This window comes from Ictidomys tridecemlineatus, chromosome 2 (assembly GCF_052094955.1).
Source record: "Ictidomys tridecemlineatus isolate mIctTri1 chromosome 2, mIctTri1.hap1, whole genome shotgun sequence".
NCBI lineage: Eukaryota > Metazoa > Chordata > Mammalia > Rodentia > Sciuridae > Ictidomys > Ictidomys tridecemlineatus.
In genome coordinates this window covers 191536788-192066253 of record NC_135478.1, presented here as the reverse complement: position 1 = coordinate 192066253, position 529466 = coordinate 191536788, and the positions used below count along the sequence as shown (strand labels likewise).

Genomic DNA, 529466 nt, shown 5'->3' with positions numbered 1-529466 from the left:
CAACAGGAGATGTGAGAGGACAGAGATGGAAAGACAGAAGGCCCACAACTGATGTTCTTAAGAACATTTGACAAAAATGTTGCAGGAAGCCTGGCCTAATTCACCTCAGAACTATAAGCGCTTTAAAAGTCGACTCAGGTGACCTCAGGACTAACCTCTTTAATATGGAAGGTTAGTCTTTGCCCAGGGTCTCTAAGTGGGTTTAGCAACCTGCTCAATTTCCCCACTTCTTTTCCTACTCGTGGGAAGCTCTTGCAGAATATGATTGCAGACTTCTCCAGAGAGCTGGAACACTGTTCTCCAGAAGAGACTGCAGTAGCTCCTAAAGTGGTACATGGGGCTGCTGAAGTTTCAGAGATCCAATAGGCAGAGAATCATGAATGAATTGTGTTAAGAGTGTGAACTATGTCCTCATTACAGTTGTGGTTGTATGACATTGTATGGAAATTGTTACAATGAAAACCTTTTGATCAATGATTTTAGAAATCTGAATAAAGTTCACATTATGTCAATTGTTTCATATGCTACTTTCTGGATAATGAAGACCCTAAAGAGCAAAGCAGTATCCTTACTCTCTAGATCATAGAAGTGAAAGGAGATTGGTGGAAGAGTGTCCCTACCAGCACAGTGAAGAGGCAGATCAAACAGAGACAGATAACCTTCAAAAGAACTAATTATAATTTTAGAAGAAATCAGGAGGAAGTACCTAATATATTAAGACTGTGGTGGTCTTATTTGCAGGAATTTCATTTGGAAAGAAAGGAGAGCTTGAATGGCATACCTATTTTGTTTTGATTTGTTTTTTTTTGTGTGTATTTTAGCATATCTGGGAGGCAAATACAGGGGAAATATATTATAGAAAGTATTAAATTTCATTTGTATTAATTGATAAAGAAAGCTTTCCTTCATATTCCTAGTAAACAAATTTTAATACCTTTTAAAAATTAAAGATGTTAACTGAAGGAAATTTGGAAAATACAGAAAGAAGTAAAGAAAATTAAAGTCACCTGGAAACCCACCACTGAGAAATAAGAACTATTGATGGTTTTTATTTATTTGTATATATTGATAAGATAATTATGGATGGCTATGATAATCTCCATTATGAATAACCTACGATGTCATCAGTTAATCCCCAGTTATTGTATATTTATATGTCTCCATTTTTTTCTGTATTCCAAATAATCCTGTGTCAAACACTTTTGTAGGGCTGGGGCTGTAGCTCAGTGGTAGAGTACCTGCCTCGAAAGTGTGGATACAGGGTTCCATACTCAGCATCACATAAAAATAAATAAATAAAGATATTGTGTCCATCTACAACTAAAAAATATTTTAAAAATAAACAAAAAAAGTCACATTTGTATCAGGTTTTCCCAGTTTCTTTAATAATACATTTCATTAGGCTAACTCTGTAACCAAAACAGGCATTACTGAATCAAAAGATTGAAAATATTACTTTTGATGTATATTGTCCAACCTCATTTTCCAAAAGATGGGGCAGTTTATGTCACCTCTGGATGTACCTGTGGATGTCTATCTCAATGCACCCTTACCTAGATTAAGTATTACAATTTACAAAATCATTCATGAGATTTTTTTAAAAGGCCTGTATTTTTAAGAAACAATAGGAACTTTCTGTAGTTTCATAATTATCTATTCTGGCTGGCATAATCTCTAAACTAGAAGAACAAATAAAGGGAAGTTATTTAAATAAGAACTTATTTATTTAACTTAAATAAAAGGAACTTATTTATTTAGAGTCAAGCAAATTGAAGAATATCACTTTTTTTTGACTTCTCACTTTGATCAGAAGCAACTCAAGAATTATAAGTTGGATAGACAGATTTTATTTTAAATTTGCGTAAAATTTAAATTTCTTAGTAAAAGGGATTCACTGAAAGAAGATCTTTTGACACCATATTAAACCATATCCTATGTCCAGAAAAATGTCAGCATTTTCCCCTACATATAGTGGCAGTTTTTATTGAATGTAAATATCTTATTTTTAAAAATTCATTATTATCATTATCATAATAATTTTTTTTTAATTTTGATGGTGCTATGGATTGAACCCAGGGCCTTTCGAATGCTAGGCAATTTATCTACCACTGAGCTGCATCCATAGCTTGTTATTGTTATTTTAAATGACCATTAGGGAAAGAGGATGTTGGAATAAAACACTATTCACTGAGCAGCACAAATCAGCCTGGGAGGAAAAGGCTTTCTAAAGCACTAAACTGCAGGTAACTCAATTTATCATCATAATTTTTGCTTTACCTAACCAACTTCTGAACCCTCTTCCATGACATTTAGTGTGTCATAGAAAATTTCCTGTGTCAAAGAACCACTTGGACAAGTGGTAAGAAAAAATACTTTGACCTTTTGGGTTACAGTTATATGCCTTATAAGAAAAACAAATTCCTATAGTTGATGGAAAGAGTCAGCATACTATAATAACAAAGTATGTTCTATTCTCAGTGGAAGTTCAAAAAATACTAATTCAGTAATGAAAGCAAACTTTTAAAATCCCTCTCACAGTCTGGCATGTGGCATTGAGTTCACCAGTAGGTTTTGGGTGCACCCTAAAGAAGTTTAGTCTATTTCATTCTGCATTTACTGAGTAATCCTGTAAAAAAAAAAAAAAAAAAAAAAGAAGACGACTACATATTTTTCACTTTTAAATATTATCTACTATTCTTTGGCCTTATTTATCATCAAAATCCTAAAAACAATTAAGTTTTAATGTAGTGTAATAAAAAAGTATAAATAGTAAAGATGTTTATAAAACATATAGCAATGTATATAAATGATGCAAAGAAAAAGACTTATAACTGAAGATAAAGCTACATTCCAAATTGGACAAATCTTTAGCTCATGACTTTTTATGGTTTGTATAGGAGAAATTCCCCAAAAGCTCATATGTGAGACAATGTGAGAGGGTTCAAAGGGGAAATGATTAGGTTGGGAAGCCTTAAACTGACCAGTGAATTAATCCCTAATGGGATAACTGAGTGGTAACTGGAGGTAAGTGGGGTGTGGATGGAGTAGGCAGAGCATTGAGGGCACGGCTTTGGGGTTTATTTTTGTATTTGGTGAGTGGAATCTCTCTGCTCTCTGATCATCATGTGAGCTGCTTCCCTCTGCCACACTCTTCTACAATGATGTCCTACCTCTCCAGGAGCCCCAAGGAATGGAGTCAACCTTCTATGGACTAAGACCTCTGAAACCATGAGCCCTCAAACTTTTCTTCCTCTACAATTCTTCTGGTTGCTTCATTTTATTCACAGAAGTGAAAAACCTGACTAAAACATGATTATTTAGAAATAGAAGTTTTAGAAATTCAGCTAAAATGAGGACTCAAAAAGTAAAATCAATGTTATCTGAAAATATTTACTCATTATTTATATAATTCTTACCTATTAATATAAAAATACCAATGAAGTTTAGGTTCCAATTTCTATGAATCCACAATTTTAAAAGGTACATATAACATTTGTTGGGCACATTAAAATCAAAAATAATTTTGCTTGTTTCAAATTTTGCAAACTTTTTTTTGGAAAATGTATTTTTTTAACTTTATGTTTTGATAGAAATAAAAGGGTGGAGCAAGAAAAACATTTCATTGGTATATTCTCATCCAGTAAGGCAGATTGCAACTTTAAACCCCTTCTATTTGTGAAAAAAATAGGATTATTTACTTTAAAAATTATGTTTATGAATCCAATACCTCTCCACAATTGTTAATATATCCATCAGCCTGAAAAACCTATAATATTACACAAAGATTAGCTACATTGCTAATCTTAATTAAGATACACAATAGTCATGGTAGTATTAACTATAGCATGTGATAACCATTAGTTAATTCCTAACTCCAAATGCAACTATAAAATTTACAATATGTTTGTGATATACTAATTAATGGAATATATTTAACATTCATAACAAGGCTAATACAGGGATAGCTCTAAATAGAAAATAATGTTAAATTATTCCCTTATAATGAAGTATACAACTTAGAGATTCTCTGTGTTCTGATTCTGGTTTTGCATTAACCACCAGAGAAAGGTACTTCAGTTGTCTGAGTTTGTTTTTTTCCATTCTCTCTCTCTTTGTCAAATGTACAAAAAAGAAATTATATTTGACTAGTGTTTTTAAATTAATTAATTCATTTATTATCCATTGTATCATGACTTAAGAACAAATACATTTTACATTAGTATACTTGGACATATACTGTTCACATTATATATATATATATATATATATATATATATATATATATATATATATATAAAATGAAGTCAAAATTTTACAAAATAATACTTTGCAAAGTAAAATGCATCCTGGCATTTTCAACTTTGTTATTTTTAACACAGAGAGAACCCTACATTAATTTCAAGGCCCTTTAATGAGTCATTGTCTAAGAATTAGAAAACACTGGCAATTTGAAACATCTCTTTGACCCCTGAACCTAAGTAATTCTGTTACTCACGTAAATTTTTTTTTAGAAAATTTAATGAGATGTTCTTGTCTGTTCCTGGATGTTCCTGGAACTGAAGCTACTCAGTTCCTTTGAGGCATTATTTTTATTTGGGGGGTATTTCCCACACTATGAGTGCAGGCTCAGATAAATGTCTGTTTGCAGGAAAGCAAATAATAAATCAGAAACTATAGGGAATCTTTTGGTCTGTTGAGGAAAACTATGGAGCTGCGGACAGAAAACAAATCATATTGTATGATTCCACTTATATAAAATTCTGGAAAATACAAGTGAATCTATAGTAACAGAAAATAGGTCAGTGATTGTATGGGAATAAGGTGGGGGAACAGGTAGGAGGTTTGATAAAGGGGCATAAGGACTATTTTGAGGATGTGGATATTTTTATTATCCATATTTTGGTGATGATTTCTCAAGTTTCTATATATATCAAAATGTATCAAACTATAGTTTTTAACTCAATAAAGATGTTAAAAATAATTATATGCCAGACATTCTGATAGGCTTTCTATCTTTGGTAGCAAAAAAAATAAAACAAAACATTATATTTTCATAAAGTTTGCAATTGCCCACAAGAGAATGCATAACAATGAAATTCTTATTTATTTACTTCTTATAATGTAAGTAGAAATTTGGTACCTAGATCAACCAAATATTCTATCATTTTAGTATGAAAGTAACAAGGGTTCAGTATCTGGAGGCATCTAGTGTCTCCTTAGGGGGGTTCTTCTCCCCGCTCAGGATCGTGTAACCCACCTAAGAAATTAAAGTCTAGAATAATTAGTGAAAAACAAAAGACAAAGTCAGAAAAGACAATTTTAAAGATGGAGCCCTGATAGGTCCAGTCCACATAGGAGCTGGAGCTAGATGATTAGAAAATGGCTCCCATGGTTTATTTAAGGGGGTACATCAAAGGCAAGGATAAGGTTTCAGGAGTGGAGTCTTGCTCCATGATGTCTTGCAGTCAGCAGGTTGATTGGCATCTTGGCAGGTCACCCCATCTCCAGTGCTGTGTGGGACCTTTGGCAGAGCTTGGATAGGACTCACAATGTGTCTGGGCAGTCAATCAGAGGAAATGTCCACTGGTAGTTCCCAGACACTGGATTTTCCTATTCATTAGGCTGTGATTGTGATGTAGTCCACACAGCCCACGAATGACTCTTGACACTTCAGCATATCCGTTAACTGAGAACACAAGTAAAAATGGAAGAGAGGGATATCAAATTATCCCTGAATATTAGTCTCTTCCCCTTTCCCATGGCTTTAAAATTTAAAAAAAATAGGCAAAATTTTAAATTCTTAAGCTAGTCTAATTATAAATAGTTGATAGGGATGGAGACTAAAAATATTAGTTGTATAAAAATATAATAATAATATATTACTAGTAATATAAAAATATAACTTCTTTAGTAGGAGTTCTATGTTGAGTTAAAACTATGAGCTTCTTAGGTCTAGAAATATATATATATAAAATTAATAAATATTATATATAATATACATATATATATTATATTTACTTATTTATTTAAGGAAATTGCCCATTGAAGTGTCAAACCAGTTAAGGAAGTAGTATTAGGTAGTTGAAGAGAAGCACAGTGATTTTTTGTTTTGTTTTACTCTTGGTTCACATTACATGTTTTAGGGAAAACATCAGATGGGGAAAGCCTTTTGTTTGTTAGCTATTTAAAAATAATTATCTGCCAAATAGATTGTAGCCTATAATAAATTGGCATAAGAGGTTTATAAAATGCTGGTAGCAGGCCTGCCCTGGCCCCTGGGGATTCAACCCCCAGTTTTTGTTATGCATGTCAATGTGGCCAGCTCACAAGGGGGCTTGCGGTTTCCTGTTTATCTGCCTTGAGCATATGTGTCTCTCAGAACATCTTGACCTGTTCCAGCTTTCTGATAGGGGATGGTGGCATAACCCAAGGACGCAGTTACTACTCTTCCCTCCTCGCTTTTGAGTAATTTCCCGCAGCTGTTAAAAAAGATACATAAGGGGAACAAATTTGGCAATAAAGGCGCGCACGCTTCCTCCTGGATGAAGAACCTTGGTGTCCTGTGTATTTCTTAACCTCGCCGCCCCTCGCCGGACTCGGCTCCATTAGCCGGACGCCCTATCTGGAGGTCTCCACTGAGATCCAGAAAGCAGGGGTAAGCGGACGAGGCTCACCTTCTAAGGTAGAAGGGGGAGGATTGATTCAAAGATAATTCAAAAGAAACAGGGTACGTACCATAACTCAACAGCGAAACTTCGTCTGGCCAACGAGGTTAAAGAGCTGTTAAACAAACAAGGGACAGGAATTAAAACCAAGACAGCAACCGAATTCGTTGAAACTATAGCCCGGGCTTGTCCTTGGTTTCTGACAGGAGGCTTTCTCCATAACAGCGATTGGGATTTGGTGAAACAGGACCTCCAAAAGTTGTTGAGAGACCAGGATCCGGATAGAGTCCCAATTGCTACTTTCTCTCTATGGAGATTGGTAAAGCATGCTCTTTTAACTGACAAAGTAAAGATTAAGGAACAGCTTGCCGAGTGCGAGCAAGCCCTCACTGAGGTTCAGGAAGAGCAGATGGCTGCGTCTCTGAAGGACGAAGGTCCCCTGCAAGACTTAAATGGTAAAGCAAAGAGGCGCCTTCAGGTCCCTGCTTCAGAAAAGGGTGATGAGGATCTTAGTTCTTTCTCCGAGGAGGAGGAGGAACTGGAAAGGGAGATAGAGGAATTGGAGAGTCGATTGAGGAAGTCAAGATTTAAAGCAACCACGGCTCCAATCGCTGTCGCGCTCCCTCCCTATAATCCCAATTGGGACGAGGGCAACCCCAGAAGGCACGGGGGTGTTCAGTGGCAGCCCAAATTTTTCCGGTGATTGAAAACTTGGATGCCGATGGACAACTGGCCAGAGCGCATGTTCCTTTAGCCTTTAAGGATATTAAACAACTAAAGGAGGCAGTTACTAATTATGGACCCCATGCTCCCTTTACATTGACTCTCTTCGAGTCTTTCTCTGCCAATCAACTGACACCTAGTGACTAGCAACAGCTTTGCAGGGCTGTGTTGTCCGGAGGGGATTTTTTGCTGTGGAAAAGTGAAAATCAAGAGAGGTGTCGCGAGCTAGCCCGAGTCAATCAGGACGCCGGCTTCCCGCGGCATAACATAGAAATGTTAACAGGCTCGGGACAATATGCTATCATAAATCAGCAAATTAATTATAATCCTGGGGTCTATGCTCAGATAGCCACAGCAGCCGTTCAGGCCTGGAAGGCTCTACCTGTTTCAAATGCTGAAACAAAAATTTCAAAGATTGCTCAAGGATCCTCTGAGCCTTATTCTGACTTCATAGCCCGATTGATGAAGATAGCAGGAAAAATATTCCCTAATTTGGAACAAGCCATGCCGGTCATTAAGCAATTGGCTTTTGAAAATGCAAACTCCTATTGCCAAAATGCCATCAAATCTTCCAGAGCAAAGAGCATAGCCGACATGATTCAAGCTTGTAAGGATATTGATGGAGCTCATATTACCAGACAGGTCTTGGCCGCTGCCTTCAAAACGGGATTGTCGGGGTTTAAGGGTAAAGGGGCCCGACCCAAAGGCTGCTTCCGATGCGGGAAAGAGGAACATATTAAGCGAAATTGTCCCGAAGGTGATAGACGGGGTCAGGAAGGCACTCCTGGCCCCTGGCCCCGATGTGGCAAGGGGAATCATTGGAGGAGCGAGTGTAGTTCCAAGTTTGATGCTCAGGGACACCCACTGCAGCCGGGAAATGGGAACAGGGGCCCGCCCTGGGCCCCAGAAGCCAAGGTGTACGGGGCAATCCAGGGACAGAATGGTGCCCCGGGGAGTGGGCGACTTCGTCACCTCCCACGGACCAACCCCTTTCTATCTGTAGACTCCCCAGAGGAACGCCAGGAAGTGCAGGATTGGACCTCAGTTCCACCTCCTGAGCAGTACTGACTCCGCAGATGGGTCCCCAGACCCTGCCGACTGGAGCCTTTGGCCCTTTGCTGGAGGGAACTGTGGGACTGATACTGGGAAGGGGCAGCACTCTACATAAAGGCCTCAGAATTCTTACACTTGTGGTTGATGGTGATTACCACGGGGAGTTAAAAATTGTTGCTGAGGCTACCCAAGGGATCGTTATTATTCCTCCCGGAGAACGCATAGCACAATTATTGCTGCTGTCGGCGGCATCCCTACCCAGCTGCGCCCTACAGGCAGCCCGGGGTAATGGCAGTTTTGGTTCCACCGGCACCCCTCAAACCTTTTGGGTAGCACACTTGGACTCCCGACCACAGTTAACTATTATAATACAGGATAAAATCTTCAAGGGGATATTAGATACAGGGGCTGATATCTCTGTTATCTCTAAGAGGCAATGGCCATCTGCTTGGCCTCTTCAAGATCCCTCAGCTGTACTACAGGGGATTGGGCAGAGGAGACCAGAAAAAAGTGCCTCCTTTCTAAAATGGAGAGATGAGGAAGGACACAGTGGTTATTTTCAGCCTTACGTAGTGGCTGGACTCCCCACAAACCTTTGGGGAAGGGACCTACTTCAACAAATGGGAGCTATCCTCACCACTCAGACCCTAAAATGGAGTAATAAATTTGTTAATGATATGATGTTAGATACGGGATGGCTTCCCGGAAAAGGACTGGGGAAAAGACATGAGGGAAGGGCAACGCCTGTGGACCCTACAGAAGAAATTACCAGAAGTGGAGGAGATCAGAGGAGGCTAGGAAATTTATCCTAGGGGCCACTGAAATGCGGCCACGTCCTCTATCTATTACTTGGTTATCAGATGACCCTGTGTGGATAGAACAGTGGCCCCTAACTAAGGACAAATTGCAGGCCACGACCCTTCTGGTTCAGGAACAGCTTAGGGTGGGGCATGTAGTGCCTTCCACTTCCCCCTGGAACACTCCTATTTTTGTCATAAGAAAAGGGTCTGGAAAATGGAGGCTCCTCCAGGACCTGCGGACTATTAATAGTACCATGCAGCCCATGGGACCTTTACAGCCAGGATTACCCTTCCCCACGGCTATCCCTAAAGATTGGCATCTTATTATTTTGGACCTAAAAGATTGCTTCTTTTCTATTCCCCTGGCCCCCCAGGATCGCAAACGTTTTGCTTTCTCTTTACCTTCAATAAATTTTAGGGAACCCTATCAGCGGTTTGAATGGACTGTCTTACCTCAGGGAATGGCTAATAGCCCTACTATGTGTCAGTACTTTATAGCAAAAATTCTGCAGCCCTTTAGGCAGCAATTCCCACATTTTTACCTCGTCCATTATATGGATGATATATTGTTGGCAGGCCCTGATAGGAAAGTACTTTTCCAGTCTTATGAAGTCCTCCAGTCCCTGTTAAAGGGGGCCGGACTGATTATAGCCCCAGAGAAGGTGCAGATTCAGTATCCTTATAAATAACTAGGATATACTATTAACAAGGTAGGAATCACTCCCCAGAGTCCTCAATTTCAGGTGAACCAGCTCAAAACCCTGCACCAATGGCAGACATTTCTGGGGGAAATCCAATGGCTGTGGCCTTCCCTCCATGTCCCTACTGGTGAACTTAAACCCCTATATGACCTTTTGAGAGGAGACCCCTCACCCACCTCCCCGCGAAAACCTACTCCAGAAGCCTTGAAGGCACTTAGATTGATAGAGACAGCCTTACAAGAGATGCAGGTAATGCAGGTGGACTACTCCCAGTCCTTGTTATTCATTGTTCTGCCGTCAAAACTCACCCCAACTGGAGTCTTTTGGCAGACTGGTCCTATTTATTGGGTTCACTTACCTTCATCCCCCTCCCGGGTCTTGATACCTTTCCATGACCTGGTAATACAATTAGTTTGGAAAGCAAAATATCTAGGAGATGCCTTATTTGGGAAGACCTTTTATGTTCTCATATTACCCTATAATGAAGACATTCTTTCTAAATTAAGACAGGAACATGATCTCTGGTGTCTCTTCTTCTATAGTTTCATGGGACAGGTTGACAATCACTACCCTAAAAGCAGGCTCCTTGAAAGTCTAAAGACATGTCCAATAATTTTCCCAAAGATCCTAAAACAGGACCCTATTCCAGCGCACAAACCGTCTTCACTAACGGGGCCAAAAATGGGTTTGCTGTCGTTTCAGATGGGACCCAGGTCATCCGCAAGAGAGTGGCCGATTGTTCAGCCCAAAAAGCGGAGGTTGCAGCCTTAACATTGGCCTTACAGACCTATAGCTCGGTGCCCCTTAATGTTTACACAGACAGTCTCTATATTGCCAGGCTCACCTCCGCAATTGAGACGGCACCTTATATCGGAAAACAATCCACTATCATGGATCAACTACAGACAGTGCAGCTTCTTATATGGGCTAGGACAGACCCCCTCTTCATAGGTCATATTAGAAGTCATTCCGGACTTCCAGGTCCTCTGGCGGCGGGCAATGCCATGGCGGATGCTGCCACACATGCCACTAACCTTGTATATACAATAACTGAGTATGATAAGGCCCTCCAGCTTCATAATAAATTTCACCTAAACGCACAAACTTTGCGCTTCTACTCAGGATGTTCCCGGGATCAAGCTTTAAAAATTGTCTCCCTATGCCCTACTTGTGCACCTTTTATCCATTCCCCTTCTCTGGGAGTCAACCCAAGGGGCCTTCAGCGAAATGACATCTGGCAAACTGACGTAACTCATATTCCTAGTTTTGGAAAACTGTCCTTTGTGTATGTCAGTATAGACACGTTCTCTGGTTTTATCTCCGCTACTTTACATTCAGGAGAGAAGGCTAAGGATGTGATACAGCACTATGTAAAAACCTTTTCCTTTATGGGAACCCCTCGATGCATAAAAACAGATAATGGCCCAGCTTATACTAGTCAAACCTTCCCAAAATTTTGCTCACAGTGGGATATTATACACAAAACAGGAATCCCATATAACCCCCAAAGACAGACCATTGTTGAACGGGCCCATCAACATCTTAAAACCTATTTGCAAAAAACAAAAGAGGGGGAGATATACGAGAGTTGTCAGGGACCACATGCACTATTAAATATAACTCTATTCACTTTAAATTTTTTGCTCACTGACACCGTACTGCAATGCAGCGTCACTTTTCCCCTCCCACCATACAAAAAGCACAGATAAGATGGAAGGATCTGGTTACAGGGAAGTGGCAACCCCCTGCTCCACTCTTGGCTAGAGTGAGAGGAGCTGTATGTGTCTTCCCTCCAGGGACAGAAAAACCCATTTGGGTCCAGGAACACTGCACGAGACCCATGGGACTTCAGGTTCGGCCATTTTCGCTTCTCCAAAGGAGTGACAGAATGAGTTTTGCGGGTTGTATCTTCCTTATAACAGTCCTGGTATGCAGGCCTGTGGATGCAGGAATGGGTCCCCCACCAGGTAATATTTACCAGCATCTTTTTGGTACCCCCTGTGAGTGCAGGGGAGGGATTTGGAATCAGGCCCCCAGTAGCTGGATTCAGACGGCTGATTGTGTAACCAGGGTAGCCTACCTCCGGGCTGAAGTTCATCAACAAATTGGGGGATTTCACCACCCTAAGTGGGTATGCGTGAACAAACCAAAGATTAACCCCCCTGGTCCCGAAAAAACCCTCAGTAACTGCTCCACAACTTGCACTTATACTTCAGCAGTTCATGTCTCTTGCTATGAGACAGCCTCGATTTGTGTACACAAGGGACAACAGTATTTTGAGGCCGGATTGACCAAGACCCGGTTGGGGGAGGGGTGGGAGTAACTTTTCACTTCACTCCATTTCTTTTTGGCCAAGGGGGAGTTGAATCTAAACTCCAGTTGGCTGGGTGCCAGGGTGAGGTTGGTAAGTCCTCCTGTTGGCCCACTGCAGCCCCTACAGGGATCTCTGACGGGGGGGAGAGGGGGGACCAACTGATTCTATTAAACATCTTTAAGTTATCAAGCTTTTGAAACCACAGACCCCTGAGCTCGTATACCACCCCTTGGTGCTGCCTAAGTCACAGCTCCCGGATCTGGATGCTAACGCGTTAGATATCTTAAGGACCACCTTTTCCTTGCTTAAGGACTCCAATCCCACACTTGCTAATGATTGCTGGCTCTGCATGACAACAGGGGTGGTTATGCCCATAGTGGTCCCTATTAATGTCACCATGCATAGAGATGATACTTGCCAGCCCAGACTGCCTTTCAAGGTCCAGCCCATGGGTGTCTTTACAATATGCCTTCTGGGTATGATGCAAAACAATACCTACAATGTGGATGTTGGAGTGACCTCCTTTGGGAACTGCTCAATGGTGAAGAATTATTCCTCACCCACTGCAGCCCTCTGTCCCCCTAATGAAACTGTTTTTATGTGTGGGGGAAATTCTGCCTTCCCTCAACTCCCTACATATTGGACAGGTGTCTGTGTTCTCACCCTGCTCCTCCCTGACATAACCATTGTCCCTGGGGATGAGCCCCTGCCCATCCCCAGCCTAGAGACTCTAGTGAGAAGACACAGGCAAGCTATACAGGCTCTACAGCTACCTGCCACACTGGGGATAACGGCTGCTGTGGGCACAGGCACAGCTGGACTGGGTACAGCGATACATTCTTATCGCCGTCTATCTCAGCAGCTTATAGATGATGTGCAGACCCTATCTGGCACTATTAGGGACCTAAAAGACCAAATTGATTCTTTGGCAGATGGTCCTCCAAAATAGGCGAGGCCTAGACTTACTGACTACCAATCAGGGGGGAATCTCTTTAGCCTTAGGAGAAAGGTGCTGCTTCTATGCCAATAAATCGGGCATAGTTCCCACTAAAATCAAGGAGCTTCAAGAAGACCTAGAGAAAAGGAGAAAAGAATTATTTGAGAACCCTCTTTGGACTGGGATGAATGGGTTCCTGCCCTACCTTCTTCCCCTCCTGGGGCCCTTACTGGGTCTTCTTTTGATTGCAACCTTGGGACCTTGTGTTGAAAATAGGATAACTCAATTCATTAAGGACAAGATTAACATTTTAACCTCCAAGCCAATACAGGTTCACTACCAACCCATCTGGAGATGAGATGTAACTGGACAGGAGCCAATACCCGAGCCCTTCTATGTGTGCCTGCTTTTGCCCAGGTCCCTAATTACCCTGCCGACTTGGTGCCTTCATCCCAGACCCCTACGTTCAGAAAGCTCCCTGGTCATAGCTATCCCACTGGCAAAGATGATGACTGGGATCCGCAGTTGTGTCCTGCTGGTCATGACATCCTAACTGAAAAGTGTCCGTTTACGTAGGACAAGAGCTGATCTTGTAGTACCCAGTGATGGGCAACTTCCACGCTTGCACTGCAACCTAAGCCAGGGGAATGGGGCCTCCCCAGAGACAGGTAAGCAGTGCAGAGGCACTCGAAGACCTAAGACAGGGGCTACTTGATTCCCTTTGACATGCAAAATACAAAAAAGGGGGACTTGCTGGTAGCAGGCCCGCCCTGGCCCCTGGGGATTCAACCCCCAGTTTTTGTTATGCATGTCAATGTGGCCAGCTCACAAGGGGGCTTGTGGTTTCCTGTTTATCTGCCTCGAGCATATGTGTCTCTCAGAACATCTTGACCTGTTCCAGCTTTCTGATAGGGGACAGTGACGTAACCCAAGGATGCAGTTACTACTCTTCCCTCCTCGCTTTTGAGTAATTTCCTGCAGCTGTTAAAAAAATATATAAGGGGAACAAATTTGGCAATAAAGGTGCGCGAGCTTCCTCCTGGATGAAGAACCTTGGTGTCCTGTGTATTTCTTAACCTCGCCGCCCCTCACTGGACTCGGCCCCGTTAGCTGGACGTGGAAATAAAACAATAATTAGCAATTAACTTTTCAATTAAAGGAATATTACCATAAGTGACATGGCATTTTTAAGTAGAGATATTAAGTGAAGAAAAATTATGAACTAGATGATCTGAATGTTACCGCTGTTGACCGGTGATGAGTTCTTGCTTCACCAATGTTGAAGAATAACACCAAAGAAGCACGCCGAGGCAAGGTCAGAGTAGAAATTAGAAGTTTAACAAAGGACAGCAGAAAAGAGGAAGAAGGGGACCCAGGAGGTGGAATCCGTGGAAGTGCGGTTGTTTCCCTTTTTATGGTTTTGGTGAAGGAATGTAGGTTGGAAGGCCCGAGGGGTGGGACACTGGTGGGCCAAAGAAGTAGTCTGAGCAGGAAGGACTTCATTATCACTTCTTTGTGATGGGCTACCTTCAAATCTGCTGGGGGCTATTCATTAATGTTTCTTCCAGGTGGACTTTGGCCTAGGGCCTCTTTGGGACTTCATTAACATTCCATGAGTTGTCCTGAGTTTTCCCTGAGTCATTCCCAGCATGGCCTCCATTTTAGATTTCACTCGGTATTAGACCCGATTTACCTAACTACACTGACTACCTAACTTTAAATCTGGCTTCATTCCCCACTCTAATTTGGGAACTCCTTACTGCTGTAAGGAAAGGGGGCGAAGAAGATCTCTGGCTTCTTCAGGCTGACAAAAGGGGCGATGTTGGGACAAGCAGTTTGGAGTCCCCTTTTAAAAATTGGGTCTATCAAGTGGTCCATGATAGGCTGAAGGGCCATTTGAGTGATGGGTGGTCTATAAGAGAAACAAGAATTCATTAGTACTGGAACCATATTGATGCAGCAATAAATGCCATAGCACAGGAATATGCCAATGAGTATGATGGCAAAGACAAAGACTAACAATGTTTTCTACCAGGAAGTACCAAGAACCAGAAGCTAAGATACTGTTTCCATGACAAAGTTGCTGAGGACATGGCTTCTATCCCAGCATGTAAATCTTTAAGGATATTTGTCACATTGCCAGAAATGTCAGGGATGTAAACACAACACTTAACTTTTAGGGTTACAGTTATCCTTCCCTTAAGATATAGTTTAATAATTTAATATCATCTGATCTTGCAAAATCCTTTTACTAATATGACCTCTGTGTCTAATAGAGAAATCTTTAATTCTGTTACTTAGGGCTGGATAACCATACTAGCAAACATTAAGCCTACCTGTGTAGGTTAGAAATAAATGCCTTAAACTAAAAACTACTCTGGCAGTTCCTTTTGATAGTTATCAGGCATTCCTGTCTGAGAATCTCTTTTGCAGCCTCCAGTTTACTTATTTTTGGAAGTTACATTTAACTATTATTATCATTTAAAATGCCTAGAATAGCTGTGTTTTGGCTTTGACTGTCTTTGCTAAGATGAAGCAAGTCAAACTGACTTTGTTTCCATCTATTGTTAACAGTCAGCTGAGTTTCTCTGGGAGTCCTCAGGAACTTCACAGCAGCTTCTCAGTTCTGCTAGTGCCATTTGCGCTAGGATGGGTCCAGGCCTTGCTTGACCATGTGGCTTCCCTCAGAAGCATCAGGGATGTCTCCCTTTTCTGATGACCCTCCTCTTCACAGCAAATGCACTGATTGGCTTTCTGTCCTCCACTGGTCTCATTAATCTCCCTGATCAGGAGGTTATGTGGCCTAGAGTTGCAGAGCTCTTTGGAGAAGTCCCCTATCCCCTGATTCAGACTGACTCAGAGGGCAAGAGCCAAATATTCGTTTTCTTGGCCCTTTAATTTAACTTTAATTTTAAAACTTAATCTTAAACATCTAGCAAATAAACTTCAACAGCCTTATATTAAGAGTACTGGGCTTTAATGTCTATCTCTCTATCCTGTAGGTGGTTACTCCTTATCTTAAGTTAACCCAGGTTGTGAGTTCTTAAAGCAGTACTTCTTTAAAACATTAACAGGCAATCCTTAGACCATCTAAAAGCAAACTACAAAACAAAACTAACTAGAATAAAAACATATTTAGTTTATGTAATAGCTACCTTGAATTCTGGCAGAGTTATACATTATAATCCCCTGTTTGAGGTCCTGGTAATCGTGACAAAAACCAACTTTTGGACACAACCTTAAATGCACTGAAATCTGGCCTAATTCTTTTATAGTCACTTCCACATATAGTGAGATGGGACATAGAGTCTTATCTCAAGTAAGGCGGGGCTCTTTATAAATCTTTAAAATACTATAGTTCTGAAGGTGATCTTTGCTTTTAGACATCATTTTACAAAGCCTACATAAAATTGTTGTGAACTTGAGCAAACACAACATAATATCACATCTAAAACAAGAATTAAAGAAAGGCTGAAAGCTTTTAACCTTTTGTAGAAAAGTAGCAAAGTACTTTGGTGTTTTGCAATAAAACCTTTACATAGATTAGGCTCTCATTAACTTAAAAATACATTTAAATTTTATCTCAGTGTAAAAAGTAACATGGAACTTTACATAACTTATTGATAATAAGTACAGTTATAGAACACAAAGGATAAATAAACTTCCAACATGTTTTTTTTTAAGCCTAAAATTACCATACAATTTTAGAATACCAGCTTGATATAATGCTCTTTCTAAAGCTTCTACCTTACAGACTTGTATATCTGGAAGATATGAACACATTAATGGCACCAATTACATTGATGTTTTTATATTAACCAAGTTTAGCTTTTAAAGAAATAACATAGCACAATTCTCTAAAACAACAGCACTTGTTTAACCAGCTGTTTAATTTCTTTAAGATTACTTGGTCAAAAAATTACACTTATAACCAACTTGTACAGACCTTCTTTATCACTTACTTAAACCCTCTTATTTACTTAAACTCTTATCCAGAAACACACTTTCTCTCTATTAATCCATACCTAGAACCTTCTAGTTTCTCTTTTTCATCTGTTAACCTCCTTCTGTTCACATCTTGAAACAATACTTGTAAATTTTTGAATTTAAGCAGATTTAACATTTTATTAGGGCCTTTTTGAACACCTAGAAAAACTTATAAGCTTAATTTAAGACCTCTTTACTTTCATCTATTTACCCAATTTAAATTGAGCCATTTGAATCACGTGAATCAAAGATATTTGGATCCATTTTTAATTTTTCATGAGCGCTCCTCACTGTCAATTGTCTGTCAATCACTGCATGATATATGGACATACACATACAGACATACTGACATACAACACGTAACACAAATGTCTCAGGTGAAATCTCATTGCAATGTTTTAAAAAAAATCCAGTTGATCAAAAATAGAACTTATCAGAAAAACATTAACTTGTCTGTAAGAACAAAATCATGAGCTCATAAAAAATATAGAATCTAAGAAAAGGCAAAAGTCCTAGAAAAAATTGACTGGCCAGTAATTAGTAAATGCCATACAATTTACTCTTTGGTTTAATCTAGTTTGAGTTCAAGTAAAAGACACCTTTACTTTTTTCTTGGGCCTCAAATCTGTCTCCTGAGTGTTCCAGGCTTCTTCTATTTGTATATCAACTTAAGTCCTGGCTGAGGTCTGGAAGGAACTGGGAAAACCGGAATTCTGAGCAGAAACTTCATGCCTAAGGCATTTTAACCAGAAGTCACAATTTTCAGGTTTGGAAGTTATGATACAAGTTTAAGATACAATTTACAAAATTTCATCTTTATATCTTCCTACACTAGAAAAACTTGCTCACACAAAACTGAAAATAGGATCTTTCTTGATAATATAAAAGCCACCATCAGAAGAAGTTCCTTCAGGATCATTAAGCTACTTTCTTCGTTCTGAAGTTCCTAAAGTAGTATTAAGTTACATTAAATCACCTGGAAAAAAATCCACACACTACCATGTATATCTAAAATTAAGCTTTGAAAATTCCCAAGACTGTTGCTAATTAATGTCATTTCAATAAGCCAGACCAATGTTTTAATTCAACACTTTTTTCCTAAATCTTACACACTGAGAGAAACAGATACCAAATCATAATTTACTATCCTTGCCCAAATCAATGCACTGTATACCTAGTGAAATCTCCTTATGCTACCCAGTTCAAAAATTGATGAAAAAATAAAACTGAATGATTGGGAATTACTTGCCAACTTGGAAGTAGAGTTCTTTTAGTTTTCTATCCTAAGTATTTAAGTTCTCTGGCATGATTTATCTGAAATCACAAACTAAACAATTACCTAACCCTAACTTTTAACTGCAAGATTAGGCAATGCTTCAAACTCATTTAGATACCAGATGTTATAATGAAATATCTTTTAGACACACATTTATCCTAGATTATCCCAAAGAAACAATCTATAATAACCTTTAAAACAGACCAGATAAGAAAATATCTCTCCAGGTTTTGAACTTTCATTTAATTATGACTCTTATCAGTGGCACCTTAGATTTCCCCATGAGTGGACCAGATGTTCTCACATAGGGGCAAATATAGGTGTAAACTCAAGGGTCTCAGTGTGACTGATTTTACTGCAATCAGTGGAGCAATCCTTACAGTGCAGGGAAAGAATGAGGAAATTTCCCCAAAGCGAAAATGGCTCTGGCTTCTGCTGGGAATTCCTCAGTTTCCCTCTCACTTACAGGATTAGCTTCTTTGGATAGATCCTATCCCAGGCAATCTGGCATATTTCCTAACTTTCCAGTAGAGTCAGTTTTTATCTGCCTTAGGTCTTGAAGGGGGAAGGGAGTATGTACTTTGATCCGCCCAAATTTTTCTCTTGATTCTTTTTCCTCAGTGAGTCCAAGATTTTTTCTCTTCATGGCAGATATCATAGCTAAGTCTACTTTACACTGTTGGCATAATTTAGGATTTTCTTTTAGAGCAAAAAAATCTGAACATAGAGCACCTCACACCATTTTCTTTTTTTGTAAATTTTATCAAACTGTAAAAAGATATTTTTTTCTGGTGGCCAGGTTTCTCCATCAGAGAGTTTGTATTGAGGCCAGGCCAAGAAAATGAGGCGCTTGTTCTTGAGCGTTTGAGGTTCAAATTTATCCCAATTTTTCAATACGCAGGCTAGTGGTGCACCTAGCGTATTGGAGAGAGAGAAGCTCCCGTCTAAGTGAGAAGAAAACAGGACTCAGGCACCCATGCTGCGCCAGAGAAAATTGTTCTCATTAGGGATGTCTTCCTAACCTTGAGCTGCCTAAACGGTCCAGAAAACCCGTCTCTCGCCTTGCTTTTGCCAAGGGGTTTCTGGTCCCCTTTAGCAAATTGCTAGGGTCTCAGTTTGCCCTGTGCCAGAGACCCTGGGAGGATTCAGACTTAAGGGCCTTACTGCTTTCCTCCCGGCCACTAAAAACCCATTGCAAAAGAGAATCTTGTGCTCTTTTGTTGTTGTCTTTGCTCTGTAGACTAGCAGATTACTGGAGGAGTTGATTCTAAAAATGCCTCTCTTGGTAGCTTAAAGAACACAGCTCATTTTAAACATTGGGAGGTAAAACAGACTATTGAAAGTTACCTATGCACCTTAGGGAACCTGGGCAGATTTTACTAATTATCCCATGCCTTTTTCTCAGTCCTACAACCTGAATTGCTAACATTTCTGACCTGCGAAGGAAGGGAAGCATCCAGGAGGAATGGATGCGGGGTTGGGAGTGTTGCGTAGCCCATACGGAGGCAAATGTGATTGGGGCTTTCCCTCCATGCCATTCATCTACCAATCACCCTAGATACCCATGAGGGCTGTCAGAAGGGGGCTCAAGAGAAAGGAACCTTAAGAATTCGTCTGAGAGTATCCCAGACCAGAATTCCTCAGTTGTTCCAAACTCCTTCCTCCACCTCCACGCATCTCAGGCAGATCGGGATTAGGGATTAGGGACACTGTGTACTTACACCAATTGCTCTCCGGGCCCAGACAGAAAAGTTGGAAGCGGCTTTGGCAGAACCCAACATGCCTGCTCTCTTCCGAACAGGTGATTGAGAGCTGCTTAGGCTGAGAAACCTCTCACCTGAGTCTTGAAGAGTGGCGGCTGCACTAATTGCGTTTAAGTAGCCGTCGGGTGCCCACCTTACCTCCAGAAAGAAAGAGAGAAAGATGCACCTCAAACAGAGATGGGGTGTGTGCACTTACCTCGGTGTAGAAAAATCTCGGTGGAACCTCCAATATGTTACCGCTGTTGACCGGTGACGAGTTCTTGCTTCCCCAATGTTGAAGAATAACACCAAAGAAGCACGCCGAGGCAAGGTCAGAGTAGAAATTAGAAGTTTAACAAAGGACAGCAGAAAAGACTTCTCCCGGAGGAAGAAGGGGACCCAGGAGGTGGAATCCGTGGAAGTGCGGTTGTTTCCCCTTTTTATGGTTTTGGTGAAGGAATGTAGGTTGGAAGGCCCGAGGGGTGGGACACTGGTGGGCCAAAGAAGTAGTCTGAGCAGGAAGGACTTCATTATCACTTCTTTGTGATGGGCTATCTTCAAATCTGCTGGGGGCTATTCATTAATGCTTCTTCCAGGTGGACTTTGGCCTAGGGCCTCTTTGGGACTTCATTAACATTCCATGAGTTGTCCTGAGTTTTCCCTGAGTCATTCTCAGAATGGCCTTCATTTTAGATTTCACTCGGTATTAGACCCGATTTACCTAACTACACTGACTACCTAACTTTAAATCTGGCTTCATGAAGATATATGGCTAAACTTTCATGTTTTGGGATAATATGTTGTGATTTAACCATTTTTTTTTTACAATTTTATTATAAGCCCCCACCCTACATATTGAACACTTGGATAATGAAAATATACCTATCTTCCTTTGGTAAAAGATAAGTAACATTGGAAAGAACACTGTGGACTTAAAAAAATAATCAGTTTTCATAAGGGTAAACAATTATGGCCAGTTGAAGAGAAGACTTGGAAGTTGGAAAAGTGAAGAAAGAGGCCTTCATAGATAAACTCAGCTTATCTCATAATTTAACCCATATTAAGAAAAAGGCCAGCAGTTCACTCCCAAAGTACAGTGATTTAATATAGCATTGATCATTTATCATTTATTTGCTCAAAATCCTGAAATTCAGGCAGGGGTTAAGAAAATAGTAGTTATTTGGCTGAACTTCTCTAAGAGAACACACTTTGAAGATTGCGCCCCTCACCCTGCTGACATGATATTGTCTATCATCTGGGAGCTCCAGGCCAGTGTCCTAAGCTTTCCACATGGTTGGATGAGCTAAGGTAGCTACGCTTACATGGAAGATTAGTTTCCCCAAAGCACAAAACAGGACACTTCCAAACCATTTTCAGGCCAAACTGGTTTAGTATATCTTAAGCAATACGACATTTCCTCTGGATCATAATTTAAGCATCTCCCTCACCTGTAATGCCTTCCCCCTGCCTTTTTCCCTAGTCTGCATCCTATATTTCCTCCAAGATCCAATAAAAAGAAGACTTTATACATGAAAAGTTTTCAATTATTCCATATTCCTGTGATAGCACTTTTCTTTTGAAATTTGATCAGTTTTACTATCCATATTATTCATGTTATGGTTTGGATATGAGATTGCCCTCAAAAACTCCTGTGTTAATGAAGGAATGTTTGGAAGTGAAATGACTGAGTTTTGATAGTTGTAATCTAATTAGTCCACCCTAGTTTGAATGAACTGACTGAGTGGTAACTATAGGCAGATGGGGCATGTTTAGAGGAGATGGTTACTGGGAATCTGCCCTGGAAGGATGCATCTTCCCTATGATCCCTATCTCTATTTCTCTCTTTCCTATGTTCCCTAACTCTATCTCTCTGTTTCCTTACTGTCATGAATGAAACAGCTTTCCTCTGCTGAGTCATTCCTTCATAATATGATGCCTTGCCTTGGACCCAGGGCAACAGAATCAGCCATCTGTAAATTTAGACCTTAAAACTATGTGCCCCAAATAAACTTGTCCTCCTTTGAATTGTTTTTATCAGGTATTTTAGTCACAGGGATTAAAAAAAAAGCTAAGTAAGACAAATTGATATTGAGAAGAGGTTTCTTTGCTTTAATTAGCATTGCCATGTGGTTCAGAAGTCTGTGAAACTAGTTTACTGGAGGAATTTTAAAACGTTTATAGATGCAGGCTGGAAAAGTTTCAGAATATTGTCAGTAGAGCCTAAGAGGTGATTCTGGTGGGAGCTCAGACAAGAATGCCAATAGAACTACAGAATAAAGACTCTATTGGGAATTGAAATAGAGTCACTTATGTTATATTCTGGCAAAGAACTTGTCTATGTTTTTCCTATGTTGTGTAATTTTGTGTGAGGATGAATCTAAAACTCATGGATGAATTAATCTGGTGGAGCAAATTTCAAGGCAGCAAGGCAGTGGCATGGATATTTCTGGCAGCTTTTAGCCCAGTTTACTGTGAGAATTGGAAGCAGAAAGTGGAACTAATGAATTTTTAAAAACTTTCTGTTTGTCCAGTAAAGCTGGGGTGAAGGAAGGTGTGCTTATTGAAGAGATTAAGTCCCCTAAAGAGATGTTAAGTACTTTGCACAGAGACAGAAAAGATTTCTCAAGGATATCTCAGAAATTTGTAAGACTACACCCATGACAGACTCCAGGATATAGAAAATTTCTTTGAGATCATGGTGGGGGGATACCCTGTTGGCACAGAGAGACCTAGAAAGTTATTTCATCATGCTGAATCATGCAGGCACTCAGAGGCCATTAGTCCTGATTCCAGTGGAATTAGATATTGTGGGAGATATCAACTGTCCTTGGCACCACCCATGTGGTACAGGTTCTGCAGGAACAGAGGTTGCTGAAGTTGAGGGGTCAAGGATGTTTCCACAGAGATATCAAAATAATACCTGGGAAGTCAGATAAAGTGTAGCAGGTTTGGGGCTCCTGTAGGCTGCTGCTGAAAGGGTGAAGTGTAAAGTTATGAAGCTGAAATTGAAGCTCAGATGGAGACCCCAAAAATTAAGAGATGCCAATAATGGGAACAATTTACTGAGAAAAGCTGCTCATTGTGGAGAGAGCTAGGCTAAAATAGAGCTCATGTGCACTGTGACATGCAAGGCCAAAGTGTTGGAGCTGCCCAAGCCTATGGAGAACATATTTCACATTCAGGTGTCCTAGATACTATATGTGGAGTTCTGGGGATTATTTATCTTGATGGGTTTTGGTTTTGTTTTGGTGCCGTCCATTTTTCTATGTCCCTATTACTCCCTTTTGGGAGGTTACTCTATGCCATTGGAGGATACATTTATACTTATTGGATATATGTAACTTGATGTTGATTTTTACAGGAGCTTATAGCCAAAAGTTTGCCTTGAGTCTCAGAGAAGACTTGGAACTTGAACTTTTGGGTGATGCTGAAACTTTTAAGAATATGGAGATCTTGGAGATTAATTAAATGTATTTCACACTGTGATATGAATTGAGCTTTGTGGGGGCCAGGGACAGACTTTTATGGTTTGGCTATGAGGTCCTCCAAAAGGTCCTATTAATTTAGGAATAGACACAGGTAAAATGATTAGATTGTGATGGGTGGTAACTGTAAGCTGGTGGGATGTGGTGGTAGGAGATGGGTCATTTGGGGTGTGGCCTGGAAATGTTCATCTGCAGTCTCTTCTTGCCCCCCTTTCTCTGCTTGTTGACCCTACCATCAGTTGAACATCCCTCTGCCATACCTTGGCCCCAGAGCAATAGTGTCAGCCATCTATGGACCGATACATTTGAAATGGTGAACTTCAAATAAACTTTTCCTCTTCTAAGTTGTTCTTGTCAGGCATTTTGGTCACAGTGATGAAAAAGCTAACTAAAACAATTCTTTCTCACTAAAATATGTCACTGTATATTATTATTTACTTTCCTTTGCCTAATAAAAATGTATCTGGTATCCTTCATTCCTATGTGACCCTTGAGGACATAAACCAAGGACCGTGTCTATACCACAGTGCTCAGTATATAATAGGTGCTAACTAAATGTTTGACAGTAAGAGCAGTTGGCTATATGCTGGGGCATTTTATTTCTTTTCAATGTTTTTCTACTTAAAGAATAAGTAATAAAAAGTAATGTACATCTTGAACTTAAATAGCTGCTTTAAAATCTATTAGAAAAGATGTTTACCTGGACTATTAAAGAATTTAAATTACTCTGTAGGTATAATGAGTTCAGATCATTTATTTTATTACATTTTTGTTAAAAAAACAACATTTGTTTTAACTTCATATCTCTTGCTCTTTTTTACTGACCCAAAGAATCAAAAGCTTTTTAAGATGCTTAGGATCAGTGAGGTAAGTCTAGAAAATAAAAAGATAAAACTAGTTAGCATGGAAATAATGAGTAGAAATGTTTATTAACCTAATTGTCTTCAACTGAAGAGAGAATTACAGAAACTTTAATGGTATCTCTTTTCTGAACCACATCAGCTCTATCAACACATGTAGAGCTGTGCCCAGTAGATTGACTGGTTCTGTTCTCTACTGTGCTATATGTTTGCCACAATTATGACTTGGAGAGTAATAAATATACCATTACAGTAATGAGGACAACTGACACAAATAGGAATGCAACCATGAATAGGTTGTAGCTAAAAAGCAGTGAGTTCAATAAAAATTTTTTTTTGGCTTACAAATGTGTCAGCATCTTCAAAAGTAGTTTGTTTTCAGTACACTGCAGTGATTTCAGTTTGAAGAAGTTTCTGAACTTTTAACTCAAGGTAATGAGCCAGTTAATAGGAGACTGAGTTTTGTGTAGGAAGTAATTACCCCGATTGATAGGAAACTTGAGAAAATGAGCACAAACCTTAATGAGATTGGCAAAAGGTCATGTGTCTGAGAGCTGAATAAAAAGGAATGATGGTGGGAGAAATTGTTAAAGACAATGCCATGAAAAGAGTGAAAATAGAAATGAGAAATAATACTATGGTGTCTACTTCTAAGAAAGGCCACAGAATTAATTTGCCAAAATGATAAACTGAGCTCTAGAAATTTGGGAGTCAGGAGTTCATGGTTCCATTGGATCTTTGTCAATGATCTAGTTAGTTTTAGTCTAACCAAAACAGCAATAAAAAGAGATTTAATAGTATAAATCTTTACATATGATATATGTTCTAGTTCATACACAACTTTTGGAAAGAGCAGGTCATAGGTACTGCTTCAAATTCCTCTTCTCCCTGCCCTTCTCAACCCACTGCAATCTGGCTTCCATCCCCAGCACTCTGCTTAAATTGCTTTGGGAAAGGTCAGCAATGATGTGATTGTCAAATACTTTAGACTCCTTTCAGCTCACATCCTATTTTTCTTCCCAGCAGAATTTGACATTGTTCATCATTTCCTCCCTCGAAAAGTTCCTTGTTGCCTTTCAAGACACAGCTATCTCTTATTCTTTCCATACATCTGTCTTCTCCTTATCTTTCTACTCAGCTCATCTCTTCTGGAAAATTTCAAGAGAGCTAATATACTTTATTATTCCATATGATATTCCTGAATCATTTTATATAATTCTAAAGCTCTGTCTATTACATATGTGACTTTCATATATTAATTTATCCATTTTCTCAAACTTTGGATATGACACCGGATATACTGTAACTTCTTGGTATTGTACCCTTAAACCTTGCATTTTCTTTTCTCATTTCCATATCTCAGGTATTATCAATTCTATTTATCCTATTTTCCAGGTCAGTAATCTCAACATAATCTTCTCTTCTAGAGTTTTCTTCACTACCTACATCCTAATATAGATCATTCTGAAATGGTTCTGATATCTATCCATACTTTCTCATTGGTACTATTATTGTTCTAATCTAGGTTGTTATTAATTTTTGCTTGGATTTTTCTTGGTAGTTTCTTTTTTCAACTTACCTCTCTGAATCTGGTTGATCTTTGTTCTGATTTACTCTTCACATTGATGACAAGAGTTTTTTTTTTGTTGTTGTTGTTGTTGTTTATTTGTTTGTTTTTGGTTTTGGTTTAATACCTTTATTTTATTTATTTATTTTTATGTGGTACTGAGGAGCCAACCCAGCGCCTCACACATGCTAAGGAAGAGCTCTACCGCTGAGCCACAGCCCTAGCCTATGCATTTATTTTTTTAAATGATGGATCTGATCATGCTACTTTCATGCTAAAATAACAAAAACTTCCTCTATCTTCAAGGTTTAAGACCTGCCTGCTTTGCTTCTAACAATCTTTTCCTCTATGAGCCCAGCTGCTGACCCTCAGGAATCAGTCTCCAGAAGTCATATTTATTCCCAATGGCTTCCCACTGCCATTGGGAATAAAATTGACTGAAATAGAAATGGATGCCTGAACTGAGACAATCATTCTCAAACTGTAAAAAAAAAAAAATCCACTTATGAGCCTTGCAGTTACCATGTTTAAATGCGTAAGAAAGAGAAGAAGTGAACAGACTGTAAAAGAAAAAGGAGAACCAGTGAAAAATTACTGAGAAAAATGTTAGCCCCTTTCCAAGCTACCACTGCTTTCAAGCACTTAGATTCTGTGACATGACTATATCCTTTAATTAAACAACCCCCTTCATTTTCTTATTTATTTTGTGTTTTTAAGTTCACCTAAATAGATTTCTGTTATTTGTAATGCAAAGAGTCTTAATAAATATGATTGTCAACAAATTAAGTTCAAAGTCTATGGCAGGACACGCAATATCCTTCAAAAACAAGCTTTTAGCTTCAAGTTCCATTTCTTTTCCCTGTTTCGTCTCTCCAACACCACATTCCTTCAGTGTATGTCTCTGTTTTAGTCCATTTTATGTGACTATTAAAAAAAAAAAAGAAAAGAAAAACATACACTGGGTAATTTATAATGAACTAAATTCTATTTGTCAAATTTCTGGAGGCTGGGAAGTCCAAGTTTGAGAAGCTGACATCTGGTCTTCCTTGTTGTTTCATTCAATGGCAGAAGCCAAGACTGAAAGTAAGCAAAAGAGCAGAAGGAGAAAGAGGAGGAGGAAAGAAAAGGGGGATGAATAGTCCTTCTGTGAAGAACCATTCCCACATTCCTGCATTCATTCATTCCTTTAAGGTAGTGCCCTGGTGACCTAATCACCACTCTTAACACTGTTGCAATGCCTTAATACTGTTACCACATGTTAACAATGTTACAGTGGCAACTAAGTATCCAGTGAACACCAAAACAGTCTCCGGGGAAATCATCCCTTTTCCTTTCTCAAGTATAATTTTACCTCAGAAGCTCAATTATTCATTGCTCTTTTCAGCTTTCTTTATTCATAGCCTTATTGTAGTTTTCTTTACATCATTATCCCCTGCTATATTCTCTCTTCTCCTTCTTGGGCTTAGTTGCATTGGCCATCATTTTCTTGAGAATACCCTTGTTTACCACACTTCTTCCTCACACTTGTTTGTTAATACACCCTTGTTCCCTGGACCAGCAATCTCTTTGTTTATCTGAGAGCATTGCTTTCCTTCAAAATGGAATTTGAAAGAGTTGTTCTACTATTTCCCCAGCAACCTTATTTCCTTTCACTCTCCAGTGGGTGGCAATCTCAATTTTATTCCAAGAACTATACTGAAATTTCTTAGTTAATATCACCCACAATCCATTTTCTCATCTCCAGTGGATATATTTTGCCCTTCTTCTGGCTCCTTATTACCTTTTAAAGTATTTGATCACTTTTCCCTGCTTGAAATACTCTTTTTTTTTTTTTTTTTTTAAAGAGCGATTCTTAGATTCCTCATGTTCTAGAGTTTTCTTTTCCCTCTCTGGTTCCAGTTTCCTTTTCTATCCAAACTTTAAATGGTGGAATTGACCTGTTTTCCCCACATATGTAGCTGCTTCCTCAATCTTCCCATTCTTGTAAGCCAGAAAACTAGGTGCCATTGTTGATTTCTCTCTTTCCCTCATCTATACTAAGTCCATCACCAATTTCTAATAATTCTTCCAAATATCTTCAGAGCTGCTCACTTTTCCCCAGTGCTTTATAATTGTTCTAAAGCTCTGCCCTGTTATCTCTCACCTGAATTTCTGCTAGAAATTAGTCTCTAAGTCTTAGTCTCCAAGTCTCTACTTTTGTGGACACTCTTTAATCTATCCTACGTTTAGAAAAATAATATTTTAAATATACTAATTTTATTCTGCCATTCTCATGTTTAAAACCATTAAATACATTAATGTTCTACTTAGAATGAAGCCCATTTTACCATGGCTTAACAGTCTCTGAATATTATAATTCCATCTCTCCTTTCACTTTCTCTTTATGCTTCAGCCATTGGATTCTCTCAGGTCCTTGAACATGCCACGTTTTTTTTCCACCTCGAGTAGTTTGAACATATTATTTCCTCTGCTAAAAACATCTACCATTAGCACTTTGTATACCTGGCTTCTTCTTATTGTTAATGTCTCAACACAAATGCTTCCTCCCTAGAGAAGTATTTTGTGACCATTAAATAAAAAATAGTGCTCTGTACCTAATCAAAATTCTCTGTCATTATAATCTTTTACTTTGTAATATTTATTGCAAATTGTAATTATTTGTCTCCTTGTATATTATCTTTATCCTTCACCAGACTCTAAATTTCTGAGGATATATATTTGTCTGTGTGTGTGTGTGTGTCTGTGTGTGTGTGTGTGTGTATATATATATATATATATATATATATATATATATATATATATATATATATTTGCCAAGGCGTATACTGGCACATATGTTGTTCATGGCACATAGTAAGTGCTGAATAAGTAAGTTTTGAATTAGTGGATAGATGGGTGGGTGTTTATGTACCAGACTTTCTTTTTATCATCACATATCTAATTGTTAATAAACTGGCAGCTTTTAAAATTCAGAGCCATTTCTGGTTCATATTTATGTAACTTCCTCAGAGCACAATGCACGAACCATAGGAGATTTTCAATACATATGAATACATAATATTCAGTTAAAATGAGTGCAAATCATAAAATATTTTTGTAAACCATTTGGCAATGCCATGTTCTGTACTATCTAGAGGAATTCTGCCATTATATAGAAAGTTGAAATGATTTTTTTGGCTTTTAATAACTAATTTATCCCACATTTATTTAAATATTTATTGATCTCCTACTATTTGTGTTTCAGGAGATAAAATAATGAAAAGAATGGGGTGGGGGAGCCCAATATTCTTTATGAAGTTTACAATTCAATAATCTTAACTCCCCCAAATTCTGCATTAATTACTGATGCTCAAGCCTTTTTCAACAGTATTTCAAAATCTGCTTTGGTGATTTTCACGTAGAGCTAGGGTTGAGAATACATTGCTAAGTGCCTTGTTTGCTTTTTAACCATTCACCTATAAGGACATATTTATAACTAAATGTGAATTAGCTTTAAATATTTTCAATTTACTTTTTAAAGTACAAGATATTAGGATAAAGCGAATGTGTGGTATAAAATTCTATATCATAATAATTTACTCTTTTTAGCTAGAATCCATTCCAACAGGATCCATTCCAAAGAAGTGGACCAATTTGAATTCTCTCCCACTTAGAATGTAAATTTGAATCTTGAAGGCAAAAGAATTTTAAAAAGGAACAGAAAATATCTTTGTAGCTTTCTTTCCCAAGCAAGCACTGTTTTGTAAGATTGGAAAATTTCTTGTTCCTTTTTTTTGTATTATTGTTGCTTTCTATATTTAGTATTTGGTATTTATAGTATCTAATTGCATGGAGAACTATACACAGAGATGGTTATTTATGGAGAATAATCATGTGCAATGAGTTCATGTTCCTTAATAGTGTTGAGGAGAATTTAAATTTTATAAGTGAATATGTAATCTACAGATACTTTCTTGTACCATTTTTATTGCAATAAAATATACATACAATTTGGTGAGTTTTAAGAAATATATAAGTCATGTAAGCATCAATTTAAATGAGATGTGAACAATTTCTATCATTCCAGAAAGTTGATCTGTGCCCCTTCTAATTAGTCTTCACTTCCTACATGCAATAAATGTTCTAATTTTATCACCATAAGAATAATTGGCCTATTCTTGAGCTTTTGATTAAAGGAAACATACAGTATGTGTACCATTGTGTCTGGCTTCTATCAAACGACATAATGTCTTTCATATTCAACTATGTTGTTCTGCAATACCATATACTCTTTACATTTCTGGGTAGTATTACAATGCATAAATAGACTATAATAGTTGATTTATTCACCTATGTGTGGACATTTGAGTTGTTTCTGCTATCAATATTTGTATGCAAGTGTTTAGGTGGACTTATATTCTCACTTCTTTTGAATAAATACTTAGGCATAGAAATGCTGGATTCAAGGATAGGTCTGTTTAACTTAATAAGAAAGTGCCCAAACATTTTCCCCAAAGTACTCTGCTCTATCATGTATGAAAGTTCCAATTGCTCTACATTCTTGCCAACATTTGGTGTTGTAAGCTTTAAATTTTAGCTATTTAAGGATGTGGAATGGTATTTAATTGTGTTTTCATTCTGCATTTCCCCAGAGACTAATGAGGTAGAAGTTCTTTTCCATAATGCTCATTGTACTTTTCAGTTCTAACATTTCCATTTGGTTCTTTGATATAATTTCATCTTCCCAATGCAGTTTGCCCATCTGTTCACTCATTTTGATCATCTTCATTCTTTGTCATGAACATCTTTATAATTATTACTTTTAAAGTTCCTACTAATTTTAACATTTAGCTCATCTTGGAATCTCTTTTTATTGATTCTTTTTCTTTTGACTGAGGATTATATATATTTTCTGTTGGCAAGTCTAGTACTTTTTAATTGCACACTCGATATTTTGAAAGATGCATTGTTGAGACTCTGGGTTTTTAAACATTTCTCTAAAAAGATTTTTGTGTGACCAGGCATTTAAGTTACTGGTCAATTACTTAAAACTTGTGGAGGCTTGGTTTTCATAACTTTGTTATGGAACATTTTACCCACTGTCTTAGGATTTAGTTTTACCTGTCATCTCAGGATATATGATTTAATCTTATAAATTAGTCCTTTTGTTTATATCCACCATAATTATTGTTCTGGGAGTTCAATGGAAAACTCAAAGCATACTACTCTTCCAACTGCACTGAAGTCAAAAGCTTCAAATTCCAAACTCCATTTTGTCTGAGGTAGTGAACAGCTGCAATCCTCACCTGGCTTTTTTAATTTTGGGGTTGATGCTTTTCCCTGGTCTCCTTGGACTCTACTGTGGACATGTGAATGTTTAAGATAGTTTGTATCAGGATTTGGGGGCTTTCCTTTCTGGAAATGGTCCTTAGATTTCCAGTTACTTTGGCATCTTCAATTCTGCTTTCTTATACACAATCCAATAAAACTGTGGCTTTCTGCTTGTGTCCTAATTACTCTATGATCCCAAGGAAAAAGCATAACTATGGATCTCATTGAATGCAGTTCCTTCTTTCAGAAACTGCCTCTTCACCCCCCCCCTACACATTTCCTGCCTGATTTTGGTCATTCTATAGTGCCTTCAAGTAGTTGTGTCTGTATTTTCCCCCAGGGTTTGTAATTAATATATAAAAGAGGTTTAGTCTGATAGTAACTATACTACTATTGCCTTAAAAAATAACACATCAAGAATTATGGAAGTCTTGATGTCAAGGAAAAGAACTTTATTTAAAGAAGGAAGTAGCCGAATTCTCATTTCATCTTATATTTATCGGCTAGATTGAATTATAAGCCTTCTGCACTGTTTTCCCCGAGAGTAAAAGATAAACCCTAATGGTATGAGAATGTTGAGACGTTTATGCTAATTAAGAATAAACTTTTATGATTCTTATGACAATTGTTATTAGCTTGAGCTACAGCAAAGAAGGCAATATTTTGGAGAATTTCAATAGATTCCAAGTGTTATGGATTGAATTGTCTCCCTCCTCAGCATTCATATGGCAATGCTCTGAGGCCCAGTTTAACTAAGTGGAGAAAAACATTTAAAGTGGTAACAGGATAAATGAGGTCATAAAGGTGGAGCCCTACCTAGTCTAAAAGAACCAAGTTCCCTATAAGAAGATGAATAAATATGATGAACTCTTTCTCTATTAATGTGCACAGAATGAAACACCAAGAGAGGACACATTGGGAAAGTGGACATTTGCAACCCAGGAAGCCCTAACCAGAAACTAAATTTACTAAAACCTTGACCATGGATTTCATCTTTTTTGAGAAAAAAATTTTTGTTCTTTAAGCCACCTAGCCTATGGTATTTTGTTACGAAATTCTGAACAGTGTAATCCACCAAGTTTTAAATCTTGATGATACATTATTAAACTCACAATGTTAATAACTAGGATTTATAAATAGTAGTTATTTAAAACACTTTGGGCTGGGGATGTGGCTCAAGAGGTAGCACGCTTGCCTGGCATGCATGCAGCCGGAGTTCGATCCTCAGCACCACATACAAAGAAAGATGTTGTGGTCCGCCGAAAACTAAAAAGAAAATAAATATTTAAAAAATTCTCTCTCTCTTCTCTCTCTCTCTCTCTCTCTCAAAAAATAAAATAAAATAAAAAATAAAACTGAGTTTTATTTAAAAAAATAAAACACTTTGATCAAAACCAGAATGAAAAAAAAATCTTTTTGACCAGATAATACCATTTTTCCTTAAATTTTCTTTCTTTTCTTTTTTATTTTTAAATTATGTATATTTACAAATAAATATAGAACTAGAACCATGTCTAAAAACACAATGCTTAAGATTTCTTGGATGTTCTAAAATTCTCTAGAAAAATGGAAAATCTGACAGTGAAATGTAATATCTCATTTGCTGTATTTCAAAATGTAGTATCAAAATTATTTTGGCTTCTGATAAATCTTGAGTGGCACATTCAATATAATTTCCAGAGGCAGGTACCACTGGCATCCAAATCAGCATACTGTAGTGATGCAGCCACATCAATGTTTGCAGCAGTTCGACTCACAATAGCTAAACTATGGAATCAACATAGAATCTCCTCAACAGATGAATGGATAAAAAAAATGTGGTATATATACACAATGGAATATTACTCAGGCTTAAAGAGGAATGAAATTATGGAATTTTCTGGTAAATGGGTCGAGCTGGAGACTATCATACTAAGTGATGTAAGCCAATCCCAAAAAACCAAAGGTTGAATGTTTTCTCTGATGTATGGATGCTAATTTACAATGTGAGGGGCATCCTAGGGAAGAATAAAAGTACTTTGGATTAGGCAGAGGGGAGTGAAGGAAAGGGACCGGGATGGGGTAGGAAGGGCAGTAGAATGAATTGGACATTATGACTCTATTGCATATATGACTAAATAACCAGTGTGAATCTACAGCATGTACAACCAAAAAAAAAAAAAAGAAGTCATACTCCATTTATATATGATGTCTCAAAATGCATTCTACTGTCATGTATAACTAATGAGAACAACAACAACAACAAAAAAAAACCAACAAACATTAGACAGAGTAAGGACCTTTTCACCATCAGTCCTTGTGTTCACTCTTGTTAAAAAATGGTCACTTTCCATTTAGTTCCTAAAACTATACACTAATGTAACTAAGAAAAATAAACATCAAGAATCTATAATTATATAATTGATTTTATTTAATTTTATTAATAGCAAAATATGATGATTAAGTTATTTAGCATTCTATTATAGTATGCTGATTCAGTGTCAGTTTTTATTCTGCTTTAGACATGCAAAGAAAATTATTAAAACATATAATGGAGGAGAAGGGGCATTTAAATATATTAGACAAATGTAGCCTCAGAGAATGTCCACCTCATTTCAGCTTTCAAATCCTGAATGCACTATAGCATTAAGGTAATTAGGCTTAACATAATGCCTATCATTTTACATGTGTATGATTTTATAATTAAAGGGACAATGGGTCCATTCTTCTGTAGACCAGAATAGAAAAAAAATATCATAATTAGAATTCTATAAGCCTTTTGGAAATGCATGTTTATTTTAAATCTGAGAGCAGGCATGTATCATAAAAAGGGGAGATGAATTTGTTGGCTAACAAACTACTGGACCACATTATTACTGGGTTATATTACTGTGCTATGCTATGGGATAGACACTGAAGTGACTGCGAACATTTCCTATGACTTTATCTTAGATTATGTAGTTTAGAATTCTTAATTTTTAGATGAGGAAAATATCATGTGTAGGAACTTATCACAGAGATAATTTCTAAAAGTTTAAAAAGAAGTTTGTTAATGTCTTTCATTACTTCCATGCCTGAATCCAGTTATAAACATGACCGATGATCATTTGTATCATGTCCCATGCATGGAAAAACAGGTAGAATTTTCAGTTTGCAAATATTAAATGTTTTTTCTCCTGATTCTTGGAAAAACAAACAAAAAAGGAACTATCTATTAGATATGAGAAATGAGAAATACAGAATGAGAAATGAGATTACATTAACAATGCAGATTAGAAGGCAAAAGTACCTTGAGTTTTTAGAGAAGGAACAACACAAACCATATGGTCAAAGAAAATGCAAAACTAAAGTTTTAAATTTTAAAACTTTAATTGGCAGTATTCACCAATATTCAAGCATTTCTATGGTATTACATATCTTAATGGACTGAACTCTCCCCCACCAACTTTTAAACAGTACCTTGAATGATTATAACAGATGTACTATTTGGTACATGACTTGGTATATATAAAATTCTTGCTTTCTGTAGGTAGCACACTTCATATTATTAAAGTACTTTCTTGTGTTACAGAAACAGTTATTTCTTTGGATGCAGTACCATTCAAGTTCTTTGCTAATTGTCAAAAAGTATTAAATGTACATAACTAAAAAATTAACTTGAATTCAGTATAGAAATACACACTTCATAGTTCCACCAATTTATAGGCTTCTCTGTTCATTCTTTGTCAATTCAAATAAGGCTGAGAAAAAGACAGAGAATAAAGTCAACTTTTAGATTTAAAAGCAAAGTTATTACTTTTTACATGACATCACATTACATTTACATTACATTTACATTACATTCCTCAATCATGGCAAGATCTTTAATTTGGGTTGTGAGGGATACTAGGTACCAAACCCAGGGTCTTGTACATGTTAGCAAGTGTCCACAGCCCAAGGGTTCCAATTTTTTATGATTGTCTCAAAGAGATCAACAAGAAATAAGAATACTAACTCTAAACTCTAATAATAGTCTAGGGATATGAAGGAGAAAGCATAAGAGAGAGGCTTTATTGATTAAAATACTGATTGCTATTTCTTTGGATACGTATCTTGTATTTTAACAATGGAATTATAAATTTCCATACAGATTTTATTTGTCTTCAGATTCTCTACTGCTGAAAAGGCAGCAGTTTTTTCAGCCTAGTCAGGAACAACCTTAGTGAATTGAGTAATTGAAGAAGAAAGGAGTGGGGGAAATGGCCTAGAGTCAGGAAATTTGAGTTCTGGTTTCACTTTGTGACTAATTTGTTTGGTAACTCTGAGCAATCTTCTAAAATTCTCTGAGAAACTATTTACCTCTAAAATAAGGGTATACAATCAGATATCTCTAGATTTTTAGTAGATTTTGTATTTTTAATAATTGTTAGATCTCTGTTTTCACAGATATCCTGTGAAAGTGTCTGAGGGCATAGTGTTCCATTCATGACAAAATGTGTAATGAACTATTTTCAGATAAATGGCATAAAATAATCTCAAGTATGAAAGAATTAACTCACCATGTAGACAGTGGCATCTTGTTGGAAGATTAAAGAATGTGAGACTAATATTTTGAGTTAGAACTTTGTTTAGAACATAGGAAAGATTATATGAGCCTGAGAAACTATATAGAACTTAAATTCATAATGCCATGTTAATATATTAAAACTGAAACCTACATCAATTGCACAGAAGATTTAGATTTGTAAATATAGGGTATTCAAATTTATGTGAACTATTCTTGATTACTATATTAGATATTAAGAGTAATTAGCTTATTAAACAGACTCAAATGGGATGAAATCTCAGAGTTGATCAATTAACTCAATTAATAAATACAAAGGATTAGAGGATTTAAATTTTTGTGAAAAAAAATCAGCTTTGTCCAAATATGCAGCTATTATTTCAAGTAATGCAAGTAACCTGGTAATGCTAAACCAAGACAACTAGAATGAAAACAGGGAAATTTACATTATGAAGGATTCTATTTTGGCTGCTAATTCAGAAATTTTACAGTCAGCATATTTTGTCAGAGCTTTTAGCAGAATGATCAAAGGCCCTGAACAAGCTCTTGGGCATTGCAAATTGAGAAATCAGCAGAATACTTTTCATATCTCCAGAGAAAAGTTGATAACAGGCCTAGCAAAGAGGTCATTGGAATGGAGAATTGGGGCTATCATAGTGATCTCAGATTGCACAGGAAAGGAGAATAGATAGCTCCAAGTTTAGTAAAGAAAAATACAGACACACATGAATACCATGATTAAATCTTAAATTTTTAACTCTTGACCTATATTTCTAGAGACTAGATTTGATAATTGGGAGGGAAGATACCATGCTGAAACTGTTTCCAAGCTCTCTTTTTCTTGTGGTTTATACCTATTAGCATGCCTATTATAAATTTGTTGCCAACTGACCTAAAGCAATTTGGTCATTCCCTTCAATTCATTTTGGGGATAGTTATTAAGAGTAACCTCAAGTTAAGCAAGGACTATGGGTCTCATCCCCTATAACTTCACTGTTATATGTTATGTTACTATGAAATCAAGTTCCAGACCAAATTTGCCACATGAAGATTTTATAGCAATGTTTATTAAAAAAATCTAACTTATAATCTTCTCTGCAATATGTATCATTTTGAGGTGTAAAAACTTGGACAGAAACTTGCATACAAACTTTAAAAGAGACTAATGTGTATTTTAGTTCCAAATATAGCTAACGTTTTAGTTAGAGTCAGGTGACAGAAATCCTCAATTAAGTTGACAAATAATTTATTCATAATCATAAATTAGTGCTTTATTTCTGAAGGGTTAGGACATTGGATTGCCTAGATACTGGGCTGTTCACTCTCAGGTGGGAACACTGTCTGATATTTCCAACCACTGCATAGATCTTAAACATTTTTCATTTCAAAAGTGAAAATATCACTTTTAACATCTGACAAAGCCTCTGGTGCCCTTGATTGAAGATAAAGATACCTAAAAGGTCGGTGTAGCTGCCTCTGGATTACAAATTTTGGCTAGAGCTATTTAATATTAATTAACCACCCAGGAAGTAGATGTTCCTGATTAAGATACTTGAATGATAATTACCTGCCTCTAGGGTAAGATGAAACTGAAATTCATCTATCCTACTCTCTACATTGAAGTATTTTAAAATGAATTATAGACAATATGGAGAAATTTCTATAATTTGTTAAGTTCTATACTGGGTTCTATTTTCAATATAAATAAAATGAAAAAAAAATATTGGCATAAAATTTCATCACTGAGGTAATTTATTGACATGTTAAATAAATAAATACTTGAATATGATTATAAAAAATCCATGCAGTATAGAAACATACAAACTAAGAGGGGAAAGTCTCCTTTTTCCATTTCCCTCCAAACACCTCCAATCCTAACCCCAATATTTCTCTCTCTCTCTCTCTCTCTCTCTCTCTCTCTCTCTCTCTCTGTGTGTGTGTGTGTAAGTAAACAGTCATTATTTTCTTGAATTATTGTAAAAAAAAAGTTAAAATCCAGTTTCTCCTTTTCTTTTTCTCTCTCCCAAAATGTTACACACATACACACTTCTCACCTGAAAATTCATTTAAGAATTTTATATATTACAATTACAATATTATTATGATCTATAAATCCCCCTGATTCTTTATCAATAACTTCATATTCCATTATATTTTTGTAGCATAACATTTTCAATAATTTCCCACAGGAAATTATTGAAGTATTTTAAAATGAATTATAGACAATATGGACACACAATATCACATACATCTTATTACGGTTTTGCCAACATTTTACTAGCAGGAGAATTTCCTAGGCCAATGATTATGAGGTTTTAAAATTTAGATAGATATTGCCAAATGCCCTTCCAAAAGATTGAATCAATTTGTACATCTACCACCAGCATGTAACAGTGTCCTTTCCTCATATCTTCATGAGCATTAGTTATCACCATACTTTCACATTATGGTAATCTTATCTGTAAAGCATCATTAAGATTGCATGTACTAAATTACTAATTTGAAGTTGAAATTTTTATTCAGTAATTGGTAATTTTTATTTCTTTTCTATTAAAATACTCAAGTTGATCCACACCCTTCCCCCCCTTTGATTTTTAAAAATTTTTCTTATTGACTTATGTACCTGTTTTGTAAAATTAGGTTATAGTTATTTTTTACTGTTAAAGATTTTTTTATTTGCATGTTGTTCCACATTGTTTATGTGTATCATTTTAGTTTTATCATATATTTTTCCACATTGACATAAAGAAAATCCTGAATGTATTTTGATTTATTTATTGACTTTGTTCTGTTCATTGATCTGTTTTTTTCAAGCACCAAATTATTTAATTATTAAAATTATAGCTAGCCCCTTTTACTCTTCACTTTTAGAATTTTGTCAACTATCCTTATGCATTTGTTTTTCTAAGTGATCCATTGTATAAGTTTGTCCAGTTGAAAAATAAATCCTTTTGTTGTAATTATGACTTAATTTAGCTTGATAAATAATTTAGAGAGAAATAACATTTTACAGTATTATTTCTATGATGTACAAGTTCAGTGTGTATTATAATTTCTTCGAATCCCTTTTTTATATTGCTTATTATAATAATGAATGTCTTAAGCATATAGGTTCTGTACATTTCCTGTACATAGTTTATAACTAGATTTTTTTAAAATTTTTCTTATAAATGAGATTATTTCTTCATTATTTTCTATCTGGTTAATGACTGATTATCAGAAAGCTATTGGTTTTTAATATTAATTATGTAACCCATGGATTTAGGAATTTTCTTGCTACTTGAAATAGTTTTTAGGTAACCTAAAACATGCTTGAGGATCACGTGCATGCGTGCACGTGCCGCACACACACACATACACGGACATATTAATTGATTTTCAGCAGAGATAAAGAATCAAAAAGGTATTTAAAAGCCTTTGACACAGGAAGATACTACGAATTTCCCCAGTGGGTATTTGTCAGTAGAGATATAGATATATGTGTTATTTACTGAAATACCACAAATTCAGGGCTAAAGTGTTTTTGCAAAGTTTATTTTTGCTTCAAGCAGAATGAGCACATTAAATATATATATACGCACACACACACATATATAAAAGTTAGGCAAGGACTACATGAGATAACAAAGGAAAAAAATCTCTTTTTACAGAATTGTTACCATGGCTAAACTCCTTTTTCTGAAGGGCCCAGGATTTAAAAGTATGATTGAAATCCTGTAATTTTGTAGTTTTGTGAAATGTTTGGATAAGAGGTAATAGACAAGCTAATTCTTTATATTATTTCAAGATTTAAATCTAACAACATAACCCAATTGAACCACCAGCCTTATTCTAGGTTTTGGGTTGACTATTTTTTTGTTTGTTTTTAACCTCTTTGTTTAAATTGTGAACAAAAGAAAAACCATACACACAACAAAAAACAAGCAGAAATTGCAAGTATCAACAGACAACTGAAAAGGGAACAGGAACTCTTTCTTTCTCAGATATTTATTTCCCATTAAATAGACTTGATTTTGCATAGGAGTAAATGGTTTCAAGTCATTGTCAGATAGCAGCTGGTTCTCAATGATAACTTTTTTGAAAGAATGATCAAGTTCAGTTTTCTCTCCACTTGCTAAACTTACCCTGTATGTCTGAGTTATTCTGAAGAATTTTACTTAATGTTTATCTTTCCAAAATAACTTTTCAAATACATTTCTTTAGGTTTAGATACATGGGTTCTTCATACTCTAAGTGTTTACAGACATGAATGAAATAAAACAAATTCATATTAGGAATCACACACCAAAACTGAAAGTAAGCCAAAACAATTTACCTAAGAATTGGCATAAATATGCAAGCTCATTGGGCAAATGCAAAATAAAGTCTAATTATTTAAAAAAATTGGGGAAATAGCTTGTATATTATAAAGAATAAAATGTACTTTGCATAATATTTTTCCTTCATATTTATGATAGAGAGAAATTAATTGTTTGCTTTTGTGGGTTGGGAATGAAACGCAGGGTCTTGTACATGTTAACCTTGGGCTCTTCCTAAGATTTACCTCCCCAACAAGGAAACATATTTTTAAATACATTATTTTATAGCTGTTTTCTGTTATTTAACTATTTGGTAAATTAATTTGGGAAGTTATTTGGAGAGGTGGGATTATGAGTAGATTTCTTTTTTAATATTTTGAACCCTCTACCATCTTCATGATTAGAATGTAAACTCTGGAAATACCTTTTGACCATGTATTGTTTTGCCTGCAGAGCATATAGGTAAGTGCCCAGATCAATGCTTGACACATAATAAGCACTTAGACATAGATAAATCAGCAATAGTGGAGGAAGACATTATCTGTGTAAATGTAACCTGATTCAGGGCAAAGTAGCATTTAATCTGTAGATTTTTTATGCACAATTGAACTCCAAGATCTTATTGCGCTTTTAATTCTTAAAGTAAATTAATTTTAACTTATTTAATCATTCACAAATGTAAAGTTTTACTATATTAATTACATTAATTCAAATTAGTTGTTGAATTCCTTTTGGGCTAAGTATTCATAGAAAATTCTCAGAATTAAAAGAAAAGAGAGAATAATACAACTGTTTTACTTGTTCTTCATCTTGAACACAGAAGGCAGTTTAGACTGCTTTTATAATAACATGTGCCAATTCCTACAATAATAGGTTATGTTGTTTAAATATTTATGTATTTGTGTACCTATATATCAATATATATGCTATTGGCTCTATTTCTCTGAAGAACTCTGACTATAACAAAGATATTACAGATTTCATAGACCTCTCATTTCCTAACCCTAGGGTCCTAAAATAGGATTAAGCTCTGTGTTCTTTCTCACTACAGCCCAGTCTGATAATGGATGGATGTTAATGACCCCATTGAACTTTTTCTACTTATATAAATCATGCTCTTCTTTGTTTATTTCTTTTGACAATATCCTATGAAAATTATTCACATCTATTTGTAGTTTAAAGAAAACAAAGTGTGAATGTGTTGGACACAAATGATTATCTCAGCCAGTTTTGGTCCCAAGATTTTCTCCTAGCTTACCCTTGAAAGGTAAAACTGTCTTCAGGAGGGAGCCATTCTGTATGATGACATCTGCTCAGAGGAAGAAGTGCTTTGGTTCTGTTCAAGTCTTACTGCTTTTCCTGTGTTCTAGTCTTAATAATAATTTTTTTTCTACTACATGTTCAAATGGCATCTATTTTGTACCAATTATTTTGCCAGACTGTGAAAATATAAAGGTCAATATGACATTAGATGTGGATGTAGGTGAGATGACAGGAAAAAATGCTAGTATTTAGAAGAAAGTAAGGAGAAAATATCTAAGAAATAACAGTTAAATGAGTGATTCGACTAAATGAGTGATCTAGTTGTTCATGAGGGCTTCACATATGCCCATCAGGTTCGTCTTGAAAATTGGTTAAGAATCTGTCAAGTGTGATGAAAACCCAAGGATATTTGAGGAAAATGGGCATAATAGTGGGCAAGGGTTTAAATAAACCCTGGCTTCAAAAAGGAAGAATAGATGTGAAAAATAAATATGGTCTCATTAAAGTGAGAAAGAGAACTGTAACATTGTAACTTTAACAACTAAGAAACTCTAGATTTCTAAACCTGAGAAAAAGAACACTCTTTAAATCTATAGCATGTTGAAGAATTGGATTAAGGTTAACAATTGTTCCATGCAAATGAAAATGATTTCAAATTTTACCCACGTATTTGGACTCTTTTGACTCTGCTCCGAGTTATCTAATCTCAAAATTTGTTATTATTAAAATATATCATTATTCATTTAGGGCAGCTTAACCATAATATGCTAAAATATTATTTCATTTCATTTTTCATATGTGAATTCTGTTAGAGGTGCATATTTTTTCAGTCAATACCTTTTAAGACCTGTTGATTCATTCAAATAATTTTTCAACTTTCTATTGTGATTTTTACATCTCCTCTGACTAATTTGATGAATATTTGTAGGAATGTGAAACTATTTTTACTACTGAAATACAATATCTTGAGTATGTTTTATTAAAATAATGTAATTGAGTATAAATCAATATATTTATATGTGATATATTTATATATACCATGTATAAAAGATGATATATTTACATATTTGGGTATAAAAAATGCTATATTTTCATCACATAGTACTCATACCCAAGAAAAGAGTGCTCCTATTAACTTTTTGTTAGTTAGGTGAATTTCAGGTACTTAATAACAGGAAATAACTCCTGGAGGGCTTGCAATAGAAAATCTGTATAGAGGCAACCAATGTTGCGGCATGAAAAAAACAATTACTTAAACAGAAAATAAAGAACAATATTAATAATCTTTGTGTATAATAACCTAAAATAAGAGCATTTGACTCCTGGGGATAATAAACAATTCTCTAAGTTTTTTTTTTACATATTTATGACAACTGGAAATGTTGTTATTATTATTATTATTAATAGTAATATTATTATAATTTAGTTAGTCTTTGAAAATGCAACTCATCCTTCTAATGAAATTTCTGAGGATAGTGCCTACAATCAACTGCTTGTGATATTGTACTTCACAACCCATTTAGCATCTTATTAAAATTTCAGGTCAAATTCTAGTGTAAAAGACCAATATAAATAATGATACTTTATGTTTATATTCACCAGATACCCCCTTTTGCTTAGAAATATCAAATCACATGCTTGAAGGTTGAATACAGTTTTTTTTAAGGTGTTGAAATAAAGCTACACATAGTACAACATTTCAGAGACCATGCAAACTCATCTTTCAGTTTAACTGATGAAATCCAGTCTATCCTCTTAATAGCTCCAATGCTTCATTTATCTGTCACACTGTCATGTAGGAAGCTTATGGCAGCTGTATTCCACAAATGTTAAGGTACATTGGGTTCAAGATTGTTTCTGACACCAAGTGCATAGACAGAACTTTATCATTTCCAAATACAGGCTGATCCCTAGCCAAGAAAATCTTTGATTCTGGGGCATGCTGACTTATAAGGATAATTCATTTAAGTTCCCAAGGATTTGAACTTATTTTGCTCTGACCTTTGTATGGCTGAAGGGTTTATGTTTAATATTTGATCGCATGGGGATGGTGGACAGTCTGGCTTTGTTATAATCTTTCAGTCTTTAGCTCTCCCTTAGGCAGAAGTCATAATCCTTCTCTCTAGTGGGGGGTTAGGAAGAATCATCATTCTGAGTCAATGTATATCCCCTATTAATAGTTTGACTTTTGCAACTAAAACATGTGTATCCTTTTTTTGCAAAATTTCTTATTTTTAAGAATAAGTTCTCAGCACAAAATTAGGAGTTTTTTCTTCTTCTGTTTTTTTTTTCTCTTTTATGCCCCTTTTTGTGGCTAGAATGGTCCTTGCAAGGAGTAATAAAGACCCTGTTTCTCACTTTAACCCACTTTAAGTGTATAATTTATAATACCTGTTTCAGGCCTCCAAAAGAGTTCAACCACAGGGACAATTCCATCTCAGAATGTAGGATCAAGAAAGCGAAAATACATGCTTTCCTCCATTTAATGATCTAACAAGTTTATGTCACAAAAGGAAAGGGAAAACCTTTTAATTTATTCCCTGTAATAATAAACTATTCAACTTTTCTTAGTAAATAAAAAGTGGTAATTAATTTCTATATTCTAAGAGGCATCATTTTTATGTTTTTGTAATATACATTTTCCTTAGGCCAAGTTGCATAATTCTAGTAGTATTTTAGAACCAGGATCTAAAATTTTAGATCCCATTTCTATTCAAACAAGATATTAGATAAAATGAAAAATTGAAAATGATTCAAGAGATGATGTTTATACTGGCAATTGAGTTGGGGCAAACTACTGTATTGTGAAAAGAAGCAGAAGAAAATTTAAGAAATAAATATTTTCTTTATGCCTCATTAGCAGTGGGTTAAAGCTTGCCTGATTCTTTATATAATGGGGAGTCAAGGAACCTTGTTAATAAGACATTACCGAAAAACATTTACTGAAGGTATAAAACTTGAAATATGTTTACCTGCCAAACATCAGAATTCAGGGGTTTTAAGCACTTTCTGTGTAGCATGAGGTTGTATTCATTATTTGAAAAGGTGACCCATTAATGGGAATCAGTGGCATTGAAATCTGGTGTACAACCTGGAGATAAAAGTCGATGAACTGAATGAATTTTTGAAATAAATACCAGTGTCAGGAAAAAGATCTCTTTATCATTCTTAATGAGAATATTTTCTGGTTATCTAGGGGTATTTTCCTTACAATATGTTACTAAAGGCTCGTGAAAGCAGCTTATGAAATTAAACTTAAATATTTTTCATGCTGATTCTTACCTCTGTGAGGTGTGTGTATATGCATGCTTGTGTGTGTGTGTGTGTGTGTGTGTGTGTGTGTGTGTGTGTGTGTCTCAACCAGAATCTAATTTCCATCTCCTATGGGCTTTTAAAGGCTGTCTCCATAGTGATAGCCAATGAGAAGCAAAGATTTCACAGGTTCTTTTCTCAGAATATGTGGCACAGTCGTCTCTTTTTATGTCCTTTTGTTTGTTCCCCATACACCATTACTGCCTGCCTCCATGGCAACAGCCAATGTACTCTTGCACTACATCATCACACCCTCTGTGCATGCTCCCCTGTGCTTGCTCTTACACACTCAATGGTATCATAAAGCATCTGAGATCCTCCATGTCCAGTCAGTTGGTTTTGTGCCCCTGGCAACCTCCTCATCCTTTCATACCCTCAGGTTAACAGTGATCACAATGTCTTAAAAATCGTTCTTGCCTAGGTTATCCATCCCCACCAATTATACATGAACCTTCTTGGACTTGGGTTGCATGGATATAATGTGTCTGTATATTTGGACATGGAAACTTAACTGGTTGCATAGCTTTGGAAGACTCTTGTAAAATATTAAGTCTCAGTAGGGCATAGCTGTTTAAGTCTAGCATAGCTTTCTTATAAAAAGATGCATTTTATTCATACATTTTGGCATTTCAAGCTACTTCGTAGTAGAATTTAAAATACTTTAGCTTTGGATTTTATTGTTTCAGAAACAATAATCATTAAAGTGAATCTCTGAATGTGGTATTTAATTTTTCCCTAGGGATAATAGAAAGCATTAAATATAATATCTGCCCCCATGAAGCTCAAATATTTTGACAAACAATCATTTGCTATATGTACCTTGATGAGATAATTGATTCATGGCAATCTCAAGTAATAAAAGTACCTGTTAATTAACTGGGATATTAAAAAAAAGTCTGGCTATGAGGATAGGTGAGTGGTAGTACATATGGATTCTTCAGTTTTTAATGAGAAAAGGAAAAGAACAAAAATGAATGATGGTTTGATATAAAGTCTATGTAAATATAAAACAATGCTAGTAAAATATAGGATAATCACTGTTATTCCTCAACAAACATATCCAGAAAATGTATGGCTGAAAGATATGTTGTTTAGTGGGCTATTTTTCTGTCCTCTAAAAGTCACAGTATTATTGAATTCAAAGTTGTTGTTAAGCAGTGCTTGAGAATCCACTTTGTTTGGAAATTGCATGTTGCTTTTTATAAGTAACTTTATATTCCTAAGCTATAGCTATCTTTCAGCAATTCTACACAGGCCTAAAATTTTTTCCTATCTAGTTTTCTTTTCCTCCTATTTCAGTATTAAGGTGCCAGCTATGGAACATTGCACTAATTCTTTGGTTTCTTCTGTTTGCAAAGTGTCACGATATATAATTGTGCAATATTAATTTCTCTTGCTCCTATGGCCCTTGCTGCCTTACCACTATCTTACCTGCAGTGCTTCAGTTTCCTTTCACCTTTCTGTAAGATATTAAATTGTCAAATTAAAAAAGTGATTCTTCTAGTATTAAAAATAATTGTTATCTCATTGCAGTTTTTACCATGCATCCACATTTATTCCTATTTCACTCTCCTTTAAGTTGAATTTACGGTTATGCAAGGCCATAAGTCTTTTAAAGTTTTTGCTTTTCTTCAGTATAGTTTTGCAAACACGTACAAAGTTGGTTTTAGTAATTAATATATTTAGTTAAGAGGAAATGGTATTTCTCTGTTCCTCTTTTCTCTCTAGTTTTCACACTAATACTTTAATCTCATTGACTCAGAAGTAATGTTTTGTACATTAACATTATAATGAAATCATATTATTATTAGGAAATTTTTATAGGCTTCCATTTACAATCTGAACTGTCCCCAGTGGGATCATGAGCGTAAAGATAGCCCTCTTCTCTATCCTCACATCTCACCTTCCAGTTATAATCACAGGGAAACTCACTATGAGAGCTTGTAAAACGTTAAAACAAAAAGTTCATTTGGTTCTTTTAATATTAATGGACAAATTTATTGAGGACTTACTGTATGCTTAACAATGTCCGAAGTATTTATATGTATATTTATCCAATCCTGTAAGGAACATCATTATCCCCACTTTACAAATTAGGAGAATGAGACACAGAAGAACTAATTAATTTGTCTAGAGTCACACAGTTTGGAAGGGGAGGGCTGGATTTGAATCTGAGCAGTCTGGCTCTAGCTTAACTATTATTCTACAATTCTTGTGATCTTCAGATATTTTTATCTTCGCCCTTGGGAGAACTCAAAGATATAAACCTCCCCTCATTTGAATATGCTAAGTAAAATTTCAAAATAATATCATTAATTACTCTACAAAAATTGAAGTCAGAATCAGAAAGACTTCAAGGGAAAATAATATGATCTCCAAAGAAAACTACATAAACTCTATTCTTCCAATGTCATTTGAATTTGGTTTTCAAAGCAGCCACTGCCTGTGACAATGTTTTCACTGCTTTTTTTTTTTAAGTAGGATGCTTATTTCTCTTAATGCATTGATACTAAGACTAATAAAGAGTTGAAATAACTGTAAAAGCATAAATATTAGTGGGATAAATGTTAATTGGTAGTTAAAATTATCAATTAATGATTTTTGAAACCTATTTTTATTAACTATTTATGTGTCACTGCTTTCTATGACTATTTCTTAGCTACCCCTAGGACACTTGGCATTGAATTGAGTCTCAAAACAATTCATGTTTTGTCTCATTTATTTTCACAGTCTTCCTTAAAAGTATTAGTGACTATCATTCCAGAGTTGAGAAACAACACCGGTAAACAAAAAAAAAAAAAAAAAAAAAAAAAAAAAAACACATCTAGCAAATGTCATTCTTTCATTTAGCTCACTTATGGACAATTTTTGGTGGTGTGTATAATGAATTCTCTATCCTTGACTTTTCTCTGGACTCTCATAGCCATTGTTTTATAGAGAATGGGCAACTTTGCTTCTGACTGGCTTGATTTGTCCTTGAGAGGGACAGAAGCTTATCTAGGGACCCACAAACCTTGTTTGGAGGTCATAAGGAGCTGTAAAACCTATAGAGAAGCATAGCAGGAGTCTACAGCAAAGGAGATATGGTTCAGAGAAACTTGCTGCGACCTCTCTACCCTGGGAAAATACCCCCCGACACACACACACACTTGAGTTGAAAGTTCTTTCTTAAAAAATGATGTGGGATATATAAATAAAACAGTTTGATAATAATAATTTAAAAAATAGTTCAGATTGCTGTTGCACTTATCAAAACAATTCCTTCTGTTTTGTCACCAGCATCCTTTTATAGAAGTAAGTGCATTGTGGCGGGCCCCCAAAGGGAAGCCTTATTTCCCCCTATACTTCACTCATTCAACTCTGATCTACCTACCATTGAGCTAACTGCAATCATTAGAAATTAATATTTTCTTGAGAAATTTGTAAAGATTAGGGGAAGAGAGGCCTGGGGATGTGGCTCAAGCGGTAGCGCGCTCGCCTGGCATGCTTGGGCCCGGGTTCGATCCTCAGCACCACATACAAACAAAGGTGTGTCTGCCGAAAACTGAAAAATAAATATTAAAAATTCTCTCTCTCTCTCCCTCTCTCTCTCTCACTCTCTCTTTAAAAAAAAAAAAGAATAGGGGAAGAGAGCTCAGATTGCACAGCGTGCAGAAGAAACTTAACACTTCCTGTTAGGCCTTTCCACACTCTCCCCTTTCCTCCGTGTTCCTCTTTCCTTCTTGGCATCTCTTTTCTCTTTTGGCCTTCTGTTCAACCCCTTAAAATCCTCTCATGCACCCCCAAAATTCAGTTCTTCCCTTTGGCTTGCTTTTCCACCTTGGCAAAACAGTCAGCCATCTGTTATTTGTCAGGTGAGGCCCTATGGGTTGTCATTTCACCCATTCCCATGTAGATTTATTTCATAGAATTGACAAAATGTGTTTATGATTGACATACTTCAATGATCTGGTTCTTGAACCTTGTCCTGGGCAGTGGGCAAGTGGTTGTGTGTTTAGGTGATAAGAGGTAGTAGGGGTCTAAGGGTTAGTGGTTAGAGTCTAGGAATAGTCAATCAAAGTTCATTCAGCCATTATATAACTCAACTGTGGTGCAATAGTCTTCTATACATAGGGAATACACTCCAGGACCTCCTGTGGTTGCCTGAAAGTGAAGATTGAACCAAACCATAAGTTTGCTATGTTTCCTGTGCCCTGTAGTGTTGTCACATATTACCAGAATTAATCTGTCCTTTCATCTTTTATGTTTGCTGCCTCCTTTGTACTACTACTCTTACATTATGGGCCCATTACTAACTAAAACAAAAAACAAAAAAAATAAAAAATAAAAAATAAATAAAACAAAAAGCAAAAAATAAAATTAAGTCAGAAGATATCTTAATTAGGCCCAAAGACCTGTTTGGAAATCTGGATCCAACTTCTCCATAACTTTTTCCCTAATTCTCTTTTGAATTCAGGGATTTTTCTAAGAAAATGGCATTTGAACACAAATGTTGTGGCTCTTGACAGTCAGCCAGATAACCAAGACAGCTTCTAAATGACAAACGGGTGAATAGGATATACAGCATAGATACTCTGAATAATGGGATGATTCATGTCTTGGGCAAGATGAAGCAGGATGACAAGAGATTTCATGACACTGCTCAGAATGGTGGGAAACTTATGAATTATTTATTTCTTGAATTTTAAATTTTATAATTTCAGATGGTTGTTGACTGTTGGTAACTCAAACAGTAGAAAATAAAACCATAGTTGAGGAGGGACAAGTACTTATACTTCCAGTAAAATTTGAAGGAAAAACAGAAAGGGAAGAAGAAAGGAAAGTGAAAGCAGCAAAAAGAGTTTATTTATTCTCACTGGGTGCTTTTTAAAAATAGTTTCTTCCTTTATGCCTTCCTTTTCCTTCATTATTCACAAGAGTATTTTCTGTAGTTCCCAGACTTGCACATTCTCTGCCATACCAAATGCTCTCCAAGTCAATCTGTAGGTCTCCCATCATAAGTTATAAACTTATGAGTGGTTTGCCTTTTCTTCTGTGAGCAAGACTAATTTCAGCTGGCTATTATGAGTATATAAAATTAACACTGTAGTGGATAACACAGTGTTAACACAATCTTGCATTTTAAAGAAAAATATAAACCAAAGGATAATTTTTTTTTTGGAGGTAGAATTCTATGGAATGTAACAACTGAAGTGCAAAAAATAAAATCAAATCAGGAGATATCTTATGTAGGCCCCCAAACCTGTTTAGAAATCTGGATTCAACTTCTCCATAACTTTTTCCTTTTCTCTCTTTTGAATTCAGGGATTTTTCTAATAAATATGCATATCCCTGGGTTCTTCCTTTTCTCCACACTGCAATAGTTTGATTGTCAGAGAATAATCCTGAAGCTTTTCTGTGGTTGTGGTGGTATGTCCCATTGAATGGAAAAAAAAAAAAAAAAAAGGTACAGACAGGACTCAGGGAATTAAACTTAGAGATCACTAGTCAATGTTGTTTCCCTAAGTCATAAATTGCTTGGATTCAAAAGTAGCTTTGATTTGACATCTGGAAAGAAGTTTCAACAATTTCTTTTTTAAAACTATAATAGTAATAAATGACCATTATACCCAGTTTAAACAAAAGCACTTTAAAGAGAAAATGCATGACATAAAAATAATAACTCCTCTCTTACTCCAGCTTTAATTCCATTCTGTACAAGAAACCACTGTTAGAAATTTGGAGTATGTCTTTTCATATTTTTATCCATGCTCAGCTAATTTTGGCTCTGCTTAATCTTGACATTTAGCTTTTCTAGCATTTTCATGGATTATCTTATGCAAAAATGTAGGTCATATTTACATCTGAGCTATGGCATATAATATTTAATAAAAGAAGTGCTGTAAAAATGGAAGCTTCCTATAACATGGTATTTTAAAGAGGATCAAATATTAAACATTATCAAAATTTTAGTTCTTTGTAGTGTTCTACAAAACTTTTGCTTTCAAACACAATTCTGCTTAAGTCAGTAATTTGTTTCTTTTCAATTCATATGCCAGTTTCAGCTGAAGGTATAATCTAAAGATTTTCTTCACATCTTTTTTTCTTTGCATTCTGTTTATTTGCAAATACACTTAAAAGATGGAAAAGTGAAATATTAGTTAGAGCCCCAAATTCAAACCAAACAACATCCTCAAAGTTGGAAATGTTTCTATTTTTCTAATATCAACGATTTCTTAACAATGATTAATTAACAATTCCCTTTCCTCATCTACGACTGGAGATAAATTTTTGTCAGAGTTTGCTATTTAATCAGTATACATTTTATAATAATCCATTGTTTATTAAACTATTATTGTCTTCCTTCAGTTTTCTTCAGTTGGAATAATAATTCAGCCAGTTTACTCTTATCTGTAGTAATTGCTAATTAATTGTTAATTTATTTCAAATACACACAGTTAACAAGTTTTTTTTTTTTTTAGTAGAGTTTGCTTGACAACAGAAAGCAGGTTTTGTTTTTTACTTAGCACTTTTGAGATGCAGTCCATTTAAAAACAATTTCATTCAAATTACATTGATTATACTTTCTATAATGCAGATGCTATTTTAAAAATCAAGGACTGAGCTGGGTGCATCTCTCAAGCCTGTAATCCCACAGGCTTGGGAGAATGAGTCAGGATATTTGCAAGTTTAAGGGCAGCCTCATCAATTTGCAAGACCTGTCTCAAAATTAAAATAATTAAATAAAAGGCTGGGGATGTTGCTCAGTGGTTAAGCATCCCTGGTATTTAAAAAAAAAAAAAAAAAAAGAAAAGAAAAGAAAAAGAAAAATCAAGGACAAAAAAAAAATGAAAACTAGTAACAGGAGCAGAATATTCAATGGTGATGGTGATACTGGAAAAGTAACTTTGTAAGCTCTGGTAGTGTTAGTATACTTAAATTCAATCTAAGTCAGACATAAAATGCTATTATCTAAAAAATAAAATGCATAAATGAAGCAATTATGTCTGCAAATTTGGCAAGAATATGTTGAATTTATTATCATTTTTTAAAAAGGTTAAATAAACTGTGTGATTTTAAAATGGAGAAATGAAAGCCTTTCAATTTTGGCACTGTATTTTAATTACAGAGATGTGTGAACTCAGAAGCCTGAGGAACCAGCTCATGTTGACTCAAGGTACCATTAAATGAGGGAAAAAACTCTTATTACCATAAAACATGATTATTTGTGTAGAATCTTTACTATGCTCTAAACACTGTGAGGATCCATGCCAACACATTATTTATTGCTTCCCTCCTCCTTCTTTCTCAAGATGTCTTTTTTTCATAGATTTAAGGTAAGAAATGCTATGTGCTTATCTCTGAAAAGATGTCTGCTTTAGAGTTCGCATTAATTTTTCTCACATTCTAGAGATAGGCTGGCTGCCATTTTGAGTGCTGGTTTAGCAGTGAGGTTTTTTTCCTTTGTTTTGTGTTTTCATGGGTATTTTTATAAAAGGTATAAAGAAGCCTGCATGTAGAGCTGCTGAAAAAAATGAACCCAACATCTCTGTCAATGCAACAAGGGCTTAGTAAGTAACTATTGATTGATCAACTACGTGAACAAATTTAAAGAGCAGAGATAGCTCTTAAAATAGCAGGGCAGGTAACTGATTATTTGGGGTGAATTTTTTTCTTAATTTGTTTTTATTTATTCATATATGACAGCAGAATGCATTACAATTTTTATTACACATATAGAGCACAATATTTCATATCTCTGATTGTATACAAAGTATATTCACACCAATTCGTGTCTTTATACATGTACTTTGGATAATAATGCCCGTCAGTCACATTCCACGATCACTAAAAAGACTGCCTGGTTCTTTTAATCTGTGGACAGAATTAAGGAGCCTGGGCTTCTTACTTTAGGTTTATGAATACTTTGTGGTTTGGCATTGAATACTGTTTTAAAATGGAAATTATTCTGGAATACACCATAATCCACCACCAAAACCTAACGTTAACCAGTATAGCAGTGTAGCTAATTTGTCACCAATCAGAGGTTTAGTACAGAAAAAGCTTTGGTTCCTGGAGAAAAGTGGTAGGAAATGGAGATAGGAAGGTTCAGAACTAGGAGTGTTAGTATTCAGAATACTGAGCAGCGAGGAGTGGCAGGACTAGGGCTTTTCTCTCTGAAAATGGAGGCCACCATAGAGACAGTGGTATATGGGTCAAAGAAGAGAAATTTAACCTCCTTTCAAATTAAGCAGACCTGTGAAGAAAAGAGACATAGTCTAAAATACTACCTTTGTTTTCTTTTTATAGTCAGGAGGGCAAAAAAGGAAAAACAAATAAACAAAACTCACTACTCCAAAATGTCTTTCTCCTGAATCTTTCCAAAGATGGCTGGACTGTCATAGTGGTTGCCTTTGGGTCTTGAGGAAAATAGCCATTTCCTTGGCTTGGTTTTGCATTCATGGGTCTCTCTTCATAGAAATTCTCTATTCACTCATGTCTCCAATGCAGGATCTGGGACCAATTTAAGTAGAAGCATATACGTTGCATTTCTGACACTGTATTGTACATATACATAGAAATATACTATAGTTCTATACTTTTATTATACTTTTTAAAAATATGATTTTTTTGGATAGTAACACTTAGTTTTAACTCTTATGATAATTAATGAAGTGATCCAGAATCCTTTCTTTCAGATAGTTAACTTTTGCATAATAACCGATCTTATTTTTATTTTTAATATTTGTGATAACATACACATAACATAAAATTTAGCTGTCATTAACTATTTTTAAATGTTCAACAGTAGTATATGCATTGTAGTATATATTTACATTGCTTTGCAGTCTGCAGAAATTTTTTGTCTTGCAAATCTGAAACTCTTATATCCATGAAACAACAATTTCCCATTTCTTTTTCCCTCAGGCCCTGGCAACTGGTGTTCTACTTTGTTTCTCTGTACTTTTGATAAGTGAAATCATGGAATATTTACATTTATTGTGCTTGGCTTATTTCACTTAACATAAGGTTCTGAAGCTTTATCTATATTATTGCATATGTCAAAATTTTTTACTTTTTGAGGCTGAATAAGACTCCATTGTATGTATATACTACATTCTCTTTATCCATTCATCTATTCATGGACACCTTTTGGCTATTGTAAATAATGATGCTATGAATATGAGGACCATAGGTATCTTTTTGAGACCCTGCTTTCAATTCTCCCAAGAGTTGAATTGTTGGATAATATTATAACTCTATTTTTTGAGGAACTGCCATACTGTTTTCTGTAATGGTTGCATCATCTCACATTTTTACCAATAGCATGTGCAAGGGTTACTAATTCTCCCTATGGTCACAAACACTTAATCTTTTTCACTTTTCTCTTTTTTTTTCTTTCTTTTTGTCTCTCCTCCCCGCCCCACCATAGTAACTCTGATCAAGCTATCATCTTTCTTATACGGATGTGGAAATTGCAGTTCAAAGGAAAAGTGAATCCCTTTTATGGTAGATAAAGGATTGAGCTACAGGTTTCCAGAATCTGAGAGCAAGGCACTTTCTACCATAGCAGACTTTTCACAACACATAAACAGATAAAACTATTGGAACCAGCAATCAAGAGGATCTTAAAATAGGAGAGAAGTGTTAGAAGTATGAGGGGAGGTATCTATTCTTTAATGTTGTTTGGATCTTCAAGGATAAGAGTCTGTTGGTAATAATACTATCCAAAAAAGGAAATTAGTTTTTCAAGAAAATTAGCTGTGGGAACAGTAAAGCTTGACCTTCATTAATATGCACACATTAGCATTATCTGATTTACATAGGTGTTAGCCCAGGTGTTTGGAAGAGCAGTCAGGAGAATAACCTCAGATCATTACAAAACTGGAGATGTATCTTCTGTTCCTCTCTGAGGATTTTCAAATAAACATTAATTATAACAGCACCAGTTTAGAAATGGCTGATTACATAATTTTGGCAAACCTATCATTATCCATAAATATTTCATGAAATACAAAAATGCATATAGCATTTTTTCATAGCTTCATAAGGACTTTTTACTTTGAGGGGGAAAAACAAACTATATTCTTTATTTGATTCTTAGCTCAGACAAATATGATTTCTGGAGCATAGAATTTTACCTATAGTTTTAGATACCATGGTTAGTCCTCCTGGCTTTATATTTGGGGTACTATGTGACAGAAACTGTGTTTAAACTAAATGCTTATCTGATGATAGACTTCCCCTTTTGCATTGCAGAGGGAAATAAGACAATGTGGTGATATCAGCCTAATACAGCATTCTGCAGAGTTCAATATCCTGCAGTTTCTGTGTTCTTGCTGCCCCGATATGGGAATTAGTTTTAAGCTTCATGAGAAATGACTTATCGTGGATAACTTAAAAGTAGCATTGTGCACTGTGAGAGTATTGTGCTGAGAAAATGGTGACAGAGCCCCACGTGAGTCATGTTTTTTCATACTTAATGCCTCTTCATAGTACCATGTCAGTTTTCTGGATGACAAATATGAAGAAGACAGAAGAAAATAATGCTAAACTAATCAGAAATGACTGATAGATTCATTCATAGCAACACTATTTAATAAGTACCTATTATGTGCTTGTCACAGTTCATTGGAGTGATACAAAGACAGAAAGACATCATTTATGCTCTCAAAGATGTTAAAAATTACCTGTATGATGCACTGGCTCTTGAACTTTGGTGTATATTAGAACCACATGGGAAACCTGTTCAAACACTGGTTGCCAAGGCCTTACTCCTAAGCTTTCTGATTCAGCAGGTATAAAGGGAAGGGGCAAAATTTGTATTTCTAAAACATTCCCAGAAGATGCTAATGTTACTCTTGGGACCACACTTTAAGAATCAGCTTTATAACAGTACTTTCATAGCATCAAAAGGAGAGCATAAATCTTAGAAGTCTTAACTTGTAAAAGCCTTGTTTACTTAAACCAAATAAAAATGTTGAAGCTTTAGACAATCAATTGAGCCTGTCCACTGAACATAGTCCCTGCAAGGGAATTTCATAGGAATGGAATAATTATGCTTCTCACACACTCACACACACTCACATATACGTAAATAGAAGTAAAGAAATGGCACTAGATGAAACCATTTTGGAAAGTATGGATATTTGGTATAGTATCACAAAAGCAAATATCTGATATAAAAAATTGAGACACAAATATAATGTAAAATTAAGACTTCAAATTAATTATATACAAAAGAAAAACCATTCAAAATGTGATATCCAGAATAAAAGAGGCATATTCATGGCTATTTTATGACATTAAAAATAAAAAAAACAGAGGACAAAAAAATGATACTTCTTTGATACAATTCAGTGGCAGATGTAGTTGATTTAAAAAATGATCTAATTTTCTGTGGATTGGCTTCTTGATGAAATATTTTCAGTTGTTTTACTATAAAACCAATTTAATGATAATTGAAGAAATGGCTATGCTTCTTTATCTAGTTGCATATGCACATGGCGCAAAGGACAGCAATGATGTGTGGTTGATACAACAAGGAAACAAATGAGTGTAGAAATAGTAGGAGTGGCTAAAAGTAAGCAAAAGGGGGCTCATGATGGAATTATCTAATACCCTTTTTCTGATGGTCTCAAAGAATATTGACAATCAAAACTTATTAATTTGTACTAACAATGCCACCAAGAAGGAGAATAACCAGGCATTATTTCCTGTGTTGCTGTATATTTGCAGTGGCATAGAGATTTCATGATCTCCCAAGACTTGGCACTTAGAATGAGAGTTAGGATCAGTGCAGTAGGTTTTGTTGGTTTATTTGTTTAAAAAATTTGATCTAGTTTTTAACACTGAATGACATGTGTTTCTTTATATAAGATTTCTAGCAATTTTTGTTTTTGAAGGAATTTCTAGGCATTGACATTTGTTAATTTCTCTATAGGTGAGTCCATGTTCATGTATAGGGATTGGCTTACAGGAGCAGTTCTGGTGTAATCCAAGCTTCACCACAAAATGGTTATAATTATTCAATCTCTTTCTTAGTTATGTGCCTTCTTTCTTTTCTTCCCTTAGTTATTGACCTTCCTTCCTGTTTTTGCCTACTCTTTTGCCAACAGTCAATATTACACAAGGGTGATGTGGGCAGGTTCTAGGATCAGGTTGCTGAGGGTCAGACCTCAGGTGTACTACTGATTAGACTTCTGAGTTTAGCAATACTTAATCCTTCTAAGCCTGTGTTCCCTAATCTATAAAATAAAGATCCACAGGAGCTGGCTGTGAATTGAAGGGCAGGTCAAGAAATTGGAAGAAAGCCTTTCTGGAGCCAGTCCCACCTATAAAATTCCAAAGAGGAAGAATCTCTTCTGGAGACAACAGGGAGTTTTGTTTGGCTCTGAAAGTAAGAGGAGAGCTGTTCAATTATAGGCTAAATTAGAATTATCTAAAGTTTGGACATATTTGTCTGGAGTGTTTAATCGAAAGCTGTTTAGCCATTGTCAAGTTTGCTCCGGACTGAGAACCTTCTGGCCTTTTGAGAGGACCATCTGTTTGTTTAGTAGTAGATTTGTCAAATCAGCTTTGGTCCAAACCTAACCTAATTGGATATATCATTGGTTCTAGAACTTCTTGAGGTGCTTTGAAGTTGGGCCAGGTATCCCTTAATTTTTTGGACATAAGGATCTAACCTCCGGAAATAAGTGATCAAGCTAATGTTTTACTACTAAGGAGAAAAGAAGGACCCTCAACCTTGATTTCAGATTTTGTCAGATCCTCAAAAGCAGATGTTGAACAATTGTAGCTTTGAGAAAGGACTCAGGTTGTATTGTGAGTAGTGGGAATAAAAAGAAATAAGGATTAGGGGAAAGTTTTTTTCATTTATGTATTGAAGAAAAAACTAGGATGTTAGTATACAAATTATCAGAGGAAACTTGTTTTATTTCCTAATTAAAAAACATCTAGGTTAGACTTTGCATATGATTGTGCTAATTCTCAGGATACATACAAAATAAATCAAAGCTTATCAAGGGGCTAATTTTTCTAACAAAATTATAGAAGAGTATAATAGGACATCCTTAACTTCTCACTTGACTTTTGTAGCATGTTCATAAAGAGGGTTAACTTTGCAAAATATTCAAGTGCTTCTTCAAAGGCTCTTTTGAAGGATTAATTTTGTCATCAGATCTTTATTTCTCAATGGCTTGAACTGTTTTCCTATTTTACTTTTGTGAGCATCATGAAAGCTTGCTTGAAATCTTTTGTGAGATTTTTAATTTCATGATAAGTTATAAAATGCCACAATTTTTTGTAATTAAATGGCAAACATTAAAAAATGGTAAAGGATAAAAGCTAGTGTGAAGCAGGCAGGGATTTTTTAGTATGAGATAATCTTATGTAAGGTCAGTTCCTTAGAACGTATTTTTATGTTAAAATACATTTGCTTGCCTATGAAACCCTTCAGGTTTGAGGACTTGAATAATAAATATATGAATAACAAGGAAGGCCTGTGTGATTTTATTGCCTACTCAGACAGGGCAGGAGTCTTGTGACTTGCCCTTCTAGTGTGGTTTGACAATAGAAACACTCACATTATGTTGATATAGGCCCCAACTTCATAGCTTTATATTCTGAAATTAAGATTTAGAGACTTGATGATCCTTCTCTCAAAACAAATGTTTATAAAGGTAAAAGAATACCTACATTCACAAAGTAATGCTTCATGCTTCAAGTTGCAGTTATTTGGTACATATCACAGAGTTTGATGTCTTCATGGAGTGAGCAACTCAAAGTACATGAATCCTTAAAATGGCAAATCTGTCCAGTAGTGGCCCTGTAGTGGTGGACAATAGATTTCCTCTTCTGATAGAAAGTAGCTGGAATGCTTGGTAGGGCAGGCTCTACTTATTTCCATTTGTTTTCTCTCTCTCTCTCTCTCTCTCTCTCTCTCTCTCTCTCTCTCTCTCTCTCTCTCTCTCTCTTGTAAAATAGAAGAAATTTTCATAAATTTAGACTTCAGTAATTGCTGTGGAGGCTAGATGTGAACCAAATTCTGACTACAGTTGCCCTTCTTCTGGGCACACTGATACATAAATTCACCTCTGACCAGACTTACTCATTATTCCTAGAACATGTTCAATTAGGCATTGAGTTTATTGGCAAAATGGATTTTGGTAGAGTCTGTCCTCTTCTGTAGACATTTGAAAAATAGTTTTAGCTTAGTGTCAAAATTCTGATAGTGAGTTTGCCTAAAGCACATAGTGAGAGAGAGAGAGAGAGAGAGAGAGAGAGAGAGAGAGAGAGAGAGAGAGAGAGAGAGAGAATTTTTTAATATTTATTTTTTAGTTTTCGGTGGACACAACATCTTTATTTTATTTTTATGTGGTGCTGAGGATTGAACCCAGCGCCATGCACATGCCAGGTGAGCACACTACCGCTTGAGCCACATCCCCAGCCCCTTGTTTTTTTTTTCCCTGTATTTTTTTAGTCCAGCAACCAATGTGATTCATTTTTTTAAATTAATTAATTTGTTTATTTATTCTAATTTGTTATACAAGGTAGCAGAATGTTTTTTAATTCATAGTACATATATGGAGCACAATTTTTCATTTCTCTGGTTGTACCACAAAGTATTTTCACACCATTCATGTTTTCATACATGTACCTACAGTATTGATGTCCATCTCATTCCACCAACTTTCTTACCCCCATGCACCCTTCCTTCCCCCCTCCCCTTTGCCCTATACAAGATTCCTCCATTCTTCCCATGCTCTCCATCACCCCCATTATGGACCAGTGTCCACTTATCAGAGAAAACATTTGGCCTTTGTTTTTGGAGGAATCAACTTACTTCATTTAGCATAATATTCTCCAACTCCAACCATTTACCTGCAAAGGCCATAATTTTATTCTCTTTTAATGCTGAATAGTATTCCATTGTGTATATATACCACAGTCTCTTTATCCATTCATCCATTGAAGAGCATCTACATTGATTTCACAATTTAGCTATTGTGAATTGAGCTGCTATAAACATTAATGTGGCTGTTTCCCTGTAGTTAAGTTCTTTGGGTATAGACCAAGGAATGGGAGACCTGGGTCAAATGGTGGTTTGATTCCCAGTTTTCTAAGGAATCTCTATACTGCCCCAATTTGCAGTCCCACCAGCAATGTATTAGTGTGCCTTTTCCCCCACATCCTCGCCAACATTTATTGTTATTTGTATTCTTGATAACTGCCATTCTGACTGAAGTGAGATGAAATCTTAGAGTAGTTTTGATTTGCATTTCTCTAATTGCTAGAGATGTTGAAATTTTTTTCATATATTTGTTGAAATATAATTGTATATCATCTTCTGAGAAGTGTCTGTTCAGTTTCTTAGCCCATTTATTAATTGGGGTTTTTTTTAGTATTAAGTTTTTTGAGTTCTTTGTATATCCTAGAGATTAGTGCTTTATCTGATGTGCATGTGGTAAACAAGAACATACTACCAAAAGCACTATACAGATTTAATGCAATTCCAATCAAAATCCCAATGATATTCTTCATAGAAATAGAAAAACAATCATTAAATTCATCTGGAAAAATAAGAGACCCATAATAGCCAAGGTAATCCTTAGCAAGAGGAATGAAGCAGGTGGCAACACAATACCATACCTTAAACTATACTGCAGATAAATAGTAACAAAAACGCAGTGGTACTGGCACCAAAATAAACTTGTAGATCAATGGTACAGAATAGAACACACAGAGACAAACCCACATAAATGAAGTTATCTCATATTAGATGAAAGCATCAAAAATATATATTGGAGAAAGATAGCCTTTTCAACAAATGGTGCTGGGAAAACTGGAAATCCATATGCAGCAAAATGAAATTAAGCCTCTGTCTCTCACCATGCACAACATTCAGTTCAAAGTGGATCAAGGACCTAGGAATTAGACGAGAGATCTTATGCCTAATAGAAGAAAAAATAGACCCAAATCTTCATCATGTCAGATTAGGCCCTGACTTTGTTAACAAGATTCTTATAGTGCAAGAAATAAATACAAGAATCAATAAATGGGATGGATTCAAACTGAAAAGCTTCTTCTCAGCAAAAGAAACAACTAGTGAGGTGAAAAGAGAGCCTACAGAATGGCATCAAATTTTTACCAAAGTGATTGTTTATAACATGTCAGTTTATGGTTTATGTCATGCCTCTGCTTAAAACCCTCCAATGATTCCCTATTTTCCAGAGTAAAATGGCATAAAAGGTCAGTTCAGAACATTTCAGGCTGGGACCCATGAACTACTGGCTGAACCAGGGTCCATAAATGTGCCCTAGGCATGTGGACAGTCAGTTGCTCCCAAGAAAGCTCAGGACTTCTTGGAAATTATTTTTAAACTTGGTTTCAGAACCATTTTAAGCCAACAGGTGTACTATGCTGTTTCCTTATAGTAAGATACCTTTTCTTTCAAATAGTCTTCCAGTCTGATCATCAAAGTATTTATCACACTATGAATGGCAATTATTTCCATCTGAAAATGAAAATATCAACACTTGAAGGATGAAAACTTACTACCCTTGAGTTGTTTTAAAAAACAGAGCAGCAGGTTTTAAATGTAAATCCACAATAGGATTCTCCCAACTTTTTCTTAATCATTGACAAGATTGATGGACTGTAAGTAGAAATTCCTAAGGCAAGAGGAGATGATACTTACTTAGCATTTTAAATTTTGAAAGTTAATTCATAGGAGCTTTCCTATACTATTCAGAATTATTTTCTACGGTAGTTCAGAACTTAAAATAACAAAGTCTATTAATATTTCAAGGATATGTCTTGAAAATATAAAAAGTTACAAAAATATGATAGACAAACTAATTGATGAATTACAATTCCAAATGAATCAGGAGAGATTCCCCATACCCAGCTCACCATAAAATAAGATCCTCTGAAAAGAGAAAACTAAAGGACAGTTAAAGATGGCAAAGTTACAAAAAAGCTTCACTTTGATAAACAAAAAATGTCAGCAATCTGTTAGAGCACAGAAATAGTGATTGCCCCTCTCACTACAACTTGGAAAGATCACACTTGGCTTTGCTAGTGTGCTTTCTGTCTCCCCATATGGGAAAAATGTAACTAACTGGATAATTTTCAACCAGAAAAAAAGCATAATTTCCAAAAGAAATTTTGGAAAGACTGATATAAAAATGCTAAAAATAGTTGATAAGTTCTAAATGAGAACAAGGATCAGAAAATACATACTAAAATATTTTATAGTTATGTGTAATGGGGTGAAATTTACCAAAAGCAAACTTGAAAGTGGAATATTCCAGAGATGATTTTGATGACAAATGGTAATGTCCTGGTCCATAACAAGAGATCCATAACGTAAGAGTATTTGAATGTAAATTTGCAATACTCAGAAAGGTTCTCAAGGATACAGTCCTTTTCCAGTGAGAGGGAAAAAATTCCTTGCAATTTTTTGATCTTCTGGGCTATGAAAAACTCCTCATTTCCCCAGAGCTTTGTGAAATACCATTATTTTTTTTTTTAAACTTTCTACTACCTGGTTTTTGGGCATCACACTTCTCTGGGGAGATAAAATGATAATCTGACAGAGCATGTTGGCTCAAACACCCTTAACTTTAATCCTCTGTTAGAAACGAAGTCTACTTTTTTCCTCCAGGCTTTTGGCTTGGGACAAGTTTTTTTGCTACCACAGAAAATAGTGCCATGTTTCACAAACAGTTGCAAAAGTAAACTTCCTCCAATACGGTTCTAAAAACCAGATTATTAAATTTAAAAAATGCGATCTAATAAGGGGCATGGTGTAGCAAGACATTTGTTAAACGCATTCATTAATAAAAACACATTTTCCTCACACTTGAGACTCTATAAATGGTGGTACGGTCTCCAGCCAGCCTGCCACGTTTATTTAATTTACAATGCAGTTGAAACAGAATGTTCTATAAATCAGATAACATTATGGGTTAATAGGGCCTTTGGGGAGACCAAGTTTGGAGGCAGTGAGAGAAATAGCCAGGGAATCTGACTGGTATTATAAACTGTTTTTAAGGCAATTGATTTTCAAGTCAGGATTCAGGATGCCAAGATCTTAACTACAACAGGTCCTGGGAAATTGAGAGATTGGAACAGGAAAAAGGAAGAACTGGAGATAGGATTTTATTCTGTCAGGATACAAGTGATAGTTGTAGTGCGTCCCAAACTAAGCCTTCTCATTAGGCTGTCCAGTATGAAGAGTCTTTTCTCTCAACACCAGAAAAATCACTAGGACAGGGTTCTCTACCTCACCCTTCAAACTCCTTCCCCAGAAATTACTGCTTAGTATTATAAAAGAACATTCCATTCGGTCTTCTTATGGGTCTCTGGTAGTTCTTCATGTCTTGCAAAACAAGGCCCTGACTGCTCTTTGTTTTCAATTATCTTTGTAAGGAGAGCAGATCTGGAGACAGATATTGTGTCCCTCAGAGATAAGGGTGGGGTTGCTGAAGATCTTGGAATGTGGAGATAGTCTGTCCCTCTGGAGCAATGGGCAGGCTCTTGACTCCAGGGTTCCTCTATTCTAACACAGACCTGTGTGTGTTGGGTGTCCAGGTATAAATACAGAGGCAGATCTCTGGCTGTTGCTATTGTTCTGAGCCATCCACTTCCCTTCTGTCTCTGACCCAGGGAGATTTATCTTCTACATCCATGAGAAGGTAGTAAAGAGTGGTAGGCTAACTTATTTTCTTGCAGCTGAGCTTATTGCTTTTTTATAGAAGCAGAACATTTGATAATGATTCTGATATAGGTATATATTAAATGTATCGTCTGTCTTTAGGGCAATACCTTATTCATTTAAATACTAAATAATTTAACATAAGTAGCAAGAAAAAGAAGAAATAACTCATAAAAAGAGGTTGAAATGCCCTTTAAAAACTTAACAATGGAAAAAAAAGTAGTCCAATTACAAATAAGCAAATAATCTGATTAAACACTTCTCAAAATAAGAAATATAAATGGTCAACAAATATATGAATAAATGCTCAAAATCACTGGCCATCAGAGAAATAAACATCAAAATTATAATATACTATCTCACCTCAGGTCAAATGGCTATTATAAAAAATGCTGATGAAGATGTGGAGAAAAGGGAACTCATATACACTGTTATTGTAAATTATGTCCTACTTACATACTGACTGTTCTTAATCATTATGGAGAACAGTATGAAAGTTTCTAAAAAACTAAATATCTGCCATATATATTCAATTGCTCTCCCATGTATAAATATGAGTCACCATTCACAAAAGCTAAGATATGAAATCCAACTTGGTGTTCATCAGTAGATGAAAAGATAAAGAAAATGTTGGATATATACACAATAAAATACTGAAGAAGAAAGAAATCCTGTCATTTGCAGCAAAATGAATAGAACTGGAGATCATTGTATTGAGTGAAACGAGGCAGACATAGACAAATACCACATGTTCTTGCTCATTAGTGTAAACTAAAGGGGGTCGGGGAAGGCAACCTGAATGCTGAATGGTGATTATTAGAGGATGGGAAGGGGGTGATGGTGTGGGTATTGATAAATGGAAGTTGGATAATGAATATGAAAACATTCTTGGATAGAGTAAGTCTTGGTGTTCTGCAGAATGGTGGAATAACTATATTTCACCATAACATATTATATATTTTATAGAGATCTAGATGAGAGGAGTTCAAAGACTCTAAAACATAAAAAAATGATAAGCAGAAATGCTAATTACCCTGATTTCATCTATGCATGCTCTATGCATGTATTGAAATATTACACTGCATTCCATTGATTGTGTACTATTAATACATGTTAATTAGACATAATAAAATATAAAAATATTGAATTAGCTGTATTACTTAGAAAAATCTATTAACCTTCAGATCTTCAGTCATCTCATTGTAAATATAATAGAAGTGATTATTACTCTCTCAAGAAAACTAACAGAAAAAGAGGTTGGGAGATTAATGGTGATCATCAATTTTTATTCTATTTAAACATAGCTTTCACATGGCACATGCCTGTAATCCTAGTGACTCAGGATGCTGAGGCAGGAGGATCAAAAAATTTGAGGCAGCCTCAGAACTTGGCAAGACCCTATCTCAAAATAAAAGAATAAAAAGGCCTGGGGATGTAGCTCATTGGTAAAGTGCCCTGAGTTCAATCCCCAGTACAAAAAAAAAATGCTTTCAATATAAAACCAAGTTTCATTTATACAGTTCTACCACATTAAGTGCTGTGTGTTATTTTTCTTTCCTGGTATAAGTTCAGTATTTACAGAAAAAAATAGGGTCTATGATTACAAATTTGCTCTGTGACCCCAAACACAAACACAATTCTCCTACCACCAGATCTTCTGAATTTACCCTCTAATTGGGAAGCACAATCTTCTGCTTTTTCTGATCTTTGTGGCAGAGATAGGTCACTCCTATTTAGTGTGGTTAAAGTTACAGAGTAGCACAACTTTGAGGGTCAAACACACAAATAAGACATAGATTTTATGCATTTAATAACATTTTTTATTAGCTTTAAATTTAGATTTAGTTTAGTTTTCTTTTTTGGGGAAGTATATTAACTCATTCTTCTTCCTTTATATTGAGCTTGAGAAATCTGTCATTATTAATCTGTCTGGAACGGCAAACAGAAGAGGAAGCACAGCAACATTTGCTGATTCTTAATGACTAATTTTGTACTCTTAGTGCCTTGTACATGACAGCAGAGCAATGGATTCTGGTTAGACAATGGAGTTAAAAATAAGCATATTGTTCTTTAAAACTATCCTAGGACTGAGGATGATACTCATGCTAGGTAAAACACCTGCCCAGCCTACGTGAGACCCTGGTATTTAAGCTCGGTCACCACAAAATAAAACAAATAAGCAAATAAAAAATTATCTGATCTGGGCACCGTGGCGCATACCTGTAATCCCAGTGGCTCAGGAGGCTGAGGCAGGAAGATCACAAGTTCAATGCCAGTCTAAGCAAAAGTGAGGCACTAAGCAACTCAGTGAGACCCTGTCTCTAAGTAAAATATGAAATAGGGCTGGGGATGTGGCTTAGTGGCCGAGTACTCCCGAGTAAAATTCCTGGTAACGTTCCCCACCGCCCACCACCCCCCTGTCAAAAAAAATGATCTTAGGATTTTACATCAGTTATTTCAATCAGTAGAAGAGCATGTTAACATGTGCCTTTTTCTTCATAAACATAAAGGACTGTCTTACCAAATAAGCTATTCTTTAACTAATTAATTATCTTGGAAAAAAATAGTAGAGTGAAGAATAGTTGCATATTAGGATCTTTAAAGGATTGGACAATTGAAATTGTCAGGACAATAATTACTTCATTTTAGAGGACCTACTACCAGATAAATTAAACTCAGATTTGACACAGAGAAAGAACAGATAATAACTTGAAAAAAATCATTTAAAATATTTGTCTTTGCTTGAGTTTTGGAGTTCAAGGTTGGTCTTATGAATGAAATACTCATATACAGGGCTGGAGCTAGAACTCAGTGGCTGAGTTCTTGCCTAGCATGTGTTAGGCTCTGTGGTACTGCCAAACAACAACAAACAAAATAATTGCATGCATAATTAATTGGATAATAAAACAATTCTTAAGGCATTTAATAATAATAAAAAAGGATGAATATAACTGTCAAACAAGTTTTAGATCTTATTCCTGCATGGTCTTTTTTTTTTTATTTCTTACATCACAATAGAGGAGTGCAATACTTTCATAATTTTTTTGCATTACAATTCTTAATACACCTTTATACTATAATTTATCAAATCTCTGTTTGTATATAAGGTATGTTGAAACCAAATTCACATCTTCATACATAAATTTTGTATAATGATGACCGTCTCCTTCCACTATCCTTGCTATTCCCATTCTCCCTCCCTTTCCCTCCCACCCCTATTCCCTATCTAGAGGTAATTTTCCACCCATGCTCTCCCTCTCTACCCCACTTTGAATCACCCCCCCTTATATCAGAGAAAACATCTGGCATTTGGTTTTTGGGGGATTGGCTAACTTCACTTAACATAATCTTCTCTAATGCCATCCATTTCCCTGCAAATGCCTGCATGGTCTTAATTAGTAGTTGCAGCAACTATTATTTTTTCCCTCTTTTACAGGTGTGGAAACTGAGACAGGAAAATTATCTTGCTCAGGTTAACATTCACTAAAAAATGATAGAATTTTAATTCAGTACTCTTCAGCCTTACAATTAGAAAATGAGGACATTTTCCAATGAAAATGGAAATTCCTTTGTTTTCAAAGAAAATGGAAAAATTTCTTGTCCTTTGAAATTACCTCAGAAACTAAATGTGAAGAAGATAGTTGCATTTTCCTCATTTATCCATCCAATCTGGGACTACCCATGGAAATGAAAACAAATTATGTATATTCTGGGAATCAGTTTGTTAGAAACCCATTAACTTTTAATTTTTAACTATCAAGATTTTAACCACTGAGGTTATTAGGTTAAATCTATCACTTAAGAAAATTGCAAATGCCTCCTTAGGGACGAAATTAATTCAATTCTTGAAGCTAAGACTACAGACTCTACAAGTCAATGGTGTTCACTTCAGCAGCGCTAATCAATTAAGACTCATAATCCTACTGAAATGGATTTCTAACTTTCCCAAGCGGCCACATCAAATGACATCTATAACTTTCCACTGAGATGGTAAGTCTTTATCCTGAGTAGCTGGGAGGCTGTTACTGGTTCCTGTTAGCTACTTGAGATGGGGAGTGGTAGCAGATTTCTAGTTTTTCCAGATGTGCAACCAAGTGATTATTGGTTAGGAGATAAAACATATGCCCCTGGTCTGCTCTGTACTTTCTCCCCAACAGTTCTATGAGAAGGATTATATCTCTAAACTATGATTAATTTATTTAGAAAAATCAGTCAGACCTAAAGGTGGCCTTGCACACAACTTTGAAAAAAAAAAATCTAGTCTTCTTGAAGTTTATGTGGTTCTTCAGCTGAGAGCATTGCCATACCTTTCCCCACACCCTTGCACTCCACCCACTTTCCAAGGATTAATCCTCTATAAACTTGGCATGTCTAAAAAACCTCAAATTACCCTGTGAAAAAGGATTTAAAAGATTTTTGAGGCTGAATTATCTTCTCTGGATGAAATTCAAACTTCTCTTTACATGTTGTTTTTCTGATTTTTAGAATTTTTTGCTAATCAACATTTCTTTCTTCTGATTTCTGTTCTTTGGGTTGGGTGGGCTAGAGAAGGATCCCTAACTTTGTTCTAGCCGGTGCTCTTCCCTACACAAGTGAGCACTTTACCAAAGGCTCTCAGTGCTGAATTCTTAGTCTTAATGCCAACCTACCTGACCAAGATTTCCTCTAAAATGGTGCTTGATATATAGCTGGTCTGCCATGACTATTTGGTAAATGGACAGTGGGATGCAAAGCAATGTCCCTTTCTTCACAGAACCTTTAGTCATACCAAAAGAAAAAAGAATAAATGATAAATGAATACAAATTTTTATAAGTAGTGTAAAACAATAGATTCCACCACAGTTATGGAAGATGCCTCCCTGTAGGTGGCATGAAGGCAGTGAGCTGGATAGGAAGCCATGTGGGTAACTCAAGGAAAAGTACCTAAGACAGAGGGAAAGGCAATGCGAAGGCCTTAAAGGGCTGGTATGTCCAGTTTACTTGAGATGATAATGGAATGGCCAGGTAGGATAGTACTAGGAGATGAGGTCAAAGAGGTGATGGGTTACATCAGCAGTGCTAATTTTTTTTAGTAGAAGATCTAATAATTTAGACATAAAAGCTCATACTTCTCTGAAGAACACAGTATATCTGGCAGGTATTTCAGGACTCATAGAGTTCTCTCTGTGTAGGTGGGGATGGTTTAGTTAGTTCCATGGAGGTTGATGTGAAACAGTAATTTTGTTTTCAATCATATTACATATATAAACCCTAGAAAAGGATACAAACTTCCAGGAATTAATTATCTTTTGCTCTAAACATTCACTTAATTAGAGTTTTAATTTTGACCCACCGTCAAAATGAGGGGTTCAGTTTGGTGCATAAGTCGAAATAATCTTGATTGCTTCTAGCTACTTGCAGGCAGTGTATGTGTATAACAGTAGAATAGTTTTCATTTTCGGAAATGCTCTTAACTTTTGCATAAGTATTCCACTTCATAGATTAACTGAGGAAAGATAAGAAATTAAACTTTTGGATAAGTAAAATTCTTACATAACCTATTATAGTGGTCTGTACACAGAAATTAAGTAAGTTTAATAATTTGTTATTATAAAGTTATATAGGAAAAACCTTGGTAGTTATTTTGGAGGAGTCCATAGTTGAATTGATGGATAAGACACTTTGAATAATTGTGGGAACCACGTTGGTCCAGAAATGACTTTTTCCACAATCCCTTGTTTGTCTTCCTTATATTGTGATATTCTAATCTCTGAGATTTTCAAGCTTTCTTAGCTCCCATACCTCATCTGGAAACAATTGTATTTCTAATGTAGAAGAACTTAAGGAATTGGCTGATAGCAGAGGGGTTCAGAACCGGTCCATAGGCATGGTTGATCTGGCTTTGGCTTCAGCTGCATTCCCATATTCCATTATTCTGATAATTGCATCTGCCTTTTCCTTTGGGACTGAACTCTTCTTGCATCCTGCTTATCTTTGTGTTCTGTTGGCTTTGTATCCCATTTTCAGGTTTTGTAAAAAATTAAAATCCTCCCCAAATTAGAGCTGCAGAGAGTCAAAAGGTACTTAGGAAAAAGATCCATAATACACCTACTTCAGAAGTTGAGCATGGCATATTAGCATACCCGTAACAGCTTTAGCTTGTGTGGAGTGCAGAATGTGACCAGGTAAATAAATAGTGAATAAGGAGACTAGAGAAGTTCTCAAGGGCTGGATTCCTAGAAACCTTATAAAACATGTTCAAGGGTTTGGAATTCTCCCTAAGAAATGGCTTTAGGTAGGGAAGTGACATAATCAGATTTAAACTTTTACAAAGATCACTCTTATTAGGTATAGAGAATGGATGGGAAGGAGGCAAGCCTAGAGCCAAGGAAACTACTTAGGAGGATATTGCAATAATTCAGGCAGGGGATGGTAACTGTTGGTCATAAAATTATAGTGTGACAGGATGTGTGTGAATTCTTATCTTGTATCTTTTGCTCCCTTTCCACCTGTCTCAGTGCTACACTGGAAGCCGCTCCACAAGGGCTGCATCAACATTGCCCTCCATCTTTCTAATGGCAGATACCTGTAGGTGATTATAGAGAAGGAGCAGAGGTTGAGAATGATTCCCTCTAGGATTGATCCACCCTGGTAGCCACATGTTGGTTGCTCCAGATAGTGTTTGGCAACTGTATTGTTATGGCTTATATATGAGATGTTACCCAAAAGTTCATGTGTGAGAAAATGCAGAAAAGCTCAAAGGTAAAATGATCGTATTATAAGAGGTGTAACCAAATCAGTGGATTAATGCACTGGTATGGATTAACAGGGTGAAACTATGGGTGGATCTCCAGGACTTGGGTCAGAGAAAGGGGGCTTACAGAATGGTCAGAACAAAAGTGGCTTTCATCTAATCCTAAATATATCTGGTTTATCTCAAGCTAACATTCCTTGTTGCTAAGGTTTAGTCCTAAAATTCCACATAACATTCTTATGGGTTTATCTGTATTTTGCTGGGAAAACTATGTAGGGAAATAAGACTAGGGTTAATCAGGGGCAGTCATGGTGGTTACAACTACATATGGCTACAGTCAAATCAGGCTGGATCCTTATACCCCTCCACCTCATCTGAAGCAGTTCTGAAAGATTCAAATAGAAATACAATAGAAGTCTCAATTTTTTCCTTTTTTGATGAAAGAATACTTTAAAATGACAAACAAAATTGTACATATTTGCAGTACACAATGTTTGATATACATATGCATCGTAAAATAATTAAATTGTACGAATTAACATATCTATCATCTCACATACTTACCATTTTTTTGTGATGAGAAAACTTAGAATCCAATCTTTCAGCAATTTTCAAGTATACAATATATTATTAATTATAGTTATCATGAAGAACAGAATATCTACAGATCTTCTAGAAGAAAGATTTAGATCTTTCTAAATGCAACTTTGTACATTTTGGCCAACATCTCCCCATTCCCACTACCCTCCGACTTCCAGCATCTGGCAACCATCCATCACTCTACTTTATGTTTCTGTGAGGTCAGCTTTGTTAGATTCCACACAAAGATGAGATCATGCAGTAATTGTCTTTCTGTGCCTTGCTTATTTTACTTAGTATGATGTCTTCCGAGTTCAGTTACGTGTCACAAATGGCAAGATTTCCTTCATTTTTAAGGCTATATGTATATATGGCTTTGGGTAGTAAGAACATTTTCACAATATTAATTCTTTCAATACCTGAACATGTGATATATTTGTTTCTTCTTCAATTGTTTTCATCAGTGGTTCATAGTTTTCAGTTTCCAATTATTTGACCTAATTAGTAAACTTTACTCCTATTTTTTCTCATAGCTATCATATTATTAACTAACTTTTTGTAAAGTTTGTTAATATAGAAATGCTACTGATTTTTATATTTTGATTTTACATACTGCAACTTTGTAGGATGAAAATATTCTGTTAGAATATTTATTAGTTCTAACAATTTTTTGGTGGGAGTACTTAGGTTCATATATATATATATATATTTTTTTTTCATATCATCACCAAATAGGAAAAATTAAACTTTCTTTCTAATTTGGATGACTTTTATATATTTTTCTTGCATAATTGCTTTGGCTAAGAATTCCAGTATTTTACTATATAGAAGTGGCCAGAATAAGCAGCCCTGTCTTGTTTCTGATCTTAGAGGAAAAGCTTTTTTCTTTTCATCATCAATGTTTGCTGGGAGATCCTCTTAAGTGGCTTTTATTGTGTGGAGTTATATTCTTTTACCCTGATTTTTTTTGACTTTTTAATCATAAAATGCTTTTGAGTTTTGCCAAATGTTTTTTCTGTATTTATTGAAATGATCATATCATTTTATACTTCATTTTGCTAATGAGCTGTATCACATTTATTGATTTGCTTATGATGTAATATCCTTGCACCCTAGGAGTGAATCACACTAGATTATAGTGTATGATTCTTTTATTGCACTGTTGAATTTGCTTTGAAAGTGCTTTATTGAGGACTTTTGTATCTATGTTCATTGGTGAGAATGATGTACATTTTTTTCTTTATATCCTTGGAATCAGGGTAATACTGGCCTCATTAAGTTTAAAAGTGTTTCCCCTCTTCAATTTTTTTGAAAGAGTGGGCTTATAATTAATTTTTCTTTAAATATTTGGTAGACTTCAATATTGAAGTCTAGCTGACTAGTCCTGGATTTTTCTTTGTTGAGAGGTTTTTGAATACTTATTCAATCTCTTCATTTCTAGTCTGTTCATATTTTCAGTTTTTTCATGATGCAGTCTTTATAGGTTGTATACTTCTAGGAAATTTTCTATTTACTTTAGGCTATTCAATTTTCCCATAAAACTTTTCATAGAATTCTCTTATATTTTTTATATTTTTAAACTTTCTGTGGTATCATTGGAATGTTTCCTTTTCAGATGTAATTTTGTCTCTTTGTTCTGTTACTCTAGCTAAAAGTTTGCCAATTTCTGTTTGTGTTTTAAAAATTGATTCAATTTAATAGATCTTTTTTGTTTTTCTAATATTTTATTTATTTCTGTTCTGATTTTCATTATTTTCTTCCTTCTACTGACTTTATGCATAATTGATTCTTTGTTTTTCTCATTAGTTGAATTATAAAGTTAGATTGTTTGAGGTCTTTCATATTTCTTAATATAGACATTTATTGGTATAAACTTCCCTATCAGAACTACTTTTGCTGCATTTCTTAAGTATGTTGTGTTTACATTTTTCATTAGTTTCAAAAATGTTTTAAATTTCTTTCTTTTTAGATTTATTTTTTGTTAGGAATGTATCATTTAATTCCTACATATTTGTGAATATCCTTCTTGTGATTGATTTATATTTTCATATGTTATGGCCTAAAAAGATAGTTGGCATGCATTTGAACAAATCTTAACTTTGTAAGAACTTGTTTTGTGGACTAACATATGATATATCCTAGAGAATGTTCCACGAATACTGGAGAAGAATGTGTATTTTGCTTTTGTTGGTTCTGTCACATCCATTTGGTTAGTAATGATGTTTAAGTTTTTGTTTCCTTATTATTTTTCTCTTTAGATGACCTGTTCATTGTTGAGAGTCAGGTGTTGTAGTCCTCTATGATTATTGCAGTGTTGTAATTGCTTCATTTGGTTCTGTAAATATTTGCTTTATATATTTAGTTCTCTAGTTTGGGATACACATTTATTTACAACAATTGTATACACTTTATTGAAATAATCTCCTTGTCATCTATAATGATATTCTTTGTTAGTTTCTTTGATAGTTTTTGAATTAGAATATCTTGTCTTATATCTTGTCTTATATAATTACCTTAGCTCTCTTTTGGTTACCATTTGCACAATATATATATATATATATATATATATATATATTCTTTTTACTCATAGCCTGTTAAAATGAGTCTCTTGTGGTATCATTTAGTTAGTTCTTATATGTGTATTTTTTTATATTTATTTTTTAGGTGTAGATGGACACAACACAATGCCTTTATTTTTATTTGGTGCTGAGGATCAAACCTGGGTCTTGCCCATGCTAGGTCACTGCTCTACCACTGAGTCACAATCCCAGCCCCAATATGTATATGTATGTTTTTAAAAATCCATTCAGTCACTCCATGTCACTTGATTGGAGAATTTGATCCATTTATGTAATTACTAAAGTAATTATAAAAGTAATTGCTGATAGATAAAGACTTATTACTGCCATTTTGTTATTTGTTTTCAGACAGTTTTGCTGTTCCTTTGTTCCACTATTTCTCTCTTGTTGTCTTTCTTTGTGATACAATGATCTTTTTGTATTGTGCATGTCAATTTATTTATCCTTTGTGTATGTACTAAAGCTTTTTTCTTTGAGGTTACCATGTGGTTTACATAAAACATCTTATAATAGTCTATTTTAAGCCTTTAACACCTTCAATCACATACGTATACTTTATAATTTAATCTCTCTTTTTATTATTGCTGTAACAGTCTAGATAACTTATATATCATATATCTTTTGTCTTTATTATATAGTACAATTAAAATAATTTATGCATCATTATTACAGTATTATTTTGAATTTGACTGTATTCTTGCCTAAATAGTTTTATCTTTTCATGTTTTTATGTTGTTAGTATCCTTTCATGTCAATTTGAAGAACTTGCTTTGGCTTTTTTTTTTTTTTTTTTGGTATGGCAGGTCTAGTGATAAATTTAAAAGTTCTCTGGCAAAGTCTTTATCTCTACTTCATTTCTGAAGGACAGTATAGCCAGGTAAATTATTCTTGGTTAGAAGTTTTTTGTGTTCTGTTTTTTTTGTTTGTTTTTTTTTTGTTTTGTTGTTGTTGTTCTTTGTTTCTTTTAGCACTTTAGATATACCATCCTACTTTTCCCTGTAAGGTTTCTGCTGAGAAATCTGATAGTTTTTGAATTTTGAAAATTTGACTTACCTATATTTCGGTGATTATCTATTTATGTTTGTTCTATTTGGATTTCTTTATGCTTCCTGATCTGTATATTTATTTCCCTTTACAAATTTGGGAAGTTTTTATTATTATTTCTTTACATAAACTTTATGTCCCTTTCTCTTTCTCTGATCCTTTTGGGACACTCATAATGTATATGTTGTTTGCTGTGTGGTGTCCCATAAATCCTATTGACTTTTTTTTACTTTTTTTAAAATTCTTTTTAAAAATTTTTTATCCATTTGTTTGGGAAATTTTCAAATGACCCATCCTTGAGCTCATTAATTATTTTTTTCTGCCTGATTGCATTTGTTGCTGAAACAATCTATAGAATATATTATTTTAGTTATTGTATTAATTTGATTCAGAATTTCAGATTGGCTCTTTTTCATGGTTCCTATGTCTTCATTAAACTCCTAATTTAGTTTGTTATTGTTTTCTTGATTTAATTTGTTGTTGGTTTATTTTATTTTCTTGTAGTTCACTGATTTTGTTGATAACAATTATTTTGAATTCTTTTTCATACATTTTTGTACAGTTTGTTTTTTAGGATCTGTTACTGGTACTTTATTTTGTATGGTTAATTGTATCATGTTTCCCTGACTAATCATGATATTTTTGGCCATGCATTTGTAATTGCACTTTTGAACAAGTATCCATCTATTATATACTGGTTTTTTTTTCTTTTTTCTTTTTTTTGCCAATTATCTTCACCAGTAATCCCATGTGTGGGTTCTAGTCAGGCTTTATGATGTGGTTTGTGTTGGCAGATTTCCTGTCAAGAGTCCTCATGCAGACTGATGTGAAGCCTGGACTGGTCTAGAGATTGGGTCCTAGGAGCTTGTACCCTATGAAGTTGGTTTGGGTTCTTGGACAGTAGTGACTCTCTTGACACCAGGTCCACTGGGGGGTGTCCTTTCAACTAGATCCATGTAGGTGGGAATGTGTGTATAGGTGCTGACTGGAAACCTGGGTCCATCCAGTTCAACCTGATGCTTGGTGGGCCTTGAACCCTGAGTCCATAGGGACAGTGTGGCATTGGGGAAAACCTGGGAATTCTCAGTTTTCTAGGTTTTTTTTTTTTTTTTTGCCTCAACTTGTTAAGAAAAATAGGTGTAATAATAGCAAATATCTTACTAAATATCAGATACAGTATTAGATCTTTAAATACATTGTCTTGTTCAACCTTTACAACAATTTGTAAAACAGGTATTATCCATTTATGAGTATGAAAATTTCACAGAAGTTAGGTAACCTAACTTAGGTTACCCATCCACTAGGTGGCAGAGCTAGAATTCAAATTCATATGACTATTTTATATGTATGGAACTCTGAGAATATTTTCTGGATGTTTATACTGAGGGTTCCTTAGACCAAGCTACACATGGACTATGTTTAGAGGATTTAATATTAGGTTTTGAGGGGTTATTTTAATTATTTTTTTCTGATTTGCTTATTAAAAGACTGCATAAACTATTTGATACTATCTTCGAGGCTGATTTTTGACAGAGATTTATTCTGTCACCATATTGTCTCAATTGTTAATTTTTGAAATCTTCCAATGTCACATCAGTTTGTGGGTAGGACTATGTAAGAGAGAGGAGAAAATTTTATACAGAAAGGAAAAATCATTGGTTTTATCTTAAGTGAACTATATATATCTATATTTCTTGAAAAAGATTAGCAGTCCCTGCTATATTTGCCACCAGAGGGAGTCATGTGAATACCATAATGTATTGACAAAGATAAAGACATAATTATTGACTCATTTGTTCTAGTTTCATTGATTTTTTCAGTGAGGATTCAGAATTTGGTAAAACTGGCATAATTCTGGAAAAAGACTCAAACATCTCATTTTAATTTATCAGTTAATTAATTACTGTAGGGTTAAAACAGAAGAAACATGCTACTTAAATTAGCAATGCACATAAAAGATAAGCATGAAAACAAACACATTCCAGATTTCAGCAACATGAAACACAAACACAAAAATTATGTTGTTATCTCTTTTGTTCCAAAAATTATTATCTACTATACCAAAACATAGTATCAAAAATTTCTGGAATCAACAATTTTATTTATGTTCAATTAAACACATTTTATCATTATTCTGCCTCTTCTAGAATGACTGTGTTTATTATTGTTCACAAACAATATTAAGCAAAATAAAAGTGAACTGAAAGGAAACTAGGTAGAAAGATTTCATAACCAAAGACTATTTTAGGTACCTATATACCCTGAAACACATGCTAAGATTTTCTCAATTGGTAAACCAGAAGAAAATATTGATTATAGCTGGTAAGTAAATGATTGGCTTATAATTTTTTTATTTCTCACTTTATAATTGATTAAGAAAAATAATTTTCTGAAACCTATTATATACATAGTATTATATTTTCCATTAAAATTGAAGTCTAGGGACAATCTTGGCAAGATGAATTCTGATGTGATATATATAGACCAGTTGTCCTCAAAAAGTGGTACGTGGACCAGCTTCACCATGATTGTTTGGGAACTTGTTCAGCATACAAATTCTCAAATCTCAGTCAAGACCTCAGTAGGTCTTAAAATTCTAAGAGTGGGGTCTAGTCATCTATGTTTTGGGAAACTCTGTGGGTGATTCTGTTGCTCACTCACTAATAGAGACATATAGTCTATTGAAACTAAGTCCAATGACATATGCAGATTAGAGCATTACTTTTGGTATTTTGCAATATTTATATGTCATGGACAAATTCTAAAAATATTTAAAGATAAATGGATGATCATTAAAATGCTTAAATATTATAACTTCTTTTTAGTCTCAAATGGTCATAGATTAGAGTAGTTGAATTTTAAAATAATAACCATGCATTTTGGAGAAGCAAAAATAAACAATATATTACTTTCTGTAAAATGAGAAAGGTTGAACTACATGGACCCTGTTTTCTTTTTCCTTTCTCTACAGTGTTGGCTGTGCACAAAAAATCATGATTTACTGATTTTTTATGTTTATCATTTTGAATTTATATTGTTAAGAACTTCACAAGAAAATGCTATTGAAAAGCAGCCTATCCAAGGAAAAAGTGAAGTTTTCCTAGAAAAGATAAACAAGTTTAATATTATAAGATGACTAAATTTGTACTTTATGCACTTCGTTGGTGGGGGTGGAGACTGAGATTTAACCCAGAGGCATTTTACCACCGAGCTGCATCCCAGCCCTTTTTTATTTTTATTTTGAAATAAGTTCTTACTAAATTGCCAAGGATGGCCTCCAATTTGTGATCTTCCTGCTTCAGCATCCTCGGTTGCTGGGATTAAACGTGTATACCACCATGTGGGAATTTTTATTTATTTATTTATTTTTATTTTATTTTTTCATACCAGAGATTGATCCCAAGGGCACTTAACTGAGATCTGTATGTATTTTTTTTGTATTGTATTTGTATTTGGAATTTTTGTATTTGTATTTGTATTTGGAATTTTTATCTAAGTACATGCATTGCTTTATAATAGAAAATATACTTCTATTGAACAAACAGGGTTTTAAAATTATCTTTAAAGTCTAGCTGCAAACAAGTAACTAGAATATGACACAAAATGAAACTGGCTTTTATTTTGGTTTATCAAGAGTACTAAATTGCTGATATGATTAGTTTGAATCATATTAGTTATTTCAGCACAAAGCAGTCAGATTATAAGTAGATGGTCTTATACATTCTTTGTGATTGACTTATATGTACATAATAGATTTCACTGGTCATTTATAACTGACCTTAGAGATTGACTTGTCACTGCATTAATAGCGCATTCATATAAGGCACAAAGTAATAGGCACACCAAAAAAATGTAGCTGCAAAGATTTAGTTGATGTTCTTTCAATTAGATTGGTACATCATGATAATAGCTTCCATTAATTACTTGTCTTTCCTTATGTATACAGGATAATGTTAAGACTAATTCTTTTCCCTGTTTGCAAGGAAAAGAAAGGTTACATACACATTTGTTGAAGATAAAATAGATGCATGAGTTCCTGAACTTGCTTGACCCTTCTGCAGGAGAAAATCAGAGTTTCAAAATTTTTCTTCCTGTTCTTGAAATGACCAATTTCACAAAATAGGGGGGCAAAAATGTTGGGCTGTCGATTACAGATTTATAGTAAATGTGAGAAATTGAAGAATGGGGTTGCAATAAATTTCCTGCAATTTCTCTTTTTTAGGACTCAGAATTGGGGGCTACTGTTAGTCTTCAAGACCATCCTTGCCCAAGCATGTTCACTGCTTGGAGTTAAATGAAGTGCAGGTGGTGAGGGTATCACAGCTCTCTGGAGATAAGACATGGACTTGCCTTGAAGAATTTAAACATCATTGTTTTGGGGATGTTGTATTCAAGGAAGTTTTAAAATAACATTCAGATTGGAAATTTAGAATTTCATAATGCTGTTCAAGAGAATGAATGGGCAAGAAAGTTTTGTAAAAAATAATATATATGTAAATTATTATTTATCGAAGCTATGATTGTCTTATGTGTTTCCAAAAATACTGTATTTACAGCGATTCTTAAAGCACTCAAGAGATAGAGATAGTTTAAAACTTAACAGCTATTTAAATGAGGCTGTGTATTGTAGAGTTGAAGAATATGGATTCTGAGTCATGTTGGATTTGAAATCTCTACCAGGTAGAAAGCTTTGGCACTGAATGAGTATAGTTCAATTTCCTTTGTTCCCCAATCTCATTGTCTCAACCAGAAGATGGGAAGAACAGTGTTTTATTCTTCATTGGGGAATATCTGTGACAGTGCAGGAATAATACAGCTCTTTTTTAATCTCTTAGATGAAGTTAAATTTATGACATGAATATATAATTATGCCTGGGAGCATGTCTCTTGAACAAACATGTTTTTATTAGTCTTTCATCTTATTTACTATTAGCATTTAGTGGTAAGTATTTTCTAATCCTGTGAAAGGAAAGCTACCTCAAATGAAGAAGTTATTATTCTATGGACTATAATTATGTAGCCTTTGGAAAACCTCAAGAATACTGTCAGATTTAGTCACTTCAGTTTTTAATTTCAAAGGTTAATGAATCAATAATAGAAAGATCAGGAAACAGAGGGTATCAGCTTTTCTTCTGTTTTTGCATGGATTGAAATTTTGGCATATTCCTAATATTTTAAGAGAGAATTTTCTTAAATTGTTAAGTTAATATTGAAAAAAGCCTTACTTTGTCTTTGAAAGCAGGAAATGTGTAACGAAGCTATTTATAGCTGATAAAACCATTGGGTACTAAACCATCACTGATAGTGATTAAAGGATGCAAGTGTCAGGGAATCCACAGTTCCCTTAAGAAAAAAAGAATATTAAATAGCTCATGAGGACCATTGTGGTATGGCCTTTTTTCTCCTTTAATAAGAAAAGATTGCAAGAAGCTGAGAATAGAGAGATTATCCCTTTATGTAATTTAAAAAACAGAGGGCTTTGGATTCCTAGTTACTAAAAAGATATTTCAATATAATACAATCCTTACCAAAGAGGAAGAGTGCATATATTATAAGAATATCTTAATTCTGTATTTCATTATTTTAAGCAGCATTTATCTCTCCATAAGATCTTATTTTTGCTGTGCTGTGAAAATCAGCTCAAATTCAAATAGCATAAAGAAGATAACCATTAAAGGGAAAATACAGCAATCCTTAAGGTTTCTTTTAAACAGATTGTGTTGCAAGATGAGGATGAAGCAAATGTATTAAACAGTTTTGCCTTAAACATTTTCACAATATTTAAAAACTAGTTTATCTTAAGGTTTGTAATCATTCTCATTTCCAGTTTGGTTTGCACCAGTTTTCCTTAATTAGAGGAATAAATGAATAAAACAAGATGGATATTAATGATTTATGAAATTTCTGATATCAGAAGCTGGGTTTGCTGCCTGACTGCCTTCAAGGTTGACATGCACTGAATTAGGATGTCTGTGATGGTGAGTCATGAATGTTCTGGATTTTTCTTGTGGCCACAGGCATATGTTTTCAAGAACAATAGTCACACACAATGTTCAGTTTAGAATCACGGATTGGAATGACATAACATGGTCCTTAGGTTGTAAGTATTCTCTAGTCATAGAGACAACTTGCTCATCTCTTTAAAAAAAATTTTTTTTGGTAACCATTGGCATACCAATTCACTAAACACTTACTAGAACCTTATATTTTCTTTAACATTATGTTTTTAAAAATAACAATTCCTTTTTAAAAATAATACGGTTTTTCAGTATTGGATTTAAGTTCTTTGGTATAGTCTGCCACTTGTTTGTGGATGCAAGCTATGAGTTCTACTTCTAATACTATACCTTTCAACTGGTACAGTGACTTTTGCTTCCTTCTATTTCAATGTTTTTTAACATTTCTAGTTTTTGCTGTTGTCTAGATTAGCCATTTTTGCCAGTAAATTGTAGCCAACATAATTATTAAATCATATGTGAAAAAAATTGCACACATACATAAATACTAATATTCTTTTTATTTGTTTATTTTATGTATCATGCTACTCTTACTTGTGATTTGTATGTACTCTTACTTATGGTATTTGTACACCACTGTGAACAAACTAGAAGCAATAAGATCAATTCATACCGAACGGTTGATTTTCTCATATAATGCAGGAAGGCATTTTCTTGTTCCAAACATAGTACAAAAAGACTATGAGTAAAATCATCTTGAAAATAGCCCATGAAATATTTCAGATTTTATAATCTTACTTTGTCAATAAATCTTACTCTAAAGAAATTTGAAATTTGCATTTATTACAATCAGTGTTATATTAGTAAATGTTTATATCACTCTGGGGAAAAAAGAGCTGTAATTAATAGTATTGGCTGATTTCCTCATGTAAATACTTCCAGCAAGATTGATTTCAACCATCAACCTCTCATCCCTGGTTGGTGAGTGGGGAGAGATGAGCTGATTTTCTCAGACTGATTTTCTCAGACCAGCATGAGCCAGCTCCAGGCTGGTTATAATTCCTGCTAAAAGCTGAAATTATGGCATTGTTTCAAATGATTTTTTTAAAAGTCCTAACAGATTTTGTTACACCAGATTACTTTAGTATCTTTCTTTCTTTGAGAGGAATAGCCCCCGAGAGTGATCTGAGTACTTATAAATAGATAATCACTGTAGAAAACTCTGTTTTAGAACAAATCCCATATATTTGAAATAGCTATGAAGTTAGGGACATAAATTACCCAAAACTCCTTTTCTTCACCTGGAGAGCAATCTTGCATGTTAACACTGAGTTTTATTGCTGCTATTTCTAATATTTGCTACCTATAATAGTAGTGAGCAGAAAACATCTTTGAACAGTAAATTCAATGATTTTGAAAATATACAGTTTTATTTTTCATTATAGAAAAGGTAGTTTAGAATAGTACTCACACTTAGAGTTCACATACTGGTGTAAATCTCAAAACTGATGTTTACTGTTTTGTAATAAGAAAAGAGGCAAAATTGAAGTAAGGGCTTAGACATTATCATGGCATTTTATCTGCGGCATCTGAGATATGACTCCTCTCATAGGTCAATATTTGTGTCCTATACTCATTGGATAAGGAACAACTCAGTCTGAGTTTTAACAATCCTTTTATAGGATAAGTTGGTAGATCTGGCTATAAACAAAAAACTCAAGATGAATCTTGAAAATATATAATATGTCTCATTTTGTATAGAAGATAAAAGTGAATATTCTGAGTTTGTCAAAATCATTTTTAAATCTCAAATTTCATTCCCATCAATATTTCTCTGTGAGACTGATTTCTATATTTGAGGGTTATTAAAACAGAAACCATTCAGAAACCCATAATCCTTTGCAAGTTGTATTCTTTTCAATCCAACCTTGGTTAGACAATTTACAAAGTAAGAAGCAATTTTACTTATTGCACTAAAATCCTTAAAATATAGTATGAAAAAATATATTGTTAGTTATAGTTTCATGTACAGACTACAACTTGTGTTGTCAAGTACCAGCAGTAGAAATTTCCATATGTCTAACCTAAATGAAGTTGTTCACATTCTATTGTAGGTACAATTGGATAAAGGTCACAGCAGACAAAATAATCTTCTAAAAATATAACTTGGTTGTTCCACTCATTTTCTGGCTTAAAACTCTCTTACAACTTCTTGTAACATTTAGAATAATATTCACACTCCTTTTCATCACATGTAAGATCCCAGGTGTTCTGAACCCAGTCTCTGTCTCTGACTTTGTCTTACCTTTAGTACACCCAACCATATCAGTCATATCTGTGTTCCTTGAATGTGCCAAGCGTGTGCTCACCTCATCCATCACCTTTTATTTGATGTTCCTTTTACTGAAGATCCTGTGCTCAAATCTTTCCACAGCTGGCTTTATCTAATTCTTTGAGATTTCAGATTAGTATTGCATTCTAGAGAGGCTTTCCTTCTGTCATTTATCAAGTGATTATTTTGTCAATTGAATGACACCTATCACTATCTGAAATTATCTTGGTTATTGGTTTGATTATTGTGCCTCTTTTTTTCATTAGAATATGAAGGTGATAAATGAGAGGACCTTGTATCTCTTGTTTATGTCTGTTATTATCAAATTTGTTATTTTGGGAAAGATCCTAAAATATAACAAATGTCGGGGGAAGAGCCATTTTATTTTCACTAACACTGAGTCACTTCATTTGGAAATTATGGGAAAACTTGAGAAGATATCTCACTAAAGAGCAGTGCATGTCAGTGGAGGATTTTTGTCGCTATAAAAGCATTCACCTATGGAAATAAAATCTATCTCATTTGATAGATAAACTCCATTTCTGATGCCATATGTAATCATTTTCCCCTCCAAATTCCTAAGCACCCTTTCAATAAACTCATTAATCCATAGTTTTTAGAGAAGTCCAGTGTATTTTCATACATTTTTTTCATCATTTTTCCTGAAAAATCAAGTGTTTGTTATAGAATACAATGTTTTTACGGGGGATCCATAGATGCCCTGAAATTGGATATGAACTGTGATATATATTAATTTTATTTAAGGAAAATATAGTGATCATCAGATTCTAAGTGGAATCATGATTCCTAAAATACTAATAGCTTCTTTTACATGAATTCCAGAAAACATTAGCAGGAAAAGCTCAGAAACAGTCTGCATATATTGGCACCAATTTATAATAAGCTAAAGATGAAGGTATAAACTTACAAAAATACTTATTTTTATGTACCTATTTTTGACTACATTTTGAATTAAATTCCCCACCATGAATGTAGGGATATTGAGAAGGTAAGTTAATAGTAGGCTCTCTGAAGATGAGATACACTTTGAAGCTAATTATTTTGCTCAGCAATACAACTGATAAAATTTACTGCATTTATTACAGTTATAGCAAAAGGCATCAACTAGAACCACATGGGATAATTTCCTTGCTATGTGAATATTTTCCCTGATAAGGGTTTTAGTAGCCCTATTCATGACTAAGAGCTGAAATCCATTATATATGACTTTCAGTCTGCACTGATTCTGATCAAATGGTCTACTTGAACTTTGATTTTTAAAACTTAGGGCCTAGAAATAGTAGTAAGATTTATTTCTGTATGTCCACTATTTCACTTCTAATGTGGGAATAATTAAATGGATTTAGATATAGATTTCATTCTAATTTAGTTTGGAACCCGAGATACTTTACCTCATGTCATTTATAAATATTCCATTTTTTATGTTATTGAAAATATCACATCACAATTTCTGTTGCCTCATTTTAACCTTTGTAATAAAAATAATAAAGACATTATTTTTGGAAAATCTGCTTTGAATGTATAATGTTCATGTTGCACCTACAGCACGCTAGATAAGCTGGCAGTCAATGCCTTTAATAGTGTATTCTTAGATGGATGACTACATAAGCATATACTTTGCTATTTTAGTATCTTTAAATATACATAAGGCATACATACATATGCTGTATTTTTTCAAAGATATTTACCTAAGTTGTTGAGGTCACTATGAACTCAAAAGTTGATATTATACTATAAATTGTTTGGTGAATACTGTTCTAGAGTTCTAGAACTTTTCTATTTTCATTTTCTATTGCTTAATGAAGACCTTGACTTCAAGCAGTGTAGGGTGGACCCATGTATGATTAATATATGAAGAACTCAATGAAAAATTTTAAGAATTTCTAATTTCAATGTAGTTAGAATAATATAATTTTCGTAAGTGTAGCATTGCTAAATTTTATATTCATTCTATTCAGGATATTAATATTTTAAAAAAGAAGCTTCTCCAAAACTATAGGAAAAGCTTTGAGCTTTTTTGACTCTACTCTGGTTTCTCCCATAGTCCCTTTAAACCAAATGAAGCAATTGAGAAATACATAAGCTAAAACCATTACATTCCTTGCTGGCACACACACACAAAAATCTCCCACCATGTCAAGCACTTGTTATGTTGTGAATCACAGAAGAGAACAATAAGAACTACAAAGAGGTATTTCTGACCACTGATGCTTGCTTTCTTATCTATTTTTATGTTGGAGCTTGATCTACACATAAAATATCAGCAAGAGCTAGTGCTGTTCTCTGATCAAGAAGAGTATTATTTACAGAGTATAGCCCGACTCACAAATTAATAATGAACTTTATATCTTTTCTATGGTTCTCAAAGTTCCCCTGTCAATTCTACTTCCATACTGTTATAATTTGTACTGCTTATAAACTCTTTGGGGGTTTATATCCTTCATTTTAAAATATAATTTTTAATTGCATAGTGTTCTACAATAAGTATGGTTCATTTTTATTATCAGAAAAAATTAACAGTTGAAGTTATTTATTTTTAGAAAGTGCTCTGTGTGGAAGACAGCATAGTCAGCACTGAGGAATGGAGTGAAGTGATTGAGAGTATTGGTTTGGGAATCAGATTATTTGAATTTGCAGATCTGAACTAAACTACCAAGTGATCTCTGTGAAACATTCACAGATTCTCTGTACCTTAGTTTCCTCAACTAAAAATGAGCATAACAATAACTCCTACCTCAAAAATTGTAATGATAATTAATCAAATAATTACATGACCAGTAATTTGCCCTTGCACATAGCATACACTCAATAAATTTAATTTAATGGACATTGTACTATATCTGTTGTAACACATGTAGTCCATATGGGAGCTTTCCCCCCCTTTTTTTTTAGTTGTTGATGGTCTTTTATTTATTTATCTATATGTGGTACTGAAAATAGAACCCAGTGTTTCACACATGCAAGGGAAGCACTGTACCATTGAGCTACAACCCCAGACCCTGAGGATTTTTAATAGGAAAATATTTAGTAACTTATTTTTGGTAGGCTAAATAGACTCAGATATTGAAAATATCAGAAAAGGCTGCCTTTCATAATATTCATAATTCTTTGGTCTTTGCATAGGAGGTTGCCATCAAGAGCTCTTAGATTCTACAGAGCTCTTCAGAGCAAGAACTTTTTGGAGATTCTTTCTTAAAATAATTTGGCAGTGATCCTATTAATGTAATAATAGCTTGGGTCAATAATTTACATCATATAAATTTAAGTCACTTTTTCTAACCACACTGTCTTTACTTGAGTTCATTCACTTTGGGGAGAAATCCTTTTCTGTTACATTTTCACGTCATTGATAACAAGCAAATGATGAAGCACAAATGATCTTGGACTTGAGAAAGTATGTCCTGAGGAAGAGGTTTTCTATTTGTTTGTTTGTGTGTTTGTTTTTAGCAGTCGGTAGGGTGAATTGACCTCCCAAACTTTTCATATTTCTCATTACCAAGCAGCTCTATAGAGCTGTTTCATCTGTTGAGGACAACATAAGCAGTTTAAGAATGAGTTCCTGTCTATAGCTAGTCTTTATTTTTAAGAACAAGTGGTAAAAGATTTGCTAATTCTTTTATGACTTATAACCTACCAAAGGCATACCTTTTCAGTCACGCAGGGTCACAATTTTATTTTCTATGAGGAGGAATATTAAGTATACTGTAACAATATTAAATTTTTGTAACTTTTTAGATCACTGTTATAGCATTAGGCAGCCATTAAGGCTGGAGCTAGTTCACAGCAGTTATTGATCATTGCCTAAACTTATCTGTCGTCTCACACAAGGTTTATATTTATGGAATACTTACTGTAGACTAGGCATGGTAACAAAGCATGGATGAAATGAAGTAATACTTTAATGAGTTGAAAGTCTTTAACAGAGAAGTTATAATACAATGTAATAAAGATTTTGATGATGGAGATACAAATAAATAGTCATAAGTCCTCAATAAGGAATGTCCTCAGAGATAGAATTTTGCCAAAGTTAAAAGCAAGAAAGGACTCTGGAGGAGGAAAGAACATTAAGCAAATGTGTGTAGAGCTTCTATAGGGTGTCACCTGCTGGGATATATAACAGAAGAAGGAAAGGCAACTCAAACCACAGAGCAGCAGTTCAATGGGTAGAATTTTTGCATCTTTGTGTGTCATGTTAAAGTCTAAAGATGTTCCAGTCAACCTACGAGTTAAGTAGAGAAGCAAAAGCTCTTAACTAGAGGTATGACATGATCAGATGTTAAAAAGAAAACTTAAGTAAAATTCTAGAAGTAGAGGGTAGACAATAACATAAAATCCCCCACTTAAAAAAGAATCTCTAGATCTCATTAGCTCTAAAATTTTCTCTCTCAGGTTTAGAAAAATGGGGAGCTTCAGTCATTGTTGAAGAAACAAACTGTTTCTTTTCTTAATTCTCTTAAGGATAATCAGTCCTCAGAATAAATGGCATAAATAACTTATAGGAGGAAAGATTTATTTTGGCTCAGGGTTTCAGAGTTTCATGGTCAACTGGCTCCATTGCTCTGGGCCTGAGTTGAGGCAGAACATCATGGTGGAAAGGCACGGCAAAGGAAAGCTGCTCAGCTCAAGTCATCTGTGGAGAGAGAGAAAGAGAAGGAGAGAGAGAAAGAAAATGTAACTGGAGAGGCTGGGGAGAAGAAATACTCTTCCATGGCATGCCTGTTGTGATCTACTTCATTATTCAATCACGTCTCACCTCTTATAATTCCCACTGCTTACTAGTAGTCCATTCAGCTATCCATGAATTAATCTATTGATAAGGTCAGAGCATTTATGATCCAGTAACTTCCCCTAACTCTACCTCTGAACATTGCTATACTGGGGACCAAGCCTTCAATACTTGAATCTGGGAAGGATACTTCATATTCAATCCATAACAGTATCCATGGGTTTTACACCATGGATTTGACCAATTGCAGATCAAAAATACTCTGAAAAAAAAGGTATGCTTTTAGGTACTGTAAGTAATCAAGAGGTGATATACATCACACAAGAGGATATAGTAGGTTTTATGCAAATATTCGAACATTTTATACAAGGTACTTGAACATCTTCAGATTTTGATCCTGGAACCAGTTCCCATATGGGTACTAAGCATCAACTGTAGGAATAAATAATATATAATAAATATATTAATTTAAAGATGGAAGGAACTTAGAGATCCTTAGAGATCCTGTGGCTTATTTTCATTGAGTCCTACTTGAGGAAACAGAATCAAGCCACTTATCTGACTAAGGAACCAGAACTAAAACCCGGTCTTCAGTGTTTTCTCCTGCCCTTCTCTGGTAGTTTGTTGAGGTTTTTGAGAGCAGGTCAAATTGAGAACACTGCTCAGCTCACCTGCATCTTGTGTACAACAGAAGATTTCATTAGGACAAATGGAGAGTTAAATGGATTCTGATATTCCTGGAGGGAAAGAAGAGAATAAAGTTTTATTTGATTTTGACTTGATTTATTCTCCATACCATCTTCAGCATGAAAGTGTTTTGTTTGACAATGGACTCACATTGTAAAGGCTAACTTTATACACAGTCATACTGGTGAGGAAACATTGTATGTATTAATAAAAATGAAGTTACAATTTGTAGCCATCTGTTCCATTTTATATGACTATGAAGATCATTTTTCTTTCCTATATTTTCTTTACACACTGTCTGTTATAAAATAGTGGATCCCAAGCTGCTACTCTTCAGAATTTTGTAATATATATTGATTCTAGAAAGTTGAAATAATTTAATGTATATTAGTAAATAGATTTGGCTAATTTCCAAAATGTCTATTTTGAACATTAAATAATTTTTAGCATTTTCCCAGAAAAATAAATTCTTGAAGTCATCTATTATAGTAATTTAATAAGTTGGCCTTTTTAATACTATTTAATTTGAGCTTTATATATTTGTTGGTAGAGAAGGCAGTTTGGGAATATATGTTATTTTAGCCAAAAAAATTCAGAGAAAGAAATGTTCTTGGCTATCTTCTGATTCAAAGAAGGATATATTTCTAATGTCAAATAGAATCTTCAACATAAAATCTTTCAAATAATCTTAGAGAGAATTTTATGCATTTGGAAATTAAGTTTTATTTGGAGAAAGAGGACCAGCATTGAATCCACTAAAGAATTAATATTTTAGTAAAGAGGACCAGAGTTAATTGTTTTACTGAGGAACCATGATTTTAAAAATTTTTTATGCTAATTTGTTATATATGACAGCAGAATGCATTACAATTCATATTACATATATAGAGCACATTTTTTCATATCTCTGCTTGTATATTAAGTATATTCACACCATTCATGTCATTTTCATACATGTACTTAGGGTAGTGATGTCCATCTCATTCCACCATCTTTTTTTTAACCCCTTTCCCCCTTCCCCACCTTCCTCCCCTTTGCCCTATCTAGAGTTTGTCTAATCTTCCCATGCTCCCACTCCCAACCCCACTATGAATCAGTCTCCTTATATCAGATAAAACATTTGGCATTTGGTTTATCGGGATTGGCTAAATTCACTTAGCATTATATTATCCGACTCCATCCATTTACCTAAAAATGCCATGATTTTATTCTCTTTTATTGCTGAGTAATATTCCATTGTGTATATGTACCATATTTTCTTTATCCATTTATATACTGAAGGACATCTAGGTTGGTTCCACAATTTAGCTATTGTGAATTATACTGCTATAAACACTGATGTGGCTGTGTCCCTGTAGTATGCTGTTTTTAAGTCCTTTGAGTATAGACCAAGGAATGAGAAGCTGAGTCAAATGGTGGTTCTATTCCCAGTTTTTCAATATATCTCTATACAGCTTTCTAGATTGGTTGCACCAATTTCCAGTCCCACCAACTATGTATGAGTGTGCCTTTTCCCCCACATCCTTGCTAAAACTTATTCTTAATAATTGCCATTCTGACTGGAGTGAGATGAAATCTTAGAGTAGTTTTGATTTGCATTTCTCTAATTGTTAGAGATATTGAACATTTTTTTTCATGTATTTGTTTATTGATTATGTATCACCTTCTGAGAAGGTGGCCCATTTATTGATTGGGTTATTTGTGTTTTTGGAGTTTAGCTTTTTGAGTTTAGCTTTATAAACCCTAGAGATTAGTACTTTATCTGATGTGCAAGTGGTAAAAATTTACTCCTATCCTGTAGGCTCTCTATTCACTTCACTTTTTAGTTTGAATCTATTGCATTTATTAATTATTTATTTTAATTCTTGCACTATAGATGTCTTGTTAAGGAAGTTGGGGCCTAATCCAACATGATGAAGATTTGGCCTACTTTTTCTTCTATTAGGCATGGTGTCTGGTTTAATTCCTAGGTCCTTGATCCACTTTGAGTTGAGTTTTGTACATGGTGAGAGATAGGGGCTTAATTTCATTTTGTTCCATGTGGATTTCCAGTTTGCCCAGCACTAATTTTTGGAGTCTATCTTTTCCCCAATGCATGTCCTTGGCACCTTTGTCTAATATAAGATTATTGTAGTTTTGTGGGTTAGTCTCTGTTGTCTTCTATTCTGTACCATTGGTCTACCAGTCTGTGTTGGTGCCAAAACCATGCTATTTTTGTTACTATTGCTCTGTAGTGTAGTTTAAGGTCTTTTATAGTGATGCTACGTTTCACTCTTCCTGCTAAGGATTGCTTTAGCTATTCTGAGTCTCTTATTTTTCCAGATGAATTTGATGATTGCTTTTTCTATTTCTATGAGGAATGTCATTGGGATTTTGATTGGAATTGCATTAAATCTGTATGATGCTTTTTGTAATATTGTCTTTGATAATATTAATTCTGCCTATCCAAGAACAAGGTAGATTTTTTCATCTTCTAAGGTCTTCTTTAATTTCTTCCTTTAGCATTCTGTAATTTTCATCATAGAGGTCTTTCACCTCTTTTGTTAAGTTGATTCCCAAGGGTTTTTTGTTTTGTTTGAGGCTATTGTGAATGGGGTAGTTTTTCTAGTTTCTCTTTTGGAGAATTTGTCACTGATGTACAGAAATGCCTTTGATTTATGGGTGTTGATTTTGTAACCTACTACTTTGCTGAATTCATTTGCTAGTTCTAGAAGTTTTCTGGTGGAATTGTTTGGGTATTAGTATATTAGTTATATAGTGCTAATTGAGTTCTTCTTTTCCTATCTATATCCCTTTAATTTCTTTAATCTGTCTAATTGCTCTGGCCAGTTTTTCAAGAACTATGTTAAATAGAAGTGGTGAAAGAGGGCATGCCTGTCTTGTTCTGGTTTCTAAAGGGAACACTTGTATTTTTTCTTCATTTAGAATGGCGTTGGCCTGGAGCTTAGCATATATAGCCTTTACAATGATGAGATATGTTCTCATTATCTTTAGTTTTTCTTGTGTTTTGAACATGAATTTGTGCTGTATTTTGTCAAGTGCTTTTTTTCTGCATTTATTGAGATGATCATATGGTTGTTATCTTTAAATCTATTGATGTGAAGAATTACATTTATTGATTTGCATATATTGAACCAACTTTGCATTCCTGGGATGAACATGACCTGATTATGGTGCACTATCTTTTTGATATGTTTTTGTATTTGATTTGCTAGAATTTTATTGAAATTTTTGCATCTATGTTCTTTAGAGATATTGGTCTGAAGTTTTCTTTCTTTGATGTGAATTTGCTTGATTTTGGAATGAGGGTGACATTGGCCTCATAGAGTGAGTTTGAAAGTGCTCCCTCTTTTTCTATTTACTGAAATAAATTGAAGAGTATTGGTATTAGTTCTTCTTTAAAGGTCTTGTAGAACTCGGCTGTATATCCATCTGCTCCCAGGATTTTCTTGATTTGTAGGTTTCTGATAGCATCTTCTAATTCATCTCTTGAAATCCATCGTTTAAATTGTGTATATGATCCTGATTCAGTTTGGGCAAATCATATGACTCTAAAAATTTGTTGTTGCCTTCAATATTTTCTATTTTGTTGGAGTATAAGTTTTCAAAATAATTTCTAATTATCATTTGTATTTCTGTAGTGTCTGCTGGGATATTTCCTTTTTAATCATATATGTTATTAATTTGAGTTTTCTCTCTCCTTCTCTTAATTAGCATGTTAAAGGTTTGTCAATTTTATTTATTTTTTTTAAAGAACCAGATTTTTGCTTTGTCAATTTTTTCAATCATTGCTTTGGTTTCAATTTCATTGATTTCAGCTCTGATTTTAGGGTTTATTTGTTCTTCTTTTCTAGGGTTTATTTGTTCTTCTTTTTTAGGGTTTATTTGTTCTTCTTTTTCTATCATTTATTTGTTGACTTTTTCTTTTTTTAAGGAATGAACTCCATGTAATGAAATTTCCTCTTAGAACTGCACTCATAGTGTCCCAGAAATTTGATACTTTGTATCTTGTGTTCTCATTCACCTCTAAGAAGTTTTTAATCTCCTCTTTGATGTCTTTTGCAACCCAGTGTTCATTCAGTAGCATGTTATTTAGGTGTTGGAGTACCTTTTAGTTTTTATTTTATCATTGAGTTCTAATTTCATTCCATTATGATCTGATTGAATGCAGGGTAGTATTTCTACTTTTTTTATGTTTGCTAAGAATTGCTTTGTGGCATAATATATGGTCTATTTTAGAGAAGAATCCATGGGCTGCTGAGAAGAAAGTTTATTCATTCATTGAGGGGGGTGAAATATATATATATATATATATATATATATATATATATATATATATATATGTCAGTTAAGTCTAAGTTATTGATTGTTCTGTAGTTTCTTTGTTCAGTTTTTGTTTGGATGATCTATCCACTGGTAAAAGAGGAGTTTTAAAGTCACCCAGAATTCTTTTGTTATGGTCTCTTTAACTCTTGAACTTGAGAAGAGTTTGTTTGATGAATGTAGATGCTCATTGTTTGGGGCATATAAATTTATTATCGTTATGTTATGTCTTGTTGATAAATGATTTTCTTAAGAAGTATGAAATGTTCTTCTTTATCCCTTTTCATTAACTTTGGCTTGAAGTCTACTTTATTTGATGAGGATGGAGAACACTGCTTCCTTCCACAGTCCATGAGAGTGGTATGATTTTTCCTAGCCTTTCACCTTCAGTCTGTGGATATCTTTTCCTAAGAGATGAGTCTCTTGGAGGCAGCATATAGTTGGGTCTTTTTTTAAATCCAATCTGCTAGTCTATGTCTTTTGATTGGTGAGTTTAGGCCATTAATATTCAGGGTTGTTATTGAGAAATGATTTATATTCCCAGCATTTTTTTTTTTTTGGTATTTAACTTGACTTGTTTTCTCCTTTGACTAGTTTTTTCTTTAGTGTAATACCTCCATTTGCTGATTTTCATTTTTGTTTTTCAATTCCTCTTCATGGAATATTTTTGCTGAGGAAGTTCTGTAGTACAGGCTTTCAAGATGTAGATTCTTTTAACTTTTGTTTACCATGGAAGATTTTTATTTCATCATCAAATATGAAATTTCTGGATATAAGATTTTTGATAGCGTCCATTGTCTTTGAAAGATTGATATATGTTGTTCCAGGATATTCTAGCTTTCAGGGTCTGAGTTGAGAAATCTACACATAATCTAATTGATTTTCCCCTATATGTAATCTGTTTCTTTTTTCTTGTGGCTTAATATTCTCTCCTTATTCTGTATGTTAGGCATTTTCATTCAATGTGGCTTCATGTGAATCTGTTGTGATTTTATACATTTGGTGTCCTGTAAGCCTCTTTCATTTGGGTTTCCAATTCATTATTCATGTTTAGAAAATTTTCTGATATTATTTCATTGAATAGATTGCTCATTCCTTTGGTTTGGAACTCTATTCCCTTCTCTATACCAATAACTCTTAAATTTGATCTTTTTATGTTATTCTGTATTTCTTCAATGTTCTGCTCATGGTTTCTTACCATTTTTACCATGTTGTCTACATTCTTTTTAAGATTATATATTTTGTCTTCATTGTCTGAGGCCTTGTCTTCCAAGTGGTCTAATTTGTTAGTTATGCTTTCAATTGAGCTTTCAATTTGGTTTATTGTTTCTTTCATTTCAAGTATTTCTGCTTTTGTTTTTTTTTTTAAAAAAAAACATCTATCTCCCTATTGAAGTAATTGTTTGCTTCCTGTATTTGTTTATGTAGCTCTTTGTCAAATGATCTTTTGCTGACTGTATTTGCTCTCTTATATCATCCTTGAATTCACAGAACATTTTAGTCATGTACATCCTGAACTCCTTCTCTGTCATTTCTTCTGCTGTGCTTGGCATTAATTCTAATAATTTGGTGTCTTGATATGTTTGGGACACTTTCTTCCCTTGTCTTTTCATATTGCTTGTGTGTCTTCCCTTCTAGCACTGTGGATCTGAGGTGTTACTGTTTTTACCTTATAGGCTTATAGTGCCCCTGTAGGGATCCAATACCTCTCCTTGAGGTGAAGGACAATGTTATCAGATCCCAATATAAACAGTATACACTCTGAAAACAAATGTTTGCTTTTAAGATGTTTACAGTTGGTCATAATGTACAGAAAGGATGAATTCAATTACTTTTTATAATATAATCAGTCAGTTTGTAAAAGGGTTTACAGTTTCTGATGGTGGACAAAGAACTGGGGGTGAGGAGTAGGATGATATGCTGAGGAGGTAGGAGGTGAGGATGTAGAGTTGTTGTATCTTATGAAGTATGAAAGAGAAATCTAAAGAATAAGATTAGTGGCAGGAGAAGGGAGAGGAAGTAATTTTGGGTAGACAAATAAGTGGGAAGACAATAGAATACAAAAAATAAACACAAATAGATTTGAGAAAAATAAGAAATGTTAAAATAGTAGAAATTGGTGGGATAATATATATATATATATATATATATATATATATATATATATATATATATCACAGCTGTAATACACTATCAGATGTCCCAGTCCTCAAAATCCTAATTCATGCAATGTATTTGGTTTCACATATGTTGGGGATGTGAGCGTGGGAGATTAGAGAGGGAGACGGGAAAGAAAAATCTTGAAGGAAAAAACAGGATTATTTTGGTTGGAAATATGTGTCTTTCCTACTTCCCTTCTAGTCCAATAGGTGGGGACATCTGTTGTTAGCTGGTATCTTTGCCCTCAGGATGGTGAAGATAACCAGGGTGTCCCTGTACCGGGGTATTGTCTGCTGGGGAGAGAGGAAAGTTAGAAAATTGGTACCTGGCCATTCGGGTTTCAAACTGGGAATTGACCCCACTGAAGTGGATGATGAAGGTGGCCCAAGATGGAGGCACCTGCTTTCAGCAGTGGGCTGTCAGGTTGTGTTGGGGGAGTTGAGTGATAATGTTGGATGATGAGTTCAGAGATGAGCTCATGGAGTGTGTGGCTTTTGGCTGACATCAGAGCCTGTGTGAAGGTCTCAGGTGCAGGCAGCCTATGGCTGTAGAGGAGTATCTCAGCTGCTGCAGAGTCCCAAGATGGCAGTGACACCCCGGAGACCCCACGTAGGTAGATGGGGTCCACACTGGAGTGGCAGCCAGAGTTCCTGTGTGTGGGAAGCTGCTGGATGTCCTGCATGGGTTAGTGACATCAGTGATTTCTGCTCGGGTGGGCGGCTGAAAGTTCTGTGCAGGTGTTGATGGTTTCCTCAAAGGTACCCCATAGTCCTGCTTGGGTGAGTAATTGGGAGATCTACTCTGATGCTGAGGCCTGGAGCCCTGGAGGGGAAAGGTGGCCATGATTCACATGTGGGGGCAGGAATTTTGCTCACAGAGAAGCAGCATTCTCACAACTTGAGTCCCAGGTCACAGAGTGAGTGACCCAGAGCAACATAGAATGATGCCTCCCTCTGGCCCGCCACGTTGATCTCTCCCATGAAACTTTTGAAGGACTACTGTCACCTCACAGAACCTTCCAGGTGATCCAAGGTTGTAAATCAAACCAAATTCATGTCTCCCCCTAGCTGAAGCATTCCAATATATGAGAAAACTGAGCATCTTTATTTAGGTAAGAGGTGGTACATAGTTCTCTTCATAGGATAGAATTTTAGTTGCTAGGTACTTTACAAAGAATGTCTAACTGCTATTTTATTTTCAGTTTATTGTATTGAGATTGACTACAATGAAACCCTTTTGAGAAAGCTAGAGGTGAAAGCAGAAAAAGCAGTAGAGACAGCATAGGCCTCTCTATTTCTTTCTTTTTTACTCAAAAGAAACACATAGCTAAGTTGTTAAAAAAGAAAGAAATGAACTGTATGTAGGCTAAATAGGATTATCTTCTTAATGATGCTAATGTGAATTACTTTTAATAGGATTAAATCTCCTGGGTTTAGAGTAATAGAGAATCATCTTAGCTATTTAAACAAAATGTGCCTAAGTGGTGAATAAAGATTCCAAATAATATTAGCATTTTATAGGTCATGTTGTTGCTGGACATCATTAAAAGTCATCATCCAAAATTGGAAATTATGTTCATGTTTAATATTTAATTTCACTGTTTTAGGTCCAGTTATTCTATTTTGAGAAAAAGTAGGAAACTTTGGCTAAAATATTTATACACAGTATCATCCTATTCAGTGTGACACACTGTTCATAAATCATTTTTTTAATAGGAGTCCTGAAAATCGCTTAAAAATCTCTCAGATATTGAAATAACAAGAACTTAATGCATGGTAAAAATAGTCTTTAAAAATATCAGAGGAAAATATTTAATTCAATAAGTGGTATTGGGAAATCTGACTATTTGGGAAAAATTTATTTCTGTATCTTACATATACCAAGAATTTGCTGGTAAATTAAATTTTATAAGAATACACATGTACTAATAAAAATACTGATCAATATTGACATAATCTTTGTGTGAAGAAGATTTTTCTAAGCATGATTTCCATGATTCCAAAGTCAGAAGTCATAAAGAAAAAGGTAGAAATTTTTGACCATATTACCTAAAAGCTTCTGCTGTCAAATATAATTTACATATAAATATTATAGATTGAGAAGTAATATTTCACTCTTTACAAGAGAACTAATATTATAAAGAATTCTTTCAAAGAATGTATCACTGCAAACAAAATAGAGAAGATGTAGTAAAATTTTATCTTGTTCTTCTCTGAGAATTGAGGTGTTACTTTTATTTTTCTTGTAATCTCTGAATTTTTAATATTTTCAGCAGTAATTATAAATGTCTTTCATATATATATGTATATGTATATGTATATTCTATTTTTATAGAGTAGATTTTTAAAAAGAGGATCTCTGCTTTACTTTAGAAAAATAAACAGGCCAACCTTACCCTGGCAAATCAGCCTAATAGGAAAATGGGCAAATACCTTGAATAGGCAATTTATTTTTTAAAAATACAAACTGGCAACAAATAAGACACGATTATTCACCTTTCAGATGACAAAGATGGAATAACTAATGGTGGGTGGCAAAGTGAGGGGAAATAGGTATTCTTTTAAAGTGCTGGTGATATTAATGTTGTAGACACTGATGTGTGGCTTGTGTTTTCCTTCAATGGACATTTAGTGATCTGGCTGCTGGGGCTGTCTCATCTGCAGGAGTTCAGGAAGAAAGTCTCATCCAAACACATATCCTTTCCTTAAATGGCCCATATCCAGTGACTGATGGGTGTGGCGGTATAAATCCTTAGTCACCTCAGCACAACTTAAGACATTTCTGAAGACTCATTCTAGCTCCAGAGCTCCATGTGGAATAAGATGCAGGGCACAGCTGGGCTTGCATTGCAGGTTGCATGCAGTCTCCACCTACTGTATCTCTCTTCCACAGAAGTTGATTTTAAGAACTCTCCTTAACAAACATCTAGTATGCTAACTTTCATTTCAAAATATGCTGCTTAAAGGAATCAAATTTGCTATGATTTTAATTTCTACAATCATTTTGTTTCATTTTGTTTTGATTAGCCCTGGGTATCAAAAGAATTCAATGTAGCATTTTTTTTTATATTTGCAGGTAAATGGATGGGATTGGAGAATATCATGCTAAGTGAAGTAAACCAATCCCCAAAACCCATAGGCTGGTTGTTCTCTCTGATAAGTGGATACTGATCCATAATGGGGGAGGGGCATGGGGAAAATGGAGGATCTTTGATTGGGCAAAGGGGAGGGAGGAAAGGGGAAGGAGGAAAGGGGAGGACGTATGGAGGCAGGAGTGATGGTCGAATGCAATGGACATTATTACTCTAGGTTCATCTATGACTACACATATGGTGTGAAGTTACATTGTTTACAATTAGAGAAATGAAAAGTGCTGCAATTGTGTACAATGAATCAACATGTATTCTGCTGTCATATATACCTAATTAAAGTAAATAAATAAATTTCTTTTTTTAAAGAAAGATAGCAAGTGTTGGTGAGCACAGGAAATAATGGATGCAAAGTTTAAATCAATAATATGCCAGCAACTGTTTGTAGAGAAACAATCATGTGCCAAAAATGGAGTTTAAAAGAGAGTTGGATGCAAATGTGAATAAAAATGAGGGCTAAAATTTGCAGAAAATATATACCTGAATATCAGTATAATACTGTATGATTTATATTGCCATTTATTTTGTGATGGGTGATACCTGCTATGGAATGGGAGAGCTAAAAACTCTATTTTACCTTATATTGTTCAAAAGCTTATCAATTTTCACATGTAATAAAAGAATTAAGTCCTTTTTGGTTTAAAAAAAAAACAAGATGAAACAACTATATTTATTTATCCAAAAGCTTTGACTGTATAAGGCCAAATACACAGACATCTACCTTTACCTTCTTCTCTCAAGTGCTTAAAACTGTGAGAATATATCAAAGCCAAATTTAATTCCTAGGGAGACTGAATCTAATAGTTGAGAGTACCACATTTTGCTAAGTCCATTGTTATGGTGTGCACCGTATTTTGCTCAAACTCATACAGTGAAGTTTTTAATCCTAGTATTCAGAATGTATGCTTATTTGAAAAGGGTTATTTCAGATGTACTTCATTAAAATGAGGTTATGAAAGTAGTGGGCCCCTAATTTGACTTAAATTCTTGGGAAATGGGGAAATTCGGGAACACACACGTGCACACGCACACAAGCACAGGGGAATACTATGTGAAGGTGAGAGGGCAGAAGTGAGCTAATACTTTTGAAGTATAAGCAATGCCAAAGAACACCCACAAACCACCAGTCATAAAACCAACTCTTTCTCACAGTCTCCAGAAGGAATTAACTTGGTAGGTACCCTGACTCCTAGCACTGTGAGACAATTTCTGCTGAATAAGCCACTCAAACTGTAGTTATCTGTCATTTCCACATTTCAGTCCAGTTGTTTCAGAGATTGAGATGAGACTCAATTCTCAGAAGAAGCAGAGAATCAAGTTTATTTATTATGTTTTTATCAGTGTAATACAGCTATACAAAATATATTGCAGTTTTTCTCCATTCAGTATGAGGTTGGTTTGGGATTGGTCATATATAGTGTTTGTAATATTGATGTAAATTCTTTCTATCCCTATTTTCTCTAGTGTTTTAAATATGAATGGGTGCTAGATTTTGTCAAAGGCTTTTTTTTGCATGTATTGAAATGATCATGTGATTCTTGCCCTTAATTCTCTTAATGTGGTGAATTATATTTATTGATTTGCAGGTGTTGAACCAACCTTACATGTCTGGGATGAAACCCACTTCATCATGGTGTACTCTCTTCTTAAATGTTTTTTTGAATGCTATTTGTTAATATTTTATTAAGGATTTTTCCATCTATCTTTATCAGTGTTATTGGTCTATAGTTTTCTTGATATGTCTTTGTTTGATTTTGATATTGGAATTATATAGGTTTTATAGAATAAATTCAGGGGTGTTTCTTCCTTTTCTATTTTCCTGAATTCTTTGCAGATTGGCATTAATTCTTCTTTAATAATAGTTTGGTAGAACTCAGCTGAGAATCCATCTGATCCTGGGCTTTTCTCTATTAGATGGTTTTTAATTGCTGCTTCAAACTCATTGTTCTGTTTGGGTTTTCTAATCCCACATGGTTCGATGTGGGTAGGTTATCTGTGTTGAGAAATTTGTTAATATCTTCTTTTTCTGTTTATTGGAGGATAAATTTTCAAAATAATTTCTAATGACCCCTTAGTCTTCAGAGGTATCTGTGGTGTGATATCTCCTTTTTAAGCTCTAATTTCATGGATTTGGGTCTTCTTTCTTTCTTTTTCTTTTCTTTTTTTTTTTTTTTTTTAGTTTAGGTAAGGGTATATCAATTATCAATCTTGCTTATCTTTTCAAAGAAGCAACTCTTTGGTGCATTATTTGTATCTTTTTATTTTTTTTTAGAACTGCCTCATATTGTCCCAGAGATTTTGATATGTTGTATCTCTGTTCTTATTTATTTTTAGGATATTTTTTAATTTCTCCCCTGATTTCTTCTATGGTCCATTACTCATTCAAAAGTATATTATTTAATCTCAAGTTGTTAAAATCATTGCTGTTTTTAATCTTGTTGGTTTCTAATTTAATTACATTATTACTTGATAGGGTAGGATTTTTTTATATTTGCTAAGATTTTTTTCTTTGTGTTCTAAAATATGGTCTATTTTAGAGCAGATTTCATATGCAGCTATAAAGAAAGTGAATCCAGTTAGTGATTGGTGGGATGTTCTATAGATGTCTGTTAAGTCCATTTGATTAATAATATATTTTTTTTAGTTCTGAATAGTCTTTACTTAATTTATGTCTGGATGACTTATCTATTGGTGATAGAGGTGTGTTGAAATTATCCAGTATTATTGCACTTGATATGTTTGATTCTTTATCTCAAGTAGAGTTAGGGGTTCTTTTATGTATGTATGTAGTTGCACTGACATTTGGGATACAAATATTTGTAATTATTACATTTCATTGTTGGATGATTCCCTCAACCAGTATGAGGGTTTTTTTTGTTTTTGTTTTTGTTTTTTAATTTGGCTCAAAGTCTACTTTGTTAGACATAAGAGTAGCTATTCCTGCTTGCTTTTGGTCTTCATTTGCCTGGTGTAACTTTTCTTCATCCTTTCACCTTCATTCTGTGGATGTCTTAGCCTGTAAGGTAAGTCTCTTAATGGTAACATAAGGTTAGCTCTTGTTTTTTGATCTATTTGCCAATCTATGTCTTTTGATGGAGTGTTTAGACCATTTATATCTAGTGTGATTATAGAGAGATAATTTCTAATTTCCTTACCTTTTTATTAATTTATGATGCTTAATCTAGACTTAATTCTTCTTGATTTTACTATTCTTCTAGTGAGATTCATCTGTACACTGACTCTGATATTTATTTTATATTTCTATTCTGAATATATCATTGATGATATTTTATGGTGCTGGTTTAGTGGTTATGAATTCTTTTAGTTGCTACTTATCAAAAAAGCTTTTATTTCATCTTCAATTTTGAAGGATAGTTTGGCTGGTTATAGCAATCTGGGTTAGAACCCATTATCATTATCTTGAAATCATATATACCAAGCCTTCTTGGCTTTTAAGGTCTGGACTGAGAAATCAGTACAAATCATAATTGACTTACCTCTAAATGTGACTTGTGATTTTTCTCTTGCAGTTTTTATAATTCTGTTTTTGTTCTGTATATTAGGAGTTTTAATTATAATGTGTCTTGGAGAGGATCTTTTTTGATCTTGTTTATTTGGGGTTCTAAATGCATTTTATATTTGGATTTCCATCTTATTTCTAAGGTTGGAAAATTTTTCTGTTGTTATTTCATTGAACAATTTGTGCATTCCTTTAGTTTGTATTTTCTTTTTTTTTATGTATGCCAATGATTCTTAGATCTGGTTTTGATTCCAATTTCTTGAATATTCTGGTCATGGTCCCTTAACATCTCTTCTTTATTGCTGGATTTTTTTTTTAAGATCATGTACTTTATCTTTGAAGCCTGAGAATCTGTCTTCAAAGTGGTCTAAGCCATTGGTGATGCTTTCAAATGAATTTTTAATTTGATTTTTTAAGTCTTTTGTTTCCAGTATTTTTGTTTCATTCTTTTTCATAATCTCTATATCTTTATTGAAATGCTCTTTTATTTCCTGTATATTCTTTCTTAGTTTGTTCCTTATATCTCCTTTTTGTTCATTTAACATTGTAATTCTCAACTTTCTAAATTCTTTTTACACAAACACCATAAATAATCTGCTACAAGCAGAAGGGGAGGATACAAAATGCCACAATACCAAGCCATTGATGGCTCCATGCAAGAATCCCTTGGAAAAAAATTATACCAGCAATGACAACCTGGCATTTTGATGCAGCCAGACTGCGGCAAAAACAAAAAAATAAAAAATAAATAAAACAAAGAAGTCACTACCTCTTCAAAAAATAGGAAAAAGGAAAAGTAGCAAAATTTGGTATGACAAAATGTTGGGGGGTGGCCTTAGAATCATAGGTGTATCATAGTCACATATGTATGTACATGAATCAGCAAATACAGTTAGAACAACTAAAATATCTATAATAAAACAGAAAAAAGCAAAAATTCTTAATTAAAAAGGCTTAAAGTTTTCCACTGAGGTAGCTGAAGTTGAGAATTTACATCCTCTTCCATGCTGTTTTCTGACCTTTACTTCTTGGGTTACTTGGGTTATATGCCTCTGATAGAGAGCAAGGGCTGGGTGATACAGAAACTAACCTACTTTTGTGATTTTTGCCACTCTTCCTGCAGAAGTAGATTGGCAGTCTAGTGGGTTGAAGTGCTTCTCAACTTCTGTATTCCCACTGAAGGGGGTATGGAGCTAGAAGTACCTTCCATTGGGACTTTTTATCTTTTTTTTTTTAAGACTTTTTAAAAAAAATTTGTTTTAATTAGTTACACATGACAGTACAATGACTTTGACATATCATACATTTGGATCAGATGGGATGTAATATCTCATTTTTCTGAGTATACAGGTTGCAGAATCACATTGGTCATGCATTCACATATATACACACAGTAATAATAATGTCTGTTTCATTCTACTATCCTTCCTATCTGCCCCACCCTTCCCCTCCCCTCCCATCACTTCTCTCTACCTAATCTAGTCCATTGATATTTTTGTCTGCATGTCTTAGATCACTCATCTTCCTGGTTGGAAATGGTGCATAGATCTAATCTAAATGGAACATTGGAACTTTGTTTGGAGTGTGTACTATACAAGGCTTAAATCCTTGTACCAGGGGGACTGAGTTGAAGTCAACTTCAACTGGGCATCTGGGTGTTTAATGTCTCCCTCAGTTTTACTTGTGAGGCAGAGTGACAGACACATGATATGTGATAGGTTTCCTGTAGCCTGCCCACACTAAAACATGAATTTCTAAGTTTATGTCTCAAAATGTAATTATGCCCACCTGATCATTCTTCACCATCCCTTTCAGCTGGTCATAGGTATGGCAATGCTCAAAGGGAGAGCAGGATGCACACTCTTCTGTAACTCTGTTTTGAGTCCCCCTGGATCCACTATTCTCTATAATCATTTTGAGATTGTGATTTTTCTAGGTATCACACAGTAAGCACTAGCTGAGACAGGGTGCAAGTATCAATTAAGGACTCTTGGGTTCCCATAGGAACAAGATTCAGCATCAATTCTGGAGCTTGACCTCCACCTCTGTTCTTCACTTAGACAATGAGAAATACGTTGCACATTCTGCATATCAAATTTGTTGATTGTGTTTCTCTTTCCCTTTGTGTTGCCACTCACTTTGGGTATCTACCAGACACAGGTACATTTCATTATAAGGATGGTTCACTATACCAGTAACTTTGGGTTTCTCTGAATCTCTGACAGAAAAATGATATATAACAGTTTTCTTCAGACAGACCCCTTGTTAAAAAGCTGTGTCTCTACTGTTCAGATTCCAAACAGCAGAGCAGAAGTGCCTTCTTCCTCTACTCTGCCATCTTATGATCCTTCTATCTGGATATATTTAAACAGAAATCTCAACATAGAACCTCTTTTTGAGATAATAGAATAATCTTCCAAACCAAATGCAAACCCAAGTCAAACCAAACATAGAAAACACTACAGATTGAACTCACGAAATAACTTGCTAAAACCAGTGTGCTTTATCTCTTTGTGTAAGATATCAAGGGAAGTTGTGAGGACAAAGGAAAAAACAGGTCTATTTCTTTTCTGTGTGTCAATGAGTAAAGATGTGTAAAGCTACCTGGAGTGTACGTTTTCAGTGTGTATGTCTATGATTTGTAGATTTACTTTTGTAGATTTACTCTAAATACTCTTTATTGTTTCCCAGGAAATTTTCAGTGTATTTATTTATTTATTTTTGCCTTTATCCTGTCTGCATCAAGATCCACTAACATAATTCTGAGAAATGCAAATACACAAGGAAGAGAATAAATTCTCTGTTACAGACTTTTCTGTTTTGTAACCTCAAAAATGCAACAATGCATAAAGCACCATCACCTGGAAACACAAAAGAGAGCCACATCAAACATTCTGTTCTACTTTTTCTTCTATTTAGCACAGCAATATCCTTTATAGCTAGTGCTCTAGTCCGTTGCACATCTTTTCTGAGGAATGCCTGGGAATTTCTGGGTTCCTCTCCCCACATTTTTTTTAAGCTCTCCTCATGTCTTCTTATCTTTCTGTTTATAACTTCTCTCTTATCCTTGCTGTGTGGTTGAGTTGAAGGGTGGAGCTATAAGACCTACAAATGAGTGTTTTGGAGTGTTGTAACAAGATTTTATTTTTTGATAGTTTTGAGTCATACTATATTGACTTGATAAGGTGTTTTTGTTTGTTTGTTGTTTGTCTTGGTGCTAGGGATTGAACCCAGGGCCTTGTGCATGTGAGGCAAATACTCTACCAACTGAGCTATATCCCCAGCTTTTGATAAGGTATTTTTGTTGTTAATGAATAAAACATGTGCTTTTGAATTAGACAAATCTAAATTTCAATTCCAGTTCAACAATTTATCCCCAGTAATTTTGAGCTGTTGAGGGCCACAACTAAGTTAAGATGGTGCCTGGCAGTATGCCAGGAGGAGTGGTTTGTGAGCCAAAGCCAGCGAGCCATTAAGATGATGAGGATTCCTTAATGACTGACTGCTATGTCTAGATGATGTCAATTAAGTTAAGCTGTGTGTAATTAGTTGGGTATATGTACCTCTGCAGTTTGGCAGAGAAGTGGCTCCTGCTGCCCTGGGTGCTGGCTGTTTTGAGTTCTCAGTTCCTGCTGAGTTCACTTGCAATAAAGTAGTTCCTGTTTCAACCTTCAAGTTTCTTGTCACCTCTCAGTTATTTTGCCCAGCCGGACTTAGGCATTGAGAAAATTGCTTAATTTCTCTTAGCCTCAATTTCCTTATTTTTAAAAAGAAGTAGATAATAATAACATTAATTTTGTAGGGTTGTTGAAGGTGTTCAATGAAATTGTGTATGTAAAGCACATAGCACACTGCCTGGCACATAGTTGGTGCATAACAAATGGTGGGTATTATTCTGTTTCTACTTTAGGAAAACATAATAACAATCTTCATACAAATTCTTCAAATTTCATTGACTATAAATGGTCTCTGTATATTTCTGATGATTCCTAACTATGAATCAAGTTTACCTCTTGTTTCCTCCACCACCTCACCCTCCAACTCCAACTTACTTTGGGAAGTTACTTTCTCTGGAAAGATGAAGATGAGCTTCTGAGTTTCATGATCACTGCAAATAGAGTGGAAAGGAGACAAAATGCTCTCTCGCCATGAAATTCTTATGTAACTTGCCACATTCCACTGTCTTTTAGTCTTCCACCTCCCCAGAGTATTACTGCTGAGGAAAAACTATCTTTAATGACAAACATGGGAACAATGTCTGCTATGAAGTTCTGGACAAAGAATGACATAACTTTTCTAACCTCAAAGTCTTCAATCCACCCAGGCTTAGACATTTATATAAACTCATCAACTTGAAAGAGAAAAGCTTTGTATGACTCTCTTGAGAAAATCTTCTTAGGTACCTTGTTCTTCCAGGTGATTATACTATAAAATTTTCAATAGATTTCCTCTTCCATTTGCTAGAAATAAAGTTTAGGCAGGATGTCCAAAATTTAGCTCCCATCAGGGGCACTATTGAATTTTACACGGATTAAAGAAGTGTCAGCTTGCAAAATGTTTGTGACTGAACACACAGAGGAATTGAGAACAATATGAAAGATTTGGCAGATAATGTTTATAATTTCAAACTATCTAAGATGGGGGTAAACCAAATTAAAAAAAAAAAATCTTTGTTCTCTTCTGGGCCTTCAGGATACATACCTGTTATACCTGCATTGTCCTAAGCATGTCTCAGGGGGGTATGATTTTGGAACAAGGTTTAAACAAACCAACTTTCTAATAAACCTTCCCTTTGCATTTTGTAGCCTCGTATGATGAGTGAATGGCTACCAAACATCATCCTGTTACAAGAGGAAGGTAACAGGAAGGTTGGGTTTCAAGTCCTCACTGGAGAAACACTATAAAACATAGCCTACCAAACTCATCAGATTATAGAATTATCTTAATTTAAATAGTGCATATTTTTAAAAACCATTGTGTTTAAATCTATGTAGGATTAATAATTAAAAACAATACTATTCATATATATTCTCACATATCCATAGAAAATAGTTAGAAGGATAGCCAAGCAACTGTTAAGAGTAGTCTCTCCTTAGGGTTTGGTACAGAAAAGGAATTTTATTTTTCACTTTATACTCTTGCATTGTGTGAATTTTTACTCTATCCCTAGATAAAATATATATGTATATACAAACATATGTACAGTTACATATCAGTTTATGAAAATGATATAAACACACATGTATAGTATATAATATATATGGTCTGAAATTTAAATAAATTTAAATAAATTCAAAGTGAACATTATATACCTCATATATCCCTGTTCTTCAAAGTCTTCAATAATCTTTCTCTGTGGGATATTTAAGATCATATTATACTTTTGTTGTATGCATCTCTGTTTTCTTCCCTCCTTTCTTTTACATTGCACTTACCTTTTAAATTTTTATTTTAATTTGTTATATATGACAGCAGGATGCAATTCAATTCATAATATACAAATAGAGCACAATTTTTCATGTCTCTGGTTGTACACAAAGAAGAGTCACACCATTTGTGTTTTCATACATGTACTTAGGGTAATGATGTTTATCACATTCTACAATCTTTCCTACCCCCCCTGCCTCCTCCCTTCCCCTCCCTCCCCTTTGCCTTATCTAAAATTCATCTATTCCTCCCATGCTGCTCCCCCACATCCCCATTATGAATCAGCATCCTTATATCAGAGAAAACATTCAGCTTTTGTTTTTGGGGGGATTGGCTTCCTTCACTTAGCATTATATTCTCCAACTCCATCCATTTACCTGCAAATGCCATGGTTTTATTCTCTTTTAATGCTGAGTAATATTCCATTATGTATATATACCACATTTTCTTTATCCATTCATCTACTGAAGGGTATCTAGGTTGGTTCCACAATTTAGCTATTGTGAGTTGTGTTGCTATTGATGTGACTGTATCACTGTAGTATGCTGTTTTTAAGTCCTTTGGATATAAATTGAAGCGTGATAGCTGGGTCAAATGGTGGTTCCATTCCCAGTTTTTCAAAGTATCTCCATACTGCTTTTCATAGTATCTCCATACTGCTTTTCATAGTGGATGCACCAATTTGCAGTCCCACCAGCATATATGAGTGTGCCTTCCCCCCCCCCCCCCGCCATCCCCCCTCCCAACACTTATTGTTTGTTGTTTGTATTCTTAATAGCTGCCATTCTGACTGGAGTGAGATAAAATCTTAGAGTAGTTTTGGTCTGCATTTCTCTAACTGCTAGAGATGTTGAAAATTTTTTCATATGTTTGTTGATTGATTGTATATCATCTTCTGAGAAGTGTCTGTTCAGTTCCTTGGCCCATTTATTGATTGGGTTATTTGATTTTTAGGTGTTAAGATTTCTGAGTCCTTTATGTATCCTGGAAATAGTGCTCTATCTAATGTGTATGTGGTAAAAATTTGCTCCCATTCTGTAGGCTTTCTATTCACTTCAGTGATTGTTTCTTTTGCTAAGAAGAAGCTTTTTAGTTTGAATCCATCCCATTTATTAATTCTTGATTTTAATTCTTGCACTATAGGAGTCTTGTTAAGGAAGTCAGGGCCTAATTCAACATGATGGAGATTTGGGTCTATTTTTTCCTCTATTAGGAGCAGGGTCCCTGGTTGAATTCGTAGGTCCTTGATCCACTTACAGTTGAGTTTTGTGCATTGTGAGAGATAGGGGCTTAATTTCATTTTGTTGCATATGGGTTTCAGTTTTCCCAGCACCATTTGTTGAAGAGGCTATATGTTTGTGACACTTTTGTGTAATATAAGATAACTGTAATTATTCACTCACTTTTGATTACAAATGTTTTCCCCTTTAAGATAGAACATTTTCCTTTTCTCTTCTCTCTCTCTCTCTCTTTCTCTCTCTCCCTCTCTCCCTCTCTCCTTCTCTTCTTAATTAGGACTGACTCAGCTTCAAATCTCACCTTCTTTAAGTAGCCTATGTAGGTTCTTTCTTAATAGATAGGTATTAATTATAAATAACAGTACTATAGTACTATATATATAATATATGCTACATATTATGTATAATAATACTATAATATACTACTACTAATAATAATAAAACTCCAGTTTTCAAATAAAAATGTTCTGAATAGTCTTAGTGGGCAGTGATGTACAGCGAGGTTGCTGGAACATCATAAATTTTATTGCAGCTGTGGAGACAGGAGATCAGGGGCTGGAGTTCAGGCCTGATAGTGTAAACTAGAATAAGAGAAGAATTCCCTCTTAGAAGAGCTGATCATTGGGCAGAAATATTAAAGCAAGAAATTGAGTCCAAAGGGTAAGGCCTATAACTAATCACTGCAACTTGAGTACAAATGGGCAGTGTTGTATGTGGAAAATGTCAAAACCCTGTAACTGACACATATTTGTTATCAGGATAGAAAATCATAATCAGAATAATAAGCAATTATGGATGTAGACTGGAATCATATGAAGAGATGATCTTGGAAGTGACTTGGACATTGGGCTTCCTTGGAAGTTTCTCATCTATAGCAAATGTTGAAAACTACTGTGCTAGATTGAATTAATGCCAAATCACCTGACTAAGATGGAGCTCAGAAGCTGAGACAGAGAGACCATGGCTGAAAGTCTAGTGGGCTCAGTAGTGGGGAGGAGGGAGCTCTAGATATAGAGAATTCTTTAGATGTAGAGAATGAGCAGGGGTGCCAAAATCATCAGGGAAACTGAGGTTGAGAGAGTTTTATGTCTTCAGCAGATTTTGAACCTCCTTAAAAGTGATTTGGAGCTGAGGCCAAAACTCAAACCCGGCATCTTCCCTCCTTTTACCCCAGGCTTTTGTGGCAGTGCTTCACACTTTTAGGTTTCAACTGTCTCAGCTCTCTCCTAATCTGTCACCTTGTCCTTACTGATGTCCTTCTCTCTCATCTATTGCTGTTATTTCCTCATATTATACTATCCTCATTCAACTGCATAAGGTGCTACATAGGTCCATATGTAACAAAGTGGAAATTGAGCCCAAACAAATGATCAGATCGATACAACTGTGATAACACTTTTTCTTGTCTTTCCCTGTTTATTACACTGTTAGGAAGGACCAATAGAAAATGGCCATTAAAATGTCTGCTCTGGCTCAGGATCAGACACACTTTGATGGTTTTTGCATAATTATAAATCCTGGAATGATAACATACATGAACTAGAAAGAGAAGCAAAAAGGACTAAAAAAATTTTTTTTGTCCAATTTGGCTAACTAGGTTTTTGGTTTTTTTTTTTTAGTTTTTGGTGCTAGGGATCAAACCCAGGGCTTTATGCATGCAAACAAAGCACTCTACCAACTGAGCTAAAGCCCCAGCCCAAATAGTTTTTACTTTCATGAATTTATTATGAAACATCAAGAGATTTAGTGATCTTTTTCACTTTTACTTTCAGAAAAATATTCCAAGAGCTAAATGGATATTTGATAATGTTTTAATATGAGCACAAATTTGTATTTTTGTGCTTTAATAGTTATAGAAAAAGTCCACCAGCTCATTAGTGTGATTACATAGACTCATTTGTACTACTTTTTGGAATGAATATGTAGTGTTTGTTTCTTGACTGTTTCTTTAATTATGAAGATTTTCAAGGCTGCTCCAGTCACTTCTTATTTTGAAAGAGAAAAAGTTAATTGGCTATTATTTAATGGATTTGGTAGTTTCTAATTTATTTTTATTTTTATGTCACCCAATTAAATAATAAATTCTAGTTTTGTTTTTGAAATTTTATTTATCCATTTTCTTAGAGTCATTTAATATGACATATTAATATTAACTCTGAGTCCTGTCAGGATTGTCTTAACATTTTCGAAAGTTTACATTGCTATTTCTGTAACCTGTTTTGAGGATCATAGAGCAAAATTAGTGATATGGAATTTGTGGTTTGCTGATTGGAATTAAATGTCACTAGTTATAGCAAAATCTACTGATTTCATTCATGCTGTGCTTACGACCAGGAATTCTAAAATTTGTTTTAGATAAGAGTCAGTGAATTTAGTACCCATGAATGATGCCAGGTTGGCAACCTCTGAATGGTGCCAGATGGACATAGGAGATTTCATTTTTTATTTTAATGAACAGAATAGAGAAGCAGGTGCTTTAGCACTATTCTCCGGGTGCTGCAGGGAATTTGGCTTCCATTTCCACTGTAGCATTATTCCTGTTTGGAAGTAGCTAAGGATTAGGATGGAAGGAAGAGGAGTGAATGGTCATGAGTTGGGAATTCCTGTGATATGAATTACTGCCATAACTGTTGCTAAGGTGAAGCTAGACCCACAATTAGGATTTCAATACTCAAATACCTAATATATTAGAACTATTAGAATTAATTCATTTAGCATCACTCTCTCTCAGAACTGAAAAAGATTGCTGAGCAATCCTCTGACCCAAAATCTTGTTCTCATAGATGAGACAAAAGAAACAGAGAAAGATTTGCTCAAAGTCATATGGCTAATTAGTAATAGACCTACAGCCAGACCCCTGATTCTTACTTTGAATCAATCACTGTTGACATTACATTATACTGTGAAACTCTCAATAAGGAGAAGAATATAACTATCATCTGTTGATTTATTTTCCAGCCCTATCCACAGCGTTAACTTTTGAAACAAAGGAATTCACTCTCTATTGGCATTTTTGCAATGAGGCAGCTCTTCCTTAATTGGCAAATCCACCACTTGAGTTTCCACATAAATCTTCTTCTTTGGCAATTTGCATATTAGAAAGGAAAAATATTTTCAGCCTAATTGAAATCAATTTAAATCTTCTAATTAACAGTCTTATTATTTTTAATATAATCTGATTGCATTACAAACAGAGAAAACAAAGCAAGCTGGGAGAAAGTTTGTCACAAATGCCTGATCTTTTCTAGAGCATTCCATATTGTAGATATTTCTTGGAGTCAAAAAGATATTTCTACTAGTCTCCTCCTTATCTAGTTGTATGGAATATGGCTGTGTCCATTTAAACTTAAAGAAATTCTCTATATCAAGTGATTGCAGCAGTGAAAATTCTGTCTTATTGCAACATAACAGAAAAACCAAGTTATAGGATGTAAAGTGAATAGAAAAAGAAACACAAATTAAGTGTGAAAATGTACTTTGGTTTATAGCTAAAGGTTTGGCTAAACAAATTATATAGTTAAAAAGATGATTTTGTATGGATTTCTCTGCATCCTTCCTTTCCTCTTCATTATTTCTATCTGCATCTGTTTTTGGCTTGATATCTAACCTGCCAGTTCACTGGAACCTTTTGGCTCTCTGGACAGACTCTGTCCACATTGTCTGCACTTTGCTCCCCTCCCCCACCCATGCTTCCCTTCTTTGGACTCTCCTCCCATCTCTCTAACCCTCATCCCAGCTTGGCTGGCCCTGACTAGGATGGTTACAGAAAGGATTCAAGCTCTTCTAGCTCAGTGTTGGGAGACTTCATGCCATCTCTCCCTTATTGATAATGAGGCTCTATCCCAGGACCTCTCTTCTGACGAAGATAATTTTTTTTTCCAAAAGGTAACAAAAAAGCATAAACATGTGGGCTTTAGAAGCAGAAACAATTTTAAAATTCAACTTCAACTCTTTTTATCTGTTTGAGATTAGACAAAATACTTTCCCTTTTTACATCTCAGTCTCAGAGTTGTAAGGGGCCTAAACTAAATAGTTAATGTAAGGAATCTGATAGAGTAAGCTTTAATAAGTGGTGTTTATTGCAGTGTGAGGTCAGAGAATGTGGGAAGCAGGGCTTAGGCTTGAGAGGCAGGTAGATAGACATTTGGATCCTGACGTCAGCCATCACTAGCAATTTTTTTTTCTGGGAGAGCCTCAATTTTCTCATCTGTAAAATGGCATAAAGAATAATGCCACTCTGCAGAAATTTTTGTAAGGTAATAGCTATGGATCACTCATCACTCTACGGTAAATTCAGAGAGAGGATGGAAGAAGCAAGTCCACACTGTCCTATGTTGCCTCCCTTTCATTGTTTAACAGAGTAGTCAGCTTCCTCCAGAAGACTGGATTACTCTCTCACCTGTCTCGCAGAAACTGAATGCAGTATCCAGTGAATTGGAGGAAATCTGCACTCATTCATCCATCCACTGATTTATTCATGCATGCAATAAATATCTATTAATAGCTATTGCTGTCCTTTCTATGACCTCTGTGTGTTGGACTTTCTCTGAGAACTGACAGCTAGCCCTGTCTCCAAAGTCTCTTGCCTCTCCCTGGGTAGGTTTAAGTTCAAGTCCTTAGCAATTCTTATTCTTCCCTGTCCTGCTGTGAATACTGTGGTCATATCCTATGGGCACTCTTTGTGTTCATTGGGCACTACACAAAAGTGCCGCATCCAAGGTTGGCATCGTTAACATCATAGATATTATAGATTTACCTATTTATCTTGATATCTGGTAGATATTAAACAAAGAAGAGGTATCTTTTTTTAGGTTTTACAAAAGTGCTAAAATAGTTAGTAGTGGCCCTAATACAGTTGATTACCAAGGCTACATATGTGGTATGAGATTTCCCAATGTCAAAGAGAATGTCAAAGGATATGAATGATCTATGTTAAAACCTTAAGGATTATCAACAATGTTTAAGGAAGAAGAATCAATATCTGGAAGGGAGACTGAAGGGGTGAGGCCATGGAATTAGGAGGAAAACCAGACGCTCATGATATCATGGAAGTCAAGGGAAAAGAGTATAATGAGGATAGAATCATAAATTGTGCCAAATGGTGCAGAGCAATCAGGCAATCCATGGACTAAGGAATGGTATAAGATTTGCCAGGCAGGAGGTTTTTGGTGACCTCAGGAATTGCAATTGTAGGGGAAACTGGGTTTCCATGAATGGAAGAGTGAGGAGATGATGCTAGGTTGTGAAGAGGTGAGTAGGCATGGTAACTAGAGGAAGATGTAGGATGGATAATTACTTTTTTCATTTTTTTAGTCAAGGAAGCCATAAACATACACATGGTGACTACAATAAAGTAAAAGCATAAAAGTAAAATAAAAAGCAGTCTACTAGGCTCAAGTTCCTGGAGGTAGGTGGGAGTAATTAACAACAAGGTCTCTCTGAAGTTTGGGAGAAGATGGGAAATCACACATATTCAATGAACTGATTTAATGGTGTCCTGCTGGAGGGGATTCCTCTTGTGGATCATGAATTTCGGGCCTGCTAATAAGAAAAACATGTTTGGGGAGAAAGAATCTGGTGGTCGTTCAAGTCATACACCATAGGTGGTCATCTATTCTTTGCAGTGGTCCATATCAGAAACGAACTGCTTTCCTGCAACGTTTCTACACTCCACAACTGGGTTGATAACACAACTTTTTTGCTACAGATGATTGATTTTAAGCTGAAAGCTATTATTATTTCTAAGTTATAAAAGTTTTCTTGATCTTTCAATTGTATGCTGTTTCTGACAATATTTGGTTCCTTTAACCATAAATAAAATAAAAAGTGATTTCCTCTACCAAGTCCCCATAGGATCTGAATCTGAATAAGTCATTGTTCTGTCCATCTCAGTTGTTATTTCAGTCATTCTCTCCTCATTTTCTTAAAATTAACAAAATGACATGATTATTATTTTCCTCCTCAATACTAAAAATATTTCTCTTCAGTCACTTTACAGGTTGTATAACTTACAGGACATATATACATTTGTATGTCAATATGTGTGTGTACATATATATGTAGATATTTGTGTGTATGTATATGAACTTGTTTAAATTTCCTTTCCATAAACTGAGGGCTTGCTATGTATAAGCTAGATTCCTTATACACTTTAGAATTTCTGTAATTTCCTTCAAGTCACTTGGGTACTATTATGAAAGTAGAGTTTATTATTATAAAGGTCTATTTTTCTTCAATCTAGTTAAAAGAAATAATTGATGAATCTGAATGAAAATTTCATTGTAGTCTTATATTTAAAAAGCATAATTTAAACAATTAAAGAGACTAGTTGAGTGCCAGCACAGAAAGAGTTTTTCTCAGAGATTTTTTATTTATTTATTTTTTTAAGAATGATGAAATTGAGGTTCAGAGAGATTAGATGATGTTGGCTGGGTCACTCAGGTTAGTGGCAACACCAGAACTAGAATTCAAGTCTCCTGACTCTTGGATAGAACTGCATTCTTTATCATCTTATAATATATAAAAGGCATATTTCTAAAATATGCCAGAAAATTCATTTAAGAGTGAAAACATAAATAATATACATATATTTTGCCACACAATACCTATGAAGAGATTAACTAATTTTTCCCATAGAATTTTTTTTTGTTCTATACTTACAAACAAACCAAAATAACTCATGTCAATTTGCAACTATAGAAACTGGGAGACAATTACTTTTGAAGAAGGCTTCCAGGATGGCCAAGAAAACACTTCTTGCTCCCCTGAAATTTCACACTATCCAATGACTCTGTAATTCCTTTTATTTCACTGAAACAATGTGATGTGCTATAATAAGAATTCAATCTGTTCTGATATTATTGTGTAGGAATATTCATCAGACTCCTAAGCTTAGACACGATTAGGTCTATTCTCTTCAGAGCCTTTCAGACTCCATTTTCCTATTAACTCGTTCCTTTTGTGGCATTTGTGCATTATAAATGCTTTTTTAGTTCCAGAGTCTTAAAACAGCTGTTTGTATCAATCATTCCACAATGCCATTTATTTTTATCATCAGGAATCATGACCTTTGTCTTATATTTTCTCTTTTCTTATTAATTTTTCTTCTTATTTTTTTCTTTTTCTCTTCTTTTTTCTTTGGTTGATTGAGACACCCTGTTATTTGAGCTCCCAGGGGCAGTGTAGGGTGGATAACTTTGGTCTTGTGGCCCTGATTTGCTCTTCTGTAGGCATACATTCATGAATGAATCTATTTAAATCCTTTATAGCACAATAGTCTTGAAAATATTAATTTTATGATATATTTCTTACAAAGAAGAACAATTATTTATGAAATATTTCTTACAAAGAAGCACCTAACAATTTCAATTCTGTATAATGAGGAGGAGGAAATGGAAACGGGAACTTGGCATTTTTGCAGGCCTCCTTTTAAAGTGAATCCAATGTGACTGGATCTCAGTTTCTAAAAAAAATAATGACTACTAAAAGTTTTTAAGGACTATTAAAATTCAAAGTGAAAACAATACACATTTGTGCAAATTTTTTTTCAAATAAAGTCAGTGGAGAAATGATTGTATTTGCCATGATCACTCAAAAATCGTAATTTGAATCACTTGGCTGGTATTGGCCTTTAGCTCTTCTATGAAAGAATGGCAGGTGAATTGTGGAGTGGAGAGGTAGAAGTAGCCATAGAGAAATAATAAGTGTTTGTCAATTTCTTCAGTTTTCCAAAGAGTCCAGTTTATCCTTTGTCTTACCCCCAGTGTTAGTTTGTTAAAAATTTTTAAAAAATTAAACTTACTTGACTATTAAATAGAACCAAAGATACCAGTAAGTTACTCTTTGTCCTCTCAGAGCCATAATAATGTAGGTAATATTAGACTCAGTGACCCACACAAGACTCCATTCCAGCAACATGTTTGTCCCTCTCTTATGCTTACCCAGCACTGCTTATATTTATGGAAAATATATCTTCCAGGAAGATATTTCTTAGTTAAAAAAGAAACCCATGTTTGCTTTCATTTTAAGGCAACTTGTGTTGCAATTTAAGAACCAGTGTCAATCAAATCAATAATAATTCATTTCCTCCCTATTAAACATAGAATATACTAAATCATACAGCCCTAATACAGGAATACTCTTGCTGTATTTCAGAAACCAGGAAGTTTGAGGAGCTAGTTAGCAAAACAACTTCCCTGAATCACTGCACAAAAGTGAACATGTACTCTGCTGGGAACAACCTTAAGCTTACTTCCCCCAGCAGTGCCTGCTCTCTGTGAAATATGGTTTCATGATATAACTGATCTTTTACTGAAATTAAGAAGCCTAGAAATCAATCACTTTTGGTAGGATGGAGCATTTGCTTTCCTGATTTTGGAAAAGAACTGTCTCAAGAATGAATCTGTAGGATGATTTTCTTACACATCTTTAATGATTAAAATCTAAAAGTGAGGATAAGAATATTAGTTTAGGCAATACTTTCTAAATGGCAAAATTCTCTTTTGGAATTGAAATAATAACATTTCCAGATTAATAAAATATGCAAAAATCTCCCTCATATTTATAAAACAGTTGTATAAGAATCAGGTTTTGTGTATGTATTTTATTCACTGAGGTATAATTTGTGCTGAATACAATGGAACATTACCATGTAATGTATGTATGTAGGTGTTGCATAAATGTTTGCTGAATGAATGAATAACTAAATAATGACTAACAATAATCAAATAATTTTCTTTATGATTCTTCCTTCAGAAAAGAACTAAGTTCAGTTAGATGAATAAAGATAATACTTTTAGTTTTTATTGATTAACAAAATAAGAGGTTTTAATTATTTGTTCCAGACTCTTTCATAATTATTTAAATCTCAGGAGAACATTTGAACGGAAGGTTTTAGTGTGAACAAAAGACATTAGATGTAAAAGTGGGCTTATGTCTACATAAGCCCAAGGTTTGTATTTATAAAAAATAATTTAAAAGTAAAAAAATTCAGTCATTCAGTTTTATTTATCACCCATAAAAACTCAGAGGGCTCATTTATATGACAAATTAAGATTATATATCTCTTTCTTTCTCTCGTGCTGAATGGACACTCAAGTTGTCCGTATTTTCATTTAAAATAATTATAATCATGATAATAATAATTTGATAAAATAATAAGTACCCTTATACACCAAACTCAACAGCATTTATAATGTATTTAAAATTAAACAAAATTATTCTAAAGTATACTTGAATATACATTAAAATTCAGTTTATATTAGGTTATATTCTTGGAATATAAAAATGGAATATAAAATTTCATTTTTATATTCCAATTATAGGGTCATATTCTAAATGATGTTTCAGAGGGATTTTTCAATAACTGCATTTGAACCATCTGTTAAAAATTGAATTACTCTAGACTATATTTTACTAGTTTATTTTAATTATTGTGGAAAATATACTGATTTAAGGCAATATTTGTTCATACTTGATAAGCTTAACTCTTATTCTCTTCTTATTCTCTAACATTTAATATGTACTAGGGTATATGTTTTAAAATTCTACAACAGTTTAGCTGATTTCTCCATGATGACATTTTTGATGTCATGACAAGTAATCTATAAAAATAATCTAACATAGGTCCTTGTTGAAGCATAGATTAAGAGATATCTATGATGAATAGGATGTGCCAATTTGTAAATATTGTACAAGGTGAAGAATATTCTAAAGAAAACATATGTCTTTAAAAATTGAACATATATTTGTTTCAATATTATTTAACATATTTATATGGTAATTGAGGCTATTAGAAGTAAAATGTCATATAGTTTTTCTGATCATGTAGACCATTTGTCTGAAACCAAAAACAAGGGAGCTAAAGGAAAAAGCATAAATAGTCCAAAATTTATCACTATTAAAGGAAACTTTTGAGTCCATTTTCCATCAATATATTAGTAGAATATTTATTTACATAGGAGAGGACAGGATTATTCACATTTTGATTATAGACTCTTTTCCTTTCTTCTCTGCCTTATGGAGCCTCCTTCCCTATTTTGGAAATAACATTTGAGTTAACATTTCAACTGGGACAAAGGCAAAGATAAAGTTAGCAGAAGAGTTGAAAAGCAGACAAAATTTCTAAAATTAATATTTTTGCTCTTCCATCCCTATATGAAAATAATATTTCTATTTTTAGAGCATCTATTTATTGCCTGTTATTAAGCTAGGGTGCTCTGTGGGACTTCTTAAGAAGTAAGTAGAAGACATGGCCCACAAACTTACAATCTTTCATCCTCTGGAAATGAATCCAAAGCAATTAAAGAGCACCATCACATCATGTAAAACTACACAGAAATTACATATAACCTAGACATTGCAGAAAATAAATTTATGTGGGTCACAGTGACCAAGGTGAAACTGGAATGGTTCTATGGACTGAGCTAAATAGTTCTGGAGGGAAGGAGAAGTATGTCTGATTGTTGGGGGAGGAGAGTGTGTGTGTGTGAGTGTGTGTGCGCGTGTGCACATGTGTGTGTTTATAGGGTGGTGATAACGAAAAAGAGGAAAGAATAAAAGAAGAATCTGGGTAAATGAAAACAGCTATAGCCTAAAAGTTCTTAAAAATGAGCTTTGAACTGTACACTTAGATCCTGAAGATTCTCCAACAGTGAGGTCAGATTCTAGACCATTTTAAAAAATAGCCCCTTGTGTGTTTTATTGTTTTTATTTATGACTTTCAGACTCTTCTATTCATGAAGATATTTTTTTTTTCCTGGTGTCACTGGTTCTACCACTGGAACAACCTTACCATTCTCTCATTTCTTATGTAGTACCTCTTTGGTGATTATTTATATGTATATCCTGGGTTTTGCTGCTGATTCTAAAATACCCCTAAGTGTATTTTTCTGTCTTCTGCTACAAAGAAGTATCTGTGGCAGTAAGTTGAGTCACTTTTTATAATGAATGCACTCTACTTGTCCATGATTATCAACATAAGTCTAGTTTTGGTTCTTTGAAAATATAATAGTTCTTGCTTGAATATTTATGAGAATGTATTTTGTCATGTACATGTAATTTCAGGTGATCTTAAGATTATAACGGAGTAAATTTTCCTTAGCAAGGTGCAATATATTAGAAAATGTCTTTTTTCCCTTCTCATTTTTTCTCCTTAAAATGACTGTTTTTCAGGCTCATGATGGAAACTCAAAGCACTGGAACTCAGACACTGCAGCAAAAGCTCAAGACCTTCCAGGCATAACAAATAATAGCACCACAGAGAAGAACATAGGTTCTTTCTGCATCAGGGAACTGAGTGGCATCATATCTAGAGGCACTGATGCAATAATTGTACAGAATTTCCAATACATTGCTGGCATACCAGGAGCATGTAAAAATAGGAACATTTGTTTCCTTGAATTATGAATTCTAGGATGCATGAATATTTTTCATGAATACCTATCAAATTATTTATTAGTAGCTAAAAAGTTACTACAACAAGAATAATGTCTTTTCTAGTTCATTCTCTTAAAATTCAAAAAACGACAAAACTCAAAATGTAAAAAAGGGCATTTATAGTAATTAAATCATTTTGCTGCTATAAATTAGCATTATAAATATAAATGCACCATGAATGCTAGCCATTAAAATCTAGGCCTTGAATGGGCTAAAAATAATAGGAAAATACTTTTGCATTGAGTTACATTTAAAAGTCAATGTCTTCATGTATGTAAGGCATAGCAAAAAACTACAAACAGACAAGTAAATGTATGTTCATTTTACAAGTCATGAAGACTAAAACCTGATACCAGATTTGATTAAAGGATTTGTTAGACACTCTCTACAACTTCTTGTACACAGTAGGTGCTTATTAAGTATGTGTTCAAAGGTGGATCATTCTGAACTAACAAATTGTGGAGGTACTAAAATATCTTCCTCTATTTTATGTCTCATTTATTTAAAATAAGAACTTGAAACAGGTTAGGTTCCCTCTAAAAGATATCCATAAATTATTTATAATTGAAGACAGAACATTAAAAGAAATAACAGGGCACAAATATCCATAATTTGGTCATTTGCAATGGAAGCAGAGCATCTAGTCTGCCTGATTAAAATTAAAAGTGCTGTTATGAAGTTAGCACATGAATAAAGAAAAAGCCCAGTGAAAGAGTATTTTGATATGCTATACGTAGATACTCACCAGTGTTGATGTCAACGAGCTAATTTCTGCCTAGGTAGGAATCCTGTTAGTTTAAATATTGTACATTGGAAGTACCTCTCAGTGGGCCACTGTCAGCTGTGGGAAGCTATGTTGATTAGTAATAATTGTGCCATTTATGTCCTGGAAACATCAGTGACCCATAGAGACAATCCATAGATTTTTTTCCAAGCCAGAGGAATTTCGTTGTATAAGTAAATTGACCATGGCCTGTAGATGATCAGCAGATCAGCTCCTAACACCCAGGAGGACACCCTGTCCTCCACTGCTCAAGATAATGAAATAGAAACATGTTTACTGAGACTACAGAGTAGAGTGGGCAAGGATAGCAGCTATCACTTCAGCAGACTGGTAAAGTAAGAGGTTGAATAAGAAGAATGAAGCTCAGCTGACACGAAAGCAGAGGGCTCATTTGGGCAAACCAACAGCTTAAAAACTGCAGCAAAGGATGGCCAGGTGTGTAAACAACTGCTCATTTGTCAATAAAGAAGTGTGAGAACTGCCGGGGGAAGCATGTATACCAAGTAAACATACCGATGGTGTAATTGTCATATTCTCCATGAATCATCCCTTTACTATGTATAGATCTAAACACTAGCATCACCAAAGGCTGTGGAGAGATCTGGGGTGAGGGAAAGAGGTGCAATTACTTGTCATACAGACTGAGAATGGTGTCCCTGGAAGGTGGACTTTTAAAGGCAGATTCTGTGAAAAGACTTTACCGTTCTGTGATCGTCAGCTATTTCCAATCATTCCTTTACAGAATGTGACAAAACTGATATAGTACTGCAGAACAGCCAGATCTAGGTAAAACTGTTCACCTGGTGTGAGCTGTGTAACCCACTTTTAAAATCTGAGCAACGTTCTTCTGAAAAGTCATTTGAAAAAAAAAAATCAGATGGATTCTCCTCTTTCTGCAGTAACAGAATTCTACATGAAAGTAGAGATGGGTTTTAGTAACCTACAACTATTCTTTGCTTTCTTCAGATTCTCAGTGGGAAAGGAGGGCAGACATCAAGGTTAAGCTCAATTCTGAAGGCTTGGAGCTCTGTTGGTGTTCCATCCCTTCTATTCCCTTTGGTCTCTTCTGTTTTTTTTTTTTTTTTATTTTTTTGTTTGTTTTTAATTAACAGCACCAGCAGTAGAAACAATAGCCAACATTTATGAATGTCTACTCTGTGCTTGGTGCTGTATTAAGTGCTTGCATCTGCATTGGACCTATTACTACCTTGTGCAAGTTACTCCTCCGTGTTTCAGCTTCTAAATTTGTGTAGATAATAATAGCATCTACTTGTGATAATCAAATATGTAAATATATGGAAAGTGTTTAAAATAATGCTTAGTACAAAGTGCTTAGTAGTTACTGTTTATTATCTTATTTAATCTTTGAAGCAAGTCTTTAAAAGTAGAAGTTGCTACTACTTATTGCCCAATTTACAGATAAGCAAATTGAAACTCAAAAAGTTTGCCTAAATGTTCAAGACCATAGAGCTACTATACAGAATAATGACTCAAAGCTTCAAGTCTTGTGCTAATTACCATGCCATGTTAGTTCTCCCACTCTGGACCCTAAGCTCCAGTCACATCACAAGAACTACTTTGATTAGTGGATCCCAATGTTGAACACACCAGCAGCCTTTTGCTCATCTTGATATTCCCTCTATCTTAAATGGCTTTCCTAATTTTGTCAAGCAGATGAAATTAAAATTATCTTCCAAGGCTTAGTTCAGTCGGCACCTTTTCTATCTCACCTTCCTTTTCCCACCTTCACAGAGTTAATTGCTTGTCTGTGTTCCTTCAACACTTATCTCACACATCTCCCTTACGGCACTTATCACATTGTCTCATAATGTGTTTATGTCTCTACTGCTAGATGGTGGTGCAGTTTATTACAGTAAAAAGTAAAGTGTATTTAATATGCCAGATTCTCTGCTAAGGGCTTCATGAGGATGCACTCACTGAATCTTCTTATTAGCCTTAGAACACAAATACTATGGTAATCTCCTTTTGATTGATGAGGCATAGAAGACTAAGTAATTTTCCAAGAACCTATATGCAATAGAAACGCAATACATAATTGTTGAATTAAACTACACCAAATAAAAAAATTCTCTTCTCACTGAGGGAAATAAACTTTCAATTCAACAATTTCCTTTTTGATGGAGGAGAAAAGAACAAACTCCTCTTTCATCTAGTGAGATTTTTCCTCACTTAAACTAGGAAAAGACGCTACTAATTAACTTTAGCTATTTCAAATCAATTATCAACTCAGCTTTAAAATTTTTCAGCACTATGATAATTTTCCCCATAGTATAATAAATGACCTGTTTCCTCCTCCCATGATCTTTGATACCCATATAAGTAAAATGTTACAATATTTCATTATCTATTCAAAACCTCAAAAACTGGGACATGCATTACAGTATCAGTTTTAATAGGTATGTCAAGAATCTATTATTTTCTAAACCCAGAGAGAAGGAAAAGAAATTGCTTTCTGCTTCCAAGCCCAAACTTGGAAACCTGCCTTCCTGGGAGTGATGTTGTCCTGTGGCTCCAGAAGGATCTGGGGCTAGCGATGAATGCTGGGTGCAAACAATTCCAAATTCCACACTACCTGTGGCTTCTTGGAGGCCTTTTCCCACAACCACTCAGAGGGAAACACATTCTCCTGGCTTTCCTCTGGGGGCCTTTCAGGCTCTAGTCCTTGTATTAACTGCCTGCTATGGTGAGAGTAAAACTGGCTTTAAAAGCTTTTTAACCCAAAGGGTTTGAGCAGCTAATGGACATCATCCTTTTGGCAAAAGGAGATGATGTAAAAGCTCCTTCCCCATTTTAAAAACCAGGTCTTACTTATGTAATGTTTTTGTAGAGTTAAAGGCGTTTGGTTTTATTATTTTTTTTAAGAATAGAAGCATAAGGCAAGAATTATCGACCCTCTCCCCCAAATCTTCCCTATCTTTCTCCAATTTTCATTATGCCTTTAACTTATCAACTATTTTGCTGGTGGCAAAATCATCATCATCATCATCATCATCATACAGCAATGTATAAATAATGTCTTCATTTTAACAACTATACAAACTATTTATGAAGTTGTGCCTCAACAGGGAGCAATACTATCATTTTAATATGTTGTAAGTGTAAAGTTTCCTTCAGAAACTTTATTTTCCTTTCTGAACAGAAAAGTCACAGAACATTTGCATGCCTGCAGTTGAAAATAACAACAAAAAACTTCAGCAAAAAAAACAATTCTCTTAGTAGATGCTGAAATTTCCAGTCAATATATTTAAAAGAGAACATTAACAGAAATAATGTATTTTTGCATAGAAAAATGAATGAATTCACAAGATTTGGGAATCATAAATAATCCACAAGTCTGGCAACCATCTATCTCGATTAATAATGTCTTTAGCCAATCTTTGAAACATGATCATCTATCATGTTGGCTTCTTTCTTTTCTTCTTAATATGAATTAAGATAAGCTGAGGTATTTTTGTGTTAAAACATATAACCTATGATACACATGGAATAAAATGAGAATGAAACCATTTAAATTTATCTGAGGTGAATACACAGAAGAGTCAACTTGGTTCTGTTCACAACTATACTATGGTAATCCCAGCTGGAACACAACTCATTACATGACTTAGTAGAAAGGTGTATATCTTTGTAATTATGAATATGTTTCATTGTGTTTGCAATAGAAGTAAATGTTAGAGGTCAAATCAACTTTTCAACTGATAGTATATTCCTTTTTTTTCATATTCCCAATAAAGATGGGGTGGTGACAAATTCAGTAATAAAATAATGCACCTCACTTCACATATAATTCCATCTTTGCTTGGGCATTAGGGGAGGTCCCCTAAGAATCCTACAATGCACATACACAAGTCCTCAGTTTGATTGCACCCTAGGCAGGATTCTCATGCTGACATTAGGGAAATCTGAGCATAACAAAAGACTCACCTTCAAATCTCTGAAAGGAATTGAACTCTCTCTCTTGTGGACATGAATAATTAAGAATCTGTACATAGAATCAACAACATGGAAACTGGTTCCAAAATATAGTTGTAAGTCTGAGTTGAGGGAGTATGATGTAAGAGATCCCAAGAAATGCTGGACAAAATAGAAGAAAAGACACTGGAGGAAAAATGGAAAGCAGTCAACTTATGGTTATTAATACCTGTTCCATTTTAACAATGTTTACTATCTTAATAGTCATAATTCATTGCTTTTATATATTTGTTGTTTCTTTCCCATTAGGTTAAGAAATCTCAATGAGAAACTGTTCTGCCATGTTTTCCACTGTGTCCATAGCACCAAGGCTAGGCCCAGCACACATTTTCTGAACAAATGAATAAATGAGTAAACAATAGAGATGACATTCATAGAAGTAGAGACAAATGGATAAGTGGCCATATCCATGTGTTAACAATAACAAATGAGTTAAAGTCCATGGAAAATTCGAGTGTTGAAATTCAGTCAGCTAATATCTGAAGAAGATAATGCAGTTAATAGATTGTCCTAGCTATGAATAATTTTTAATATAATCCCTATGATTAATTTTATGTTATTTAAATAGGGCCTGTGTGGGAAACTGGGCAAGTTACTCACCTCCTTCTGTGTTAGTTAATATCTGCATGAGACTCCAGAGTCAAGACTGAATGCCTAATTCCAGCTAGGAATCTCACAAATAAATCCATTGTGCACAAAGGGAACCAGATAAGAAAGTATAGACACTTTCATGCAAGCACATCACCACTACGATGGAGAACAATTTAAAGACTGCTCAGTTCCAACGTGTAATTACTCCAAGAGGGACACATTATTATTGATAATGAGTCTTTCTCACTGGGAAGTTGGATTCCCTGGTGGGAATGCATTTTTATGGGTTGAAGATCAGTAAAATTTTCAAGTTAAATTAGTTACCAAGTGTTTTTAAATATTAAATATTATAATGGGTGCCGAAATAGGCAATGCAATTTGGTCATAAAGACACTGAGGACAACTTCTGTTTTGTATGATTACAACCATTACTTATTGAGTTACAAATGGCCACTCATAACCAGGAATGGGTCTTATCCACTAATTCCTTCTTGGCTTGCAAATGTCAAGTTAGAAAGAAGTAGGCCGAAATGAATCACTGCAGTTCGGCTGTATTCACTGCTCACTAGGACTGGTCACTTGCCCAAACTATTTGAATTTCTCTTTTTAAGTAGCTAAGTTTGTGTTTGCTCTTGATTCCTCAGGCTTCCTACTCTTAATTCCCACCTCAGTTTTCTTATCTATGTAGTGCAGGTGAGTCTTGGTAAACTTGTTCTCTCTTGTCTCAAGATGATTGACTTTTCTACCAATTGCTGATGATATTTGAACCTCTACATGGAATTCTCCATAAGGGTAATCACTGTAATTATGTCTCTCCTATAAATGTTTTTAAGATGGAAACATGTTATCAAACCATCTTTGGATAACATTTTTCTTTATTGTGTTTTAAATAATGTTTTTAGTACCAAGAAGGAGATTTTATTGCTAGATAAAACTCTCTCTGTTGTGCATTAAAATTTGTCTCAAATTCAATAAACTTTGGCGTAAAGTAAAAATAAGGCCAAGAGTGCTCACTAAATCATGGCTTGAGCTGTCCTTATAAAAGCAAAACTCAATAGTCACGTACATCATTGAAACAATTCAGTTACTTTTTTCTTATTTTTGTTGATATTGTGTTTATAGAGGCATAATAGCAATAAAAATTCTATTTCACTAAATACCTAATCTCACATTTTCAAATAAAAAAATGAATAAAATAAAACAATGAAAAAGAAACAAATATAATAACTTTCTCTGGTTTTGTAAATGCTGTTGTAAACCATTCTCCTTACAAATGATATATTAAGAACCCAAGATTTCTACTATGTATCAAATTAAAGTGTGATGATTGTATTAAAATTCTGAACCAATCAATTAAGCAGGTGCACAAGTCTAAATATGATAGGTAGGTAAGAACAGAGGGATGATTATGAAAATTTATCAAATAAATCTTTTATAGGTAATATTATGTCTTTATCAGTTTTATGCTATCATTCTAACATTTCCAGTTTCAGAATATAGTAGCTATAAAAATTTTAAAAAATCAAAAACCAAAATCATAATAAATTAGCCTTTCTACTTTGTGCTTGACTCCCAGATTGTTTTTTTAAAACTGATTGTTATATGCCAAAAGTGTAAAATTTATTCCAAGAAAATTAACAGGCTACACAGATAAATTTTGGCAAATGCAACTTTATATTGAAGTTCACACATCTGTTTCTTAAAGAATGAGACTCACAGAATCTAATGTATTTCTAAAATACCAGAAATCATATTATAAGCTTTCACAAGTTAAAACTGAAATAATTTAAACGACCAATACACTGAATGTGCAGAAAGTATAAACAGGACTGTGCCTTCCATAGAATAAATGCTTCACAAATTGTGCAGGATATCATACTAAGGCTGTGGTCTCCCCTTGACAGCTGACTTAAAATATAAACATACATCAACTGCCCGCTTCTTAGAACACACTAGAATGGGTAGCACACCTCAGAAGAAAATCTCATTATTCCAATGATGTGCACCTTAATTTTCAAACCATGTGAGGAAAAAGGAAAAAAGAGTATTAAATGATCTTCCATGCACTTCCAGATGAATGACCATGACCAGTTACTGATTCAATATCCCTTGCCTATTTGCTCCAGTGCTAAATAATATGAAGGATACTAGATAACCCTTTAAGGCAACATGTGTTTATTCTGCATTATTAGAACCGCTCAGTTGTGACTGGCTGGTACCATTAATGTTGCCTCCCAGACCAATATCTAGCATTTGTAAAATGTAAATGAATTGGAAAACCTTTATACTAAATCAACAGAAACCACATAATACAGCTCAATGCTAGCAATTTCACTAGTAGGTAAGGAAAGTGGTATTTAGAAATAGCAATGTTTTAATACAAAAAAAAAAAAGATAAATTCTAATCGGAACCAATAAACTGCTTTGGAATCTCCCCAAAACTTACAAGGCGATTTTTAAAGTGTGATATTCCAATAATTCATGGCACGTCTTTAGTGTATTACAGTACTTTAAGTCCCCAAATAGTTTAGTCTTTGCAAAACAAAAATAGTATGAAATGTTTTAAAGTCTTCAAACTTCTAAAATTAGTTTTTATCAACACATTTACCTCATGTCAACTTAATTTATTAAGATGTCCAATGCTAATTGTTTTTTTGATGTTTTTTTTTCATACATAGTGATATACACAGCATTTAGCACTGATACTTAGCACCTGCTACTTTCATTATCTAGTTTTCAACCACAGAAAGAAACTTAGGGCAGTGGTTCAGTCCTTTCTTAATTACAAACCTTCACCAGCAGTCAGCAGGATCACTCTGAGATTTAAAATAGGATTATAGGTGAACTATTGCAAAGACTGCAGAATGTTGCCCAAATCCTTGTAACTGCTGATCCCATTCTTGAATTTCTTCTCAAGATATGGCTACAGGCCACAATTGCTTAGCAGAGAAGGTTAGTGTTTCACAAGGCTAAAGATTTACAGATGCTCCCTCATATAACACAGTAAGGTTCCCTTGGTAACCTGGATTTTCTGCAGTAAAGAAGGGTTGTGCTGAAACAGCGCCTCAGCTCCCTGTTGGAGAAAATGCAGACAAAAGGATTGATTCCTGCTTGGGCAAAACTCATCCAGACAGCGGCTGTGAGAAATCCCCCTGGTACTACAGGCCCTCTTGCAAAAACTCTCCAATAACAGGCCACCAGGTAGGGGCCCCATAAGGTTAGGAAGAGGAAAGTCATTATATAGAACATTCTGCTGATCCTTTTCTCCATTTTGAACTCGTCTAAGACCAACAGCCTTCTTCTGCCTGTGGTGTTTGCATTTTGCCTGATGCCCAGCAAGGTGGGTGGCGTGGGACCCCTTCCAAATCCTGCTAGCCAATTGGCAGCTGCCTGGCCACTGGCTCCAGGACCATGAAAAGTCCAGTTCTGGCTGACTGCTGCTACAAACTGAACTGGCTTCATTTTCCTTCGATCGTGGACAAAAAATATCAGCTTGAGGTAGACAAGCTGTGTGGCTAGGAGGATGAGAGCAAGGAGCAGCATAAATCCTAAGGAATCATTAGCCCTGAAGGAGCGGTGTTGGAAGGTGCACTGATCCTCCTCCCTAATGAATGAATAAGTGCCCACATCTAAAACTGGGGGGAATGCCATGGCCACAGACAGAGTCCACACCATGCAGATCACAGCCAGACACGTCCAAAAGGTCAGCCTCTTTGTATAAAAGCGGTGATGGGCGATAGCTAAGTATCTGGTGACACTGATGCAGAAGAGCATGAAAGCAGTGTGGAAACAGGACAAAACCCCCAGAAAGGCAATCACTTTGCAAGTCAGAGTCCCGTAAGTCCAGGTGGAGCCATTTTTGACAGAGTTGAATACAAATGGAAAACAAATTGCAGATCTGAGGATATCTGAACAGCAAAGATCCAGCAGAAAGTAGTAAGGTGCTCTATGCAAGGTCTTATCTTTCACTAGCAAAATGGAGATCAGAAGGTTGCCCACCACGCTGACTCCTATTATGAAACCCAAGGAAGTCAGTTTCAGAAAGGCTGTTAGAGGCGAGAGATTTTGCAAAATGTTGTCAGCTGCATGGCTATAGTTCGCCATAGATGGATGGAGGATAAAGATACAGCCTCAGTTAAGTCTCATGATCTAGATATAAGAACAAGGAAAAGATAGATCCATACATTTTACTGAAAATGTAATCCACAAAGAGAATTGATCCGATCTGCAGTCATGCTTCCTCTTTTCTTCCATTTGATTTGCCATCAGAGTATCTGGAAAAAAAATGAGCTATCAGTTCTTAAGTTAACAAGTAATGATGTCAGTGCTAACATAAAGCTGTTCATTTATGGAGAAGCAAATAAAGTTTTAATTTCAAATAGTAGTTTTTGCTTCAGTAAGTATTTTTGCTTGAGATTTCAGGGAATTAGCTTGTTTAGTTTTTCAAGCTAGATGATTTTAAAAATGTCCATATTCTAGAGAACATACATTTGACTGAGTACCTTGAGACTAAAAGGAATAAAGTGTTCCACAGTCATAAAATATGCCGGTCTAAGAATTAATCACTAGTATTGCAATGAAATCTCTAAGATTGGTGATGGGGGACAGAAAGGCTACCTACATTTTTCTGAGGTGTGTTAGTACTGTCAGTGTTTTACAGGCAGCTTCCCTGCTCATATGGATCCAAAGAACCCTGCAAAAATGTGTCTTTAAACTCAAGTGCCACTGTTCATGCTGCATGAGTATTTGTTGATTCATTTTAAAACATAATATTACTACTAGACTTCAAAATTAATAGAAGTTGTCCCAAGATTTGATATGATTTAATCTTTGTCTTTCCCTCTCTATCCCATCCCCCAACTTTTGGCAAATCTTGTCTCTTTTAAGCCCACATGATTATTAAAAATGGTTAATGTAAATATTGGCCAGGGAAACACACCCAAAGGAATAATGCACTTCCATCTGTAAACCTTGGCTGCCTGTATTCAAATGAATATAACACAAATCTGTATCTCCTAGACAATTATGCTCTTCTCATTTACACTGAAAAATCTGTTGCAAATTCCAAGCGGCTTCATTTTAAAGCAAAATGCACATTGTCTCTTAGGTGCCTGGGAGCTACATCAGAGAAATTGGTTTTCTCTCTTATTCCCACGGAAGCATGTTTCCTTAGCCACTTTTCACTTGCTGGGGATATGCTGATGGAAGCCTAGGCAAAACTGCGTTCGATGATTTTAATTTCCCCACCGGTACATCCCCGGGTAAATACCGATCGCATCATGCAACATTACGAAACCTGAAATCCGCCACCCCTGGATTTATAATGGGGGAGGGGGAGGGGGAGAGAGAGAGACATGCATTACATACGCGAAGATGGGGAGAGAGATTGCCTCTGTGCTGCAACGGAAGGGTTTCGGTGATTCGCGGTCTGATATTCCTGTCTTGCAACGCTTTCCAGAAACGAAGCTCTCAATAAGCCTTACTGAAGATGCATTGTCTGAATGTACTTCCATTATGCAGTTTAATGTCAAAAAAAAAAAAAAACTCGGGGGGGCTCTTTCCCCGTGAACCTGCGGTTTCATCAACACTGTGCAAACCCCCTCCCCCCGAACTTAACCAAGAGTATATCCTCCTACCTGTTGGTGTTGGATATCCCGACAGACTATAGCTTCTTCTTTCTATAAATTGCTGATTTTTTTTTTTTTTTTTTTTTTGCCTTAGTGCCTTGACTGAGCATCCAGGCAGGGCTCGGCGGCGCCTGCGCGCTGGAGCCTCCTTGAGCTCCAGCCGCGTCCTCCCCTGTCGCAGCGGCACTGTCTCCCCCAGTAACGCAGGGTCCGCGGCGGCGGCGGCGGCGGCGACGCGGTGGCGAGGGCGGCAGCAGGGGCTGCCTCAGCCTCTGTGGTGCCCCGGGAGCCTGTTTGCGTCTCCAGAGCTAGCTGGGTTTGTTGAATGCCCTGTCCAGTTCAACTGACAGCATTAGGCTTTTGTCACCTTGTGGCTGCTTCTGAACTTTTCTCTCCCTGCATTTTAAGTGGGGGCTTGGAAAGGCTCATTCAGGACCTCAGGCCCATCCTCTTCCCTTAGGGCAGCGCACAAGGAAGCCGCCGTGCCCCGGACGCCCGCCCCTTCCCCAGCTTCCCGGAACCCTCGCCTTCCCGGAACATTTTCTTCCTTTCTCTTTTAGGGTAGTTCAAAGCATTGGAAGCTTCTTTTGGAATTCTTCTTAAATGATTTCCTCTGCTGACCTTTGAATTTGCAGGTTAGCTGGAAGGGGTGGGGGGTTGGGTGGGGGGAGGGAGAAAGAATGAAAAAAGAAAGAAAAGAGAATTTAAAAAATTGCACAGTCAAAAAGCTTGTCAATGGGGAAGAAGGGAAAGCAGGTTAGGACAACCCTGTCTTTGTTAGTCATCTCTATTTCCGAATGCACGCAAATCTGCGTTTTGGAAGGGAAAAGCTAACTTTAATAATTTACATTCACTCTTCCTTAACGGAGATGACTAAAGAATCATTCAGCGTACGGGGGGAAAAAATTATAGGCTATTCCTTGCATTCCACCCCACCTTGGAACAGCCTTTCTTTTCCCTTTTTTCAAGTTCGGCTGACCAATAGGTTGGTGATGTCAAAGCAGTTGTGTGTATGAGTTTCCTCCCCCCCCCACCTTTGTTATTACAGATGAAAAATACCAGGAACATAACGAATACATAAAACTTACACCAGTCCAAACCGTCCGATGATATCACAAACACCACATATAGTCTGATACCTGGGTGCTTAGGGAGCTTCTAGAATCATGCATTTCCTTATTTTACGATTTCCGAAGAGTTTTTTTTGTGAGGGTGGTATAAGATTTTAAGCAACCACCCCCCACTTCCCACCCCCCAAAAGCAAGCAGACATGCTTTCATTAATCCTCAATGTAAAACGTCTGCTTCTCTTCCTGCAAGCTTATTGCTTTATAATAATCTCTTAATGAAACAGAAAAACTAAAAAATCTTCTCTACTGTAATAATTTGATCTCTAGACAGCAGTAAAATACCTCATTGCTGGGTGGTGAGACTGTGACATTCGGGAGAACTCAAGCCAATCAGCGTACAGATAATATAGGTTAATTTACATATTGCATTTCTATTGGACACTCAGAGGCAAAGCTTTCGCTGTTTAAAGCTTAAAAATGACCACTTCACTGTCATGATGTCACAGTTGTTACACAAAGCCCAATGTTACTAATACTAAAACATTGTTTAATTTACTTGATTTGATTTTGAATATGCCTAGCCTGTTTAAAATATATATATATTTAAGAACATACCTAAGGCACTTTGGCATTCTTATAATCTAGCAAAATCAATACTAGAGCAGTACTCAAAGTAACTTGAGGACATTTCCATCCAAATGAAACATTTCGCTTTTTAAAAGACAAATGAATTGAGCAGAAATCAAAACTACATGTCAGTTTACAACTTTTAAGTGAATTTCAATTTTTTTTTAATGGAAAACAATTGAACTTTCTTTTTGTTTGCAAAACATGAATTCGGAACTCAAAACTATGATAGTTTGCAACTTCTAAGTGAAATGTCCCATTTATTTTTATAGAATACAAAATTCAGTTTGTTCTTTTCCTTTTATTTCCCAATTATTGTCTCAATTTACTTTTCAAAGAACAATTATTTACTGAATTTTTAAAATAAAAGACTTAAATTTAAGTTTGTGAAGACTTACGATGGACTAGATATTAGGTTGTATGGATTAGGGAAAAGCTATTTAAAAGTAAATTAAGAGGGCAACTGTACTGTCAAGCCATGAGGCAATAATTTACTCTGCAGAAAGCTATAGGACTAAGATCCAAGAGTTTAACTAGGTTTGTGTTTTAAGAAACAGATCCTGAATCCTTAAAAATAATAGAGAGGGTATATGTGTATGAAATACCACCTCTTAGGGTATATTGAGCTTTTTAAATTTAATCCTTTGCAATTGAGCACAGTTACCTCCAGTAGCTCTTCAGTTTTTTTAGTTGTTAGATGAGAATGTCATTTTCTTGCCTCACAAGGGGGCTCGGGAAATTAATGAGTATTTTCCATTTAATTCATTACTCTACTAGAGAAAACATTGGAATCTCCTTCTTGTATCAACAGGGATTTAAAAAATGTGTTTAATAGATGACAAAAATTTCATCTCATCTATAAGTTCTCAAATGTAAAGTGTTGCTTCAGATTGTTTACATCATAGTGTTATTTGATTCTAGCTAATTTCATTTTTCGATTCCTTATATCACCAAACCTAGAAAAATTGATTTTCAGGTTAAGAGTAAAGGAACAAAGCAAACATAATAAAGTACCTTATACTCTAATCCTTGTGTCTGAGGATTTAAAGGTTTTCAAGCTCTTGGCATATTACATTTACTATGTTGATCACTGCATTAGGAAGACTGATGCAAGTTGCTTAATCTGGTTCTTGTAATAATAAATATGTATATAATTTTATTTTAAAAAGCAACCACCTTTTCTTGACATTACTCTATTTCAGGTTTTTGCCAAGTGATGCATAGACTTGTGGTGAATAAACAAATTGTTTTTGTTCTATGTATTGTTTATGTGAAAATGTATGTCAGGAAATAACAACCCTGGATGCAGAGAATAGTTAACTAGGATGAAAATTCTAAGAAAAGATTTTTTAAGTATTCATTTAAAATTTCATTTTTTTCCTGCTTAAAACTGGTCATTAAAATTTAAAACAATATCTTTAGGGTTCTCAACTTTTGTCAAAATCTAAAGCAATATATGGGAATGAGCCTTTTATAGGTTTTCTGGAAGCTATGTTGACAAGAAAGGTTCCCATTGGACACTTCTGCATAGAAACAATTTCTGATAGGTTATTCAAAATAATTAATTAACCGAGAATTTGTGACCAGTAACACAAGGAAATTATACATTTACATTTTGATAATGTTTTTCAGATTACAGTTGCTGCAAAAAATAATCTTTTTCACAGTGACATTCAAGTAACTGAAACTTTTTAGGGCATTGTGCTTGTCTACTTAAGGAGTAGAATGGTGAAAGAATATACTAGGCCTAAAAAACTATCACTAGATTTTAAAATTGTGCCTCAGGATTTGGAATAATTATAATTGTGAACATCCTAGCAATGAGATTTCTTCAGAATTTTAGTGAATTTTTTAAAAGATTAGGAATCTGGCATGTTCCTTTCTAAAACACTTAAAGAGTCATCTTTTGTAAAATCTTTCTCCCTGCTCTGCCATAAAAAAGGTTCCAAAATGTTAATATAATTCACTTTTAATTTTTAAGAAATATTTTGTATATTTAGTTGTAGATGGAGAGAATGACTTTATTTTATTTATTTATTTTTATGTGGTGCTGAGAATCAAACCCAGTGCCTTGCAATGCTAGACAAGTGCTCTATCTACCACAGAGCTACAACCTAACCCTTACTTTTAATTTTAAAGCTAGCATCTATAAGATATTTTTTTCACTTCTCAATACAAGAACCAGTTTGAAAACTCAGCAGTTTATTTTTTGTGACTTGTATGTATATAATAATCTAGTCTCTAAGAACTTTGAGACTTGTTCCTTTATTTCATTTAATAAACATTTGTTAACCTTCTACTCTATATGCTGTCCTTTGCTAGTTCTTGCAAGAAACAAAAAATCAAAAGGTGGAACAAGCAGTTTCATCAATGTAAGGAAGACTTGAGCCAGTAAAAGTGGTGAGTATAGAATGAACAGAAAAAAAGGGATGAATCTCATTGGTACAAGGAACCATATTTTTATGAAGTGATTAAAGGGGGAAGCAAAGGAGATTGAAAAGTTAAGGATTGATTCTTGGGTTGAATAATGAGGAGGCAGAAGACTTCATTAACCAGAAATGGCAAAAGTTAAAAAATAGGAGTTGGTTTGGTAAGGAAAATGACGTGTTCATTTTAAATGTATTGAATGTGACATGCTGGTAGGATGTTCAAATGTTCAGTTGGAAATGAAGAGACACAATTCAGAAGTGCCTGTAGGTGATAGGCAATCTGGTAATAGGCTGATGGTATTGCCAAGGGAGTGACTGTTGAGAGAAGAGGCTAAAGTTAGGCAACAAACATGCCCATTCCATTCCATTAGGACAAACCATAAAACTAAGGGAATGCCTACATTTAAAAAGAAGGAGTGGTCATGAAAGAACCAGAAAGAAGGAGGAAGGGAGGAAGTTCAATGTAATAGGCTCTATGGAAAAGAGAATTAAAAGGAGCAGACCATCTGTGCAAATTTTGACTAGGAAGTTTGTTTTTTATCAGTGCATTATATTTACACACACTGTAGGGATTCATTTTGACATAATTATAAAAGCACAGACTATAATTTGTTCCAAATCATCACTAGTTCTTTCCCATTTCTCTGCCTTTGTCCCTGCCCATTATTCCCTTTTGCCTACTCTACTAGTCTTCCATCTATTTATTTAGAATTTTTAAAATTAATGCTTTATAGATAGACATAAAGATGAACAGCACTGTGATATCATACATGTGCATAGGATAGTTTGGTCAATTTCATTCTACTGTTTCTTGATTTTCCCATCCCTCCTCCCTTCCCCTTAATCTTCTTCCTCTACATACTGATCTCTTCTAATTTCATGGGATTCCTTCACTCCCTTTCCCCTGCTTAATTTGGTCTAGCTCCCACATACAAGAGGAAAACAACTCTTGACTTTCTGGTCTGGCTTATTTCATTTAACATGACATTCTTCAGTTCCATCCATTTACCAGCAAATGCCATAATTTCTTTCTTCTTTATGGCTGTATAACTCCATTGTGTATATATATATACTGCATTTTATTTATCCATTCTTCTGTTGATAGGCACCTGCTCTTGTTCCATAACTTGACTATTGTGAAATGCACTGCTGTAAACTTTGATGTAGCTGCTATAGAATGCTGATTTTAGATCTTTTGGATAGATACTGGGGATTGGGATGCTGGGTTATATGCAGTTCTATGACTAGGAAGTTTAGAAATGTGATGAATGAGAAGATATCCTGGAGTTGGTGATCAGATTAGAAACCTTTGAAAGGGCAGTTTCAGAAAAGCAAGTCAAACTAGAAGGGATTAAAAAGTGAGGGGCACAGGCTTAAAAGCCTGTAACATCAGCCTAAGAAACACTTTGCTGTTAATGACAGTGCTGTTTCAGTGATAAAGGTCTTAATGAATTCTTTTGATATTTTATGAACAAAATTATAGTTATTTGAGTAAATAAACCATGTCTTCTTCTGGAAATCTTTAAAACTCTTCTTATGTTACACATTATTTAAATGTGATAGTGTAAATGAGGAGAAGAGCAGATTCAAGTTTCTCTACTAATGCCTTGTAAAACTTTAGAGTTTAGGAAAAAAAAAAGCCCTTGATCTGTTAAAATATTCTAAATGTTCCCATTCACCTCTGCACTGATATTTTAGATTCATTTATGTTCAGCCAGAAGAAAAACAGAATGACTCTGTGTGTGAGTGTGTGTGTGTGTGTGTGTGTTGGGAGAGAAAGTAGGAAGGAGAAGAGGAGAAGCAAGTGTTGGTAAAATAATTAAGGAATGAGAAGTTAATTTAATATTTAGGTTAATGGAGAGTCACACATATCTTACATGGATTGTAAATTTTCAGGAAATAAAAATGCATTGTAATTTTTAAAACTCTAGAACTGTAAGGTTTTTTTTTCTTTGATTATTCAGAGTTTATTTCAATCTTGCAGTGCATTAAGGCCATTATTATCAGTACCTGTTATTCAATAATATAAGCAGATTGGGGTTATTTAAGCTTTTGTAGTGTTTAGTTTCTTGACAAATGCACATAATTAAAATATGACTTAAGAAGGTTATCTTAGACTTTAAGATTTCCCATGTTGACTCTCCAAAACTACAATTTGATTTTCATTTCTTTATAAAAGCATAGCTTTATAAAACAAAAACTAAGGCACAAATCAAATTTCACACCCCTCATAAATATGGTTACTACTTTAATGTGGTTAACATTTGGTTAAAATGGAAATGTGTTCTTTTCTGCCTGACTTTGCATTAAAAAGAACTTTACTACATCCTTGAGATAGCATTATTTCACTCATTCAACAGATGTCTTAGTCTCCACTAGAATACCAGAAGACCTATAATTTATCATTGTTCTTTCTTGGTGATCCAAAGAAACCTGCCACATAGAAGAAGCCCCTGTACACTTTGGTTGAAAGGGTGATTATGAACCTACCACATAAAGGCTTCTGTACTAGGTGCTGTGGGGAGGATATGAAAGGAAAAAGATAGTGACACAGGCTCCAGTGAACTCTATGTTTTCCGTAGTGGAATAAAGTTAGGGTAATTGTTTGTATTATGGGTAGAAAAATTTTCTTGGCCAAGGATTTTATCTGGATTTGGGGGAGCTTTATTTGCTTTTTAGTCTTATTACATTAGCATTTACACAATTCTTATTGGCCTTACTACTCAATAATTTCAAACTATTTTCTAATAATGACGACTCACATGCAGATATGAGCCTAGAGCAGATATCGTAATGCTTTGAGCTCCTAACTTGGTGCTAAAATACAGTACAAAGTATCTCTAGCCTTTATCTGGCTTTGGACTTATTGTCTTTAATATTTTAATAACAAAAGAGTGGCATATACTTAAATAAACAAGCAAAAACCAATCCAATCTAATATATTAGCACAGAGGTAAAAAGCTCAATAATACAAAAAAATAACATGATTCAATGATGAATACTGTTGAATTATATTTGGTATAAAGCTGCCTCTGTAACAAAGTGAACTTCATTCTGACTTAATATATAAATAAACCTAATTTAAGATTATGTTCTTAAAATAAATACCTGAATTTCAACCAGTGACAGTGGCTGAGCCTTAGCCAATCACAATCTGCCAATTAACAGAGGATATCCATATTAGGTAAATGCCTGAGATATGACCAATCAAGCTGTTTCTACAGGGCACTTTTTTTTCCCTGTTTATAAATATGGCCTAGATAAGTTGCTGGGTGGAGCTCTCCAAACATCTCCTGGTTCTGAGTACTGCCCAATTCATGAATCATTCCTTGTTCAAATAAACTGCTAAATTTAATTTGTGTGAGATTTTCCTTTTAATAATATTCTCTGTTCTGACTTTGCCTGTGGATTATTTGTAATTTTCTATAGGACAAATGGAAAAAATGGGATTGAAACAGAAGCTGATCATTTAGCTAGAAAAAGACTTTCTAAGGATCATATTATTCTTGGTAAAAATCAGCATTTTCAAGGGGGAATGATGGCCAGCATCTCTTTGCAGGAGTTCTTTCTGTCCAGGGGAAACCAAGCCACCATAAAAGTTATAATCTCAGATAATTAATAAGTAACAAAACAGAGATACTCAGAAATATATTTATATAATGCGAAGCCCTGGAACTAGACAAAGGGAAAATGGCTCTGGTGGTTTATTTAAGGGGGTACATCAAAGGCAGGGATAAGGTTTCAAGGGCAGAGTCTTGTTTTTTGATATCTTGCAGTCAGCCGGTTGATTGACATCTTGGCAGGTCACACCCATCTCAGGTGCTGTGTGGGCCATGGCAGAGCAGGAAAGAGATTCACATTGTCCCTGGGCAACTGACCAGAGGAAACATCCACTGCTGAGAGCCATTACCAAGTAGGAATAACCATCGTAATCCTTGCCAGCATACCCTATGTTAAATGGACTTGCCTTGGAAATTTGCTTGTGACCTTGCTTATGTGTTTGAGAAAGGTGACCCTGCTCAATATGACCAGGGTGGATCCAGGATTAGGGTGTATCCTGCAGGAAGTATCCCCTTCCTTGGGTTTAGGGCGTGACAATAGGAGTTTTAGGGAAGCTGGAGGTTGAAGATTATTCCTGCTGGGAGTAGGGCGTGCCTGCTGCCTGAGTTCCCGCTGAGTTCTCCTGGAGAGAAAGTATTTAGGACGTGAATTGTGTGTGTGTGTGTGTGTGTGTGTGTGGGCGGGGGGCATTGGGATTGCCCCTGAACCTGTGTGGAGGCGGTGTGAGATCAGGAATAAAGAATTGCTGTTTGAACCTACAAAGCTGTGTGGTGGCTCGTGATTCTGTGCCAAGCCGAGACATTGGCATTTGGCAATCCACTGGCCATTCCCAGAAACCTGAAGTCTCTATCCATGAAGCTTCCATGTGCTGCGACCCACATGCAACCTACGTGATCTGTTTTTGCATTTTCTTTGCATTTCTTCTTTTAGAAGGTATGGAATTTTTCTTCTTTACCAGGCATAAACTAGAGTTGAATTAAGAAGTTATTGTAAAAATTGCTGATTCATCTTATTAATGAAATACAACAACAAAAAAATCTACCAGCCAATCACTCTTTAAGACCTCTTGGTTTGAACAAAGGCCAGAGATGATGATAGTTTGTAATCTGTAATAGGGAAGTATAAGCAATACTTCCCCAAACTGAAAATACAGTAGCAGCTCTCTTTGAAAGGAAAAAAATAATGACTAGGTCTGGGTATGTAAAATTTTTCTGAATAGAATTTGGATAGTATTGCCTTTTTCCTTTATCTGATCTAAAATCACAGCATCCTGTATTGGCAGTTGGTTTGTGATTTATAGCAGTTTTTTTCTGGCATGGCTATAGTTAATAGATCATTAATCATTTCCATGAAGTATAAAGAATACTCTTGCATGCATGCATCAAGAAAAAGGTCCCTTGCTTATAGAGATTGAATATACCAAATATTTTATATACATAATCTTTAAAATCTGTACTTCTGTTGGTTATCTTCTCTTTAAATGTCATTGTGCTACCTATAGGTGTCAGGTGAACAGGCTTAGGGAGTATAAGTGGGAATGTACCTATGCCTAGAGTCCAATACTTGAAGTATTTTTTTTAATCTATAGATTGTATATCCTTTAATAACAATCAAGAGTGCAGACGAGAGCTATGATTCTAACATTTTCAGAACTAGTTAGTACTTGTCTGAGCAAACAGCTGTTTAGGAAAGCTGAAGGACTACAAATCAATATTAGGCATCTAAGTAAATGATTTGTCCTCCTGTGAAAATTCTCAATGTGGAAATTTCTGGCATTTTCAGTTAATGGATTGTCTCTTCCAGTCCCTATGAGGTTGTGGCATGTAATTCCAAGACTGCCATTTTGTTTTACTTGTGTCTAGCCACAGGTCTTTGTAAGTTCCAGGTCTTTTCTGGCAGATTAGTTCTAAGGGCATCCTGGGTATCTTGCAATTCTTTCTTAGTAGATCTGATCAATTAAAGTAATTTCATCATATAAAATTAAAAATTCCCTCTCAATCAAGCATTCACTAGTTCAAGTACATTCTGTATGCAGTTACAAGTATACTATAGTTTAGCTTTATACAGAACACTTTCACATATACTGACTCTTTAATACTCAAGATATTTATAAGTGCCAGAGTAAGGGATTAAAACCTTGTTGGCCTAGAGATGAGCCCAGGGAGTCTTTTCCATTATTCTATGCAGCCTCTTCAATATTCAGCCTCCATTAAACCAAGTCAGTGCATTGACCAATCTGCTCCCTTCCTACAACTTAGTACTAAAATTTGATTTCAAAATACCCTTATGAAAAATATATGTAAAATCACACTATTATCTTAGGACCTTTCAAGTCTTCACTTTCCAGTTAAGGATTTTTTTTTTCCCATTCATGTACTGTTAGTTCCTGTGAATTCTAATGGGAATTAAGCACATAAATCCTTCAAACACAATTTATATACTATGAATCCTGCAGAGATGGCAATTTGGTATGTAGTCTATTTGTAATCCACTCTATAAATGGTTTGTTTTTTTGTTATATGGCATTAAATAGGTGAGATTCTTGCTGGGGTTCCATAATGAGTCTTAATACTGTTCTATAGAACATACACAAATTGACATTTGGTGAAGAAATGAAGTGAACTTTTTATCTTAAAGCTAAAGGATGTTTTAGCAAAAAAAGTCAAGAAAGTGGGATTTATATATGGCAATGTCACCCTAAAACTGCTTGATATTAGCCTGCTCTCTGTATAATTTTGTTATTTCATAGCTCTATGAAGACAAAATCTCAGTTTATGTTGATTGTTCTTGTGTCCTTGATGCCCAGAATAATGACTGGCACATGATAGGCACTCAGAAATTCTTAGAGGTAAATAAATCAACATTTCTTTTTTAAAAATCAGCAAAATTAAGAATTAAATCACTTTCTTTTGCATCTATTTGTCCTAATCTTTGAGCACACATGGTACTTTAAAAATAAAGAATAACATCTTCCTTCTACTCTGGAGCTATGCAATATATTATGGCTGAAATCTTTCTCTTACAATATGTACAAATATTTTTAAAGTACAATATGTTATAAAAAGTCCCAAGTCAACAGAAAAACTTGCAGTATCAAAATTATTGAAATATCACGTAAAATGCATAGTATATGTGCATATACACAAATTTGAGGGTGAGGTTTGTATCAATCCTGAGTAATAGGATAAAAACTTATTCACAGTAGACAACCCACTTGATCAATACCCTATGGTGAGGAGTTATCAAAGCCAAAATCACATCTTGAATTTTTATCTTTTCCTGGCTGGTGATACATAAATACACACACACATACATACATACATACATACATACATACATTCTTCTTTAAAAAATATTTGTTTAGTTTTAAATGAACACAATACCTTTATTTTATTTATTTATTTTTATGTAGTGATGAGGGTTGAACCCAGTGCCTCACGTATAGTAGGAGAGCACTCTATCACTGAGCTACAATCCTAGACCTGGAAGATACAGTCTTGAGACACTGGGCAGCGCCAGTGAGCTGCAGCTCCTAGCTAGCCATGCCATCACCAGAATAAACTAAATAACCAGAACTCTTTAATGTGCATTTATTAACTTACTTAGTTTTCACAAAACCTTATAGGATGGGTTCCATAATTCCATTTTATTGGTGAGGAAATCCATTTTATTTGAGGCATAGAGACATGTAACAATTTGCCAAGGTTAATGGAAAATTTGGTATTTGTGCTATGTGACTTAACTAAAGAAGTGGTAAAATCTGAAATTGAATTAAAATTTTTGACACTAAATTTTACATACTTTCATATACCATAGTATTTCTGGAGTCTGAGCCAGATCTATCCATAGATAACTTAGTGTGAATCAAATAATTTTAAATATTCTAACCAAAATAAAAAGTTGAAATAGATAAAGTTAATTTTAATAATATATTTTACTTAGACCAATATATCCAAAATTGAATTATGACAACATGCAATCAATACAAAAATATTAAAGAAATATTTTACTTGTTTTTTTCCTCACTAGGTTTTCAAAATTCAGTATGTATTTTACAACATTCACAACACATCTTGATTCAGATTAGCCACATTGCAGTGTTCAAGCCAGCTCTTCACCACCACGTTTAAAGTCTTTGGGTATAAATAAAAATAATGAGGCCTGGAGAAGTAAATTTCCATAGTCCCAGAGTTAATCAGGTGCATAAAAGTTGTTAGTGACTAGACTTGAAGAGAGAATCAATTACCAAGACTGTGGTAAAATTTCAGCAGGTCTACAGTGTAACACTATTCCTCCCTGATGCCTCTCAGCAGCCTGTCACATCTAGACCTAAATAATCACAGCTCATAGTACTGGGTTGAATCTTTCACCGTGAAGGTCAGACCAGCTAGTTTTGTTCTCCAGTGAAATACTTGTTAAATATAATGCATTTGTTTATTTTTGCAAAGTTGTATGAAATGTAAAGAAAGCAAAAATTTTAAATCTCCACCAAGCATTGGAACACAGAAATTTCTACCATTCATATATTTTCTCTGTTTAAATACAAATGGGCTGTGGAAAGTGTATTATCACAATGTACTTCAGTTTGAGAAGAAGTTTGAGATTCCATAACTTTAAGAAAATGTCTCTAAGGGACATTTTCTGATTTCATTACATTCTACTCTGGTCACTTACAAGGTCATTATTCTATCCTCCAGTTGATAGCTAGAAAATCCAGAGTGTTTATTTTTATCCTAAATTAATTCAAACCATTCAAGTTATCGAAGCCAGAACTGATCTAAGATAAATATTAAGTAGGAGCCCAAAGCAAGAGTTTCTTTCTTTATTATTATTTTTATAATTGTATTGCTAGAGTCCATAGGGTTTGAATTTTAGATCTATGATAGGCCTTACAAAGTCACCAAATAGTGATATTTGAACTTTTTTTCATTAAGGTAGTTATAATGGTTTAGATGTGATGTTTTCCAAAAGTTCATTTGTGAGACAATGAAAGAAGTTTCAGAGGAGAAATGATTGGGTTATGAGAGTCTTAACCCAATCAGTGAATTAATCCCCTGATAGGGATTAACTGAGTGGTAACTGAAGTGGTAGGATGTGGCAGGAGGAGATAGGAACTGGGGGCTTGGCTTTGGGGTATATATTTGTATCTGACAAGTGGATACCTCTCTCTCTGCTTTTTGATCAATATGTGAGCTGCTTCCCTCTGCCACACTCTTCAGCCATGATGTTCTGTCTCACCTCAAGCCCTGAGGAATAGAGATGGGCTTCTAACACCGTGAGCCCTCAAATAAACTTTTCTTCCTCTACAGTTGTGCCAGTTGGTTCTTTTAGTCACAGCCATGAAAAATCTGACTAAAACAGTAGTGATACATTTTTTTTTTCATATTGGTTTCTTGGAACCCAGTACCATGAGCTGTGGTTATTTAGGTCTAGATGTGACAGGCTGCTGAGAGGCATCAGGGAGGAATAGTGTCTCAGGACCAAACCCTACATTGTAGACCTGCTGAGACTTTACCACAGTGGAGCTGTTGTGAGTGAAGCAGGACTAAAACTGGGGACTGGAGCCATCATCTGCTACTTTTTTACTGTTTGATTTGGTGGCTCCCAAGGCATCTCTGTAGAACCTAGGCATATGATTAACACAGTTGTAAAACACTGATTTAGTACCTGCATTTTTTTTTTCCTTGCCAGGTTAATGATAGCCCGAGACTTTTAGTTTTAAAATATTTAATCTTTTCAAAAGTTGTGCAGGCACAAATACTAGAGTGAGAAGAATCAGTGGAAAGAATTACAAAGAAAATAAACCAAGGTAGGTAAGAATTTTAGCCTGAGGATAGGGGTAGAACAAGCTCATTGTTGGCTGGTTTGATCAATGTTCATACACTCACACAATGAAATCAGACAAGGCATCCAGTTTTGATGGAGATGAGTTTAATTTTAGCAAATAAACATGAGTTAGTATAACATCATCTAGAGCACTAACTAGTCTTAAATTTGAATCTGGAGAGTCACAGCTGGCTATATAGAAGTTGTGTATTAATAGTGAAAGACCTAGGGCCATACACCAGAGTCAAGAGACAGGAAAATTCCCCAAGATAGGCAGTATGGAGAGAAGAGAAGATCAAGGTCCAAGACTTTAACCAATGAAAATTAAAGTATCGGAAAAGCAAAAGAAAACAGTTAACAAGACAGCAGAAGAGTAGTAGAGAGGTAAGAGGGAAAGAGTCCAAACATTCACAGCTTCTCCTTTTGGCTCCTTTGATAAAACCACTATCTTCTCTTCCTAAATCCACTACCTCTGAATTGGTCTTTCTGTAATACCCTTGCCAACCTGTAGTTTATCCTCCAAAGCACAGAGTGATTCATTAAAAACATTAAATTAGAGCATACCTCTTTATGCCAGAAACCCTCCACGGCTTCTCATCACTTTCAGAATAGAAGCCAAAGTCCTCATCATGGCCTATGCAGTTTTTGGTCCTCTGGTAACACTGTGACCTCATCTACAGTCTGTACCTTTCTCACTGGTTGCCTTTCTTTGAACACACTGAGCACATATCCACTTCAGGACTTGCTGTTCTCTGTGTGTACACACTTTCTTCAGCCAGCCACGTGACTTAGTCCATTACTTTCTTCAGATCTCTGCTCATGTATCACCTAAGAGAGATACTCTTCCTGACCATGCTCTGTAAAGCAGCACCCCTCTACAATCCTCCCTTCCTATTTTCTATGGTGCTTTATTTTTCTTGGTATCCTATAATCAATTCATATATATTTGTTCCTTTGTTTAATGTCTGTCTCACTAACACGTGTAGGAGTCTGACATTGAATAGGTAATAATTGTATAAAATATAATACTATAAGACAAAAGAGCAGGTGGTCCCAAGAAGGAATCAATGGGGTCAAGTACATTAGAGAAGCCACAAAGGAAATTAATGAGAAAGAGGGTATTTGAGTGACTTTCAGTTACCAGTGTTCCTGATGATGGAGAAAATCAGAAAGTGTTTCATCTTTATTCAAAGTTAAACATCTGCTTTCAGAAGTGTGTTCATGTACATTTTATGACATGTAATTTGCCAGCTTTATAATATTGAAAAACATCTTTCTCTTCTCTTAATGCAGTGATTACCTTAAAACTGTACTGTGGCTTTTCATCTTTGTATTCTCAACATTTGACACATTAACACAGCTAAATAAATGAATGAATTAAACAAAGAGAGAAGGGACAAGAAGTATATGTTTAAACAATGGGTTTAGACTGTTTAAAGAAAAACAACATTGGAAAATGGCTTAACTGGATGGTAAGATTTCCTTCATCATACTTATGCATATGGGAAAGAGAAGATCACCAAGCTATGGAAATAGCCTTGCTTCATATCTATCTCCATCCCTTACTAGCTATGTGATACTGGAGGAAATTACATCCTCTTTGCGCCCAAGTTTTCTGTGGGTACTATGGAGATAAAGTAGAACCTAACTCATAGATTTATAGTGAGGATTAAAGGAGATAATTATGTTTGTAAAATATTCATTACAATATTTACACATAATAAATGCTCAATAAATGTCAGCACTGTTGTGTTTATAAAATATCCAGCACAATAAATGTTAGGCAATTTTATTATTATCACATAACCAGAAAAAATATTTAAGTGTGTGTGTGTGTGTATTGGGACAATGAGTGAGATCAGAGGAGCTGGGTAGAACCAAGTCTTACTGATATAACATAGAGAGTTGTCTATTTTACAGATAGTGAGCTGTAATCAGTTTGGGCTACTATAACAGAACACTACAGACTGGAAGACTTAAAGAACAGAAATTTATTTCTGTAGTCTAGAAAGCTCAAGATGGAGGAGCTGGCAGATGCAGTGTCTGTTGAAAGCCTTCTTCCTGGTTTGTAGAGGTCTTATCCTTGGATCCTTACATGGCAGGGAGGAGAGAGGGAAAAGGGAATGAGGGAGGAAGGGAGAGAGAAGAGAGGAGACAGAAAGAGCACATTCACAGAAGAGATGCCTAGTCTTTTATTTTTATAAGGGCACTAATCCCACTCACTGGGGCTGCACCCTCATGATACAATCACTTCCCATAATGGAAAGCAAAGTATAGTTCAGAGTAAAGATCAGTGATGTGGAAGGGAATAGACTGCAAACAGTGGTACCACTGGAGGATAGAGGAGCAGAGGTAGAGGGCAGCAAAGTTCAGTTAGCATTTGTCTTTTAAAGTAGATAGGGGATAGGATATCCTTTTCTCTCACTGTTTCGACTCTACCTCCCTTCTCTTCCTTCCTTCCATCCGTCATTTGTGATTTGTGATGATGAGTAGAAGTGCTGACATTTACTTTAGAAACAAAACAAAACAAAACAACAAAACTATACCAACCATCTTATGCCAGCATTATATGCAAAAATAAAACACAAACAAGCTGGACACAGAGATCTTAGTATAAAATCATGAGTGCTCATCCCTCACTTCTATTTTATATTTTTTGGTAATACTAATTTGAATTTTATTTTTATTTTACTTGTTTTATTTGTCTGGCTGCCAATGTAGATTATATCATATTTTCTCAAATCGAATCCTTTATTTTGACATTTGAATTATTTGGACTTTTTATACAGGCAGAAGTCTTAAATCAGCCAACAAATGTTTACTGAGTGCCTCTTGGTGTCAAATGCTTTACCTTGGATATTCAAGAACAATGCCACACAAACAAACAAAAAAACCCAAGTATTTTGCTTCTAATACTATTGCTATTATGTTGACATGATTAATGTAATGGACTGTAAAGTAAATCTTTAACCTTGTTTTAAGGAGGATCAACCTTCAGTCACATATTGTATATTTAATGGTGTATTTTTGCTGCACTGTCTATCCTAGACTCCTCTCTCCTTGTTTCTGGTATTTATCCTTCATGCTCTACCCTAGTCCCAATTAGTAGTTCTAAATGAATGTTCTTGTTTAAGGTATAGACTCCAAAGTCACAGTAGCATTAAAAAGAGGGAGCCAGAAAACTTCTAGGTCTTCCAGACCCAGAAGAGTCATCATTAATTGTCAATTTTGGATATCACCAAAGTCCTAAAGAGTGAGCAATACATATCCATTCTGGTTTTTGTGTTTTCTGCTGGCTTTCTTTAACTCATGTCATCTATCAAGGAACTGTTTCTGCATTTTTTTTCCAAGCCTGGCCCCACTTCTGAGTGATGTGTTTGGCAAAGACTTTCTTCATATTTCACATATTCCAACAAACAGGAATTCTTGTAAGTCCCTGGCAGTAGACTACATATTTTGGGTAGACAATTTCTATTCATTTATAGTTTCCCTTAAGAAATGAGGTCCAGGGTGCCTTGCAAGTGATTTTTCCAGTGCCCTAGAACCTCCTGGCAGCATTGTTAGAACAGGGATCCTTATCTTCTTGACTCCATTGGGTGCTCTTTTCATTATATCACACAGCATTTCCTAGCCATAAACTTCTGTTGCTTAGCAACATAACTGAGGAAAGAAACTCTTCAATGTGTGGCTTAGTGCTTATTATGGTAATAATGATCAAATTAATAATATTTATAGATAGCTATCATTACTACTGACCACCCACAATAAAAAGTGTAGGGATCATCAGACAGATGGTACTTAATTGCAATTATGAAAATAATAATCATCATCTTGAAAATGACAATTCAAGAAAATGTGATATTTCTTTCACTTCATATGTTGTGTCCTTTTTTTGACCTTCTTACACACTGCCCACTATAAAAGTACATAATGACTCTAGGCCTTTTCTGTGATAGCAGATTTGTTTATATCCTCTCCCTGGACAAAGCCTTTCTTTCCACACCTAGAATTCACTGTCTTATAAACCTAGACCTCTAGCATTTCTGGTTCAGTAATGTATAGTCATCTCAATCACTTTCCACTTCAGAAAGGATATTTTCTGGAAGAATGGAGGAACAGACACTTTAGAAATATATTTATGTACATATTTGCATCTACCAAATTATAATTTAAAAATTAATATTTACAAGCCAATTTCTAGGCTAGAACCAGTTTCAAAGCATATGAAAATCTTTGGGGTACTTGGTAGGAACTGCTAATTTTGCTTATTATAGTGCTGTCAATAGTGTCAACATAGTAGAAACCACCAACATGTCCAGCATTGTCAAAGGAATGGTTTTGGAATATGTGATGGTAAATGTATGGAATGGAATATTATTTGGTGTTAAAATATCCATGAAACACTTATATGTTAAGCAGAAAAACCTATAAAACAAAGTAACATGTATGATCTAATGCAATCTTATTAAATTTATGTATGTGGGAGGTGATATGCAAAAGTGAAAATAGTTTTTCTAAGGGCATATGAGTAATTTTGTTATTATATCACATTATTATATAATATTGTTGGTATAATTTTCCTAGTTATTAAAGACACACATTACATAGTGTAATAACCAGTTACTATGGTTCTGAGTTACAGAAAAACACTGTTTTCATTGCTTTGAAATTGTCATTTTATCAGACTGTAAGCTTAACATTCCAAGTAACTTAACTTTTTTAGGCATTAGTATCTTCACTTGTAGGTGAGGATAATGCGAGCTCTGTGTTCTCATTCAGCTGGAGAATTAGCTTACCCAGTGCTCGCTCTTCCTATTTATGCTCACCCACCTCATTCACACAGAGGGTGCAGCTCTGTATTACTTCTGGCTCTTTCCAAAACCAAATGCTCAAAGATGAAGACTTCCCTTCGTGGTGGGGGTGAGGTGGGGCAGAATTATTCAAAGGAGCATGTCACAACCTAAATATATCTTGAACAATGACAACATCAATAAAGTTCATATTTCACTGAGGGCTTATTTTACAGTGGCCAAAACATTTGGATGAACATGATTAATACATTTTAATGTTTGTTATATCTCTAGTAATACCTGGGCCCTGAACTGACTTATTTTGTAGGAAGTCTTGGGTGAAAGATTCAACAGCAAGATGAAATCGTGGAATGGCTCCTTGATATTCCATTTGCCATGAGGGGTGGTGAGAATCGTATTTGAGACTCTTTATGTGAAAGTGTCATCTCTGGAAACGTAGATAGACTTTGGGTCGCAGGTCTCTCTCTACCCCCTTTTTTCCTATTGTCTGATAAGGTATTCTCATTTGAATGAAATGTGTTTTTTGACATCCTCCATGATAGTAGGAGCTAAGAACTACCATGTGTTGACAACTGTATGGTGATTACTTCACAGAGGAATCACTCTTACAGTAAACAGGAATTGACAACTGGTCGTTCATATTTTATATATAAATATAAATATTTGACTGCCCAACCTGCAGTGTTATTAAAAAGTGATAACATTAGCTTTAACATCATACCTCTGTCAACATTTTGACTTGTTTATTCAATGCTACTATATAAATTTGTTCTTTACATGAGCCAGGTGTGATGGTGCATGCCTGTGATACCAGTGGCTGGGGAGGCTGAGGCAGGAGAATTAAAGCCAGACTCAGCTACATAGCAAGGTCCAAGTAACTCAGCGAGACCCTGCCTCTGAATAAAATATAAAAAAGGGCTAGGGATGTGGCTCAGTGGTTAAGGCCCTGGGTTCAATCCCTGGTACAAAACAAAAAGAAATTTAATACCTGAATAAACAAATATGAACTGAAACTTCTACAGACCAGACTAGGTGTACTAATATTTGTAATGATAAGACGACGTAATCTTAAGATATTTAAGACATAGGTGATAGGTACAGTCCTAGATGGGAAGGAAGGGTAGTAGTAGGACTGGTGACAAATAGGGATACTAAATATATAAGAAACCATAAAAACAAGGTTGAATGAAATATATTTAAATAATACAATAAAGAAATATTTCCCTCAACATGTAATATTGAATAATATTGGCAATCAAACTCAGACATAAGAGCAGAGCTACAGGTAAAAAACAAAGCACTACAGACTCTGGAAGATGGATAATATTAATTCATTTTTGGAAGGCTTCATGGAGGAGATGAAATTGGTCAAGTATATAAAAGCTGAGCCTGGAGGCCTGGCAAGGCACTTGACTCTTATATCTCTGGCAGCCTGTTTCGATGCTAGAATATAGTATGAGTAGGAGAATGGGAAGGAAGAGAGCAGAGGAGAAAGTCATTCTGTGCGTCATCATTCACAATGGTGCATCATTTCTCAATGAAATACTACACAGAACATTAAATAATATAATAATGCAATGCAATTTTTAATAGTGTGTAATCATTCAAATCAACTGTGTCCTAATACTTATGAAAGTTCTCTCAAGAAAATCAAATCTCACAATGAATCTCAGAACTGTCCTTTATGTAAGATCTGAAACCTTAATAGTGCTATACTTAAGAGTGAGGCTTAATGAGAAGTTGCCATGATGCACCCTGTCTCCTGTCTCCTGTGCTATATTAACTTTGTAACATCTATTCACATATGTCAGTCATTATGCTAGAAGCTGGGAATATGGTGAATCAGAGATTCAGTTCCAGCTCTCATGGAACTTAGAATCCTGAGATGGGGTGATCAGTGTGTTTGAGATAAAGATAAATTGACACAGATTGCAATACAGTGTGAAGTGTGCCTGGTAGTAGTAGTAAATAGTGCTATGTGAGAATAGAGAGATATATGCAACCCAGGCTGGAAGATTGAGGAAAATTGTTTTAAAGAAAGGATATTCAAGCCTAAGGAGTTGGAACTAAACCAAGTGGACTGGGGAAAACTAACCAAGGCAGAGAAGCAACCCAGAGAAGAGAGGAAGTGGGGAAATTACGGAAGGAGGAGGGGGAGAGGAAGGAAGAGGGAGAAAGAACACATGGTGCTTCTTCCACAGTGCTTCCTAGGAAGTGAAAAAGATTTAATACAAGGTAGGTGAGAGGTTGTGGATGTACATGAGACTGGGAAATAAGAGGAGAAAATAAGGGTGGATCAAACAGTGCTTTATTCTTGACTTGTTAAGGAATTCACAACAGAAATCCGATAATGGATTTTTAAGATGGGAAGAAACAGGATCAGATTTGTGTTTGAACAAGTTTACAATGGCTAGGGTGGTGTAGTCCTAGTTATTCAGGAGGCAGAGGCAGAAGGACTGATTGTGACCAGGAGGTCAAGGCCAGCTTGAAACACTGATTCTTTTTTTAAAAATAAATTAATTAAATAAATAAGTAAGTAAGTAAGTAAATAAATAAATAAATAAATTGGAGAAGCATTCCATAGGATTTGGAGATGAACTGCATATGGAATGTGAGGGGAAAGTGCCACATATCTATTGTGGCTGCTGAGAAAATGGTGTCTGTTAACTGAGTCTTATCTGCAAGTGTTATAATAAAAGAACATGAACTGCAAAGGTTACTCATTCCTGGATATTGCCAGGTTGACATCAGTGCTTCCAGTAGGAATGGCAAGGCTACAGTTTGTTTTTATTCTTTCTTCTTGAGACAATCCCTGGTCATATTCATTCAGTACAGAAATGAACTGCCCCCACGTTACTGAAATTAAAAAATGCACCAAGTAACTGTTTTTCAGTGAGAAGTTCAAAGAGAAAATCAACTATTCATTGCTTCTATCTGAAAATGGATAATTGCAATAATTTTAACAAATTAGACTTTATTATTTTTCAAATTAGGAAAATCTTTTTAAGGAGCTACAAAATTACACTAGGAGGCCTTTTAGAGACCACCGACATAACTTTAATGATGAAAAATTGTGAAGGTTGAATTACTGGTTCAATTATTGCTTCATAGTTCACGATTTTTTTTTTTTTTAGTATTGGCAATGTTTTGCAAAGTGTTGATTAAACAAGTGAAAGTTAGCACATGTTATCCTAGAACTCATAAAATTGTTTTATGTTGGTATCAAAATGTCCTGGTAATTTTTGTGGCAAAATGAAAGGGTTGTTCTGATGAATAATATGAAATAAAATGTGGAATAGTTTCTTAGTGATCTTGCTTGCTTTTAAATTATTTTGTTAAGTGATTTATGCACATTTATCCAGATCATAATTATCTTGATTAATATTAAGAAATATAGTATTTATAATCCCAATGTTTAACAAAGTGCTTCATGATTAGCCCTTTATAAATAATTAACCCTCTTGTATACAAAATTTTATAATTTCATTTTGGATTATAAAGTGCCAGCTAATATTTTCAAAATTTTAATCATACATATATAATAGATTCATCAGAAATATAAGTAGTATTATAGTTCTGACACTACAAATCAATGAGAAATCAAACTACATTTGTATGTTTTTGCAGTAATCACATATTTTTTTGGTCTTTGGCTTTTTTTTTTTTTTTTTTGGTACCAGGGATTGAACCCAGGTGTGCTTAACCACTGAGCCATATCCTAGCCCTTTTTATTTTTTATTTAGAGACAGGGTCTTGATAAGTTTCTCAGGGCCTTACTAAATTGTTAAGGCAATTTGAACTAGGGATCCTTCTGCTTCAGCCTCCAGAGCTGCTGGGATCACAGACATGTACCAGTATGCTTGGCTGGTCTTTTGACTTTTTACATTTAGATGTTAGATGTATATTATTTAATCACAAAAAATTGCTAAAATTTAGAAAAAAATTTAAATATGCTATTCTGAAACATGTATTGATTTGTTGCTGTTTTCATTTACATGTGAAAATAATGTCTGGAATTAGGTAATCCAACTAGGAACTTCTTTTCCATTACTACCATAGGAAACAATTAAGTTTTATGTTGCTTATATTTTTGTGACAGGGAAGTGTATTTGGACCATATCTGCTCTTCCTAGATAGGCAAAACCAAATTGCTACAACTCCTTAAATGATCTGAGCACTTAATGCTAAGCTTTTTTATGTTATTTAAGAAAAAATGCTTAATACAAAATCAAATAATACAAAGTCTCAGCAAAGAAATTGAAGATACTAAGAAAAATCAAATAATAAATTCTGAACTAAAAATATAACACCAGAACCAGTGAATTTGAGGATAGAAGACTAGAAATTACCCAATTTAAACAAATCAAAAAGGCTGAAAAAATAAAAATAGTCTTAGGGACGCATGGGTCGATTAAATTCTACCATTGGATCACTTTAGTCCTAGAAGGAAAGGGGAAAAGAGGCTGAGGAAAGTATTTGAAGAAACAAAGAAAATTTCCTAAATTTGGGAAAAGATCAAAATCTAAAAATTCAAGAAACTGAGTGAACCCCAACCAGGATAAACCCAAAGACACACATGCCAAGATACATAAACTGAAAACTAAGGACAAAGAAAAGAATCTTGAAAGCAGAGAAATTTTTGGCATTAAGGAAATAGATTGGTTACCATAAAAATGACAGAAAATAGAAATACAATGATCTTGACTTATTCACTTTTTGATATCAATTCTTGTCTTCTGCCTTTGAAGCTGAATTCAACTGAGCTAACACTTATATATCATTTACTTGACAATAGGCATTAACAAATTGTGCTGGGTACCTTAGGGATATTTATCAATCCCATATTGCTGCAATGGCTCCACAGTAGGTTATTATCCGTCAAAGTAAATTTTAAAAACTTTAGTAAAAATCTAAAAAAAAAAAAGAATGCAAGAATAAAAATTTGAAATTTGGGATTACTGAATGAGCTTCAGCTCTGTGAACTCCCTGAAATCAATCTAATAATTCAAGTATGCATGAGTATTTTTCTAGGCCAAGGGACAATACCTTTCACTGCATTCTCCAAGGTGTTGGTGGCCTATACAGATTAAGAGCCATCATAAGGGGTTCCGTTCTTTTCAGGCAAAAATCATATGATCTAACTTAGATTAGAAATGATGTTATTTTTAGAAGATATGTAGCCTATCTTATCCATTAGAAATTCTCGCATGCTACCTCAAGAGAATTCTCTACTTTAAAGGGGAAAATAGAAAAGTGAGTTTTCTAATTCATCCTAGGCACATCTAGACATACACATTCAATAAAAAATGTTTGCTCGTAGTTTTATTTTGAACATTGTAAAAATCAAACCGATTTAAAATGTACCTAAGCTCTGATTTCTTTCATTCCACTGAAAAAGTTCAGACCTGCAAGGAAAAAGCAGCAGCCTCCCTAAACTGGTATCACTGGGCTATATGGAAGAAAGGACGATGGTTCTACAACCGGTATTATTCCTTTTTTTTTCTTCCTTTAAAAAAAAAAAAAAGAAAGAAAGTAGCATGTACAATCAAGCTGCTAATTACATAACGTATAACCACCAATTTATCTGATTAAAGAATGTTAGTTTTCTGATGGGAAAAAGAAAAGTTAGGACAATCATAAATCTAGAGTCTATGTTTTTATAACACAGGCTTCCCATACTCTTAACATCTCCCATGAAAGTCATGTCTATTTATATTTGGAGAAATTTCCTATTGATGGAATTTTAGCAACTGTTGCCCATTTTCTGATGTCATCATTTCTGAAGAACTAGAGATTTGACAGTGCATTTTAGGAAGACACTTGATTACCTAATAGTGAAACTATACATTAATTTGATTTACAATTTTATGTTGGCTGCATCTTCCAAATCTAATTAATCAGTGAGAACCTTTGTTCAACATGCAATTCCAGGATCTATCCTGCTGCTATCCAATCAGGTAAGGAACCTTGGAATCTAAAAGTTTTGTCAAGTGCCTGAAATGATTCTTGGATTCTAGCAAGTTAGAGAAGTCTTGAACTCATAATGGCATATATATTATCTTATGTTGAAACAAATATAGATCTTAATCTAATTTTCTGGGTGAGGCAAAAGGTCTGCATTTCCTAGAGAAAAACAAACCCAGTAATGTTGGTATGAGGACCCTTTAAGTAGCTAGGCCACAAATGGATGATTCATTTTACTGGTGTGCAGGTCAGTATGGGCCATTACATTTTTCCTTCTGTATCTGTGAATTTTCTACGTGGAGTCTTTTCTTCCTCATTGCTGCCTATTTCTTATTGATTGTGTGTGTCTTCAAGCTAGTGTTGTAGTCAAGATAAGAAACCTGCCCTTCTCCATTTTGGTTATATAAAAATACACACACAAATTAAAAATAAATAAATAAACAGAAATGAATAGCACACATTAACTTACAACATAATGAGCTTATATTTAATACAGTAATTCTCACCATGGGGATCTTAATTAATACAAAAGCCGTTTTGCTTACATTGAATCTCTTCCAATGTCAACATAACAGTGGCTTTTTTTAACATTAATTTTTTTCTCCATTTCAATATTAGATGCATTGAGTACATTTTTTTTCAAAACTTTGTTTTCCCCCTAACGATAAACATTTCACTTTTGGTTATTTGATATCTAAGTACAATATTAACTTGGGAGATAAAACAAACATGTAATAAAAACATGGAGAAAAAAACTCCTTAAGGACTCAGGAGGCAGTGATAACTCAACAGTGGAGATTTGTTAAGAGTCTGGGCAAGAGATTCCTCCTTCCTACTTCATATGCTTTGAGAATTCTTAAAACTACTACTTCTGTAAATTTACACTATCCCACATCTTTGACCTTTTTTCTAAGCAGCAAATACAATTTATAGGCTGCAGTTTTCAGTGCATTGTTTGTTATAAAGAAAACGTTTTTTTCTTCCATTTAACAAACATCCATTTGTTCCCATTTCATGGGAAACAACTAAACAACACTACTGTTCACTGGGAAATTCACAGAGTAAAGCTCAGGTTTAATCTGAAGAAAACAAGTTTTCAGGGCGAAGTTTGATTCAGGAGGCCCTTGAAAGTTACATCTGTCCATTCCGCTTTCGTGCATACACACCAAGACAAGCACAAATGCCTGTAATGCTGAGAACCACACCTAACAAGAGAGCGATTGCATCTCCGGCTTCTACTGCTTCAACAACTGGCAGAACCAAGAGCAATGAAATGAGGACTAAGAGCAACTGTGTTGAAACTGAGGTCATGATGCTGGGATCTTGAAGACTTAAAGGTTCCTAGAAATTAAACACGGAAACAAAAAGGAACCATTACAAATTTCTACCTTTTCAAATTACAATATACACACACAAGTAACAACCCACCCAATCCCTTAGAGAGTTTATGAATTATTTTGATCCATCTCAGTTTACAATGAAAAAACAGGGAAGTAAAAGACAGAAATCTGAGGCTTATCTCATGACAACACCTTATCCCCAGAAATTCTACAATAATGCCATCACTATGTTCACAAACCAAAGAAACTGAACAGCTGCAGACAGTTAAGAACAAACAAAAGAAATGCACAAGACACCGGGAAACTTAAAATATCCTGGTGACTAAGTATTACATTTTCCCAAGGTCTCTCTAACCTAGGAAATGAAGGCAATTCTGGCTAAATCACACAACATATAACTCGGTGAAGTTGTGAGAAATTAAGACTTACCAACGAAATGGCATATATAAAAATCTATCTGACTTGAAATATTCCCTTTTTGGAGCTCCGGAAGATGAGGCTAAGAGAATACACGTGACACCGCCTATTAGAGTCGGGAGAGAGATTTAAAAAATAATTATTATTTTTATAATTATTTTAAAGAGGAAGCTAGAGTCAGGGCAGAGCGGGGAGTCTGTATGGAAGGGAAAGAAACAGTTAATGAGTAAAGAAAACAGTTTATCTAACAAGGGGTAACTAGATTTAAAGTTAGTTCTCCCACACAGAAAAAGCTAAAATAAACCAAACCGAGAAGCAAGTTCATTGTAAGACTTGATGTAAATATCTGAAAAAGAATCCCTCCTTGGACGCAGCAAGGTTCAAACTCTTCCGTTTTGCAAATACACACTGGGGCAATCCACGTATCCCCTGGAGCTGGCTCGTACATTACCTTCCGGGAAGCAGCCATTACAGGAATGGTGAGGAGGGCGGAGTCTCCGGACTACATTTCCCACAAGCCCTCTGCGGCCGACTCCCGTGATGCCCTGGCGCGCTACCAGGTGACGGGCTAAGGGCAGTGGGGCCAGCTCCAGCGGGACGCGGGGAAGCTTCTTCACGGGGCTTTTTTCGCAGTGTCCGCATTTTAGTGCTAAATGCAAGGTTAGTGTAAAGGCCAAAAGCTCACCTAGAAATTAAAGAGAGAGAGAGAGATAGAGAGAGAAATAATAATGTTTTCTGCCCAGTTTAGAGTTTCTAGACGCACAAGCAATTCTGTCTTTTTCTTAGGCTGCAATAAAGCAGGGTGAGTGAAGTCCAGGAGAACTGTGTGTTTGGGACGCTTTTAAGCCAGTGAATTTCAACATTTCTGAAGCAGGGACATCTCTAACCACATTACAATTGTGCCCTCACATAATTTGGAGTAAACATACTTTATATAAAGTGTGTGTGTGTATGTGTGTGTATAACTATCATAATTATCCATTCACAACACCATATTAAAAATATATATGGTGTTGTGAATGGATGATTATGATAGTAATGCATTCCACTATTGTCATGTATGTAAGAAAAAAGTTTTAAAAAACCAATTGTGCCCTCATTTGTTTTTATTATTTTTTTAACCAATGGGGAAAATAAGCGAGTTAAATAAGACATTTGAGGAAATGTTAAAACCATTTGTGGTGTTAAACGGACCAAGTTTAGGAACTACCGTTTGAACCCAGTGAACATCTCTTATGCTTCAAGTTACAGAGTTTTGAGCTTGTGTTTTCAAGAGTGCACTACCCTCATTGCTTCCTAATCATGCTTTTGTGAGACCTCTGTCCCAAATATTCCCCAAATGTTTGTATGATGTCAAATTATTACTTTTAAACCATGTTGAACTTTTTGCAAATGTAAGCCTTAACCCATTTTGTAAGTTTCTCTTGAAGTTATTTTAGTCAGCTTTTTCGCTGCTGAGGCTAAAAGATGACTACAACAATTGTACAGGAGGAAATGTTTATTTAGGGGTTCAGAGTTTCAGAGGTTTCAGTCCATTGACATATGACTTCATTACTTGGACAGGATATCATGTGGGAAGAGTGTGGCATAGGGAAGCAGCTCACGATGATCTATATTTCTAGTATAAATCCAGCAAAGATTTATATTCCTGTTTCCCAATAGGCACCCAGCAGATGCTTAGTAACACTGGCTAATGATTATTATTTGATTAGATAAATGTACCAAGACAATTTTAGAAGAACAAGAGGTGACAAATAAACCAAAGCAAGGTGTCTGGCAAATAGGAAATCTGAGGATAACTGCATGAGAATGTTAACATTGCTTATCTAAACTTGGATTATTTTAACAAGTTCTTGATAATTGCCTCATTTATATTTTCTTAACATTCTGATATGAACATTCAGATTTTTTCCCCCTATATGTTATTTCAGTCAGCTAAAGTCTGTCCAGACTAAAGTAATTCAGACTCATTTGTAAACATTGAACATAATGGTTTGGTTTTAAGTCTGAAGAATCTATAAATGGTGAGATGTTTTTTTCTTTAAATTATTGCAGTAAGAAATCAATTAATGACTTAGCCTATCTGCAAAAGGATTGCAGAAGTTTGTACAAGAATATTTTGGGCCCAAATAGTTTCAAAGTATAACTTTTTAAATTTTCGTAATCAGCACCCACCCCAATTAGCTGCTTTAGCAAGAGTAGTGCCATATATGCTTTTTTTGATGTCTTAATGTAGTCCTCATTTTCTAGTTATATGTTATTTTAGTTCTGTTTTCTCCTCTCACTATCCTAACTCGTCATTGTTTTTTTAAAAATTACTAATTTGTTCAAATTCTTCTACTTTCGTTGCATAAGGCAGAAATCCAAACTACTTATCAAGATCCACAAATCCCTACACATTTTGGCCTCTGTCTGATGCCTTATGATCACTCACTCACCCATTTCATTCCAACCACACTCAACTTTTGGCTTTTTATCTTAACCAGCTGATTTTGGTTTTCGCTATTGACTTTTCTCTTTCTGTTTTCTCTACCATTAGTACTTTCCTCACAGATGTCCGCTTGTTGTTTTTCTCAGCCTCATTCAGGTTTCTGTTCCAACTTCACCTCCTTCTCTGAGCACCTCACTAAACAACAAAACAAAACAAAACAAAAAAAACCTCTGCCATATGTCTCTGTTCTCTTTCCTTTTGTTTCTACATAGTGCTTATCACAAACTAAAACTGTATTATACATGTATTATTTTATGTGTTTCATAGGTTAATAAATATAGTAAAGTGAAAATTCATTTATATTTTATTTACCATTAAGTTCTTAACTATTGTAACAGTGCTTAGTGTAGATACTTAGTAGGTATTTTATGAATGAATTGGTGGATGAGGTTAGTATAAGACCAAAATTTGATTATTGTTAGTCACTGTTATATTGTTTATTGTATAAACTACCTTATATGTAGGAAGTCTGCTTTTGGACTAAAGTATGAAAATAATTAGATTAAGGTTATTTTGAGTCTTAATTTTTAAAAGTTAATTCATTTATTTTAATTAGGTATATATGCAAGCAGAATGCATTTTGACTTATTGTACATAATTGCAGCACAACTTTTCATTTCTCTGGTTGTACATGATGTAGCGTTGCACCATATGTGCAGTCATACATGTACCTAGGGTAATAATGTCCATCACATTCCACCATCTTTCCGGCCCCCATATCCCCTCTTTTCCCCTCCCCCCATTTTGCCCAAAGTTTCTCCATTTTTTCTCCTCCCCCTCCCCATATGGATCAGCATCCATTTATCAGAGAGAACATTTGGGCTTTGTTTTTGTGGGATTGGCTTACTTTGCTTAGCATGATATTTTCCAATTCCATCCATTTACCTGCAAATGACATAATTTTATTCTCTTTTAATGCTGAGTAATATTCCATTGTGTGTATGTACCACAGTCTTCTTTATCTATTCATCTATTGAAGGGCATAACCTTTTTAATAATACTTTACATCTATGTAAATATAAGGAGCAGTAGCATTTAAAACAGGAATGTAGTTTCTTTAAGAACCTGTATATAATACTTGCTACTTACTTCCTTTGTCCACTTAAAGGAAAACATTGATTGAGAACACATTAAACATTTAGGGTGCTCGAATCCAGAACTCAGTTTTTCAAGAGGAGAGTAAGCTAGTACCATTTCACTAAAATAGAGATCACTGTTAGCCAAAGATACTCAGAGGTGAAGAATACTACTTAGTCACATATCTGAGCAGTGGAAGGCATAATTTCCCAATCATCTGTCCCAAGAAACAGTTTAGAGAAGAAAGGAGAAGTTGCTTCTCTTTATTTTATAACTGTTAAAAGTGAGTCATTGGTAGGCCCTGAAGGAAGGTATTTCAAGAATCCATCAGAGGAGGCAGGATAAGCTGATATCAGCATTTTGCAAGGACTTGTCAGTGTCAGGGAATTCATAAAACCCAGACTTCCTCATTACCAATAGGGCCAAGACAAGTGAGTGGAAACATTTTATTGGAGCTTCACTATTTAAAAAGGCAAACACAGAGCTAGTTAGTTTTCCCCATCAATAATAGGACATTTATCACTGAGAACATTATGTTAGGCTAACTAATCATTAAACTCACAGGACTGGATTAGCTGCATTTTCCAGAGCTATTTAGTTTCTGGTAGAGAAAAACAAAAAAGAAACAAAACACCCACTGAAGATAAATACATCTTGTGCTAGTATTTTTACAGAGGTGTATGGAGAAGCCACAAAATGTCAATTTTGGTATGATTCCAGGCACCATCTAGGACACATGGAGGATGTGGTTTTGAATCATGTCAGTTAACCTCAGTTATGTGGAAATCCATGGACACATAAACTCGTATTGTCCAATGAGTTAGAGGAACTCCACTCATAAGCTTGATGGATTCAACTTTTACTTGTATTGTTGGACTTCTGGGAGTCAGTTAAGAATGCCTGTGTGGGACAAATATATAATTTCGAAAAGTTGCCAGATTAACTCTTTATATAACCCTTGGTAACAGATTAAGAACATAGACTTTGAAGATGATAAGTGTTTTGCCCCAAAATGAACTTATTAACTTATTATTCATTAACTCTGTGAACTCCTACAGATTATATAATTTCTTATTGTATTTTATTGAGACAATATTTGTACATTTTTTGTGGGATACATAATAATAATTGGGTACATGTATACAGTATGAATGATCAAATCAGGGAAATTAGCATTTCCATCTCCTCAAATATGTATTATTTCTATGAATTTATAATTCCTATGAATAAAATCTAGACTTCCTCATTGGCAATTGAGCCAAGGCAATTGAGTGGAAACATGTTATTGGAGTTTAACAATTAAAAAGACCAATGCAAAGCTAGTTAATATTTCCCAACAATAACAAGACATCTGTCATTCAGAATATTGTTATGTTTGAATTCTTTGTTATTTTGAAATATATAGTAATAAATAAATTGGAGACTGTAGTTACCCTGTTGTATTATAGAACATCAGAACTAATTCCTGAATCTAATTGTATTTTAGTACCCTTTATCCAACCTCTCTCTTTCAGCAATCATCCATAGTTTATAGTGACCACTATTCTATTCTTTAATGAGATCAACTATTTTAGTTTCCATAAATGAATGAGAACATATGGTATTTATCTTTCTGTGTCTGCCTTATTTCACTTAACATATGTCTTTCAAATATATCCTTGTTGCCACAATGTCCAGATTTCCTTCTTATTTTACAGCTAGATGATATACAATTATGTACAGCTACCTTCTTTTCTTTATGCAGTCAGATGTCAATGGACACCTTGGTTGATTCCTTAGCTTGTCTATTGTACATAGTGCTGCAGTATACATGGGAATGCAGATATATTTCTAATATAATGATTTCATTTCTTTTGGATATGTATGCCAGTAGTGGGATTGCTGAATTATACAATTGTTCTAATTTCAGTTTTTTGAGGAACCTTCATATTGTTTTCCATAATAGCTACTAACTTATATTCCCACCACAAGGTATAAGAGTACCTCTTTCTCTACAGCCTCATCAGGATTTTTAATTTTTTGTCTTCTTGATAGTAGCCATTCTGACTGAAGTGAGATGAAATTATCTAACTTCTTGAAAATTGAGTATTCTTATCTGTAATGAAGAAATAACCAAACAAGGAAATTTAAATTCAGGGTTAACTTATTTTATGGGAGCATGAATAAATATTTATTGTGGAAAAGATTTTCTTAGTAAATATGTTTTGATGTTTCATAGGGTATGTTAGTCATATTTTAGTCATATAATAAAATACTTGAGGCATCTATATATATAAAGAAAAAAAGTTTACTTCACTCAAAGTTTGGGACATTCAAAGATGTAGATCTGACATCATTCGTTCTTGTGAGGGTCTCTTTCTTGGCAATGTCACATCATGGTGGAAGAGTGAATATGTAGAATTTATATCACCAAATAGGAAGTCAGAGAGAAAAAAGAGACTAAGGTTCTGTAATCCTTTCCAAGAAAACATGGCCAGTGACTTAAGGACATCCCACTAGAGACCACTTCCCATCAACTCCCAGCAGTGGTAACTGGGGGATTAAACCTTTAACCATAATGGACCCTCTGGAGATACAAACCATATTCACACCATAAGGAAACAACACTGACCAATGACATTTGTATTTAACAAACTCTTAAAATGGTCACTAATAGGCAATAGGAACTATTCCACACATTAACAAATATAACAAATATTTTACTCCTTAAAATAATCCTATGAGGTAGTTGTTATTATCTTCTGTTACAGAAGAGAAAATTGAAGCAAAGTCAAGTAATTTATCCAAGGTCACATAACTAGTGAGTGATAAAGGCATATAAAATCTAGGAAATCTGATAAAATCTATCCATACCTTAATTATTTCCCACATGTGAGAAATGTCCACAAAATCAAACACCATTTTAATTTTCTTTGAAATAAGTATTACTTAGGAAGACTATTCCCGATGACCTATTAAGGGGTCATTGGTGCCTGTAGGCCCCCATTCAGTGGGTGAGTGAATGCCACTATTCATCTAATTTATTAGTTGGTTTTGAATTACGTTTAATAAGTATGTAAAAAAAGGGATTTTTTAAAATGAAAATTTATCTAATCCAGACTTAGATGCACACTTACTGAGGAGAATTGTTGTTACATATCAAAATACATAGAATTTGTTTGGCAAATCTCAACTACCATGAAATCCTTGAAGTACATACAGCATACAAAATTCAAAATTAAAGTCATGGGATCCTTTGAAAATCTTTGCTACAGGTTGAGAGTTTAAACTGGTTGCTGGAAAAATATAGGGAGGTTATTAACAATTTAGAACATGCAGTTCACAAGGATATATTAATTCCTCTGTATAGACCAGGTGCTCATTATAATTAAGAACTGGTAACCATGGAGACAGACAGCATGAAATTTATAAAATTAAAAACATAGCAGATAGAAAATGCAAATAGCATAGGAGAATGAATCATGCCCCAGCTAGTCTTAGCTTGGTTTCCGTTAAATCTAAAGACTTATGAAATTTCTGTCTGGTCATTTTCTGAGTAAAGCCACTCATTTTCGAGACTATGAATTTTCACACTAGATGTCTTATGTCATTCATTTGATAATGCTTTTTATATAGAAGTAGTTTAGACTTGTTGGAATGCATATAGGGCTAGGATTTTGATAGATAAACAATGTCTGGGAAGGGGTGACTTAAAAATGATCTTGGAAACTTGATTGAGTACTTGAACTTCTTTTGTGAACATTCTTTGTGAATTTTCAATTGACAATTTGTAAGTGATTGGTCACTTTTATTTCTTAAATTTATTTCTTTTGCTAAATCTTATTGAAGATTCAGGTAGAGAACTGTGCGGTATAATCATCAGTCTGTCCTGGAATGATTTATTCATCTATAAAATGGAGAGCTGGAAAGCAACAATAAATTTAATCTCTAGCCTATAATATTTGATTGTTTATAAATCTGTTCCCTGTTTACATTAGGACAAACGAGTTGTCTGTAGATCATGAAAAGTAGTGCTGTTCGGGTTAAAAATGTTCATAAGTAATAATAAAAATCTTACATTATGAAAAATAGTTTTACTCGAGAAAGTCATCAGTTTATCCATTAAAAGTAAAGTTCTTTATATTAAAGGTGGAACAGGTCATGTTTAAGAAATTGATTGCAACCAGTTCAATTGAGGAAAAAATCCTGTACAATGCAATTCACAGTTTCATTGGATTATGATTTGGATCCATTTTAAACCCTCATTTCTCAGGAGGAGTCAAAGTAAGTAGTTTCCCTCAATCTGAGAGTGAGAGTGAGGCCCAGCTTTTGAAAGCTGCCTATTAACACTAGTGAATGAATTGAAGTGAATGTGGTATACTATGTAAAAGTACAGTGAGACCTTAATAGAATACTCTACCTACCTTTGGTTACTATGTTTTAAAAGGGATCTATAGAGATAGTAGAGGACCCAGGGAAGAGTGATGGGGTTGATTCAAGTTACTGAGAATTTGTCCAGGAAGAGCATTCTCCAAGTGTGTTCTTCAGTTCATTTGCCTCCCAAGTTACATGAAGAATTTATTTTAAAATGCAGTGATTTAAAATAAATTCTCCAAGTTGTTCTTAGATTTGTGTGAACTTAGAATCTTTCCCTCATTCTCAGATTGAGGGAAACTACTTACTTTGGCTCCTTAGATTTGTATGAACTTAGAATCTGTCTCTGTGGAAAATCAATTATTGGGGCAGGTTATTTGGGAGGAGAAGGGCCAGGGGCAATTGAATCATGTTCTTTAACATAATTAACTATAATATTTAATGACCCAATTAGAATTATCAATATGACTATTATGGACCCCTTTCCAGTTATTGATGAAGTGAAAAATACATATATTTCATGGTATTTGTATACATATCAAATGGATTTTTTATCATTATTTCTTATAGTTTTTTGTCATGGAAACATAATTTTTTAAATGAGTGAGACCATTCTAATGCTTGCCATCTTTAGAAATGTGAAAATATCTGATTCTTTGGGGAAAATACCACCTTAGTGCTGAAGAGGACTTTGAATAACAGAAAGGACAATATCCTCTGTTATCTGAAACAACAATGTTGTCATGAATTTTATATGTTTTTTAATAACAACCTTCTATCAAAGATTGGGACACAGCATTCAATGCAGTTGGATAGAGGTGATCAGGAGAGTTGTTCTGTGATTTTCCAATATATACTTTTCTGGTGACAATATTAACTAAGGATTGAATTTATGAGGCCTTGGACCTATCTTCCCTAAACATTTCTTCTCTCAGTGGGTATTTGGAAGGGGCTGGATAACCTGGAGTGCTGGTATTCTAAATTGCTGGCTGAAGGCCCATCCATATGCTTCATAACTGAGACCAGCAAGTAGCAAGATAGTTATCCTATTGTGGAAATTGAGTTGTTCTAACAAGTGTTTTTTAATCACACTATTACTAGCTGAATAAAGTGAGACATGGTCCTGGAGCCCAGTCTTTTTTTTTTTTTGTCTAGTTACAATGATATTTCATATAATACCTAGAATTTTAATACCTGCATAACAGCATTCCATAAATACTTGTTGAGTACGTTAAAAGTTAAGACTTTAAGGTTTAAGTCAATGTAAATCTCAATCAGAATCAACATGTGACACAGCCACCAGCTCAGGGGGTGTGATCTTGGACTGCAGGAATAGAAATATGATATCTAAAACATGGAGGGAAAGTTTTGCTTCACTCTTCCAGTTTGGGCCATGTCTAGCAGCATGGCATTCTTTGACGGGTCTCCCATTTTAAGACAAACATTCAAAAAGCTAAATATTGTGATGAGACTAGAATCCTCAGTGGTAGGACACAGTTGAAAGACGATGGGATTTAAATGAGACTACTCATTGAGACCATCTGCTATTTTTCAGTGGCTCATCCCATAGGATAGGCCCTAGAGGAAAGCAATTGGATGTGGTTGAGATTACTTTTATCCACTCGTGAAAGCAATAGGCATGTTTTAACCTAAAACAAGGAAAAACTTTCTAGTATTTTAAGAAGGAATTGACTGCCTTGATGAGCTATGAGCTCTTGATCAAACAGAATAATGGCCTAATGAATACTTGACTGAGATGTTGTAGAAAGAATTTAGACTTCAAAAAGATGGTTACAATACATGTCCTTGAAAGTTGCTTCTGAAACTGACATTCTTTGATTCTCATACTTCTTTCTGATTCTCCTCCCGTCCATCTTCAAGTCCTAAGCTAGTTATTTGGTCTCATTACAAAGGCTTCATTCAAAGGTTTCCAAGACACCACTATTTATCTTTCTAAAGGCTTTATTCTTAGTATTTCAGAATTTCTATCTTTATTTCAAACTGTGAGGGAAAAATGACTTCTTGTTCTATTTCTGAAAGGAAAACTTATTTTGTTACATTTATATGTACATAAATGTATATTGCTAATATTATTATTCATGTTTTACCATCAGCCTGTGTAATTAACATTATTTCATAAATTATCATGTAGACTAAAGTGAATATATGAAAAAAATTGATTCTGTGTATTTTATTTAGCTCAGCAAAGGTTTATAAACTGAAGTTCAAAATATAAACTTGATAAGATTTTCAATGTGATATGTCCTGAAAATGGATTTCTTATGAATTATCTGAAAAATGCTCTCTGCCCTGAGTCAGAACAATTTTAACAGACTTGCAAATATAGTGTCATTGTACCATACATGCATTTTTAATTTTGGATCGTTAAATCTTAGATCAAGGTACATTTTCAGGGCTGGGGATGTGGCTCAAGCGGTATCGCGCTCACCTGGCATGTATGCAGCCAGGGTTTGATCCTCAGCACCACATACAAACAAAGATGCTGTGTCTGCCAAAAACTGAAAAATAAATATTAAAAAATTCTCTCTCTCTTTAAAAAAAAAGATAAATTTTCATATATATATTTGTATTGGCTCTTTACCACCGAGCTTTGCCACTGAGCTATATTCCCAGCCCTTTTTATGTTTTTGAGACAGGGTCTCACTCCATTTCTTAGGTCCTCACTAAATTGCTGAGGCTGACGTTGAATTTGTGATCCTGTGTCAATCTCCCAAGCTGCTGGGATTACAGGTGTGCGCTGTCACACAGACTATGAAATTAGTTCTTTAGATTTAATTTCTGAGTAAGTATATCCTTTTAACATTGGACATTGAGGTATAATTGACTTGAGTATATAGATAACAAAATATGTATCAAGATTGGGAAGCATGTTGACATTGCTTATAATATTATCTAAGTGTTTAGCTACTGAGGGAAGCAAAACCTGAAAACAGATAAAGTCAAACATTAAATATATGATTAATGTTGAATTTTATGAAGTGTTTTTCATTTTTTTAAAGGACACACTCATTGAAAAGATTATAATGAGCAAAAAATTAAGAAAGGAGGTGGACAAAATACACGTATGAAACTAAGGAAACAATGTCTGGTGACTCTTCTATGCTGAGAGTATGTCCATTGCTAATTTAACACAGCAAGTTCAGATCCAGCTAGAGTTCAAGGTTCCACTTGCCTGGAAAGCTCTGCACTAGAGCTCAGGCTCCCAGAAAACACAAAGAAATGAGTCTCCTTCCCATTTGCATCTGTCTCTTTCCCCAACAAGAATAGGACCCTGCCTTTCAGTTTTTGAAATCACAGTGATTTATCTGTATTTGATAAACTTTTTCATTTCAATGAAACATTCATTTTGTGGGCAAATGATCTTCTTTGTTATGGCAACTTCTATGTATAAATATTATATTTTCTTACATCCTTTTTAAAAACTGTCGTACCTTCATTTATTCAGGGGTCTATGTGTGTTTTCTTGTATATCTTAGAAAAGAAGCTTAGATTTGCATCAATTGATACAAATGTGACCTTGATTGGGTAGACCAATTCATTTAACTTCCTTTCATAATGGTGCCACACAAACAACAATTATTACAAACAACCACAAAATATAAGACAAAACACCACAAATTTCGAATCCTTTTATACTCTGTGGCTTGAAAAGTGGATTGGATACATAATTGGATGATTCTATGGCAACCTTTTATTAATTTCCAAAGAAGAATTTAACATGAAAAAAAAGATTGAGAACATGAAAAATGGAGGCTCTTGCATTTATTCTTTTTATTTTGATCAGAAAAGTCTTCACTGGATCTTTAAAATCCAACAAAATACATTTCTCAAATCTTTGAGTCATAGTAATCTATTGTTGTCAAATAATTTTTCTTTTTCTTCTATTCTTTTTGATAGCAAAGATTGAATCCAGGAGTGCTTAACAACTGAGTCACATCCCCAGCTCTTTTGTTATCATTTATTTTGAAACAGGATCTAAGTTGCTTAGGGCCTCACTAAGTTTCTGACACTGGCCTCGAACTTGCAGTCCTTCTGCTTCACCTCCCAAGCCTCTGGGATTATTTGTGTGCACCACTGCTCAGCTTCTCCTTTTCATTTTGTGCACTTTCAGTTAGAACTTCATCTAGAAATTCTAATAACCCTTCCTATAATTAGGTGATATAAAGTTACCTAACATTTTTTTTTTTTGCCAAGCAAAATTGTTCAGGATAAATGGTGGAAATTAGATACATTTTAATTCCAATGTGTTGGCTCATAAATTTTTTATTTCAATAAGTGGAACTGGATCCAGGTAGTGATGGATTATAGTCTATATCTTGTCTTTGTCGAAATGAATAGTTTCACATATCTAATAAAAGACCAGGACTAATCAGTTACTAAAGGAGTCAGCAAAACTGCTATATGCTACTATATTTGCCTTACACAATTATTGAGTTGGGTTTTAGATTAGGTTATCTCCAAACAGAGTTTGGATTTGCAGAGTTTTATAAAAAGTTTATTTATTTAATTTATTTTTTTTTTACATGAGAGCTCTCCATGGATGTTCCTGTAAGGAAATGAGCAAAGGAAGACATTGGACAGAGGGAGAAGCTGAATCACAATGCCACAGGCAACTAAGGCCTCAGAAGACCCTATAGGGAGCACTGGAACTGGGATGCCCCTTCAAAGTTGGCATTGATTGTGTTTCTCTCCTGGGAAGGGGCTTAATCTTAAGTGATGTAGTTCCGTAGCCAATATATTTATCTAAGATAAAACCAAAACTTAGATATCATGTTTGAAAGTTAAACCTTAGATTATTCAAGAGATCTTTTTAGACCGAATATGTATTGGTCATCTGTTTTTCAAAAAATATTTTTTTAGTTGTAGTTGGACACAATATCTTTATTTTATTTATTTTTATGTGGTACTAAGGATCGAACTCAGGGCCTCACACATGCTAGGTGAACGCTTTACTGTTGAACCACAACCCAGCCCCTGTATTGGTTATCTTGATGCCAACTGGCTTATAACAGAATTAAGCTTGAATATTATGAACTACTAAGTCTTGAATCAACTTAAAAGTTTCTAAAAATATACTTTGTGTCATGTAACTGATTTAAAATTAACTATTGAGAAAGGGGTAATGCTTTCTTTGATTGAATTTGCTTTCACATTTGTTTTGATTCAGATAACATTAAGCATGTTAGAGATGTGTGATGCTCCACCCTCTGTTAATCATATGGTTACTAATAACTGTGAGAAGAAAGCAATCAACCAGCTTTTACACAGTTACATGACACTGGGGCAACTCTGCAACAATAGAGGTGGATTTTTATATAAATAAAACTAGAGAGGTCTCAGCAAATTTGGAATGTATAAACCAATTTTTCTATTTATAAGACTTTGATGTTATCAAGACTCTTATAAACTCTTTTAAAATTATTTATTTTTCTAATTATTTATACATGACAGCAGAATGCTCTTTGATTCACTGTACACAAATGGACAAGAATTTTTCACTTCTCTGGTTGTACACAAAATAGGATCATACCATTCCTATAATCATACATGTACCTAGGGTAATGACGTTCATCTCATTCCACCATCTTCTGTATCTCCATGCTCCCTCCCTTCACTCCCCTTTGGCCAATTCAAAGTTACCCCACTCACCTCCCACCACCACCACCACATTATGAATTAGCATCCACTTATCAGAAAACATTTGACCTTTTGGTTTTTTGGGATTTGCTTACTTTGCTTAACATGATATTCTCTAACTCCATCCATTTACCTGCAAATGCCATGAATTTATTCTCTTTTATTGCTGAGTAATATTCCCTTATGTATATATACCACAGTTGCTTTATCCATTCATCTATTGAAGTGCAACTAGGTTGGTTCCAGAGTTTGGTTATTGTGATTGAGCTGTTATAAACATTGATGTGGCTGCATTACTATAGTATGCTGTTTTTAAGTTCTTTGGGTATAGACCAAGGAGTGGGATAGCTAGGTCAAATGGTGGTTTCATTCCCAGTTTTTTAAGGAATCTCCTTACTTCTTTCCAGAGTGGTTGCACCAATCTGTAGTCCCCCCAGCAATGTAAGACTATGCCTTTTCCCCCACAACTCACCAACACTTATTGTTGCTTGTATTCTTGATAACTGCCATTCTGACTGGAATGAGATGAAATCTTAGAGTAGTTTTGATTTACATTTCTCTGATTACTAGAGATATTGAACATTTTTTCATATATTTGTTGATTGAATGTATATCTTCTTCTGAGAATGCTCTTTAGCCCATTTATTGATTGGGTTGTTTGTTTTTTTGGTGTTAAGTCTTTTGAGTTCTTTATATATCCTAGAGATTAGTGCTCTATCTGATGTTTGTGTGGTGAAGATTTTCTCCCATTCTGTAGGCTCTCTCCACATTATTGATTATTTCCTTTGCTGCGAAGAAGCTTTTTAGTTTGAATCTATCCCATTTATTGATTCTTGATTTTATTTCTTCTGCTTTAGGAGTCGTGTTAAGGAAGTCAGGCCTAATCCAATATGATGAATATTTGGTCCTACTTTTTCTTCTATTAGGTATAGAGTCTCTGGTCTAATTCCTAGGTTCTTCATCCACTTTGTGTTGAGTTTTGTGCATGGTGAGAGAAAGGGATTTAGTTTCATTTTGCTGCATATGGATTGCCAGTTCTCTCAGCACCATTTGTTGAAGAGGCTATCTTTTCTCCAATGTGTTTTTGATGCCTATATCTAGTATGAGATAACTCTATTTATGTGGGTTTGTCTCTGTGTCTTCTATTCTAGTATACACTTAAAATGATATGGGTATATGTGTACTCAAACGTTTAAATGTGGGATGAAAAGCTTAGTGGCTTGATTTATTGTTTATCTTGGGTCTTTATACACAAGTACAATAGCCAAACCAGTTGTGCAATAAAATAATTTTGATTGTCACAAATTCTTATTGATTTGTGGGAAAAATAAAAGTGAACATTATGTTGATGACAACTGATTCCTGTGTGAACATTGAGGCAGGCAGGGTAGAAGTCATACTGGAGGAGTTACTATCTGAGATGAATCCTTTAAGATAAATAAGAATTAACCCGATTAAGGCAGGAATATAGCAGGGAGGGTTTTCTGGAAGAGAGGACAATAGGTACAAAGGACTTAGAGAGAAAGCCTGTCTGTAGTTCATGATGATTTCAATGCAGCCTATTTTCATAGAAGTTATTAAGGAGAAGGGAGATTAAGGAATAAGCAGGAGTCTGATTACAAAAATAATATTTTTATCATTATTTTTATTATTATCAATATCTTGACATGTCAAGAGCTTTGTAATGTTGTGAACAACCAATAAAAAAAAACAAAAAAAGGAGTCTGATTACAAAAATATTATTTTTGTATTCAGACTCCTGCTTATTCCTTAATCTCTTAATCCTTAATATTATCTATCCTCAGAATAGGGAACCATTGAAATGTCTTCAGAAGATGAGTACTTTGACCTGATTTACTATTGAAGAGCATTGTGAGGCATTGAACCCAGGGAGAAGACAAGGAAAAGATTGTCAGAGCTCAGATTAAGGTGAAATGGTGAAGATGGTAGAAAGTGAGCAGATTTGAGAGGACTTTATCAGGAATGTGAGGGCAGTGTTATTCTTGGTAGCTCATTTTATGTAGGATGATGACAAGCAAAGGTGACACTCCCTATGCTTTTGATGTAGGCACTAGGTAGAGAGGTGACATGTTTACTTGGGGGGAGTCCATTGGACTTTCAATGCTCACTGAGGTAGAGTCGAGGTATATATTGACTGTCTAATTGCTAGCATCCATTTTTTTACTATTGGAAAAAAGAGAAAATAAGGTTGAAAGATGGAGAAAGAGAAAAAGTGAAGGTGAAAAGAACAAAGGAAGGATACTGACTTGATTAGAATTTACAAGAAAAATGTAATTTTGTCAGACTTAGTTGTAGGTACTTTTAACTTTAAATGAATGCAGACAGTAGTATCTTTTTACCAGCAGCAATTAGCTTGAATCTTCTGTAGATTATTCTTTGAGAACCTACAGATGCAACCTTGACATTTATTTCTTTTGAATTATGTCTCTTACAAAAACACTTTAATAAAAATCTTATAAAAACACAGAGAACATTATGGAGAACAGTAGACTGGTAGAATGTGCTGATATATTAAAAAACTTTAGTAATGAAAATAATATTGCTTTCATGGGGGTATAATCTATGATAAGGCAATGGTTTCTTTGTGTTTGCTTCAGGAAATCTCTAGGACAATTAACAATACATTTTTAAAAGCAATAGAAATAACACCATCACCAAAATATTATCTAGTAGAATTCAATGACCTAAATTGTTCTTTCCTAGGTCAGGAAAGCATAGTAGTTTTGCTCTTGTGGCATTTTTGATATTAATTAATTTTCCTTCAAATTTGTTTTTCATTAATTTGTGATTTTTCCAAGGTTGAAATTAGTCAATTTTTAGTAATCATATTTTCTTTTGCATTGGCTTCACTTGAAATATATAGACCATATGCTAAATGTACAGGTTTATCATATATACATTGTTGTTTTAATACGTGACTCCTTAGAACAACTTATTTTCCATTTTATCAAATTCTTTGTTTCATTTGATCCTGATTTGTGTCCAATATGTAAAATATAAGTAGTAATCCACAGGCTTTTTCAGTCTTTACAATGTGCTCATAAAGTTTCAGGGCTGGTCAACTTTTTTAGTTGAAAATTTAGACGATTTATTTTCCTTCTGGAAAACTGAAGGAAAATAAATTTAAACAATTTATTCTCCTCCTTCATTTTCAACAGGATCAATAAATACATTATTTATTATGTGTGAAAAAGAAAGATTCACCTTAGCCCTTAGCCTTTTGATTTCTGCTCTGTAACACCCATTTATTTCCTTTCAGGTATTGATTGTGTGAAAGCTCTATAACCATATATGTTCAATTTGGCCTGTGATTGGAGATCCTGATGCTTTTGGATGTGGAGATTGCATTGGGGATGGCTCATAGCCAGAGTTTTTGGTTCCCAATTCAAAGTTAAGTCACCATATAGTGAGAACAAAATAATCAGTTTTATGGAGTATAAAATAACCAATTTTATTCTGATAGACTCAGTCTTTACTAAAACTTGCTGCAATTGGCCCCAAATAGCACTGACCTGCATATTTCTCCAGTCTGTTCTCTGTTCTAACCATTCTTTACTACAAGTTTAATTGAGATAAATGGAGAAGTCATAATACTTATTCTGTACAAATTTAATGGTTAGGAGACATCTAATTAAAATAACTTTATTAAATGTTCTTTTTCCTGCTAGTTTTATTTTTCCTAAGAAAAATAATTTTAAGCCTCCCCATAAAGAATATTGAGATTATTAAAAATCAAATAACTTTTCCAAGGTTGAAATTTGTAGCTGGTGCTGCTCTGTTGAGGATAGTCCATTTAACAATCCAACCATCTAGTGAGTCTGTGATCAATCTCATTAACTGGTTTTCCTTTTTCTTAATTGATTATTAGGAACAACAGTAGAAATGTGAGTTAAGAAACAAGTGAATTCAGACACTTCCAGGAAGATGCTTGAGATTTAGAAATTGTTTTCATAAATGACATATATTAAACAGGTTTAACAGACTTGTTCTTAAAAAAGTCTGATACTTTATATTAAAAATAATACTGTTATTTTAGCAAAGGGCATTGCATTCAGAAAAAAAAAGTCTGTGTAAACACATTTATCAAAAAAAGGCACTTTTGCTCACAAAGATCAATATTTGTGACTAAAGCAGTGAGAATTCTAAACATAAGTTATTATGGGGTAATTTAAAATCCTTTAGAAAAGCAGTAGGAACTGCCTAATGTACAGACCCCTAACTGTGAGTCTCAAGATGACATCTTACAATTATAAGAAATGCTAGATCGTAGGGTGGAATTAATAACCTTGCACACTTCTCCAACTCCAGGCATACTGAGCACTAACCCTGAGCTCCAAGGTGGGGCTGGATGGAATACAATGAAGGGACCACACAATGCTATCAAAGCAAGGCTTGTCTTGTGGTTTTATTGCAGATCAGTATCTTGTCTCCCACCTTTATGTCCCTGTGACCTCAATTTCCCTCTTCTGCAAGGTATTTTAATAGAGGAACAAGCTGCAACGAATTCTTGCTCTTCTTTAAACGCTTTCAGGGGTCCTAACATTCATTCCCTTACCTCTGCTGCATAAGTCATCAAAACTATTTGTTCTGCTGTGTTTTTGCCACTCTGAAGTGGAGCAATATCCAACCCAAGTAATATGTGATCCAATGGAAAGTACCTGATTATTTCTTCACATTTAATTTGTATAATTTCCTCCCTAAACTTCTCTGATCTCCCCTGGTTAAGGATAAGCACTCCTGACTTGAAACTCCAGTGGTTGTATATCACATAAATATTTGGTGCACTTGTCTTTTTTCTCCACCCCCACTCTATACTGTATATCCTTCCAGGATAAGAATTGAGTCATATTCATTCTTAATGCCTCTCTTCCTGGAACCATGCTTGGTTATTTATAAGATGACATATACATATATTTATGCTTTCTCTTTTTCTGAGCAAATTATTTGACACAGGAAATTCTGATGAGCAGGGAGGTGGAATATTCAATGTTTCACCATGTTTTGTCATCTAGACATGCCTACTTTTCAATTTCTCCATGGTGTCCTTTTTACCAAAATCCCCCAGATAAGTGGCATACTCAGTTGTTAATATGCCAATCAAGAGGTTCCTCCATAGTTTGTGGGATAAATTCTAACATCTCCTGAGCATGGCACAAGGCTTTCATGATCTGTACCTTATTTGTCCCATTTTTATCTCTTATTACATTTCCTGCTTCAGTCATACTGGACTTCTCATGTGGTCTCACACAATGTATTTCCTTGTCTTATGCCTTGCTCTCAATATTCATATCAGAAAAAAATATGTCTTCAGTTCATTTTTTTCCTTTTGGTCACACTTCTGCATAGAAATTATGCAGCATCCTGCACAGACTAGGGAGAGTGTGCTCATATCCTGGCTCTACAACTTGGCTTGGATAGGTTGCTCATCTCTCTCTGCCTAGTTTTTTCATCTAAAATAGGGCCCATTATAGTATTTGCCCAGTAAGTACACGTATGTAAGAGATTGTTGCTAATTTTATTCCTTAAGACTTGCTAGAGAATTTTACTCCCCCAACTAACCTTTCAGAATTTCCTAGAATAAATTAGGTTTCCTTTCCTGTGCTCCCTAATTTCTATTGCAGGTCTTGATTTTTGGATTAACCAAATTTTGTTGAAAATGTCTTTTTTATGAAACTGTCTCCTCACCAGAATGAAAGCCACCTGGAGGAAAATATTATGTTTTATATTTTCAGAACAATACTTGCTAATGATCAGTGTTCAACAAATATTTGCTGAATATAATACCTTGTATAGGTGGGAAGAACCCATGCTTTGGAATCTGACAGATATGTTTAAACTGAATATTCACTTGCTCTATATTTGTGACACTTAATAACTTAATTTCTCTGAGACTGTTTATTTATAAATAGGGATAATTCCTTCATTTTTTAGGATTAGTGATAATATGTTCAATCTGTTGCAATACCTCAATTATTATTATTATTATTATTCTTAGTTATTACAATAACCTGATCTTAAAATTATAGTGGGTAGATATATTTTTCCTCCTGAAGAATCAATTACTCTAGAACTTGTATTTTTCCAAAGCTAATCTTTTGTTGAATTTCCCCTAAAGTACTCATAGCTTCCTGAACTCCTGTCTTGTCTGTAACATTCAAGAAACACTAGTATTTTTTCCTTGTAATTTTATCAACCTCTTTATATTTTTTTCGTTTGTGAAAATATATTGTATGCACTTTGATAAGAATCATGTTTTATATATCTTTTTATTTTTGTCCTTCTTTACCATTCATTTCCACTCTTCTTAATAGAAATTTTTGCATCAACTAACAGATCATAAGTATTGATTGATAGTGATGGAAAGGGCCCAAGAGCACACAATGGCAACTGGGATGTCTTAGATTTGAAAGGATTAATTGCATGGTCTTAAAATCCCAGCCAAGAGTTAAGCAAACAGTGCACTGAGCACAAAGGGGAACATGAAAGAAATGCAAGATATGGTCCCTTCTCTACATAAGCTGACAAGTTATTTGGCAATATAAAGCATGCCAATACAGAACTGTTACAGAACAGAAAAGAACAGAATGTGATTAAGTCCCTACAGTGTTTGGAGAAGAGAAATTAGAAAATCATGCAGGTGAGCCTGAAGTTAGAAGCTTGTTGGGAAGTTCAGATGTGAAGAGACAGAACCCCGTAGGTTTTGAAGCTTATGAAGTACCAGGCATTGTGATAAGTGATGAACATATTCTCTTTGCTTGTGAATGTGTATTTGCATTCTGGTAACTTTTTATTCCTTCATTCATGTAATAATTTTTTTAAATTGGGATAGGAAAAAATCACAAAATTTACTATCTTAATTATTTTTAAATGTACAGTTCCATAGTGATGAGTATATTCACATTGTTGTGTAACAGGGCCCTGCAACTTTTTCATCTTGGAAAACTGAAACTCTACACCCATTCACACATGCATTCGACAACAACTCTACATTTCCTCTTTCCTGTGAAAATGTGTTTTTTTTTATGTAGTCCCAATAACCAACCTGTGGGATAGTGTTAGGAATGCCATTTTTCAAAGAATTAAATAGGCTTAGAGGTTAAGAAAATTTCTCAAGGTCTTTTAGAACCAATGAGGCATGGATCAAGAAGAGAACTAGTAGGAAGCCATAATTTCATTTGAGATGGCAGAAGGAGTACATTGTACTTTTTTGCGGGGGTTTATTTGTAGGGGCCATTCCTGGACATGGTAGCTGTTGTCTCTAAAATGTGCCATAGAGTACCTGATACTTCTCTACTTTCAATAATTTTCTTTCCTAGGACTAGGATCTCTGCTCTCTGGAATTGTGCAGAAAGTAAATACCTACTGATCTGAGAACATCAGAAAATGAGATAGGGATTCTCCATCTCCTTTTTTGGGCATGCTACCATTCAAGGCCACAAAATATTATAGAATATTCTTTAGGATAAGGGATGTTGGATCAAGTTTGAAATCTTACTATCTTACTAGGACTGTTCATGGAGAGGAAAGAATGAGACTGTGTCTTCATGGACCAGGGGAGTGGGTCTATAGAGTTCATGGTGGCAAGGGCAAACAAATCTAATTGATTTTTTTTGGCCACATTTTTAGAATGACAGGGAGGAATGGAAGTTAAAATACAAGATCCAAATATGATCCCCAACCTAGAAGAGCTCCCTGTTGGCTGAGGCCTTATAAATAGCTTTTCCCTGCTGAGATATATTCTGGCAATAGATTAAATCACACATGGAGTTCTACAATGTAGCTGTTTAAGGAAGGCCCTGGGGATGGTAGATATACTTGGAAGAATGGAGGAAAGCATTAATTGTTATGAAATAATGAATTTTATTTATCAAACATTGTGTGAGGTGCTTTATATATATTTTGTCTAATTCTCAAGACATTTCTTTGTTACAGGCCCCATTGTCCTGATTTTACAGTCTCAGAAAGGTAATGTGCGTGTCATAAGGTTGATTATTAAACTAGCATCTCTCCTCTTTAATCCATCCTGTCTACATATTGCTTGTAGATCTGAGACTGGGCATCTGCAAATTGCATTTCTGTTTTCTTGGGTAAATCTGTTAGTCAGGAGTGCTAGGAGAGACTGTGAGCAGGATGAGGTGGATGGAATGTGCTCCTTCTTTTCCACTTTTGTTTCTGCTTTTCTTCCTGTTTTCTTTCTGCTAGCTTTCTTTTTCCATGAGTATCATCCAGTGATGCTTCTTTGCCCCTACAGCAGCATTTTGCTCCATAGCAGCAGTGGAGTCCAGTTTGTCATTTTTTCAACATTGGCAGAGTTAGCACCAGTTGCTGGCTTCCCTTGTTTAGAGGTCTAAGTCCCAGCCCCAAGGGCTGTACCCCCCTGAGTTCAGGGACCAAGCACCTTCTGAGAATGGGCTTCTCCTTGGAAGTCTGATCTTCAGCTCTGTGAAAGATGTGCTCTGGGCTTCTTGTAGTAATTTCAGCTCTTCCCTTTCTCCCTCCAACCCTAGGGACCTTATCTGTGTCTTAGTATGTTGCTACCCCTGTAATTCTTTAGCATTCTCAATTTGTGTTTTCAGTAACTAATTAGCAACTTTTACTAAATTAACAGGTTTATGCTAATATTTTTGTTTAATCTGTGTGAGTTTTATCTCTGGCTGGATTCTGAAACAATTATATAAAAATTACTACTTGTAATCATCATGGTTATCATCATTATGGCCTCTATGTGCACTATGTTCTTTTCTTGCTACCAATTGACTGCATGTGGGCTTTGTTGGAATTTTGACAGGAAGCTCAATCTTGCTAACACTGGCAGTCTTTATAAGCTGTGTCTCAATGCAGTTTTTTAACCTGTATATTCAGTACTGATCAAGTCCCAAATAAATTTCAGCAAAGCTCTTCATAAGGGTGAGAGCCATGTTTATTTTTTCCTCATTGAATCTACAGGGCCAGGAACAGCTTCCAGCAGTGCCAAGTAGATTACTGTGCAGTTGTTGAACAAAGGCTTGGATGAATAAATGCATGAACGAATGAGTAAGGCTCAGGAGTATTAGCACTTAATTTTTCTAGTAGATAGATTCTGAAAACTGAATTCTCACACTTCTGTTCTTATTTCTTATTTGTGCTTCTATTCTCAGCTGATACTAAACCTTTGATCTGAAATCCAGGGTGTTTGATTGAGGACTGACAGACATTCCAGAACATGACAATCCCCCACTTCTCATCCCTTTCACTATCTGTATTCTTTGATCTCTTGGCTGAGGATGTGCTTCCAAACTGGTGAGCCTTCCTTGAGCCATGGCACTACCAATGCCTGTGCCTGATGCTGGGCTCTTTCCTCCCCAATTCAGCTCTATGACAGCAGACTCACCTTGAATATCAGGCTAGGTCTTTTTGTCATTATGATTTGCATAACAACTAAACTCTCATGTTCCATAATTTCAGTTGGGTGTTTTTACTTTGTCTCTGCTCCAAACCCAACTTTCTAGACTCTATCTAGGATCCTGGATCATTCTGTTCCTTGCCTATCTTTGGAGTTCCTACATTTCTCATGATTAAGGCTGCACAATTTGATATATTTATAATTTAGGCATGTTTCATGGATGCTGATTAAATGTAGCACAAGTCAAGCAAGGACTTTCTTCTTGGCCTCACCTCACTAAATTATTTTTAGGTACAAACTTTCCAGGAGTATATGACAATTCAAAGAAGAATATATTAGGACACATACTTCTATCTGCAACTAAACATGAGTTAGTATTATTGCACCTCAAATTGAAGTCAAGCACAATTTTGTACAAGATTTAAAATTAATCTTATATTTAGTTTCAACTTGATATTATTTCTTTTCTTTCCTCTTACATACTTTTTCTCCACCTCTCCCTCCTCCTCCTCCTTTTTCCCTGCAGCAATAAATCATTCATGGGTCACATCACCTATAAATGGTTAACAACTTTAATATTTTCTAGTTTTGCTCTCCCTACTTAAATATCAGAGAACACTAGGATTTTTTTCATGACTCAGAATGCCAGAAATTCTTATCTTATAGTAGCATAACATAACAGCATATCTTGTGAAGATAATTCTATTCATAATTAGAGTTCTGCTTGTCGGATTATACTAGCAAGCTTTTTAAGGTGATATGCCTTTGAAGTAACCGCTTGGATGTCTCTTCTTTATGATTACTGTTCCTTCCAAAATAATAAGTAAATGATTTAATTTAGGGCCATAACCCAACAATGAGACCCCATAGAACAGAGATAATTGAAACACAGAGATGACACAAGGGCAAATGAGGAATGACGTCCAGGAAATGAGCCAATTAAGTCTCAACAAGTACAGTATGGTCCTTTGGGAAGTGGTGTAGCAGGTAGTAGGGACCCAGCTGTGAATCTGGAAAATAGATAGTGCTAAGAAAACTCTCTAAAGAGGTCAGGGAGGGTTTAGGTAAGGTAGGACTAAAAAGAGACCTGGGTCCTGGAACAACAGTTTGAGATCAGGGACTTAAGAGCCCAAGCTCATGCAGGCTGCTTCAGTATTGGGCCATTGAGCTACACTGATTTAGGCTCAAGGCTCTGTGGATTCTTTTTTCAGTAGCTGGGGAAAGCAATAATGAACAACAATTTAGGAGTTAAGTGGAATTCATAATTTGCATCCCTATTTGTAAAATTTAGAAATTATTACATAACCATTGTTAGGAACTGTTTAAGACAAAGGAATAAGAGCAACTTTCTTTCTTCAAATAATAATCCCTCCACTTTTTCCTTTCACTGTTGTTTGAGGGACTAGTTGGAAATAGTTGGAAGGCACTTGGGAAGTCATTGTAATGAAATATTTGTGGACATAAGGGTTTGGTCTAGAACATGACTACTCCTGAGGCATGGGTAATGATTTATGACCAATTAAATATCTTAAGTTTTTATAATTCAGAGGTTCTCTTCTAGATGTGATTTTCCCTCCCTTCCCCTGATACAGGATGTAAGAAAACATTTGTTGGTTTAACAGAGGGAGGGGGATGGGGAGTTAGTGTTTCTCCACCTAGTGGATGGAGGCCAGTAATATTGCTAAATGGTCTGCAATGCACAAGAGCTCCTCACATCAAAGCATTATCCAGCTGAGATTGAAAAACACTTCTAAAAACTGAATAGATTTATCATTCTGTTTATTCTCTTGAGATTCTTTGTCACCATGGACATGTTTCTTGGGCAGTTGAATTCCCCCATAAACACCTTGAATTGCTTTTGAATATGACCAAATCACATTTTAGCACCATTTATCTACTAGTTATCCAGAGATTAGCATACTCTAGCAGTGACCCCTCCATGTGTTTTTATGTGTGCAGTTCATAGCAGTAGAACAGAATGAAACTGCAAATCTTTACACACCTTTTCGAAGGATTAACATATGATCTTCACTTGGGGCTCTCTGCATCTGAGCTACTAAATGAAATAGGTGCTCTACACAGAGAGGCAAAATGTTTCTCCTTCCTTTCCAAGCTTGTGACCCAATCTGTTTTCAACACAGATTAGTTTTTTCAGTATCCTCATGATTTTATCATTCTTGCAGGCTGATGTGCATATTCTTCCCTTATTCAGAAACAATTTGGAGACTTGGCTTGTATGTATGCAAGAAGCCACTAGAAAAAGTGTGCCCAGGTGACCAGAATTGAGTATCATTTTACTCTATTACCAGTTTGGTATATGTAGGTGTTATTTTGAGGGTCCTCAGAGAAATTTTACTGGAATAGGGAATTTCTGTGTCCCTTTAACTATAGGTAACTGAGGAACTTGACATGTTCATTTTCCCTTATTGTCTTCAGGTGTTTCATTTTTTTCTTTTTCATTTTTTAAATTCTAATTTGTTATATATGGCAGCAGAATGCATTGCAATTCATATTATACATACAGAGCACATTTTTCATATCTCTGGTTGTATACAAAGTATAATTATATCATTCGTATCTTCATACAAGAACTTAGGGTAGTGACATCCATCTCATTCCACCATCTTTTTTGCACCCCTTGCCCCCTCCATTCCCCTCCCTCACCTTTGCCCTATCTAGAGTTCATCTAATCTTCCCATGCTTTCCCTCCCAACCTCACTATGAATCTACCTCCTTAATCAGAGAAAACATTCAACATTTGGTTTTTGGAGATTGACTAACTGCACTTAGCATTATATTCTCCAACTTCATCCATTTACCTGCAAATGCCATGATTTTATTCTCTTTTATTGCCAAGTAATATTCCATTGTGTATATACCCCACAGTTTCTTTATTCATTCATCTACTGAAGGGTTTCTAGGTTGGTTACACAGTTTAGCTATTGTGAATTGTGCTGCTATAAATATTGATGTAGCTTCTTACCTGTAGTGTGCTGTTTTTATGACCTTTGGGTATAGACCAAGGAGTGGGATAGCTGGGCCAAATGGTGGTTCTATTCCAAGCCTTCTAAGGAGTCTCCATACTGCTTTCCAGATTGGCTGCACCAATTTGCAATCCCACCAGTAATGTATGACTGTGCCTTTTCCCCCACATCCTTGCCAACACTTATTGTTTTTTGTATGCTTAATAGCTGCCATTCTGACGGAGTGAGATGAAATCTTGGAGTAGTTTTGATTGGCATTTCTCTAGTAGCTAGAGATGTTGAACATTTTTTTCATATATTTGTTGATTTGGTATTTTGTTATTTTGGTGTTTAGCTTTTTGTGTTCTTTATATACCCTAGATATTAGTGCTCTATCTGATGTGCAAGTGGTAAAAATTTGCTCCCAAGCTGTAGGCTCTCTATTCACTTCATTGATTGATTGATTGATTGATTTTTGCTGAGAAGAAGCTTATTAGTTTAAATCCATCCCATTTATTAATTATTAATTTTAATTATTGTGCTATAGGAGTCTTATTAAGGAAGTTGAGGCTTAATCTGATATGTTGGAAATTTGGCCTAGTTTTCTTCTATTAGATGCAAGTCTCTGGTTTAATTCTTAGGTCCTTGATCCACTTTGAGTTGAGTTTTGTGCATGATGAGAGATTGGAGTTTAATTTCATTTTGTTGGATATGGATTTCCAGTTCTCCCAACACCATTTGTTGAAGAGTCTATCTTTTCTCCAATGTATGTTTTTGACACCTTTGTCTAATATAAAATAACTGTAATTATGTAGGTTAGTCTCTGTGTCCTCTATTCTGTACATTGGTCTATCAATCTATTTTGGTTCCAATACCATGCTGTTTTTGTTACTATTTCTCTGTAGTATAGTTCTTAAACTATAGACTGGTATAGTGATGACACCTGCTTCCCTCTTCTTGCTAAGGATTGCTTTAGCTAATCTTGGTCTTTTAACTAATACCAATACTCTTTCATTTATTTTAGGAAATAGAAAAAGAGGGAGCATTCCATGAGGCCAATGTCACCCTCATTCCAAAACCAGGCAAAGACACATCAAAGAAAGAAAACATCAGTCCAATATCTCTAATTTATATAGATGTAAAAATTTTCAATAAAATTCTGACAAAACGAATACAAAAACATATCAAAACACACCATGATCAAGTGGGATTCATTCCAGGGTCGCAAGTTTGGTTCAACATATGGAAATCAATAAACGTAAATCATCATATCAATAGACTTAAAGATAAGAACCATATGATCATCTCAATAAATGCAGAAAAAACATTTGACAAAATGTAGCTCACAATCATGTTCAAAACATGAGGAAAACTAGGGACAACAGGAACATATCTCAACATTGTAAAGGCTATCTATGCTAAGCCCCAGGCCAACATCATTCTAAATGGAGAAAAATTGAAAATATTCCCCTGAAAACTGGAACAAGACAGGAATTCCCTCTTTCACCACTTCTATTTAACATAGTTCTTGAAACACTGGCCAAAGCAATTAGACATATGAAAGAAATTAAAGGAATAGATAGGAAAAGAAGAATTCAAATTAGCACTATTTGCTGACAATATGATTCTATAGTTATAAGACCCCCAAAATTCCACCAGAAAATTTCTAGAACTGGTAAATGAATTCAGCAAAATAGCAGGATATAAAATCAATATCCATAAATCAAAGGCATTTCAGTATATCAGTGACAAGTTCTCTGAAAGGGAAATGAGGAAAACTACCTCATTTATAATAGCCTCAAAAAAAAAAATACTTGGGAATAAACTTAACAAAAGAGGTAAAGGATCTATACAATGAAAATTACAGAATCCTAAAGAAAGAAGTCAAAAAAGACCTTAGAAGATGGAAAGATCTGTTGTTCTTGGATAGGCAGAATTAATATTGTGAAAATCACCATATTACCAAAAGCACTATACAGATTTAATGCAATTCCAATCAAAATCCCAATTTCATTCCTCATAGAAATAAAAAAAAGCAGTCATGAAATTCATCTGGAAAAATAAGAGACTCAGAATAGCTAAATCGATCATTAGCAAGAAGAGTGAAGCAGTTGGTATCACTCTTACACTAGACTACAGAGCAATAGCAATAAAAACAGTTGCTTCTTAAATATCTCAAAGAATCACAGATTTGCAAAGACTTCAGAGAGGTTAGTAAGCTACTGCACACAGCCAAATATGTTTTGCCACTTACCTGTATTTGTAATAATGTTTTATTGACACACAGAAGTGCTCATTCATTTATATAATATCTAGAGCTTCTTTTGCATTAAAATAGAAGAATTGAATAGAGGGGACAGATAGCATATGTTAAACAAAGCCTAAAACATTTATTTGTCCTTTTACAGAAGAAATGTGTTGACTCCAGCCTGATCTGATCTCCTCATTTTGTGGATGAAACAACTGGATCCTAGAAAGATTAAGTGACTAGACCAAGATCACACCACTAACAATTGGGGTTGAATCATACATATTTTGAGGAAGGAGGATGATAAATATCAGAACGTTGCAAAAGTGTTTTAACAGAAGAATGAGGGTGAAAATAAATGTGCTATGATTTGATTTACCCAAAGACAAAAAACTAGCTCAACTGATTTACTTCTCTTAGTGAATAGATGAGTTGTCTTTATGTCATACAAATGCAGCAGATGCAAGACTTCAGTCAAGTGATATCACAATTTAATACAGTTAGGTTCCTGTTTTCCAAAGAAGAACAGAATATATTTACTGGTTGCCCTCATGTGTTTCAGAATTATATTCCTCAAAAGTTGAATAATTGATGGTAAGTCAAGGAAGACATTTTTGTAATTGCTGAAATCTTGAATGTATTAACACTGACTAACTGTCCCTGGGTTGTGCTGTGGCACCATCTGACAGTGATGAAATCTATAGAAGTAGGGCACATTTCCATAACATGAATATTCAGGTTTGGTGATGCAAGAATTATTATTAAACCACTGAGAAGGAACACGTTCTCCTTATTATTTGATTGAATACTAAACACTGCCTTTTAAAAATAATTCAGTATGAATACTTTGATAATGAGGAAAGAGTGATGCTTGGGGAAAAAACACATACATTTTCTTCTGATACATAAGCAGGAAATTAAATTAAGTTAAACTATATAACACATCTAGAGGAACTATTTTGGAATCATTAGCTATATTTCATCTAAATCTGTCTTACATATGCTGAATTATAATGTAATAGAAGCCCAGCTAGAACTTGATTTATGATTTATATAAAAATAGAATATGAAAAGAAGCATACTTACGCATAAATAAAGACCCATGAAAATAAATAGAATGCCTATCACAAATAACAGTGATATTTAGACATTGAATATGTTTGCCACAGGTCTGAGTAGAGATATTTGCATTTATGTAAATGATAGTATGTAACTCTCAAAGATCTCTAAGGATCCCTGGTACACAATTGAAGGGCCATCATGTATGAAGTAATTTTGTTCTTCATAGCAGTGATTATGTATAGATTATAGAAAAGAAAGGGAACTGATTTCATTCATTATCATTCATATATGAATTAAGCCTCTGCAACATGGATTAGACAATGGATTAGACTCTGATTCTACACAAGTAAAATAGATAACAGAATCCCTGTCCTCTGAAATACATGATCTAAAGGAAGGTACAGGCAGGGAAAGAGGCAATTCCAACAAAGAACGTTATATGATCTATGCTACAGAGAATATGTCTATAATACAGGATGCTATGGAGAGTAACTTCTCCCTTTTGTCAGCTTTTCATTGTTTGTTTCTAGCTCTTCTCCATCAATCAGTTTAGGAGACATTGTCCCTAAGGCCAAGATTTGGCTAGATATCATTCTGCTATTCTTATCCTACCTCCTCCTGCCTTGTAGGTATCAGAAGTCTAGTCTTAACTGTAAAGTTGTCCTTCTCAGACACTCTGATTAGGTGTTTGTCTCTTGTTAGTTCTTTGGGCATTAAAATTTTCCATTAGAATTTTTCTCCTCTTCCTCTTCCCTCTCACTCAAACTAAGTGATCCAATGTCTTATGATCAAAGTTCACTCTGTCAGCTAGTAAATCAAATACGTTAATTTATCTATTAGGCTTTCTAGTTAGCTATCACCAACCAAAATCCAGGTATCATGTAGTAATTGTATTTTAAATGGGAAGTAGTAAGGACTACAAATTTATTCTTCTAAGGGATGGGAGGATGAAGACTTCGTCATCAGAAAGTGGGAGAGACTTTTTGGTTCCTCAGTTCACACTCTATCAATGAAAGGCAAATAAACAAGAGGCTTGGTGATGTAAGGTCAGTAAGAGCCTGGGGCAGTCAAAGAGAGTCACAGGTGACTCTTTGTGGCCCAATGACCTCTCATTTCATCCTTTTTTTCTTCCCTTATTTTTAAATATCTTTTTAGTTGTAGATGGACACAATATCTTTATTTTATTTATTTTTATATGGTGCTGAGGATTGAACCTAGTGCCTCATGAATGTGAGGCAAGTGTTCTACCACTGAGCCACAACCCTAGACCTTCTCCTTATTTCTTAAAAGTATACCAGCTATGTGTAGTGCATGGCACCATGATGTATTGAGAAGAACCTGGATTTTGGAATCACACAGTGCTCAAATCACATACTCAATTTTAGCAAAAGTAAAAGTACACGTGTAAACCCTTAATATACTATTTGGTTTCAGATTTGCAATCAATCCTTTTTTTATTTCTTTACTAAGACTGGTAATAAACAGTAGTTATTTGCACATGTCTAAGAAAAGAAGCTTTGCAGAGAGAGAGAGCAAAATATGTTTTTAGAACTGACCCTCATGGAGTGAATTCAGTTTCTGGCAGATCTATGTTTTTATTCAAAAAGAGTATTGCATCATAATCACACTCCAAGATGCTAGGGGTGAATGAGTAACATCTGAAAACCTCAGTCCCTCTAAGATGGCAACCTGAAGCCAGGGCCTCCCAGGGAAGGGGCAGGGATCCCCTTCAGGGTTATGCAAAGCCTGGTAGCAGGCAGCATTGCATGGGAGGCCATTGCTGGGAGGGATAGCAGCAGAGAGAGAAGCTATTATAGGACTACTCTCCTGAGGTGGATGACAGTGTATACATGCTTACAGATATCAGATTCTGTCCAAAAAGTCCCTCTGGAAACTGTTTTTGTCTTTACCTTTTAGGATTGAAAAAATAAAAAGCAACAACCTTCATCTATTTTGTTTGTTTTGTATTACAATATAAGTTTAAGTCCAAGAGAGTTTATAAAATCTTATAGAAATGGAAAGTAACTGATAAAAACAAGTTTGAAAGGACTTAGGATTGATGTGGCCAAGCATTTCAGAAGAACAGGTAAAGCTTCTAGAAGATGTAGTAGGGTTTTGCCTGAACCAGGAATGTTGTCCTTACTAGAAAGAAGGGAAAATGTCTAAAACCTTTCACTCACTGGGCAGAGTGCCAGAAATAGAAACCAAAGAAGCAATTAAAGTGAACTGTAACAAAGCATTCTCTTTTTTTCTCTCTACTACCGAGTGGAATATTGGTGATGGGCACAGGTCATGGGGATGAATGGCTGCTGTCCAAGACACCATGGTCAGGAGTTGGTAGAAATATGGCATTGACAATGACTTTAGAGCCAAGTAGATTCTTTGTGAATGGTTAGGTGGTACCTGAGCCAGTCGTGAGAAGATGAGTGTTGAAGAAGACACTGAACAACATCTTGGGAACAGAAAGTTCATAAAAGTGCTAGGAAATGGGCTGGAGAATGAAACAATCAGTGATGTGGAATTGTAAATAAAATGTGAAAGCAAATAAAAAGCAGGAGGAATGAGGGAGGCAGCAGCCACAGGGATTGAAGGCAAGTCTAGGATAATTTCCAAAAGGATGGAGATGTGCTGATAATAGCTTGATGATAAATTTTGTGTTTTATCAGGGAAGCTTGGTGCTTCCCCTGGTAACCCACCCCCAGAGCTTCTGTTCATCAAAAACTGTAGATTCTTTGGTTTAGGAGTTTCCTGAGGCAAAAATATCTTCTGGATTGACTGGAGACTTCATCAGGGTCAGATCGGAGCTGCTCTAAAGTCTTCATGATACCTGCTGTTGGTCACCTTTCTCATGTTTGAGTTTCATGTACACAGGACTTAGACTGGGACTCTTTTATATAACTGAGGAATAAAAATCATTATTGTAGATTTCATTTTTTGCTATTATGAATTATAATAATCTACCATAGGATATAAAAAGTTATGTTAGAACATTAGTGTCTTGTTGTTTTATGTAGTTATTCCACTTAATAACATAATTATAATCATTTCTGCCTTATATTAAAATATTACAAAATGCAAAGTTATCATATTTTTGGTACAAATGCAATGACAGAAGATATAGTACCTTGTTATAACTTATTGCTTTTCAAATGACAGAATTAAGTTTGGTCCTGAATTGAGTTGTAATTTAATAAGTCTTTTATAGAAAAAGTAAGTCATTAATGCAGACCTGGAAAATGTGAGTGAGGCAGGTAGGCACCTCTCCCTAGGTTACACTCCTGGAGTTAGTCTCAGTGCAGTGCTGGAGCAGCAGGGGGAAGTGTGAAGAAGGTGGACAAGGAAAAGGATGAAATGGGCTGACATTAATGGCCAAATACTACTGTTGTCTCTGTTTCTGAGGACACACACTTTTTGAAATTCTTCTCAAGGAGAATGTCTGGTTCCTCCATGGTTAGCCATTGCTTTAAGCTCTGTTCATGCCCTACTGCCAGGTCTTGTTTACCTTCTGCTCAATTACTCGGTCAGTCACATTCAACAGTCCACCCAGGAAAAGACTGGTCACTCTCAGGAGGAGTGATTGTTTGGCAGGACTCGGGTCCCATCTGGACAGTGAAATCACCTACCATGTCTTTCAGCACACAGTTGCCACTGGCAGTGGGTGAAAAATGATCCTCTGTTTGGTCCAAGGAACTTCCCAGGAGAGAGGTAACAACCTGGATAAATAGAATGATTGGCACCAGTAACTTGATTTTTACATGTTTTATTTGTTTGCAAGGGCTGTCATCATAAAATATTGTGACTGGGTGGCTTAAACAGCAGCAATTTACTTTCTGGTGGTTGGAAGTCCAAGATCAAAGGGCCCGTGGTTTTCATTTTCCCTGAGACATTTCTCATTCGTTTTCATGTGGCTATCTCTAGCTGCTTCCTCACATATCTTTTTCTGTGTATGAAGTACTCCTTGTATTTCACCTCTTTTTATAGGGACACTGGTCCTCTTGGATTAGGGATTCATCCTTATGACTTCATTTAATCTTCATCACCACTTCAAAGGCTTTTCCTCTCTATATAGTCACTCTGGAATTTAGTCCTTCAACAAACTTTTTTTTTATTTTTATGTACTGGGATTGAACCCAATGGCTCTTTACCACTGAACTACATCCCCATCCCTTTTTATTTTTTATCACAGGGTTTCACTAAACTTAAGGCCTTGGTAAATTGTTGAGGCTGGCCTCAAACTTGTAATCCTCTGCCTCAGACTCCTCAGTCCCTGGGATTGTAGTCATGCGCCACTATGCCTGGCAGCATATATATTTTAGAGAGCACAATTTAGTTCATACATAACATATCACATACAGTTTCTTGTATTTTGGTGAAGAACATCACTAGAAATGTAACATAAACAAAAAATAATCGTGAATTTTTTAAGGCACTGATATTTTAGAATTGCTTATTAATTCAGCTCAACACAGGCATTTGGATTAATAATTGTGGGTTATATTTTGTCTAGGTGGAGCAACAACTTATTGTCATGCATAGAGACAGGATATCCTGAGTAGATCCTGAACTTCTGTGTACCTGCATGTAATCAGTTATAACAGATCCCCAGAAAGAATGGTGACACTTAGGTAAAAGGTACTAGATAGAATTCCAGCAATATTTAACAACTATTTATTGAGAACCCATTGTGCCATGCTATAGAGATACAATAGTAAATAAGATGGCATTCCCCCTCCCACCCAAAGCTCAAAGGAATAAAGATATTAAATAAATTAATGTATAGATTCATACTTACACTTATTTTATTAAAACTTAAGGGCTAATAAAAGTTTACATTTTTTTTTCTTTTCAATTTTGGCTTTGAAGAGGACTGTTTTTCCTCCTTCTGAAGTTTGTGTATCTGGAAATTAGTTGACAGTTACTGCATGGGCCCAGGCAAGGACTGACAGGATAGTATCTGAAGTCATATCAGCTCTTTGCAGTCAGCATTGGGAATCATCAGCATATAGACAAAACCTGAAGTTACAGAATGGATTAGACTGTCCATGTTCAGTGAGACAAATATTGGTTTAGAAGAAAAGAGGGACTAGAGCAGGGGCCTGAGAATACCACCATTGAAAGATGAGGTAAAGATTTGGGTTCATGCAAAATGACTGAGACAGAACCCCTTGGAGAGGCAGGAAGAATGTAGCACTACAGAAGACAAGTGAAAGAGAACATTTTCTGGAATAAGAGAATGGAAAATCTCTCCAAAGTTAAGGACAGGAGAATGAAAATGTGCACATGGGATTTAGCAACAAAGAGGTCATTGATGACTAATGAAAGTGGTAAAGACAGAACCAGATCCAGTGGGTTGAAGCATGAAGCACGTGAGCAATTTGAAAAGAAACATCTTATTCTAATTAATTTGGAAATATCTTTTATAGCTACAATGATTATGGAATATGACGATGGATTTCAGTAAAGAATGGAAATGCCAGGGTGTCCTGCTTGGATTTAAGTGAGGCTGATGGTACTGGTCTATCCAGTTTTTATTGGGTGAATGTCCAAAATCTTGAAAAATAGAAATAAAACAAATCACAAAAAGTTAATCAGTAAGCAATTAAAAAAAAAGCTCAAATTCTCTTAAATAATACTGAAAGTTTTGGATTCCTGTATCAACAAGTCTAGAGTTATAGTGAGCTTCATTGTGGCTTTGACCCATATTCTCTTCATTTTCCTTTTTTTCCCCCATGGGTTTGATTTATTATCTGGCTACAAATAAGATGAGCTGCATTCCTAAAGGAAGAAGAGGAAATGCATGTACACTTTGCCCATGTGATAATTTGAAACAATAATAGATGCTAGTAAAATGAAGAGCTCTATTTGGTTTAAGCCAGTTTAGAACCTCTTAGGAAATGAGTCATATATACTGTTTGTGGAAGGATTCTCTGACATAGGAAGGAATGAAGGAAGTTTGGTAGAAGTTAGGCAATAACAATACCTATAACATTGAATTGTATGAATAACAGCCTTTGTTAACTTTCTCTGTGCATCGAAATTTTTCCTGTAGAGAATTTAAGGTGTTATTTTAGCAGATGAACCCTGATAGAGTCAAGTCAGTGATATAATTGAGGTTCCTTAGAGACACTAATGTATATAAATGTACTTAATTTTATTGCTAAGGAACACATTCTCTCATCCTTTCCTCTTTTCTAAAAAAAGATTACAAAGTGCTCAAAGTTATTTGCTGCAAAGGGAACTTTCATAAGTAGTTAATGAAGCTTCAGAGCCTGCACTGCAGGGTATTTGATTATTGGAAGATCTTCACATTAATCCCAAACTCCTTCTTAGCTCTCCAAGTCTATCATTAAAGGCATCTTCTCATTGTTCAATTCATCTCCACTGATAATGATCTTGATCCATCCATTTATGAGCCTACCAGTGTCTCAATGTGGGTTGGGAAGCCCATGGAGCATGCAGCATGACCCTCACTCTTCCATAACCATCCCCTACACAAAATGCTTTCTTCTTATGGCAATCAATAAATTTAAAACATCACAAGAGCAAGTGGGCTACATTTTATTTGAGACATAATTACACTATCATTTTTTCTTTGCTTTCACTACAATTACACTTTTCATACCCAACAGGACTTGAGATTTATACCTGGAGTACAATGTTCCTGGCATGTGTGAAAAGTTCACGGACACATTCTAATCATTGCTTCATATCCTCCTAGGTTACCCCTGCCCAGCCACAGTCTTGGTGAGCAGTTCTGAGTGAGCTTTCAACTTTATGCTGCCAAGTTCTTGTCTCAAGCTTAAGCTGCACATCTTTTGCCTTCTGCCCTGCGGCTTCTCTGAAGTCACAGTGTGGACACCCAGGGAGACACTTTGCATTCCCATGCCAACAGAAGAATTAATACCAAAGGTAAGCAGTTTTGAGATTCACTCTAAATAATTCCCTGAAGGTCCTGACAATATTGTGTATCCGTTTCCTATAGTGTTCACCAATTTATTAAAACATTTCTCAAATAAAAGATAATAACATTGAGGCAGAGCTTTCAGAAAATTTTATTGAACTTAAATGGAAGTCTTTATGAAATTTTATACACGTGTACGTCTATATAATCACCACCAAGATCAAAATACAGAATATTTTGAGCACCTCAGAAGGGTATTTTGTGCCCATCCAGGTTTTGAACTTCCTATAAAGAGATTCATACCATATATCCTGTTCAAGGGCTGATTTCTTGCACTATTATGCTGGAGGGTTTTCCTGTGTTGCTGAAGGTATTACTGAAAGGGTCTTTTTTACTGTTGTATAGTATTTCATATTTAACCATTTAGAAAGTATTATTATATTGGTTTTCCCTTATTTATTTTACTCTCCATGATTTCCCATTCCTTTTCCCTGGGATCTCATTCCAAATAAACTACCTTCAGCCATTTCTCCTTTTCTCCCTACATCCCTTTTCCAGGATCCTAGTGCCCCAGGGTTATTACTGTGAATTAGAAGAAAAGAATTTTCTTATTTAACACTGTTCCTTACTTTATATTGGACCCCAGAAAACTACTTCCTCACTGAAGTGTTCAAGTTTCCTCATCTATAAAATTTAAGGATTCCTGAGATGTGTTCTTGATTCAAATTCTTCAGTTCTTCAGTATAAAAGTGATCTTCTGGGGCAGATGATACCCAATAAACAGAAATAAATGTTAGAATTTTATGCAAAAGAGACCATAGGCAAGAGGTAATCTTTTATAGAGAGACTTTCTTGGTGTTCTAAAATTTCACCACTTGAGTGACGTCTGTCTACCTAAGCTGAGATAGACTCACATGATAGAAAGGAGTCACTAGATAGAGAAATTAGGACTCAGCATAGGGGTGGCTGGAAGGAAACAAGGATTTTGGATGAAAAAGCAATGCACAGACTATGGATTTCTGCATTTTACTTCCTCTCTTTTCTCAGGAAAGCTGAAACTATAGACCATTTTAAAGTTATTTCTGTGGCAAAATGTATCAAAAATAAGACATAAATTTTAGGAAGTTGGTTGATGATGGAACTCTCCTGAAATTTGGGGAGGAAAAAAATATCTGAGAGATGATAACACCTTCTCCCTCATTCTATGATATTTATTCACATCTGATCAGTAAAACCCTTTCTAAGTAACTAGTATAAATTGCAAAACCATTATAGTAATTGATTTTATATTTCACTGGTGGATGTCACCAAAATTTGCCCTCAGTTGATGGCATTGCTTCCATAGTAACTAGAGCATTTTAAATGATAACAAACATAAAGAATAGGAAAAAAATCAATTAGTAATATATAACTCCAATTAATGTATAAATGAGATTATACATGTGAAGCAAAAATTTTTGAAAATGAACTTAACAGTCCAACAGTGTTTGGACAGTGGGGAATGGTGTACATACTTGTTTTAAATAAATCTGAACTCTGTTGCACACATTCAAACATACCAAACTTTAGGTTTTTATATAAACAAACAAATGTAAAAGAGCTAATTGTGCAATCAGTCCTTACTTAATTATGTATTGTCTAGATTCTGTCTGCCCCTTTCTCTTATTTTCAGTCACTTCATTCTTTATTGGCATTTCTATCATAAGGGACAGAACAGAAGGTAAAATTAAAATGATTTTATTTTGCATCTCAAGAGCTCTGTCTGTGAGGACACATTAATTGCTTCATTCATTTATCAAGGATGTATTGAATACATTCCCAAAACTAATGCTCTTTGCTGTTTCTCAATTAGGCAAAGCATTTTCCTGCCTTGGTGTCATGTGCTCCAAGCTCCTTTTGTCTGAATAGCTCTCACCTGACACCTACATGGATCAATCACCATTGCTTTATGCCTTTGCTCAAATATCATCTTCTTAGAGAGACCTTTCCTGCTAATGTTTATGGAATAGCCAACTTCACTCCCACTCTGTGAGCCCTCTTCCCTAGCTGCTTTATACATCACATTTGTTATAATATCTGACACAGTCTATGTTCATTCATTTGTTCATTCAAAATAATTCTCCTCAATAAAATAAGATCAAGGGACCTAAGTAAAGATATTCTCTGTTTTCTTCTCATTTCTACATCCCCAAGTTCTAAAATAATAATTAGTACCTAGTATTTAATAGGAGTACAATAAATATTCTTTGAATGACTGAATAACCATAAGGTGAAAGAGATGGACTCTTCTTGTCTCTGAGAAATTTATTTTGAAGATCTTAATAGTTTAAAAAGAAATGAATAAGCAAAAGTATAATAGAAAAATTATGTTAAGCAAATGAAATTTATAAAAATAATTATAATGGGGCTGGGGTGTGGCTCAGTGGTATCATGCTCTCCTAGCATGCATGGGGCTCTGGGTTCGATCCTCAGCACCACATAAATGTTAAATAAAGATGTTGTGTCCACCTGAAACTAAAAAATAAATATTAAAAAAATAATTATAATGGATAGTACATCATATCATAGACATCTAATCCAATTTACTGGGTGTCAGGGAAAATTTGTGGAGAGGTTGGTGTTAAGTTGAGGTCATGGGGAGAGTAGGGACATGAAAGAGTGGTCCCAAAAGTGGAATATAAACTGGCCTGACTGGACTGGCTAAGGAGCATATTTCTATGCTATTCTTTTTGGGTAGAGCATATTTTATGTGACTAGCATAGTGTTTAAAAAATTGAACTTGCATGTTCAAAGGTGGAATGTATCCTGTTCAGTTAACTCCAGGTTTCCTCACTACCAATTTCCTCATATTATACTCATAGGATTTATATATTAGGCAGACCTCAATGGTCTTTATAAGCATGAGAATCAGCAAACTCTGTTTTAGAACCTTTCAAGGTATCAAAGATTGTCTGAAATCTTGGGAAGGGGGCACAGTGAGCCTTTGTACGAATCAGAATAATCAATGTGAAACACTACTCTTATTTTACAGTTTCAAAATACATCAGATAAAATTTCATATCTTTGAATTTTATAAAACTTTAAGTAATTTTATTTTTCATTGAACGCATATATGTCTACTACTATGTTTTTAGGAGGGAGAAATGTGTATATACTATCCAGAAAAAATGTAAGTTTTGTAGTGGGCATATTTCACATGATTTTTATTTCCACACACTTTTTGTTTTTGGGTATCTAGGCTACATGGCCTGGAAGTTAGTAGTGCATATACTGAACCAGACTTTTGAGGGTTGAATCCTAGCTTCTGAAGATACCATCTGTATGTATAATTGTGGGAGGTTACTAAACCTTTCTGGACCTCATTTCTTTCCTCTGTTAAACAGGACTGTATCAGTGCCTGCTTAGTAGACTTGTTATGAGGATTAAATAATTTATGTAAATCCCTTAGGATGGTTTTGGCATTCGATAATCTCATAATAAATATTAAGACTATAACCATTTTCATTATAATTACTATAACACATCCAAGAAAATCCTGGAAGATATTTAACTTTTCTTTACAAGAGATATATTGATTATTCATGCTGCTCTCAAGAAGAGGGTGAATGCAGAACAATAGTCTCATAATTGAAAAATAATGGTTTTTAAGTATGATGTCATTTAATTTAACAAAACTTGGCCAAATATGCATGTGACGTTTTGAAAATATGCTAAAGGAAGAATTTTTGCATTTTTCCTATCTTTGCCTTCATAAGTAAATATTTTTAGGCAAAAATATCTAACAACCTAAGGAATACTTCATGGAAGCAATTAAGTTATAGTGTTTTATTTATTTATATGTTTATTTTTTATTAGTTGTTCAAGACAATACAATGATCCTGACATATCATACATTTGATTCAAATAGGGAAAATCCCTAAGTTAAGAAATGCATTTGTGTGCAAAGCTCTCAAATCTGGTAAGGATTAGAAGTAGGGATCTTTGATTTTTCTACTCACTGTGTTTCTGGTAGCATTGAATGGATGATGGAGCTCTTTGGCTGTGGCCTCCCTTTCTGAGAGTACAGCAATTACCCCATGCTCATGAAATATGGAACAATCTATCTTGGTGAACATCACTGGGCTTGTTGCCAAAGGGAAACTCCCATTTATTACTAGGTTTTGGAGAAGAAAATAAGCTCTGTTCTATGATTTGGTTTACATTTGACTGTTTTGTTTTGTTTCTTCATAATCTGGATCCACTGAGAATATGGTTGGGGACTTTGGGGGGAGCGAGTGAGAATATCAAAACCTGGTTCATGTAAATCAGTCAGAATGAATGGGGATATTGTATTGTTTATAAGATCTGGCTATTCATCACTTTGTCTCCTGCCAACATGTAAGCTTTTAGAGGCTAGCATCCAGGCTTATTTATTTATTTAGAAATTTGAAACATTTAGACAATCAGCTAATTTGAAGGTTTTTTTTTTCTTTCCAAACAACTCTCATTTAGTGTAATAGTAATATGTTCTTATTCAAGAGCAAGAGTAAGTAATATACAATATGCTGTGTGAGCTAATGCACAATTACACTTTGTGGTTGAAGGAGTTGTTATAGCTCCTTAGTATACATTTACTATATACCAGGTCTGCATTCTCTCAAGGACTCTTCAGAGCTGGATAAAGGAGGAACTATTATTAGCTTTGTAACAGACAAGGAAACTGAGATTTTTACAGAGGTTCTAATAGGGGAGAAAGGAGTGGTTAAAACATTTTTAAAAATTAAAGTAATAAGTATTTTTAAAATTCAAATAGTGCAGATATATGGTATTACCCCATTCACTTCACACTCTCTTTCTACAGAAGGAGCACATCTTGGTTGGTCAGAATCATCCAAAACATTTTATAAGCATAAAAAAGCACTTGCACACATAGGTTTGTTGGTTTTTTTTTACAACAAAGATAGAATATACTGCACATTTGCAATTTGCTTCCCATTTACATTTGGCTATAAATGGGTATCATTTCATGTCAGTACACATAATTTAACCTCATTCCTTTTTAATACCACATAGTATCTTATGGTATGTGTAATAATTTATTTATACATCCCCCTTTTATTATAATTCAAGGTATTTACAGTTTTTCCTTTAGAAACAAAGCCTAAATGAACATCTTTCTTCTCTGAGAGCTGGTGTAAATATTGTGTGTAGGGTTGTTTTCTAAAAGTTGAATGATTGGGTAAAAGGTATGTGGGCTTACAATTTTGATAAATAATGTCAAAATGTGTTCCTAAAACACATTTATTGGTTTCTACAATAGTGTATATGAGATCTTGTTCCTGCTGTACCATCTAGACATTAATCTTGAAAAGTGTCAGAGCAACAAGTGAGCCATAACATGCTACTGTTTAAGATTATATCTGTTTTACTACTAATGAGACTGAACATCTTTTCTTTTAAAAGTATTTTTAGTCATAGATGGACACAATACCTTTATTTTATTTATTTATTTTTAATGTGGTGCTGAGGATCAAACCCAGTGCCTTACACATGCTAGGCAAGCACTCTACCACTGAGCCACAACTACAGACTTGAACATCTTTTCTTCTATGAATTGTTGATTTACATTTTTCTTTTTATTTCTTTTAGGTTGTTACTTTTTGTTGTGGATATACAAAAGCATTTTGCACATTTATATTTATCAGTAAAATATGCAAGTCTCTTTTCTAAATCTATCAGTTGAAGAATCATTTATCTAACCTCTTCTAGTTTTCCAGTTCATTTTCTCATAAGTATGTTACTATGAAAAGCAACAAACTTGAGAAGCAGGACTGAAATAGAGGAGAAAGAAACTATATAAATAATTCATAAGTTGTATAATAAATTTTTGAATAAGTAAATTGGTTGTGTTTAACACCAAACTAGCTGGTTACCTTGGTAATTTAGTAAAATACAAGATAAAAATTGCATTGTATCATGATATCTTCTATTTAACCTGGATGAATACTCTTTAGATTAGGAGTAGTGTCTTTCTCCTTTTTGTATTATCAGCCCTTAGCCAAATAATCGTTACTGGTTGTCTCTCAATAGTGATTGATGGATAAGGCAGAGTAAAAAGAAAATCAGACCAATTGTCTTTTGTTTAAAAGCATGACAACTCATTCTTTTAATGACTTTTAATCATAAGTGGCTAATGTAAAATATGAAGTTTAAGACCTACAGTAATTCTTAAGTAGATGCATTTTCCTTTGCTATTTTTGTCATGTTTAGGGAAGATATTTATCCTCATGATTTGTGACATAAATTTACAAATAACCCTAAGTACATATGTCTACTTTTCTACCAGGAACTCACATTAATCCTTAAAATTATTACTTTTAAACCATTACACTTTAAATACAAATACCTATATGAAATTCTACTTATGTATTACTAAGTGGGTAAAACTCTGTTATTGACCTTTTTTACTCACTTTGAGAAATCCTGGGCATAGAGAAATATTGTTCAAGTACCTGAGAAATATCCCAAAGGCATTACTACCCTAAAGAAAGCCTCTGTTTCACTGGGAAGAAAGTAATTTTGTTATTCAGTGCCCACTTTTATTTAGTTCCTTTTGCCTCCTGACTCATGACCCATCCTTAGAGGATGTTAGTTACTAGTCTTGAACCTCTAAATCATAGATTGGCTACTCTTGCCTATCTTTTTAGAAAGGTCACTAGCAAAATCCTATAGTAAATCATCTTGATGGACAAAAATTTGGAAATATTGTTGGCTTAACATTAACTACTTCAAAAGTAAAGTCAGCTAATGAGAGCTATACTCTGAACACCGTGGTATTCAGTTTAGTTTATAAATGCCTGAACATGTCATTCATTTATTCTGTTAAAACAACATTTCCTGAATATCTACTATTTTCCAGGTGGTAGGCTATGCACTAGGGGTTAAAGACAATTAAGACATAACACACAGAAAATGGAAAGAGAACCTTATTGTTATACAGAATACATATATGATGTTGTGATGAGAAAAAGAAAAAAAAGTGTGTCGCATTAGATTGGATAGAGAGAAAGGATGGGAGAGGAGGAGAGGAGTAGGGGGGATAGGAAGGGCAGCAGAATAAAACAGACAATATGATTGATGTATGTACATTCCATGTATGTATTATATGTCAAAATACATTCTGCTGTCATGTATGACTAAAAAAATAAAAATAAATCGTATGGTAAAAAAAGACATAACACAGTTTTCCATAATTTCATATTCTAAAGTCTAATTTCTTTACATTTTCATTTAAGATAAATAACATTTTCAAATCAATTTCAAGAAAAGACCTAGATTCAGCTAATAATATGGCCAACTTTTGTCCATCCAGTGTAGTAGGACACCACTGTATAGGAAGAAAAGAAATATGAAATTAGATTAAACAATTTAGAGATCTGAATTATATTGGAGAGTGTGCTGGGAGGAAATCCTGCCAAGGATGGAAAATTGATATCCAGAATCTTTGTAAATTAGTAAGCAAACAGTCCTTTCTGTAGAGCCTAACAGTAATAAGTGAGAATGTGCAACAAGAGATAATTTAATGTCAATAAACTCAAATTTCTAGGGAGGTAGATAGTTGGCATCCAAGAAATTTGCCAGTAAATCTTAAGGTGAGCAAACCATGGCATCATAGCTTCACTATAAGGGAGAGTTTAATCTAAGATTGTTAGAAGGGGAAAAGAGTGGAAAGAGTGTGACAGGCTTCTAGATCTAAGAATATTATTAAAGTAGATCCTTAGTTCCTGAACAAGGTAGAAACCTGGTTAAGCCAAAGGCATACAGATTATTTCTTGGGGAGAGCCCATGGCTCTTTTTCTCTTCTTGCATTCTTCCAGCTGCCCCCAATCTCCTACATTCCACACTCAAGTACCCACTTTCAATTTTGTCCTTAAGGAAGAATGCTGTCAGGGATGGACTTATGTCCTAGTGTTAGAAGAAGGAACATTCTAAAGGGTTGAAAACAGAACACAGGTGGATATGGATACTCATGTGTCTTCCTTCCAGAATGACAAAACATAGGCTTTTTCAAGGTACCTGTGGCCATTTTTTTTTTCCTCTTCTGTTGCTTTTTTTTTCTGTCACAGGCTTGGAACAAACTTCCTTTTGAGAATTGGATTCCCTGTTCCCCTTTATCAGTACTTCCCCAGTCAGCCATAGGGAGGCACAAGGGAGACTCTTTCCTGTCTCTCCCCTGCTCCTTTACATCTCTATCTGGAGTGTATATTGGAATTCTTTCTCTTTGGACAAACACAGGGACCATCAATGGTCCCATGCTTTATTCACTGCCCTTCAGGTCAGTGTGGCCTAAGAGATAGAGCTTACTCACAGGGGCATCTAAATCACTGTGCTCCTCTTTTTAGTTTGAGTTCAGAACTGCATCTCATAAGATGCTTTTTGATGCCTTTCTCAGGATTCTAGCCAATGATGATATTTGGATATTTCTGAGTTTTTAATCTTATACCATCATATTTTCACTCCTACTAGATGGCTGCTTATGGTGCATATCTGCATTTCTAGCTTCTCAGGAGGTTGAGGCAGGAGCTTTGCACATTTGAGGAGAGTCTGGACAACTTTGTGTAGCCCAGTCTTAAAATAAAAATTTACAAGAGGGCTGGGGTTGTGCTCAATGGTAAAGTGCTTGCCTAGCATGTGTAAGATACTGGGTTTATTCCATAGCACTGGAATGAACAGGCATCCTTACTAGTTAAGATGAGAATTGGGCCTTGGAAATAAGCAGAAGCCCTCTTACTAAGGCTGATGCAAAAAGGCTAAGATCAGGGTATGACATTGTGTTTATACACATTATCCTCATCATCCAACTATGTAAAAGGAATATTTTATACTCACTTTGCAAATAACAAAGTAGGCTAAGTTAAGGAACTTGTCAAAGGTACATGAAGTTTAAAATCTATCCTGGTTCCACATTTCAATGAAACTATCCTTCAAGGTCACCAGTGACCTCCTTGTTGCCAAATTTAGTGAACCTGACTCTGTCCACATTTTTCTTTTGCTTCTCAGCTGCATTGAACATTTTGCCATGTCCTTAAAATAGTCTCTGCACTTCGCTTTTCTGACATAAAACTCTTCTGGTATTCTCTTGCTTGCTACCTGTTTCCTCTAAGTCTTCTTTGCAGCTTTCTCTTCCTTTATCTGATTTCTAAATGATAAATGTGTCAGAACTATGATTTCTTTTTCAAAATACTCTCCATATACCATCTTATCCAATCAGATGCCTCTAAATTATATCTACACTTCTCTGATCACTCAGTATTTTGATTAATATTTTGGCTTCACCCTATTGTTTCCCTATCTTATTCTACTCCAGCCACCCTGACTTCCTTGCTAATATTTAAACATGCCCTACATACTTCTGCTCCAGGGTCTTTGAATATACTATTCTGTCTGTGACACTTTTGCTATCAGACACACAGCTTGCACCTTAATTTCCTTCTGCTCACATGCCACATTCTTATAGAGACCAACCCTGGTTATTTTATGTATGTAGAATAATATTCACTGAAACTTCAGGTCCTCCTACTTTCCTCACACTCTTAGTTTTCTTCATAACATTTATTACATGCAACACACTGTGAAGTTTCTGAAGGCACAGAGCGGATGCTCCATAAAAATATTTTTAATACGAGGTTTATATATTATCAAATAACTCAAAACTGTAAATTTACCACTGAGTCTGCTTTCCTGTACCCCAGGGTCCTGGAAGCCATGGAGAGTCTAAGTTAAGATGTTGGGCTCTGGAGCCTGAGCATCAGACTAGAAACTTAGCTCTCAGCTCTAAACTAGCAGTTGTGTGACGTAAATACTTACTCTTTCTATGCCTAAGTTCTCTCTTTGATAAAATAAGGTAATACAATACTTTATAAGTTGTTTTAAGGGGTAAATTATTTAGTAGATGCAAAGCACTTAGTATAGTACCTCCTCTGTAAAACAAACGCTCAATAGTTCTTAGATGTTTTGTTGTTGCTATTATTATAATATCTACCACCTACTGGATACACAGCATTGTTATACAAGTTTATCAACTTATCTAAAACAGAATCCTTGGGTTTTTCCCCCTGACTTTTCTCTCCTCTAGCCTTCACTGTATAAGTAAATGGCACCACCTGTTGCTTACAAAATTAGGGACATTATCTCTAATTTCTCTCTTTCCCTTACCTACCACATCCAATCTCCTGGCAAAGGTATGAAGATTATACCATCAAACCATGCCTATATTTTTGCAACTCCATTGCTATTACCCTGATCCTGACCATTGCTATTACCCTGATCCCGACACCACGACCTCTGTTCTTTACTTTACTAATACATGCCTTTAAACTTGTTTTATTTTCTTTGCTTGTTCCCTTACATTATCATGCAGAATCCATCATCATGTATAACAGTTATTTTACAAGACTTCCCAGTCACATTCTTCAGTGACTTCATCATGTGTAGAATAAAATCCAAATTCTTCATGAACGACAAGGCCCTGCAAGATTGCAAACTTGTCCTTTTCTTCCACATCATCTTGTCCAACCTCCCTTTTAATTCACCATACTTGAGTCATCCTTTTTGCCTTTTTCTTCCTTGAAATTATCTCTTTATCCTTTACTGATTCAAAGCTTGTGCACTGATTTTTCCTTCTACCTGGATGCTGCTCCTTCAGGTCTTTTAATAGTTGGTTTGTTTTCTTTCTCTAGGTATCAGCTCAGAAATCATCTGTCCCCTGCACCCTTGTAAAATTTAGATATTTTACATGCATAATTATATGATATTTGAGTACGATAGTTTGAATTGTTCATTGAACCAAATTGGTGAAATAATTATTTTTATCAGTGACTTTCAAGCTTCATTCTTTTTCTCTGGAAAACATTTTTTATCAATAAACTCTTAGTTTGAATTACATTGTATAAATATGGTAAAATCAGGACTCTCGTGCTTGCATTGGGATAGGTGAAAAGGAAGGAACCAGACTCCAAACTGTTATTCCTTTCCACTGTTCCCTAGAGACATACTGACTCTTAGAAGCCGGATTTTAAAACCAACTGTCTGCACAAACTACACATAAATAAAGCAGTTTTGAATTAGAAAGATGACCATGTCTACACCCACATAATATAAAGTATCTAATCAATTTAATGAAAAGAGATATTTATTGCATTTTCTTATTTTATCTTCACAAATTTCTTCCTATAACTACATTTTCACCTTGAGGTTAGTCTGGAAAATGTGTTCCTAGCATCCAGACTTGCACAAAGTAAATGATTTTTGATTAAATTAAAGACAGACAAATTCTATCTTTAGTTTTATGTTCCTTTCTGAACTTTACAAAGTCTCATGTTTTCTCTGGATACATTTCATATTTTGTGCCAGTAATATATTCAAGCATGATATCTATATGGCCTGCTTACTGAGTACCAGGAAATGCTAGGTACTGTCCTGCATTAGGAGCATTTTTCCCCCTCATTGGTACATTGTAAGTGTGTATAATACTGGGATTCATTTTGCCATATTTATACATACACATAGTATAATTTGATCAATCTTGTTCCCCAATATGAGTGTTTTACTTAATGGTCATAAAAATCTTTGAAGGTAGGTATTATCCCTAGTTTTACTTATGAAGCATGTATAGTTTAATTAATTAGTACCTTATTTAACAGAAAGCATAGGATCAAAAATATGGTCATTCTGACTTGAAGTTGTATTTTCTTTCTTTTACATTACAAAAACCCCAAATTTAATTCTCTGATCAATAGAGAGGAACTGTGAAAGAATCATGTTAGTTTTGAAGGTTCAAAGTCACAATTCATTAAAAAATGAATGTTAAAGGGGAAGTCTCATCTTATTGGACTGGTCTGGAGGCAGAGGCCACAGGAGCACATGTTGAGCCTTTATTGTGGTTTCCATGGAAAGGAAAGGACAAGGCAGAGTAAGTGTTTTAGATTTGGCTACTTTGGGTAAATTCAATAGGTTCTGGGTAGAAGGGCTGACCATTCCCCATCTTATTTATCTGGTACCTGGTCCTTGGGGATTAGGACAGGTGGAGAGAAGCCTGGAGGCAGTCATGGGCATGTCGATTTGCATATCAAAGGCACACTTTAGGAGAAACCTTTATTATCTCCAGAATTGGCAGCCTTGGAAGGTGCAGTTTTACCAGGTAAGCAAGGCCCTAAAATGTCAAAGCATCAGAAATGATAGGTGCCGGAAAGCTTTTCCTAGAGCTTCTACAAATGCTTTGGAAGAACTCTCCTGTCTTTCCCTTTTGAGCTGGGAGACCTGGAACTGCAATGCTGCAAATCTCACTACCACCCCTAGGCTGAGGTTGAGGCACAGAGTTGGGTGGGCATAGAGAATTGCAAAAGCATTAGAATCATTAGGTTTACTCTGAATCTTGTGGATCTTTGGCTTTCAATTATGTGAACCACATGTTTTCTTATTCTTTAAGTCTGTTTATTGCTGCTCATTTGTTTTTGTTGTTCTTAGACATCCTTTTGTTGTTGTTTTCAGTCATGCTGTTCTAACATTTACAAAACCACAGTGTGAAACCTACAGGGTCTATTTGGAAGGGATTAATTTTCATAGAAATGGAGAAATATTGCAAATTTGCATTGAATGATTGTCAGATGTGTTACAGAGGCTTACTAAATGTTTTTCCTCACAGAATAAAGGGAGAAAGCAAGACTTTTAGTTGCATTTGCATTTAATAGGTGACCTAAGTGTAATATCTTTCTTCAAAAATCTTTCTGAAATATCTAATCACTGCTGGATAGGAGAAAGTCATGTAGAATTTCTATAATAGTCTCCCATTTTCAATATTTCATGCTAGGGTAATGGAAATTCATATGGAGATTAAAAAAAAGCTTACAGGTTTTCAGAATAGGAAAGCACTTATTTTCTTGTGAAAAGATGGTTAATGGGAAAACCTCAATCAAATTCATTTGTTCAGTTTATGCTATGTGTATGGCGGGCATAATAGTACTACACCATCTAGGTGTACCCATTACACTGATAGCCTCATTAACATATATATCTTGAGTGCGCATGTGTGGTTTGTAGGTGTGTAAATATATTTTTATAAATTTGTATGTGTATGAACATGAAATATTTTTGACACAAGAAACATATTTCAAATCATATCCTAGTTTAATAGAAGTGTGATTTCTTAAAAACTACTTAAAATATAATTTATAAGTTTTATTTAATTAAGATTCATGGTTTTAAATAAATCAAATAATACCCAAAAGTGATTATAACAAAAATCAGTGTGTTCCTTTGACTGGCCATCTAATTTTAGATTTCAATGTTGATAGCTTTTAGCTCTTTATTTGTTCCCAAGATTTCCATATTTTTTAAAAATATAAAATGTTTCTACTGCTTTATAGTTTTGTTTGTTACATGTTGATTATTTATTTATTTATTTATTTAATTCCTTTGTACTTTTACCCCCTTTCTTATTTTGTCAATTTTTTTTAAAAAAATTGTTTTTAAAAGACAGAACAATGGTGTTTTGTCTTTTAAATTGACAAATAAAATTATATGTAATTTTGATGTGGACATAATGTTTTGAAATACATACACATGTGGAATGGCTAAGTCAAACTAACATATGCATTACCTCACATATTTTTCCTGGAACAAGTTAATAGATTACTGTACAACATGGTGCCTGAAACTAACACAATGTATTATATATTTGAAAATTGCTAAGAGAATAGATACTAAGTTTTCTTATCTCATCTGCTTAATGCAGTTCTAGCACTAATTTAGTGGGTAATCATTATGATAATGTAAACAGTGTATGTTAAGAAGTATAATATTATTGCAGTAATAATTGTCATGCTTTTGTTTGCCTAATTTGTTTCACATTGATTTTTGTACACATCCCACAATATTGCTTATCATAACATTGATTGATCAAGTTTATATGTTCCTGCAAATTTGACCTCCCTCTTGTTTGAGTTTGGCCTCCTTGCTTTCTGCCTACTGCACTGCTGTTAAATTGTAGGTCTTCTTTACCTCTCTTATGGTTCAATTATAATTTTCTGAATTGTGTGTCTCCTACTTTATAGCTTTGATGTCTTGTGCTCCTCGAGTATATTCTACAGCTGCTTCCCAAGAGAAGTGGCAAGAGAGTTCTAACATCTTGTATTCTGTTTTCAGGTTGTGTTGATATTAGTTTGAAAAAAATAATCCTCCAGAATTCTGAAGTCATTTTTTCATTTTCTTCTAGAATCCAGTGCTATAGAGAAATCTAATGCCATTATGATTCTCTGATGTTTTCTCTTCCATCAAGTGTTACTAGTCCTTAAATTACCCCTTAATTCTCATTAAGTATTTTTAGAATTTTATCCAGCTCTCCTTTTGATCTTATCTTGCTGTGTGATCCAAACCACTCTCAGTAGCTAATCTCTCTTCTTCAGTCACTGATTGTTTTCTTTTTCTTTTCTTTTTTTAATTTTTATTTGACAGATAACTTCTGAATTAATATAAAGAAATTACAATAACTTGTATAAACACTAATTCAAAACATTTTTTGCTAAGCACCAATAGAACAGTTTCTGATCTTTTCACTGAAAATAACCGTATCGTTGAAAGACTGCCTCAAACTGAGTTTATTTAGAATTTTACTTAAGAAACATAAAGCTGCCAATCAGACCTTCTAATTAGCATTAGATGACCAGGTTAAATTCTTATGAGTTAAAAATAACTTTTAAGTTTTAACCTGTACAATCTAACGGAGGGGATCTGCTGGTCTCAAGCTGGTCATCACAGGTCATGGGTCCACAAGTCAGATAACATCCTCACAGAACACACAAAAAATGAGTAATAAGTATATACAAAGTATCATATACATGTTCCTGTATATTTAAGTGGAGTAATGCCTAATTCCCACAGGTATACAATGCAGCAAGGAGCACAGAAACAGATACCATTCACTAACCTGCAAGGACAGTGGAAGGAATAAAAAGTCCTGTGCCCTGGAATGGAGCAGAGGCTTTGTGGACCAGGTGGCATCCAGGACAGATCAGTAACACGAGTGATATCAAGGCAAGTGGGGAGGGACCTCAAGGACCGGAGAGGACAGAATAAACCAAGACATAGCCACAGACCTACTGACTATTCAGAAGACAGTGGAATGTTTGTACTGACTGAAGGGATGTAATCTAAGAGATGTATAAAACAGAGAAACTAAAACCTCCTCCAACAAGAGGGCAAAATACCTCTGCCATATTACTACACTAACCTATTATATTTTAACCCTTTTCCCAATCCATTTACAAAATATCTGCACTCTGTACTGCTCTGGAAGCGTTACAAATATTTCATAGATTCCTCTTCTTGAAGTAGTTTAGAGTTGAGGTGGCAAATTTACATATTTTTCTCCACTACCATGGATGGGTAGCTATCATAATAAGCCTAAAACCAAACTCCTTCTCCCTTGATTCTGAATATTGTAATTTTTCCCCTCAGAGCATAACAAACTAACAACTGGAAAAAAATATACAAAGTCATACAAAAATTTCAAAATTTTAAATACAAGCCCAAACACAAGAAAGAATCTGTGTCATCAAACTAATAGTCTAAACTTTGCTACCAAGAAAAAACAAACAAAAACAAAACAAAACCTCACTTCATTTACCAAGCTATAGGCATTTTATAAAATACTCAAGTAATTAACACCTCATTAAAAACTGGGGGAAATTTTTAGGTGGAAGCGAAATTTACACCAACTCATTCTTTAGCAAAGAGTTCTACTAAAATGTCATGTCCACACAGACAGGTTTGGCAAAACTGTCTGCTGGGGGCTCCTTGTATGCCAGACCCCTCCTGGATCTCCTTCAGAGGCATAGGGATATTGGTAGAGGCCTGCTCCAGGTAGATCAATGAACCCTGAGGGACTCTGGCCAGCTTTTGGGGCTACACATTGATGTCCTCCAGCACCTGCTGCTTATACTCAGCTTTGTCAAGTACTTCTGCACCAGTGCGTCTTTCCACTGCAATTCATTACTGAGTTCTGAGATGTCCTCTTCGATAACTTGCTCTGGTTTCTGGACAGACAACTGCAATCTTTGTTGTAGAATAAAACATTCTGTCTGTCTTGCTATATCCAGAAACTTCTGGAAACAGTGATCAACACTAGTTCAAATTTCTTCCTGATCTGTTACATTGACATAATCCTGACTCACGAGAGAAGCAAAGCAAGCCTCAAATGATAACTCCAACTCATCTACCAGGGTGCTGCTAGAAGTTCTTAGAGCAGCAGGTGATGCTTGAAGAAGCGAGGCCTGGCCTGGAAGTCCTGGAGCAGGTTGCAGGGGCCCACAGCAGCTGCTTGGAGAACATACAGCCCAGTGGAGCCTCCATGTCTGGAGTCCTACTGATGGTTTTCAATCCAGTATCCAGCCAAGCAGATAATTGTAGAGCTCAAGTCTTATCTGTTACTTATCTATTCAACCCTGCACTTTATAATATTCCTATCTGAAAGTAGAAGACCTCATGTGAGCTGTCCTTCCTTATCTCTGGCTACTCCTTCCCCCTCTCTCCACTCTTGCCACACTAGCCTTTTCCCACTGTCACATTTAACTTGACCACTATGTTTAAACTTTGTTCAATTTTTGCATGTTTAAGCCTCTTGTCCTGCTTTTATATTTCCCCATAGTAATTACTACCACCTCATATATTATATAACTTACATAATTATTTTCCATCCTCTCTTATCAGAAGGTAAAGTCAATAGTGGCAGGAATTTGGGTCTATTTTTGCTTCCCCACTCTATACTTAACAACCAAAAGAATGCTTGGCTTATAGTAGATTTTCTGTAAATATTTTTAATTAAATGAGTAAGAAGTTAACATTAGTAACTATGAAATAAAGGAAGAGTAGGATACACAAATAGCATAACTGGTGGGCAACACCAGTCTAACTTAAAAATGAATGCAGAACAGGGCCAACAGAGCAAACAGGGTTTCAGAGATCTCATGGTGTTGTGGTAATGAGCAAAAATGTCATTAAAAGAAATAACCAATATTCCTAGAAATTCTGTGAAAAATTTATCTGGAGAAATTTTATGTGAGGGTCATGGAATTGATTTAATTATTTCCTTATGTGATTATTTTTATTTCTATTTAAAAATCAGCCTATTAAGAACATTTACTTCAAGAGACCAGAGTATGATAGCTACTGTAGTTTATGGAGAATGGCTGAAGAATATTGAAGAATAAATATTTGTCTATCCTTCAGAATGTCTTGGTCAAATATTAGCTATCTCAGACAAGTTTTGCGAGATAGTAGATTAGCTATGGCAGAGGTATCCAGTGAGAACAAAATGCAGGCAATTCCTGTTGTAGTTGACAGGAGATCTGTACCCTCTGAATATGAGTGTGTAAGTAGACAAGATATTTTGTAGAGGAAAAGCCATCATAAAACTGTGTAGGAATGATTTTTTAGAAGGAGGGGTTATGGATTTTTGATAGAAGCAATATTTTATCTGAAAATGAACCCACTTTGAGACTTGTTTGAACACCCAATGTTCTACCCCATAAGGGCCAAACCAGAGGCAGAAATTTGAGAGGCATTCATTTAGAGGAAGTAAGTGTTGATTCATAAAGGCATGTGAGATTATGAAAGAGGACATTTTTGAGATTTAAAAGATGGCCAAAATTAGCTGCCAAATACATATATTTAAGATGTAATAAGAGAAATGTGAAGCACTTGGTCACTTTTTACTTATTAAATTTTGAAATCACTTCTTGTGCTTGGGTAATCTACTTTTTTATGTAGCCAAGCTTGGGGCCACTGATAAGTTGGTGCTGAAAGCAACTGCTGTACCCCTGTCCAAGAAACATCAGTGGCCTTTGTTCTCTGATGAATATCCAGATAGAGGAATTCCCAATGGTGGCACTGGGTGTTCTGGCATCTGTACCCAGGGCAGGGACAAAGGTGTCTTCATAAGATGAGCTTTTCAGCATGATTTTAGCCATTATTTCTGCTTCATAGCCTCCAAATTGGGCTTTTTTTTTCCCACCAGAAAATTATCTGATATATATATATATATATAAATATATATATATATATCAGATTGGTTGGTTGTATTTGTAATATATACATATAGTAAAATTGTATTGGTTCTTATTGTATTTTTAATATATACTTATAGTCAAATTTGACAATAATATATGTATTCAAATATATATATAAAATAGTCATATATATGTATATATAACAGTTGTAAATTTGCACTAATAGTAAGATATTAAAGGAATAGCATATAGAGAATGTAAGTGCTCATAAGAGGGAATTTTGACTTACTATTCTAGCCTAAATAATGTTATTTATTTAGATATCTCTATTCTTGGTCCTTTTTTGTTTTGGTACCAGGGATTGAATTCAGGGGGGCACTTAACCACTGAACCACATACCCAGCCCTAATTTGTAGTTTATTTAGAGACAGGGTCTCACTGAGTTGCTTAGTGCCTCACTGATACTGGGGCTGACTTTGAACCTGAAATCCTCTTGTTTCAGCCTCCAGAGCTGCTGGGATTACAGGTGTGTGCCACTGTGCCTGGCTATTGCTCCTCCTCTTCTACTACACATTCTTCTTGGAAACACGGTTTAATCATATTCATTTCTTGAGTCTACCTGTAGATGAATCACAGCCAGGACCCACAGGGTGAACTCCATCTCTGAGCTTAGTGTTATTTCCAAAACTCTGACACACTTTCTGCCTCCTGGCACTGCTCCTGTGTAATATCTCAGACACTAAAATTCAGTATGGTCATCTCTTTGCAATAAAAACTGTTTTCCTTTTCTTCCCATGTTCTGATAAGGATATTACCACCAACACTGGGTCCAAGCTATAAATCTGGCATTACCTTGAATTCCTTGCCCTTCCTCACTCCACTTTAACCAATTGGCCACATTGGTGAATATGTAACACTTAGACTTTAAAAAAGAAAGTCATTGCATACCAGAAAGGTCAATCACAGTGTAGTTTCTGCCTGATGTTCTTATTGGTCATCTACTTTTGTTCTGGAAAATATTGTAGTTTTATTTAACCTTTTGCAGTTTCCCAAATGTTACTTTTTTTTGCCCCTAATATCTTGTATTTCCCTCTCCCACAACAGGTTTCATCTAAAATATCATTGACAGTCCAGCAGTTAAGAAAGCACACTTCTGAGTCAGAAAACCCTTGATTCAAGTCTCAATCTGCAATTTACTAACAAGGAGCTCCTAGATCCATTAACTAGTAGGAGTATACATCAATATTTAACTTGTAAGGCTGGGATAATAACAATGTATAGCACAAAGTGTTAAGATTAAATGAAACAAGCCAGAGGGTGTAATATACTTAACCTATGATTGATGATGTTATTGCTACTATATAGAACTTGATTAAAGTGTCTTTGTCTCTATAAATGTATTTCTAATATTTTCTTAAGAAATATTTTTTCCTCTTGTACATTTCGATGCAGATACTTATATGTATAATATTCAATTGCATTTATTTATTTACATGTATCTAACTACACTGAGATATAATCAATGTAGTTAGGGCATTTTAAAAAAGTGCACATTCTATGGGCCAAGAACATTTACTGTGCTAAGAACCTAGTAAGAATGAAATGTATATTTATTCAAAGAAAAAGAATAGTAGAAGAAACACTATGTTCTGAAATCAGTACATATTGGGTCCTGCACCCAGGGTTCTCTTATTTAGCTGAGAGATTGACTGAAAATTTTGATATTTTGAGTGCTCAGATTCAATATATCTTGACACTCTGAACTTCAGATTTGTAGGCAGCTCTCCAGAATTTCTGTGTGCTGTCCTTGAAGGCAGTGAGAGGTATATTTTATTTAAGGTGACATTGAAAATAACATTGACTACTTTGAATGATGTGGAATTATAAATTATATTACTACAGGTAGACTGATAAGAAAGTTTTAATCAGCCAGAAGTAAAGAAATATAGCTTTTTATAGAAAATGCAGTTTTTTTTAAAAAAAAAATAACTATCTTCTTTGATCAGTGACAGATAATTTTTGCCTTCTATCCATAGTGACTAGCACCTATCCTTGCAACTTTATAGAACATAAATTAAAGTTTCCTTTTTTCCTTTTGGTTCAACATTATCATCAATTACTTTGATGCAGACATTTATGACATGCCCATCAAATTTGCAGATCACATAAAACTGGGACAAGCAGTGAATATGTCAAAATACAGAAAGACCAGGAGCTTGACAGGATCAAATATAATAACATTCTAATATTTGCTAGTTTAACATGAAGTTTTAACTAGACATACAAAACAAGTTGTGCAAATACATGTATAACTCCAAACACACACACACACACACACACACACACACACACACACACACACACACACATAATCTCCAAGATTTGTTGATCTATGACTGTTAGGTTCATTGAAAACTAACTTTTTGATCAGAGTAATGACCTGGAAATGAATCAGGGTACTGTAGGGGAATCTAATGTATAACATGGTAAATAAAGCTAATAACAGGATTTTATGTACCTGAATTTTAATAGGAAAACAGATTCTAAGTGTCTTCACCAACTCCACCCCAACACACAAATGTTAACTGCTAATTATGAGTGGTGGTAGATGTGTTAATTGATTTGACTATGGTAGTCAGTATACAATATATAGATATATCAAATAATCCCAGTGTTGACTTTGAATATGTACAACTTTTATTTTCATTAGCTGTTTTTAAAGAGACTGTGTTAATAGTTGAAAATGACTGATTTTTTTTATCAAGTGGTGGTAGTAGGGGTGGGCTAGTTATTCACCTGGCATTGTGAGATGTAGATGTTATATTGTGGAATGAGGTAGTATGATCTGGAAGGTCTGTTTGCTCCTAGGAACAGATATTTGAATAAGTTCTTTTGCTCTCTTCTGTGCTAAGAAGGCTTGTCTGTGCCTGTGTTGGGTAGGGGAATGGATGGATCAAAAAAAATCAGGTTGATAGATATAGTCGTTTATTCATTCTCTTATCACCTAAGAGTTTAAGATGTGCTAAATGGCTATAGACCAGGGTACAAAATAGAGCATTTTGGCTGCCATAGAGGAATTAATGTTGACATAACCATACAACAGGTAGAAATAGGAAAGAAACAATTAGATCATGAATTTGATAGGAAAAATTGAACTAGTACAGCAACTAATCTAACTATGGATTTGATCTTAATAGATATAAAAACTGCATTAAGTCATAAGTTAAAATTGTAAGTCCTGAAATCTAACTTTGCTATTAGTAGTATATACTGTGACTCAGTATTTTTTAAATGAGGGTTGTTTTTTCATATCCCTCATTTCTAGAACATTCAATTACTCTATTAAAATTTTAAGTCTGTCAGAGACAGTTGATTGCCAAAAAATCATTTGCCCAAATAGCTGGTCTAATTTAGAACTAACCAAAAATTTCAGAAATTTAATTTTCTGCTATTAAGCCTGGCTCAGTTAGGCAATTTTAGGCATGAACAATAAGAGTTTAACAACCACTCCAATCCAGATGATGGTTTCAGTCACCTGAAACTCATTGTTATTGTTTATCATAATATTAAATGGCTTCTTATCAAATTTTAACACTTAAAAGGACAGAAAATTTTGAAAGAACATGGGAGAACTAAGATAATATGATGAAATAATATGCAAGAAATTATATAGTCCACTTATATAACTATATAAAGGAGAAGGAGCAGTTTACAAACTAAGCATGTAGGTAGAAAATCTATATTTTGATAGATTCAAATAGACATTATGAAATGTGAAAGACTTGTTTATGAATCAAAAATATCCTTATAGAGTGCCACATATGGTTGACAAGGCATAGAACTTACAGTCTAGTGGAAATATGCACAAACAAATAATTGGCTTTGGCGGGCAAGGGGAAGCACAAGCCCAGAGACAAGTGTCCTAACCCAGTCATGGGGTCCAGGATAGGAGAGAGGACATAGTGTCCAAAATGAGAAGGTGTTGGCTATGGAGACAAATGTGAGAGACAGGAAAGGAGAATGCTGTCAATGTCTGCTACTGCACTTGATTCACTGCTGTCTTACTACATATGACAAGGCTTTTCAAAATGTGCCTTGATGAGCAAGCACATTCTGCTTAGATATAAAATGACCTAGAAATGGAAATTTACAGGGGGTGAATGGTAATGTTACTTTTATTCATTCTGTAGTCAGAAAATGTTTTTCTAGAGGAAGAAAGGTGAAGGGATAACTTGATGATTTCAACTCCCCAAACTGTTAACTAAAAACATAACTAAAAAGAGTGATATGTATTTCTTCCCCATTAGACCTTTTTTCTTTCAAACCATCAGTTTCAGAGAGGTTGAGCATGACTGACAGACAAGCAAATCTTGCTAGGGCAGCAATTGAGCAGGGATTTTTTTCACTTGGGTAAGAATAGTCACAAAATTCTTCCAGTAAGCTATTTTTCATCCTTGTCTTCATAGTGTCATCATGTATGTGTTTAGACTTATGAAATATTTTATTTTTCTCTAAATATTTTATTTGCTTTTAAATTATACTGAATTAGGTGTTCAAAATGAAATCTTTTAAGAAAAAATTTGCATTCTTGAACTTTACATATGTATATGAGTCTTTTTAAATAGCTAAACATATCTATTGTGACTCAAGTGCAATACAGTGGACATATATATGGGATTTTAAAAAATTTTCATTATACTTATTTGTACACTCAGAACAAGGCACCCTTTATAATCTCTTAAAATGGAAACTGTACACATTATATTGTAGCATAGATCATAAGAGAGCTAAACTTAAAATCTAAGCCTTAGAGATAGTAATTTATTTTAAATGCCTAAATTTATATTAAAAATTGTTACATCTCTCCATCTAAGAAAGATTGTAACAGCAATCGTATTATATGGGTTAGACATTACCAAATTCATTACCTTCTGGATATTAATTTTCAGCCTTCCTCACCATTATCCATCCTGATTTCTTTACCAGCTTTTTCCCTTTCTTGACTTTGTATTCATAATGTGAAATGTTAGCAATAATGGCTTTAATAATGGCAAATCTGTCTTGAATTTTTATAGCACATTTCCTCTGAGAGGTTTAAAGTGATTCAAATGAATTTCCTCATTTCCACTGGCAACTTTCCAATGAGTGTCAGAAAGAATGCAACCTCAGCTTTACAACCATCTTTTTCATCCCCTTTATGCAACCGATTGTTTACTTCCATCATATGTGAACTTGCTCTCTTCTTTACCCTATTCCTTGAGTCACTGGAGTTAATTATTCCCCTTTAAAGTATGTGCAGTATGTGTGTGTGTGTGTGTGTGTGTGTTTTCATTCCTTCCAACTCTTCTCTCCTCCTACTATGTGCACATCTGGGAGCTTAGCAATGCTTGAGACTGAAGAACATAAAATAGAAATGCAAGCAGCTTGCTGGAAGCATCACTTAACAGAAGTGCCAATTTTGTTTATCAGAAATCTGACTGCATAACTTTAGCTCGTGGAAAATGGCAATTTTTGCATATAGGAAAGAATAGGTTTCACTAAAATCCATCTTATAAAATATTCAATTTTGGATGAGTTGGATAGGAACACCAAAGCAAGCAGGAAAGGCTGGGAAATATTGGATGACACATCTTGTGTGCTAGGAGATGCACTTGATTAAGTGGCATCTCTCTGTGGAGTTCTTGTCATTAGCTACTCACTGGTGTCAGACCTGCCTATGCAAATATGAGGTATTTGGATTGTATTGAAGTAATACAGACTGGAAAAACAAAAGAGCAGTTCATGGATACAGACATTATTTTTCCTTGTAATCTTTATTATACTGATAGCTTTTTATTATTGTTTTTTGCACTTAAAAGCATGCTAAAAGTAAGAGAAAATATCAAGTCAATCACATTTTTACATCTCAAAAATCTTAAAAGAAAAGATGATACTCAAAATTAAAATATAAAATCATGCAAATGGTTATATTTAAGCCAAATTCCCATGAAAAAATTTAATATGATTGAGAAATGACATTAAGGTGATTTACTTTTATGGGAGAATAAATATTTAAACATCTATATTTGTATTGTTCAGCAGTTATAATTGCTGTTCTAAAGTAAAAGGTGGATATCATTTTTCCTGGGATGCTATAGCAGCTATTCATTTTTCATTTATATAATAAGTTTTGATTCAAATTCCATACTAATCCTTTGTAAATATATATATATATATATATATATATATATACACATTTTGAAATTGTATATATACACATATCATATATGGACATATATAAACATTTTATATACATATACATATATATATATAACCCTTTATACATATATATTTATAATATATAAACATTTAAAAATTCTTAACATTTAGGTTATTCTGTAGAATTTCACAATTAAAAGCGTATTTAAAATGATAATATTTAATATTATTAAGAATATATTAAAAATTGCATATTATATTGGTGTATATGTATATATTTTTGAAGGAATAAAGCTCTGGAATAAAAAAATTGGCATACATGTGCTCAAATGGTAAAATTAATGATTAAAATACTCTAATTTTCTACATATGTATACTAATTGGGCTCTTTAGATGATCTGCTTTGTTTTGACTGGAGTTGATTTTTCCTTTGTTGCATCTCCCTAGTAATGCCTAAATTTGACTTATGTCATGGTCAGTTTATAATGTATCAACCGAGCTAGGCTGGGCTTTTCAGTTGCTTAGTCAAACACATTGGTGTTGCCATGAAGGTATTTTGTAGATGCTATTAACACCCCCAATCAACAGCTTTTAAGGAGATTATTATAGAAGATCTGGGTGGGCGATTCCTTAAGCTGATGGGTATTAAAAGTAGAACTATGATGTTTTCAAGAAAGAAGAAATTATTCCTGTGTATGGCAGTTTATGTCTTGGAGGTGCTAGCCTGCCCTTCCTGGCAGTCTGCCCTATAGATTTCATATTTGCCTAGTCAGCTCCTATAATCCTTTAAAACAACTCCTTGTAATAAATAAGCAAATAAATCCTTATAATAAATCTCTCTCTCTCTCTCTCTCTCTCTCTCTCTCTCTCTCTCTCTGTATGTGCGTGTGTGTGTGTTTGTGTGTGTGTGTGTGTGTGTGTGTCTCCTACTTGTTCTAGTTCTCTGGTTGAACCCAACTAATGCAACCTATAATGACCAAGTCTGACCTCCGACTTCCTTTCTTCCAATAGCTCACCTGAACCATCTTTCAGAAATCACTATAAAAAATCACTAGTGGTATAACTCTGAGGTAGAAAATTTCATAGCATTCTGCAAAGCCCTATGCTTGATCTTAAAGGAATTTAAGGTTTAAATTACTGAGTGGTTCTTAAAGGAATTTCTACATGACCCTGTCGTTTTTTAAAAAAATTTATATGTGATAACGGAATGTATTGTAATTCTTATTACATACATAGAACTAAATGGATAGAGTTAGAGAAGATAATGCTAAGTGACCCTGCCATTTTGATGTGAAGTGTCTATATATTATTCTTGCATTTTGCAAATGTTTACTTCATGTGTTATCATAACTTAAAGATTCTTTTACCACATTCCTCTGTCTACTGACTAAGATGGACTTTTACATTCCCCTCAGCTTAACTAACTTTAGACAGCTTTCTTCCTGACCATAGGTTCTTGACTTCCCCTAGAGCATTTTCTTTAGAAAATTTTTAATTGTAAATTCTTTATCTGTAAACATTCCCCCAGCCTCTTGCCAGTTTTAGAACCTAGGAGTATCTTTCTCAGGAAGTCATCCCTTTGAAATGTCATCATCAAGGAAGATAGAACTCCTATCTCCATGTCTCTGTAGGAGGGGAAGAGTCTAATTTCCATAATCACCAATTAGCAGACACAGATGCCCTAGTCACATTGACATCCTTTGCACCTCATGTCCTTCAGTACTTTTCTACCAGCTTATCCAGATGTTTAAAAATTCTCCAGACCTTTGTTTTTGAGGAGTAGAGTTCAGGCTCATTCAGTGCAACAGTCTTGACCCTATGGCAACAGTTTTGAACAAGGTCTTTCTTGCTGTTTAGTCCTCTCCAGTGCAAAAGATCTCTGACCCACAAAAGATTATAAGAATACAATATGTATTTTTCATGTATTCAGTAATCTGGGAAGTGTGAATTAATTTACATAAGATTTTGTATTATGATCACATAAGATTTGGCATAACTGTATTTTGATAGCATAATCCATTTATCAAAATGTTAGTAATTATACACAGTTTTTTGTATATATAGGAACTATAGATATTATTATGACTATTCTGAGTTAATCAGAACTAGAAGTAGTTTACATCATGGTGTTACCACTATGATAATTTAGAGGTATCACTTTGTTAACTGTCACCATTGATTTCCTATGGGCTTTTTCACCCGTCCTCTTTTTGTTTTATTTTTTCCCTCTTCCATTTTAAATCCTATCCTGAACACTAGGAATATAAGAAAATAGTGGTCATTTGTGAGAAGAGAAGGTATTAAAATATAGGTAGAAAGAAGATGTAAAAGAAGGACAAGGAAAAAATATTTTAATTCAGAAGTTTGGTATACTTTTTCAGGCCTGTCACTCTCCAAGCTAGTCTGTTTCCTAAATCTGCTAATCCTAAATTCCTGGGAAATCTGAAAATCAGCCTGTGCATCATTCATTAATTTATTGAGTAATTAATTAATGATTAATTAATTCTTCAATAAATTAATTATTGATAGAAAGACAATCTCTTTTTAAATGTTTTTATTAGTTCATTATAGATATACATAATAGTGGGTTTCATTTTTACATAATCATACATGCATGGGATATAATTTGCTCCACTTCAATCCCGAGTACTTCCTCTTTTCTTCTCTTCCTCCCTCTTCCTGTTTTCCTTCCTCTTCCATTTATTTATCTCTTTAGTTAGTGCTTTATAGGTACATAATCATGGAATTCACGGTGGCATATTCATTTATGTACGTATTTCATCAATTTCATTCAGCAATTCCTGCCTTTTACCATTGCTTTTCCCTCTCCTTCAATACCATTTCCCCACTCCAGTGATCTCCCTCTATTTTGATGAAATGCCCTTTTTCCTCTTACTTTGCTCTAGCTTCCACATATGAGAGAAAATATTCAACCCTTGACTTCCTGCATTTGGCTTATTTCACTCAGCATGATGGTCTCCAGTTCCATCCGTTTACCAGCAAATGCCATAAATTCATGCTTACTTATAACTGAGAAGAACTCTATTTTGTATATATACTATATTTTCTTTATTCATTCATCTGTTGATGAGAACCTGGGCTGGTTCCATAACTTAGTGATTATGAGTTGTGCTACTATAAACACTGATGTGACTGAAGATATAATATCTTGTGGAACCTATCATTTAGGGGATTTTCCATTGCTGTTGGTCAAATTATAAAGATCATGTCAGTCTGAGGAATATAAGATTCTCCAGAACCCCAGAAACCACCTTGAGACCAGTGGACTGATGTCATTCCCACATACCTTTAATACCCATCCCTTACCAAGTTTTCTTTAAAAGAAGAGCCAGGAAGTCCTAAAACATATCTTTCACTGTCAGGATGGCTTGCATTCTCTCTTGAATGCATATTCCTTGCTTTACATCTAAAAGCATCTCTTTTGAGATTGCCCCCATTCTCCCTTGAATATATACCTGCTTTATTAAATTAACCTCTGTCATTGCCTATATGTCTTTTCTACCAAGTATGCTAAAAACCCTGCTAGTCCTGAGTGGAGGGCCCCCTTCTTTCTTAGGGATCCCTTGAGCCATTCTTTTTTTAATATATATTTTTTAGTTGTCAATGGACCTTTATTTTATTTATTTATTTTTATATGGTGCTGAGAATTGAACCTTGTGCCAAACACATGCTAGGCAAATGCTCTACCACTGAGCTACAATCCCAGCACCCTTGGACCCCTTTTAAAAGACACCTTTTTTTCTGGTGGCATTTGTATTTTTGTGCCACTCCACGGAGCTTGTGTTGCTGTCTCAAACAGAAATCATTTGATTGCAATATCCTAACCAGAGTCCAGATGGTTCAGTTTTTGAAGAAAGTTTAGGAAGTTGTGAAAAGTCCTAGAGAGAGGTTCTGTTTGAATTTCTCGTATTTTAGAAACTGCTCAATTACCCCCCGTCTTTTCTCTGAAATCACAAGTCTTTCTAGTTTGTAGACATTATTGTTTTTTTGTTTGTTTGTTTGCTTTTGACAGTATTGGGGATTAAACACAGTGGCACTTTACCACTTTTTTATCTTAATTTTTGGAGACAGGATCTAGCTAAATTGCCCTGGCTGGCCTCGAACTTGAGATCCTGCTGGTTTGCCATCCCAACTCACTGGGTAATGGGCATGCACTGCTGTGCTATTACTTATTATTGAGTTAACAAAACTAGGGTAGCTGCTTATCAGTATAATCAGAGTTCCAGAGAATACATTGTGACAAAACAAAGAAAGTGTTACTGAGGAAATCTGGATATTTAACCATATCCAACTAGGAAAAATATAGAGGAACTCTGGTAAAAACCTTCAAATTTTACAGACAAAGCTTACCAAACATAAAAGTAGCTTCTATTGGGGCTGGGGTTGTGGCTCAGTGGTAGAGTGCTCACTTCCCATGTGCAGGGCTCTGGGTTCGGTCCTCAGCACCACATAAAAATAAATAAATGAAATAGAAGTATTGTGTCCAACTACAACTAAATATTTTTTAAAAAAGTAATTTCTATTAACTGCTCACCTTTCAATCAACTTTGCATAACTGTGACCAAAGTATTCAATAAGAAAAACTTGGAGGAGAAAAAGTTTACTGTGGCTCACATTTTCAGTTAACTCCATTCCTCTGTGCGGAAAGTGAGGCAGAACTTAATGGTGAAAGGGCATAGTGGAGGAAAGCTGCTCAGTTCAAGACAGCTAGGAAGAAGAGAGAGAGGGAGAGAGGGAAAGAGAGAGGAGAGAGAGAGAGAGAGAGAGAGAGAGAGAGAGAGAGAGAGAGAGAGAGAGCGTGTGAGAGAGAGCGAGAGAGCTAGAGAGCGCTCTGCTCACCAGAAGTAAAATATAAATTCCAAAGACACATTCCTGGTGACCTGCTTCCTTGCCTACAGTTAATACTCATTAATCCATTCAAATTATTAATCCATCAAATGGATTGATCCATCAGTTATATTATACCTCTTCTAATCAAATTATTTCACCTGTGAAAGTTTCTACATTTAATTTTGTGTGAACTGACCTTTTGGGGGATACCTCATATCCAATCTATAGCAGTTCACATTAAACTTTTAAGACTATAGTCATCTTGAAGGAAAAGATTATTTTTTAAAATTGGCTTCATTTTTAATTTTAAAATCAGATAACACTTCATTCCATAAAACAGAATCAGTTTTCCTATGAGCCAAGCACTCATCAAAAATAATTTGAAGAGTTAACATCAGAGTATTTATTTTGCTTACACAAAATAAGGACAAGGAAACTTCACTATTTCGCCAGTTGAGAGTGGCTGTTCTCTCTCTAATCCAGATTTCTCTTGGGGGACCAAATATGTCAGCTTGGTTTGATTGACTTTATGTTGTTGTTGTTGTTTTTCCCCTGGAATATTGTCTCTGTTGAAAAACTGGCTTCACAAAGAAGGTGGCAGCAGGAAAATTTCTGAATCCAAAGCTTAAAAATAAGTCTTGGGCAGTGTGGGGTTATTTTCTGTCTCTGGGAGGGATCATCTGGTGTCTGAGGCCTGGGGACAGAGGCAAAGTCCACAGCCGCTCATCCAGGAGATGTTACTCTCAGTAGTGTCTGGTGTCCTGACCTGTGCTCGCCCAGGATGACGGTGGGTAAGGAGCAGCAGGTCACAGGGGCCCCCTGACCCTCTGGGAGACAGCGTTCTCCCTGGGCAGACCCCATGGCTGAGGGTCAGTGGCCAGGGGAGAATCATGTCAATGAGTGTCCCCGCTTGTGGTCCCTGAGGTCCTAGGGCAGGGATGCAGGAGGTAGCCAGTGTCACAAGACGTCCCTGTCCCCAGCCAGGCCGGGCGCCTGGCTAAGCGAGGAGAAAGATGGTGTCCCTCCTCAGGGCCTGGCCCCTGCGACTGGTCTCACTTCCTCCCTGGCACCCACTGGAAGGGGAGGAAGTGACACCCAGGGGAAGGCCAGGAAGTGAGGCCACTGTCACATTCAAGTTCAGGGTGTGACAGCTCAGTCTGCCTCCCAACAGGCCCCAAACTCATCTCTGCTTCATGGGCCATGTCCCTTCTGACTGTCACACCCTGCCCTTTATAGCACAAGGACCCAGAAGTTCCAGGGACACGTCCATGTTTAGGCCCCTGGATCTGGAAGTTCCTCAGACATCCAAGTTTAGGCCCCTGGATCCGGATCTGGAATTTCCAAAGGTGCACATCCATGTGTAGGCTCTAGGTTCCAGAAGTTCCTCAGGTGTCCATGTTTAGGCCCCAGGATCTGGAAGTTCCTCAGGTGCACGTCCATGTTGAGATTCTAGGATCCGTAAGTTTCTCAGGCATTCATGTTAGACCCCCAGATCTGGAAGCTCCTCAGGTGCATGTCCATCTTTGGGCCCTTGGATCTGGAAGTGCCTCAGGCGTCCATGTTTAGGCCGCAGCATCCGTAAGTTCCTCAGGCGCACATCCATGTTTAAGTCCCTGGATCCGGAAGTGCTTCAGGTATCCATGTTTAGGCCCCTGCATCTGGAAGTTCCTGAGGCATCCATGTTTAGGTTCTAGGATCTTGAAGTTCCTCAGGAGCACGTCGATGTTGAGACTCTAGGATCTGGAAGTTCCTCAGGCATCCATGTTTAGGCTCTAGGATCCAGAAATGCCTCATGGGTCCATGTTTAGGCCCCAGCATCCGGAATGCCTTAGGCATCTATGTTTAGGCCCTTGGATCCAGGAAAAGACTATTAATGTTATTATATTATTGATAATATTTGTTCTAGAATTTAGCGATTAATATTGAGAATGATCTATGTTTAAGATTTGGTACTCTATTTTCATATAAAAAGAAATTCTTACCAATTTCCTTTTAGGGAAAATATCTTTTGAACCATTTTTTTTTCTTTTTTGCAAGAAGCACTACAACCTTATTTAACTATAATTCAAAAAAAGTAAATTACAGAATAGTCCATTTGTTTTCCCTCCAAAAGTTTTATTATAAGTATTATAAATATTTCCAAATAAATAAAAATAAATCCTTAGAGTAAATTAAAACTAGTATGCAAGAGCATGCTGGTTTACACTTGACATTCAGGTGTTCAGACTGAAGTTGTTCTGAAAGCAGAAATCCTACTTTTGTTTTGAGTTAAAATAGACCACAGTGTTTATTATGAGGATCTCCACTTTCCATTAGAGTTTGATCTGAAATTATATCAAAAAGAAAAGACACATCAAACTCAAAATAGTAGTAGTGTTTGTAGGTGAGTATGACAAAATTTTAATTATTCACCTAAAGTTAGACTAAGAAAATATCTTTTTATCTATCTAGGTATCAATGTAAAACTTGAAAGGAAGTAGAAAATGTAACAAGAGAAAAAAAAGGAGAACCTTAATTTAGTGTAAGCAGCAAACACTTATCAAACCAAGATAATACTGCGAAAAATTCAACTGACAGTTTATTTATTTACCCATTTAACAATGATTTTCCTACCTGTTCTTTGTGCCAAACATTGAGCTAGGCATTCATTAGTAATAAATAAAAATATGATTCCTGCCCTCATTTAGTAGAAGTTTGCTGGAAGAAGTAGAATTTAAATAAATGATGGCAGATATATGATGATTATTGAATTAAATAACATGAAGAAAAAAGTACAGTCTATTATTGATAAAGCTCTTATTTCTTTTTTCTTAATGATATTCTGGTAGGATGGTTCTTCTTGTCTCTTTTGGCTAGCTCCTAGCAGTTAGACAGCAAAATATGTGTCTGGACTACAAGTGCCCAAAGGTGAGGGAATCTGAAAACAGTTCCTTTAACTGGACAAGTGATTGATTGGGTGAGAGACATGGCAATATCCTACTTCAGAGGCAGCCTGAGTGGCTTGCTCAGGGTCATTAGGTAGATGGAAGATGCTCTAGCTTCTCCTGACCTGGCTTCCAGAGTTGAAATTCATGCAGCCTAGATTACTGAATGCTTTTATAAAAGCAAATGAAGACTGATAAACCTATATCATAGTTAAAGGTTAAGATGAACTTAAATATTAAAACTAAGAAGAAAATTAGAAACTATTTCATGTTTCAAAGAAGGCAAACTAAAAGCTCTGGTAAAAGTACAGAAGTAAAGAAAGTAAACTAGATGAGGCTGACAATGAGATACGTAAGTGCTAAAATTAGTAGAAAACTGCAAGATAAAATTTAAAAGTTGAAGAAATGTACTTTTCAAGTGTTTTAATCAAACAAGGACAATATTAAAATACATGATGATATTTTAATGTAAAAAGCTTCAATTAATATAAAAATTTAAAACAATAAACCACAAAGTAAAGCTAAGATCCATAAAATTAAAAGCTAAAAGAATAATAGAGAAAATGAGAAATGGCTACATAGACATATATAAATATAGGTAAAATATGTTTGTGGTGAAGAGAGGATATTGTCAAAGAGGGAAGCTAAGCCATACATGGGACTTCTGACATGACTGTGGGCAATGGCTGTATCCCAGAGCATTTTGTTGTTGTTTTTGTTATAAGACAGGGGTCTCAAATAGCCCTTGGTCTCTCTGCCTCCCAGAATACTCCCATAGGATCCTGCCTCCTGTGGTCTATCTGGGGAAAAGGCTGTAATGCTGCAATCTTTTGGTGCTGAGCTGAGAGGGTCCTGCAATAGCTGGAAGACACAGCCAAATTATTTCCATCTGTATGTAAATTTAATGCATCCATAATGAGAACTAAACCCCAAATGTCTAGCATTTTACCTAATGTTATAGACTGTATGCCATATAATAAAAGGAGATTTATAAACAGCACAGAAAATAAAAGAGCACATTTACACTATAGGAAGAATCTCTCAAGTATTTAGGCAGTTGTCTTCCTGTAATTCCCAAGTTTGATAACACTATCATCAGCAAGTTTACATATGATCTCCTGAGTTTGCTATTGCTCTGCATTTATTAGTTGCTTCAAAGACACTCTCCAAAGTTTTTCCAAAGTTGCTTAATTTCAAAATGTTAAAAATCCCTGACATGAAGACAGCAATGTCAATACTAATGAAATGTTTTTATTGGTTTTGGCCAAAAAGCTTAGGTAACTCTTAATATCTGCCTAACACTTGCCAGAAAATGTAGTTTTTCCAGTCTTGTCAGGTTGCCACTAGGTAGATGGGTTGTTTCTAGAGTGACAGAATGATCTCTATTACCAATGGGAACGTGTGGGTTGTTTGATGTTAAAGAGCATTTTCCCAGCTGTAGACTTAGAAATGGAGAACTATTTGCAGCCTTCTGGGATGAGCCCTAGGAATTATACCATCATGGACAGAGGGAAGCAAGATGGGCAGAGAGGGTAGGCAAGATTGTGATACAGATGGAACTGCTGCAGTGGTGTCAGCTTTTCCTGAGGGATCTGAGGGGCCCTGCTGAACTCCCTAGGGGGAGCAGTTTCTGCTTACCTGAAAAAGGCAGTCTTGACCTGTATGTGGAAGCACTGCTGTCAGCTTCACCCTTTGCAGTTTCAAAAGATACCCGAAGGAACAATTTTTTTTTAAATAATTGTTTAATTTTAAATGACCTCAATTTTTTTTCTCTTAAAAAGACAAATGTTATGGCCAATGTGGTGCTAAGAGCTAGAAAATCTGTGTTATGGCATTTTAGTCTCCATTTCGATCTAATTCAATTCTGGTGAAACACATTTTCACCTAAAAAGCATTGATTTCTCTATCTAGTGATATCGTTGAAACTGGGTTGATATATCAACAGGAAGATTCTATTTCTTCTATCTTCCTTGGCATCGTTGTCTGTACGCAGCTGAGAGAACAGCAAGGGTATCTTTGAATTCTCTGTGTTTCTCTATCTAGTTTTGTTTGAGATGCTGTTTTATGAAAAAAATTTCAAGCAAAAGTATGGAAAAGAAAACTTTCTTGAAGTACTTGAAAGAAAGTCTTTTTTCTTTAAATATATTTTCCAGTAAGTACCTTTTTCTGATTTTATGTTTAAGCATATATAATACAAACAATGCAAGTCTTAGATAAATAACTTGATTTCCTGTCTATTCAAGATTCTGATTATAAACTGTGTGCAGTGGCACATGCCTGTAATTGCAGTGGCTTAGGAGGATGAGGCAGGAGGATTGCAAGCTCAGAGCCAACCTTGGCAACTAGTGAGTCCCTCAACAACTTAACAAGAATATCTCTTAATAAAAAGTAAAAATAAAATGGTCTGAGATGTGGCTCAGTGGTTTACTGCCCCTGGGTTCAATTCCCAGTGTGTGTGTGTGTGTGTGTGTGTGTGTGTGTGTGTGTGTGTATGTGTGTGTGTATATGTGTGTGTATAAATATATATTATATATTTTATATATAATATAGAATACATATATATTATATGTGTTATATATAATATATTATATATATAATAAATCCATTTCAGACTTCCAAATATTTAAATGATACTTTATAGTTTAGAAACCATTTTTCCCTATTGCACTTTAAATTTACTAATTCATTTGTTGAATAATTATTAAGTGAGATATGCTACTAGGCCTAGATTAAGATTCTTTTTTCAAAGATCCCATAGATTAATGGGGACAATTTAAGAGAGATATTTATAATATGATGAGATAAATAAGTATCTGAGTACCTGTATTTCCCAAATTTACTTATATTATGGATAACAAAAATGTGATAAGCAGCCAGGGACCGTAGTGCTTTCCAGTGGCTCAGGAAGCTGAGGCAGAAGGATCTCTAGTTCAAAGCCAGACTTTGCAAAAGCCAGGTGCTAAGCAACTCAGTGAGACCCTGTCTCTAAATAAAATACAAATAGCGCTGAAGATCTGGCTTAGTGGTTGAGTGCCCCTGACTTCAATCCCTGGTACGAAAAAAATGTGACAAGCAAATAAATGTGGCTTTAGGAAAAAGACTGGATATTTTTGTCTGGTTTTGATCTTGATTCTCCTGCCAATTATTAAAATAACCTTGATAAATTTGTGCATAGGTTAGGGTGAGGAAGACAACAATCAAATTGTATACAACACATTTTAAACTATAAATCTTGATATGGGTAAGTTGATATTAATATCTTAGGTGAAATCTTTGAAAAATGTTAGACAATTAAACAATTTATAGTCCACTAAAAGCAAACACAATATAAATTTGGATATATGTTTATACAAATCAATTACTAAAATGGTGTGGTACAACAATTTCTGAACAGTGACTTATAATTAATTGCAGTTTAAAGCACTCAACACAATCTTGAAATCCATCAACAATCCTCAGGCTTGCTGAGTGCTTCTGAAGTCTCCAGCAGTTTTGCACAAATGAAATGGAAAATTAAACATGAAAAGTGTCTATTTCCAAGTTGGGGTTAGCTTATAAGGTAACCTTGGCTAAGCCCATTCTAGGTCACACAAATTTGCATGATTATTCTCTGTATGATTAAAAAGTCCAAGGTATTTATAATCTTTCAGTAATGGCAGAAGGGATGGCATGAGGTGTATGTTCACTTTGGGGCTGTGATTATATAAGCTGACTATATGCTTCTGCTTTGGCTTAACAGATTTCTTTAACATCTCATGGCTATACCCTTGTTGGCTTTTCATATTGGCCTGTTCCGTAGTTTAGCCTGAGTTTGGGACTGAGTTTGCAACCTTGTAAAAATATCTTGGGTTTTTGGCTCCAGAGGAGAGATTTCCAAATACCACTCACAAAGTGCTACTTTGCACACTCAAACCAGGATCTTAAAGTCACAATGTGTTGGTAAATGCATATTCATACTTCACTGGAGAGGAGGGTCAGAATGGAAGAAACTAGTTCAATAAGTAGTAACTAACTAATCAGTATTAATTGTAATAATACAGATTACAGACAGCTAATAAGCCTTTTTTCATACTTTATTTTATTAAACATTTAATGACATCTCTGGGAGAGAGGTGCAATTATAGATGGTACATTACTATAAAATTCCCATTTTACAGATAATAAAACTAAGATATGTTCAGGTTAAAATTCACCAGTAAAATAAACTGGTGACTTAAACTATCACGAATAATTTTAGAAGAATGGTTGTACATTTTTATGTAAAGAATTTAAGCAATGTACATTTAAAGTCTTGTCAATATATGAGAGTAGAAGATATAATGAAATACTTGATTAAAACAAGGAATAGAACAGTGACTTATAATTTTACTAATCCTTTACAAATTTGTGTTTTATATCAAGACCGAAGAAATAAGTTCAGAGCATCCCACTTTAGGTAGGAAAAAGAATAGAAAAAAAGGAAACTTTGTAGTTGTAATCTATAATCAATGTGAAAGCTATAAAGGGGGAAGCAGGAAATGAGCCAGCCTTCTCAGAGAAGCTTGTGGAAACTCTTAGGCATAGAACTTGGTGCTGATGAGAGCCTGGTTGCCATATGAATGTTTGTGGAAAATCAATGCCATAGTTTACAAACCCTGTTACTAAATCCCTATGGTGCAGCAAAGACCCTGTAAAAATGCCAGCTGGGATGGATGTCATTCTTCACTTTGTTTTCTCAGACAGGGAAATGCTTGAGGATTTAAGATGGGAACATAATCATCATGCAAGCAACCACAAATTGTAGGAATCAGGGATTCTGAGAGAAGACCTAGAAAAATTCTGAAAACTAAAGAAAATGAGTGTTCCAAAAGCTGATTTTGGAAAACATGTGAAATTATAGGGCATTTTTTTAAACATCCTGCAAAGCTATAGTCACAGATGCTCATCATCCCAGACCCAGACATGACCCTGAATAAATTCCACTAGGGGAAGGAGTATATGATAAGCCTGAGATGCTTGAATGGAATTTGGATAGATCTATCTGTGGCATCTAGTGTGACCGGGGTGTAGCCCTGTGCCTAGCAGACCTCACTGTCTCCTTTGATGGCTGCCACCTTCATTGGGACACCTGCCTCATCTTCCATTGACTGAACCCTTCGTTTTTAGCTACAGTCTCAAAAACTTCTTGACGCTTGCTAGGGAAATGAATCATGTTCATTTCACTTTCTGCACCTGGCCTAGGTCTTTCTCAGAAGGAACTTATGTTTCATAATTGAGATAATGACATTCACTTTATATTGAATGCTGTTTACTGGTTTGTATTTGTTTTAGTCAGCATTTTTGCTGCTGCAATTAAATATCCAAACCAAAACAATTGTAGAGGAGGAAAAGTTTATTTGGAGACTTGTGGTTTCAGAGGTCTCAGTCCCTGGACAGCTGGCTCCATTTCTCCGGTAAAGTGAGGCAGAACGTCATGTCTGGAAGATTGTGGTGGAGGGAAGCAGCTCACACGATGATGGGAAAGCAGAGAAAGACTCCATTCACTAGATACAAAATATATATATACCCCAAAGCCACATCCCCAATGCCCACCTCCTTCAGCCACATCCTACCTGGCTTCAGTTTCAACTCAGTTAATCCCTATCAAGAGATTAATTCACTGATTGGGTTAAGACTCTCACCACCCCATGATTTCTCCTCTGAACCTTCTTGCATTGTTTCAGATGTGAACTTTTGGGGGATACCTCACGTCCAAAGCATAACAGTATCTCCAGTCTCACTCCCAGATAATGTCCTGTGAATGTTGCCAGAGTAAGCTGGATTTTGTTGTGACTTTTTGAATACCTAGACTACTTGTTAACCAGTTATTCTAAGAACAACCAGTTAGTCCTTTCAGCTTATCAGAGTTCCCAGCAAATCTCCTCAATGTGTCCATATTATCATGTGGTTCTCATGAGAAGGAATTATACTAAGTCAAAAATTCTAAGAAAATAAGGAAAACAATATTAAGGACTTAGAAAAATCTAATGCTATTCTCATATTGTAGAAAGACTGACCAAAACGTATCAGTAGGGATTCAAGTACAGTTGGAAAAGGTATATGTAGTAGGAGCTAGGCTTTGTGTTCAGTGAAGAATATAAAGTGAAAAGCTGTGAAACACAAATACCTGACTGAGAAAAGAATTTCAACCTATGGAGAGAAAAACAGGAGTTTTTAAATTTTCAGAAGCAAGAGATAGATAATAGAATCATACAACAAATGGGATCTTAATGGTCATTAAATAAAATTTATTATTTAATACAGTAATACCTTTTCTAACATTGTTCAAATTGATGATCCACCAATGACTTGAACTTTTGCAGCTCCAGGAAATGTTTTGCTTGTAAGTAGGCCACTCCATAAAGAAAAATAATAAAGGAATATATTTTCTCCTTAATAAGTGGAAAAGGGCCAATAACATGGCACTAAATATGTTTAATGCTTAAAAAGACTTCAAAAGAGCTCAATCTACAATCTGAACTAGATGGAACATGGCTATAAACCTGAGGGCAAGAATACTATGATGAGGAAAAATGAATATATATTTCTTTTTTTAATACGTATTTTTTAGTTATAGGGAGATACAATGTCTTTATTTTACTTTATCTGGTGCTGAGGGTTGAACCCAGGGCCTTATGCATGCTAGGCAAGTGCTCTACCTCTGAGCCACAACCCCAACCCTACATATTTCTTAATTACATCAACTTCTTTCAAAGACACAGATCCAGATGCCCCACATCTACTTTAGGGACACCATTATCCATTTATTTGTTTGTTTGTTTAATTCAAAGTTCTTCCATATACTTTATTCTACTCATTTTTTTTCTCACATCACAGAGAGGAGATCCAGGGTAATTTCCTCCATTTTACAGATGAAGAGATGAAGGCCAAAAGGCATTGATGACTTGAACAAACTGAAAGTAAGCAGTAGATCCAGCCTACTGACGGCTAATCTAAGTACTTTCCAGCACTGCCCTCCAGCTAGCCCTATTCCAGTCATGTATCGCCTCTTTGAGACTAATGGAGAAAGCCTAGAATGTGCAAATGTCAGAATAAAACTCATATTTCTTTCATCATAATAGATTAATATTTTGTGTTACTATATAGATAATTACCAACTGGACTCTCTAGTCTTTAGTTTCGTGGATATTTGGGTGTAGAGGAAACCCCACCCTGGGGAGAGGGCTGACAATAATGCTTAGTTGCTTATTATTGTCTTGAATTAGAGCTTGCTAATATGTAAAGACTTTATTTTCTTTTTTTTGGCCAGAAAATAAATCTTAAAAGCTTTAACTTTGTAATTCTTATCTTGATAGATTTCTGATCATTGGAGTCTTAAAATAACAATTAAAGTATGATTAAGCAAATTGAAGTAAGTTCAATTTCTAAAGAAAGTTGTAAAAGAGACAGGATTTATATTTCTAATAAATTATAATAAATATTCCTTGAATGAATTCATATTCATGGCTAGTAAGGTAGAATCTAGAACTGATTTACATGTAAGAGTTCATAAGAGTTTAAATGGGTATGCATTTAATGGAAGGAATTGGGTGAAAAAGGAAGGGGTGAAATTAAATACTACAGGGTATTCTACAAAAAAGCTAAGGTATTCACAAAATCAAACATACCTAACAATGGTTCTACAGTGACCAACTAATGATATTTGCAAGGAAAGATTCTTAAGTAATGATGTCTAATGAGTTTTATGGATTTTCTATGAAAGGCTGGATATACTTAATAAAAACATTTCTTGGGGTTATTTCACTGACCATTCTGTATTAAATTTATATGGGACAGAGAGGTAGGGGTTAGAGGTGTGGGTATCTGAGTGAGATAGTGATTAGTTGCATCTTTTGAAAATTTGTATTCCATATCTACTAGAGTATTTTGTTCCATAGTATTTATAAAAATAAAATTATCTCTTTAATTGATTATTTCATAATAATAAATTCAGAAAATGCCTTTTCTCTTCCCTCTTTTTCAATATCCTCTCCCAAATTGCTGACCCTGCCTTAAGTTTAATGCTTATGATCAGTACTTGGAATTCTAAAAGCTTACTCATAATTGGTTCTCTAGCCCTTCTCCTCCCAGGCCATCTTTCACATTGCCTCTGAGTTATCTTCTGAAAAGGAGGCTTTGATTCAATTGTTCCCATTAAAAACAGACAGACAACTTGGATGCCTATGGCTAGTAGAATGAAGATGAGCCTTCCCTTTTTCAACTATAAATTTATCTAGGATGTGTTCCTTGATTTCATTTAGTAATAATGTTCTATGCTCTTAAAGACTTTGGTCTTTTCCCTCTAATAAAATCTAACCAAAATATGTTAGAAATCCTAATTTTTATTTTTTATTTATTTTTTTGGTACCAGGGATTGAACCTAGGGGCACTTGACCACTGAACCACATCCCCAGCCCTTGTTATGTTTTATTATTTATTTATTTTGGGGGGTTCTGGGGATTGAACTCAGGGACACTTGGGCACTAAGCAACATTTCCACCCTATTTTGTATTTTATTTAGAGACAGGGTCTCACTGAGTTGCTCAGTGCCTCGCTTTTGCTGAAGCTGGCATTGAACTTGCCATTCTCCTGCCTCAGCCTCCCGAGCTGCTGGGATTGCAGACATGCACCACCATGAGCTACAACACCCAGCTAGAAATCCTAATTTGAAGATTGACCAATACCAAGACTTAAATTATTAGTCTTGTTTCCAATTGTATTGCTATTCCCAAAAGTCACTGCTAGATTATAGATGTTCATTAAATATGAAAATTAAGGTCTTGAACAATTTGGTTTAATTCAGCTCTCCTTTCCACTCTGTGCCTTTTTGGGCATTTGTTCTGCAACATTTCCCAACACTTCTGAGTTTTCCTCTCTTGTCACCTTCCTATCCCCTACATAGTAAAATCTTACCTGTGCTTGAAGTCAGACCTCTAATTCCACACTTGTTTTGAAGCCTTCTCTCATCTCCCTAAACTTCCTTCCTTCCTTCTTTGGAATTTAATTGCCTGCTCTTTTGGACCTACCTCTACTATAGCCCTGAACTCTTTGTGCTTGGGAATACAGTTAGCTTTTTATCTCCCTTTTCCTCTACTTTGAAAGTTTCTTGAGGACACAGGTGATGCCTAACTTATTTTTATTCTATTCCAGCATGATAAAAGCACTAACTTCATGAAGAAGATGCTTACTAAGTACTTATTGAGTGGCAGTTTTGGTGGATCAATATTTCCCTATGTGTATTTTGCAGAACTCTATTTCTATAGGATGTCAGCAGGTTTTATGTGAAATAGAGTTCTCTGGTCAAAGAAGTTTGGGAAATTTTAGGTTAAATAGTTAGCATTTTTTTTTCATTGAAATAGTTATCAGAGTCTAAAATGCAAAAGTTTATTGTTCTCTGAGAGTGAAATGTACCTAGCATTTCAAAACATGTGGCTACAGACATGTTATTCACAGATGTTATGCTACCTGTAACCCAGTAAGAAGATCTGACTGGCTTCTGTTTTAAAAGTGCAGCAGGTCCAAACTAAAAAAAAACCTTGGAAGGAATTAGGGCAGGGCCTAAATTTTTAACAGAATTTGGTACCTGAAGATACTCTGAGTTTATGCAAATGCAGCCATTGATTTTTGAGGTGCAGGAGGTGTGTCAGGGAGCCCTAGCAGGACAAGCACAGAGTTTCGTTTTGTTTTTTAACATTCAGAATGTCTAAATTACAGTTACATTACAGAATATCTCAGTACTATGCAACTTGTTCTAGGATAAAGGCTATCCTAAGAAATTTTCCACAATTTTTACTATGTGTTTTCTCTGTACTTACTCAATTTGATGCCATTTTGTATATTTCCTGGAACACATGAGAATCTTGAAGAACCTTTTTATAAATGAACAATTGTGTTAGATGTATATATGAAGGAAGGGCAGCTCATTGTTCAGTGTCAGATGGAATAGGGTTTGAGAAATGGTTTTTTAAAAAAGGAGTTAGTCCTGCTCTAATTCAACACTATGTCAGTAATACACATATGTCCAATCCTGACAGGTCATACATGATACTGCTTAATTCTTAACATTTAATGTATACTCAGTTTTCATATGGAATCTGTACTTGGGAATAGTGGAAGAAGTTGTCTTGGAAAAATATGATTAAGAGTCGTCTATCATTTTCTTCATCTCTAATACAATCATATAAAGACTAGAGCTAAATCCTTTGTTTCTTTTGCAGTCTCCTGTAATTTGAATTCTGTGCTGTGAACACAGCAGGTACTCTAAAGACATTATTAGGCTGACTCCCAAAGAGGGAAGCACCTTCATTAACTTTACTGGAAAGAACATCTTGATGATAAGGTAGGGAGGAGCGTGGGGGTGGTGGTGGGTAGAAGCACCAGCCCCCTGGAAACTGGAAGCAGAATTCAAAAGACCTTGATGAGCAAGAAACAAATATAAGGACATTCATTGGTACACTTGAAGAACAAAACTCACATTGTACAAGTGTAAAATGAGTAATGAGGAGCTAGACCCAAGTACCTTAGGGGGAAAAAAAAAACAGTGAAAAGCCAAAATGAATTAAAAAAGCTCCCATGACTCAGCAACATGGTGCTTTTAAAAAACTGAACATTTTCCCCAGGAAGTGTTAAAAAGGCATATAGTAGGCAATATTTGTGCTTGGAGTCCATTTCATGTTAAATTATATAATCAGGTGAGATAACTTAAAGTAATTTTGTGAGCTAAAGTAATAAAACTCAATTGATACTTTAATTTTGTGAACTTTTTCTGCAAGATTCCTGGAAATACTGTGCCATTAAGTCTCTCTGAAAACTGGCAGCATCTACAAACTGAGATCCTAAGTTCCTAGGTACAATATTAGTTAAAATGCAGATGAAGTATCCTTTGTGTTTTTAACCCTAATAAAATGACAATCACCATTCTTGGAAGACATTCCCATGTGAAGAAGAGCTACTGTATTCCTGCCTTTGTAATACCTCTAGTAGTATTAAGGGCAATAATTCCCATGTTGCCAACCTGTATGCACCTCTGTTGCGGAATAGTCATTGATTTCACATGCTATGGAATTTCAAAGACTTGTAACAATTTAACAACCCCACATATCTATTTTGAAAAGCTTTTGTTGAATATTAAATAGTAAATGAAATGAGAATATTCTTTCTCTTCTAATGCCATCCATTTCCCTGCAAATGCCATGATCTTATTATTTTTTATCACTGAGTAATATTCCATTGTGTATAAATGTCACATTTTTTTTATTCATTTATCCATTGAAGGGCATCTAGGTTGCCTCCACAGTCTAGCTATTGTGAATTGTGCTGCTATAAACATTGATGTGGCTGTGTCACTGTATTAACACTATTGAATATGCAACTGGGAAAAATTAAAGCAAACATATTTTTATAATGCCTTTATAGTAGTATGCAGTAGTTGGTCACAAAAAGTTTAGAGAGGAATAAATATAGCAAAAAAAATTTCTAAAACTGGAAAGTATAAGTAACCCTGTTTTATATAAGGCAGTCAAGAAATGTAAGGAAGTAGAGATTTTGGACAATATTATCAAGATGTGAGAAAATTTCTATTTTATACTTTTTTAAAAAAGCTTGGACATTTTCAAATTATGCCTTTATAAAAGCTGGCCATCGTGTCATGAGAAAGCCCAAGCATCCTGTAAAGATAGCCACATCAAGAAAAATTGGAGCTGAGTGCAGTGGTGCATACCTGGAATCCCACAACACTGGAGGCTGGGGCAGAAGGATCAAAGGTTCAAGGCCAGCTTGGCAATTTAGTGAGACCCTGACTCAAAATAACATATAAAAAGGGCTGGATATAAAGTGCAGGAGTCAAGTGCTCTTGGATTTAATCTCCAGTACTGAAAGAGAGAGAGAGAGAAAGAGAGAGAGAGAGAGAGAGAGAGAGAGAGAGAATATCTACAACCCTGGCTCCACAGTACTAGTGGTCCTTTTTGCCAACCACAGGACCAAGCCATCTTGAATAAGAAACTTCCATCTTGAATAAGAAATTTCCCTCTTGAGCTACCAGCTTCAGGATGGGTCTTCAGGAAGTGAACGCTGAGCAGGAGTTTGTGATGCCAGTGGGTAGGAGCATCGTATGAAAAAGAAAGGAAAAGAAATACTGGTATCTACATTATAATGAAGGTCCGACAAAGCATCTGCCAACCAGGTATGAAACTCTATGGGGAGTTTGCTCATCAAATTTGTTCAGTCAAGTTAAAGTGGCCAGTTCTTGTATTCCTGCCTTGCCCAGTCATCAGATGTGAGCTTCCCTGCAAAGGACATGACCTCAGATGAAGCAGCTCTCTGTATCTGAGGCTGATGCCAAAGGAGCTGACAGCTTGAATGTCTGCTGACCACACCCCCCACAGCCAAGCAGCCAGTCTTTCCTTGCAAGGTGCCCTTCATGGTGCATCTCTTTTTCTGTCCTGCCATCCCAGTTGATGTTACCTGGAACAGAAATGAGTTGCCCAGGGGTATTTTGTAATACAGCAATATTTACTGTAATGTGCCAAAAAAATTTCCAAAGAGATTGCTGTAAAATGAAAAAAAAAAGAGCCTTTAATTTTATTCAGGTATTAATTTATTTGATCTCTGTGTGGGCAAGGTAAGAATTATTTGGGAATATAATAGAAAGAATCCAAAAGAAAATATTAAGAGATAAACAAGTCTTTAATGTTCAAACTACCATCAAATAAAAGTTTGAATAAATGGGGAATTTTGGATAAAATGTAAGTAAAAAAATTTATCCCTTCATATATGATATCCTTACATGAACCAATAAGAGATTCTTCATACAGAAACAGACATGACAGAAAAGAGGTACACATAGATGATGAACATATGAAAAATATCCACTCTCATGAATACATGAAGAAATAAAAATAAAAGTATAATAAATACCATTTTAACTTATCAAATAAGCAATATTTTTTTTAAAAAAATGGTACTTAATGCTTATGTTGATGTGGAGATAAGTTCATCCACATAAGCCTTTTTGGGAAAAAAATTCCTAAGACCCTTTCAGAAAGCATCTTGGGGAAATGCATTACAAATCATAAAAGTGTACATTCTCTCACATCTAGTAATTAAATTCCCTAAAATTCCTTTTTTTGAGTGAACATTCTGAAAACAGAAACCAATGTTTATCTACTAAAATATTTCTTCCAGCCTTTAATAGCCAAATGTAGAGATAGTTGTAATAACAAATGGAATACAACATTATATGGTCACTAAGCATGTTATTTTCATTTTAAGGATTTTAATGTTGAAGAAAAATATTTGTTATGTTCAATAAAGTACACAAAACTTATATGCAGTATAAATTCAACCATGAAATATATATATGAAAAAGCCATATATATGTATATATGCATATATACATATATATGTATATATTGCTACATTGAAAATGTAGCATGTGTCTATAGTTTCTTCTAGGCAGATTCTCAAATAGTATTAATGTCTACTCACTGAACAGGGGAAAGTTTCTCTTCAAATTGCCACCTTAATACAAGACATTCATGTTTTCACTGTCAGTTTAGGGTATTTACAAAGTTCTAGGACTGTTGATGTGGAATGGTTGGTTCCAGGTCAATTATTCGCAAAGGGTTCGCTCTTAAGCACCTCTGTGTGCTGAACTTTTTCCACTTACACTTGGTTCTTGTGACTGATGTCTCAATAGGTAGCAATATTCTTCTAATGGACACCTGTCCTCTCCCCAGCTCAGATCCAGTTGCCCGTCTGCTTTCTCTTAATTATTTATTTCAATCATAATTTTCTCTCCCAAACTGGATCCAACCAAGATTAGAATGATGTTTAAATTTTTGCTTTTGAACCAGTGTGGTCTTCACTTGCTACAGAGTAGTGATAGAGTATGGGAAATACACATATCTCATGATTTACATATCTATATAATTATAGTAAAACTTGTGCTGATTAAAGATTAGAGAGATTAAAAATCTCTTCTACTTGAAATATTAGAGTTCTAAGAACTCCTGGAAGGGAAAGTACAACATTTTAGGTCTATGATAGCATTCACATTCAGGGAACTGACAGACATCTAGAAATATGTTGAAGCCACATTGAAGATTGGTCATCCTTGATGTAGAGAAAAGATTCAATTAGTTCATGAGACCTCTGTGCTCTGTTTTTCTCTATTCTGTTTTATGGCAGAAACAGGTAATGCCATGGTCTCTTACACTATTGAAAAGTGGCAAGATTCTTTTACACAGAAATTTTTCTTAAGACTTTCTTTGGAAAGAAAAGAGATATTAATGTATATACGGGTTTCTGTTTTTGCCAGCTTCAATGGCTAAACTAATCTCTTATACAACCTCCCTGTTTTGATTCTCCTTCAATAGAAGAGAGCATCAACAGATGCAAACAACTTGTCACATTGTCACATTTCTTCCTGTGACAATGTGTTTAGTGACACAAGATATTGTGTCACTGGACCATTCATTTATCAATGGCTTCATCAATGGATTCTTTTAATATCAGGGCCATTTCTTTCTGGTATGCAACCTTATTGCTCATTCTTCCTCTCACTTTCTTGTCTATCTTCATTACTCATCAACGGGAAGCTCTAAACCTGCACTTCTATGGAAAGTACCTCAGTCTCACAAAAGGGAAGAAATGAGAAAAAGCTGAGAACAAAAGAATCTATCAAGCCATTATTCATATGTGAGCTCTACTGAAATACACCCTCTGACTTACACATGTTCAGAATACTTACTACATAAATATCTTTCCTGAAGGCATGATTAAAGGACATTATTCCAGAATTCCAGAATAAAAATGACAATGAGGTGGGTAATTGGGTATGTGCAGAGGGAAAAGAGAACTTTTGATTAGGATAGTCATTTTAAGTCTATGGAAAATAGACTTAAAATGCAAAAGAAAAATACAATTTATTTTAGAGATAGTGCAATAATAAAATTGTGTGTGTGTTTGGGGGCGGGGTACCATACACACGTACATGATGGGCAGATATTTACCGCATGACCATAATACACAAAGGGGATTATTTCTAATTTACTTAACTGTCCAAAGCATAATATAAGAAGTAAAATTTTAATCTGGAAATATGAAGTCTCTGTACAAAATAATAAACTTGGAGGAAGGAAACGAGATTCAAAAGGAGAAAAAGTCTCCAATTGAAATTTTAAATTTAAATAGAAGAAACAGAAAGAAATTTGTGGTTGTGAATTAATTATAGAATGAGTAATGTCTGTTTAATTTACATTACTCTTAATGATATTAAACTATTTAAATGCATTCTAAACTAAAAGAAAGAAAAAGAACTATATTTCCAATTATATTAGGAAATGAGCAACATTTTTGAAAAGAAAAACTTGAAGGAAAATAATACACCATGGGAAAATTAAAATTATGAAGATCACATAGAAATATTGAATATCAGTAATGCTGAGTAGAATATAATACATAAAATGTGCGATTAAGTAAATACATATTGGGTAGAAGAGTACATGAAAGCACTTTAGAATATTGGTATCAGTACTATTGTCATTGATATTAAATTATTTTATTATTTTAAAATCTCCAATTCTTTACCATAAAACTCAATTTATTATAGAAATTGATCTACTTTAAATATATCTTTTAATTAAATACTGGGCTCTTCAAAAATTTTGCAAAATTTTGATTTTTGTTTTGTTAACAATATTAATAATGTTACTTTATTTGGATATCTAATGAATAAATTGTATTTTTATATAAATTGTTCAATTTATACAAAATATCACCCTTAAAATTACTTTAATGAAACTGTATTCTAGTTCATGATGAAATTAAATTATGGTTTAGATAATTATCAAAAACTTGAAGCAATTATTTTTCTGACTCTTTACGAAGACCATCCTTAGTTAACCTTATGTATTTTCTTTATTTGAACTCATTGCAACATCTCTGAAAATTACCTGCCTCATATTTAAATTGTTTCAATATAAGTTATGTTTCCCAGGACTTAGTATGCTTAACATTTGTTTACAGAGAAGAAATGGGAAGTATCATTAAACAGAGGCTTATTTTCGTTGACATCTGCCTGAGGACAAGGACCACTCCTCCTATTTAAAATTGTTCATGCCATCATTGATATAGCCATAGTAAGCCAAGGATTATTAAAAGAAACTTCCTGACAAACTCAAGGTATATTAAGGCCTTAAACATAAAATTGGAAGTTATAAAATAAGCAGAAAAACATAGAGAAAAAGCTTTTTGATATTTTTCAGGACAGTGATTCTTTCACTATGTATGTAAAAAAAAAAACAGCCAACAAAAGCAAAATAGACAAATGAGTTTCATCAAACAAAAAAGTTTCTCTGCAAGAGAACAAAACAGAACAAACAAAATACCAATTAACAGAGTTAAGAGATAACTCATGGAATAGGCAAAAATATTTGAAAGCCATACATCTGATAACAAGTTAATATCTAAGATATGTAAATAACTTAAACAACTCAATAGCAAGAATATAAATAATCTGATTAAAAATGGACAAAGAAACTGAATAGACATTTTTCAAAAGAAGACATACAGATGGCCAACATATATATGAAAAAAAGTATTCCACGTCTCTAATCAAATGCTGGTGTATTCATCTGTTTTTGTTACTATAATGAAATACTTGAATCTGAATACTTTATAAAGAAAAGAAGTTTATTTAGATCACTGTTCTAGGGGTTTAAAATCATGGTGCCATCATCAGCTTGGCTTCTGTGAGGACCTCATGGCAGATGGTGTCACAAAGGTGGGAATTAATGCAAGAAGTACAGAACACGTCAGCAGGAAAGAAATCAGAGTGAGGGAAGGATCCAGGCTTGCCCTTTTAATAACAATCCTTTTGAAAGAATTAACTCAGGGGTCCTCTGAGAAATACATCAATTCCTTCCAAGGGCTCTACTGCCAGTGATCTAAGGACTTTATATTCGGCCCCACATTTTAAAGGACCCACTGCCAAAGCCAATGTCTCGGCTTGGCACCAGAATCACGAGCCACCACACAGCTTTGTAGATTCAAACAGCAATTCTTTATTCCAGCTCTCACACCACCTCCACACAGGTCCAGGGGCAATCGCGTTCTGCCGTCTCCCGCACAATTCACCTACTCCACGAGGCTCTCTCCAAATCCCATTTTAATCTCACGAGAACTCAACGGGAACAAGCAGCAGAAACACCCTAATCTCAGCAATAATCTTCAACTTCCAACTTCCCTAAAACCCATTATCTTAAACTGGCAACGCCTTAAACTCAAGGAGCCGGTTACTTCCTCAAACCTGATCAGCTCTAAACCCGGATCTGCCTTGGTCCTTGAGCAAGGTCACCTTATTAAAGCATGCATGCAATGTCCCATCGAATGTCCTCTAAGCAGCATGGGGTACGCTTGGCAAGGAAATTTCGATGCGTCATTCCTACTTGGTAATGGCCCTCAGCAACCCACCATCTCAACACCACCACCCTTGGAACCAATCTTTCAACACATGAACTCTTGGGGGAAAAACCACATCCAAACCATGACAACAAGTGAAAAGCACAATGAGGTATAATCTCACAGCTTTTAGAATTATTATTATCAAAAGGATGAAAGATAGTAAGTATTGGTGAATATGTGGAAAAAAGGGAAGATTTATACACTGTCTGTTGGAACATAAATTAATATAGCCACTATATGATTCAGCAGACCAACTTCTAGGTATATATCCAAAGAAAATGAAATCAGCATATTTAAGAAATATCCATTTCAGCATTATTCTCAATGGCCAAGACATGGAATTCATCAATGTGTCCATCAATGGATGAATGGATAAATTAAATATGATATGTATACACAATAAAATACAATTTCACTTTTAAAAAGAAGAATATTGCTTCATTTGTGACAATATTTATGAGCCAGAGAGACATTATATTAAATAAAATGAATCAGACTAAAACAACAACAACAAAAGACAAATACTAATGATATAATTTCTATATGGAATCTAAAAAGATCAAATTCATAGAAGCAGAGAGTAGGATGGTAGTTGCCAGGGACTGGAGGTGGGAGAGGAATGCAGACATTTTGATCAATAGATACAAAGTTTCATTTTTACAGTATGAATAAATTCTGTTGATCTATGAATAGTGAGGATAGTGAGTAATGTATTACATACTTGAAAATTAGTAAGAAAGTAGATCTTAAATGTTCACACCACAATAAATATGAGAGCTGATGCATATGTTAACTAATTTCATTGAATCATGTTACAATGTATGAACATCATGTCATACATCATAAATATGTGCAATTTTTATTTGTCAATTATACCTTATAAAGCTAGGATAAAGGAAGTGTGGCGTGGGTCATAGAAATTAAAGATCCTTTCATCCACCTTCCAAAACAGATTCCATGAGTGCTGCCTGAGCTAAGAAATTTACGTGTAAAAAGCAGGAGCATCTATATTCAGTTTCTAAAATGGAACACAATGGAATACATTCTGAGCAAATATCCTCTTTTATAATAAAGAATAATAAATACTGTAAATGACACAATTAGGTTTAGACACTCAGGCAAATTCAACAACGTAAAAAATCAGGTCAACTATTTAGTCAAATTTAAAGTAAAAGTGAATTAATAGACAAAATAGGTAGAAGCCAGACAGATTACTTATAAAATCCTTCTATGAAAAGGGCCAGCATGAAGCTTTGAGACTGCATTTGGGGTAGGCTGAAAAACGGTTCCCCAAGGCTGTCACATTATCTTCTTCAAAACTTGGGAATTGTACCCTAGTATGGAAAAAGGAAGTTTTCAGAAGTTAATATTCCTGAATATATATATATATATATATATATATATATATATATATGACTTTCACAACTCAACAACAGCAACAAAAAGCTATGAAAAAAAGAGACAAAGGACTGTAATAGACATCTCTCAATGATATCCAAAGGATGAAGAATCATATGAAAATATTCTCCACATTGCTAATCATTAGAGAAACAAATCAAAACCATAGCGAGATATCAACTCATACCCATTAGCTACTACAAGAAAAAAAAAATTAAACAAATAATGTAATAGGTGCTAGTGTATGTGTGGAGACATTAGAACACTTAAGTGCTAATACTTGGATGGTAAAACGATGTAACTGTATGGAAAATAATATGCAGATGCCTCAAAAAAATAAAAATAGAACTATCATATATGAACCAGAAATCCCACTTGTATATATATATCCAGAAAAATCAAAGGCAGAGTCTGGAAAAAATACTTTCAACTGATGTTCATAGCAGTATTATTCTCAATATCCAAGACACAGAATCAACTTCAACATTTATTGATGGATGAATAAATAAAGAAAATGTGATAAATAAAGAAAATGTGATATATATATCACACACACACACACACGCACACACACACACACACACACACACACACACACACACACACTGGAATATTATTCATCCTTAAAAAGAAAGTAAATCCAGGCTCATGGTACAATATGAATGGACCTTGAGGCGTATCTAAGTGCAATAAACACATAACAAAAGATAACTAATGTATGATTTTACTTACAAAACATATCTAAAGCAGTTAAATTCTTTGCAGGAGTACGTAGGATGGTGGTTTTCAGGGACTGTCAGAAGGTAGGGTTAAACTCTGTTTAATTGTTACAGAGTTTTAAACTGGCAAGATGAAAAAGTTCATGAGATTCATGTCACAGCAATGTGAATATACTTGACACTACTGAACTTTACACTTAAAATGGTTAAGATGGTAAATTTTATGTTATGCCTTTTTAACAATCATTCTTTAAAAGGAACACTGCAGCTATGATTAAGTTAAGGATCTTTAAATAGGCGAGCATCCTGGATTTTCTGAGTGCACTCAACTTGAATCACAACAATTCTAACTACACGGGCACAGGAGACCATAATTAGTAGAAGATGTGACAACAGAAGCAAAATATTGGAATAAAATGGACATAGCTAAAGAATGCATATGGCTTCTAGGAGCCAGAAGAAGGGATTATTTCCTGAAATCTCCAGAATAAACTAACTCTGTTGATACTTTAACTTAAGCCCCTTAAGTCTCATTTAGAACATTTCACTTCCAGGAGTCAGAATTTCAGAATAGAGAGGTAAATGTATCTTGCTTTCAGCAGTATGTTTGTGATAATTTGTTAGCAACAGAAAACCAAGGTGGTGTTTAAAAGTTCTGTGGAAAAGTAGTGATGGGCCTTTTGGTGCATACTTGGTGGCTCTAGTTTAGAGAAGGTAGACCAAATATTCTTTGATATATAATGGAAAAGAGCCAGTTGAAAGTAAGTTATTAATGACTTCCTCTTTGTTGCCCAGAGGAATAAAGGTTGGGTTAGAAAATGGTGGATTCCTCCACTCCCTGTTACCTACAGACCTCTGCAACATATTAGGATTTCCAAATATCATACCAAACATCTAAAACTACCATGCTCTTATAGAAAGACATAGAACTCCTCCCTTTCCATAAATATAATCACCTAGACTGCTTGAAATATGATTTAATTGTGCTAAATCAAGCAGAATTATTTTATGTGACTATCATGTGACCATATTTATACTAATAGTCTGAAAGTTATGACAACTGTGCACTGTCTTCCATCAATTGATAAATAAACCCAGAGGGAAAAAATATGTTAACTCAAATAGTTTGTTATTAGTCTGTGTTAAATTTCAATAGGAACAATTCAACTGTCTATTTACATATAAATCTTCAATCTGAGAAACATTATAGGGAACTGGATATAGTTTGATTTGTAATGCTACCATTAACTCTGAATCATATATACTAATATAATTAGTAAATAGATTTTATATACCTGTCCAATTGTTGCCTTAACAACCATGTGTTGAGAGTATTTTATTTTTTAAATATAATGTTTTATTTTATGGTGGTAATTAATATTCATAGTTTTAGTAATGAAAATAGTAGACAAGAAAGGACAAAGGGTAAATACATTTGTTGCATAGATCCCTATGTTTGTAAAATAAAGATCACATTTCAGTTATTAATGAATATTGATTCTCACCTCAATAGATTTATTCTATTTTATCTTACTTTCATATTATAGAGTAGCAGTTGCCTTTTTTCTACCACCAAGAAAGAATAACCCTCAAAAACAGAAGTATACCAGTGAGCCAGTGATGTAAATCATTTGCTAAGAAAGATGAAATATAATAATAATTACAGAGAAAAGCATATATATGCCATTTTTAAAACTGTGGGACATTTCAGTTCCTTGAATACGTGATTCAAGATTTTCCCTTTCACTATTTAATAATTCTCTTTCTAACTGTATTTGCACATTGATCCCTAATTTTTTTCTCCTTTGCTATGTTTAGCTTCGTTGGGAGATACACATTTATCAGTATTTTGAATAATATAGAATGTTGGATTAATATGGCTCCTGTTAAGAAACAAAAGGCAAAACATAGTGAAGGGTGATTCTTTTGAGACAGCATTCACACACACACGTGTGTGTGTGTGTGTGTGTGTGTGTGTGTTTGTGTGTGTGTATAGCTTTTAAACCATACATTTCATAAAACACTTGCTTTTAAGTGTTAGATTTATTAAAGCTCCTTGTATAAATTTGCATAGTTTCATATTCTAATAGTAACTGTTATTTTACTCTTACTGGTCTTATCTAAAATATACCTAGCACTCTCACTAGAAAAAGTAATCTTATCTCTTAATAATACGACAAAATATTATAGGAACTTATAGGAAGGTGTACATGATGTATGTCAGCCCCCTTCTTAATGATTCCAAAATATGATTTCTTAGTCTACACATTCTTGAGATAAATTTGATAGGCAGATTATTTCTCTTTAGGTGCTGAAGGTTAGAAATTTTATTTCAGAGCATTCATTTCAATCAGATTTTCCTCTATCAAAAGTATTTATAGCTCTTGCAGATTTCAACATGTAATGTTTTGTTTTTAGGCTTAGAAATTAATATTTCCTACCTCTGCATAGAAATCATACTTAAATGCAGTGAGGAATGTGAGTCTGACAGTTTTATTCTCAAAATAAAATGTTTCTATCATAGAGTATATTTCTGTGCAATAATTGCAAAATATCTAAACAAATGTATCATACACACATGCAGTATTCTTTGAGAGCCTTTTACATTGTAGGCACTGGTAATAGCATGACTGGGAGAGCTGATATTCCAGTAGGAAAAAGATAGAAAATAATCTTGTAAGAAACAAATGATTTCTTCTGGTACTCAGGTATGCTCTACTGAGGACCAATATCCTGGTGTAAAGGAGTGGGATGTTACTTATGGTGGGGTGCTGTCAAGTCTTTCTTTGAGGAGGTGAAAGGTGTCTTTTGACCTCACATATCAGGAGATCTGGTAGGATGGTCTAGCATTTTTATTTTTGAGGAAATGAGTTTCTCAATCAAAAGAAGAGATTCATATTTTTTAAGAATTTCATCTTAAGGAAGGAGAATAGTGGAGGGGAGGGGAGGGAAAGGAGGGATGGGGACTGAAAGGTAGTAAATCAAATTTCATGCATGAATGACTTTGTCAAAATGAAGCCAACTACTATGATTAACTATAAGGCTCTAATAATAAAAAAGTATGAATTTCATCTTACTAGGTTTGTCCAGGCTCTTGCACTGAGCAAGATTTCTAGGACAAACTGGATATCAATTATTTTTTTTTTAAGAAAATGAAAAGCAGAATGCAACAACACTCTGCATCCTCATAAAAGGTATGCAACTCACAAGCAACTGCCTTATTTGGAAATCTAGGATCCCCAAAACAAATCTTGGTAACAGAAGTGAAGTCACTGTGCACTCCAGAAAGATTAAATAATGGTGTCCTACTATGAATGGAGAAAAACATCAGCATTCATTCAGTGTCTGTTGGAATTTGCCCAGTAGTTTGGCTTTAACTTTTCTAGCTAACAAGTTTTATTCAAATTTGGTCCAACATTGTACAATCAGTGAGGTATTCAGGGTAGTTTTTAGCTATTAATGGAAATTATCACAAACAGGGCTGCAGATGAGTGGGTGACATCACTCTGGAGCGCACACCATGCTGTGGGTTTATACTACAGCAATTAATCCAGCATTGGGAGGTACAGAAACTTAGGTCTTTGCGTCATCCTTCACTCAAAATCATTCCTTATTTAGCTCATTTGGGAAGCTGTGTCAACTGCCTGAAAATAAAGGACCACAGATAAAAGCTTCCACTTCCTGCAGGGGAGAGGCAATTATCCTTTATTTGGTTTTCAATTTTCCTTGTAGATATGCCAAAAGACAAAGTGTTAGTGTGAATGTAGGGCTTTTAGAACTATTTTTTCTCACTACATGAGTAAAGGATATCTTAAGGATATAATTTCCCAGGATGGCTAAGTACCTAACAAGTGTTACCTTTCCATGGCTAGGAATCCATGACAAGGAACTGTTTTAAGAAGGAATAAAGTCTTCCAGTCACTAGACTGATGGCCTATCTTTGTGATTACACAAGACTGATTGCTTGTGCTTGTTTTGCATGTTAAAGATTGAAAGACTTACTGTTTTCCTTTGGAAAGCTGGGTTCCAAATCTGTTAAAGAGGTTCTGCTTCCTCATGTTTTGTTCTATATGGATATATTTTACTCTGTGTTGTCCCACACCAAAATGCTGAAGCATGACTACATGAATGTACAGTAGCGCAGGCAATGTATTCATCCCCACTGATATTCCTGGGGAGTGGCCAGCAGAGGGGAATCCAGAGTAAAACACACAGAATTTTGAATCAGATCCTAAGTCATAACTCTGCAGGTATCTAACAAGCTTTATATATCCTTGAGACTACTTTTAAATTGTGGTAAAAATCATCTCCTTAACTATTTTTAAATGTACAATTCAGTAGTGTTAAATATATTCCTGTTGTGATGCCGTAGATCTCCAGAACTTTTGCATCTTGCAAAATTGAAACTTCATAACCATTAAACAACTCTTTATTTTTTCTTACTCAGCTGCTGAAAAACACCATTCCACTTTCTGTTTCCGAGGATTGAGCACTGTTGGCAAATAACTGGAATCATTCAGTATTTGTCTTTTTGAGGTTTATTTCACTTAAAATAATGTCCTTGAAGATTCACATGTTGTAGAATGTTATAAGAGTTTCTTTATCTAAAGCTGATTATTAGATTTGGAAATTATGCTTTAGTAGAAATATTGACCAAAGTTTCATGAAATCTGGGTTCCAATTTAGCTCTGCTTTAATTTTATGACTTCATACAAATCAACCATTTTCCCTGAGGCCATAGCATACTCCCTGTAAAATCATATCTGTCTTAAGTACTAGACAGGATTTTTGAGAGGTAAAAGAGGCAGATTCATTTCTCAGAGATATCTCAGTATTTCTTGGATCCCAGGTGATCAACTACTCTTACAAGTTCTGAGTTCCCTCAGAACTGAGTTTCTCTTCTGGGAAAAGGTCTGTGGAAGCTGGAATCTCACCAAGCCTCAGTCTCTTAACCTATAATATCAATTGAGGTTAAACTAGATACCTGAAATCATTGAACTTTAAAGCCACAAATTAGTAAAAATTTCTACTGAAAAACAAACATTTTATGTCTTCTTCAATATTATTTTCATATTTTAAAATCAAGATGCTGTGTAATTTTAGAACATGCTCCCCTTTCCCTGTCAGTCTGATGAAAACATAGACACTTAACATCACATACTCTAAAATTCCTGCACAATGGAGCAGGGTAAGCACTTAGATCCATTGGGGAATTTGATGATTTGACCTTTTGAACTGAGGTAATTTTCCATTGCATTTGTTCTTCTGGCATTTGTCGAGTCTGGGCAAACGTAAGGCTGGCCTTGCTGCTTGGGACTTTCGGTGGTATAACTATCAAGATGACAGAAGACTTATCAATAGGTGGAAAGAGATCTATATTTTGAAGGACTCAGATAATAAATACACATTACAAGTAAAAATTATATTCATTTTTGTTTAAATTGGAAAAAAATATAAAGCAATTATAGCAAACTTCCAAGGTCTCAGAATTTCACTGCCTGGTTAAACATCTGATTATTAAATGACTGAGCAATGGGAGGCAAGCACTAGGAAGATAAGAGTTTGCTGAATTCTCCTCATCCTTAACCCAGGATGCCACATGGCTTAATTTCCTTGTCACAGGATTAACCCCAGGCTTGTGTTGGAGATGGGGTAGATAAAGGGAATGTACCATGGTAAACATGGCAGAATAGTTGTAGCTTTCTGATTAAAGTTAGATATTTTATTAGGTGAATGACTAACATCTCAGTTAAATTCAATTAGTAGATGCTGTAATCCCAGTGGCTTAGGAGGCTGAGGCAGGAGGATTGAGAGTCCAAAGCCAGCTTCAGCAAAATTGAGGCACTAAGGAACTCAGTGAGATCCTGGCTCAGTGGTCAAGTGCCCCTCAGTTCAATCCCCGGTACCCTTCCAAAAAATTCAACTAGTAAACTTTAATTTCTCAAAGACAAAGTTTAAAATACAACCATCTTAGAATTACTTATTAATTTACAAGTATATAGGGTTTGAACTCAATAATATTATTTTTTTCCATATTTTATATAGGTGCAATATAGTTGTACCTAATAGTTGATCCATTTTGAGTTGATTTTTGTATAGGGTAAGAGATAAGGGTACAGCTTATTCTCTTACACATGAATTTCTTATTACATATTTCTACATACACACAATATGACAATATAGTTTGGACAATATCATTCCCCAGTATTCCCCCTTTCTCTTCTCTCATCCCACTTCCTTGTCTCTTCCTGTGAATCTACTGAGCTCCCTTTAATTTTCATAAGATCCCCTAATCTTTCTTTTCCTTTATCCTCTGTAGTTTCCACATGTGAGAAAAAAACATACAATCCTTGACCTTCTAAATTCGACTTATCTCATTTAACACAGTGGTCTCAAGTTCTACCCATTTTCCTGCAAATTACATAATTTCCTCTTTCTTCCTGGCTGAATAAAATTCCAATGTGTATATATACACTATATTTTCTTTACCATTTATCGATTGATGGACACATAGGCTGGTTTTATAGTTTGGCTATTGTCAGTTGCACAACTATAAAAATGGGTATGTATGTATCACTGTAGTAATATGACTTTAATTCCTCAGGATAAATCCCAAGAAGTCATATAGCTGGGTCATATGGTGGTTCCATGCCTAGTCTTTTGAGAAACCTCCATACTGATTTACATACTGGTTGTACTAATCTACAGTTCTGCTAACACTGAAAAAGTGTTCCTTTTATTTTCCATATCCTCTGAAGCATTTATTATTATTTGTATTTTTATTTGTTCTTTTTATATATACATGGCAGTAGAGGTATATTTTGACACATTATACATACATGGAGTATAACTTATTCTAATTAGGATCCCATTCTTGTGGTTGTACATGATGTAGAGTTTCACTGTTGTTTGTATTCTTGATGGCTGCCATTCTTACTGGAGTGAGATGAAATCTCAATAAAGTTTTGGCTTGCATTTTTATAATTAATAATGATATTGAACATTTTTTTCATATATTCATTGGCCATTTATATTTCTTCTTGAGAAGTATACATTTTGTTTATTTATCTAATTATTAATTGTGTTATATTTTTATTTTGGGTGTTAAGATTTTTTAGTTCTTTATATATTCTGGGCATTAATCCTCTGTCAGAAAAGTAGCTAACAAAGACTTTCTCTATTGTGTAGGTTCTCTCTTCACATTCTTGTTTCCTTTGCTGTGCAGAAACTTTTTAATTTGATGCCATCTCATTTATTAAATCTCAGCATTATTTTTTGAACTCCAGGTATTCTACTGAGAAAGATGTAGCCTATGTTGAGCCTACACTTCCTTTTAAGAGTTGCATAGTTATTGGTGTAATCCCTAGGTCTTTGATCCATTTTGAGTCGCTTTTTGTGCAGGGTAACAAGAAGGGTATAGCTTATTCTCCTACACATGAATAACCATTTTACTAGCATCATTTATTAAAAGACTGCCTTTTCTCCAAGTATGTTTTGGGCACATTTATTAAGGATCAGATTATTTATCTGTCTAGGTTTGTCTCTGTGTCTTCTAATCTGTATCATTGGTCTATATGTGCCAGTACCATGCAGTTTTTATTACTATACATACCTCTGTAGTGTAATTTGAAGTCAGGTATTATGATGCCTCCAGCATTGATTTTTTGGCTTAGAATTGTTTTGGTTATTCTGTTTTTTCATTCTTCCAAATCAATTTTAGGACTGTTTTTTTTTATAGCTCTGTGATAAATGTCATTGTATTTTGATGGGGATTGAATTAAATCTGTATATTGCTTTTAGTGGTATGGCCATTTTAATAAATTTATTCTGCCTATCCTTGAACATGAGAGGTCTCTCCATCTGCTGAGATCTTTTTAAATTTCTTTTTTCAATGTTCTATAGTTTTCATTGTAGAGGTCTTTCACCTTCTTGGTCAGATTTATTCCCAGGGTTTGTTGTTTGTTTGTTTTGAGACCATTGTGAGTAGGATTGTTTTCCTAAATTTTTCTCACAGGTTCATTATTGGTATATAGGATAATTATTGATTTTTGTATGTTGATTTTGTAACATCCTACATTACTGAATTTGTTTATTAGTCTTTTAGTGGAGCTTTTGTGGATCTTTTAAGTATTAGATCATATCAAACAGTGATAATTTGACTTCTTCCTTTCCTATTTTTTTATCCTTTTTTTTCCTTTACTTGTTTATGTGATGAATTACATTTATTGATTTGTGTATGTTAAAACATCCTTGCACTCCTGGGATTAAAATTAGATTGGTCATAATCAATACTCGTCTTAACATGTTGCTGAATATTATTTCCTAATATTTTATTAAAGATTTTTACATCTAAATCATCAGAGATACTGATCTACATTTTTTTCTGTTCTTATCTGATTGTGGTGAGTGTGATACTGGCTTCATAGAATAAATTTGGAGGTGTTACATCCCCTTCTGTTTCATAAAATAATTTGAGGAGCATTGATATTAGTTATTCTTATAAGGTCTGGTAGAATTTAGCTGAAAATCCATCTTGTCCTGGATTTTTATTTCTTGGAAGACTTTTTATTATTGCTTCTATTTCATTGATAGTAATTGTTCTGTTTAGTTTTTCTGTGTCCTCTTGATTCAATTTTGGCAGGTTGTATGTGTTTAGAAATTATTTATTTCTTCTTGGTTTTCCAATTTATTGGAGTATAAGTTTTCTAAATAGTCCCTGATTATTTTTTGGATTTCTGTGATGTCTGCAGCGATTTCTCCTTTTTTCATCTCTAATTTTGTTAACTTGGATCTTCTCTGTATTTCTTTTTTTTAATATTTATTTTTTTAGGTGTAGATGGACACAACACAATGCCTTTATTTTTATGTGGTGCTGAGAATTGGACCCGGGTCTCCCCCTTGTTAGGCGAGGGCTCTACCGCTGAGCCACAATCCCAGCCCCTCTTCTCTTTATTTCTTTTGTTTAGTTTGGGTAAGGACTTACAATCTTATTTATCTTTTCAAAGAAACAAATTTTTGTTTCATGGATCCTTTATATTTTTTATTCTCAATTTCCTAGATTTCAGCTCTGATTTTAATCATTTTCTTCCTTTTAATGGTGTTGGAATTGTTTGGTCTTTTTTCCAAAGGCTTTGAGATGTACCTTTTGGTTATTCATTTGGGATCTTTCTGATTTTCTTATTTCAGCATCTATAGCTATAAACTTTCCTCTTAGATCTGCCTTAATAGTGTCCCAGAGGTTCTGTCATGTTGTTACCATTAATCTAATTTTTTTTGAAGGAGAGAGAGAAAGAGAGAGAGAGAGAGAGAGAGAGAGAGAGAGAGAGAGAGAGAGAGAGAAAGAGAGAAAGAAAGAGAAAAAGAGAATATATCATTTTTATTTTTATTTTTTTGTAGATGGACACAACACAATGCCTTTATTTTTTTTATGTGGTTCTGAGAATCGAACCCAGGTCCCACCCGTGCTAAGCGAGCGCTCTACTGCTGAGCCACAATCCCAGCCCTCACTATTCTAATTTGATTCTAAGAATTGTTAAATTTCTCCCCTAATTTCTTTTTACCACTCATTCATTATTGAAAAGTGTATTGTTCAATCTCTCTGTGTTCATATAGTTTCTATAGAGTTTTTTGGTGTTGATTTATAATTACCTTCCATATGATCTGATAAGTGCAAGGGATTTTATTAATATTTTATGTTTGGTAAGAGTTACTTTATGGCCTAAAATGTGGTCTTTGAGAAGTTCCATGAACCACAAAGAAGAGATTATATTCAACTATTAATGGGTGAGATATTCTATAGATGTCTATTAAGTCTATTTAATTTTTAATATTTTTCAGGTCCAAGGAGTCTTTACTGAGTTTATGTCTGAATGACCTATGTATTGTTGAGAGATGTGTCTTGCAATCACCCAGTATTATTTTACTGGGGTCTATCTGAGGCTTTGATTTGAGTAGTGTCTCTTTTATGTAATTGCATGCACCAATATTTGGGGCATAAATATTTACTATCATTATATCTTCTTGTTGAATTTTTCCCTTTAACAGTATGAAGTAACCTACTTTATCTCTTCTTTAATTTTGGCTTGAACTCTGCCTTGTCAGAGCTTCTGCTGATTGTTTTGATCATTTTTGTAATCATTATTTTGAATCCTTTATCTGATATTTCAGTGTTTTCAATATCTTTGGAAGAAGCTGGTGAATTTTGAACTTTAAGAGGCATTGTGTTACCTTATTTTTTCTTATTCTTGTATTCCTCTGCTGGGTTTTATGTACCTGTAGGGATGAATTTCTCTTTGACTGTGTGAGCCTTTTTAGGGTATGACTCACTCTTTCCAAAATGTCCTAGAGTAATCTAGATTGAGCCCTCGTGAGAGGTATGGTATCCACAGCCTTTGATAATTCTCTTGTGTGTGTGTGTGTGTGTGTGTGAGTGTGTGTGTGTGTGTGTGTGTGTGTGTGTGTGTGTGTGTGTGTGTGTTTTCCGGTAGGAGTGAAGTCCTCAGTAGGACCTGAGGGCCAATCACTTGCTGATCCTACTTGGGCACTGGTTATTAGTTTGCTATTCTTTGTTGTAAAATATAGCTGAAGTTCAAGTGTCATTAATTTGTATATGAAGCAAGATGCACTGTCTTTTGGCTGAGTTTATAGTTTAGCAGAAGAGTCTCTACCCTGTGAAATTGTAGTGTCCTCGTAGATTCCCACTGCCTCACTGAGAAACAGTGCTTCCAGTGTTTCTCAAGTTATGGAACAATTTGAAATGCATCTTTCCTCTAAACTGTCAACTTGAATCTATCCTAAAAATGTTTTAAATAAAAGCCTAAAAGAGTAACATTATATGAAGGATGAATTCAATGTTATTGTAAATATATTCATGTGCATCCAGCAAGAATTCTGAAAACAGTGGTATTCATAAAATTTTTAAATATGTTAAAAGACCATCTACTTTACTCATAAGTAATTAATTACTCACTTTCATTCTTTAGTGTTATTAATTGAAAATGCAACTTCTAAAAATCTGGAGTTTTCAGAAAGTATGCTAACAAAAAAGAATTAAATTCAAAGCAAAGAACTTTAAAAGATATATTAGATAAGACATTTTATTATATGTATATAGATAGCCTTATAGATTTTTATTATATGCATATAGATACTCACTATATAGCCTTAGAAATCACGATGCCTAATGCTATTCAATTTTAAGTGATGAGAAGCCTAAATAAAAAATAATTTCAATCAAGTAAAATCTATGTGTATATGATATAAAATGCTTATTTAGAACATAAAGTAAGATATAACCAATTTTATTAATGGAAAGTTAATTTTTTCTTATTCTTTTAAAATGAATATTTAAATAATGTCAGTTTGAAGGGTGACAAATTATTGGCTGACACTAAAGGTTAACATGTTTCAGTCTGATCACAAGAATACTTTATGTAATTCTTGTGAATTCATCCACACATGAGACTGACTAGGCAGTTACAAAGAAGCACTGATGATGGATTCAGCTTTACCTGGGAGCAAATATGGTAACAAGAAACCTCCATAAAAGACATAATGCTTGAACTTAGCTTTGATTGTAATGTAGTGTTCATCTTTTTATCCTATAGGACGTGAGGCCAGCTCAAGGAACAGCAGTGTGATATGTTTGGGGAACCTGACAAGATTTCAATGTGAACACAGAGATGACACAGGTAGGAGTTGGAGAAAGAAGATCCTCTGTGCTTGATATGATCAGAAAGATAGGAGGAGAAAATGAGATCAACTGAAATGCTAGGTCTCAAATCATATTCATTTGCTCTTGAGAACATTTTTGATGGTGATTTCCATGGGTATTTCATATACATGGGTATTATGACTTTTTTAATAAAATGTATGCAAAAGCATCTACAAACCAGGAAATTCTTTGCTAACAAACATTAAGGAAAAATCAAGAGTACTTAAAAAATGATAAAATAATATTATATAAAATATTTTTATAAAAGAATAGAAAAAATAAATTTTAAATATAGAGTAAACTTAATTTAACATTTGGACATTTATGCAATGTTAGAAAAAGGTTTAAAGTATGGCAATTAACATATCCTGTGTTAATCCAGGAAATTTAAAATACATTTTTAAGCCTTTTAATGCTTTATTCAAGTTTGCATGTCCATGTGTATATGAACATCTATGTTTCTGCAAGTGAAATGGGTGAGAGAAATTTTAGTAATAGTCTCTAAAAATGGACATTGACAGATATGTATAAAATCTATACAGTTATAAAATGTAATGGTTATGAAAATAGTATATGAAAATAAATTGGTATGAAAATGCAATGGTTAATTGATTAGACTATAAATAGAAGTATGTAAAGAACTGGATTTATTCAGAAAAAATTAATACAAATAAGTATCTATGAGATGAAGTTGAAAACCAGAGCAATATGCATTATAATCCTATTATTTATTCAGTGATAGCAGATGTAGAAAGGGTTTATTGCTTTTTCTCATTTTCTGGTAATGGAATACAAATTTCAGCACTAGACCCCCTGACACACACACATTTAACAGGTCCTTAACTATTTCCACTTTTCTGAATTGGTCTTCTAAAATTTATCAATTTACTAAGACATGAAGAACCTCTACATTTCTTCCTGTTTTGGTCTGTGTTTCTTTTGGAGATGTCACCAGGAAGATTCATTAATACTGTTGCCCTCTGCCTAGTTCTTGGGTTGTTTCCTATAGCTCCCTGTGAATCACCACTGTGCCAATATCTCTCTGGACTGAAACTGTTCTTTTACAGAGGGAAGATAACCCCCAATAAACGCACATCCATGTGCCATATTCTGTCAAGAAGTTCCCAAACACAAGTCAATTATATTCTCAAGATTCACCACAAGCAAAAATAAACCAGAATCTCAGCACCTTTTTGAACCTCTTTTCTTTTGGGCTTCAATAGGCATCCACTAGGGGTGACCTGGAAGTTCACACACTACTTGATGAGGTCTTGTGAGTTCAACCTTTATGACAATCCAGTTAGGTAGGTAGGATGGATATTATGACTTTTTATAACATCCAGAAACCTAAAACCTGAAAAGCTGCCTTTACTCTGCAAATAAAGATCTGAAGTTGAAATCCCAGTTGTCTGAGCCCAGATCCAGTATATTCTTTCTGTTCAGTCTTCACAAGGATGAAAATATGCCACGTGTCAAATACCATCCTCTAATGCTTAACTGCCATGATTACAGAAGAGCATCTAACCCTTAGCTGAGAGCAGATCCTCCTCACTACCTCATCAAAGCCATGATTACTGTCCCCAGAAAATCCACACATCTGTGGGCAACACCAGACATGCACCCATTTCACATTCTTTTGTAAGTTATAAGGATTCTGAAGATGAATAGAACCCTACACCCTTTTTAAAGGGACAGCTGTCCTGCACTTGCTTATCCTGCCCTGTAGGACCAGGAGGCCAAGAGGTCTTATTCTGTGTGTTTCAGTGCTAGAGCTAATGTATATATCTTTTGATTTCAAAGTTCTTTACCCCTTCAAGGCACATTTTCTTTTAAAATTTTTATAAAAAGTGCATAAAAATGATTGAGTCTATATGATAAAGAAAAATTTAATTTAAACAATCAAGTTATATTTTCCTAAAACCTGTCTTAATAAATTAGAGTTTCTTGTGATATTTAGTTATGAATTGAACCTCCAAGTAATGCCTATACATTTGACTTAATTTTATATATATATATAAAACATGTATATATATATATATGTGTGTGTATATATATATATATATACACACACACACATGTTATTTGATTACTTCAAATTATATAGAGCAGATTTGAGTAAAAACAGTTATTGAAAAGATTTATCAATTTACTAAGTAATAAAGTCCTTTTAGTAACTTAAAAGCATGCCAGCATGAAACAAAATAACTTATCATTTCAGTTAATTGAATGATTTACTATTGTCTCAATATAAATAATTTGTGTGATCATTGCTACACTGGGCATGGTGGTGTGTGCCTGTAATTCTAGAGGCTCAGGAGGCTGAGACAGGAGGATGGTGAGGGAGGCCCTAAGCAACTGAGTGACACATTTTCTCAAAATAAAACATAAAAAGGGCTCAGGATTTGACTCAGTGGTTAAGTGATCCTGGTTTCAATCCCTGGTACCAAACAAAACAAACAAAACCATTGCTAAGGACATTAGTGAAAAGAGGCTCAAACTCTATGGTTCTCAATCTCAGTAGCACTTTTGAGTTACTAGAAGTTTTTAAAAAATGATTTATGCTGTAGCCCTAGTTCCAGGAATTTTGATTCCTGGTATGGAGCCTGTGGAGAGTAATCTGAGTAATGGAATTTTTTTAAAAAATTTCACGATTCTAATTTGCATGTAAGTTTGACAACCACTGTTCTATTACACCAGTTTCCCCCCAAATCAGGCAATTCTCAAAAAGCACAAGAGAGGTATACTCATTGTAATCTATCAAACTGGGACAAGTTAAAATTCTTTTTTGAGGAAAGGAGCAGTATTTGACAAGACGAGAACTGACTAAAGTAATAAATTCAGCCTACCCTTCCAGAAATCAATCTTTTCCCCCTTCTTATAAATCATACACAACACAAACTCTGAACTTAAAAACATACGGATCTATGCTTAGAAAATTACCTTTCTGGCATGCCTGATGAGCCACCCATGATTGTATTTAATCAGAATCATGGAACCCAGCAATAGAAACTCCACCAGAGCTATGTGATAGAGCTCCTTATTCACAAAATCTCACAAAATGTCTTACACACCAGGCTATATTTCTGAATCACAGCTTAATAAATCCAACTAAAAGTGAAAATACATCAACACATCCAAACTTTCAAGGCTAAATTTTTGCCATCATGAACTTTCCATTTTTTCACCATGCCTGGACTGATTTAGAGAGTTGAATAGAGGTGGATGGGGAGAAAGTGAAATCAGTTTTAGAGGAATCCAGGGAATATGGCACTAGCTTATTTTTTAAATGTGTATTTATAACGGTGTCTGTCCTGGGAAAGACTTCCTCTCATATATGCCTTTCAGAAAGTGAAAAAGTAAGGAACTGAACACATATGCAGTTGGGTGAGGGCAATGAAGAATAGATTTAAAAGGGCAATTTCAGATCTGACCCTTTAAACTGATCTTGTGCTTTCTCCTCTACTGCAATTAGTCTAAACAAATGACTAGCAGAAACTTGGTGTTTTATTTTAAGAATGATGGACAACAGATATTCTCCCCTTCCTCATATTGTGGTATAGACAGAGGTTTACAAAACTAACAGAAATGATTTTAAAAAGAATTTAAAAAATCAAAAACTAAAATCACCAGTATAATTATGGAAATGTGTCAACATGCTGCCCCAAACATTCATACCCTGTTACTACAACTGCTAGGGGAGGTGTCACACTCCTGTAATCCCAGAAGCTCAGGAGGCTAAGGCAGGAAGATTAAAAGTTCAAACCCAGCCTCAGCAACTTAGAGAGGCCCTCAGCAACTTCATGAGAACCTGTCTCTAAATAAAGTATCAAAAAGGGTTGAAGATGTGGTTCAGTGGTAAAGCAACTCTGGGTTCAATCTCCAGTACAAAAAAAAAAAAGGGGGAGAGAGAGAGAGAGATAACACGTACCATGCATTTAATGATTTAATGTGCTAGCAAATTCTTAATTAACATGGATTAATTTATATAAACTTCACTAAAGTCCAAAAAGTAGGATCTATGGTTATCTTCATTTTACAAATTATTTCCCAGAAAGGGAAGACAAGGATATATACTCAAACACTCAGTTTCAATTGTGCACATTGTTTACCACAATATCACTCACATACAAAATAATTGGATCCAACTGGGGGGTGACATTCAGGAATCTACATTTCTGGAAGAGTGGCCCAATTATGGCAGGAAATTAAAGGGAGGAATCCCTGGAAAATCTCATTAATATTCCCCCCAAAAGGAGCCTACAAAAGACTGAATTTACAAGGAAAATATGAAAAATGTTCCCCATATTTTAGATAGGGAGTGAGGGCACAGGTTAGAAAATAAGCCAATATTGCAATAGATAAAATAGGATGACAAAAAAAATAGGGGTCACTGCCTTGACCTAGACTGGCAGCAGAGATCAAATAACAGTTCTGACCAGGGAACAAATCCCTGATGTTCCTAAGTAAGAGAGAAAGGGAATTGAGACAGTTACCCAACCCTGGCTGCCAGAACCTCTGACTCTTTCTCACTTCCTCAGCAGTGAAATAAGTAATCCATTAGTGCATTGCATAGGAAAGGCGTCTAATGGTAACCATGTAAATAGGGACTTAATCAAAGAAAATTTGCTTGCATAATTTTAAAGAATCTTTTGGTTTTGCCTCTACTGTTTTTATTTAAAGAATTCTATTGAAGTATAGCAGAAATATAAAAATTTGCATAAATCAAAAGAACAAAACTATCACAAAGTAAAATTTCCATGGAAACATTGCATAGGTGAAGAAATAAAAACATGTGATAGCACCACAGAAATCTTCCTTGGACTCCTTCTTGACTTCGAACAACATAAAATTAGTGTTGTCCATTTTGAGATTTGATATAAATGAAACATGAAATGTATTCTTTTGTGACATGCTTCTTTCACTCAGCAATATCTATGAGGCTCATCCCTATTGTTGCATGTGACAGTGTTTTATTTTCATTTTTATATACTGGTTGTAGTAGATTGCTATAATGGCACCTTCTAGCATCAAGACTTTTTGTGTACAATCCTCTTTGCAATGTGTTATAATTGCTTTTTCTATCAAAGTATAATCTGTTTCTTCACCATTTTGAATCTGGGCTGGGCCGTATGATTGCTTTCACAGACATTGTGATGAAAATTATTCTATCCAAGTTCTAGGGCTTAGTGCTAAGAGCCTTGTAATTTCCTTTTGCTTTCTTGGACAATTTGGCCATTATGTTGTGTAAAAGCCCAATCTAGGTCACTAAAGATAAAATCATTGCAGGATAAGAAAAGAATGGGATAACCAGCCCCATATTTAAAATGCTATCTTGTACCTATAGTTCCAGAGAAGACATGCTATAGCATCAGGGGTGAATTCAGACAAGAGCAGTAGAAGAAATTACCAACTTATAGAATTTTAAGCAATAAATTATGGTTTTAAGTAATTCAGCCTACATTATTTTTTATGCAATAGGCTAGAGATAGAATTTTCCACTTCTGCCATCATGTCAATGTTCAAAATGTTTTGGATTTAAGAAAATTTTGGATTTTGGATTCTTAGGTTAAGGACGCTCATCCTGTACTGACAAGTAGAACTGCTGGATTAATATTAGTAGATGTTGCCAAACTGTCTTCCAAAGTTCTTATAGTTTGGATCTTAAATGTCCCCAAAGACCACTGTGCAAGATTTGTCTCCATGACCCTAGTGGAAGGTGGTAGAAATTTTAAGAGATGAGACCTAGTGGGCAGTCTTCAGGTCACTGAGGACATACCTTTGAAGGGTACTGTGAGACTCTGGTATCTTCTTCCTCTTCCTCTCTTATCTTCCTGGCCATGAGGTGAAAAACTCTGCTCCACTGTATACTTCCTACCATGATGTGCTGCCTCCCTACAGGCCCAAAAGCAATGGGAAAAATTGATCTTGGACAGAGCCTCCCAAACTGTGAGCCAAATAGACCTTTTCTCTTTAAAGATTGATTATCTCAGGTTTTTGGTGGAAAGCTGAATAACACACTATATTCCTATTGGCAATATTAAGTGGGTTCTAATTGCTCCACATCCTCACTAATTCTTGGTAATATCTATTATTTTTATTTTAGTCATTCTGGCATATGGGTAATATTACTTTGATGTAGATTTAATTTGCCATAACCTAAACATCAACTCAGTGCAAACACCCATGAGTTTTCTCTTAGAAACTTGCAGGAACAAGGACTCTCTCTCTCTGTCTTTCTCTCTCTCCCTCTCTCTCTCACACACACACACATGCACAGTAATTCTATTTTGGTCACTTCTCTACATATTGTATTTATTATCGCACAACATTAATATTGTTCCATTTATCCTCCTTTTATTTTTGTTTTATATTTGGTTTTCTTTTGCCTACCATTTTATAATTAAGCTGTGAATTATGTTGTTTTCAATATCATCTTGTACATACTGTATCTCTGGGAACTGTTGGTTCTCTTCCTTCTACTCAATGTAGGAGGAGTTAGTTTCTTTAATGAAGTAGATTTTATCTGACTTACTTTCATTTCTTTGACAGATGTTTGGACATAATTCATTTCCATTAGTATTATATATTATATGTAATACTATATAGTTATAATATTATACAATTATAATAATATATAATTAGTTTTATATATCATTATACAATCTCTGTTTTCTTTTTGGAGCCCTCCAGCTCTTCCATCATATCTCAGCAACTTGGAAATGAAGTATAATTGTGCATGTTCTAGGTGTGCTAGTAGCCACCTCTATTAATTTAAAAATTCTCATTCTACAGCTTCAAAAAATGAAATGACATATACAGACTCTCTTATAGAAAATACAAAAAATTAACAATGTCTGTTTCTCTTTTTTATTCATCATATTTGTTATCATAACCTTAACTGCTTCTTTCTTCTTCTTCTCCGCCCCCCCCCCCCATCTTGGTAACTGGGAATGGAACTCAGGGTCTCACACTAATAGGCTAGTTCTCTTTCACTGAGCCATACCCTAAGCTTTCTTATTAAAAAAAATATTTTCAGATGGGGACTCACTAACTTGCTGAGGCTGGCCTCAATTTTGAGATTCTCCTGGCTCATCCTTGTGAGTAGTTGTGATTACAAGTGTGTGTTTCCAAGTCCGTCTTACAACTGCATTTTTAAAAAAATATTTATTTTTTAGTTTTAGGTGGACACAACATCTTTATTTTATTTTTACGTGGTGCTGAGAATCGAACCAGTGCCTCACGCATGCTAGGTGGGTGTGCTATCACTTGACCACATCCCCAGCCCATTACAACTGCATTTTTATTTGTAAAGAGGTGTATTGCCTCAGTAATTTGGGCTTCACAGGGCAATAAGATAAAAAATAGACAAAATTAATTTGATAAGTTATAATAAATACAATTCATTAAGAGCCTGTATCATACTTATAGCCCTTCAAGCAGAAACTAATTGTAAATATTATAAAAAAATGGCCACATATTAGGCCACAAAGTAAACCTTAATAAATATTTTAAATTGGAAAATATCCTATTGTATCTTCTAATTAGAATGCAATACAACTTAGAAATATTTAACAAAAGAAAGAATAACAGAGGGTGCAGATGCACAGTGGGCCAGGTCCACCCCTTTCCAGGCAGGGTAGACACTTGCCAAAGCCTAGCTCTTGGTGCAAAATCGCCCCTTTAGTTCAGTGGGCTACCCCTGGAGCTGAGATCCAGCCCAGGCTACCACACCATCCCACATGGGTTCCAGGCTCTCAGTAGGCCTGGTTCACACCTCCACAGGTGGGACAGAGACTGCCAGAGCCTAGTCTTTGGCACAAGATCGCCCCTTACTACCAGCAGACTACTGTAGGACATCAAGCCTAGAGGCCCAGATCCACCAACTCAACTTACACAGGTCCCAGATCCAAGATGTAGTAGGATCCATTGAGGGACACCAGCAGGGTCTGGAAGCCCAACAATCAAGGTGAGGTACAGACAATCTGCACAGGTACTACAAGAATATAGGGAAGAAACTGTAATATCTCAGATCCACACTGCAAGAAAGGAAGTCACATAAACAACATGAAAAAACAAGGGAAGAAAGTGTCCCAAACTAACCAGGATCCTATAATAACAGAACCCATGGACATGAAGTTGATGAAATGTCAGAGAAGACATTTTTAAGGTTTATAATTTAAATGTTCTGTGAATTAACGAATGACCTAAATGTGTAAATATAGGCAAAAATTGACCACTCCAACAATGAGATAAGAGAGCAAATACAGGTAGCAAAAGATTACTTCAAGAGAGAGACAGAGACTCTCTCTCTCTCAAAAAAAAAAAAAAGCCAGAATCCTTGAAATGAAGGAAATAAATCAAACAAAAAAACTCAATAGAAAGCATAACCAACAGACAGATCACTTGGAAGAAGAACATCAGATAATGAAGACAAGGTATACAACCTGGCAATTAAAGTTCATCACACAGTAAAGATAGTAAGAAACCATAAACAGAACATCCAAGAATTATGAGATAGCATCAATAGACCAAATCTAAGAGTTATTGGGAAAGAGGAAGGCACAGAGTTCCAAACCAAAGGAAAGCACAATCTCTTCAATGAGATAATATCAGAAAATTTCCCAAGCATAAAGAACAAATTGGAAAACCAAATATAAGAGGCTTACAGGACACCAAATGAACAAAATTACAACAGATTTACACAAAGGCACATTATAATGAAAATGCCTAGCATACAGAATAAGGATAAAATATTTTTTTTTAGAGAGAGAGAGACAGACAGAGAGAGAGAGAATTTTTTAATATTTATTTTTTAGTTTTTGGCGGACACAACATCTTTGTTTGTATGTGGTGCTGAGGATCGAACCCGGGCTGCACACATGCCAGGTGAGCACGCTACTGCTTGAGCCACATCCCCAGCCCCAGAATAAGGATAAAATCTTAAAAGCTGCAAGAGAGCGGGAATCTGGTCACATATAGGGGGAGACCAGTTCATATATCAACAGATTTTTCAACGCAGACCCTCAAAGCCAGGAGATCATGGAACAACATACACCAAGCTGTGAAAGAAAATGGATGCCAACCAAGAATCTTATATCCAACAAAACTAATTTTTAGATTTGATGATGAAATAAAAGCCTTCCATGATGAACAAAAGTTAAAATAATTTACAACTAGAAAGCCTGTACTACAGAACATCCTCAGCAAAATATTCCAAGAAGAGGAAATGAAAGGCAATGATGAAAATTAGCAGAGGGAGGGATTACACTAAAGGAAAATCTAATCAGAGGAGAAACCAAGTCATGTTAATTACCAAAAATAAACAAAAATGGCTTGGAATACAAATCATATCTCAATAATAACCCTGAATGTTAATGACCTAAATTCTCCAATCAGAAGACATAGACTAGCAGATTGGATCAAAAAAAGAAAGACCCAACAATATCTGCCTCCAAGAGACTCATGTCATAGAAAAAGACATTTACAGACTGATGGTTAAGGGTTGGGAAAAATCATACCACTCACACAGACTGCAGAAGCAAGCAGGGGTTTCCATCCTCATATCATATAAAGTAGACTTCAAACTAATGTCAATCAAAAATGATAAAGAAGGACACTACGTACTGCTCAAGGGTACCGTACACCAATAAGACTTAAGAATTATAAATAAATATGCCCCAATGGAGCATCTGTGTTTATCAAACAAACTCTTCTCAACTTTAAGAGTCAAATAGACCACAATACAATAACTTTAACACACCTCTTTCATCACTGGATAGATCTTCCAAACAAAAGCTGAACAAAGAAACTATAGAACTCAATAATACAATCAATAACTTAGACTTAACTGACATATATAGAATATTTCAACTTTCGATGAGAGAATATACTTTCTTCTTAGAAACACATACATCTTCTCTAAAATAGACCATATACTGTGCCACAAAGCAACTCTTAACAAATATAAAAAAGTAGAGATACTACCCTGCATTCTATCAGATCATAATGGAATGAAATTAGAAATCAATGATAAAAGTAAGAGATAAAATCCACTCAAACACCTGGAGACTAAATAATATGTTACTGAATAAACAATGGGTTGCATAAGACATCTAGGATAGATTAAAACGTTTTTAGAGGTGACTAGAACACAGATACAATATATCAAAATCTCTGGGACACTATGAAAGCAGTTATAAGAGGAAAGTTCATTGCATGGAGTTCATTCCTTAAAGAAGAAAAAGTCAACAAATAAATGACTTAACACTACATCTCAAAGCCCTAGAAAAAGAACAAATCAAAACCAAAAGCATCAGAAGACAGGAAATAATTAAAATCAGAGCTGAAATCAATGAAATTGAAACAAATGAAACAATTGAAAAAACTGACAGAACAAAAAGTTGGGTCTCTGAAAAAGAAAACAAAAAACCATGCTAAAGAAAAGAAGGAGAGGGAAAACTCAAATCATTAACATATGTGATGAAAAAGGAAATATCACACTTCAGAAATACAGAAGATAATTAGAAATTATTTTGAAAACCTGTATTCCAATAAAATATAAAATATAAAAGGCATTGACAATTTTCTAGAGTTATATAGTTTGCCCAGATTGAATCAGGATGATATAAACAATTTAAACAGATCAATTTCATGTGATGAAATAGCAAACACCATCAAAAGTCTACCAACCAAGAAAAGCTCAGGACCAGACAGATACACAGCCAAGTTCTACAAGACCTTAAAAAAAAAGAACTAATACCAATACTCTCCAATTTATTTCAGGAAATAGAAAAAGAGGCAGCACTTCCAGACTCATTCTGTGAGGTCAACATTACTCTGATTCCAAAACCAGGCAAAGGCACATCAAAAAAAGAAAACTTCAGACCAATATCTCTAATGAACATAGATGCAAAAATTCTCAATAAAATTCTGGCAAATCAAATACAAAAATGCATCAAAAAGATCATGCACCACAATCAAGTGGGATTCATCCCAGGGATGCTAGATTGGTTCAACATATGAAAATCAATAAATGTAATTCATCACATCAATAGACTTAAATATAAAAATTATATGAATATCTCAACAGATGCAGAAGAAGCATTTAACAAAATACAGCACCCTTAATAGTAAAAACACTAGAAAAACTAGAGATAACAGGAACATATCTCAATATCTTAAAGGCTATCTATGCAAAGGCCCAGGCCAACATCATTTTAAATGGAGAAAAATTGAAGGCATTCCCTCTAAAAACTGGAACAAGACAGGGATTCGCTCTTTCACCACTTCTATTTAACATGGTTCTTGAAACACTGGCCAAAACAATTAGACCAGAAGAAAGAAATTAAAAGGATACACACAGGAAAAGAAGAACTCAAATTGGCATTATTTGCTGATGATATGATTCTATACCTGGAAGACCCTAAAAGTTCCACCAGAAAACTCCTAGAACTAGTAAATGAATTCAGCAAAGTAGCAGTATATAAACCAACACCCATGAATCAGAGGCATTTCTGTATATCACTGACAAATCCTCAGAATGGAAAATGAGGAAAACTACCTCATTTTCAATATCCTCAAAAAAAAAAGTTGGGAATCAACTTAATGAAAGAGGTGAAAGATCTATATAATGAAAATTACAGAACCCTAAAGAAAGAAACCAAAGAAGACGTTAGAAGATGGAAAGATCTACCTTGCTCTTGGATAGGCAAAATTAGTATTGTCAAAATGACCATACTTCCAAAAGTACTATATAGATTTAATGCAATTCTGATCAAAATTCCAATGACATTCCTCATAGAAATAGAAAAAGCAATCATGAAATTCATCTGGAAAAATAAGAGACCCAGAATAGCTAGAGCAATCCTTAGCAAGAAGAGTGAAGCATGTGGCATCACTATACTATACTTTAAAATATACTACAGAGCAATAGTAACAAAAACAGCATGGCATTGGCACCAAAACAGACTGGTAGACCAGTGGTACAGAATAGAGGACACAGAAAGTAACCCACAAAACTACAATTATATTATATTAGACAAAGGTGCTAAGAACATGCATTGGAGAAAAGATAGCCTCTTCAACAAATGGTGCTGGGTAAACTGGAAATCCATATGCAACAAAGTGAAATTAAACCCCTATCTCTCACCATGCACAAAACTCAACTCAAAATGGATCACAGACTTAGGAATACAATCAGAGACCCTGCATCCAATAGAAGAAAAAGTAGGCCCTAACCTCCATCATATGGGATTAGGCCCCAACTTCCTTAATAAGACTCCTGTGGCACAAGAATTAAAACCAAGAATCAATAAATGGGATGGACTCAAACTAAAAAGTTTCCTCTCAGTGAGAGAAACAATCTGTGAGATGAATAGTTAGCCTCCATCTTGGGAGCAAATCTTCACCCCTCACACATCAGGTAGAGCACTAATTACTAGGGTATATAAATAACTCAAAAAGCTAAACACCAAAAAAATAAATAACCCAATCAATAAATGGGCCAAAGACCTGAAGAGACACTTCTCAGAAGATGATGTACAATCAATCAACAATACATGAAAAAGTGTTCATCATCACTAGCAATTAGAGAAATGCGAATCAAAATCAGTCTAAGATTTCATCTCACTCCAGTCAGAATGGCAGCTATTATGCATACAAACAACAAAAATTGTTGGCGAGGGTGCAGGGAAAAAGGTACACTCATACACTGCTGGTGGGACTGCAAATTGGTGCAGCCAATATGGAAAGCAGTATGGAGATTTCTTGGAAAATTGGGAATGGAACCACCAATTGACTGTCCCTCTCCTTGGTCTATACCCAAAAGTCTTAAAAACAGCACACTACAGGGACACAGCCACATCAATGTTTATAGCAACACAATTCACAATAGCTAAACTGTGGAACCAACCTAGATGCCCTTCAATAGATAAATGGTTAAAAAAAGTGTGGCATATATACACAATGGAATATCAATCAGCAATAAAAGAGAATAAAATCTTGGAGTTTGCAGGTAAATGGAGGAGTTAGAGAAGATAATGCTAAGGTGAAGTTAGCCAATCCCCAAAAAACCCAATGCTAAATATTTTCTTTGATATAAGGAAGCTGATTCATAATGGGATAGGGAGAGGGAGCATGGGAGAAATAAATGAACTGTAGATAGTTGGAGGGGAAGGGAGCAGGCATGGGGCAATTAATGATAGTGGAATGTGATGGTTATTATTATCCAAAGTAGAGGTATGAAAACATAAATTGGTGTGAATATACTGTGTATGAAACCAGAGATATGAAAATTGTGCTCTATGAAAGGAAAGTGACCACAACACTCAGAGCAACCAAGAGATCTTTATTGCAGCAGTGCAACAGAGGAGAAAAAAGAGAGAGAGAGAGGGGGGAAAGAGAAGAGAAGAGGAGAGATGGAGAGGAAGTGAGTAAGAGCAAGAGAGAGAGAGAGAAAGAGAGTGAGAGCAAGAGAGAAGAGGGGCCCAGCAGGAGAGAAGTTTTATAGCTCAAATCTAATGGGGTCTCTGGGTCTGCAAGCTGCCTTGTTGGCACACAAGGCGGTTAAGTGCTTGGCCTTGAATGGTGGGTTGAGTGTTTAGCCTTGAGCAGGGGCTTGGGCATTTGGGCTTGAAGCAAACAGGTGATAAAGAACCAGACAGAGGGTTTGAGTGGCCAGGTCATCCTGCAGCTAACTTTGTTTGGCATGCCCTGCAGACAACTTATTCAGCCTGTCCTGCACCTAACATTCCTCCCTTTTTGTTTTTCTAAGTGACATGGGGGATGTCATAGTAAAGTCCTTTAGCTACTTCCTGCTTAATGGTGGGTGACATGGAACCTAGAAGGGAAAGTGGAGGAATGTTTGGGGGACAGGTCTGAGAACACCAGGGCAGCCAGAAATAATACTCAGTGGTTATCGACAACTACTTTGGTAGGGGTAAAGTCCATAAAAGTTTCTTGAAGCCACAAGTCATCGATGGTATCAAACTAGTCCTGGACGGAGGAGATTCTTGGTATCAGCCACTGGTCCTGTAGCAGGGTCTCTAGGAAGTATTGAAGGTGGCTTAGTTGAATCCAGTAATGTTAAGGGTGACAGCCTGATTGCAGCCAGTGGAAGGACAATCGCCTTGACCCATAAACTGAGAGTGGGTGGTGTCATCCTGGTGCCATGTCGCTTGGGTGTAGAAGGGACATCTGTGTTTTGAGATAAAAACTGAGGATTGGGGTTGGTGGGGCATGTGGAGGCTCCAAGTGATGTTGAGGCCTTTGGAGAATAGAACAACCTGAGAAGTGAGGGCTGGACTGTTGTCTGACTGGATGGAAGCGGGAAGTCTGAATCTGGGAATGATCCCCTCAATGAGGATGGAGGCAATGGTGTCAGCAATTCCCTTGGATGTAGGGAAGGCATCTACCCAACCTGAAAAAGTATCAACCAAAGTACGTACGTAGTGAAGCTTTTTTTGCTTAGGCATGTGGGTGGAATTGATCTACCAGTCTTTGCCTGGCTAGTGGCTCCTAATGTGATGTGTGAGGAGTTTAGGTTTGATGCTTCCTTGTGGGGATACTGTAGAACAGACAGAACAAGCAGAGTGAACCTGTTTGAGAGTAGTTCTCATTCCTAGGAAGTGAAAGAGGGATTGTAAAATCTTGAAAAATGGGTTAGGGAGGGTTTTAGGTGGGGGCAGAGTCTCTGGAGCTAGAGGAGTTGGTCATGAGTCATAGGTCTCTGTCTTGGGCAGTCTTAAAGAAGTAGTTGATTGACTTGTTGGTGAACTTGTGTATCTGATCTTGCAGGAACTTCTGTAGGCAATTTAATATACATGGTCCTATTAGGAGAAACATAAAGAGGACTAATAGAGGTCCTGCGAGGCAGAGAAGCCAAGGCCATACTTCACTGAACAATTCCCCATGGAGCCTGTTGGCCTAGTTGCCGTCTTCTCTTTTCTAGATGTTCTTGTCCTTCATTACTCCCAGGAATGAGTGTGTGTTAGCTTAACTGTTTTTGGTAGGTGTTTAAGATCAAGCTGGTCAAAATTGACTTTGTTTCTATCTATTGTTAAGAGTCAGCTGAGTTCCCATAGGGATCACTCATGGGGGAACTTGAGAGCAGCTTCTTAGTTCTGCTAGTGCCATTTGAGCTAGGATGGGTCCAGGTCTTGCTTGACCACGTGGCTTCCCTTGGAAGTATCAGGAATATCTCCTGTTTCCAATGACCCTCCTATTCACAGCAAGTGCACTGATTGGCTTTTCATTCTCCAGTGGTCTCATTAATCTCCCTGATCAAGAGGTTATGTGGCCAAGAGTTGCAAAGCTCTTTAGAGAAGTTCCCTGTTCCCTGGATTTCAGACTGACTCAGAGGGCCAGAGCCAAATATTAGTTTTATTGGCCATTTTAATTTAGCTTTAAGTCTTGATCTTAAGCATCCAGCAAAGTCAGTTTCCCCTTAAGTTAAGAGTACTGGGCTTTAGCTGAAGTCTGGCCTACTTTGGAGTCATTCTGACATGTAGTAAGATGGGAGGCATAGTTTTATCTCAGGTAAGGCAGGGCTCTTTATAAATCTTCAGTAAAGTGTTCTAATATTGAAGCTGATCTTTGATTTTAAATATCATTTTATAGAGTTTACATATATTGTTGTTTGAGGTCTTAGGAATATTACCTAACACAATATGATATTACATTTAAATTGTACCCAGTGTATAGAACTTTATATTAATCTTATTGATAACAGGTCCAGTAATAGAACATTAAATGGTATAAATAAATTTCCAATATGTTATTGTTATAAGCCTAAAATTACCATGCAACCTTTTGGAGAATACTAGCTTGATAATTTTTTTAAAAGCTTCTATCTTAATGACTTATATACCTGGAAAATATGAACACTTTTAATATACAAAGAAGAGTAATAGCACCACAATTACATTGATGTTTTTATATTAATCCAGTTTAGCTCTTAAAGAAATAACATATTATAATATTGCAAAATAACAGTTGTTGTTTAACCATTGTTGTATAATGCTTAATTCCTTCAAGATTACTTGCTTAAAAAACTTAACATATACAACCAACATACATAGACCTTCTTTATCATTTACTTAAATCTGTATAGCCTTCTTTATCACTTGCTTAAGCCGTCTTATTTACTTAATCACATACACTCTCTTATCCACAAACATATTTTCCTTCTATTAAATCCATACTTAGAACCTTCTAATTTCTCTTTCCCATCTGTTAACTTCTTCTTTATTCACACTTTGAAACAATCCTTGTAAATTTCTGAATTTAGGCAAGTTATTCCATTTTAATAAGAGATATTTTGTTATTTGCAGTGCACAATTAATCACATCTGTTTACCACTTCATGAAAACATAAACAATGTTTAAGTGTATAGAATTATACTGTTGTAGGGACGGACAAGGCAAGGCACCTAAGATAGCACTGAAGGTAGGGAAACAGTTTTATTTGGTTGCAGCCACATTCAGAAGGCACAGCTTCTGCTGTAATCAATGAATCCTATGAACCCCAAGTTCAGGTAGTTTCAGAATTTTGCACCCATCATGTAAGGGGAGGGGCTCAGAAGTTCACAGTCTGTAGAAGTTCACAAAAAGCAGTTTTTTTTTTTTTTCCTCTGTTCTGGGCAAGTTAACCCTTCAAGGACATCTGGGAAGGGGAGAGCTTTTTTTCCCATTTCTTTCCTCCCCCTGACAGCTGTTAACATGCAGCCCAGTTGGTAACTCCCTTATCTTAGAAATCTATTCATCACTATGAAGCCCTAGCTCAAGGCCAGAAGCCTTGTTTACATATTTTTGCGAAAAACTAGTAAGGGGGTGTCCAGCAGCTGGAGTGTTGATTTTTCCCAGCGAGTGGCCAAGTAAAACAGGGCAACACAAAAATAGGAAGTTTATCTACACTGAACTCTTTTGTAGAGATTCTTTTGCCGAAAGTCCTAAAATTAGCCATGGTGAATATTGCAGGAGAAGGTCAGTTAAGACTTTTCTGTGGGCCTGGGTAGGGAGGGGGAAGACAGGGAGGTGGGGCTGAGAGCAGCTCCTGTGGATCTCAGAATGAGGAAGGAGAGATGTAAAAGAAAAATGGGAAAGGGGTTTGGGATTTTCCCTAGCAACAAAAACTTGAGCAGTAGAACAGGTAGTGCAGAGGGGAGGATGGGAGTGAATATCCTAAAAAGCTTATAAAGGACAATTCTAGTAACCTTGTTTTCAGTGATGAGAAAGCAACTTTAAAGGTCATTTTCACCAGATCTCCTATAGGGGTCCGAGGGCTCTCCTCAGCTAGTTTGAGCTTTGGGTTAGCTGGTAAGAGGACCTGGTGGGACCCGGGTGTGGGCACTGACAGGAGAAGAGAAGAGTGAGTGGGTGGAGGGGTACCTCACTACCTGCTACCTCAGCAAGGGGGCAATGGTTTGAGGAAGGGTGGTGGTGTAAGTTTTTAATCTAGTGAGTGAGGGGAGAAAGCAAGTTATTCAGGCAGGGGAGACGGTGGAGGGGCTGGGGCAGAAGGTTGAGGGTGAGGACCTATTTGAGCTGGGCGATAGGATGGAGGATCATCAGCAGGGTCAAGAGTAACGGATGAGTCTGGAGGAGGAGAAAGTTGAGGATCGGTGTTGGCAGGGTTGGTTTGCAATCTAGAAGAATTTGTAGAGGTTTGTAAGAAGTGAAGAGAGAAGGATTGGAATGGAGCAAGAAGAAAGCTTGGACATAAATAATCTCTACCCATTTTTTCAAATGCTCACAGTAATTGTAGAGATCCCTTATAATGGTGGGATCCAGGGACCCAAAAGGGGGCCATCTGCTTTGGTTGTCTAAGAGATAAGTGGACCAGGCCTGGGTGCTATATTTGATCAATTCTGGGGGTTTGATGTCTGGTGTCAAGGAGAGGGTTTTGAGGATATCCAAGAGGCATTGTAGGGGAGAGTCAACTGGCAGAGAGGACACATTACCCATGTCGAAAACATAGTGTAAGGAGGAGGGAAGAGGACGCAAACTTAGTATAGGGGAGAGGGAAGGAGTCGCAAAGATAGTATAAGAGAGAAGGAGGAAACTGATTTATTGGCAAAAGGGGCGTCCCCACTAGAGCCAAAAATCAGGAGTGCCTTAGTGGCAGGTTCGAGCTGCAGAGATTGGTCATCACTAAATTCTGACAGTTGAAGCTCTCGTCCTGGATGGAGCCGGAGCCATGGGAGACCTTGGCCAAGGCTTTTTGGGACCCCTCCTGGAGAGGCTGTATACTCCCAGGGATGGAAAGAGGGGAAATAGAGAGACAGGGGAAGAGAGAGGAAGGGAAGGGTAAGCATCTCTCTAGGGGCCAGGCCAAGTCTTGAAGGTTGCACCTTCAAGGACTAGGACTTTATGAGAGCCACCAAGACCGTGAAGGTCTGGGTGGAGTGTGACGTTCAGTTCTCTGTTGTGTGTCCCTGGAGGTTACACAGTCCTTCAGGGGAGACCTATAAAGCCTATTCTGGGAAACTACCAGCTGGGAAGGGGAAGGAGAATAATTTTGAACCCAAGAGTCGAATCTGCCCAACGAAGGAGTCCCTGAGGGCCACCGTGGCCTTAAAGGCTGTGGTGGGGTGTTCTCCTCCCTGCAGGTGGCCAAAGAGGTTTGCTGGACGATCAAAGGTCAAATCCTCCTGACACCACCATTGGGTTTAGGACTCCAGGAAGGGGAAACTCACCAATCGAAGGCCGGTGGTGGATGGAGTTCTGGTGGTTGAGAAAATGGGTTCAGGCCGTCCAGTGAGTGGCACTTCCAAAGGAAGAGAAACCCAAAAGTGGGTTTTAACCCTCTTCCTGGGTTTTGGCACCGATGAAAGGAAAGTGACCACAACACTCAGAGCAACCAAAAGATCTTTATTGCAGCAGTGAAAAAGAGGAGAAAGAGAGAGAGAGCAAGAGAGAGAGGGAGAGAGAGAGAGCATGCACAAGAGAGAGACAGAGAAAGCAAGAGAGAGGGGCCTGGCAGGAGGGAGTTTTTATAGCCCAAATCTAATGGGGACTTCGGGTCTGCAAGCTGCCTTGTTGACACAAGGGGGGTTAAGTGCTCCGCCTTGAGCAGGGGGTTGAGTGTTCAGCCTTGAGCAGGGGGATGAAGTGTTCAGCCTTGAGCAGGGGCTTGGGCATTTGGCTTGAAGCAAACAGGTGATAAAGAACCAGACAGAGGGTTTGAGTGGTTAGGACATCCTGCAGCTAATTTTGTTTGGCATGCCCTGCAGACAACTTATTCAGCCTGTCCTGCATCTAACACTCTATATATGTAATAAGAATTGTAACACATTCTGCTTTCATGTTTAAATTAAAAAAGAAAGAATAACAAATATTATTTTCAAACATTTGAAAGTAAAATAAAAATCATTTTAAAAATTCTTTGAAACAACACTAAAAGTACAAAGCAAAAAGATGTTATGGATATCTAGAAATTAATAAACATAAAATCACTTCTTATCAAAACACGGAGTTAGAGAAAAGTTGCATCTTGAGGACATATTTAAATCTGAATATTTTCAATACATTAAAAATGAATGAAAATAATGAATTAAGTATTCTACCTGAGAATATGAAAAAGGAGAGCAAAATAAATCTAAGGAAAGAGTCAAAAATAAATGCAAAAATTGCTGAATTAAAACTAAGGAATGAAGGAGAAAATATTAAGTTAAAAAAACAGCAGCAGATTTTTCAGGGAAAATACAAGTGAACCCTAAAATGAACTATCACCTTATACCTATTAAAATAACTACTACCAGGAAGAAAAAGAGCAATTATTCCCAAAGGCGTGAAGAAAAGGAAACTCAAACTTGGTACAATCTTCTGGAAAAAGTGTGGAGGTTCCTCAAAAAGTTAAAAATAAAACTGCCATATGATTTAGCAGTCTCACTTCTATGTACATATCCAGAAGAAAGGAAGTCAGGATGTGGAAGAGACAGCTGCACTCCCCTCTTCACAGCAGTACTGTTTGTGATAGGCAAGATGCAGACTCAATCTTTAGCACTTGACAAGTGCTAAAGAAAATGTGGCAAATAGATATGATAAAACACTATTCACCCTTAAAAAGACTGAAATTCATGGCCTGGCACTATGGCGCTGTCCTGTAATTCCAGCAATTCAGTAGGCTGAGGCAGGAGGATCAAAGGCAGCCTCAGCAACTTACCCAGGCCCTAAGTAACTCAGTGAGACCCTGTCTCTAAGTAAAATACAAAAACAGCACTCAGCGGTTAAGTGCCCCTGAGTTTAATCCTCAATACAAAAAAAAAAAAAAAGAAGCAATTCTGTCATTTGTAACAACATGAACAAACCTGGAGGTCATTATGCTAAAGGAAATAAACCAGGTATAGAAATACAAATGACAGGTACATGAGACAAGAATTCAACTACTTGTGAAATCTAAAAAAGTTGATCTCAGAAGCAGTGAGTAGAATGGTATTTCCCAGAGACTGGGGATGTGGAGAAGAAGGAAATGTGGGTCTAAGGATACAGCATTTATGTTAGATTAGAAGAACTCAAGTTTAGGAGATCTATTGTAATTCACAGTGGCTATAAGGTATTAAATAGCTCAATTTAGCCACTTTACAATGTATGTATATTTTCAAACATTATGTTGTATGTGAAAATATATACAATTTTATTTGTCAATTTAAAATAAAATAACATGTTAAAAATAACAAAGCTGATTTTTTAAATTTTTAATTTTTTTTTTTAGTGGTTGATAGACCTTTATTTTATTTATATATGGTGCAGGGAATTGACCTCAGTGCCTCACACATGCTAGGCAAACACTATACCACTGAGCCATAACCACAGTCCCAACAAAGCTGATTTTTAAAAGCAAAGTGAAAATTGATAAAGAGTAAAAATACTAAACTAGTTAGAGATCTGGCCTAAAAACCCAATATGATAAATAATCAGCTACATTAATTAACTTTAAAGGGACAAAGACCCACAAATAGACATATAGAAATTAGTTTAAAAAATACCCATAAATAAAGAGAAAATGATTAAATATATAAGACAAATTTTTCAATAAAAATTTTTGAAGTTATTAATTAAATATACAAAGATATGGAAAAATAAAAATTCTGAGATTCATTCAAATAAAGACAGAAATGACAAATATATCAATAAAAAGAGACAATTGGGAAAATTGTACAAAGTATACCTAATAAAAACTAGTAATTTTATGATTGATTCATTTAAATCAATAATGAAAACATAACTCTAACATTATTTAAACATTTTGTAGCCCTTGAAGAGTAAGGAAAGCCTGACTTAATTTTTCTTTTTTTCAACAGCTTTTTTGGGATGCAATTCACTTAATCATGTAGTGCACTCATTTTTTTAATTGATTTTTTAAAAAAATGACAGTGGAATGCATTTCAATTCTTATTACATGTATACAGCACAATTCTTCATATCTCTAATTGTATATAAATTATGTTGACACCAATTTGTGTCTTCATACATGTACTTTGGATGATGATGTATATCACATTCCACCATTTTTGCTAATCCTCTTTTCACTCCCACCCCTCTGCCCTATCTAGAATTCATCAATTCCTCTCATGCTCCCACTCCCTACCCCACTATGAGTGAGCCTCCTTATATCAGAGAAAACTTTTGGCAATTGTTTTTTGGGGGGTGGGAATTGGCTAACTTCACTTAGCATTATCTTCTCCAATGCCACCCATTTACCTGAAAATGCCATTATTTTATTCCTTTTTATTGCTCAGTAAAATTCCATTGTGTATATGCTACATTTTTAAGGACATGAACAGACACTTTTCAGAAGAGGATATACAATTAATCAACAAATGTATGAAAAAATGTTCATCAACTCTAGCAACTAGAGAAATGCAAATCAAAACTACTCTAAGATACCATCTCACTCCAATAAGAATGGCAGCTATTATGAAGACAAACAACAATAAATGTTGGGAAAAAGGTACACTCATACACTGCTGGTGGAACTGCAAATTGGTGCAGCCAATATGGAAAGCAGTATGGATATTCCTTGGAAAACTGGGTATGGAACCACCGTTTGACCCAGCTATTCCTCTCCTCGGACTATACTCAAAATACTTAAAGACAGCATACTACAGGGACACAGCCACATCAATGTTTATAGCAGCACAATTCACAGTAGCTAAACTACAATGTGGAGCCAACCTAGATGCCCTTCAGTGGATGAATGGATAAAAAAATCTGACTTACTTTTAGAAACCATCATGAAGCTGGATGTGATGGAGCATGCCTGTACTCATGGCATCTTGCAGGACTGAGGCAGGAGGATCTAAAGTTTAAGGCAAGCTTGTGCAATCCAGCAAGACCCTGTCTCAAAATAAAAGGGACTGGAGATGTAGCTTAGTGGCAAAGCATCCCTTGGTTAAATCCCAGTATTGCAAAAAATTTAAAAAAAAATAAAAATTTAAATTTTAAAAATAAAAACTATCATGATGCTTCTACTTTAATTAATTACAAAAATACCAAAAAGAAAATTACTGTCCAATTTCAGTTTCACTTGAGAATACTAATGTAAAGATAATTTAAGATATTATCAAATAGAATGTGGCAATATGTTAGAAAATACACCATTACCAAGATACCTCTTTGCCATAAACACAGTGTGGCTCAATATCTACTGCTCAACATCTACTACTACAGTTCACTCCAATTAGAAGTGAAAATATGGTTAATTTGATAACTGCCCCCAAAAGGCACTTAATATTCAGTGTCTATTACTAATAAGAACTCTCAGTGGCCTAAGAATAAAATAAAGTGTCCTTAATAAAAACCAGGAGCAACAATTAGACCTGTGGGGTCCTGTAAAATAAGAAAAAAAGTAAAGATGGAATTCAATTTAGTAAATGAGAAACATCTTAATCCTTATGGAGTAAAGATCTAGAAAGAGCATAGTATCCAGGTGTATGCAAAGAGAAGCAAAGGCTTTGGAAGATAGTGTCAGCTGAACATTTCTAGAGTCAGATTTTGAGATTCAATAGAAGAAAAGTTCCCTGAGACCCATTTAAACACTAGCACACCTCTACAATCCAGAATGATGAAGATCACTGTGTCCCTCATTCCCAGCCAGTAACTTTCCCAATTCCTCCTCTCACAATAGTCCCTGCCAAACATTTCATTACCTGGGACTCCATGAAAGTTAAACATTTATGCATATATCTGGATGGGGCAGGAGTAGCTCCTAATCAACAACACCACAGTGATTAGCTTTTCAATAGGTTACTATGTTACACATTCAGGAGCATGATAGTTAATGGTTAGAATTACTGAATGCTTGAGTATGTGCCAGGCACTGTTCTAGAGACCATATATATATATATATATATATATATATCATTTAGTCCTCACCCTAACCATATTCCACATGGAGAAACATGCACAGCAATGAAGCATCTTTCAAAAATAAAAAACAAAACAAAACATGGCACAAGAGCTGATGCTCTAAACTACTATACCACACTGCTCTTCATAGGGCAGAAGTTCTGTGTATGGTTTTCCAAATCTCCGACTATAAATTTATCTAGACAACATTTACTGAGAGGAACTATATTCTGGGTAACATGATGCCCCTCTAGCTGATAAATGCATGAATAAGGCACTTTTCTTGCCTTCAGGAAACTTATTCTCCAGAAAGGGAAATGTATGTGAGAAAAAAACAATTATATGTCAAGGGCAGGTGTATCATGCTTGGCTTTGGTTGTGGGTGGGTCAGGACTCCTTAGACACTGTGAATGTGGAGGCAGAGGCCCTTCTTTGGCATGTAAATGATCCTGGAATTCCTTATTTTATTTATAAGGACATAAATCTATGGTGGTATTCTATGAAGTGTAGTTGTCCCTCAGTCTCTGGGGCCCGGGATCAATCTAGGACCCCTGTAGGTATCAAAATTAAAGGATGCTGAAGTTCCTTACATAAAACAGTTTAGTATTTGCATAACCTCCACCCACACACCCATGTATTTTAGATAATCTTTGGATTACTAATAATACCAAATACAATGTAAATGCTATATTAAGAATTGTTAAACTGTCTTGTTTAAGGAGTAATGACAGAAATAAAGTCAGTAACATGTTTAGTACAGACACATTTATGATTGCATATTTTCTATCCATGCTTAGTTGAATTCATGGATACAGACTTTCAAATATGGAAGCTGTTTATATTGAGTTCTATACTTTTAATTCATTTTAAGAACATATCATAAAAAGGCAAAGGGATTTTTTCCAAGTATTTTCTTATAGATGCTGTCAAGGGAAAGATTTCTAGAGAATCTTAGTATATAACAAATAAATATGACTAAGTAATATGTGACTTGTAACCCTCTCCTCTTTTACAAAATAAAATGAGTGATATCATAAAAAGAACGACATGTTAATTTATGCTCTAATTTGGATAACCCACTGAGAAAAACCTTGATATTCATAGATAGGAGAGTGATAGAAATCAGTCCTGCTAGAACTCCTCTTTCAGTTGTCAGCACATTTTAATGAAATGCCAGTCTTTTCATGCCAAATTCTGAAGGAATCCTCTGGGTACTGATTGATGAAATGATTTTACTCCCAAATGGCACCTAAACTAAAATAAAGTCTCTCCCATTTTGCAGAGCACAGCACTCTACAAGTTCAAAAGGTAAGTCATACTTTCAGTATGTATAAACTGTGGAGTACATTTGAAAATAAAATTTTTAATTATGTTTGACATCTCAGGCCCAGTGCTGTCATCTCGTGTGAAAGTAACATCTGTTTTGACATCTCCAGTGGTAAAGACTTTAAATCAGATTCCACATCCCTTATCTGCTGGCTAATCAGAATGGATGCCACATTCTTCTTACCAACACATTTTCAGGTAAGAAAGAAATATTAAAAAAATCAGGCTAGACTAAAACTGGCATCATGAATTTAAATAAAAAACTAAACTCCTCTGAGTGTATTACAAGTTTTGATTCAATGAAAAATTTGAAAATATTTAATTTTTAAGTATGCAGAATATTCTTTTCTTGTTTCTGATACATGCCTTTTGCTTCCATTTAAAACTAATAGAACACTAAAGTATAATTTTACTTCTCAAACTATTTTATTTGATCTAAGTTTTTAGTTAGAGGAAGTTGATTTGCTATACTCAATAAGATGTGCTATAAAAATGGCTGAAATAGACTTTTTATGTTTTGCGTTTTAAATTGCATGTATCAGAAAGACATCATATTCTATTGTTTCTCTGAAGGTTGTATAAACATCTCTTTACTTATCATGAACATTAGGTTTAAAAACATAGTCTATGAAAACAGCTCCCTGTAGGAATTGTAACTTCTATGTCTTCCATGTTTTTAGAACTTTCTTAAGGACACAGGAACATAATTTTAGGTATCTACTAAGAATAAAAAGATTTCTATGTTCATAATTCAGGACTTCCCTCAAAATTTTGCCTACACTATTTATGTAATTATATTGATTATTTTTTTCTTTATCTGTGCCTAGGCATAGACTTCATATTTCTATAAGCACCAACATATTATTTGTCAACTGGTTGAGTTACAAAAATTTAAACATAAAGTATTCACTCCAACTGACCAAATATTTTAACTCAGTTTGTTAGTATGGATTCAGCTTTATTTAAGAAAGAACTAGGGGAAGGTTACAGAGAATTTTATTAATAAATATGTGGGAGAACAATTCTTTTTTAAAATTTATTTTTTAATTGTAGTTGGACACAGTACCTTTATTTTATTTGTATTTTTATGTGGTGCTTAGGATCAAACCCAAGGCCTTGCATGTGCTAGGCAAGCACTCTACTGCTGAGCTATAACCCCAGCCCTGTGAGAACAATTCTTTAAGCAGGCTAATACTATAAGAAAATTGTCTGTTCTTCACCAAAAATAAAAAAATATAAAAGGCAGAATTTAAACAGAATCTAAATAACTGAAATAATATTTTTTATATTAAATGTATATTTACTGGAAAATATGGTTGAATGTGTGAAGAGGGTAATTCTTTATGGCCTAATTTATGTGACAAATGATAATAAAAGAAATAACAAATCATCATTAATAGTGAAATAAAGTTTTATTTTTTTCTTTGTTTATAGTATACAATGCAGCATAAGCATTAATAATACTTAGATGATCCTGTATTTAATACTAGAGTGAAGGCCAGTAAGAATCTATTTTGGCAAATCAGTTAATAATTTCTAATGGGTTAAAATAACTAAATGATCTAGTTTTTTTTTTTCATTTTCATTTTTAATGATGATGCTGTCTTTGATAAATTGTAAACATAATAGCTCCCTTCTCCCTTGCCACCCTATCACAGAATTGTATATTATTTATTCAAAATACAGAAAAGTATTATATATTCATTTTAAATACATAAATTGCTATCAGTGTTCAATTTTTAATAGACTTATGTTATATGCATATACTTATAAAAATGTGTTTCTTATCCAAAATAACACTTTGAATTAAGAAAAACATTGAAAGAATATGTATTTTTAAGCTATTGAGGGTTTTTTTGTTTAAATATGACACATTAATTTAAAGAAGACAAGAGTTAGCATCCTCTTAGGTTATAACATTTTTGTTTTATTTTTCTCAAAAAGTAAAAGCAGCTTTAATTCTATTATTGGAAGAAAATGCACAGATATGCATTGACCAAAGAATCATTTTCTATTTATTTTTATTTTAAATGTATTTATTTTAATTAGGTATATATGACAGCAGAATGCATTCTGATTCATTGTACACAATTGCAGCACAACAATTCATTTCTATGATTGTATACATTGTAGCATCACACCATATGTGTAGTCATACATGTACCTAGGGTAATAATGTTCATCACATTCTACCATCTTTCCTGCCCCCCTACACTCTCCCCTTCCCTCCCTCCCCCTTGTGCAATCAGAGTTCATCCATTTTTTCCATGCCCACCCCACCCATTATGGATCAGTATCCACTTATCAGAGAAAATATTTGGTCTTTGGTTTTTGGGGACTGGCTTATTTCATTTAGCATGATATTCTCCAACTCAATCCATTTACCTGCAAATGTCATGAATTTATTCTCTTTTAATGCTGAGTAAAATTCCAATGTGTATATATACCACATTTTCTTTATCCATTCATCTATTGAAGAGCATCTAGGTTGGTTGCACACTTTAGCTATTGTGAATTGAGCTTCTATAAACATTGATGTGGCTGTGTCCCTGTAGTATGCTATTTTTAAGTTCTTTGGGTATAGACAATGGAGTGTGATAGTTGGGTCAAGTGGTGGTTTCATTCCAAGTTTTCATAGGAATCTCCATTCTGCTTTTAATATTGGTTGCACAAATTTGCAGGCCACCAGAAATGTATGGGTGTGTCTATTCCGCCCCCCCCCCCATCCTTGCCAACACTTATTGTGTTTGTATTCTTAATAGCTGACTGGGGTGAGATAAAAATCTTAGTTTTGATTTGAATTTCTCTAATTACTAGAGATATTGGACATTTCCGTGCCTGTTCAGCTCCTTAGCCCATTTATTGGGTTGGTTGTTTTTGTTTGTTTGTTTGGTTGGTTGTTTTTTTTTTTTTTTGGTGTTAAGTTTTTTGAGTTCTTTATATATCCTGGAGATTAGTGCTCTATCTGATGTGCATGTGTCAAAAATTTTCCTTCTTTTCACCTCATTGATTGTTTCTTTTGCTGAGAAGAAATTTTTAGTTTGAGTCCATCCCATTTATTAATTCTTGATTTTACTTCTTGTGCTTTAGGACTCTTGTAAAGGAAGTTGGGGCCTATTTCAATATGATGAAGATTTGGGCCTTTTTTTCCTCATTAGGTGAGAGTCTCTGGTCTAATTCCTGGGTCCTTGATCCACTTTGAGTTAAGTTCTGTGTATGGTGAGAGATAGGAGATTAGTTTCATTTTGCTGCATATGGATTTCTAGTTTTCCCATCACCATTTTTTAAAGAGGCTATCTTTTCTCCAATGTATGTTTTTGGTGCCTTTGTCTGGTATGAGATAACTGTATTTATGTCGATTTGTTTCTATTTTGGACCATGCTGTTTTTGTTACTGTTGCTCATTAGTCTAGATTAAGGTCTGGTATTGTTATACCTCCTGCTTCACTCTTCTTGCCAAGGATTGCTTTGGCTATTCTGATTCTCTTATTTTTCAAAATGATTTCATGATTGAATCTGTATAGTACTTTTAGTAATATGGTCATTTTGACAATATTAATTTTGCCTATCCAATAGCATGGGAGAGCTTTCTATCTTCTAAGGTCTTCTTCAATTTCTTCCTTTAGTGTTCTGTACTTTTCACTGTACAGGTCTTTCACCTCTTTTGTTAAGTTGATTCCCAAGGTTTTTTTTTTTTTCTTTTTTGAGGCAATTGTGAGTGGGCTAGTTTTCCTAAATTCTCTTTAAGAGGATTCATCACTGATGTATAAAAATCTATTTGATTTATGAGTATTAATTTTATATCCTGCTACTTTGCTGAAGTTATTTATTGATTCTAGAAGTTTTCTGGTGGAGTTTTTTTGGACCCTCTAAGTACAGAATCATGTTATCAGCAAATAGTGATACTTTGAGTTCTTCTTTTCCTATTTGTATCCCTTTAATTTGTTTTGTCTAGTTGCTCTGGCTAGGTTTTCAAGAACTATGTTGAATAAAAATTGTGAAAGAGGGCATCCCAGTCTTGTTAAAGTTTTTAAAGGGAATGCTTATAAATTTTCTTCATTTCTAAATGATGTTGGCCTTGGGTTTAGCATAGATAGCTTTTACAATGTTACTATTTCTAGTTTTCCTAGTGTTTTGAACATGAAAGGGTGCTATATTTTGTCAAATGCTTTCTCTGCATCAATTGGTATATGATGCTTATCTTTAAGCCTATTGATATAATGAATTGTATTTTATTTCCATATGTTAAATAACCTTCCATCCCTGGAGTGAACCCCACTTGTTCATGTTGCACTATTTTAAAAATATGTTTTGGTATGCAATTTGCCAGAATTTTATTGAGAATTTTTGCATCAATATTCATCAGGGATATTGTCTAAAGTTCTATTTCCTTGATGTGTCTCTGCCTGGTTTTAGTATTAGATTATAATTCTGGTAGTGTAGTTAAAGAAAATAGAGGTTTCTCCTACTTTAGAAAATTCTCTTCATCTTGAGACCAAATAAGCAAGTGTGAAGGCAAAGAGGAAGGAAGAATTAAGTGTGAGAGCTAGGGCATTTTAGACAGCAGAAAATTCTTTTCTACATCTCCTTTCTACCATGCCATATGAGTGATATGTTTTGAAGAGTCAAAGCTAAGGTGGTATCCAATAAAAGAGCACAGAAAAAGTTGTTTAAACTACTTTTAGGTCTTGACCTTATGAGAAATGAGCCAAGAGGTGATGTATTTAAGGTAATGAGTGAGGAAAAAACATCCTAGTTTTTCAGGTAAGATAATTTGTAGTCATCTGGATACATAATTCTAGTATGGTATTTCAGCAGCTGCAGATGCTGTATAGTTCACTGTGGCCTTAATGAATAAATGCCTTAAGGTTGAAAAGTAATTGTTGCAGCAATGTATATCATCTAATATTCAAAAAGCCTTAGTATGTTAGTCAGCTTTTCTGTTACTGTAACAAAATTGCTGAAATCATCAACTTAGAAGGAAAAAAGTTTATTTTGGTTCATAATTTGAAAGATTTATGTTCCTTGTTGCTTGGTTCCTTTACCTTTGGGCCTGTGAAAAGGTAGTAAATTATATAAAATTACATGGTGAAATGGTGGAATGGTAGCCAAGAGTTTAAGAGGAAACCAGAAAGGGGCAGGGCTCCTAATCTCCCCTTCAAGAACACACCCCCAATTACCTAACTTCCTTCTGCTAGGCCCTACCTCCTAAAATTTCCACCACTTCCCCAAATGTGCCACAGACTAGGGACCAAATCTTCAACATGGGCTTTTGGGGAAATAGTTTAGATGTAAACTATAGCACTCAGAATAGCTTCTCAGGGTTACCTATCTTCTTTTACCTTAAATGATTACAGTTGTTGACAGTATTCTATTAATACTTGATTTAAATTATAGTTAAAGTAAAAAGTAAGCAACACACAGCTCTCAAGCATAGTATAGTAAAGTGGAAGTTATAGGCACATTTTATCCATTTTTATGTCTCTTCATTTAAATAAATACTTCATTTCTAATTGGAATTCAAGATGTAATATTATTTAGTAGAAATTTAGAAAGTTTATCTCTCAGATTTTTGAGAATATAGTCACAAGGGAGATACAAATAACATTAATAACTCTAAAAAGGTTGAAAGTATAATCATTCATTCAAAATAATTTCAAATTCCATGTCACATAATCATTTTTTTTGTTTTATTAGACATTTCTCCTTAGTATACATGGTTATGCAATTTAAATTTGCATTTATATGTATACAATTTTATGTTACACTATACACTTGTACTTAATATATGCAGGCTATATTTGAAATAAATAATAATGTTTTCTGTGATTTTTTTAGTGTATATATGCCATCTTATATACTTTATCTTTACTGAATAAATAAAATTTTGCTATGATTCAATATGATAATATAGAATTTTGTGTTATATTCTATTCATTAAATGCTGTAATTAACAGTTATTAAATTAACCTAATCAATAAATAGGCAAAGCTGGGAAAGCAGTCTCAAAATCTGTTCTATTCTTTGAATCATGTGTTTTTCTTACATACTGATTGAATTCACCAGATAATTTCTAAATCATCGCTTTTAGAATATGGGTCATGTAAGTCAACTTTCTTATTGTATCTTATAAATATTAAATGTAACAAAAACAGTTTCTTTGTGAGTTAATTGAAATTAGTTTTACCTTAAAATTCTCAACATTTTCTTCTGATTCTTAGAAACTTACATTTTTCAATGATATTGTTTGTTTTTCTCAAGGATAACTTATTTTTAAGGACTCCAATATTATTTTTGATAAAAGAAGTCATCTGCAACTGTGAGTCAGCACTGATAAAAATAAATGACCAAATGAATATACAACAAAGAGAGAAATTCTGTGTCTGAGAATTCCAAATGACTGTGTAGGTACTCCTCCTTCAAGGAAGTACAATGTTTCTACTACTTGGGCATGGGTTTTCTTCTAAAAAAAATGAAGGTGGGACAAAGAATAACTTAACAGGAGAGAAACCCAAAAAATGCTCTCTCAGGGGATCAAGGTTAAACCCAGGGGTGATGTTGATAGCACATATTTCTTGACATGATATGATCAGGATGGCACCTGACCTCTGCAGTCTTCTTCCCTAAAATGTGTAAACATAATAAGGAAAAAAAATTTAAAATCCTCTGAGGAAAATTCTATAAAATTCCTGGCCAGTAATCCTCAAAACTGTCAGTCATTAAAAAGAATAAGTCCGAGAAATTGTCACAACCAAGAGGAGACTAAACAGAATACCTAGATTAGAAGGGGTCAAATATTTATTAAAGATATAATATAATCAAACTGCTATATACAGGTGATCTAATTTCTGTTAGAAATAGAAATTTTTCTGGAACAGGAAAAAAACATTAGATCAACACTAAGGAAATCTGATGTGGTATGGTCTTTCATTCATTGAAAAGATTCATTTGTTAGTCAATTTCTTCTTTTTGGACATAAAAATTTGTTCCTAGACTATTTATAATGGTTTTTAATGCATTCAGTTTAATTCATCATTGTGCTAGAACAGAGAAATTGACAACTCTTCTCAGATAAAAGAAAATCTGTAACAAATATCAGTGCATTTTTCTATTTATTAATTTCATATGTCAAGCAAAATCAATCAAAATTCTATTTATAACACTGAATAAGAAGCATCAACTATCTTAATATTTTCTTAATGGGAGAAAAATAGAGTACAATCATTTCTAAATTTAAAAAGAAGTACACTTATAATCATATTCTGCATGAAACTTAGAATATCTTACTTGGGATTCTGTACATGACATCTGCCTCAGAGATGTCTATATTTGAAGATATGTCAAAATTATGTTTTCATGGAATCAAATGCAGTTTTAGAAATTGTAACTGCCATGATTGTAGACTACTAGGTTATATTTCCCTATGGGCAAACTTAGTAAATATGTAAGTTAGGGTTCTAACTTTGTTGTTATTTTCAAGCTTTAATGAGAAATTTGATTTAACTTGTTCATGATGATGAGATAAATGAAAATATACACAGCTTCAATGTTGCATCATTGGTGGTATCTTCCTAAGTAGAATACCATCTTACAGGAGAAGCTCATGGCTGAAGCATAATTATTTTTATTCTCTGTAGACTGTAGTGCATACATTAGCAGACATATTCTCTGGTGAATGGCAGCATAATAGAGAAAGAGGACTCTGGAGAACCATATGGAAGGTCTGTGTTCCCATAGCAACCTGAGCATACATTGAAAGGATCTGTTTCCATGACTATCTTTCTCTACAGTGTAATGGACTCAGTGAAAAGAGTATATCTTGGTTTCTAATTTTCATTCTCTCCAGTTATTAAAGGGAAGCATTCTAATCTTAACTGATGTTGCATTTAGATGGGTGGATTCCTATATAATATATAAATCAAATCTGCTACTTAATGTCACTATGGCAGTAGAATTTTTGCATTTTCTAATTCATATAAATGAGGTAATCTGTTTTAACAGTTTTAACTTGATTAGACACTAAGTAAATATCTGACTCCCTCTAATCTAGTTGAGATCATGGAGTTATTTCCGTATGATTTTGAGCATTGTTTTTTATTTCCACTACTTTTAAAAAATTAATTATTTTGCTCTTATTGTCACTATTAGAATTAAATCTTAATTTAAAAGAAATGCCCCTATTCAGGACAACTGACAGACTAGATGGCTGAGAAGTATTTTAAATGACTGATGACTCAGTCTTGGGCATAGCAGAAATACAGGTTATAATTCTTTACATGGTTTCAGGAAATATAAATGAGTTAAGTAAATGCTTTTATTTTCTAAGGTTTTACAAGTTTTAGGTCCTTTCTTGATTTTTTTCATTTATTACTATTTTTAATAAATATAAGTGATAGAGTAAAAATATGAGTACAGTATTGAAGTTATGTAGATAACCGTCATGGTTTAGATTAATATGAGCAAAATATGAAAATTTTGTTGTTGTTGTTTTGGCATTAGGTATTGAACTCAGAGGGGCTTTTACCACTCCACAATATTCCCAGCCCCTTTTATTTTATTTTTAAAATTTCGACACTGGGTCTTGCTAACTTGCTTAAAGTCTTGTTAAATTGCTGAGGCTGTCTTTGAATTTATGATCCTCCTGCTTCAGCCTCTGGAATTTCTGGGATTACAGGTGTGCATAACTATATCTGGAAAAAGACAGAATTTTTAATGTTCAGAAAATAAACTTTGAAATTTTCCAAAATTTTATGAAGTATTGCTGTGTTGCTTAACTTAAAACATTTATAATTTATTTCTGAAGAAGGGGAGATAGAAAAGATCAGTTGTCATTCCAGTCAACAAGTTTTTGAACTACTGCTCAGCCTTCTTCCCTTAACATTACTCTTTAAGTATTTACTGACTTCTGTTAGACTTTCTCTGATATTATTGCTGGGCTCTAATGTTTCCAGGGCACACCATTCTAAGGAGTAGAAATATCACATTCAAATGTGCCCACAGAGAGACATTAAAATGTATTTCCTTTTCAACATTCTGTTGCATTATAATGTCCAAAGAAGACAATGTCTGGATTAAATTATTCTACTGACTGACATTTTGATAGCACTGCTTTAGAGCACTTATTTCTCACGTTGGATACAGAAATAGAATTATCTTTATTAGGATAATTAAAAATCTTTATTTTTTTCACTCTAACTGAATTTAGTATGTAATCATGAGTGAAAGTAACTTAACACAGTATTGTTAGCAGGAATTATGATTTTTGTCACTATTGTAAATCAGATTTTTCATATTATGTTGCAGTTGGTACAAATATCTCAAAATATTGTATGTGTTTTATATTTTACCAATACTTTAAAAGAGTATTCTTTAGATTATTATCCAGACTTATTACTTAATGCCTTACTAAGGAAAAAAAATATATATAGTCACAAATGGGTTTTAAAACATTTTATAATTATATTTTAATCTTTTTTTGTAATCTTATTTATCTTGCTTTATGCACTTAAAAACCTCATTCTGAAGAAACAGCTTTATCAGATTGTGCTTCGAATAGTGACCAGAAGACACATAGGGAGATCATGATTCTAATATTTCAATTCAAGGATTCAAGCCACACAATATCACTATTGTGTGAAAATATTAGGGTCGAAATCTTTAAAATATACTCATTCACAGCCATTTTCATGTGTGAAGAAGAGAGAGACCCAGGAGGTATGTGTATCTTTCTAAAATTTATGGAAAATAACTGGGGGGGAGATAACATTAGAGAAAATCTCATATCACAAATTTGTATAATCATCAAAGCTGATCAGAAATATAAAGTAAAAAAATGGAACAATACAAATGCATCCATAAAGGTGAATTCCTATATTAATAAATTATAGGTAACTACTTTGTAACTGTGATGCAAAATAAAAATGCAAAAAAAATAGTAAATCTTACTTTGCTTCTGGCATCTGGGTGTTGGTCAAGCAAAGTCAAAAGACAAAGACAAATTGAAAGAATTTATTTTCCTGGCAGATCAAAGTAAAAGGTATTATATTAATAATATAAATTTGAAAATTTTATGGAAATGGTAAAAATTGCAGCAGAAATATAAGCAAAAAGTGTGACATATAAAAATTGCCATCTCATTTCTCTATTCTTCCAAAGCCCTCAAATCTTCTCTCTCCTGAATCTAAAGCTCAGAGCATCATCCAGGGTTGTACCAGATGTTACTTGTCAGTCAGAAAAAAACAAGAGGGCTACACCTTGATCTTGACTAATATAAACTACTTTCACACACACCCATACATATTTTTCTGAATCATTTGAGAGAATGGCGTAATGTGATATTCCATTCCAGTCCTAAATATTTTACTACATATTTTTCAGATCAGAAAAAAATGTCATATCAAGAATATAACATTCAAACAATATATTGATATTTATTATAATTTAGTAATTGTTCCAATTACATCTTTATTAGCAAAATCAGAAATGTATTCCATGATTACATGCTAAATATTAAACTTTAAATAACAAACATTATAGTGTTAAAGGTATAGCCTGTGGTTTCCAACTCAGTATAAAAAAAATCAGCTTAAATTAAGAGAGAAAACAAAAAAAATGTGGGATTAGCAGAAAGAAGAAAATGAGGTGACAGAAATATATTCAAAATATTATTAATCAGACTCTAAGTGAAAATTATAACAAACCTAACTTAGAGTATACAGATTATGTGATTGGGTTTTTGGGGACTATCCAGTTTTTCCTGAGACACGCAAATGAAACATCAAGATGTAGTTAGATAAAGGATGGAAAAGGAAATAATAGTCTCATGGTGACAAAAATGAGCTAACATGACTATATCAGCACTAGGCAAAATAAACTTTAAGACAAAAAGAGTTGATAGTGAGGATCCAAGACGGTGGGCCATAGGAAGCAGCATTCTGTGTCACTCTGTGACCCAGGTCTCAACTAGTGGGGATATTGCTTCTCTGCAAGTGGTAGAGGACCACTCACAGCTGCTCCCATGCAGGAATCTTGGCCACTATGCCCACGAAGGGCTGTGGGCCTCAGCAGCAGAGCAGGACTCCCAATTCCCCCACTACTCACCGTTGCAGGACTGGCTGGTACTTAAGCAGGACCACCAGCATCAGCACTGGTGCAGAATTCCTGATCAACCACCTGCACAAAATTCCATGACACCACTCCCATGCAAGATATCTGGCTGCTACCCATATGTAAGAACTCCAGCTACCACTCCTGGGTGGGATCTTATCTACCAACATGGGACTCCCTCAGTAGCTTTCATCTTGGGATTCTATAGCTATTGCCATAGTCCCCTACATGCACTAGCCTGACTGCACCTGGGGACGTTGCACAGCCTCTGAAGACAGCTGACAGCCACAACACTAAATGCCACAGCGCTCATCTCTGAACATATAGCCCAATGCTATCACCTGGCTCCCCCCACAAGACCAGACACCCCATTGCTGAAAGCAGCGGCCTTCATCTTGGGGCACCTTCATCACCATCTTTAATTGGGGTAACTCCCAGTTTGGAACACTGGGTCACCAGGTGACCATAGTTTCTAATTCCCCCAACTCCCCAGTTACCTCTAACCTGGCACAGTGACTGCATAATACAAAACAGCTCTCCTCTACAGGTGTGCAGCTTTCAGAGTCCAACACACAAGACCTCCAGAGAGAAAGGTTTCTGATTAGGAAATAGGTGATACAGTTTAGAGACTAATTTAGAGACCAAGAACTGTGAGGTCTTTAAGTGAGATTAGGAGTTAAGAGCATGCACCCACATCACAGGAGTGGGCCCCAGAGGAGATCCGTGAGGTGCAGTCTCCTATCAGGGACTGGTGGGTGCCTTACTTCATTTCCAGGTGGCCTGCAGCTAGACCAATCCTCCCACCCTGGTACTGTTCACCATCCTGAGGGCAGAGATACCAGCTAACAACAGACAACCCCACCTATCGGATGAGAAGGGAAGCAGAAAAGATACTGATCTGCCAAACAAAGCAATCCTTTTTCTTCCTTTGAGTTTTTTTTTCTTTCTTCTCACTCTTTATTCTCCCGCTCTCACATCCCCAACATATGTGAAACCAAATACTTTTCATGAATTAGGATATTGAGGTGTGGGATGTCTGAATACCAAGCTCTGAAAGCTCTGAAAGAAAATGAATGCCAACCATGTATCTTATATCCAGCAAAATTAAGCTTTAGGCTTGAGAACAAAATAAAAATCTTCCATGATAAACAAAAGTTAAAAGAATTTATAACTAGAAAGCCGGCATTACAAAAAAATATCCTCAGCAAAATATTCCATGAGGAGGAAATGAGAAACAACAATGAAAATCAGCAAAGGGAGGCATTACACTAAAGAAAAAACTAATAAAAGAAATCAAGTCAATTAAATACCCAAAACAAACAAATATGACCAGGAATGCAAACCATGTCTCAATAAATAAACCTGAATGATAATGGCCTAAAATCACCAATTAAAAGACATAGACTGGAAGATTGGATTGAAAAAAAAAAAAAAGACCCAACAATATGTGCCTTCAAGAGATTCATCTCATAGGAAAAGACATCCACAGACTGAAGGTGAAAGGTTGGGAAAAAACAAACCACTCATATGAACTGCAATAACAAGCAGGGGTTTCCATCCTCATATCAAATAAAGTAGACATCGAGGCAAAGTTAATTCAAAGTAACAAAGAAGGACATTTCATACTGCTTAAGGGAATCAACCATTCATCAACAAGACATAGCAATAATAAATACATATGCTGCAAACAATGGAGCATATATGTTCATCAAACAAACTCTTCACAAGTTCAAGTGTCAAATAGACTACAACACAATAACTCTGGGTGACTTTAACACATCTCTTTTACCTCTGGATAGATCTTCCAAATATGAGCTGAACAAATAAACTATAGAGCTAAATAATAAAATCAATAGTTTAGACTTAACAGACATATATAGAATATTTCATCCATCAATGAGTGAATACACTTTCTTCCCAGCAGCACATGGATCCTTCTCTAAAACAGACCATATGTTATGCCACAAAGCCACTCTTAGCAAATACAAAAAAAAGAGATACTACTCTGTGTTCTATCATATCATAATTGTATGAAATTAGAAATCAATGATAAAATAAAAATAGAAGCTATTCCAACACTTGGAGACAAAATAATATGCTTGTGAATGAACAATGGGTTGCAAAAGGCATCAAAGAGGATAGTAAAGTATTTTAGAGGTAAATGAGAACACTGATACAACATATCAAAATATCTGGGACCCTATGAAGGCAATACTAAGAGGAAAGTTCATTGCGTGGAGTTCATTCCTTAAAAGAACAAAAAGTCAACAAATAAATGACTTAATATGACATCTTAAAGTCCTAGAAAAAGAAGAACAAATCAACACCCAAAGCAGTAGAAGACAGCGAATAATTAAAATGAGAGCTGAAATCAATGAAATTGAAACAAAACATTTGAAAAAATTGACAATACAAAAAATTGGTTCTTTGACAAAAAGAAATAAAACTGATAAACACTTAGCCATGCTAAAAAAGAGGAGAGAAAAATTAAAATTACTAACATCCATGATGAAAAAGGGAATAGCGTGATGGGCATTACAAAATACAGAAGATAATCAGAAATTATTTTGAAAATTTGTACTCCAATAAAATAGAAAATATTGAAGGCTTCAACAAATTTCTAGAATCTTATGACAATCAATCAACAAACATGAAAAAATGTTCAACATCTCTAGTAATTAGAGAAATGGAAATCAAAACTACTTTTAAGATTTCATCTTACTCCAGTCAGCTATTAAGAATATAAACAACAATAAATGTTGGCAAGGATGTGGGCAAAAAGGCACACTCATACATTGCTGGTGGGACTGCAAATTAGTGCAACTAATATGGAATGCAGTATGGAGACTCCTTGGAAGACTTGGAATGGAACGTTAATTTGACCTAGCTATCTTACTCCTGGGTTTATACCCAAAGGGCCTAAAAATTGCATACTACAGGGACACAGCTACATCAATGTTTATAGCAGCACAATTCACAAGAGCTAAATTGTGGAACCAAACTAGATGGCCTTCAGTAGATGAATGAATAAAAAAATGTGGTATATATACACAATGGAATATTACTCAGCATTAAAATAGAATAAAATCATGACATTTGCAGGTAAATGGATAGAGTTGGAGAATATAATGCTAAGTAAGCCAATCTCCCCCCAAAACAAATGTCCATTTTTTTCTCTGATATGAGGATACTGATCCATAATGGGGATTGAGAGGAACATGAGAAGAATGGAGGAACTTTAAGGCGAAGGGGGAGAGTGGGGAAGGGAGGGTGAAGGGCTGAAGGAAAGACAGTGGAATGAGTTGGACATCATTACTCCAAATACATGAAGACACAAATGGTGTGACTCTACTTTGTGTAGAGCCAGAGACATGAAAAATTGTGCTCAACATGTGTAGTATGCATTGAAATGCATTCTGCTGTCATATATAAAAATTAGGATAAATAAATAAATTTTTTAAAAAGTGTTTATATCACAAGAAGCAAATATTTGGAAATAAACTCCATTGCATATAACTTAACGCTGAGTACAGTTCAAATTACACAGGAAACTTTAGCTATACATGCTTTAATATGATTTTCTCTGTCAGGGAAAATGTTGATCTTTAATGTAGTAATTTGGTGTTGTATCTATGATCCTGATCTTCATTTTGAATGGTGCAGTTTTGATATATAATCTATGAATTTTATATGGTTCAATATAATAAAAAGTATCTCAAAGTAGATAAAGTGGCCAGACAATTCCAATCTTCTGAAAAAATTTTATTGAAAAATTGACATACGCTAGAAGCACCATAGTGAGACATCTTTTCTGACAGATTATGGGGAAGATTTTAGTATTACTCTTAAAGGATAAAGACATTCTGAAAAATGACAAAGGAATATTTGGCATGAACTGCTGTCATCTTTAATGATTCAAGGAATCATTATGCTTGACCATGTGTTAAAGACTTGGTTGCCAACCTTTGATATTACTGGGAGGTGATGGAACCTTTAGGACTTGGGGCCTAGGCAATAGAAGGGACATCGCTGGGGACATTCCCTTGAAGTAGATTTTGAGACTCCGGTGTCTCCTTTCTGATTTTGTCCTTGGCTGAGCAACTTTGCTCTACCACATACTAGCCACTATGACATACAGGTCCCCAAACAAAGGGGTCAACAGACCATATATTGAAACCTGCAAAAGTGTGAACTAAAATAAATCTTTCCTCCATAAAAGCTGTTTATCTCAGTTATTTTGTCATAGTTATTTCAAGCTAACACCAACCATTGTTTCATATACTTAAGGAGAAAAGTACCAAGTCTACTTGACCAGGTGATTTTTAGATGTCACCATGGAAAGGATTCTACCATATAATTGTGTGAGTTTAGAGCAATAAAACCTATTATAGAATGTTAAATGATACCTTCTTTCAGAGTTCCAATTAATAAGGAGTCCCTCTGCTGATCTCACTTGGCCTGCTTTATTTTAAATGCACAAGAAACTATTTTTAATATCTTAATTTTACACTAATGTCTTTCATATAACTGATTTGGAGGTTATTTTTGATAGTACACACACTTAAATGACTGCAGGTCACCACCTAAATAGAAATCTCTTTTATTTTCCAGCACTACAGTGATTTTTGGTATAACATTGCTAATCTAGGTTATGTTCAGTCTACTAAGGCAGCAGCAGTTTAAGTAATGTACATAGTAGACTCAGTAAACCTCCTTACCCAAGCTCTTAATGCCAGTTAATCTAAAATGTTAGTCTGTGTTTACTTATAAAAAAATTATAGATGCATTTCTCAAGAAGAATATTATGAGATATACAGGATGTGCTCTTGCTATAATGAGCAAAATTTTGACCTTTGGAGAGAGTGTCATATTCAAAAAGAAGCTAATACTAAATATGAATTTTAATTAACATACTTCTGTATGGCTACCATTTTTTAAGATATGTCTGATAAACTAGTGTGACTGTGTGGAATATTTAACTTTATTATACTTTCTCTTTATCTGTCTGACCAAATATAATCTGTAAAAAATAGTACTTAATATATCAAAAGGAAGAAAATTTTAATTAGCCTATTTTCAAACTTGAGAGTAGTTGTAGTAAAGAATGAGCGGAGGTTTTAGATACTGATAATAAACTTATACTAAATTTATAGATTACATATATGAAATGAATTAATGGTCTTGATTATATCCTGAATTAGAATTTATAAATTTCACAACTAAATTCAAATAATATCTGAAGTAAATTATTGTAGTATTTTTTGTCATTTTTGGGGAGTGAAGAAATCTTGAAATATGGAAGTATGAAATAAAAATTATAATTAATTAGCTGGGGTTAAACTACCTTTTCATAGAGGTGATCTAATGGTCTAGGGTTGATTCACATATAACTCCATCTTTTGTTCCCCTGAAAAATGATAGAAAAATTACAGATGATGCCAACCACTACAAAATTTCTTAACTGCTTTAAGGCAGTCACAATTGTCCTCAGAAACTCATTCAAAAGAACAAAATTCCCTATTTTTTAATCAATTGTAAATAGATTATACATGAAATGATTCTTATTTTACTGATAATTAAGGTAAGTGATAGCATTCATATAGTAAATTTTAGTTATTTTATGATAGACCTTCAAAAGAAAACAAAAACAAAGGTATTGGTATAACCTCTTTACTTAAAATAAGATTGTCAGATACAAATGTATAAGAGGTTAATATGTCCATTTCTTCCCTCTCACTCTTCCTATTTATAAACTTAAGGGGGGAAAATGGATGACTTGTATAAGAAGAAAGTGTCAAAATGTTATAAAATACTGCAGAGAAAATGTTTTTAATGAGTCTTCAAATACCCTGAAATAAGTAACATCAGAAATAATGTCACCGTAATAAAACCAGATAATGAAACCAGTGTTCAAGACAGATTTTCTAGTATTATTTCTACTTATCTGTACAGCATAATTAGCAGTAGGCAAGTTAGGTTGTAAACTGTGAGAAAAACAACATATTTTCCAACTCTGGCTCCTAGCTCTGCTTCAGGCAGCTGGGAATGTTTTCCAGAAATAGAAGATGGCTGTAAAAAACAATAAAATATAGGTGGCGAGAGCCACGATGATCTCTTTATCACATCTGTCATCACTCTACATACTGACAGATTTATCAGAATGCCAGTGGGTCTGAAGGCGATGTGTCACAATCTGTGGGTTTGCCTGGTCCTGAAGAACTCATGGCTTCATTAGAAAACAAGGGAGGAACTTAAATAAAGAAAATTTGAAAATGAATTTATGTTCCCCAATAGCAGGGATTAAAATTTTGAATGTTGTGATAGATATATGGTTCAATTACACTAACTTATTTCTTCCTTTACCTACCTATTGCCCTTAAAAACATGATTCCTTAGTTTCTTATAAACCAGGAACACAGATGCTTGGCTCTTTATATTTAATTGTTTTGATGATGTTGAAGATCTCAAAATCCAATGATTAAACTCACTGAAGTTTTTATTTTTTATTTGTCTTTTCTTATTAAGTCAGTCAGGAAAGTAAAACACTTGTCTACATTGCTGAAGCCTAAGGTCTTAATCTGTCACATTGATTAATGACATGACTGTAAGTCTAAATAAAAATGTGTCAAAAAGGGCACTGGTAGAATTCAAAAAACCTGGGTTCCAATTCAGCTATTAGAAACTATGCCACTGTAAAGAGAATCATTATATCTCACCTCAGGATTTTGTTGTAAGATCAAGCAAAATAAATCCTTTTGTGGAATAGAAAATTATATTCATTTATTTGTGAAATACTAGTGAATGGAATGTGTATTATTAAGGTAACAAAATACTCCCAATGAAATGTATTGTTCAGAGTCAGGGCACTGGGACTCTGGGCCTGGTAATATGTGTTTAATAAATTATAGTTGGGGGCTGGGGTTATGTCTCAGGGTAGAGCACTCACCTAGCATGTGCAAGACACTGGGTTCAATCCTCAGCATCACATAAAAAAATAAATAAAATTATAATTGTATGCTGTGGTGATTCATATGGGGTTGATTTCAATAAAGCTGCCTTTTTGAAGATATGCCAGTATCTTGTTTCTTATTTCTGGAAGTTCTACTGGTCTAACCTTGTATTAGTCATTTGTCTTCTCTAGAATACTAATTTATTGCATAGGAACATAAAGGATAAGAGATGATGATTATTGATTGCCATTCCAGTCTTACAATGGTCCAGCTCATTCACCCTGCTCATTCTTTATGTTGAGATCTGGTAGTATGGGCACAGAAAGCATCTTCAGACTCTTCCTGTTGAATGTGACTGAGTGGAGCTGAGGTGGCTTCCTTGTCCTGTTACATCTTCACATTTGTAACAAAGTGCTCTCTATCGTAGTCATCAGAATTCCAATTGATCGTTGTTATTTGCCTGAATCTTACAGAGATTGGAGAGTAAATTAGTAAACTGACATATAAAAAACTTTCTTTTTCTTGTTTTCCCTGTTTTCATGAAAGATCTGCTGCAGAAACACATTCTGATGTTGTCACAGACACAGACATCAGTAATTCAAAATTCAGAACCACAGAAATCTTCCTGGAGGTAAAATCAAGAAAGATTCTAAGAAACAGCTATTCTGCATCTGAAAGCACCATGATTTCTGAACTACCACAACCCTACTTCCTGTAAATAATATTGTTCATGCTTTCTGTACTGCCTTGTAATTATGACACATTAAAGGAATTCATCTTACATGTTTTCCTAAACTCTTTTATTTTCAAACTTTTATTTTATGTTCACACACACACACATACTCAAACACACATACACATATACATAATTTTCACACACAATTTGGAAGATTAGCAGGCTGGAGACAAGGTGCTGGAAAGTGTTGGAGTTCAAGTGTGAAGCAGTCTGTTGTCATAATTCTTCTTCTTCAGGATTCTTTTAAAGGCCTTCAATTGATTAAATGAGTCCCAGTCACATTATGGAGGACAATCTGCTTTGCTGAAAGTCCACTGATTAAAATGTTACTCTCATCTAAAAAAGACTATTCCAGAAACAGAATAATTGGTTAAATATCTAGGTACTGTGGCCTAGCCAAGCTGATACATAAAATTAACTGTCATCCAACTCTTCCTTCATTCCTCTTATATTGCTCTTAACCTCCCTTAAGTCCATTAAGTTGGACTTGCCACATAATGAATAAGAGCTTTTAAATGTTTATCTTCAATTTTCATTTCTTATAATAGTTCCAACAGATATTCTCCTGAATATTCCCTCCCTCCAGGTGCCTTTCAGGACTTTTAGTTCCAACATGTTTTAAATAAAAAAAAAAACTTATTATATTTCCTTCCTTATCTTTTCTTTTCTTTTATTAATGACAATATTATTCAATATATAAACCTTAAAGTCATGTACAAATTTTCTCCCTTCATCCTTTTTCTCTATTGAAGTTTAAATTCACTCAGTATTTATTAAATACCTTGCATGTATCAGGTAATGTCTTAGGCAATGTAAACAAAATAGTGAAGAGGCAGACAGTAAGCAAATAATCCCCTGAATAATTTCAACTGTGGTAAATGCTATTAAGGAAAAGTACAGATACTAGAAGATTTTAAGGGCATCCTGTATTATGAGGCAGAGGGAGCATGTGCAAAGACCCTAAGACAGAACGAGAGTGGGAAAAATGCCTGAGTACTAACTCTGAGTCAGAAGATTTTATCCTCACAATGATCTCTGATATAGATGTTATGATGCAGTTAGCATTATAGGGGTTCAACAAATGTCTGTTACATAAAGAAATCAATCCTCATTCTAACTGAGGAAACTGAGATTCAGCAAGAAAGCCTGAGGAACTTAAATTTACCAAAGGTAAAGTGGTAGAGTAAGGATTATGTCCTCTCCAGGGGATTCAAAAAGAGCCACTGCCTCTACTTATTCCATTACTGGCCCATCAGTATGGGAGAAAAAACTTCTAAATCTTGGTAAATCCTGGTAAAGCAGCATACAATGTCCTGATTTTGCTACACCAGGAATGTGGTTTTTGTCAGTATTTAGTTTGCATGATCTTGATCACTTTGGAATATATTCACACTAAATAACCCTAGAGATTGATTAAAAGATTCCGTTTCTCTTCTGCTCTTAATTAGTCTCAGCATTCATTTCTTACTCTCTTTACTAAAAGCAATAACGTCTTTTTTAACCTTCCAAAATATTTGCTTTAATATCACACAAATGAAGTGATTATGAATTTCAGATTTGGCCCGATTTCAAAATTAACTTTACTATATCTTCCCCCTCACCTCACCCTGCTTGCAGGAAGAAGCAGTTCTTCCAATTTAGAATACAGTATCTCATAAAGATAGCATAACATTTATGTGAACTCCATGAAAATTTCTTTTAATTTGCAATGAATAAGCTTCACCCTAGGAAGAATTGGAATTGTTACAAGAAGAGTCATCTTGAAATTTAGAAATCTGTCATAGATTTTCAGTTTAAATATTCACTATGCTCAAATGGGTACAAAGTTAGTAATTTTAAAACAGATTACATAGCATTCTCTAGACATAAACATTCATTGGCAGGAAACCAGAAGGGTCTCTTTCTCTGAAGTGTGGCTGCTTTCCTATTCTGCACTGTAGCTTCGCATCCCATGAAGCTGTCTTTGCCCAGTGTCCCAGTGATGTATTCAGTGGGCACCTCTCAGTGGGTTCTATGCAGGGGAGCTCTCTTTACCTTTTTCTCAGTTGTTGGGACATCAGTCACTTACAATTTTCCTTTTGTTTTACACTGGGTCTCTTTTACCACATTCTTTGATGAGCCTTTTCCTTACTAGGCCTCCAGGTTCTGGAATATCTTAGATAGAAGCCATACTGATCCCTCTTCTGGAGCATCATGCTTTACCTAGGTGATCACATCATTACCCCTACTTTAAATATTATTCCTGCACCAAAGGCTTTCTGTCATGCTAGTTAAGATTTTTCTTCAGAGCTTCAAGATTCTTCACTTTAAATATAAGTTTATTGTATTCAATAGCCTCATTGGCATTTATTTCCACTTCAATTTCTCTTAAGACCCTAACCATGTCTAATACCGAACTGCTAATTATCTTACCTCCAAACTTCCTCCTTTGATTGTCTTCTCAGTTCTATATAAAGTGCCAATGTCTATCTCAAAGACTAAATGTCATCCTTGATTTAGTTCTTTCCCTTCTGGCAAGTCCTATTAATCTTATTTTCAAAATATAGTACCTATTTTTACTTTGTTTCAGAGATGCCTATTTTACTTTGTTTCTTTTAAAAACTATCATCCCCTTTTGCCTAGACTCTTTTAGGAGCCTTTCAGCAGGTCTTGTTTTAATCTTGCCTTTACTGTTTCTCATTGTAGGATCATTTAGAAATGCAGGTCACACTTAATGCCTTACTTAATCCTCTTCATTTCACATAGAATAGAATCAGATGTTTCTATGACTTCCAAGGTCCTATGCCACCCTGTTCTGGCTATCTCTCATATCATCTCATTATTCTATCTTCCTTGCTCACTATATTTCAATCCTACTGTCTATGCTTTTTGTTTTGTTTTGTTTTGTTGTTTGTTTGTTTTGGTCTCCTCTAACATGCTGAGGTCATTTATGCCTCATTTCTACTCCTAAATTGGTAAGATCTTTCCAGAACTTTTGAATATTGTCATCATGGCTTCTGCCTAAAAAGCTCTTTCTTCATCTTCTTTCTTATAGTAGCTTATTTGTTGTTATTATTTATCCTTTAGAAGATTCACTGAAATTTTCTTCTCAGGGAGATACATCCATATTCCCCTACTTAACTGTTTTTTTCTACTCTCAGACATATTCACACATCATTCTGTTTCATTCCTTCTCATTACTTGTTCCAATTTGAAATTGTCTTGCTCTTTATTGCTTTTCCCTTATAGTTTATCTGTAAGATTACTGATATTAAAGTTCTTAAATTTTTTATTTCCTTTGTACCAAAATTTGTTAAAATGAATTTAGGTACAAAATAAATAAATAAAAGATATGTAGATATGTTTGCATTGAATAAATGAATTAATATTAACTCTAAAATAAATATAGAAAAATCAGATTGTAATGTTCACTATCAATGAAGAAAATGATTAAGTTTTTCTCTAAAGGCAATAATATTTTAAGCATGGTACCAGAATTCAAAATCTGTATTGTTTCTTCTTGGTACTAGGGATTGAACCCAGGGGGTTCTTAACCACTGAGCCACATCCCAGCCCGTTTAAAATTTTATTAGAGACAGGGTCTTGCTGAGTTGCTTAAGGCCTTGCTCGATTGCTAAGGCTGGCTTTCAACTCAGGATACTCCTGCCTCAGTGTTAGAGTCTGTAAACAAGTCAAGATGGCGCCTGGCATTTTGCAGAGGGAGTGGTTTGTGAAGTAACGCCAGCAAGCCATTAAGTGTGGAGATTCCTTATTGGTTGACTGCTGTATCTAGTTTATGTTAATTAAAATAAGCTGTGTGGAATGTATACATACCCCTCCTGTCCTACAATAAACAGCTCCCACTCCTGCTGTATCAATGTACACAAGTTGCTGGTCACCCCCTGGTTATTTTGCTGCTGCAGCCAGACTGCGGCACCTCAGCTTCCTGAGCCGCTGAATTACAGGCATGAACCACCACACGGGGCACAAAATTTGTATTTTTTAATTAGACATTTTATCATTAGAGGAAATATATCATACTAATGATCAGGTTCTCTTCTTTTGGTCAGAGTAAAATTCAGAGGGACCCTCAATAGCATTTTAATAGAAATGTATGGGCAAAACAGAACCCACAATTAAATATAACTATCATTAACTTATTATTTACAATGGACTAGACCATTTAAAGAAATAATGGCCAAGAATTTGCCAAAATTAATGACAGGTAGCAAGTCACAAATCTAGAAAGCTCAGAAAGCATCAAGAAGAATAAATACAAAAAAAAAATTGACAGGAATTCTTATCATATTCAAACTGCAGAAACAAAGGCTTAGAGAAATTGTGAAAGAAGCCAGAGGTTGGGAGTTCCCAACTACAAAGAAACAAGCATAAGAATTAGAGGAGACTGATAAGGATATTGCTCAGGGGTAGCACATCTGCCTAGTAGGCATGAAACCCTGGGTTCAATCCCCAGCACTACCAAAAATATAATAATAATAAAAAGAATTACAGGAGACTTCTTTGAGAAACCCATCTGTATCAATTTCTTGTGGTTACTGTGACAAAGTACCACACACATGGATAGCTGAAAATAACAAATATTTATTCTGTCACAGTTCTGGAGGCTAGTAGTTTGAAGTCAAAACATGAAAAGGACCATGATTCCTCAGAAAGCAATCCTTGGGGTTTTTTGGTTTGTAGCTGCATCACTCCAATATCTTCCTCCATTAACACATGACTTTCTTCCTCTGCATCTACATGTCTTCATATTACTCTCTTTATAAGGACAGGGCTCATTGGATTTAGGGATGACTCTAATCCAGTATAAACTTATCTTTTCTTGATATGTCTGCAAAGATCCTATTTCCAAATAAAGTCATATTCTCAGGTACAGGGAATTAGGGCTTGAGGGAGAAGAATCATCTTTTGGGGAGATGCAACTCAAAACTTAGAGTACCTTGCAAGCCAGAAGAGAGTAAAGTGTAATAATTTAATTGTTGAAAAAAAAAGTCACCAACCTAGAATAATCAACTTATATATTCCAGAAATTACCCTTTGAAAGGGAAAAGAGAAATAGACCTCCTCAAACAAAAAAACTGGAAAGAAAAATTTTCCTACATAAATTGCTTAAATAAGTTCTTCAGGGAGAAGGAAGATAAAAAATGTCAGGAAACCAAATCTACATAAAGGAGGGAAAAGTTCTGGGTAAGGAACAAGTGAAGGAAATTGAGATATTTTCTTTTGTTTTTAAAATCTTAATTCATCTAACAGATATGTCACAGCCAAGAGGAGCCTAAGGAAACATGATAAGATAAGTGAATGTTATCCTACAAGATCTTAAGATAAGAAGAAAAAGGATATTGGATTAAACTTGGAGGAGTGAATTAAAATATGAACTTAGTTAATAATAATGTTTCTATTGGTTCATTAATTATAACATATATACCATAACAGTATATAATGTTAAAATTAGGGGAATTTGGGTAAGGTATATGTAGGAACTCCTTATATTAACTTTACAATTTTTCTGTAAGTCTAGAACTATTTTAAATAGTGCATCTTGAAAGTGTATTTCAGTTTTTTTATTAACATCATGAAATATTTGTAATATAAAAATCACTATGAATGTCAATTTCCAATTCTTCTCTCTGAAACTCTTTAACTATATATTCAGCTTCTCATTGTCTTCTTCAGCTTTTAAATTTTTTCTTTTATTTTCTCCATCTCTTTGATTTCATGTCCCATTATACCATTTATTAATTCTATTTCCAGTTATTTTTTATTATGCTTTTTAAATTGAATGTTAATATCAATATTCACATTTTTTCCTAGAAATTCAATTTATCCTATTTCAAAATCTGCCAGACCTGTTAAAAAACCTCTTATGTTTTGAATCTCATCTTTAAGTGATTTAAATTATTTTCTCATTTCTTCAAGTACTTTTATGCCCACTTTACTTTGTTTCTGATAATTCTTAATACCTGAATTCTTTGAGATGTCATTGTGTCTTTGTTGTATTTTCCTCATGGTTCATCATCTCCTGAATGTTTTGCAAATAAGAGGACCTAATTCATTGACCTAGCTCAAGATTAGTCCTCAAGAAAGTATTTAAATATGCTTCAGTCAACTGCTCTGGAGCACTCCCACTTTGAGATCCTTTGAATTAATTGCCACTAAAAATGAACCAATTGTTAAAATTCTAACGGAGACTTCCCCGTCTCCAGCTCCCACCTCAAAACCAAAGCCCAAGATGAAACTGAAGTTTTTTTGCTGCTTAATTTTCCCTGTGGATGGACATATTTCAAATTTCATTAGTTGTTGAGATTATAGCTCATAGGGTTTCCTATGTTACTCTGGTTCAAATCACTGTTCCTTTGTTTACTTACAAAGTTATGGTACTATTATCTCCTTCCTTCTATTGAACATATAAAACATTCTTCTTATCCCTAATTTTACAGTTTTAGATTAGAAATTCCAAATTCCATTCCTATTCCTTTGTTGTAATTTGCTTACATTTTAATATGCACACTTAGAGATATCTAACATTGATTAATCTTTATCCTCATTAAAATAGCATAAGCATATTAGAACAGTATATTTTTTTAATCTTTTCCTCCAGTCTTCCATATATTTTTATTTAACATTTTAATTGCTATCATTTCTCTTAAACTTTTAATTGAAATATAGTAGAGAAAAAATAACTTTTCAAATTGCAGAAATTTTATGAATTTTTTCCAAGTGAACGCAGCTATGTTGTCAATACGCAGATTGAAAATACAATATTGCTAGTACACCAGAAGCCCTCTGTATACTTTCTTAGACATTTCTTCTCAAAAGCAATCACTATTCTTGCCATTGATTAATTTGACTAAATTTTTATTTTGAATTTGATATAAGCAAAACAAATCAAATAATATATCCTTCTTTGTGTTTGACATCTTTGATTACATTGGGAGGTTTATTATATCATGGTATGTGACAGTGGAGTTTTTCTTTTAAAATAAAATATTCCAATGCTTGGATACCACATTTATTTTTCCAATTTAATATTAAGAGTTATTCATGTGGTTTCCAGCTTTTAGCTGATACTAATAATGTTACTGTGAAAAAATATTATATGTCTTTGTTTGCATATGTGTTAGAGGAGAATTAATAGATTATGGGGAAGCATATGTTCAATTTAGAAGACATTGCCAAACAGTTTTCCAAAAGTGATTATTCCAATTTGCACTCTTACATAAAGTGTTTGTGAATATCAATTGCTCCACATCTTTGCCAATGTTTGGTATTGCCAGTCTTTTCATTTTAGCCGTAGTTAGGGTTTGGATGTGGTGTCTCCCAAAGGCTCATGGGTGAGACAATGCAAGAAGGTTCATAGAAATGATTGGGTTATCAGAACCTTAACAAGGTGGCACATGCCAGTAATCCCAGCAGCTTGGGAGGCTGAGACAGGAGAATCTGGAGTTCAAAGCCAGCCTCAGCAATGGTGAGGTATTAAGCAACTCAGTGAGATCCCTTCTCTAAATAAAATGCAAAATAGGGCTGGGGATGTGGCTTAGTGGTTGAGTACCCTGAGTTCAGTACCCAGTACTCCACCCGAAATAATAATAATAATTATTATTATTGATTTGTGGAAGTTGCATTATATCACTTGATGGGATTAACTAGTGGTAACTGAAGGCAGGCAGCATGTGGCTGGAAGAGGTGGGGCATTAGGGGCACGGCTTTAGGGTGTATATTTGTATCTGGTAAGTGGAGACCTCTTTCTGTTCTCTAATCATCATGTGATCTGTTTCCCTCTGCCACACTCTTCCACCATGATATACTGCCTCACTTTGAGCCCCAAGAAATGGAGCCAATGGAGCTGGCCTTTTATAAACTAGGACCTCTGAAATTGTAAGCATCTAAATAAACCTTTCCTCATCTACAATTGCTCTAGTTAAGTCCTTTAGTCATAGCAGTGAAAAAGCTGACTAAAACACCTATTTTGGTGCTTGTATTTCATTGTGCTCTTAACTTGCATGTCCCTGATGATGAATAACAAGTAGGAACTTTTCAAATGCTTATTGGTCATTTCTTTATTCCATTTTTAAAGTTCCTTTTCAAGCATTTTGCCTCTTTTAAGCACTGATTTGCTTTTAATTGTCGATTTATGGGCCAGACAAGGAATCCCAGCAGCTTGGGAGGCTGAGAATCACGAATCAGGAGAATCACGAATTCAAAGCCAGCCTCAGCAATGGTGAGGCACTAAGCAACTCAGTTAGACCCTGTCTCTAAATAGAATACAAAATATGGCTGGGGATGTGGCTCAGTAGTTGAGTGCCCCTGAGTTCAGTACCCAGTATCCCCCCAAATAATAATAATGATAATTATTGTTATTGATTTGTGAAAGTTGGATTAAATACTCTAGATTCAAGACCTTTTTTCAGATAAATAAAATACAAATGTGTTCTCCAAGTCAGGGGCTAGCCCTTTTAGTCTCTTAACAGTATTTTTTTCATAATTAACATATTGATTTCATAACATCTAATATATAATTTTGTCCTATTTAAAAAATCTCTGCCTTTGCCAAAATTTTGAAGATAGTCTTATGTTGTTATCTTGTGATGATGGAATTATTTCACCTTTCATATTTAAGTACAGAATCCACCTGGGTATGATTTTTGTGAAGGATCAACACAACTAGCAAATCTATTTCTTTTCCTGTAAGCATCCAATTAACCTGGCACTATTCTTATTTTTTAAAAAAATCATCCTATTGCTCACTGACCTGCACTGCTAGTTTTCATAAACTTTCTATATGAATGTAGGTATGTTTCTGGACTTTCTCTTCTGTTCTATTGGTCTTTTGCCTATTCTCGAACTATTACCATAGTGCCTTAATTATTATAGCTTTGAAACACGTTTTGGTATCTTGTTTATCCTCCAACTTTGTTCTATGTGTTATGTAAGATGGTTTTGACTATATCTACCCATCTGCATTTTTACTTAAATTTTAAAGTTATTTTTCCAATTAAAAAATTCATGCTAGGATTTTGATTGAAATCTTATTAAATTTACTGATCAGTGTGACAAAACTTTACATCTTTTCAGAATTGACTTTTATAGTTCATAAATATGACCTATCCATCAATTTAACTAGGCCTTTAGAAGCATGAGATTGAGGTAGTCGTCACATTCCATAAAACATAAACAACAGAATAAAAAATTGGATTAATACCCAAGTAACTTAAATAATCTAAAAATAATCTAAAAATTGATTAACAATGATAGTTATTTCCAAGTTTTGTTCTGTGGAGATGTGAAGTAGATGGCAGTTATAGCATATGAAGAAACCAGTGTTGTTATGCTGTATGTAATTTTTCTTTATCATTCTGGACCTTTCCACTTTAACATGTGAGAGGTGTTAAAGTCTTAAATCATGGAAACAGTATAAAGATTTTTATTTTGAAATCCAGACAAATTAAAAAGAAAAATACAGAGAAACTAAAATGAGAGAAAAATTTAGTACTTAACATTTTGGACTGCTTGGTAGAAAGACTACCCTCTATTAATAAAATCCTGAGAGCTTGGCTACTTGTGAAGACATATAGTCTTGTTTTTCTTAAGTACATAGTTATTTAAACAAGTTGTTCTCAAACCATTCCAAGAAGAGCTCTTATGGACTTTCATTTAAAGAATTAATGAGACTCTCTTGCAATGAAGAACATTCATTTATATAAACATTTGTTAAAAATCTATAAAGTATGATTCTTAGGTTATTTAGAAATTCAATAGCTTCTCCTATAGTTTTGTCTACTATTAATTTGATTAACAATCACTTTTCATAGTACATATCCCAGGTTTAATTAGCATATTTTTAAAAATTATAGTAGGTCAAAATAATGAGTTTTACTGTATTAAAAAAGGAATACTTTTTAAGTAAAAATAATCTCCATCTACAAAAATTGATGATACATAGATCTGTATAAAAATGTGTTTTGGCAGAACGTTTATTAATGTTATAAGCTGTCCTGCTTGGGATGAACTTGAGATTTATAAATGCCAGCTATGCATACTCAGGCAAATCTTTCCTTCCAAGTGTATAATTATATTAATTCATTCATTTCATTCAATAAATATTGATACATTTTGGGGTGTCAGGCACTATTCTAGGTATAGGTGATACAGGAAGGAATAACACATTGCATTCTAATGGGAACAGACAAGATAAATAAGGAAAAATAGTATGTTGGATGTCAAAAGGGGCCAAGGAGACAAGGTGAGAAAGGGCAATAGCAAGTATGTTTAGGGGTTAAAATTTAGAAAGGTCACTAGGAAAGGACTCACCAACAGGGCAACATTTGCATAAAAATGTAAAGGAAGTGAGAACGAGATGTGTTAATTCTTAGGGAAGAACATTCTAGCAGAGGAAACAAGAGCCAGGATCTTGAGAGAGGAGCTTGCTGGGAATTTAGACACATAAGCAGAGGAGGTTGAATGAAGGAAGAAACAATAAGTAACAAGATGAGAGAGAAACTGAACCAGATCACATAGGACTCAGTAGCCCTTGTAAAGACATGGCTTCTGTGCTCACAAATAGTTTGGAAGAACCAGTGACATAGTTTGGCTGTCATTTTTTAAGTTTTAGAGGAATAACTATTATTGCTTATGCTTAGAATAGACCAAAGGAGAACAAAAGGAGAATGAGCAAGAGGAAGCAGTGAAAGGCAAGAAAGATCTGGTTTTATTTTGATGATAGTAGGACTTTGCTGATTGACTGGATGTGGGATGCGAGAGCAAAAGAGCATATAAGAATGATTGTAGTATTTTTAAATGAACTTTTAATTTTAGGAACATTTTATAAACATAGAAAAAATTATAAATATGACAGACTTTCTATATTCTTCATACCCAGTTTCCTTTATTGCTTAACATAGTACTATTAACATGGTGCATGTTAAAATTAATGAACCAAAATAGATATATTACTATTCATTAACACCCATATTTCATTCAGATTTAGTTTTTGACTAGTGTGTATTTTATGTGCCAGGATCTTTTCCAGCATGCCACATTATATTTAGTTGTCATTTTGCCTTAAATTCCTCTTGGATGTGACTATTCTCAGACTTTCCTTATTTTTCACTGTCTTGGAAGTGTCAGAGTATTAATCCCTTAGAGAATGTTCATCAATTGGGATTGATTTGATGTTTTTCTTCTGGTTAGACAGACTATGCGTTTTAGGGGAAAAAAATCAGAGGCACAGTGTAATTGTCATTACATAGAATCAAGAGTATATACAATAAACATTAATATCACAGTTGACATTAATCTTGAACACTTGGCTAAGGTAGGTTACTTTCCCCCTTTCCATATTGCACTTTTTGGAAGGAAAGCCACAATGTGCAGCCTGTACTTAATAAGTGAGGGGTCATGTTCTGTGTTCTTAAGAGCAAATTATCTACATAAATTTTCAGTTATTTTTATGAGATATTTGTCTCACACTTATTTATTTAATAATTTTTATATCAGAATTAACTTATGATATTTATTGTATATTTTGCATTTATACTTACTGCTATCGTATTTGTTGCTCAAATTGGTCAGGTTTTAGCCAATGGGGATTGCTTTGTTTGGACTCTGTGAAATTCTTTTTCTTTTCCTCTTTCCTCCTTTTCCTCCTCTTCCTCCTTCTTCTTCTGGCTCCACAAAAGGTGCTTTAGGCTTATCTTTCAGATAAGAATATATAGAATCATTCATTTCACTAATGAGCTCTAGTTCCCTTTACTAGAGAATATATTAGAAACCAAGATTTATATGTTAGGTGTGCTCATTGCTATTGGGGTGGCACTGGTTCTAGGCCCTGTCAGACCAAGGAAATGTGTGTGCATGTATGAGGGCATGTGTGTATTTGCATATATGTATAACTATTTCTCTATATTACCATCTGTATCTGTATTAAGTTAAATATGAGTTCATACTAATGTCTCTATCTTGAAATTACCATATACAACATGGATCATTCTAACTGTATATTTTTGCTTGTCAGTTATTTCCTGCTCCAAAAATTGGAACCCTGTCACACACCATCCACTGTCCATTTAATTAATTGTTAAAATACATTAAACTTTATGTGTGGTTCGAGCATTAATCCATACCACTGTGATATGAAACTTCATTAACAATGTACAGTGATGACTTATATAGATTACCTTTTGCCTTTAATCTTACAAATTCTCCTCATTTTTAAAGTTACTTAGGTCCATACCTTCTGTTCCCATCTTTTTTTTTGTGAGAGTCTTTCAAACATTTTTAATATAGCTAGAATTTTTTTTTCAAATTTCGAATTCTATCCTGGGATGCTATGACCTCTTAATTTTTTTTTAACTTTGTTTAAACTAGCTTACATTATGGTGCTGAAAAGTTGTACAATTCTGACAAATACCTAGTGTTAAATATCCACTGCAGCAGTAGCCTACAAAATAGCTAAAAGTCTCCTGTTTTTTATCTGTTCAACTCAATGCTTCCCTCCACATGCTGGTAACCAACCACTTGATATAAATTCATGATGTTGAACTGCAGAGTACAAATCTCTAAAATAATCCTCTTATTTACTGATATTTATATTTAGAAAAAATAAATAAAAATATAGAGAGGAAGAGTATGATTATTGTCCTGGTATGTATTTTTGCTTACCAAATTACCCAAAATCCAGTAACTTAAAACAGCAATAAATTTTTATCATTTTATTTCTTTCCAACAAATCTTCAATTTGAGCAAAGTCTAATGAGGAAGGCTTTTATCCATTCTTGTATTATATGATTTCATTTCACCCTTTTGGTGACTAGTCCACGTGCATAGAGATGTTGTTCAGTGAAGTTGTTGGAACATGTGTCCAATGTTATAAACATTAATTGAGTACTTATTATGTGCAAAGTATGCTGCTACGAAATGTGACTAATATATTCAAAAAAGAAGACAGAGACAAAGATGTATATCTTGCCCCCAGGGAATTTATAAATCTAGGACATGTTAATTTTGATGGATATTTAGATGCTACAAGAAAGATAAAAATATCAGTACTTCCCTTTCAGGTTACAATTTAGTATATGTGAGTCAGAATTGATATGGTAGATCCATTGTCAGAAACCCATGCATCTTCTATGAGTTGTATTCTTATGCCTAGAACCAAAATGTTTCACAAAGCCCACCACATTCTGGGCCACTGATTGCTACAAAGAAGAAGGGAATGCATTACTGTCTCTAAGGTTATGACATGGAATTGCTCACATCTCTTATGCTTACATTCTCTTGTGAAGATCTTTGAGGATATTGTATATGGGGTAGTTTTCCTCATTTCCTTCTCAGAGGATTTGTCACTGATATACAGAAATGCCTTTGATTTATGGGTATTGATTTTATATCCTGCTACTTTGCTGAATTCATTTACTAGTTCTAGAAGTTTTCTGGTAGAGTTTTTTGGGTCTTCTAGGTATAGAATCATATCATCAGCAAATAGTGCTAGTTTAAGTTCTTCTTTTCCTATACTTATTCCTTTAATTTCTTTCATCTGTCTAATTGCTCTGGCCAGTGTTTCAAGAACTATGTTGAAGATAGAGCACTAATCTCTAGGTTATATGAAGAACTCAAGAAGCTAAGCACTGAAAAAATCAAATAACCCATTCAATAAATGGGCCAAGGACCTGAATAGACACTTCTAGGAAGAGGATATACAAATCAATCAACAAATATATGAAAAAATGCTCATCATCTCTAGCAATCAGAGAAATGCAAAATAAAACTACTCTAAGATTTCATCTCACTCCCCAGTCAGAATGGCAGCTATTATGCATACAAACAACAAAAAGTGTTGGCGAGGATGTGGAGAAAAAGGTACACTCAAACATTGATGGTGGGACTGCAAATTGGTTCAGCCAATTTGGAAAACAGTATGGAGATTCCTTGGAAATCTGGGCATGGAACCATCATTTGACCCAGCTATCCATCTCCTCGGCTTATACACAAAGGACTTAAAAACAGCATACTACAGGGACACAGCCACATCAAGTTTATAGCAGCACAATTCACAATAGCTAAACTGTGGAGCCAACCTAGAAGTTCTTCAGTGGATGAATGGATAAAAAAAATGTGGCATTTATACACAATGAAATATTACTCAGCATTAAAAAAGAACAAAATCATGACATTTGCAGGTAAATGAATGGCTTTAGAGAAGATAATGCTAAGTGAAGTCAGCCAATCCCCCCAAAACAAATGCCAAATCTATTCTCTGCTATACAGGGGGTGACTCCTAGTGGGGTAGAGAGGGAGAGCATGAGAGGATTAGACTAATTCTAGATAGGGAAGAAGGGTGTGAGGAAAAAGGAGGAGGAAGGGGATTAGCAAGGATGGTGGAATGTGATGGTTATCATTATACAAAGTACATGTATGAAGACTTGAATTGGGTGTCAACATACCTTGTATACAAACAGAGATATGAAAAATTGTGGTAAATATGTGTATAAAGAATTATAATGCAAAAAAAGTACATGTAAGTTTTTATCATTTTCTTTCTTTCCAACAGATCTTCAATTTGAGCAAGGTTTAATGAGGAAGGCTTTTATCCATAATGGCATAAATTGGTGTGAACATACTTTATATACAGAGATACAAGAATTATGCTCTATATGTGTAATAGGATTGTAATGCATTCCACTGTTGTATATTTAAAAAAATAATAAAATAAATAAAAAATAAAATGAGATTTGTTGATTAGCATTGCTAAATGCATGACATATAATACATTAGTAATAAACATTAAATTGATTGCTTTCATAAGGCTTTAGATTTAATTCTAAATTTACTAAATGTGTTGATTTTCTTTTAAAGAGAGTGACTTATATGACCTTATTTGAAGAAGTTACTCCTTGTTCAGGAGGGTGGCAAAGAGAAACAGATTGACTGTTATGAGTTGAGTTAGTTGTAGTGTTCTCAGAGTCTAAGTTCTTTGGTTGTAAGCCAAAAGAAAGACAAGTAAAAATATTAAAAGAAAAGGAAAAGATGAAAGGAATTATAAACCAAGGAAAAGCAGATGATCAGAAGATAGATAAACCCAATGTTGCCTATAAGTAAAAATTTCTGGATGCTACATTTATTTTTCTATTTCCCACTATAATTTTGGTAAAAAACAGAAACTTATGAATGGTAAGTTATCTAGATATTTCTACTTTCTTTAAAATAATAATTTTGAAAATATCAGTAGACAATACTACAAAATAAATCTTGGTGAAATATCATATTCTAGTATACAGGAACACTGAAAAAGAAAAAGAATTATATAATTTTATCCTCTTGTTTCCAATAGTAAAGAACAAGCTTGATTTAAATACTAGAGCTTTAACAACAAATTACTTTTGTCACATTATTTGTGCATTAGTCAGCTTTTCGTTGTTGTGACCAAAATACCCTACAAAAACTTAGAGGAGAAAAGTTTTATATTGGCTCCTGATATCAGAGGTTCAGTCCCTGGGCAGCTGACCCTAGGTCTGACGAAAGCAGAACAATATAAAGTGGCAAAGGAAAGATTTTCACTTCATGGCACCCTAGAAGCAGACAGAATGAGAAAGAGTGGAAGGACTACAGGGGAGGTTAACTCTTCAAGGGCACACCCCTAGTACCCTACCTCCTTCAGCCATGCAGTAAAAGGTTCTCTCCAATCTTCCTCACACCAGTCTTTCTCATGACTTCTTGGGGGCACATGAAACAAAGCTATTAAGTGAGTTCAAATTATTCTTGTTTCTGGGGTATTGTAACTCACAAACTCCCTACATTCGTTCTTTAAACATTTATTCAAATTTTAGTTTATATACTTTCATCTGCTTGTTGATAGCCCCTCTTTCTCCTATGCTCTGACATAGATTTATGTGTATTCTGTTTAAATTTACAGGCTTGTCAGTCTGTGGAATTCAGTTTCCTTGGTTGCCTAGAGACCTCAGCTCTCTGACAGGCTCTAGACAAGTTATGATTTGCTAGATTATCTCTTTCTCAAATTATTAATATAAAACAACATTCTCTTGCCATTTTCTATATCCTAATTCTCAGTGGGACTTGATCAATTTGATATATTCTTATTTACATATTATCTTAGTGAAGTGAAAGTATATTTTTTATTAATTTTATCCAGAATTTTAGTCATTTTTAAGGAAAGATCTTCAGGGATTTTGATAGAAGAGTTTTATGTTTAAATATGATCACTAAGCCTGTGCGGCTCTCAGATTTGGGGCCCTCCTGCCCCAGCCTCCGGAATAGCCAGGATTACACTATTGCACCTGGCAGGACACATTTTTTTTTTATCAAATTAATAAAATTAATTTTTAAAAACTTGCATGTGTTCTTTCAGAGAATATTCTTGGAAAATAATTATCATTCTGTACCTATATTTATTTATTTAATAAATTAAGATTTTCTTCTAGAAAATAATATATTTTTTCTCTGAAAAAACTCTTAAAATAAATCTCATTTAATGACCATTGCTAGAGAAATTCACTTGCATTTTGATTAGGCTATTCATTATTAGAATTGTCATTCATAAGTAGCACTTTAAGAGCATTTAGGTAAGAAAAAAATTGAACAATAGAAGCAGATTATTCTATTGAATGGTGGATTTTTCAGCCTGTTTTTTTTCCCCCCAGGGAAAAATATCATTTAAGATCTTTGCATTCAAATGCTGTGAAAATCTATTACACTTTCATCTATGTGCTACATAACTCAAAAATGCCGTGTGTGTAATTCCCTTTTTAGGGATAATTTTCTCTGGAAACAATGGAGAAATATGCTTCTATAATGGCACAAAATCATTTTTATATAGATGACCTGTTAATTGTGATAAAGACTTTGAAATTGTAATTCACACTGCTTACTTTCATGATATTTACATTCACTGCTCCTGAACAAGATAAAGTTTTTTTTTTTCATACATTTACTGAAAACTTGCTGTTCTCTCATTTTCTCAGAGGGCCCCTCCAGCTGTAAAATTCAACGAATCTCTATTATCAGTTCTTAAAGGGGTTAGTAAATGGTGAATCTGTCTCTGACCCTATTCCAGGATATTTTTCTAACTGAAGTAACAGTGTGTGGCAGTTTCCCAGCATGGATTCAAGTATAGTGAAATATGATAAAGCTTCAGTGTCTTCTGTAGCATGCTTCCTGGGAGCGGGGGAACCATCTCTATTGTGGAATGTGAGGAACAATTTAAAATCATGCTGTTTGCAAGCGCTCTGATTTAGAATTCTAAGCTGAATTCATGTCTATAAATTGCCTTTAATATGTAAATTTCTTGAGGAAGCATTTGTAGAACATTCAATTTAGAGAGTGCATTTATATCCATTTCTTAGAATAAGATTGAGTTAGGTTGAGTTTCCTTCCATCCTACAGAGAAAAATTGGTATATAGAGATTTTTCTTCTATTTTATTATGGACATTAAGTAATAATGAGGCATGCATTCATTATTAATTTACTGAGTTTTTCATAGAGGGCTTTTTTGGTATAGGCTCACTGTTTTTAAAAAAATTGTTATTTTTAATTATACATGACAGTAGAATGTATTTGGACATATTATACATATATGGAAAACAATTTTCTAGGCTCACTGTTAAATACTGGTAAGTATAGATGAAACTTACACCTGATCATAAGGTGATTATAGTCTAATAGGAAACCAAAAGCTAAATAAACTATGACTATGATGTAATAATTGCTATAATGAGAGTATAGGCAAACAGCAGTGAGAGGATAGTAAAGGAGAATCTAAATGTATTTGAGAGTATCAGGAAAAAGACATTACTGGAAAATATCACAGAACCACTGAATAATCTATTAGAGAAGGGGTAGATATTTGCTAGTTTGTGTTAACGGATGAAGACTGAATGGAGAATGAGATATCAAGGTATGTGTTTAAAGTCTGAGGAAATAAGGAGGTTTGAAACACCAGGCGGAAGTGCTAGTGCTTCTGGAATCCGGGAGCAGAAGTTGAGTGCAGTGATAGGAGAAAAGACATTTGGAGACAGGGAGAGACCCAATAATGGGGCCAACGAGTTTTAATTTTCAATTTTATAAAGTAAGATGTCATTGGAAAGTTTTAAGATAAATCAAAGGACTGGATTTACATTTCAGAAATATAACTTTAATTTCACTGTAGAAGACAGAACTAGAAAGGGAAAGATTAGTCTTTCTTTATTTCATAAATGCTGTTGAAGAATGAGCACTGGGAATGCAATAATAGAATAGCCTCTATCCTACCTAGCAGAGCACAGTCTAGTGGTCAAGATGCATAGAAATCAAGCAAATTACCCATTCTGTAGAAACTGCACACTGAATAAAAGATGTTAGCTGGAATGGTCAGAGAAGAGCTCTCTAAGAACTTAATAAAAAATTCTTTGCCTGTGACAAAACTTAGAAGTGATTATAGCAATCAGGTTGTCATGGAGCTTGAGAGATCTCAGTTAGTGCTTAATCAGGAATACTAACATTCCCAGCCCAAGAAGATTTATGAGATCTGACTTATTGTAATTGTACAAAGAAATATTATTCAAGACTTGAGTTTGAAAAGACCATACCTCTAGAAATGGTCCAATTTGTATGGATCTTCAAATACGAGCAGAAATTGTTGAAGTCTATTTAAAGACTTTTAAGTCTGTTTAAGTTTGAATGATTACAAAGAGGTCTCACTGTAGAGGATATGTGAGGTTTCACGTTACAGAATCACCATCTTTATGTGATCTGGCAATGATTAAGATAAGCCATGGACTAATGTAATGTACAGAAGTGGGTCAGGGCATAGTGTTCTAAAATAGCTCCCACAGAGCAAATCTCTAGGGATCAGGGAAATCATTTAATACACATCTCTGGTAATTGATGGGGGATTTATACCTATGTGTGTTTACATATTATAAAACTGTAAAATAGAGATTTTTATATGGTGGGTCCTATTCTTCTCAACTAAATTTTTATTTTCTGAAATGATTGTAAAGGATCTTACCCTAATTTCCCTGAGTAAGTTAGATTCTTTAGCAAATAGGTATACAAACTAAACAATATCTCTTACACAATGAAATATGACCAAAGCCTACTTCTGCATGATATTTTGGCAAATAGTCAATTCTTAAATTCAAGAGTTGTTCATATCTTTGGAAAATATCTTGTGATAATGGTTAAGAGTGTTTTCTCAGTTCTGAGATGGCCAAATCTCCATTCCTGCCTGGGTCCAGGATTTGTTACCTTGAATTTAAGGCAGGTTACATAACCTTGCTAAGTCTCCATTTCTTCATATTTCAAAAAGAAAGAGAAATTATATCTTTATATAGGCTGATTATGAGTTAAATTAAATGATCCACATGGAATTCTTGGCACAATGTTTCAACTTCCAATTATTCAAATAGCAATAAATATTGTACATGATCTGAAGAAACGTAATTTACTGGTTAAAATTAAAAGTGCAGTTGAAAAAAGTGGGCTTATTTTGCTGTGAATAAAGCAAACAAATCCATTTACAATTATGTCAACTCATGAGGAAATGAAGAAAAATAACCCCAAATATTTACCTAAATGAAGAAGTTTTAGTGATCGGGGATCTGGGTTTCACTGGCAAATGCATATCCAAAAATAGTATTCACATGGCATTTATTCCTATTTATTCTTTTTTTTTTGTACTGGGAATTAAACTCAGGGGTGCTTACATCCCCAGCCCTTTTTTATTGTTTAGCTTTTATTTTGAGACAGGGACTCACTAAATTGATTAGGGCCTGGCTAAGTTGCTGAGTCTGGCTTTGAACTTTTGATCCTCCTGCCCTAGTCTCACAAACCACTGAGATTACAGGTATGTGCCACCACACCCAGCTTCATTCTTAACTAGTTTATCAGTCTATATGGTTGACATGTTGTAGTTTCTATTAACATTATAATTTGGGTGATCACAAGTATCTTGGTTGAAGTCCAAAATCTCTTAGCCTGTTTACACTTAAAGTGATTTTAAGAAATATTTCAAAACTCAGAGCTTACATTTATAAATTGTAATGCTAATAAAAGAGGATAAGCCGTTTATCTTCCTTGAGATGCTGTTTAGTAGGTGAGTTACTGTTTAGTGAGGTGTCCTCATTAAAATTAATGTCTCAATTCTGGAAAAGGAGTGTTGAAGAGAAAAAATAAAGTCGAATAAAAATTCTCCTGGGTTTTTCCAATAATTTCAAAGTGTTGTCAAAATGAAAAATGACAACTAATTTTTTCGACTGCTAGGGATGGTGAAAATACATCTGAATATTCATAGGAACCCAAGGAAATCTTGCCATATCTAAAAGTTCAAACACTATAGGTGAAAATATTCTATCATGAAATTAGCATTGTTGTTTTTAAGTTATTTATATGTCTTTTATGAATATTTTGGGTACCCTGAGAACAGTGACCACATCTTACTCATTCTGAAGTTTCCCTATGGCAAGGCAAGACTCAACAATGTTTGTTCAACCATCATCATGTTGATGACAAATTCCACTTGTACTAAATTTTACTCAAAATAGAATGTGTTCTAATTGGATTCCAATGTAAACTGTTCACCAAAATATCTCTATTTAGAATTTTACTAAGAAAGAGATACTTCTGTCACTAGAAGAACTTAGTGGGAGGATGAAAGAATATTTTTAGTTTGTACCAACAGAGTTTCTAAATTGATATTTATTGACTTTGTACAGATATATTATCAGAAAGATTGAAAAGAAAAATATATTTCAGAAATGTATAGTACAAAATGGTAAAGAAACAACCCCAACTTAATTTTTGAGAGTTATAAAATTATGAAAGTCAAATTTCTTTCACTGGAATCTAATTGTATTTTTTATTATAAACATAATAAAACGGAATGGATCCATATTTCCCTCCAGTACTGGGGATTGAACCTGGGGTGCTCAACCACTGAGCCACTGTTTTAGTCATTTTTTTCATTGCTGTGACTAAAAGACCCAACAACAACAATTTTGAGGAGGAAAAATTTGAGGGCTGACAGTGTCAGAGGTCTCAGTCTATAGACAGCTGGCTCCATTCCTTGGGGCTCCAGGTGAGGCTGGACATCATAGAAGAAGATGTGACAGAGAGAAGCAGCTCACATGATAATAAGGAGAGAGAGAGAGAGAGAGAGAGAGAGAGAGAGAGAGAGAGAGAGAGAGAGAGAGAATGAATCACTCTTCAGATACAAAATATTTTTTACAAAGGCACACCCCAAATGACCCACCTTCTCTAGCCACATCCTACCAGCCTTCAATTACCACTCAGTTAACCCTGTCAGGGGATTAATTCACTGATTAGTTAAAGGTTCACATAACTAAATAATTTCTCCTTTAAACCTTACTGCATTGTCTTTTTCATGAGCTTTTGGGGGACACCTCACATTTAAACCATATCAGCACCATTCCCAGCCCTGTTTCTTAATAGGTCTCACTAAATTGCTGAGGCTGGCCTCAAAATTATAATCAATCTTCCTGCTTCAGCTTTTTGAGTTACTGGTATTACAACCTTTTCCACTATGCCTTGAAGTGGATATATTTTTAAAGCTTGATCTTTGTGTGTGTGTGTGTGTGTGTGTGTGTGTGTACATAGTCTATAGTTTGGTGGGAAGTGGTGTTGAGGTTTTTTGGTTAAAAATGTTGAGTGAGGTATACAGGAATAAAGTTAACATTTATTGATTGATTATAATTTTTGATTGGTTATAATTCTGAGTCCAGCCTGGACAATTTAGTGACATCCTATTAAAGAACATTTTCACTGTGTTAGTTGTATAAAATATATAACAGTGCACCTAATATGATTATTTTGGCTCCTATTTCAAGCAGAAATGTTATACATTGTCAATAGCACCCACTTATTCTGCACTTCAAAAACATATTAGGGACTGACATCTGTGTAGAGAAAAGATAAATACTGCTAAACCATTTTTTTTCTCTTTGCTGCCTTTAGTTTCAGTTTTCTATTCCCTAGGAGGCAACAGTTCATTAATACATCATGACTCATGCACTCTTCAATGTTTACTTTCCCATCATTTTCATCTTGGTGATGGGTATAGAATTTTAACTTAATTTTGATTAAGTGGGTGTAGGTAAAACTCCAATGCTTTGTCATTTTGTTTTATTTGGAAGCTTCTAAGAGTTCAAAGTTTAATTATACATTCTCAGTGGTTTTATATCTATACAGTATAAGTCTTTAAAAGTGTTTCTATCCTCCTGTTTTCCCCTTTAAAGGAAATATCTAACTCCATATGCAACTTTCAGAGAAAATTATTGTGTGTCAAATGTGGAAGTTAAGGATATATCGTTTACATTTGACATATTTCAATATTGTTTGATGTGTGAAAAATGTTAGCGTTGTGTAGAAAGACAATTACATTTTTCACCATTATCAGACGTGGTAGGGGTCATTTTTGTCTCATTCAACTCTAGTAGAAGTGGATGTAGCAACTAGGACCATTGTATAATTGTACATATTTCTGCCACAAGAAGTTTTCCCTTTTAAGAAGACATCACTTTCCAGTTGTGTGAAGAAATAGATGTTCTCAATGTCATAATGGTACTATATTCAGATATCTACCTGGATATCTGGTTTATATTATCTTTGGTGAGGCCTATACTGTCTGGGTCTCAAATGAGAACAGGTGAGTACACTTGGCTGACATCACAACTCAGCACTCATGCTCATTATTTACTATAACTTTAAACAGCCTGGTGTCCACATGAATTGTCCTCTCACAAATGTGAACTCACATACACAGCATAGTCCTTCAAGCACAGACACAGAAAAGCACTGTTTCAAAATAATTACTCTAACCAAATAAAGCTAGAATTCTACAGTTTTTAAATCTGTCATTTTCTTTCAAAGGAACTTCTGGGAACATTGCCCAAATCAGATATTTATCTCCTGAAACAAAACTTAAAATTAGCAAAGATCAATTTCTTTATGTACAAATGTTAAATACACCACATTATTGCTAAGGTACCTGAATTAGTTAACTTATTATGTAATCTTAAATGAAACACCTACATATAATTATATAAAAATGAAGGACATCATATCAACCCTACAGTGTCAGTATTGGTTGCCCTCTATGCAATCTTGTGTGAAAAGAAGGACATGTTTTTTCAAATTAAGAGTTCCTTTCCAATGTTCTATGTATAAACTTTTCCAAAGCTAAGAGGAAAATCTTATTAGATAATGAATAGAATTTCTTTCAGGAAAGGAGATATTTATGATAATTATTTCTTAACTTTAGCAAAAGATGTCTTAATTTTTATCTGAGTTTAGATAAACAAAGATATAAAATTAATAACCAGATAGTTTAATTCTTTTAATTATTAGGAATGTTCTGTATACATCTATATTTAAACTTGTTTATCTATCAATCATTATCTTTATTAATCTTTGTGCCAGGCAATATTACCTTATGCACTTAATAATAATTCCATAAAATCAATGTGAATCATTTCAGTAATTTTTAAGTACAAGTGTCATATGTGATATGTAATCTTGTACTTCATAGATGACGGCGGTATTCCAGAAATTAATCCTTTGGAAATTTAAATTTTGTGGATGAGTTCCAAGATAAGATCAATTCCCACTAATTCTCCTTTATTAATATTATTGAAAAGTATTATACTTAAATGCCAGAATATATTCTATTTTTTTAGGTTACTACAGACTTCTTAGGGACAAAAAAAAAAAAGAAAAAAAAAGAAAAAAAAGCCTGACATGTTTAAAGGTCCTAATTACCTAGGATGTATTTCTTTGAATTTTGTAATTTAAAACATATTTTTCAAAATTTATTCTATATATCAAGATTAATTAAGATGATTAAAGTAATAATTTTGTTATACTATCCTTCTGTTCAGAAAAGCTGCTTAATCCTAACAATCTATAGAAAAACAATATATTCCTGATATTGAAAGAAATTTTTTACCACATGCCCCATTCTGTCTTTACTATTTGATGTTTGACTACTTTCCTACACAAATTTTTTTGATTAATAATATTTATTTGTAAACTTGAGAATGTTGTATCTTTTCATTCTTAGTTCATCAATCCTGATATAACACGTGTGAAGACTTCATACAATTTCAGAACCACGGATAGTTCCACGCTAGCCCTGCTAATCCCAAGGGAAGCTCAGAGACACTACAAGGGCCTGTAATAGTGTTGAAGTCCCTGAAAAGCATGTGGGTTCATTCTGTGATTTCTTTGAGTTCCCAATTGCTGAATTCTCTCTCTGAACTTTTGAATCCATTGAACCCTGAGAAATAGGTGGGTGTACATTAGGATTCAAGTCCCTTATCTTTTTATAAATGATATGGTCTCTCATTATTCTTTCATCAAAATTAGATGCTCAAAGTGAGGTGAGGATAGAGGTCAGTGAAACTACTACTTGACACTGCAACCATTTGTCACTTTTCTTTGTTCTATCTGTTTAACAACAATCAGTTGTAAATATCACCCTAACAGAGGAATTATGAGTTAATAAACCAAAAATGGAGAAGAGGAACTAGAAAGCTTCATGATTATTTCTTTCAGCTTTGGACAGCTTCTTAAGTAAGTTTTAGATCTTTCACAGTCCTAAGAAGCTCCCTTCAGTCTCTTAAAGGTAAATATCTCAATCTAGAATGTATGTAGATCCTGAACAGACCCATTTGTTTTCTTTACCACTGTTCTAACCCATGATCATTTAAGAAAGGCTGTTCTCCTTGGTGTTTGCATGCTGACAGTCCTGTATAGCACTTCCCTTCCTACACAGACAAGGTCATAACCTCTGTCATTACTTTTACAGACCTTCATTAATGTGTGTGTTAGCTGCAACTGGCTCTGTTTTTCCTGTTCAAGATGATAAATTAAATTTTGCTCAACAGTATTCCCTGGCTTTCTAACCTGTGTTTCATCTAGTCTGAATGAACACATTCTTGTCAATTCTGGTTGAGTAACTGTTTCCTTCTTACTGATTTATGTTTTCCCCCCTATTGTTTTTTTTATCCACTTAATGGGACATAGATTCAACCTGGTATTTATTCATTTTTGGTTTTCCTAAGTCATGCTCTTAATAAACATAAGTCGGCCAGTAGAAACAGGCTTTGACATTAAAATTTATCACACTCATCCTTTGCTAAACTTAATTAGATGAAATAAAACTTTTAAAAGTTCATACATTTTAAACTAGTTTTATATTAGTAATATCAAAGAGGTTAAAGAACTGGAAATTATATGATTTATCATTAAATCTCTAATATATTCACCAAATATAATGAAGCAAGTCTATTAATTAGAAAAATAACAACATAAAGCAAAATAAAAACTAGATATCACTAAAAAAAGCCCCATTGCTAGGTCCTTGTTGATAATAAACTTTTTAGGCATTTTTGCTTTCTGAAAATTTATGTCTGTTCTTACCTGCTTGGAATTATTTAAATCAAATTGATTTAATATTTTGGTCTTAAAAACAAAGTCTACCAACCCTGGAAGCTGACTCATCTGTAGAAGATTGATCCTTCTCACTCCCTCAGAGCACAAATAGACATTCTCCAGTTACTTTTTTATTTTTTAAAAATATTCTAATTAGTTATACAAGGCAATAGAATGCATTTTAAAACATCATACATTCATACATAAATAGAGTATAACTTCTCATTCTTCTAGTTATACTCTAGGGTTGGTAAAGGGTTGGCTAAGACAAATGACAGCTCAGAGTCAAATTTTTGTACCTTAAGAAATCTTTATATATATTTTTTTGGTCACAGAGAATTGCACTGTTAACATGTTTAAGTGGACCTACTGGCTTTTAGAGAGAAGTACAAGGAACTAGTTAATTTTTAGTGTAGGAGAAACAGCTGTATCTTCTTCCAGGCTCAACATAATCAGCTTCTTTTCCTAATAAAAAATAGAAGAAAATAGAAGAAAATTAAAAAAGTGAATTTCCCCCATCCCTTTTTCTTCTTGTACAAGGGATTCCTAGACCAAAAATAAAAACTTGCTTAAAAAAAGGTCTACATATAGGGTTTCAGTAGCAAAATGGAAAGGCAGCAGCTCTGTTCTCATCTTTCTCTGTCCTCTATGACCTTTATTCTCTGATCTGGGGTCAATAGGAATCCTCAGAGTAGGACTTTTGATCATGGGAATCCAGCAGACAGAGAGAGACAATATGTAGAAAGTTTAGCTCTTCTCAGACTGATGTGAGATATCTGCCTTATGACATTGTGAAGTGATTAATGTGTGAAAATGTCTCCATGGAAGGGTCAGAGGCTTCTGTTATTCCTCTAGATAATGGCTTTGTTTGTGCATAAATTGATGTTAGGAGGACTACGCAGCATAGACATATTTTCAAATTCTACATGTTTTTATTTTCTCCAAGTTTTCTATGAAATCCATTTGTTACACATTTACCCATTATTAGACAACTGAATTATGTTGTATCTTGACAGAGCATGACCTCCAAATATACTGCTCAAAGAAAACATTACAAGATAATGTCACTCACTTTTATTACCATTAACCAGTTTATGATTGCCACTAAAACAGCTATTGAATTTAAGTTTTTAGGATAGCCTCATATAGGGAAAATTCTTACTGAATAAACAATAGTAGGATATATCTTTGAAGATGAACTATTGGAAAATATTTTAGTACTTACTAGATAAGGTGACACATAGTATTAAACTTAGAGTCAGCAAATATAATCTTAGTTCTCTACACAGTAGCTTATCTTCTTCTGAATGTCACATAAGTGACAAAATACTTAAGTGATTTTAAATCATATGATGCTACAAAATGTAGGATACTGAAATTGTTGTTGATTATTAGTAGTAATATATTTTTATTCAGATAAGGCTATTTAGAGTAAAACATAGGTAAGGTTTAGGATAGTTTCACTATGGAAATCCATGGGATGCAGAAACAAATTAAAGGTCCAGGAAACAGAATGATCACAGTCTCAGAGGCTAAGCTGAACAGATTGTCTTTGGGGGACAGTGAGATGAACAGACAGCTGGTATGAAAATTGTGTTGGAAGAAGTGGGAAAGCATATACAATATCTCTGATTAAAGAAATATTTTCTCTAAAGAGATGGTAAATATATGGCTAATATAAAAGATATATACATTAAATTGTTCATCATCACAAATATTCAAAAATTTGAAAGTACTTTCTTCAAGCAAGACACATCCATTTTCATTTATTGCCTCATGTAGTACTTTTAACAACCCTAGAATATAAGACATAGTCTTTTTCCAATTTTACCTATAATTTTAAAATTTTAGTTAAATTGCTCAAGTTCACAAAAAAATGATAAAAGGTAGAACTAAAGTTTGAACTCAGGCATGTTTAGCTTAGTATGTAGATTTTTAATTATAAAACTGTACTTCCTCTCTCAAAGACTAAATAATAGTATATAGAAATAATGAACAATTAGCCCCTCAATACAAATACTAATATTATAAGGATAATATGCTTCTAGTACATGAACAAAAATATAGAATAATTTAATTAACACTCCCACACCTAAGCTTTCGAAAACTTGTTCTCATATTATATTTGTGTTAGTTCATTAAGACTAAGGGAAATGTTATAACTATAATTAATGTCTTCTGAGAATCCTTATATGAATCATTATTTATAATAGTTATTGACACTTTTAAATGTTATATGAATAACATACTAAGCTTAAATATTTTTATATACTTTACATGATTTTATATATATATGTGTGTGTGTGTGTGTGTGTGTGTATGTAATTTATTCATTTGAGCTTTGTTGCATCTTCTATTTTATGAATAGTCCAGAATTTCCCCAATCACTCACCTCTCATGTATATGTAGGGTTGATTTCAGTTTTTCTATTTTACTTATAATTCTGCCACACATACAAGGAAAACTGATAGCAACCATTTTTTTAATACTGCCAGCACGTGCAAGAGATTCATGGACATATATTCCAAGAGGAATCACTGAGACCTAGAATATGAGCATCTTCAGACTTGCTAGGATGTTGCCAGATTCTTTCCCAAGTGAGTGGATATATTTATATGCTTTACAATTTCTATTTCTCTTTATCATAACCAATACAAAAGTTTAAACTTTTATTTTTTTATCCAAATAATGGGCACTGTCTTTCACTGCATAATTCTTACTATGAACTAATGTGCTTTCACAAGTATTTTGTGCATCCTAATTTACACCCATGATAATTTAATGATAATTTTTAAGTAATATCCACACATTTTTAAAAAGCTTCACATAATGGTTGTGCCCCAATTTTTGTCAAAAATAAATTGGCATAAAGTCATTATGATTGTGCAGGGAAATATGGTATATCATCCTATTTGCATTTTCCCAATGATTGATGTGAGCAAGAATCTCTTTATATACTTTTCTGGGAGACAATCCTCGTGATTTTTATTATCTTGCAAGTGAGACAATGACTGTTCTGTGTTTGGGTCTATCTTTTAAAGAATGCTTGTGAGGGTCAGTCTTAGAAAATAAAAATGCCATGTACTTTTGAAGCAAAAAGCAGCCCTGCTTACTACCAATTATAAATATTTTTTCCCCTAAACCCAGGGTTCCTCTCCTTTATCACAATCCATTGTATGTTCAGTATCATCTGAAACTCTGCACTGCTTTGTGGAAATTTGAGCTCAGATGACAAGCACAGAACTGCAAAACACTCTGGCACTTGAATAATTTTCCAAACTGTCTTCCTGTTCCTTTCATTCGGTTCAATAGAAAGAATATGTAATACTAGGATCATAAATGGAAACCTTCATATAATTAACAATTTTTTGTTAACTCAGAATGCATAAGCTCTTGAAAGGCAAGTAGAGCAATATCTCAATATAGCAGCCTTATATGGCTACTTCAGGAGGCTACCAGGAACTGGTATCTCATAGTGGCTTATTGCCAGCTGTATTCCATTGTTGCTCCTGATGTCCCAGGTGTCCTGGACATTTTGTAACTGTGTCAACTGTTCAGACTAATGATAGTTCTTATGGTGTTTCACATGTTACTAAAAACTTTTTTCTATCCCATTAGCACCTGCAGATCAAGACACATTCATGTGGCAAAGCTTTTAAAATATGTTTTCAATACTCTCTGGAGGCATCTGAATTCACTTGCTGTTTGCAACTATTGAATAGTTGAGCGTTTGGCACAAGTGCCTATACTTTCTGATATCACAAACATTGACTACACAGATTGCATTCCGTTGGTTGACAAGTCAGAAGTCTCAGCCTCAGTCCCTAAGTTATAGATATAGATATAGATATAGATATAGATATAGATAAATAGATAGATAGATACAGCAAGTAAGAGTGGCTGATGAATCCTGAGAAAATTCAAGAGTCTTCTTGCCAAATAGTTTCTGGGACTGTATGAGCACAATCAAAATGTTGAATCCTCTAACAGTGAAGAAAAACTACCACCAAAAAGAAGTTCCTACATTTTTTGGACAATTTGGATTTTGAAGACTCATTGGACATTATACTTGGTACTTCATATTTGCTATAACACAAAACATCATTGTTTTTAAGTGGGGGCATAAACCACAGATTGACCTGAGAATTATTCACATTTCCTATAATTAGAACTCCCACAATCCCAATGACTCTGTTGAATTCCAAGTTTCTGTGATCAATGATGTTACTGATTAAAATCTTAGGTAAAAGGAGGCAGACTTCAACTAGAGGAACCTCTTGGGGTTTGAAACCGTTTCTCTCTAACATAGAGATCAGGTTCACCCTTTGTGTAAAGAAACTATTAGCTTTCTACAAGGCTCTTATTGAAACTGAATGCTTGCCCCCATGGAAGCCTTGTAATTCTCTTGCCTCTTGTTACCAATTTTGAGTAAGTCAATTCAAACCCAACAACTAACAATGTGGAAAGGGCCTAAGAAACATAGCTTGTCAATTGGAAATGGTGTAAGCATGAATATAGCTACCCTGCCAGGGGTGGTAGCCCATGCCTGTATTCCTAGCTACTCCAGAGGATAAGGCAGTTCCAGGCCAGCACAAACAACTTAGCAGGTACCTAAGTTGTCCAAACAAACAATTAATAAAATTCATAAAAGGGCTGGGAAGTAGCTCAGTAGCTCACTTGACTGGTATGTGTGAAGTCATGGATTTGATCCCCAGTACTTCAAGAAAAAAAAAAATGAACACAGCTGGAATGACAATGGGACCATCTTGGTTTTATGTGACTTACAAATAATCCTTTGGTAGAAATATTTTTCCCACTCAGCCACCTGAGGCAAATCCATCAACTCAAGGGGGTCCTTTATTGACAGAGGTTTTCCAAAAGTTCCTGAATCTGATTCATTTATACATCAGCCAAGTTGAAATTCAGTGTTGTTCCCTGGGCTGCTGAGGTTGATCCTGATCAGTCTTGGTGGATTTTAAAAGTAGATATAGTTGTTTCACCAAGTAGGCAGAACTCGGGTTAGTTCTCATAGCTCTGGCCAATCTTTCCTTTGATAAGCCTTGTTATATATTTACTGACTCAATAGTGTCTTCCAGGGGACTAGCTGTGGGGTCTGCCTTACTGTTTAGGCCTAGGACACCAAAACATTTACTATCCTTTTGCTCTAGATTATCTTTTCATGGATATCTACATAGTTAATGTACTTGAAAGATAGAGATAACATCTTTCTCTGGAGCAAAAAATTCTCAAGTATAATAACAATAAATGTCCCTCCACAGTCATGTGTAAGCAGGAATATAGCTGCCCTGACAATCTATAATCTTAGCTACTTAGCATGTGTCAGCATGTTTTGCACTCCTCATACAAGATTCAGGTCCCCTAACAGGTTTTTTCTTGAAATATACAACATTAAGTGTATAGATATTATTTGACTATGTTCAGATGCTCTGTGGGAATTGGAGCTGGTGTAAGAAAATACTGGTGCTCTGGCTACTGCTATTTCTGTGAGCAATAAACTGTCCCTTTCCTGATACAGGAGTTTCTTTCTTTCTTTCTTTTTCTTTTTTTTTGCCAACATCTCTGAAATTCTGGCAGACAAACTAATTAGCTTAAGGATAGAGTAGTATTTCAGATCCTTGACAATTCCTAACAATTATATTTAGTCATTTTTAAAAATAGGGTCAATTTTGGTAATTAATTTTTTAGAAAATAATAAAATTTACTTAGTTTCAACTTTTGCATAAAATTATCCACAGTACTAATCTCATACATTTACTCCCTAATATATGTATAATTATACCCTTTATGTTCTTAATATGTTATTTATTACTTTTCTTTTTTATTTATTAATTTTATCAGAGGTAAGTTGATTTTATTGCTTGTCTTGTTTTTTTGTGTGTGTGTGCTTTTTTTTTTTTCCCACAAAACTGTCATTTGTTTTTGTGGGTTTTTTCCTATTGTTTTTTTTTTCTATTGTATTACCACACTCATTAATTTTCTTACTGTACTTTATTTAAATGTGTTTTAGTAATATTTTAAGACCATTGTGTATTTTTTATCTTCAGTGTTTCTTATTTTGTATAAATTGCATTTAAGGATATAATTTCATATCTGAAATTTTAGAAGCATTCTATAAATGTTAATAGATAGTACTTTCAGTTTCTTTCAGTTCTAAATACTTTGTCTTCTTTTGTGATTACCTCTTAACTTGATAATTATTTAGGAATTTACTTTTAAGCTTCCAAACGGCAATTAAACTCTTTCCTATTATTGACTTTTAGTTTAATGGTATTATATTTATAAAACAAAGTCTATACTAATAGTGTTTTGAGATTTACTGAATTTTTTAAATATGTTAATTCCAGGTCATTTTATGCAAACATTCCAAGGTTCTTAGAAAGCATATGGGTCTTGTATTTGTTGGGTGTTTTATTTTACATTTATTTATTTATTTGATCACGCATTAATTTTGTTGTGGAAACTTACTATAAGCTTACAAACTTTACATGCTTAAGTTATATTTTGAAAGAATCAGGTTAAAAAAATGCATCATAATTTTGGACTTGTAAATCTCACTTTGTAATGCTAACATTTTTTGTCGCCTTTAAAAGATGCATTGTTTAATATGTATAAGTTTATCTTCTTTCCTGATGGATTGTTCCTATTATTATCATCATTATTATATATTACTATATTGTCTCTCCTTATTTCTATTAATTCTACCTGCCTTAAACTCAATTTCTGGGATGTTGTCTTCCACAGTGGCTTTCTTTTGTTAGTATGGATTTATCTACTCATATATTTTTAACCCTCTTACTTTGTGTTTCTACTTACCATGCTTATTTTGTCACTTGCCTCCTCTTTCTTGCTCAATGTTGAATTGATAACATCATTCCTTCTTTTTCCCCTATAATTTTTAAAAACTATATATATATATATATATATATATATATATATGCATCCAGTGATTATTTTTAAAGTTTTAAGATACATGCTTATGTGATTTAAAAAAAAATTATTGCTATATAGTATTTTTAGACTCCTCAGATCTTAAAAAGGATCCTGAAATACTTTACAAAATAAATAACTTATCCTTTTTTTGTTATTAAAATCTTTGTTTTGACGATTCTTGTAAAATCACAAAAACATTTTTAACAACAAATAATTTGTTTATTATATCATGTTTTTCATCTGGGTTTATTTTATTTTTCTTTTGTTGAAATTCACTTTTTGAAAGTTCTTTTAATTGAGGGCTGTGAATAGTATATTGTTTGATGTTTTATATCTACATATATTATTAATTTTTCCTACACTTGAATGATAGTTTTCATGTATAAAATTTTAGGTTGATTTATTTTTATTTCTCCTTAGTATTTTGAATGATCATCCCATTGCAGTATTAGTCTGGGTGAAAATTAAAATAGTACAACCCATCAAATACATGGTTTGCAGACCACCAGAGCTCATCAGGAGTCAGAGCCCAAACCAGCATTCAGAAGCAGGGTTTTGGCTTCTAGTTCGTCATTTGTTCTTTTCTTTCTCTTTCTTTCCCTTTTTCTGTCTTTCCCTCCCTCCCTCCCTTTCTCCCTCCCTTCTTTCTTTCTCTCTTCCTCCTTGTCTCTCTCTCTCCCTCTCTCTCACTCGCTCCTTCTTTCTTTCCTTTATTTTGCTTTTAATCAACACGTGGTAACTGTACCTATTTTATGGGGGCACCTAGCTCTTTTACTTGTTTTAGGGAAATTCCATTAAAGGTTGTAGTTTTATCGGTGTTAGTTCATACTGATTAGAGGAGTGGAGCTGCAGGAAAGCCTTGCTTGTTTTTAATTCAAAAACACCCCAGCATAGAGGTCTTTTTTTTTTTTTTTTTGTAAGAGAGAAGAGAGAGAGAGAGAGAGAGAGAGAGAGAGAGAGAGAGAGAGAGAGAGAGAGAGAGAGAGGAGAGAGAATTTTTTAAAAATATTTATTTCTTAGTTTTCGGCGGACACAACATCTTTGTTTGTATGTGGTGCTGAGGATCGAACCCTGCCCGCATGCATGCCAGGAGAGCATGCTACCGCTTGAGCCACATCCCCAGCCCCAGGCCCCAGCATAGAGGTCTTGTCTCATTTTCTGTTTTATGACTTGACCCCAGAAGTGTTTATATTTTAATTTATCTCAGGTATGTCTTTCAATTTACTTCTGTTCCAGTTTATCCATCATTGCTATGAGATTATTGCAGAAGGGAATCACTAAGCATAAACTTAAAACGTCTTTATCAGAAGGTACTACATCTATGTCTTAGATGTGGTTAAAATAATTGTAATCAATTTTGAAGATACAGAAAAATAAATTACAAAAGAGGAATCTGATAAGTGTTATGATTATTAACTAGAATTAAAGTCCTTAAACATGCTGGGCACCTAAAATATAGGAAATATTTGGTAATTTCTATATTCTCTTATAGCTCCTTCCCCACCCATCATTTCTTCTTTTCTGTATTCCAATAGCTAGTCAAGGCACAGGGTGAAGGAAATAAGAATACAGGGCTAATTAGTGATATATTAACCACAAGATTCTGAGCATCAGGGTTCTTGGGCCAGGGCACTGTCTTTCTGAGTCCCCTGCCTGTATTTGTATGTCCCCTGTCACTGTACAACAGTCTTGGTGGGAGGAATAACTTTGGAAATAATTTTGTAAGAAGTCTCCAAAGCTACAAGGAATATTTATCACTGAGAGATAAATTGGGATAATGGGGGTAACGACTTGGATGAATGGATACATGCACAGATCTAATGATAAATTGATAGCTTAAATAAAGATTGGGGTGCCAAAACAGTGACAAGATAAGTTTGTATTGAAGAACTTACATAAGCCCTTTCTTTGACTTGTGGACTCACTTCTCATGTTCAGGATCCAGTGGCCTTGCCATCCTTCCTTGCCTTACTTGCTGTATTCCCCAAGGAATTAGAAACTATTTTTGTCCTCTCAGTGTTCACTGTAGTCCACTTTTCACCCTGGGGCACCCTCTTTCTTTAAGCTATGCAGTAGTTCCTATGATTTAAAGCAAACATCTCAAATACAAAACAAAGGTCTTGTATTTTGGTTTCTAAGGGCCCTTGTTTCTAATTATCCTAGGGAAACAGATGGGATAAGAAAAATAATAAACACAAGGAAGTTACTCAAAAGTCTTTCAGTATAACCCTTGCTGTTTAGTTCTTTATTCACTTCTGTTTTTAAATCCTGGCAAAATAGTTTTAAATAGTGGAAAGAGGCTAGGTATTTGACTTAAATAGACCTGAGCTCAAATCCTGACTCCTCTACTTATCAACTCTGTGAACTTTCCCAAAGTCTGTAAGCCTCAGTTGTCTCTTCAGTTAATCAGGGATAAACGTCTATTTCATCAGGTGGTTGTAACAATTAAATAAAATAATCTAGGTATATAATAGCCATTGTTTTTATTAATATTTACCTGTGATATTAATCTCCCTCAATCTTTGTGAATCCCATGTGATTTCATCTCTGAAAATGTTAGAGGAATATTTCTCCCTAAAAGGCCATTCATAACTGAATAGTGAATCAGGGTCAAACTGAAGGTTTGAACTCTAAACTAGGCTATTCCTATTTCTTATATGATATTTATAAGGACCTACTATAAAGACCAAGACATTTCTTTGTTGACAAAATGTTCCAGAAGACTGAGAGTGTGGATACCAATGTCTCACAGTTTCTGCTCCTCAAACAGGTGTTACCATATTATAGTGACCTTTTCTTCCAGTGTCAGGACTGCACTTCTTAAATGCAACATTCTCTTGAATGTCCTTCTTTACTGTCCCATAATGTATGAAAGAAGCCTTTGACAGCATAGGTAGCAGGATCCTAAACTTTTATTCACTGTACTCTAGCTGTACTTTATCTCCAACACAATTTCTAAAGCTAATAATTGTAAGAATTGATAAAGGACTATTGAATGTGACCTTGATGTTTAGATCTCAACCCTACATTATAAGTTTTTAAGGAATGACTGGAAGCAAAACAGTGAAGACTTGAGCATCTCTCATCACACAGTTTTTGAACTTCTGTCTAACCCAGGTCTAGGTGAGCTGGGCTTACTAGCTGTGGGTTATTATGTATAATGTATGCTTCAACTGTAATAGTCTTGCCTCCTTGACTTATCTTGAAATTTAGTGGAAAAGTTTCATAAGCTCATTTTGTCATTTAAAAAACTTTGTTGCATAAGTTACTTAACTGCTTCACTGAGATGATTTGATCCCCCCTACACATACACAACTTTTAAAATTTATGCTTAGCATATGTGTGTTCATACACAACTTTAGAATTTTGAGGTGATTGGTCTCTTTTATACTTCTCCAGGAATGTAACAAGTAATGTGCTGGCAAATATTTAATTTCTGGTGCTTGGAGTGAGAGAAATTCAGATTTGTAGGATTTACCAATTTCCATGGTATAAATACCTCCAGATTGGCTGAAAGCAACCAATTTGAAAACATTCTTAATATTTAACAATTGGTTAAATTTTCATACCACTGAAAGTAATTTTGTGTACTTCCATGAATAATATACATCTATGAAGATAGCTTATTTGGTGATGATATTTTAATAACAATATGCTTATATATAAAAATAAATTTGAAGTATTGTAATATCCTTTAATGTTACTGAAACACAAATCACATATTACATCTCAAGCTATAATTATCTCATTAGTTTTTCATTCAATAATGACAAAGGGAATATGCTTGCTTTCTATGCCCCTTACAAGGGGCTATTTTATTTTGAAAATTTTGGTATAAAGATAACTTTTTTAAACACTTAAAGATATTTCATCTTTAAAAGTAATTTGTTTCCTAGTATAGTTTGGATCAAGAATGTCCCTCAAAGCTCTATATCTTAAAATCTTGGTCTCCAGCTTGGTGCTAATTGAGAGGTGGTGGAAACTTTTAACAAGTGGGGCTAATAGGAGGTCATTAGATCATTGGGTTTTGCCCTTAGAGGGGATGGAGAGACCCTTTCCTCCTCCTCTGTCAATTCTGGGCATGAGGTGAATGAGTCTGCTCCAACATGCACTATTGTCATATTGTGCTGCCACAAGCCCAAAGCAATGGGACCAACCAGTCATGAACTGAAAACTCTAAAATTGTGAGCTAAAATAAACTTTTGTCTACAACTTGATAATATCAGATGCTTGCTAGAGTAGTGAAAATCTAACTAACATTCGCTTTCTTCTAACTCTGTGGTTCAAGAGAAGAAAAGAGGCTTCAATCTTTCAGTTGGAAAGCTAACAAGATTTGGAATGCCAATACTTCTTAGACTAATATAGCAGTTGATAGCCTGGCTCAATGATTACCTAAGAATGTCAGTTCTCATTTGTTTTCCTGGTGCTGGGGATTAAACTCAGGATCTAATGCTTGCTAGGTAAGTGCTTTCCAACTGAGCTATAATCTTTACGCTGGATTTTTGGATCTTGAAGGAATGAATCAGTCCATTGTTTTCAGGCATATTTGTGGTTGGTTTGTATCTCCTAAACTGTGAATCCAGATTCAAAGAACAATAGTAGGATTTGATTCCTTTGGTTAGTGAGTTAGTGCAGATGCATCTCTGTTGTCATCCTTCAGTGCTTGCCTAAGCCTTGGTCCAATCCTAACAAGCAGAGGCTATTTCCTTTTATTTCTTAAGTCAAAGAAGAAAGGCTTTAGTGGTAAGAGCCCGATCTGTACTTGAATATTGAAGAAAGAATTGATTATCCTTCATATCCCTGTTACAATGGCTGCCTGATAATTGTTGCTATTGTACTTCTTCATTGTAGCTATCATCATTATCATCACCATTATCACCATCATCATCTACCAGCCCATGAACACTTGAACATTGTGAAATAATTCTTGATTCTCTTCGTGAGCTCTTATAATTTCGGAAATTTCCTAATTATTCTATGCTAGTATGGTTTAGATATTGAGTGTCTCCCAAAAGTTCATGTGTGAGACAATGCAAGAACCTTCAGAAGTGAAAAGATTGGGTTATGGGATTCTTAATTCAACCAGTGAATTAATCTCCTGTGGGTTTAACTGAGTGTTAACTGAAGGAAGGTAGGGTGTGGCTAGAGGAGGTGAGTCACTGGCATGACTTTGGGGTATATATTATGTATCTGGCAAGTGGAGTCTCTCTGCTTCATAATCATCATGTGAGCCACTTCTCTCTGCCACCTCTTCCACCATGATGTTCTTTTGTCTCACCTCAAGACCCAAAGTATGGAGCCAGTCTTCTATGTACTGAGACCTCTGAAACTGTTAGCCCCTAAATAAACTTGTCCTCCTCTACAGTTGTTCTGGTCAGTTATTTTAATCACATCAGCCAAAAAGCTGACTAAATCACTAGCTTTCCAGCCTCTAGGCTCTTGTATATTTCGTCTCTTCTTTCTGATAACTATGATTCCTTTTCCCTTTTCCACCAAATTTTATTATCTTTTATTTAGTAGATTAGGCATCTTAAAATAATTCCAAGGATAGCCTAACTCTGTATTTACAAGTAGTAGCCCTACTGTGCATTCCCATTTGTTCATACAGCAGCCAATGGTGTCATTGACTGTCACCTGACTAGCCTTACTTATGTTTCAGCTGTGTCAGTCTTAGTTTTATTGTTCATCCGATATCTTACACGATGCGTAGCACATAGTAAGATATTAAAAACCTCATTGTGTGAATTAATAGAAGACCAGATAAATTATCTTGGGCATTCCCTGAAAGGTGTTATAGTTTGATCCCCCAATGAAAGTTTATTTCCTTATAATTCCCATTTTCCCTTAAGGTGTTATGCCAAATGGGATCTTTGGGTTAAAGATTCTGAATAATTGGACTGTAGTTAATTGAGAGCTTAAGGATTTTGCTAATTTTTCAGAAAAGCTTATTCCAAGTCAATTAACTCAATAATTTTCCAGTTGAAACTTGGTGGTGACTTTTCAACACTGATTTGTGTAGGAAGGAATAATTTTATATTGTGAGGTCAGAGGGAAGCAGCTATAGGTCTTACCATTTCTCTTTGACATGTCAATATGTAGTTTAAAGAAGCTCAGACACTATTTGATAGCATTTTCTGAGGTAATGTTACCTAAAAAGTATTTCTTTACAATTTAAAATGCTTGTTAATATAGTCTTGCATTTTCAGTGGCCAAATTGCTTTTGAAAATGGCCAAAATAAATCATAAGATGATCCAACAAATATGGAATTCACTGGTTTAAACAGTAATAAGTTTTCCAAAGTGGAAGATTTAAAAATATAATCCAGTGTCTTCACTGTGTTGTCTGGTTTAAATTTCTACATATGATGGCATTTTTTGGCTATGTTGCCACATCTCCTTTGAAACTATTATAAAAATAGATACACACAAGAGCAAGTACATAACAATTGATCTTGGTAGGAAATTGCAACTCCAGCAAAAGCAGCATGAATCTGAATAGTTTAATGAGTCTTACAAGAATAAGTATCTGTGTACATAGGTGCTTTTTTTAAAAAAAAGACATGATTAAACTTCTGTTTAGTATCTAAGGCAACTAGCATTATTTGCATATTATCTATTATTATTTCTACTAAGTATGCTTTTATGTTTTATTGTCATGAACAAAAGACATAACTTTAGGTTATATTCCAGATATAATCATTCATGTAAATGAACTGGGGTACTGACAAATTCTTTCCTCCTTCAGACTGTAGATTTTAATTGAGATCTGTTTGGACATACAGAGATCTTTAACTGAAGCAATTTAATGGGGCTGTGGAAAATGTAAAAAAAAAAAAGGATGACTGGAAAATAAAACACAGAACAATGACTTCTATGTGTTGCAACAAAGGAAGATGGCAGGGAAAACTTTAAATTCCCAATGAACTGATTTAATTTTAAATAAAGCATGGTTTTCCATTTCTTCTATCAAATTTCAACTGAAGCAAGCATGTAAAATTATTTTTATCACCTGTATTTTATTACAGAAATAATTCTGCACAGGTAAAATTACCCTTAGTTGGCTAATATATTCTTCCATACCAGATTGTGTTTTATAAGGTATAGTTAGAATGCTGATGACTTTTATCCCCATGAATTCAACGTCTTTACTTAAAATAGAATTATAGTACTTTATTTATGTGTGTTCTTCATGATGATCTGAACGTTAAAAGCACACAAAAATAGTATTAAAATTGAATAATGCTATAATATTGTTAATGAAATAATAACCTTTAGGGTTAAATTTGGTTGCTTTTTCAATGTGATAAAAATTAACTATTTTTCTTTCTTTGTGTTGGTAAAAGAAAATTAAGACTTCATCTCTCTAGGATTTTTTGCAATGTTAAGTCAATATCTCAAATGTTCTATCCTTAGTTTTCAGTGAGCCCTCTTGTCTTACTGGTTAGTTGGTTATTTTGTGAAGTTACTATTCTATTACAGTGACTAAAGCAATATAAAAATAAGGTAAGTGTAACAATTTTGGTTCTCAGCAGGAATGGTTAAAAAAAAAGTGCTTTGCCCTTATTCTCCCTTCCCAAGCTCCTGGCAGACAATGATAATCAATTATGGAGCATTTTCCAACTGGGTTTGAAAATAGAGACATTTCAGTTGGCACTTGAGTCAAAACATATTTGTTGGTTTGATGTGAACCACAAATTGCATTTCCAATCCTAGTTGACTTTTTTGCTTGGGAGGAAAGTAGAATGGGCTTAATATAAATATATTACCTCTACTAAAAAATCAGTTCTGAGTGTATGCTCTACTGATACACAATCAGAATTGCAGCTGTGTATACAAAAGACACAGTGTTATTTATGACCCAGGCTGAGGGGCTTCATGCCAGCCTACACAGATGTAGCAGCCTAACTTACAGAGGATTCTGGGCCAACATCACCCTTAATTCTGGAAATATAGTAGCAGAGTGCCAAGGAGCAGGAATTCCTCCATTTATCACATGATTGATGTTTTTGGCAAGTTATTGCAACAGAAGATATAGAAACTTTATGGTGACTAAAGCCAGGGCCTGTCATTTTCTCCTACCTTCAGAAAAATTCAGCTTTATACTTGTGCCAAAGCCCCTTATTAATTAGCAATATCCTACACTAATGGTTATTACTGTAGTTTGCATGCTTAATGCTCATATGTTAAAGGCTTGGTTCCCCAGGGTGGTGCTATTAGGAAGTCATGGAATGTTTAGAAGGTGCAGCCTAGACACAGGTCATTACCTCATTTGAAATGTGCCCTTAAAAGCAATTATGAGACCATGACTCCTTCTTTTCCCTCTTACTTCCTTCCTGGATATAAGGTGAGTAGTTTTGCTCTGCTACATGCTCCCATCATTTGCTTGTTTGAAACCCCAACCATAAGCCTCAAAGCAATGTGTCTACCTGATGCTGATAAGACCTTCTAAAACCATGTGCCAAAATAAAACTTTTTCTCTTTTTAATTAATTAACTGGGTTGTTTTGTTACAGCCATAGAAAGCTGAGTAACTCAATAACTGTGTCTTTAGGCTAATGTTAATTAGCATAATACCACACTCAATAGACATTTTTTTCTTTTTTTAACTCCTTTTAGTTTCAGAGATGAAAGCTAAGAACCAATAGCTCTCTGTGACTTAGGTACTTTGTGGTCCTGATTTAATGCCTTACTGGTGAAGACTGCTATTTTACAGGTTCTGACCAGATGTTGGTACACTCTGGATACTTAATGGTAAAACATAAGGCTTGAAAGAACAAATGTTATTGCTGTACTCATATTCTGTTGCCTATTACTCTTTTGCTTCCCTTTTCATAAAGCTTTTGCACATTCTCTTAGAGCAACTATCCAGGACAATTGCATTATCTATAATCGTTAGTTTTTCCCTGATTCACTGCTTGTAATTGACATCACTACATTTACTCAAATTAAATTTGAGGAAAAAAAATGTAGTGATTGAAAATAGCCTGTTAAGTGAACCAGCTAGAATGAACAGTGATTAGTAATGAAGAAAGATAATGATATGCATTGTGATAATTATTGCAATGCTTTCCTATCAAATGATCCTTTTAATTTCTTTCTTTTTTAAATATTTGGCAGACTCCTTCTGTAAGTATTTTTAGAATTGAATGCTTATTTTAAAATGGGTTGAGTCAGGCTGGTTGTGACACTCATTTTTATTGATCCAGACAATGAAAAGAGGCAAAATGGATTAAGAAAGTGTATTTCTAAGGGAAATAGCCCCCTAAACCACCCCAATTGGAGTTTCTACTTCCTTTGTGAAGATCTCTGATCACTACCTAATGTCACCTCTTAGGTTTAGCATTGGTCCACAGCAAACTTTTCCTCAATTGATCCATGTCACCTTTGAATGAAATTTTAATAACAGCATAAAGCCAATACAATACATTTCCTCCCATAAAATAAACTTCTTCTCATTCTCATTGTCATTAAATGCAGATGGGATTTAAACCTTTGCTAAGAGCTATTTGTGATGACAACATACAGTATTCGTCTCAAATCACCTATGAAAAAGTAACCTCTGTTTGTATAATAATCCATTTCTCTACTTCCAGACTTGACTTGATTTGACAGTTGTGCTACTAATGGAGACAACAAAATGGTCAAAGTGTTTTCACTGCTTGAATCTAGTTTTTCTCACAATATTTTGGTAAGAATTATCAATTTATGGGATCATATGGTTATTTTGGGCTCTGTGTTTGGCAGCACAATCTTTGTCTCAAAGACCAGGACAACCTACTAGTAAAATGAAAAATAATTGAAATTTTAAAATTGGTCCTTATGTCCTGAAGCTTGGTTTTCCCTGTTATTCTTCTATTTACTAAATGCTCAACTTTGGATTAGGTTCTTTGGTCCTTGGTTTAGTTTAGTAATACTCCTATAAGAAGGCAGTTACGGGAATTGTTGACATAATATAAGCAAAGATGCTTTATAAATAACCAAGAATTATTTTTGGTAGCATTGTTGACTCTCTTGTATTTTACATTCATATGCATTTCTGAGCTAAGTTAAGAAAATTCCAAGTAATCCATTTACAATTCTGTTCATGGTTGTAATCAGTGTTTTCAATGGTGAGATACCGATCAAAGATTTTGATTATTTCTCCTTTTTCCAGAAATCGATTCCAACATCAGTTCTCTGTGTATTCTAAATGTCCTAATCTTCTCTATATTTGCTTTTAGAGGGACAAAGAGTATGGTCTTCTATAGGGGAAATATTTGCAAAAGAGTACAATGGCTAAGCCTATCCTGAACTTATACCCCTAAGTTCTATTGTTTTATCAGGATAATATAGTTCAATTGAGATGCTCTTTACTTAACTTGTATCTTAGAAGAAAAGAATCATAGAAAGTGAATCAAGGAAAGGACTTTAAAGATTCACTATTCCTTTTTTTATGTGGAACATGAGTTCTAGTTAGGATTACTAGCTTGACTATGAAATTGCAGTATTACTTTTTTAGAAACATATTTTTGTCTCTTCACATAGTATTTTTTATTGCTTTTACTAATAGCAACGAATATTTTCATCTTTGTTTACTTGCATTAATATCCTAACATTTCCCAATGCTGCCCTATATCCCTGAATATTCAAGATTTTTAATCACTTCTCTTTTTTATTGACTAACCTTATAACATTTCAGGTATAAATTCTGTCTTCTGGTTGTGTTCTTTTCAAGCTGACCAGGTTCAAAGGGCATTAACATACATATTAAAACATCATTGTCTAAGCATTTCAGAGCTTATGCATTATTTTATCATAATTAAAATGAACATGAGCATCTTTGAAGGACTAGCAATCTTTAAAGTTGGAAGAGAAAAATGGTGTAGGTTGGACTTTTGTTTGTATAACTGATACAGATGGTCAGAGTATTTATTCAATTAAGCCAGGTAAAATTAATTTTTCTATCACTACATCTTTGGTTATTGTATAATGAATATTGACTCTAAATTATTTTCCTAGAAACCTTATGGCAAGAATTAGTTTTATTTTATTAAAAATTTTGGGGGGTACTAGCATTGGAACTTAGGAGAGCCTTACCACTGAGCCACATCCCCAACCCTCTTTATTTTTATTTTATTTTTTTCAATTAGAAAACTTTTACTAAATGAGAAAACTATGATGTGCTTTAAAACACAATGGAATTAGGAAAAAAAGACATATGCATTGTAAAGAGCTTTTGCACTGTGCTGGAAATCAAATATTTCTTACAGTAATACAATGTGCCAATCCATAAAATGTAAGTTAACAGAATTCTCAATTTAACATTTTCAAAGACAATATTAAGGTAAAGAATTTTATGGTAGCACATATAGAAGGGTATTATAAATATGATGTCTATCCCTGTGAATCTTACAAATTTAACAATGCTCAATAAAAGATTTTGGAACACATTAATGAATCACAAACCTGTGTCCTATAAATTCTCCTTCTAAATCTTTATGTTGACTTTTCTATTCCTTGCTATTTGTTAATTATAAATCTAGAAGAAGAAGAAGAAGAAGAATACTGTAATAAATTCTTGATCATGTACAGAGTAAACTACCATAGTTTACTACATATCTATACAATATCATATGATCTTTGATTATGAAAAACCAGAATTAAAATCTTACTGACACAGCCTTAAAATAGTATACATAGTATATGTATTTGATAGTGAATCACCCAATACCAGTAGTTGAAAATACATCCCAAGTTCTCTGCATATTTGATTTTATAAGCATCCATTTAAATACATCCTTTGTACAGAGGGAGGAAAAGAGCATCAGTTTTCCAAGGCTTGTCAAAAAATGATTCTCATGTTCTGTGGATTTAAAAGAAAACAAACAACAAAAACCACAAAAACAAAACTGATGCAGGTGAGGGTGTTATTAGGAAGTAGACATGCCAAAAGGTGTTTTGTGCAAATTAAAATCTAAAGCCAAGGTTTTATCACATTACCAACTACTTGGGTAATACTATACAAGCCTTATCTTAAAATTAAATGAAATGCTACTACATAATAGAGCATCAATAAGCCCAAATCCAAATCAGTGGTAATTTATGTAAAAGGCAAAAATATTTACTATCAGCTGTATGTTTTCCCAAACTATTTGATTAAAAGTTATTGGATTGGATAGTTTGCATATTTTTTAAAACTTTCAATCTCTAAAGTTCCTTTTACTACAATGAGGCATAGTTTTCTTAGTAAGGGCAAACAAGTAGTCAAGTACAGGAAAATAATAGTTGATGAATGTCTTTAAAGTTCTTTCCATGTATCACTTTCAAAAATATTTTAGAAAAAAATTTCAAATAGTTGCCATCATTTTAGGAAAAACAAACAAACAAAACAAGCCCCAAATAATAAACAACCAAGCAACACTAAAACCACATTGATGGATCATCTTGCTTTCATCTGATTTAACTACCACATCTAGTTTAACTGGAATGATTTTCAACTTTAAAAATTGTGATACATGAAGATGTAAATTTAATGGATGATTTTGAATTTGGTTTTAACTTTTTTACTGAATATTATGAGAGTATACTTATTAAAATACAGCAAGCACAGCATATCTTTGTATTAGAAAAAAATTTAAGATCATTTACCCATCTCCTTAAGTTAAAGGTGTGACATCATAAAGGGTGACAAATGGCAGGATGGTTTTACAGTGCACACTTATATATTAGGAAGTATCTCCTTAACAAGTCTGATGGTTTCTTTATAGAATTTCTTCACTTTTTTTCAGTGGATTATCTATTTGAGGTAGAGTGACAGGACATCCAGAATTCAGTCCACCATACTGATACTTAGTTTTCATTTCAGATGATTTCAATATCTGAAATGAGCATATCAAAGTTTCATCCACATTCATCATTCTACCAGTATTATCAAACTTGCCACAGTAATGTGGGGCTGAAAATAGGGTGATCAATTGTCATTTTGCAAAAAATTCATATCCATCTTCCACCACCTGATGGGCTCGACAAATCAAGTCTAAATCATGATGATTCAGAAATTTACTGAATTCATCAGCTCCAAAAGCAAAGGAAACACTATGATCAGTTTTCTCCCCAGCCTTGCACATCCTTATCTGGGTCAGACCACAGAAAATTACAGAGCAAACCTATATCAGGGATATCTGTGGGTCCTATTATTCTCCAAATCTGCTCCATATATTGCAAGTCTGGTGATAGTCCTCCATAAAACAGAAGATCTTCTCATCCACAATGGCAGCTATAGGCAGAGAGTTAAAGCAACCGGTGAAGGTCTTCCACAACTTAAGATTAAACCTTCATTTGCATTCATCATAGAATCCATAAATGCATTTGATGATAGCACATTCATAATTTTCTCTTGAGAGAAAGAAGTTCTCTGGATATTTGATTTTATAAGCCAATAGCAAACAAATGGTTTCCAAAGACTGCTTTCCTCTGTCCACATAATTTCCGAATAAAACAGATTGGCTTCTGGTGGGAAACTTCCATATTCAAATAATCTCAGTAAATCTATATACTGTCCATGAATATCTCCACAAATTTTCAGTGGTACTTCTAATTCCAAAAGAATAGGCTGGCTGAGCAAGATTTCATGAGATTGATACATAAGCCCTGAACTTCTGCTTCAGTCAACTGCACAATCTTTCCTGGACAACATCCTTATGCTAAGGAAAAGATCTGTATAAAATCCACTCCCAGAACAGCAATCAGAGGTAACCTAGGGTAATGCACAAATAGAAGAGCAAAGAAATACACATTCCAGGGACACACTATGCCCAGCAGCAGGCACCCTTGCCCTTTCTTAGAAAGGGTCACTGAAGGCCAGCATGACAGCCAGGGGAGTCTCAAGGCCCTTTCTGAAGGCTCTCTCTCTCTATTTTTTTTTTCTGAAACAGGATCTCACTACATTGCTGAGGCAAGACTCGAATTTGGGATCCTCCTGCCTCAGCCTCCCAAGTTGCTGGAATTACACAGGCCCGGCTATTATTTTATTTTTAAAATGATAAATGTCATTGTGGCTGCTCTAACAAATTGCTATCTGTTTAGAGCTTAAAGGAACAACTGTGTTGTTATAAAGGATTGGAGTTTGGAAATCTAAAATAGGTTGACAAGGCTTCATTCTTTGTGCGGCTTGACAGGTAATCTGCATCTTTGCCTTTTCCAACTTCTGGATCCTCCTCATTCCTAGGCTCATAGACTTGCATCATTCTCACCGCTGATTCTGTCATTTCATCTTCTTCTCTGACTGATTCTCCTCTTACTGGTGATTAATTTGGAATAATCTAGGATTATCTCCTCAGCTCAAGGTCCTTTACTTAATTACATCTGCAAAGTCCTCTTGCCAGGCAAGGAAAGCTGTTCACCTATTCTTGAAATTATGATGTGAGCATCTTTGGAAACCATTATTCTGTCTAGTGCATGGTAATACGAATCATTTATAAAAGATAAAAATGCTAAATTTGAGAGCAAAATACTTTTTTCAAAACATTTATCCTTGATACAGGATGTTCAAGCTTTTTTCAAATCATCACCCTTGATAGAAGATGTTCAAAACAGTAGTGAAGATGTGAACCTGTTTTTACTTGTGGGAACCAGTTTAGGCAAAGACAATTTTATTTAAACTTATCTTGATGAGTTAGACTAGTGAAGAAAAACAGGACCGTGGCTTATTTCAGGTCTTGCTTATCCTAAGGGGATGATTTGTCACTTTGAACAATTACTAGAAGCAAAGGACATCTAATTTCCAGAAGGAGAGAAAAATGTATGTGAGTGGAGTTTTGTGAAATATAGTTAATTTCTCTTTCTGAAGGCCTGTGAATATGAACCATCCTACTCATGAGAGCAGGATTCTTGCGGAATCTTGACTGACCACTAAAGGAAACGCTTAGCTCAGATAATTATGTGAACAAGAAAAAATATTATTTCCCTGAAAATATTCCATGTAACATTTTAAAAATGATTCAACTATATCTTGTGATTGGTATTTTTTAAAACTTTGACTGTTTCTCTACTACTGTGGCAACTCATTGCAGCATTTATGACATTCTGCAGAACATGATTGATGAGTTTTACTTTTTTTTCTTTGTCTAGAGGAAAATAGTCCAAAGTTTTAAATGATTCTTTCATATAAACAATAGAGTTATTACTATTGTTATACTATTGTTATTTTTCAGTTCTGAAATAATATCTGAAAGGGATGAGCTAAAATAATTCAATGATTGGGGAACCAAATCTGGGCATTAGATCACATCTCTGTGATGTGAATGCCATAAGAAAGTCTTGCATTCTTAAAGTTAAGTGTGAATCTGTCATATATTCACTATAATTTTTAAGAAGAGTAAGGGGAAAAGAAGTTAAGACAAATGAATTAATCTTTTGGGGGGAGATTTTTGTTGAAAGAGAGGATAAATATGTTCAGTGTAGTGAAAACAACCTATGATTGATATTAGGGCATAGGGTCCACCTTGCTGAGCTCAGGGTGGAGATTGTCAGAGTAGGTATGTTCTTCCCTGGTTCCATGCAATGACACCTCACTCTGGATCTATTTTCAGTGGTGTATAATCTTCCCAACACATGCCATGTAGTCAATAAACATTTCTACAATAAAAGAAGAAGCATATATAAAATTAAGGGATGAAAAGCCTTATATCCTTCTCAGCCTTACTTTGTAATTAATTTTTCTTTTATATAAGTGAATTAAGCTGAGGCTTGAGAGTGACATGTTTAAATATCTAAAGAGAAACCAATAAAATTAAATAACTTAAGACCAGTTGTTTCTTATTTTTTAGATATTTGTGTGAAAGAAAAGTAATGCTGGAAACCACAGGAGAAGGATGGAATAAATTTAGTATAATTTTACTTTTATGTATTTATTTATTTATTTACTTACTTATTTATTTTTGTCTTTTGATACTGGGGATTTAACCCGGAGATACTTTGTTACTGAGTTACATATCCAGCCCTTATTTATTTATTTATTTTTTATTTTGAGAAAGGATCTCACTAAGTTGCTTAGGGCCTTGCTAAGTTGCCCAGCCTGACCTCAAACGTGCAATCCTCCTGTGTCCTTGGTTGCTGGGATTATAGGCATGTGCCACCAAACCCAGCTTGCTTTTTTTAAAAAAATATATGATTAGTATTTAAACTATTATTCTAGTTAAGGTCAATCAGAATTGATATATACAAATTAAATATGTCTGGTTGTTATCCCAATATTGGGTACACAGGTGTTAGTTCAAATTTGAAGCAGATGAGATGGCAGTGCTACACTAGCAGTTATCCACATGATCACCAAGAGACACTGGTGCCTTAAATCCAAATTAAATGTGCCTGAATCCCAAGGTAACTGTTTACCTTTATTCTAGACATCTCTAGCTCTAGAATCTCTTTCCTTCTGAAGTCGCCTATTTCTGGATTACTTCAAAATCTTGCATATATACCTTCCTATTTCTGCTCTATGATGTGCTCCCCCACATTTCTGTTCTTCCCTTGAATTACCTGTGTACATTCTCAGATTCTCATTAGATCAAGTTTTCACATGTAGAGAACTAATCCTTGATGTTTTTGAGAAATGGAAAAGGTTTCAAACCTCAGGGTAAAAAATTGTACTTGAGTACTGGACATTTGCATCATTTTTAAAAAGTCATTTATTGCCATTTAGTCTCTCTAGCCTGGTTAACTCTTATCAGAGCAACTCAGAGCCCTCTAACTCCAGTTTCCAAGCTAGTTTTAATTTCTGTTTTATGTCCAGAGATTTGGTGAAATGAGGTGTTCAACAACAGCCTAGAATTTCACATGCTCTCTTCCCCACTCAATTCTGTAAAGAGAAAGGAGCACAGAGAGGTTCCCTACCCCCGTTGATATGCATTTGTTTTCCTTCTACAAAAGATAGTTATCACTATAGGTAGTTTATTCGATTAAGTAACATCTTTTCCTTAAAATGGTATTAGTTGAAGTTATAGTAGTGCTTTCAATGTTAGAACTGTGAAGTTAAGAGAAAAAACCTGGGAAATTCAATCAATTGGTACAGATCTGGTGACACATGGCAGTCCTTTCTATGTTTCTTAAATAGTTGGAGTAGAGATGAAATCCTGCTCAGAACCTTTGAAAAATTAAATGATAGAACATATGTGCAAAACTAATGGATGTGCAAGTTAAGCGTGGTTTAACTGTGAACAGTCAAGAAAACTTGAATGTACATGTTCTTTAGATTATATGTAAGAGGAATCCCCTTGCACAGAGAGTTCAGCTGCTTTCTGGTTAATAAGGAAATACCACAAAATGATCATCATTCTCCTCAGGAGCAGATTGCTTTGGGCTCTACAATTACCAACGCAGCAATGATCTGGGAATTTTCTTTGGGTATAAGAAAAAAATTAACATTTAAAGATGAGTATTTTGGAATTTCACAAGTACCTTTCTAGAAAGAGGTAAATATGGTATGAATACACAATGAACCAAGTTTTTAATTTTCTTTTCACAAATTCCTAAAGAAAGTGAGGTAAATTACTTCTCCAGTGTACTCATATATTTTGTGATACTCTAGGTCTCAAAGGAGTTAATGCAACTTTCACTGTAACATAAATTCAAATTCAAGTAGTTGTTTATGAAATGGAAAGTTCTTCTTGAACTCATCTCTGTGTGGTCCAGAGACTACTCTTATCTATTTCAAAAAGTGTTGTAATTTGACTCAATTAAGTAGCCTGTTTGAAATTAGGTACAAAAGATTGTTTATTTGAATATTCATATTTAATGCACTATTTTGGTGTCATTTGAGAATAACTCAAGCCAGAAAATTAACCCATGGTCAAAACCAGTGAAGACAGAAAAGTAGGGTGGTCCCAATGCAGAGCTTCGAGACCAAGTAGTAGTCTCAAATCCTTCTTCTGTTTCACACTAGTTGTGTGATTTCCATGACATTAAGCCATCTTCTCACTTTTTCATCTGTGGAATGGAGAGAGGTGGTGGCTGTGAAGAATAAATTAATTAACAAATAAAATTCTTGGCAAATACAAGTTTTGAAAATATTTTTTATAAATGTTTATGTAGTATTCCATCTAAGAACTTCTATATGAAACAAACATATGTGTAAAATAGGCATGGAAAATATGCTAATTTTAACCCATTTAGATTTCAAAATGCTCATTTTCTCTTAAAAATGAAGAACACAGTATTAGTATGGAATTTTAGACAAAGTGTAAATAAAGCAAATTTTGACATTTTGGTTGTATTTCTAGTTGGAATACCAGGTAAAATACTTATGCATTTTAGCAAGCATAATATTGTAACACTGAATATAGAAAATACTTGTGTTAATTAGCCAGTGCTGAATAAATTCACAGTGTAGAGTTGAGGTTAGGTTTTTTCCCTGATATTTGTACTGTGTAATAAAATATTGCTCATCATCTCTATTTTTACTGAGAAAATATTAATTTAAGAACTAGAGGAATGAAAGTTTTTTCCTATTTTATTGGTGCATTATAATTATACATAATAATGAGACATACAACACAACAATATAATTTGGTTCATATTGTTCCCCAGATTTCCCCTTTCCCTCCTCTCCTTCATCTCCCTGGTCTCTTTCCTCTCTTCTACTGGTGTCTCTTCCAACTTCATGAGATCCACCCCACCTCTCTTTTCCTTTTTCCTCTTTATCTTCCTTATTTGAAAGAAAAACACCTTTTCCTCACTTTCTGATTTGAAAAAGGAAAGGCAATAAGTAATGAGGAAATTCGTTTCGCAATGCTAAGAAAAGTGAGGGTTTTTTCTCTTTACTTTAGAAGTTGATTCATTAACAGAAAAATAAAAACCCTATTTTAAGAGACAGTGGTAAAACTTTATAAGAATCCTGAACTGTTTAAAGAGAAATGACTTGAAGGTTTTCAGGATGGTTATTTATCTTAGAAAATTGACTTCATGGTAACCATTGTAAAATGCTAAGCATATTAATATTTTCACTGTTTAAGCTGGAATAAAATATAGAATGCAATAAAAAGAATTTTGTTAACAAAGGTAAAAATGAAAGAGTTAAATCCGTTAAACACTGGAGGTATTCTTAAATTACTGATGAATAAGTCTAGAGAATGAGAAACTGACCCTGTAAACTTATTTATATCTTCTTTGTCTCATGGCATTAGCTTCTCTCATTTATATTCTGTCTTGACGTCATCTCCTAAATTCTTGTTGCCAACACCTGCACTTCTTAAATCCTGTTTCTACTGATCTCGATGGAATGGTCTGAGATTTCGAGGACTGTGGTGGAGCTATAGATGTTAAGGAGTTAATGTCCTCTGAGCTCTTGGCAGGACAGAGCAAGCAAGACTGTTCTCAGGACATGTTCAGTTGACATGGTCAGACTTGCCATGAGTTTCTCTTGAGACTGTGGACCTGCCTCATGTCTTTCCCTTGTGGTGGAGTTATTTTGGGGAATGTTCCTGTTATGCTAGTACAGATCCAGAATAAAGATTAAGGAGAAAAAAAAATGTAAAAATAGCATTGTTTTAAAAAAAGACATTTTAGTATTTTGTCTGCCTAACCTCAAGGTTGCATTCCATGGTTGGGAACCCACTGTAAACTTTAAAATGCTGTGCTTGCCAATAATAAACGTCCTTAGCTGCACCAAGCTTTGGATCCCCTGTGTCCCCTCCTTCATCTTGCTCAGCTCTTCAGTCCTTGTCAACACTGATCCTCTTTTTTTCCCCAAATTTAAAACTGCTTGAGAGTCTTTGCCAGTCCTCAGAAATATATTTTTGATTTTGTCAATATCTCCAGCATAAAGTAACTACTTTGTCGAGCTTCTTGGTGGACAATCTATACCTTTGCTCCTCATCAGAGTATGATTTACTGCCAGTTATCACTGTCCTGTCACTACCTTTACCAGTCACCAGAGATTGACCTCTGTCAAATTACACAATTTCTTATAATCTGAAATCTACCAATCCTCTTTGTAGCATAGGACAAGTTTTCACATAGTTTTCCTGCTGAGACTCTAGAATGCCTACCTTACCTTTCTCAACAAATTTCAAGAAATATGTTATTGCCCTTATTGTCCCTAAAATATTGTTGATCCCAGGGATATTCCTGCATGTCTTAGAGAAAACATAGACTTAATTTAACCTAAACTAAATTTGTATCATTTCCATTGCCCCATTTCTATCTCTTTCACTTTTCCTTATCCCATTGTGACCGCATCATCTACACCCATCTTAAGCTGGAAACCTCTGAGTCATCATTGCATGCCTGCCTCTCGGTCATGAAGCTTTGGGACAACTCTCTCTTCACCCTTACAAAGAGATTTCAGTGGCTCAGTGACATGTGTGAGGCACTGGGTTTGATGGATCCTCAGCACACATAAAAATAAATAAATAAAGATATTGTGTCCATCTATAACTAAAAAAAAAATAAAAATATTAAAAAGAGAGAGACAGAGAGACAGAGAGAGACTGAGACTTCCATAGTCTGCTCCCTGGCTCAGCATGGACACAATTTAGAAATTTTCTTATGATTCTTCTACAGAATTTTTCAACCCTGTGGTTGCTTCTCTGATTTCATCCACTTTTAATTCTTTCCTTATTTACTATCTAAATATCCTTTGGAGTCCATTTTCAAATTATTTTGCTTCTCTTGGCGTCAACACTGAGGAGAAGCAAATGACAGGATTCGTTTGTCTTTTGCTGGGGACTTCTAGGTTCATCATCTACCAGGATCAAACTAAAGATTTTTATCTTGGAATCCCTTGAGAATGTAGTGGGACAATGACGATGTAAAGTTTCATCTGACTTCCTCAGAGACACTGCCTTTATAAAGGCAAAATTCACTTCTTCACATTGAACAAAAGTGGGGAATAATGAAATTCTTTCCATCTTTGTAAATGATAATTTATATTTTAATCCATGAAATTACTAAATGCATGTTGTTTTGATTCTTTAGAATGGAGATGTTCAAGTCACTTGTTTAGACAAAGGATATTCTGTGCTGCAGGAGAAGTCAGTCAGTGTGTTAACATTGCATGCTAATAGTAGTGTGACCTGTCATGCTTTTCTTGAGAATGAGAAGAAATTTTAGGCCTGAAAATTTTATTTTCCTCAGCGTTCCACTTTGGGTAATTATTTATTCATGCTATATGGTTAGAAAATAGCATGATTAAGTCATTTACAAAGACTGGGGGGAAAAAGCCAAAGTGTTGTGAATAGAAAAGAATTGCAAATCTTTTAAAACCATATATTATAGATTAGAATAATTGCTGCTAAGCATACACAAAACCCCTTCTTTTAGGTTAATTTAGACCATGTTTATCTCTTTCCTCCAAATCTCATCCTCATTATCTACCTATGCAAGAGAGAAAGAAGGGTAGCCAAGTTAAGATTCACTCTGATGTAGTCAAGAAATGGTAAGAATGAATACTAGAGGAATAGTAGTAGGATGCAATGGAAAGGAAAAATATTTGGGAGGACAATCAATAGGACAGTAAAAGAAGAGAAGAATAAATGGGAATAGGCAGTAATGCATCACACAGCTGGAGAGACTGCCTTTCACAGACGATGATGACAGGCCACAAAGTCAACCCTCAAAGATGGTACTCAGGTTTCTGATTTGAATAAGTAGGTAGATGGTCATTCTATTCACTGACTTAGGAAGAATAGAAAGATACATGTTTCTGGTGGGAGACGGATAAAGACTTCAGTTTGGGACATGCTAACTTTGAAATATCTGTGAAATAGTGAAGGTTCATAACCAATTGATGATAAGATATATGAGTCAGGACTTTTTTTGCAGGGGGCGCTACTGGGAATTAGAGTCAGGGGCACTCAACTACTGAGCCACATCCCCAGCACTATTTTGGATTTTATTTAGAGACAGGGTCTCAGTGAATTGCTTAGTGCCTCCCCCTTGCTGAGGCTGACTTTGAACTTGTGATCCTCCATTCTCAGCTTCCCGAGCCACTGGAATTATAGGCATGCACCACCACACCTGGCTGGAATTTTTCTTGACAGTAGCTTTGAATTTGTCAATATCAGCATAAGATCATAATTAAAGATTCAGAAATAGATGAGCATTTACCAGGAGAATACGCAGAGTAAGAAAAGTGAAGGGCCAGCTCAGTCCATTTAAAGGAAAGAAAGGAAGAAAAGAAAAAGACATTGCTACTGAGGTAGGAAGAAACTCCATGCAGAATGATTCCACAAAATAAAGAGGGAAGGAGGAGAGCTTTTTAGCATATATATAAGGGAATACATAGTTAACTGGGTCAACTGCTGCCAAGACACCTCAAGGAAAAAAGTAAAACCTAATCATAGCATTAAGCAAGAATATAATTTTTTAGGTTTTTCAAAGAGAATTTAATGTATGGAATTTGTAAAATGGGTGTAGTGGAACTAAAAAGAAAAAAAAATTGAAAAGGTAACTCTATGGCAATAGAGGTAGTAAATATAGGTAGTGGCTACCATACTTTGGGTTGGGGAACATAGAGACCAGAACTTGGAAGCCTGGAAGAAAGGCCCTGAAGAGCTGGGACTTGGATCTTGTTGAGTTGGGGGCTGCAGAGTGCACCTGTGATTGCTGCTGTTACCTATGAGGGAGTCCAGTAAGAATGACTCTGGAAGATAAAGTATTTACCTTTTAAAGTGCTTTTATTTTGGGTTCTAGTGGTTGGTACTTTTCAGGCAATCAAATTTTGTCTCCCAAGCAAATGACTATATTCTCAAATTCTTGCCTGTGTAGATCATCTTGAATAGATGACAGTCAAGGGCTGGTTGTTCATATTTGGTATCCCTTTTTCTACCCAACAGATTAGAAGTCAAAGCAGTTTGGAGAATGGATTCAATCTAAACATGCAACTGTTCAACAGTTGCAACCTAATTTTCCAGGCCTTAGTATGCTCAAGAATGGGAGGAGCCTGCCAGTGAGGGGATATTAAATATATTCACTTTCTTATCCCTTCTGTTGGCTTTCACTGGCTCCTCATTTATCAAGTTACTTCTTTGAGCTGATCTCCAAAGGCCTCTAGTAATTGATACATCCTTGGGTTTTCCCGTCTTTTCCACTATGAATCACCAAAGAAGTCAAGCTGTACCAAGTAGGTCACAGACAAGCCCACCTCATTGAAGGTAGTTTTTCCTATGTATACTAGAAATTTTGAATATGTAGCCCTGTGTATCTTTTCCTTTAAACAAATCGAGGAATGGCATATGCAGTGAAAATGGGGACCCAGGTTGAGCTCAATTATGGAAATGCTTAAGTATATTCTCTTCTGCCTTTGTTGTTTCTTCCCCGTATCTATCAACTTTACTGAGTGTAAAGAAGAATCTCCCTTGTGCATATTTAGTTCTTCACAAGGAGTAAAGCTGAGGCCACAATGCTTGATTTCCACCATAAATTAGACAAACTACTACAACCTTCACAAGGAAATCACAAGGAAAAGAATATAGACTGTGTACACATCCATTTGCATTTTTATCCGTGGCAAATTTCTTTATTTATTTATTTATTTATTTATTTTTTTTTCGTGGCAAATTTCTAAAAGCATAAAATCTGTGACTTTTTCTGAAAGAGTACATTTTAAATTTGGTTATTGGTATTTCTTATGCCTCTCCTTCCTTTCCCACATTTCTCTTTGTAGTCAGATCTTCCTAAACTACCTGTTTTCTCCTTAGTACAGAGTTATTTATTAATGGACTTGGTGATGGCTTAGTTTCTTATGGAAACTGCTGATGGTAGAAGAAAGAGTTTGATGGGTCAGAGAATGGAAGGTGAGGAAGTGGAGATAAAGTGTGGAGATACACTTTGGAACATTTGGTGTATGAAGTGGAAAGCAGGGAGTGACAATAAGTGAAGGAAATACAAAATCAGGAAATACTGTTTTAAAAAGCAGGGGACTTGAGCATAATCAATTATTGATGGGAAAGAATATGCTGACATGGAAGGATCAAAGACAATTCAGTTCCTGGGGAGGAAAGGAATGAAAACATTTCCAGAGAACTGGTAGAAAGATTAACCTCCAATAAGAGGAGGAGAAACTTCTTCGACTGTAATAGGAAGAACAAAGAAAACCAGAAATAGATACAAGTTACTTTTCCAGGTTAGTGGCAGAATAATGGAAGAATCTCAAACTGGTGCTTCTCCGTAAAGATGGAAGCAGAGTCATCTACTGAGAGAAAGGTGAGGATAGAGTCAGGCATTAGCACACTGAGAGTTAGAATAACAGCAAAAATTTATTACATTACATGTTTCAGGATATTTTCTGTGCAACCTGTATGAACTACTTCAGTTAATCCTCTAAACAATCCTATTGCTTAATTGCTATTGGTATCCCCATTTTAGAAATGAGGATGGAGGGTGGATCTGAACCAGCCTGTGAGAAGAAAGGGAAAAGAAGTTGACATTGATCTTGTTGAGGTTAGAGACCATGAAATTACAATGGCACTAAGCTAATAAATCTCACATCTTAATGACAGCATGCAAATAAACTTCTAAAGCAAGCATCATGAATACGACTTGAAAACAGCTCTTAATATAGTGTGTTAAAATTAAAAATATATTGTGTTTATGTGTCCATTTCCTCACAAGAAGGAAGACTATGGGCCTTGACCATCATGGTATTCTCACACCCGAAGGCTCATAGTAAACAATTTCAAAGATTATAATAAATCAGTTCAAACTAGTTTCTATCCTCTCTTGCTTTACAGATTCAACAAATGCTTTCTTTCATTTGTTAAATTTTCCAAATTTCTCCAACGACTCCACATATGATCTTTTAAAAAATATTTTTATTAGCATATAGTTATACATAATAGCTGAGTTCCACATATGATCTTGTTCTGATTTTGTTCTGAGCCTTTTCATGTTTTTTTCTAGTGCTGTGATGCATGAGTTTGATTGTGTTTATAACTTTATCATGTAGTATCTATAAATGAATGTATACTTCAATTATAGCTGAGAAGAAACGGTCTAATGTGAAAGTTGCAGATTTGATAGCACTTTTGTTGCAAATTAAGAAAAAATGACTACAGTCATTGGAGATAATCATTACAGTTCAATATTACTCTCAGACATAAAGATTTTTGGTAATTTCTTCCACTGAAATGATAGGGTTGTGAGCTCCTGAAGGGATTAATTTGGCACTCACTGCAAATGTTTAGCCTCCATCTGGCTCCTTCTAAAGTTCAGTAAGCCTCTCTACTTATTCTCCATCCACTGTTAGTTGATATTTGCTTATAGAAAGAAAACAACTCTGACATTAGCATAACCTAAACAGAAAGAATCAGCCCTACCGACAAGTTGACTTTAGCCCAAGGAAACCCATGTCTGACTTGTCTTCTAAACTTCAAGATGATAATTTTTTGTTTGTTTTGGCTACCTGGTTTGCAGCAATTTGCTATAGTAACAGTAGATAGTAATAAACCACATGTTGAAGTTATCAACAAAGACAGAACTAAGTAAAAGATACTAAAATTTCTGGTTGAGATAATAATTCTACACTGCCCAGAATGTCTACTAGGAAAATGTCAACAGCTACTTTACCTTAAACCTACATAGATACATTATTCTCTGATTGAGTTATTGACTTAACTTCTTATAGCAAATTATTAGCACATAAATCACCAATGTGTTTGTGTACTCTTAGTAGTAAAAATGCAGGGTCAGAGAAAGTGTCAGTTGACCTGATTACAAATCTCAAGTCAACATACAGTGATATAGATGAATTCAGCTATCCCATAGAATATTGAAACATGTTTAGTTCTTCCTTTATGATAGTATGATATAATATTTATCACTGATTTGTAATTTAAGTCTTACCACAAATTGTAATAATAATTTTACATATTCCATCTTGTATATCAACATATTAGATGTAATCTCCATTTTACATGCAAGCTTTAAGTAAACTGGCTCCTGTTCAGTGTTAGGAATATCTGATCCTGAAGTCCATTTCTGCCCCTATGCAAGCTTTAGGAAGCTAGTGTGGAAGCACTGTCTCATCCCTTAGTCTTTAAAGTAAGTGGGTCGGCTACAGTACTGTTTTTGCATATCTATGCTTCTGCATAAAAATCACTCAAACTTTATTTTTGCTGTTTTGCTTTACAGAACATGACCTATTCTAAGATAAGGTGCCCTTCTTAAAGTTAATGCTTTGGACATTGAATTAAAAGGGAAGATGTGGAACTAAATGGTACTCTGTGTCCCAGATTCTATCAAAGGAGACTACCTTCAGGAGTTTAAAATCTGGCAGCAGCAAAATTTGCTTTAGGCCTTACTATGGCATATGAGAATTTATCAACAGGAAAACTATTTAGAAATTAACTTATGAAGCAACTTTTTGACTTGATTATATTCAAGTCAAAATTTGGCAACATAGTTCATAATTTTATACATCTGATATCATGGTGCATATGTTAACTAATAGATCATTGACAAAACACTCAATCTTTGACCAATTTGAAATTGTATACAAAGAATGGGCTTTCTGGTAGGTCAAACTGTGCTGAATATTTTAGTTTTTACTAAAAATTTTAAAATTGTGGGACTGAAGTGACTAAAGATTTAAACTCTTGATTCGCATTTGATATTAGTTTTATAGTGAAAAGGACAAGTCCACACAAGACAGAAAAAAAAATCCATATCATGACAAATAATTTAAAGTATTAAACTTTTTTAAGTGCTAGTCAAAATATTTATACTTGAGAACAGAATTTGGAAGTTTCCCTAATATTATTAATTTTGACTAAACTTAGTACCTAAAACACTCAGAAAGTGAGAGGAATACCAAATTATTCTCCCCAGAAAAAGTCAATTGTCCCTCTAATTTCTAGATAGTTCTTACTGACTATCAAACTTTTAATTTCCTCAGCTTATCTCATATTTTTATTGTGGCTGATAGTGTCCCTTTCCAATGCTTATTTGTGGTGGACAGTGATCCATATGGATTTTGGTCAATTAATTTTGATTGTTAATTGAACCAGGGCATAAGGGAATATGAGAAAGAAAAGAAACATCAGTTCTTGGTAAATTGATAAGGTAAATGAGAAAAATGTGAAAAAAGTTATTAAGCTTGGAAGAACACTAAAAATAAAAAAAGGGCTGGGCATGTAGCTTGGTAATCAAGTACCCTTGGGTTCCATTCTCAGTACCAAAAAAACAAAACCAAAAACATAAAATGATTCCTGTTGTGGATCAGATTTATGCTTTATCCACTGTTGGGGATTGAACTTACCACAGAGCTACATCCCAGACCTTTTCATTTTTTTTTTTAAATTTTAAGACATTTTCTTGTTAAGTTGCCCAGGCTGGTCTTGAACTTTCAATCTTCCTGCCTCAGCTTCCCTGGTCACTGGGATTATAAGCATTTGCCAGCACACTTGGCTCTGCTTCTGTTTTAATATAGACACAAATGGCTATGCTATGATTAAAAAAAATGAGCTTCCTTATTTTGTATTAATCTCAAAGATCAGAAATATTTATAGAAGTCCAATTTTATGAGACTGACTCACACATTAGATTTTGTGGCAGACAGAATTCAAAGATAATCCAGAAGATTGTAATATATTATCTGTCTATCTATCTATCTATCTATCTATCTATCTATCTATCTATCTATCTATATCTTTTCCCAGTTTGCAGATGTAATTACTGCCCTAAATATTAAGATGCCCTTAAGATAGAGAGATCTTGATTGGCGGATATAATCACATGAGCCCTTAAGAGGATGGACCTCTTTTTGGAATTAAATTGAATATATGAGAGAGAATTGGTACATGTTAGATTCTTCATTGTTGCTTTTGTGGATGGAGGCAGCTATGTAGCAAGAAATAGTAGATGGTTTCTAGGAGCTTGAAGTAACTGCTAGGCTACAGCCTACAAGAATAGGGGGCCTGGCACAGTGGCACACACCTGTAATCCCAGTGGCTCAAGAAGCTGAGACAGGAGGATCATGAGTTCAAAAGTCAGCCTCAGCAAGGGAAAGGCTCTAAACAACTCAGTGAGACCCTGTCTCTAAAGAAAATACAAAATAGGGCTAGGGATGTGGCTCAGTGGTCAAGTGCCCCTGAGTTCAATCCCCAGTACCCCCCCCAAAAAATAATAATAATATGGGGACTTTAGCCTCATATTTGTAAGAAACTGGATTTTGTCAATAACATGAATGAGCTTAAATGTGTACTCTTCTTCAGAGCTTCTAGAGAAATCATTCTTGTTGACACCTTGATTACGAGTCCCTGAACTGCAAACCTAGACAAGCTGCTCCTGGATTTCTGATCCATAGAACAGGGAATAATAAATGGTATTGTTTTATGCTGACAGCTTTGTAAGAATTTGTTATACAGCAATAGAAAACTAATATGGATTTAAAGGACATAGAAATATCTCAATCTGTGCTGCTTATTGTTATGAGTTTTGAAAGCTTATATTATAGAAAATCGTGCTGAGTTTTTTTTTCTATTCAGAAATGCATCTCTTATTTTCAATTCATGTGATCACTACTGACTACTTAGGAATTTGTTAAATGAATTATTCATAGCATTTAATATATTTGTTAAATCTCTGTATTTCTAGGCTCTAGAATCCTAATCACTTTAGTCCTTTGGCATATGGCAGTGCATTCATCTCCTTGATTATTTTCACTGGTCTTTTAAAAATATTTTTCCTGAAGAGCAGTGATTAGACCTGAATAGGAATGAATGTTGCAGACAAATCAGGATTTTGTACAGAAGACTTTCAGGGCAGTTGTTGGAAGTAGAGAAAGTAGAAAAGAAGGTTTAGGGGGTTACTCATAGTGTCAGCGGCATTTATTTTACATTTACTATTGTACTTCTGATAGGAAATGGTCTATATAAGCAGGCTTTCTTCTGTAGAAATTGAGTGAGTATTCCAAATCCATAGCCTAGTATAAATGGTAGATTTGTAAAGACATTGTGGAAACCTTGAGAAGACACTTCCTTATGCCATCTCTCAAGAAAAAATAAATAAATAAATAAGTCTTGTCAGCATTAGGAGCCTCCCATTTGTTCAATTTGCAAGGTTGGCACTGGAGCCTGGATGCTCTTGGCTCTGTGGATTCTTCTCCTCCACAGGTTTTCTTTCTTTACAGTTCTATCTTGGGCCTATGTATAGAAGTGCTTCCTGGTAAGGCGATGCCTCTGAGGAAGGAGCTATGGAGCTGAATGAAGCCTACTTTAGTTTGAAAACAAAACAAAACAATAACTAAATAAATCCTGAAAAATCATTTATGGTGTATTTCATCTCACCAGGGTTGAAGAGCAATGTCTGGCATATGGTAGACATTCAATGAGAGTTTTATGAGTGCCCGGATAAGGTTCCCCCATGATCTCTCACCCCAAGTTAGATAATTTTCTGCAAGTCACAGGGCTAAGGATATAGCCATGCTCTTGGATACTATTTATTTCAGTAAAAGGATACAAAGCAGTGACTGCAAAGGGAAAAGGTGCATGTGATGAAATATGGAAGAGACCAAACACAGAGTTTTAGTCTTTTTCCACTAGAGTCATATAAGATATGCTTAATTACCCCAGCATTGAATTGCAACAACACATGAAAGTATCATCTACCAAGGAAGCTTATTAGAAACTCAGATCCAGGGTTTGCTGCTTCTGTAGGAAGGCTTTGCCTAGCATCCCAACTGCCAGAAGGAAAGCAGGTGTTTAGTATAAACCACACTGTTTGCACAATCAGATTAGCAGGTCACTCTTACCAGTTAGGGTGGTAAGAACCCTACCAAATATAAGTTCCCATATGCCCAATGGGAAAAAAAAATCTACAAATAGACTTTTCTGAGAATGATGGTCTCAGCCTGTTACAACAACTCTTCTCTGCATGGTACCAGAGTAGAAAGTTAGAATGAAAGACCTATCCAATGTCTATTTGGCCAATACTCTTAGGAACAGAGCATGTTGATTGGCAACTAGAACAGAATTTGAATTTTTTTTTGTTTGTTTTAGCCACCTGCAACCAATTCAAGGATCATTAAATCTGTTTCAAAGCAAAACATGATGTGTGGAAGATTAAAAAGAAAGATATTCCTTAAAGATTTAAATGAGCCTATGGCTTCCAAAGACCCCTTCTTTCCTTCCTTCATTCAACAAATTTATATAGAGAAGCTATTATGCATCATACGTGTTCTGGGTACAAAATAATAGCTTAAGCAAGAGAAAAATTCTCTGCCCTTTTAAGACTTACATTATAGTGAGAGAAGACAGAAAAATGCAAAAAAAAATTACTAAGAATAAACAATACAACCAGGAAAAAGTAAGGAATATAGAGATAATATAATACCTACCAAAGCCACTTGAAAGAAGTGGCTTTGGTAGGTATTTGTAAGTGTTTTTAGTTATTAGGATCAGAGACTCATTCTAGCTACTTAAGTAAAACCACAAAAAACAGGACCAGCTCCAGTGACTGACTTTTACAATGGGCTCAGAAAATTCCATCTTCCTTGGAAAAACTTTGTATTGTACACCTCACTTATTTCAGAATTTAATGGAAGTTGTCTTTTAGTTTCTTAGTGCCTCTTTTATTCTAGTTTTTCAGTTTCAGATTCCTAAGAGGAAAGCCTGATTTTTCACATAACTTTTTACTCCAGGACACAGAGCATATCCTGGTAAGTCGCCACCATGGCTTCCTTTGGATTAAGTTTCCAGGGCTGTGAGTATTATCTCAGTGGCAAAGTGTTTGCCTACTAGTTTGTATCTCCATTTGGTCACCGGTGGTTTCTAGGAGGGATGCAGGTTGGCATCACATGATATAAATTATGAATAAGAGACAGAAAATGTGCGTAATAACCATTGAGAGGTTTACAGACAATCTAAAGGCATTTTTGAACTTCATAATTCTGTTAATATTTCATTTGCTTGAGCCAAGCAGTTGAATAAATTAACTTTTTTAGCTCTTACCCTGCCATCAAAATGACTTTGGAATTATAGGATTCAAATAATTTGTTGACAAACTCCATTTGACCCTGTCCATCTAACACTAAATTGAATCTGGATACCACACTTTTGTATCGTATGTATTTCTCCAGATGTAGTTGTAGCAGCTATTAAAGATGATATTGAAGATGATGTCTTTTTGTAGAGTGATGAAGAATAGGACTGTTAACTGCCATTCAGCCCACCTTAAGGCAGAATAGCATGAATTCCTCTCCATAATTATGTACACAATTATGTATGTACTATTAGAGCGTTTCTTTAGTCTTGTTTGTGTTATAACAAATTGAACACATTACTTTTGGGTAAAGTTTTTATAGTACTAATCTTCTAAATTCAAGGACTACATTAAAAGAAAAAATACAACTTTTACTGGGAATGAAATCAGATGGCTATTTCCTTATTTCTATATGAAACACAAAGATAAGCATGGACAGTTGGCTGAGATCACTTTTAAACAAATGTGTAATTCAATGATTGGAACCAACTTAAAGACTTTATATCTACTATTAAATCATAATAAAGTCTTTAATGTTTTAAGAAGCTGTTTATAATGAGTTATTTTATTAGTTACATTTATAAATGTTAGCTTTGATTATCTAGACCACTTCTCATGCCTTCATTATTGGATTCTAACTTATTATATTGTAAGTCTTTCTCTAAATTGTAACCTTTAATTATCACTGAAGCATTGATTTCTTGAAGCCTTTAGGCTACAATTGACCTTTACATTTAAAAGACACTTCTTTACCTACTAAGCAGAAAGTGATAGAGAAGAATATTAAACCACAAGAGAGAAACTTGACTTTGAAGTTTCTATATTAAATTCACTTCTAGAAAGTATAAAACTAGTTATGACTCTGCATCCTATATATCATTCTTGTTTTATACAATTGACTATTATTTATGTAGCCTACCTATTTTCAAACAAAGGGGAGATTTTAAATATGGATATTGTCCAATACTGATGATTTTTTTCCAAAGCCAAAAGATTCATTGTTTTTAAGGAGAAGATTCAATTATCTAAGGCAGCAACACTGGATGCTTTAGTTAATATAGGTATAACTGCCAGAATAGATGATTAGCCACAAACAGTGGGTGGGGCAGGACAGTGAAAGGCGGTGACACACAGGAAAGACACTAGACGTAGACATCAAAGAGAGTCCTTATGTCACAGGACTGGAAATCACCGGTAGCCTTATCAAAACAAGTAAGAATCTGGGAAATGTGAAGTAGTGTGCCAAATCTCCCCCAGTTACAGTTAATTCTAATCCCTCAGGGGATCTATTGTTTCAAGATCATGTCACACCTACCCTGTGACAGGGTCCTCTCCATCCTCAGAAAGAGAATTTGCTGAGGATTTAAAAAAAGGATCCCAACTCCATAAAAGATGCCAACTGACTGTGTAAGAGCCCTACTGTTCTCAAAAAGGGACCATTCAGTGCCTATTTTCTCACAAATTCCCAACAATACTCTGTGTGACTGGCCTGAAATTTTTTCTGCGAGATGGCAACAAGGGGTGGCTGTGGATTCCTGTGGTTGCTTGTAAAATTACTATGCTATCTAAACAAAGGAATAACAGTAAATTATTATCTAGTACATTAGAAAATATGCCATCTTGGTGAATTCATCTTGGTCAAATGAATGTGTCCACTTCTAATTTTGCATTATTCAATAGACCAATTGCTAGACTTGAGGAATTCATTACCCTTTGAACAATTATGAGAGGCACAGGGAAGAAACTTTATTTTTATTTTTTTTGGTACTGAGAATTGAACCCAGGGTGCTCAACCACTGAGCCACACCTCTAGCCCTTTTTTATATTTTATTTAGAGACATGGTCTCACTGAGTTGCTAAGTGCCTCGCTAAATTGCTGAGCTAACTTTGAACTCACAATCCTCCTGCTTCAGCCTCCTAAGCAACTACAGCGTGTGCCACTGCACCCAGCAAAAGGAACCTTTTAAGATTGTAGAAACCAAGGATTTGGGCTGGACTTGAGGAATACTTAGTATCCTCTTTTTACAGGGTAATGAAATAAGTCCCAGAGAAGCTCTGTGGCTTCCCTATCTCATATGTAAAACTGCAAAGAAAGACCCAAGACCTGATCACTCTCTGGATTCACTGTTTTCTACAGAAGGAGGCTATCAAAGAAGCTTAATGAAGAACATTAGGATGAATTTGTAAAAACCCTGATTTCTACCATAAAGAGTAATCATTTGTTCCCCTACCAATATTTGCAGACATGGTTTAATGAAAATAATGAATGCATTCATGTAAATAAAATAAAGTCTAAATTTAAAACAAGTAGGATAAAGTGAAAACAGAACACTATATAAATAGATAGAGATCATGGAATTAATTTATTTTAAGTATAATGATGATATTGTGTCATTGAAAAGCATCCTTATAGAGATACATTGGGATATTCACAGATAAAATGAACAAATAAATATAAATTGATTTATAAAGCATTTAAGAGAAAATTTGCAGGAGAGAAGCATCATGCTTGACAGAGAACTTGGCAGTTGAGAGCTGCACACCTGTTGTGTCGCCAAGGCCTCAAGGGATGCCACTACCTTGGTGGTATCAGCATGGGGCTGGGAACCACTTCTCAATTTTCCATGTTCAGAAGGTTATTTTTATATATAAGGCTCTGGGGAACTGATTGAAACTATCCGAGCTTAACAGTTTAATAATTCATAGTGGGAAACTTCATTTCCAATGGTAAAAATAATTATATCTTCTACTCAAGGCTACCCCTTTTCAATATAAAATTACCTGGGAAACAGAATTGGAAATCAGAGAGTTCCCTAATGAGCATGATGCTAAAGCTAAAGGAGTTAACTAGATTATGTTATGAGATGTTTCATTCTTAAGCAGAACTGCCTGGAGAATTGCTTTTACTGCAGTCTATACCATTCCTTCCTAAAACACTTTCTTATGTTAAAGGTACCTTCCCCTCAACAGCCTTTCCAATACATTGAAATGATTATTCTCCAAGTCCCCACTGTTGGTTATCAAGAATGACATTCCCTTATGCTAAGCAGGTTTAATGCAAAAATTTCAAGGTTACATCATACTGGTCTTCTGTAATTTAATCCTTGGCCATGTAAATTGGATTTGGTACATGCCTTATTCTTATCATCAACAGCTTTTCAAAACTATCTTTCTTATACAGGGCTCTCTAAAATCTGACAATGCAGAAGAACAGAGGCCAGCTAAATCTAACTAGAGCCAACTTTGTGCAGTCTGTGAGTTAAGAATACTTTTTAAACTTTTAAATAGTTGAAAAACAATGAAAAGAAGAATAGTTCATGACCTGAAAATTATGTAGAGTTCAAATTTCAATATCTATAAAGTTTTATTTGAGCACATTTAACATAGTCATTTTTGCCAGAGTTGAGCTGTTGAGATAGAGACTATGTGGTCTGCAAAGTTCAAGCATTTGGCCCTTCATAGAAAAAGTTTGCTGATTTTGTAGTAGATAATTAATATCCATTTAATAAATTAAAACTGCTTTGGGAGTGGGGTGTTTTTGGCAAAAAAATAGCTTACCTCATTTAGATATAACTAACAGTTTCTAATTATAAAAGATAGATTTTATTCACAGTATCTGAAGGATTGAATATTTGTATTACTCATTAGTTTATTTAGTCAGCGAATATTCATTATATGTTTATTACTTGCAATTATGGCTTATTGTCCCAACAAGAGAGTTTAGTACGAGAAAATTCAGGTATAAATTTTAAGAGTCAATGTAATGAAGCAAAATGTTGCCTTTAGTAAGTTATTCTGATTGGGACTATGAAAAGCAGCATTGGGCAGGAGGGACCATATGTTCCACTGGCTTGTTTTGAGTTTTAGTTGGTTGACTACCTACAGTTTTCCAATTCATGAATTAGTTTACATGACCTGCTGTGTCAAGAGTGCCTGATCCTTGATTGTTCATTAGTTAGATTAGTGGCAGAGTTAAGAGGGAATTAAAAACAGAGGGATAGGTATGACATTCTGGCAAGTCACAATCACAAGAGTCAGGCCCAGGGGCTGGGGTTGTGGCTCAGTGGTAGAGTACTTGCCTAACATGTGTGAGGCACTGGGTTTGATCCTCAGCACCACGTAAAAATAAATAAAGAAAATAAAGGTATTGGGTTCACCTAAAAAAAAAAAATATATATATATATATATATATATATATATATATATATATATATATATATAGAGAGAGAGAGAGAGAGAGAGAGAGAGAGAGAGAGAGAGACCCGTAAATGTTCTGTTAGGGCTCCCCAAAATTATTTACTTAACATATTTAGTGCTCTTAAATGAATTTGAAATAGTTTTTCATTGCTTTATATTTGCGTCATCAAAGAAACTTGATTTTAACATCTATTCTCTTTGCTTTATCTAGAAAACCATATACATGTAAAGAAAAATTCTAATCCTGCATTTTTTTTCTCTAATTCTTCGAACTCCAAGTCAACACAACTATGTTTAGACTTAGAGTCTTTGAAATCACTTATGTGTTCCAAACTGAGTGTTGAAAGGATAGTTTCATATCTGTGGATCACTCCTTAATCCCAGTCAATTCAGAAAACCAGCTGGCAGTTTGGTGGTGTTATTATTTTACCCCGACCAGGTCGTATCTTTCTTTTTTCTTAAACCATTTCCATGATTTCAAATTACATTTACAATAAAATCAAAACTCCTTACCTTGGCCTACAAGGGATGGCAGTGTTTCCTGTCTGCCCAGTACTCTCATTTGCTCTCCTCCCTCCCATATCACTGTCAGCCCGATCACCTTTAAACATGGAAAGCATTTTCCAGCCCTAGGGCTTTCATGCTCACTTCTCCCTCTGTTTGAAGTACTCCAACAGACCCTTTTCATTATTTAGACCAGTTTCTCATATGTGCCCTTCCTTCATCCTACCTAAAGGAAGATGGCTGATTTTCTCTTTCCCCATTGTCAAAGAACAATTGTGCTGGTTGAATAGGCAAGAAAGCCTTATTCAAGACTAGTCCAACGGGGGAGAAGATTGTACTTAAGGCCACGGAAACAAAAAGCTGGGGAGTTTCAGCACAGAAATGAGCATGTAGAAAAGTACTGGGGGTCATTGGAGGGGAGGTTGTCATCTGTGCTTGCTAGTTGGCAAAATCGGGTTCCTATCTTCCCACTGAGACCCATGATAGAAGCCTTATTATTCTTGATGGCTACCTTTCAAAGGAATGGCCCAAGTCCTTGAGAAAGACCTTTCTAGATAGTAAAACAGGTGGGAGACTGGAGGAAAATTTACATGTTAAAGGGATAGGAAAGATATTTATAACAAGTTTTCTAAAGTAAATAAGAAAATGAGGATGGTAGACTTAAAGTCAGGAAGAAACAAGTCTAAAGTTTAGTCAGACTGAGGCAAAAGCTGTGACTACATTGATCTCCCTTATGCTGTATTATAGCACTCCCAACATTTCCTTCATAACATTTATAAAAAATAATTATTCTGTAATTAGTTCCTTGCATTTATTTTTTCTGTCTGCTGCATTAGAAGATAGGAGGCATGGGAACAGGCACCTAATTTGCTATTATTCTTCCTCCCTGTGACAGTGCCTAGAACATAATATGTGCTCAAAAAAATATTAACTGAATGAATTAGTGAATCAACATAGGTGCAGAGGTAAGTGGAGTCTTGGGGAGGCATTCTGAGCATGCCGATAATGTTAACAACTGGGCCAATGACTTGGTTTCTTAGCCTATAAGTTCCTGCGGACACACATGGTATAAAAACATTAAAGTTGTGAACTGTAGACTACTAATTGGAAGCTTTCTTAAATGAAAGGCAATGAATAAGAATTAAACCATATTCAGTAGGAAGAATAAAACATCATATTTAATTAGTTCATATAGTTCCTTTGTGTACTGCTCCATATTCTTCCATGGCAGATTTGCTGTTGAAGCAAGAACTTGTATTTTTTTTTCTTTTTTACTTTTCTTTTTTTTTTTTTTGTATTTGTGGTAAACATGTGCCCATTCCAAGACTCAGATAATATTAACATAATCAGATAAAGTGAAGAAAGTTTCACTCCAAAGAGATATAATGTCAGAGGTAAGACCCCTGAAAAATTTGGGCACATTCCAGATTCACGAAATCACCAAGGAACCAATGTGACTTTCATAATTAAACTAACTAAATTACAACATCCAAGTTGTAATATATTCATTTTATGCAAATGTATCAGTCAGGAGCAAAATGCTACAGTACTGGAAAAATCATGTTTTTCATGAAAAACAAGGATGACTCATTAGGCATGCATCCCACAAAGAAGTCTGTTTTATATCCAGAGAGCCAAGAAAATATAGATCAAACCCCATTTCTTAAAAATTTATTTTATTAGAAACACTGGTTCTGAATGACTGGCTCTTGAAATCTGAGATAATCAATCAGAAAATGGTGCCATTCTTTGCTTAAGGTTAATTGTACTCTCAATTACCTTTAAAAGACCATGATTTTATGGCAATGAGATAAAGTTAATGTTCAAAAATTTAGATCACTTACAGTGGAGCCTTTAACTAGAAATATAATGCCAGTAAAGAATAAGATGTTCTTTTAAATTAAATAACTGTTATGCAGCACACTTTGCTTCCTTAAACAAATAGCACAAATTTTAAGATCTCAAAATAATTATTTTTTTAAAATGGACAGTTTAGAGTTGTGTAATTGTTTCAGGATATAAAAAGTGGTTTATTTCAAATAGAAAATGTACAGAATTTTCTGAGGTATATTCAATCATGTTTTTGACCTATAAAGATTTTTTTCCCTAAATATTCACTTACTATTTTTCTGGCTATTCTGGATTTTTATTTATTTTTATTGCTAATGGATCTCTCACCATCTTTCTTGGGAAACCATTTGGATGTAAATTTTTTTTATGTTCTTATAAGAATAAAAAATCCACTATCACCAAAACATATAAAAATATAAAGGATGGGGATACTGGCATGGGATATAGAGCTTTGCAGGACATCCTTAAGACATGGTCTGAAGGAGCTGAGCTGAATGGTTGGAATATTGGGAATTTGGGCAGCACCATTGTAGAAATCAAAGTAGGCAAGTGGCAAAGGTAAAGTAGGGAAATGGTGATTGCACAAACAGGGTACCCAGGTAGACACCTGCTCAGAGGCACTGACAATGAAGTCAAGATTCTTTTCTTCCTTCAACAAATGGACACTAAGCACTTCTGAAAGGCACCAAGTTCTTTTCATATATTCTGTCCCTGGATAATTTCCATAGATTTAATTAGGTCTTATGCTAGTGACCCCCAAATATCTTACTCAGCCTGGATCTTCTTTGTTCCAGTTTAATATGGATAACTCTTTACTTGACATCAGCTGTTGGACATCTCACACACTTTTCAAAGGATTCTGATGAAACTCTTGACTTCTTTCAACTCTGCCCCTCTCCAAGCTGCATCCACCCTTCCTCCCACCACCACATCTTTCCATCTCTGAATTCTGAAAAGTTTATTAAGCCTGAGAGTTTCCCTAGATTTCGTATTTTCTTTGTCAATGTTTACATTCATGCCTCAGAGCATTCAGCAAAGTTAATGGCTAAAAATATCTTGGATCTGCTTTCTTCTTTCCATCCCTGCTGTCTTCATTTTGATCCAAGTGTTCAACATCTCTTACTGGGATTATTTAAACAACTTCCTAAATATGTCCCATACAGAAATTCATTTCCTACATCAAAGTGTCCTCAAAATATAAATTAGATAATGTTACTTTCTTGCTTACAACAGTGTAATAGTACTTTGAAAAATATCCAAAGTCCTCGCTATGGTTTCCTGGACTGTCTACCTTTGTCTCAACACGTGCATGCTCTGCTCTCCTCACTCACTGCATTCACACTCACTGGCCTTTAATTACACCAGTACACCAAATCGTCCCTGATTCAGAGCCTCGGCACACAATCTTTCTTCTCCCAAGATACCCCTGCATCCCACACTTTTTACATAGTTCTTTCTCTTTCTTCAAATTTCAACTTAATTATCCTCAGAGAGATTTATCTTCATTTTCCTACCCTAAAGAATGTTCCCCTTTGCTCTTCTCAATTTCTGTCTCTTTTTCTTAAATGATAGAAATCATTATAATTTAAAACAATTCAATGTTTTTCTTTCTTTCCTTCTTTTATTCTTCTTTTTTTAATTGTTGTTGTTGAATGCTTTGTAGAATGCAATCTACACAAGATCGGAGATCTTGTTGGTCTTGTTTATCATTCTATCTTCAGTACCTAGCACAGGGTCTGGAAGACAGCAGATGATCCATACATATTCTATGAGTAAATGACTAAATCACTCTTAGAGACATAGAGCCAGCTGTGGGACGTGTCCCTGTCCTTAAACTCTTATTGCTGGGTTAGATAGAACCTCCCACCTGCAGGGAAGGCCTACCCATACTTCACTGATGTATGGAGTTTTACACAAAGGTCTGAGGATACTAAAGTCACCCAAACTCTGCAGATTGTGGGAGCATATGAAAAAGTGTTCAGAAACTAGGAATGTTTCACCAACTCACTGATGTTTTAATAGGGAAGAAAATGCTCTGTGACTAAGATTCAGAGCCTGAATGATTCCCTGCCTTGCCCATCTACATACCTTCCCTTGCCCTGGAAATGTGTATATTTAGGGAGTGGGACCTGTAATGTTGGACACCCAGGTAAGCTGCTAGAGATCCGATCTCTCTTCCATAATTCTTTTCTAATCCTCTGTGTCCTTAGAAAACTTTCTAATGAGTAGTTAACACTTATTTCTAATTTAATTTATTTCCTTCTGAAAATTTCAAATTTGGCTATGCTTCCTGAAACATTTTTTTCAAATGTTTTTTAGGTCAAGGAATTATGAACTTATATATTTTCTTCTAGTTTGAAGTCAGACATAAAACTCAATCTCTTTTCTTAACACTTTCTCTTTCCCTCTCCCTCTGGTAATATATTTTATAAACATTAGCATTTGGTGTGAGGACTTGTGTAGAATCTTTCTCACTAGTCCAATTGCCTGCACACTTTCCCCAAACAGTGTGAAAACACCCCAGAGATCTTCCTCCCACTTTAAATATATTGGCATGTCTTTCTAAACCTTTGAATTTCATTTGGCATTAAGTTCAAGTACCTGCTTTTTCAAAAATTATCCTTGAGATTTATTCATAGTTTTTGGTTCTTGCTACTCTGCTTCTCATTTTCTCCATTTTGGTCAGGACAAATTAACAAGTCTTCTGTATCAGCCTGAGAAGAAAACATGATGACAAGCTGACTGTATTGTGGCTGAGTACCCTGGAGGGATCAAGTCAGGTCTAGAACTTTTAGGTCAGAAATTGCAGTCAGGGACCCAGGGGACCTATTTTTTCTCCCACAATTGTTATTGATGTATTATAGTTGTACATAATGGTGGGACTCATTGTTACATATTCGAATGTGCACACAATGCCCAAGGGGCCTTTTAAGACAAAAGGGTCATGACAAATTCCTTAGACTTTGAGATTATTTCAAAATCCAGAAAATAGTCAAATTGGTTTTAATTCCTTAAGTTTTCAAGACCTAGGATGGTATGATATTTTTGTAGTGGAAGTTAGATCTCATAAACTCAGATATGCAAGAAGTTCCACATTGTTTAATTTAAAAGCATAGTTCTAAGTCTCCATTCAACTAAAGGTGGAAAAAAACATCATCAACCACTTTGTCTCCATGTTCCTATGTTTGTCAATGTTTCTGTGATTTAAAGGTGAGGAGTCACTGAGTAGACCTTCTTGATCATTGCTTAGCCTGGGCCTAAAGACTTCACAGCATTTCTTAGTCTGAGGACTCACTTTTCCTACCATGTAGCCACTCAAGGTTGGGCTTCCTCTGACCTTCATCTCCAGGACAATTGTCCTCTCTTTGGTGGCTTAATGTGTTTTCAAAAGAAAAGACAGGCTTTTATTTTCTTCTCATGAGCCAATTTATGGAAAGAAATAATTACAAAGTTTTCTTTTGTGTTTGAGGTGTGAGAGAACCCAGAGAGATAAAAATAAGTATCTTAACACTTTAGTGTTGGTGTGACTAGAATAGACCTAGCTCACGGAAATATAACTGGCCCATTCTTGAAACTGTGATGAAGTGAATGGTTCTTGCTTTGATGTTTATCTACTCATCATTTGAGAAAATATTTGTGGAGTGGCTACAATGGACTGGAAAATGTTAAACTTTCTTTTAAGATAAAGGATATATCAGTGATCTTAACAGAGTAAGATGTTCTCCCTTAGCTTTTCACCAAGGAACCTACAATAAATACCTGGTATGGTATGATAGAATGTGATAAATGCTGTGGGACAAAGAGTAGGATAAGGAGTAGGGGTGACGGTCTTATTTTCACTATTTAAAGCATTGCTTTCAAGTTTGCTGATTATAATGTTATGGTTTAGATCTGAGGTGTCTGCCAGAAGTTCATGTGTGAGACAATGCAAGAAAAGCCCAAAGTGATGATGAGAGTTGCAATCCATTCAGTGAATTAATCCCCTCATGGGGATTAACTGGGTGATAATTATGGGCAGTTAGAGTGTGACTAGAGGAGGTAGATTACTGGGGGTGTACCTTTGGGGTCTATATTTTGTCTGTGGTAAGAAGAACTCTTTTTCTGATCCTGCTTCCATGTCCTGATCTGCTTTCTTCCACCATGATGTTCTGCCTCACCTTGTGCACAGAGCAAGGGAGTTGGACTGTCCATGGACTGAGACCACTGCAACCCTAAGCCCCAAATAAACTTCCTCCTCTAATTGTTCTTGTCAGGTCTTTTGGTCACAGCAATGAAAAATCTGAATAAAACACAATAGAAATTGCCTCTTTCTCCTTCTCCAGATCAGCTTTAGCATGCTTTGGGCCCTCAAAAGCCCTATGGGAAGAATTCAGGTCATGTATGAAAAGATAGAGCTTCTGTGGAATTATAAATTAATTGATTCAGGGAGACCTGAGCTGAATTGTTTTTCAGAGTGTTTACAAGAGAAAAAAAAATACCAAATAGAAACCTGAGGAAACAAAGGGAGATTTTTGCAAGGGAGACTCTATTATATTTGGTGCTTAGCCTTCAGAGTTTAAAAAGAAGTCATATTCTTTTATGCATCATGTCACTTTTTTCTGCCCAACTATTTTTTATTAGATTATTTAATTAGAAGTTTTACTCTAGATACAGCAAAAATGTTCTCTGAAAAAATTTTCAGAAGAGGAGAAGGGTGATGTTCTGAGATTGAACAAAGGAACAAGTGTTGTGTCTTTCAGTGTAGATTAAATGACCAAAATAAGCTTCTAGGGGAAGCTTGTGATCAAGGGGTCAACTTAGTAATATTTGGTGGGATGGAAGAGTAAGCATAGTGGCCAGGGAAGTCCAATATTCAGAATAATTGGGAGGGCTAATTTATGTAATGAGAGTCTACCTCCTTTCATCATGGGTCCTGAAGAGAGCATTGAATATCTGGTACATGCTCACATTAGGAAACTGGACATCAAATCCAGGACAGTCCTTCTTATTACATAAAGTATGATGTAAACACCTACTTTCAAAAAACAAGGTTTTTATGAAACAATATTTGAATGCCATATGTTTTTAGCACTTTCCCTACATGATATAACATATATTTAACCGTTTTTTCCAGCTCTTGCTTCAATCTTTAATTCCATGTTTCTTAAAGTAAGACAGTTTGTTTTCTATTTGTTTTTCCTACTTTACCCTGATCTTTCATAAAACATTATATTTGATGGTTGGCTTTTTTCTATTTATCTTCATATATCAATGGATCAATACCTGACTATTTAAAATAAGTGATGCTAGTTGCTTTAACAAATCAACTCTAAATTTGAAATTTTTACATAATAAATGTTTATTTTCCACAAGCTTAACAGTTACATTGGTATTTATGGAAGGCAGAAAATTTCCTCCATGTGGTATTCAGGGACCTAATCTCTTTCCAATATGTGGCTTTGACATTCCCTGGGGGCTCTTAGGTCAAAAGAAGATGTTGGAGATTAACATTTGGTGAGAACTAATCACATGCTTTGTGAATGGGAAGTCTAGGAAATGTAGTTTCTGAGTGAGTCAATAAATCTAAATCTTCCAGATCTAAGGGAAATATAAAATTTTGTGGGGCAGTAGTCATCTGTACCGTATTGTCTAATTCCCTTACTCCAATTTAACTTTATCACAGCAAGTTTTCCATTAAGTTTCTTTCATATCAGCAATCCATTATTTATCATCAGTCACCCAATAACTTGATATTATGTGTTTTTTATCTTTCATGTCATTTATTTACAGAAATTATGAGTATTTTACTTGTATTCACATTTAAAGGTATGGCAAGGAATTGCAGGCAGTTTGGTAGGTTTTACTTTGGTAGAGGTAGAGATGAAATGTTCACTTCTAATGAATTATATATTGTGTACATCAGGCCAATTTTAGCTCATTTTCTCTGGGTAAAATAGGCCAAGTGGGTAAGACCACACATTGCTGGGATGTTCCCTTCTCCAAAAATATCCCTGATGTTTCTTTGTGCTGTCTACCAGTTATTTGGGCACTTAGTCTAAAATATGAATCTGTGCCCATGGGAATATTATCTTTTTATATGGTTTACCAGAAAGTGACTGAATTACGTGAAGTATAACACATGTTCATTTGGGTAAAATGTGTATTATCATTTATTTATTTTTATGAGTTATATCTTTAATTAGATTGAAATTCTATATAAATTTAAATGTGAAATGTAAGAACATATATAAAATGAACGACATTTGCAGTCATTATTTTCAGATGTGATTAGACAAAAGGAAAGACAAATATTTCACAAATGATAACATCATATTTTTATCTGGTTTCAAACTTCTCATCTTGTTAAATGAAAAAAAAAAGGAGTAATTCACAGTCTGTTTTCCATTCTTAGAGAATACGTTTGCCCCATATTTTTTCCTTTAAATATCATCAGTACAGCTGAATATCCATACATCAATGTGTTCTTTCAAAGTTGCTAGTCATTTGCTAAATTCCTAAAATATTTTATTTCCAAATTCTATGGATGCCTACATAGTACCAAATCATTTAGAAAGCTGTAAAGTACAATGCAAAAAGTGAACAGTCCCTTCCATTCTCTGTCAAAATTAAATAAGAAAGACATTAGGCTCATCTTGATTTGACATTCATCAAGACGTTTGTGTGTCCTCCTAAAAAGCATTGCTACTTCATAGTCCCCAAGCATGGCTAAACACATGGTATTTATGGTTAATATCACCTTTCTAATGGCATTTTAGATTTCTCAGAGTTAATATAGAAGATCATACAGCACTTCCACTTTTTCTGAATTGGTGATCCAGTCCTGGATGACAAACAGACGTGTGCTCTGAGGGTGTGTTTTTATATTTCTTGATGTCAGCACTTAAGCAGTGCTGGCTGTATCTCCTCCAATGCTAGTGCAGTGAGTTTGACGAGCTTGGATCTAGTGGGACGGCTACTGTCAGGGGAGCAGTTCGGCTGTGTGAAATTACATAAAATAAAACCTGTTTTGGCAATAGGAAGGAATGCAATTGCTCAACAGTGAGCTTGCCTAAGCCTGAACAGACGGAAGGAAAATAGAGCAGACTGCTTCACAGATGATGATGAGCAACAGTTAGACCCAAAGACGGGTTGCTTGATCCGAAGAGAATTAAAGAAGCCATTTGCATCAGATGCTGGAACGGATAAGCCACACTTGCAATCAGTGAATGTCATTGGAAGCTGCTTTAAATAATGTGATGCAACACATATATTTTATGTGTTTGCAAAGCCAGATGGGATAAGGAATAAGAATTTTAGAGGGAGAAAATTGGGAAGAAGCACATTTATAGATGTCACTTTGAACTGATGCATTATGGAGAAGTAAGCTAATAGGCTTAGGGAAGAAAGAAATCATAATGATTTCCTCAGGATTTCATAGTTTATGTGCATCTTATTGCCTGTAGCAAAGCAGAACACACTTCCCAACCTTGCCATCTCATGCTTACTGAGAGACTTGAAGTGTGTGTGTGTGTGTGTGTGTGTGTGTGTGTGCGTGTATTTGTGTGTCTATCTCTGGATACAGATATTGTTACGGATATACGACAGAACTGAACTCACACATGCTAGGTAAGCACTCTAACCCTAAGCTTTATTCCCTGACTTTTTAAGTTTTATTCTGAGACAGGATTTCAGTAAAGTTCACAGACTGTATTGGAATTTGTGATCTGACTGTCTCAGCCTTCCAAGTATCTAGTATTACAGGTGTGTGTCACCACACCTTTGCATCACTCTTTATATTTTATTTACTTTTGTATTTAAGTACGTTGAATTAACTTACAGAATTCCAAGTTGTTTTAAAAAATAAACATCCTATTAGAAATAATTTTGGCCTTAAACAAGAATTGTAAACATAGGACAGTGTTTCTATATATCCTTCACCTAGTTTCTCATAATGTGAACTTTTTACATAACCTTGATATATTTATCAAAACAATGATGGTCACTATTAACCAAACTTTTGCTTTCATTAAGATTTACATATTCCTTCCACTAATATTCTTTATCTGGACATCCAGACCACATTTCATTTTGTCACCATTCTGTGATCTGTGAACATTCCTTGCTCCTTCCTTGTTTTCCATGACCTTGATAGTTTTGAAGAGCAGTGGTTAAGTATTTCGTGGACTATACATCAGTTTGCATTTCCATAGCATTTTCTCATGGATGGACTGATGTTAAGAAGTTGGTAAAGAATACCAAGAGGTGATCTGTCCTGAACATCACATCATACAGAGGGCATATGCTGTCGGAATGCTTTATTACTTGGTTAAGGTGATGCCTGCCAGGTCTCTCTACCATACAGTAATATTACCTATTTTAAAATCTGTGCATCTTTTATCTAGGACTTTCATATAGGAAGAGTAGTTACTATTATTAAGCTACCTTTAATTTTAGTAATGTTATATGAATAAAAAGAGGTCAATTTTAATGATGTTGACAAAAGCACATTATATGGAGAAAAAATCCTTTGACCTCCGAACAAAGAAATAATATAACATGAAGATAATCCCTAGATTAGCATTTTAAAAACATTTCATAAAAAATATCTTTTTGGCATATCAAACGTTGCCTGTGTAGGAAATGGAAAATGAATCCTTTCTCTCTTACTCTCTTCACTTAACTTTGGCTCTTTTAAAGCAAATTGGCCATTTAATCAGCTTATTTGGGCACAGGTAAATGAGCTGTTTAAACAGCTGATACCATTTTTCTTTTAATCTATTACTTACATTGGTGTGGACACATACTCATTTATACTCTGTTGGGACTTTAAAGAGAAAGGCAAGGATATTGTACATGTGCAGAGATCACGGTGTTCCTCAGATTGACAAGATGAAAACAGGAGAGAAATGTAAAATTGTAGCCATCTCTGGGATTCTAATGTCATAGAATGTTACCCTGTGCAGTGTTGTAAACAATTGATTCTATCATCATAAATGTTGGATCCTAGAATAATCTATAATTCTAACATAAATGAAATATTGGCAAAGAATAGGTGCATTACAACAATGCATAGGTTCACGTCATTCATAGAGTCAAAGGTTTAAGCGGTTCTGTAATGATGGTGAGGTTGGGTGAAGGCATTTGAAAATTGGTTTGGGGCAGCTTCCTGCTTCCACTTCCTTTCATTTATCTGAGCCTATGAGGGTAAAGGTAATCAAGACTTCAGCTGTGGGCTCATTTCAAGGGGATTTGTTGACATATGATCAAAAGACTTCAGAATGAAACAAAAAAAATATTCAGAATATATACCATAAGAAACATATATTTATGAGAAAAGTGAAAATGAATTAAGTTAAAGAGTTAGAAAACATCCAATTACTTTTTCATTTATCCAAAAATATCAATCAGGTAGTGTCAAGCTCCACCAACCAGTACCTGACAGTTAAGGATCCATTTTAACAGGGCAGCACCCTAGACGCTCCTTGTTCTCCAAGAAAGTTGTTTCCTCCATCAGAAGTACAGAAGCAAAGAGAAAGACAAGGAAGGGCTATCATTCAAGGCCTAGACAGAGTGTGAGTAAAATTCCATCTTGTATTTCAGCAGTCATTTTAAAGCATTAAAAATATTCTGTACAAAACAATATTTCATTGTTTATGCTTTTATCTTCTATTACGTTTGGATCAGAGAGGATTCTAATACGGAAATTACAAAAATAATTATTAATTATATATCACCATTTATATATATATATATATAATGTAAATTACAAATAATGATCATATATGTGTATATATATATATGTATGTATGTATGTATATGTATAGGAAGGAAGGAAGAAAGGTTGGTTAAATTTCCTTTTAATTTTCCTTCTCTCCTTCCAAGAACTAGAAATGTGAGAACTTAGATGAAAGACTTGTCTCCAGCTTCCATGCTACCCTCTCTGTGCCCTCCTTTAAAGTCCCCTGGAGAGGATCTCTGGGGACAAAGGGCTCAGGACTTTGCTAATTGCAGAAAATGATAAGCAGTGACCCAACTGCTGGTGAGAACAGCATCTACCCTGCATTCCAGTCTAACACATTGTGCATTTAAGAGAGAAAAGAGTACATTTGAGAATAATAATTTTAAAAAGAGCTATTTTACCAAAATAATAGCAATATAGAGAAAACACTGGCAATAAACCTCACTTTGTAGATTGTGCCTCAAAGGTTTGCTGAAGATGGGAGAAGGAGTAGCATTTAAGGAGAGATGACAGATGTCTGAATAGGAGGCCATGCTTATCTGCATGAGAATTGAGGGATGATGAAGCAGACCAAGGAGCCCAGGCAAAAATCCTGGTTCCTTTAGTTCTGGCATCAGGTTTCTTAGCAGCAGATATTGCTCCAGGGATCAAGGCCTGGGAAGGAGAGGATGAAAATAGCCCCTGTCTGTCAGCTGCTGAGAACAAAGGTGAGACATGACCTCCAAGATTATGTAGGAAGGATTTGAGAGGCTTGGAAATTTTATCAAGCAAATAAGAGGAGAACTAAAGATATAATATTTTTACCAATGTTATTGTGACCCTATTTTATTGTCCATAACCTGAACAAATGTAGGATGTACGAAGTTATGTGTAGTCTTGAATAATGTATTATATTTGTGAACAATATTCTATTTTATCTATTTGGAGTCAAAGACTGGACTTCAATTCACAAAGATGCACGAAACAATAACTAAATCTGGGCTTTAAGCCTTGAGAGAAAAGCACCACATAATAATACAGGGACCTGGGAGTTTTAAAATTATAGATATAAATTTATATGACCCAGATTTCCTTGTTGCCTCCAAATTGGAATTATATTTTTGTTTGGTATATTGGTTCTAATAATTATGTATGGAAGGCAAGAAGTCAGACCAAATCAACTGTTTGACTCAATTAGTTTTGGAACATCTCAAATATGTTTTATCAGATTTGACAGTTAAGACAAATTATGCAAACCACATTTTAGTCCAAAAGGCCCCAGAATGTATGATTTTTATCATCCTAGCAGTAAATGCCCCAGCTTGAATATATTCAATACTGGAAGAGTAGTCAGGGAAACAAGTACAGAGACTAGTGTGGGAGAAAATAAATTCTAAAACTTTAAAATGTCCACTGGTTCTTTTGTATACCTGGAAGACTGAAACCTGGAGCAGTAGGCTGTCATTTTAGCAGAATTTGCACAATCTATCATCAGATTTTGGGTTGAATACAGAAGGGTGAGCTAAGTGCTGTTATAATAAATGGAGGAGGTCTAAGAGGTGAAAGAGTCTTCCAGAAGGTAGGAAATTGATCAATATCTAGTTGAATATAGTACAATGAAAAAAGAAAATGCTAAATTAAACAAAACAAAAGATCCTAGTGTTCCAAACCTGTAATGCTGGACATGATCACCTTCAGTACCTTCAGTATATGGGTTGGAAACAGAGAAAGCCCCTAAATTCTATACTTGGACCTTCACAGAATAAAAGATGAGAATAGCTATAAGATTAAAGTCTTTCAATCCATAGAAAATTGAAGAAATTCAGAGCCAGAAGTAACTATGAAGATTTAGTCCTCAGAAAATTTTTCAGAAACACTGGGAAGATATGAAATTTTACTTTTTATGTAAACCTGAAAGGACAGGACAGATACTGCTGCCACTTTGGTCTTTCAAGAGCTCATTATTGGCAGTTCTGGAGCAGCAAGTGAGAGGGTAGCTGTTTGGTCCTATAGCTAATCATTTAACTGCATGTAGGTGATAACAAGAATTTAGTCCAGGATCACAGCTTAAATTATTTCCTGAGTACCCATCACTCAGAATATTCTTGTAAAAATATTTAAGTCCCAGAAAAGCAAAGGAGCAGTAACAGCATACCTGCAATGACTGCTGAAGGAAATCTAGGGTGACTGAATTCACATGATATTTAATTGTCCTTTCAAAGAGCAACGAGTTACCTTGATCATGAAGACATATGAGATCAACCGCACTACCATATATCATTTATATTTCAAGATTTTTTTCTTTTTTTTTTAGAGCAAGCCATGTAGACCTATTAAAACTGAAATTTAAACAAAACTGCAGGAAAATAATTATCTTAAGGTAAATTGCTTAAGAAGGAAATTTCAGTTCGAAATGGAGGTGAGGTGGATTATGAGTAGAGCCATAGAAAGATTTTTGCACCATACCAATGAATCGTGCAGCTTCCACCTCTATTACATATCCATATTACAAATTCTAGCAAAGTTAAGAATAAAATTAAGTGTTCATATGCACCAATCTGAAGAAAGAGGTCTTTAAATTATCTTTCAGACTGTGAGTTGAATTAAACTCCCATTTATTTTAGTCTAATGATAGCAGGTTTGCTTGGTGATATCATCATTCTTTGAAATCCATTTATTCTTAATAGAACAGGAACTGCATTTTTCATCTTTAGGAAGCATTCCCAACAATAAGTAATGCTCATCTGTGAGTTGGAATGCATCAGAGTCCCAGGTGAAGGCCAGGCTCACTGACATGCTTTGAGAATGGAGAAGGATGTATGGTTTACACTCATGCAGTGTTTTGAAGAAACAAAGTATAGGGTCAAGTTGTTATTATAGTTATCTTCATTTATTTTTTAAGTGCCAAGGATTACAGTTGAGAAAGCAAAGAGTGGTAAATCAAAACAATCTGTCTGTCTCATAAATTCAGGAAAATAAAAAAGCTCTTATACATCTTTGAGGCAGATTATACACTTCTTGTTCACCAGCTGAGTATTACATGGATTTCTATTTTTATATAAATAAATATATCTGTAATTCTATTTGCATATAGAGCTTCCCCCCGCCCATTGAAATCACTGATTGCCTCTATCAGTTCAATATAAAATACAGTGGATTTTTTCTCTTCAGTGAGGATGCATACTATAAAAACTCCCAGAATAAAAAAAAATATTATTTATATACTCCTGGCTTGTCTGGAAATCATATTTTCATCAAGGTACACACACTTTCTATGAAAAGTGTTTCTAGAATGTTGTTAAGACTTTCTTTCTCACTTATATTTGCCCTGGCTAGAACATTCACTGAAACAGGGACACAAATTCTATATGAATTTATTTAAACAGACATTGTTATAACAATATGTGCCTAGCACTATTGTAGATATTAACTCATCTAAACCTTCATAGAGATATGCTAGTATTACCTTTATTTCACAGATGAGAAAACTGAGACTCAAACTCCTGTAAATATACCAAGGAGGCTGGCTCCAAAGTTCATATGCTCCAACCATAGACAAGGTTCTTCTGTAGGGACCATAAACAGAGTTTCATATCAAATATATTCCATTTTTTTATTTCAAAATTTTGCTTTATCATAAAAAACTACCTATTTCTTTGATTTTTTTACTTTCGTTTTTTTTCTTTTTTCTATTAATAAAGCTAACTTTTAGGTGTTCAAGGACTTGTTGCAGTTTGTCATTAGCATTGTTGTGCATGTGTAGCAAACAGCCATACTGCTACTTCCCAGCCCCTGCTCAGGTGCCCACAAAGACTGTCTGGTAACCCAGTCTTTCAGCTTGTGGAGTTTAAAGTGTGCCTTTTTAAAATGACAGGTCATGTGTGTGATGGACTTGGGAACTCCACAGTAGTAACAACCATGAAGGAGAAAGCAATAAGTGCCAAATATTTTATCATAGGAGGTTGTTGGGGCTAGCAAAGTGCTACCTTTTCTTATATGTACCACTGAACCCCATTTGTGCACAGGGAATGTATTCCTTTGTGTAATTCCATTGTGGAAATTATTTCAAATAGGTGTTATATCCTTGAAAAATGTTGCTCTGAAGCCCTCTACCAGTTAAGATGCAGATGTAGATGTAAGGTTACATGTTTCCAGTAGGACGTATTCATCTGCTTCTTCTGCACTTCTCTCATCTTTTTATTTCCTCCCTTTTCACCTCACAGTGCTTTGTTTAATTGTGAGAACAGAATTTATATTTACATGTTAATTAAGGCTAAGTATTGACATTATTTTAATCTGTTAAATTTTCCCAATTGAACATTAAATTGTTTTTGCAGCTAGAATTTCCCATTAAAAATTTAGGAAGCAAAATTTTAAAAACTATACAATGATTAGATTATCACTGTGGATTCATGAGATACACAAAGCAAAACTTACAAATCTTTGTAGGGGAAGCAAACTCTGGTATGTGGGTGATCAATGATCAGTGGAATTTTTATTCTTTACTTACTTTTATTTTCAGTTTTTCCCCTCCTCATCAAGGTATTTACAGCAGAATGCATATTTTGCTGACACTGTTTTCTAGAAAGGGTTGTATTAGTGCCATTGTAACATGTTTACCTCTCCCACCCTGAACACTGCTTATCTAATGCTTTTGCCAATAGCTGGAATGGTTTCCTTTACATGAATCTTACTGTTTTATTCTTTCTAAGGTACTGAACTAAAGGAATATTATAAATTATCTTCCAGCAAATTAGCAATAGTCTAGCTTATGAATAACAGGATTCTATTAAACATACAGCCTTGGAAACTTATTCAGGTGACTTTAGCTTGACCCAGATTTGCACCTTACTGGACCCAGAAATCTGGCTGACTCTGATGCTGTTGCTCCTCTGAACACACTTTACAAAACACCTTTTGACAGTGTTCAGTGCTGTTACCCTTATAATATCATTTCCTAAAGAAGTTCTAAAACATGATATGTGAATTGACATGTAAATCAAGTGCCATGGGAGTGAGAGGAATAGGTCGCCTTACTGCAACATTATCTTTTGCCAATCACCAAGAAATGACTGCAAAATAGAATGTTCACCTTCTCCTGACTTTTTTTTTTAATCTGGTACCAGGTATTGAACTCAGGGGTACTCAACCACTGAGCTACATCCATAGCCCTATTTTGTATTTTAGTTAGAGATGGGGTCTCACTGAGTTGCTTTGTACCTGCTTTTGCTGAGGCTGGCTTTGAACTCATGATCCTCCTGCCTCAGCCTCCTGAACCACTGGTATTATAAGAGTTCCCCACCACACCTGGATCTCCTGAATTTTTAACAAAAAGGGGCAGGTTAGAGTACACACAAGTTAATTGTTGCTCTTAATATTCTCTCCTTCAAATATTTTATGTTGGTTCTCATATTTTGAGAATTCATCAAGATCTAGTTGAAAATTTGGTTACAATGTGTTTCTCAAAAACATAGAAAATCTTGTCTACAGTTCACTGCCCTAAATCAAAATATCGTTGGCCTCCCCAAATTACAGAGGAGTACATCCAACAGTAACTCCTGGGAATCTAAGATAAATATAACACAAACCTCCAAATGAAGGCTTAATAAGAATTTTGAATTAAATTGAATCACCTGTGGATAGCATTCATAATTTACGGTGGTTAGTGTGACAGCAATGTACCACACTAAAAAATGGAAAAGGTAGAGGAAGGACTAGAAAAAGATTGTCTCTGGCTTGTTCAGCAACTTGATCAGGAGTCTTTTCACACCAATTTAGATTTTTCTTATTCTTCCCCTATTAGATTCTATTTTCCTAGAGTCTTTCAGGGGCTAGAGGTCAAAAACAATGAAAAATATTTGTTTTAAAAATGCGCAATTACATAAATGCAATTTTGACTTGATCAGACTCAGTAATTACAATATATTTACAAAACAATTTCATTATTTACTAATTTCTTTAAGAAAACCCTTGCCTAACATCTAGAAATATTTGTGTCAAAAAAATAAATTAAACCATTTCAAAATTTAAGGAAAAACAAAAAAAATTATTAAAACCAAAGGAAAAACCAGTACCTGTCAGGATTATAGGTACATGTCTTTCTAAACTAATAGGGATTCTTGGAAGAAATTAACTAGTGCTCTGTTGATGGCTGCCCTGCATGCCAGGTCTTTGTAGAGTCAAAATGCTTAGCTATGTATCCGTCTTATGTAGTTGCTCAATCTTACATAATGAATTGGATATTCTGCAAGTCATAAATGTAACTAGGAATTTGTGGGTGGATCAAAGCAAATCTATCATTGCTTTGGAAAAATAACTCAAATGTAAGTTCTGCTGATGGTCAGTCATAACATCATCCTTGCATATGAGGATGATACAGTGCCACAACCCTCCCTTGCAGTCCTTGGGTATAAGTCTTTTGTTACTAACCAGCTCTATGACCTTGGGCAAATAACTCAACTCCCCTGTGTGTGAACCAAGAGAACCTGGAGGTTGTCATGTGAAAGGAATTTCATAAATTCTGTAAAAATGCTTTCATTGCTTTATGAAAAAAAAATCCCTTTTATAATGGTCTCCATACATAGATAATTGCTAGAAATTCTGAACTAGGAAAAGATATGAAAATCATGAGGAAAGTAGCAAGGAAACTGTTCAGCTCAGTAAAATAGTAATTATAGAAATTTTGTAGAAAATTTCTTTTAAAGTTTATGACATTTCTACTGGGCCACAAAAAATCTTTAATCTAAGTTAAAGAAATAATACATACTGGGGAATGGTATTGGCCAAATTATATTGTTATATATTTACTTATTGAAATATGTAACAAACCCCATCACTATACATAGTTATAATGTACCAATAGAAAATATGAGAAAAGTTTATAAAAGGTAAGAGAAAAACAAGAAATAATATATGCCTACATAGTGCCCACTGTATACTTGACACTCTTATAGGTACTTCACAAAAACTAGGTCTCCACTCTGGAGAAGGTTAATTAGTTTTCTGTTTTGCTTAGCACCTAGCACTTGGGAAGATGAACTGCTAGAATGTGATTTCAGGGTTAACAAGGCTAGCACATAAAATGTTAGTTCCTGCTCATTCCTGCTGGTGTTTCATAATCCACAGCAGAATTTCAGTTTTCTATTTTAAGACTTTAATCTCTGGAAAAATTTAAATCCTGTCAGGATTTATTATGCACAATAACTATGTTTCTGAGAGAAGTCTCTACAGTAAAAAGAAAGTGAGAAGTCTTCCTTGATGTCCAATATAGAAGAAGGGGCCAATGATCAGCATGGGGTTCTCAAAGAACTGACCTCTTGAAATGAAAATAGAAACCCAGAGACCAATTGCCTACTTCACCACATTTCCTAAGGCCCCCAGCCCACATGCTATAGTCAGAATAACTTCCTAACTTACATTTTCCAGTTTTGTCCCATTTCAAGTTTTTCCTGATAATGAAAGAAGAGGAGAGTAAAAGCGATGGCAGAAGGTAAACCAAAGCTATTAATTAGCCATAAAGAGAGTATTATCCTATAATGGGAATAATGTTAAAAATAATTCATTAATACCTACATATTGAATATATACAAGTGGGAAAGATGAGCAATAAACAAATGCAAAAATTTGTCACATATTAATAATATGGAGATGAGTGCTAGGGAGAAAAATAAAGGATAAGGGAGGAGGTTGAGGAGAATTGGGGTATGGTATAGTTTTTGGTGGTATTATTTTATATGGAGTAACCAGAGAAAGTTCTATAATAAATTGATATTGGATCAAAGGCCCAAAATAAATGAGAGATGTTGACATGCAAATGTGTGAGAGAAAAGTTTATCAGGCAGAGAGAATTGTATGTTCTGAAGCAAGTGCAGGTTTGGTGAGTCCAAGGAAAGAAAAAGAGCCAGTGAGAACAGAATTAAGATGGTGGCTAGAAGAAATGAGATTCATAAGGCAACAAAGTCCTGAGTGACAACATTATAACAACGTTGGATTTTACGTTGAAAATGAGGAGAAGCTTGTATTGAAAATCAGTCTGACTGCATTATTGGGACTAGACTGGCAGATGGGTGCAGGGTAAATAGGCAGCACCCAATGATGGTTTAGACCAAAGCAGGCAATAGAGGTGATGAGAAGTGGTAAAAGTCTTAATGAATTCCTTATCAATTCACTAGTCATTAAAACAAATATCCATAAGCAGGTACATGAATCAAAAAGAGTGTTCTATGCTGAAGAAATAACAAACAGGACAGTGCCTGCACTTGCTATCAATAAACACTTTGTTAATGGAAGCAAATGTGAAAATACACACTTTTCATTTCTTACATGATGACTGAGTTGACTACAAAGGGGGAGACTTTTGCTTAGGGAATGGGAAGCATTGGCAAAGATTACCTAGAAAGAAAGATGCTTGAACTGGGTCATGAAAGAGGAGTGCAAGTTAGGCAGGAGGTAAGGGAAAGTACAGAGGGCATCCTAATCAAAGGGAGTGACTTAGGGGAAGGCAGAGTGACTGGGACACATGGTATAGTCAGGGGCTGGGAATAATCCATTCTTTACATCAAGTCAAGCCAGGAGTACTGAAAGATAAAGCTGGAAAAATGTGGAGTGAGAAGATGATTTGAATATTTGTATATTATGACAAGAAGTTTGCACATTTTTTTGGGCAAAATTACAGGAATTCACTGAAGGATTCAGAATGCAAGGAAGTAGTTTTATATTCTAGAAATATCAAGAATTCACTGATAGCAACTTTTCCATTCATCTTTATTACATATTAATATTTTGTTAATAGCAATATATAGTAAAAATATTATCCTGCTTCCTTTTCAAACATAACAAGTAACCATTTGTTGATCACTTACTGTATCAGGCACTGGGGAGAGTATTAATCACGTTAATTCATCCATACACACTAATGCTGGTGATGTAATAACTATTGTTATGGCTCCCTTTTAAAAAGAGAGAATCTTCTTAGTGAATTTCAGCAGTTCACCTGAATTCACACAGAGCTAGAGAGAGGTGGAGTGGACTGGTTTGGGCTGGGCTGGGCTGGGCTGGACATCCACCTCAGCATTACACACTGGACTCTTATCCACTCCTAATAGTGCTTTAATTTTTTTGAAAGGGCAACACAGGTGATGAGGAATAGGCCTCTTCTAAAAACTGATTACATTAAATCAAATCTCTTTACAATAGACTGACCTAAATTATAATTTAATTTAATTATGTATATTGCAAAGAATAAAAGGAAATAAATAAAGTTCCAGATGTTGGGAATGAATTCATTTAGTGTTTAGAATTAATTTACATATAAATTTGTGGATTGGCACAGTTTTCATTAGAGCTGTCTGGCATAAATTTTGATTTGCAAAGACAGGAATCCAAATCCTCATTGGTTTTATCCAAGAAAACTTGCAAAGTTTTCTCAAATGATATTTTTCTACTCATTTACAAACTGATATATTGCTAGTCTCTAGAATTTGGTTGTAGTCAGAGATATTCATTCCTGATGCCTAATGCAAATGAACTGTCCTGTGTAAAGAAATTCAGGGAGCAAAGTCCTAGGGTTGGAGGGAAAGAACTAAAGGGATTGTCAGAAGTTTAAGTCCTGTTGTTACGAATTTATTAGGGGCTGATATATAATTATGATACATTAAATTTGTTAATAGTAATCTTTCAAATATATTCTTTATTGGAAAAAAGAAAAAAAATCCATACTCAAAATCCCTCATAGAATTATTAAGTCCTTTAGAAAATGTCTAGAAATGTAAAATTTTAAATGAAGTACAAAATCTCAATGTCATAGTTTCTAAAACACAAATTAGTTGAATGCAATGAATGATTTCATGCTGAAAGATAAAATTTCTAATCTACTAGCAAAAATTTCTATAAACAGATCTCTCAAATAAATTCCCTATGTGTTAAAAAAAGTAAGAAAACTATTTAGAGTGCTTTGAAAAGTTTGTTGAAGAGAACTATTGAAAATACTTTGTGAAAGTAGTCATAACTGGATAAAATGGTATAAAATTTTTAATTTGGTTATCTCATGCTAGGCAAAAGTGCCAAAAATATTCATTGGAGAAAAGATAGCCTGTTAAACAAATGGTGCTGGGAAAACTGGAAATTCATATGTAACAAAAATAAATTAAACCCTTTTCTCTTACTCTGCACAAAACTCAACTCAAAGTAGATCAAAGACTTAGGCACTAGAACAGAGATCCTATGCATAATAGAAGAAAAACTAGTCCAAAAATTCTACCATGTTGGCTTAGGAACTGACTTCTTTCACAAGAGTCCTAAAGTGCAAGAAGTAAAATCAAGAATCAATAAATGGGATGGATTCAAACTAAAAAGATTCTTCTCAGCAAAAGAAACAATCAATAACGTGAAGAGAGAGCCTATAGAATGGGAGAAAATCTTTACCACATGCTCCTCAGATACAGCATTAATCTCCAGGATATATGAAGAATTCAAAAACTTAACACCAAAAAAAAAAAAAAACCCAAATAGCCCAATCAATAAATGGATAAGAGAACTGAACAGACACTTCACAAAAGAAGAAATACAATCAATCAACAAATATATGAAAAGATCTCTAGCAATTAGAGAGATGCAAATCAAAACTTCTCTAAGATTTTATCTCACTCTGGTTAGAATAGCAATTATCAAGAACACAAAACAACAATGTTGGCGAGGATATGGGGGAAAAGGTACACTCATACACTGCTTGTAAGTCTACAAATTGGTGCAACCATTATGTAAAGCAGTGTGGAGATTCCTCAGAAAACTTGGAATGGGATCACCATTTGACTGACTCAGCTATCCCACTCCTCAGTTTATACCCAAAGGACTTAAAATCAGCACACTACAGAGATGCAGCCACATCAATGTTTATAGCAGCTCAATACACAATAGCCAAATTATGGAACCAACCTAGATGCCCTTCAACAGATGAACGGATAAAGAAAATGTGCTATATATACACAATGGAATATTACTCGAACTTCAAAAAGAATGAAATTATGGCATTTGTAGGTGAATGCATGGAGCTGGAGGCTATTATGCTAAGTGAAATAAGCCAATCCCCAAAAAACCAAAGGCCAAATGTTTTCTCAGATATGCAGATGCTAATACACAATAAGGGGGTGGGGGCTAGAGAAAAATAGAGGTACTTTTTATTAGGCAGAGGGAAGTGAAGGGAGGGGAGGGATTTGGGGCTAAGAAGGATAATGAAATGAATGGGACATCATTACCCTATGTACATATATGATTACATGACAGGTGTGATTCTGCATCATGAAGAACCAGAAGAATGAGAAGTTATACTCCATTTGTGTATGATGTGTCAAAATACATTCTACTGCAATGTATAACTAATTAGAGCAAATAAAAAAGTTTAATGTGGTTTAAATTTTTTATACTTTACTAAGATAGAGAAAAGGAACATAGCCCAATTTTGAAATGGTATTTATACCTCAATATCAAGTTATCATTTATAATACTATGTGTAAGATAAGACACACTCTTGGTAAAATTGGTAAGTCTTGACAATACACCAATACACCAATCTCTTAATGTTTACTAGCGTTTTGCTGTGACCAAAATACCTGAAAAGACAAACTGAGAGGAGGGAAAGTTTATTTGGGCTCATGGTTCCAGAGATTTAGTCCCTGATCAGCCAAGTCTATTGCTCTGGGCTAAAGATGACACAGCGCTTTGTGGTAGAAGGACCTGGAAGAGGAGCACCACTCCATTCTTGGAAGCCAGCAAGTTGAGAGAAGCAGAGGGAGGGGCCACAGGCAAGATGATTCCTCCCAGAACAGGATTTACCTGCCTACACTTACCACCCAGTTAGTTCATTCAAACCAGGTTGGAGTGATGAGGTCACAGCTCTCATAATCTAATCATTTCTCCTCTGAATATTTTTTGCATTAATGCAAGAGCTTTTGGCAAAACACTTTATACACAAACCCTAACAACTAATATATATCATCTTATCACTGAGATTAGGATCCTGAGAAAGGCCCCTAAAAGGGAGGTGCTTCTCAACTTAGGCCAGGATGTTCCTTGATGTGGTTGCAAAAAGGAATTTTAGAATGGGTCAACATAAGGCACAGGTTAAATTTATTGAGAGGAAGAAGCACACACTCTGAGAGCCAGTCTAGAGTGCAGGTGTTGAATAGGAACATACTAGCTCCCTCTTAGTAAAGCCTGTGAATACACATAAAATCAACAACAGAGACATGATCCCAGAGGACATTTGAAGTTCCCATTTTTATTGGCAACTGGGTATGTTGACTATTACCAGGAGGAGGAGTAGGGGCCTAATAATTTACTGACATGTTGAGCATTATTGGGACAGGGGTCATTTTCTTCCTCTTTGTGAAAACAGTACCACGTTGGCGTGGGTGTGCGGGTGTGTGTGTGTGTGTGTGTATGCGCGTGTGTGTGTGTAAGGTCTAGCAATTGATACTGCTGCTTGTGATCAAGGTATGTAAAAGTGACTTTTAAAGCTGAACTTTTAATTCATGTTTAAGTGGTCATTAAATCATGGCCACTCTCGTTTTGCCCTGTGTCTTCTTTCTACCTATCCATATGACTTCTATCCTACCTCAGTCCCATCTTGAATATAACATGTTTTGAAATCAGATCACTTTTAAAACTCTCATTCCATTGTCTTTCATTTTTCTTACACTAGTTGGTTTGGTCCTTTCAAAGCTTCCGCTGGTTCAGCAAATCTGTCCATGGATCAAAGTCTTGAGTCCTCTGGAAAGGGAAAGTTTTCACCTGGCTCCATGCCCTGTATTGTTCAGACATCAGCGGGTGGTTTGCTATGTCACTCCTCATTGCTCTGAGGTTAAAACTGCTTTTGTGGAGGTGGTGGGGCCAGGGTCTCTTGTAATTGTTCTCTTCTCTGTTGTTATGGAGATGGAGCTCAAACTGTTTCTTCCCTGCTTACTTTATCATGCTTCACATCCAGCAGCACAGTAAACAACCGATTAGGTGACCTACTTAGGTCGCCAGCATGAATCCACAGACTTCTATTATTTAAGGCATGTGATTACTTGAATCTCCCCCTGTGGCATAGCTCTCTTTTCCATTATTTTTACATTTTCAGTGTATTGTTTTTAAGTGGATTTGTTTTGTCTAAATGTTTTGTCCAATATCTTCTGTTAAGGCCGAAGTAGTAGACTGGGGACCCAGGCTGAGAAAGTGAATTTTAGATTTATCACTATTGACAATCCCCAAATCCACACTAATTCAAGGACACAAAATAGTACAGCATTTCAAAGCACTCCCCTGGTGCTTTCAGGGACACTGAGCAACACTTCTCACAAATATGAGCAGTTGGAGAAACGACTTTGACAGGGGCAGGAAGAATGTTGGGTGTCCCATTCAACTTGTTTTACCTCATTTCCTATAAGGATGAGAAGGAAGGAAGCATAAGAGGTTGAGTTCAGATGTGATGTGTGTGTGTGTGTTTGTGTGTGTGTGTGTGTGCGCGCATGCACGTGATAGTAGTGGGTGGGAGGGAGGAGGAGGTATTCTGTGGACCATAAGACACATTGTACAGAAGGCATGTAGGAGTCTGGAGACCTGAGTTCAAATATGGAGTCCATGGAAGAATCTAGGGGTCCTCTGTCCAGAATCCCATTATTGGGTTAGTATACCACCCTTCAATTTGAATCAGCTGTTTTAGCTGCCTCTAGAGCTGCCTCACATAGGAAGTTATGCCTCTCCCCCATTAACAAGCTGGGGACATTCAATATTCTATGTGTACAAAGTGCCAACCCTTTTTCTTGAGCTGTGGTCACCTCTGCAGTGTTCCAAGATGACCATGGATTTGATCATGATTACACTTGTCCCAGAGCATCCTCCTGGGCTTTTTCATTCTCCCTGCATCCCTCATTGAGATAGAAGTGTTTACTGAGGGCAATCCCTCAGGAAATTCCATGCATCAGAATCCCTGTCTCAGCCTCTGATTCTGGGAAGGCTGGTCTACTATCGCTTTAATACCACTTACCTTGGCAGCACATAAACCAGGTGCTCATTCTTTACTAGCACCAGTGTCCTCCTTAGTGAAATGGTGACAGAGTGATTAGTAACATACTCTGTTTCCTTGCCACTCCTCAATTCTGTTTTGGGGGCAGTCAAGACCATTAGCTTACCAAGTCCTTTCTGATTTGCATGTTCTGTGGATTCTTTAATGTTGGACATCTTTGGTATTTGAAGTAGTGTTGTGGTGAGATTGCAATAAATTACCAAGTCAATCTTAAAGCAGGAGCAGGTGATAGAACTATCTTTATTCACCAGGAGGCTGGGCACCCGCTGGCCCAACAAGGAGGCAGGCTGCAAGTCTATATTCCTCACCACCCTCCAAGGGTTAGAGTCCACCTTTATAGTAATAAACCACATTAATTTCTAAGTGGCTGTGGCTATGATTCAAAACCATAAACAGACATCATGAGATCTAAAATCATAAGCAGAAGGGGAAGTAGGTCAAAATGACCCTAGTTGAGTACAAGTTAAAGCAGGGTTACTAACATCTAGAAAATCATTTTTCTAACAGAGTCTCAGGGTAAAATGGAGTTTGTTTGGTCATTACCCCTATAGCCCATTATCAACCCATAAGAGTAGGTTGATAATGGTTGTCATTTAACTCCAATTTTCTTCTTTAGCCAAGTTTTACCTCTTCCTTTGAACCTACAGACCCTGGAATGGGGAGGCCTATTACCTAAGGTCATGCAGCTACAAGGGCACTGATGATTCCTCACTTTAAATGTGTGCCAGTAACACTGGTCCTGGTCTGGGGAAGGGGTTTGTTAGATAAATGTTCTTATCTAAGCTGTTCTTTAACTCTGGAAAGGAAAATCCATTCTACCTTCTTTTCTTATCCCATGAAATCATTAAATAATGGACAAAGAAAACCTCCTTTGTTGGGGAACATTTTGGTACATCATTGAAATGAGCACAGAGACTTGTAAGATATTAGAATACTGGAAGAATATTCTTAGAATTCAAACAGATAACCTTTGGGAAACTTCCTTGCCAAGGCAGTTTTGTGCTGTCTGGTTAAAATCATAGCTTACTGTATAATAATACAATTCACTTCAAATTCTTATCAACCAAAACCCTCTCTAGCAAATATTGTGACAGGTATAAATTGATGTCATCTCTGATTTTCAATAGCCTCCAAATAAGAAATTTGATAGTGAAATTGTGACTCTAAGCTCCATGAAGAATCTAAGGAAACACAGCGATCTTGAAGGCTAGTGAGAAATGTGCAGAAATCTCTGTCTTGCATAAAGTCATCAGATACATGCTTTTTGTTAGACAACAAGAGTGAGACTAAGTTGCATGCATCTTACATGCAAAGGGCTAGAGACCTAAAACAGAAATCAACAAGTAATGTCTAAGACTATGCACTTGAACAAAATTTCTTCAGACCCTCAAGATAATATATTAGACATAGATAAATGCATAATTAAAATAAATAAGTGGTCTATACATGCACACAAACTTCTCTTTGGGGGAGTAGATTAAAAACATCTGAATTGCTTTGGAGTTTCATAGCCATCTGAATTTTTAATGATTAGAAGAATATGTTCTTGATTCCTTACAACATGTAACATATTTGCATACTTATTTGACTCTTGTTAGCTATTGCTGCTATAATTGCTTCTGAACTAAAAACCCAATAAAATATAGATGAAATGCAGCATTACAGAGTGTGCCAGTTTCTGCTTGCCTTTCACTCCCTCCCCTGATCCAACTTATTTTTGTGTGTGTGGTTCCAGGGACTAAACCCAGAGGTGCACTACCACTGAGCTACATACCACCCATGGCTTTGCAAGGCTTTTTATTTTTATTTTTTCCTTAGATAGGTTCTCACTAAGTTGCTAAGACCATTCTGGAACTTGCAATTCTCCTTCCTTGGCCCCTTGAATCTTGGATATTGTAGGAATGTGGCATCATGCATGGGCCTGATCTACTTTTTATTCTTCTCTCTGCTTAAGGATGTTGAACCCTGAAGAGTAAGTTACCAGGGCTCCTTGTCTTGTGATATCCAGGCAAATTGGACCAATGGGGTTACTGATAGAAGATAGGAATGGGACAGGAGAGGGAGGTTGGTCATTGCAACCCCTGTACTTTCCCTCTGAGTCTCCATCTAACAGGGGCTGTCTGATCTGCCACTACTGCTCCTGCTAAGTGTACATCTAGAGTCCAGTAAAACCATCTTCTCTCCTTAGCCTTCAGGTGGTGGTTTCCTGATGTGATCACCCCTCTGTAAATACTTCCTTACTTAAACCCTTTGAACAATCCTTGTTGAGTCTGCCTCATTTCTTGTTTCAGGTCCCTGACTAATACAGAACATTCCTTCTATTAAGACTGCCAAACTAAAATTAGGAACTCCAAGTCTTTCTCAAATGCCTACTTATAGAGCAAGATCAGCAGCGTACAGAATACAGAAGAAAGCAGGAGGGCTGACTGTTTCACATGGAAAAGAGGCACAAGCCTCTTTTCTTGCAACAATCCAGCACTTCCACCTCTCTGATATGCCAAGTACTCCCTTGGCTCAGGTCTTTAGACAGGATGTTTCCTCTAGATATTCTCTACTACATATTTTGGAGAAATATTTTGGAGAAATATTTCAGAGAAATGTCTAGAGGAAGAGTGTCTGCTTTACCTCTTTTTCTCTCCAGGGCTAGCTATGTCTGAAGTCACATTTTCATAGAAACCTTTTTTGTTCATCTCAAATAAAATGGCAACTCTTGACTCTCTCTTCTTGCGTCCTGCTTAATTTTATAATGGAACTTATTTCCCACCAATATTATATTATTACAATCTGTTTTCACTGGAATGTTTTTAAAATTTTTTCGTTGTAGTATTTTCAACATCTAGCACAGTTTCTTACTCTGAATAGTAGCTCAATATATATTTTGAATTTGTGACTAATGAGGAGAAAGTGAAAAATAAGATCCAATGGAACATCTCTACCCTATTTTCTATGGGGACATCATAAGGACTAATTAATCCACAGGGTCCTTTGAAACTTAGAGACAAAAAAAAATCCTTAATTATAATTAAAGTTCTGCCACTATACCTCATGAAAACTATTTTAATCAGTAAGTGAAGTCAACTATTGATTCATTTCTGCAAGTGAATTTTAAACTATTATTAATTACATTTCTCTGTATTCTTCTAGAATAAAATGCAATATGCAGGACTACAATAGCAAACCCACAAGTTCCAGTTCAAGGCTAAAATGCATTGAAGTAATGACATGAAGGGCAAAGGGAAAGATGTAATACAGAATCCTGGTTCAGACTTAATTAGCAGAATTTCCTCTTTAATTAATTATGAGGAAGCAGCAATAGATAATTAGAGGATTTGGGGAAATTGGAGAAACCCTGGAGTAGAAGCCACATCAAATTACAGAATGGTAAAGATGCAACAGCAACAGGCTGTGTCCCTGCCAGACAGATGTGACTCTACTTTGTTTTTAAACATTCCAGTGTAGTCACAGACTTCCGTGGTCTTTAAAGAGATGAAGATATTTTTTTCCATATTTTTATAGGTGCATAATAGTTGTACATAGTGGCAGGATTTTTTGTTACATATTCTTACATGCACACACTATAACAATATTATTTGGCCAATTTTATTCCCCAATATTTCTCCTTTTCCTTCCCTCTGACCTTCCCCTGATCTCTTACCTCTACTTTAAGATCTCTCTTCAATTTTCATGAGATTCGTGTTCTCAAAATATTTTCTTTAATACTTGTCTGTATTCCCAATATATCCACTGTGCTTGTATTATCTTATGTTCAAAAAGCATGTATAAATGTTGACCACTATTCTTGATAAATTAATAAGAGTGAGACTTCTTATTTACCTGATTTACTTCTGCTTATTGCTCAATGAAAATAGAACCTATTGGAATTAATAAGTGCTCAAAAAATCATTTGTCGAACTGAGTTCAATTTAGTGTCTTCAGTGTTGTTTCCTTCTCAGTTCCATTATTTTGTTTCTTTTTGGATTGATGTCTCACTTTTTAACACATATATGCTTTTTTCCCCTTCTTTTATTGAGGAATAATTGACATACAAAATCATTTAAGATGTGCAGCACAATTTTTGATACATATGTACATTGTGAAAAGATTACCATAGTTAAAGGAATCAACATATTCATCTCTTCATATTGTTACCTTTTTATTTATTGTGGTGAGAACTTTAACCTATTTCTTAGCACATTTCAGGTATACAGTAGAGTATGATTGACTATCATCACCAAAGCTGCACATGACCTCAAGAACTTATTAATTGGATATAACTGAAACCTTGTACCCTTTGAACAATACCTTTGCATTTCCTCCTCTCCCAGCAACCAGCAGCCACTATTCTTAAGTCTGCTTCTATGAATTCCACTTATTTAAATTCCATACAGAAGTGGGATAATGTGTGTTTGTCTTTTTAAGATTAGTCTATTTCATGCAGCATATCCTCTAAGTTCATCTGAGTTAACAAAAATGGCAGAATTTCCTTCTTTTTTCAGGCTGAGTAATATTTCATTTAGATAGATTTGATTATGAACAGATAGGCATATGGATAGATAGATAGATAGATAGATAGATAGATAGATAGATAGATAGATAGATAATATAAAGATGGATAAGTAACATTTTCTTTATCTATTCATGCATCAATAGACTGATTTCATGTCCTGTCTCTTGTGGGTAATAGTGCAGGGAAATTGGGAGTGCATATATATTTTCAAGGTACTGATTTCATTTCCTTTGAATATATGCTTAAAAGTGAGATTGTTTCATCAGAAGTTCAACTAATTTTTTTTTCTTTTTGGTACCAGGGATTGAAACCAGGAGTGTTTAACCACTGAGCCACATCCTCAACCCTTTTTATTTAGTTTTTAATTTTGAGACAGGTACTCCTCAAGCTGCTGAGGGCCTTGTTAAGTTAGTGAGGCTAACTTTGAATTTGAGATCCTCCTGCCTCAGATTCCTGAGCCACTGCAATTACAGGCATGTGTCACCATGCCTGCCTATTTTTTTTTTTTAATAAACATGCTTACTGTTTTCAACAATGGCTGTATCAATTTACATTCATACTGACAGTGTGCAAGTGTTCCCTCCTTTTCTCCATATCTCCTCAACAGTACTTGTTTGTTTGTTTTATCATTTTGACATGATCCATCCTAGCAAGAGTGAACTGATAGATTGTGGCTCTAATTTGTGCATTTCTGGCGATGACTGGTGCTGAGAATTTTGTGTATACCTGTTGATAACTTGTATGCACCTATAGCTGATGGGGCAGGGAATAGACTGGAAACCAGAAGGAGGATCTCTGGGCCTGGGACGTGGTCTTTTAGGGGTGGCAGTGGAGGAAAATGGCACCTCTCCACTCCTGAACCTTCTCTAGTGCCCAGGAGCTTGCCTATCCCATGTCACCAAGGAAGACAGAAGGTAGACCCAAAGTGGCTGAGTTTGGAAACTGCCTTCAGCAACCCAAACTCAAATTTCCAATTTTTTGGAAGAGTTTGAGAAAAACCAGCATAATTATTCTTTAAATATTTGGGAGAATTTATCAATGAAGTCATTGTCCTGGAACTTTTTATTGTTTGGAGGTTTCTGATTACTGATTCAATATCCTTTCTCATTACTGGTATGTTCTTACACATATTTTTGACTCAATCTCTGATTACACAAAATGCTCTGAAAATTTAGGAAATCTAGTGTTTGGGTGAAATGTGACAAGATTTGAACACACCATTTTCAAAACTTTTAAGACAATGGTTCTTAAATCTGTTTGCACTTTTAAAAGAATCGCTTTGGAAGTTTAAAAAAGCACAGATTCCCAGATGCTATACCCTGAGAGAATGATTTAATTTGTCTTCAATAGTGGATGAATATCAGCATTTAAAAAAAAAAAGCTTTTCCATGCAAGTTTTTGGTTGTTGTTATTTGTTTTGGGTACAAAACAAGGATTGGTACCACTGCCTTAGAAAATCTAGGTTTGTGACTTCATTTTTGCATTAGCTTGCAACAAACTCATTCTATCTTAAAAGACCCCTGATAAGATGACCCAATGGACAGACAGTATTGCAGAAGGCTGGGTGCTTGTCCAGATATCTCAAATCTTTGTATGTCATATGGATGCAGCCTTATGTTATCATCCAACAAGAAGGATTAGCTAGGAAAAATATGAGCATATTTATCTCTATCAGAGTGGGAGGAATTACACAATTGCTAGAGTTTATCTTTGACTCTCTGAAGAATAGGTCACACAGTTTTAAGCCAGCCTTCCAGCAGAGATGGAAACATTAGACAAACTGCTTATCTGACATATCCATAATAATTTAACATACTGTGCCTTTCCCACTCTGCTGTTCATTTGCACTGTCAAGCATGATAAGCGAACAAAGATAGATAGACTGTAGCATTTAAATATTACAATGCCTCCCTGTCTTTATCATCTGTTTCATTTCTATCTATTTTTTTCCTTTCTTTTCTCCAACCAGTCTCCTTTTATAACTTTCCCTTCCCCATCCTACAGAGCTTTTCTGATAATAGGGGTTATCTTTTATTTTAAGCAAGTGACACTATGATGAATTCTTCCATGTGATATATGTAGTGCACATTGCCTTGCTCAAATGATTAATTTAAATTGATCATGAAAGAATGATGATTTACTGAGACCTCTCCAATACTTCTGAATCCTCTGTTGTAAGGGAAAAGAGTAAAGCCGTGTAGCTCCAATAGCATTATTCTGAGAAAGGGATCCTTTGAGGTATGGACAATTACCAATTTCTCTCAAGTTTGCTGTCTTTAAACAAGTTATCACACTGTCCTTTGGGGACCTCCTAGCAGCTTTCATAGGATTTGTTCCTGTTTCTATTGGAAAATATGGCAAATGTAAGCAATGTAATTAGACAGATATAAAAATGTATCATTCCAATTCTATCTATAGAGATGAAAGAGATATTTTAGCTCTTTGAAGATTTTCAGTGTATATTTCTGGTATGATTTAACAATTATAAGAAAATTTATGAAATGGTAGTGTTTTATAGTGGATCCCAAGAGATAAGAGAAAACCCGCTGACGGCAGAATTAAAAGCCCTGTAGACATCCTCTTTACCTGCCATTGAATGCCCTGTTCTGACCCATTGTCCAGAATCCAGCCATTAAGATCATTCAGGAATAAAATCCACAAAGTGATTGCTATAAAAATCTCCCCAAAATGAAAGGAATAGAGAAATAAAATATAAAGAAATGTAAACTGAAGAACAAGTATTAAATCTCACTGAATTTCTTCCGTTGTCATACCAGTATTTTCAACATAAATAGAGAAGGAGCTTGATGTTGATATTATCGTTACTTACCGAAGAGAAAAGTTTAGCATCTTCATAATATTTAGGCTGTATCTCCACAGTCAAACAAAAGTTGAGTGAATTTTGGACAGTGGGGAATCAGTTTTCCTGACTATTAGGTAATTCAATCAAAATGAATCATCTAGTGTTTTCATTTAGATATACCCTGGAAATCTGACTGAGCGACAGAACAATCAAGGGCTCCTCTGTTTTGTCTACATCAACATCATAATCATCATCAAACACTAATTGATGTTGGGGCGAGATGGTAATCACTGATATTATGAACAGTAATGAAGAGGTAGAAGATATATTAGTGTGACAGTATGATTAGGAGGTTGAAATTTTATTCTCCAACAAGCAAGAAACAAATATTCAAAATAGAAGAAAGAAAGATACGGCAAGGTTACAAGAATTCTATGCAGTGTCACTGAATTTGCAGATAAAGCCAGTATGAACTAATTTACTGATTTGTCCCCCAATAGGACGACCTTCACCTGCCTTGCTCAAAGCCCCTCTTGGATTACCTTCTACAAAGAGGAAAGCGTCCTACATATTTTTAAGTAGTGAACTCATGGGAAATTTTTGTGATTTTCACATACTTGTTATTTGGTGAAAGGTCTCCCACTTTTTCTTACGCACCAGAGGAAACTAAGGATAAGCATTTGAATTACTGTCTGACATGAACACCTTGGAAAATAAATGACTAAATATAAATGAGTAGCCCTGGAAACAGAAGCACAATCCCAGCAACAACAAATAATATTTATTGAGTGTTAACTATGAGCAGAATGCTATCCTAAGCATTTTGTATGAGTTCATCATCATCACAGTCTTGTGTGGCCAGTGCCACTATCACCATTTTACAGAAGAAATTAAGTCGTGGAGGTTAAATAAGTAGATCAAGGTCATAGCAGGTAAACAGCAGAGCTGGTATTTGAACCTGAGAATTCTGGGTCCAGAGTGTATGTACAAAGCTATTACACTAGAGTATCTCCATACATTAGGAGAATATTTATTTTATTTTTCTTGCTTCTGGCCAGGATCCTACTGCAACTTCATGTATTTAGCTGTTTTTTACTATGAGTATTTCAGAGAGGAAATGAATACACTGAAAAGCTGAGCTGATGATGAAAATAATAAGAGATGATCATCAACCACCAGAGGGCACATTTGTACATGGTCCTGGAGGTCTCTGGAAGGAGACCACAGAGTATAGGCAGAGGGAAATTAAGAATATATGGCCTATCTGAATTTTCCTGTGCTTTAATACCAGCTTTGTCCATAGCAGGAATGCTAAGCAGACTAAAACTTCAAACATTAGTGATGCGAATTTTCTGGGGAAAAGAAGTTTAATGGATTTCAATACTTAAATAGACATGAACACAGACAAAAATAAAATGAATGCTTCATTTTTTTTTTTTTGAGTCAGTGGGGCCATCACAGGGGATAGATACAAATCCGGGGCCGGGGGAGAAATAGGGGTTTGAATGAAGAGGTCAAGTTTTGCTTATGACATGTTTACTTATTCTATCAGAATGACAATCTCTTCTTGGCTATGATTATAATGCAAGGGATCTGGGGAGGGGCTCTCAGTAAGAACCATCATTAAAGAGATCTTTGTATCAAACTTGTCAGTCAGGCTAAAGAGTGAGTTGCTGGTCGGTGTCTCTCCAACTCTCTCCAAAATAAGTAGTTAGTGCCTTCAAAATGGTTGATGAGGAAATTATTGTAATTTGTACAGATTGACATCATCTAAACCCTCCAGACTGATTTTATAATTTCTCTTATTTCATGTTACCAAAATCAGAAGTTAATTGTTCTTTCTAGTATTCATCTAATAACCTTTATATAAATTTATTTGCTCTCTTATATTTGTATTGGGTCTTTTTTTCATTCTAAGATGAAATTTTAGCTACTGTATCTCAGTTATAGTGATTATCTCATTTGTGGTGATTAATTATATCATGGGTGTTTGCATATGGCCTAAATACATAAACTTATACCCCTTAAATATGTGCTCATTTGGTATCAATTATACCCAAATAAAGTTACTAAGATTGACATAATATCTGATTTTATTATAAAAATAAAAATCAAATGAATTTAGGTGAAATAATAGGCATTTCAATATTTAAATAGTAATGACTACAAAAGAAAATAAAATCAAGTAGAGAGATGCTTGCATCTATATTTAGAATTCCAGAAATCTGACTGCTCTAAATTCAAATTAATGCAGGAATATTGAATTATTTGTATGGAGTGACTCAGACCTTTCCCTACTCTATTGTTGTCATTGACACATGATTGCTAGGGACATCATTTTATGAAATGTAAGCAAGTCTTTGATAAAGTCCTGATAAAGTGAAGATTTCCACAACTTGCTCAATTCTGACATTTCTGCAAAAATTGCCTTAGGGAAAACTATTCAAAATCATGCTTATTGTAAAATGTGTTTAGAATCCAGGCTTAGAATATAAACATTTTTTCCATCTATATAAGAGACCAGCAGGACATTAAAAATCTTGTAGGATATGGGAAAATTTCTGGTCCCTGGAATGCTCTGCCCACTGAAAAACATGCAGGATGAGCTGTCCCTTGTGAAAAGATGGCCACCCTTACTGTGACAACACCCCATGTTTTTCCAGAATGCTCCTATGCAGGGGCCATCACCACACTGGGATTCATTTGTCTGGTTTAAACTTGCTTCAACAGAATCTAAGTTTGGCTTTTGTTTTCTTCCTCTAATGGAAATAAAGTAGCCATTCATTGGCACTTAAATACCAATGACTGCAGTCTGTACCAACTATACCTGAAGGTGATCCTGAAGCTCATCTTTAACCTTATGAAATGCTAGGGAAGATATTATATAAAAGTCTCTTTGTAAAGCAGAAGTTACTTCAAGAATGATTCAGCTGTGGCAACAATGAAGGTCAATTCTTAAAAAGAAACTGTCCTTCAGCCAATGTAAATTCCTAAAGGCAAAAAGAAAAAGAGAGAAAAAAATAAACATAGAAACCCTCATGTCATTTCAAAGGGTAAAGAAATTCAAACTGTGGGTTTTATCCAGAACACAAGCATCAATGCAAAGCAGCTTTTTGAAGAGTCAGTGACTCCACAGAAGATTATACAGTCAAGTCCAGTTAGTATGAATCCAGCTGCAAAAATCAATGTTACATGTGTCCTATCAGAATGACCCACACATAAATCTTTCAACTGCCAGACATATTGATAAATCAACCAAGCACTAACGTTATCTGACTTTTTTGCAGATATAATGCCACATTTTTGACACATCCATAGATTATTTTGGACAGGAATAAATTCCTAGAGGAAAAGAGGATAAGAAAAAGAAGATAAAGAACGTGCTATTAAATACTGCAAGATTTTGTTCTTTTGTATTATTTGAAAAAGCGCAAATTAAGCAATCTTTTTGGTAAAGAAGTTACAAAACTTACTTTACCCATGAAAATAAAATAGAGAACATGTATGGAATATGGGGGAGCCCATCTACTCCAATTAAGCACCAGTAAACTATCAGGATAATGCCCCAATAGATAAAAATGTAGTTATAAACAAACAGGGCATATTTTCTTGCTTTTTTAACTTCTTAGAAAGCATCTATATTATTAAGAATTCTCAGACCACACATAAAATGTTTTAAAGTTTTAACATATAGACCCCTTCATATATTATATTTTAATATAGTGACCAAGCATTTTCAGCCTAGTAAATGTGATGTGTTCTCAAACTCATAAAGTGGTATTTAGATTCATCACACTTGAAAGAGTTTCAAAAAGTGATACTCTTATACAACATTGTGAATATACTGAACACCACTAAACTATTTCAAAAACACTTAAAAATAAACCTTTGCACTCAAAATTCTGCACTACTGAATAACTGTCCCAGTGCTGTGTGGTACATTATGAACACTGTGCATGGTATTCATTGGGAAGTAAGCAGGTTGAGGTCAGGGATGTGTTCTCTTCTGTCAAAGCTATAACACAAAATCTAGAATGTGCCTTTCATAAGAGGAATTCACAAAACCTTTTGAATAAATGTTGGATTTATTTTCAAACCTCAGTTTTCCATAAACTCACTTTGAGTGCATAATAAAATCAATAAATAAAATATACTTGATGTTGGGATCAAATGAGATAACATACATGACATCACTTAATAAACTCTATCCATTATAAGTTTTTATTATTATTGCTATATGATGTTATTTTTATACATCAGTTATGTTTTAAAATTAATTCCCATGTGTTAATCAGTAAATGAACAAAAGAGAAGAGTACTTGACTTCTCAATAACGCAACACATTTCCTGAAATACTGTCTTCTATTACTTTCATGATGTCTGGTGTCCTGGACTTCACTAGCCACACCTTCCCTGTCTCCTTTGCTGGTTCTGCTTTTCCCCTGAAAGCTTGCTCTTGGATCCTCTTTCCTCTTCTTTGCATGCTTTCTGTCGGGTTTACTACTTCTTTCATACCATTACTTCATGTTGTCTATGGGCTGAGGCCTCCAAGTCCATTTTAAGTTTCTTATATCCATATTTAAATGAACCCTCAACACTCCAAATAGAATGTTCCACAGGCCTCTCAATATCTACATGGCTGCCAGTGAATTCTAAATCTTCACATCTTCCCATCCCATTTCTGTTCAAACCTGTTCTGTTTTCAAACGTCTCATTTGCAAGAAATGTCAATAGCATCCATTCCGCAACTTAAAACAGGAACTTGGTAGTCTTCCTTAGTTTAAATTTTCCTCATCTTTTTCCTTTTCCACAGCTAATCTGTCAGCAGCTTCTTTGGATCCTCCTTCAAAATATAGCTCATATCTCCATCTCCCTCTATTGTCCTGGTATCGACTCTGGTACCATGCACTATTCCTTCTTGCTTGGAAGACAGCAGTAATTTGATTTTTAAGAAGTCTTTCTTCTTCCCCACATTATTTAGTAGCCAAAAAAAAATATTCTCAGTTATTTCCATCCCCTTTATACCTTTCCATTGTGCTTAGTGTATAATCCAAACCCATTGACATTTCTTATAAGATTTTGATGATCTGACCACTATTACCTATTACCTCATTTTATGTTTCTATTCTCTTCGTTCCTCTGTCAGAGTATCTGTGGCTTAATCCATGACCTTTGGGCAGAAAGGTCTCTTTTCTGTTTGAAGGCCTTTCTACATGCTTTGTCTGCCCTTAACACACTTTAAATGGCTGGATCCTGTTCACCTCTTAGCACACTTGTCTCTTCTAATAAAAGCATCTCTTACTCCTTATATAAACAAGGCCCTCTCCTTGTTGTTCTTCATCACTATGTACTATTTCCCCCATAAATCTAACCAAAATTTGGGATGGTTTGTCTTACAAATAGATAGACTTGCTTACATAACATCACTCTCTCTAAGTATAATTTGAGCTCCTTGAGGGTGGAAATATGTCTGTTCTTCACTATTACATTTCTGGTACCTAGAAAAAGAAGTTGGAATTTCAGAACTGAGTTTCGTAGGGATATTTCTCAGGGGACATTCTTCTTTTCCTGATCTCAATTTGCAATTATGCTTGGTGTAATCATGTGAATAACTCTGTCTCCTCTGCAAGTCTGAATGGTCCACAAAGACAAGAACCATGTCTGTATTTGGCCACCACAGCCTAGCACAGGGCCTAGCATGTAAGAAATATGTAATGCAAATTTGTGGGATTTTTTTTTAAACCAAAAAAAAATAAATTACCCTTATTGTGATGGTTGAATTTTAAAGTGTCAGTTTTACTGAAGTAAGAGATACCCAGATACCTGGTAAAGTATTATTTATTCTCAATCATTGCATTAATTATTCTCAATGCTTCAATTAGCCCTGGGCCCATCCTCCCTCTTCTGCTGAAAGGGATATACAGGTGGTTTGGCCTTTGATTAGAATGATTGGGTGGCCCCAGTCATTTGGTGAGGATGTTTCTGAAGGAGATTGATGTGAAAGTTAGTAGAATGAGTGGGGAAGGTCTGTCCTCAGTGGGGGCTGGCACTACCCACATGGCTGGTTTGGATGGAATAAAAAGCTGGAGGAAGAAAAACATTCTGCTCTCTCTTTCAGGGCCACAAAGGTCCTCTTCTCTTAACCTTGAACTTCAGGTCTCCAGATTCTCTGGCTTTTGAACTCCAGGACTTTTACCAATAGCCCTTGTGGGCTTTTGGGCCTTCAGACTGGACTGAGTCATACTACCAACTTCTTTGGTTCTCTAGCTTGCAGACCATCTACTATGGGATTTTTACCTCCATAATTGAGTTAGCCAGTTCCTCTAATAGCTCCTTGTATTTCTAAGTAGCCTATAAGTTCCATCTGTGGAGAACCTTGACTGAAACACCTGTATACAGGGAAATGCCTATCAGACTAACAACCTTAGGTTAAAAGCAATGGCTCTTGGAGCTGGGGTTGGGGCTCAGTTTGCAGTACTTGCCCAGCATGTTCGAGGCCCTGGCTTTGAACCCCAGTACCATGAAAGCAAGCAAGCAATGGTTCTAATGATGATAATCATGATAGTCTTTTAGATATGTAAGTGTTCTGTATTTTTCTCTTGGAAAAGAGAAAACCCTTTGCTCTTTTCCAAAAAAATAAAAAGAAAAAATGAAATGCCCAGTTTTTGGCATTTCATCTGGTCTCCATCATCTTAAATCTTAAAGTAATATATTTTAAAAATTTTATTTAAAAATACCTTAAGTATAAAAACTTTCTATATATAAGATTCTGGCAACTTTATTATTTTCATAAAACTATAGCATAAAAATCTCTGCTGAATGCAAATGTAATCCAAAACTAGAACATTATATGACTTTTACAGTTATACTTATTTGTCCTGCCAGTACAGAAAATATTAACTGTTACAGTTCATCTTTCTGAGGTTCACTTTGAATTATAGAGAATTTGTGAAGAATGGTCTCCTTTCATGAAAAGAAAAGGAGATGAAGGTTATTGTATTTCTCAATTCTAGCAGTTTATTTGGAGTTGTTATCACCGCAGATTCAAGTATTGTGGACAGTACTTTATAACTTGATCACTTTAAAAATGGAATTTGTCAAGCTTATGTTCAAGTAATGAAATGGAGGACTAAAAACCACACTGCTGACCTCGGGCCCCATGGAGAAATGTCACTTCTTATATTTGGAATTAGAATTTGAAGTTTCAGTTCACCTAGGTGCTTTGTTTTATTCTAAAGAGAGAAAACCTCAAAGCTTCCTTTGCCCTAAATGTCCACTGACTTCATTATAACATTGTTGTTTTAAGTACTCTGTTTTCAGTGACCATGTTATAGGTAAAATCATGTCATGACAAACTTTTTGTAGTATTCCCATAGTTTCTGAACTCTGTAAAGTAGTGAACTGTGAGGGGGATCCTGGAAGCATTGGTGACATTTACATAGGTGACAGAATAGAAAAGAAAGAAGTTTGTGGGTGAAAATGAGCATATGTTTTATTCCAGTGCAAACACTGATCCACATTTTCAGAGGAAAGATGTGGAAAGGAAGGAGATATAAAGCTGTCTAAGTAGGGAAGTCAGCAAAGACCTTGAAACCCCTACGAAATTATTAAACTTAACCTCATTGGAATGTAGGTGTCTCTGAAGGTTGCTAAGCCCATAAAAAGGTATCTCAAAATCATCTGTAGCTTTCTTGTGTTATATGGTTTTATCTATAACATTTATATATCTATTTTGCTTTGAAAGTTGTCAGAGTTATCGATCAGATAAATAAAGTTGGGAAAGCAATACTTACTAGAAGAGAAATAGGTATTTAGAATTCTCAGCCTATACAGACACTCAATACATGTTATCTTCTAACCCTTGCTCCTAAATCTTTGGGACTTTATGTTAGTTTTGTTCCCACACTAGTCATTTGTTAAAAAGTAGAGCCACCATACTATAACATTTGCCATTTGCCTATCTCGCAAAAGCCCATAGTAAGAGAGAATATCTAGATAGGGCTATTGTCTTAGTCCATTTTCTGTTGCTATAACAAAATACACGGTGCTATGTAATTTATAAACAAAATAAGCTTATTTTAGCTTATGGTTATGGAGGTAGAGAAGGTGCCAGCTTTGGTAAGGACCATGTACTGCTCCATACATAGTAGAAAAATGCATAAACAGTCAGGAATGTGCCAAAGAAAGGTCATATGATGAGAGAGAAAGCAAGAGATTGAGCCAGGGATGCCTAATTCATTTTATAAAAACTTCTCAGTCTAACTAGCCCTTACTTTTGGAAGCTACATTAATGCTTTCATGAGAGTGTATACCTCACGACTTAACTACTTCTTAAGTACTTAACGTTATTCCCAGTATGTCAAGAGTACTAATGGCAGACCAAATTTCCACATGAGTTTTGATGGTGACAATCTATCCCAGACATGATCATCAAATTCCTGAAGGCAGTATTTCCAAGAGATATGTACTTTGTGTAACTTTTAACTTTACACTAACAGAAGGCTGGTAATTCTATAGATAACATATTTTAAGAAAAAAATTGAATAATTGATGAAAATTAAAGTATAATTCAGAGTTAAAGATTCAACTGTGATCCAAGTATATTTAAGAATCATAAAGGCAAATGAGATTTTCAATTGTAAATAAACTGTCTTCTGAAACTCCTGCCCAGGTTTAACATTTAGGATCTTTACCATAGACCAAAGTGAGAGAAACTCCCATAAGAAAAATCTAAAGTGGAAAACTGAGAGTATTTGGGGATTAATATTTATCTGGACCAAGGCTTTAAAACTATTCTACTGTATTTTCAGCCTGCCTGGACTGAGATTTTGGCCTTAGATGCAGAGACTTTTCCTGGGAAGACAGTAACTGAGACCCACAGGTGGACCAGCAACATCTCTTTAAGGACTTACCTGATTGCCCCAATGGGGGGTGACTAAGCAAATAGGAGACACCTCAATTTAGGGTCCTGTCCAATTGCTCTATTGTATGCCTGTCTCCACTATTTAATTTCCTTACTTTTCCTTTCTTTTCTTTTCTCCCACAATACATCTGAGGAATAAGATGGCCCCTTGCAGGAACAGATGTTCATTACGGTTACTAATAGTTCATTTGGGAAACAATTTGTCATGGAAGCTTCCCTAAGAGAGAGGAAGACAGAGGAATCTGGTTTGTGAGCTCACCTTCTAGCTTTCCCTCCCTTAATGAAAATTAGCCATGGATCTGGCCCTAATATCACCTGTCTGTGTGAGGCCTGGCTTCTCTCTTTCAAGTCCAAAGAGCATCTGTTTTCTGCTTCTCTCTGACCACTGGCTGTAGGATGACTTAGCTTCTGGTCTATTCAGACAGGCAGCTTAACTCCAGTTCTAGGAATGCTGCTTTCCTAACTTGCCAACATCATGACTGACACAGCCACTTATTAATATGTGTAAAACAGCTTAGTATGCCACCATTAAAATAAAGCTGAACCAAAACTATGATAATGCTTGGCTTATCCCCAACTGCATAAGTATAATTTCAAATTACCCACACAATTTACAAATACTAATTGATGCTATTATATGTGATACCAATACATGGACAGTATGTCTTCAGGGCAGGTAAATCATGGCCTAGTGCTTAAAGCTTTGAGCTCTTCAAAGACAATTGGCAGTAGTTACGAACTGAATTCAAAATATAAAAAGGAAATAACCCTGAGAAATAAAAGTAATCAATATTTAAATTGTTGCCAAAATGAACATTGTTCCAACATCATTTAAGTTTCATGTACATTAATATTTCATGACCATTTAAGACAACTGTAATTTATTTAGATCATTTCACTTTGCAAGAATTCCTGGGTGAGCATTTTAAGGATATGAGCACATTGAAATCAGAACCAAACAAGAAGAAAATTTCAAAACCAAATTATCTTTAAAATTTTATATTAAAATATTTTTTAAAGAGGCATAATATAGATACTAAAATTTAATATGCTTCAAGTGATGTGGATCAGGGCCTTTACAAAGGGTTAGTACTAAGTTACAGTGACCCTAAAGCAGCTCTGTATGCTATGCTACATGTGGTGCTATGGAACATAAATGACTAAAACTGTACCTGCTCTCAGGAACTCACAGTGACAGTCAAAAACAGGCACTGAAACAAATAACTAAAATGCAATGTAATGAGAATAAAGTTAAAAAAATAATGTTGTTAAAATATGATTCTGTGAGAATTAGGACTTCCTTAGTTTGCTTGCCATATTAATCAGGGTTCTCCAGGGAATCAGAACCAACCACATTTAATATGCAGTCATGCATTGCTTAAGAACAGTGCTGTGTTCTGAGAACTCCATCAAGTGATTTCCTAGTTGTGAGAACATCGCAAAGTATACTTACAAAAATATGACTATAGCACCACTAGGCACTACAATCTTATGGAAACACATCATATATGTGGTCCAATGCTGACCAAAACACTATGATACAGTGTGCGCACAAGCACGTGTGTGTGTGTGTGTGTGTATGTGTGTGTGTGTATGTGTGTGTGTGTATGTGTGTGTTTATGCAGAGAGAGCAAGAGATTGTGTTTGTGAAGAGAGAGTGGTTGTGAGGAATTGTCTCAAGCAATTATGGAGATTGAGAAATGTGACAATCCTCTGTCTGTAAGATGGAGAACCACCAAAGCTGGTGGTATGAATTTATCCAAACTTGAAGACCCAAGATCCAAGAGAGCCAATGTTCAGGGGCAGGAAACAATGGAGTAAAACATTCCTGCTCAAGCAGTGTTGCAGAAAAGTGAAAGGGAAATTCCTCTTTTGCCCACTTTTTGTTCTATTCAGCTCTTCAATTGATTGAAAGATACTCATTCACAAAGGGCAATTTACTGAGTCCACTGATTTGAATGCTAATCTCATTTGGAAACACTCTCACAGATACATTGAGAAATAATGTTTAATTTGAGCACCTTGTGGCCCAGTTAAGTGAGTGCAAAAAAAATTAATGGATACAAAAAATTAACCATTAAGCCCCAGGTGAGGTAATAGCTTATGTAGATACTTAATAGGAAATTTTTGGACACCAAAAAAGAATTCATGAAAGATTAATAGTTCAAAATGGAGCAATGCATAATACCTTAACTTGTACATAAATCTTACAAGAACCATATATTTTAGATTCTAATATAAATTTTCCATTTTCCTCACTAATTTTGACTAAGAGCTAGTAGATTTTAGAGGATATCTTTCCCACGTGCATACTGAGCTTAACTATCTTTGAGTTTTATTCACACTTTTTATTTGTCTCACAAGATTTTTGCCCCACAGTGTTCTGTCATGAATATTTCTCTCCTTTGTGTCTGTCTCCATTTCTATTTCAATATTTTTATAATTCTGTTATATTTCTCATAAATAGCTTTGATAATAATCAAGTAACAAATCATCTCTTACTGAGTACTTACCCTGTGGTATAATACACATACATTTCCTTCAGCTGTAATATCTTCTCAAGATGGATATTATTATCTCTTTTTTATAAATGAAAAAGAATAGTCACAGAGAAATTGCTCATGGCTACATAGAAAGTACCTTGACCAAGACTTAGACCAAAGGTTCCCTGGGGCTAACTCATACCACTTTTACACAAAAAGATACCCTTCTCAAACCTTTATCACATGACTTTTATGAGGCTCACTTTTCAGTACATTGTGTAGAGTGCTGGTTGGATATGGGAGTCCCTAATAACTGCATGGCAGGTCACCTTTTACTTAGTGTCTCTGCTGCATTTTGTCCAAAACCTAAATTCTTACATTTGTGAATTTGTTATGCTTTTAACACACAGAGAGATATACAGAGCTACTCTTGGCAAGAATAGTCATTTACTTTCTGAAACCTCAGCTGGAGACAAATTTTCTCCCACTGCAGTGTCAGAGCACTTTATATTTAAGGCCATTGAATTACTCCTTGTAACAGAAGTTCATAGTCCTATTGTCCCATTATTTCCTTTCCAATACTAGATATACTACTGATTAACTTGGACAAGCCTAGAATATCATGGGCACAGAAAAGAAAGCTTATGAATCCCTGTGGTTTCTTTGTTGTGAGCTCCTTACTATTTACAGATTATTCTAATTACTTGCTAATATAATTGCTCAAAGTTTGCTTTCAGTTAACAAGTCTTTCTCAACTGATTTTTACAGCAGTTTGCTTCCTTCAATGTGCTTTTCAAAATGCCTGTGCTATTTACTTAGATAAAGGAAAGAATGGCTTCTTTTTAATCTGCATGCTCTGTCCTGTGTCTGTTTCCTCTTTCTGTATAATCAGCAATCTATTTGCTTTTTACTGCAGAAGTAGAAGGGTTATAATTTGTTCTCTTTAGTTGAAAGAGAAACTTGCTGATTGGGATCATGGTTGAATATCAATCTCTTGGAGGGCAAAAATGTGTACAATATATTTAGTGATTAGCATTCTTGAAAGGGTAGTCTGGTTTACCTGTTTTATATTCAAAATCTTGTGCATTATACAGAATGAGTTCAATAATAAAAAACAATTTGTATTCTACTTTCTGCCAATAATTCAGAAAAGGATAAATAACTTGGTGATTTTAATGAAATCAGGAAAAAAAATTTAGAACAATTTACACTCATATTTTATTTTAAAGATATTTTTTAGAACGCACACATAACATTTCATTAATATATATTGTTTTCTGCAACAGTCTGAATCTCAAATCAATGGCCAACTTTATTCTTAATAATATCCAATTAAAATCAGGTGTAAAACAAAAAGCACCTGTTGTTATATTTGTTATCTAATTTTTCTGGAGGCACTAATCAAAGCCATAGATAAGAAACCAAAACAAGAGAAATAATGACTAGAAAACAAAATACAAGATGATCATTATTTCCAGATGGCATAATTACCTATAAAGAACCATGGGAAAGAATATACTGAAAAAAGACCATCAAATTAATAAGAAATTAAAATGTACTGATGCAGGAGGGACACACAGACCCCCTCCTGTCCTACTAGGTGACCTTCCCAGGCAGCCCATTCTACTATCATTATTATAAAAGTTGACCTGTCCCAGGTCTTTTCAGCAGTAATGCACCTGCTTCTGATGAACCAGGTAGACAGGTCACATCCTGAGTGTGGAACCATCGTGTGGTCCCTTCATCATCACTCTAAAATTTAGCAATCTACAGGTTAAAATGACCACATTGATGCAAAATGATGGGTTGATCCTTCTGTGAAGTTACAGCCATCCAGTTACAATTCCAGTGAAAAAAAGGAAACATGTTTATGGTCCAGTTTGCATTTGCTTCCATTGCCACTTCTGACACTAATGGAAGAAGCATGTCACAAGGCAAAACCAGAAGACATGGATCCCATACTTGGGTGTGTTTGATTTGCCATCAAATTGTTGCATTTTAACTCACTGTAAATACCTAAATCCATGATGTTGAAATAAATAGGATGCATACCCAACTGCATCAAAGATAGAAACACCAAAATACCTGAGATTTTTCAATTTTTGGAGGACACCCATGTTAAGAAATGGTGAACACAGAAGGCTGCAGGTGAAGTTCAGAGACCATGGAAAGAACCCAAACAGAAAATGATGAGCTTCACATGAGGAAGGTGATATAGAGCAACAGATGTGATTTTAGCCATAGCTCCTTTCCCTGGGGGGCTTCCTTCTTTATTGTTGAGGTACATAAAAGTAAAATCGGGTTGAAGAATCAACTGTATCTTGAGGGTTAAATTTATCTTAAGTATCTTAAAAATAAATTGTTTAATGATTTCTCATAAGAATTGCTTTAAATTATATCTCTCTCAACACAAATACACATCTACATCTTTTAGACAGGCTAAAATGTGCAGTAAATTGTTTGAGTAGAATTGAATGATTTTTATTGAATGATAAGAGAAACTGAAAAACACTACAATTAAATGCTATAAAGGAAATTCCCACTGTTTGGTACCTACTGGTACATACTTGGTCCATACTGTTGGATTGACAAAGTGCTCTTCCTTGCCTATTGATGCTAGCACTTGGTATGCTGGAGAATATTTTAATGAGGAATGGAATAACATCCAAAGAAGAATCCAGTACTTTTCCCACTAACTTCAGATATTTCTTTCCCATATCTTCATTCAAGCCATCAATTTCATGGGACAGATGAGCAGACTAGAAGACAGAAAGAATTCCACTGTGGCAACATGAGATGTACCAGTTGTGATGAAGGTATTTGTCAGTTTTCTGTCACTATGGCAAAACACCACAGATAAACAACTTATACAAAGAAAAGGCTTATTTGGGCTCATTGTTTCAGAGGTTTCAGTTCATTGCTTGGCCCTGTTACCTTTGGACCTGTGACAGCATAGTTCTTCAAGGCATGAGCATGTCAGGAGGCAAAGCTTTTATCTTATGGCAGCTGGAAAGGTGGGGGAAGGGTTCACTATCATTTCCTTGAAGGGCACACCTCCAGTGACCTCCTACGCCTATCTCCTATATGTTTCACCATCTCCCGGAGCACCACATGCTGGTGACCAAACCTGGTAACAGATGGACCCGTAGGAAAACTCCAGATCCAAACTGTAATATATGAAGTGACCTATTTACCCAGTACAATGAAATCAGCCCATGTTTTCTTGACTTAAAGGGACCAAGCTCATTAATTGTTGGTTCACTTAGTAAAATTGAATTCTGATTGAGAGATGTGTAATGTATATTGCATTTATTTAATATATTTCATCTCATAATTTCTTATTGTCACAAGGTCATAATTAACACTGTGGTCTAAAACTCATGTTTTCTAACAAATGCCAATGGGTTTTGTTGGCACTGCTGTTGAGAGCTATGCTGGCCCATCTCTGAGGATACAGTTATTTATTTAAATATTGGAAAGCAGCTATCAGAAAATGTTTTTCTCTGTAAATAAACAGGATTTGTTATGGGATGAATATTCTTAGCAGCAACAGTCAACTGTAGATTATCCTTTTAATGTAAAAAGTCATTACTAATCTCATTCTAACAAGTTCACATATTATTATTTTTCCACAGCTCATCTCCACCCTTGTACTTCCCCAGGTCCAGTTCTGACTGGTCGGTTTGGCGCTTGGTTTCAAGTTACCAAGAGTGAATCATTAGGCTGCAAAATGGTTAGGAGAACAGGTAACTGGCTTTGGGAAAGGGAAGGAAGAGTTAGAAAGTGAAAAGAAAAAAAAAAACTTCCAGATAACCTAGAAAGGAATATATGAGAGTTTGGCTTTAAACTCTTTTATTCCAAAAAGACCAATTCAATCTTATTTGATTATGCAGCAGCATTTCAAGATCAAAATAAAACTTAACAAAAGCTCCAAATTTGAGTTATTTGAGCATTTTGCCACATTTACAAAATGCGGTCATTACTATTTTGTATCAGAAAGTTGATTTAAAAATTTAGCCCTCCTCTGTGAGAAAGACATATATTTAATGATTTTATTATATTTTATTCAGATGTGCTTGAGTGAGTATATGGAAACAATGCTATGGAAAATCTTTTTTAAGGCAAAGTCAATACCGTGTTTTGTTTTTTTTTTTACATTTTAACAATAAAAAATAAGTGGGTAGGTAAATAAATAAACAAAACAAATACCATTAAAAAACAAAGTACAAAGGAATGACCTTAATTTTTAAAAATGTGTAACACATATGAAAAAATCTATAACTCTACTAGGTGTATATATATGTTGACACCAACATTTAGAGACTCAACAGGCAAGTAGGAGTTCTCCAGAAAAGAAAGATTATTCAAGGTAGCAACAATGGCATGAAAGCCCAGATAAAATAAAAATTTTACATGCTGAGGGACTTACAAGTTAGTTTCATTAATGTGTTCCTAGCTCTTATTACAATGCTTGATACATAATACATGCTCAATAAAAATTTAACTACATGAGTTTGGCTGAGTATAGAGTCAGAGTTGTGGACAAAGATAGGTAGCAAATATTTTATGTAAATGACTAGCAAATTCAAGGAAAATGTCTTTTAAAATAAAACAATAATAAGTTGACACTTAATTTTCCAAATTATAAATACTTTTTAAAAACAGAAATACCTAATGTGACTGAGCTGCCATTAAAATGATGACACTCTTTATGTTTCCAATAGCAGATAAAAGTTGCCTGGTTTCAAAAAGAAAGCTTTGCAAAATAAATTAAGAGATTTGAAACATATATTCTTCCAATCTATAGGTTCCTTTGTTGAGTATCTCCTAAAGAACTATTTCTAGTTTTAAAAATAAGCCACAAAATGTGAACAAAAAATATCAATTTGCACAAGACTTAAAGTCAGAAGTGGAAGTAACCTGCCATAGCAGTGAAAAGCATTCAAGTAAATCATCCATACTACATCACTAAGAAAAGTACTTACGGAAAGTTGAGAGTTCTCAGAAACAATCTTTGCTGTAATGCAGAAATAGAAAGTATAAAAATGAAAAGCATAATTTTTGTTTTAGAACCTTGTGCAGGGAAATGCTGCACAAGATTGACCATGGTGATTTTAGAAGGGAAAACTACAAACGATACTTTTCTCTTCCCACTTCCTTGCTACAGTTTCTAAATTTATTGCTCATAAATGTCACCTCATAAAATTAATGTTTGCCAGTCGTCCTAAGTTGAAAATATCTTGACCTCTTTGATGTCATTTAAATTACCTATAATGTGGAATACAGAGTAGAGGCATTGAGGGTCTATTCTCTTCTTATTGTTTTTGTCTGCTCCCCAGAAGTATTTCAAAGATGATCCTTTAAAATTAAGTAATAATGCTTAATTCTGCTCACTACTTGGAAGAAAGAAGAGGAAGAGAATGGATAGAATGGGTCAGCCTTCCTAGAAAGTAAACCCCTGAAAACTATTCAATGATCCCCATGCAGAATTCTAGGGTTCTACCCCAAAAAAAGAGAACAGCTTGCATGTGGATTCAGGGACCATTTAATATGGAGGAAAAATAATAATTCAAATCTTTCAGTCAATCCATTTCAATAATAAATGTATAAATTAGTTCTAAGTTTTTCATTATACAAGTTTGAATTTTCACCACTTTATTTTTTTTCATTTTATTGATTTTTTAAAAAAAATAAATAAATGACAGCGGAATGCATTATAATTTTTATTACACATATATAGCACAATTTTTCATATCTCTGGATGTATATAAAGTATGTTGACACCAATTTGTGTCTTCATACATGTACTTTGGATAATGATGTCCTGTTCCCCCCCTTCCCTTCCCACCTCTCTGCTCTATCTAGATTATTTTCTTTGTCCCATTATAAAATTCCAGTAATGAAGGCACATTCCTGGTGGGTGAAATGCACTGTTATTATGTAGATTATATAGCTCTCCTTGTATAGTACTCCTTGTCTAATAAAAACTAAACTTTCCTCTTTGGTATTAAGAGTGTTTCTATAGTAATAAAATTAACCCCTAGTTTGTCAAATGTGTTACTTACATTTGTGCTCTTGCTTAAAAATTTGCCTGTTGACATTGCTTATGTTTTTTTTTTTTTTTTTTTTTTTTTTGCCCTACAAAAATTTTCAGTATGTCCTTTCTCAAGCTATATTCAGGTATTTAAGAAAAATAAAGAAGTAGTAACCTTATCCTTCACTTCAAAATACCCCAACTTCTTTCATTCTTCCCATAATCCCCAACCTGCTACCAAATTCTACCTGATAACAAATGAATTTTATACATTCTAGTATAAGTTCATTCACTTCAAGATTAAACTGTCAACTCAGATTTCCCTCCCCTCTCCTACTTCTAACTCTACCACAGGAAGCACATAATTCTGGGGGCCATCTGGAGGGTCACAGTGTTGGAGGAATATAAATGGTCCCTCTGCTGGGTTCTGTAAACATGAATGCTGAGGTGGCTGTTAGACTCACCCATGGTGACCTCCCGGAGACGGCTGTATTCCCCCAACACGCAATAGTCCATGCTGCCATCTGCTGGGGTTTCTTCTTGTTACAACCATGGGACCTCTTCAGGTCCCCTAGGTCTTTCTTGGCATGAAATAACTGTACCTTTTAAAGGCAATTTCTCCCCCTGCCCCAGACACTGCAAAACTTCAGTGGAATTGCCTCAGCTCCTTCATATGGGAATCCCTACTGGCTCAGGACTCCTGTGAAGAACACTCCCTCTCTGTGTTCCCATACTGAGGTGAGGTACAGGTCTCTTTTGCACTTAGATCTCAAACTTCCTTCTGTTTCTGAAGAAATTGTATTTCCTTTTGGGTACACAGACACTGGGTCAGCATTATTTTCCCATATTTTTTTTCTTTCTTAAAATTGCGCCACAGAAAGGCCAAAATATTTATGCGGTTCCTTTTTACCACCTTTAGATGTCCCCAACTTTTTGTCCATCAGGACCATAGGGTCAGCTGTGATGCTTAAGTTGATAGCGTGGTGAAGTCAAAGAAAGCATAGTCTATATTCCACCTCTTTGAATTTAATGACATCATTCTGTGCCAAATTTTATGAAATGGGATGTATCCATCTTCCTACTCATCTACTTCTGGGTTTATGTATTGGTTATTTTAAAGACTTTTATTAATTTGAGTTTTTTGCAAAATTTCAAACATACTTTCTTGCAGTACTTTGTAAACTCAACATTTTAAACATTTAAATCTTTGACTTATATGATATTTATGTTGTGGTATACAGTGAAATAAATGCAGTTATTAATTTCTCAAAAGGCTAATAAAGCTGCCTATTGGTTTGGATTTCTTGGAAGAAGATTTAGCCTGGAGTGCTCTGAGATTCCAGGAATAATCGTTAATTTCATACTGGGCCTATGAATCTGTCTTTAGAATCAGAGTATTTGTTTTAGTTTTGACTGCTTATCAGGACATGTGGGGAAGGGTGGTTAAGAAGTCCAATAAATAGTTCCTGCCTTCTCAGGGAATTGTTCTGGGGTACAGCCTGAGCATCATGATTTAAGTCTTTCTGGGGCTGGGATTATGTCTCAGAAGTAGAGTGATTGCCTACCATGTGTGAGGCACTGGGTATGATCCTCAGCACCACATAAAAAATAAAGATATTGTATTCACCTATAACTAAAATAAACAAATAAATAAATATTAAAATAGAAAAAAGTCTTTCTAGATTATTTTAATGCAATAACAAAGTTAAGAAAAATTAAATTAGAAGTCTGCCTTTAGAACAAAAAAGAGTAGGTGTGAGACCCATGTGAACTATAGAGTAGTAATCTTATCCTTCACTTTAAAATACCTCAACTTCTTTCATTCTTCATTTTTCTACAGAGAAGTGTGAACTATACATCCCAGTAACCCCAAGGGTATGCTGAAACCAGATTGCTGGGTCCCCCTCAAGGTTTCTGATTGGGTAGTTCTGGATTGATGCCAAAAATTTTGCATTTCTAGCAAGTTCATAGCTTATACTCATGTTGCTGGTACAGGAATCACACTTAGAGAAGTGTTGTGATAGGGTATTGAAAGAATCTTTTGGGGAAAAATAAAACTAGCCCTTCTATTTAGGCAGAAATGACCAGCAACCACATTTTTACTGGCACTTCTAATTTTCCATTGAAACTTTAAAAAAAGTTGTAGATAAAAATAATATATGAAAAAAATTATTATTATTTTTTTAAATACTTATTTTTTTAGTTGGACACAATATCTTTATTTATTTATTTTTATGTGGTGCTGAGGATTGAACCCAGGGCCTCGCATGTGCTAGGTGAGTGCTCTACCGCTGTGCCACAACCTCAGCCCAACATTTTAATTTATGTATACTCATTTTTAAGAAACAGTAGAGTAAAATAAAACAATACAATGGAAAAAAGGTGAAAAGCTAGAACAGAAATAAAATATTTGGAAAAATACAATTAATAGAATAATACACATTTGTACATATGCTGATGTTGTGCCATAAACTTGGCTAAACCTTCCTGCAGTAAACATTAAACAGGGAAACAAAATCACTGCAGGATTTATGGTGCTCCTAAGATAAAAACAAGCCAGATAATTAGATAAGAGCATATCCCAGTCCTGCCATGGGAAGGAAATTTTCTCTATGTTCACTTCTAAAGATGATGTCTTCCCCCATGTTATCATTGGAATAAATACATGCGTTCTGTTGATTAAAATTTGGAATCAATCAGTGACATTAAAATACTAGGTCATTTGTTCATTATAATTTGGAATTTGGGGATTTGTTTTTAAATATGTTTTAAGGTGTATTTAATTAGGCATTTTTTTCAGTCAACAGCTTGAATAATTGCTGCCCACCGAAATATAATAGAAGCAATTATTCAAAGACAAATTCAATACTGTTTAGTCTTGATATTCTCAACTTTCTTGGCTGGAATCAGAGTTTAAGTTACTCAGGATCTACATTCTTACCTTAGGGATTGAGAATTTACAGATTTTTTTTCTTTTCTTTTTTTTTTTTTTAGGATCTGGTGATAATTAGACCATCTTCTTCCTAGAAAGTAATAAACAATTGATCCTCATTATTTCTCAGATTCCATATTTATAAATTTGCTTGTTTGCCAAAATATATTTGTAACCTCAAAGCCAATACTCTAGATCATAGTCAATTTTATATATGTGCATGAACAGAGCTGGAAAAATATGAGTTTCATAGTGCACGTGTTCCCAGCTGAAATGGGAAATGGCAAGGACGCCCAGCCATCTTGTTTCTGCTCTCAGACTGTAAACAAGTATCATTTTCACAGTGTATTTAGTGCCATATTTTTGACATTTTGGGGCTTTCTGTTGATGATTTTTATGCTTAAAATAGCCTCCAAGAATAGTGCTGAGGTGTTGTTTACTGTGCCTTAGCACAAGAAGTCTGCAATGTGCCTTATGGAGAGAGTGTTAGATTTGTTTATTCAAGCATGAGTGCAAAGTTGGCCATGAGTCCCATGTTAATGAATTAGCAAGATATGGTAAATAATATATCTTTAAGCAGAAACACAGAAAACAAGGTTATGCATCAACCTGTTGACAAAAATGCTATGCCCAGAGGCTCAGGAAAACCTTCCTTCGTAGGTAGTTTCCCAAGGAAACTGAATTTCCTCCTGGGAATAATGATTCAGAATTCACTATTTCTGTGTTCATGGTGACTTTATAAAACAAAATAGTGTAACTATCAAGAACTGACTGTATGTATACAAAATTTTCCTTGAGCTCTAAGGATTTTATAAGGCCCTAAAGTCTAGTCATGTATGTTGAATAAAAGCCCTTGATGACAAATAGACAAATTAGATATATTTAGAACCATCTTACATAAATGATTTTTCCCCCTCAAAGAACTTTTTAGAATGGCCATTCTCCAAAGCCAGACTGATAGGGTTCAATGTCTCTGTCACTTACTGGCTTTGTGAGCTTGAGCTAGTTTCTTAACCCAAGTTTCCATAACTATATTATAGGTGAGTAAAGGAAAGAAATTGGAACATCAGGCTGTTCATAAGATATTGCTAGTGCTTTTAACAGATTCCTTGAATACTGACCAGAGAAAGAGATAATAGTTAGAATTCCTGTTATCCAGCAAGGAACAGTTTAGATAGAGCACAGGTGGCAGCAGAAATCAATGGCTCTTTCCTAGTACCTCAATGAGTATAAATCTTCTCAGTTTCACTGTTTACCATTCAGCTCCACATAGGTCTTCTCACAAATGAATTTGGTGGGAACTAATTCTTGAAAGAATAGGCCACAGGGAAGCAACGTTTGGTTTACAATAATAGCCTTCAAGACAGAATAGCTAGGCTTCCAAATGAAGGAAAAGTAGATAGATGGTTAATGAGATTACAAATATTAATATCAGATTTAAATGGTTACAATAAAAGGTTAATGACAAAAGCACAGAAATCATAAGTGGGGGTAAAAACAAAAAGCCAAAGGAAATTGATGAGGCAAGAGCGAGCAAGACAGAGCCCACCATCTGCCCAGTCCCTGGGAGGAAGAATCATGTCCCTATGTAATCATGGTGTTGACTACATTTCTGATAAACGGTTATTCAGGGATCTGTAGTTACAAGGTACAGTAACCTGCCTCAAACACTAGATGGTTTTAGGCCAACCAGCAATTATGTAAGTAGAACACCTTGATAAAAGAAACTTGAGAGCAACATGATTCTGTGACACTAAAATCTTGCAGTTCAAGGACCTCTAGCTTTGTTCTTCTTTAACAATGGCTTGGTTATTTTGGGCTCTTTGTATTTTAACATGACATTTTAAAGATCTCACTTGTCAGTCTGAAGTGGGAGTGTTTGGAATTTCATCTATAGATTATATTTGATCTATAGATCTTTTGGTACTAATTGACAGCTCTATAATATAAGTATCTAAATACGTGAACATGGCATTTTCCTCCACATATTTATTATTATAAATTGTCTCCATCATGTTTTAACTTTTGAGTATAGCAGTCTTATGCATTTTTATTTGATTTATTCTTATAAATTTGATGCTTATTTTGGTCTCTTATAATTTATAGTATAGTTTCAAATTTTTATTTTGTTGTTTATTTTTAATTTATATAAAAATAATTTATATATAAAAATTATTGATATTTTATATTAACATTGAGTTCAGTGACATAGCTAGATATACCTTTAAAATTCTCATGGTTTGAAGATTCTTCAGAAACATCAATGTATATTATCATTTTGGGCTACGAACTATAAATTTTTAGTTCTTTCCAACTTTTACCATTCTTAAAACTTTTATTTTCCCCTTTCCCTTCCCACCACTATCTCCTCTATTTTTCTTGCTCCTCCTCCTCTTACTCTTTCCCACTTTTGAACTAAGTACATACCAACTTAATGTTGAATAGAAATGGTGATAATCAACTTTGCCATGTTTCAAATTCCAGGAGAAAGATTTTAATATTTCACTATTAAGTCCATTATGCATCTTTAATTTAAAGATATATGTACATTAAAAGACATCATTAAGAGAGGGAATGGACAACTACAGAATTGAAAAAGAAATTTTAAAAGTTTATTTCTAGTGAAGGATTTCTATTTAGAATATATATATTATATTTTATATAATATATATATATCTTCTAAAAGTTCCTAGAATTCAGACAACTTAATCAAAGTATGAATAAATATTTGATCAATGATCCACCAAAAAAAAGGATATTAAAGAAGCCAAAAATATGTGAAAAGGTGAATACATTTGTGACTCATCAAGCAAACAGGAATTAAAACCACAATGAAATACTACTACATATCCACCAGAAGGGCTAACATGAAAATTACTGATGATTACCATTGTTGAGTATATGGAGCAGCTAGAACTCTCATGCACAGCTGGTAGGAATAGAAAATGAAAAAAATCACTTTAGAAAACTGATAGCATCTCTTGAACTCAACATATTCATCATCTCCAAGTCAACAATTATATACTCAACAGAAACATTTGTGATTATTAAAATACATGGACAAAAGTGTTCATTGACGTATTACTTATGAGAGTTGAAAACTGGGAAATAGCTCAATGTCTACCAATGGTAGAATGTGTGTGCATGCGTGCGTGTGTGTGTGCGCGTGCACATCAATGGGGAAAAATAAGTTGTTGCTACAAAACTTTAGACCTTGTAAAGTACATACTATAGGTTTCTATTTTCATAAACTTTAAAAGCAGGGCCATGAATCTGTGATATCAGCAGTCATAGTAGAGAATATAATCTAGAAGGCACAAAGAAGCATCTGTAATGCTGGTGGGATTAAATATTTTAAGCTATAGGCTAGTTATACAAGCGGGCGTGGAAGTTCACTGAGCTGTACATTTGTGATGTGTAAACTTTCATATATGTATGTATTACCTGATAAAAAATAAAAACCAGTAAAATACCTGAAGGACTGAATAATGTTATTTGATTGAGAAAGACTAAATGCTACCATAAATGGCTAGTGTGACTCAGAGAAAAAGTAGCACATCTCCAAAACTGTCTAAAACTTATGGAATAAAATCTTAGATCTCCACCAAAGATCTTGGTAGAAAACATTGAAAGGCCCCCTCTGCTGCTCATGTGCCAAGACAGACAACATACATTATATGCCCAAGGGAAGAAGAAACTAGTAGTAGACAGGAGCATCCACATTGTCAAGTTATTGACCATCTCCAAAGACTCCTGAAACCACCTTCCCATCCAGAACATTTTGAAAACCAAGTTTCCAGGTCGAATTTCTCAATTCCAGTTATCCCATACCATATTTTTAATAATATATGGTCAATTATAGAGCTCTACATAGAAATTCATTTTTTTTCAATCATAACCACATGGTCACATGTGACTAGTAAACTTGTTTGTTCTATTATTTTTACCTCTTTCAAGTGAAGGAGAACAAGTCTCCTAGAGAAAAGATTTTTGGGTTCCGTATCAATGTAATTGCGGTATTCAAACTTTCTCACACTTCTAGCACAATGACCAAGAGAATTTGAAAATATTATGCCACTATGTGTAGTACATATGAAAATTGGGAAAAGTGGATTAAGATATCAGAAACTTCCAGGAATTTTTTATAGAAAATAGCAGATATGTCCAGAAGAGACCTCATGGTTGAAGCTTGACCTATGCCTTCACTATGCGAAAATGAGTCAATGCTCTCAAGATGGAAATCTAGAAAACCCTGGAGAACCTTACAATGTTGTCTAATTTGAGGAGTGAATGTTAGAGACAAAGATAAAATACAGGAGAAGTAAAGAAATACAGTACTTGTTCTTCCCTTATTGTTCTGAATCAGCCTCATATGCAAGCGGAGTCCCTAAATGGAGGCAAGGATCCTGCAGTAACCAGTGAAATTCTATGGTGCATGAAGGAAAGTGTCCTCTTCCCCATTACAATTTTCAATTGCTCAGCATTTTTAAATACTTTCATTAGAAAAGTCAACCAATATAAATACATTATTTTCAGAAGGAAAAGATTATTTATGTATATTGATATATTTGCCTTTAACACAAAAGTCAATAAAACTTAATAGTGATTTTAATAATTTAACCAAGTGTCTGACTCCAAAATAAACAGGTATCAATAGGTTGCTTTCCATTGAGGCAACAATAATGAAATGGAAAACTTTCAAAACCTCATTAAATCAGTAAAAACATATTAAATGAGTAGAAAATTTTGCAATAAAAATGGAGAAACTTTGAATTATATAATTATTACAATATGATAATTCTCTTTAAATTAACTTAAGAGAACAAATCAACTTAAAGTATACCCAAGGGATCCATTTATTTTCTTTTTATTATTTGATGCAATTAAACTAAATGTCAAGTGTAGGAATAATTGAAGTTTTTTTTTTGTTGTTTTTTACTCTCTAAGGTGATATGTTCTGTGAAATACACAGATCTTATGATCATTGACATTTAACATAATAATCAAGATTTTTAAGGAAGAATTCCTTCATTTCCAGAAAGTTATTTAAGCCTCTCTTTTAAGTCTTGCTTTTGTTCTCTTGTATGTAATATGTCTTTTTATCTCTGATTACTTCTACCTTTTTTTCTTTCATTTTAATTAATTTTACTATGCTCTATCTAGGTAGCTTTATTTGTGTTCATTCCACTTGTGGTTGCTAACTTCTTTGATATTTTTCACTAAATTTTGGAACTTTTTAGCTACACTAGTTTTAAAATGATGTATTTGTTCTTCCTTGTCCTTTCTGTGGCTTCAATCACATTTCTAAGACTGATTGATATTTTCTCATTTCATTTGTGACTGAGGTTCTTTTTAAATTTTTTTCTTTGTCTTTGTTCTTTAGTTAGATATTTTGTATATATTTGTCCTAAGTTTCATTGACCCTTTGTTCTTTCATATACAAACTCCTGCTAAACTAACCTAGTGCATTTTTCATTTGATATTGTTCATCTCTTGAGCTTTTATAGAATTACTTTTCAATATTTTCAATTCATCTTCTAAAAGTCCTAATCTGTTCATTTATTTATTTATTTATTATTTATATAACAGTGAATGCATTACAACTCTTATTACATGCATAGAGCTCAATTTTTCATACCTCTGGTTGTATACAATGTATACTCACACCAATTTGTGTCATCATACATGTATTTTGGATAATAATGGTCATCATGTTTAACCATTATTAATTACTCCATGCCCCCTTCTTTTCCCCTCCCACCCCTCTGCCCTATCTAGAGTTCGTCTATACCTTCCATGCTCCCCCTCCCTATCCCACTATGAATCAGCTTCCTTATATCAAAGAAAATATTCGGCATTTGTTTTTTGGGGGATTGGCTAACTTCACTTAGCATTATCTTCTTTAACTCCATCAATTTACCTGCAAATGCCATGATTTTATTATTTTTATTGCTGAGTAATACTCCATTGTGTATATATGCCATTTTTTTTATTCATTCATCTATTGAAGGGTATCTAGGTTGGTTCCACAATTTAGCTATTGTGAATTTTGCTGCTATAAACATTGAATTAAAATCAAGAATCAATAAATGGAATGGACTCAAACTAAAAAGTTTCTTCTCAGAGCAAAAGAAATAATCTGTGAGGTTAATAGAGAGCCTACATCTTGGGAGCAAATCTTTACCCCTCACACACACATCAGATAGAGCACTAATCACTAGGGTATATAAAGAACTCGAAAAACTAGATACCAAAAAAACCAAATAACCCAATCAATAAATGGGCCAAGAACCTGAAGAGACACTTCTCAGAAGATGATGTACAATCAATCAACAAACACATGAAAAATATTCATCATCACTAGCAATTGGAGAAATGAAATCAAAACCACTCTAAGCTTTCATCTCACTCCAATCAGAATGACAGCTATTATGAAGACAAACAACAATAAGTGTTGGTGAGGATGTGGGGAAAAAGGTACACTCATACACTGCTGATGGGACTGCAAACTGGGGCAGCCAATAGGGAAAGCAGTATGGCGATTCCTTGGAAATCTGGGAATGGAATCACCATTTGACCCAGTTATCCCCCTCCTCCATCTATACCCAAAAGACTTAAAAACAGCGTACTACAGGGACACAGCCACATCAATATTTGTAGCAGCCCAATTCACAATAGCTAAATTGTGGAACGAACCTAGATGCCCTCTAATCTGCTCATTTATTCTGTCCATCTATTCCTGTATAGTCTTAATCATATTTACAATAGAAACTTTAAAAACTTATTGATTATTTAAGCATCTAAATCATTTCATTTCCTTTCTATGGATTGCTTTTTATCTAAATGTGTTTTCTATTTCTCTGTTTCTTTGCATGTGTAATAATTTTTAGGCATGTGTTGGATATTGTGGATGGCACATAGTAGGGACTCTTGATTGTATTGCTTTCTAGTTTAAGGGTGTTGTCTTTTGTTTTGTCAAGCAGTTAATTTACTAGATATTATTGAATCTTGTCAGTCTTAACTTTCTGTTTTATTTAAACAGGTTAATTTTTTTTTAACTTCAGGGTTTGGTTTTGTTTCTAGTACTGGATTCTGATCTATAGGTCTTACCATTTCTTGGTCTCTGGATGAATGCTGGGGAAGGAAAAATCAATGGAATCTCTTCATGCTGACTTCAGCCAGAACTCTAATATATCCCAGTACTAAAAAACTTCCATTATCTTCTGTTTTTATCTTTTGGCCTTTCAGTAGCTTATTTCTGTTAGGCCTTTTGAATAATTTATCTGCAGGTATCACAGTCTAGATACTGATCAAAGACTCAAGAGTAATCTCAGGGCTTCTGGGGCCCACATCTGTGTCTCTCCCTTCTTTCTGAAAATTCTACCTCTTTTAAGAGCTCTGAATTCCAACATCTGCCTTAGTTCTAGAAGACTGCTTTGGTTCCATATCCCTAAACCACAGTAGATAAAGTGTCTTCTGAAAGACAACCTGAGTGATCATGGTGTGACCTCTCCTTATCTCTTACTGTTCTCTGAAGTTCTGTACTGACTCTTGTGCAGTACCTGGAAACTGATGAATTATTATTTTATTAAGTGCATGGTTATATAGAGTTAGTGCATGTAAAGGGTAAACCTTATATCAAAGAATTACTCAGCAGATTTTTAAAGAGAAATTTGTAAAATTAAGATAATACAATTCATGATACTAAAACATGCTATAGTATTATTAAAACTAAAAGCAATATGATAGTCCCAAAATAGATGGATCACATTAAAACAGGGATTTAGTCTCTGTGTCCTCTATTCTATACCATTGGTCCACTCGCCTGTTTTGGTACCAGTACCATGCTGTTTTTGTCACTATTGCTCTGTAACATAGTTTGAAATCTGGTATCGCTATACCGCCTGATTCACACTTCCTGCTTAAAATTGCTTTTGCTATTCTGGGTCTTTTATTTTTCCATATGAATTTCATGATTGCTTTATCTATTTCTACAAGAAATGCCATTGGGATTTTGATTGGCATTGCATTAAACCTATAGAGAACTTTTGGTAGTATCGCCATTTTGATAATGTTAGTTCTGCCTATCCATGAACAGGGTATATTTTTCCATCTTCTAAGATCTTCTTCTACTTCTCTTTTTAGGGTTCTGTAGTTTTCATTGTATAAATCTTTCACCTCTTTTGTTAGGTTGATTCCCAAGTATTTTATTTTTTTGGAGGATATTGTGAATGGAGTGTTTTTCCTCATTTCCGTTTCAGAAGTTTTGTTGCTGATATACAGAAATGCCTTTGATTTATGCGTGTTGATTTTATATCCTGCCACTTTGTTACAACTATCTTATATTTAATAAAGGGGCTAAAAGCATGCAATGGAGGAAGGATAGCCTCTTCAACAAATGGTGCTGGGAAAACTGGAAATCCATATGCAAAAAAATGAAACTGAATCCCTTCCTCTCGCCATGCACAAAAGTTAACTCTAAATGGATCAAGGAGCTTGATATCAAATCAGAGACTCTGCTTCTGATAGAAGAAAAAGTTGGCTCCGATCTACATATTGTGGGGTCGGGCTCCAAATTCCTTAATAGGATACCCATAGCACAAGAGTTAATAACAAGAATCAACAAATGGGACTTACTTAAACTAAAAAGTTTTTTCTCAACAAGAGAAACAATAAGAGAGGTAAATAGGGAGCCTACATCCTGGGAACAAATTTTTACTCCTCACACTTCAGATAGAGCCCTAATATCCAGAGTATACAAAGAACTTAAAAAATTAGACAATAAGATAACAAATAACCCAATCAACAAATGGGCCAAGGATCTGAATAGACACTTCTCAGAGGAGGACATACAATCAATCAACAAGTACATGAAAAAATGCTCACCATCTCTAGCAGTCAGAGAAATGCAAATCAAAACCACCCTAAGATATCATCTCATTCCAGTAAGATTGGCAGCCACTATGAAGTCAAACAACAACAAGTGCTGGCGAGGATGTGGAAAAAAGGGTACTCTTGTACATTGCTGGTGGGACTGCAAATTGGTGCGGCCAATTTGGAAAGCAGTTTGGAGATTCCTGGGAAAGCTGGGAATGGAACCACCATTTGACCCTGCTATTGCCCTTCTCGGACTATTCCCTGAAGACCTTAAAAGAGCATGCTACAGGGATGCTGCCATATCGATGTTCATAGCAGCACAATTCACAATAGCTAGACTGTGGAACCAACCCAGATGCCCTTCAATAGATGAATGGATAAAAAAAATGTGGCATCTATACACAATGGAGTACTATGCAGCAATAAAAAATGACAAAATCATAGAATTTGCAGGGAAATGGATGGCACTAGAGCAGATTATGCTTAGTGAAGCTAGTCAATCCCTAAAAAACAAATACCAAATGTCTTCTTTGATATAATGAGAGCAACTATGAACAGAGCAAGGAGGAAGAGCAGGAAGAAAAGACTAACATTTAACAGAATCATGAGATGGGAGGGAAAGGGAGAGAAAAGGGAAATTGCATGGAAATGAAGGGAGACCCTCATTGCTATACAAAATTACATATAAGAGGTTGTGAGGGGAATGGGAAAATAAACAAGGAGAGTAATGAAATACAGTAGATGGGGTAGAGAGAGAAGATGGGAGGGGAGGGGAGGGGGGATAGTAGGGGATAGGAAAGGTAGCAGAATACAACAATTGATAATTGGGCATTATGTAAAATTGTGGATGTGTAACCGACGTGATTCTGCAATCTGCATTTGGGGTAAAATTGGGAGTTCATAACCCACTTCAATCTAATGTATGAAATATGATATGTCAAGAGCTTTGTAATGTTGTGAACAACCAATAAAAAAAATAAAAAATTTAAAAAAAACAGGGATTTAATGTATTCATGTATTTTTTAAAATAACTATCTTAACAAATACTATTGACTATTGAGTACCTAAGCTATATCTTAAGGCACTTGATATTTTTATTTGTATCATTTTTTTAATGCTTCTTCCAAGAGTATTCTCAATGTGGCCCTCTACACACAGAAAAATATCTGCAGCTGTGTAGGCCTGGGATATAAATTTCTTCTTCAACATTTGAAATGTACTACTATGTCAATTACTTTTTGTATCCAATGATGTTGTAGAGCAGTGTGATGTCAACCTGACTTTTTGTCTATAAGTTATCTACTCTTCTTCATACACCTTCATATTTTTAATAATATCTCTGTAATTCTTCATTTCACTATCACTTGGATGAGACAATTCCAAATTTGAGGGGGGTTTTGTTTTCAGGCTTTGACCTGCAAGGGTCTTGCCAATGTATGTGGGATAGCAGATACTTCCTGCTCATTAAATTCATTCATTATATCATCATTAACGTAATGTACCGTTATGATGGAAAATGTAAAGGAAGGAAAAGGCAATCAAATTTTATCCCTTTGGACCAGATTATGAACACTCTCAAGAATTAATATATCTCTGAGGTAAGACCATGAAAGTGTATTGCTGGCCTTGCCAACCGAGAGACAAGTCCTTCTGATACCCTTCTCAAGACATCAGAATAAGTAGGTGGGGGAAAAACCATTTCCAAATCAGTAATTGCATACTAGGTAACAGGGAGCATATTGATTTGCTCAAGCAATGAAAGCACATCTGGACTGCAATTGCAATTTCAGTCATTACTACCTGATCACATTTATAACAGCTCACTGTGGTTCCCCAAGAGTCATCTATCTTCTGCACAAGCCAAATAGACTGGCTGAATTGGAATGTGGTAGGTGTTAAACACCAAATGTTGCTGAGAATGTAGAGATAGGAAGGTTTATGCATGTGTGGGAGTATATATTTGCACAGCAATGTAGGAGACCAATTAAGCAGTAAATAATAAAACTTCCCCCCTGATTCAACATCATAATCATATATATATGATTCAGAAAAGATCATTTTTGGAATATATACTTTGTTTCTCCACAGAACATATCCTTTTTTTTCTCCATATCAGATTCTTAGCCCAGAACGTCTTTCTTCTTATCTCTGTCAAAATTCTACCCATTTCCAAGAACTACCTTGTGTCATTTCGTCTACAAAACTGTCTCTGATTTTAGACTATGCTCAATATTCAGGTATTTTAAGACATTTACAGTTATTTTAACTGAGATCACGTATTTTTCAACTAAACAGTAGATGACAGTGACCTAAGTTATGTGTCTTAGAACAAGGAGAGAAGTCCACTAGAAGGCCAACTCACATAAGATAGATTCTTCTGCAGTTGAAATGGAATTATGGCTGCAGACCAGAAACTTCATCAAGAATATGATGTACAATTCTTCCAGAAATATTTGTAGGGAGGATTTGGCATGAGATTCATCTATCAAAATTACTCATACTATTCTGTTAGTAGTAGAACAACCACAGTTAGTGAGGTAAACATCTCAATTCTTCATGTCAGAGATAGAAATGTTTTCATTCTGGCCTGGAAATGAATAATTGCAGTGACCAACTACCTAAGATTTGGCAGAAGCATAAAAAGACTACTAAAATCCAGGTAAACTGAGACTATACAGGAAGTGAATTCTGTAATTAAAGTAGTTCTGAGGGCCAGGGGAGGAAGGATCTTTAGCCCTGGATATTTTAACTTTACAGCCTAATGATTCAGGAGTAATGAATGGTCACCAAATATAAAGATCACAAATAGTGACTTTATGGTTAACCATATTTCAAATTTTATTTTTTTATACTCTAGAACATTTTAAATTCAAGGCCATAGACAAAAAATTTTGGATCACCTACAACAATTTTAGCTACACTATTTATTTATAATTAGGTTGTGATTTTGAGATATCATGTTACTTATAAATGTATAGTCCCTTTTCCATAGATCATGAAGTGATTCATTCTATTCAAATTGTAAATTTTTAGCCATACATTTCATGATTCGAATTTTGAATCTTACAAGTTGATTAATTTTGTATATTTCTGTGTGAGTTTTAAAATCATACATTGTTACAACTGGAATATTTTGCAACAAGCAAATGAATGGCAAATAGAATAACCTATTAAAATACTTTCAACTAAGGCCAGGTGTGGTGGCACACATCTGTAATACCAGTGGTTTGGGGAGGATCATAATTTCAAGGCCAGCCTCAGCAATTTAGCAAGGCTCTAAACAAATTAGTGAGACCTTGCCTTAAAATCAGACGTATAAAAGGACGAAAAGATGTAGCTCAGTGGTAAAGTACCTCTGGATTGGATCCCTAGTCCAAAAATACATTGACTAACAAAAAGAAGTTGATTGTTTTAAATGTTTAGAAAATTACCATTTTCATAACAGTAGAATATTAAATCAGAATAAACAAACACCCCCTAGAATACTATTTTCATGATTGCACTTTAAGTCTATATGAGGCTTTGTTTTGAGATCATTGTTTTATTCATTTTCTAGAATAAATGGACAATATTTAGCAATTTAAGGAGAAAATCACATCAATTTACCACAGTACTAAAAATTTGCAGTTTCTTTTGTTCAGAAACAATGACATGATGATGGTGTTATTTTCTCTTCTTTGGATATGGTTGGTTGACAATTAAGGGAAACACTAAAACAACTCACACTTCAAGGCTTATGGTTAAAATCATCTTTACATAAAGAATAAGAATTTTGTAGGTGACGAATCTTATTGTTGTTATTAGATATTAAACAGAGGATATACTAATAAATTCTATGGTGTAGAAAGGCCTTTAGTTCTACTGAAGAAGATTTATTTTACAATTCTCATTATTCTTGTTTTCTGATCTTCTGAGTATCTTTCATTATCTTGTATTTCTAAACACATACTGTTTAAGAGTCTAAGATTAGGAAGTAGAATGCAAACTCTCATTTCTACAGGTTTATCAACTGTATCCTTTTATCAAGTCAGTATTTTATCAGTAAGGTTGATGGCAATGATATACTCAGGAATAAAGAAGGGCTGAGGCAATCATCTCACTTGAAAGTTAAAATTAGTGTGTTGGTTTTTGTATTTTGAGTTACACTCAAAGACAATGTTTTAAATTTCCTACAAACTTTGTGCCAGATTTATCTGCCAAAATAAAATAATAACAATTTTGTTTTGGCATACTTTACCTATGGATTTTCTACAACTCAAGATTAAATAAAATGAACAACATTGAGCCTTATTTTCTTCAACTGCTCAAATAGATTTTACTGCTGGGCATGGTAGCGCATGCCTGTAATCCTAGCAGTTCAGGAAGCTGAGGCAGGAGGATTGCAAGTTCAAAGCCAGCCTCAGGAAAAGAAAGGCACTAAGCAACTCAGTGAGTCTCTGTCTCTAAATAAAATATAAAATAGGGCTGGGGATGTGGCTCTGTGGTCAAGTGCCCCTGAGTTCAATCCCCAGTACCAAAATAAATACATAAATAAATAAATAAAAATTTAAAAATAATAAAAATTAAAAGAAAGAAAGAAAGATTTTACTATGACAAAATAAACTAAGAAATATGCATTTTCAACTATGTTAAACTCAAGTTACTTGAGCATGAACACATCTAGAAGTCTCCAGGGATGCCTTATAAATTTAAGGCATGCTTAGAATAAAAATCCTTAGTTAAATTCCTTGATGTATGTTGAAAAACTAGTATTTTAAGTCAGATCATACAGTAAGTATGTATTTTACCTGAGAAACAAATTGGACAAGGTTATCATATTTTTCTGAAGCTTGGTTTATATTTTATTAAATTCTTAATACTTAGATTTTCAAAAATCTAATGCTTGGCATGACTGCATAATGATCACCCTAACACCTCTATTGATTTTAGAGGTTGAAAAAAATCAAATGCTATAAATCTAGAAGCTTAAACCATTTCTCTGAGCATGATCTTCTTTCAATTGACTACTCTCAGTAAGTCAGGCCTGAAGATTAAAAATAAAAACTTTAAGAAAAAAATTTTCTACAAACTCCAGTAGTTATTGATAATGAAATATAATGTCAGATCTTTGTGACTTGGTGCTCAATAACACTGAGGATTACTATTCTGCATTTGATCATTCATTCAATAAATGTTAATTAAACTTTGTTTTTTAATATTAAGCAAAATGCAAGAATTTGAGAAGTCAAATGAACAATGCTCTTTGCCCCTGAACTGTCTACAGGGAGCTTCAACATAAATGAATTACAATTATATGTAACTGTTACAATAGAGATGAAAACAAAGTGTTATGAGACCACCTAATAAGGAGCAATGAGGAATACCTAGAAAAAAATTAGATGAAGTAAAACTGAAGATTGTACCCAGTAACTAGAACATGCATGTTTTGTTGTGGACAGTCTTACTTAATAATAGTAAATATAAGTAAAATGTATTATGTACTCACTAAGTACTAAACATTGTTCTAAAGTTGTTAAAATATTAATCTGATCATTCGAATTCAATTTATATTACTGTGATAAAAGAAAATAGCTTCCATGCTTGCAGTTCTTAGTGCACCTAGGGTTCCCTGGGCACCACAGCAAATTTTAAGGGACACTGTAGGACATATTAACATTTGAAGAGAAATAGTAGCACCTGGTATCTCTGTTAGACATCATATGAAAATACTAGCTTGTTAGAGTCTGTAAACAAGTCAGGATGGCGCCTGGCATTTTGCCAGGGGGAGTGGTTTGTGAGGTGGCGCCAGTGAGCCATTAAGTGTGGAGATTCCTTATTGGTTGAGTGTTGTATCTAGTTTATGTTAATTAAGATAAGCTGTGTGAAATGTATAAATACCCCTCTGGTCCTACTCCTGCTGTATCAATCTATGCAAGTTCCTTGTCACACCCCGGTTATTTTGCTGCAACTTTTTTCCTGATAATCCTTCTTCTGAACTTTCCTTTTCTTTCTGACTAGAGTTCCTGGGCTTTTATCAATACATGCCCTAACTACTCTTGGTTCCACTGGGGTGCCTCCTTCCCTTAGTAATTTACTTCTCACCCCTTCTGTATTCTTGTCACAAAAACAATACAACATTTCAAGACAAAACAAGACACAAACATACTGTATCAATCTTCTCCATTTTGTCAAAATGGCCATTTTTCCTTTCGCCCTATCTGCCTAGGGACGAGCAGATTTGCTCCCGTCCTATCTATGGACAGGCAGCTTTTTTTCTCGTCAACTTACCCCCGAGTGTCCCAGGGCTCCCCGTAATGGGCCACCATCTGCCATAGTCTGGCTGCAGCAAAATAACCCGGGGGTGATGAGGAACGTGATGCAGCAGGAGTAGGCACCGTTTATTGTGGGACCAGAGGGGTATTTATACATTCCACACAGCTTATCTTAATTAACATAAACTAGATACAACACTCAACCAATAAGGAATCTCCACACTTAATGGCTCACTGGCGCCACCTCACAAACCACTCCCCCTGGCAAAATGCCAGGCACCATCCTGACTTGTTTACAGACTCTAACACTAGCTTGCAAAACTCTTCAATTTCTACATTAAATTCTAAATTCCATAATTGACAACATATCTTTGCACAGTTCAGTTTCTTTCAGTTCCTGTGATAAAATGCAAGTAACATGTAAAAATCAATGTAGAAAAAGAAAAATATGGCAACTTTCCATGTCCAATCTGACTGCATGGTTTTAGAAGTTGCATAATACATCCCTTCAGTACTTACTTGTTGTTATTTAAGGATAAAATTTGAATATTTTAAAAATTGATTATTACATAATAAATTGTGGTATAAAGGTGTATTAAGAATTTTAATGCAAATAATATAATAATAATAATACTCGTGTAAAAATAAATAAATAAATTTTTTTAAAAAATCCTAAAAAAAATTGATCATTATTCTACAAATAACAATAATTTTATTAGAGAACAAAAATGTTATCTTGTAAATCTACCTACTTAAAGACTGAAACTTAAGTGGGTTTTTTGTTTGTTTATTTTTGTTTTGTTTGTGTTGGTCTTGAGTATAAAAGAAAACAAAAAACTTCAGGGACTTTAAGGGAGGTACTAAAAACTAAAAGTTTGGGAACCCCTGATCTATAGCATTTCTATTTAGTAAATAGTACCAAATGCCTCTTTCAAAGTTTGTGTAAACAAAATCAATTTATATAGTTAGCATGAATTAAATATATTTTATGTTTATTCCTTGCCTCTTTTTAAGAATGCTATCATTCCCCAGGTTACATTGGAGGTACCCCCCCAAGGTACAAATTAGTGAAATAACTATTTTTTTTGTTTAATAAACAATAAGGATACAGTCTATTTTGATGAATCTATAGTCAACCTGCTTGTGTGTATGGTAGCATTGCACAATTACTCTCACCTCATTCTTGTCCATGGATTTCTCTGGTGTTTCTGGGTCACAGGGATGTTCCTCATCTGTCTGGGCTCAGATCAGCCTGCTAGCACTTGCACATGAATGGTAATTAGTCTACACATCTGGTTTGGCCTTCCCTGGTCACATTTGGCTCCCATCATTGCCTTTCTCCAATGAATCTCTGCCATGTCCTCACATCCCTAGCCAGCTCCATGGTGGACCTGTTGGCTCACATTGTAGTTACTTTTAGAAGCTCTTTTTGGAAGATCAGAGGCCTTCTGAGTCTGTACTTCATACCAAAAAAACTGCAGGAAAATTGAACCCCTATACTTCATCAGGACCTGTGGTTATTATTTTCTGCACTCTTTCTTCTTTGGTCCAGAACAAGAGGACTTTTCCTTTTCCTCTTCTATGTTGCAGCACCTAAAGTACAGTTTCAGGCCTGTTGGTGAAATATTCTTGGAAATCAGGGTGTAGGAGAGAAAGATAAGTTTACAGATAAAGGACATTAAAATTTGGAGGGCATTTTAATGACAGTTCACCATAAATGCACATTGTACTAAGGAATTTCAACTGCCCTTCTTACCTTTCCTGCCTTCCCTGCATGTTGAAGCTCCAGAGACACCATGTTCCCAAATCGGAATTTTCTGTAGCACTCTTGACTAAATTCAATGGGTTCTGTTCAAGTATTATATTCCCAAAATGTGTTCTGTAAAAAGAAATAAACACCTTTTTATATTAACTAGGAACTTTTCAACACTCTTTTCTTTAAAAGTGACAATAATGATGGAAATTCATGGTCCACAACAGAGAAGGAAAACACATTTTTGAATCATGAGCTGCTTCAGTGACTTTCAAAACCCACCATACAGAAAATTGCCATTTTAACTTAAGCTGACTCTATTTATTAGTTAATTTTTTCCCTCAAAATAAAAGTTTGCATAAAAATGTAACTTCAAGATAGAGATTACAGATTTAGGAAAGCGGGCATTGCATGTCACTGTCTCCCAACTACATTGTAGAAGGCAACACAATGTGAGAAAGAACACTGATTGCAAAATTTGATGAATTTTAATACAAATACTTTTAGGTGCTTGGATAAATCCATTTCTGTTTTGGAGAGGCATTTTCTCATTTGAATAAGAGTTTCACTGGATATATCTTCTTCGAACAACTATTATCATTCTAATGGTACATACTTTTACCATACTTTTGTGTTTTTTTCCTAGAATATAATATTAGTGCAATCATTACAAGAAACTCATGATAACTAATTAGTGTCCTATTGCTTTGCATATTCAAAACAGAAGTATATCTGAAAAGTTATATGAAATAGATAAAGAGAAGGCATCACCAAAAGTCTATCTTTCAAAGTCACTAAACATGATAAAGGCCATTGAGCAATACAGTGATAGCATTTAATCAAACAAATTAAACATTTGAATTGGAGAGGTCTTGCCTTTATTGTTTTTAAGTCTGGCTATAAAATAAATCTATCTTTTATGTATCTTGCTATGATTGCATCGTGGTTCTCTGCAAATGGGGCATTGGCGCATTGTAAACAAAATAGTTCCACTTAGCAGCGCACATAGCTCAGAGCCTCTGTCCTGTTTTCAGTGACCTGGAAAGTGCAACAAGATTAGTGTCACAAAAATAGCTTTACTAGTATATTTGTAGTCATATAGAACTTCCATTTTCACATAAATTTAAGATATATTCACTTCCTCCAGGAAAACTATTACAGAGGAGATAGAAGCATTGAATTTCATTTCATGACTTTTCATTTGGAATATTATGAAAATGAAGAGAGCAAATGAATTGGGAACATCTCTACTCCTGCCATGACATACTAATGAATTAAGAACTTAAAAGAGGAAGAAAATTCTGACAGCAGTTTGTTAAAAAAAATTCCATTCACAATCACACCACCTTTGTAAATATTTTACTGATTTGATGTACCTACAAATTACTTTTCTGTACCAACTTATTCAATCACTGGCCCTAGTACTTTTAGTCCTCACAAGTAGAAAAACAAATCCATAAACCCAAATATACTAAATGGTTTTACTGTTTATTAAATAGATAATGAAGGAAAAGCTGATTGTGACTTACATGTATGTTAAAAATAAATTTATGGTCCATTATTTTCAGAGAAGTAAATTATTTTATATACACTCTGAAGATATAGTCCACTATAAAAATATTAATTTTTTAGGAATTCATGAAGATTATTTTATGTTTAAAGGAAGAAAGTTAAAACAGAATCAATGTATTTTCTTAAGGTAGTTTTCCCTTCATCTTTATTATTTCTTCATTTCATTCTTAATCTCAAGTTCTATTGTATTTCCTCCCACAATAAACTTATGGTAAACACAACATCTAGTCCAGATTCAAGTAAATTAATAAATGAGATTCAATTGTAAATTGACTATTAAAAATCTGGATATAGCTGATACAGGAATCCAGATGCATGTATCTGGGTTAGCAAAGTAATAAGAAATCTCAGAGTTCTGAAGCCAATCAATTATTCTAAACTTTATGTTAAAAAAATTATATTTTACAACTAATACTTTAGTTTGTGCATTTAAAGAAATTATGTAAACACTCAAGGCATTTTTTAAATGTTCACTTTTGTACAAAGGAAGAAGATTTTATATCTTTCATGTATGTATAGCATCAAATTTCTAACCCTTGAAATAGACTTGAAATTTTATATCTTATATAAGCACCACTTTAGGAAACTAGAATTAATTTTTCCTGCTAAATAAATGTTCATCTATTAATGTATTATTTTTACCTTTTTATTAACAAGTGAAACTTTATTTTCTTGATCAATAAGGTTTGTTTGCTATGCTAAAGCCAGAATTTTTTTTTTATTTTAGTTACTATGGAATGATTGATTTAATTCTTATTGTACCATTGGGGCTTTCTGTTTTGTATTTCTATTTTAGGAAATGTTAGTGTTCTATCTTTTATTAAATTAAGCTATACCTGTGTTCTCAAATGAAAAATCTCACTATCACTCATAAATCTAGTGAGAATATTTTCTCTTTTCACTTTGATGCATCCACTTGTTTTTTCTCTTTAATATCAAACCTCTATAAATATTCATCAGTATTTTAAATATGCTTGTGGTGATCATCAGGGTGAGCCTATTTAGTAAGCACAACACTCATTTTCATTGTATTAATTCTCCTTCTCAGATAAAGAAGATGAAGCTTCCATCTGTCTCTGTCAATTCTGCTTCTTTTCAAGGAGACGACAAAGACATCTTGGCCATCTAGGTGTGAAGGGCATACGTATGGTAAGCCAAGTGCACTCTCACACCCACTCATTTTCCCATAATACACTCCAATGAGAAGTGGAAAGTTTCAGCATGAATGGCACAATTGGACTCGAATCTGCACCCTCAGTCTCTATTTAAAAAGCAACAATCCCAAGCCAGAAAGCTTCAGTGAGTCCCTTGTCCTTGCCCATGGCTCCAGGACTAAGAGCTGCACTGTTAGTGATGACCCACCCTGCTGAGAGATTGCATAGCCCCTTCATGCATGAAATTAATTCCTTGGTATAAGCAAAATAATGTCTCATGAACCTCTTCACTGTAATTTCCAAAGAACCAAGACAAAATATTTCTCAAGAAAATGCATTATGTGAGATATAAAACATAAGTTTATAGAGTTGCCTGCTCTCGAAATACAATAAAGATTTTGGAAATGTTTTATATAGACTTGGCAATAATGTGTAAAACTGTCCAAGGGTGATGTGCATTTTTACTTAAAAGGTAATAGAATCATGTGGTTACACAGACACTGCCTGGAGCAGCAGGACACAATGACATTGCCTGGCTTTGTGGCAGGGAGAAAAATCCCACACTTCTGACTATGTTGCCTCAGTGTTGACACTTATTTCTAACTTTTCCTGCATGAAAGAAACCCTGAACCCCAGCTCTTCCTTCAAGAGATTCTCTGGATTATGAAACTACGCTTTTAGAAGCTGAGAAACCTAAAATATATTTTCTCTACCTCTTATGTCTGCCCAGAAAAAAAAATGCCCAATTCTCAGAGAATTCACAGAGTAAATGTGAGATGTGTGAAGAAAGCTCAGATTCTCTGACTTGCCCTGGACCATATCTTTAATGGTCTCTACATCATTTGGAAGAGGGAAGTGGAGCCAATCCTAGTGAATGAATGTCGGTAGAGTGTTCGCAAAGCTTTGCTTGATGGTGGGATCCCAATTACTACTCTTTGTGCCTTTAAGAAAGGAATATTGTATAGAGGAGATAGAAGTCACAGAAAGCTTACAGTTTAGATTAGAAAATATCTTAAAAATAAAGTGTGTCCCTAGCAAGTTATTTTATGGACATTATCAAACTGGTTTTAAAGTTTATATGCAGAGGCTAAAAGATTTAGAACAAACAACATTATACAGAAGGAAAAACAAAAACAAATTAGGAGGACTGACACCACCCGACTTCAAGACTTATAATAAAGTTACAGTAGTCAAGGCATGTGAAATTAGCCAAAGATAAATAGATCAATAGAACAGAATAGAGAGCTCAGAAATTGACCCCTGTAGATACAGTGAATTGATCTTTGAAGAAAGCACAAAGGAAGTACAGTGGAGCAAAGATGCCATTTTAATAAAGGATACTGAGAAAAGTGATCATCCACATACAAAATAATAATAATAATAATCTAGACAAAGAGCCTTACTTCCCTCTTAAAGTTAAGCAAAAAGGGATCATAGACTTACACATAAAACACAAAATTATAAAATTCTTAGAAGATAACATAGTATAAATTCTAGATGACCTTGAGTATGTGGCCTTTTAGATAAACCAAAGTCATGATACATGAAAGAAATAATTGAGAAACTAGACTTCATTAAAATTGAAAACTTCCATTATGCAAAAATAATGTCAAAGCAAAAAATGGGAAGATAAGCCACAGATGGGAAGAAATATTTGCAAAATAAATCTCTGATAAGGAGCTGTTATTGAAAATATATAAAGAACTCTTAAAGCTCAACAATAAGGAAATGGACAACCGAATTTAATATCATAAGCCATAATAAGGTAAATGTAGATTAAAACAAGATACTACTACATACCCATTAGAATATTCAAAATTCAGACAGCACCAAATATTAGCAAGAATGTAGAAGAAAAGGAACTAATTTATTGCTGGTAGAAAAAAGCAAAATGGTACTACTAATTTGGAAGACAGTTTACAAGTTTCTTACAAAACTAAGTACCCTTAGCATGCAATCTAGCAATCATGCTCATTGGTATCTATCCAAAAGAGTTCAAAGTTTGTGTCTACACAGAAACCCTTATATAAATGCTTGTAGCAGCTTTATTTATAATAGTCAAAACTTGGAAGCCATGAAGATTTTCTTCAGTAAGTGAATAGACAAATAGTCATATATCCAGACAATGGAATGTTATTCCATAGCCAAGATAAAAAGATCTAGTGGGAGTAGCAGGGAGGAAGGGATGGAATAAGTGGAGCACAGAGAAATTTGCAGTATGGTGAAAATACTCAATATGATATTATAGATGTATATCCAAATTTTAAAGAGAATTCATAAGTGAGTTGGGGAAATGAAGTTAAAGTGAGTTGGGGAAATGAAGTTAAATATCATGGTTTTCACAAAATTCACCAAGGTTGATAATATTTCTTCAGAAAGTCTTAGTAAAAGGAAAAAGGATCTGAGTCATAATCTAAAGTAATGTGCTACAGAATCATATGAGAGTGGAAATCTTAGGGGCTATGGAAAAGAATCCTCAACAACCTACATCACTGGCAAATCAAGAGTTACTATTAGGAAACTCAGCAATAACAAGAAGGGCATCCTTTGTCTCTACTGGGGGCATCCTTCTCCATCTTAGTCACTCATTTTTACTGTTGTCTAGATGATTATGCTTAGAGGGAAGGATCATCATACAATCACAGTTATTCAGAGTAAAAATTTCAGTTAATAAAAGAAAATCCTAGTGATTAGAGAAGCAATAAAGAAAAGGAAATTCAAAAAAAAAGACAGACTTGAACTCATCATACTTAAAATGTTTTGAACATTAATTATATTCTCAAAAATAAAGGAAAAAATCCAATATTGGAGTTTTAAGTTGAAAGGAAGATTTTGGAACCCTGTTTCCTGAATTTTTCAGGGGAGATCACTGAAACCTAATTTTGAGTTGCTATTTGTCATGTTTGAATATGGCAGCTTTATGGACCAAAATCAACTCCAAATTTCATATAATCATTGCCTATTTTTTATTCTTTTAAGTCATTTTTTTTCAAGGTAGTTCTTGCACATAGTTAAAAAGTGTGAACAGAACTGAAGAGATTATGAGGACTGAATGTTGGCCATCTTTCTCACACTATCCTGTCTGCTCACCTACACTGCAACTTGTCCTGCTTCCCAGCAAAATGCAAACCACCTATGTTTCCTCTTTCCAAATTTTTTCATTTTTTTCCCCTTTGGTGGTACTAGGGATTAAACCCAGAGTAGAGTATGCTAGGCAATACTCTACCAGTTGAGCTGTATCCCCAGTCTCCTTTCCACATTTTTTTATTGGTGCATGAGAGTTGTACAATATGATGCAATTCATTGTTACATATCATACACGCACACAATATAGCAATATAATTTGGCCAATATCACTGCCCACCATTTCCCCCTATATTTTAAACTCTTATGTCAGATATTACCAAGTCTTCAAATATTATGTTTGTACTTTTATTATTGAATTATAATTTTAACTGTTTCCTTAACATTATTAAAGTTGAAGATTTATTTTAATAAAATCTTCTCCATTTTAACAGGCATTACTATTACTTTGTTTTTCATTTGTCTGATGGCTGCCTTTGTAATTTTGGAACTCCATTTCTTGTGCTATCAGACTTCAGACAACATCTGATGACCACTCCACACCACCTTATTTTTGAAGAAATTTTCAGTGCCTTTGTGCTCCCTCTACCTCCTTCTTCCCTTCATCATGCCTCTTGATTTCTATAAAGCTGTACTTCTACTTTCAGAGCTTTATGGCTGAAATCATTAATATTCTCTCTTCCAAGTATATTTAAATCCTATGTCAATTTATTAAACACTGTGGACTCTGTTTATGGTCTTTCTCAACTTAAAGAGCATTGTTAAACACTGTAATAAAACAAACAAAAACAGTAGGCAACTTTTATTGTCTGCAAATTTTAGGGTTTATTTTAAGCTTGTAAGACTTTCCTTCTTCATAAATTTTCAAGCCGATGCTACTTAAGCCAATGTTTTATTAGAAGAGAAGATGATGACTTAGGCTTTCTTATAGTTTTTATCTTCTCTGGAAGACATTTGTCAGGAACAACGGAGGATCATGTGCAGTTTTTATTGATCTTTCGGTGTCCTTTGACTCCAAGTCCATGAATCAGTTATAGATCTATCCAAATGCCCTCAGTACAGGCCATCAGCTTGCAATGTAACCTGCACTTAGAAACAGTCTCCTGATGTGTCAGGTAATAATTTCCAGCAGATGAAACAGGGATGTGTACTGCCTTCCCTCCTCTTCAAAGAGCTCCTTAATAACTTGGTACTTGTTTTGAGTGAGCTTGGTGCAGATGCCTGCTGCTTCTCCAGCTAGAGAGAACAGGGAAACAATCATTTTCATGTGTTCTGGGAACATTATTTTATTGTCACAAATTGGGAGTGATTTTCGCAGTGCTATCTAATTACTGTCAGATAGAATGGCTAAATATCAACTACTGCAAGGAGAGGGTAATCATTTTTGGTAATGAGCATCTGGCCTTCTAGTTAATAATGAACAGAATTGCAGTGCTTCCTACATCTGGATGCATAGGAATCACTTAGGAAGCATTTTAGTCAGAGTCTCTGGGGGATATTCTCAGTTAGTGCATGTGGTAAGGCGGGATCTGAGGATCTATTGTTTAGAAAATGTTCTCAAGGGGTATGAAGGCCAAGGCAGGTTTTAGAACTATTACACTCAATAAGCCAGTTTGTTCATTGTTTGCAGATACATTGTGAAATCACATTATATTAGTGGGCCACTGGGAAATTTAATTATTTAAATATAAAAAATTTGTAGGAGGATTTTTGAGCTTTTTTTTTTTTCACATTTGTAGCAGGTGTTTACTAGCATTTACTACCTTTTTTTCCCCTCATATTCGAATGATCACAGCCATCCCTCAAATATCCTTTGGAAGCCTGATTATCCATTTCTTTCTAAGTTGTAATGGATGCAAATTTGTTTTCCAGGGCTGTCTTGTCTCTGCTCACGGTTACCTGGAGATCCATTTACCCTGTTGTGGGTTTTCTGTCACGCCTCAGCCTTAGCTCCTAAAAAACTTGATCAGTCCTTTTCAGGCATATATTCTTTATTTGTTATGTACTGTTAACTTAAATTTCTACTTAAAATTTTGTTCATCAGTGCATATAAATCATCTCTTAACTGGCAATATAAAATAATAACACTTCTGATACTTGTCAAATGGTATTACCTGTAACTCTCTACTATGGAATACTTATTAAATACTTATTAAAATTTCTGTTAAAATAATAAGATAGTTGAAGTGATATGTGATATTTATGCATGGCAAAATAAAACTTACTCTTAGATCAAATCAGAGCAGCAGAGGACTGAAAAGTTTTCTGCATTATTTTGGTTCCTAGTGCCTTGGTTTAAATAGCATTAGACCCTGAGTCTCCCATGAAAGATCAAAAATCTATATATAATTCATAATTGCAGTTACTGTTAGGAATTTATCTATATAATCTTTAAATCAATGGAAAAAATTGAAAATCACTGAATATCTACAACATTCAAAAGATAGAGAACATATTTCAATTTAGGTATAGAACTATAAAGATGAAATTGAATTGTAGGCTTATATTTTGTTTTAAAAGCTCACCAGTTTTTTTTCCCTGATACTACATAAATATCATTGTTCTATGTTGAGAATCTATAGGGGAAAATGTTTATATATCCAACAATGTTTCCAAGCTTGGCATCTGAGGATCAACTCTTCAGTTTTTATCTTAGAGACACTGTGTGAATCTTGTAACTGAATCTGTTTCTAAATTTATTCTCTAGAAAATTTCATATCAAATTACCAACCATCTTGAATTTTGTTCAGACCCTTTGGACATGTGACTTTCAAAGCAAATATTGATCCATATAATTATTTAGGAAAATTTTACCTTAAGATCTCAAGTTCTAACGTTCCACTATCAAACCACAAGTTTCTAAATATCCATCTTTCCCCTCTCTTTATCTACTGATAAAGTCACTCTTTGGCCTTCTGGAATTCTTAATTTTCTGTATTTGCTGTTTGAAAGACTCATTTCCCATTTTGATTAAATGGCATGAAGATCCATCTGGTCACTCATACATGCAACTTGGGAAAAATCTTGAATATCTCTTGACACAATCCTGTACCTCCAGATGTCACCAGTGTAAGAAGGCAGGAGGTCCCTGATGAAGCAAAAATCTCTGTTGATAGTAAGTCAAAAGAGCACAAGTAAAGCTTAGCATACAGATAATTGATTACTTAGAAGGACTATTAAATCTACTTTTGCAAGATTAGAAAAATGCAGACAAGTAAAGAAAATATTATTACAAGTCTGACATGATGGCTCACGCCAATAATCCCAACAGCTCAGAAGGCGGAGACAGGAAAATCCTGAGTTCAAAGCCAGCCTTAGCAATTTAGCGAGGCCCTGAATAACTAAGTGAAAACCTGTCTCAATTCCTGCGACCAGAAAAAAAAAAAAAGTTATTACAACACAAAATAACATAAAAACATAAGATTAGAGAGCAAGAAATTCCCAGGAGTGTTCTGCTGCTAAAATAGTGTGGGCAATAGAGGCAAAGAGGGAGTTCTCAGGGGAAGAAAGCATGGCTTAAAGAAGATCAAAGCTCTGTCCTCCCTGAAACTTTCTCAAAGTCTCTAACATTCTATAGCATCTTAGGGCTCATCAAGGAATGTATGTAGAATGAATTTTTTTCCCTAAATTTATTTGGCCAGGAAATAGTTTGGGGGCAGAATATCTATTGGTATTGATCTGAAAATAATTAGTCTTAGACCTGAAAATGCCTTTCAATTAGCAGAGATTTAGTTCAATTTTGTTAGTTGTAAACTCTAACATACAGTCATTCTTGATTGTTAAGAGGGGCTTTAAACATTCATATGCATGTTTTTCCCATAGTTACTCAAGGACACCTCCTGAAGTTTCACACTGGGTGTGATGAGATTGCAAGTAATTCTGTGTGGGATATCAAAGAAAAAAATGGCTTGGGAGAAGTGAGTAAGAAATGAGAATGAATGGTGAACAGATACCCTTTGAAAACTATGGGGAATGAAAGAGCAAAGCTGTGGTGATCTCAGTTGAATCCTTGACAGAGTCTACTTCATACATTTCCAAGTCATTAAAGGGGTCAATATAAGGTAAGATAATGGAGGCATCACGACCTAGTGACCTTATTACATCATCGAAAGATCAAATTTTGGCCTGAAAATAGCAGATTCCTTCCCAATGATTCACATTACCCAGAAACCTGGGGCTTACTGGAATTCTTAATAAAAATTACAAATCTCCTTACAATAAATTTCAAATGCCGGTTCTTGATCACTGTAAGTAAAGTACAGCTTGCCATTAGATGTAACCATTATCAATTACTGCTTACCTTTCATTTTATTTTGCTTTTTAATCTCAGCAAAGTTTTTAGTATCCTTTGCCTAGGTGACTGCTAGGCATGCAGAGAGACTTTTGTTCTGTTTGTGGTCTCCCAAGATGTAGATTTTAGTTATTGGCATAAAAATCCCCTCTGATGCTTTTCAATGTTGTTTATTAAACGAATGATGCTGCATCGGATGCTTCCTCAGATCTAGGTCCCAATTTTCATCAATTAGCAAGTCCCTCCAAAAGAGAACTGTTCTCATCTCAAAGGACACTGCAAACAATCCTTCCCTGAGCTCCTTTCACTGATTTTTTTTTTCATTCAAGTGCATGAAAAATCAGCAAAAAGATAATACTGATTATTTACTTTTTATTACTGTATTTTAAAAATCAATCTTATTTTCTAGATAAAACAATGTATTCTTATCTTAAAAATAAATTCAACAATATAGAGAACAAAGAGACAACTCATCCAAAACGCCAGTTCCCTATTTCCCTCTGCTTACATATCAGTGTTATAGTTAAAAACATTTTCACATCTCTATTTGCATAAGACAGTAAAATAAAAAGGTCACATATAATTTTATAAAAATGACAGAATACATGATTTTCTGAAAGCAAAACTATTAAATTTAATCTTACTTGAATTTAATACAACTAAGAACTAGTACTACAGAAGGAATTGTTAAACTTGAAATAAATGTTTATTTACCAAAGAATTATTAATTTTTACAAAGCTTCTAATGACTTTAGTAAATAACACTACAATGATATAACTTTTTAAATTGCTAGAAGAGTAGGTGGGTTTTAAGTGTTTTCACCAAAAACTAGAGATTATATGAAACAATTCATATGTTCTTTGGCTGAATGTAGCCATTCCAGAATCTACACATGTTTTGAAATGATATATTGTATATAATAAATATAAACATTTTTATTTATCAATTAAAATTAAGTTTTAAAAGCCCTATGAGGAAGAATACCAGAAATGGAGCCCTGTAAACTCCATATCTATAGTTAGTCAGGAGGAACTAGTAGCTCTCTTGGAAGAATAAGAGCTGAATTCTTAAAATTGCTTCCCCTAATGAAAGTGATTATTCATGTTATATTATTGTATCAATGTTTTAATTAATAACTGAGTTGCATATAACAGTTTGTATCACATTTTCTTTCTTTCAGATATATAAACTTTGTTCCAGTGTATTCTGGGATTAAATATTAGAAAAAAATCTCTTAGGCCAGCCTGTATTTACCCCCTGTAGAAAACTTGTTTTAATCTCACAGAATTCCCTAGAGAAGTTTAATTTATCTTTGAAGTTCAATTATTTAACCAGCATATGTTTTGGTGTTGGTTTTCTTGACTTGTCAGCTTTCCCTAAATCTGAGATTTAGTTTGTGGAAATATTCTGCACTGTATCTTTAAATACTTTTTTTTGTTCAAATTTTTAGATTTTCTAATTGAAATCACAATTATCTTAGTGTATTATTTTTGTCCTTCAAATATATCATCATTTCTATGATTGCTTTTTTCTTTTTTCTTCTGTATTTATTGTCATTATCTCAAGTCAATAATTCAAATGCCAGATGAGACTATTTTGCCCCTTTTTAGTTTCTGATATATTGATTCTGTAGCAGTGTGTTTTGAATATTCACTTGCAATTGTTCCTAATTTATGTCCTTTGATCTACAGCTTGTTTGTCTATTCCTTTGTTTTGCTTTATCTTCTTGTCCTTGAGCTCTTAGATCCTAAGATTTCCATGACATAAGCCATTCATGAACAGGCTGCTTTAGTTTCTTGGGTTATATTTTCTTCCACACTGGATACTTGACATCATATTCCTAATATGTTGCTTTTTTTCTTCCCTCTTTTCTTTTTTCCTCCCTTCCTTTCTTCCCTCCTTTCTTCTTCCTTCCTCTTTAGTATATTAGCACTGTTGCAATCTGATTTCTTTTCTCCTTGCTCATAGTCAATCTGCATAGTTCTCTTTTTATTTGCTTTTTTATTTACTCTACTATAGAGTGGTATATTATCTTTGATGCCTTTAGCAGGGACCAGTGTGTCTGCCCTCTTCCATGATACACTTTGAAGAATGAGATATGTTATTAATTCAATTTTAACATCATGAAGTGTTGAGTGGGGAGAGGACCAGTGTTCACAGGGATTAGGATGCCCTTTCTGAGGGACCTGGATGTGACTCTGCTCTTGTGGCCCTCTATAGTCCTATTCCAACTGGCCTCTGTATACCACTCCCTAGGTTTTAGATTATGTCCTGACTCTTTTGAGTGCCCTAGAGCACAGTAGCACTGGCTGCCTGCCTCTACAACCTTGCTCAGGTCCCTTACTTATCTGTAGAGTCTATAGAGTTTCCATTGACATTTTGGGGTGTTGCCTCTAGTTCTTTCGTTATCTTCTTTTTAAATTAAAGGCCATCAGTGACCAGTTTCAACCCTTCTTCTATATTTTCCTTCTGGATAGAACCAAACTGTAACTTTCTGTTTCTTTCATTAAACATTACTTTTTAAGTTTGTAATAAAACGTTGCTCTCTTTTCCTTTTTTTTTTTCATCATTGTTGCTAGTGAGCACTTTTTAGCAGTTTAATACTTTAATTATTACTGTTCATTTTCTTTGTTACTGACAAGGGAAATTCTGTACCAGATTAATTTCTCTGTATTTTCTTCTTTCCCTGGTCTTTAAAACCTGGATTCAATCCCCAAATTATTGCTTCTCAATCCCATAAAAAAGTTTCCTTAATAACCAAACTCCTCCATTTCTTTCCTTTCATATTCAAATGACATCATATTACAAAGTTTCATAACATTTTTCTAGACCAAGTTTGTGTGTGTGTGTGTGTGTTTTGTTTTGTTTTTGCTTTTTTGTTTTTGTAAAAGATATCAAAACATGTTATTTTTCTAAAGAGTCTCAAAAGATTTGGGCATGATATTGTTCTATTTTCTTTATTAACTTTTTATTTTAGAATAGTCTAGGAATATAATTTTAACAAAAAACTCAATGATAATATAAAGAGTTCTTATACTGTTAATATCTTACATTATTCATACATTTCATCACCACTAAAAACTAAATATTGTTGTATTACCATTTACTGAACTCAATATTTTGGTTTTGCTCATTTTCCACTAATATATATATATATATATATATATATATATATATATATATATATATATATATATATTTCTATTCAGGTACAAACAGGATATTACATTTATCACTTATGTCTTCTCAGTCTCTTTGGTCTGCAAGTTTTTAAGGTTTTGTTTGCTTTTTATGACCTTGATAGTTTTGAAGACAGTAATTTATAGCATGTTCATCGATTTTGGTTAATCTGATCATTTTAGAGGGACTAGATCGGAATTATGGATTTTGGGGAATAATACCACAAAAGTAAAATGTTCTTTTCATTACATCCTATCAGGGGTAGTATTATGGGCTCAAATGTGTTCCCCCAAATTTGTACATTGGTGCCCTAACTTGAGTCCCTGAGAATGTGACTGTGTTTGGAGATAGGTCCTTGTAAAAGGTGACTATGGTAACATAAGTCAGGAGTATGGCTCTACTCCAATATGCCTGGAGTTCTTACAGGAAGAGAGGGAAGGATACAGATAACACAGACTGAACACAATGAGAAAGGGGCCATTTGCAAACCAAAGCAAGTTTCAAAAGGAACCAAACCTTCCAGAATCTTGATCTTGAACTTTCAGATCCAGATGGTGAGGAAATATATGTCTGTGGTTTAACCCTCCCAGACCAAACCTCAGCAGGTTAATCATACAAGTCCATTCTATCAACATGACTGAATCATTGGTGGTATTAGCTTTGATTTCCTAGCCCAGGTAGTTTTTGCCATGTTTCTTCACTGTAGTTTCCTACTCCCTCCCTTTCTTTCTCTGTTCTTTAGGAGTAAGTTGCTAAAGACAGCCCACATAGGAAGGTCTTGAGATTGTGCTCTAGGAGGGTTGAATTTACCTACTAGGTAGTAAGTATATACAGAAATCATTTGTAAGTTTTTCTGTAAGGCCAGTTCTCCACTTCCTCCTTTCATTTATTTATTCAATTGTTAAATTTAATCCAACACAGACTCATGTATATTTATTTGGCTATAATCCAAAGAAGGCTATAATACATCTTCCTGATGTAAAAGACAAACTTCTTTGGTATATTCTGTCTCCATTTCTTATGCACTAGAACAATGTTTTCCTACCTAAAATGTGTTTAGTGAACACAATTCTATGATAGGGTACAAATTCATGGTCAAATATCTGGAAATTCACATTTTACACTGACAAATGACAATTTTCTCAAAATGCTTTGCAGTAAAGAAATCTGGTCAATCTGATTTAATGTTGATTTCCAATTTTATTTGACCATAAATGCTATCTTTTTACACATGTGAATTGATGTTGTATAAAAATTGTGCTCCTTAGAATTCACTTAGGTCAGCTCAAATATAATGTCTAGGCTTGGAAGCCACCTGCAGCTATACTGTACAGCAGTTCAAAGAGGTATTTTCTCCTAAATTCACTAAGGCCACAATAAAAATAATCATTTTGAGATACCCTGTGGTTGAATGGTCTTTTCATCAGGGTGCTGGATCTGTTTCTTTCATTTCCATGAGTACCAAACCCTTCCAGGTCTGCCAAACTAAGGCTAAGTGTGGGTGCCTTATTCAATAGTAGTACATTTTGGATAGAGAATATTGTTCTCTTATGTTTCCCTGAGCAAATGCGCAGTAACCCAGGGCATTTCTCCACAGTTTTGACAGCATGAATTTCAGGTTCTGTTTTTCTCACACATCTCTAAAAGATGTGCTCTGAAAGTGCACACTAGCCATTAAGTAAATGATAGATAATTTCTATGAATTTGCTGAAGTTAGCACCAATAAATTCCAAAAAAATATTAGTAAAAATGTAACTGATTAGAACAAACAATTACTTAGATTTCTCCCTAATATTAGACTTGGATGAGTCAGATACAGAAGTCAATAAAATAAATTGATATTAGAAACAATCAGCTTCAAAAATTTACTTTCATGTACAGATTGATTTCTAGAACATTTTATGTATGATAGTGACATAAAATTAGAATAGAATCATTTTAATTAGTGATAATAAACATTTCTTAAATGATTGCTATGAGTCAAATAGTTTCTAATATACATTTAATATTTAATTCTCACAATGAATGTATGAGGTTATATGCTTCTGTTGTACTAATTTTACCACTTTGAGAAATTAAAGGATGGCAGTATAAAGTAATTAGCTCAACATCACACATCTTGTAAGATTTGATCCCAGTTGTCCTGACATGAAGATACATGGTACATTAGAAGTTTTGGGTTTTCTAGTTTAATCAAAACATAAAACAACTAGAAATAATGTACAATGCCATTTTGCAAGTGGTAGATTGCAAAACATAGTGCACATAATTTTCAATTTAGAATACATAGGGCAGGTCCCTGTGATTGGCATTTGTTACAGGCACAGCCTCTGTTCCCCACTCTCATGATCCTATCATGTATAGCTCATAGTCAACACGTTGAGAAACATTTGTGAAGTAATATAGAGACTAAAAGATTTCTTAATGCATCTGGAAAATATCCTAAGACTTAAAAGATTTCAGTAAAATGTTTACACAACTTTCAAGCAAAGAAATAGGTCCACTTCTGCTGGCTTTATTTTTTCCTCAGGAGTTGCTGTCTCACTTTATCTGCTGTTTTAAATACATATTTGTTTAATACAATAGCATACATTACATGTTTTGTACTTCCTGCTTTGTAGCTAGACATCTTTATGAGTGTAAAACATTTAAAATATTAATTTATATTAGACTACTTGGGTAACCATATCAAGAAGATCAAAAATTTATCATTAGTTAATTAATAGAGAAAAGAAGGCAAGAAAATATAATAAAATGAATGTAAAATAGGTGAACAAAGTAGAAAACAACTAGTAAAATTGTAAATATAAGTCTAAATTTACCACAGTTACTTTAAATGTAAATTAAATACATCTTCCCGGTAAGGCTTAGATTGTGAGAATTCAACTTTCTGGTGTCAGCAAGAATGCACCTTACACTGGACATCATGGTGCATGCTTGTAATCTCAGTGGCTCAGAAAGCTGAGGCAGGAGGATCCTGAGTTCAAAGCCAGCCTCAGCAACTTAGCAAGGCCCTAAGAAACTCACCAAGACTCTGTCTCTACATAAAATTTTTAAAAAGGGGTGGGGAAGTGGCTCCGTAGGTAAGCATCCCTGGGTTCAATCCCTGGTACCAAAAAAAAAAAAAAAGACAGAAAAGAGGAAAACAAAAGGATACAGAAAGATAAACATGCATATAGCCATGAAAATAAATCTGTCTTAGCTATATTAATATTAGCAAATGTAGACTATGACTATATATGTTATCCGCCAAAGAAAAACACATTTTAAAAGGATAAATATGTCAGACTCCTATAAAAATAAATCCCAAATCTTTATTTGTCAATAATGTACCTACAAAATATATTCACATTAAAAATAAATATATATAAAAACTTAAAGAAATGTGAAATCATAATAAAAGATTTCTGAAATTGACAAATAAGCTGTCATAATAAAAGACTTTAACATCCATACAGAGGAATGACTTTTAAAAAATGAGCAAAAAGTCTCAAAGGATAAGAAATGTCTTAGAAACACAATTAACAAATGACTGAATAAATATATGTGTAATACTTCACCACACAATGAAGGAATTCACATTCTTTCAAATGCAGATAGAACATTTGAACATGTATGAGATACTGGGTCATGCTGAAAATATTAATAAATTTCAAAGGCTTGAAGTTGCTCTTAGTCTTTTTTCCTAACTTAAGTAAAATTTAATTTAAAAATCAGTAACTAAAAGATAATTAGGGCACTTTAAACTGCATGGAAATTGTATACCTTTAAAACCCAGGGATCAAACAAGAAATTACAATAGAAATTAGAAAACAGCTTAATTTGAATTATAACTGGAGATAATATGTATCGAAACTTATAGTCTATAGTTAAAGCAGTATTTAGATGAAAATTTAAAACCTATCAGAAAAAAGAAGGGCTAAAATGGAAGATCTAAGCTTTCTTCTCAAGACTCTTGAGAAGAATATCCAGACAAATAAATAATAGCAGAAAAAAATAATAATACAGATGTGAAGTGAAATTCTTGATAGAAGACTAATAATAATGGAGAAAATAAGCAATGTTATTTTTCTGAGCAACTACTTTAAGAGATTAATGATGGCTACAAATTCACCACCACTCCTTTTATAGAGAGGAGCAGTTTGTCTTTTGCTCATATATCTGTTCAGGTCTGTGATTATTTTGAACAAAATATGGCAGACATATTCTAGTTCCAGGATCCAGCTTTAAGAAACTGTCTCTGGAAATCCTCATTTGGAGCCCTGAGATTCCAGAGAAGACATTCTGTTTACATGTAAGTGTTTCAACTGGTTGTTTCAACAGATTATCCCTGTCAATATGTCTGCTATGCCAATGAAGCCAATACATATCCTTCCAGACAAAGAAAACCAGCAGTCAGCTCAATACCTTGACTCTCCAAGTACCTCAGTCAATACCTTGGAGAGCAAAAGAATCATCCAGCTGAGCCCTATCCCAATTATTACCCACCAAATCATGAGATAGTACAAAAACAGTTATGATTTTTGTACTGCTTGGTTTTGGAGTATGTGTTACAGAGAAATAGATAACCAGACCAGATTTTGTAATTTTTATTTCTATTTTTATTTTTATCTTTCAATGTTGACTTAATTTAAAACTTCTAAAAATGTAGTAAGAAAAGCACATAACATTCCCATGTACACTTCACACCGACCTCCCAAATGATGTTTTACCTCATTGGCTTTATTCTTTCTCCTATTATAAAATAAGGATAACTGAGCATACCTATTAAAGTCAAGAAAATATTATATAATACTACTTTATATTAAGAATACTATACTCAGATCTTGTTTAGATGCCATTAATTGTCGAACCAAGGGTTTTATAACAGTTCAGCAAATGGTGAGGGTTTTTTTTTGTATTCCGTTGTTTTGCCTTTTGAATTTCTTTAAAACTTGGACAGTTCCTGTCTTTGTCTTTCATTATATAATGAATTTTAAGAGTCTAAGACATTTATGTTTTTAACTAATATTCCTCAATGTTTATCAGCTGTTTCCTGATAAATGATTTGGATTATAATTTTTTAAAAAATTAACGCATGCCAGGTCTGGTGATACACACCTGTAAACTCACACCTGCCCTAGACTCAGGAGGCTGAGGCAGGAGGATTCTCAGCAACTTAATGAGACTCTGTCTCAGAATAAAATACAAAAAGCACTGGAGATATAGCACAGTAAAGAAGCACCCTTTGGTTCAATCCAGAATACCAGAAAAAAAGAGAAAAAAAAAAGAAGAGAAACATAGGAGTAACATGTTCTTTCCAGCATATCACTTGATGTTTTTTGTCCTGTTATTAATGATGCTGATTTTGATCTGGCAGGTTTATCCAGTTTCAAGTTACTATCTTTTATTTTGTAATTAATGAACATATTGTGGTAAGATACTTTGAAATTAGGTAAATGTCTTGCTCCTAATTGAACATTCACTCACTTGTGTTCATTCCCATTGTGCTATAGACTGTTTGTATCACAGTGAAAGTCATGTTAAAATGATATCCCCCATGTGTTGGTATTATAAGGTGGGGACTTTGTAGGTGATTGTAGTCTGAGGTGGCATTCTAATGAACCATTCATTGGCCTTATAAAAGAGCTTCTGAATACCTCCATCAGCCCTTCTACTATTTGAGGAAACAACGAGAAAACAGCCAACTATGAACCAAATAGCAGGCCCTCATCAGACTTCAAATCTGCCAGCACCTTGACTTTGGACTTCTCTCCCTCCAGAACTGTGAGAGGTAAATTTCTATTGGTTATAAGCCTAACTCATGGTTTTCTGTTATAGCATCCCAAATAGATAATTGGTGAGTTTTGCCAAACTCCAGTATCATTTTGAAGGTTGCATGATGATTTTTAAATTCTCTCATTCTTTCTACACTTAATGGCTACATTCTACTGTAAGAAAAAGCATATCTTCTTAATTAATTTATTGATATTAGTATAGACTCATGTATTCTTATTTAATGAATTGTAACTTGTTCTGGTCATTATTTTGGGTGCTCAACTTACCCCAGATTTAACTAGACAGGAGCTCTTTCAAGATCTAGTGATATTTTCACATGTCCCATCATTATTTGTATTTATTTTCTTGTACTACAAGATGTTTCACTCACAGACTTTGAAGTTTGCAGCACAGAATTCCTTGGATTTTGATGTGGCCTATTTATGATGTCCTATTTCTGACACTTTATCTGCATGGACATCAAAATGCTTGCTAAACTTTATCCCTACCAGATTCTTGAGCATTCTGTATGTTTCTAAAAGCCTTGATTGGATATGCCCTATCTCATCTATTTTTATACATGTCAGATATTATCTTTGCTTTCTTTAACTTACCCTTCTATGGCAGGCTGTGCAGTGCTGTACCCTGTGGGCTTTCAATAAATATTTGTTGACTTATGTTTCATGCACAGAAAAGCTGGGGAAGAACAAGCTAAAAGAGATTAACCTTACATTTATAATTTTTAGTACCACAAGAAACTGCAGGACATATTTTGGATGAGGATATTCCAGATCCTTAATTTTCAAAATAATCTAATTGTTATCAGAACACCTATAGTGAGAAAAATGTGCTTTAACTTGCTGAACAGATAACTAATGTGGCCAAAAAGTAGTTAACATTGAAATACAGCTTAATTGGGTGTTTTCTGTTTTTATTTTTAAGGTGTTTAAAAATATTCCTGTAATTTATTAAAGCATGGTTCTAAGTTTAGATCTCACTCATTCCTTTTCCCTTCTGTTCATCCTTTGGTACTCTATCTTCTTATCAACCCTATTTTGTTCTGTCTTCTTTGTCTCAAAATTGGCAAGAATTTAGTGAGTAATGGGATTTAATCCTAGGCAATGAAAGGAAAACCAAAAAAATGAGAAGCAAAATGCAAAAATGGTAGAGAAATGTTCAGGGGGTTAGAAGCAAATCCCTGGAGGACATCATTGCTACTTAGCAAAGTCAGATGCACTCCTGTATTGCTGCAAGGGATAAGAGGAAGTTAAGGCTTCAACACTATGGAAAGACTGGTATGAGCAGGCATGTAAAGATAATTGTATTAGATTGTTTTGTTGCTTTATAATATTCTTCTTACTAAGAGAAAATTCCTTGCATATATCACACTACTTGGTCTTCAACACAAAGCAAGGTCATTTAATGAGAAGAGCACAGATACTGGAATCCGTAGGAGTTGCTATTTCTACTTATTAGCTTTCAGACCTTGAGAAAGATTATGAACATCACTTTTATTATATTAAAATGGGGATATCAATACATATTTTGATCTGTTGTTGTAAGACATATAGACTTGGTGTGCATGAAGCTTACCTATTTCACAGAAGATGCTTAACACATTTTGCTACTATACAGATCTCACAATCCTATGCTGTTAAGAATCCACCTGAAGTTATTATTTAAAAATAAAATAAGGCATACGGTTCCCAAAGCCTTTTGTGGAGATTGTGATTAAGTCTGAGAATAGAGCTGATAATGTCTTTTCTTTTTTAAAAATTGCTTTTATTGACTACTGTGGATTATTCTTAAAATGTGAAAACCTATAACACAACATCCAATACAACTTAAGTCTGTTAGGAAGGGAGGTCCCCAGAACCAGTGAGACCAAACCTATATGATCATGGGTTCCATCTGCTTCTAACACATTTTTTCTCTATGCTCTAATATTATTCTTATCTTGCAACCTACTTTACACATACAAACCTTTAAAAACAGAACTTATCTGTTTTGAACTTTGCCTTTATATTTATTTTTCACCTTTCAAAAATGCAAGATGCTGTTCTTTACTGTTTCCATTTTCAGGTAGAAGCCCTCCATCTGTTGCATTTTTTTAGTAGAAAAGGTGAGGGGGAGCATCTTTAGTTGCTTCTTCATCTCTTCCTAACTGATTTTCTAACTCCAGTCTTGCTCATCTCTCAATTGCAAAGTAATCCTTCTAAAATATAAATCTGCTTAGAAATCTTTAGTGTTCTCTTATAATCTTCAGAATAAAATTAAACTTTTCATGGAAGCATTTGGTGAGTTGATCTTATTCTCTTCACTCTACAGGTTCTCCTCCTGCATTTTTCCTTTCTTACCTTTCTCTCCACGTCTCTTGTCACTTCTCAAAATGCTTTATAGTCTCAAACCTACTTGACTTTGCAGTTATTGGCTGCTAATAGTTTGTATCACTCTAAAATTCATATGTTGAAATCCTAAACTCCAAGGTGAGGCCATTGGGAGATGGGGCCTTTGGTAGATGATTGGATCCAAGTATAGAACCCTTGTGAATGAGGTTGGTGCCCTAATAGAGGTTTCAGAGAGCTTCCTTGTTCATCCTGCCAAGTGAGGACACAGCAAGAAGGTGCTGTGAGGAAAGGGTTTCTACCAGACACTGAATCTAAGGTGACATATTTGTGGATGCCCTGGCCTCCAAAATCTGAGAAATAAATGTTTGCTTATAATATATGCAGCTTATGAGATTTTTAAATAGCAGTGTGCATGGCTAAATACCTGTGTTTTCATTTTTTTGTTGTTTGTTTTACTTCAATCACTTCCTCCTGGGCGGTGCAGAGCCTCCTTCAATAATTTGAACAAAACTTGCATCTTCCTGGAAGTTTATAAGTACTTTTTTTTTTTTTAGTTGTAGATGGACTCAATATCTTTATTTATTTATTTTTATGTGGTGCTGAAGATTGAACCCAGTGCCTCACGTATGTGAGGCAAATGCTTTACCACTGAGCCACAACCCCAGCCCTTCCAAGTCCTCTTTATTCATATTTACAAACCTTTCTATGATCTTTCTCTCTCTCTCTCTTTCTATCTATCTCTATCTCTATCTCTATCTCTATCTCTCTCTTTCTCTCTCTCTTTAACCATAGCTCTGATCATCTATATCCTGAGCACCAATTTTCTAGTTTATCTTCTTCCAAACTGGGAAAAACTTGAGGTAAAGAATTATATCTTAATCATCTTTTTTTTTCTCAGTTGATGGAGAAATTTCTGACATACGGAAGGCATTCTCTAAGTACTTGCTGATGAATGAACAAGGAGAAAAAGTACTGTTTCTTATATGAATATACACTTCACACTTAACAACTAGGCATAATAATATTTACGATGATTAATTCCTTATCCTAACTACAATTACACAGTTTTATCCTAATCTCAGACACATTCTGAAAGTGGTGTAGGGTATTTCCCAGGGGATGTAATTAAGAGTAAAGAATATCTTTAAAATATTCTATAAAAAAACTAGGTTATTATCACTCTCATCCACGTAAATTTTGGAAATAAGTGGAAATGTTTCAGAGATTATTCCTAGCTCTATTCTAGCAGATGTAGGGAGGACAGCCTGGATTTCATCTGCCCCACTTAGTGCTTTACTTCATGGATCATTCGATCACAAGTGACAACTTGCAGTTAATTATTTCTGCCTGTCACTAATGTGAGGAGACAGACTCTGTCAGTAAAAACTGGCTCTGGGGAAATGATTCAGAAAGAAAAATATCATAACTTTTTATATAAGTATCCAGGCAGTGTGCTTTTATTGATTTTTACTGATGAACAAAATTGCTAATTTGTATAGTCATTGTCCTTTGTATGTAATGAGAACAATCTGTAGAACCTGGTGATTTGCATGTCATTTCCTTGAGGAAAATATCTCAACAGAATACAAAAGTGGTGGTGAATTTGCAATGTATTGCTTAAAGTCATTTTCAGGAAAGTCTTTTTTTTTTCATTCTCTTTAACTTTTTTATGTTTCTACATTTTTCATTGGCACATTGCAATTGTACACAATGCTGAGCTTTGTTGTAATATATTTGTATATTCAACACAATATAATGATATAAATTGGCCAGTACCACGTCCCAGTACCTCTCCCCTCCCTCTGGAACTCCCATCCCCTCTTCCCTTCCTTCTACTAATCTTGAAATGTAATTTATCCTCTAGAAGCAAACAGGAGTTTCATTAGACAGTATTCATCATGCCATGGACTTCAGCATAGCAAGTCTTTTGATCTATTCAAAGAGGCTTACACTAGAGTGCATCACAATTACACACAACCTCACTTATTGCATGAATCCATTTTATAGACAAGTATTTTTTGAGAAGACTTTCATTTAGTAGAATGTGTTTCCTCATGAGAGTAGGGACAGAATCTGTCTCATTTTGTAATGTCCTAAGAGTGTTATAGTGCTAAGGTAGCATGCATGTGCATGCACGCAAACACACACACACACACACACACACACACACACATTAATTGGAGAAAAAATGAATTCAAGCTATGATGTCTAGTGTCAAGGATAAAGAAGAGCAATTAAAACATTTATTAGTATTCTCTGTGTAAATTTCAACTAAAGATAATAACTAAAATATTAATGGAACATGTTATGAATTAATAATGGAATAACAATGTCAATGATTATTAATGATCATCAAAAACTAACAAGTTTACATTGCACAAAAGTGTGTGCATTGGAGTTTTATATTAGATTGTTAAGATTAGAAAACACTCTTCCAGGTACTTCTTATTAAGATTAAAAACCTTACTTTTGTAATTTTATTTCTTGTGCATATGTACCCAGAAATTGGAGTGCTGAATCATATGGTAGTTCTGTTTTTAATTTTTTGAAGAGCTTCCATACTGTTTGCCTTAATGGCTTCACTAATTAACATTTCTACCAATACTATTTCAGGACACCCTTTTCTTTGCATTCTTATCTCAACAACTCTTGTTATCCCTTATCTGTTTTAATAGATGATTTTTTCATTATAGTTTTGATTTTTCATTATAGTTTTGTTTCTCTCATGATTTGTGACATTGAGCACTTTTTCATATACATGTTGGGCCATTTTGTTTTCTTGGGAAAAATGTTATTTTGGATCATTGCCCGTTTTTTAATTCAGGATATTCACAATAGCCAAGATATAGAATCAACCTGTTTCTGTTTTTAATAGATGAATGGATATATTGGATATTAAGTCCTTTTTTATTTGCTGTTGTTATTGTTATACTAGGGACTGAACTCAGGACCTCAAGCATGCTAGGCATGCCCTTTACTAATGATTCATATCCTCAGCTTGGATAGTAACTCAATATAGTTTGCAAATACTGACTCCTATCTCGTGGGGTTGCCTTTTCATTGTTTAATCATTTCCTTTGCTGTACAGGAAATACATTTTTAATTTTTATATTCCTTTTTGGTTTATTTTGCTTTGGTTGCTTGTGCTTTGGTGTCATATCCAAAAATCATGGTCCAATGTCATGGAGTTTCCTTTCTTTATTTTCTTCTAAGAGTGTTATAATTTCAGTTTTAGTTTTTAAATATATAATCCACTTTGAGTTTTATGTATATTCCTAAGGAAATAAAATTGTTATCTCAAAGAGGTATGTTTATTATTCACAATAGCCAAGATATAGAATTAACCTAAGAATCTGTCATTAATAAATGAATGGAGAAAGAAACATGATGTATATAGACAATGGAATATTATTCAGCCTTTAAAAAATAAAGAAGAAAAACCTGCCATGTGCAGCAACTTGAATGAATCTGGAAGATTATTTCATAGTGAAATAAGTCAGACACAGAAAAACAATACTGTGTGGTGTCACATATAATTGGAAGGTTAAATTTCATTTTTAATACACAAAAACAAAAAAAGAGAAGTGCTCGGCAGGGCCTGGGTAGTGGTAAGGGGACAGATTGGAGGAAATGAAAAGATGTTGGTCAAAGGGCATGAACTTTCAGTTATATGACAAATAAGTTCTGCAGATATAATAGTGTACTGCTTGGTTCTTATAGTTAATAATAATGTACTGTATTGAAAATTGTAAGAGAATAGAATTTAAGCATTTCTCACCATAAAAAAAGGTAACTATGGAAAGTGACGGATATGCTAATTAGCTTGATTGTTGAAATCATTTCACAATGTATAATACATCAAAACATAACATTGTACACTTTGAATATATACTATCTATTTTTATTTGTCAATTATACCTCATTAAAGCAGACAACAGAGCTCAATTTAGACACATGCAATTTAGTTTTTTAATGAAAAGAAGGATTAGTTTATTTGTTCCTCTCTTCAGGGGCTAGTCAACACAGCCTGCAGTTCAAAAAATGAAAAATGTGCTTTACATAATAGAGCTATCAACTGATAAGATCATTTTTTTACTAATTCCAAAAGACATTGTTAATTGAATAGCATGAGTGACTTAAGACCTTTTCTTTCCCACACAAGTAGATCAGCTTTAACATTTCGAATATCCAACTTTTCCAAGCTTGTTAGGCTGCAGTGGTCCCTCATCACTGTTGGCATTGTCAGGGATTGGACAGAAGTCCAGCAAAGCTGCACGGTAATTAGGCAAAGGCCTGAGTGTCCTTCTTACAGTTTCTGCACACACAGCTGTAGCAGTGTCACCAGCTCCCTCAGGAACACAGAGGGCAGGAGTGAGGCATTGTACATCTTAAATGTTGACACTTTCAACACCCTTTAAGATGACATGAGGGGACTAGATGTTCGTTTCCCCCCAATTTCATTTCATCCATAATCGCTCTCATCAGCAGTGTGCAGAGAGGAGGCTGTCATAGTCTAGATTCACAAAGTAAAGGGTATTCTTTGTTCATTTCTAAATTAAGGATTTTTCACTCATATATTGGATGTGTAACCGACGTGATTCTGCAATCTGCATTTGGGGTAAAATTGGGAGTTCATAACCCACTTCAATCTAATATATGAAATATGATATGTCAAGAGCTTTGTAATATTGTGAACAACCAATAAAAAAAGTTAAAAATTAAAAAAAAAACGGAAAGGAAAAACAAAATCTAAAATTTTATTATAGTCGAAAGCTGAATAGTTCTTATTAATCAGAATTTTCAGAACTGAAAAGAATAAAATCCAATCTCAAACTAGATTCAGGTAAAAGAGGGATATTGCTTCACCTGAGAAAATTATGAACAGGGCAACAAAGAAATTGTTTCCAGCCCGAGGGAATGACTGGAACAAGGAGTTTCATATCTCAGATATGTGCTCTTGAGATCTCTTTCTTTCCTAGGTCTCCGTGCCTCTCTTTCGTTTTCAGTTTTAAATCAGTATACTCCCTAAAGTAAAGGATGTGCCCACTGGGAGGTAGGGACCCACTTCATATAGCTTTGCAACCGGAGGGGACAGATTCTATCCCAGTTCCACTTGGGAAATAATCAAAGGAAAAAGGAAAGAGCAAAAGAACAAGGGTAGTCTCAAACTAGTCACACACACAAAAAAACTTGGACTACAGAAAATATTGACAAATACAAAAATAAATGTTAAGATCATGCTTCTGTTCCAAGGGATAATCTTTCGCCAATTTACAATCCCAAGTGCTACAAGTCAGCCTTAAGGAAATTATTTGCAAAATGCACAGAAAGACACTAACTTTCCTTAATTTAATAAAAAATAATGACTTCGTGAAGGAACAATATATTATTTTTTTAGAAATTAATAAAGAGATAATAATGTGAAAAAAGAGTTTCTATAAATTTTCTCAAAGTTGGAAAACTGCTAGAGAGCTTTATTCTTGGGACCAATCTCAGGTCTCCCTCCTTGGTCCTTCTCTGTCATACACACCTGTTCTTCATTCTTCAGTCTATGGAGAAGCATTAGCAAGTTCCAGGGATGCAGAAGCCTAATGGTAGAGAAAAATAACTAATATCAATCATGTGGAAGCCTAATAAACAAATAAAATCAGAAAAAAAAACTGAGAATGGCAGAAAAGTCCTGAGAGATTCTGAAATTTCATCGTCCCAGATTCTTCACTAATCATCAAGCATTACATACCCAGGGACAAAATGTGACTGGACAGATAATTGATTCATAGCTATCTTATTTTTAATTTTATTGCTTTAAAAAAATCTCTCTTTAGGTTTGGGAATATTTTTATCTGGTCAGTTTTAACCTTTCCATGTTCTTTCCCTCAAAGAGATTATAAAGGAAAGATAATAAATAGAAAATTAATGTAGGTATGTTTGATAATTGATGAATAGCCTGGATCATTGTAGATAATTCTTTTTGGGTTATGAAAGCAGAAGATGAGATTCCTGCAAGATAAACACCCGGAACCTTTCTCAGGTCATCTTTTAACTAGGTTCCCATGGTCATGGACAGGTCATGGTCTGTTTGTTATGCTGATTTAATTTCCTTTGATTCTCTCTCTCTCTCTCAATATATTATATATTTGAGAGAGATTTAATTTAATTTCCTTTGATTCTCTCTCTTTCTCAACATATTATGTATTTGAGAGAGAGAGAGAGATCGACTTCATATATATATATATATATATATATATATATATATATAGAGAGAGAGAGAGAGAGAGAGAGAGAGAGAGAGAAACACGCACGCACACACACTCGCACACACAAATAAGAGTGTGATAGTTGGATCATAGTGCAGATCTATCTTTAGTTTCTAGAAGAAATTTCACAATGCTTTTCCATAATGACTGTACTAGTTTACATTCCCACAAACATTGTATAAGAGTTCAATTTTCTTGCCAGCATTTGTTTGGTTGGTTTTTGTCTTTTTTATAGTAGCCATTCAAACTGGGGTGAGAAGATATATCATTGTTTTGAATTGCATTTTCCTGATAGCAAATTATATCAAACCTTTTCATATATTTGTTTATTTATTTTCCCATTTAGAAAATGAGTTTTTTTCTTTTGCTTTTTCTCTTTCCACATTTTTTATTGGTGCATTATAGTTGTCTATAAAGGTGTAATTTCTTCTTATGTATTCATACATGCATGCAGTAGAACAATACAATTTGGCTAATATCACTCCTCAGCACTTCCTTCCTCCCTCCGCCCTCCCACTCCCTGACACCTTACTTCTACTGATCTTCCCTTATTTTTCATGAGATCTTCACCTATCTACCTTTTCTTTTCTCCTTTCTAGCTACCACATATGAGAAAAAGCATAGGACCCTTCACCTTCAGTATTTGGCCTATTTTGCTTAACAATGATCTCAAGTAACACCCATTTTGCTGCAAATGTCATCGTTTCATTTTTCTTATAGCTGAATAAAACTCCATTGTGTCTGTATATACCACGTTTTATATATTCATTCATCTATTGATGGACAACTAGGCTGGTTTCATAGTTTGGCTGTTGTTAGTTGTACTGCTATAAACAAGGATATACATGTATCACTACAGTATGATGACTTTGATTCTTTATAATAAATACCTAGGAGTGATATAACTGGGTCACTCCATTACTGATCTCCATACTGCTTGTACTAATTTATAGTTCTACCAACAATATACAAGTGTTTCTTTTCCTCCATGACCTCTCTGTCATGTATTATTGTTTGTATTCTTGGTGGCTGCCATTCTGATAGGTGGGAGATGAAATCTCAGTATAGTATAGGTTTTCACTTCCCTAATTGCTAAGATGTTGAACACTTTTCCATGTATTTGTCGGCCATTTGTATTTCTTCTTTTGAGAAGTGTCTTTTTTTTGTAATCATTTGCCCATATATTAATTGGGTTATTTGATCTTTAGGTGTTAATCTTTTTGAGTTCTTTACATATTCTGGATATTATTCCTCTGTCAGAAGAGTAGCTAACAAAGATTTTCTCCCATTATGTAGCTTCTCTCTTTACATTCCTAATTGTTTCCTTTGCTGTGCAGAAGATCTTTAATTTGATGCCATCCTATTTACTAACTCTTGGCATTATTTCCTGACCTTTAGGGGTCCTATTGAGTAAGTCATTGCCTAAGCTTATATGCTGGAGTACTGATCCAATATCATATACTTGTTGACCATTTGTATGTCTCCTTTTGAGAAATATGTATATAGATTATTTGCCCACTTTTATATTGAACTACTAGAGTTTTATGTTGCTGTCCTTGTTGTTAATATTAAGTTTTTTGAATTGTATATCCTGGATACTAATCCTTTATCAGATGAATGATTTGCAAATATTTTCTCCCATCTTCTTTCTTTACTCTGTTTCTTGTCTCTTTTGCTGTGCAGAAATTCCTTATTTTTATATAATCCCATTTGTCTACCTTTGTTTTAGTTTTCTGTGCCTTGGGCATTTTAATTTTTCTGCTTGGGGGAGTATTTGACAAAGAAAGCCAGCTGTCCCCAGTATATGCTTTCCTTCTTCAGTTGAGAATAGACTCAAATATTTTATCTGGCCACTGGTCAGTGAGATAAAGACATCATGTTCTAGCTCTTTTGGCAGCTGGAGTTGTCTCATGACTTTGTGGCTAACGGGATATGAGCACTATTGATATTTGCAATATCTGGGTTGTGTCATAGCAGAAAGAGGAGGGGTGCCCTCTACTTGCTAGTTGGAATAAAGACTTCTTGGCAAAAACTGAAGCAGCCATTGTCACACACAGAATAGAAGGTGCATGTTAGAGATATCAGAATAACAAACCAGAAGGAGACTGGTGCTCACCACCACCCCAGGGTGCTGCTATATCATCTTTGATATGTTTGTGCATAGACTGCCATGTGAGGGAGAAATTCCCATTGTCTAATTCATGACTTTTTGAGAGCTGTTCACAACTTTATTGTGACAAACATAAAGCATTAGAAATTTTCAAGCTATGAGAATTCTACATGCATGTGTATATGTATATATTTGATGTAAATAAATTAGTTTTAATAAATGAGTAGAACCTTTATCCCCTTTTCTCTTATTTAATACTTTTAGCTTTCCTGAGTAGTTAACACTCAAAAGTCATTTCTTCTGGAAACTACTGTAATTTTTCTTCTTAAATGAGTAATTTTTCTCTCTTGTCTCTTCTTCTATTATCCCTAAGCATATGAATTTCTTGAAGTCTTGTCCTTGAATATCTTCTCATTAAAAAGTCTCTCCTTGAATCTTTACCTACTCCCACGGTTTCAAACATTATTATTGCTTATGCAAATATGAATCTGAAATATAGCTTCCCAGTCACAACCACTATCCTTAGCTTTAGATCATTAACTGTCATCTTGCCCTTTCTATCACAAGGTGCTGGCAGCATCTTGTGTTCCCCAGGTCCATCCTCATATTCATTGTTTTCTTTCCAGGTTCTTCTTATATCCCAGTTTGTATTCATGGTCCCAACAATCTGTATGGTGCCAAGATTAAAAAAAAAAAAACATGATGTTATCTCACTCTCTTCCTTTTCTTCTTTACAGCCAGATAGTGGTCAAATCCTGTAGAATCTATCTCTGGATGATTTCTCTTCATCTCACTGTACACTACTAATATCCTAAGTCCGTTTTCAACATATGCTAGATCCTTGACTACATATAATTTTTTTTTTTGCAAGGGATTCTACCACCTCAGCTTCCTTTAAATCTACTACAGAAGTTGATAAATGGTCTTATAGTATTTTTGGCTCCAGGTTACCCAGCCTCTGTTGCACAACTCAGTTCGGCCATTGTAGCATGAAAGTTGCTATATACTATCCTAGCTTTAGATCATTCACTGTCTGCTTGCCCTCTCTACCACAAGGTGATACCAGCATCTTGTGTTTCACTTGTTCACTCCCATATCCATTATCCTCCCTCCAGATTCTCTTTATATCCCAGTTTAATAAAAACTGGTCCCAACATTATCTAAATGCTCATATTTAAAACTCTTATGTCACTCACTCTCTTCTTTTTTATTCCTTACACCCAGAAAGTTAAGTGAGTGGATGTGGTTGTGTGTCAAAAGGCTTTGTTTATAGGAATGGCAGAAGACTAGATTAACCTAGAAGCTATGGTTTGTCGTCCCCTGTTCTAAACCATGGTGTAAAACATTTAACAAGAATGCAATTTACTGGTCTTCAGGTAACTTCTGATTTAGACAAGGAGGGAAGAAAATCACAAGATAACAGGTAACTATATTACCATGGTAAAGTTTGGGTGTACTATTCAAGACTACGTACCCCATTTGAATCAAATGTATGATATGTGAAGATCATTGTAATGTTTTGAGCAACTAATAAAAAAAGAAAATACGACCAGGCCATGGTAAAGTTTGGGGTACTAGTCAATATCAAGAATGCTACTATGGTTTTAATTAGAGAAGTGAAAAGCTTTGATTATCATTAAAATGGATCATAGAGGGACGAGTCAGGCAGTTGGACACCAAGTAGGAGCATATAGTATTAGTTCAGTAAGAAAATGACTATGTTTGAAATGAATTCATCACTAAGTGATTGCAGTAGAGATTAAAGGAAACAGGCTCAATGCACATTTTGTTGCCAGAATTAATAGAACATAATTCTATTAATTTGAATGCAGGGGGCAAAGGAAGGAAAATAAATGTAAGAATAACTTCTAGATTTTTGACTTGAGTAATAGGAAAATGATTTTTACTAAGCTGGAGAAGAATTGGGGAGGATAGGTTTGAAGAAGCATGTATAGGAGGCACAGGGGAAATCAAAAGATTCTTTAGACCATGTCATGGCAAACACTGCTGAGATAAGAAAAAAGATGTAAATGTAAGGGAAGGAGGTAATTGACAGCCTTGAAAAAAGTGATTTTAGCAGAATAGTTAGTTCTGAAGTCCCATTATAGTGGGCAAAGAAAAGAATGAGAATAAGAAAGTACAAGAAGAAATTATAGATACATTTTTTGAGAATTACTGCTTTAACTATTTGTTGTAGTACCTAACAAACCAACATGTGTGAGACTGTTAATAGCATTGATTAGTTGCTATTCATAATATTATTGCTTTAAAAAACAGGAAATATTTAAGAATACATGACCATGTAGCTCCACATCATATGCAACCACAAAAAATGGGAAGTTATACTCCATGTATGTATGATATGTCAAAATACATTCTACTAAACTAAAAAGAAGAATCTTTAAAAAAAATTTAAAAAAGAAAACCAGAAATGAGTAATGTCTCAATGAAAAAAAAAGAAAAGAAAAGAAAAAGAAAATCATAGGCATTTTGTTTCTGGTAAAATGCTATAAGCAGTCTGGGAATAATTAAGTATAATCAAAGCATTATAGTGTATTGAACTGAATACATTATGGTTTCTAGAATAATATTTATATTGACTATGCTTCTCTTTTTTTTGCAATAGTGGCACATTATAGACTGATGACAAAAATGGCTTATATACCGCTCTTCAATGAGGTGTTTACCTAATTCCATTGTTCATCAAGCACATGTAAAATTCTATTCTCTGCCATCCTGAGCTTAGCAAGGATTTCCAGGACTTCTATGTCTGCAATAGTCACTTATTCTGGTGGAAACAGCAAGGATTATCTTTGAATTGGTAGATAGTAAATGAAGAAGACCTCAATGTTGTATTGGCAGTGATGTCAGAATATTTCCTCTGAGTATCCTTCTTTTATAACTGTTTGATATTGCAGTTTCAATGGTGTGCCCTGAAGTTATTTTGAGTGTCACTATCATTTCAGAAGACCAAAGCAGTATTCCAAATGATGATGACAAAATCTAGTTTAAATTTTAGATGGGGCAAGAACAAAATTGACAAGCCTGGAGGCCACCAGCAATGGTATTGTTCTGGAAGGACATATCACCCATGGCAGTGTGGTAGACAACAGAGTTACAGAGACAAATGAATGAAGACTTTGCAGAATTTATAATCTAATTCAGTTTGGCTGGAGCATAAGATTCACACAGGAGAAGAGTAAGGGATAATATTTGAAGGATATATTAGGACCAGATTTATGGAGGGTCTTTGAAAAGAAAGATAAGAAATTTGAACTTCATTCAGTGACTAATGGGGAATCTGTGAAGATTTCTGAACAGGAGAATAACAAGATGGTAATTGCTCTTTAGGAAGATTAATTGGGCAGAACCATGACTCAAAGAGGGAGAAGATAACTGAAGTTGGGAAATGAATTAGAATGCTAATTCCATTTAATATTGCAACGTGTCCAAAAAACTACCTGAATACATGATCACTGTCTTCTTTTATAAACATAAAAATGTTTTCCAAAGATCTTGCAGCTAATCTTAAAATGGATCTCAGAATGAAAATAGGAACAGTTGTATTCTCCCAAATCTGTTTCTTTATTGATTAGGATAAGCCAAACACTTAATCTTATAGATCACTGGTGGTCTTCAGCCCTGCTCTCTGCCAGGCATTGTTCTATAAGGAGCATTTGTTGCTGGTATTTACCACAGCCCCGTGAGGAAGGGCTTTTCACCCCATTTTACTCAGAAGGAAACTTAGCCGATTACATAACCAGTCTGAGTTCACGGAGCTAAGACTCAAAGAGCCAGTTTTGTTTCACTCCAGAGCCTGTAACTCTGCTCTTAAACCCTTCACCATCAGATTTCATTGAAATGGTAATTTGTTCTCCAGCAATTCCTGTTGAAAAATAGCTTTTTCATAGTGTGTCACTAACAGCTCTGGGAACACCAAGTCAAATAATGTGGATACTGTCATTTTGCTTGTTTTCTTCAAGTTTAATTTTGAAATTAAAATTGATTTCCTTTTTCATCATAAGATTGTGAGGTTTTAACACACAGGGGAGGAATGGAGTTTTAGAAATGTATTTGAAACCACATCAGTGTCTGCCAATTTATATAAATAGAGCCTGCACGTCTGTCTCTGTGACATTAAACAGTGGTCAGATTACTCGTCTGGGTTCTTGAAGAGATTATAGCTGCCTTTCTGCAGAGCATGAAGGTTATATTTAGAACTAGTGTTTATTTCACTGTTAGGAGTCCTTTAAAAATAAAATTTTGCACTGTGAAAACCTTTTCAGGTGGAATTTGAAAATAATAATGTATAGTGACAAGGCAAAATATTCAGTGACTATCTTCTGTGAATACAAATGCACTATCATCTTTTTATAACTCTTCTTGTTGAATGTATCAAACTGTTACTGGAATTGCTCTGAGAGAAAGGAGCAAAATGCTTGGAGTTGTGGATAATTTCAAGCTTTCATTCACCTTCTCTCTCCTTAGAGAGTCCTTTGAAGTATACTATACACAGGGAACAATAACTATATATAGTTGTTTTTAATTTCTAAGGGAAGAAATACTTTCTATTATACAACTGTACCCAATAAAGTTGTGTTGAGCATTAGCCCCACAGTAATAAGAATGTCAAAATAATAAAGCCCATATAATTATATTTTATCTACTAATGCCCATAGGATTTTAATTAGGCATTTTCTAAAGTAGTAAAAAGTAAAATAATTAAGAAAAATGAGAGCAAAAAGGGAAATGATGACATTTAAGCATTGAAAACACAGGTTTCTGTAGAAGTATATAATTAATCTATGACTAAATAAATGTGTTGGATACAAAAGAATTAACTTAATAAAAGAAGTATCTACTCATATAGCTAGAGGCAGTAGTCATTGACTAGACACAGTGCCATGACCCTGGTTAAGTCCTCTACTTCATTTATCTCCATGAATCCTTGAAAACTATATTCCATAGTAATTATGAGAGTTTTTATTGGACAATGGAAAAACCAGATTCTCAAAAAGGTTAAATAAATTGTCAAAGGAGACACTGAGAATAAATGTGGAAACTGGGATTGATGGATGTCAATTTTGAGACTCTCAGGAGATTGAGCTATTTAACACATTTATCAGTCTTGAATAAAGTTTCAGCAAAAGGTATAAAGGTGAAAAGTGGCTGTGAAAATTAATTCTAAAGAAATTTTAATAAGAGAGGAGACAAGCACTCATTGGTTAAATTAAAATTGTTTCCTAAGAAAGCTTCCAAGGAGAAAGACTCTCTTAAATTCTCTTTCAGTGCATAAATTTGAAAGTTCTCGTGTTTAAAAGTCTAGTGTAAAGTTTCAACCACCTCGGGTTCAATATTGAGTAATTTCTGCAGATATTCATAATATTCACAATAATACAAAACAGGAGGAAAAATGTTAATGTCAAAGCAGTTATTTCAAGGCTTTTAGAGATAAGCTTCCAGATGAATCCAATATGCTTGAGCCAATAGTGCTCCCAGCAAAACAAATTAAATTTCATTAGGTCTTTTCAGGCCTCAGGACAAGTGAAAATTCTAGATGATACTAGTCTCATGCAATATCATGCTTCATGGGCCAGAACCACAGAATGCAAAGGATATTGGGATTATCTGTTTTATCAGTGCTTTAGGCATAAAATTTACATCCACATGGTTACAGACAAAGCGTACACTCCAGAGAAGGTACCAATTAATGTATAGAAACTGTAATTTTTTCTAAGTGAATATAGGTCATCCCAGCTTTCTGAGTGACTGAATCTGCAAGGCAATCATCCTTGTCAGCTCTTAAAATGGCTACTGGTGAAGTCTTTTTTTTTTTTTTTTGTACCAATGATTGAACCCAGGGGCACTTACCCACTGAGCCACATCCCAAGCCCTTTTTAGTATTTTATTTAGAGACAGGTCTTGCTCAGTTGCTCAGGTCCTTGCTAAGTTGCTGAGGCCGGCTTTGAACTTGAAATCCTCCCGCCTCAGCCACCCAAGTTGCTGGGATTACAGATGTGTGCCACTGCACCTGGCTTAAAATGTTACTGGCACAATCTTAAGTGACAAAAGGAGATATAACCAACACTGGTCATTCCTACCAGTCAAAGAACCATGCTCTTGTTTCCAAAACTCCATTTGAAAGATCAATTATAATATTATGGAATATTTAAAAAGAAATAGTGGCAATAGCAGTGGTAACAATTATAGTAGGAGGAACAGTAGTAGTTTAAACAATTAAAGACACAGTATTCCTACTTCAGAAGGAGCTCTATGATATCACAAATAATTTTAAGCACAATTGAATGTATACCAAAACTGCAGCATGAAGTTATTCAATCATTCATTCCACTCAATAAATATTAAGTTGAAAATCTATGGTAAGAACAACATTGATAAGGTTCCTATCACCATGAAGTTTGCAATAAAAGGGATAAGGAACAGTTAATTACTAAAACACATTAACACCTTAGTTATCTGTATAATTACAAAGTGTAATGAGTGATGTGATAGAATGCAGAGGACTAAGTTTCCACTGATCTTGGTACAGGGTCAGAAGTCTCCCTAATGAAGTATTGCTTTAGTTTCCTAAGAGCCAAGAAGGGTATTCCAGGCATATGGAACAGTGAATTGCAAAGGTTTTAAAGCATATATGAGATTATCTTCCTCAGGAAGCATAACAGAGGCCATTGTGTTTGGGAGTGAGAATGATGATGCTAGATATGCACTTGGAACTGGATCTTTCATGGGCTGCAGGACAAGCTAACTTCAGTTTTTTGTTGTTAGACAAGATTTCATTCTAAACACAGTGGAAGCTATCAATGGTTTTGAAGGTGATTGCAGATTTGATTGACATTTTAAAGATCAGTCTGGCTGGCAAGTAAAGAATTAACTTGAAAAGACACAAAACGCTACTTCAGGAATATAGTGAAGAGAGGATGTGGCTTGGACCACAATAATGTCAAGAATGATAGTCTTAAGTTTTATTAAGGAAGTTGGGGCCTAATCCGACATGGTGGAGACTTGGGCCTACTTTTTCTTCCATTAGCCACAAGGTCTCTGGTTTAATTCCTAGGTCCTTGATCCACTTTGAGTTGAGTTTAGTGCATGGTGAAAGATAGAAGTTTAATTTCATTTTGTTACATGTGGATTTCCAGTTTCTCCAGCACCATTTTTTGAAGAGGCTATCTTTTCTCCAATTTTTGTTGCCTTTGTCTAATATAAGATAACTGTAGTTATGTGGATTAATCTTTGTGTCTTCTATTCTGTACCATTGGTCTACCTGTCTATTTTGGTGCCAATACCATGCTGTTTTTGTTACTATTGCTCTGTAGTCTGGAATAGTAATGCCACCAGCTTCATTCTTCTTGCTAAAGATTTCTTTGGCTATTCTGGGTGTATTATTTTTCCAGATGAATATCATGACTACTTTTTCTATTTCTTGAGGAATGTCATTGGGATTTTAATTGGAATTGCATTGTATCTGTATAGTGCTTTTAGTAGTATGGTCATTTTTACAATATTAATTCTGCCTATCCAAGAACAAGATAGATCTTTCCATCTTCTAAGGTCTTCCTTAATTTCTTTCTTTAGCGTGTAGTTTTCATTGTACAGGTCTTTCACTTCTTTCGTTACATTTATTCCCAAGGTGTTTTTTTTTTTTTTTAAGGCTATTGTAAATGGGGTGGTTTTCCTGGTTTCTTTTGCTGAGGATTTGTCCCTGATTTACAGAAATGCTTTTGATTTATGGGTGTTGATTTTATATCCAGCTACTTTGCTGAATTCATTTATTAGTTCTAGGAGATTTCTGGTGGAATGTTTTGGATCTTTTGGGTATAAAATCATATAGTCTGCAAATAGTGATAATTTGAGTTCTTCTTTTCCTATGTGTATACGTTTAATTTCTTTCCTGTGATTTCTCTGGCTAGAGTTTCAAGAACCATGTTAAATAGCAGTGGTGAAAGAGGTCATCATTATCTTTTTCCAGTTTTTGGAGGAAATGCTTTCAATTTTTCTCCGTTTAGAATAATGTTGGCCTGGGGCTTAGCATAAATAGCCTTTACAATGTTGAGGTATGTTCCTGAGACTCCTATAGCCCAAGAATTAAAATCAAGAATCAATAGGGGCTGGGAATGTGGCTCAAGCGGTAGTACACTCGCCTGGCATGAGTGCAGCCCAGGTTCAATCCTCAGCACCACATACAAACAAAGATTCTGTGTCCGCCAAAAATTAAAAAATAAATATATAAAAAAAGAATCAATAAATGGGATGGATTCAAACTAAAAAGCTTCTTCTCAACAAAAGAAACAGTGAGGTGAATAGAGAGCTTACAGAATGGGAGTAAATCTTTATGACAAGCACATATGATAGAGCATTAATCTCTAGGATATATAAAGAACTCAAAAAACCTTAACAACAAAAAAATAATTAATCCAATAAATAAATGGGCCAAGGACCTTAACAGACACTTCTCAGAAGAGGATATACAATCAACAAACATGAAAAAATGTTCAACATCTCTAGCAATTAGAGAAAGGCAAGTCAAATGTACTCTAAGATTTCATCTCACTCCAGTCAGAATGGCAGTTATTAAGAATACAAACAACAATAAGTGTTGGCAAGGAGTGGGGATAAAGGCACACTTATGCTTTGCTGGTGGGACTGCAAATCGGTGCAGCCAATATGGTAAGCAGTACGAAGATTTCTTGGAAAACTTGGAATGGGACCACCATTTGACCCAGCTATCCCACTCCTTGGCTTATACACAAAGGACTTAAAAATAGCGTACTTCAGGGACACAGCCATATCAATGTTCAATAAAGCAGCACAATTTACAATAGCTAAATTGTGGACCCAACCTAGATTTCCTTCAGTAGATGAATGGGTAGGGAAACTTTGGTATGTATACACAATGGAACATTACTCAGCATTAAGAGAGAATAAAGCCATGGCATTTGCTGCAGGTAAATGGATGGAGTTGGGGAATATAATGCTTAGTGAAGTAAGCCAATCTCAAAAAACCAAAGGCCCAATGTTTTCTTTGATATGAAGATTCTGACTCATAATGGCAATCCAGGGGGAGCATGGGAAGAATGGAGGAACTTTAGACAGGGCAAAGGGTTGGGATGGGACCGGAGGGAGCAAGGGTGTAGGAATGATGGTAGAATGAGTTAGACATCATTTCCCTAAGTACATGTATGAAGGCACGAATGGTGTGAAAATACTTTGTGTACCATCAGTAACTTGAAAACTTGTGCTCTAGATGTGTAATATGAAATGAATTGCATTCTGCCATTGTATATAACAAATTAGAATAAATAAATAATAAAAGAATGACAGGCAGAAGAGGATAGAGTCAAGGAATATTTTTAGAAGAACTGAGATGATTTGTTGATCATTAGACATGGAAGGTGAGGGAAAGGGAATGACTCCCAAGGTTTGGATTGATTGGATGATTATAGGATCATTTATATGAATGGGGAAGATTGGGAAAGGAATAAATCTTGAGTTCTGTTTTGGATATTTTAGTTTGTGCTTACCTATTTGATAGCCAGGTAAAATGTCATGTTAGCACTTAGGTGTACTAGTCTTCTGTTTTGAGAATATTTGAATATCACACTAAACTCCAGAAACACTGTTCAAGAAGACCCCAAATCTTTGCCCTTCAGTGATCCTCTGAACCATGTATTCCTCCATTCATGCTGGTGGGCATCAACTCAGACAGAAGCAAAGGGAGAAAAGGGTCACCCAAGGAACTGAGCCAATCCTACAGAGTCTAACAATACCTTAACCAGTTCACTATCTAAATTATTATAAACAGAGTTGAAACTATATAACCATTACTAGTTATTAACCTTTTAGTTATCCTTTCCCTTCTTTTTCCTGCTGAAGAGTCAAGTGGAAACTTGTATGAAAGCATAGATGGTCTATAGCAAAAGAAAGAAAGGATTTGATTTTTACTTGACTATCCAGCCTGCAGTCTGAGTTAAATTTGCAACTTCATTACACATTATAGAAAAATAACTCTGCATAATCTTTCTTTGTTTCACAGATGATTTCTCTGTGGAATCTAGGATATGGGAAGACAGACATGCCACCAGAAAAAGCACTGGGGCAAGGTAGAACGATGAATTCAGGTAAGACTATATCTGGTTGTAGCACTGCCTTGAATTTGGCACTTGCTCCATGTGGGTTGGAATCACATAGTAAATTACTTCTTAACAAGCTGCAATACCAAGCTGCAGCAATCAAAGTCTAGTTAATATACTAGGTTAATATACTAGGTGGGCAAAGACATTGTAGAGTTTCATGTTTCACACATGATTCTAAATGTCCTTGCGAAACAGCAGAATCCTCAGGCTTCTACTCAGGGAAAAAAAAAAATGTTCATACTATTTTCTGTTTAATCTGGATTCTAAAATATTACATCAAAGCAAGTGCTATTGGGCAGGGGATATAGCAATGCCTGCTAGTGGGTATAAAATTTGTCTATTAAATTCTTACTCAGTAACGTTTGGTGTAGTTTCCAAATGTTACCTCATTTGGTTCTTGGACAGCCACAGGAAGTGGACAATGCCATACTCATGTTTCACGGCAGATGGAAACCCCAGTTAATGGAGATTTGACTCAATTCAAGCAATTTATGACATCAATATTGGGAAACATCTAGGTATTTTTGACTCCAAAATCCATGAACCAGGACTTTATCAAAAGGAATGTTATGGGATAAAATTGGGATCTTATTAAAAGGAATATCCAGTTAAGAAGTCCCAGGCTATCCTCTTTGATGAACTTTATTGCATATCAATTGTATCATTCGGTACATTTATATTTATAGACATTTGGTATATTTATATTTAAAGACTTTAAATATAAAGAATTTTATTGAGATATAATTTGCCTATCATGCAATCCACTCCCTTAAGGTATACAATCTAGTGTTTTTTTTAGTTTGTTTAGAGTTTTGAAAACATTTTCACAATTAATTTTATGACAGATTTATAACCCCAAATAAAACTATATAGCCATTAGTAGTTATTAATCATTTCTTCCCCCCAATACCCCTGATAGTTCTCCCCACTCCATCAGCTAGTCTACTTTCTCAGATACTTCCTACCTTGTATTGCTTTCCCAGTGAAGTTTTGGTGAAGTAGTCAAGTATATACCTCAATTTTGTTTATACTTAATTGAAAGTTTAGTCCAATTAATTCAATGGCTTATTAGTAAACAATATAGAGAAAATTAATATAAGGTCTGTTAGATTTTATTCTTAAGAAAAAGTGCTCACTCAATTTCTGGATTTTGAATGTAGCACATTTTCTAGTGCTCCTTCCTTGCCAATGTTAATTCCAATATTACTTCTTTGTACACACTATTGAGCCTGCTGCATTCCAGGGATAGGTGTACCTAGATGTGTTGTTTATCATAGTATTTATGTTATATTTCAGTGAGTTACTAACTTCACACTAGCCAACAAATTCTTTGGTTACAGGACCTTCTAGGCCTCATTTGATTTTACATTCCCAATGTTTTTTCTAGTATTTGGTATATGTAAAATATTCAGTGATATGGAAAGAATATGTGAGTGAGTGAATAAAATCAATTGAGCTTCAATATAATTATCTTGGATGGACTATAAAGAAAAAGTCAAGCAATTTAATTACTCACTAGGTCAGTGATCAATTTGTAACTGATGTAGGTCTGACTTGGAAATTTTAAAGTCTTTCAATGCTTTTGATTAAATGATAAACCAGAAGAAAGAAAATTCTCATATCAAAAATATTCATCATCATGAAAGATCAAAAATCTACAAAGAGCTTCTTTTGAAGAATCAGAAAGAATATTGATGTGGGCTTCTCTTGGAGAAATCCACATTTAAACCACTTTATCAGTGGAAAAATTCCTATTTTAAACGTGTATATTGGATCAGAGTGCTTACATACAAGATTTTGTCAATTATTTTCTGGAAATATGTCTATATTTTAAAATGCTGTGCCCACTACTGTGATTTCCAAATTTTCTTCCATCTGTTGCTATTGCACTTTACCTACAGGGAATTTTGGAAGCTTGCAGACTAATTGAAACTCCATAATTGTTAGCTGAAAATGTTTCTTGTGATATTATCTTTAAACACATTTTTCTTAGGTAATTTCTTAAACTCCATCACTTTTTCTTTTGCATAATGTCTGAAGTCTGTATTTGAGGAAAGGACATTTTAATGCCACTCTTTAAGTTTTCTACAGCCAACATGAAAGTTTTCACTCCAAAAGGTATAGATTTTTATTTCCTAAATTAAAGTATTTTTTTAAAAGAGAGAAGTTTAATATTTATTTTTTAGTTTCCGGCAGACACAACATCTTTGTTTGTACGCGGTGCTGAGGATCAAACCTGGGCCGCACGCATGCCAGGCGAGCGCGCTATCGCTTCAGCCACATCCCCAGCCTGAAATTAAGGTATTTTTGTATTGGCTTGCATAGCAGAAAAGATGGGGCTTTATAGCAAATATATATTTTTTAAATTTTTTAAATTGATTTTATTATTTTTTTAAAATACATGACAGCAGTGGAATGCATTACAATCCTTATTACACATATAGAGCACAATTTTTTGTATCTCTGTATATAAAGTATGTTCATGTCAACTTATGCCATTATACATGTAGGTTTTTTGCATTACAATTCTTCTCACACATATACACCACAATTTTTCATATCTCTGTTTGTATATAAGGTATATTGACACCCAATTCAAGTCTTCATACATGTACTTTGTATAATGATGACCATTGCATTCCACCATCCTTGCTAATCCCCTTCCCCCTCCCTTTCCCTGTCACCCCTCTTCCCTATCTGGAATTAATCTAATGCTCCCATGCTCTCTCTCCCTACCCCACTTTTACCAGTAAAGCTTTTAAGCTAGAAAACCATATAAACATATTGATTTTGTTTAATATTTTATGAAGTATAATTACAAAAAATAAACTATATATAAAGCATACAATTTAATAAATTTTGACATGTTTATACCCAAGAAATGATCACCACAGTCACATAACATAATTTGGTTAATTTTATTCCCCACTAAACATATCCATGCCCTGAAAGTTCTCCTGGTACTCTTTCATCCACTCTTTCTTCTGCCCAGATCCCCTCAGCTCATTCCTTGAGTAGTCACTGAATGCCTTCTCTCACTATGGATTAGTTTGTGTTTTCAGGAATTTTGTGTGAATAGAATAGTGCCATATGTGTTCTTTTTTGTCCAGCTGTCTTCTCTCAGCCTAGTTATGTTGAGAATCATCCATGTTGTTGAGTGTATGAAATTTGCTCATTCCTTTTAATGCTGAATAGCATTTCATTGTATGGATATAAAGTGTGTTTACTCCTTCATCTGTTGTTAATATTTTGGGTTGTTTCCAATTTTTTTTATAAATATAAATAAAGCTCCTATAAATAGTCATTTACCAGTCTTTGTATGGACATGGTTTATCTCTTTGAGTTAAGAATCTACAAATGGGATGGCTGCATCAAACATGTATGTTAATATTTTAAGAAACACTCTAATTGTTTTCAAAATTGGTAGTACCATTTTACATTCTAACAAGAGTACTAGGGTTTCATTTTATTCACAGTGCTGTGAATAAACATTTTTATTGGTATAATCATGTTTTTAAATTTTAGCCATGCAAATAGGTATGTAAATACCAGGCTTTTAATTTGTATTTAATGTTGAGTATATCCTCTGTCTTGTTTGCCATCCATTTGTACTAATTGGTTAAGTACTGGATAGCAAATAAATAAAAACTTCAGTATTATCTTAAATAAAAGTGGTAACAGTGGCATCCTTGTCTTATTCCTGATCATAGGAGGAAAACATTTAGGCTTTGCCACAAAATATGATTTTATCCATAGGGTTTTCATTAGTGCCCTTTTTTACACTGAGGAAGTTTCCTTCTATTTCTAGTTCAATGAATTTTTAAAAAACCTGAAATTGATAGATTTTGTCAAAGATCACGTCTATTGAGAGGATAATTTGGTCTTTCTTTTTGAGTTTATTAACATGATGAATCACATTGATTGATTTTTCCAGTGCAAAATAAAGCCTGAATTCTGGGATAAACACTACTTAATGATGATGCATTTTTTCTTTAATATATTGTTGGATTTAATGCTATAACTTTTCCCTTAAAAACCACTTCAGGGGGCTGGGGATGTGGCTCAAGTGGTAGCGCGCTCCCCTGGCATGCGTGCGGCCCAGGTTCAATCCTCAGCACCATGTACAAACAAAGATGTTGAGTCTGCCGAGAAGTAAAAAATAAATATCAAAAATTCTCTCTCTCTCTCTCTCTCTCTCTCTCTCTCTCTCTCAAAAAAAAAAAAAAACCACTTCAGTAGCATTCCACACAAACTTATACAGAAAGTTTCATTTTCTTTCTTTTTAAAATTTGTTTTTATTGGTGGATTATAATTACATATAATACTGAGATTTATTATCACATATTTGTACCTTCACATAACATAATTTGGTTAATTTTTTTCCCTACTATTTTCCCCCTTCCTTCTCATCTTCCCTCCTGCTATTTCAATCTAATTTCTAATTTAAAATTTTTTATCTCATTGGTTGTGAAAGTAATTGGTTATTTCACTTTCAAATAGAGATTTTTTTCAACGCTCTTTTTTTTCAACTTCTAATATTTTCATTCCATTCAGAAGCATACTTTGTATGACCTAAATCCTTTTAAACTTATTGATAGATGTTTTATGGCTCAAAACATGTTATATCTTTGTGAATGTTCCATATGTACACTGGGAAGTATCAGCTGCTTTGTTGACAGGATTAGTCTATAAATGCCAATTAGATCCAGTTGATTAATAATGTTGTTAAATCAACTCATCATGGTTGATTTTGGAATACTTATTCCAACAATTATTAAATGGAGTCTATTTAAATTTGTCTAATTCTGAATTTATCTATATCTCTTAACATTTGTTTCATCCATTTTGAAGCTCCGTTACTGGTGTAAGTATTTAGATTGTTATATTTTGGTGATAAGTTAGTTGATCCAATTATCACTATAGATGACAATGTTTACCCTGGTAATATTTCTTGTTGTGTATATTTTTATGTGTGTGTATGTGTGTGCTTATATCCCTTTACTTTTATCTTATTTTTCTCATTATATTTTAAGTATGTTTCTTCTACATGGCTTATAAATGGGTCTTGTTTTTGAAATATAATCTAATAATCACTATTTTTAAATTTGGGTATTTAGTTGATTTTAACTTAAAGTAATTTTGATGTCCTATTTGTTCTTTTTTCTTATTTTAGCTTTTTAAAATTTCCATTTTACCTGGTCACAGTAGTGCCCACCTGAAATCCCAGTGTCTCAGAAGGCTGAAGTAGGAGGATCACAATTTCAAGGCTATCCTCAGCAATTTAGCAAGACCCTGTCTCAACAATAGAAAAGAAAAAGGGTTGGGGATGTAAATCTGTGGTAGAATGTCCCTGGATTCAATCCTGAATACAAAAAAAAAAAAAAGTTTTATCACATTGTTGACTTGTTATAATTGTTTTGTTATTTTAGGCATTGTTCTATAGTAAACATCTTGTTATAGTTACCTTCAAGTGATAGTATGCCATACCACCCATAGATTAAGAACTTTATATAACTGCTTCAGTTTTTCCACGCATGGCCTTTATTTTATTATTGTCAAATGTTTTACTTCTATATATCTTATTAACCCATATGATACTATTTTTGTTGAGAAAGTCTATTATCTTTTGAAGAGATTTTAATAATTAGAAACAGTTCTATATTTACCCATGTAGTTTCCATTTCTAGCATCTCCATTCTTTTTTATAGATCTATATTTCCATCTATTGTCCTACCTCTTGCTGAAGGATTTCCCTAATAGTTTCTTAGTGCATCTGTGATGATTGATACTTTCAGCTTTTGTATATTTGAAAATGCTATTATTCACTGTTCCCTTTGAAAGAGAGTTTTTTTAAATTTTTTTTAAAGAGAGTGAGAGAGGAGAGAGAGAGAGAGAGAGAGAGAGAGAGAGAGAGAGAGAGAGAGAGAGAGAATTTTTTTTTAATATTTATTTTTTAGTTCTCGGCGGACACAAAATCTTTGTTGGTATGTGGTGTTGAGGATCGAACCCGGGCCGCACACATGCCAGGCGAATGCGCTACCGCTGGAGCCACATCCTCAGCCTAAGAGTCGTTTTGTATATAATTTTAGATTGACAAGTTGTTGGTTTTGGGTTTGTTTGGTACTTTACATATATTTCTTTGTCTGTCTGTCTGCATGTAAAATTTCTTTTTCTTTTCCACTGGTTGCTATAATGATTTTCTGTTTATCAGACTTCTTTTAGTCTTCTACCTAGTATATGATTGTATTTTACAAATCAGTATCCCAACTCCTGTCAGCAAAGACAAACATGTTCTAGTTAGACTGATGTAACAAATTACACAGAATATAATTGATTATCTTCCCTACCAGGCCTTCTTTGAGGTAACTCTTCCACGATGATAATAGGTCTCCCTGCACCCACCTGCACGTAAACACTAATGTGGTGGTCTCTTTGTTTTCCTATCTCCACCCAAGTCTGAAGATGTCTGATAATATAGTTAATGGTATATTGTTCCCCATCTGTTTTGAATTAATTCAAGATTTTTTCATCTTTTTATCCCCTTGAGTCTTTTCTGTTTTCTCTATTCAAGGTAGCTGGTAGTTTTAATCAATAACCAAACATTTCACAATTTTGAATACAGAAGCTAGAAGAAGGGAATGATTGGCATTTTAGTCTGTTACAATAGATCTGGGATACTCAAAGGAGCAGAAGCTCAACAACTTGGACTGTTCCATAGAAAAACACAAAATATGATCTGCTTTCTGAAAAGTGCAATTTCTATCTTTAAATTCTACAACAGGCTTATCAGAAAGAGGAAATTACAGATATTTCAAGATTTCCTTTTTTCATTTCCTGACCCAGTGTTTGATGATATTCGATGATGACTCCATCAATTTTTCAAGCCCAAATTTTGTGAATGTCAAGCATCCAAACAAATTGTCATAAAACTTATTTGATCTAACAATGTAGTCAGCCAAAATGGCACAATAAGAGAGGACAGAATGAAAAGGATCTGTACTGGAAATAATGCTACAAGGAATAAAGCAACTTAACCAGTTTATAGAAAAGTGTGTTAGTCAGCTTTTCCTCCCTCTAACCTATACTCACATGACAACTTAGAGGAGGAAAGGTTATTTGGGCTTTTCAGTTTCAGAAGTATCAGTCCATGGTCTGCTGAATCCAGGCTCTGGGCCCAAGCTGAGGCAGAACAGGCAGAAAGACATAGCAGAGAAAAGCTACTCAGCTCATGGTAGCCTAGAGCAGAAAGAGAGAGACAGTCAGATAGAGACAGACAAAGAGACAGAAAGAGAAAAAGTGAGAAGCCAGGGACAAAATATAATTCCGAAAGGCACTTACACCACCAACATCTTCCTCCAGCCACACCCTACCTGCCTACAGTTTTAACCCAGTACAGTGGTCCTTTCGAATTATTAAGGCATCAACTGAATTAGGCCACTTATTTTGTTACAACTCTCATAATCTAATCACTGCACCTCTGAGCCTTTCTGCACATGAGCTTATTGGGGGCCACTTTTACCCAAACCTTAGTAAAAGGAAATACATAAAATTGAGATTAACTGGGTCAGAATGTGTGATATCATTTCAAAGGGGAGTGATCTTGGAAGGACGCAGATGCTGAATGTCAATATCATAAAATTTAGAAATGAGTACGAAAAGAAACAAGCTGAGGAGGCTGTTGACCAGCTGAGTACATATTTCAAGCCAAATTTTCTTTCTTCATTTGAATTTTTTGTTTCTTTTTCTTCTTTTAAAATATCCTTTCTTTTTACTTCTTTCCTTTTCAATATGACTATTTTGTTTGATTTCTTTCTTCTTCCCTCATGCTCCATCCTTGAGCCATTTTCAGGGCATCTGTTCATGACATATTTCTTCACTGACATTCTCTATAGGTGAGCTTTGATCAAGCTGACCTGTAATTCTCACCTCATTTGGTTTGATTGTTTCACACACCATTTGGCTAAGGGTGTTGGCTGGTTACTGCTCCATTCCTATTGGGTTATGCTTCTATTTTTTTTAAGACATTCCTATTTTATTTCTAGCCTTTTTCCCTTTCAGGGCATGTCCACAGGAGTTCAAAACATTTTTCCATTTCAGTTAGGAATTCAGAAAATCAATCAAAACTTTAGTCAAAACCTCTATGAGTTATGAAGACACAGATAATGTATTTTACTCAAATGCCAGAATAGACCAGATGATTTGGCATCTGGGTTCTTGACAAATGCATGGTGATCATGACTCTGTTCTTTTTATGGCACCATCTATTGTCCTTATGGTGTATAATGTTGATTAAATTTGATTTCCTGTCTTAACTACTCATTCTTGTGCTTATTGTCTTTGTCACATGCTTGTACCTCCTGGTGTCAGCTCACATCCACATCTTTCCCTAAAAAAAAAAAAAAATCAGAATTAGAGAATTACCACAGGCTATCTTAGAGCCAAGTTGTCCTCTGCCATACTACACAGGTCTAGAAGAGATACTGTAAAAGGTCACTAGGTAAACAACAACAACAAAGGCAAACTGTTACTATGAGTTGCCAATGTAAAAGAAGGAGTTTTGGAAAATCATTAAGAAATGAAGCACAATGAGACAAAGACTGGGGATAGTTTACTAGGAGGTCTGAAGAGTACAGGGGGCAATGAGCCTAGGGGAAAAAATCCCCAAACCAAATGCAGACAGCTATAGAACCTGTTCACCAGTTTGGGTGGGGGGGGGGACATTATTTTAAGTGTTCAGTCCATGATGGCTGGTCAGTTGAGTCCAGATTATTAAATAACTGCAATATACCTAATGATTTATACTGAATTTTCTGTAAGTTGATAGACCATCACATTTGGGAAGAAATTAGTGTACTAGTCTTTATTTACTTATTCATTTATTTATATTTTGTTGGCGATTCTATTTCTATTTCTTCTTAAATATAAGTCAACAAACATTTACTGAGGATTTGCTCTGTGCTAGACAATCTAGCAAGCAGGAGGAAAGCATTACTGATTGAAACAGACTCTTCTCTGGTAAGGATTATAATCGTAGGCATAAGAAAACCAGGGGTAGTAGTTCACCTGCATGTGTCTTTAAAATGATAAAAAAAATTGTTGAAATCATTTGTTAAAACTAACATTTGACACACTTTTAAAAATGGATTGTTCAAGCAAAATTGCAACCCAACAGCCAATGATTACATGAATGTAAATCCATTTCACTTCTGCCCAACTGGCCTTTAATTTCATCTCAATTGCATCTCAAGAAGTGTTAGTTATACCCAGAACCTCTTGATTTGATTAGTAGACTCTAGTATCCAATTAAAGTCTAGTGAGGGTAAGGTGAAAACATAGAGATTAGTCTTTTGTCTCTTTTAAAAATAACCTCAAATCTAAAATCAGTTGCTGAATTTGGCCATATTCTAGAATATTTATTTTTATGCTAGGAAGTTAACTTTTAAACTCACAGAAAATGAGTGCATTTTAATTTCTATGAGAAATATATTTACAGTCTATTTCAGTAAATTATATATTCATATGCCCTGCTCATTAAACCATTAACAAGAAGGGATCATAAATCAAAGGACATTTTTTGTTATGTGTTAAAGATAAGGTAGATTTTTAATTAGCTTAATTAATAGAGAGTTTGTCTAACTAAAATTTTGAGCAGCACATAAAGTCCTAAAGGCCTGCACTGTAAAAATTAGAAACTAGTCTTATTACCACTATGTTATGAACTTGTTCTATTTTGAGGGAGTGATAGTTGGGGAACATGTTTTATATTCTAACTTTCACACCAGGGGCCTCTTATTCAGGCTTACTTAAATTCTCTGAAAAACCGGCTCGTTAAAGTCCAAATTCCTACAGGCTTACATAAATTTTCAACATTTACCCCTACTGTAGACTTGAACAGTCTACATGTTTATTGCTTTTTAATTTGCATTTCAAACTCTTCAATAGTTATAAGTTGTAACACCAACACATTTGTCAGTTATCCTATCAAATATCTGAGCTTGAGATGAGCATTCTTCTATTTTCTCCTTGTGATTTTTCTCCCTACCAGCACTGAACTTTCTAATCACTTAGCCTTCACTTTATGATTTGTGCAAGCTTTTCTGTTTTATCCTAACTCTCCTGGGTTCCTACTACCTTCTGTACCTACTGGCCATCTATTTCAACATTCCTGTCCCCATAACTCTAAAACTCTATCCCTTTATGCCAACGCTAGTAGCAATTGCAAACCTTGGTTTTTTACATTTATTTTCTCCTTGATTTTAGGAAAGCATAGGAAAAATTATACATATGCATCTATAGTTCTACTTTGCTTTATATTCAGGAAAGTGCCATTTTCATTGCCCACTGAATGGCTGCAATTTGAACACATTTATTGGTCATTTTACATTATATCCAACAGAACCTAATTTCTATCTCTAAAAAATCTATCTTCTTTTCACCTGCATGTAGCAGATGACCATAATCTCGTTGCCCAACACAGATTCAATGAAGCTGTGACTCCTCAGCCTCAACTCTAGTTAGTGAGTAAATCACAATAGTTGTGTATCTGAAATAACTTTCCTATCTTTTTTACAATGATTGACTCTGTCCAGATTTCCATCATCTCTTGCTGAATTATTAAACTCATCTCCTGACTGGTCTACCTGTTTATCCGTGTCAAACCAACTATACTGGATACTGCCAGTTTCCTTCCTAAAATTCAAATTAGTTTCCTTCAATGTTTTGATCCACTTAAAAGCCACTGCTAATAATTTACTGTGAATAGAATAAAACTAAAATGCATTGGCATATATCAACTTCTCTTAACAATGAACTCTACTTAACTTTCTAGATATATTAGCTGTAGTCTGATACCTCCCCAGCTACATTTTAACTAATTGAATTTCCTATTTTCCCATGGAACTCCCACTCTTCCATGAACACACAAGCCACTCTGGTTTTTTCCCTTTCGCTTTGCTTGGCAGGGCAATGCATATTCATTCTTAAAGCTATAGTGAAAATGGCTTTCCTCCTTCTTTCCCTAATTTGCAGAAATAATATTTTCTTCAGTCATATTTCCTTAGCATTTTCATAAGCCTAAATTATAGCATAGATAATATTTTATCACTTCCATTACCACATTTTTATTGAGGTGAAATTCACATTCAATAAAATGAACAGATTAATGTATAGCTACAATGAGTTTTGACAAATGCATCCCTGTGTAACTGGCACTCCAATCAAGATACAAAATAGCTCCACAGCCCAGAAAATTCCTGGAGCTCCCTCCAGTGAAATCATATCTTCCTGAGAGAGGAGATTTTTATTTCTCTTGTCAGTTTTTAACCCATATTTAGATAACATAAATGGGATTATATGTAACCTTTTAAAATTTCTGGCTTTTTTTCACTCAACATGACACTTTTGAGATTCATCCATGTTGTTGCATATACAAGTAATTCATTTGCCTATTTTTTTGTGGGGAAGGGGGCGGGGGAGTACCAGGAATTGAACTCAGGGGCACTCAACTACTGAGCCACATCCCCAGCTCTATTTTGTATTTTATTTAGAGACAGGGTCTCACTGAGTTGCTTAGTGCTGCCTCAGTGTTGTGGGAGCTGGTTTTGAACTCGAGATCCTCCTGCCTCAGCATCCCCAGCTGCCACCATTCGGGGCCTTTTTGTTTGTTTGTTTGATGAAAACTTTTTGTTCCCATTTTTTGATTCTTATGAATAAGATGATAGGACACTTTATATTTCAAATGAGTCTATTTTGTGGATATATGCTTTTTTCATTTCTCTTTGGCAAATGTCTAGGAATGGAATTCTTGGATCATACAGGTGGTGATTGTAGCAGTGAGGATTCAATCAGACAAGCAAAGCTACAACTTTTTATAGGAACTGACCTTTCAGAAATTTAAAAGCTACATCAACAATTGGTATACTACAGTTACCTGTATATCCAGTTCTGAGTTCTGAAGCCAGCAGGGCAGCAAGTCAAGAAGGAAAAGTGGATGAAAAATAGGTGAAGAAAGGGGTTCAGAACAACAACAAAAAAACAAAGCAAGCAAAAAAGAAATACATGAGCACAAACGGTACTTTTTATTAAAAAGCTGGTTCAAAAGTCAGATGAGTAATAAGATGAGATTTATTGGATGAAATCAGCTGAAGAGGTATTGGCATTTGGGCTGCACCAAACTATGTCAAGCCAATAGACAAAGGGCAGCATGTGTGAGCTATGAAACCTGGTGCCTTGCATCAGCCTTCTGAATATAAAAGGAATATGCCTGCAGATTTATTTGTGCATTTGAAATCTTCCAAAATGTTTCCAGTGTTGCATATTATCTGAAACTATGCAAAATACTAATCAACATTCTTTGGGGATCAAATTTAAAGGATTCCACCTGTGTATGCGTTTGTACACGAGTCATTTCAGGTGAGATATGAATTCCTGAAACTGTCTTTTAGAATAAAACATACATTTGTTTAAACTTGCTACTCAAACAATTTTGTAGTAAATGTTTACTGAAAAGTGAATGTTATTGTTCCAGATCTTTGTCAATTGTTGGTGTGATGTCTTTGTAATTTTAATTATTGACATGATGTCTTTCTAATTTTTGTGAAGTTCTAGCTATTTTATTGCATTTCCTTCCATGTCTTCTGAGAAATGTGCATTAATTTGCCTGATTTATAATTTGTTTTTTCATATTATTGCTTTCTGGATATTTATATAGTGGTTAGATATACATATTGAGATACTTTCTCTCAGGCCATAATTTGATTTTTTTTTAAGTTTTGTGAATGGAGATCTTTTAGTAAGCAGAAGGTTTTATTTGATAAAATTCAATTTATTATTTAACATTTAGTGATTTTTACATCTAAGACACTTTTGCTTGTTGTGAAGATACTCTGCTATGCTCCTCCTTTTCCCTGCAATAATTCCCTTATAGTTAATGTCCATTATCTCATCCATCAGATATAAAATTATTTTAAATTTTATGTGGAAAATTAGTAAACAGCAGAAAAGTTGCAATTAGTACACTGAGCACATAATCAACCTACACCTAGATTTAGAAGATTTTCATATATATATATATATATATATATATATATATATAATGTGTGTTTACACACACACACACACACACACACACATTTGGCCATTCTCTAACTGTCTCTGTGCTATCTATATCTATCTATCTATCTATCTATCTATCTATCTATCTATCTATCTATCTATCTATCTATCTATCTATCTATCTCACATGCCTACTTGTCTACCTGACTCTTCCTGTTACCATCTCAGTAATCTACAGACATTATGATCCCTTACTCTTAAATGGTTTCATGTGTATCTCTTAAGAATATGGTCATTCTCTTATATAACCATAATACAATTATGAAATAAAGAAAGTTAATATAAATAACTGTAATCACAGTGGCTCAGGAGGCTGAAGCAGGAGGATTGTGGGTTCAAAGCCAACCTCAGCAACTTCGGCCCTATCTCTAAATAAAAATACAAAACTGGCTGGGGATGTGCCTCAGTGGTAAAGCAATCCTTGGTACAAAAAAAAATGTGACTTAATACATACTCCATAATCAAAAATTTTTATTGGCTTCATATTCTTTACAGCAACTTAATTTTTCTATCCAAAATCCAATCCCAAATCTTGTATTACATTTAGCATCATATCTCATTAGGCTCTGTTTATCTGGAACAATTCTTCAATTTTTATCATTAATAACATTGAAACTTTGGTAGTCTAAGCCAGTTCTTTAGGGTTTTAATAATGGCCTCATGGTTGAATATGGTTGTTCATTTTTATATAGGGGTAGCACAGAAGAGATGTGTGTGTGTTCTCAGTGCATCACATCCATGGTCTCATGTTGCTTGATTAAAAAATTGTTTATTCAGGGTAGTTTTCATCATATTTCTCTGCTACAAAGGTATGTACCTATTTTCCATTTGCAAATAACAAGTGACTTGTCGGTAACATGGCAATGGCTGAATGTTTCTGTCCACTCTAAATTCCTGTGTTGAAATTCTAACCCCCAATATAATAGTATTAGGAATTAAAGTCTTTGAGAAAAAAATAGATCATAAGGCTTAGACTCTCATAAACGAGATTAGCCATTTTATAAAATAGTCCCAAAGGAGCTTATATGCCCCTTGCACCACACGAGGACACTATGAGAAGACTGCTGACTACAAAATAGGAAACAAGACCTTACCAGACAACAGATCTGTTGATTTCGTCTTTGACTTCTCAGTCTCTAAAGCTGTGAGAAATAAATTCCTATTGTTTACCAGCCACCCAATCTATCCTAGCTGACTCCAGCAGCCTGAAAAGACTGAGGCAGAATCTAAGCTTAAATTTTACTTTCACTACTTTATAATCTAAATTATGTCCTTAAGATATTACAGTCTTGAAAAGAACTGCTAGTTTTCCATATGGAACTTATAATTTCAAAATTTTTTTATTTGTTGTGTCTATCCATCGTGGCTATTTCTCTAAAGTAGTTGTGGCTAGTATGTGCACTGTGCATTTCCAGTACCCACAACAATGTATGGCAGTATTGGGCACTGGTAAAATATGTATAAGGGAATGAATGAATGATTAAATAACTGCACTCCAGAAAATTATTTAATAAAGAATTATAGGATTTATAGGATTTCTAATGTGAACAACAGAAATAAAGCGAATGAGACTCCATTTGAAGCCCTGTCTATAGTGTATGACAACTTTGCCATCCTGTTCCTAAAGAGAAAGAGAAGATGCGGCTGATTATCTAAACTGAGCATTTCCCTCTGAGCACCACAAACCTGCAGGCAGAAAGATAGCAATGGAAACGGAAATTCTACTTCTTAAATAATGGGCCTAGATTTTTTTTTTTTAAGGAACAACAAATCTAGTTGATTAATAGTCTGCAACTCATTTGTAATGATCTATCCAATGTTAGACAATCTTCCTGCAGATTAGTACAGAACATTAGACTTGTAGTTTGTCATTCGATTAAAAGAGAAGTAGAATGTGTAGAGAGAGCTGTCAGAAATTATTCTTAGGAACACTTTTAAAATGACATATTATTAGGTTTTGAAAAAATAAGTTTATTTTTATTTTGGTCTTCAAATTTTTGCAGAAACTTATTTAAGTACAAATAATTTTTTTCTAGAATAATGAATTCTTCATTTCCTTTCCATTGCCCTCCAGGGTCACCTATTTCCTTCTAACCACCTCCGCTAAATATTTAGTTGTACCTCAGAGTGTAGTAATGAAAAAGCATGAATTTTACTAAAGGAAGATTTTTAAGCCTCCTTTTGCAGAAGTCTGCCATTTTCCATAAAAAAAGAAACCTTTGATCTAACAACTCAAATTCTTTTGGGAAATTCAATAACAAATCTTCACCATATTCTACTAATGCACTTAAATGTCATTGCAAAACTCTGTGGGATCTGACGAGTTTTGAAACATAGTGCTGTGTTATATAACTCTTGAATTTTAATACTCTAGAAAGGCTGTGCCCCAGTCTCAAAAGGCCCTCTTTGCAAAACTGAACAAGGATGTAGAATACATCTTGTTCTTGGTAAGATCAATTCTGGTCACTACCACCTACACTGACTTGACACTGGAAATTATCCCAAGAAGGAAGCTAACAGAGGAATGTCTCCTTAAGAGAGTAACCCCATAATGTCCTCCATTTCTGATTACTTCAGTCAACATAAGAAGAGCAAGCCTCTCCAGGCTTGTCATTCCCTGAACTCTTTTTTACATTTGACTGGCATGTTCTTTAAGTGGATTCTTATTTTGCTCTAATTGAAAGCCGACTTCTACCAGCTGTTTTAGTGGTGACATCTTTTTTTTTAATTAATAACAAGCACTTGGTTAAGATCTTTTTCTTCACTATTATTCTCATTCTCAACCTTGGTAATTTCAATTCCATGGATATCAAGTATATTATAAATTCATATTCTGAATTGTTAATTTCTTGATCTGCTCACTTCTAGTGAATATTTTCCTCTATCTATCTCAGTTATATTCTCAAATGTGTCCCAAGTCTTATATGTAATAATTACAGTTGAACTGGAATCTTATTTTCAAGTTTCCCTGTCTGTGAGAACCAACTGTCCTTTGGTTTTTTCTACCATCCCAATTCCAACTACTCTTTGGCCCAAACTAAAACTCCAATATACTGATTTCATTAGCTTTTCAGTTCACCCATGTTCTTTTCTTTTTCTTTTCTTACACAGAATCAAATTCCATGATTAAACACTATAATCATCCTTTTGCATATACACATAATTCTTTGTCTTCCTTCTCTCTTATTCTTGGCAAAACTCCAAAGCCGATTAAATCAAATATTCTTCCTACTGCAGATGTATATCAGAGTAACAGGATATAGCAGAAGAAAATACAAACAAGCTGACTGATCTCCCTTCAGATTTCAACTCACAAAATTCCAGTGAACTCTTAACGATGCTCAAATCTCCCGTGTTATTTTCATAGTTTGCATGCTTATTGTCTAAGGATGGTATGTCACATTTTATGAACTCTGCTCAAATCTTTTGTCCTTCCTATATTCTCAGATGATGACCTACTTTAACAATTCAACAAAATAATTGATATAATCATAAAAACATCTATATCTTTCTGCATTTGACTTATGCTTATAATTGTATATCTTGCTTCTTTGTATATGATAAAAAATGTTTTGTCCCCACCTAGCCACCATGCAAAGTCACCCTTGTTATCCACTCAATCTGTCCCTTAACATCTACTTAAGACTTTATTTTTCAAGTATTATCCATTCATTAGATCACCAGGGTTTTATCCCACTTATCTAGGTCATCCCAATCACACTGCTAGGGTCACAATGATTTGATCACAATGATGAAGCCCTATGGATGGGAAAAAGTGCCCTTATAAGAAAGACACCACCAAGAAGTTTGTTTGTTTCTTTCCAAAATATGAAGAAGGCATAAGGAGAAGGCATCATCTTGATCCAGGAATCAGGTCTTATACAGATATTAAATCTACTGTCAGCTTGATCTTGGAATTCCCAGCCTCCAGAACTATGAGACATAAATTTTCATTATTTATAAACTACATGGTATTTGGTATTTTGTTATAGCAGACTGAAAATAAAATATATGTATATATATATATATATATATATATATATATATATATATAAAAGAATTAAAACTAGTGCACCCATGAGCCCTCATTTATTCATATAGCCTTATTATTTCTCTGTTCCCCTTTGTGGTAGAACCTCATGATAGAGTTGTACATATTTACTGTCTCCATTCCCCACCTTCTCATCTAAATAGTCTATTAGGCTTTATCTTCCATTACTCCACTGTTTATATCTTCTCCATGTCCCTCATGATCTGTTAACATATTCAATATGTAATTCTTAGTTCTTAATTCTTCAAATAGTTCTTGCCTTAGTCCTCTTGTCCTTTCTGTTCTGACCATTCATTTCATAAGATATACTGCTCACCAGTTTGACTTTAAATTCTATCTACATGCTATTGACTTCGAATGTACATTTTCAAGTCCAATCCCTCTTTTGACTATTAGAACCAAATTTATCCTTTCAACATCTCTGCTTGATTGGATAATAGGTATCTCAACTTGAGATATCCAAAATTGGATTTCTCTAAATCCCCTCCTTCCTGAATGTTTCTTTCTGGAAGAAAGTTTTCTCAGACCCTGAGGGTAATGTCATCCTGGATTCCAGGACTTTTGAGGCAATTCTTTGAGTTCTATCTTTAAATAATATACTGCCTTCATGGAATTTACTTGCCAGGGTCTTTGTAAAAAAAAAAATCAAACAAAACACTAGCATGGAATTTAAACTCTAGGCTAGTGCCAAATGCAAGGGTGATTTCTAAACTATGCATTAAGTGTGAAATTAAGCCAAATGCATCAAACTGATATTATTTAATCTACTGTGTTATGTTAAATGAAGGTAAACACAACAACTGATAAATGAAGTAGTTTATCATCATGAATATTTTCCTAATATATATCAAGTCCAATTGATATTTGTGATCTGTTGGTAAGGTAAAAACTAAGTCCAGAATTTAAAGTGTTGTTATATTTGTTTCTTATAATTTTCAAAGATTTACTGATAACTTCTTAGCAACCCAGACACTGTCATCACAGTTTATATTAAGCAGACAGCTGACATCTTACCTACTAAGAAAAATCATGGGAAAGCGATATTATAGGAAATGGTGCATAATAGATTTCTAAGTTCATGAAAGCAATTCTGCCACAGAAAAACTGCATAATTGCAGTGTTCTACTAGGGTGAATCTTAATGCTTCAGATAAATTCTTTCTGTTTATTTATGGCACAGTCTGTTGTCACAGTAACAACTCTACAGAGCCATCATGTCCATATGGTATGACCAAATCTTCCACTTAGAGTAGATTCTTTTCTATCCAGCCTGATAGTAAATAATCAGTGGTATCATAAACAAAATTTCTATTTCAGCTGATTGCTCAGCGATTGACTTACTAAGTGTAACTTTGTTTCCTAGAGCATTAGATTCAGTTCAATCCAAAGACTCAGCTTGAATAAATAATTTTTACTAGGGATATTCTAGATAATAACATGGTAGAGAAACCTTGAAAACAAATCTCTAAATAATAACACTCCTAAATGAGTATTCTATAAAGCTAATCATAAAATCTCCATTTATACCTCAAAATATACACTGATCTCAGTTCTTTGAGAAAATGTTTCTTTTGTCTGTAAGCCAAATATTTGGTTTAACTGAAATTATCTGTTTTCACCATTTACTGATCTACCTACTTTTTGAAAGGTTATGAAGGACCATTTCCACTTCTCAAAGTTAATAGTTTTTACAGTAGCCATTGAATGCAGTTTTCATGGAATTCTTTGATGCCCTACTAAAACATGCTACAAAATTTATTCTCATTTTGAACAAGCTGGTAATTAGAAGAAAATGCAAAGAAAAATAAAAGGGTTTGTTTAGCAATGATTCTAAATAATCTCTGACATGAGAAATCTACATTTGTCTTTCATATCTATTATTTTCTATCCTCAGGACACATGTTCATTGAAAGCTTTATGTAATAACAGAGGTAAAATGTTTAAAAATTTTTAGGAAATAATATATATTTCTTTCTTCCTTCCTTCCTTTCTTTTTTTTTTTCTTTTTTTTTTTTTTTTTTTTTTTTTTGGTACCAGGGATTGAACTCAGGGGCACTAAACCACTGAGCCACATCCCCAACCCTATTTTGTATTTTATTTAGAGACAGGGTATCACTGAGTTGTTTAGCACCTCACTGAGTTGCTGAGGCTGGCTTTGAACTCAGGATCCTCCTGCCTCAGCCTCCCAAACCACTGGGATTACAGGCATTCACCACCACTCCCAGCTTATATTTCCTTATAATGCATTAACAAACAAGTTAAAAGTTTAACTTTTTAAAGACATCATTGTACAGACTGCTGTTGCTTGGCTTAGGTAAGATTAAACTGCATGATGGTTTTGACTAACCTCATTCCACATATTAATTAATAAAGAGTTGTAGTTAGGAAATATAAGAAATAAATGTAAATGTCTGAACCATTGAATCACTGATGAACATTCACAACTTTGGTGTTCTGTGCCTGAAGGATCCCCCAGCAGAGTTTCCCATGAGTTGGCTCCTAGGTTACACCAGCATCTGTATACAGCTAAAAGCAATCATGCTATTTCAAGTTGCTATGAATGAAAAAGACAGTTAAGGATTAGAAATGGATTGTCATATGATTTTGCTTCTGTTGCAAAATAGATACCTTTAATACTACCATGTGCAGTTGCCTACTTTCATAATTGAAGGACAGGCCAAATTTCAGTAGAGGTTTATGAAAATAAAATTGTCACTCTTTCGCCATGCAAGAACACATATCTCCCTGAATCTTATTCACCTCAAGTTAAGAATGGATGATTTATAGTGTATGATGAATCAATAGAAAGATACCTAAGCACGGAGAAGAATAGTTTGATTTCAGGAGAAGAATAGTGAACAGTGTTTATTTGGAAGTTGCTGAATGAATAATTCCTTTGTAGATTCCACAGTGAGCAGAACAGAGGGGAAGGAATCAATGCTTTTGTCCTTGAGAAGTTTGCAATGAAATAGACAAGTAGTGCACACTGAAACTAAGTAACATTTTTTAAGTGTCTATTTCAGACTTTGAGGGGAACTGTGCAGGTTTTAATGGAGATGCAATGTATAAACCTAAATAAAGGAGACAGTTGTCACGGTCTTGTAAGTGGCAGATTTTATTGATGCCATGAATGTAGGTATTTTTAAGGTCCACAAATGATTGGAGATACTCTCAAGAACTCTTCTGATGCTTAATTAGGTCTACAATGGATATTCAAAATATAAGAAATGTTGTTTGAAAATTACATTTTAATAATCCTGATAATAATTGATAATTCTTCTAAGGACTACATAGACATCTCATTTACATTTGAAGATATGAACAGAATTACTTCCTATTTATATACGTGTATATTTGGGGTACTTGGGTTTGAACTCAGGGGCACTGGAACACTGAGTCACATCCCCAACCCTATTTTATATTTTAATTAGAGACAGGGTCTCACTGAGTTTCTTAGTGCCTTACTAAGTCACTGAGGCTGGCTTTGAACTTGGGATCCTGCTGCCTCAGCATCGCAAGCCTCGGGGAATATAGGCATTTGCCACTGCACCTGGCCTTACTTCCCATATATTTGATTGTAACTAGAACATTTAATTCATATGTGTATATTTCTTCCAAGCAGATTGTTTTTTGTAGTAAGATAGATCTAGGAAAATCTTTGGCTATGTGTAATGCTGGCTCAGCCTTTTCTACCATGTATGACATTGTGAGCTGCCTAACTTGGATTTATTGGCAAAGCTGGACTCATTGTCACACAACACCAATAATCTTCTCCCCAACCCCTCTCCCCAAAACCACTATTATCATGAAAAAATTTACCACATTTTCTAAAGATATCTAATTTATAATCAGGTCATAGCTCAGCCAAAGCCTTGAAGAATATGATTCAATGATTTAGTATGACAGAAATGGATGAGAAACAGCTGCAGAGAACAGTGAGATTCTGTAATAAAAAGAGTAACTCATTATTGGGACTAGATTCAGAATCATCAGGAAACATTCATCAGGCAACTACTACATACCTGCCATGATTTCTGCCATTACAGATTGGTCACCAGGCCAGAAAAAGACACAGCAATGCCAACCTGTGGCCTCTAGAGGCAGTTTAAAGAGTTTGTATTATATGAGAAATGTTAAACCAGAAAGAAGAAATTAAAACAGTTGGGATTACCACAAATGGGAGGTCGGCAAAGCAAGGGCAGAAAATGTAAAGAAGAAACCATGGAGGAAGAGCTGCAGAAAGCAGATTCTGATTTCTTTATTCATCACTAATGCAACTTATGTGTTCTCCCAGGTACTGGCCTTCTAAATGAGCCCCAAATGAATGACTGTGTCTGGAGCTTGCCAGTTTGTGACCTTTCCAGCATTGATTTGCATGTGATATTCTGCCTGGATGCTTTTGTTTTTATGAGTTAGGAAGAGATTTGTTTTGTTACCAGAACAGCAGCCAGTAAGACCAAAAGACAATGAAAAGGCCCTTGGCAGTCACTGCCTCATTCTTGGAGTTAGGGAATTATTGGCAGGATGGGTTAGCACCATAAAAAAAAAAAAAAAAATGAGCTGTGTTCAAAAATGACTTCATTTAATTCTGGGAACAAGTGTTAGTAATTCAGTGTTTCAAAGCATGTTGAGTACTTGAGGAAAAAGCTGTCCACTCCCCCGCCTCTGCATTGCACATCACCTTGTGTGTAAGTGTTCCTGGCATATGTCTAGCTTCCACTATGTAGCCATAGGGTAGTGTTCCTCGGAGAAGAGAGAATAGTGTTTCCATTGGGCATGTAAGAAACTGCTGCAGATCCAGACGTGACTCTGAAAGTGGCCAACCAATGCCAACCATCATAAGGTGGCTGAATCAAGAGATTTTCCTGTTCATGTCAATATGTTTGGCTCTTAAGAACGTAGAAGCTTACAAAGAAAACTAAAATAGTCATTGGTATAATTCACAACAGTTCAAGCAAGTCTACTTTGACGTTCTTCTAACATAGCCTAAGACATGAAAAAAGGCCCTATTTTCTCTAATACAATTCTAGACTGCCTATCATCTTTGATATTCTAAGACCCTAGAGCACCCACATGTGAAATAAGAAAAGGCTAAGATAGATGACCAGATGGCAAAGAAATACTGTGCTTAGTGAGGGAAAGTCATCCTGAAGGTCAATTCTGATTAGAGTTCCTTGTGCAGCAACACTGCTACTTTGGGAATTAAACTTAGATAGGATACCTCCTAGGACTCTGCAACATATCTGGGGGTAAGGAATAAGATGAAGATGTGATAGTTGCAGAAGGCTGGGAATTTTGTTGGTCTTCTGGGCAAGACTTTGAAGCCAGCTAGCAAAATTTGAAATTCATGTCAATTTGTGCTATGATTTGTAAGCATAGTCCAGTAGAAACTGGTGATGTTTGGATCACACACATGATATGCTTCAGTGGAAATTAAAACAACATTCTATTTTAAAATTCTATTTTAAAAATTCTATAAACCATCTAGATTGTGTGGGTCAGGATGGTGGCTTGTTGACAGCATAATTTTATTCAAGGATAAAATTTTAAATGTCTAGAATTAACGGACTGTTTTTCCTTTAGGCAATTTTTTATTAAACTTAATTTCAGATCATCCAAGCTAACAACTGAGGTCACATACATATGCTTTGGCAAACAGTTGATTTGCAGTTGGGATCAAAATCTTAGGAAAATACGGTGCTTAATCAGGATTGCATTTCTAAATAGAGGGTCAGCCCATGTATGGTTCCAGATAGGACAAATCTCTTTCTATAGGTGTGGCCAAAATTTCTCTGAATATAACTCTGAAGCTGCTCAAATACTGGACAGAGAGGTCAATAAAAATCTCAGTGTTTGGGGCTATACAGTATTACAGGAATATTTTAGTCTTGGAATGTAAGGAGTATTTTACACACAAATCACTTAACATTCTTTATACAGTAACCATAGGTTGCAAAATCTCAAGTAATAAAGCTGTCAGTCCACAAAAACAGATATATCAAAATATATCTTTATATATCTACATTATTTTACCTACTCTAATATCTGTAAATATGTGCCAATTAAATGTTAGACAGTAGCTTCCAGAAATGCTCGTTTGGTTTTAAATTATTCTTACTCACAATAATTAGTCAGCAAAGCAGTTTTTGAAACTACAACTACATTTGACAAATGCAATAATATTGTCAGTATACGTTTTTCTATTCTCTAGAAATAGATGCCAGAAAATGACAATCAAAAATATCCAATATGTAAGAATGATAGGCTTCAGAGTGTTATGATACAATGACATGATACTGAAAAAAATCAGATTCCAGTATTTCTCGAGTTTCCATTGAAAGAAATTGAATAAAAACCTTTTCATTTGCACTGGAAACCCATGTATAATAAAACGATATTTGCCCTTCTCTCTCACCCTGCACAAAACTCAACTCAAATTGGATCAAGAAACAACGCATTAGACCAGAGATCTTACACCTACTAGAATAAAAAGTAGGTTCAAATCTCCATCATGTCAATTTAGGAACAAAATTCCTCAGCAAGACTGTAAAGCACAGGAAGAAAAATCAAGAATCTATAAATGAGATTTTATCAAACAAAAAAAGCTTCTTCACAGCAAAGGGAAGACTCAAGAACATGAAGAGAGAGGCTATAGAATGGGAGAAAATCCTTGCCACCTGTACCTCAGATTAGAGTATTAATTTCCAGGATATATAAAGAACTCAAAAACACCAAAACCCAAAAGAACCCAATCAATAAAAGGGCAAAGGAATTGAAGGGACACCTCACAGAATAAGGAATGGAACTACCATTTAACTCAGTCTTCTCACTCTTCTTCATATACCCAAAGTCTTAAAATCAGCATACTATAATGACATGGCCACATCAATGTTCACAGCAGCTCAATTCACTATAGCTAAGCCTTAGAACCAACCGAGGTGCCCTTCAACAGATGAATAGATAAAGAAAATGTGGTGCATATTCACAATGGAATATTACTCAGCCACAAAAAAGAATGGAATTATGACATTTGCTGGTAAATGGATGGAACTGGAGACTATCATGTTAAGTGAAATAAGCCAATCCCAAAACAAAAATGCTGAATGTTCTCTCTGATATGTGGAAGCTGACTCAAATAGGTGTGGCAAGAGACCATAAGTGGAGTTTCACAATTTTGGACAGGAGGGAATGGTGAGGGAGGTGTAAATGGGAAAGAGAGTAGAATGGATGAGACATAACTTCCCTATGTTCATATATGAATGCATGACCAGTGTAACTTCACATCTTGTACAACCACAAGAATGGGAAGTTATAATTCATGTATATAACATATGTCAAAATGCATTCTACTGGCATGTATAACTAAAAATAACAAAATATAAAAAATTAAAAGCCTTTCAAATTAAATTTATAGATCTTTTGGAGGATAAATGACCCAAAAGAACATGGAAAATATTTCAGCCACTCTCAATAAGACTTCACCCAACTAACCAATTCCCAACTAACCAAAAAAAATCCTCCTTTGCATGATAGAGAAATATAGATTAAGTAAAAGCCATTAGATAAATCAAGACATACGCATATCAACATAGGTCTCAAACAGTCCCACAGTAATGATAAAAATATACAGGTAAATCTTAAACAATCTGTCAGGAAATCAAACAAGCCCTGGAGATACATGTTCCTTTCATATATGACAAGTAGCTACTTGAGTGGGTTTGGGATACATCTAAGTAGACAGTCTTCCTTTATCTACGTTAAGTAATAAATAGATTTTAAACTCAAATATGAAAGAAAGAATGAGGAATGAGTTACCATTTCTTATGAAAACAGTAGAAAGCTGATTTACCAGAATATTTCTTCTGTTTTGGACATGTTCCAGACATGTTCCAGATGAAAAATCTTGGTAACTGGGGAGAGAGTCCAGTAAATTTACTAGCTCTAGGGGAATCCAAACATTGGCATGCTTGCATGGTGTGCCATCTGCTAAAATGCTACAGCTATCTGAGAAGTGCACTATCAAATATAGGACTATTAGCTGCATGTGATTATTGAATAGTTGAAATTTAGCTAGTAAAAATGGGAAGGTAGTTGTAGTGGTGCACTCCTCTAACCTCAGCGGCTCAGGAGGCTGACAGGAGGATCGCAAATTCAAGCCAGCCTCGGCAATTTAGCAAGACTATAAGCAACTCAGTGAGACCATGTCTCAAAAATATGAAAAAAGGGTTGGAGATGTGGCTCAGTAATTAAGTGCCCCTGGGTTCAATACCAAAAATAAAAAATAAAAAAACCCACAAAAAATCGAAGTTTAATTAAGTTTAGTTTTAATTAATTTTATTTTAAATATGCACTGGTGTTGAATACTATGGTGATACTATGGTGGACAGGGCATATATGGTGGATAACACAAGAGATTATCTTTTAAAAAAATATTTCTATGAGACATTGATGAACCTTTATTTATTTGTTTGTTTATATGTGGTGCTGAGAATCGAACCCAGTGCCTCACACATGCTAGGCAAGCACTCCACCATTGAGCCACAATCCCAACCCACAAGAGATTATCTTTATGACCTGTGGCAAACAAGTTTTCTTAGAAAAATAAATGAAATAATGCCATCCATAAACAAAACATGTTTCCTTGGACTACATTTCAGCTAAGAACACTGTTCAACAACAACAACAACAAAACTCTACTAAGAGAGTGTAAAAGCAAAGCCCAAAGTGTGGGGAGATCTTTGCAACATATACACAAAACAAAAGCTTCATATTGGCCATAAAGAAAAGCTCCTGTGACTGAACAGGTGAAAGATAGGCAAACATTAGAAAAACTGGCAAGTGACAAGAGCAGGGACTTCAGAAAAGATATCAAAGTAAACCATAAAGACAGGAAAATACAGTGCACTTATTATTTGTCAGGTGTATATAAGTATAAAATAAATGTGTCATTATGACCCCTCCAGGGGTCTGTAAAAAGAGGCTGACAGAACCAAGTGTTGGTGAAGATGTGGAACAATGAGAACTCTTACATGGTAGGAATGCAAATTGGTACAATGATTATGTAAACCATTGGGCATTATAGGTACATGATGAAAATACTCATTTCGTATGACTCTGAAATGCCAACCCTAGGATCTGATCAAACAGAAGGGCAAAGGCAAGTATAATTCATAATGGCCCTGCAACCCCAAACTTATATTGCAAATACAGAAAATATATAACAGATCTATACAATGAAATGCCACATGTACATTGTACGAATGAAATAAATACAAAGAAAAATTATAACATTTATCAAGAGCCTTAAAATTTGTCCTACTTCTGAAGGTCCCTCTGTCAGTTACCTTTCCTCTATGACATAATACCTGAGATAAACTGATGATGATGAAAGACTTGTTTTGGCTCACAGGTCCAAGTGACTGTCCATACACAGTCACTTGGTCCAATTGCTTTGGACCTGTGGTGGTACAGCACATCATGGTGGTGGAAGTGGGTGGTAGAGGAAGACTGTCCACCTGGTGGAAGCCAGGAAGCAAAGAGAGAAGAAGAACTAAGCCCTGGTATTTCCTTCAGTGGAATTCCCCCCAAGAACTCACTTTCTTCTACCTGGCCCCACTTCTTACTGTTCTACCACCTCTCACATCATCCTCACCAGCAGCTGGCAAACAAGCCTTCCTCCCATGAACCTTTCGGGAACATTTAAGATCCAAATCATAATGGTACCAATTCTGTGTATAGAAATTTATCCTAAGTGGGCATGAATAAATAGATTATTTACAAGGATATTGATTAGAGTGGCATTTGCAACAAAGGAAAACTAGAAAGAAAAACTAAAAATTGTATAAATTATCTACTGCTACATGAATAAAAACTAAGCAGTTGGCAGAAATTCCTACAACTTAAAAATATTTTTAAAAATTACGAATTCCTTAGTGACATTTAGGGGTGTCATAAAAATCAAGACAAAACTGTGCGCCATAATTATGATCCTGACCAAAACTATGACTGGAAAAATGCTATAGAAAACAGTATTTCAAAACTTTTAACAGTGCATACTTCCATGTAGAGTCACATTTAAGGTGATTTTATTTTGCACGTCATGTTTTTCTATTCTTTTCAAATTGGGCCAACAAAAATTGATCAATCATTAAAAGAAACTGATGATTTAAACACAAATATGACTAGAGGTTAATGCTATTTAAATGAAAAGTTAGGAAGGGAAAATGAATATATAAAAAACACTTCATCATTTTTAGAAAAGCTTCCTAAGTCTTAAAGTGTTTATTCTGCAAAAAGATTGAAGATGAGCCATGCACGTTGGCACATGCCTATAATCCCAGCAGCTTGGGAGGCTGAGATAGGAGGATTGAGAATTCCAAAGCCAGCCTCAGCAATTTAGCAAGGTATTAAGCAACTCAGTGAGACCCTGTCTCTAAATAAAACACAAAGTAAGACTGGGGATGTGGCTCAGTGGTCCAGTGCCCCTGAGGTCAATCCCTGGTACCAAAAAAGAAAAAAGAAAAAAAAAAAGATTGACAATGGGAAGAAAGACACACAAGAACTAGAATTTAAAAGAAAATCATTCAAGGCAGCAAAATCAAGAATACTAAAAGCTCCATAAGGACTCCTTTATCCACAGATGAAATATGATAAGCTGAACTCCTGGGTAGTATGCAGACTAGAAGCAAGGGCTGTCACTGGCCCTGCTGCCTTTCAACTTGAGCTATTTATGATAGGATCGGCTCATATGCCTCTCTAGGCTTGCCTCAGAGTTTAATGTTAGACATCCATGGGTTTCTTTCCTCAGCAACCCAAGATCAGTTGTAAAGTTAGAGACTCTTCAATATCCTCTTGATTTTTGGTATTGAGATGGTCTTTCTTTTGAGTTCTCTGAAACATAAGAAAGGAAAATCAATATTTAAGATAGGAAGTATGAAAATATTTGCAAGCAAATACTATTTTAACCAAATAGTAATAAATAGATGGAAAAAAAGGATCTTTCTCACAAATGATATTTCAAGTCATTGTATATATCTATCATACCATGTGATTTTTGTTTGGGGGTTGTATTTTTAGGGGAGCAAGAATTCTTGGAATTAAATCAACAAATTTTACAGAATACTTGGCACCTGATCTTAAAAACTCCTTTAAACTATCTCATTGATTTTAGGAAAGAATTTAAGTAAAAAGTCATGGTAGGTGTAATTCATTCTACACTGTCAACCCTGTTTCAACTATGTGCATTCAATATTACATGGTTATATTTGGAATAAATTTTTTAAACTATAGACCTGAGAAATACAAATTAATCAAGCTGATATAGTTTCTTCCTAACCAAATTATACGTTGTGTAATTTTGCTAAGAGATGGGATCTTCAGTCAGAAAAGACAACCTGAAAAATTACAAATAGTTAATATGTGAATGCTAAAATAATCATGCTTTCTCTTTTTTCCCAAACCTTTTTGGTTTGATAAATGAATTATTAATTCTCATTATAATTTTGTTTAAAAATTATCAAAACATGCCAATGTGTATATATGTAGTTGTCATATTTATTCAGAAGCAAAACCACTTTTTTAGTCTTTATTTTAGTTATAGTTGGACTCAATAACTTTATTTTATTTATTTATTTTTATGTGGTACAGAGGATTAAACCCAGGGCCTCACACTTGCTAGGCAAGTGCTCTACTGCTGAGCCACAACTCCAGCTCCACCACTTTTTAATCCCTTATTGTAAGATTTGTTTGTTAAATGAATCTTTCAGAAGAAAATAATCACAAATTTCAAGAATAGCAATACTTGGGTGTGGTGCATGCCTATATTCTCAACAACTCAGTAAAGTGAGGCAGGGGTATCAAGAGTTTGAGGCCAGACTGACAAAGTTAGTAAAGACCATGTCTCAATATAAAAATGTTTTAAAATGTCTGGGAAAGTAGCCAAAAGGTAGAGCACCTCTGGGTTCGTCCCCTAGTACCACACACATATACATGTTCTCACACACAAATGCATCATGTGCCTTTTTGAGATTTACATTGTACAAAAACAAAATAAATTTTAAAATTACTTAACCAGTGACTAAGGAAGGACTATTTAATGGAGTAAATTCTGACAGTCTATTTTTCTTACATTAACAATTAGATAGAATGTATTATCAACAGAAGCTGAGAATAGAAAAATAGGGGTTACAATCCCACATCTGTCACCAAAAATGTATCAAAACAACTTACAATTACTGTTTGAAAAGGAAAGCAACGTTTGTTTTCTTTCTAAAGCATAGAACATTTTCTAGAATAAAGCTGAAAATGTTTCTACAAATAAATATGAAAATAAGGTAATAGATAAATTTTTTATAAATAACACTTTTCATAAATGTTATAAAATTAAAAGTTTAGAAATTTTGTTCAATTCCTTCATCCACATCTGCACTACCTGCAGTAAAACATTAAAGGTTTGGAATGATTTACATTTTATATTCTCAGGTGTGAGTCAGGATAACAAGCTAGGCTGCATTATGAGATATTGAGTTGCTTTTTAAGAATATTCTGGGGAAGGGCTGGGGATGTGGCTCAAGCGGTAGCACGCTGGCCTGGCATGCATGGGGCGCTGGGTTTGATCCTCAGCACCACATACAAATAAAATAAAAATGTGTGTCCACCGAAAACTAAAAAATATATATTAAAAAATTCTCTCTCTTTAAAAAAAAAAGAATATTCTGGGGGAAAAACTGAAACTTACATTGGTTTGCCAAAATTGGTTGTAAATTGTACACACTTGAAAGATGTCACAAATGAAAGCAAATTGATTGATATAGTATATGACTTCTTTGTCATAATGGGATTGTGTCTCTAATGGAACTTTTGATAGAGGGATGAAAGTGGCCTCTCTGTCTATACCAAACCCTTGTTTATGGAGTCTTAAGTCTAAAGTCTCTAAAATTCTGAGTTCTGCAGTAGAGCTCTGGGTGATGCTGGTAAGAAGATATAGGGAAAAAATCCAATTTTAACAAGATCCACATGGCTGTTCTTATTTCCTAGGTTTACATACCAAAAAGTACACAAGAACATGAAACATAATTTTTATTCATTGCAGTTACCAATAATAGCTTCATACACTGTCTCTGTTGATGTTTGTCAGTCAAGTTCCTCATAATCTACTGAAACCTCCTGTCAGGGTTGTGTGTTTATTAGAAGGTAAAGGGTTGTATAGTGACTGTATTGGTTTCCTAACACTGCCATCGCAAAGTACCACAAACTGGGTGCCTTAAAGCAACAGGAATTCATTGCCTCACACTTCAGGAGGATAGTAGTCCGATATCATGATTCCTCTGAAACCTGCAGAGAAATCTTTTCCTGCTTCTTCCTAGTTTTTAGTGTTTGTTGATGATCTCTGGAATTCTGATAAGAGCATTAGTCATATTACGGTAAAGGCCTGCCCTGTTCCTGTGCAACATCATCTTAACTAATTTTATGGACAGTGATCTTATTTTCCAATAAGGTCACATTCTGAATCATTTACTAGGAGTTATGTCCCTCAAAAGCTCATGTGTAAGACAAAGCAAGAATTCTCAAATGTGAAATGATAAGGTTATAAGAGCCTTAACCTAATTAGTGAATTGATCCACTAATAGTTATAAACTGGGTGATAACTATAGGCATGTTAAGGTGTAGCTGGAGGAGGTAAGTAATTGGGGGTGTGTTGTTGGGGAATACATTTTCTCCCGGGGGAACAGAACTTTCTCTCTGCTTCCCTGTTGCCAGTCCACATATGATTTCTTCCACCAAGCCCTTCCACCATGATCTTCTGCCTCACCTCAAGCCCAGAACTATGGAGTCAACTGACCATAGACTGAATCTCTGAAAACATGGTCCAAAATAAACTTTTCCTCCTCTGTGTTGTTTTTTTCAGGTCCTTTGGTCACAGCAATGAAAGAGCTGACTAAGAAAGACATATCCTTTTGGAGGCACAGATTTTAACACGTAACAGTAATAATATGATTTATTGACTAAGTCAGAAATATTTCAGAGGATTCTTATGTGGCTGGATGTTTCACAACATATTACAAGAATAAATTTAAGTCTCCAGTTCTTCACAAGAAACATCTATAAGACAAACAACCTTATCTATATTGTCTCAGCATTCACTATTATGCTAAAGGAAACAGGGAATGGTACTCTCACCTATGTATTGCATATGATTCTGCTTAATTTGTAAGAATAACCTTATATGGTTGTTAATATTATTTCAATTTATATATAAGAAAAAGTGAGAGGCTGAATAAGTCACTTAAGACAGTAAAACTAGAATGTATCAGGACTTGGGCTTTCAAGTTGCAAAGGCCTGTATTTAATTCTCTGTACTAACATTGTATAGTTGGTCAAATTATCTAGATTTACATAGAAGAGAAATGAAAGTTTAAATAAATTACTCAAAGTACCATAACTTGAATGTAGCAGGGTGTGGATCAAGACATCCAGGTCTGTCAAGTTGCAAAGGTTCCTTCCTCTTTCCATGGAACTATTTTTGTTGAAATATTGAGGAGTGGTGATGAGACTAACCTAAGCTGCATAATATAGACTTGTCCTCCTGTTTATCTGGGATTTCTTCATCTGACTTGTTTAAACATGAATATAACTAAAATGTTTCACAAATTTATAGTGAGTTCATATGTAGTATTGGTATAGCAAAGGGATTTGCAAAGCTCTTCTGTAAAGGGTCAGTTAAAAAATATTTTATGCTCTGCAGGCGACAGTTTCTATTCAGTTCTGCCACTGTAGCATGACAGGAGTCATAGATAATATGTAATAAAATGAACAAGTTGAATTTCAATAATATTTTTGTGTGAACACTGACATATGAATTTTATATAATGCTCGTGTATCATTAATATTATCTTTTTCTTATGATTTTAAAAAACTATTTATATACATAAATGTTTAGCTTGTAGGTCATTCAAAAACAAGCAGCAGACTGGATTGGCCCATGGGTGACAGTTTTTCAGACTCTAGCATAGTGGGAAGAACACTGGGTTATGCAGGCCCTTAATCCCTGCAATTTAGTCTATACATCACCAAAAGTATGTACTAAAATCAGTCGAATTAGAATAAATGAATATAAGACTGAAAGATCAGACAATTGACTTACTGAATTTATATTTTGTTGTTACAATATATTTATATTATTTAGAAAAAATATTTAAAATTTTTTTAGGAATGGGAGAGAGATCTGAAACAAATATTTAAATTGATATCATTTTTTCAAAAACAAAAAAAATGGAAAAAGTTGTCACATTTTATTGTTATCTAATGCAATTTATTTCAATCTATCAAAAGATGTGTAACTTGTATTATATCTTCCCTTTGGTGAGTACAATAATCTCAGTATTGCCATAAAATATGCCATTACATATTATAAAACATTGAAACTGGTTGTAATTTCCCCTTATGTCATATTCATTCATCTTAATATGTTGTAAAGTCCAAGAAACTTTCCAAAGTCAAAAAACACTGGAGAATATGAGGTCAACTTAAGTACTTCATATATTACCAGCATATTGGGTGGAGGATCTTTTTCAAAATTAAATATTCCCTTAGTCACCACAATTGAATCATTGGCTAACTTAACCACTGTGATCAGTGAAATATGTTGCTTGTATGAGTAATGTTGAGACTGCAAAGAATAAATTAGTAGTAAAGCTGTGGATAGGGACAGTACAGTCTGCAAAGCTTGAATACATGCTATAGTCAATGCAATGATGATGAGAATAATGCACAGCTTAGAGAAAAGAGGATCATTACCATTACTGCCACTTGATATAGGCTATTCAGAATGAGAATTTAATAATTAGGGAGAAGGAGTGTAAACCATGGAGGCCATTTATTTTTATATGATTATCAGTTTTATCCATACACAGGGGAGTCAAATTATTAACACATTCAAGCATGTTTGTGGTGTTTACTTTTAAACACAGGAGAAAAGGAATTATATCACATAATTCAAGGATAACTAATTTTACAGCTTAGATGTTCTTTCTGAATTTTCTTATTTATATACAAGTTATGTGAAAATTAGATAAAAAAAAATAATAATTACCCTGCAAACTGTAAGGGCCTGTAAAGCCCTTGCAGATAAATATCACAAATAAGAGGCTGATCCTCTCTGTTGAAAATAAGGGAAGGGACGTCCTCCTGCTCAGACCCCATCCTTTTTCTAGAGCATTTACTTTAGAACAGGTCCTTGTATTTTCTTCTCTTTTTTGAAATGTATATAAATTCTATTAAAAAGTAAATGTCAGTTTTGTAACCCAGAAATGTCTTTCTGAAGTACATGAGAGGCATCTTGTTGAAATGCAAACATCAAGAGAAATACTATATTTCTGTGGGAAGGTAGGAGCCTAAACTTGGTTAGCACCTAGCACCTGTCTTAAAGATGTGAGAAGTTTGTTTTTCCTCTGGATAAAGCCAAGAACTGAGACAAACTGTCAACTAATTGCCAAGTTAGGTGATCTATCTGTGATAACTGGCACTATCAGATCTTCTTAGAAAACTAATTACCCTTGGGAACATGGATGTAATGGATGTGTCAAATGGATTATAAAAAAGGATGGGATTCCTTTCTGTCTTTGCAGTCTCTTTGCAGGTGGCCTAGGATGCATATCACATTCTGATTTAATGTTTATTCAATAGTAAACATGGGTTTTGGGTTTTTTTTTTACTACTTTTGTGGAGAGATTTTGTGGTGACTTTAGCATTTTGATCAGATATTCTTTTTTAATTGCATATATAGGAGTCAATCCATTGATAATTATAATGTATAATGTCTGTCTTTTGTATAATGTATAATGAATTTTTTTGTATAATGTATAATGAATTTTTAAAAATTTTTTATATTTCATGTAACCAGAATTTTTATTAGACACTTAACCTTAAGGAAAAAGAAGCACATAAATACCCAAATAGACTTCTCTTTATAGACTAATTTTCTGACAGCTGAAAATATATAACTTCATAAATTTTCAATTTTCTGTTTAAAAAATATTCTTTAGGTCCTCAGGGCCTAAAATAAGAAAAGCCTAGTTATTTTCTGTTTATTTTATACCAAGGTAAATAGTATTGGAGAGAGGCATGAAGGTCAAGAATGTGGCAGGTTGCTGAAAGGTTAGCAATCAAGGATATGAGGTAATAGTGAAACTGGTCTTGAAAATCAACTTCAGGTCCTGGTTCCCCTGGTGTTGAAGATTGAACAACTGAGAAATGACAAGGAAAATTGTATTTAAAAGGCAGAACAGAGAGAAAAAGAGAGGAGAGAGGCAGAGAGAGACAGAGAGACAGAGACAGAGACACAGAGAGACAGAGATAGAGAGACAGAGAGAGACTCCTCCTGAGAGGAGGGGGTCCAGAGCTGGTGACTGAGGAAGTGGAGGTTCCATGCTCCTTTGTAGATTTCAGGCTTCTTTTCTACTCATAACTCCTCCTCCCATCCTGCCTACAGGACCAAAAGTGACCAAAGAGCAGGAAGAGAACTACCCAGGGGGTGACTGCCTGTGTTGGAAAGCTTGATCCACAACACACCCCCAGCCCCACTCCCTACCTGCACCCGAAGGCTGTTAGCCTGCTATCTGTCAATAATCAGCTACCTATCCTTTGTCCAGGCCTCACTAGATTACCATCCAGTGGTAAGATAATATAATTTGAACAAAGGACTAATTAAAAGATGTCAATCTAGTTCAAGGGCATAAAATTCAAGAATCACTTTATATGGCTCAGGCTGCTAGAACACCCAGGCCACTGGAAACTCACTGGTACTCCTATTAAAAACACCAACTTTGCAACCCCTGTGCTTCTCAGTCTGATTCCCCCACATCCTATCTGGGCTTGCTGCTTCACCCTGGCAGATTCACTTCCCTCATCCACAGAAGGCACTAATAATACCCAAACAGGAGAATCTTTCATGGGGGATTTAAGCATGGTCACAAGAAGCGCCTAGGACACTACCTGCCACATAATAAAAGCCTAAGAAATGTTGGCCCAGATCCTTGTTAAAAGGTGAATTAAGGGTTTTTCCTTATATCGCAGTAATTCTTTGTATCTATAATTTTTTTTTTTTTTTTTGGTGCAGGTTGGTGGGGGTGGGGCTGTACCAGAGATTGAACCCAGGGGTTAACCACCAAGTCACATCCCTAGCCATTTTTATATTTTATTTTGGGACAGGGTCTCACAAAGTTGCTTAGGGCCTTGCTAAGTTGCTGAGGCTGGCTTCAAACACCATCCTCTTGCCTCAGCCTCACAAGCTGCTAGGATTATAGGCATGTGCCCGGCTGTATCTATAATTTTTATTTACTGGCTCACTGATTATGTAATTTTTATTTTCTGGCTCGGCTCACTGTAATTATAAAAAAAATTCAATTTATCTTCTTTGTCAACCCTTTTCAATAAGAAAGCAATGGTCTCTAACATATGTAAGGCTTTTTCTGACCTATGTCAGAAAGTTCTCATGAATTTTGAATATCATTATATGGCTAATGTGTGCAAATGCTCAGTGTCTTGTGGAATATGTCAATATACTATTGTTTCTGGCAAAAATTAATCAAACATTCTAGATGCCATTTGGCATAATGTCCATTGAAATAACAATAATTTCCTTAATATAATTTTACACTAATAAAATCCTATAAATTAAATTCCTATATATAATTCATATAAATTAAAATTGCTAAAGTGTTTTTTAAAAGTATAATTTACTTGTGTCTCATATATCCTTCATTCTTTTTTTATATTATTTTAGTTGTATGTGGACACAATGCCTTTATTTATTTATTTATTTATTTATTTTTATGTGGTGCTGAGGATTAAATCCAGTGCCTCACCCAAACTGGTGAGCACTCTACCACTGACAGCCCCATCCTTTATTCTTATTGTGGCTATTTGGAACTTAGGAATAGAGAATTTTAATCAATGCATCCTTATAGTTTAATGTTGAATTGAACTAATTCTTTATCTATTTTGAATCGTGATTCAGTCTTTGGTGAGTTATGTTTTTCAGATTTGCAATCATACTCATGTTTTCAATTTTTTTATTCAAGTTATACATTTTATAAAAGAAAAATCCCTATAAAATATCACTTTCAATGTATCCAAGTCTGTTTATGCCTATATTCCTTACTTATGTACATTGCCTATTTCAATTTTCATAAATGGTTTGATGAAATCTAGAATCCCTATAATTAAATTTTCTTTACCACTTATTATGTGCAAGGAACTTACACCCAAATCCATTATATATTTAGAATCCTTTAAATTTCACAACGATCATGCTAGGTAGGAATTACCATCATCCTCACCTTGTAGAGGTTAGGCATCGAGAAATTAGGCAACTTGCCCAAGTCATATGTGTAATAAATACATATATTTACTAGAATAACTTGAAATAAAATTTAAACAATATTATTTTAAAATTATAATTTGTATTCACCATGAAATACAGATTTTTCCACTACATTATGCTATTCACATTAGTAACATCCTGCTAACTTTTATTTTTCTTGGCCCCCAAAATAGGCTAATTGGTTATGAATTATTATAATTAAAAAATTGGATATGAATTTGACTTCTAGATTTTGTGAGTACTCTTTATAAATGCTAATTAATTATTAAAACTAATTAGATTTTACTTTAAAAGTACTTAACATTTTTTCTAATAAATATATAACAAATTTACCAGATTGTGGTAAAGATAATGAATTTGAAAGTCAGATCTTCAGCTCCCTGCCCCAGACCTTTCCCCTGCTTTCTACAACTCCTCAAAGATTTTTTTAAAGAGACCTTGTCATTTAAATGTGCAACTTATTTTTGTACCCTTGGTTCGAGTTCATTTGGGTGAGATTAGAAGTTTCTCAAAGTTGTTTTTTGTCTCTAAACCTTCCCAACTATCTTGAGCTTCAGTTTTCTCTTTAAACCTTTCTACATCATTTTTTTCTTCTATGCCTATGCAAGAGTATGTAAACTAAACTCTTGCTTTTGCAGGTTATAACCTAACTAATATGGTCATGATTGTCATGGATAATATAAGGATATTTAATTTGCATTAAAATCAGATTTCCCAGAACATTAGCAATATTTCCTCTCCAAAATTTAGTAACCTATAAACTCCTGTTCATTTTATGAGTATGTATATGTACATATACATTTATATCTCTCTCTTAACTTTCATTATTATTTCATAAAGTCAAGAGTTATTTTAATATCATGAAACAAGAAAGGTACAGAATAAACAGATATATAAATTGATATGTGAAAAACTCACTACCCTGTTTTAATTTTTCAATTTTCACCATGGCTCCAACAAAGTTTATCATAGAAAGGTCATTGAAGACAGCATTTGGAGTTTCTACACTATAAATTTTAAGTCCTCATCTCATCCCGGGGATATCATGATCCTAGAACTATCAGTACAGTTGAGGGATTTAAAAGAAGGCAAGATCTGAGTAGGTTGATTAGGGTTTAAAGCTGCCATGAATAGCTTTGCTGATAGTATCCATCTCTTTGAAATGTTGATTGGAGTTTTCAGGCCCTCTAGGAACAGAAAATGTTTAGTCAAAAAATCTCCTGAAATGAAACACAGGAAGTTATTTCATTAACTTTTGAAATATGTGTTTTGGGTTTTTGATTTTTTTTTTGGTGGTGGGGGAGGTTCATATGGTTTGAGAATTACATATTAATGAAAAGGAAAACTGAGATTACAAGATTATTTGTACAAAATGCTATCCTTTCTTTACCTTTCTGTTTTACTTATTAAATTCAATTAAAAGTATGTCAGTCAATATTAATTCTTAATTATTTAATTAAAACAATTTTATAAAGACTTTTTAAAATATTTATTTTTTAGTTGTAGTAGGACACAATAGTTTTATTTTATTTATTTTATGTGGTACTGAGGATCAAACCCAGGGCCTCACATGTGCTAGGTGAGCACTATACTGCTGAGCCAATATAACAGCCCAATAAAGACTTTTAAATACATCTTCTCCAAATTTACTCTACTTTAAAGTAATCATGGCATAGCATATAGTATTTCTGAAATGATACTGAGGAAACAAAAGTTACAGATAACTCAGATTTACAGATTGAATGGTACCACATTTTTCAGTCAACATTCATTCCTATCAGTGTATAAATTTGAAAAACTTAAGGCAACTTCATTTAAAGGTCTTAACACTTACTGAAGTTTTTTGTTGTGGTGGTTAAATTTAAGTCATCCAATAAAATCATTCTCTATATTTTTATTGTTTTCTTCTTATTAAAAATAAAAATGGGCTAGTGTTGTAGCTCAGCAGTGGAACCAAAAAAGTAAATCTTTTTTTTTTAGTTGTAGTTGGACATAATACCTTTATTTTAATATTTATTTTTATATTGTGCTGAGGATCAAACCCAGGTCCTCACACATGCTAGGCAAGCGCTGTACCACTGAGCCACAACCCTAGCTCCCCAAAAAGTAAATATTTTTTTTAAAATACTAAAAAATAAAAGATAATATTGTAATGTCAGGTGTGATGATGCATGCCTGTAATTGCTGTGGCTCAGGAGGCTGAGGCAGGAGGATCACAAATTCAAAGCCAACCTCAGCAACTTATCGAGGTTTTATGCAACTCAGTGAGACCCTGTCTCTAAATAAAATATAAAAAAAGACTGGGGATTGTGGCCAAGTGGTTAAGCTTCCCTAGGTTCAATCCCAGTTACTACTACTACTACTACTATTACTACTACTACTACTACTACTAATAATAATAATAATAATAATAATTAATAATAATAATGTAAATCCTAGCAGGATTTTTTTCAAGTAGAAATTAGCAAAATGATCGTGAAATTCATATCAAAATCTGATGGACATGGAATAGCCAAAAAATCTTGAAAAAAGAATAAAATTAGGAATTAACTATCCTTAATTAACTTCCATTTTCATAATAAAAATCTATTGACAAGAATGCACAGCAATGTCATCTCTGAAACATTCAGGTGGAAGTGTGGAGTGATAAAACGATTGAGGTACAAGTAAGTATGTGTGCAGGTGTAGGCTATATGCTGTTGTCTTGGGATATCAATGGAGATCTCAGCAGAGACTAATGCCTTTAGAAGGAGATAAATAGGTGGAGAGACGAGAACAGAGACAGAGTTTGTGTGGGAGAGTGAGAATGCCCATCAGTGTGTGTATTTGAGTTTGTTTTTCGTAACTATGAAGGTCAATGGCATTAGTTATGGGCATACTTGGAGAATTTAGTATACCCATAGCACACGTACTTCCCAGGCCTTTTTGTTATTATTTCTCTATTATTTTTCACTTAAAGGATTCAATACTCCTTGGAGAAACAGCTTATTTCAGGATTAAGCACATGGAAATTTAAAATAAACCAAGAAATTCCCATGTCAGTAAATAAGTACTTAAAGAATAATGAGGCTATGTCAGTATAACACAGGAAATTACTTGAATGAGCTTCAGCTTGATGAATCTGGGATATTTGGACATTTAAGTAAATAATGATATTGATAGACTATAATATAGTGAATAAAGTAGAAATTTATAAGTATATACAAGTATAAATAACCAAAGAGAAGAAAAAGTGCCTACTTATTAGAAAACTGTCAAATGAATGTCAAAGAAATAAAAAAAATCAATAGACAATAACTGTAGGTGAAAGTTTGATAAACATCACTATAATTACATTGTGTCAAGATACTTCCCTATAGATAAGTTATTAATTACCAAATGAAAAACAGCAGTTTTTCAATATGTATACCCTAGTGGTCACTACCTGATCAAAACAACCAACATTAATATCAACATTGTAACAAAGGAACATCATGTGCCTCCTGAAAAATTGCACTGGGAAGACCACAAAACCGGATATATGATATACCAGCCCTCAAATGGACAATCTTCATCTATTAATGAGAAAATGACAGACAACCCAAACCAAAGGATGTCCACAAAATAAATGGCCTGTATTCTTTATAATTATCAAGGTCAAAAAAGATGAAGACAGCTTGCACAATGTCCAAATACAAACATCTCAAGAGTTAGAACAGACTATTTCATAATCCTGGATTGGATCCTACACCTAACAGAAAAATAGATATAAGGGATGTTATTTTAATATTTGATAAATTTGAAATTTGTAGATTATCTAATAGTGTTACATCAATATTCAGGTTATTAATTTTTTATAATCCTTATGTAAGCAAGTATCCTTGTTAGGAAATGCACAGTGAATTACATAGGAATAAAGAAACATAATATCTTCACATTTACTCTCCAGTGATCCTCAAAAATAATGATATGCATATAAATATATATGAAAATGTAATTATATAAGTATACACATATAGAAAATGGGTAAAATGTATGTAATTAGTAAATCTGGATCAAAGATGTAAGAAATCCTTTATAATATTTTTGAGGTATCTATGTAACTTCTAAATTATATTAAAAAAAAGTTACTTAATATTTAGTAGGAAACTTATAACCAATTTAGGTCTCACTTTCAGAAAACTCTTTCCTCAAATATTATTACTATTCCTACCATCTGCTTCACTTATGTAAATTTTGTTTTATTCTAGTTCTAATTTTCATTTTTCACACTACTTAATCAATTCGTTGCAATTTCTCCTCAAATTCAATTTTCCAATCTATGAATTTAATTAAAATAACACTATAGGTAGACTACAGAATACAAACATAGGCTGAAAAATGCCAAATCCAAATACAGCACAATTTATCAATGGTTTACTAAATAGGAAAATTTCAACATTGTTCTTTTTCATTTATTTGACAAGTTCTTTTGGCATATATTATGCATCCTGACATGTGTAAGACCTAAAGTATATTTTCAAATATACTAAACTATTTAATACTTTTCACACTAAATACATAATTACTTCTTTTGCATTTACTTTACTATATGTCATAAGTACATGGCATCTATAAATATGGCAACAAGAGAAGACAGAATGCTAGAATTAATTTTTTTCCTCTGTCAGATGGAAGGAAATCTGCTCTTTTTTTTTCCAGGATATTGGACATAACACCTATGACTGGTTTGCTTATTCTTAAGCTTAGCTCAACCTCCACCATTGGACTGGAGACCATTTGAAAAGAGAGGCCATGTCTTAAGCATATGTCCCTTTATAGCACAGTTGCTCAGATGTGGTATAAGTGTGGAGTGTATTATTGTTAGAAAGAAAATGTGGTTTACATGCACAATGGAATATTACTCACCTATCAGGAAGAATGAAATTATGGCATTTGCTGGTAAATCGATGGAACCGGAGATTATCACACTAAGTAAAATAAGCCAGTCCCAAGGAACCAAAAGCCAAATGTTCTCTTTAATATGTGAGTGCTAACCCACAACAAGGAAGGGTGGTGAGGAGAAGAATAGAGATTCAATAGATTAGACAAAGGGGAATGAGGGAAGAAAGAGGGGATGGAAATAGGATAAAAAGTAAAATTAATTGGACATAACTCTTATGATCACATATGAATACACGACCAGTATAACTACTAATCATGTACAACCACAAGAATGGGATCCTAATTAGAATAAGTTATACTCCATGTGTGTATAATATGTATACACAAATATACTCCACTGTCATGTATATATATGTATATACATGTATACTCAAAATATACTCTACTGTCATGTATATCTACAAAGAAAAAATAAATAAAGTATGCAGAGGATGGTAAAAAAAAATGAGAAAAACAATGATAAGTCTAACTAGCAAATATTTTAAAGTTTTATTAAGTACTGTATCTAATAATCCATGCAATTTTCTAGAAACATATTTTATAATTTTGATATTGGGAATTAATTTTTTCATATGGGAAAATAATATACAATTACAAGCTATTTTTTATTTTAAGATGGAGTATATTTAAAAAATTTTGCTAAAATTTGTTGTGAAGTGTGAAATAATATTTTTAAAGTCACTGAATAATGTAAAAGTCAATGAAGAAATTTTCAAAAATATATCTTGATTTTAAGTTTGTGAGGGGGTATATTTTTATTAAACTGTCTAATTACATATATATTAACATCCAGTATGAATTACGTTGTGAACTCCTATTTCTGGTAAATTGTTTCAAGTATTATTTACTTTAGTAAACTAATATCATAAGTTTCATATTATGTAGTTTTTCCTATCAATCACTGATAAAGTCTTGTATTAAACAATGTGTCTAACTAAATACTTTATCTGAAAATCAGAGCTGAATTTTTCTTAATTTTTTAAAAATTACATTATTGATTTTTTAAACTATGGATAATAAACCCTTCCTATTTGCAAAATGAAATATTTTTTTCATAATAATTTATTTATCAACTCATGTTCCATACAAAAGTAAAATATTTTTAAACAGCTAATATCATTACATATTAAGGTTACGTAATGATTCTAATTTAATTACAGCAAGCTCAACAGTAAAATAAAGGTAGACAGTGATTTTCTCAGTTTTTGTTTTTGACATATCAAATTATATGAGAGCCAAAATGAAATTTATTACACACATTTGTTCACTTAAAATAAAAGGGCAAAAACCTGGAATCTAGATATTCAAATGATTTTGTTATCAAGATAGCATTTCTTTTCTTATCTTAATTGAAATAGTTTTGCAAGAAAAGTAGAAAGTCTGCACTCTTGGCTTTCCTTCATGAAAAGCTTTATCTTGAGGCACAAATATGTTCTAATAAATAATCTTACATATCACACCTGAAATGACTTCATTCTGCTTTCTGAAAGTCAAAATTGTATGACTTATCTTAACAGTATTTCCCTTAACACATGATCTTGTCAATGTTTAAGAAAATTAATTGGAGGCTTTGAGCTCCTTTAAAGGGGCATAATCGACCTTAGAATCTAAGGCAATGGCTTGAGCGTTCACCAAGGAGAGGTAGGGGTGCTTCTCTAGGTTTTAATGCTGTTTGGTGATGAAAAAAGTGCATTAATCCTGACTGCATTGGCAGCACTGGCTTACACACACATCAGGCTGCTCCCCTGAGAAAGAACTTATGTGAAATTTCTAGCAGTTGTCTGGAAGCTGATGATGCTACCTCAAACCCAAAGTGACAGCTGATGGGTAGATGATTTCTATACTTGTAATAAAAAAGTATAAAGAAGAAGTGAATTTCCTAAAGTAAAAAAGCAACATGTTATTCTCTGGTATAAAATGCATTGCCTTCAAAAATAACATCAGAGTAATGGCATCTACACTATTACTTGGTTGACAATTGTAAGGTTTCACTGAAAGATATTGCTTGTTTTTTTGTTAACCTAGGTTTTATGAAATATACTTTTAAAGTGCTTTTTCATACACTTCTGCTGAAAAAGTCTGAAGAATACATGCTCAGATATTATTTTGCTTTTCACATTTGGGGAAAATGTGTATGCTTCAGTTTATTAGAGCATACTTATAGGTAGTTCTGTTCTTAATAATTAGTTCCAGTGGGAAATTTAGTACTTTGCATAGAATTAATCAAAGTTAATCACCATCTTCTAGAACATTAAGCATTTTAAATTTTAATTTTTTCAAATTTTAGCTAATTTTACAAATCCAAATTTTAGCAGCAATATGAAAATAGTTTTTAAACAATACATGAGTTAAGAAAAAAAAATTAGAATGTTTACTTCCTAATGCCAAAGCAGATTCTTTAAGGTTTAATTCAAAATCAACATATGAAAGAAAGAACAAAGAGAAAATCAATAGAATAGGAGAAAATATTTGTAAACTCTACATCTGCTAAGGGGTTAATATTCAAAATACTTGAGGACTCTCAAACAACTCCAAAACAAGAAAACAAATAACCTAATTTTAAAATAGGCAAATGACCTGGAAAAGAAACACTAAAAGTGCTGAATATCACCAGTAGACAGAGAAACTTTTAAAAAAGAGAGAGAAAAAAGGAAACACAACACAATGAGATATCACCTCATACCTGTTAGATGATTACTGTAAAAAGATACATGGTAAGTCTTAGCAAGGACATGGAGAATAGATTTACACTGTTGGTAAGAATGCAAATTAATACAGCTATTAGGGACTCCAGTTTGAAAGTCAAGACATGGAATCAACCTAAGTGTTCACTGATGGATGAATGGATAACAAAAATATATTATGTGTGTGTGTTTTATGTTTTAGACATAAGTTGCCCTGAAAGAACATGTGTGAGACAATTCAAGAATTTTCAGAGATGTAATGATTAGATTATGAGAGGTGAAACATGATTGGTAGATTAACCCATGGATATTGATTAATTGTAGGCATAGATATAGAGTTAGCTGACGATGGAAAGAACCTCTGAAACATGAACCAAAATAACCTTTTTTTTGCTTTATATTTTTCTTTTGGAATCTTATGGTTACAGCAATGAAAAAACTTACTAAAGCAGAAATTGATACTGATAAGTGGGGTGGGTTGTTGAAATGACTAACCTGACCACATTGTTTAGAAGCATTTGGAGCCGGGCGGAGGTGGGGAGGTGTTTGGAAAGTTTAGAGATGCAAGCTAGAAAAGATTTAGAATGTTTTTAGCAGAGCTTAATGGGTAATTCTTGTGGGGGTTAGAAGACCAAAATGCCAATAGAACTGTGAACAGTAAAGACTGGGCTCATGATGTTACAGAGAAGGATGACTGTTTTGGAAATTGGACTAGAGGCCATTCATTTTATGTTCTGGCAAAGAAGTTTTCTACATTTTTCTCATGTCTTGAGACTTTTTGTGAGGCTGACACTAATTAATTTGGAGAAGGAAATTTCAAGGCAACACAAAATTCAGAATGTGCATAGATACTGCTGAAAGCTTTTATTGAAATTCCCTGAGAAGCAGGGGGTAAAGCAAAAAGATTTGAATAATTCAGGAGTCTGGCCAGTAAACCTGAAGCTAAGGAAGCTGTGGTTGTTAAAAGCATTACAGCCACTGAAGTGATGCTACGCATTTTGCACAGAGACAATATGAAAGATGGCTGAGGGTATCTCAGGAATTGGCAAAACCACACCCATTTCAGTCTCAAGCTTATAAAAATTAAAATTTCCTTGAGAAGAGGCCATGGGGGTACACTACTTTCTTAGGGGGGCTGAGGAAGTTTTTCACCATGCTCAGTTACCCTGACACCCAGAAGCTGCTGTAGCTCTAGTCCCAGGAGGCTTGGCTACTATTTGAGATGGTTGCAGACCTTGGCATCAACCTCATAGTGCTGATTTTTGCGGGAGTATAGGATCCTGAATTTAGGGGTTCTGAACACTTCTAACCAAGGACTTAAAGGAAGGGCTTGGAGGTCAAGAAAATTGTAGCAGAGTTGGAATTCCTGCAGGCAGTTCATGAGAGGACAAAAAGTGAAGATATGATAAGGAAACTGAAGCTACAGTGGAGACTTCCTGAGAATGAGATATTCTATAACATAGGATGCCTGGAAAGAAGAACTGCAGGAATAAAACATATAAAAGCCAAGAGAGAGACCAAGTGGGCTTCAACAAGCAAAGCCACAGGGGCAGAGCTAGATAAACCCTTTGAACAAAACTGCAATGCCATGTGCCCCAGATCCTTGTCATGGAGCTATAGGACATTTGCCCAGATGGATTTCAGCCTTGCTTTGGTCATATTTTTCTTACTATGCACCTGTTTCTCCCTTTTGGAATGGAAATGTTACTCTGTGCCATTTTATACGTGATATGCATGTGATACTTTTGATGTTTACAAGGGAAAACATCCTTGACTTTCAGATGAGGTCATAGACTTGCACTTGTGGCAGTACTGAAACTGTTAAGGCTATGAGATTCTTGGAAATAAAGTAAATGAATTTCTCACTATAAATGGGCATGACCTGTTAGGAGTTAAGGGAGGAATGCTATGGCTTAGCTGTGAGATGGGCCCCCCAAAAAGCTCATGTGTGGACAATGCAAAAATTTTCAGAGGCAGATTATTAGATTATGAAGTTTAACCCAATCATTAGATTAATCTGCTTGAAAGGAATAACCTGGGTGGTAACTGTAGACAGGTAGGGTGTGACTGGAGGAAGTAGTTCATTGGAGGTGTGCTTTTGGAATTTATATTATGTCCCTGGTGAGTGGAGCTCTCTCTCTCTCTCTCTCTCTCTCTCTCTCTCTCTCTCTCTCTCTCTCTCTGCTTCTGGGTTGTCATGTCCTTTGCTAATTTCCTTCATCATGGCCTTCCACCATCATGTCCTGCATCATCTCAGGTCCAGAGTAAAAAGTGGGCAGACTGTGGACTGAACTTCTGAAATCCTGAGCCCAAATGAACTGTTCTTCCTCTACATTATCCATTTCAGGTCTTCTGGTTACAGAGATGAAAAATACGACTAAAATGTATATAATTAAACACTCTTCAGCTTTCAGAAGGGAGAGATCCTGTCATTTACAACAATTCTGAAGTATTATAATGAAGGAAATAAGCCAGATGCGGAAATAAGTACTGTGTGATGTCACTTATATGTGGAATATGAGAAGTTTTATCAAAGCAGGAAAAAGAATAGTGGTTATCAGGGGCTGTGTGAAGGATTAAAATTGGGTAAATATTGGTCAAAAGATTAAAAATTTACTTTGAGTTTTGTGCATGGTGAGAGATAGAGGTTTAATCTCATTTTGTTGCATATGGATTTCCAGTTTTTCCAGCACCATTTGTTGAAGTGGCTATCTTTTTTCCATGCATGTTTTTGGCACCTTTGTCTAATATAAGATAACTGTAATTTTGTGGGTTAGTCTCTGTGTCCTTTATTCTGTACCATAGGTCTACCAGTCTATTTTGGTGTCAATACCATGCTGTTTTTGTTACTATTGCTCTGTAGTATAGTTTAAGGTCTGGTATAGTGATGCCTGGTATAGCTATTCTGGGTCTTTTGTTTTTCCAGATGAATTTCATGATTGCTTTACTTTTGATATATCTATGAGAAATGCCATTAGGATTTTGATCAGAATTGCATTAAATCTGTATAGTGCTTTTGGTAGTATGGTCATTTTGATAATATTAATTCTGTCTATCCAAGAGCAAGGTAGAGCTTTCCATCTTCTAAGCTCTTCTTTGATTTCTTTCTTTAGGATTCTGAGTTTTCATTGTACAGATATTTCACCTTTTTCGTTAAGTATTTTTATTTGTTTTGGAGGCTATTGTAAATGGGGTAGTTTTCCTCATTTCCCTTTCAGAGGATTTGTCATTGATATACAGAAATGCCTTTGGTTTATGGGTGTTGATTTTATATCCTGCTACTTTGCTGAATTAATTTACTAGTTCTAGAAGTTTTCTGGTGGAGATTTTTGGGTCTTCTAAATATAGAATCATATCGTCAGCAAATAGTGCTAATAAAGTTCTTTTTTTCCTATATGTATCCCTTTAATTTCTTTCATTTGATTGCTCTGGCTAGGGTTTCAAAAACTATGTTAAATAGAAGTGGTGAAAGAGGGCATCCCTGTCTTGTTCCAGTTTTAGAAGGAATGCCTTCAATTTGTCCCCATTTAGAACGATGTTGGCCTGAGGCTTAGAGTAGATAGCCTTTACAATGTTGAGATATGTTCGTGTTATCCCTAGTTTTTCTAGCGTTTTGAACTGGGTGTTGTATTTTTTTCAAATGCTTTTTCTGTGTCTATTGATATGATCATATGATTCTTATCTTTATGTCTGTTGATATGATGAATTACATTTATTGATTTCTGTATGTAAAAAAAGATTAAAATTCAGTTAGATAAGAAGAATAAATACAATTTTATTGTACAATGTGGTAACTACTATTAATAACAATGTATTGTACACTTAAAAGTTACTAAAAGTATTCATTATAAATACCCTCACCACAAAAATGACAAGTATGTAAGTTAATAGATATTTTAACTAATGACTTAATCATCCCATAGTATACACATATGTCAAAATACCATGTTATACATTATAAATGCAAACATCTTTTATTTGTTGATTAAGAATAAAATGATAAATAAAATCAAAGTAATGCATGAATTTTTTTGTGTACTCACACATTGAAAACTCTGAAAAGTCCACTGCCTTCTTTGTTATTTTACCTTTAAAATTAAAATATACCTTTTCAGAGCTAAGTGCTGACAGTGCAACTCTAAAAGTGACTCCAGTATTGTCTATCAATCTACCACTTACGTGGCTTACAAATTAATAACAGAAAACTACCAGTGGCCAAAGAGTATAGTATTGCCACAATGGGAGTTGGTAGTGTGGGAACTTGTGGAGGAAGTGCCTAATGTAATCATGTGAATGAAAGTAAAATGTCAGAGAAGTCTTTGCAAGGGGAGTATGTCTAAATTTACCCGTTAGCCAAGGTGGGATGGAGACACCAAGTAATGTGTTGCTACTTTCACAAGAACTTTAAAACAATTGCCCATACAATTATTGTCTATGTGTCTTAACTGCTACTTTTAATCTAATCTTGTTTAGCCTCCATCACTGCACTTAGCTCACCTCCCTGAGGCCTCCTGTAGTTTCTATTTGCATATGTCCAATGGACTTTTTCCTCATTTGCTCACTCACTTTTGACTGCTGTGCCCATCTTAAAACATTCATGGATTATGGATGTGACTAAGTGATGAAGTGCTTGCCTAGTATAGACAAGGCTCCCAGTTCCATCCTAGCAGGACAAAACAAAGATAAGGAAAGCATTCTTTTCCCTCGTCTTTTCTATGAGCATGCTTTTTTCACCCCAGTCTTCATGATGTGTTCCCTTCCTGATGCCCTTTGCAATACATCTCATCTGTCTCTACCTACCGAGCTCAGAAGCATTGAAGATTCTTAAGACTTGTAGTAATTTTCTCTTTCTAGGCAATGATATTTTCCCAGAACATCTCAACAACCCCCATGGCTCTTATTCACATATGATCATAAATTTTTATTTCTAGCTTAGATTTCTTATCTGATCTCCAAACTTAACTGAAAACTTTACATCTCTTCTTGGGTATTTCAAAGATAACTCAACCTCAACAGTCTGAAATTAAATTTATAATCTTCCTCTTAAATCTGGTACACTTCCAGTAAATGACACTACTATCCATCTTTCAGTGTGAGACATAAACATAAAATTTATCCTTAAAAACCTCCCTCTCCTTCAAGCACCGTATCCAATAATTCATTAATTTTTGCCAAGTTTACTTCTTAAATCTTTCTTCAATCCATCAGCAGCTCTCTAACTCCATCATCAAAACCACTTAGTTCAAACTATCATCTCTGGCCTGTACTACTAAAAATATCATCATTTAAACTGATCTTTCTATATCCACTTTAACCCCCTCAAATTCATTTTCTAGCCAGAAGCACAGTCATTTCTTAGGAGTTGGAAAAGTTTCTCCATACAGGGACAAATGGAAAGTATTTTCACCATCTTTGCAGGACACGTAGTCTTTTTTCAAAATTGTCACCTACGCCTTATGGCTTCAAAAGCAACCATAGAGAATGTGCAAATGCATGGGCATGTCTGTGTGTCAATAAAAACTCATTACACAAAACAGGTAGTGGATCCAATTTGACCTGCAGATAGTTTGCAAGCCCTTGTTTTAGGATAAAAAACAGATTAGAAAATTTCTTCCCTAAAACATTGTATGATTTGTTAACACTTCTAAGCTAAAATTTAAAAACATAGTCCACATAGGTCTGAAAGATCTATTTCTACCTACCTCTGTTATCTCCTATGTCCGTCTTTTCCGTACCTCTGTTTTTCTAGACTCCGTCTTTCCATTGCTATTCTACAAATGTGTCATGTTCCTTCCAGAATCAAGGCTTTGGGGTTTGCTTTTTCTTCTGCCTGGAAACTATGAATTATGATTCATGATAAAATGCACCTTGAATTTCTCTTTCCAAGACCTGGCTACATATATATTTTCAAACTTCTTTCTGGCACTGTTTTATTCTTGTCTATCAATGTTAGTGGATTAAACTCTAAGAAGAAAGGTTGTATATCTGCTCATTGTTACAGCCCCAGCTCTTGGCATATTATTGGGTCCATTATAAGGGCCACATATATGTTTGTAGAATGGGTAAATGAATGAATGAATGAACGAAAAGGTATGAGATGAGAAATGATGGTTTGTTAAAGGAAATAAACATTCTGATGGTACTGGAGAGAGTCAAGGGTTGTAAGCAGAGGATTTTTAAGACTGGCTTAGGAACAAAGTATGAAATGAATTTCAAGGTGCTATTCATTAGTCCTTTTCCTTGTTTCCTTGAAAGTCTATGTAAAAGCTTTTCTTGTCAACATTTTTGTAGATTATTTTTATACCATTTAGATTTTCTCATATTTTCAACAAATATCAATGTTATTCTGTAATTTTTGTGTGTGTGTGTGCATGTGCATATGTCAGCATTTATTCTTGCACTGAAAGGGCTGAGGCTTTAGTATTCTGGTTTTAGTACCTAATGCCTTTTATAGTTCATAGGCATATAGAAGTCAAACCTGCTGAAAGAATTCAATATAAAATTTCAGTTGATACATTACATATTATAGATTGGGCTACTCATTACCACTCTATCAAAGTTTCCAGCACAGCCATAATTATTTAGCATGGGAACTAGGTATTAAATTTTACCTAGTAATTTATTTTACCTTTTATTCTGCTGGAGAGGTTTTGGAACCTAACATTCAGACAGCAGAAGAAAGATTGATGAGTACCTTGTGTATGAGTCCCTGCCTTGTTAGAGTCTCTCCAAGATAAATCCCATTAAAAAAATGCTTTTATGTCATCAAACTAAACAGGAAAATATATGCTGGTCTTGTAAAGGAGAGATAACACCCCTGACTCACTATTGAATTGTTTTTTATTCTATCAAAAATAGATAGATCAGTCCTTGTTCTGGCGGTGCTAGCATTTATCACAGACTGTACTTAGGAATTAGAGAAGTTTGACCTAGCAATTTCTAACCTTTGTTTTACAACTTGTTGTATCTAGGGTTTCAAGTTCCTAATTTTGAAAAAATGAAAGAATACACTCTTACATACTTGTATACATAAGCATATGGCCACTTTGGGTGAGGTGGAAAGGATTACCTAGACAAGACTGACCTTTCAAAATCAGAAAAATGATACAGATGACTCACCTATTAAAAAAAAAAAAAAAAAAAAAAAAAAAAAAAACCTTGGTGATTGCAAGATACAAGGTTAAAAAAAAATACTAGTCATGGAAAGGCAAATCTCAGGACACCAAGAAATGGGTTCTCAATCTCGCAACCTCAGTCACTGTTGGATTTATATTTTAGTATGTTGTCATTCATTGAATATTTTAAATCCATGGTCACTCTGCAAGAATCTCAATGATCATATCCAAGGAGTGATAGTAGATCATCTTGTCAAACCACAACTCATTTTTACATTTAGAAAAGGAAAAAAGTAATTTATCCAAGGTTATCCAGAAAATAATACTAGTAGCATAATAACAAAATAATAACAATGCATTTTTGGAGTACTTAATATGTGCAGAAATGCATATGAAACTCAGCAAAATTTTATGAGTTAGATATCATTATCTATAGTTCATGAAAGGGCAATCATAACAAAGAGATCCAGGACATTCCAAAAACCACATCATTGCATAGTGATGAATCTGAAGTTAAAATCCCAGTCACTTTATTTTCCAAGCCAAGAATAAAATTCAACCAAATGTTCTTTCACAAAAAATATTTACAATTTATTATTTTTATTTTACTGATACTTCTCTTTAAAGGATAACCTGTGTCATATCTTAAAATCATTTTCACTTCAAACTCATAAT

At 34.7% G+C, this 529466-nt stretch overlaps 2 protein-coding genes, 1 long non-coding RNA gene and 2 pseudogenes across 7 annotated transcripts; 1 reads left to right on the top strand and 4 right to left on the bottom strand.

Moving 5' to 3' along the window:
* Positions 1–86641: 86641 nt before the first annotated feature.
* Gpr85 (G protein-coupled receptor 85) lies at positions 86642–131833 on the bottom strand. Of its 4 annotated transcripts, XR_013435270.1 has the most exons (6): positions 131509–131833; positions 130430–131060; positions 128978–129067; positions 105377–105432; positions 88158–88223; positions 86642–87390 (listed from the first exon to the last, which is right to left on the bottom strand). XR_013435270.1 is itself a non-coding variant. In XM_021731034.3 (3 exons), exon 3 carries the CDS (start codon positions 128895–128897, stop codon positions 127785–127787), a length of 1113 nt encoding a protein of 370 aa, XP_021586709.1. In that variant the 5' UTR covers positions 128898–129067; positions 130161–130275; positions 130430–130546; the 3' UTR covers positions 126445–127784. The 4 variants fall into 4 exon arrangements, 3 of the variants coding, with proteins under 3 accessions (XP_021586709.1, XP_021586707.1, XP_077896462.1); XM_021731034.3 differs by lacking the exons at positions 86642–87390; positions 88158–88223; positions 105377–105432; positions 131509–131833 and adding an exon at positions 130161–130275 and having other exon boundaries at positions 126445–129067; positions 130430–130546; XM_021731032.3 differs by lacking the exons at positions 86642–87390; positions 88158–88223; positions 105377–105432; positions 131509–131833 and having other exon boundaries at positions 126445–129067; positions 130430–130562.
* On the top strand, positions 130966–415542 carry LOC120891862 (uncharacterized). Its single transcript, XR_013435271.1, has 7 exons — positions 130966–131055; positions 134439–134516; positions 192438–192628; positions 255839–255922; positions 280676–280814; positions 414504–414589; positions 415409–415542. It is a non-coding gene; the product is annotated as an uncharacterized LOC120891862 (long non-coding RNA).
* On the bottom strand, positions 155173–157009 carry Smim30 (small integral membrane protein 30). 2 transcript variants are annotated; one of them, XM_040291568.2, is made up of 3 exons: positions 156916–157009; positions 156477–156570; positions 155173–156048 (listed from the first exon to the last, which is right to left on the bottom strand). In XM_040291568.2, the coding sequence occupies exon 3, from the start codon at positions 156016–156018 to the stop codon at positions 155839–155841; it is 180 nt and encodes a 59-aa protein (XP_040147502.1). In that variant the 5' UTR covers positions 156019–156048; positions 156477–156570; positions 156916–157009; the 3' UTR covers positions 155173–155838. The 2 variants fall into 2 exon arrangements, with proteins under 2 accessions (XP_040147502.1, XP_077896461.1); XM_078040335.1 differs by lacking the exon at positions 156916–157009 and adding an exon at positions 156798–156898.
* LOC101957450 (mediator of RNA polymerase II transcription subunit 28 pseudogene) lies at positions 208374–209006 on the bottom strand (annotated as a pseudogene).
* LOC101957162 (serine/threonine-protein phosphatase PP1-beta catalytic subunit pseudogene) lies at positions 344536–346041 on the bottom strand (annotated as a pseudogene).
* Positions 415543–529466: the final 113924 nt, after the last annotated feature.

Excerpts from the sequence above, each read along its gene's own strand:
- Gpr85 (XM_021731032.3), bottom strand. The coding sequence starts at position 128,897 with ATGGCGAACTATAGCCATGCAGCTGACAACATTTTGCAAAATCTCTCG.
- Smim30 (XM_040291568.2), bottom strand. The coding sequence starts at position 156,018 with ATGACCTCAGTTTCAACACAGTTGCTCTTAGTCCTCATTTCATTGCTC.